General features: G+C 41.1%; 8 protein-coding genes across 35 annotated transcripts; 5 read left to right on the top strand and 3 right to left on the bottom strand.

Moving 5' to 3' along the window:
• Positions 1 to 14,192: 14,192 nt before the first annotated feature.
• IMPA2 (inositol monophosphatase 2) lies at positions 14,193 to 61,611 on the top strand. Of its 3 annotated transcripts, none has more exons than XM_042961587.1 (9): positions 14,193 to 14,506; positions 26,828 to 26,893; positions 30,565 to 30,698; positions 37,562 to 37,666; positions 40,238 to 40,283; positions 42,240 to 42,348; positions 57,144 to 57,252; positions 57,984 to 58,135; positions 61,064 to 61,611. In XM_042961587.1, the coding sequence occupies exons 1-9, from the start codon at positions 14,411 to 14,413 to the stop codon at positions 61,177 to 61,179; spliced, it is 933 nt and encodes a 310-aa protein (XP_042817521.1). In that variant the 5' UTR covers positions 14,193 to 14,410; the 3' UTR covers positions 61,180 to 61,611. The 3 variants fall into 3 exon arrangements, with proteins under 3 accessions (XP_042817521.1, XP_042817522.1, XP_042817523.1); XM_042961589.1 differs by lacking the exon at positions 14,193 to 14,506 and adding an exon at positions 16,063 to 16,187; XM_042961588.1 differs by lacking the exon at positions 26,828 to 26,893.
• Positions 61,612 to 98,795: 37,184 nt separating this feature from the next.
• Positions 98,796 to 118,131, top strand: CIDEA (cell death inducing DFFA like effector a). 3 transcript variants are annotated; one of them, XM_042962523.1, is made up of 5 exons: positions 98,796 to 98,895; positions 107,739 to 107,883; positions 108,696 to 108,842; positions 115,246 to 115,427; positions 117,642 to 118,131. In XM_042962523.1, the coding sequence occupies exons 1-5, from the start codon at positions 98,858 to 98,860 to the stop codon at positions 117,787 to 117,789; spliced, it is 660 nt and encodes a 219-aa protein (XP_042818457.1). In that variant the 5' UTR covers positions 98,796 to 98,857; the 3' UTR covers positions 117,790 to 118,131. The 3 variants fall into 3 exon arrangements, with proteins under 3 accessions (XP_042818457.1, XP_042818458.1, XP_042818459.1); XM_042962524.1 differs by lacking the exon at positions 98,796 to 98,895 and adding an exon at positions 99,046 to 99,247; XM_042962525.1 differs by lacking the exon at positions 98,796 to 98,895 and adding an exon at positions 103,250 to 103,322.
• Positions 118,132 to 140,963: 22,832 nt separating this feature from the next.
• On the top strand, positions 140,964 to 154,675 carry TUBB6 (tubulin beta 6 class V). Of its 2 annotated transcripts, none has more exons than XM_042961911.1 (4): positions 140,964 to 141,105; positions 141,486 to 141,594; positions 143,458 to 143,568; positions 153,167 to 154,675. In XM_042961911.1, the coding sequence occupies exons 1-4, from the start codon at positions 141,049 to 141,051 to the stop codon at positions 154,228 to 154,230; spliced, it is 1,341 nt and encodes a 446-aa protein (XP_042817845.1). In that variant the 5' UTR covers positions 140,964 to 141,048; the 3' UTR covers positions 154,231 to 154,675. The 2 variants fall into 2 exon arrangements, with proteins under 2 accessions (XP_042817845.1, XP_042817846.1); XM_042961912.1 differs by lacking the exon at positions 140,964 to 141,105 and adding an exon at positions 141,916 to 141,986 and having other exon boundaries at positions 141,513 to 141,594.
• A 2,160-nt stretch (positions 154,676 to 156,835) lies between these two features.
• On the bottom strand, positions 156,836 to 196,600 carry AFG3L2 (AFG3 like matrix AAA peptidase subunit 2). Its single transcript, XM_042961910.1, has 17 exons — positions 196,440 to 196,600; positions 192,002 to 192,101; positions 191,512 to 191,589; positions 188,706 to 188,812; positions 188,415 to 188,567; positions 186,178 to 186,252; positions 182,454 to 182,578; positions 180,190 to 180,463; positions 178,666 to 178,803; positions 176,192 to 176,345; positions 172,383 to 172,490; positions 172,159 to 172,284; positions 169,577 to 169,687; positions 166,602 to 166,717; positions 163,080 to 163,280; positions 160,934 to 161,128; positions 156,836 to 157,669 (listed from the first exon to the last, which is right to left on the bottom strand). The coding sequence occupies exons 1-17, from the start codon at positions 196,554 to 196,556 to the stop codon at positions 157,427 to 157,429; spliced, it is 2,421 nt and encodes an 806-aa protein (XP_042817844.1). The 5' UTR covers positions 196,557 to 196,600; the 3' UTR covers positions 156,836 to 157,426.
• Positions 196,601 to 212,223: 15,623 nt separating this feature from the next.
• On the top strand, positions 212,224 to 254,481 carry PRELID3A (PRELI domain containing 3A). Of its 12 annotated transcripts, none has more exons than XM_042962634.1 (8): positions 212,224 to 212,266; positions 232,790 to 232,958; positions 234,446 to 234,535; positions 235,558 to 235,628; positions 235,737 to 235,839; positions 236,339 to 236,461; positions 251,418 to 251,534; positions 254,173 to 254,481. In XM_042962634.1, exons 2-7 carry the CDS (start codon positions 232,821 to 232,823, stop codon positions 251,499 to 251,501), a joined length of 609 nt encoding a protein of 202 aa, XP_042818568.1. In that variant the 5' UTR covers positions 212,224 to 212,266; positions 232,790 to 232,820; the 3' UTR covers positions 251,502 to 251,534; positions 254,173 to 254,481. The 12 variants fall into 12 exon arrangements, with proteins under 12 accessions (XP_042818568.1, XP_042818567.1, XP_042818562.1 ...); XM_042962633.1 differs by lacking the exon at positions 212,224 to 212,266 and adding an exon at positions 215,806 to 215,875; XM_042962628.1 differs by lacking the exon at positions 212,224 to 212,266 and adding an exon at positions 222,794 to 222,868.
• A 6,078-nt stretch (positions 254,482 to 260,559) lies between these two features.
• Positions 260,560 to 459,214, bottom strand: SPIRE1 (spire type actin nucleation factor 1). Of its 7 annotated transcripts, none has more exons than XM_042961446.1 (17): positions 458,801 to 459,214; positions 436,386 to 436,420; positions 375,152 to 375,385; positions 357,785 to 357,910; positions 333,936 to 334,013; positions 329,920 to 330,084; positions 309,677 to 309,763; positions 308,667 to 308,796; positions 294,847 to 295,022; positions 291,771 to 291,861; positions 273,821 to 273,963; positions 271,373 to 271,546; positions 266,976 to 267,113; positions 266,323 to 266,393; positions 265,758 to 265,785; positions 265,526 to 265,662; positions 260,560 to 263,974 (listed from the first exon to the last, which is right to left on the bottom strand). In XM_042961446.1, exons 1-17 carry the CDS (start codon positions 459,120 to 459,122, stop codon positions 263,716 to 263,718), a joined length of 2,394 nt encoding a protein of 797 aa, XP_042817380.1. In that variant the 5' UTR covers positions 459,123 to 459,214; the 3' UTR covers positions 260,560 to 263,715. The 7 variants fall into 7 exon arrangements, with proteins under 7 accessions (XP_042817380.1, XP_042817381.1, XP_042817386.1 ...); XM_042961447.1 differs by having other exon boundaries at positions 294,847 to 295,019; XM_042961452.1 differs by lacking the exon at positions 458,801 to 459,214 and adding an exon at positions 458,319 to 458,385.
• A 1,377-nt stretch (positions 459,215 to 460,591) lies between these two features.
• Positions 460,592 to 501,607, bottom strand: CEP76 (centrosomal protein 76). 6 transcript variants are annotated; one of them, XR_006209701.1, is made up of 14 exons: positions 501,400 to 501,607; positions 500,176 to 500,331; positions 498,918 to 498,999; positions 498,079 to 498,303; positions 496,641 to 496,826; positions 495,143 to 495,240; positions 494,447 to 494,575; positions 489,656 to 489,844; positions 486,475 to 486,641; positions 484,981 to 485,314; positions 481,957 to 482,174; positions 481,508 to 481,550; positions 461,945 to 462,096; positions 460,592 to 461,834 (listed from the first exon to the last, which is right to left on the bottom strand). XR_006209701.1 is itself a non-coding variant. In XM_042961455.1 (13 exons), exons 1-13 carry the CDS (start codon positions 501,460 to 501,462, stop codon positions 462,007 to 462,009), a joined length of 1,980 nt encoding a protein of 659 aa, XP_042817389.1. In that variant the 5' UTR covers positions 501,463 to 501,607; the 3' UTR covers positions 461,863 to 462,006. The 6 variants fall into 6 exon arrangements, 5 of the variants coding, with proteins under 5 accessions (XP_042817389.1, XP_042817388.1, XP_042817387.1 ...); XM_042961455.1 differs by lacking the exon at positions 460,592 to 461,834 and having other exon boundaries at positions 461,863 to 462,096; XM_042961454.1 differs by lacking the exon at positions 460,592 to 461,834 and having other exon boundaries at positions 462,000 to 462,096; positions 481,435 to 481,550.
• A 349-nt stretch (positions 501,608 to 501,956) lies between these two features.
• PSMG2 (proteasome assembly chaperone 2) lies at positions 501,957 to 522,155 on the top strand. Its single transcript, XM_015539167.2, has 7 exons — positions 501,957 to 502,106; positions 505,623 to 505,794; positions 509,385 to 509,443; positions 512,301 to 512,419; positions 513,275 to 513,448; positions 520,893 to 521,013; positions 521,853 to 522,155. The coding sequence occupies exons 1-7, from the start codon at positions 502,050 to 502,052 to the stop codon at positions 521,943 to 521,945; spliced, it is 795 nt and encodes a 264-aa protein (XP_015394653.1). The 5' UTR covers positions 501,957 to 502,049; the 3' UTR covers positions 521,946 to 522,155.
• The last annotated feature ends 54,561 nt before the right edge of the window (positions 522,156 to 576,716 follow it).

The raw sequence follows: 576,716 nt of genomic DNA, 5'->3' as shown, positions 1-576,716 counted from the left end.
GGCTGCACAATGAAATGTCTTTAGTCACAAATTTAAGCAAATAACTTTTTCGAGCATGTCAAAAACTGAATAACACACTCCAGGATGACCTACCCAGCCAGAGTACAATTGGAGTCTAACCTACATGACTCTAAATATCAGGGAATCCTAACATTTCGGGGTGCTGGTCCCACAAGTGCTAGGGAACCCTAGGCACTCACTCCGCACTTGCACAGTTACTCTTTGAGACCTAAACAGAGGAATTTCCACTGACCCCAGTGAAATTTTCCTTTGCCAAGCTGTCCACAAAATTCCTTGAAGCCTTTTTCTATCATCTGCTGTGAATTACCCCTCTTAGGTTTGCCGTCTGGAAAACTGACACATGCTTTTGTTCACTCAGCTCTAAAATCATTAAGGGCCTCTCAGATTCGAAGACAAAGAAAGCCAAATAATTGTACAATGTGACTAGGTCTATAGCCAGTCAGAGAGTAGAGCCGCCAGGACCTGGGGGCCTGGGGAGGTAGAGGTGAGGAAGGCTAAGAGTGGAAAAGTACTGAATGCTGAGTCAGAGTGTAGAGTAGTGTCTTCAAGGCCCCCCAGACCAGGTGGTCTTGGCAGAGGTCCTGAGAAAGGCCTCATCTGAGACAACCCCCCCCCCACAAAAAGAGGCCTGGAAGTGGGGGTGTTTGGGCCAGGCTTGCAGATATGCCTCAGAGCAGGGCAGGGGTGGGGGGTGGGGGTGCAGCGCGGTGGGGCTTGCCTCTGAGTCTTTGCAACACTGTCCAGAAAACTGCAGTGCCCTGGCTGAGCACCAAGTCTAGCATGGGTAGGGCAGAGCCTACCCCTTATGAGACCTGCCAGGTAAAACTTTGTAATTGCCTGTAGTCTGGTCTGAAAACATCACACGTTGAAACTTGGCCTGGAGCCAGACTCCTCAGGCTAAAGTTAGAATAAAACATGATGTCTCAACCTCAGCGTTATTAACATTTTGAGCTGGATGATTCTTTGTTGGGGAGGGAAGGGGGCTATGCTGTGCATTGTGGGATATTTTACAGTATCCTTGGCCTCTATCCACCAGATGTTAATAGCACTCCCCACATCGTGACAACCCAAAGTGTCTCCAGACATTGCCAAATGTCCCCTGAAGGACAAAATCACACTGGTTGAGAACACTGAAACAGAGGAACATAGTACCTCTGAGACTTGTGTTACTCAGAATTCTACTTCTGTAAATCTGCTTCCGTCTACCTTTCAGGCATTGCCCTGGGAATGTTTCTTCTGCCTAAAATATCCTTTCTTTCCTTGTCTGGTTGTGGACACCTACTCTTCCTCTCACCTCTCCATGAAGCCTTTCCTGAGCACACTCCAGCGTGGGTCTTGTCTTTGTACAGCTTCGGACTGTGCTTCTATTATTATAGTCTTAGTCTGTCTGCAACACATCCATCCACACAGGTCTGGCACTCAATAGGCCAGTTGTATATGTTGGAGAGAGTGGACTTAGACAAGAGGAACCAATAGTTTTCAAAGGAGACTGAAAAAGGAGTTGCCACAGTCATGCAAAAAATATACCAGCAGATATTGAGGTCCTGGACACAAAGAGTAGAGCACTACAAGAAGAAGTCACCCCCAGAGTGAAATGCTGTTGAGAATTGAAGTAGGAAAAAAGATTAAAAAGTCTCTTGTATGCAGCACTCAGAAGGGCACTGGCGACATTCATGAAAGCAGGTGAGGCGGGTGACACAGGAAGCCACATGCCCTGCAGCAGGTTGAGGGGCAGCTGGCTGGCTGGGCACTGAGGAGAGGGAAGTCTCTTTCAAGGAGATCCAGACACAATGGGAAGGTGGTGACTAGAAGGGGTGCAAGGTCAACAGAAGACATTTAAGAAGAGGCAGACATCATGGGCGGGGCAAGGAGGAAGAAATAGTCGGTGGAAATGGATGTAGGGAGTAAACATACCAGAGAGAGGAAGTAATTGATGAGGTGAGGTCCAGAGGGAAATTGGAGGGAATGGGTCCAGAGCACAATAGGGAGGAAACAGAGAAGTGCATCTTTTGAAACAGGAGAAAATGAGTGCAGGGGAAGGGTGCTGTGTGTTACTATGGTGAATTACTTCTTAGTGCATTTGGACTTAGTGCAATAGGGCATTTGGACAGTGAGCAGAGGTTTGGAAACATCAGTGAAGGGGAGAGGAAAAGCATTGTTGGGAAGCACCAAAGTCGAGGGAATGGAAAGTGGCCAACATTAATGAGCACCTACTATGTGCCAGATCTTTTAGCTGTTACTTCATTTACTGCTTGTGACTGCCCTATGAAGTTGGTGTGATATCACTTTATAGATGACCAGAAAGTGAAGTGAAAGAGATAAGGTCTCAGGTAAAGCCTGATGTCCTAGCGAGTAGCATACCTGGACCCTGAGCCTACGTTGGGTCTGAAGTCATATCCTTTGCGGTGCTCCACTCTTGGAGGTATCAGGACAGTTAAGATAGTGGGAATAGGTGCAGGACAGAAAGAAGTATGGACAGTTCAGACAGGGAGTGGAATATGGGAATGGGAATGAACACATTGGAGGCAGGAGGTCAAGAACCTCTGAGACTACTGCAGTCTGTCGTTCTTTTAAACGTTGGCAAAATCTGGAAAAATGGGATAGGCCGAGGGAGGGTTAAAAAACTATAATCCTGGAGATGGACTCTGCAAAATGTGCATGATGACCTTGAAGTTAACACCCTGAGGACGGTGGAGTTGCTGTGTGGGAGGGATCTCCTTGGAGTTGGGGTCTCCCCTGAAGTCAGAAGAGCAAGGTGTAAAATGTGAAGGGATGAGGGAACACTAACCTCCTTCTCCCCACCCCCATCCTTCTGTCCTCACTCACATACCCCAGGCCCTAGAGATGCAGAAGAGTTTCCAGAAGGGGTGCTTTATTGCTAGAGACAGCCTGCTTTCACTTAGGACCAGAAGAAAGAGGAAGAGCTTTCTGTGAAGATGCTGAGTTTGTGTGTGTGTTGAGGGCAGGGGTTTAACAGAGAAATGGGTACATTGGGGTGGGGGTGGGGGTCTCAATGAGAAAGCCTGTCACAGTAGCAGCAATGGGAGGAGGGTGCATGAGAAACAAAGATGGGCCCAAAGCCCAAAAAGAGAGTAGGCTTCTACCTGTTTTGCTTTCGGGGCTGATCTAAGCTTTGGACAGTAGTAACCGTGAAGTGCTCAGACACAAACTGCTTTAGTCCACACCTCTTGTCCTCCTTTCAGATGGACACACACCATTTAAAAATAAACATACTGAGGGGCGCCTGGGTGGCTCAGTCGGTTAAGTGTCCGACTTCGGCTCAGGTCACGATCTCGCGGTCCGTGAGTTCGAGCCCCGCATCAGGCTCTGGGCTGATGGCTCAGAGCCTGGAGCCTGCTTCCGATTCTGTGTCTCCTTCTCTCTCTGCCCCTCCCCCGTTCATGCTCTGTCTCTCTCTGTCTCAAAAATAAATAAATGTTAAAAAAAAATTTTAAACAAAAATAAAAAAAAAATAAACATACTGAGGCGCTGGGTGGCTCAGTCGGGTTGAGCATCCCACTTCAGCTCAGGCATGATCTCAGGGTTCAGTTCCTGAGTTCGAGACCCATAACAGGCTTGCTGCTGTCAGCGTAGAGCCTGCTTTGGATCCTCTGTCTCTCTCTTTCTCTGTCTCTGCCCCTCCACTCTCGCACTCTCTCTCAAAAATAAATAAACATTAAAAAAAAAAAAAAAAAAAAGAACAACCATACTTAAGAGGAGTTACCCAAGCCCCGTCCAAATACATTGAAATTTCAGGTTAATTTATCACATGCATGCCCAATTCTCCTTCAACGTCCTGAGCTACTCCAAGAGGACAAGGTCATTGCCTGATAAATCACATCTCTTTTCCCACTCCCAGGCACCACAGAGTATTTATTCTAAAGACATTTGATTCTTAATGATCTTAGAATATGGGGAAGCTATGAACCATTTCTGCTGCTGCAGTGTCTGAGTACTGAGCAAATCTTTCCCTGCCTCGGCCTTTTCCGTAGAGCCCATGGAACAACTGGCAGGGAAGACAAGTTCCCCAGACTGGGGTGGGAGTTGGGGGGTGGGGTGAGAGGGATTAGCAATCACTCAAAGGGTCTCTTGTGCCAAAAAGAGCCTACAGATCAAGATTTGAGGACCTGGAAAGATAAGCAAGTCTGGGCTGATGTTGCTGTCCCCCCATTCACCTCCCTTTCCTTCCCTCCTCTCCCAACAGCAGGTACACCCATTGGAAGTCCCACTAGCCTTAGGACAAGACTGAGAATGCACTTTTGGAAAAATATGATCCTGTCCTCTATCTTTGCTTTATATACCCCCTTCATCTGCATTTTGTGTGGCAGACCATTTGATCCAAAATAATTTGGTTAAAAAGTTGATCCAGGGGCGCTTGGGTGGCTCAGTCAGTTAAGTGTCAGACTTCAGCTCAGGTCATGATTTCACAGTTCATGAGTTCAAGCCCCGAGTCACGCTCTGTGCTGACAGCTCAGAGCTCGGAACCTGCTTTGGATTCTGCGTCTCCCTCTCTCTCTCTGCCCCTCCTCCACTTGTGCTCTGTCAAAAACAAATAAACATTTTAAAAAAAAACATTAAAAAAAAAAAAGAACTAGCTGATCCAAAACAAAAATTTAGTTTACACAACAAATCACTGCTGGAAAATGTGTCATCGACTATTCTTATTTTTTCAGCATTACTGAGGCATAATTGACAGGTAAAATTGTAGGATATTTAAAGTGTATAATGTGATGATTTGATACATCTATATGTTATGAAAGAGCTTCCCCCCTCCATTGAGTTAATTAACACATCACCTGATATACTTACCTCCTCCTTTTTTTCTGATGAGAACATTGAAGTTCTATGGTCTTAAAAAAAAATTCAGTTCTACAAGACACTCTTCATCAGCTATATTCACCATGTTAATACATTAGATCTTCCAATCTCATTCATCTTATAGCGGAAAAGTTTTAACCTTTTACCAACCTCTCCCTATTTCCCCCAACCCCCAGGCCGTGGCACCACTGTTCCACTCTCTGTTTCTATGAGTTGGACTGTTTTTTCAGATTACACATATAAGTGACACCATGCTTTCTGTCTGGCTTTTTTCACTTAGTATAATACCCACCAGGCTCATCCATGTTATCAGAAATGACAGGATTTCCTTCATGTTAAAGGCTGAACTATGATCTATCTATCATCTATCTATCTACCTACCACATTTTCTTTATCCATTCATCTGTTAACACTTAGGTTATTCGCATACTATTATGAATAATGATGTATTATTTTTAAAATTTCTTATTTGAATTCTTTTTTATTCATTTTAGGCAAATAAGAATCTATGTTTTTGGTAACATCTTTTTATATAAATTTATTTAAATCTTTGTAAAAATGTTTTTAATGTGTATTTATTTTTTGAGATAGAGACAAAGTGCGAGCGAGGGAGGTGCAGAGAGAGAGGGAGACACAGAATCCGAAGCAGGCTCCAGGCCGTCAGCACAGAGCCGGATGTGGGGCTTGAACTCACAGACCACAAGATCATGACCTGAACCAAAGTCAGACACTTAACCAACTGAGCCACCCAGGTGCCCCTGTTTTTGGTAACATCTTGACAAATCTTTTAATTTTGCAAATCAGTTGGAAATGAATGTTTCCAATCATCTGTTCACGTTTGCATAATTTTTCTTGCACAGTGGGAAGGGGTGTATTAGATTTAGAAATGTTTAAAGCCATTGTGACACAGACAAGTGGTGCTGGCTTGAGTTGTTGTTCCAGCAAGCAGAAGGAGATAGAAACTCCTTGATTCAGCTGGACTTTATGCCTAAGATTTCTGTTCATCCTGCTGGGCAAATTTTAGAGTCCTTTCAGTGTATTTTCTACATGCTCACATTGCAAAATAAGGAGTGTGTTCTCTTTGGCGCTGCTTAAATCTGGACTCTACCACAAACATGTACATTCTTCTGGAGGGCAGCTAGAGAGTAGCCGTGTCGGTGGCCTGTTGAATTCCTCAAAGTCTGTGCTCTGCAGTAGCCCTGAGACAGGTTTGTTTTAATGATGCTCTTACTGTGGGTGGGGTCATGCAATACCCAGATATTCAAACTCTGGCTTAACCTTAACAATACGGCCTCAGAATGCATCTCCTTGTTTTTGTTTCTGAGATTTAGGGATCAATGGATGGTACCTGTTTTCTCTTTTTCCCCTGTTTCCAGAAGGCTTCACCTTTAATCACAAAACTATTTGGAATCCTGGGGAAATATGCTCCCACCTTACGTAAAACCATTTTATAAGACACAAAGTGGATACAACAGTCCATCGACATGAAATAAGAAAATTAAGGGTGCCTGAGTGCTCAGCCGGTTAAGCGTCTGACTCTTGGTTTCAGCTCAGGTCATGATCTCGAGGTTTTGTGAGTTTGAGCCCCACATCAGGCTTTGTGCTGGCGGCACAGAGACTGCTTGGGATTCTCTCTCCTCTCTCTCTCTGCCCTTCCCCCCACTCATGCTGTCTCTGTCTCTCTCAAAATAAATAAACTTCAAAAATTTAAAAAAAAAAAAAGAAGAAGAAGAAGAAGAAAACTAGAACCCCTGCAACTTGAGGGTTCAAGTATGTCATTTGTTACAAATGTTAGAAAGCACTGCAAATAGCAAACAAAAGGCAAATCAAGTTCCGGAATGCGGAAGACATGAGAACAATGCTCATGGTATAAATATGAAGACTTTTTTTCCCTAAGTAATGAAAAGTAGGATTGACTTTGTAGAAGTTAACTTTAACAACTTCAAGAGACCTCTCATATCGGAATAAAAGAAATATCTTTGTTTTACTTTGCTTTCTGCCTCTGGTCTCAATGATGGTCCCCCCACAATCACCATTACCTCCAAAAGAAATAGGCTTTGAAGGGAGAGTCAAATGAGTCAGGGAGTTGTTTAGTGTCCTCGAGGATGGTATTTGTGCAGAGGAAACAGGTGGCTTTGGTCTTATAATTAATATTTATTACTAAGTTTCTAGTTCAACTTAATTCATATTTTGTTTAGCAAATTTAAACAGTCACTTCTAAAAAGTGATTTTTTATTATAATATGATTGTTTTGTTAAGTGCATTTAATTTTTTAGATTACATTTATACATTTAATGTATATGTGTTCACCGACAATCCCTTAACATGGAGATCCTGGGATTATGAGTTTGGTTCTCTTTAGTATTTCTTCACTTAATTCTACATCCTACATTTCTTCATTTAATTCACTTAATTTCTTCACTTAAAAGATGCTCATCCACTGAAGGAACAACGCTCAACCCAATTCCAGGAAGACAAGGTGTCTGCTCCAGGCTTTTGAACTTGATGCCATTCTGCTTCATTTTCACATTCTTCCTATTGCTGGGACCACAGCTCTCACTGATGTGACAGTGACACTTGATTGAATTCTGCACCTGTCCCCTGGATTTTGTCTGACTCTGCAAACCAATTTCCAAAGACAACCTAATGACAATCTGTTGCTACGCTCATCTACCAGTTTTCCCATCCTCTTTCTCTTAAGCCCTACATGATATTTTCCCCTGTCCAGAGACATTTCCAACTCAACTCAGTGGTGGCCACCTTCCAGGTGCAAAGCCACCAACTGAAATAACTGATAATATAGAACTGATAATATAGAATCACCCTCTCTTCTTGTTTCCCTGAACACCAAGAGCCACTATGTCATGAAGATATGCCTGTTGAATAAATGAACGCATGAATGAATAAACAAATGATATCTATGGGGATAAATCCACACAAAAATATGAAATTTATCTTTGTTTTATTTTCCTCTTACATTGGTTTCCTCTCTTGGCAGAAGAGACTCAAACGTTAATACTGATCAAAATATTTCCTTTTTGTTAGAGACGGGTAGAATGCACATATCTCATTTAAATCTCATATTCATCCTTCAAAGTGAAAAATATGCTAGCTTAAAAGCAATGGCTGCCTTAGAAATGAAAATTCTTGAGATTCTTTATTTGCTAGCTTTCCTCTGTCAGCTATATATTCCCTAAAGGTATATGGTGATGTGCTCTCTCTCTCTTCATGTGTGTATAAACACAATTTTTAACTGTACTAAAAAGTACTTTCTTTTTTTAAGTTCAGATTAGATTTTTTAAAGTTTAGGGGCATTTGGGTGGCTCAGTCGGTTGAACATGAGTTCGGCTCAGGTCATGATCTCACAGTTCATGGGTTCGAGCCCCATGTTGGGCTCTGTGCTGACAACTCAGAGCCTGGAGCCTGCTTTGGATTCTGTGTCTCCCTCTCTCTCTCTCTGCCCTCCCCCCACTGTGTTCTCTCTCTCAAAAATAAATAAACAAACATTTTTAAAGTGTAATATAAAACATGGCCTTGGGGCGCCTGGGTGGCTCAGTCAGTTAAGCCACCAACTCTTGATTTCCACTCAGGTCATGATCTCATGATTCTTGAGATTGAGCCCGGTGTTGGGCTCTGTCCTGAGCATGCTTGGGATTCTCTTTCTCTGCCTCTCCCCTGCCTGCATGTGCACGCTTTCTCTCTCTCTCTCTCTCTCTCTCTCCCTCCCTCTCTCTCAAAATGAGTTAATTAAAAAAAAAATGCCTTAATTAAAACATGACGATTTTGATTATTGTCAGAAACTCCATTTTAATAAACTTAATCTGCCTTCCAAAGGCAGGTGAACTGTTTAAGGGGCTTCATGCAACAAAGTTGATTCAGGAAGCTTGTTATTTGTTACTCTAAGCATTGGAGCCGATGCAGACTATTATCACTAAACGAGGGAGTACTTAAGATACTCTTAAGGAAGAAGGAAATGTGAAAAATGGACTGCAAGGTGAAGAAAGGTCTGGCAGGAGTGAGCACATTCGTGCACTTCCCCCTTTCTGCAGTTACCAAAACAACCCGAAAAAGAAAGTGCAAGTATGAACACTTGAAAAGCCAGCGACTGTGTGATGAAGACATAAAGCTTCGAGAGGAATTGCCTGACTCAGTGCTGGTCAGTGTTCCATCCACTTCAAAAATGTCAAGTGTTTTGATAATTGGATTAAATGCAACAGAATCTCACCGTGTCTTCCTCTCAAATGTTATTAATAACTTCGTAGCGTTTTGTAAGTACTATCAAACAAACTTTCTCCACGTAATGTAACAATGCCTTTTTAGGTTAAAAAAAAAAAAAAAAGCTTTGCAAATGGAGCATAAGCTTTCAATAAAAAGGAGGAGAACCATTTGCCTGAAAACAATCCAGTTTTAAAATACAGGCAGATGGAAGAGTTTGTTAGCATGGTCCCATCTCCATTCCTTTTCAACCCCAAGAACCTTCCCCCAGCAGAGAGACCTGAGGGTGAATTATCCTAAGGGGAAAGGGATACGTACCAGGAGAAGAACTCAGAACAAAGCATGCCCATTTGGTCAGTGCTGACGAAGAAAATACAAATTTTGAAAAAGATATGATGAGGCAGAGGTTGTGTCCCTCCCACCACCGCCTCCTCCCCGGGAGATCGAGATCCGGATGGCGTGAGACACAGAAGGAGCACTGCTGTGACGGAAGAGTTAAAGCTTAAAGCCAGCCACGCTGCCCCCTCCCGCAGAAGGGCGGAGCTGGGGGGTAGCGGGGGAGGAGGACTTTTCCTGGAAAACTTTAGGAAGCCTGGGCCCCTTCCTGGCAGGACCTGGGAAGCGTGCACGGACCTGATTTCCTTCCACACGACACCAGCTTGGGGGAGGGTGAGCCAGTAAAGGGGAAAATGTCCAAACTGGAAAGACCAGGCTGGGAACGTCCCCTGGGGAGCATCCCATAGCGCCAGTGCCCCGGAGAGGGGTTGCCCGAGACCCGAAGGGACCTGGGGGTTAAGGAAAAAAACTAGCACGGTCTGTCAATACCCCAGATTACGATGGCCAAGGCTGCCAAAGGAAGGAATGATCATAGTGGCCTGGATGGAGCAGGTCTCATATCAGCATCAGCTAGCATAAGACAGAGAGAGGTTCAAAGGGCAAGAGTCCTCTCCTACGGCTGAGCCCCCTTTGTATGGACCCACCTAGGGAAAGCAGGGAGAGCTCAAAGCTGAATTAATTGAATTGTGAACTTGAAAAAGTCTGAAAACTCAGACATGTCTGAATTGTCCTGGAAGTAACTTTTCTGCCATCGGGTAGGAGAGGAAGCTAGAGAGGGAATCCAGTTATGGGGAAATAAAGAGAGTTGCACGTAATACCTCTGGGTCCATGGGTTGTGAAATCTCATCTACTCTGCTAGAATCATCAATGTCATGAACTTCCTCATGCAGAATTTCAGGTGCATGGAACTGGAAATATTGGACATTTATTTTACAAGACTGAGGTCTTGCATGTTAAGATTAGGTTAACAGAATGAAAGTTAACAGGTTAAGGTTAGGTTAACAGAAATTGAAGTACAATTTCATGAAGCTTTGTTGTAGATCTCCAGGATCCACAGTAGTAAGACCGACAGACATAGCATGGAAATAAGCAGTGAGTGGAAAGCACAGCAAAGAGGAAACAGGTGTTCCAGAAAAACTTTGCAAAATTCTGAAAGCCAGCACACCTGGTGAATTCTCAGGGCTTATCTGGTACAAGGTCACACTCAGCAGGAGGGGTATTGACCCCATTGACCGCTTCCTCAGTGGGAATGATGACCTGGAAGTTTTTTCCAGAGTAAGAAAAAGCATCTCCAGTTTTACAGTGGAAGTAAATGAGGAGAGATAACCTTCAGAGGATGTTTTTTATAGACAATTCTGCTGGAACAGAGTTTTGCAAGGTCTCCAAGAATGGTTCTTTGTTGTGGAGCCATGCATAGAACATTGGGTGATATTTAAATACAGAGCATGTGTTGGTAATCACCTGTCTGACTTAATTTAGTGAGAAGTTGTGGGGTTGGTTGACTTTGATTATTGCATAAGTGACCCCCTGCACAGCTTGGCAGGGAGCTGGGTGGTAGAGTGTTGGCTCTGTTGTTGCATCCTGGAGAGCCAGACTCCCTATGGCCTTCTACAAGGCCTCTCAGCTGAGAAAAGCTCTCTGTAGCCCTAAGTGTGGTGATGAACCTCTTTAACTCCCAACTGTATCAATTTGCTAAAGCTGCAAAGTACCCCAGACTGGGTGGCTTAAAAACAGAAATGTATTTCCTCACAGTTCTGGAGGTGAGAAGTCCAAGGTCAAGGTGTCCACAGCTTTGGTTTCTCCTGAGGCCTGTCTTCTTGGCTTCCCTTTTCTTATAACAGCATCAGTCATACTGGATTAGGGCCCATCCTAAGAACCTCATTTTAACATGCTTACCTATTTAAAGGCCCTATTTCCAATGTGTCTGTAGACACATTCTGAGGTGCTGTGGGTTAGGACTTCAACACGCGAATTTGGGGGGAGACAAAATTCAGCCCTTAACACCAAATTTCCACACCTGAGGCCAAGAATGGTCAAATGTTTACCCTGGGCCTACTTCTAGGGATTCAGATGAGATGAAAGGACAAAGCTCATCAAATGTCCTAATCAGTGAGTCTTGGCCTCCAAGAATCAGATCAGATTTCAAAATAACCTGGGAAGCTAGAGAAGTAGGTAGAGTAGAAAAACATTGTTGACATTTTATTTAGGCCCTGCTTTGTTCCAGAAAGGACTTGAGGCGAGGGGACTCCCAGATTAATAAGGATATAAAGAGTAAGGCAAAAGGAGACAGTCTGTCATGAGTGCCCATCTACTCTCTCACTGCCTCCCTCCCCCCCTCTATTCTTTGACTGCATTTCACATCCTGGTGACCAGAGTGCCCACTGAGGCTGCACCCTCAGGGTGGGGGTGGAAGGGACAGTTAAGAAGTAGCTTTTCAAGGCAGAGCACTGTACTCTAGGGGCTTACCAAAGTAAATGTGATTTCCCAGGGCCTCTGAAAGAGGTAACTAGCAGACTAGCATATAGGTCATGATGGTGAAGAACTATTTTGTGTTTCCACAGAGAATCGTCAGTAAAGCATGAGAAACTTGGATAATCCATTAGAAAAAGCTGGTTTCAGTATTCAATGATTAACAGATATTTACCAAACTCCTACTATATGCCCAGCAACATGTGGATCACTTTATGGTACACTGGTGAGCCAGTCTTTAAAAATAGTAGCAAACACACTAGTACCAAATACATGTATATTAACGTATATAATACATAACAAAAACCCTGTTGTTTAAAAAATATAATTTATTGTCAAATTGGCTTACATACAACACCCAGTATTCATCCCAACAAGTGCCCTCCTCAATGCCCATCACCAGTTTCCCCTCTCTCCCACCCAAATACCCTATTTTTTGAGGAGCAATTAAAACTGAGGCAAAGAAGGTTATTTGTAACTTACTCAAATCCACATAGCATGGAAGAAATGAGGCCAATATTTTGACTTAGGAAAATCTGGCTGGCTCCAAACTTCATTCTGGTAAAAAACCACCTGATTCTACCTTAAGATATCTGGAAGTTAAGCAATGAAGTTATGAAGTCTTTTTCTCTAGATGTTTAGATAGGCTGAGGTCCATAAGAGCTTATCTAAAGATGTAATTGAGCTCCTAGATTGGTCCAGGACAGACGGTAGCACGGAGATGTGTTCAGAAAGGGGAGCTAAGAAGACACCAAAGAGAAATTTTGTAACTTCCTAATTTTGCTTGGTGTTGGAAGGGATCTCTAACGAAAACCTGCCATGAAGACCAACAAATGAATGCATTAATTTCAGAGTAAAGCATTCAGAACACAGTCTTACGTATTTTCAAAAGTCCAGCTCTGTATCTTGAAAACCATGAAAAACTGGAACAAAGAAGATGAAGCAGAGCATCCCTTTAGCTGCCCCCAAATGGCCGTTGGTGGGAGCTGGGGCAATTCTTGGCCTAGTTTTCTGAGCTGTTGGGCAAGGCTAGAGCGCAGACTAAAGCCCTATCCAGCTCTGGCTTCCTAATTCCTCTTCATGGTCTGTAATTTTCACCTCTTTACACCGTAAACCTCAAGTTTCTCTGCAAGATGTTTCAACATAAAGTGCTCATAGACAAAATCTAAAAGCATTTAATTCCATCATTAGGTTATTTGTGTAAAAAATGTCCCATCGAGGTTCTTGTACAAACTCCCATTGTTCTCCCAGACTCTGAGAAGTGGCACTCCAGAATAATTTTAAATGGGTCAGCATATTTTATAAAGGGGTAGGCAGAGCAGCTTATGAAATTAAACTCCTGGAAATCACAGACACACTCTCAGGAAATGCCTTGTATTTATGTTTAGGTGGTGCCAGTGTTCAACAGCGTTAAATAATCCAAGGTCGAAAAGGTCATTCCTCATTACAGAGAAAGGCTGCTCGGTTTGGGCTCCACATGGGAATTCGGAGTTCAGACAGTTTGTAAAATTCACTGTCATCCTTGTGTGTGGTTTTTAGTTGGGGTGAAGGCTTCTCGTTTGCAACGAAACATTCAGGAACACAGGCGCTTTGTGACGGCGGGCGTCCGCGGGTGACCGAGCCGGCCGACAACCCCGGCGTCCTGTGGCTTTCCGCTGAGGGAAGAGCAACCCGTTAGCAGCTGAACGAAGAGCCTTCGGCCTGGCCGCTTCTCGAGCCACGTGCGCACGGGCCGCCCGGCGGGGGCGAGAGGGTCGGAGGCGCCCCCAACTGGCTCAGACGCGTCGGCGCCCACTGCATATCGGGTGCCCGGCTGCAGTCGTGGCCTTGGCCGCGCACGAACCCCGCCCCGGGACCTTGCTCGGGTCAGGTTCCGGGGCTTCTGTTCCTGGCCCACAGTCCCCAGCACCCACCCTTCTCGCCGTAGGAGCGCGGGGCGGGGTTCAGCGTGGAGCTGGCGGGGCTGGTCTCGGGGCGGGACCGAGAGCTGGCGGGGCGGGGTTTGACGGGGAGAGGCCGGCCTCAGGGCGGGGCCTGGCGGAGCAAGAAGCTAGACGTAAATCGAGAGGGGTGCGGCTCGGGGCCGGGGGCGGGGTTGGGGGTGGGGCCGGGGGGGTAGGAGGGCACGAGGCGTAGAGGAGCAGGGCTCCGCGTGGGGCCCGAATCCTTGCCGGGGGGGTGGGGCTCGGTGCTGGAGGGGTTGGGCTGGGCACCGGCAGTGGCTGAGAACAGGATGGGCGGTGGAGGGGGGTGGGGCTCGGCGCCGAGAGGGGCGGGGCTCGGCGCTGGGTGGGGCGGGGAGCGGGATGCGCGGCGGAGAGGGGCGGGGCTCGGGGCAGGGCCGGGGCGGGACGCGGGACGCGCCGCGCGGCTCCCCCGGCCGCGGCCCGCTCCCTGCCCTTCCCGCGGGCACAGCTGTGGGGCTGGCGGCGACCGAGGCGCGGAGTGGCGGGACGAGGAGGAAGCAGTGCGGAGCCTAGTTTCGGGGCGGCGGGAGCCGGTGGGGGCCCGGCGAGGAGGGCTGGAGGTGGCGGGGCCCGGCGAGGCCACGATGAAGCCGAACGGCGAGGACGAGGAGGCGCCCGCCGGGGGCCCCTGGGAGGAGTGCTTCGAGGCGGCCGTGCAGCTGGCGCTGCGGGCGGGACAGGTGAGCGCCGCGGCCCTCCTCCCCGGCCCGGCGGGGTCCGGACGAGCACAGCCCCAGCGGGCAAGGTCGGGCCGGGCCGGGCGGCGCGCTGGCTGTAGGACGCCCACTTGGAACTTCGCAAAGTCCGAGCAGAACTCCTGTCGGACGGAAGGAGACCTTCCCTCGGGGCTCGGGAGAGCCGGGCCCGCACGGCGTGCGGCCGCGGGGCTGGGGGCAGTGGCCCGCGCGTGCGGAGTGGGTCCGGCGCGGCCGGACCGCGAGCGGTGGGCGTCTGGTATCCGCGGACCGAGGGTGCTAGGGCGCGTTTTGGTGAAAGAAGCCTTTGTGTTGGTTTACTGCACAGACCGTCCCTTTCCCTTCTCCATTCCAGGACCCGGAGGAGGTGAGCACCTTTCTCCCGTGGAGGGGGCGGCCACCTATGAAGCATCCCTGACACGGCCCCTCTCCTTTGGCCGTGTTGAGTGTCTAACTGTAGGTGACTTGACCTTTGCGTTGGAGAGAGTAGGTTAGAATATACTAGCTATGCAAATTAGCCCTAGGATTTTAAAAAGCCCTCCCAGGCTTGAATGCCGCAGCTGTTTGTTTTTACGGACCTTGAATAGATCCTGTGGCCAGGACGTGGGTGTGGTTGCCTCCAGGTTTAAACCCCTGCCTCGGGAGATCTGGCTTTCTTGCTGTTTGATTGTCTTTCCTCAAGCAACCTAAATCCGTACCTACTCCGACCCAACAGAGGAAAAGTGGTTCCATTCAGTGTTAGGAGGAACTTGGTAACGCTGACCAGAAAAAGGACGTAAATCAAGCACCAGAGCTGAAAAGAACCTGCTACTTGAATTTGAAAAGAGAGTGCAGCTACTCTTTTCTCACTTTCATTTTTGCGTTTCGTTCCCCACGTTTTCCTCTGTACCCGAAGCGGTGTCTGACACATTGTAGATTCGAAGTCCTTGTGCAGTGAATGAGCGCTGTTGGTTCTCCCAGGACGGCCAGGGTCCGGGTAGACTGAGTGGGAAGGTGGCTTACTACTGCCTGGCTTGTTACGGTACATGACTGTGTTTTGGTGATTGGAGGGTCAAGGTGGACAGAAGTAACAGTGTGAGCAGACTGACTTTTTATATCCAAACAGCACTTTCTTTTTCAGGTCTAGCAGTATGAAAATGCCCTGCTGGTTTTCCCTGGGTGTTAAAGTCAGGCTGTTACCAATGCGGAGTTTGAGCCGAGTTGTCACCTGCATAGTGGATAGTGCTTCACCTTGGTGTGAATCCTCTAATCCTCTTTAAAAGTTCATTTCAACACCGACTAGACACATTTTGTGTTGGAGGGCCCTCCCTCTGTGGTTTAAAGGATGCAAGATTCAGCCTGTAGGGAAGGCATGACTTAAAAGGTGGGTTGTGGGACTTCACCCTTTGACTCTGTCTCCTTCCTAGTGGGAAAAGAGGACCCCAAACCTTGAGTGCTACAAGGCTGAAGTTTGTAGCTGCAGGACAAACATTCTTCCTGGAAAGCACATCCACTGTGTACAGGGAGCACTTGCTTTCCGCCCCCCCCCCCCAGGCCCCTCACTTCCTTTCCAGAATGAGCATCATCAGGATATTTAATAACTTTTAGATTCCACCGTAAAACTCTTCTCCCTTGAAGCTTTAAGGAGAAGCAAGTTTAGGATTTGGACACCACTGTGTAAATCCTGGTGAGTTGTTATGGGTTTTTATGGTTTTTCAAATGTAGATCCATGAAGAAATGGAAGGGTTTTTAAAACTTTTATTTGAAGAGATGCTTATATAGAACTTGCAGTATGGTAGGCACAATTCTAAGGGTCTTATTAAGAGATATCTTAAGTTTTAATAACTTGCCAATAACAAAAAAACTTTTTTTGAGAGTGGGGGAGGGGTAAAATAAAGATTCTGCCATTAGGAGTCTGGTCAGGGAGCCCAGGATTCTGGGCTCCCTCTTGGGCATTATGTGATGCTTCCTGCCTGCCGGGCAGTGGAGGGGAGAGTGGCCGGAATGGTCTATGGCTGGAACAAACAGAAGCCACACAAGGTCATTGCAACCTATGTAAAGTGGGACAGATTGTCTTATTAACGATCTCACAGGAATGGGGTGCTGGTTGGAGAAAATCTGTCCTTTGGCCAGATAGCCCAAAGAGGGCTGAAAAGGTAGTTAATGGTGATCCTTTTCTGAGTTCTCCTTAGCTAAAGGAGTATTTGGCACAGTTACAGTGGCCTTGTGGCCCAACATGCCCACCCCCTCACCCGTACCCGATGTTCCGCTATTTTAAGTTTGCTCCTCTCAGCTTCTCCTGAGACAGTTCTGTGTGAATTCCCAAGTCTGGGTTCTATATGCTGAAATATATGCTATACATGTTCATATATGCTATATAGTTCTATATGTGCTCGGGGGTGGGGGGAGGGCCTCCCAAGAGATAAATATTGCCACCCTTCATCTTTCAGATGCTGGTTTGGCTCAGGGCAGCCCTACACACTTTGCCGCCACCTCCCTTTGCCCCACCCTAAGAGGTCTCCGCAAAAGTAACCTGCCCCAAAGTGCTGGCTGCCCTCTCCACCACGGCCTCCCAGTGTTCTGCACCACCCATTCCTGCGGTGCCCAACCACCCATGCTGGTGCCACTGCAGCCCTAGTGCCCAGCCACTTGGCTGCTGGGCTTTGGGGAGGGGAGTGACTTGAGCCCCACTGCTGTCGCCACCGCAAATACAAATAGTAATATTCATTGGAATGGGTGTTTGTCATCTTTGACGTGTGAGCAAAAGTATCTCAGAAAACTCCTGTAGGGGTAGATCTAGGTTTTGTTTAGGCCTGAAACTCAGACAACTTAGGAGCCCTCTTTAAGAAAAAAATACAAAATTACAAATTCAAAATGAGGTATAAACATCACTTAGAATAAGAAAAATCACAACAGTATAAATTCTAAGATGCTAACAAATATGACAAAATGCATAAAAATAATTCTGTAGCTGCTTCTCAACCTTCTGTAATACTTTTCTCACATTTTTGGCTTCATGCTCTTTGTGCCTTCAAATGACTGTGATTTTGTAGTGTTTTCTATGGAGCCAGTAGGAGGATAAGTTCAGGCTCTCCAGTAGCACGACTGATTGAAATTGATTACTGATAGTTTGGAAAAGTTTATTTAGTCTTCAAACTTATTATGGGTAGGACTATATACATTTTTAGGATCGCCATCAAATTTGAGAATCCTGTCAGTTTTATATGCTAGTTGTGAGAAGATAGGGAAGAGTTTTCTACAGACTAGCTTCTAGTTCCATATGGTCGCTTCTTTCTTTCCACGGTCCTGTGTGCCGGTTGCCGCTACGCATGCTCACACGCTCCTCTGGCCCTGCCCTTCATGTCACCATGCCAAGCCATTCGGCATGGTGGACAGTGGAAGCATTTCTGGAAGCCATTCCTACACAGGATGGCTAATAATAACTTACAGACAGATGTGACGGCAAACCCCACAGATATATTCCATCAAACCCAGAGGCAATTTCATCTCCACTCAACTTGCCTTCAGCCAAAAATGCCAGTGCCACCTGACACAAAATATAATGGAGGTCACAGTGGAAAGAGACAGTGGTTATATCTGCAGTCAGAATAGCTGATTTTGCAGACTTAAAAAAGGTGTTCATGTGTGATCATGTGAACACCTTGCTAAGGTCCCTGGGAGCCTTGAAGCCTCAGCTTCATTAGTTTCACAGTAAATTCATCTCTGCTCACTGGTGACAAAATCTCAGGACAAGGCAGGACACCAAAAGCCCAGGATCCACCCTCACTCAGTACTCCAGACATCCATCCTCTCTAGTTGGCCTTACCTACCCAAAGCCCAGTCTTGAGAAGTGAGGCTGTTGTCCCTAAAGCCCCTGCGTGGACCAACCCTCTGGCTAGCCAGATTGAACTACTTGGCATTTTCAAAACACATTGCGCTTTCCTGCCTTTCTTATGCTCCCTGACGACCATACCCTCCCTCCAGGGTTCAGCTCCTCAACCCTTTCCTTCATGGACCTTCCCATGTGACTCTCCTCATCATTCCTGTGGTGCTTCCGGCTTTGTTCATCTCTGGTCTGGTTGCTGTGTCTTCCCTACAGTGTGCTCTGAACATGGATGCTCTTGTGTCCACCTCTGGCTCCCAGAGTGGAGAACACACATCGGTGGGCTCTGGCCCAGTGTAACCCCCTTGTCTGGCTGGCTTTGCCCACGCAGTGTCGTTTTTGATTTGTGGTTTTAATTTTTATCCGGTATATCACACGGGGAATTTAGTAAGTGAAATACCCCTGAAAGGACTGTTATGAAAAACAGCAGTGCCCTGTCCTCTATCATGCTCATCCTTTTCCCCAGAGGTCACGGTTTTCAATTTTCTGATAGTTACACTTGTCTTCTGAATCACAGGCTTCCACTGCTCGCTCTGGAGTTGTCTGTTGTAGACACTGCATTTATGTTGTGAGCTGCATTTCCTGATCCGTTCCATCGTCATAAGCTCATGTTCTGTTGACTATACAATTGTAATGCATGGTTGAGTTGGATATTATAGTTGTATTACATATTTTCTTTCTCATGCAACATGTATTTTCCTTTAAAAAAAAAAAAAGTGTGTTTTTTCATTTGCTTAGCTTTCTGTGTATCTACTAATAGTCATCTTTGAACTTCCCAGCAGAATGTTTGATGATCTACTCAGGGCTGTTAAACTCATCAGATTCATGGCTGTAGAGAAATGGTCTTCACTGTCTTATGCATCAGAAGCACCCGGAAAGCTTGTAAAGGCAGACTCAGCCCCCTCCCCAGAGTGTCTGACCCACTAGGTGAGGAGCAGGGCCGAGAATTAGCATTTCCACCAAGTTCCCAGCTGATCCTGATGCTTCTGGGGGGGGGGGGGGAGACAGCACTTTGAGAACCACTGCTGCATTTTGTTATGTGAATAAATGACTGTTTATTCAACTCTTGAGGAAACTTTGGATGATGTCCAGTTTGGAGTTATGGATAATGTTGCTCGGAACATTCTTGCCTGTGTCTTTTGGTTTCGTATGTATGTGTTTCTACTGGGGATATTTTAATGATCGGAGTGAAATAATTGCTGCGTCATCAGGTGTGAAATTCTGCCAGGTAGTTTTCTACAGTGGATGTGCCAATTTACACTCCTACCAGCATGGGTGAGGGTTCCTGCTGCTCCATGTCTTGGACGACACTTGGTATTGTCTGTCTTTTCCACGGTAGCCAGTCTGATGGGTTTCAGGTGGTATTTCATTGCTTTAATTTGCATGTCCCATACGACTAATCAACCTAAGTGTCTTGTCATGTGCTTCTTGGTTATCTCGTTTTTACAATGGTGGCACTAAAATGCTGATTACAAATGTGTTCAGGCACTGAACAAATATTTATTGAGTGATTCTGACAAAGACTGTACCTTTACTCTGAGTATGATAATGAGGTTCTGGGCAGTCCTGTGTGGGGCCCTTACAGGGTGACAGGGAGCTCACCCTAGCTGCTGTGTGGGACCTACAGTGTCCCTGGGGACCAGAATTGGATATCTGATAGGAAGCTGTTCACGTAGTCCAAGTGAGAAATGAGGGTGGATTGATTGGGCAAAAGTGAAGAAGGTGGTAAAACAGATGCGTTTCAAAGGCTGAACTGCCAGGCTTGCTGTTGGATGGAGGCAGAGTGTGAGACCCAGAGAAAAGGCAGGGATGCCTTCCAGGGTTTGGGCCTGCAAAACTGGTTGAATGGATTTGCCATCTTCCAAGATGGGGAAAGGGCAGGAGGAACAGGTTTGGAGGTGGAAGTCAAGTGTGTTTCGAGCACGTCAAGCTTGAATTGCCAGTGGATTTCTAAGTGGAGGTGTTGAGTTTGTATCTGGAGTTCAGGGCACAGGGTGAGGGTGGAGACCCCAATCTGGGAGCCCATGGCCCGGGCTGGGGTTTAAGGCCAGGTTCCGGGACCAAGAGAGAGCCGGTTTGTCCACCCGTGGACTCCGCCTTAGGGTGCTCCCAAGTTAACCTCCTGGATTTTCTCTGGGAGATTCCCAGACGTCAGTGTGTGGAGGTCTCAGGTCACTTATTTCTTTCAGAAGAGACTCCCTGCCCCTCTCCCACTGGGCGCTGGAGGAAGGGAGGTGGCTGGTGGCAGTTTCCCCACTTCCCGCCTTCTGTCCCCCACCTCCCCTCGGCCCCGTGCTGCATTTTGTGCCCCGGGTCCAGGCCTCCTGTTCCTGATTAGCTCTGCAGGGTGGGGAGTCAGCCTGCACTTACAATTGTAAAACTTTTGCCAACATTTGAAACCTCCGCCAAGATGGAACTCCCGAGAGACAACTGGCGAACGTAGAGTAGCAGCTGCCCTCTGTGGGGCACATGTGGTCCAAGTGTCCTGGGCCCACCTCTCCCTGACCCTGTGTGTGAGGCCAACTGCCATTTTCCTTGTGTGTTGTTGTAAGGAAAGAGGCATGTTTCTTATGCCCATTTTGCTAACAAGCTGGGGTGGGGGATGAGAGCACATGCATTGTTTCAGAGGCATTTGCATCTGCCCTGGCAGGAGGAGTCCATGAAATCCCACATCTTACTAAAGGGATGGAAGCAAAGGCTGGTGTCACTCCCACGTGAAGGTGAATCAGCCTCTGTGGCCCTGAGATATTTACTTGCTAACCTAATGGAGCCCTCGTTAGTGGAGTTTACAGTCTTTGGGGCTGGCGGGGAGAGTAGGCTGAAATCTTACCACTTAGCCAGAGAATGGAAACGATGCTAGTGAGTTCCAGAGCCCCCCACTCCACTCCCCAGCCCTGGGGGGGGGGTGGAGCTGAGCTCTTCCAGCTAGCCTGAGGTTTAGAGAGGAGAAGGGGACTTTTGTATCCGGGCTACTCCCTGTCTCTCGGCCTCATCAGGCTGCAGCCGAAGGCTGGTGGGCTCACATCTTTCTCCCATGGGAGATGAGGGAAGAATTCAGTTGAGTGGTGGTGCCACGTCCTTGTAGCTAAGCCAGTTTCAGGATCTCTGCGTCCACTGTCCCGGCAGTGCCTGGGCTACCTGGGTGGTGCACTCAGCATGCAGTGGGCATTGGAGCCCCCACCCCCCATCCCCCACCCCCCACCCCCCATCCCCCACCCCCCACCCCCCATCCCCCATCCCCCTCCCCAGGCCTCCTGGGACAACGAGTGGCTTAGCCAATGATCACAGCATGCAGGATGGTTGTGGCGGCCGTCTTCCCAGGCCCTGGAAGATGGGGGACAATTTCCTGGAAGAAGTCATACCTGCACTTGTGATTTTAAAAGGAAAAGCGGGATTCCCTAGAGAAGTTGGGTGACAGGCTCGGGAAAGGTGAGGGTGTCAGGGCAGAGAGAGAAGATGGACTCCCCGAGGGGAGAAAGCCAAGGCGGCACGCAGGAACGGCAAGCACGTAGCACGTTGGCTGAAGCTGAAGTTGGAAGAGGAGGGTCAGGCCAGTGGGTGGGCAAAGTTTGGGGGGCTTGAGGAGACCCTCAGTGGACGGTGGGGTTGCAGGGATTATTGTGCTCAAACTGACCAACATGAGTCTCAGTGACGGTGTTGTGGGCGGCCTTGGCTGTGAATTGTGAGGTGAAGGAGACCTAGTTGTGAAGAGCCTAGGGGTTTCTGGTGCAGGCAGCTGGGTGCGTTCCACTGCTTGGGAACCCCACACCTGATAGGGATTCAGGAGTCCCTGGGGGGTTGGCTCTGGTCAGCGACGGAAGATTTGGAGCACCTGCCGTGCAATCCCTTTTCCTGCACTTACAGCTGTGACCATGGCAACTTTCCTTATTTCTTTGTGCCTTGGTTTCCTCATCTTCAACTTAATTATCACTACGTCAGAGTTCTTTTGAGGGTTCGCTAGTTGGTACGCGTGAACTGCTTGGAATGGTGCCAGGGCAGGGTGAGCCCTCAACAGGGTGATGGCGCGGCCACCAAGCTGTAGGAGGTGGGATCCAGGGAGCGGCCCCTGCTGGCGGGGCCCAGCCTGCGATCTGGGATGTGCCTCTTGTAAGGAATGGTCTGAGGTGGAGAGGGTCAGGTGGCACAAAAGGCAGCTGAGGTGTGGGGGAAGGTTATCCTCAGGATGTGTCACCCGAGGTGGCCAGGCGCCCAGTGGGGCTGGTTCAGAGGAGTGCCGGGGCATCAGGAAGACAGTGGGCGGGGGGTGACCGGACTTTAAAAAGTAGAGATAGCAAGTTGGAGGAAACGCCCATGAAGCTGAAGAGGGAGGCAGTGACGCTGGAGAGCTTTAAGACTCGCTGGCTTGTGATGCCTGAGAGCCCGGCATCCATGGCCCACCTCTGCTTTAACCAGCTCCTTCTCATTCCCGTGATTAGGTTCATTTGTGAGTTATTAGCAGATGTTAACTGCTGACCCGTATGCCACAGGAGAGCCACATGGAATTCACTTTGTGGGCTTTATTGATTGTCCTGTGTATTAGGATTCTCCAGAGAAACAACCAACTGGAGGCCAGCAAGTCCAGTTTGCAGGGTGGGCTGGCAGGCTGAAGACCAAGGGAGAACCAGTGAGCCAGCCTAAAAGCCATAGGCAAGAAGAGCCAATGTTGCAGAATAAGACCAAAGATAGTCTGCTGGAGAGTTCTCTCTCACTCAGAGAAGGATCCATCTTTCCTTCTATTCAGGCCTTCAACTGATTGGATGAAGCCCACCCGCATTACAAAGAGCAATCCGCTTTGCTAGTTAAGATGTTAATCTCATCCGGGGCGCCTGGGTGGCGCAGTCCGTTAAGCGTCTGACTTCAGCCAGGTCACGATCTCGAGGTCCGTGAGTTCAAGCCCCGCGTCGGGCTCTGGGCTGATGGCTCGGAGCCTGGAGCCTGTTTCCGATTCTGTGTCTCCCTCTCTCTCTGCCCCTCCCCCGTTCATGCTCTGTCTCTCTCTGTCCCAAAAATAAATAAAAAAAAAAAAAAAAAAAAAAAAACGTTGAAAGATGTTAATCTCATCCTAAAACACCCTTGCAGAAAAGCCCAGACTACCATTTGACAAAACATTTAGGGTACCCCATGGCCCAGTCAAGTTGACTCATAAAATTAACCATCACATCACACTCACTTGTGTTCAGATATGTTTAGAACCTGAAATGTATAGTCAGTATCGTCAGGACTGCACCTCCAATCGTCACATTTTTCCCAGTCCAACAGAGGAAAGTCCTGTTGCCTATTAGAAACCCGCTTCTGGCAGAGTTTTTTTGGGGGGGTGTGCTGGTCCATGCGTTCTGGAACACACACAAGTTGCTCTGTAGTTATGGGTACTAATTGTATAGCAGACTTGGGGACAGTAATGTAGAACCAAGATGGTGTAGAGACCAGAAGGAGGCTTTGGGACACATCCCCGAATGATGCTTCTGACACGGAAGCCGATGGTTTCCCTTCTTTTAGGTTTGAAATTCAGGAGTCAGTGACTAAAGGCTCATATTTTATATATTAAACATTAACAGAATGTTATCTGGAGGGAAAGCCCAGGCCAGGAGGTCTGTGAAGTGCATGCTTAGTTAGTGAGTAGCTGAAAAACATTAATTAAAAAACAGCATACACTAACTGACTGCTGGCAGAAGGAGCATGTTTACAGTGTTAAGAGCAAAGATAGCTGTGGTAAAGGGCTTAGCAGGGAAGTGCCCTGACAGCCTCACGGCCACCCCCTGTGAATGGGACTGTGGTGGAAGGCAGGGGCTGTGTGAGTCTACTGCTGATTGATTGAAAAAAATACAGCACTCTCTCGTCGCCCTTCCTTGCAGTGTAGGAACATTTAAGAATAAATCTTTTCTTAACCCGGTATTTTAGGATCCCATTTGAGATCTGTACCTTGTGTATAGGTTTTTGATTTTTGCCGTAAGTCATTAAGTTCCGTCAGGCATTTGCTCTCAAAAATAACAGTGGTGCACGTCCTTGTGTACATAGAAATCATTTTGCGTCCCAAGACCATGACATGGGATTCCTCATTTAGTTCTTCCAACAACAGTGTCTGAGGTGCCACTGTTATTACAGATGAGGAAACTAAGGCTCCGAGAAGCTCAGTGATGCCCCCCACAGTCTCCCAAGTGGAGTTGGAACTCAGATCTGTGTGATTCTAAACTGTAGGTTTATCATCTGTGCTCCCTACTGATATTATGAAATGGGTACAAGCAGGAACTGCATTCTAGACCGGGGGATTTTTCATATGCATTTCCTCCCCAAAGAACTAGTGTTTTCAAGTCACTGGGGACTGAAAGGAGGCTGCTGGTTTGTCTAGCTTTCCCAGATGTGGGAGCCCGCCTGATAAGTCTGTGCTGTCCCACTGTAATGCACGTCGCCTTGCCGGGTCTAGAGCCTGAGGGGCAGTGTTGTGGGGAAGGCTGGGTCCTGGACCTGCCAAGATGAAAGGCAGGGCTCCTGCCCTCCAGCCACTTCCCATCTAGTGGAAGAGGCTGGACAGTGCCTTATACTGATAAAGCAGTGCAGTGCATGCAGCAACTGAGATGTGCCTTCGGTGCTGCGGGAACCGCTGAGCCAAGGGGAAGGGCCTCACCCAGGGTGAGAGGGCGGAGGGCTACACAGGCAGTTTCCTGGAGGAGACGGGCGTGAGCAGGGTCCTCAAGGACAAATAGGCTTGGCCCTTGCAGGAGAAAGAATGTCCGTCCAAAGATGAAGTTGCTGGAGAGCAAACAGCAGAGAGTGACTGGGCATGGCAAGGGGGACAGGTGTCACCCAGGCTGGCCACAGACGTCCTCACACACAGGACATGGGACCTGCCATCCTTTCCAAGGCGGCATGGAGTGGGGCAGGGAGAGGACAAGTCACAGGGTGTGCCAGGAGACAGATCTGCTTTCTGGAGAGGCCACTGGGCTCCGGGTGGACGACGCTGCAAAGGGGCAAGACAGGAGGTTTGGAGGTTGAGCAACACGGGCAAGTGAAGGCAGGCAAAGTGAGGTTAGCGTAGTTCTGGGAAGTCATTCAGAAGTAGGGTCCACATATCTGGGTGTGTAACCCGACGAGAGGGAGGAGTTCAGGTGTCCCAGTGGATGGGATCCAGGGCCTGGAGGAGCTGCGGCAGGGGAGAGAGGGCTGGCCCCAGCACCGCTTCAAGTTGCCAGTGAACACGGAGGGTGGTGTGGCCTGCCCCACCGTTAACGGACACGGGCACATTCAAGCCCCATGGCTTTCCTTGTGACACATGCCCACGTCGAAACAGTCACGGCAGAACAGTCATAAATATTAATAGACACAGACCAGAAATATTTTGAAAAAGAGCGTGATTCGACACCTTCCTCCTGAATCCATAAATCTCCCCTCCTTTGTGTGATTTGTAGCTAGGGCCTGGGTCCTCTGGAAAGTGTGCCCAGATGACATCAGACATTGCCCAAACTGCTCACACAGGTCCCTGAGCATGCATCTCCTCAACATACGAGGGTTGTGTATATTTTGGATCTTAAAGACCAAATGCATAAATACCAGGGTGGTTAGATATGGCTTCACAAGAGCACTTGCTAAAAAAGTCTTCCAGACTTTAGTCACCTATGAGCTCAGTGTGTAGCAACCAAGAAATCTTCATTCCAATGTCCACCAACACCTGACTGTGTAGCAGCCCCCGTGTAGGCCACAAAATCCACCTGTGGAAGGTGGATACCTAGACAGGACCGATGGGGCTCCTTCGCCGGCATGCACTGACGTGGAATCCCAAGAGGCCAGCTGTGTGGTTTGTGTAAGTCCCCTAGCAGCACGCTGAGAGGGTGAGTGCCCTCCCTGCTGTGCCTGCAGATGTTGGAAACCCATCATACAGGAGGTGACATCTGAGCTGAGTCACCACATGGGCCAGAAGAAGGCTGGCGGTTCTGTCGGAGGGGAGACTTGAGAGTGAATGATTCACTTAGGCTGGAGCCCAACAGTCATGGAGCGGGGAGGGGAGGGAGAGAGAATGCAGAGTTTAGGTGAGGCCCATTTGTTAGGTTGGTGGCTTGGCTTTGTTCACAGACCAGTGACAGAAGCGAGGCAGGTTTCTTTCTTTCCCACAACAGCCCAGTTAGGGATCTGGGGAAACGGGGGCTGTGCTTCTCCAAGTCACCCAGGGACCCAGGTTCCTTGGTGCTTGATGCTTTAAGGAGGTGTTCACTTCCCACATGACCAAAGCTGACCTCTCACCCCCACAGCTACGTCACCAGCTGGTGGCAAAGGGGGAAAGGAGAGGAGGGAGTAGTGAGCAAACAGTGGCCTTTTATGGTGTGACTCAAGTTGCACGTAGCCCTCCATTCACATCCTCCTGGGCAGAAAGCAGGGCCATGCCTACCTGCCTGAGAGGCAGAGAGGTGTGGACTGTTGAGTCTTGCTAAACTTGGGCCTTCTCTCCCTGAAAGGAAGAAGAGGATACTGGCTACTTGGGATTAAAGTCTCTGCCAGGAGACCACGTCTCAAGAGCTATGGTATGCCACCTGGGGGGTTTTGTATCCTCAGAGTCTAGGGAGCCCCTAAGTGCTTTATGCTGGGATTAAGGTCAGGGGGTTAGCAAGCCCTTCTGGTTGTGGTGTGGTGAGTGGACACGGGGGCCATAAAGCAGATTCGGGCTGGCTCCAGGAGGGGGGGGCCAGTGGATGGAGCCTGGAGGAGGAGACTCCAAGTCCATCTTAACTTTCTCACAGGACAACCAAAAACCCACAGTGAAACAAAACGAAGAGACCAAGGGGGTCAGTGTTCATATAAGCGCTAATGGTCCAGTTGGAAAAAATGTGCAGAGTCTATCCAAGCAGTTTGATGTGTATTTTCTTCATGATTCAAAGACTTCTGTGCACCTACTCTATGCCAGGTATGGTTCTAGAGGCTAGGGGTGTGGCAGGGAACCAAAGTGCCTCTGCTCTCCTGGGGGAGACATACCATCAACAAAGGGACAAGTGAGATGATTTCAGATGGCAAGAAGTTCTGGATAGGTTAGAAGATATAAAGTCCCTGGAATAGAAAGAGATTTGGTTAGGACCAGCCAGAAAACCAGAGTGGCAGAAGGATGGCGAGACTGGGAGTGGCCTATGGGAGGTGACATTTGTAGGTCTAGGTTTTTCCTGAAAGCCATGGCAGTCTTTGCGTAGTTCTAAGCATTAAAGTGATTGGAGCTGACATATGTTTAAAAACCGCTCTGGCTTCAACACAGAGGCTGCAGGGTGCATGGTTGGAATCATAATCTTGAACTGTACAAATGCTTACTACATGTGCGGGTAGGGGCAAGTGTAACATGAAACCAGAAGCCTGTGTCCTCTCAGGGTGGAGGTCCCAGGACTTCTGTGTGGTGCTGGGTCAGAACACCCAACCCCCAGGGGACTCTTCCTCCTTCTGGGGTTTGAGAACCTGCTCTCAGCCCAACTACTCCAGTGTGGCCCCCAGCATCGGTGTCACCATGGAACTTGTCAGAAATGCGAACATCAGACCTCAAACCCCACACCTACTTAACCACCATAGTTTTCACTTCAGCAAGACCCCAGATAACTGACTCATGCACAGTGAAGTTTGAGAGGCTTTGGTGGTATGTCCTCTAGTCTTCCTCTCCCCTTCCCTCTGCTTGCATACATACCCCACACATAACCACATGCACTCCCTTCACACCTCCCCACACCTCTCCCCTTGCCTCTGCTTGCATACATACCCCACACCTCCCCACACCTCTCCCCTTCCCTCTGCTTGCATACATACCCCACACATAACCACATGCACTCCCTTCACACCTCCCCACACCTCTCCCCTTGCCTCTGCTTGCATACATACCCCACATCTCCCCACACCTCTCCCCTTCCCTCTGCTTGCATACATACCCCACACCTCCCCACACCTCTCCCCTTCCCTCTGCTTGTATACATACCCCACACATAACCACATGCACTCCCTTCACACCTCTCCCCTTGCCTCTGCTTGCATACATTCCCCACACCTCCCCCCTTCCCTCTGCATGCATACCCCACACGTAACCACACACACTCCCTTCACACCTCCCCACACATATCATATACACGTGAACCACACACACATCACATGCACACATAAAGCACACACGTATCACATACACAAATACATAAACCACACATATCGCCCATGTATAAACCACACAGACGTTGCCTGCGTGCACATATAAACCACATCACACACATGCACATATAAACACACACCATACCCCCCCCCCCCCGTACATGCTCCACACTGACTTTCCATACAAGATGCAAGCTCACTGCCAAATGACCTACAAATAGGAGGTCTAGACTAGCCCAAAATTTAGGGATCCCTGGAGGACAAGGGCAGATGCTACATGAGCTAGATTGAGAAGTTTCAAATTTAAAAACAAGGAACCTGTGGAGATTTGTCTGGTAGGAACTTGCTGTGTGCACATTGATGTTTTAAGGAGATCAACCTGACAGTGCTAAGCAGAATATTGCAAATAGAAGTCCCCAAGTGGCAGACAGTCTGGGGACTGGCATAGAAATGTTAATGGATTATACGTGAGTGCTATATGCTTTGTCGTTCACATTATTTACAAAATTACACTCCACATTTTCTGTAATATGTATCCGTTTGCAACCAAGATGAAAAACTGAACAAAACCTGTCTAGGCTCAGCACTGTTTTGTCCAGCTCTAGGATGAGGGCAGTAATTTGAGGATTGCTCAATGTCTCAGGGTCTCCTGCTTATTCTTTAAAATCCCATCTGAGGTCCTCTTCCTCTCTGCAGACTTGGGGGTCATCTTTTCCTGCCCTCCTGCCTTTCAGCACCGTTAGTACATAGCACAGGCTGGCCATGAAAGAGGCACTCAGGAAGCATTAAGGTAGAAGGATAAGTCAAAGGATGTCGAGTCTGGGTAGCTGTGTGATTGGCGGTGCTTTGGAAAGAAATGCAGGATCTTGGGATGGTAGCCAGTTTGGGAGGAAAGGTCTGAAGTCATTTTTAGGTGTCCTGACTTTGTCATTGTGCTGAAGGAGACACTGAGCTGTTACAACCGACAAAAATGAAAAGAAAGCCCCGGGCTAGAGAAGGAGTACTTTTTATTTATTTCACAGAGTAGACCTGATCCTTCCCAAGTGTCCTGTGACGGATTAACCACTCCGCACACCTTCCTGTTTGGGCCCTCCAGGGGTTTCTAGAGCCAGATTGGGCCAGGCACGAGGCGGTGCTGGGAGGCTCCCTCTGCACCTCACCTCTGCATTTAGCGCAGCGGGTTTGGACCGGATGTTCTGGGGCTTGCACATCCACAGAGCCTGCCTGTGAGCCCAGAACTGGGGATCAGTGAGGTCCTGGCACCTAAGCCAGCCCATGTGCACGTTCCCCTTGGACGGTCAGTAGCGCCCTGACCAGAGCAGCAGGGAGAGCGGGACTTCCTGTTGGTGAAGTGCCTCTTAACCTCTCCCGGGTCTCCTTGTTGGAACGTTTGTAATCTGGATTCAAGAGCATAGTCCATTCCATGTGATGTGTAAAGTGAATTAGGGAAAATACATTTTTACACTGAAATCAAATTCCCGGGACTCTCTGGGGCAGAGGTGTTAGTTACATAATCTTCCACGGGTTGAAACTTCACACTCTTCAGAACCACTGTGTCTTTTCCTTCAAAGAATTGCTCACGGGGCGCCTGGGTGGCTCAGTCGGTTAAGCGTCCAACTTCGGCTCAGGTCACGATCTCGTGGTCCGTGAGTTCGAGCCCCCCGTCGGGCTCTGGGCTGATGGCTCAGAGCCTGGAGCCTGCTTCCGATTCTGTGTCTCCCCCTCTCTCTGACCCTCCCCCGTTCATGCTCTGTCTCTCTCTGTCTCAAAAATAAATAAACTTAAAAAAAAAATTAAAAAAAAAAAAGAATTGCTCACAGGCTGGGCAGGATGGCTTCAACCAGTGAGCCCACCTTCTGGCGCAGGAATAGCGGGTAGTTAGGTTCACTGAACTCCCAGCAGAAGATCTTGTGTGTGATGTTGAACCCCAGCGGCCTGCCCATGTTAGAAGCAGCCGGTGGCCCTCAAACCCACACCTGCCACCTCTTTTGTTCAGAGTTGCCCACAGGAGGCATGAATGTCTCTGCGAGACGAGGGAGCTCGTCGGTTTAACCACCTCCTGTACTTTTATGTACTTTCATTTCAGATCATCAGGAAAGCCCTTTCTGAGGAAAAACGCGTCTCAACAAAAACATCAGCTGCAGACCTCGTGACAGAAACAGATCACCTTGTGGAAGGTTTAATTATTTCCGAGCTGCAAAAGAGGTTTCCTTCGCACAGGTAGGTGTGTTCATCGGGAAGACACCCTAGTAACATGCTGCCAGCGTCTGACTCGGGGTGCCAGGCTGCCGGTTGCGGGGAGCAGATGTGAAACAGGGAGCCTTACAGTCTGCCTCTAAGACAGCGTGGTAAACACACAGTTGTTTTCATTCATCTTACTGTCATCTTGACGACCCTTATGTCAATATGTTACCTTACAAATACTGAGAAAGGTCTACTTCCTATAACGCGCCCAGGGGAAGTCTCTGCTGTCCTCGGCTAAGCCACTTGGCGTATTTCTGGAGGGACTTGTGTCTGCTTGGTGACCCCATGCAGACTTTCCAAGACGGATGCGGCCCCAGGTCCACTGGCTGATGGTGCGCCCCTGCCGGTCCTCAGTGATGCACCCTCCTGTGCCAGCCCAGACCAGCAGACCTGGAAGGCTGCTCTCCACCCGAGAAGGCCCTTATGAGGACTCTGCCCTCTTCTCTAGAGCAGAAGTTCTTAACCTTTCTGGCATCACCATGTGGAGAATCCAATGCAAACCACTAATTTTTTCCTCAGAAAAATTCAAATATGTATGCGGCATTTTGCATCTAGCTCCAGGGGAACCCTAGACCTCAGAGGAAGGCTCCCCTTGAACTCTGAGTTGGGCTTCTCAGGCCCTCCTTCACCTCTGGAGTTCTGCAGAAGAGAGTTGGAAAACCACTGCCTTAGATGAGAGGGGTCTTTCTCCTCACAGAGGAGACTAGAATAGGAGCTCTTGGATTTCTGGTTGTGGATGACTGTGATTGTGGTAAGGTTCCATGTTTGATGGGCTTACACAGCAGAGACCTGGAAGGTGACCTCCCTGAGCATCCATCTGGCACAGGGGGGGTGCAACAGAGTTTTTCCCCTGTGAGTGATTAAATGAAAGAAGGGACAAGCCAGCCTTCAAACATACCTCCTTTTTTCCCTGTTGTTTCCTCCTATCTGGTTAGGTCATCTCAGGGTCACCAACTCTCCTTTCGAAATTCTCTCTGTCAGTGGGTACGTTTGTTTGTTGACACCCTTTATGTGTGACCGTCTGTTATTTCCTATTTCCTTATTCAGTGTGAAGTCAGGATTCCTAACATCTGTTATAATATTTATAAGCTCTAAAATGTTTATGATTTTCTTTTAACATTTTGAAATATAAGGTAAATGACAATGCCAAAAGAATTCTATAGGTTGCTTTTATTCTTTGAGAGGAAAAAGGCTGCAGTAACCAACCAGCTGTTTCTGGTTGAGGAACTGTTTTGGTGCTTGAAGTTTCTGTGGTATTGGTCCAGGTGGCTGTGGCAGAAGTGAGGGCTAGCTTGGTTATGTGGTAAAGGCCTGGAGGTCACTGCAAGACCAGACATATTGACGTTATCAGGGCTTGGCTTCTGGCGTATTTCAGTTAGAATACTCTTGAATTCTAGAAACTGAATTCTGAAATCACATACCTATTGTATGTGTTGGCAGCAATTGCTGAGTGGTTTGGGTCCACTCTTGTGGATTCATGTCAATATGGGGCATGGATTCCATTTGTACAAGGTATATTTAAATCTTCATTGCTGCATATCCCAGGAGAAAAGTCAGTGTGTTATATGAGTGATTGTACCTCCTTCCGCCCCCACCACCCTCCCCCACCCCACTTGACCCTGCAGCCTGGGGTTGCCTGGAGATCACCAGACTCTGAAGCCCCTTTGGAAAAGCATTGACCCAGGGCAGTGGACCCTACCTAGGGTGTACTCCAGGCCCACCTGGGAGCTTCTCCAACCTGCTAATGCCCGGCCTCCATCTCTAAAAAAGCCCTGGGAGATGCAGATGCACACATCTGCCCAGGAATCCGTGATTTATAGCGATGGTTCCCAAACTGCCCCAAGCTGGTGCCAACCAGCCTGTGAGGGAAGAGATGTGGCTGCCCAGTGGTAAGCCCCGGCGTTTTGCCGCTTCCTTCTCAGCTCTGAGGGCACCACCAGGACTGGGGGAAGCCTGGATGTCCTGCTTCTACTCTGCTCAGTTTGCCTAGAAAACTCAAATAGATGAAATCATTTCTCAACATATCTATGCCAAGCTTGGTGTGGGTTTTTTTGTTTTTTGTTTGTTTGTTTGTTTGTTTGTTTGTTTTTGCTTTTTTGCCAGTGACTAGGATTTAAAAGAATTTGGGAGCACTTAGTTATATTTTAGATCACAGATAAATTTGCAATGAGAAAAAATTGCATACACATTATAAAAAAGTATATTGTAATTTTTCTGCATTCAGAGCATTTAAATATATCCCTTAAATCAATTAGCATAAAGTTGCCTATGATTCTTATTTAGGAAGGACTCCCTGTTATTCTGAGCTTATGCTCATCCCCATTTTATGTCTTTTGTGAAACAATATTAAAGATATATTGCACCTGTTTTGTTTTTAATAAACTAAGTCTACCTGGTGTAGGCTCGGTGGTTTTATTATTTTATTGTACTCATTTGTGAAATCCAGAGTCTGGTCCCTTATCTGGAAGACAGGAGTATGCTGAGCCAAAAAACTGTAAGATTGAAATTTGCTACTGCCCGCGGCTTTGGCAAATCACCCCAGCCAGTTCTCAGGGTCCCAGCCTTCTCATCTAGGATGGGGCACCCAGCCAAGGTCATCGTATGGTGGTAATGACAGAAAGCAAACCAGCAGGTTAAGGTTGACAGAGAAAGCACAGTATTGGCATTGACCACATTAGCCCAGTCCCCATCCAGGCCTGCCTTTGTTGGGTGCCTAAACCTGTTTTTAGTGAATGATTTTTGAGTCAGATCCAAGCTCCACAACTTTGGAAATCTTTAGTAGCATCACCGAACCATATTTATATACACCTCGTCCTTATCCCTTGTGTCTGGGTTGGCACAGGCGAAGGGAGGAGAGCAGCTTGAGCTGCTCAGTGCACCCAGCTGCCTCCTCTGTCCCAGAATGGGCTCCCCTTGGCGGGACATGGCCTCATCCATCGTGGTGACTCCTGTGCCCTGCAGCATGCCCAGTATTCTCTAGACTTGGAAAATGTAAATTCCTGGCCACCACTGGCTAGACACTTGCTCCCCACCGCTTTCCCACCATGTTTTGCCCCGGGTGCCCATTGTCCTCGGGCAGCAGAGCCTGCTGCGATGCTGGCGAGGCCTGGGAGCATTAATTGGCTCCCTAGTCGACCAAAGGATGACCCTGATCTTGTCACAGAGTAGACAAACTAGCCAGGGGAAAAGGGCCTAGATGCCCTTGGCCATCAAAATTATAAGAAGGGTTTGTTAGGACTATAAGAAAAAAACGGTAGTTGAATTATGCAGCAGAACGTGTCATTCTAATCTGTTACGAAGCTTTGAAGCTTACCCCAGGTGCTGTTTTCGTCTTGTACATTAGCTGGCTTATGAAAAGGCCCAGGAGTTCCCTAAATTTTAGGTAGATTGTTTTTTTCCTACTTACGTTATGGATTTTATGTAGCTGTCCCAGTGCTTTTACTAAGATCTCCATAATTTCACACCTCCATGTGTCCAGCTTGATGTCCCTGTGGAGAGCTGAAGAATGTTCTCTCCCATTCTGTAGGTACTAGCTTCCCAAATGAGGAAAATCAGGTTTCAGTGAATAAACTACAGCTCTCCTTACATACCAGGGAGGTATTTTGGATGCCTCAGAAGAGTGGACATCATCAAAGGCCCTGCCCCAAAGTGCCACCTGCAGGCACAAAGCAAGTAGGGAGGTGACAGACACTTCTTGCACCTCTGTCACTCGGGCAGCTGAGTAGAAAAGAAGAGAACTCTCAGGCATGAATAATCAACTGCAAAAGTCTAGGGCTCAGTATGATTACTTTGAGCGATTCCTACCAGAACTGCTGTGCAGAACAAAAGCTGTGTCAACAGAAGCATTGTGGCTGCTTCTTTCAACAGGCTGCTTGGTGACCCCCCTAGACCATGTCCGTCCCACCTCCTGTCCCTGCCTGTCCTAAGAAGCCCCATTGGTGCACTGCAGGTTGTGCTCCCTGACTCATGTGTTAGCTGCCAGTCCTGCAGAGATGCTCTCTCCTCTTCCTTCCTGGGAGACCCCGGCAATTGCCCCTCCAACTCTAGAAGGTACCCACTTCCTGCTTAAATCAAGTTTAAAAAGGAAGAAAATTCCACATTTCTCCTCAGTTTCTGGGAATTTATGTTTGGATGTGAGTCATTGCCATTTCTATCTTGACCTTAGTAATGCCTTCTCACTGCTTTATGATCCTTGTGCCCAATTGAAGATTTGGCAGTTGGTCCCTATGTGTGTGTTTTTGGGGTGTAGACCCTTTTCCTCAAGACCATAATCACAAGCCATTACATGGGAGGAAAATCATGTAGCTGTAGAAAAAAGGCATTGAAAAGGGATTTAATTCCTTAACTCTTTGGCTAAGAAAACTGGCAGAGCTAATGCTATGCCTGATCGTGACTCTGTGTGCGCATCACCTGCCTTCCTGCTGCGGTCAGGGCGCAGTCTTCACTGCCCGGCCCCACTCTGCCCGGCTTGGCTCCTCCAGCGTTGTCTTTCACCATGCCATGTCTACCATCTAGACCTGCCTGCCTGGATCACATGATCCAGTGACCCAAAAATCCTGTGGAGGGGGGTGATGGTAGGGAGGGCAGCTCCCAGCAGGAGGAGGGGACCAGGAGCAAACAAAAGCAAGGAACTTGCATCCCCTGCCTCTCTAGATTGTAAGCCTCTGGGCTCAGACTGTGCTCACCCAACTTTTCTCTGCACTGTGGCCATTTTTCAGGGTGTGGGGTGTGGGTTCCTCAGGTGTCTCACTCAGTGCTTCCCAACCCCAGTGCCCTGCCTCTCCCACGTGGGTTTCTCCAGGGGACAACAGCTGGGGGGAGGGAAACACTAACCTGAAAATGACACACATTCATTCATCATACACACTGACAGGTTTCAGATGCTTTATCCAATAGAGGGGGTAGATGACTCTGTGCGTGCATGTAGGGCATGAGTTTCATAATCTGTAAAATGGAAAAGGATGCTCCCAGAGTTGTCAGGGGACTGTACAAATTACAAGGCGTGTGTCACTGCTGTACTGACAGAACCGTGACTTCAGAATGCACAGCACTTGTTCTTCCTCAAGTGTTACGGATGAGGACAACACTTGAAATGCAGCTAGTGAGAGTAAAGAACTGACTTTTTAGTTTTGTGAACTAGCATTTAATTGAAATTATTTAAATTTAAACAGTCACATGTAGCCAGTTGGTACCGTGTTGGGCAGAGCAGTTACAGAGCTTTCCAGCTCCGCCTTTTTATTTACAGTATGATGTCCATCTCGGCTGCAAGTTCATTGCCCCATATTAGGACGGACGCACAGCTCCTCTGGAGCAAGTGGTTTCCGGGAGCGCTTAGAGGCCAAGCTGCTCTCCTGCTCTGCTGCCTGAAGACCACGACTGACAACATACCAGATGCCGCAGGAGGACATGAAATGTTTCTTGTTTTCCCTTCATTTATCCTTCTTGATAAAAACATTCTGTCTTCAGGCCCCCTTTTTCTCTAGTACGGACATGTGCATAGCATGAGAACCCGATAGAAAAACCCTCCACAAGGCCTTGCATTCCCACACAGAACAGGTATTTGCTCAGCGCCTGCTGCGGACCAGGCCCTGGCGACAAGGCCGAACACAGGGCAAAGGCCCCACTCCTGGTGAACCTGGGCTTGTTACATGACAGTTGGAGACACATACCAAGCACTCTGTGCACCAAGCCCTGGTGTGTAAGCTTTAGAGAGGGTATGTTCTTTACTCTCGAGAGCGGCTCCAGGAGGCGTAAGCAGAGGCTGGCCCTGCAGGGACACCGGCTCAGAGGTGGCGTCTGTGGTGCATAAACCAGTGCCCAAATGCCCCCACATGCTGTGCCGAGCCTGTGTGGATGGATGGAGGGCAAGGAGGACAAAGGGAAGAAGTAAGGGTGCCTTCCCTGGTTCTTGGCCTGAGCAGCTGGGTACTGACGGTGCCTTTTGTTGAGCTAGATGTGAGGAGAGACAACCAGGCTAAATGTTGAGATGTGTTTCTCTTGTGCAGGTTCCTAACAGGAAATAGGTGGCTTGCTCAAGTGAGGATGGCTCAGGAGGGCCTGTCTACCGAGGACTAATTATAGAGGAGGGAGCTGGGGATAGGGGCCCACTCTAGCCAGTGCAGGGGGTACACAGCCTCAGTCCTGGGCTGCCCGTGTTCTTACAGGGTGCGTGGGTCGCAGAGCATGAAGGAGAAGGTGTGGCCCACCCAGGGCTCCTGGGCCAGAGACCAGGATGGAAAAGGCCTCTGAGGAGAAATGGCAGCTCCTATGGAGCCCGAATGGTGGGTGGACACAGTTGTCACCTTCTCTGCAGCTCAGAGGAAGCCAGGCTGGGTACAGACCTGGGAGGTGTCAGCTGTGGGTGACATTCAGTGTCTTGGGTCCAGTGAAGCAGTCCACGCCGGCCACAGCATTACTGGTGGGAGAGCTAAAGCCTGAGTCCTGGGTCCTGCTCCCTGGCCAGGATTCCACCTTCTCTTCTCTATCCTTTGTCTTCAGCCTTTTCTCCTCCAGACTAAAGTTAGAGCAGAGTTTAGCTTTGTGTTATAAAATCTGTTCCCCGGTGTTCTCTCTAGTATTTCTCCACCTGACCCACTCACACTCCTTGATGCTTTCCCAAAACTCCTATGTTGAGGTGTCACTTCGTGTTTTCTAAGTCCGGCTAGCAGACAGAAAAGCAGATGGTCTCTTGTAGACTCTGCTTCTGATTGACCCAGAGAAACCATAATGAAATCTCTTTGCTGTGTCTGCTTTGTCTTTAATGGTACCGGAAGCAGTTTGAAGCGCTTTGTCTTGAGTTCTTGGCGAGTTTTCTCAGGCTGAGCTCCTGTCCACCACAGGTTCATTGCTGAAGAGGCTGCAGCCGCCGGGGCCAAGTGTGTGCTCACCCCCAGCCCCACCTGGATCGTCGACCCCATTGATGGCACCTGCAACTTTGTGCACAGGTGAGCATAAGCACGGATGACCCCCATTCCGGTGCCTAAAGTGTCCTCAGAGCCCTCCAAGACTTTGTCGTTTCCAAAACAGCATTTTTTGAGGCAGGAGTATATAAACTTCTAGTAGGTTGATAGTCTCATTAAAAAGGTAATCATGTATTGATTTTTTTAAAACTTTTTTTTAAATGTTTTTTATTTATTTTTGAGACAGAGAGAGACAGAGCATGAGCAGGGGAGGAGTAGAGAGAGAGGGAGACACAGAATCCGAAGCAGGCTCCAGGCTCTGAGCTGTCAGCACAGAGCCCGACGCGGGGCTCAAACTCACGGACTGTGAGATCACGACCTGAGCCGAAGTCGCACGCCCAATCGATTGAGCCACTCAGGCACCCCTATCATGTGTTGATATTTTTTAAAATAAGGTTTTCCATATTTCCTTCTTTTCCTTATTGTGAAATACTCTCAGCATGTAGGAAATCTTCATTTGTTTAAAAATGTTGTGTCTGCCATCTTTAAAATGTTGGTTTAAATTAAGAACCCCTTAAGGAACCCCTGGAGAAACAAGCAGGGTTATAAGACAAGTGTGTGCAGTCCAGCAGCTGCAGGAGCACAGGTCTGGACAGCAGCCCCTGAGGGGTGGCCTTCCAGAGCTGTCTCCAGAGGTGGGAGCAGACCTCATGCTACCGTGAGGTGGCTGAGGAACCCACTGGCAGTGGGCCGGGCCTAATCTGACTGAGTAAATAACAGCCAAAGAGCATTCCATTTCAGGGAGGTCAGAGAGGCCCTTGGGGAGAGGGGGAATGAGCTGCAGAGCTCGGGGAGGGGATAGGGATGTGGCTTCTGCTCCAGAAGCTCTGACCGATGGGATGGGCATCAGAGCTGTCCAAGGGCACAAGGGCACTGAATGTGACACGGTTTCCACAGACGGTTGGTTCTCTGACGTGAACATGCATAGGGCCCCCGGAGAGCTGGCTGGCACAGGTTCAGGGCCCTGCCTGGGTCCCCGTCCAGGTTGGGCAGCCCATGGATGTGCATTCCTCACAGGCATACAGGCAACGCCAGCAGTGCGGGACCACACTTTGAGAGCCCCTTCCACAGATGTCTAGGACATACTCTGTTTCCTTACGTAAAGTGAAAAAGCATGAGCACATCCAGACTGGTGGGGTGGGAGGGGCTTTCCTCTGTGTTTTGCCTCAGATAGTGTGTTTATGTGTAAGTACGTAAAGTAATCCTGATCCATCATGTTAATCATCATCCTTTTCTTAACCCCTCACTGTGGGTTATCTTGAGAATTTAGTCTGTCATACCCACACATTGCCTTTTGAGGCAATGGAATAGTGCCATCTGGTGACAGCAGCAGTGTCACCAGCCTAATTTGAAGCACGACAACCCCCCCACCCTGGGCAGGAATTCGCGTGGAGCCTCGGGTCTCCCCTTGTAGGTGTGTTTCACTGAGTGGAGCTCCTGTTCTTCTGTCTCACTTGTGATTGAAGTGTGCCGGTAATGGGGACAGGACGGGCTGGGCCCCATCGTGTGGTGAAGGCCACACATCCACCAGCGGGCCTCTCCTGGGTCCCAGTGGTCCCTGGGCCACGCAGAACATGGAACCAGATAGACAGCTTGGAGGAGAGCATCATTTGAAAAACCAGCTGTGGTGCTGGTCGTCAGGTTCCAGGACACCTTCAAGGGCCACAGCATAGTGATTCTTGTGGCCTAAAGACATCGGACGCCTTTGGCCACTGCAGCTCAGATAGGATCTGTTTATTCTCGTGTCCAACAGTGTCAGGGCTGAAGCATGTGAGAGAGGGCTTTCTGAGATACCTAAAGTGGAGCCTGGCGTGCCGTGTACTTGCTCAGCGAGCCACCCGCCAGATGGCCATGCCGACTGCTGCAGCCTCAGTCAGGGCTCACGTCTGTGTGGGACTGGTTTCATAGTTTTCCTGGAGGTTAGTAGTGCCCAGCTTCTTCCTACTTGCTGGTAAGCCCTGCTGATCTTCACATAAAAGAGAGATTATTTCCAAGAGGTACAGCAGCAACAACAAAATCATAAAAGTGCAGGCAATCTGCGATGTCACAGCCCGCCTCTGACGGCTGTGGCCCATGCCTGCATAGGACCCAGGGTGAGGAGGGGCACTGTTGTCACCCAGACCTGGCCTCTGGGTGGAGGCTGTGATGCCCCCTCCTGGGGGCCCCTCCTCACCTCAACTGGGACGTGGGTCTGGCCTTTTAGGAGGTCCCTACTGTCCCTTATGTCTCTGAGAACCAGCAAGCTGATTATTAAAATCCCTCTCAACTGGGTACTCGATGGTCAGTGTTGAATTACATCAATCTTACATGACTTTCAGAATACTGCTTTCTTTCAAGGTCAGCTATCTTACAACATGGTCAGTTAAGCCTATTTGTCTTGGAAGCAGTTAGTGAAGTTGTGGGAAGTAATTTTTTAAAAAAACAAACCCACCCACACTGTATAAAGTTCTTTCTGTGCCTCCAGCGACGATGCTACGTAGCCACACAGAGGTTCCTAAGAGTTTGCATGAGACCATTTATATTTTAGAGTGTAAACCATTCTGTTTTTCTTTGCAGATTTCCCACCGTGGCAGTAAGCATTGGATTCGCTGTAAACCAAGAGGTACATGGTGGGTGGGTCCCCCCGCCAGTGGTCCTGAGCCCCTGGGGCCTGGTTTAGCACCTTCCTTTTTGGGTTCCATTCCAGTACTCCTGTTTTCCCATCTTTGTCATGTGCCTTAATCATGACTAGTAAATTCAAGCATGTGTTTTTCAAATCCAAGAAAGTAAACAAATGAAAACTGGTTTTGGGGTGTGCAGGTTTGGGACTCCATGGCCAGCCCACCCCCGTGGTGGCTGACCCTTGTTCCCACCGTGGTCTTTCTGTGATGCTGCTGGAGAAGCATGGAAGGGGAAGTTCTGAGCAAATGGTCCACGTTAGTCTCCCTCTGACCCCTGGGGCGTGTGACCTAGTCACACACAGAAGAAACTCCTATTTTGGGAGGACATTTTTAATCCCAGTATTTCATTAGTTCTTCCTCATCCTTCTCTAGCTATCAGCATGAGAACGAGACTGCTGCAGGGTTCCCATCACCCATAGAGCTACGCAACGTCACAGGACCATAGGATGCATAAAGGCGTTAATCAATTTAAGCAGTGACACTTAACACTTCCTGTGCAGTCACCACAGTTATATTTAAATAGGACGGGGGGTTCGTATTTTCCAAAAGCAGCCCTCTGCCAGAGCACTGTTTTCTCTTCTTCACCCTCAGTGCCAGCATCAGTTCTCTAGCATGGAAGCTGAGAGAAGTTTGTACCCGTGTAACAGTACTTAAGGTGAAGATACAGAAAATTTTTGAAATCTGGTTAAGGAGTTAAATGCTCACTTGTCTGTTAGGTGTCATTGAGACCGAATAGGAGGCTGAGCATTAAGCTCAGAGGGTGACGCTCGTGACCACGTGTCAGTAACTGGGTTTGGGGGACAAAATGCTGTGGGCGGGCAAGGTCTCCGATGGCAAGGCCCGCAGCCCCGCTGGGCCCGGTGCGAGTGCGCGCAAGTGGTCTGGGCTTGTAGTAGAGGGCTCTGGTCAAGGGGAGCGTCCCAGCTTTCCTCACCCCTCCCTCCTGCTAGCAAAGGCCTCCAGGCCCCCCGACCACCCCAGGGGCACAGGGTCTAGAGGCCCGTGTGGTTCTAGGACTACCCTCGTTTGGGAACCCCCTGAAAGCCAGGGTGAGGGGTAGGGAGGAAGATAGTGAAATATTGCTGGAAGGCCGACTGAATGATCCTCCCCAGAAATAAACCCTCTTCCTGCCTTGCTGGGGAGTCCATTCCACTGTGGTCGAGCTCACCCCAGACTAGCTGAGACTCTCCCAAGAGATTTGGCCTGGGTCTCTCTTTGTTTTCCAAGGAAATGAAAACATGGCCAGCCCCCAGACCACACACACTTGCTCCTGTCAACCCCAAATAGCGACCAGTTGGTAGAAGAAAGAAGACAAAGCACGTGTGTGTAGGGCAGCGTTCTGTCCCACTCTCACCTCTTCTTTTTACTGTACCTATGGGAGGCTGCCGTCTGAGGCCTAGTGGCTGCAGTTTGGCGCTCCACCTGCACAGGGACACGCCCCTCCTTGGTGAATCACCTCTCCCTCTCGGCCATCCTTGACTTGTGATTCTGTCATCAGCTTTACAGATGTATTCCTAATTCTTCACAAGTCAGCAACTTTGAGGGCTTCTTGTGAGGATTAGTCACGAGTAGCCTTCCCCACCCTCCACCCCCCAAAACCGAGGCCTTTCTGAAGAATTAAGTTTTTTCAATAGCTTTCAGTTACTCATGCTTGATTATGATGTTAATTTTTAGTAAAGCTATGTTAGTGTTAGTATATTTTTAAAGCATGTCATTTTCAAAAAGACATGTCCAGTTTTGAATGGAGACACTAATGTTTTTCAGTTCCCTTTTGTGAAGGAGTTTCCATCACACTGGTCATAACACCAAGAACACCTTCCCCTTTGAATTACTGTCTTATTTTCTGTGTCAAATAAGCGAAGCATTTTTGTTTTCCATCCTGCCCCTGCACCCCACAGCTGGAATTTGGAGTGATTTACCACTGCACAGAGGAGCGGCTGTACACAGGCCGGAGGGGCCGGGGCGCCTTCTGCAACGGCCAGCGACTCCGGGTCTCCGGGGAGACAGGTAGGGCCTTGCGTGGCTCGTCTCAGGTCGTTTCAGATTGAGAAATGTGAATGGAAAATGCCAGAATCACCATTCTGGGAGACGGTGCTGGAAGTCCCCTGCTGAGGGTTCAATTTCTTTAGGGACATTGTGTCTCTGATGACCTGGAAATCGAGCCAGTTCTGTGTCTTAATGTTTTTGTGGATGTGGCCAGGAGCTTTAAATAGTCTCATTCTGTTTTACACTCACATCTCTCATCTTCCGTGCTCAGAGAGACCCAGTCACCAGTGTGGTGTGGTCTCTAGCAGTCCAAGGACAAGGGCAGAGTCAGAAGCACGCTCTGGCCCTCAGAGCGTCCAGGTAGGCATCAGTCATCCGGATGTCACCAGGGCGACATCACCCAGGTGCAGTCTGCAGCTCACCGGGTGTGGACTGGCTGCAGTTGGCTTCAGGTTCCGTGAGAAGACGTGGGCCATGGGAATGAGCTGTGTGAATCTGTGATGTTTCCACGCACCACAGCTGTGTCACCGTTGGTGCTACTCCTAAGGCAGAACCTCAGGGACACCCAGTAACTTTTATAAAGTGGCTGTGGCTACACTTACACCGCACAGAAGCACGTGTCCTTAACAATATGCTGGTTTAGATTTTTCATGGGCTTTTCCTCCTTTGTCTCCCACTGATTAAATCCGTGATATTTTATCGCATTGTGGGACAGGTACTATAGAGGCAGAAACAGAAGAAGAGCCACAGCCTAGAAGCAGCTAGATTAGGAGAAGACTTTGAAAGCCCCCTCATGTCCATGTGTGAGTGTGAAAAGGTAGAAAAGTGCAGTGGCTGCTGACTTGGAACTTGCACATCTCTGCAGCAGGACGTCATGACGTACCCTCCCCGTCGTGGCTTCGGTCCGTGGGTGTCAGCGCTCTGCCTTTCTTCATGGTCTCTAATTCCTCTGCCTTTTCTTCCTCCCTGGATGGCACCTGGGTGCCTAGATGGCCTCAGAGGCAATGAGGACAGTGAGGGATGACCCTGCCTTCCCACTGCTCCTCACTGAGTGAGAACGAGTTCTCTAGCTCTGATCTGCAGCCCAAGGACAGCACTGCCATCAGGGAGCCCTAGTGCCTGGAAACAGCAGCCCGGCCCAGTGAGGAGCCCAAGGGGGCTCCCTCAGGGGCCTCTGAAGGTCACAAGCATGCCCAGGGAAGGGGAAAGGGAACATCACACGAGGCTTCAGACAGATGTGGGGCCAGCAGGGCATGCTAACCAGTTACTGCTTCTGAGTCCCAGGGAGATTCCAGAACAGCCTCCAGCCTTACCCCATGCCTCCCTCTCCCAGAGATGTTTTGTTTGGCTGTGTAAAAAGAAGCCCTAATTGTAGGTACACATGCCAAGAGGTAACCACTCAGGCCAAATTGTGTAACTTAGTAGTGAGGAAGCCTGTCATTAAACACGCTTACGTGAACTTTGCTCTATATTTGTTTGATTAGAACACTCGGCTCCATTCACACACACTTGGCTTCCTGGTCAGCTGCCTGCGTGGCTCAGTTGTGCATGACTACTTCCTGTCCTCAGCGGGGCTCTCAGACCCACGTGGGGCAGGGATGCTGGGTCACCTCTACATCTGGCCCGGCATCGGCCCTCCAGCTCCACGCAAGCCCTGTCATGAACCCCCTCTGCAACACAGCTGGGGCTCCCCCTTCTCTCAAAACTGCCCGGGTTCTGGAGCTCCTTTTTAAAAACCTCTGACTTACAAAGAGTCCGATGTGCTGTTTTCAGTGCTGGTCATTTTGTACTCACCGGGTGACTGGATTTCTATGGAGGCAACAGAGCAACTGTCTGTTTCAGTCCCAGTTCTGCCACCTTCACTGTGAGAGCCAGCTGTCACTTAACCCCCCACCCCCGAACCTCCATCCTCACGTGGTTGGTGGGGTGATGATGACGGTGACTGAGGATTCAATGCGCTTCTACAGAGAAAGCACTCAGTAAAGTCCCCAGCACGTAGTACCCAAAGATGAGCATTGTTACCAAAGGAGAAAAGACTTTAGTCTTTGCACAAGATCATTAAAGCCCATTGTGAGGATCAGGGTACGTTTCTGGAGGAAACAGGACACCCACCACTGATCTTTCTCCTTCCCTTATTTCTATTACCTTTCCAGAATGACTTCCATTCACAAAGTAAAAAGCAAACAGAACCATATCAGATGGGGTAAAGGATTAGATTGAGGCCAAAGTTTCCTTAGTGCCTTTTTTTTCTTCACTTCCCACCATGCAGAATTTCAAACATGTACAAAGTAGAAAAAGTACAGTGAACCCACATGACCCACCATGTGTCCAGCATTGTCAATGCAGCCACCCCTGCTTCATCCATACCCCCACCCAATTCCCACCACCACGAGCAAGTCCCGGATTCAAATCCCAGACTTAATATCCCTTCTGAGTCAGCATTTCAGTATGTATCTCCAAATATACACGTGATTCTTTAAAATGCGTTATTACGTATCCCTCTAAAAATTATCAGTTATTTCTGAAGTCATTAAATATCCAGTGTTCAAATTTCCAGTTGTTTCATCCTGTGGAAAACAGCTTTTCAAAGCGCCACTCAGTTCTCAGGGTTCCTTGTGGCTCCTGGTCAGTCTTTGTCACTCGCCTTCTCCGTGGACAGAGCTAGGAAGTTGTTTTTTAATATAAAAAACATTGTGAGTTCATACTGGTGTTTTTAATCCATATTCATGACTAGAAAGCTGTCTGTCTCCCTAACTCTTTGATCTGTGTCTCCTCTCCCCACGCTGGAACCCGTATGCGCGGGGACTTGGGGAATGATAAATTCAGTAATGTCACACGATCACTTTTCCTCCTTATCCCACAACACACAAAAGATACCAGTTTCTGAATAGCAGTACTAGCCAGCTGTCAACAAACTGTTCCCCAAAGCCCTTGCAAGGATGTTTTTCTGTTGCTTTGTATTGTCATTTAGAGGCTACAAAGTGGTTCTTTACTCCCTTTGCTTATGAGGATAATCACTTAGATACATTTGCTGCACTTTGCTTTTAATTTAGGAAGATGTTTTTAAAAATTGATTTTGTGTTTTAACTATACAGAAAGCTACATTGTTACAGAGTCAAATCTATAAAACAAAGTGTATTCCAAGAGGTTTAGCTTCTGGCCCTGTCCTTTACCCTATTGTCTCCCTCCCCCTTAGAGATTACCATCTAAAAAGTGGTTCCATTGCTTATTTTAGGTGTACTTTTTTTTTCTTTTAAATAAGCAGCTGCTTCATTTGCTTTTATTCTCTGTTTTGGTATAATTTTTGGTACTTAGAAAGGTTTCTATTTTTCTTCCAGTAATTTCCTTTATGTAAAAATGTTTCCATTCTACCCTACTCCTCTCTTTTTTGGGTTACTGTTATCAGTGACAATACTTAAGTTAGCTTGTAACTCTTCTTCCCCCTCCTCATAATGTACTCCAGTATGATTAAAACACAATAACCTTTCACTCAGTTACGACAAGGCAGTGGCTAGCTTATTGTACTAGTCACACCCTCTCCTCGTTACCTTTCCACCTCCTGATGGTTGTGCGTGTGTGTCGACAGGGCAAGTGGCCATGCGTATGATGCTGTCACCCAAGAACCATCAGTTAGTGCATAGTCTTGGTTGCACAGGTAGATTACATGTGGTACCCCCACCAGTCTCTTATGCCGATGTATCTCCATTGGGTGAAGCTCAAGCTCATTCACTTGTGCAGCATTTCTCACACTTTTTGATCCTATTTATACTACTGAAAAAATTGTTGAAGACCCCCAAAGAGCTTTCATTTATGTAAGTTATACTTGTTGGTATTGATGTATTTGAAACTCAAGCAGAAACTTTAGTTTTGCTAAAACTAAAACTCAAAACTCACAAAGTGGTGGTTTCTTCAAGGTTAGTTGCAATATGAAATGTAATGACGGTCAATGAATTTATTTGTACTCTGTGACTGTGAAATCTACTGGGCAGGTCTCCTGCTTTGAAGGGATCTTCTGTTCATGGATGATTTTGTAACATCATGCCTTGGTCATTTGGAAAATATGGGTTCACTGAGATTTTCAAGCTCTTTTAAATGTTGACCGATTTCATTGTAAACTATTAAGCAAGTTGTACTCATTAGTATCACTACTCTCATGAGAAATCTTTAAGTGTTGGGAAGGTGTCAAACTTTCGGTAGTAGATCTAAGCCTTCCCAAATTCTAATTTCCACTTCAGAGCTTGAATTTTATCATTGGCAGCCTTAGCAATTGAAATGATGGGCTCACTGCCTTCATCTTCAAGAAGATCTTCCAAATACCCAACTCCAAATTGCTGTTGTCTGTCTAAGCCTCCCCCGTACTTCCCATCTAAGCCTCCTTGTACTTAGTCTAAGCCTCCCTGTACTTCCCATCTAAGCTCCCCTGTACATCCCATCTCAGCTCCCCCACAACTTCCCATCTAAGCCCCCACTGAACTTCCCATCTAAGCCTCCCCCATACTTCCCATCTAAGCCTCCCCCTGTACTTTCCATCTAAGCCCCCCGCCAGAACTTCTGTCTAATTCTTCTTGTACTTCTCATCTAAGCATCCCTGTTCTTCCCTTCTAAGCCTCCCCGGACTTCCCTTCTAAGCCCCCCTGTACTTCCCGTCTAAGCCTCCCCCATACTTCCCATCTAAGCCTCCCCCTGTACTTCCCATCTAAGCCTCCCCCTGTACTTCCCATCTAAGCCCCCCACCAGAATTTCCGTCTAATTCTTCTTGTACTTCTCATCTAAGCATCCCTGTTCTTCCCTTCTAAGCCTCCCCCGGACTTCCCATCTAAGCTCCCCTGTACTTCCCGTCTAAGCCCCCCACAACTTCCCATCTAAGCCTGCTTGTACTTCCCGTCTCAGCCCCCCGTACTTCCTGTCTAAGCCTCCTTGTACTTCCCGTCTCAGCCCCCCGTACTTCCCATCTAATCCTCCTTGTACTTCCCGTCTAAGCATCCCTGTTCTTCCTGTCTAAGCCTCCCCGTAATTCCCGTCTCATCACACAGGATTGAAAAGACATTTGCCTAGGTTTTGAGGCTCAATGCAATTCGTCATTTTTGTAGCTTTTTCATTCTTAAGTAAAACCAACCTGTTTTCCCCCAGAATGTGAGTGTGGCAGAGAGGACCGCACTGACCACCAGAACAGGGCATGCCCTGCCTGGCTTTGTCTACTCTGTGCAAATGTTAACACAGTGAAAAGGCAAGTCATGTCTTAGTAGTATTAAGAAAATTATTTTAACTTCGCAGATTCCTGGAAGAATCTCAAGGACACCCTCAGAGAATTTCTCCAGTTGGTTTCTCAGAAAGGCCTCCTGGGAACAACATTCTCTGTGTTCTTACGTGCTCACAGCAGCTTATCAGTGGCCTTTATACCTGGAGATCCATTCTTCTGGTAACAAAACACGTGGCTCACATTTTCTTGTGCCGAGTGTCTTAAATTGTCTCCATCATTTTCTGGCATATCTATGTTGTTGAAAAGTCTGAAGACCGTTTCATTTTCTTTCCCTGATAAGGGAGTTCAGTTGTTTGCTTGAATGCCCAATAGATTTTTTTTCTTTTTCTTTCAAGCACAGTTATTTCAATAGAGTATATCCCAGTGTTTGTTTTCAGTCAGTTTCCTAGGCACACCATGTTATACACCCTTTCTTTTTTTTTTTTTTTAAGTTTGTTTATTTTGAGAGAGAGAGAGTGGGGGAGGGGCAGAGAGAGAATCCCAAGCAGGCCCCATGCTGATGTGCAGAGCCGACTGTGGGGCTCAGACTCATGAACCTTAAGATCACGACCTGAGCTGAGATCAAGATCACTTAACTGACTGAGCACCAGGCGCCCCTTGAGTCCCCCTTTTTTTTTTTTTTTTTAATTTTAGAAGAGTTTTCTTGAATTATAGCTGTTAGTATTTGTTCATTTCCCAATTCTTTTGCTTCTCTTTTATGTTCTGGGTCTTCTATTATTAACTATGTTGAGTCTTCTCTGCTTATCTTTTCTATTTGTTGCTTTCTCTTTAATTTGGTTTACCGGATCCACCAATTTTTTTTTTATTAATTTTATTTTTTTAATTTACATCCAAGTTAGCATATAGTGCAACAGTGATTTCAGGAGTAGATTCCTTAATGCCCCTTACCCATTTGGTCCATCCCCCCTCCCACAACCCCTCCAGTAACCCTCTGTTTGTTCTCCATATTTAAGAGTCTCTTATGTTTTGTCCCCCTCCCTGTTTTTATATCATTTTTGCTTCCCTTGTGTTCAACTGTTCTGTGTCTTAAAGTCCTCATATGAATAAAGTCATATGATACTTGTCTTTCTCTGACTGACTAATTTCGCTTAGCATAATACCTTCTAGTTCCATCCATGTAGTTGCAAGTGGCAAGATTTCATTCTTTTTGATGGCTGAGTAATACTCCATTGTCTATATATACCACATCTTGTTTATCCATTCATCAATCGATGAACATTTGGGCTCTTCCCATACTTTGGCTATTGTTGATAGTGCTGCTATAAACATTGGGGTGCATATGCCCCTTCAAAACAGCATACCTGTATCTCTTGGATAAATACCTAGAAGTGCAATTACTGGGTCGTAGGGTAGTTTTATTTTTAGTTTTTTGAGGAACCTCCATACTGTTTTCCAGAGTGGTTGCACCAGTTTGCATTCTCACCAGCAGTGCAGAAGATATCCTCTTTCTCTGCATCCTCACCAACATCTATTGTTGCCTGAGTTGTTGATGTTAGCCATTCTGACAGGTATGAGGTGATATCTCATTGTGGTTTTGATTTGTATTTCCCTGATGATGAGTATCGTTGAGCATCTTTTCATGTGTCGGTTTGCCATCTGGATGTCTTCTTTGGAGAAGTGTCTATTCATGTCTTTTGCCCATTTCTTCACTGGATTATTTCTTTTTTGGGTGTTGAGTTTGAGAAGTTCTTTATAGATCTTGGATACTAGCCCTTTATCTGATAGGTCGTTTGCATGTATCTTCTCCCATTCCATTGGTTGCCTTTTAGTTTTTCTGATTGTTTCTTTTGCTGTGCAGAAGCTTTTCATTTTGATGAGGTCCCAGTAGTTCATTTTTGCTTTTGTTTCCCTTGCCTCCAGGGATGTGTTGAGTTAGAAGTTGCTATGGCCAAGGTCAAAGAGGTTTTTGCCTGCTTTCTCCTCGAGGATTTTGATAGCTTCCTGTCTTACATTTCAGTCTTTTATCCATTTTGAGTTTGTTTTTGTGTATGGTGTAAGAAAATGGTCCAGGTTAATTTTTCTGCATGTGGCTGTCCAGTTTTCCCAGCACCGCTTGCTGAAGAGACTGTCTTTATTCCATTGGATATTCTTTCCTGCTTTGTCAAAGATTAGTTGCCCATGTGTTTGTGGGTCCATTTCTGGATTCTCTATTCTTTCTGTTGATCTGAGTGTCTGTTTTTGTGCCAGTACCCTACTGTCTTGATGATTACAGCTTTGTAGTACAGCTTGAAATCTGAGATTGTGATGCCTCCTGCTTTGGTTTTCTTTTTCAAGATTGCTTTAACTATTCAGGGTCTTTTCTGGTTCCATACAAATTTTAGGATTATTTGTTCCAACTCTGTTAAGAATGCTGGTGTTATTTTGATAGGTATTGCATTAAATATGTTGATTGCTTTGGGTAATATTGACATTTTAACAATATTTTTTCTTCCTATCCAGGTGCATGGAATATTTTTCCACTTTTTTGTGACTCCTTCAGTTTCTTTCATAAGCTTTTTATAGTTTTCAGTGTATAAATTTTTAACCTCTTTGGTTAGATATATTCCTAGGTTTTTTATGGGTTTTGGTGCAATTGTAAGTGGGATCGATTCCTTGATTTCTCTTTCTGTTGCTTCATTGTTGGTGTATAGGAATGTAACTGATTTCTGTGCATTAATTTTGTATCTTGCAACTTTGCTGAATTCATGAATCAGTTCTAGCAGTTTTTTGGTGGAATCTTTTGGGTTTTCCAAATAGAGTATCATGTCATCTGCGAAGAGCGAAAGTTTGACCTCCTCCTTGCCGATTTGGATGCCTTTTATTTCTTTGTGTTGTCTGATTGCAGAGGCTAAGACTTCCCATACTATGTTGAATAACAGTGGTGAGAGTGGACATCCCTGTCTTGTTCCTGACCTTAGGGGGAAAGCTCTCAGTTTTTCCCATTGAGGATGATATTAGTGTTGGGTCTTGTGTATATAGCTTTTATGATCTTGAGGTATGATCTTCTATCTCTACTTTCTTGAGGGTTTTTATCAAGAAAGTTTGCTGTATTTTGTCAAATGCTCTCTGTGCATCTTTGAGAGGATCATATGGTTCTTGTCCTTTCTTTTATTGATGTGATGAATCACATTGATTGTTTTGTGGATATTGAACCAGCCCTGTATCCCAGGTATAAATCCCACTTGGTCATGGTGAATAATTTTTTTTAATGTATTGTTGGATCCTGTTGGCTAATATCTTGTTGAGGATTTTGCATCCATGTTCATCAGGGAAATTGGTCTATAGTTCTCCTTTTTAGTGGGGTCTCTGTCTGGTTTTGGAATCAAGGTAATGCTGGCTTCATAGAAAGAGTTTGGAAGTTTTCCTTCCATTTCTATTTTTTTGGAACAGCTTCAAGAGAATAGGTGTTAACTCTTCCTTAAATGTTTGGTAGAATTCCTCTGGAAAGCCATCTGGCCCTGGACTCTTGTTTTTTGGGAGATTTTTGATTACTAATTCAATTTCTTTACTGGTTATGGGTCTGTTCAAATTTTCTATTTCTTCCTGTTTTAGTTTTGGTAGTGTATATGTTTCCAGAAATTTGTCCATTTATTCCAGATTTCCCATTTTATTGGTATATAATTGCTCATAATATTCTCTTATTTTTATTTCTGCTGTTTTGGTTGTGATCTCTCCTCTTTCATTCTTAATTTTATTTATTTGGGTCCTTTCCTTTTTGATCAAACTGGCTAGTGGTTTATCAATTTTGTTAATTCTTTCAAAGAACCAGCTTCTGGTTTCATTGATCTGTTCTGTTTTTTTGGTTTCGATAGCATTGATTCTGCTCTAATCTTTATTATTTCCCGCCTTCTGCTGGTTTGGGGTTTTACTTGCTGTTCTTTTTCCAGCTCTTGAAGGCGTAAGATTAGGTTGTGTATCTGAGATCTTCCTTTTTTAGGAAGTCCTGGATTGCTATATATTTCCTCTTATGACCACCATTCCTGTGTTCCAGAGGTTTTGGGCTGTGGTGCTATCATTTTCATTGGCTTCCATGAACTTCTTAATTTTCTCTTTAACTTCTTAGTTAGCCCATTCATTCTTTAGTAGGATGTTCTTTAGTCTCCATGTATTTGTTACCTTTCCAAATTTTTTCTTGTGGTTGATTTTGAGTTTCATAGTATTGTGGTCTGAAAATATGCACAGTATGCTCTCGATCTTTTTGTATTTGAGGGCTGATTTTCCACCAATCTTTTTTCAACCTCCATTTCTTATAAAGTACAATCTATTCTGTTTATTTATACTTTGTTCCTTCAGTTTAATCTTCTTTGCTGAAATATTTTCTTTTCTAATTCGCTCTTAAGTTGTATCCCCTCCACTTTTCTAGTTAGGCTGGTTTTTTAAGGCATTCTTTATTTATTTTATATAAAGTACTTCTGTTTTGTGGACAAATATTTCTTGCAGTCCTTGATTAACTGAAGAGATGTTCTCTATTCTTTTTTTTTTCCCATGTAAGTGTATGTGTGGCTCACCCATCATTCTTTTTAATTACTTATTTCTGCTTGAAATCTGTATTCCTGAAATGGGGAAGGGCTTTTGAAGGGGTGGGGTGCGAGTTCAGGACCTTTTTGGTAGTTTTGTGGCTCTAGAGTTCCCTTTTGTGTTGTTTTTGTGAAGTGTTCAAAAACTGGGCTTTAACCTTAGATTTTGTTTTTTTGTTTGTTTTTTGGTGGGTTTTTTTGGCTTTATTCTACTTAACTGTTCCCGGGATCTTCTCTTTTCTTTACTACTGTTACTCCTGTCTAGTGAATTTGGAGTTTACTCCCAGTGCTGGATCCTTCCCTTAAGAGGTCTTGGTAAGTCAGTTATGAGAGATCATAGGGCTGGTGGTTCTCTCCCTTCAGCCCTTATCACGCACCAGGGGCTCCTGAACTGGTGTGTGTGCGGCCCTTCTCAGCGCCCACTTCTCTCACCTGGGCCCGCGCTGACTTCCAGGGAGTGGCTGCTGGGGTCCAGCAGATGCTCCGTGCTTCTCTCTTCCTCCTGCTGCCACCCGGTCTCGTAGCTGTTGGAGGCTTGCCCCACCCATTTGTATTCTGGGGTTTGGATGCACCTTGCGGATATAGTTTTTTGTAGATGATGTCTGCAGTTTTGCTTTCTTCTCTCCTAGTTTGCTTGGCTTCAAGTTCCAACCCTGTGCCCATCAAGCCCCCTTTCCCCACACCTCCGCCTCTGCCCAGCCCCCACCAAATCACCAACGTCCCATCTGTCTAGTACTTAATGTTTTTAAGTTAAATAAAATTAAACTTTATTTTCATATGAGTAGCTCTTAATGGTCTATAAGAAGTCTGAAAGAATTAGGACATGTGTGTAAAAATACCTGCTGTCGTAAGTGTTGTCATGGGGTGGGGCGGGGCGGGGCGGGCGGTGGTTGGGGGCTCTATGTTCAGCAAAAGCAGCTTGTGTTCATGGGGCATATTTCCCAGACTTAAAGCCTACTCACCTCTTTCTCTGTGAGTACGTATTTCAGTGTATACAAACGGCTTGCTTCTCTTAAGTTGTAAAATTTTTTTAAGACAACAATACTCTATGATACTTGGGGTACTTTAACCATGCTCAATCAGAACAATAGTTTTCAAACTGTTGTAAGTCTATTAATGGACAATTGTTTTCACCCTAAAATCTGTTCGTTAAAAAAGTATACAGAGATGCCCTACTTCAAAATCTGTTGGATTTTTTTTTATCATGGTAAAATATATAGAACATGAAGTTTGTCATTTTAAAGTGTGTAATTCAATGGCATTAATTACATTTACAATGTTTTCCCACCATCACCACCATCTGTTTCCAAATTTTTATCTTTCCAAATGAGACTCTGCACCCATTAAGCAATAACTCCCCTTTCCCCCCACACACATACCCATGAAGTCACAAAATATTTTAAATTACAAAATATATGCATTAGTATTTGATTGGGATAAAATACTATGGCATGATAATATGCAAAATGGATAATGCAAAAACCATAGTGATTATGGGTTTGAAATAACCATAATATAAAGTGATGTTAAATAGAGGGGATGGTTTTATCTGTGTTAAACCGTAGAAAGCATTTTGCCTGTAGGTGGCAGCACTCAGGCTTCCTTTTTCCTTGTTCATTTCATTTGGGAAAAGTTTTAGTGAGAGTAAGAAAGAAATAGATACATTGCAGCTAGAAGAAGAGGAAACAACTGGGTGCAGAGATATCTCTTTACAGACTTAAAAACTGTGGGAAGAAATGCTGTCTTTCACATAATCACTGGACAAGCTTGAGTTTAAGTCTGGGCCTCACCACCTAAGGGCCACATGACTACGTACTGGTCACTTCCTTAGGCTTGGTTTCTCCATCTGTGAAACAAGGGCACCAGTGAGACAGTGAATGTCATAGAGGAATAGAAATGTAAATGTATCATAAATGTAATAGAGGAACAGAGGCACAAATGGAAAGTGTTTAGCACAGGCCTGTCTGGAGAGATTCAGAGGTTGGTAAATGTGAGCTACTGTTTCCACACCTTGCTTAGTTTCCCTTTGTGAAATAGCCTTGTGGCACTTAGTCTGAAACCCTCTGCGCTTCCTGCACCAGCCCTGCATGTGGGGTATCTGCTTGTCTGGGCTGGTACTCTGGGGACTTTTCCACTCACCCTGCAGCCAGCCCCTAGGCCTTGGCCTGAACAAGTAGTCATATTATTTTTTATGCCGTATAATATTTTTTTAATGAGGTATAACCGCCATATAGTATTATATTAGTTTCGGTATACAACGTCATGATTCAACATTTGTATATATTGCAAAATGATCACCACAGTAAGTCCAGATAACATCCAAGTAGCCACGTCTTATGAACCTGATTAAAAGTAGTACTTATTTCCCCAATGAAATTGTGTGGCTTTCTAGTTCCTGAAGGAAATTCAGTGTCTCCCAGTGTGACTGAGATCCTAGAACCAGGAAATGCCCTGAATGTAGGGATATTATTCTCTTGATCTTAGCTCTCTGAGAAAAATCACTCTTAAAGCATATACCATGGAGTAAGAGATTCCTGTTAGGGTCTAGAAAATAGTACAGGATCTTATCTTAGTGCAGAGGGGATGATGGTACTACTGATAGAGCTTTTGTGGGGGGCAGTTTGAAAAAAATTTTTTTAGATCTAAAATATGCATACTCTTTGATTCAGAAATCCCACTTTTTGTGGCGGGGGGAGCATGAGCGGGAAAGTGGGGCAGAGAGAGAGAGAGAATATGAATGAATGAAGGAATGAATGAACGAACATCTTAAGCAGACTCCACACTCTGCACGAGCCTGATGCAGGGCTCGATCCCATGACCCCAGGATCATGACCTGAGCCAAAATCAAGAGGTAGACACTCAACCGACTGAGCCACCCAGGTGCCCCCAAAAATCCCACTTCTGTCATTCTATCCTGAAAACTCTATCAACATTGGTGCACAAACCTATAGAGAAAAAGAGGTAGCATTGTTTATAATAACAGGAATTGAGAATGTTTATCTGTAGGGGATGGTTGAGCCAATAGCAGTTCATCTATGGGAATAACATGTAGTCCTTACAATTACAGAATGATGGAGAAAGATGTATGTGATATATTGTTTTATGAAAAGAGCAAGGAACAGAATGAACTGTGTTTAAAAATACAGTATGTGGAGTTCCTGGGTGGCTCAGTCAGTTGAGCATCTGACTCTTGATTTCGGCTCAGGTCATGATCTCAGGGTCATGGGATCCAACCCCATGTTGGGCTCCATGGGGTGTGGAGCCTGCTTAAGATTCTCTCTCTCGCTCTGCCGCTGGTACTCTTTCCCCACTCTGCCCCCCCCCCTCAAAAACTAAAAATAAAAAATAAGAATACAGTGTCTGTGTGTGGGTGTGTAAGATTTGAAGTTAGATAAGGAAATCAGGGCAAGATCGGGCCACATACCCTGCTCCTTCGCTTCCGTTTTCCCCTGCGGCCTCGTCTAGGACAGCTCATCCAAATTGCAATGTTATCTTTCAAGAGTGTTTTTAACAGAAATATTTATCATTCAAGAATTCATCCCCCCCCCCAAAATAGTGCCATTATACATAGTTATTAGATTCTTACACTAGCCAACCAAATTCTACCTAACTCAAGTATTCCTGCCTTAAATTAAAAAATGCTACTGGTTTAACAAATCAGCTCAAACAAGAAGACTCTTACCAAGGTTGCCCTAATGCTGGTGTTCGAGGAAAAGTGCTCATTGCTTCTGTGACTATTTATTGAGCGCCTGCTGTGTGCCTGGTTCTGTTGATATTGTTTTCTCCAAAAGAGGTCTTCTTTCCTGCCCCTGAGAAAACGCCATCTCAGTTTGGAGCCCAGGGAGGGAATTAGGAGGTAAGCTCGTGCAGTGACCTGTCCACAGGGATCCTGGAGCTGTCCGGCCCCATGGCCCCTTGTTGTGGGTAAAGCTCCTTGTGCACACTGGACATGGGGGAGGCACGTCATTGGCTCAGCCTTGGTGCTGGGTGTGCCTGGCAGGGAGTGATTCAGACCTCTCCAAGGCAGCTAGCTTTGGTGTGGAGCCAAGCGATTTTCAGAAAGTGTTTAAAGTAGAAAATGAGAGCCTCCGATTTAAGAAAAGGGGAAATGGGCATAGAGTCTGTCTGAGAGGAGATGGCCTTCTCGCCGTCATCTGGTCCCTCAGTGAGAGACTCTGTAGGTGTTGACATAGGATTGGGCCCATTGAGTGACATAACTTGTGAAGAGTGTTTTTCCTCCAGTTCATGGAGAGACTTTGTTCTGTTATCTGAACGAATACACCTGGTACGGCTGATTGTGCTCAGCCCGAAGCCTGACCAGGCATGAGACTGAATTTGGTTGTATTTGGGCGTATAGCAAAGCAAAGACAAACCGCTTGTGATAACCTACCCATGAGTCAGGCATAAGAAGGGAGCCCAGGCACGTCCCTTGACACCCACAGGCCAGCTTCCTACCCCTGTCACAGGAGCCGTGTGGTTGGCCCGAGCTCCTCACCACTCCACACTGGGGTGACCATTACAGCCCCTGCGTCAGCCTTCCTTACGCCCAGTGGGGTTACTCCTGAGAATTCCCTTTCCAAAGACATCCTGCTTTCTCTACAGGGACGCTATTTCCATCTTCCTGATCATGGCAGTTAGAGAAAGGTTTTTAAAGACAGATTTATTTGATGAAGTTTTTTTGTCATCATTTTGTTTTTATTTATGGCTGAATGATGGTGATTTTCATGAGCCACCTGACTCTTCCAGGTTCTTCATGCTAACTGTCCCTGAAAAGAGAGAGATCTGAAAGTCTGTTCCCTCTGGAATCTGAAACAGGAAGCAGCCTTAAAGGAGTGATGAGGAAATAGTCAAGTGTGGGATTTGTTGACCTCCTTTCACTGTCTTTACAATGCTGCACAGCTATCAGAAAAACTTCATGGCGTAAACCACTCAACAGATGGTACTTGTTCTGAGAGGGAAGGAGAGGCTGACGTTTGAGGTTTGCTTCAGAGGGAACGCTGAGTATTCAGTTAGAACCAAGACTTGATTTTTCTGATCATGGGGCATTCTTTCTACTGCAGATATCTCCAAGGCCTTGGTTCTAACGGAAATTGGCCCCAAACGTGACCCTGCCACTCTGAAATTGTTCCTGAGCAACATGGAGAGGTTACTCCACGCCAAAGCTCATGGGTATGACTTTTCAGTTCCCAGAACATCCTGGAGCCAAAGGGGAAAGTGCCAAACACACAGTCTTGCTCACAGCTCCCCAGGGAGAGAGGAAAAGATCCCGAGTGATGGGAGGTGGCCCCTCCATGCAGAGGTCGGGAGAGCCACGTGATGCTTCCTCTGCCGGTGTGTTCCCTCGTGCCTGTTAGAAAACCAACAGGGGACCTGTGTTCCTTTCGGAGCAGTGCTTCCAGAAGCCAAGTGACCGATCTCAAGCCACCCAACCAGTGAATCCTGTGTGGGCTTAGAGCCCTTCATAAATGATATCACTCCGGCAAATGTCTAGGAAAAATGAATCCTAACAAGTCCAAATGGATCTTCTCCCGTCTCCCACCCTCCCTAGGTCTGTGCGGTACCTGTCAGACACACGAGGTGATTTACATTTAAGTTAAAATTCAGTAGAGTTAAGACGAGTTCTTCAGTTGCACTAGCCACATTTCAAGTGTCCAGCTGTGGCTAGTAGCTTCCACATTTGCAGAACTTTTCCATCCTCACAGAAAGTTCTCTTGAATGGCACTGCTCTGCACCACAGATCTTGAATCTAGAGAGCTTATTAGAAAAGCCCTGTGGCTCATTTTTAATGACTGGGAATACCCAGCAGAAGGTGACTTTGGATGAAGTCAGCTATTTAAGGGAAATCTGACTTGTGCACGGCACCACTCACAGGAATCTTTGCCCTCTTCCCTCTCCTCTAGGGTCCGAGTTATCGGGAGCTCCACCTTGGCACTCTGCCACCTGGCCTCGGGGGCTGCGGATGCTTATTACCAGTTTGGCCTGCACTGCTGGGACCTGGCTGCCGCCACCGTCATCATCAGAGAAGCAGGTGGCATCGTGATGGACACTTCAGGTGAGCCCCTCTGACCCTCAGCCTGCAGTCCATCCCAGGGGAATGACAGCAGACTAGACCCAGTAATGCCACCAGACTCAATGTCCCCCAGTCTAGACCTGGTAATGTAACCAGACCCAACATCCCCAGACTGGACCAAGTGCCATTAGACCCAATATCCCCCAGACTGGACCAGGTGCCATCAGATCCAACATCCCCCACACTGGACCAAGTGCCATCAGACCCAACGTCCCCCAGACTGGACCAAGTGCCATCACACGTCCCCCAGACTGCACCAAGTGCCACCAGACCCAGCATCCCCCAGACTGGACCAAGTGCCATCAGACCCAACGTCCCCAGACTGGACCAAGTGCCACCAGACCCAATGTCCCCCAGACTGGGGCAAGTACCACCAGACCCAACTTCCCCCAGACTGGACCAAGTACCACCAGACCCAACGTCCCCCAGACTGGACAAAGTACCATCAAACCCAAAGTCCCCCAGACTGGACCAAGTACCATCAGACCCAAAGTCCCCCAGACTGGACCAAGTACCATCAGACCCAGCGTCCCCCAGACTGGACCAAGTACCATCAGATGGGCCCAACATCTCCCAGACCCAACATCCCCCAGACTGGCCAAGTACCACCAGACCCAACGTCCCCCAGACTGGACCAAGTACCATCAGACCCAACGTCCCCCAGACTGGACCAAGTACCATCAGACCCAACGTCTTCCAGACTGGGCCAAGTACCACCAGACCCAACGTGCCCCAGACTGGACCAAGTACCATCAAACCCAAAGTCCCCCAGACTGGACCAAGTACCATCAGACCCAGCGTCCCCCAGACTGGACCAAGTACCATCAGATGGGCCCAACATCTCCCAGACCCAATATCCCCCAGACTGGCCAAGTACCACCAGACCCAACGTCCCCCAGACTGGACCAAGTACCACCAGACCCAATGTCCCCCAGACTAGACCAAGTGCCATCAGACCCAACATCTCCCAGACCCAACATCCCCCAGACTGGACCAAGTACTACCAGACCCAAAGTCCCCCAGACTGGACCAAGTACCATCAGACCCAAAGTCCCACAGACTGGACCAAGTACCATCAGACCCAGCGTCCCCCAAACTGGTCCAAGTGCCATTAGACCCAACATCCCCAGACTGGACCAAGTGCCATCAGACCCAACGTCCCCCAGACTGGACCAAGTGCCATCAGACCCAACGTCCCTGAGACTGGACCAAGTGCCATCAGACCCAACATCCCCAGACTGGACCAAGTGCCACCAGACCCAATGTCCCCCAGACTGGGGCAAGTACCACCAGACCCGACGTCCCCCAGACTGGGCCACGTGCCACCAGACCCAGCATCCCCCAGACTGGACTAAGTGCCATCAGACCCAACGTCCCCCAGACTGGACCAAGTACCATCAGACCCAACATCCCCCAGAGTGGACCAAGTGCCACCCAACATCCCCAGACTGGACCAAGTACCATCAGACCCAACGTCTTCCAGACTGGGCCAAGTACCACCAGACCCAACGTCCCCCAGACTGGACCAAGTACCATCAAACCCAAAGTCCACCAGACTGGACCAAGTACCATCAGACCCAACGTCCCCCAGACTGGACCAAGTACCATCAGATGGGCCCAACATCTCCCAGACCCAACATCCCCCAGACTGGACCAAGTACCATCAGACCCAACGTCCCCCAGACTGGACCAAGTACCATCAGACCCAAAGTCCCCCAGACTGGACCAAGTACCATCAGACTCAATGTCCCCCAGACTGGATCAAGTAGTACCAGACCCAACATCCCCCAGACTGGGCCAAGTACCACCAGACCCAACTTCCCCCAGACTGGACCAAGTACCACCAGACCCAACATCCCCCAGACTGGACCAAGTACCACCAGACCCAACGTCCCCCAGACCAGGCCAAGTACCACCACCAGACCAAATGTCCCCTCTACTTCCTCAGAGTCTACTGATGAGACACCATGTGGAAGATGTTGGAAGTTCAGTGGGCTAGTGCCTTCTCAGCTTTCCTGCCTTCCTACTCTATGCCTCTAGGCGTGAAAAGAGACCCCAGGATCAGGATACGGCCAGATAGGAACACGCGACCACTGTACACATACATAACATTTGACGGTTTTCTAGCACACATTCTGACCCCACCAAATCCGACGAGATAGGCAGAATAAGCATCATAGCCCCCATTCTATGAAGAGGAGGCTAGCACCCCCACACACACACACCGTGTATCTCCGCATGGGGTCAGCATGGTGTAGAGTGTGAGCACACTGTGAGCTTTTTAGGAGAACAGACTCAAAAAGGTGACTTGTTCCTTCTACTTCAAGGTCATCGTGTCCCAGTGACTGACCCCCTGGGCGTGAGTCCCCTAACATGTCTGCCCCCATAACTCCGCTTAGTTTCAGGCAGACCCCTCATCTAGTATTTAGGAATAAGCAGTCTGAGACTGGGTGAGTCCTTTTAGATCCCTTTCTCTAGCTTTTTAGTCACGACTTGTTAGCCAGCCTGCATCAGGTCACTGCCCAGACAGGCCCCACCCAGACCTGCTGAGTTAAGACTTCCATCCATCACATGGGGTCCCCGGTGCAACCCATACAGCAGACATTTGAGAATTGCTCTCCACTGTGGTGGTCTAACTGATCATGTGAACCTCAGTCCTGATGGCTGGACCTTAGCCTCCATTCCCCCAGCACAGCCTCGAGTGCTCCCTTCCTGGGGCAGCAGAGTGGATGCTGAGAGGCTGCACCCTTGCTTTGGCCAGGCTCACGTCTAGACCTCCCTGTTTGGTCCCGCCTCCAGCCCGGCCTGGACCTTGGTTTTCCTTGGAAAGTGCATGTGCTCAGTTGCCATTCGGGACTGTTCTGCCCTTTCCGGTAACTCAGGCACCCTGTCTTCTCTCTCTGTCCTCAGGTGGACCTCTCGACCTCATGTCTTGCAGAGTGGTGGCTGCGGGCACCCGAGAAATGGCGACGCTCATAGCTCAGGCCTTACAAACGATTAACTATGGGCGGGATGATGAGAAGTGAAAGGGAGCAGAGGGGCAGAGAAATGTGACCCAAGGACTGGGCCCTCCTGGGAATGCTGAGGCTGGCGGCGAGCCCTGGGACAAAGCTGCCTCCAGCAGCCTGCACACATCAAGTGTCTCTGACCACCCCCAAGAGGAGGTGTTTTGCTAAAGTATGTGGCTTTCTGGTTAAATCCACGTCTTTCACCGGGATTCGGTGTTTAGCTGGTGTCTCTCTTTAATCTCACATAGCCTTTATCAGGTTAGTACACATTCTTCTATCAGGGCCAAAATCCAAATCTCGTGTGACATACGTATTGAAAATTGAGTCTTGATTTTTTTTCCTCCAGAATGCAAATCTCAGGTAATAAGGCTTTAGAACTGCTGATGAAGCGGACTTGTTCTCAGGCCCTCCCCCATGGTACTTCAGAATGCAATAAATCAAAATAATGGCGCTCTGCTTATCTGTTTCCCTCCATAAGTGTGTCGCCTGCTTCCTCAAACCCACAACGCCCACAGCTGTAGATCCAGGCTCTTCAGGAAAGTTTGCATATTAAAGCCTGAAGTTGGCAGTGTTTGCTGTCTGTCTGCTGCTTTTGATAAGCACTGTGAAAACTACCTTAGTAATTATCATGTGTTAATGGATAAAGTGAGCCATACAAAAATTTTAGGAATTTATTTGAGCAAAATACAACTCAAATCAGGCAGCAGAAGTGGTTAGAAGCACTGTCTACGGGGGCTGGGGAAAAACTGTTCTAGAGAAAAGGCCAAAGGAAATTCTCGATTGACTGTAGCTTAAAACCTCTTTCTTTGGCTGTTTGTGATTGGTTGTCCTTAAGTTCACTCTTGTAACCTTAAGGTATTTACAGCCTTACATTGGTTTGCTTATGCAGGTGCTATGGCATTAGAGCCACCTCAGTCTGATGTCCTCCTTTTTAATTTAACAATCCCCCCTTTTGGTTATCCTGTCATATGTGAGAAGATTGCCCAAAAATTTGGTATTAGCACCACCCTCTGTCACCATCAGAGTTAAATTGCTCTTGCCTCACTGTGAAACTCCCAGGTTATGTTGTCAGATCCATGGAAGAATTGCTTTTGCTTTTTTCCCCATTGTTCAGCTTGTTTCTTTTTCTCCAAGCACACTGAGACCATCTGCTGTGCTGATGGCTGCAAGCACGCCTGTAAGACCTTTGAGAGAACACAGCACACCAGACTGATAATACCAAGCGACTGAAGTATACTCCTAGCCATGGCCCCCATGAACCAAACCAGTTGCTATCAAATAAATCAAAGAATGTACCAGAATCAACCTGTATAAGCCAAGGAGCATGTTTGTTAATGTCTTGTACTGGAGTTTCTACAAAACCAGAGGTGTTGATCTAGGTACAGCAGGAACTATTTGCCGTGGCAAAGACTCCCCCAACAAGTAATCTAAAGCAATTCTATTATCTAAAACCATCTCAGCAAGAGAGCCCCTGGGGACTTTTGTGGTGCAGCCATGGCGTTAGCGGTAGACTCAGCAGTGGTTGCCGGAGTCGAGGGTAAGTTTCTAATTGTACATTTGTTTGTAATAACTCCAAGCCAAGGAAGAGGGGACCTTCCAAATGATGCGCATCCAGAGGGGTTAACAGCTGCTAGTAAAACTTCTCTTTCAGGGGAGTGGGACAATGTGGAGTTTCTGAGGTATTATGAAGGGACAGTGGGACAGTACTTAGAGCAAGGGTGCATTGTCCTTACACCCTCCAGACAGCGAGCTGCCCAAGCATGGAGGCCGCTGCCCAAAGCTCCACGTGTAAAGGTGTAGCTAGGAGGTCCACGTAGGGCTCCCTCAAGTATTAGCATTCATGGACCCATTGCTCCGTATAGAGGTGCATCATTCATCCAAGACTCCAATACTGTATTACCACACATTGAAAGACCAGCCAAATGTATGGGCCCAATAGCAAGCCTACAAATGGTCTGATTGACACTGGCTGCTCTGCAGCCTTTCAGATGTGCACTCGGTGGATTTTGCTTTTCCCATTCCAGGATTGGATTAAATTGAGACAAGAAACAAGGATACATAGATCTGGTGTTTGAACTTTGTTAAAGGGGCCTGCAGAACAGTGGCAGCATACAGTGGCCTTCAGGATTCCCTTCACATCTTGAGTTTGGTTCAGCATGACAAATCCAGCTGTTGGTTTAGTGGTTTAGTTTCCTGCTGTAGCTGTTGTTTGTGAAATCCTGTCTTCCCCTGCATTAAGGGACAGAAAAGGCAGATCGCAAATAGGCAAAGGAATAAAGGTTTCTTACAGGAGATGAAGATCCGGATCAGTGATTTTGGGAGAGCTGCTCGCCCCAAGCTGTTGAATGCTTCTGAGGAGGAACGTCTGTGGCCAGTTTTAACTTCACATCTCTGGCTGGTATACAGTGCCAGAGCCTGGAGGAGCCCTTTCAACTGGGTGCTGTGGCCCCAGGGTTCAAATCCCTGAAGTTGGGCTGCCATCTGGGTGGTGAGGAGAACCTGGTGTGGTCCCTTCCAGTGAGGTTCCTGGGCAGTCTTTCTTAGGTGTCATTTCCAGAAGACCTGCTTTCCATGTCCTAAGTTGTGGAAGGTTAAGCCAGCTATAGGAGCATCATGGAAAGCTTCCTTTTCCTGGTGGCAGTACGCTTCGGCATAATACATTAAAGCCTGACAATACTGAGTCACATCAGAATTTATGAGTACAGTAGACACGTGGTTCTATCATCAAAAGCCTAGGTCTTCCTGTTACTGCTGCATGAGATGTTAATTTGTGCTTTCCCATGAGTGCCAATCTAACTGCCATCAAAACCAATGGTAGACCTTTTGGCCAGGGCAGTCCAGTTGATTCTGTTAATTTAGCTAGCTTCAGGTTTAAGATACCATTTGTTCATTCAACTTCACCAGATGACTGAGGACGGTAAGGATGATACTAATGCCACTGTTTAAAAGCAACGCCTTATTTGTTTAATTATTTCCCCAGAGAAATGAGTTCCCAATCACTGGAGATCTCTCTGGGGGATACCCCCTAAACTTTCTAAAAGTTTCTTAGCCATGGTTGTGGCATCAGCCTTTCTGCATGAGAAGGCTTCAGTCCATCCTGAGAAAATACAAATAATTACAAGGACATATCAATAATCCATTGTAGGAGCAATTGAGTGAAATCTATTTGTAAATGTTCAAATGGCCCAGTAGGTGGTGGAGATGCTCCATCAAATGAACCATCTTAATGGTCTTTCCAGGGTTAGGGGTTTGATCAATTAGACATTTGCTCATAAACCACTTTTGCGACTTTGGAGCAGTCACCCACCAATTCTTTTTCATAATTTGGGTCATTTTTTTCTGTGCCATGATTTGCAGAATACAGAGCTTCTAGTAATGGCAATTTTAAGGGCTCAGGAAGAACCAGGAGGCCATCTGGTGGCCCTCAGTGTGTCCTCATCTAACATTAAATTTGTACCTTTGGTCTCAACATTTGTTGTTCTAGTTCAGGTGCCTGATTTTGTCTTTTATATAGATTATCATAAATAATTTGGTTAGAGTTCGTCTTCCAGACTTCATTCAGGTGGTATATTAGAAGAGTTTTAGTGCTGGCAGATTTAGCATGGAAGTCTGCTAGACCATTTCCCTGATACTCGGGTTCTGTTTTCTAGTGCGAACTTCATTCTTAATAATTCCAATTCAGTTGGGCACTAGAATGGCAGACAGCAGTTCATTTACTCAGAGTCCAGTTTTGATTAGGATTCTGCTAGAAGTGAGGAACTCTGTTTCCATAAATGTTTGGTCAGAGACCACCCCAAAGACATATGTGCTATGGGTATAAGTGTTTACTGACTTTCCGTTGGGTGGCCAACAAGCCTGAGTAAGGGCATGTAGCTCTGCTGGTTGCACAGACTTAAAATGGGCAAGATACCCTTTGGGGTAGTTCATACTGAGTTATTACAGCATATCCTGCTTGATACCTCCCTTCTGCATTCTTAGCATAGGACCCATTGACGAAGTATCAAATCTGGGCTTTCTGATGAATTGTCCTATAAGTCACGTGAAGGGTCAGTAACCATGACACCACATGTACACATTTATGGGGTTCTGTACCATCGTCAGGCCGGGGCAGCAGGGTTGAGTGAGTCAAAGCACATAAGACGGAGGTTAGAAGGTAGAAGGTAAAGCCTCTCACAAGATGCTCATCTTCTTGCTGAAAGTGTTGAGTCTAATCAGGGGGTAACAGATTCTGAGCAGCATGAGGTACTTGTAGTATTAAGTCATCTCCAAATACCAGTTCAGCTGAGGCTTAGTCACTGTGGCTCCCACTTTCCAACAGTCTGGACATGCTCCGCCTGCCAGGTCTGACTGTAAGCTGTGCTCAGTAGGTCTGTGTTTTCCTCCATGCTCTTGGGTTAGAACTCCTAAAGCCTGGTTATCACTCCTGTGGACAGATAAGGTGAAAGGCTTAGTATAATTTGGGAGCCCTGGGCTAGAGTTTGTTGGCAGGGTTAATTTTAGTTGGCTGAAGGCTTATTTCATGTTTCTCTTCCTAGGAGAAGGGCTTGAGAATTGAGTTTGTTGTAAGCTCATACAGAGGAGATGCAATCAGAAAAATGTGGAACCCAAGATCTACAATATCCTGCAAGTCCAAGAAATTGTCATTAGTTGTATTTCTGGGAAAGTTTGGCGTGGTCTTTACTCTTTCAGGTGAGAGGGAAATACCTTCTGCATTCAAATCATGTCCTAGATAGCGGACCTTCTTTTTTGTGAATTGGAGTTTTTCCTTAGAAGCCTATGTGCTTTACAAGCTAATTGCTATAATAAAGTGAACCTGTTTCTGAGTCTTCCCTTGTAAGGGAACACAGCAGTAAGGCATCTACATACTGATGAGTGTAGCATTCTTAGGGATGTAAGGTCTTGATGTAAAACCTATGAAAAATAGGATGGGGCTTCAGCGAACCCTATGGCATTATAGTCCAGGTATATTGTTGATTTTTCCAAATGAAGATAAGTAATATTGCTTCTCACTGTCAACTGGGATACTAAAGAAAGCAGAGCAAAGATCTACCACTGTGAACCACTTTGACTCTGTAGTTACATTAGATAACAAGGTGTTGAGATTTGGAACACAGGGAACGTTAGTATCACAGTTTTATTGATTGCACGCAGATCCTGAACACATCTCCAACCTTGTCCATTTGGTCTTTTAATGGATAAGATCGGAGCATTACAGGGACTAGTGCATGGGGTTCTGAGTCTTTGCTTAATTAAGTCTTCTACAGTTAGTGAGAGCCCTTCAATAGATTCTGGTCTTAGTAGATATTGAGACAATTTAGGCAGGGGTTCAGAATGATCTATTAGGATTTTTATGGGTTCAACACTCTTTTTTTCTTTTTTTTAATTTACATCCAAGTTAGCATATAGTGCAACAATGATTTCAGGGGTAGATACCTTAATGCTTCTTACCCATTTAGCCCATCTCCCCTCCAGTAACCCTCTGTTTGTTCTCCATATTTAAGACTCTCTTATGTTTTATCCCCCTCCCTGTTTTTATATTATTTTTGCTTCTGTTCCCTTATGTTCATTTGTTTTGTATCTTAAAGTCCTTATATGAGTGAAGTCATAGGGTATTTGTCTTTCTCTGACTAATTTCGCTTAGCATAGTACCTTCTAGTTCCATCCACATAGTTGCAAATGGCAAGATTTCATTCTTTTTGATTGCCGAGTAATACTCCATTGTATACACATACCACATCTTGTTTATCCATTCATCCATCGATGGACATTTGGGCCCTTTCCATACTTTGGCTATTGTTGATAGTGCTGCTATTCACATTGGGGTGCATGTGTCCCTTCAAAACAGCATACCTATATCCCTTGGATAAATACCTAGTAGTGCAATTACTGGGTCGTAGGGTAGTTCTATTTTTAGTTTTTTGAGGAACCTCCATACTGTTTTCCAGAGTGGCTGCACCAGTTTGCATTCCCACCAGCAATGCAGAAGAGATCCTTTCTCCACATTCTTGCCAACATCTGTTGTTGCCTGAGTTGTTAATGTTAGCCATTCTGACAGGTGTGAGGTGATATCTCATTGTGGTTTTGATTTGTATTTCCCTGATGATGAGTATCGTTGAGCATCTTTTCATGTGTCGGTTTGCCATCTGGATGTCTTCTTCGGAGAAGTGTCTATTCATGTCTTTTGCCCATTTCTTCACTGGATTATTTCTTTTTTGGGTGTTGAGTTTGAGAAGTTCTTTATAGATCTTGGATACTAGCCCTTTATCTGATAGGTTGTTTGCAAATATCTTCTCCCATTCCGTTGGTTGTCTCTTAGTTTTGCTGATTGTTTCCTTTGCTGTGCAGAAGCTTTTAATTTTGATGAGGTCCCAGTAGTTCATTTTTGCTTTTGTTTCCCTTGCCTCCAGGGATGTGTTGAGTTAGAAGTTGCTATGGCCAAGGTCAAAGAGGTTTTTGCCTGCTTTCTCCTTGAGGATTTTGATAGCTTCCTGTCTTACATTTAGGTCTTTTATCCATTTTGAGTTTGTTTTTGTGTATGGTGTAAGAAAATGGTCCAGGTTAATTTTTCTGCATGTGGCTGTCCAGTTTTCCCAGCACCGTTTGCTGAAGAGACTGTCTTTATTCCATTGGATATTCTTTCCTGCTTTGTCAAAGATTAGTTGCCCATACATTTGTGGGTCCATTTCTGGATTCTCTATTCTGTTCCATTGATTTGAGTGTCTGTTTTTGTGCCAGTACCCTACTGTCTTGATGATTACAGCTTTGTAGTACAGCTTGAAATCTGAGATTGTGATGCCTCCTGCTTTGGTTTTCTTTTTCAAGATTGCTTTAGCTATTCGGGGTCTTTTCTGGTTCCATACAAATTTTAGGATTATTTGTTCTAGCTCTGTGAAGAATGCTGGTGTTATTTGGGTAGGTATTGCATGGGTTCAGCACTCTTAATTCTGCCTGTGTTGGCTGAGGAAGAAGCTCCTAGGCAGGCAGGCACTTCTGAGAGATCGGGGCTTTCACACTTTCAAGTCTCAATTTCATCAAGTCCTGCTTGCAGAGAGCAGAGCAACTCAGGTCGTTTCTCCTTCTGAATTAAATTTTATATGAGCCCTCAATTTAGAAAACTTATCTCCTCCTAACAGGTTTGCTGGGGCAGTGCCATGGAGAAGGAATGTATTGTTTCCTGGAAATGGCCCTAATATCATTTGGACTGGTCTAGATATAGGTACCCTTTGAATTTGGTTGGAAACTCCCTCTATGGAAATATTTTCTTTATTCTGAGGGATTTGCTGTTTTATGAAAGTGTGATTTATTGTTGGTGAAGTTTACTGTAGACCCACCAATACTGTACAGGATTCTCCACTGATTTTTTTTAATGTTTATCTATTCCTTTTGAGAGAGAGTGCACATGTGAGAGCTGAGGAGGAGCAGAGAGAGAGAGGGAGATAGAGAATCCCAAGCAGTCTCTTCACTGTCAGCAGAGCTCAATGTGGGGCTCGATCTCACGAACTGTGAGATCATGACTTAAGCCGAAATCAAGAGTTGGACACTTAACCAACAGAGCCACCCTAGGAACCCCTTCAAAATTGTTATCTTCATTTCCCCTTGCTAATTTAGAGGTATCATGGGGAGCAATTTACTGGAGAATCCCTTGGAAATCCATCAATGCTGATCATAATTTTGACAATCAAATTTTTAAAGACTTCCCCTGATGGAAAAACAGTGTGAATTAATAGGTGGAAGTCTGCAAAACGATGGGTTCAGCAGAAGGCATTCCTTTTTCCAGTGCCCTGATTGTTTACAGTGAAGGAGGATGTTTGGGGACAGAGTATTCCTGAGTTCTAGGTTCTGGCTTGAAATGCATACATGGAGGTCCTCAGCCCTTGGAGTGGTTGTAACTATACGGCCACAAGTTTATTGGCTTTTCAAATATCATGTTGGCCCTATGGTTTTTTCAAAATGTTCAGCTAGGGATCTGGGGCATCTGGGTGGCTCAGTTGGTGGAGCATCCCAGCTTCAGCTCCGGTCGTGATCTCATAGTTTATGGATTTGTGCTCTGCCTCGGGCTCTGTGCTGACAGCTTGGAGCCTGGAGCCTGGAGCCTGCTTTGGATTCTGTGTCTTCCTCTCTCTCTGCCTCTTCCCTGCCCATGCTCTCTCTGTCTGTCTCTCTCCTCCCCCACTCCTGCTCACTTTCTCTCTCTCAATCTCTCAAAAATAAACATTAAAAAAATATTTTTAGATGTTCAGCTAGGACTGTTAGTTCAGCAAGAAGGGCCACTGCCCAACCCAGTTTGTGCCTCTTTATTAGGCCACTTTTAGGCCGGAGCCCCGTAATTAATAAGGAATTCAGGGCATTTTCTGTGCCTGCATTTAATGAAGAAGGAACAGAATGTTTCACAAAAAAAGGTTTCCAATTTTGTCTGTAGTCTGAGACTGGTTTGTCCTTTTTTGTTTGCAAGATTGAGTGATAGAGACCAGTCTTTTGAAGAAGTGCCTTATTAATACTTTCAAGTAGGTCTTGGGCTATTTTTCTAGTGCATTTTGGTCCATCCCTGGCAGAGCAAACGTATGTGGGTCTTTACCTATTGCTCCTAGCAAATTCTCATTTGACTTCACCCACCCATTTCCTAATGCCACACAAATAAATTGGTAGAGCTTCTACAGCCCCAGATCATAAGCTCCAGTCAGAATTCCAAGTTTTTCTCTCTTTCCCCCCCTTATTCCATAAGACCTTGGTCTGGACCCAGTCCAGCTTAAGCTGGACCTAGTCTGACCCTTGACCTGGTGTGGTTTCTTCTTTTTTAAGTCAGTCAGTCCCAGACCCAGTCCAGAAAAAGAATGCTCAAATAAAGCCAGGGAGCTCTTTAAAAAATTTTTTTTTAATATTTATTTATTTTTAAGAGAGACAAAGCATGAGCAGGGGAGGGGCTGAGAGAGAGGGAGACACAGAACCCGAGGCATGGCAGTGTTTCACCTTCGGATCGTACTTCTGACACCAGACCTGTTAAAAGGTAAACTGAGGCATGTTAAAATTTTAGAGGCGTGTATTTGAGCAAAAATGGATTCCAACCGGGCAGTGCCAAACCAGCAGTGGTTAGGAGAGCCCTGCTGACAGGAGCTGGGGGGAAACGTTTACAGGGGAAAAAGCAGAAGCAATGTGAGGAGATATTGACTGCCTATGGCATAAGGCTAGCTTGCTGTTTGTGAGTGGTTGTCCTTAGGTTCGCTTTTGTAACCTTGAGGCATTTACAGGCTTAAGAGTTTGATTTGCTTATGTAGGTGCCCTGGCATTGAAGCCACCTCAGTCTGCTGGCCTCCTTGTTTCATTAGCCTAATGCATGTTAGTATTTGAAATCCAAGACATGGGACTGACTGAAGAAAAATGAATAGCTCAAAAACAAATCTCCAAAATTACTTTGTGTGATCCATCTATTTAATGAGGAATTGTATTTTCTGGGCCTCATTTTTCCCTCTGTAGGAGATTTACGTAGAATTACGTAAAGAATATTCACTGACCAGCTAGCCAGGTATCTTTTCTGAAATTTAAGAATTGAGAAAGTCAGTCTTTAGGTGGAGAAGGCTGTAAGCTGCCCTTAACTTTTCCTCTCATGTTCCTAATTTACCATCATCGTCAACAAATAGTATTTGAAAGCGTCCATGACATCTGCTGTACTCTGGCTCCTAAAATTCAGAGGTTGGCCTATACAGTAACCCCATCATTTTCACCAGACTGTACCCCTGGGGAGTCCTCAGCAAGTCCTGTGCTGGCCCCCAAGGTCTCTCCTCTCTGGACACTGGCGGACCTTCACTGCTAGCTCCTGCCTGCCACCCGCCTCACACAGGCCAACCTGCATGCAGGCTGCAACTAGCAGAGCCCCCAGTGGACTTCCCCAGAGGATTATTCCCTTTGGGAGTAGATTACCGAGATGCCTTCCCACCACTTCCACTTGGCTTACTACTTGGCAAATTAAAACTATCAAAAAGGAGTTTCCTTTTCTGATCTGAATGGGGTGACCAGGCACACCCCCAAAAGGTACACGGTTGAGGGGCTTGGATGTGTGAGGATGGGGGTCTCCTTTGGGGCCAACGAGTCTAATGTGCATGGGGGCCCTCACTTTTGATACCTGCAGGAAGTTAGCACATGGCATGCAGAGCCATAGAACTTCAGGGTCAAGGGCCTTAGCGACTACTTAAAGCTTCTCCACCCCCTGGGAGTCTCGAGTCTCCTGCACGCCCTGCTGACCAGTGTCCAGCCTCTTGCTGACTCCCAGGAGAGGCACGCCATTCCTCCAGAGAGCACACCCACACCAAGATCTTTCAGATCATTACGATGTCCTTTCTGTGTTCAAGTTCATTTCGGGCAGCTGAAATATGTAAGCACTTAGCCAAGATTTTCTGAATGAGATTCATTTTAACACATTTTGAAGATTAGTGGCATAAATGGAGACAAGCTTCTCCAGCTAAGGGGAGCAGGCCATGTAGATCCTGATGGGGGGACGGGCAGGTGGGGCTCCTGGAGATTTCAGGGCTCAGATTGATAGAATAACTGACCAGAAGAGAGCTTTCCCATTCCTACTAAAAATGGTTATGTAAGCAAAGGAGGCACTTTGTCAATTTAATTTCTAAGTTCTATAGTTTCGGAACTTAATTTACTAAGTTTTCCAGAGGAGATGACAGTCACTTTTTAAAATTGCTTTAGCGAGTCCCCTCCCTAAAATGTACCTCACGCCATGAACCACCCCTGCTATGGTGGGTGACAGGTTTCTCTCCTCAGGTGCTAGACCTAGTTAAGCAGACACTTAATAACTTGGATGTGAAATACCAAGGATGCAAGCTTTTGGGCTGTCAAAGGGTGGGAGTGTTTTCCCATTGCCTTAGGAGGAGCCCGGAGTAAGGTTTATACTTCAGGTTTAGGCTTCAGATATGTATGTGAGATCATTGCTTTATACAAAAGCGCCAGGGGCAAAAGTAAATGATATTATTATGTTAGGGGCATGCTCTAAGGATAGCTGCCCCACCATCCTTGCAGTGATCATGTCCATACTAAATATACGTGAAGGCCGTGGTTAATAAAAGCAAGCACCGCATACCTACCCTCTTGGTTCTCCAAGCTTCCTGGAAACTGCTGTACACTGGGAACAGTTCTGGTGCTCACGTTGCTATTTTATCACCTGGGTTCAACATATGTGGTGTTGGAAGGGATTGTCTGGTACCCGGACAATGATCATTTAAAAAAAGTGTTTTCCCTAAGTATCAGTCTCCTAATCTGTATGTTATATTTGCATGTGCACATAGGCAACCTTTAGCCATTATTATACTGTCTCAAGGGAACCTACTTGTGATATGAAGATACCCTTAAAATGAACCGTAAGGGGACGCCTGGGTGGTTCAGTCAGTTGAGCATCCGACCCCTGGTTTCAGCTCAGGTCATGATTTCACGGTTCATAGGATCGAGCCCCATGTTGGGCTCTGTGCTGACAGTGTAGAGCCTGCTTGGGATTCTCTACCTCTCCCTGTTTCTGCCCCTCCCCAACCAGTGTGTGCACATGCTCTTTCACTCTCTCTCCATCTCTTTAAATAAACTTTAAAAAATGAACTATAAGGGAGCCTTCCTAGAAACCCACATGTATTGGAAGGAAAAAAGAAACTTAAAGAAAAGCAATACCAGAATATTATGGTGGGGCGCCTGGGTGGCTCGGTTGGTTAAGTGTCCAACTTTACCTTAGGTCATAATCTCATGGCCCGTGAGTTCAAACCCCGTGTCTGGCTCGGAGCCTGGAGCCTGCTTCGGATTCTGTGTCTCCCTCTCTCTCTAGCCCTCTCCCGTCCATGCCCTGTCTCTGTCTCAAAAATAAATAAACATTAAAAAAAAATATTATGGTAAGGTTAATGTCATTTTGAACATAAATTAGTATCTTTCAGGCATATATCGGTGATCTGAAAACACCAACGTGGATTATTGAGCATAAACTTTTAATGCTTAAAGATTCAAGGGGAAGTGCACAGAAGTGTGGGTAGCACACTGGACAGGGATTGGAACTGGTTCTGTGTTCAGATCCTGGCTCTATACCAACCAGCCATGTGACCTTGGGCAAAGTGACCACTTAAGGAAGCCGAGGCCCCAGTTGGTCCCTAACACTTGTGCATTAACGTTCTCCAGGGCTTTTTCCAGATTCTGCTCCCTCAGCCTGTGAACTAGTAAATACCACAACTGGCCAAAGTTCCCAGCAGGAATAAAGAAGAGGTGTGTGTTATCCAGCTGGGATAGTAAATACATTTTGTGTTAAGTCACTCTGGGTTTGTGTGTGTTTACATAGGTTCACCTTGTGAGCGCTGTAGCTTAATCACATTTTGTAGATATGGAGCCTACTCCATGTCTGACGACCCTTGAGAAAACCCAGAACTGGTCTGAGTCCTCTGTCCTCATGGGCCTGGGTCCCCGGAGCTTGCCAAGCTACGGACCAGTTCCTGAAGCACAGGGACAGTCATCTTTGAAGAGACTAGGTTTTCTCTCATCTCTGGAAACAGCCCAGTTTGCCATTTTATCATTTCGTTGCATGGGATTTTCTAATGGTATAGCTTTTTTGAATGCAAGTTTAAAATGTATGCTCATGTTTCACCAAATTGTTTGCAAGATTTTATTTTCTCAGGATCTACCCAAACAGTTCTTCTGAGTATAAATGCACACAAGAAACTCCTCATGTTCTTTAACATGCATTTTGAGGGGTAACACTCATTAATCATGTGACATCGTTAAGTGTCTACTGGAAGGTTTCTTTGGAGAAATCACTCCCCACAGGAAAAGCCTTTAAGAGCACCCTACGGGCACCACAAGACCCTGGAGGCTACAGCCTACATAAATGTCTGCAGGCGCCCCAGGTCTCTCCCCGTTTGTTTCTGCATTCTGCAATTGCTGGGGGTCCGGAGCTGGCCTTGGTACGCTTTTGGCATAAGCTTCGTCACTGCCTCTTCAGGAGAAGCGGAGAGACCCCCGGAGGACAGGGAGGTGCCCGAGACCCTGAAGCCATAGGCCAGGCTGGGGTGCAGAGCTCAACCCATCATGGAACCTGACACCCAGGTGCCACTGCCCAGATGAGCCTCCCGGAAGCCAACTAAGCTGCCCACTTTGTGATCTTCAGAGACAACCAGACTGCTCACAATATCATTTGGACTTCCTTTCAAAATAATGTTCACCTACTCTTTGATGATCTAGCCTGAAATAAAAGGGAAAACATTTGTCCTAACACATCCCTAAGTGTCCCTATCCAAACTAGGAGTCAGGAAACGTGGTGTTTGGTTCCAAGTTCACGATTAAATAGCTGTGTAACCTTGAAGTCACTTCCCCCCCCCCTGTTGATCCTTGGTGAAATGTGTAACGTGGACCCTGTTCAACCGCCCTCCCAGGGCTATTGTGAAGGTGGCACAGGACATTATGTGAAAGCATCCAGAGCTGTGAAATGCCAGGTGACTTTTTTTTTTTTTTTTACAATTAAATATTCAAGAGTGACAGGATCACATCACAGCCAAATGGAATGGTTCAGCTATTGGAGAAAACTAGAAATATTTAGTCAGGTTACACCATAGCTTAGACAGGCTTTGCCTGACTTATTAAATCATTTACGATCAGTTCTACAATTATTCTGCACCCGACACTTGAGGCAATCTCAGGAAATACCTCCCCTCGCTTTCCTTAGTAATAACCACATTAAAGTATACAAAAAACTTTAATCCTCATGCTTTATTCTATGGAGACAAGGTATAAATAGACTTTTTTTTTAGTGTTTTATTTACTTATTTTGAGAGAGAGAGAGCAGGGGAGGGGCAGAGAGAGAGGGAGACAGAGAATCTCAAGCCCCCAGGGGGCTCAATCTCTCGAACCACAAGATCACGACCTGAGCCAAAATCAAGAGTTGGACACTTAACCGACTGAGCCACCCAGGTGCCCCTACAAAGAACAGACCCTTAAAAGCATAAGCAAAGGACAAAATCAGTGGCCTAAAAGTTTGGATGATTTCCAGAAGCACCAGGCCCTCTGAACCAACACCCTGGGCTCCTAAGTAGATGGTGGGAAGTGCAGGGACCTGTGCTTGCGGGCGCCACTGACGAGCTGGGTGATCCCAAGCCACTCGTGGAACCTCTCTGGGCCTCTCTGTGAAACAAGTTAAATGGTGCTGCTCCCAGGGTCGGGAAAAGTGTATGAAATTGTGTGCACACGCGGTTGCATCAAACAGACGGACCAGAGCGCAGATCGACTTGCAGGAGCCAGAACAGAGAAGCCGAGGGCAAAGTCTTCTCGCTCAGCCGCTTTGACCTCTCTATGCCGCAGCCCAACTCAGGCTTCCCTTCCTGCTGGCGGGTCCCCAGAGTGGAGTGCTGCTCAGTCACCTCATAAAGGCCTCCTGTAAAGGACACAGGAAGGCAAAAGCCTGGATGTCTGGGTAGTTCTGTACGGCGTCCGCTGAGGCTCACCTCGAACACTGAGTCACACGGCTTCCCGGCGTTAGCCTGGACCTGGCCCCTCCGGTGTCGCTCGGTCATCACACATCAGCCGCCCCATGACTGATCCAAAACAAGCAGCAGAAGAGAGAAGGATGACAGTAAGTGAAAGCTGAGGACCCAGTGTAGGAAAGGAGGGGGTTTCTTGCAATGATCCCAACGGCAGCTTCAAATCCAGGTGCGACATGGAAGCAGCTGAGGGACAGGACCGTCATCATCGTGCTGGGCTGGACAAGCGAAAGAGCCCGAGCCTGGAGTTGGGGGGGGGGGGGCGGAGGGAATCAGACGGGGGAGGGGGGCGGGCGGGGGGGAGGCGGGACATGATTCTGGCCTCGGGGAGTGCTATGACTCAGAACACGCAAGTTCATACAGAGGGAGCACCCCGGCTTCCTCGTGTGCCATGCTCCCCCGGGCTCTTGGAGGTCAGAGGTGCCTGTCCGCGACTATTCGTGTATCTCGTCCTAACATCTACCTCCGGCTTTGCTTCATCTAGGGCAAGAGTGAAGACCATTCTCAGCAATTAGACTGTCGACATTCCGGAAAATGTCGACATTACTCCGAAGCGGCACGCTGCTACTGTGAAGGGCCCCTGAGGAACCTGCAGAGGGACTTCGATCACATCAGTGTAGAACTCCATCTCCTTGGGAAGAAGAGGCTCCAGGTTGGCAAGTGGTGTGGAGACAGAAAGGAACTGGCCTCAGTTTGCACTATCTGTAGTCATGTACAGAACATGACCAAGAGTGTTACCCTGGGCTTCCGGTAAAACAGAAGGTCTGTGTTTGCTCACTTCCCCAAACACTGCTATTCGGGAGAATGGTTCCCTTGTTGAAACCTGAGATTTCTTGGGTAAAAAATATATCTGCGGGGTTTGGATGAGGCCCGGCATCGCTTGTTCAGTATCTCAGGCCCAGCAAGAGGAGTCAGTTCTTGAAATGACATTGAACTTGTATCGAATTCAACTGCTCTGATTCAGCAAGCCACAACAGTCAGAAATAAAGTATCAGAACATTTGGGGATGGTATCTATGTTTCCAAAAAAGAAACAGTTCAGCAGATGGCTGATAAGATTTAAGTTGTCCAGCTGCAGAAGCAGCAAGATGCTGGACCATTCCTCAGGCTTATTTGTGGTATTTTAAAGATGCAACAAAAGCTGTGTCTTGATCTGGAGAAAAAGCAAACATAGGTTTCCATAACCTTGGAGCCCCTGCCCTCCAGTGCCTGGCACCGAGGGGGTCCACAGGAGAGGGCTGGCAACAGGGGCTGGCACAGGGCTCCACTGTCACCCATGAGCATCAGTGCGGGCTTCCCGGAGGAAGTGATGTTGAATCTGAGTTTGAGGAGGTGAGTGGAAGTTAGGTCAAGAATCAGGGTGGGGCATTCCAGGTGGAGAGGGTGCCATGAAGGAAAGTTCTGAGTGCTGGCTGGCTGGGCAGGGGCATGGTGTCACCCAGGAGAGGGACAGGAAGGTGATGTTAAAGACACTGGGACCAGGGGCACCTGGGTGGCTCTGTCAGTTGAGCGTCTGACTTCGGCTCAGGTCATGATCTCACAGTCTGTGACTTCCAGTCCCGCATCGGGCTCTGTGCTGACAGCTCAGAGCCTGGAGCCTGCTTTGGATTCTGTGTCTCCCTCTCTCTCTTCCCCTCCCCCGTTCTTGCTTGCTCTCTCTCTCTCTCTCTTTCTCTCAAAAATAAACATTTAAAAAATTAAAAAAATAAATAAGAAAGAAAGAAAAGAAAGACACTGGGGCCAGTTCAGAGGGCCTTGGGCACAAGGCAAAGCAGTGAGCACTTCGCGCTGGAAACACTCAGTACCTTTGTCACTGGGACATATTGGCATGTCTACCAGAGAGCTGCTTGTAATTTTGGGGTGAGGAAAGGGACCTCTCAGGCAGGTGGTAGGTATGCTATGATTCCATGAGGCAATTTCACCGTTCATCAGTCATGCCACAGGGTTATCTTCCATTCAGTAGGATGATCTGACACATATGTGCATAAAGTAATTGGGGACTTTGACAGTGTCTCCTGTTCAACCTAACAGTCTCCCAGGAGGGGTAGGGGAGGCATAGGAATGACCTGGTCCAACCTCCTGCACAGGTGAGTGACCTGGCCTCTCTTCTGCAGGTCCCACCAGTCACTAGCCTTACGGTACACTGTCGGTTTGCCTGACGTGTTCCATGGTATCAGTTCAGTCCCCCATCAGCTTTGGCTCAGGGCCAATGCTGTGCACTCTCCTATCCACTGCTTGGGTCCGGATGGTCTGACTCAGCGCAGGCATGTCCTCTGTCCCCTTCCCATCCCTTGGGACGACCTCGCTTCTCAACCCCCCCGCCCCGCCCCCCAGCTGGCCAAGTGCCGTGCACATCTAGCACCTGGACCAGATTCATCAAAACCATCCCAGTAAGGGTCAGGGTGATGAAACGCTCCTTCATCCTTGTTTTGGGTTTCAGCCTCCAGTTGCTGCTGACCAGAAGTGTTTCCACGTTGTGAATTCTTTGGTTCTCCACATCTCAAGTGGAACATCAGCAGGGTGCCCCCAGGGCGGTTCTCTGCGCCCCTGGGCCTGCGGGCCTGTAGGGCTTGGCCGCGCGGCTCTGGGTGGATATGCGCCCCCTGCTGTCCGCGGTGGCGAACTGCGCGGTGCCCGTGCTCTCAGATGTTGGCGGCCTGCAAAAACCATTTCCCTTCGGAGTTGACCCTGAACTGTAGAGTGTGATTCGAGATGTCCGCCCCTGGAGGGCAGGGATGCTTAGCCGCTGTGCTCTCCCGTATCCACGACTGTGTGGACACAGGATTTAGGAATCATGAGAGAGTAAATGCCATCATTCTATGTAATATGACATAGCGCGTGTATAACCAAAAAAAAAGTCAGCATATTTTTGAGATACATTTGGTCATGGCCAAAGTAAAGATATGATGTAAAATTTAAGTCCAATAAGAAAACAAGATATAATTGAACTAGCTCATCCAGAGTTTAATCAAGATTTTGACAAGAGGTTGTTTTGTTTTTCAAGGCTACAATAATAACTTTAGAAAAGCCGTTTAATGATTTTTAGGTAGATTTAAGATGGAATTGAAGCTATGCTTCTGGACATTGACATGCACAGTCTTGTGATGGCAAAGAGTGTTGCCAATTAAGTATTTCAAGGACAGGGACCGTGACTTTTATTTTTTCGACATCTTCCCAGAATAGAAAAAAATCTTGATTCAACTCAATTCAACATGCTAATAATCATTTATTTAACATATCCCAACAACACTACTTACTAGCTGTGTAAGACCTTAGGCTTCTTATACTCTCCGTGCCTCAGTTTCATTATCTGTAAAATAGGTAATAATATTACCTGCTCACAGAGTGGGGAGTAAATGAGATATATCCATTCCTGGCCAGACTGAGGGCTCATGTGAAATGTTTGTTATTATTTTTACACTTACTACAGTTAGGTTCTGAGCTGAGTGCTGGGGTTACTCATAATAAGACATGATTCCTATCCTCGAGAAGTTTACAATTTAAAGTAAAGATGGACACAAACAGGCATATAAGATTATAAATGATCGATGTTGTAAAAAGCATAACAAGGTGCTGGGGGACAACAGAGAGGAGAAGTATATTATGTCGGAGGGGAAGGACATCAAAAGGTTTTACAGGATGGGTTACATCTGAGATAGATCTTGAAGGATGAGTTAGGATTTAGATGGACGTAGAGAAACAGCTTCCGTGGCGGGGGTGGGGGGCGGTCAGGGAATCACAGGAACAACAATGCTGAGTCATCATGACAGTGTGTAGTAAATTCAGCATCAGCCAATGGCCAGTATGACCCAAGGGTGGGATATAGGAGTGGGGGCAGCAGGCAGGGAGGCTAAAGAAATGATCATAATCAGTAGCAAGCATCTGGTAAAGACTTACCCAATGCCAGGCACCCCAGACTGGAAGAAAATCACAGGCCGTATGAGCCATGCTGCAGACTGTGTGATTTGTCTAATAGACAATGAGGCACCATTAAAGCTATCTGAGCGGGTCCCTATCTGCAGAAGGGTGGAGCACACAGCAGACTCTGGGTAAACACCTGTAGGATTAAATTGAACTGGATGGTGGTAGAGTATAAATAGTGGCAAGTCCCACACAGGTATAAAAGGTGTAAACTTAGTAATGACATAGTTCAAATATACTTGATACCCAGAAGGCATGAGTAGGTACAACATTCAAGATACATGGCTTGTTTTAGAATCGATGAAAACTATAAAGGCAAGTAGGGAAGCAGTTTCTATCAAAAGTCTCTGCTCTACAAAGCTTGAACATAACAAGTACAGAGTATCTGAATGTAGTATCTTCTTCCTGAGCCAGTTGGGAGGAGATTAACTCTCGGGCTATGACAGGAAGCAGCCGTTCTGGGGCCATGGCTGGACCGGATGTGTATTCCCCATCATGGTTGTAAGGAAGTGGGGAAATGGTGTTTCCAACGGAAGCCAAATCCCTAGCTTCCCGGCCTGTGTGTATACCTGGAGCCTGTTTTGCACCCTCAGGTGGATTTGTAAGGTCTTGTTGGGGGACACGAGAAGCTGTACTTGTGTTGGGCCTGCGTGCAAGGCATGCAAGACGACATACGTTGGCCACCATCTTGTTTTGCCCAGAGCATTATAGAATATACAAGCTTGCAAATTCACAGATGTGTGTATGAACAGTGCTTCCCCAGGGATATTACCAGTTCGCCTACGGACAGCTATGGCTAGAGAATATGCAGAGCCTAGAATGCGGGAAGGCTGATGGGTACAGGGCAAGACAGAGGATAGCAAGCAGCCGAGAAAGCCAGTCATGTGGGCAACACCCTCTCTGGGTCCCACAGGGCCTGGGAGAGGGGAGGGTCTACTGCCACCTGGTAATAGGCACACACCTCCTCCTCTGCAAGCTTCCTGCTACACCTCAGGGAAGATGGAGGGTCGAGAGAGGAGCCAAATGAGGCTAGGAGTTGTCGGGTAAGAAAGAGCCACCACTCCTGGCAGTCCGGAAGGTCTTTTTCCTGGGCACATACGAAAGATGACCTTTGCTGCCTTTTGGCTTGGATTAACCTCCAACTGGATTTCTGCACTGCCTCCAAAGACAAATTTTGGGCTTTGCGAAAAGCATGAGCTTTTGCTCCCACGGGGTCACTGTCAGGATTCAATGCTTGGTATGGGTGTCATAGGCTGTTACTGCACTGGCCTCTGATGAATTTCTGGTCAGCAGCAAGGTCAGTGCAGAAAAGGAAGGGGAAAGTTACAGTAAGACAGTCTGTGCTACCCTGGTTTTTTATTTAAAAAAAAAACAAAAACCTGACGCCACATGTTTACACCCATGTTCACAGCAGCATCATTCACAATAGCCAGCAGGTAGAAGCCATCCACTGGTGGATGAATAGATACACGAAATGTGATATATTCCCACAACGGAATATATCCAGCCTTAGAAAGGAAGGAGATTCTGCCATCTGCTACAGCACGAACGAGCCTTGAGGTCATTACGTGGAGTGAAATAAACCAGTCAGAAAAAGACAAATACTGGTATGCTTCCACTTATCTGAGGTCTCTAGAGTAGTCAGCTTCATAGGGACGGAAAATAGAATGGTGACTGCCAGGGGCTGGGGGAGTGGTAAACCGAGGGCTACTATCTAATGGATGCGGAGATTCAGTTTTGCGAGATGACAAAGTTCTAGAGATCTGTTGCGCAACAGTGTGAATACACTTCCGCTCCTGAACTGCGCTCTGGGAAAATGGTGACGATGGCAAATTTTACGGTATGTGCTTTTTTTTTTTTTTAACCACAATTAAAAATGCTTTAAAATTATTTTTAAAAATATGATGTCTCTTGTGCTGACTCCTGTTCCCCTTTTTATGCAGCTTTATTTTATGTGTTTACATTATTTTGTATCGAGGTATCATTTACCTACAATAAATTATACCGTTCTTATGTGTTCAGTTCGATAAGTTTTGATTACTCCAAACAAGATATGAATATTTCCATCACCCACAAAGTTCCTTGCGCCCCTTCCTGTCAGCACCCCCTCCAGGCAACCATTTGCCGACACCTGTCAGTAGATACATATTTTGTATTGAGGTTGTAATTACATACTCTGAAATGCACAGTGCGTAAGTGTGCTGTTTGTGCTCTGACAAATGTCTATACCCATGTAACAAACACCCTAATCCAGATCCAGGTTTATGCAGAACTCTAGAAAGTTCCCACTGCCCCATTCCAGTCTGTGCCTCCCCTCTCCCCCGGCCGTTCTCATTTCTCTCCCCACAGATCACTTCATCTGTTGTTGGACTTCACACAAATGGAATCCTGCAATACGTGCTCTTTTTTGTCTGGCTCCTCTCATTCAGCATAATTGTTTTTAAGAGTCACCGCTGTGGCTGTGTAGATACTTGGTTTCTTTTTATTGAAGAGTAGTATTCTATTATATACATGTACCAAGATGTGTTTATCCAATTCTGTTAATAGACATTAGAGCTGTTTCCAGTTTGGGGTTATTATGAATAAGGGTGCTATAAACATTCCTGTATAAATCTTTATGTGAACAAATATTTTATTTCTCTAGGGTAAAATACCTAAGCATAGTGAAATCACTGTGTAATAGGATACAGTTACGTTTAACTATTAAAAAAAAAAAAAAAACAACTGCTAAAGAGAATTCCAGGGTGATACCATTTTGCACCCTGACCAGGCTTTTTTTTTTTTTTTTTTTAGATTTATTTATTCATTTTGAGAGGAAGAGAGAGTAGGGGAGGAGCAGAGAGAGAGAGAGGGAGAGAGAGGATCCCAAGCAGGCTCCGCTCTGACAGCACAGAGCCTGACTCGGGGCTCGGACCCACAGACCGTGAAATCATGACCTGAGCTGAAACCAAGAGCCAGAGGCTTAACCGGCTGAGCCACCCAGGCGCCCCCACAAGTTTTTTTTTAACGTTTCTTTTTGACAGAGAGACAGAGTGTGAGCAGGGGAGGGGCAGAAAGAGGGAGACACAGAATCTGAAGCAGGCTCCAGGCTCTGAGCTGTCAGCACAGAGCCCAACGTGGGGCTTGAAATCATGAACTGGTGATCTTGACCTGAGCTGAAGTCATTTGCCTGACTGAGTCACCCAGGCGCCTCTACCAGTCTTTATTTTTTAATTGAAGTATGATTTACAGCCAGTAAAACTCATCCTTTTTAATGTATATCTCTGCAAAATTTCACAATGCATACAGTTGTGTAACTACCACCACAACCAAGTTTCAACCCAGCCCATCACCGTCTGCAAATTCACCAGTGTCCCCTTTGTAGTCACTCTCCCCTCAACCCCAGCTCCTGGTTCGTTACCACTGAACTATTGCTATATCTCTGCCTTCTCCAAAATGTCATATAAATGAATTACACAGTTCATACACAGTCTTTTGAATCTGGCTTCTTTCACTTAGCAAAATGCATTTCACAATCATCCATGTTGTTGCACACAGCAGGAATTCATTCCTTTTTACCGCCAAGCAGTAGTCCCTTGTATGAATAAACCAGCGTGTTTACCCATTCCCAGTTGAGGCACATTTCGGGGGTTACTTACAGCTTGGGGCCATTATGAGTAAAGCCGCTCTAAAGATTCACGCACAGGCCTCTACGTGAATATAGTTTCTATTTCACTTGGGCAAATAATTAGAAATGGGATTGCTGGGCTGTATGGTTGAATGTTTAACTTTATGAGAAACTGCTGAGCTGTTGTCTACTTTACATTCCCACCAGCAATACATGAGAGTTCCAGTGGCTCTGCATCTTTGTCGGCACTTGGCATTGTCAGGTTTGCTGGGTTTGTCTTGTTTTGTAAGTTTTGTTTTTTGTTTTTTTCTTTAAGTAGACTTCATGCCAGCGAGGAGCCCAACACAGGGCTTGAACTCACAACCCCGAGATCATGACCTGAGCTGAGATCAAGAGGCAGACCCTTAACTGACTGAGACACCCAGGCACCCCTGTTTTGTTTTTTTTTTTTAAGTAAACTCCACACCATACATGGGCTTGAACTCACTATCCCAAGTTGAAGAGTCGATGCTCTATATTGACTGAGCCGGCCAGATGCTTCCTGTCAGATTTGTTTTTAATTTGTAAATTGCACACATCTTAATAAGTGGCATCTCATCATAGTTCTAATTTGTATTTCTCTAATGACCGTCTCTTAGTGTGAATTATCTTCTTTAGTGAAGTATCTCTCCAAATCTGTTCCCCATTTTCTACTGGGTTGTTTTCTTATCATTGAATTTGAGAGTTATTTATTCTGGATATAAGACCTTTATCACAATATGTGATTTGCAAATATTTTCTCCAAATCCACGGCTTGACTTTTCATTTTCCTAACAATCCCTTTTGAAGACAAAATGTTATGAACTTTGATACAGTTCAATTTATCATTTTTTTTTCTTTTATGGCTTATAACTTTGATGTGGTAGCTAAGAAATCTCTGCCTAACCCGAACTCAGAGTACTTTTCTCCTATTTTATATTCTAGAAGTGTTATAGTTTTAGGTTGTACATTTAGGTTGTACATTTATGACCCATTTTGAGTTAATTTTGTATATGGTTCAAGGTGTGGATCAAAGTTGTTTTTTCATATGGATATCCAACGCTCCAGAATCATTTGTTGAAAGACTACAGACTTAACTTTACACTTTGTTAGAAATCAGTTGACCACATATGCCTGGAACTCAGCATTCAGAAACTCAGGTTTCTAAACTCCATTCTGTTCCATTTGATCGGTATGTCTCTTCTTTCACCAATACCATACTGTCTTGATGACTAGCTTTATAGAAAGTCTTAAAGTCAGGTAGAGTGACTCTTTCAATTTTGTTCTTCTTTTTCAAAATTTTTTGGGCTCCTTTGACTTTCCATCTGAAGTTTAGAATCATCTTGTTGATTTCTAAAAGAAAAAAATTCCTGCTAGCATTTTGATTGGGATCACATTGAATCCCTAGCTCTCAGTTGGGGAGAATTGGCATCTTACCAATACTGGACAATATTGAACCCACAAACAAGTTGTCTGTCCCTATTTATCTATATCTTCCTTGATTTCTTTAATCTGTGTTTTGTGGTTTGCAGAATATGGGTCTTGAATGTATTTTGTTAGATTTCTACTCAAGTATTTTTTGTTGTTTCTGCTATTTTTTATCATGGTAAAATATATATAATGTAAATTTTTACCCATTTTAATCATTTCTTAAGTTTATTTTTTTAAGAGGGAGAAAAAGAGATGGGAATGCAAACTGGTGCAACCACTATGGAAAATAGTATGGAGGTTCCTCCAAAAACTAAAAATAGAACTGCCCTCCGACCCAGCAATTGCACTACTAGGCATTTATCCATGGGATACAGGTGTGCTGTTTCGAAGGGACACATACACCCCCATGTTTATAGCAGCACTCTCAATAGCCACGGTATGCAAAGAGCCCAATGTCCATCGGTGGATGGACGGATAAAGAAGATGTGGTATATATATACGTTGGGATACTACTTCACAATCAAAAAGAATGAAATCTTGCCATTTCCAACTACGCGGATGGAACTAGAGGGTATTATGCTAAGTGAAATTAGAGAAAGACAAAAATCATATGACTTCACTCATATGAGGACTTTAAGAGACAAAACAGATGAACATAAGGGAAGGGAAACAAAAGTAATATAAAAACAGGGAGGAAGACAAAACATAAGAGACTCAAATATGGAGAACAAACTGAGGGTTACTGGAGGAGTTGTGGGAGGGATGGGCTAAATGGGGAAGGGGCACTAAGGAATCTGCTCCTGAAATCCTTGTTGCACTATATGCTAACTAATTTGGATGTAAATTTAAATAAATAAATAGATAAATAAATAAATAAATAAATAAATAAATAAATAATTTTTTTAAAAAGGGAGAGAGAGAGAGAGAGCGGGAGGAACACAGAGAGAATCCCAAGCGGGCTCCAAACTGTCAGTGCACAGCCTGATGCAGGGCTTGAACTCATGAACCATGAGATCATGAACTGAGCTGAAATCAAGAGTCAGATGCTTAACGGGCTAAGTCACCCAAGCTCCCCTACATTTGAACCACTTTTAAATATGCACTTCAGAGGCATTAATACATTCCCACCACTTGTGCATTCATCACCACGAAGCATTTTCAGAACTTTGTCATCATCCCAAACTAAAACTCCATATCCATTAAATGTTAACTTCTCACACTTAATCATGATGAACACTGACTAATGTATAGAATTGTTGAATCACTAAATTGTACACCTGAAATTAATATAACACTGCATGTTAACTATATTGGGATTGAAATTTTAAAATTAATTAAAGAGTAAAATAAAAACTGGGGCGCCTGGGTGGCTCGGTTAAGCGTCCAACGTCAGCTTAGGTCATGATCTCATGGTTTGTGAGTTTGAGCCCCGCATCGGGCTCTGTGCTGACAGCTCAGAGCCTGGAGCCTGCTTTGGATTCTGTCTCCTTCTCTCTCTGCCCCTCCCCACATGTGCTCTGTTTCTCTGTCTCTCAAAAATAAATAAATGTAAAAAAAGTTAAAAAGAAAAGGAAAATAAAAAATAAAAATCCCCCCACCCCGCCCCCGCCAAAATAACTTCTCATTCCTTCCCTTTCCCTAACCCCTGGTTATATCTATTCTACTGTATGTCACTATGAATTTGACTACTCTCTGCACCTCATATAAGTCAAATCACATAGTATTTGTCCTTCTGTGACTGGCTTATTTCACTTAGCATAATGTTCTCAAGGTTCATCCATGTTGTAACATGTGTTAGAATTCTTTCCTTTTGAAGGCTGAATAATACCCATTGTATGGCTTTACCACATTTTGCTTCTCCAATCATCTCTTGATGGACACTTGGGTGGCTTCTGTCTTTTGACTATTGTGAATAATTCTGCTATCAACATGAATGTACAAATATCTGAGTCCCTGCTTTGAATTCTTCTGTGCTTATATTCTATGTTGCTGGAATCATATGGTAATTCTATTTTTCATTTTGTGAGGAACCACCAAAATGTTTTCCACAACACCTGTACCATTTTACATTTCCACCAACAAAGCACAAAGGTTCCAATTTCTCCACATACTCATCAACACTTGTTTTCTGGTTGTTGTTGTTTTTAAATTGCCAGCCTATTGGATGTAAAGTCTTATCTCACGGTGGTTTTCATCTGCATTTTCCTAATGTCTAATTATATTGAACATGTTTGCATATCATTTGTATATCTTCTTTGGAAAAATGTCTCTTTATGTTCCTTGCTTGTTTTTTAAATTGAGTTATTCTTATTGTTGAGTTGTTAAAATTCTTTATATATTCTGGATATTAGACCCCTAACAGATATATGATTTACAAATGTTTTCTCCTATTCTGTAGGTTCTCTTTTCACTTTACTATTAGTGTCCTTTGATGCCTGAAAGTTTTAAATTTTCATGAAGTCCAGTGTAGTTGTTTTGTTTTGTAGACACCCTTAATCAGCTTGAGGAAATTCCCTTCTATGCTTATTTTGCTAAGAGTTTGTGTCATAAATGGCTATTGAATTTTGTCAAATGCTTTCTCTGTATCTGCTGAGATAATGGTTTTCCATTATGGTATGGTGAGGTATGGTTTTCCTCATTTATTCTGTTGATGTGAACTTTTTTGATGTTCAGATGTTGAAACTGACTTGGCCAGTAATGACCAGTACTGAGCACAGTTCTAGCCATTTGTAGATCTTTTGTGAAGTGACTGTTCAAGTCTCTTGTCCATTTTTTATTTGGATTGTTCATCTTTTTATTGTTGATAGGAGTTCTCTAAACATTCTGGCTAAAAGTCCTTTGTCAGATATATTTTTCTAAATATTTCTCCCAGTTTGTAGCTTGAATTTTCAACTTAAGTTTATTGTTTGAGGGACACCTGGGTGGCTCAGTTGGTTAACTGGCCAGCTCCTGGTTTTGGCTCAGGCAATGACCTCACAGTTTGTGTGTTTGAGGCCTGTGTCGGGCTCCCTGCTAACAGCTCAGGGTCTGCTTGGGATTCTTGCTCCCTCTCTCTCTGTCCCTCCCCTCACTCATGCTCACTCTCTTGCTCTTTCTGTCTCTCAAAAATAAACTTTAAAAAAATGAAAATAAAATAAAAAATATTATTGTTTGATAAGAACATTTTAAAATTTAATGAAATTCAATATATCAAATTTTTGTTTTGTAGTTAGTGCTTTTTGTGTCATGTCCAAGAAATATTTGTCTACCCTAAAGTTGCAAAGATTGTTTTCTATTGTTTTCTTCTAGAAGCTTTATGGTTCTGGCTCTTATATTGTGATCTGTGATCCATCTTGAATTAATATTTGTAGGTGGAGTGAAATATGGGCCAAGCCTTATTTTTTTCTATATAAATATCTAGCTGTTCCAGCTCCACTTTTTAAAAAAAAGATCTTCCTTTTGCCCTTGGCAAAATTTGATTTGGCCCCTCAGTCAGTGTTAGTTTTCTTTTAGGATTTCTCCATAATTAGGTCTGTATGTTTACAGAAGCAACTGAAGAGCATTTGGAGCTAAATTTTAAAAAACAACACTGATTACTATTCTGAATTGGTAATACATGTGTGTGGTCTAAGTTAAAAGGTACAAAATTCTAGAGGTACAAAAGATTATAGAATAGAAATTAAATTCCCTCTCATTCTCTGTCTCTCTTACCCCCAGTGCTGTCCATTAGTGCAAATGCTGTTAGCAGTTTTCTTAGCAACTTAAAAAGACAGGCTTCACGTAAGTCAACATTGAGATTCTGACTGAGGCCTGTGAGTGTGTGTGCGTGAGTGTGTGCACATGTGTGTGTCACAGGTACAAAGTATGATTTGGGTATTACAAATCGTTTCCAGCTCATTGTAAGGGATTCACCTGTGACATCATAAGCAGCACTTAAGAACTTTTTATAGACCCTATTTTATTCTCTTCTTCCCACTTATGTAGATAAAGACAAACAAGGTATGGCGGAGTTTTAAGCTCACAAATATGAGGTGGCAAGCTTTTTTCTTTTCTTTTTTCTCTTCTACTTCTGGCAATATTTATTGACCAACTCATCAGATCCATATACCAAATAGCTATCAGAAATTGCAATTTAATAGAAAAAAAAGTGGAGGGGCTCAGGAAGACAATAATAATTAGGGTACATCCATTAAAAAAATAATTGCATGTTGTGTATCAGTTGTGAATGCAATCTGTACACAACAAATAAGCCCAGTGGATTTATGGGTTTTTTTTTTCTGTCCTTTAAGCAATTATCATCCACTGGCATGATCTGTGAAATTCCACCATCACAAGTGGGCTTCGTTATAAAGTGGAAAGGCAGGAACTGCCCATCTCTAGGCCAATCCTAGGTGTTATGGAATAATGAAGTAGAGAAGATTCAGAAGATTCTGCTTTAACACAATTCCTATTATTATTAATATTATTATTGTCGTTGTTGTTGCAGTAGCTAACAACAAGCATATTCTTGTAGTGTCAATAGCTGAGGCCCAATTATATAGTCATACACAATATAGTGATGTGACAACTCCATACCCAGTACTCACCACAGTGAGTGTGGTCACCATGTGTCACCACACAACGTGGTTACAGTATTATGGCCTCTATTCCCTATGCTCTACTTTTCAGCTCTGTGATTTATTTGTTTTATAGCTGGAGGTTCCTACATCTTAATCTCCCTCACCTATTCCACCCACCTCCCCACCCCCACCCCCTCCCCCTCTGGCAAACACCAGTTTGTTCTCTGTGTGTAAGAAGAGTCTGTTTGGTATTTTGTTGGTTGGTCGGTTGGTCGGTTGGTCACAATTTCGTTTTTATGAAAGCGCCCCCCTTTCTGAGTGCTTGGTCATTGAATCCAGATACCTTGTTTAATGAATGCGCTAATTCGTAAAGTGAAAGAGCTTGAAACCCATGCTTTATTTATCGCCCAAGGATAAATCCTCAAGTGTCAAGACTGTGTCCTGCTCACACAACGTCTTGTTGTTCTGGCCCCCGAGCTGCGGCCGGGCTTGGCCCACCCCACCTACAAAGGGAGAGTCTCTCCCAAGAACATTACCAACCCACAAGTGGGCTGAAGCCCTGGGCCCCTACAGCCCGGGTGCTCTCCTCCCAGCAGGGCCTCCCCGAGTCCCAGGACGCACCCGCGGAAGCTGACGCGCGTCGCCTCCTCCCAGGCCAGAGCCCTGGACTCCGTCCGTCCCCTGAGACACTGAACCATGCCAAGGAGGAGGCGAGGGCAGCTTTCCGATCGGGGCACCTCACCAGACCGGCTCGAAGGAGGATCATTCCCCCAGAGTGGGGGTGGCGCCAGGGCAGCCAAGGCACGGCCCCCGGGCTGGCGCCTGCAGAGGGCGAGGCCCGCCACACGGGGAGAAGGGGCCACTGCCCGGGAGGGTGCTGTTCCGAGAGACCCGTGGTGCTGCACCCTTGCCTGGGTCCTCCCTGGTGGGCCCGGTGGGTCTGTGTAAGCCGCGGGGAGCTCATAGGCCAGTGGAGACGATGAAACACCCTCCACGAGACTGGCGTTTGCCAGAATACATTCCCTGAAGCAGAATGAACAGATCAAGGGTGATGATCATTTTTCTCATGTTTGTGATACATGTTCTCGAATTACTTTCCAGAAGGATGGAACAATGTACACACCCACCAGGAGGAAGAGTATAAATTCCTATTCTCCTGCACTCTCACCAGGGCTGGTTTTTAAAAAATCTTTGCTAAAGGACAGGAGGCAGAAGGTGGCAACTGCTTCTTTTTTTAATTTATATTCCTTTGAACATTAGTGAGCTTGAACATTTTCTTAAGCATATTCCTCACAAGCCACTCGCTTTTCCATTTCTGAAAGCCTTTCATACATGCTTTAAAAAGGGTGTTTTGGGGACCCCTGGGTGGCTCAGTCGGTTGAGCGTCAGACTTTGGCTCAGCTCATGATCTCGCGGTTCCGGGGTTGGAGCCCCACATCCAGCTCTGTGCTGTCAGCCTGGGGCCTGCTTTGGATCCTCTGTCCCCCTCTCTCTGCCCCTCCTCTGCTGGTGCTCTCTCAAAAACAAGTAAACATTAATAAAGAGTACACTTTTAAATACCTTTTGAAGGAAAGTGACAGCTATTAAATTATTATTGTAATGATGACAGTTTAACAGAAATGGGAAGAAGGGCTGTCCAGGGAGGCTTTGCAGCCAGCTTATTGATCAGCGCAGGAAGGACGGGGAAAGGGCCCCCAGAGATGCCAAGAAACCTGCATACATGTTAGGAATACAAAAGTAGTATCTCCTTGAATCTTTTTTTTTTTTTTTTTGAGAGAGACAGGGAGACAATGAGCAGGGGAGAGGCAGAGAGACAGAGAATCCCAAGCAGGCTTCACACCCAGCACAAACAAAGCCCCACTTGAGGGGACAATCTCACAACCGACGGTGAGATCATGACCTGAGCCGAAATCAACGGTTGGCCACTCAACTGAGCCACCCAGGCATCCCTCTACTTGAATTTTTAAATGTACCTACCCTGGGGCACCTGGCTGGCTCAGTCAGGAGAGCATGTGACTCTTGATCTCAGGGTCATGAGTTCAAGCTCCATGTTGGGTGTAGAGCCTACTTTAAAAAAAAAAAAAAAAAAAAAAAAGTGTGCATACCCTAAAAGCCAGCATTCTCATTTCTTGGTGGTATACCCCAGAAAAAAAAAAAAAAAAAAAAAAAAACAACCCATGCCCACAGGATGCATTTATGAGAGTGTTTACTTAGCACAGCACTGTTTCTACCCATGAACAAATGAAAACAGCTCAATATTCAGCAAGAAGGGAAATGTTGAGAAAAAGACATGGAAGGATTCATGTGGGACAGAGGAACTAGGCAGGAACAGGATCAGAGCTGGTGACAATGGTCTGAGATTTTTCCCTATCAGTAATGGTTTAATAAAATGTTTTCATGAAAATGTCTCCTAATGACAAGGTATTTGCGTATGACTTATAGACTTAAGATTTTGTTAAAACCTTTATAGAGACCAGGACACTTTGTAGAAAAAGTCTGGTGCTGGGGCATCTGAGTGGCTCAGTCGATTGAACGTCCAACTCTATTTAGGCTCAGGTCATGATCCCAGGGTCATGGGATCAAGCCCTGCTTAAGATTCTCTGTCCCTCTGCCCCTCTTCCCCGCTCCCCCACCAATAAAATTAAAAAAAAAAAAAAAAAAGAGTCTAGTGCTGGTTTCTATAGACACATTGTTGTTGATATTGGCACAACTTGTTGCGAAAAGCAGAGTTCTGCTCTGCCCTCCTGCCCAGTTGGGAGAGGCAAGGACTGTTCACCCTGGAATTAGCCAAAGCACAGGCTTTTTTGGGCACTTTCTTCAGAGAGAAAAATTTGAATCAAAATCAGCAGAAAAGAACATCACCTTTGTTCCTATATTGGAAAGGAAAAGAAACATCCACACCCAGTAATGAGAACAACCAACATGAGTGTCATGATGGCAGGCAGCGGGGGCCGGTGACCCCAGGTTGTTCACAGCCTGCTCACCGAGGGCCAGCCTGGGGCTGCAGGGCTAAGCCATTTGTCCCAGCTGAGCAGGCCTCATAGCCTGTGGCACATGGAACCCCACAAAGGAGGTTGATTACGTGAGACTTTCTGGAGAAAAGGTCTATAGCTTTCATCAGCTATTTAAGGGATCTTGAACCCCAAAAGGTTGAGAATCACTGCCTTGGGATGACATGATGTCACAGGCAGGCAGTAACTCAACACTGAGGTTTTCCTGCTACACAAGAAATCATGAAAACCTTAATGCCCATTCCAGAATGTAAAGCACTTTTAATCTAGCTGCAGAAACAGCTGTCCAGACTGAGGGCTCCTCACTCAGACCCAGGGCTCTGCCTTCAGACCTGGCATTCAGGGCAGATGAATCCCCAGCCAGCCAGTTCTGAGTCACCATAGCTAAGCCTCAGGTGGGCTGAGCGGCTTGTCCAGGGTCTCACTCCCAGCAAGTGGCAGACTTGGGGCACACCCCACAGTGTTCCCGAGAACTGAAGAAGGACCAAGCTCTGGCTTTCTGGACACCCCTTCCATACCAGGGGGCTCAGCAGCCCCTGGGACTTTCAAGTGCGAATTGGCCAACGCCCCATCCATAGCCCTGCCCTCCTCACTAAAAATGTAACTGTCTGATCTTTCCTAATTGTGATTCCTGGTCTCGTTAAAGTGTGCAAAAAAGACTGCTTAGTTGCCCACAAGCAATTCTCCCTGGTTTTGTGAAAATTCACCTTGAATCTTTGTTAGCCGGCTCATGAATAAGGCAGAGTTCTCTGTGTTTGTGACTTGGCTTCAAAGGCACTAGAACCCGAGACCTGCACTGGTGGAAATACAGACACCCTGGGCAGCCCTCACGTACAAGCCCCAAATCACACTTTCCTGCCTGTTCCTGAGAGAGGACATCTTTCCATCCGAACTGTGTTCCTGAGATTTACAAAGTCTTCCCTCTGTTCAAATGTGTCCCCTCCCCACACATCCCTCTGCTCTGCCCTCCATCCTTCTAAACGACCCACTTTATGTAGAGTGCCCATGTCTTTAGATATGCTATTTATGCCCCTTGGATGGGTCTTTGCTTTTTTCTAGACAACTCCATACTGTTAAGACTCCGCTCCCCTCTCTACAATCTTCCCTGCTTTCCTTGAGGGAAAAAAATGGATGCTCTCCTCCTTCCTCCTGTGGCACCCTGTGTTGTAATTGTCTGTGGACACGTCCGTGCCCTCAGGGTGAGCTCCTAAAGGGAAGGTAGCTTCTTACTCATTTCGAAAGCCCAGTTCCAATGGCAGAAACTGGAATACACAATGCAATTCTACTTGGTTGTAATAAAAAATGAGCAAACTGCTAATTTACGCAACAACGTGGATGAATTTCACTGACACGATCCAGAGCAAATAAAGCCAAGTATAAGAGAGAAGATCCTGTAGGATTCAATCTATCTCAAATTCAAAAGCAGGCAAAACTAATCTGTGGTGATAGAAGCCAAAATAATGTTATTGCTGGGGCGGGGCAAGGAGGGGGTTACTGCCACGAAAGAGCGAGAGGAGCCTACTGGCGTGTTGCAAATATTCTTGATCTTGATCTGAGCGTCTTATAAACATACAAATTCTATGAGTTGTAAAACAAAGAACTGTGCGCTTTACCATATGCATATTATTATGCAATACAATTGTTTTTAACTTTAGAAAAAGGCCACCAGTGCTTTCCATTAATGAAACCAATTAGAAGCCAAAGGGCAAGGCGCTGCTAGTGCAATCCCAAGGGCCAGCATCCCGGAGCCCAAGGCTGGGCAAAGAAAAGCAGAGAATGGGTTGGGGGTGGGGGCGGGGAATAACTTGTGTGATGCTCAGTAAATGTTTGCTGAGTGGGATAGCAATCATTTACACCTTAGCATAAATAAATATATGGTGTGTGTGTGTGTGTGTGTTTCCAACAGTGAGTTTACTGGGAAGCAATATGGAAATAAGAGAACACTGGGCACTTTGGCTATGAGAAATAGTGGAGCAAACTGAACGAAATTCTTTGCCTTCCTGAAAGTTCTTCAGAAGATGCCCTGCTTATGTGGTCAATAGTCTTAGAGTTAGCCCTTTCCCAGGGCTCAATTTCCTTATCAATGCCATAATAAGACCTTAACACTTTTTAGTGATTGACAGCTGACAATGTATTTCAAAAGTTTATCTCATTTAATCCACATTGCAACCCACTGAGAGTTGGTAAGGAATACAGATGGTCAGGGATTATTAGAAATAAAGAAAGTGAAGCTCATAACAAGAAAAGAAATGCTGAGAAAACTTGCCCACAATCACAGAATCTGAAGGTTGCAAGGCCAGGGTTCTGACCCAGTGTTCATTGTTTTATCCACGTTGTTATTAAAAAAAAAAAACAAAAAACACAGAAATCGGGTTAGATGCCTGCCCAAGTTTCTCTGAGCTTTAAGCATCTATGTTCTCCATAATATAGTCCTGATAAATGAGAAGCAGCTTCTGTATCAGGTATTGACCCTTGGCTGGGAGCTGAACTCCAACTGTCCATCACCTGCATCGCAGTGGCCTTGGTCACCCACACTGATAGAGCACTCTGGCCCGGGCACTGGGCTGGGCCAGGCTTTCCCTTACAGGACTCAATTCTCTCCCAGCCTGAGGAGAGAAGAGCCCTGCGCCTTTTTACCGATGAGGATCTACAGCCTGAGAGATGTTAGGTGACCTGCCCGCGGTCACGTTGGAATGAGGTAAGGCCGGGCTAGGAAGCTATGCTCCAGAACAGGCTCTCAGCCAGGACTCTGAGAGGAAGGGGGATGCCCCACCTTGGAGAAGAAGCGAGACCAGGCTGCAGGGACCCCCATAGGCAGCTGCAGGGAACCAGGGAGGTCAGACTCTGGAAGTCGCCCTGAGGAGAACTGCACACAGACTCTATAGGGACTCTCGACAAACAGTGGTTGAAGTCAGCACAAAACATGGGATTTCTGATCTTAGTTGCACTGGAACATAGTAGTTGCTCAATAAAGATGCGTTAAATGGTGTTGAATGAGAAAGGAGCTTAATTGTGTCAGAGCTGGTGGCTGGAAATGTGCTGGAAAGGCACCAGTCGGCACCTGCAACCTGTCACTCACTTTCTTCTCTGCCGGCTCCTGAGCTTGGCTGTCACATGCTTATGAGCACAACATGCCTCTGCCCTCCTCTCCCTCTCTACACACCCCCACACTCATATGGCTCAGGTTCCCACTTGGGAGCAATGGTAGCCGGCCGGCCTTGGCTGCCAGCCGGGACCTCTCCCTGAGTTCCATCTGAATGTGGGCCACAGGCCGTGGGTCCACCCCACATCTCTGCCCAGTATGGTCCGCAGGCCTGTGAGCTGTAGCATAATCTCAATCTCCACCACAACCTTGCTCCCCCTCCTGTGTTTCTCCTCCCAGTAAGGGCATCACTGCCTCTCCAGTCATCCAATCTAAAAATATCGGAGTCTCTCCAGCTGCTTTCCTTTTTGTTCATCATCAGGTCCTGTGAAATGTTCCCTGGCAGCCCCTGCCCCCACCCCCGGAGCCAATGTCAGTGGTCTCACCCCTGACATATGTCACATGGATCACTGAAATGTCCCCTGGCCCCAGTCTGGCTCCTGAGCCACCCCAGAGTGGTCTTCCCAAATCTATGTCTGAACAGGTCACGCAGTCACCTCTGCTGGTTCCCCACTCAGGGCGACGGCCACTGTGCGTTCGGAGCTGTGCAAATTCACTCCGGCATGGCTGCCCTGAGCGTTCTCTTCTAGAACCCCCCACCCACCCACCCAGAAGCCCAGACATGCCAAGTAAGGCAGAATAGTCACAACAGCCCCCCGTGCCCCACTTGCTCTGTCACCCTTCAAGCCTCAGCTCCAGTGTTCCTTTCTGGACACCCTTCAGGAAGAATTCATCCGTTTATTCCCTTTGCAATTTGCATTCACACATTACTACTAACATAGTCCCTCATCCATTCATCAAATATTAACAAGTCCACACTAAGTGCCTTTGGATCCAGATGCCTCTCGAGACCCTAGAAATATGATTGGTTATTGGTGTGTCAAGATCTGTGACCTTGACCTTCACTGTTGCAGAACAGGTCTAATACACTTGTATCTTGGGCACGGCAAAGTGCCTTAAATATAAGGTGTCATTCAACTGGGTTGGTCAGGAGCTTGACTATAGACTGAGTATTAGGTGCTCTTAAGAGATCATTTTTATTTTGTTAGGAGTGCTAATGTCACTGTGGTATGTGTGAGAAGGTCCTTGCTTCTTCAGAGACACAAGCTGAAGAATGTTATGTGAAGGGGTTCAATAATAATACAGATAAATAACAAGCAAACGTATCAAAACGTTACCAGTGGCTGCATCCAGGCGATGGGGTGCTCATGTAGTGTTCTGTCTATATGTCCTTATATTCGAAAGTTTTCAAAATAAAAAGCTTTCTAAAAGGTGAATTGAGGGGCACCTGGGTGGCTCAGTCAGTTAAGCATCTGAGTCTTGGTTTCGGCTCAGGTCATTATCTCACAGTTTGTGAGACCAAGCCCCATGTTGGGCTCTGCGCTGACAGTGTGGAGCCTGCTTGGGATTCTCTCTCCCTCTCTCTCTGCCCCTCCCCAGCTCTCTCTTTCTGTCTCTCAAAGTAAATAAATTAATTTTTCTTTAAAAAAAGGTGAATTGAGTTGACTTGCCTGGACCCCTTTCTCATCTGTCAGACCAGGGGTGTGTTTTAGCCCACGTGGGCCACTATAACAACACACCACAGAATGGATGGCTTATAAACAACAGAAATGTATTGCTCACAGTTCTGGACGCTGCAAGTCTGAGCTCAGGGTGCCCGCCTGGCTGCGTTCTGGCAAAAGCTCTCCTCCTGGTTCCTGCTGTGTCCTCCCCCTGTATAAGGACCTAGGGATCTCTCTGGAGCCTCTTTCAGAAGGCACAAATCCCATTCCTGAGGGCTTCACCCTCATAGCTGAAGTACCCCCCCCCCCAAGTCCCACCTTCTAATACTATCACATTGGGTATTAGGACTTCAATATATGAACTTGGGGGCGGGACAAAAACATTCAGGCCACAGCAGAGTATCCGTGGAAGGAGCCACTAATGATCGGTCTTTTTTTTTTTTTTTAATTTTTTTTTCTTAACGTTTTTATTTATTTTTGAGACAGAGAGAGATAGAGCATGAACGGGGGAAGGTCAGAGAGACAGGGAGACGCAGAATCTGAAACAGGCTCCAGGTTCTGAGCACAGAGCCCGACGCGGGGCTCGAACTCCCGGACCGCGAGATGGTGACCTGAGCCGAAGTCGGACGCTTAACCGACTGAGCCACCCTGGCGCCCCTAATGATCAGTCTTAAGACCCTGTCCAGCCCCAGTGGCACTGAGCCGAAAACACAGCTCTGTGGCCTGGGCCTGGAGAGTTCCCAGAAGGCCCTGTGGAGTCCAGGACTCTGGAAGGAAATTGTTTTTGGCTTCAACACACCTTCAGGCAAGTCAAATGAGTGTTGGTATGTTGATCCCCATGCCCCTAAACGGGAAGAAATGTGTGTTTGTTTCTGTGAGCTAAATTGAAGGATGCAGACAGAAGGAGCCATGTGTTAGGCAATGTGTTAAAACCAAGGTGAGTCAGGTGATGGGAGGCACAGGTCAGGCTACCACTCACAACAGGGCAGTCAGCAGTTACTAACAATTTCTGGAACCAGTCACTTGACCATGTGCAGGACAGTATGTACTAGGAACTCTATATCCCAGAAAGTTTCTGCCTTTGAAGGGGCTGGAATTGAGGGACTGTTTCACTCCTTAACCTGCTCGTGAGACTTCTTTGATTTTGCAGGTAGAGCTCCGTGGAATTCCTGACACGCCCCCCTGCCCTCTTCTGAGGTCCCAAACAAGCCGACTTGCATCTTCTGGTACCATTATCTGCGCAAGCAGGAGGCCGACAAAATCTCCCTCAGCCCTGGCTTGGTTTTTCTGTTGCCTCCCTTACTCTGAGAAAGTCTCTTCCCTATAGCTAAAAGATTGTTAACCAAGTCCAACGGTCCGTTTACTCCTGCATTCTAAACACCCTTCTTACTGCCCCCCAAATGCCCATCAGAACAGCCGCGGAGCACCTAACAGGAAGGGAGCCAACTCCCTGGCCCCACTTCCCGAGAATCTAAAGGGCGCTGTGTCCAGGTGTCTGCGGCCACTTCCTCGCCTTGCCAGCCGGCTTGCTGAGCTTGGAGCGGGACGTCGGTCGGGGGCTGCAGCCCGGGCGCCCAACCCAGTGCGGCCCTGGGGGTAACTCATCCTTCACCTCATTCCACCGCCACCCCCGCCCCTCCGCCCGTGGCCCCCATGGGTTTGAAAGCAACACATCTGCCTTTTCACAGCCACAGCCACGCCGCCCAGGCTGCCTCACCTCTCAGAATGTGCAAGGCGAACAGGCTAACAACGACCGTTAGGGGACGCGCGGAGCAGCTGGTGGGTCTCGAGAGTCGTGGGGACCGTCCTCTGCAGCGGTCTGCGAGAACCGCTTCCCCTCCAGGGGCCCGGAACTGGCACGGACCCGGGCGCTCTCCCAGGAGGCGCAGCCACGACCTTCTGCAGAGGTGAGCCCCTAGCCAAGGTCCTCGCCCGGCGCGGGGCGGGCCGGCCGGGGCGGGGCTGGTGGCGGCGCTTTAAGAGGAGGGCGCGGGCGGCGGAGGCCGAGCCTGGGAGGGGGACCTTAGCGATGGAGACCGCCCGGGACTACGCCGGAGCCCTCATCAGGCGAGTGCAGCGCCAGCCAGGCTCTGGGCCACGCCTGCGCCCCGCGGCCACCCATCCCCCTGAGCCCCCGCCCCCCTGCGCTCTGAACGGTCTGCATCCCCCTGTGCCTGGCACCCCAGTGAGTCCCTCATTTCCCTGCGTCTCTCGTCCCCCGTGCGCCGTACCCCCAGCACCTCTTGCGCCTAGCAACCCGAGCGCCCCGAGGCCCCAGTCCCAGCCCACATGCCCAGCGGCTGCGCGGGGGTGCGGAGTCCGAGCAGGCCGCGCTTCTCCTCCCCCTCCCCCAGCTGGCCGCAAGTGCCAGGTGTGGCGCTCCCGAGGTGAGCGGGCATCGACGGAACAGGTGACAGTGGTGAGTGCGGGAGTGGCTGAATTTCTTGATGCTGCTGCAGCCGCCGGGGCAACCGAGGGCCCGGTCCTGGGAAACCCGGGCAACGCCTCCACGGTGCTCCCGCGCAGGGCTTCAGGGGGACCTCGGGGTCGCGACCGGAGCTGGGGCGCTGCTGGTGGGGACGCTCGGCGGCTTTGGGATGGGCCAGGCTTACCCCTAAGGGCGAGCGCGGGCTGCGGGCTCTGGGCTCCAAGGGGAGGGTGGGCTGAGCAGAGAGCGCCCCTCGGGCTCTGAACGCTCCCAGACCCCTGCTTGATGAGCCCACCCAGGCTTGTAACGGGATGTATGGGGGGAAGCGCTACCCCTCCTCGCCGCATCTGAGAGCGCCGACGCTGCCCAGGGAGGGACCAGGTGCCTTCCGAGGCTTCTTAGTCTTCGCTCCCTTCCCGGGTCTCGCCACCCGCTTGGGGGTTGATGGCACCGCAACACTTCCCCGCCCCCCCCCCCCAGCTGTCATTCATCCTCATATCTTGACGTACCCAAACCCGTCCTTGCTGATAAAATCCTACAAATATTGCATGGAAGTAATTCTCAAGTATAGACTTATGGAAGGGATAGTGCTTCTCTAAAGATCTTCAAAGTACTTCAAAAAGGATAGAGAAGCCCTTTGAGTTTTTTAAAATGCAGGTTTCGGAGGTGATCCTATCTGTACCAAAGAGCAGAGGGACAGGGTGGGTTGAAGGGGCAAGGTGGGGAGGGAGAATCACTTTACAAACTAGTGCGATCTATGGAGCTGAACTTGCCGTGCGCAACCCTCAAAGTTAGAAAAAGAGCTTCCAGGGGCGCCTGGGTGGCTCAGTCGGATAAGCGTCAGACTTTGGCTCAGGTCATGATCTCGCAGTCTGTGAGTTTGAGCCCCGTGTGGGGGCTCTGTACTGACAGAGCCTGGAGCCTGTTTCAGATTCTGTCTCCCTCTCTCTCTGACCCACCCCCGTTCATGCTCTGTCTCTCTCTGTCTCAAAAATAAATAAACGTAAGAAAGAAAGAAAGAAAGAAAGAAAGAAAGAAAGAAAGAAAGAAAGAAAGAAAGAAAGAAAGAAAAGAAAGCAAGCTTCCAAAATGTAAAGGCGGTCTGTCTGAACAGCACTGGGCTTTCACTTTAAAAAACAAAAACAATGAAGTCAAGTAGTAAGGAACCAGGGAAGGTGGGAAACAGACTTGTTTCCTGCATCTTCCCTAACTCATGTCAGCATGAAGGTGAGCCCTGGGTTTCCTTGTTGTTCTCCACCACCCCCCCCCGCCCCCCACAATCCCACTCCCAGGGGGTAACAATTATTAGCAGTTTAGAATCAATCCTCCGCACTTCTCCCCCTCAAATATGCAAATATACCCACTCAGCCACTTCTGTGAACCCTGAGGAGGTGGCAGGCCGATTTAAGGACTGCTAAGAAGGCACCCTTGATTCCTGGCTGGTATTGCCTGGAGGAGAAGGAGGAGGCAGAGCCTTCAGAATTAAGGCTGACCCTGCCCTTCCACCTGATCCCTATAACAGGTTACCAAAATCCAAAGTGCATCTGTGTAAGGTTTCCACTGGGTCAAGTGTGTATGAAAGTGACTTGCTTGTGAAATGTGGGCAGGTCAAAACGTAAGGAAATGTCTACTCAAAGACACACTCCTTCTGAGCTTGGCAAACTCTAAACGTGAGTGACTATTTGTCAGGGACGCACAGTGCAGTTCTTTCAAGAATCTACCTGCTTCCAAACGAAACTGGAAGAAAAAGGATCCATATTACTTGTTGAAAGGAAAACCCTGTCCTTCCCTGCCCTTCTTTAGAACTGCGTCAAGGCTGAAGACCCACGTGAGCCACAGACAGGGTAAAGGCCATGTTTGTAAGTTACAGTCTTGCTGGACTTCTGCCTCCTCTGTGTTCCTTAATTTAAACTAGCCGGACTTAACTCTTTTATTAGTGGAAGATTGCATTTTGCCAAAGAAAAAACTTCATCCACATATACATCATGTTTTAAGGTCAGCAATCCTAAAGTCTTAAACTAGTCATTAGTTTGTTAATCATCTGTGATCCCTCGAGGCCTTAGTCAGGGCGAAAGCTGCCTGAGGTCCCTCAGCAGAGCTCCAGACGTCAAGGATGGCCATACCAGTGTGTGTTGTCATAGGCAAAGCCACTCAGCCATTGTGTCTGTCCGTGCTAACGTTCATCCCGACCTTGAAGTTGTTACAGAACTGATATGTATTATACTGTGTGCAAAATTGCTGTTTTTGTTGCCATTTGGTACATCTTTCCTTTCCTTGAACCAGGAACTCTAGGTTTTGTATAGCTGGCATTTCAGTACACATTTTACCACTGTCTTTTTGTTATAAGCGAGGAACTGCATTTTCTACAAGTAAATCTCCCAGGTTACTGATGCTTACTCCTTCCTGGGTCTAAACTGTTATTTTAATAACATTTCCATGTGTTCAAAGACTTCATGGTCATATACTGAAAATACTCTTACTACATCAAGCATTTCTCTAGGCTGGTCAAGGCACAGATGTGAGCCAGCCGCCGTCGCTGTGGGGCAGACATCCCAATGTGTGTAGCCCGTCACGTGGCTCCCGCACTGCTGGGGAAGGAGGAGTCATCACTGAGGCTGAAGCTTCTCCAGCTTCTGCCAGTGGGTTAGACCCTGCACCCTCCTGACCACTCACTGAGACCCAGCCAGGCCGAATGGGTCCCGTCTGTTTTCCGTCCCGTCTGTTTCTCTGCATTGTTGCATTTGACATCACCACTTCCCTTCTTAAGGTGTTCCTTGTCCCTAGGCTTTGGTAGTAGTGGGTGGTTGGCTTGTCGTACCTGCTTGTGCGCGTTCTCTCACGTGGGTTCCTCCTTTCTACCTAACAAGGAAATGAGGGGCCCTTCTCTCTGAATGTTCCCCGGGGGCAGTACCTTACAGGGCCTCATGGAACCACCTCATCGCTGCTGACCCCAAATTATTTCTCTCTGGGGGAGGCTTTGTTCCCAGGCCTGCCCTTTTCCTTCTTATTCCACTTCTGGAATAAACATCGGTCCATACAGTGGCATAAAAACATGCTTGTTTATGACTCATGGAGGCTAGCTTCCTTTTACTGGAGTGAAGTTCACCTCTGCTGTCAGTCTGTGGCCTGTTGCTTTATTTGCTACACTTTGCTAAGTCGAGACTTCTCAGTTCACTTGGGGAAAAATACAAAGGCTTCTCTGTTTCCCTCACTTCTGGGAGATATGCCTCTTCACAGTTTTTAAGAATATTCTGTGAAGCCTGACTACTCTTTTTGTCTCGGTTTCCCCGAAACAATCTGTTTCCTTGAACAACCTGTTTCCTGGTTTTTCTTTTCCTTTTAGTGAGCTATTTCCTTCCTGCTTATATGGTTGTCTGCACTTTCCCAGGATGGGAGGGTGACCAGTGTGTGCTGTCTAAGGCTTCTCCGAGCTCCTGTCTCAACTTTGATATATTAAAATATTGAGGGGAGAAGAACAAGACATTTTAGATCTTGCACTAATAGCCAGTGACATAAAATATCCTATTAAGAGGACCAGGAGTGGGTTGGATCAATACCTTGCTTTCTTCATTTAGCTAGCTAGTTGCTTTGCTGCTCCTTTAGCTGGAGCAAAGTAAATATTCCTGGGGGCGCCTGGGTGGCTCAGTCGTTAAGCATCTGACCTTGGCTCAGCTCATGAGCTCGCGGTTTGTGAGTTCAAGCCCCGCATCAGGCTCTGTGCTGCCAGCTCGGACCCTGGAGCCTGCTTCAGATTCTGTGTCTCCTCTCTCTCTGTCCCTCCCCTGTCATGCTCTATCTCTCAAAAATAAATAAATACTAAAAAAAAAAAAAATACTCCTATAATAGTTGTTAAATAGGTTTCATGTACATAAAATTTCATTTAACTCCTTTTTATATTATCTATAAGATAGCCTGGATCTTGTATAATTTGACACGTCAGATCACTCATCCTCTTCCTAGAATGGCAGGATTTAATTTTCTTGTCTTCAAGGATTTTTTTTTTAGGTGTGCTCCGTAAGCCTTTTCTCCAACAATGACCCAGTGCCCGGTTAAGGAAACATAATGGGTAAGAAGAACAATATGGTGCGTATCTTTTTTTATTGAGGATGGCTGTCCTGAGGGCAGCGTGGGGAGAGGACCAGAAATGACTGCCAACACTTATCTAGTCCAGAAGTTAAAAGACAATAAGGACTTTGTATAATCAACTGTAGTACGTAACTGGAACAGTGGTGCTTACTGAGGCGTGATCGTTCGCATCCAATGAGGAGGTACAGGACCACAACTAACTAGGTCAAAGCTGTTCATGCCCACAAGGTGTGTCATTGGCCTCTAGCACCTGGACCTAAGATTCCAGCACATGAACTTTGTTCACCCATTTCTCAGATTTTTGTCCTAGCCTGTCTTTTACTCAGTGAATGGATCGCGTGCCAATGGCAGGCTAGGTGCTGTGGGGAAGTAAAAAATGTACAGACAGACCCTGACCTCAGTGAGTACAGATTCTAGAAGGGCTCGAGGACAACGGCAAGGAGTTCTTGCTTTGCAGGGGGAAGAGAGGCTCATGCTGGTGAGGGTCCGGGGTTCCTCTGCATCATAGGAGGCTTTTCACCTTGTAGGGCAGGCACCGTGGCGCAAAAGTGGGAGCTGGGTTCAAACCCCTGTTCTAGCACTGGCTAACTCTGACCTTATCCATTTCTTAACTTCCTGAGCCTCACTTTTATTCATCTGACGTGCCTGTCTTGTCAAGGTATTAGGTAATGCACTAATGCGCACGGGTCTGGCATAGAATAGAACTAGTCTCTCTCTCCTCCTCATACGGACTTCACCGTCGAGTTTAAGTTTCAGGTGCCATGATTAGGTTGCCAACAAAGCCAATTCTCAGTGTGAAGCATCTTAGGTAAAATCCTCATTGCCCCATCTACCAGATCACCAGAGACAGGACTGTGAGCAGGGGGCTCTGTAGCACCAGCTCAGCAGAACGTGGGCATCTTGTCCGTCAGGTTGTGTAACCGAGGAACCTGGTGTAACTCCTTGTAATCAGGGCAAAAGTTCAGAGGCTGTGTGCCAGCCCCACCGCTGTGTCAGCTCAAGGCTTGGATTCATCTGGTGGCTCTCTGATCAATCTAATGGGGAGCCTGCATCAGAGGCCAGTAACCTGCCACAGTCCCCTTGCCGTTGCCTCACTAGGAACAAATAACGCAGTGACTCTGGCGGCCTAGATGGGAAAGGAGCTGTCGGTGTTCACCGAGACCACTGTGGTCCTTTCAACCAGAGCAGCCCCAGACTGATGATTAAGTGATGTTTATTGCTTGAGGTTAGAAGTCCAGAGATAATTATGTCCTACTTCGTTTCCTTGTTAACTGAGTGACCTTGAGAAACCACTCTGAGCCTCGGTTTTCCCATCTGGGAAATGGGGTAATACTTTCCTTGTAAAGTTGTGATGATAATTAGTTAGTATGTATAAAAAGTTAGCATAAGCTGGCCATAGCAAGTGCTTGGATGCAAGCAGTTAGGAAGCACTAATATGATGCTAGCTGAATACACTTCAGACCAAACCTGTGCTAACTAACAATCTGGGTCTGATTCCTAGAATGCCCCCCCTTTTTTTTTTTTTTTTGCCAAGGATAATATGTAGATACTCACTGAAACTGGCTGGTCATGCTATGAGCATGAACTTAACCTGATGGTTTTTGAGAGCCGGTTCATTACTACACTATCAGTTTCTCATATAGAAAATTACTTGCTAGATCATTGAATTTTCACTTATGTCCATTTGTAGAACTTCAAGTTAGAACACATACTATTGAAAACCTATTTGCCTAGCACTAATCTAGGCATTATGGGAGATACAACAAAGAAGCTTTTTCCCTGAAGGACATTCCAATCTAGTTGGGAAAATAAAGCTTAGATAAATAAATGGCAATATGTATGTGTGGATGTGTGTGACTGTATGTGTGTAGGTATGTGTGTTTGGATATGTATAAAATAAAGTGCTAAATCCTAGGTGATAGTATAAAAGCCCCTACAATTTTAGCCTTCATGGGGTTAATCTAGACGGTCCATTTTATGTGTCAGAAATCAGTGATGTCCTCACTTTGTATCTTCTGTAAGATTGTCCTAAAAATAAGGCCCTTCGTTTCATTCTTCTGAATGTCACTCTACAAGTATTTGTCCAGATCGTCAACAACGACTTGAGTGCCTGCAGTAGGTAGGATACTGTTTAGGTGTGGGGCCAGTGCAGCTGTAGGCTCTCATCCCTCGGGGCCTGGGGGAGATTAAGTGAGGTCATGTGTCACTTCTCACAGCACCTGACATGAAGCAAGAGCCACGTGAACTATTGATAACTTATGTTGATATTCTTTCCAATAATTTCTTTGCGGGTATATCCCTAAATTTAAAAAGCCCACCATCCTGGGTGAAAACTACGCATTTCTAGACTGTTCTCCAAAGAGACTGAACCAGCTCCTAGTGCCACCAGCAAGGCACATCTGTTGCCCCTTATTGGAGTTATTTTTTTTTTAATTTTTTTTTCAACGTTTTTTATTTATTTTTGGGACAGAGAGAGACAGAGCATGAACGGGGGAGGGGCAGAGAGAGAGGGAGACACAGAATCGGAAACAGGCTCCAGGCTCCGAGCCATCAGCCCAGAGCCCGACGCGGGGCTCGAACTCACGGACCGCGAGATCGTGACCTGGCTGAAGTCGGACGCTTAACCGACTGCGCCACCCAGGCGCCCCTGGAGTTATTTTTAAATCACTTCTTGCATGTGTGTTTGAAAGCATGCACTGGTGTGTCAAAGGTGGTTTTGCATTTCTTTAATTGTCATCAAAAGCCTCATATGCTCCATGGGGCGCCTGGGTGGCTCAGTCAGTTACGAGTCCGACTTCGGCTCAGGTCATGATCTCACAGTTTGTGGGTTCGAGCCCCATGTCAGGCTCTGTGCTGACAGCTTGCTCAGAGCTTGGAGGCTGCTCCAGATTCTGTCTCCCTTTCTCTCTGTCCCTCCCCCACTCACACTCTGTCTTTTTCAAAAATAAATAAACATTTAAAAAAATAATTAAAAAAATGAAATCTTAAAAAAGTGTTAAATAACTACTAAAGCAGTAAGCTTCTCATTTATCCCCCATTTTATATATATACATAAATGTATAATAAATATTTACATACATACATATTATATACATGTATATTATATGTATATTATATGTATTTGTATATGTATTATATGTATAGAATATGTATATATTATATGTATACATATATAATATACATATGTATATAATATACATATATATACATGTACATATACATATATGTATATATAATATGTATGTATGTATAATTTGACAACCAAAGGTTGGAGGTTTTTTCCCTCAGAAAATTGTCTTGATTTGGTTTTGTTCGTTATTTTCCCTCTCTGTGTCAGTTTATTTTATTTTTTAATAATTTTTTTATGTTTATTTTTGACAGAGACAGAGCGCAAATGAGGGAGGGGCAGAGAGAGAGGGAGACACAGAATTGGAAGCAGGCTCCAGGCTCTGAGCTGTCAGCACAGAGCCTGATGCAGGGCTCTAACTCATGAACTGTGAGATCATGACCTGAGCCGAAGTTGGATGCTCAACCAACTGAGCCACCCAAGAGCCCCTGTGTTAGTTTTTTTAATAGTGAAACTTTAAATTAATTCTTTGTTAAATGTGGAATTTACTCCAAAGTGTCATGTGACATATGGCCCAAAGTTCCTTTCCTTCTCATTATTCCAACAACAATTATTATAGTGTTCTGTTGTTCCTCATCTTTTCTAAGTTAATTTCTAAATGTTAGTTTATTGCTCTAGTGACCACTATATGGATTTTCGATTCCTGGCTTAGTTTTACAATATGTAACTTTTGTGTGTGTACCTAATTCTTTAACTACTTGGCTAATTCATAACCTCTTAAGACTTTTCAGCAATAGGGGTGCCTGAGTGGCTCAGTTGGTTAAATGTCCAACTTCAGCTCAGGTCATGATCTCACAGTTTGTGAGTTTGAGCCCCGAGTCAGGCTCTGTGCTGACAGCTCAGAGCCTGGAGCCTGATTCAGATTCTGTGTCTCCCTCTCTCTCTGCCCCTCCCCTGCTTGTGCTCTGTCGCTCTCTCTCAAAAATAAACGTTAGGCAAAAAAAAAGACTTTTCAGCTATAAAACTCATGTTCACAAAATCGAATTCTTATTTCTTTTTTGAGTTTGATGCTCTTACCACTTCTTTCTCACATATTTACTACAAGGACTTTGAATGTTCTAGTAAAATAGGCATAATGATGGCTGTGGTTTTTAATTGTTTGTGTTATTTGTTTCTTGGATATCAGGATTTTCAATGATCCCCAATTTTCTTTCTTTCAGATGCAAATATGAAAACTGTTTTAATTTGTATACTTCAAACCCCTCTTTGAAGATTCCTTTTTTGAAGATAATGTCAAAGATATTTTTTACTTTTCTCCTCCATTTCCAGGCCCCTGACATTTATGGGATCACAGACCAAGAAAGTCCTGCTAACCCCCCTCATGCACTCAGCTCGCCCTTTCCGGGTCTCCAACCATGACAGAAGCAGCCGGCGAGGGGTGATGGCCAACAGTCTGAAGGAGCTTCTTAGCAAGGTGCCAGGAACCCCGGGGCTTTCCCATCCCTCACAGGAGGGCCCCTGACCGCATGCAGGGCTATGGGCTTAGATACTAAGCCAGGGCAGGGACAGAAATGCCACTGTCATGGCCTTGGAGAGTCTGAGGGGAGAAGAAAAGAATGAAAGGGAACATTATTACATCTCTGTACCATAAAAGATTTAGCTACAGACACAAAAGCCTTAAAAACAGTCATCAATTGATAATACAGCCTTTCTTCTTTGACAAGGGAGAATACAGGGAAGCAGCAGCCTTTGGAAATCTGTTTTTGGTTATAAAGCCCGGAGAAAAATAGTCCTTAATCTAAAACAGTGTCCTAGATCACCAAATAAGGAAGAATCACAGACTCTCTGGAGTCTGTGGAGTCAGGTTATGGAAGCATAACCCAGACAGAGACACCTGTGGAAAAAAGAAATGAACATCCAACATGCAGACCCTGAAGCAAGAGAGGGTCAGATATGTGATGTGAGCCTAAGGCTCTTTAAATATCATTCTGTCGCATTCTTCATTTTATTTGGCAAAATAAGTGAGTAATTATAGAAACTCTAAATTTGATTCGGTGTCTTCATTTATCTCATGTCCTTGAAATCTCTGAAGAAGATTGGTCCATTAAAAATCTTTTCTTTTTCCAAGCCAAGACTGAGTCCGAGATGCCAATGAAGGTAGATCTTTATCATTAAAGTTTTGGCAAAATCAGATCACTTCTGAATCTATAACTTAGTCAATGGCTTTGAGTGGTCAAAATGGAATCTCTTCCTTTATTCCATGTCTCTGATGTGTTGTCAATCTAGACCCTGGATGCCTTAGTTATCACCAGCGGACTGGTCACTTTGGTGCTGGAGGAAGACGGAACCGTGGTGGATACGGAAGAGTTCTTTCAGACCTTAGGAGACAACACACATTTCATGATCTTGGAGAAAGGGCAGAGGTGGACACCGGTAAGCAAAAACACTTGTCCAAACAGCTACCGGGCAGACTTTTTTACCCACAAAAGTGCATTCCCTACTTTGGTGTTGACTTGTCCTCTTTCTGAATATGAACTTCATATTCACCTAATAATTGGATCTGCTACCCTCAACAGGATTCTTAAATGTGTTTCTAGGGAACTTAGCATCTTAGTGAACCTGGGCTATAGGATTTAAAGCAAGCAGTTCTGGGAAACAGGTTTAGGCCAGTAAGTAGCTATGGGTCCTTTTAAAGCACACAGATTGACCTGGTGACCATTCACTGTCTCTGTCCTCAGGAAGCCAGCAAGCTAACACAGCCAGTGAAATTAGGTACGTGTGTGTGTGTGAATGTACAGTGATTTAGAAAGGTAAACAGAGGGATGCCTGGCTGGCTCAGTCAGTAGAGCATGCAGCTCAGGTCATGATCTCTTGGTTCGTGGGATTGAGCCCCACATTGGGCTCTGCGCTGCCAGTGTGGACCCTGCTTTGGGGTTCTCTCTCTCCCTCCCTGCTTGCACTCTCTCTCAAAAATAAATAAATAGACATTAAAAATAAATAAAATAAAATAAAATAGAAAACAAACCAAAAAAGAGGAAAGGTAAAGAGATGGAATAAAGACTTCTATGTCCAGGAAAACTACAGATTATATACATATCTTGGAAAACCTTCCCACTATAAAACACCTAAAAAAGTAAAGCAAAATTTTAATACGTATTTTATATGCCTAACTGACCTCCCAGAAAGGAAAATCTTCAGAGGCCAAAACTTTTATGGGAGCCAGAGTCTAGAGAAGTGATGTCTTACCCCTGAGCACCTCACTCATGGCCATCCACTGACTTCAGTGACTTTGGGCTGCAGTTTTGACAGGTGCTGGCAGGACAGGAGACAAAGTCTTGGGCTGACACAAGGTAAGGGGCCAGATTTTAGATGCCCACATAAAGCAGAAGAATCTTAAAGGTCTCTCCCAAGAATCTGTGGCCACCAGCTGCCCTCATGAGGTTTTAGGGACTGCTGATTCCAAAAATACCCAAGAGAGCTTTTAGTTTCCAGAGCCCCAGGAAGGGAGGCATCAGTGGAAGGAGTTTATTCATTGAGTTTTTGCTCACCTGGTCCCTCCCTCCAGCCCCAGTGACCCAGGGTTGACCGTGCCCCCACATAACCAGCAGGAGAAATAGGTTCAGAATGAATCAAATCACAAAACGTAAGGACTTAAAGCACTATAAGTGAGAGTAAGCAGAAATAATAAAGTCAGGCCTCCAAAGACCTCAGATGTTGGAATCATTGGATACAGAGTATAAAATAAGTGTATTTAAAATGTTCAAAGAGTAATCAAAACTAAGAAGGGATGAGAGGTAATCAAAAGGACAAGGTAGACTTGAAAGAACCAAATAGAATTTCTGGAAGTGAAAAACACAACAATTAAACAGAGACAGGCATCACTGAAGATAATAAGAAAAAACCTGGAAGATCTGTCTCAAGAAGGTTCCCATCATGTAGCACAAGAAGGTAGAGGTAGAAAACACAAAGGAAGCTGGAGACATGACTGAGAAGGTCTAATATATGTTTGACATCCTTAGGGTGTAATGTTTTTGTTGTTGCTGTTGTTTTAAACAAGGCTGTACATAAACCATTTTTTAGCTGTTGTTGTTTTTTTCTTTTTAGTAGGCTCTGCACCCAACATGGGGCTTGAACTCAAGACCCTGAGATCCAGGGTCACATGCTGACTGAGCCAGCCAGGCACCCCTGCATAAACCATTTTTTAAATGACAATTACAACTCCATTAAGAATTTTGTTCATCAAACGATACAATAAAGTATGTAAAATAATAAGCCACAAGTGAGCAGAAGGTGTTTTCAACATAACCCAACAAAAGATTAGTATTTGATAAATTTGGGGAACTCACAGAAATCAATTATGGAAACAATGGACACTCTAATGGAAAATGGGCAAAAAAACATGAACTGGTATCTGAAGAATGGACAGTAAAACATAGTAAAAAATTTTCAACCTCACTGGTGATTAGGAAAACGTAAGTTAAAACCACAATAAGATACTCTTTTACACAATTAAATTTGGTATTATTAGGGTTTTCCATTTTTTCCATTTTTTAAGATATGGAGCAATGAACTCTCTTACACTCTCACCAGCAGCTGTTTAAAACAGTTTACCTTTATCCCATAGAATTGAAGCACCACCTATGACCTGACAAGCCCTCTCCTAGATGTACAGTCAGCACACAGACACCCAGCCATGTGCCTCTACATAAATACATGTAAATAAATACACAGGTGACTATCCATTGAATGGAATATGCTTCGGCTGTGAAAATGCATGAAGTACAGCTACAGGGATCTATATGAATAAATCTCATCAACTCTGTTGAGTGAAAACATCACAGGATAACCCATTAAGCAAGTAATCTTCAAACTTTTTGACCTCAGGACCCCTTTACACTCCTAAAAATTAATGAGGACCCCAAATAGCTTTTGTTTATGTGGATTTCAGTGGAGTCTATAGACATCCATCAATCAGAGGTTCTCAGCTGGGAGCGATCTTACCCCTTGTCTGAAGACATTTTTGGTTGCCACAACTGGGATGAAAGGGGTACTGGTGGCATCTAGTGGGTGGAGATCAGGATACTATGAACTATTCTACAAGGCACAGGACGGCCCCTGTGACAAAGAGTTATCTGGCCCCAAATGCCAAAGTGCCAAAGTTAAGAAACTATAAGCTATAGGGGTGCCTGGGTGGCTCAGTTGGTTAAGTCTGACTTTGGCTCAGGTCATGATCTCATGGCTCGTGAGTTTGAGCCCCACATCGGGCTCTGTGCTGACAACTCAGAGCCTGGAGCCTGCTTCAGATTCTGTGTGTCCCTCTTTCTCTGTCCCTCCCCCACTCACACTGTTTCCCTCTCTCTCTCTCCCTCTCTCTCTCTCTCAAAACTAAATAAACATTTAAAAAAAAATTTTTAAGAAACTATAAGCTATATAGATATTACTTATATTTGAAATTAAAGCTGAGAAAATTGTAAATACGTATTTTAAATTAAAATTAATTTTAATTTTAAAATTAAATTTAATTAAATGTAATGTTGAAAATTAAATTACTAAAAATAATAACCCAGTACTGATTAACTTAGATTATATATTTTTATAAAAAAATAACTATTTTCCAAAACAAAAATATTTAATAAGTGACATCTTTTTACATTTTTGCAAATCTTTTTAATGCCTAACCAAATAGTAGAAGATGGCTACATTTTCATATCTGCTTCTATATTCAATCTGTTGTAATACATTGTTTTGGGAAGAAAATGGGACCTCCCACAGATATGTAGTTAGAAAAGGGAGAGCATTTTAATAGTCTTTTCAGATCATTGAGGATATTCTTCTTTGATATGACACCAAAATCCATTAAGTGGTCTTTTCCTAAAGGCTGCTGCAGTGTGGAATCTGAGGGCATACCAGTGAAGTTTCCTGTTTCATTGGAATCATTGGTTTATCTTGTGCTTTGGCTGGATCGTTTTCCCAGGGATGATTTTATAACCTCATGCATCGGTTCTTTATAAAATGTTGATTTCATTGAGTGACGCAGGTTTCTCAGCTGGGTAGTAGAAAATTCCTCCGCTCATGAGAGAAGGAGAACAAAAAAGGCAAATTTCACCTTGGTGTTTATTATGAAAATAGTTTTGATCTCTCAGCCCCCTGAAAGGGTCTCTGGACCTCAGGTGTCTCCAACGTACATTTTGGGAATCTCCACATTTAACCAATTATAGATAATCCGAAAATGTACAAAATTAGCAATATGATGTTTGAGACTCATGTGTGTTAAAAATAAAAGTAAGGGAGTGATTCACAACTTAGATGGTCTCCTCTTGAAGGGAGGTGGAAGAATATAACTGGTGAGAGGCATAGGGGTGATAACAGGTTGCCAACATTTTATCTGGAGTGGTGAGTATACCCATCATCTACCCATGATACATACAGATCAGTATGTGTACTAATACCCGTATCAAATATTTCATCATTTTTCCAACTGGAAAAAAGACTATAGACCAATTATAAAAAACATAAAATTTAAAACATAGTATCTCTGAAGCAGGTGAGGAGATCATGCCAGTAGATTAGAAGAGCATGCGGTGAATTAGACAAATTATTTATTTATTTATTTATTTACTTTAATTTTAGCTTTTTTTTTTTTTTTTTTAGAGAGAGCAAGCAAGAGTGGGGGAAGGGCAGAAGGAAAGAGATTGAATCTTAAGATCTATGTTCAGTGAGGAGCCTGATGCAGGGCTCAATCTCATGACCGTGAGATCATGACCTGAGCTGAAATCGAGAGTCAAGTTGCTCAACCAACCGAGCCACCCAGGCTCCATTAGACAAATCTTTTAAAAGGCAATCTTGAGCTGGACAACTTTTTGTTTGAGAAATATGTTTTGGGCAGTATAATAGCCCCCCAAAGAGGTCCACATCCTAATCCCTGGAGTCCAGGGAGGAGTTACTTAGCAAATGGACCTAGCAGGTATGATTAAGTTAGGGATCTTGAGCCAGGGAGACGGTCCCAGATAACCCAGGGACCGGTATCATCCTGGGGTCTTCACAGAGGGAGAGGAGGGTCAGAGTGAAGGCCAGAAGCAGAGAAAGAGGAGGGGAGATGTGAGAAGCTGAGGAATGAGGGCTCCTCCAGAAGCTGGAGAAGGTGAGGGGGCCATGTGTTCCCGGCAGCCTCCGGAAGGAACCATACTTGGTGGCTCGTTGTGAACTGCCAACCTCCAGAATGTAAGGGTCTAAGTCTCTGTTATTTCAAACCACTAAGTTTGAGGCCAATTTTGTTTGACTCGGATGAGAACATCCAGCCAAGAACTAGTCACCAGAGGACCCCCTGCATCTTCAGTCTGAGTGCCTCTGAGGCCTGTGAGGAAGCAGCACCCTGGAGCCCTTTCAGGGTGAGGCAGGGGGGCAATCATTTCTTCTTCTTGAGCCAGCGAGTTAGAGAAATCCGGGTCACCAGCAGATTAGCTTTGTGAGGGCTGGGTTTTGATTTAAGACCAGACTTAAGGAAGACATTTAGGGGGAATAAGATAAAAGCTTCCATATGTCAGAAAGGAGTACAAGGTGGTGAGAAAGAACAGTGGGAGGATTACAGGTAAAATTCCCCCTTTTTATTCTGTAATCTTAATTTTTACTTTTATTATTATTTTTTATTAGAGAGAGAGCCAGTGCATGAGCAGGGGAGGGGCAAAGGGAGAGAGAGAATCTTAAGCAGGTTCCACACTCAATGCAGAGCCTGATGCAGGGGCTCGATCCCACAGCCCTGGGATCATGACCTGAGCTGAAATCAAGAGTTGGATGCCCAACCGACTGAGCCACCCAGGCGCCTCTGTAATCTTAATATTTAAAAATGATGTTTCCTAACTGCTGGACAGCACCCCCTAAAGGGGCAGCAGAAACTCTTGTGCATTAAACAGTGGGTTTTACCGTCAATATCTCCTGTCTGTGTGGGAGGAGAGAAGGGTGGCTCCACCAAGAAGCATTTGGACACTTTTAGGGGAATTTATGTTTTAACTTCACATATAGTTGATTATTGGCATTGATGAATTTAACATTTATAGCCTCAACTGCCCCCAACCCCAAAGGTTCCGGAGACGTAGTAACTGTACTGATTGTGTAAATTTGAATACTACAAGATCTGTGTGTGAAGCAAGCCTGTAGGGAGAGTCGCCCCTGGGCTGGCATTTGTACCTTGGCATGGCTTCTTTCTCTTCTTGCTCTCTGCAAAGCTTTCTATGGGGAGGACGCTACCGTGCTCTTTATAAACCTGGGGATTGACAGAGGTCTCTGGCTTTCTCCCCTGACCTAAAGGCTCTACTGATGTTTCAGGAGGACCTAGAGGGGCGATTGTAACCCATGTCCCCAGGAGGTCTGTTTCCATCCAGGGTGGTGACTAGAAAACACAGGAAGCCCTGGGAAGTTCTCACCCTGCCCCTTTCTTCAGCCACTTGATTCTGAAACTTTCTTCCCGGCAGCCTCTTGTAAAGTGGAAATAGTGCTCCCTGCTCCTCTTTAAGCCAACGGTGCTACAGTCCTGAGACTGCCCGTGTCCACCAAACACAACCATCTCCTGAACCCCTACAGTCCAGCCCCGGAGCCACACCGCACTCATCCCACGTCACTGAACTGAAAGTAGCTTAGGGAAGGATACTTTCTAATGGGTTTGGACGTGATAGCAGTATGAACACATTGATGGGCTGAAACCATGCCTTAGGTAATTAGCAGCTCAGTCACCAGCAGATTTTAAACCAAGAGTCAAAACTAGCAAAAACCCAGAATTACACAATTTGCACGTCATAGCCGGAGATGCTCCTTAAGTCTCTTCCTCCCTCCATGGTTCTAGGGTGGTAACCACGTCCCAGCCCGTCAGCAGCCAAAGAAATCAGGAATAGCAAGAGTCACCTTCGACTTGTACAAGCTGAATCCCAAGGATGTCATTGGCTGCCTGAACGTGAAGGCCACCATGTATGAGATGTATTCGGTGTCCTACGACATCCGGTGTACGGGAGTCAAAGCCCTGCTGAGGTAACAGACATGGGGGTCAACTGGGTTCTGGAAACTGCGCCTAGGCCATCCCCAGCCTGCTGCTTTGCACTGCCAAGCCCAGCCCCCCGGGGGCCCTGACCTGCCTGGTAGCTGCTGGCTTTCACTAATTCACGATGTCATACGGTACTTTTCCTCTTACACCCAGACTTACGTCAGAAAACAGAGAGTCTTGAGCCAAGGTGTATATACATTTTTTTCTTCAGGGACCATTAAATACTAAATGGAATCAAAAACTAGATAATAAATATGGAAAGGAACCAAATTTCTTTTAAAAACTAGGGCTGTGCACTTTAAAATCTTTTTTCTAAGCAATGGCAGCTAAAACGGAGCCATGGCGATTCTGACCCGGTTTGCACAGAGTAGCCACGAACCCTGGAGGAATGCTCTTTGGTATCTTCTGTATTACTGCTAACTTGAACCTAGCAGCAAGGTGGCATGGGCCTGTGCCTTTTCCACATACCCACATGCCCTGGCAAGGGCACTGTCGCCCCACAGGCTGAGGCCAGTCTGGCAGATCCGGGAGCCTGTGCAAGACAGATCCCCGATCCATACCCGCACCTTTCTGAACAAATTCTGTATGTTCACCAGGAATACTCTGTGGTTGCAACCAGGCTGGACACCTGCCCTTTGCCTCTGAGCAGCCAGCTGTGTGACCTTCAACAGGTTGCTTAATGTCTCTGAGACTTTGTTTCATCATCTTTTAAAAGAGAAGGTTGAAGGGGCGCCTGGGTGGCGCAGTCGGTTAAGCGTCCGACTTCAGCCAGGTCACGATCTCGCGGTCCGTGAGTTCGAGCCCCGCGTCAGGCTCTGGGCTGATGGCTCGGAGCCTGGAGCCTGTTTCCGATTCTGTGTCTCCCTCTCTCTCTGCCCCTCCCCCGTTCATGCTCTGTCTCTCTCTGTCCCAAAAATAAAAAAATAAAAAATGTTGAAAAAAAAAAAAAAAAAAAAAAAAAAAAGAGAAGGTTGCTCCTAAGTGCTTTGATTGCATAGGCTCTAAACACACCTACTTCTGTCCTCTAGTAAATTCGTATTGATCCTCTAAATAACCACTTCCTGTGGAGGGATGGATGGAGGGGGGAGAGACAGAAGGTCTAAAAAGGTTGCAGCGGCTGACAGCAGCTTTGGAAGGAAATGCTTTGGAAATGAGATTGGCCTCCTCTGATGGGGCCCCAGGCCCTGGCACAGAGGGAGCTCAGGCAGTGGCTTCTCAGTGGCTTCCATTTCCCTCTCAGAACCATTAATGGCCAACTCATAGACAATTGTCACTGGGCCCGTGTTGAAATCTCAACACCTGACCCCCGGGGGAGCTTCCTCTTTTGGCTGAGATGGGAGAAAATAGCTTGATTGATTGGTTTTCTAAAATGAGACAGGAGAGTTCTAACAACTTGGAAAAGTATAATGAAGAAAGTAAACCTCACCTAAAATCCCACCTCAACAAAATCTTTAAGAGGCAAATTCGGCCTTCTTGTCACTAATTCTTACCATCTGACATCTGATGGCACCACAAGCAGCCACAGAAGTCACCAAAGTCCCCACATCAAAGGCCTCACACCAGGGTCCTGTTGTGGGATCCCAGGGCCAGGGGGCTCTCCCGACCAGCACAACTGACCCCCAGGCCTTGTGACATGATAGGTCTTTAAAACTGGAATGAAATCCTTTAACTCTGGACTCGGTACAGAGTAAGAATTTGAGTCAAAGCCACTTTTTTAGTCTGAAATAACAGGAATGCCAGCCTCAGCCCTGAGGCGTAGAGGCCACAACAGGGCCGAGATGGGATGTCCCGGCCACCCTAAGCAAACTGGGTCACAGGATCAGTCTCCTTCAGCTTCTCCTTTCACACCTGACTTGCCTGATTTTAGTAACAAGCCCCAACACCCACGGTGGCCAGAGTAAGCAAGCTGCCAGAGGACAGGACTCGCTGTGTGCTCTCCAGAGCACCGTCAGCCTACTCAGGGCTTCCTAGTTCCTGAACAACAGGCCACGTTTGGAAGCGGCTAGAAGGAAGGTGGTCTTCGGCCTCGTGCATCAGCATGTGCGCTGTAGCAGGTCCTGGCGGGCTGGGGGGTGGCTCCTTCAGTGAGCGGTGCCTGCTCTGAGCGGATGTTTGGGGGGAGGTGAAGGATTCCCGCACTGTCTGCCCCTCGCTGGCCCAGAGCTCCAAGCCTGACCTGTGCCCCGTCCCCTTTGTTGCAGAAGCCTGCTGCGGGTCCTGTCCCACGCCGCCCAGGTGACCGGACAGTTGCTCATCTACATCGGCACGTACATGCTCCAAGTGCTGGGTGACATGGACGAGCAGAGCCCTCCCCGGTCACACTCCAGACGCGGGTTCACAAGTGGATAAGGATGCACGCTGCAGGGGACCCAGCCGGCTCTCGACCCAAATATTCGCTCTCAGATGATGAATTTTGAAGATGCTTCTGTTCTAAACCACGGGCACTTGCACAAGGCCTGTCACTTGTACTGGGGGGTGGCACGCAGGGGAAGGAGGAGGGGTGGAGGCACATGAAATGGGGGCTGCAGGAGGGGACGCCCTGAGGGGAGGAGATTCGTAGGGGCCTCCGTGGGGACAGGAAGGACCAAAGGGCAGGCTAGTGTGGTGGCCCGGAGCCGCACAAACCTGTGTTAGGCCTCTCAGCTCCTCACCTCCTGCAATAAACCGATCGATCGCAAGAGCTACTTTTAATACAGGTAATTCTTCCTTGTGTCTCTTCCACGTTCCCAACAAACAGCACTCCTGCATATAAGCAGAAGTCAGCCAGGATGCCCTAACAGATCATGTTTAAGTCCCTGTTAGTAGTCGATGCCAGTAAGCTAAGGAGCTGTCAGATGTTACTCCGGGGTGGGGGGGGGGGGGGGGGGGTGTTCTACTGTGGGTCTTGAATGAGCCCAGAGGGACCCAGAAGCTTCAGAACCTAAAGTTCTGGAGGGCTTCAGCCAGTGCTTATAGCCTTTTAAAGAAACAAAAACGAAAAAAACAAAACAGCCCCCACAAAACTGCTTAAAAACCGCACTAGTGGACCACGTCTCCAGTTCCTAATGTCACCCAGGTTGTCAGTTGGGACCCACGGTTGTGAGTGGCAGGATGCTGACCCAGGCCACTGGGTGGCTTTAGCTGCAGGCGCTGGGGAGTGCAGGCCCCCAAGTAAGGTAGCCAGGGATCCGTCTTTCCATCTCTCTTTTTTTTCTTTAATTTTAATTTTTGAGAGAGAAAGACACAGAGCAGTGAGTGGGGGAGGGGCAGAGAGAGAGAGAGAGAGAGAGAGAGAATCCAAAGCAGGCTTCAGGCTCTGAGCTGTCAGCACAGAGCCCAATGTGGGGCTGGAGCCCATGAACTGTGAGATCATGACCTGAGGCCGGTCGGGACACTTAACCGACTGAGCGACCTCAGGCTCCCCTGTCTTTCCATCTCTTGGTCCTGCTTTCCTCTGGGTTGGTATCATCTCCAGGCCAGCCCTCATATGAAAGTGAGATGCCAGCCCCACAGCAGGAAGTCCTGGGGTTGCATCCTGGGGAGAGGGTGTGCCACACAGGGCCACGGACCTGGTCCTGCAGACAGGGAAGGATCAGCCCCAGCCACACACATGGGGTGAGGACAGTGTGCCCCCCCCAAAGGAAACGGGGGAGCTTCCACTAGAATAAGGGGCAGCACGATTTGTCTCCTAAGACTCCGGGAGACAAATGTACTCCTACTCAGATTTGTGAATTTCCTTTTAGGAAATGTTAGCGCGGAGGCCTCTCTCCTCTCCTGGCTGACCGTTCAGGCACAGTGAAAAGTCACTGCAGCGGAGAGGGCCCCACACCATCCGTGGGGCTCCTGCCCACTGCCCAAGCCTTCTGGGGGGCGGGGAGGGGGGCTCGGCCTTCCCTCCCTTCACACGCAGGCCACAGCCCCTGCTGCAGTCCCAGAGGTCAGCTTTGCTCCGTCCTGGGCGCTCACCGGTCCAAGCTGCCTGCTGAGAGAGGCTTTCCCTGGCCCGATGAGGCAAGAGTAAAAGAGCCACACAGCATTCCTCAAAACACAGCCTCTGCCTCTAGCATTGTGACAATATAGCCATTTTAGCCCCCCTTCCCCCTGCCATTTCTGTCGCCTTCTAGAATAGGACGCTGCTGCTGTAGAGAGAGTTCCACAGAGAAGGCTCAGAGGCAGTGCCTGTGCAGTCCTTAGAAGCCTCCTCAGTAGAGCGTTTCCTATATAAGGAGGTCTCTGCCGAAAGCCCTGCCCTCCGCGGGTTGGGGCTGGGGCTGCACAGATTCTCCAGGAGGAAGGAGAGGGCCCACAAACTGCTCACATCTCGCTGGCTCGTCCAGCCCAGTCTTTCCAGCACCTTCAGAGGAGGAGCGAGGAGGAGCGGAGCGCGGGGCCTCTCCCTGACTGAGGGCTTGCGTCACTTCCCAAGGATTCTGCAGTCCTGGAAAGCCACCGCCTGGCTTCCAAAAAAGGAATTTTCACTGAAGTGCCTGACCCTGTTGACTCAGCTGGCGCCCTCACTCGGGCGGCGTGCCCTTGTCCTCACCGGCTCCACAGGAAACCCTGGCCTGTTTTGCAGGGAGGGGAATTAAGCAAAAGGACGACTCGGAAGTGCCATCCCACCATCAAAAGGGGGATTCACTCAGAAGGACTACTTAGGGTTTGGGGGTTCTCTTCCTCTTACCCTGTGTGGTGCTTTCCGGGGATGGCCCGGGATGGGCTCTCGGGGAAGGCTCCCGGGGCCTCTAGGCTCCAATGCACAAGGCCTGTGAAGAGAGGCAAAAGCTGATTTTGCAAACATCAAAGGCTTCTGGGGCCCTTCGTGAGGCTTTTGATGGCAGAGAACCAGCAGAATAAAAACCTGCTTCCTGTCTGGGCAGGGTCCCAACAGGTGCAGCTCCCTCTGGTCTCTGGTTTGAATTAAGCAACATGCACTCCAAACTGACACTTTCCCGTTCTAATCTTAGTGTTTGCACAGCCCACATTTCGTCCGCTAGCTGGGAGAAAGGTGTGGTCCCCATGGTCAGCAGGAACGGCTATGCTGCTGGTCAGAGACACTGCTGCTGGGTTTGGGATGTCACCAAAAGCTAAGTCAAGAGCTGAATCTGCTCCAGTGGCCTGTGTCCCTTTCAAGGGCCCAGGGTCTCTCCATGTACCCTTAATTTACTGACCTAGAAGCACAGTTCATAAAATAGGAAATCATCCCTATGAGCTCAGAGTTCATGACCTCCCATGTCTGTGTGTACCCCAATGTGTATTCGTGTGCCCCCCGTCTCAGTCACACACAGCTCCACGTCCCCACACATCCTGGCATCTCCACTGGGTAACCAGATGAGCAGGGGACAGAGGACAGGCTTGGCATGGACTGAGAGCATTAGCATGAAATATTCCCAAAGCCATTACCTCACTGCCAGAGATGGACCCCAGTTAGAATCATCCTGCTGTGAACAGACTTCCCTGTCATAAGACTCTTATCTGTAAAATGAGGATTAAAACGAGGTGGGCCAGGGGCACTTGGGTGGCTCCATCAGTCGAGTGTCTGACTTCGCTCAGGTCATGATCTCACAGCTCGTGAGTTTGAGCCTCACATCGGGCTCTGTGCTGACAGCTCAGAGGCTGGAGCCTGCTTTGGATTCTGTGTCTCCCTCTCTCTCTGCCCCTTCCCTGCTCATGGTCTGTCTCTCTCCTTCAAAAATAAATAAACATTAAACAAAATACAAAAAAATGTTTTAAAAATTTTTAAATGAGGTGGGCCAGGAAGTCCACACTCCCAGACAGGTCTTTCTTGGCACAGGTTTAAAAAAATGTTAACAGGGGCGCCTGGGTGGTTCAGTCAGTTGGGGGTCCGGCTTTGGCTCAGGTCATGATCTCACAGTTCATGGGTTCGGGCCCCGCATCAGGCTTTGTGCTGGTGGTGTGGAGTCTGCTTGGGATTCTCTCCCCCCCCCTCCCCCCCCACTGATTGTTCATCACTTGTGTTCTCTCTCTCTCTCTCAAATAAATAAATAAACCTAAAAAAATAATTTAAAAAAAATGTTAACAGAGCGCCTCTCGTCAGCCTGGCACTTTCTGATTCACCATGTTTCTACTCTTCTGCCCAGCCCTGGAGAAGGTGTCTGTCACCTGCTGGCTCCTGGACCCCAAGTCAGCGACCCTGCTATAGGCTTTGTCAGACAAGGATCTTAAAACCGGAATCCACTTCCTCCAAGGAAAGTTCTCTTCCTCCTCACACAGCATGACAACTATATGCATTTCTTCCTACGCAGGAAAGGTGTGCACGACTACTCTCCAGAGCTGCCCCCCTCACAGAGAGAGCCACAGCCTGGCCCTACGCCTTGCCCACCTGGGGACACGGGGTTGCTCTCCTTCAGAGCCCAGACCTAGGAGAATGTGGCCTTTCTCCAGGAAGCCACGCCTGGAGTGCTCGTGGCCCACAGACAGTGACCTGCCCCCAAGTCTGAGGGGTGCTGTTCTCACTCAGCAGAGTCTCCTGTCTCAGGCTCCCAACTCCTCTGTGATAAATAAGTCGTATGTGAAGAAAACTGGGGGGAACATCCCTCTCCTTCCTCTGTGAGGACTCCAGTTCCCTGTTACAACAATCTCAGTACCTACGAGGGAGCTGGAACCACCCTCACATGAACCATTGCAAACACCTAGCTTGTCCTGGGGGTCCTCCTCGAGAAAAGCACAGCTGCAAGGGGGCTCCTTCCCTGATCTCAGAGAGGGGTCAAGGTTGAAATGTGCCACTGATAGCCACCCAGCGGCACAACCATCCCCAAACTCTTTGAGCAGGTTTAAATCCCAGGCCACAGATGAGTGGACAAGGAGGGGACCTTTTTCCCCTCAACTTTGTGGGGTGGCAAACTGGGGAGATAAACCATATACACCATTCAAATGCATGTGGATTTTTATTTATTTTTTATTTTTTTAATGTTTATTTATTTTTGAGAGAGGGAGGGAAGGCCCGAGAGAGAGACAGGGAGAGATTCCAAGCAGGCTCCCCACTGTTAGCACAGAGCCTGACTCGGGACCCATGAACCATGACATCATGACCTGAGCCAAAATCAAAAGTCAGACGCTTAACTGACTGAGCCACCCAGGTGCTCCAGAAGTGTGGATTTTTATATCTGATTGTCAATTCGCCGCTTCTTACATCAAGCGTCTATTCCACTGAGTGGTCCGCCCCCCCCCCCCCCACACCTCACGCCCAAGGAGTGCCAGATGCTCTCGGGGGTAATATGTCAAGGCACCATACTGGGTTGTGTCCCACCCAGGCCTCCCCCCAAGGTGCCCACTGGCTGCGGTCTTTGGAGCTCAGCCTGTGAAGGTCATACTGAATCTCCCCGGCCTCTCCTGCTCAGAAACAGGTCCTCCCTGGCCCGGCCAGACATGAGGGCCCCCCACCCATACAACTGTGGTGTTGAGGCTCCTGGTCTGTGCCAGGCAAGGACAACTGCAAGGTGTGCTGGCTTCCCGGCTCCACCAAGAGGGGGAGTACAGGTCCATGCACGTCTCAGCTCCCCAGGTCTTCTGACTCCAGGATCTAGGATCCAGGATCCAGGATCTGACCCTTCCTAAAAGCACTCCATCTTTTCTAAGTGAACCCAGCCTCTTCTTCTAGTACTTCCTTAGCAGAGCAAAGGCCAGACTACGGACTGGGCACTCCTTCCCGGGGGAGGCTGGAGGGGGGGTGGTTGTACACGTAGAAAAACTATCCTTGAAATCACTACCTTGGTCACAAATGCTGTGCCCCACACTCTCCTTGTCTACCTGGACATGATCCACAGGAAATCAACGAGGGGACAACCGACGTGGGAAGGCATTCAAGCCTGCCAACAGCTGCCTCACTGATGTAGAGTTAGTCTTCAAACAAACAACATGAAACCTAAAAGGATGTTGCTTCCACTCGTTCCTGTACTTAAGTCACCTAAGGGTGATTTACCACTCCAAATGGCACTTCGCTTTAGAAGAGATTGCCTCTCTCCCCAAGGGATGAATCGTGCCCAGATGAGAGCACTTGGCTTAGGAGGACAGCTCCTGAGGGCCAAGCAGTGGCCTCAACATGAGTCACAGATGACACGGTGTCATGCGTGTGTGCAGAGACCCTCCCACCGCACCCAGGACGCTCGTGCTCTGTCCTCACCCTTGGTATGAACACTCTGAGGGCTCACGTCCCTCACAAAGGCAGCTCATTCTAGTTGTGGAGGGTTTTGTTAGTTTTTTGTTTTCGTTTTTAGCCAAATATCTGGGTCCCTAAAACTTCCGCCCACAGGTTCTACTTCTGCCCTCTGGAGTTACAAAGAATAAATCTTCCCTGCTTCCCCAGGCGGTGTCTTTGATCTCCGTGGACCCAGCCTGCACCCGCGGCCTGGGCCGGCTCTCCGGCCCCCCAGCACGGACCCCCCAGCCAGAAGGGAGCGCTCCTGGCGGCGGCCCAGGCTCCTTCCATCAACTCGGACTTCTCTGCCAGGGTGGCTGGGGCCAGCTGGTAACAGTACAAGCTTTCGAAAGGCACAGGACGAAGGCAGATGGGGTTGGTGACTTGGGGGTCCCGGCTCAGAGTGTACTGCTCCGGAGGGGTCTGGGGCAAGCGCCAGAGCAGAGCAGCGCGGGCGAGGAGAGAGCATGCGGGGGAGAGGGCGTCTGCCGGCAGCCGCAGCCGGAGGAGCTTCTAGGGGCGGAGGGGGGAGGGGGAGGTGTCTCAGCCGCCAGTGCAGGAAGGATCTCTCTGGAATCCCTCCCCAGGCGACTTCTAAACCTCCGGGACAGCGAGAAGATCCCCTGCCAGGCTCCCCCGGGTCCTGGGACCCTGGAAACCTCAGCGCGGTCTTTGGAGTGTGTGTGCTTATGCAGGTGTGAATGCATGCTGTGTGCACGTTTGCGCGTGTGTGCTCACGAGTGCTGTGTGGGCATGTGCATGCTGTGTACATGTGCGCATGCTGTTAACACGTATGTGTGTGCCTGTCGTGTGCGTCTGTGCCCCTGTGTTGTTAGTGGAGAGACTTGAAACTGCTGAAGAGTTCATGTAGGAGGTAGGAGGGGAGGGAAAGCCCAAAGATCTATTCTTTTCGTTATAAACTTATTTAAATATGAACAAACACAAAATCAGATAGGAACCCTTTATTCTGATTGCTTCTGTACAAATATTTTTTTCAAACTTACATAACAAACATAAACGAAACTGGGGGAAAACACTAAATTCAACTCAACAGCATTAATTTAATGTAGATGAAGTTAAACTGCATCTTGGAATGGACCTCTGACTTGCTGTATGAGGACTTTGCGTTGCTCAGATCACTGCAAAGCTTGCCTTCCTACAATATTGTCCCACCATCTACCAGCACCTAAAACAGCATCTTCACATAGAAAGTGCCCAAGGGGAGCCTGGTGGCTCAGTTGGTTGAGCATTGGACTCTTGATTTTGTCTCAGATCATGATCTCAGCCCCCTCCCCCCACCTCCCTCCACCATCAGGCTCTGTGCTGGCAGCATGGAGCCTGCTTGGGATGCTCTCTCTCTCAAAATAAATAAATGACTTTAAAAAAGAAAAAGACAACAGAGGTGCCTGAGTGACTCTGTCAGTTAAGCCTCCACCTCTTCTTTTTTAAGCTGCCAGCGCAGAAGCCGATGCCTCTGTGGGGCTGGAACCGTGAGATCATGACCTGAGCCAAAGTCAGACACTTTAATTGTCTGAGCCACCCAGGTGCCCCTGAGCCTCCAACTCTTGATCTTGGCTCAGGTCATGATCTCACGGTTTGTGATTTCAAGCCCCATATAGGGCTCTGTGCTGACAGCATGGAGCCTGCTTGGGATTCTCTCTCCCTCTCTCTCTGCCCCTCCCCTGCTCTAAATTAATAAATAAATAAATAACTTAAAAATAGACCTCAAAGTTCTAAGGGTCATCTGTCTTGTATGGTTAAAGTAACTAACATATTTAAAAATTAATTTTTAGGTGTGACAATGGTTACATTCCCAAAAAAAACCTCACTACCTTTTAGAGCTACAAACTGTAATATTTACAGACGAAGTAAATGATATCTGGGAAGTGCTTCAAGATACACGGGAGTTGGGGCACCTGGGTGGCTCAGTCGGTTAAGTGTCCAACTTCAGCTCAGGTCGTGATCTCACAGTTCGTGAGTCGCATTGGGCTCTGTGTTGACAGCTTGGAGCCTGGAGCCTGCTTCAGATTCTGTGTCTCCCTCTCTCCCTACCCCTCCCCTGCCCACACTCTGTCTCTGTCTCTCTCAAATATAAATAAACATGAGCACTGGGTGCTGTATGGAAACCAATTTGACAATAAATTTCATATTAAAAAAAATAAATATAAATAAATAAATAAATGTTAAAAAAAATTTTTTTAAAGTGATTGGAAATTATCGAAAATATTTGAAAAATTATACTACAAATTATATCACATGATTGGCAGTGTTATAATATATAGTTTTGTTTAGCTATGAATAAAAAAAACCATTTTGTATTTTGATGGATTGATTAAAGTATTACGGTACTAGCTCTTGGCATTTTTTAATATTGTCCTGTGTTTGCCAGACATAGATGTTTTCCTCAAGACTCATACAATATATAGGTGCTAGTTCCAGTTCTACTATTTTGCTAGCTGTGGTGACTTTGGGGCAGTTGATAGTGCCACAATTTATTTCGTCATCTGTAAAATGGGTATAATGCTATTTTGCCTTCCCCAGAGCACGGTTATAAGAATTGAATAAGATAATAAATGCTAAAACGGGGCAAAAATATAACCCAAACAGTAAAGTTCTATTAAATAATGGCAGGAATCGACGTAGTTCCTGGCTGTTGGGAAAAATGACAAAAATAAGAACAAAAATATCTAAGGCAGGTCGCAAGTGAGAAAAATAATTATAAAAACAAACACTCGGATTAACTCAATTGATCAGACCTGAGAAAGAATTTCCTCCCTGCTGCTCTCAGAGAAGACTGCTCCCATGAGCTCCTGGGGAGATGGTTCTTTTCCTCTGTCCTGGTGCATAAGGTCTTGCTGGGCATGGGAGCCCCAGGATGGCAGACTTGGCATGCTGGCCTGGCCCCGACCCCTCTCCCAGTCGTCAAGATGAGAACATGATCAAGTAGCCACTGCCCCTTTGGCAGGACTGACCCTGCCCTACAGCCTGGAGCCACCTGCGGATGACCTACAGCCCCGAGCACAGCTGCCCAGCCAGGGGCGGCCACAGGAGCAAGAAAAGAAAAAGAAATGCCCGTGGCTCAAGCCACTGTGTTTTGGGGCTTCAGCAGCAGTAAATGCAACCCCCAGATGCCAGAGTCCAGCGCTTGTCTTGGTTGTCTGGACCCTGCGTTTCGGTGGCGGGAGCATTCTTCCTGTTCTTCAGGTGAGACAAATACGCCCTTCTTTGAGGAACAGCTGGTACCCAACTCTACAGTGTTTGCATGGAGCGGCCAAAGGTAAACTGTCCATGTGTCACATGGCCCAGGTCGGTCCAAGAAGCATCTGTGGTCCCTGCCACCTAAAAAATCCGAGAGACCAAACTAAATGGAAACAAGATGAAGAGGGCAGGGGCAGCTGGGTCACGGCCCTCTCTGCTCCTGTGGCTGCGCCGTGATCATGTCCCCCCTTTTGTTCTGAGTAGTCATGTCAGGCGGGGCTCAAAGCAGGAAAAGCAGTCATTCTAGACAGCCCCAGCAGAAAAGGGTCTCCCACGGGGAATTAGACGCTCATGTCATCGGGATGGCTCGAGTCAGGGCTGCCTGGGCTTTGCTGCCATTGCACCTCAACATGCCCACTGGGTCCAAGGTGGGTCTTCTGGGGTCCTGCAGGGTGGCGGAAGAGCGAGAGGGAGAGTTCCACTTCCAAACCGGGCCCCCCGGCTTCTCATGGCCATTGGCCATTTGCAACCAGAGACAGGGAGGGCAAAAATTCAGTTCAATTTTCCAACCCCTTCTTCTAGAAGGAGGGTGGTTTGAAGGGCCCACATGAAGGTTTCTGCCCCTGTTGGTTCAGGCATGTTCCAAATAACTTCTTTAAATTTTTTAATGTTTTTATCATGAAATATTTCCCTAGTTTGAAGATAGTCGTATTTGGTTTTCGTAATACGATTCAGCCCCTCGTCATCATGATTACCCTGCAGATGAGGAAGCCTAGAATCTAGAATTTAGGGGCCTTTCTCACAGTCCCACCAGTGCCAGTTCAGGGCTCCAGGCACCTTGATCCACTTCTTCCTGGATCCCAGGAGCCAGTGGATGCTTGGCATGGGGCATGGCAGGTAGCAGGCACCATAGGTGCTTGGGAAGGCAACATCCTTTACATTGAGGAGAAAGAAAGATGTACCGGAAATTCAATACACTATCTTCAAAATATCTGACCCATTTATTTTCCCACTTATCCCTGAAAAAGGCCAATTAAGCCTTTACTATAAATCTGACAAAACACACCCTTTTCTTTCTTTTCTTTTCTTTTCTTTTCTGTCTTTTAAATCAGGAAGAGGTGTATTGTCACCTGTTTGTTTAAGAAATACTTCCATATTGGGGCCGCTGGGTGGCTCGGTCGGTTGAGCAAGTTGAGCATCCGGCTCCTGATCTTGGCTCCGGTCATGATCTCACGGTTTGTGGGTTTCAGCCCCACATCAGGCTCCATGCTGACAGCGCGAAGCCTGTTTGGGATTCTCTCTTTCCCTCTCTCTGCCCCTCCCCACTCACGTGTGTGTGCTATCAAAAAATAAATAAACTTACAAAAAAGAGAAATACTGGGGCGCCTGGGTGGCTCAGTCGGTTGGGCGTCCAACTTCGGCTCAGATCATGATCTCGCGGTCCGTGAGTTCGAGCCCCGCTTTGGGCTCTGGGCTGACAGCTCAGATCCTGGAGCCTGTTTCGGATTCCGTGTCTCCCTCTCTCTCTGACCCTCCCCTGCTCATGCTCTGTCTCTCTCTGTCTCAAAAATAAATGTTTAAAAAAAAAATTAACAAAAAAAAAGAGAAATACTTCCACATGAAGCTAGGTTCGTTATCCTAGGTCTAATTTGCATATGTTTCAAATTTTCTGTAATGGAAAGGGGTTTTTTATTGATTTTCAATGCTGCCTCTGTCCTAGGGCGCTATGAGTGAGGCAAGCCCTTCCTCTAACCACAGATCTGACCACGGCCCTGCCCCTCCACGTTTCTGGAGAGAAGCCCCACCTGTCCCAGGCTTAGCTTTCAGTCAGGGTGGGCCACAGAGACACCCTGGGGTCTTAGTGCAACTGAAGCCCAAGGCTTTCCCACCGCGGAGCGTTCTTGCTGTACCCTCTCCTCTGATGGCCGGAGGCCAGCCAGTAGCCAAATCACCCGCACATCACACTGTGCCATCTGCCCAGCCCTGCCGCCTGGACCCTGGCAATGGCAGGGTGGAGCTGGCCTTAGCTTGTTCTAGAAACAGAAAGGGAACCAAGAGCACCCACATCACCCCAGGCTGTGACATGAAAAAGGCATTCTTTTTCTCTTGGTATCCTCGCGCCACATTTCCAGCGTCCCTACAACAACAGTCAGGGGCAGGGCTGGGCATCCTCAGCTGTCTGGGCGTCACCCACCTGCTGTGGCATTCCTCAGGCCTGTTGCTGCCTGCCAGGCCTGGCCTAGAAGGCAGATGGCTACATAAAAATAGTCGGGGAGCCCTTGAGGTGCCACTTCTCCAGCTGCTCTGTTGAGTGGAAGCCAGAGGAGACAGGGGACAAGGCATGGCCTCCATCAGGACTTCGGAGCAGAGGCCGGCTGCTCAGTGCATCCATGTGGTGGGTCAGTGCAGGCTCTGGTCCAGGGAGGATGCACAGGAAGGGCAGGGCCAGAGAGAAAATCTCACCCCACAAGGCAAGCCTCGTGACCCCCCGCTATCCCTGGAATAAGCACTGGACAAAATAATCCTTTCTGTTTCATCAGTTTCCAATCAATTCTACTGCAGCTGAAACAGTTCTGGTGCATTATGCCAGTGTAAATACAGCCACTGATTCCGGGCCCCATTTCTTCTTTAAGAATAGGATCTAGGGGCACCCAGGTGGCTCGGTTGGTTATGTCACTGACTTCAGCTCAGGCCATGATCTCACAGTTCATGAGTTCGAGCCCTGCATCGGGCTCTGTGCTGACAGCTCAGAGCCTGGAGCCTGCTTCGGATTCTGTGTCTCCCTCTCTCTGCCTCTCCCTCTCTCTCTCTCTCTCTCTCTCTCTCTCAAAAATAAAATAAAACATTTTTTTAAAAAGCTAGAATCTAGGCAATGGGGAGTCACTAATCAGCAGGCATAAAGTGTCAGTTGAGCAAGATGAGTCAGTTCCAGACATCTGCTGTACAACCTTGTATCTACAGTCAATAAATGATACAGTGTATGCTTTGCGAAGAGGGTAGATCTCACGTGAAGTGTTCTCCCTACAATATAGTAGAACTTAAAAGAAGACAAGAAAAAGCAACAGCTAGAGTCTAAGAAGAAGCCCAAGGCCAGGACAAGTTACTTGGCCTCTCTCAGATTTGGTTTCCTCATCTGTAAGAGAGTGAACAATACCTGCCTGGGGAAGGACAATCCTTTTACATGAAATGCATTGAATAAAGCACGGTGCTCCCTGCCTGGAGCACCGGGGACACAGCGTCAGATGGCTTGATCTCTCCCGATTAAGTGAATGAGCCATATAGCCTACACTTGGCAGTTAGTCACAGATACACTTTGGTAGGGATAGAACAGAACCAGGAGACGAGCTGTCAGGGTGAGTGGAGAGTGACGCTTTCTGAATCACCAGGCCAGGCCAGCTGAGAATCGAGGGACGGGCTGCCACAAAATTCCTGAGAACAGCTGAGGCAGCTGGGAGCTGGTGGGCTCCCGTTTGAACTGAGCTGAACTCTCCAAATAGCCTTCTCTTCCCCTAGACAAGGAACAATAAGAACGGCCCATTGCTTTGGTCCGGAAGTTCAGGGTTTGCAGGCATCTTCACGTACCTCACCTTGGGTGCTCCCAGGAAGCCTATCAGGTGGAAGGGCTCACCCCATCCCAGAGCCCTGGAGCAGTGACCACAGGGCTTGTGGGAAGGCAGAGGGCTGGACCCCGCTGTCCCACCTTCCCAGACGCCCACCACCTAGATGGAAACTCAGCTCCTAACCAGAGCGGCAGGGATGACTAGCAACAAAACTCAGGCAAAAACTCACTGATCAGAATCAGCTGTGAACCGTTATGACTCTTTTTAAATGTTTATTTTTGAGACAGAGAGAGTGCACGTGTGTGCGCATGCATGAGCAGGGGAAGTAAAGTGAGAGAGAGGGACAGAGGATCTGAAGCAGGTTCTGCAGTGATAGCACAGAGCCCCATGCAGGGCTGTGAGATCATGACCTGAGCTGAAGTTGGACACTCAACCTATGACCCACCCAGGCACCCCCTGACTCTGGTTTTAAAATGCCATCTCGGGGCACCTGGGTGGCTCTTGATTTTGGCCCAGGTCATGATCTCACAGTTTCTGGGTTCAAGCCCCACATCAGGCTCTGTGCTGACAGTGCAGAGCCTGCTTGGGATTCTCTGTCTCTCTCTCTCCCTCCAACTCTCTCTCTCTCAAAGTAAATAAACTTCAAAAGAATAAAATGCCATCTGAATTTGTATTTGGTTCTGAGAAAACCCTGGTGGAAACCTCTTTGTTTAGGGGGGGCATTACTAAATTCTTCACGATTTCCTGTCATGACATTCTGAGTCCTCCCTTCAGAATAGGAAAGTCCTCTGCACTGGAAATTTTCTTACACTCTTATTTTCTTCATTTACCATCACTTACTGGCTGCATTTGCATGTTAAGTAGTATGCTGAGTATTGCGGACACCAGATAGGAGGTCTAGTCTCTAATCTTGGGAACTTACAGTCTGGTCCAGGAGGTAAGACTGCTAAATGTGGAACACCTGGACAATCTGGTCATGGGGACATTCAATGAGCACACAATACTGGCCCTGGTGCAGACTGGAAGTTCATGACATGCCTGTGTGGCGATGTCATGTCCAACGGGAATCTGGGACCAGAAGAAAAACACATCATATTATTCCAGCCTGGAGATGGGGACGATGCACATTAAGTTAATCCATCCCACAGGGGTAAATAACAAAAACCTGAACGTTCCCGTGTGTGCTTCTAGTTGTGAAAATGCAGTCGAGGTTTAAATATCTTTGCTGGCACCATGTCATTATGTAACAGCTGAGTTAGTGAGAGGAAGGGCTGGGGAAAAAAAGATGAACAGGTCCAAACAATCCGGACCCATCCTGGCGCAGGGAGAGGCAAGCTGACACATGCCAGGAGGAGGTGAGGGAAATGGCCTGAGGGCCTCTGACAGAGGTGACAAGCAGAAGTCCCAAAGGTGGCTGGAGCACATTGCCGGGGCTTCCAAGCAGAAGACACAGGTGTAAATCAGACCAACAAACAGAGGTGACGCTGAAGGGAACAAGAAACAAGCAGCAGGCACTGCAGGGGGAGAGTCTCAGCTCCTCAGGAGGCTTGGGCTGCAGAGAGAAAGCTCAGAGGCTCAGGCTAGGGGGACTCACAGCAGTGTCCAAATCACGGGGAGACAAAATTCCGTGGCTGAGCCAAAGGTCAAGGCTCAGGGCGGGGATAAATTCAATCTTTTTCCAGGAATCAACGGACGCGAGTTTAGGCCCATAAGATTTTTTTTTTAAATTTTTTTTTTTTTAACGTTTTATTTATTTTTGAGACAGAGGGAGACACAGCATGAACGGGGGAGGGGCAGAGAGAGAGGGAGACACAGAATGGGAAGCAGGCTCCAGGCTCTGAGCCATCAGCCCAGAGCCCGACGTGGGGCTCGAACTCACAGAGGTGAGATCGTGACCTGAGCCGAAGTCGGACGCCCAACCGACTGAGCCACCCAGGCGCCCCAGGCCCATAAGATTTTTATCACAAAAAATGTATCCTGGCATGCATACAAATGCTCATTGGATTCATTACAAACAAGATGCTAGAAACTATGGGTCAACCTCAGGAGGAGAAGCCGGAGGTCTCAGGAGGTCCCCAGGAAATCCCACTCCTTGGGACTTGGAGCTCTTTGCCCCAAAGCTAGGTTGCACCATGGTGGTCGTCTTCATTACTGGGGACTCCCAGCCTTTCTGGAAGACCCCTCATCTCATTAGAATGGGCCCTTTGAGTCCTGAGCATCTAGCCGATCATTCTCATGCTTTCTGGTGGGGGGGGGGGTGTCTGATCTGCCTGTACAAATAAGTCTTGTTGCAATTCTCCTTTCAGTGATGTCTCCCCCAGACCTGCCCTCTCACACTTCTGGGAAGACTCATTCATTCACTTCCATCACTTTCTTCCTTCATATTAACATGAAACAAATTGTGCCAAGTCATTGAATAGTAAGAATTATGGCCATCATTATTTGTTCCCAGCACGTCACATCAGTATAATTGTTACTTCTTTGTCTGCTGCAGAGGTTACTAATACTTCATGACGATTACAGTCAGAATCTATAGCACGGTGTCTGGGATGTAGTAAGCATGTGACATTTGTTGAAGAAAAGAGTGAGTAAATCAATGAATCATCAACACTCAAAATAGCATCCTACGACAGAACCAGACAATAGACTGATATGGCTGTGACCTTGGAGCTTTGATACCCCAGGCCCTGCCAGGGAGCAGGTCCAGCAGGGCAGAGGGAGAGCCCAGGGAGAGACAGGCGTGGGTGCTTCCACTGGTAGATACATCAGTGGAAATGTGTGGCCCGTTTTCTCTGTTTCTCCTTCTCCTTTTACCCATGAAAGTCCGTCTGCCAGTCTGTCTCCTCCCGTTTGTCCTCTTCCTGCCCTCTCTTTCCCCTTACTAACACATAGAATTCAACACTTACTGTTATATCACTAGGTAAATATTTGTTTGATTTTAAACAAAAAGTAATTAAGTATTTCTCTCTCTCTCTCTCTCTCTCTCTCTCACACACACACACACACACACACATCCTTTCAAATCACATAATCACTTAAATCAATTTGTAGGGGCACCTGGGTGGCTGTTAAGTGGTTGTTAAGTGTCCAACTCTTGATTTCGGTTCAGGTCATGATTTCGCAGTACCTGAATTTGAGCCCCACATCAGGCTCTGCACTGACAGTGTGGAACCTGCTTTGGATTCTCTCTCTCCCTTTCTCTCTGCAACCCCCACCCCTTCTCTCTCTCAAAATAAATAAAATACACTTTAAAAAACTATAAAAATGTTTTGAAAAATCAATTTCTATTTTACTCAGTCCAAACTTAATTTTTTATAGCCCTATGACTGCAACAAAACAAGGTTGTCTTCCGCAACTCTAGGGCTGAGAGATTAATCGTTTATAAGGTACCTACTTTAAGCCAAACATGCCGAGTGCCTGTTGTATGGCAGACGTCAAATGAAAAGAACCTTTTCATTCCCAACACACAATGCGCCCAACAATCCTGTAAGACTGGAATTATATCCCCCGTTTCCCCATGTGGCAGAGCTGAAATTAAACCCTCTGACCAATCTCCAAGCTAGATGCGCTAGTGCAAGTCACTTCACTTTATTAGCCGGAGAGTTGGGTGCTCTAACGTTCCCAAGGAAAGGACACTGCAGAAGTCACATAGAAATGGAAAGAAAACTCTTTGCAAATGAAGTCCCAGGAGGAAGGGGAGAGTAAAGTGACCTGGTGGGGTCTATAGAGTTGTGTCAGGGAAGCTTCCTTCACCCCAGGGCAGACTCCAGACAGACCCTCAATGGCATTCAGGGGGCGGGGCTCCCAGGGATCCCACCTCTCTAAACGGGGCAGGGCCCCACACCTTCATTCACACACACCAGACCTCAAGTCTCTGCCAGGTGCGCCTCTAAAGCATCTCTTCTTTAAGGGAAAAGCACAGGTTTTGTCTCTCTCTCAAAGAATTCCAGGCATCCCGGGACTGGGAGAGGAGGTTTGGGGGCTCGTGAGGATCTCCCTCCTCCACTAAGAGATTCTCACCCTCAGTTTGCAATGAGCTCTTCTTCCCTGCAGGGAGACTCTCTGGGCCTCTCTTCTGGCTAGAGGACTGACAACATGGATCTAAAGCCTTGTAATCATAGCATTTGATCCAGCAATTGCACTTTTAGGAACAAATCTTCAATTCTAAATTCAAAAATATTGCACGCACAAAGATGTCTGTTGAAGCATTATTGAGAGTAGTGGAAAACAGGAAACGACCCAAATAGCCAAACAGAAGGGAATAATTGGAAGAATAATTAGAATAATAATTAGAATACCCTATAAGATGTTGCGCAGTTAGTAAGGATGGTTTTATGAGGCAACATACAAACATGAAGAAGCTACGTTTACAAAGTTCATTGTTTTAAAGCACACAGGCAACGTGAACCTAATGAAGTTTAAGAAAACTAGTTGTAGAATAAAACATTGCCAGGAAAGGTTGCTGGAAGGGAGGTGGGCAGGGAATGGGCTAAATGGGTGATGGGCATTAAGGAGGGCACTTGTTGGGATGAGCACTGGGTGCTGTATATAAGTGATGAATCACTGGGTTCTACTCCTGAAACTAGTATTACACTATATGTTAACTAAAAAAAAAAAAAAAAAAAAAAAAAACAAGACTGCCAGGAAATGTGTCAAAATGTCAATTAATTAATTAACTAATTAATGGTGTTTGGGGGGTGGATTTTGTCTTTTGTTCACTTTTCAGTCTTTTCCAAGTTTTGTCAAGTTTGTCTATTACTACCCCACCCCTTTTTAAAATTGTGGTTTAAAGAAAGTGCTTAACATGCAATGTACCACCTTCACCCTTGTTAAGCATACAATTCAGCAGCATTCAGGACATTCACAATGTCATGGGACAACTCTCCAGAATTTCCATCTTGCAAAACTCATCTACTAGTTTTTAATGGAAAAATAACATAAAGATTATTTTTAAAAATATAAATTGCCCAAGACTAGTCCTGAAAATTGCCGTGCTTCAGCTGGTTTTAAAAATCCCTAGATGGGAAATACAAATCAAAACCACACTCAGATATCACCTCACGCCAGTCAGAGTGACCAAAATGAACAAATCAGGAGACTATAGATGCTGGAGAGGATGTGGAGAAACGGGAACCCTCTTGCACTGTTGGTGGGAATGCAAATTGGTGCAGCCGCTCTGGAAAGCAGTGTGGAGGTTCCTCAGAAAACTAAAAATAGACCTACCCTATGACCCAGCAATAGCACTGCTAGGAATTTACCCAAGGGATACAGGAGTACTGATGCATAGGGGCACTTGTACCCCAATGTTTATAGCAGCACTCTCAACAATAGCCAAATTATGGAAAGAGCCTAAATGTCCATCAACTGATGAATGGATAAAGAAATTGTGGTTTATATACACAATGGAGTACTACATGGCAATGAGAAAGAACGAAATATGGCCCTATGTAGCAACGTGGATGGAACTGGAGAGTGTGACGCTAAGTGAAATAAGCCATACAGAGAAAGACAGATACCGTATGGTTTCACTCTTATGTGCATCCCGAGAAACTTAACAGAAACCCGTGGGGGAGGGGAAGGAAAAAAAAAAAAAAAGAGGTTAGAGTGGGAGAGAGCCAAAGCATAGGAGACTGTTAAAAACTGAGAACAAACTGAGGGTTGATGGGGGGTGGGAGGGAGGGGAGGGTGGGTGATGGGTATTGAGGAGGGCACCTTTTGGGATGAGCACTGGGTGTTGTATGGAAACCAATTTGACAACAAATTTCATATATTGAAAAAAAATTAAAAAAATAAAAATAAAAATCCCTAGATGGGGGCGCCTAGGTGGCTCAGTCAGTTAATCATCTGACTTCAGCTCAGGTCATGATCTCACCACTCCCTCATGATTTGGAGCCCTGCATAGGGCTCAGTGCTGATAGCTGGGAGCCTGAAGCCTGCTTCAGATTCTGTGTCTCCCTCTCTCTCTGCCCCTCCCCCACTCACACTTTGTTTCTCTCTCTCTCTCTAAAAAATAAATTTAAAAAATTAAAAAAAAATCCCTGATGAAGGCAACTTTCGTTACTTCCCCTTGCCTCCAGCTTAAGTCACCTGGCTGGGATATTCCAGAACCCCTTCTCCTGGGCAGCTCCCCATGAGGGCCTCTGCCTCCTCCCAGCACTTCTCTTCCCTCCTCCACAGTGCTGGGCTGATTGCTGTGGCCTCAGCCCCTAACCCCACACACCCTGCAGTGTGTGTGTGTATGCAAGATAAGGGGCCAGGGTGAGGGAGAGTGAGGGGGGAGGTCCCATGAGTGTGGCCTTGGGGTCCTGGGGGAGCCCTAGATGTTTGCACTCAAGATCTTTGCATCTGGTCACTCCACCCCCCACTCATGTTGCTGAGGAAGTAGCTGAGGCTTCCAGATCCCAGGGTCAGATCCCAGAGTTCTGTCACCTCACACAGAGCCCTTCCTTCTAGAACATACTGAAGACTTATATTGTGCACAGTAGCAGGGAAAATGGTCAGTGTTAGAGCTGATTCCATGACTGGGAAAATAGCAAAGTTAGGTTGGCCTGGGTAAAGCCATTTGACTACAGCAAGACATGCTGTCCATTTTTACCTCATTGTCACACAACATGGCAACAATTCCACTCCCATCAGATAGATGTCACATCATGTTTGTTATACAGTTGATTTACTACACTCAGTTCTGTGCACGAATGTCTATTCTTCATTGTGTGCTTCATGGATATACGCTCACTGCTTTCTTAGAAACAGATGAAATGGGACAATGAGGTCGCATTTTGATCAGCTGGCTCTTGAATGATTCAAGTTAGGACAGGTATTGATCAGTTACAAGAAGTGAGAGCTACAAGGGAATTTTAAGATCATCTGGTCTTACTCTCTCCCTGGCTAGTGAGGAAACAGATTTTATGTAAACCTGGAACTTCCAGGATGCAGGGTTAAGAGTCACAGTTAACTTTCCGATCCACTTCCCATGTAGAACAGAACAGGCAGCCCCATACCACATGCTGTTCCTGTCACACTCCAGGGAATTAGTAATTCCATAAAAACAAAGATATCCTCTAATCACACATCCCAAACCTGTCTCCTCTAGCAAAGGTATATAAAACAGGATCTTTATCTTCGTTCCCAACCCAACACAAAAGCGGCCAGAGGGGGAGTGTGGGTGGGTGTGCCCCGTTATCTGATCACCATTGTCCAGATGAACTCACAGAAACTCAAAGGGGGGTTGGGGAGGGGGCTGCAGGTGAGAGTTGGGCCCAGCCTTCTCAGTTCTTTGGCCCTTGGCTTATCCATCTGCCTAGAGCTGTCAGGCAGCTTTAGCAGCTTACTGGCTCCCAAACCAGCATGGCACCCGGAACACGTTTATGTTGGTGGGATTGGATTAGATCCAAAGGACCTGTGCCCCTAACTGCCCAGTCAACATTGCGGGGGCACCCCAGAGCTCTAGAATGAATGGGGATTCACATCTTCTCTCTCTCATCACACTTGACTTAGAATGGGTTAGAGAGACTGTGCCGTTTTCAAAGAACTGTAGCCTTTGGCAGCCCTTCCTGGAGGTCTGCTTCCTCTCTTAGAGGCCCTTTTTCTCAGCCACATGGAACTTTGTACTCATCCATCCCTTCTGTGTGCCCATGAAGGGAAAACAGCTGCCTATCATACCTTTGGAGGCAGCTTTTTACCAATGGAAACTGAGACTGTAGCCAAGACGTCTGTGTCCTCTGTTCACTAGACTATTTCATTCACCGTTCCTTCCTGGCCACCATCACTGCATCTGAGAAGCTTACCAACCTGTAGGAGAGTTGAGAAGATAATACAATAATAAAATAACACCTATTGTTAACATGTTGCCACACACAAGAGGGTCCAGGCCTTGGGCTGCACCTCTTCCTGCATGGCCCCTGGGTGCCCACTCAGGGCCCAGACCACTGCTTCAGCACCCAGGATGGGAGGATGCCCTTTGCAAACATCCCAACCTGCTTCCAGGATTCCCACCCCCCATGGTTGACAGGGACATTGATGTGTAAGAAGGAGTGGCCCAGGGATGGCTGTGTGGGGGTTGGGGGGACTGGGGTGTTCACAGGAGCACAGGAGACTCTTCCCAGGGTGGGATGGAGGTGGAAGGGGGGGGGGGGGCAAACTGAAAGTTAGGGCTAGAGGCTGGAGGCTGCAGGCTGGGAGCGTTTACTTGGAGTCAATAATTCAATTGGGCAATGACAACAAGCAGCCTAAATAGGTGCTGACTACTCAGGAGAGGACAGCCGGCTCATCTCAGGCTTAACGTTTGATGACAGAGTGTGGGCAAGGCTGTGAGCCCCTCACTTGCTTTTCTGGCATTGCAGAGGGTGAGGGAGAGGGTCAGGGCCAGAGACCCCAAGGTTAAAGAAGTTAATCCTTAAAACTGGAAACATTTGTAAAACTCCAAAAAAAAAAAAAAAAGTTTAAAGTTCTCTACCTCTTTCCAAGCACAGACCCACATTAGGACTTTCCCAAAGTGTTCATATATCTAAAAAGAAACTGCTGGTGCGGGTAAAAGAGCATTGTTGCTTCCTCTTTGTGTGGCATTTCCATTTGGCCTGGGAGGGGGTCCAGTCCAGGCCTTCCGGAGTCTCCCTACCTAAACTGCTCACACAGGGAAACTCATGCAAAAGTCTCTGGTGGATGTACATTCCAACTGAAGGTGCCACAGAATCAGAGTCCCTCGGATAATCCTTTCATTTTCCACATGAATAAACTGAAGCCCAGAGAATTTGAGTGAACACAAAGCTAATTGGAAACGGAACCGGAATTGAAATCCAAGTCAACCTGACTCACGCCGGTAGTCACTCCTTTCTACCACACAAGACCGCCTGGAAGAGGAAGGATAGCACCCCAAGCGCCTAATTCACGCCCAGAAGTAACCTTGATTCCCCAAGGGAATATGCTGAGTATCTGCTGCCCGGGCACAGGACTGAGTGAGCCCTGCCAGCTGGAACTGTCCATAGGAACGGACTGGAGAGAGTTCTAGGTGTGGGTGTAGGTGGTGAGCATGCAGCAGAGGGGCCCAGGCTGGGTGGGGCAGACACTAGGGGGAGGGGAAGAACCAGGCAGCTGAGCAAGGAGGCTAGGGGCCAGAGCCTAGAGAACCCGGACGGCAGCCCCTAACAAGTGGGGACTGTTACCTGCTGGAGGGTGTGAAGGAAACAGGTGCCCAGGGCGGGGGGGCTGTCCAGCAAACACTGGGAAGCAGGAGGAGCAGAGTTCAAAGACAGGTCAGGGCTGCGCCAGGTTATGAAAGAAATATGGAGCCATGCCTTGCATAGAGAGTTGTCTCCTAGTCCCCAGAGAGGGCTTGGTTCATTTGGTTGGAAATCTGCCTGCCTTCTGGTGGCCCCTTGAGGATGGAGAAGAGAGACCTGTATGATTAAACATTCCTTCTAACGTCCTCACTCCTTCAGAGCTGCGTTTACTCAAAGAACATCCGCAAAGGCACACCTCCGTCCCAACAGCAGAAGGCAGTCCATGGCACCCAGGAATAGAGAAGGCTACGGAGCCGGCAGGGGTAGAACCTGGCCCTCTACGCTCTCCTGGGGCCAAAGAGCTTTTCATCGCTGATTCCCAGTAGAGAGGCTTCCTAGACGACTGTGTGGGGTGCGTGTGTGTGCATGTGTGTGCGCGCGCGCGCGTGTGTGTATTCATTGTCAGATGGAGCCAGGTATTCACTTTAAATCCCACTACAAATGATTCAGAGTTGTCGAAATGGAATGATATCTGTATTTCCAGACGGAGAGGCGGGAAATCGAGGACATAAGAACAAAAGCCCGCGGTTAGATGTGTGTGTGTAGGGGGTGCGGGGGACGAGTGTCACAGTCACACTGAAAAACTCCACTTTCATGTCCCAAAGCACTTCTCCCGGCAGGGTTTAACCCCGCGGCGCGGGAGGGGAGCCGGCGGGGACCTAGCGCACCCGCAACTGCAGAGCGCCCCGGGCCGGCCCCGCCAGGTCCGCGCGGCCCTGGAACCCGCCCCCCTCCTCCCGAGCGACTCTGGGTGGGACCCCGTCCGCCCTCTGCGGCTCAGCGGGAACAGCCTCCCTTCGGGAAGGGCAAGCGGGGGGCGGGGGGGGGGGGAGGCAGCAAAGTGGGACACGGAGGGGCCGGAGCCCTGTCCTTCCCGTCTGCCTCCCCACTTTTAAAGTCTCCACCGTCTCATCCTATCTCGGTTCCCAAACCCGCTTCGGTGGGCGCCCCAGGGACCGGCTCATTTCCCGGCCAGGCCAGGCTTCCCCAGCAAGGGGTCCCTCGTCTCCCCTTTCTGTTTTCTCTCCTAGGACTGCGCGGCGTCGAGGCGGCCCCAGGAAGAGGGCCCAGAGGGAGGCGAGCCTCGGTGGGGCACCGGCGGCGGGGTGCAGGGGGAGGTAGGCCTGGGGGACGAGGAGCGGGAGCCCGGCGGAGAGGAGGGAGGCGCCAGGCCCGCCAGGACCGGAGGAGGCGCGGCCCCAGAGGGCGAGGCCGGGGGTGGGGGCGCGCGAGGAGCTGGGGAGCCGGAGTTGCGCGGGGACCGCGGGGGCGGAGGGGGCGCGGCCGGGGAGGGCGAGGCCCGCAGCTATTGGTCCGGGAGGCCCGGGTGGGGGGTGGAGAGTGAGAGGAGGGTCGAGTCCCGGGGAGCGCGCCGCGGGCCCGCAGTCTCCGCCGCGGTCCGAACAGCGAGTGCCCCAGCGCAGAGCCGGCGCCCGCCATGAGGGAGATCGTGCACATCCAGGCGGGCCAGTGCGGGAACCAGATTGGCACCAAGGTGGGCCGGGCACTGGGCTTCCCTGCGGGTGGGCAGCTGGCAGGCCTAGGGTGTCGGGGCTCGACCCCCCGGTGCCGGCGCTCCGGTGCGCACCCTCCGTGCCCCTCGGTCCTCGAGTCCAACCCTGCCCTGCGCGGCACCCGGGAAGTGCTCGAGGAGTGGCGCGGCCGAGGAGGGGCGTCACAGCCGGGGACCCCCTGCCCCTCACCCCATCCCCGCTCTAGCTGGGAGCGGCCGCCCGCGGCTCTGGCGCGCCTGGAATTCGGCAGCCGGGCCCCGCGCGCCCTGCCCCGCCCGGCCAGCCCTGGAGTGAGCTGCGGGGGAGGGCGCCCTAGGCTCCGGGTTCTGACCGTCTGTCCCCCTGCCTCGCCCTTCCCAAGTTTTGGGAAGTGATCAGCGATGAACACGGTATCGACCCGGCCGGAGGCTACGTGGGTGACTCGGCGCTACAACTGGAGAGAATCAACGTCTACTACAATGAGTCATCCTGTGAGTAGCGCGGCGCGGCCGGGACCCCGCCCTTCCCCTTCGGACCCGGTGGTCCCCGCCCGGACCCTGGCCGTCCCCTGCCTAGACCCCGGCCGTCCCCTTCCCGGACCTCGGCCGTCCCCGCCCGGGCCCCGGCAGTCCCCTCCCAGACTTCGGCCGTCCCCTGCCCGGACCCCGGCCGTCCCCCGGCCATTTGCCCCTCCGATCCTGACCATCCCCCCGGCCCCCGCCCAGGATCCTAGCCATCTCTGCCCGGACCCTCGGCCACCCCCCTCTTGGACCTTGGCCATCCGTCTCCCTGACTCGGCCTTCCTCCTCTAGGACCCCGGCCATTTCGCGTCTTCTCCGCCCGATCCCAGACTGGCTCTCTGGATGCCGCCCTCCGCGCAAGGGTAGTTTGCTCTCGGAAAATTTCCCGGGATATAGCAGGATGCCCGGTTCCTTCCTCACTCCCCATGGGGCGGGAAATCCGCCGTCAGTTTATTTCAAAAAGCCGAATTTGGCCTATCACGCGGCTCTGAACTCTTGAACCAGACAACCCGTTAGCTGGTGTTGTGAAATCACTTACTGGGTCTTGTCCGACTTTCTGTTTTGCTTTTTTCTTCAGTTTAAAATGTATCTCTTAATGGAGATTCTTGGCTAAAAATTTGAAAAGCGCTCCGTTAAATGTCTCCTCTGCCCCTTTACCAACCTCCCAAAACTCTTAATGCTCCCTGGAAGCTGAAGTTCCGGGTAGTTGCTGAAGTTGGGTAAAAACCGCAGGCTGTCGTTTATCCAGGGTTGGGAATCATCTCACCCTTGCCCTGGAGATCTACATATATATTGTGGCTACATGTATGCACTATTTCTGTAACAATTTTATTATAGAGGTGGAATTGTGCCCTTCCCAAAACAACAAAAAATGAAGATGTTGAAAAAACACTCAGAAAATGACAGATGCTGCACTTCCATATACGTGACACATAGCCCCAGAAATAATTACTCTGGTTTTTGGAGTCATTTGCTATTTGTCCACACAAGAGCTGGGAAGAGCAGTATACATAAAGCACTGGGTTTTATTCACTCAGCAGCTGTAAGAAAAGGTCTGGATCAGCAGGACATAGAATATGAAATTTCCAGATAGCACTAAAAAATCCAGTGATACATTGCATTTCCCGTTAACCCTTAGGTCCACTTTGTTTATATCCTTGCTTCAGTGGGGTGTGTGCATTAATAGGACTGGAGTTGTAGAGCAGAGCCTATGGGCAATCATATTAACCCCATCCTCACTAGGGAACAATTTCCTGCCCAAGAGGCATGAAAATGTGCTTGCTAACAATAGGGCTGCACAGCAAATCTCATTCATTAGAGTGTCTTCCAGAAACAGCCTGTAGGCTGGCACCTGCAACAAGGTGCTCAGACTATAGCTTGGATCCATTAGTGTGTACATATGAGGGACGTGGCGAAAAGTGGAAAGAATGTCACAGCAACACAGCAGTTTGCTGCAACAGATACAGTTTATTTCCATGGAGCTAAAAAAGTAAAACCACCCAGCAGGAAAGAGGTGTCAGGGTGAAGTGGAAAATACAGAAGGCAGGAAGTCAGGAGACCGGATTTCTCATCCTGCTTATTCCCGGAACTTCCTTGCTCTGCCCATTCACGCTTAGGCCGGTTCCCTCATCTGAACAATTTAAGGTGGGAATGTGTTGTCCAAGGCCCTTCCCAGTGCTAAGATTCTGTGATTTGAAGAAAGCCGAGTCTGTCTCTAAAGAAACCCTGTTTTGTAGCACCCAGGCAGCTGTGCTGGGGGGACTTGCTACAGGGAAGCCCATCACTCTGGAAACCAGAAAGTAACCCTTGTGGGTGGGCTTTGTTCTCTTCCAGCTCAAAAATACGTGCCCAGGGCTGCCCTGGTGGACTTGGAGCCGGGCACCATGGACAGTGTGCGGTCCGGGCCTTTTGGGCAGCTCTTCAGGCCTGACAACTTCATCTTCGGTGGGTTCCATCTTTCCTGCTTGCTTCTGCTTCTCTTTTTTTTTTTTTTCTTTTTTTTTTAACACCAAACTAATTTATGTGCAAGATTAAAAGCATCATGTGGCAAAGAAAAGCTTAGAATGGAAATCAACAGTCCCTAGTGTCATCATAGGGTGCCCCTTTTAATTCTTCTATTTTCTTTAGGAAAGTAATGTCTGTGTCTCTAAATGAAATGCTTATATTGATAGTTCTTTTATTTTTAAGTTTATTTATTTATTTTGAGAGGGGCAGGGGAAAGGCAGAGAGAGAGAGAGAGAGAGAGAGAGAGAGAGAGAATCCCAAGCAGGCTCCACATTGTCAGTGCAAAACCCGACATGGGGCTCCAACCCATGAACCATGAGATTATGACCTGAGCAGAACAAGACTCGGTCACTTAGCCAACTGAGCCACCCATGTGCCCCAGCCAATAGTTACTGATTTAACAAATTTTTTAGACATTAACTTCTTTCTTCCACTTATAAATTGCTATCATAATATGACAGTGATAATTTGTTTTGGTGTGTTACTCATTTTTTAACTTCAGTGTTTTTAGACCTATATTTTTCTTCCATTTCCTATAGACAATTATTTTGCTTTCTTTCTAAAGGCTGGCACCATGTGAATTTTGCTTTGTCAGAATTGGGCAAATCCTTCCCTCCTTCTTCCACCTAAAACATGATAAGAGAAAGCACCTGTCCCTCTACACACTCCTAAATAAAATTATATAACATTAAGTGAAATCGTACTGTTAAGTGCTACCAGCCTCCATCACCCTGTAGCCATGGTGTTTAGAGTCCAGGTTACTTGACAAAATAATCAAAGGGGGAATTTTAAAAATATTCAAGAAGAGACAGAATCTTGAAAGATTTTATTCCGCTCCTTTGTAGCAGAATCACTCTGCACCTGTTGTAAAGGTGACTCAGCAAGATGAACGTTCACAGAGTTTACGAATCCTTTGGGTATCATCTACTTCCCTGTCACCCTGACAACATACACAACCAATGAGACAGGGAAAGCTTCCGATAATAACTTCTTCAAGAGTTGGACCATAATTGACCCTAAGCAGAGACTCTTCTGGACCCTGCTGCCCAATGTGGTAGCCACTAGCCACATGTGGCTATTTAAATTAAAGTTAATAAAAAATTAAATAAAATCAGTTCACTTCCTCCATTGTACTAGCTATGTTTCAAGTGCTCAATAATTACATATAGCCAGTGGCTGCCATATTGGATATATGGAACAGTTCCTTCATTGTAGAAAGCTCTATTGGATAGCAGTGCTCAGGACTTAGTAGAGATACTCTACCAAATTGGGGGAACGAAGAGAGAAAATGGAAAGACACTGTGTAAACATGTGGCCATACATAGCCATTCTATCTTAAGAGCCAAGGTAGAGGCTACAGGATGGTGGTAGATGTGAAAGTCTTCCACTTGACAATTGTATTTTAATGTTAGATACCACACATTCACTTCACTTATGTTCTTTTCTCAAAAATTACCAATGTAACAGAGTAAGAAATATGCCTGGAGGGAACAATACTACTTATCAACCGATATACCTCAATCAACAAACACAATTTCAGTGCCTGTAAAAGGCAAAGTGTCTTACAAGCAAATGAGAGACTCCTAAGGCTGATTTGTGGCTTAAAGTTACTATGGTATAGAAATTAAATGTGTCAAAGATCTACTTTTCAACCCCTTCTCTGGAAGGGATAGAGATAGTTTCACTGAGGGTAACAGATAATCCTTTGTCATTTAAACCCTATGTATCTAGAGTATTCTCATGCAAAGTGCTTGATACATATGATCAACATCCTAGGAATGCAAGGATGGTTCAACATTGAGAAGTCAGCTAATAGATTAAGAGAAACAACACCTTAATAGGTGCCCAAAAATATTTGATAAAACTCAGTATGTGTTCCTGACTTGTATAAGACAAAAACACTTCTGCACAAGCTGGAAATAGAATTTAAGAATTACCTACTAAGGGGCACCTGGGTGGCTCAGTCAGTTAAACGTCTGACTTCAGCTCAGGTCATGATCTTGTGGTTTGTGGGTTTGAGCCCCACATTAAGCTCTCTACTGTCTGCGTAGAGCCTGCTTTCGCTCCTCCTCCTCCCTGTCTCTCTGCCCCTCCCCACATGCTCTCTGTCAAAAATAAAGAAACATTAAAGAAAAAAGAATTATCTACCAAAATACATAACTATGTCATACTCACTGGTGAAACATTAGAAGTATTCCCAGCAAAGTCAGGTATGAGAAAAAGATGTCCACTGTCTCTTCTATATTCCATGTTTCGAAGGTTCTAGCCAGTGCATAAAGACCAGAGAAAGAAAAGAGATACAAACCATTTAAAGGAAAAGACAAAATTGTTATTTGAAGGTGGAATGATCCTCTTGGATTTTCCAGATAGGCTGTCCAATGAACAGTGATTAGCATTTATAAGACCTCCGTAAGGCAACCAGACACAAGATGAAAAGACTCAGACATTATTGCTGTGAGTGACCAACTGTCCTGATTTGCCTGGGACTGGGAGGTTTCCCAGGACACTACACTTTCCAGTGTTGAAACTGGTGAAGTTCCAGGCAAACTGGGACAAATTGATCTCCTTAAAGGCAATAATCAACTGTAAAATATAATGGGAAAATACCCTCTTCACACTAGGATAACAAAAGTTATACCTAGGGACAAAATTTACCAGTAATTGAGAATGAGGAGGAGTCATTAAAACAAGATATTTTTCTCCCAACAGACTGGCTAATAGTTTAAAATCTAACAGCTAGTGTTGGTGAAGGTGTTTGGGGGAAATGACAGTTTCAAGCATTGTCAGAGAACAGCTTAATGGATTCAGCAAATCAAGAATTTTGATTCAACAGTTTCAGTTCAAGGAATTTGTCCTACAGAAATGCTTGCTCATGCATCCATGGACGATGCATGTTGGTTTCTAGAAGAGCTGAACCCCTTTGCCCACCCCCACCCCCTTGCCCTTACCACCAGCTGGTGTCAGTCTCTGTCAGTTCAGTGGACTGCTCCCTCGGGGCCTTGTGATAAATAGACTTGGCTTGGAGAACAATATTCTGTATGCTCGAGATGACTCGAGCATAAGGATGACTCCCCCCTGTTTGCTTAATACAGATCAGTGCCGTCTTTCACTTTCTCTTAGTAAGTGGGTCTAGATTTTTAGCAGATGTAGACTCTTTGTAAGCCCTTTGAGTGAAATTACCCAAAGAGAGAGAGCGCTGAATGGGGACAAGGAAACTTGGCGGCTAATTTCGGCTCTGCCACCTCTGCTGCCATCAGTCCCCTTCTCTGGGCTCCTTCAGTTTAACAGTCTATGGAATGAAGGGCCCCCAAGCATCTGGGCCTCTGTAAGAATCTGAGGGAAGCAATAGCCTGTGCCTGCCACCTGCACAGAACTACACCTCCACAGAGAATTCTGCTCGGTTTCTTCCCTTAAAGTTTCAATTAATTTCTGGTAAGAATCTGAGAGGATAGCTAAGTTGTCTTTTTTTTTTTATTATTTACATTTTAGTTAACATCCTGTGCAATATTGGTTCCAGGAGTGGAATTCAGTGATTCATCACTTACCTACAATACCCAGTGCTCATCACAAGTGCCTCCTTAGTACCCATCACCCATCTAGCCCATCCTCCACCCCTCCCTCTATCAATCCACAGTTTATTCTCTATTGTTAAGAGTCTCTTGTGGCTTGTTTCCCTCTCTTCTCTTACTCCCTTCCCATATGTTCATCTGTTTTTTTCTTAAATTCCACATATGAGTGAAATCATATGGTGTCTTTCTCTGATTGACTTACCTCGCTTAGCATGATACATTCTAGTTCCAACCACGTCATTGCAAATGGCAAGGGGTGTGTGTGTGTGTGTGTGTGTGTGTGTAAAGAAGATGTGGAATATGTAATATATTCAGGAGGATAGCTAAGGTTTCTCAAACCTGAATTACAGTTGGCTGAATCTGCCTCAGTCTCAGTAAGTGTTACCAAACAAAATTAATAGAATTCATCAAGAAAAGTATATAGTTGACCCTTGAAAAATGCAGAGGTTAAGGGGTGCTGACCCCCTGCACGTCAAAAGTTTACTTACAATTTTTGACTCTCCCCAAACTTAACTACGGTTGACTGGAAGTCTTAGCGACTATATAAGCAGTCGATTAACACATATTTTGTAAGTTGTGTGTATTCTGTAGTGTATTTTTACAATAAAGTAAGCTAGAGAAAAGAAAATGTTATTAAGAAAATCATAAGGAAGAGGGGCGCCTGGGTGCCTTAGTCGGTTAAGCATCCGACTTCTGCTCAGGTCATGATCTCGCAGTCTGTGAGTTCGAGCTCCGCGTCAGGCTCTGTGCTGACAGCTCAGAGCCTGGAGCCTGACACTATTTTTACTTCAAAATTGTGAGTTTTTTAAATGAATGTTCTTATTTTGTTAAAATGGTACACTCGTTATGAGGAATGGAGAAGTGTCCCCAACGTATAAACACACTATGCTGTTTGGCAAAATAGTTGTTTTTAAGTCACCCTCCAGTTAATAAAAGAGGTAGAATTGTCTTTGGGAAATGGCTCATCCCCCATTAGCTTTAGAGCTCATTTTTTCAGAGCTGGCAAATTACAGTAAACCAGTGTCATTCCATTTCTAGGTATAGATGAAGTGTTGTTTTTTTAATTTCTATTTATTTTGGGGTGGTTTTAAAAAAACAGACTTGAAGTAATATATAACTTTGAAAGTGAAAGTTTTCTGCATTTAAGTTTTGCACATGAATATACTTGACAAAAACAAACCCTTTTTCTTAATGAATCACTGGTCGTATTAGTGGTCATGCCCAGGGACAGTGAGAGAGAGTTTTGTGGGAGAAAATGGAGTAACAGAAAGCCTCTTTCTGCACATGTAACTTTCCCTTCCAGATTTGGGGTTAGAGGGCTTCAGGGAGCACTTGATCCCTCACCCAGTGTGAGCAGGAGGTAAACCAGAGGGTAGACTCAGAAAGCCCCGGGGACCTGTTGCCACCCGCCTGTAGCCTTGTGTTCTACAGTCCCGAGCCACTGACTAATGTCACAACATCTCATTACAGAGCATGTTCAACTCATGACCCCCAAATATTTAACTGGGAACATCTGTTGCTACGAGACAGTGGCAAAATATTTTCAGAAGTCACTAGTTTCTTTTTTGTCAAGAGCAGAGAAAACCTTGTGGCTAATCATGCTGTAAATACTGAGGAAGCCAAGGGAGCTGTGTGAGCTGGACGAGGAGTCAAGTTCAGGGAGCTTGACTTGCTATGATTGCCCGTCTGCCTGCAGCCACCTACCTGCTGCCGATTGCTGGTTTCTACTCTGTTTTAATGAAATCATCTCCAGCAATTTGACAATTGCACTCATGTTCTTTCCTTCGTGAAGGTGCGCCAGTCCTAGACTGAGCTCCATGGACGAGCATGGGTCCCCGCCCTTGTTCTTCCTGGTTCCTCTGGTGCGTCTGGCCGGATTGCTGCCTGCTAGCTTGGGTGGGGAAAGGTGGACAGCAGTTAGTGGGGGCACAGGAAGGCAACGACCATTTTTGAGCCAGCTGGGCAGGAAAACAGATAATCTGTGTTTGTAAGAGAGAACGCAGTTGCTTCCTGGACAAGGAAGTGGCCACCAGGAGGGCTGAGGTGGCCGGTGCTCTTGGGATGAGCTGCAAGCATGGAGGGGCTTGCCCCGTGCCCATGTGGCAAATGGAACATGGTGCTGCCATGCCTGTCATCTTGGTGCCTTTGACCAGCCAGACAGGGCAAAGGCAACAGGAGTGAGTGGCTGATCTCCCTTATGAGGTGGGAACGAGACAGACGAGCAAGGGGCCACCTGCGCCTCCTTCTGATGGGCAGTCCTGCTCTCCTGGACACACTGCTACTTAATATTGAAATGTGTTTCATGTTTTCGACACAAAGTTAAAACTGCACAGTTTTCTCTTCAAATACACAGGGGTCAGGGCGCCTGGGTGGCTCAGTCGGTTAAGCGTCCGACTTCGGCTCAGGTCATGATCTCACGGTCCATGAGTTCGAGCCCCACATCGGGCTCTGTGGTGACAGCTCAGAGCCTGGAGCCCGTTTCAGATTCTGTGTCTCCCTCTCTCTCTGACCCTCCCCTGCTCATGCTCTGTCTCTCTCTGTCTCAAAAATAAATAAATGTTAAAAAAAATTTTTTTTTCAAATACACAGGGGTGTAGGGTAAAACTGGATCCCCCTCATCCCTAGTGCCGGTGACCCTGAGATTTTATTCCCGGGGCTAACTAGTGCTGTACACGGTGCAGATGTGTCCCACTTGACCTTTTCCCACATACACATGCACACACACGTGCACATGCGCACACACACACACAGGCAGTTGATTTGGTTTTCAGAAAATGGGATCATGCTACTCATACCATTTTGCAGCTTTTTGAGGAGTTCATTAACATAACGGGGACACTCCCTGTGACTGTCACCGTGCCTTTCTGCTGCATGGGTGTCCTCATGTAGTAATCCCCCCACTTACTGCTGTTTTTAAAACTCCCCGTAAAGGCACATTTTCATATTTTAATTTTCTCTTTTTTTTATTTTTTTATTTTTGAGACAGAGAGAGACAGACCATGAGCAGGGGAGGGGAAGAGAGAGAGGGAGACACAGAATCCGAAACAGGCTCCAGGCTCTGAGCTGTCAGCACAGAGCCCGACACAGGGCTCGAACTCACAAACCGTGAGATCATGACCTGAGCCGAAGTCGGACGCTCAACCGACTGAGCCACCCAGGCGCCCCAATTTTCTCTTGATTATCATAAGAGACATGTTTGTTTCGTTAAATTTTTATAAGCAATATGAATGTGGAAAGTTCACTCTCCTATTATCCCATCCTTCAGAGACAACCACAGTTACTGGTTCGCTGTGTATTTCTTCAATTTATTTCCTAAATGCAACTTTAAATGTTCTAATAAAGTCTAAAATATTCATTTTGCTAGCTAGGTAAAACATCTGCTTGGCCCAGGACTCAAAGGGAGCAAAAGGGCGCACAGTGAAAACGTGGTCTCATTCCGACCCCGAGCTGGTGCCCACCCAGGCTCCTTCCCAGAGGCAGCACTCCAGGATTTGTGCAGTCACTCTGTGCCTATAGCAGCAGATACATACCTGTTACACGCATACAATGACAGCCAACTGCATACACCATTTGGTACTTCGGGGTTCTTTTTTTCCTCCTTAGCAATATAGGCAGGACTAGGGCTGATGGCTGATTGTATTCTGTCACATAGATACCATTATTGATTTAAGTCCTCTGTTAAAAGGTATTTCGGTTGTTTCCTTTTTTCTTTACTATTGCAAACTGCTCCTTGGCGAGTACTTGTCTGCATGCCATTTTCCACGTGTGTGGGTGGATCTATCCAGGCAAATTTGTAGAAATAAAATTGCTGAGTCTAAGGGGACTAATTCTGATACATATGCTAAACTGTTCTCCATAGAGGGTAGTCCCTGTTATGCCTCTCCGCAGTCTGGCAGTGTGGAGGGGCCTTCCCCCAACTCTGGCCAACAGTATCAGCAAGCTTTTTGATCGCTTTCAGCTTCACAGGGAAGAAACTGAATCTCCTTGTTTTCATGTGCATTCCCCTTGTGAGGAATACATCAGATATTTAAGTTATTTGAATTTCCTTCCCTGTGAACTGTTTCTGTCCTTTGCCCATCTTCCTAGAAGTTTTTCCTTACTGATCTGTAGGCCTTCTTTAGATATTTAAGGCGGGTGTCCCTCTGTATGTGATACAAGTCACTGGTAGTCAACACATTTTAAACTTACTGAAGAATCACAGGATTTGGGTTGTTTTTCTTGTTTTACAGACGTCCACTTAACACCCACAGTGTTTAGCACTGATAGAAGCTGTGGAAACCTCAAGGAAATTTGCGATAAGACTCATTCCTCCAAAAGTAGGCCCTTGTGTAAGGCCACGCCCACAGTACACTGCAGAATCCAGGGAGGCTGGCAGCAGACCTCAGTGAGAGGGCCCTCGCCCCACAGTGCGTGAGTGCCTCCAAAGTGCCTGCTTGTCTCACCTGACGCAGCACTGGGCTGCTCCCGGGAGGCAGCCTACGTGGTGTCACTGCTGCCCGGCTCAGCTCCCCACTGGTGTCTCTGGCGTCAGGTATGGACCTGCCCACTCGGAGCACAGAAGCTGGTCTCCGGACGGTGGTGGTGGATTGTTGCCACCAGCTGGGTAGAGACAAAAATCAAGTGAACATCTTTGGAATAAGTGGGCAGAGGTCCATACGGTGTGATTCCTGCGCTGGCTTAGCTCTGAGCAGAAGGACAAACAGGCCTCGGTATCTCTTCTTCCTCTCATTTTCTGTGTCCACTTGACACAATCCAATCACCTGCCAGCTCCCATGGCACATCCTGGTCCTTTTCAGAAATTCGGCACATAGGGAAAGTTTGATAGGGATGGTAACAAATTTGTTTTTAAATTTTTTATACATGATCCTTTTCAAAACTAGATTTGAATACACCTGCTTACTAAATACACAAAACGCTTTTTAATAATCTTCCTTGCTTCTTAACTTTTAATTTTAGCTATATATTACATTGCCTTGTTACCAGTTAAAATAATGAGAAACAGCAGTGCCTTGTTTCTATAGTTTATTATTAAATAGTTCTAGGGGTGCCTCGGTAGCTCAGTCAGTTAAGAGACTGACTCTTGATTTCTGCCCAGGTCATGACTGCACAGTCGTGGGATCGAGCCCCATATGGGGCTCGTGCTGGGTGTGAACACTGCTTGGGATTCTCTCTTTCTCTCTCCCTCCACCCCTCCCCACTTTGCGTGTTCTCTCTAAAAAAAAATTTTTTTAAAATAAAATTGATAATATTATCTCTCACCATCCATCAGAGGAGTAAATCCAGGCATGGAGGTGGGGGAAAGGGACCACATTCATCATGAGCCTGAGGAGGTCAGCACCAAGCACTGACTTGACTACTTTTCATAATTTACCCTACAGTGTGCCCTAGAATTTAGTTCTCAGTGGTTTTTCTAATAATTCTTGAAGTGAGTATTAACATATTGATTTAGATTAAAAAAGTCTTATAATTTTTTTTTTCAGAAAGTGAGTCCAGTTTGGATGATTGCTCTGATAATTAGGAGTGCCCTTGCCAGTCAGAGTATATGGCTCGTATTTTTTATAACCCGAATAAGCTAAACTCCAACCTAAAAATTCTTTCCAGTGAAAATATATATAAAACATTTAATTGAGAAACCGTATTGGCAAAGTTGTATTGGAATATTTCCATTTTCCCAACTCGATCCAAGTACATTGGATTAAGGAAAGTGCCTTTAAGTAAAATGGTCTCCACCTGTGGTAAGCCCTGGTGGTAAAGCCTTTTGGTATCTGCCAGAAACAGAAGAGAATGAACCAACGCAGGTTGTTTCCAGTGCTGCTTTCCACGGAATTGGGTTTGGGGCTGAAAGAGGTGTTTTTTCCCCCCGACCGTCTTAAAAGTGTGAACAACAGCATCACCACCCCGACCCCCACCCCCCATCCCCCGTGCAGCCCTACTGAAATTGTGTGCCACTCTCTTGTGCTTTGTCCCAGGACAAACGGGCGCGGGCAACAACTGGGCGAAGGGGCACTACACGGAAGGGGCCGAGCTGGTGGATTCCGTGCTCGACGTGGTGAGGAAGGAGTGCGAGCACTGCGACTGCCTGCAGGGCTTCCAGCTCACGCACTCGCTGGGCGGGGGCACGGGCTCCGGCATGGGCACGCTGCTCATCAGCAAGATCCGCGAGGAGTACCCCGACAGGATCATGAACACCTTCAGCGTCATGCCCTCGCCCAAGGTGTCGGACACGGTGGTGGAGCCCTACAACGCCACCCTGTCGGTGCACCAGCTGGTGGAGAACACGGACGAGACGTACTGCATCGACAACGAGGCCCTCTACGACATCTGCTTCCGCACGCTCAAGCTGACCACGCCCACCTACGGCGACCTCAACCACCTGGTGTCGGCCACCATGAGCGGCGTCACCACGTCCCTGCGCTTCCCCGGCCAGCTCAACGCCGACCTGCGCAAGCTGGCCGTGAACATGGTGCCCTTCCCGCGCCTGCACTTCTTCATGCCCGGCTTCGCGCCGCTCACGGCCCGCGGCAGCCAGCAGTACCGCGCGCTCACCGTGCCCGAACTGACGCAGCAGATGTTCGACGCCAAGAACATGATGGCGGCGTGCGACCCGCGCCACGGCCGCTACCTGACCGTGGCCACCGTCTTCCGGGGCCCCATGTCCATGAAGGAGGTGGACGAGCAGATGCTGGCCATCCAGAACAAGAACAGCAGCTACTTCGTCGAGTGGATCCCCAACAACGTCAAGGTGGCCGTGTGCGACATCCCGCCGCGCGGCCTCAAGATGGCCTCCACCTTCATCGGCAACAGCACGGCCATCCAGGAGCTGTTCAAGCGCATCTCGGAGCAGTTTTCCGCCATGTTCCGGCGCAAGGCTTTCCTGCACTGGTTCACGGGAGAGGGCATGGATGAGATGGAGTTCACAGAAGCAGAGAGCAACATGAACGACCTGGTGTCCGAGTACCAGCAGTATCAAGAAGCCACGGCCAATGATGGCGAGGAAGCTTTTGAAGACGATGAGGAGGAGATCAATGAATAGAGGCGCCTCCCTGTCTCGGATACCATAGTTCAGATGTTCTTCCTTTAACTCCAGAGCATCGTGACCCTAACGGCCGCCACACGGTGCTCTGCTCTGTGTGGGTACAGGCCCCTCACCAGTGCTACAGAATTGCACTATCAGCCCTCTGGAATGAAGAAAGTACATCAGAATAGCAGAGAATTGGCAGTCCTACCCAATCAAGAGATCAGACGACAGATTTTCTACTGGAAGACTTGAAACAATGAACGGGCCATCGATGAAGGGCTAAATGACTTGACCTCGCCTTCTGTTTAGTGTTCGACCATGCTGAGAATTAACAAGGAAGCCAGAAACCCTGTTTTTCATCCTCTGTGATGAAACCTAAAGCTGTGCAGTGTTGCCTTATATTGAGAATGCAGTATGGAACTTTAAAACAACCTATTCGTAATAAAACACTAAAATTGTTTCTTTGCCTCTTCCAGCCTCTGTTTCCAGGAGATTTGTTACTTTGTGTTGTTATAAGGGTTACTTGGGTACCCTGTCTCTTCCTGGGGTGAAGTGCCTCTGCCACTAAGTGAATGAACTCAGAGGAAAGACTTTCCTTGAACTGCAGGCTTTTTAAGGGTGGCAGCATAAAAGCAGCACACACACAAATAAAAGCCCATCATCCCCATTTGCAACCAGCACTTAGACCTCCCACAGAATCTTTCACCTCCCTGCCTCATGTCTTGGTCAGTCCCAACCTTCCCTAATAGCTGGGCTAAGATTTGCCAGAGGAGCTACAGAAAATGACCTGCCAGCTTCCAGCCAAAGCCAGGGGGATGTGCGAGCTCTTGGTGGGTGAGGGGGCACCAGGCAGGGCCAGCTTTGAGAGCTGTGTGCTTCCTTCCAGGAGCACTCAGGGCCAGGGCAGAGACTGAGGGCTGTTTTCTGTATAACAGATCACCACCTTACAGTTTCTAAAACCTGACACAACTTCTGTAAGAGGTCTTGTAAAGCCAGACTCCACAGGACATGACCAGGCTAGTCCTACTAATTAGCAGACATCGCTGTTCACCTTTGTCTCTGGTTTCTTTCTTTCGGCCCCTTTGAAGTTAGCTGTGAACATGTGACTTTGCTTTAGCCAAAAGAATGTGAGTGGCATCTCACTCCAGGTGGAAGTGTCTAAATGCTAGTGCTTGACCCTCAACTCTGCCTCTGCCGGATTCCTCCATCAGTCTGGGCCTCAGTCACCGCGGAGCACAGCCCTCTTGTCCTTGTCAGACAAGGAGCGAGAAAGAACTGTTATTTGGAGCCATTTCCATCTGAGGTGACCCCACAGTGTAACCTAGCTCCCCCGCGACAGAAGGCCTGAGCTCTGTGATGCCATGGCTTACACCCAGTAACTATTTATTCTGGGCTAAGCCCTAGCCGTGGGCAGACAGAAAAGTAAGCATTAAACACAGCAGCAGGATTTGGAACCGCAGTGAAGACAGACCTCACTTTTGCAGAAATCTGAACTACTTTGTGGGTCAGGCTCCACGTAGGACCCGACACGGGCAATGCTCACCACAGTGCTGTGGGCCTCCTTGTGCAGACCAGGAAACCCACAGGTGGCCATGCTAGCTACTCCAGGCCATGCCAGCTGCCTTCTCAGAGTCCACAAGTTTGAGTGCAGCTTTCGCATTAGACATGCAGATGCGGGTTACCATGTGACCAACCATCTCATGCACAGCTTTGTCCCTTTTCTTCCTGAACCAAACCTGACTCATGTTTGGCACAACCCACCCTATTCCACTCAGGGGGCCTCACGGCCAAGGCCTACTGGAGCTCCACGCGTGCTGGCACCTCTCCTTGCAGTGGTACGAGGAAGCATAGACTCCTCGTTGTGTGGAGAACAGCACACTCAACACCCTGACGGCCAAGTGAATCATACAGCCTTCGTCACTGAACTACCTACCACAAGCATCCTGAGGGAGGGAGGCAGTAAATGTGTTACATCTGCAGGTCACCGGGCAGAGCAGTGAGCACTGAGGGACTCAAGTATGAGCTGAGGAGGGCTCCCAGGCTCCTGTAATACTGAGTGACTGGCACCCACACAGCTGCTTCTGTGGTCCGGCGAGCTGGAGCTCGGCATCTCTGGGCCACCTGAAAGAGCGGTCCTGGGACGGAGCAGCCTGCCGTCACACTTCCCACACTGTTGGTCCAGTGCTGCTCCGGGAATGCCATCTATGTCTTAAGTCTAAGAAGTCGTCATTTCCACAACATACTTAACCGCATCAAGAATACACAAGGCAAGCTGAAATAACAAATCCATGTGATGGCTTGGGACAGTCTGCCAGGCCTGCTATGGTCACACACTGACTTCCAGACCCAGGTGGTGTGAGCAATGTCTGGTCATGACCAGCCTGGTGAGAATGTAAACCGATGCCATTGTCACAAGATTCTCGCACTGACTTGATACGAATGTACTTTATATCCAGAGTTCCTCATTTCAGAATGTACAAATCTAGAAGTTGCCAGGCCTCTTGTGGGAGCTGGTTAAGAACCAGGACTGAGGTTCTGGAGGATTTCTCTCTCCAAAGTTAGAACACTTAATTCCTTTCCATTATGTTTTCTAAAAGAAAACATCTCGAGCACAAAACAGTGACCCTTTGTTGAGTTCCGAAGAAAAAAAGTACAGTACGCTTTATTTTTGATGTAAAGAAGCCATATTTACATAATACATTCATATTTGTAGATATGTTACAGCTCTCTGTAGAAAACCATTCCATTAAAACAGCAACGTGTGATCTGCATTCAATCTTTAAAGTATTAAGTCAAATTAAAATATTCTTATCAGGACTCCAATGTAATTTCACAGCTCATCCACAGAGGGAAACTGAAGGGAAACAGGAATGAAGAGTGGGTGACGGCAAGAGAAAAATACACCCTCTCCCACGCTGGCAAGCCTCCACAATGGTGGATCCCCAACACAGCGGCTGGCACCACCCAAGGGGGGAGGGAGCAGCGCCAGGGTGCCGTCTCCACGCTCCCAGCCACTGTTGAGGGCCTGACAGGCTCGCAGACATATTCTGGGCCTTCAGAAAGTCACCCTGCCACCCTGGCTATGACTTCAGAGGCTGAGGACTAAGGACGCCTCTTCCCACCATTTCAACCGGGTCAGCAGATGGTTCTGATCAGCCTAGCAGTGTCCTTATTTCTCTGAGAAAGCCAGAATCGACCATAAGACAACAAGCTAAAATGGCCTCCCTCCTCGGATCTGGTTGGCGATTTTCTCATCCCGGGGCTCCTCTTTCTCCTTTTCCCGTTCTTTGTTCCAGTCTTTAAGGCCCTCTGGAAGCGAAGTGTCCTCATCCAAGCTTCCAGTGCCTTCCACAAATTCTTCATAGGTAGATTTTTCTGCAAACGGTCTGGGGCCCAAAAGTTCAACCATGTCATTCTTATCTAATACTTCTTTTTCTAATAATAGAAGAGCAACCTGAAATACAAACAATTCCCGTTAAACACAATTACTCAGTATAAGTCTTTTCAAAGCTAATCATTTTTATTTATAGCTAGCCCCATTCCAAAATAGGATTTAAGACCACTGAAAAAGAGATACATAAGGTCCCATGATTTTAGAGTAGAATATACAAAATATTGGAAAAACAATTGCTCACCAGTAAGGGAGCAGCTAAATACATTGTGATACATTCACACAATGAACAATTATGTACCTATAAGGAAGAATCTCTCTGTTCTACATACATCATGGGAAGACATATTCAGGGAGAAAAGGTAGATGCACACCTTTGTATGGTATGCTACACTGCTTTTAAAAGGAGAAAGATATTTATCTTTTTCTGTGCTTATATGTATACGTAAAGAAGTTCTGGAAGGATACACTAGTGGCTGGGAGGGCGAGTTGGAGGAAAGGGCAGAAATAGGTAAGCAGGAAATTTTAAAGTTAGTCAGAAAAAATAAAGACAAGAGTAGAGCTACAAAAGGAAGCCAGGAAGGTTTATATAAAAACATGTACCTTGAAGTTCTAGTCATTTGTACGCTCGAACTACAAACTTGACAGTACCCCTTGTAACAGGCCACCAAGAAAGAGCCACCTGAGCAGCGATGTGTATGCGGGGGAGCGAGGATGGTATCAGGGGAGCAGGGCAGAGTGGTTCTGTTAGAGCATCTGACCATTACAAAGACAGTGAAACGGGTTAAAATATAAACTGACCTATAGAATATATTTAGTTCCTGAGGTAACTCCCTATTTAGAAATTTAACTTCTCCGTACCTTACACTAAATGCTATGTGTTTAAAAGATACTATGTGTTAAAAGATAAAGCAATTTTATTGTTTTTTCAATTTTCAAAAACTTTATTATGTAATATTGCAAATATGCACAAAAGTTGTAAATGGATAACATATCCCCATGGAGCCACTATCAACGGTTAATCAATTTAGGGCCATTTTTGTTTCATCTACTCCCCAAATTATTCTGAAGAAAATCCCAGCTGTCGTTTTATCTGTATATATTTTTGTTTCTAAGAGCTAAAAACTCTTAAAAAACATAATGAAGTTTTCTTCATAGATCACCATTATTTTTCAATTTGCCTATTTACACAGTTGTGGGTAACCCACTTAAGTTGAAATAATGTTACTTAACATCTCCATGTACTAGTTTCTTCTGTAAAATGCGATGACAATGAGGATTTTAGAGAGAAGTTCATGCACCTTAGCCCGTACCTGGTGCACAGGAGACAATGAGTGAATGCTAGCTGGTTACTCTTACTCTCCTAAAGCTCAGCGCCTACGGATTATCCTATCAAAGGAGTACAGTGAGGCCCAGAATGTGGAGGGCACTAGTCTGAGCAGCAAAGACTCCAGCCACCTCTCCTCTTGATGGCTCCCTTTCTCCCGGCTGGCTCAAACATCACTCGTAGCAGATCTAATTTTCTCAAACTGGCCGGAAGGTACTTCAGAACTCTGCAGTGTTTCGAGATCCTCACTCTGTTGAACGAATTTCCCCTTCCCAAACAAGTCTTTGTTACCACTGTCAGTACGTGCATTATACACACAAAAGGATAACTGGATCCACTGAAACTCCCTGGATCTACGGCGTGCGTGTTGGGATCCTCCCCTCGAATCCCTGTACACAGTGTCCTGCAGCCAGCGGTCTTCAGTGAGCTCCTCCACTGTCTTTCACAGCTCAGGTCCTTCTTTCCCACAACTGCCTATTGAGGGCACCACCAAGAGATCCCATCTCCAGCCTGGACCTCCTATCCAGGTCTCATCTGCAAATGCCCATTGCCTGCGTCTCTTGGGTGTCAAGACTGACCCTGTCCTCTGTGTTTGCCACTAGGAGTCATCTCAAGGGCTTTCTTCTTGTTCATTCTGTACATTTGACCAATAAATCTCAGTTTTTCAGATCTGTCTGTGCCTTACTTCTGCTGCTACTCCCAGTACCATGCCAGGAATATAGAAGAGACCCACAGCAGCCTCTGAGCTGGTCTCTCCCACCACCCTGGACTGGCACACTGCTGCCATACTCTCCTTCAAATGATGACCTTCATCACTTCCACTCAAGACTCTTTAAGGACTCCCTAGTATAAAACAAAGAGGCTGGATGAGATCGTTTTGAAGGTCACTCTTATTTCTAAAACTGTTTCTAAACTTTCTAGCTAGTTTAGGAGAACCTGGGCAACTGCAGCCCCCCCCAGATATCTGCTCAATCCTGCCCTGCTCCACACACACTTCCTGCTCACCAGGCCTCCATGCGGCCGTGTTCTTCTCTCTGCTCCCCTCCTCTCCTGGTTCACTGTAGCTTGACTTCTAGGTAAAATCTTGTCCTATCTTCTACAAGAAGCCTTTGCTGACCACTCTTATCTTCCTTTCTCAGAGCTCCTGGCTATGCCTTCCAGTGTCCCAGGGTGCCAGCTCTCTCCACCTGCACTGAGCACTTTTGTAAAAAGACATCACAGGTGCTTCTGGATTGGCTAGTATGGGGCAGGTTCACAGGAGGACTCTCTGTGAAGACCTACTGATGGAATAGCAATGCTGGAATGCTCTTTTACCTGTGTCAACCCCTCATAAAAGGCTTTCTCATTTGTGCTTCAGGAGTGTGAAAAGTTCAAAGAACGAAAAATTTTAACTTTGGTTGCATGGATTCTGAATAATTAAGGGTTTACTGGATGCGAGAAATCCACTGAATTTGGGAAGAATCCCTCCCTTTGGTAGGTGCTATCTATATGACGTACAACAGAAAATACAAAGCACGTTTATTCACAAAGCTCATAATTAAGCCAAAGGTAATCTGCATGTGCCGACTCCTACTTATCTAGTTGGGCTAGCTTTTGTTTGCCCTTTCGTCACTACCTGTTTATTCCAGGGGTGAAAATCAGTGGTAAATTCCCATCTGTCTGCTGAGTTCCTTTCTGAGGAGTAAGGGTAAAACACACGGTAGGGAGAAGGGCTGATTCAGTTGTGTATTTTGTGGTTATCAACAGTCGTGATTAATCCTGCACTCATGTTCCTAAAAGCCACAGGGGCTGGGACTGTGTTCTACTTTTGCTCACTACTGCATTCCCACCTCCTCACAGAGACAGAGCAGAAGCAAAGTTAGAATAAAGAAAGGAACCAAGAGTTAGCCAGTTCCAGGAAACGCTAATGTCTATAAACCAACCCAAATAGTCAAGCCATCACTTTAATCTTTTTTTCCTTCAAAATCGTGTAGCGAATTATTCATACAATTAGCACCTACCTTCTCCACATCAGCTTTCTTTTCCGTGAGAAGAGCCACTGTTCTTTTATAAGCATCGTTAATAAGTATTCGCACTTCATCATCTATCAGTCTTGCGGTAGCTTCACTATAAGGTTTCTCTAAAACCATATCACCCTGACGTGGGAGGTCAAAGGAGATTTGCCCGACCTTTTCGTTCATGCCAAACTGAACAATCTGAAAAAGAATACGTGATTTGTGGTGGGCGTCCAGTTTGTGGACAGGCTGATTTATAAAATGGCAGTAAGTCTTTACAATGGCATTAACTCCGCACATTTCACTTCACTACTCTTTAACCTGGCAAAATCTACAGGGAATCCCTGGATTGGCTGAGTGGACAAGGGTGTTCTGTGTAGACAGTGGTAGTGATGGATAGTATTTTCAAGTCTTCAACTAGAGACACAAGACAAGAAGCCCACAGACAACATCTACGAGACCTGCAAGATACTGCAAGAGAAGCCAGCCTCTGACAGACCCAAGAGGATAAAACCCAAGCCCTCCAGGCTCTTCCTGTAAAGGGAAGTGTGCCAACCTGAGAACAAGCGATCCTGGAAGGGAGTTTGCTTTTTCCTGTTCCCTGAAGCCCTGGGGTCCAGTCTGGACCCCCCAAAACTAAAAAGCCCCATGTTAAGAAGTTTCTGGAAGTAAAATCCAAATGCACTAGAAAAGAGAAAGCCAAGATGAAAGTAGGGAGCAGGAACAGAGCCAAGAGAACTCAGAAAGCAGGATGCCCTGTTCTTAAAACCTTCATGAAACAACAGAAAAGGGAATTCTAAAGCTGTAAAACTAGAAAAGCTAGCTTCTCCCTCTTAAGAGGTCAAGAAAGCAAATTTCATATAAAATGGGCAACAGAAAAATGTCTAAGAAGTTGTCACAAGAAAAAAGGAGAATAACATCTCCATACATAACGACAGTAGGATGGGAAGACACCCATAAAAAGATGAAAACTGTAACCTACCACTTAAGAAAGCGTGAAAGAAATCAGGAAAATAACATAAAACATGAAAAAGTAATATAAATCAGAATCAAAAACACTTAGATGAGGTGCTAAAACATAGAAAAAAGTTACATATGAAAGAAAACACTATTTTAAAAATGAACATTAAGGTACAAAGAACGCAAGAGCAAACAACCACAATAATGTCCTGAGAAACAGAAGGTAAAGAGGACAACTGTTAAAAAAAAAAAACAACAAAACACAAAACCGTCATTAAAAAAGACCTGAGAAAGTGACAGACCAGAAGAAGGGCTGACATATGGGTAACAGGAGTTCCCAAAGAAAGTCATTTATATCAATCAAGTTCCAAGACAGCAAAACTTTGGGGATGTACACACAGGGATAAAGAAAATTTGGGTAGGATGATAACAAGCCAGGAGAGTGGATGGTCCCGCAGGAAGGGAGGGGACTGCGAAGGGACGCTCTTAGGGACAGCCCAGGGTACAGGCAGTGTTGTGCCATGGGACACACAGGCTTATAAATGGAACTTTAAACTACGCATATGTACTTCGCAGACTCTTAGTACCATAGATACCTCCTGCCTTTCCAAAGTTCGCGTTGTGCCACTTGCTTTCACAAAAGACCCTACGGCAGTACCTGCTTTCACCAACCCAAAGAAATTGGAAGAGGACTTTCTTTCACTTTTATGAAAAGAAGTGAAAAGAGCATTCAGCATTTGTTTTGCAGCAAGCTGTTACACCTTAGATGTGCTGCAAACAGGGAGTGGCACAGCCAGGCTCCTTTAGCAAGACATGTCCTGAGCTCTAATAGCCTCCCAGCGGTTATTTTTTGGGTGTGGGAACATTCAGAAAATGCTCCATATAAATTAATAGTAAGTGCTTCTTTGCTTTGAGCCATTTCAGCTTCCAAAAGGTTTCATAGGAATGCTCTACTTTCAGATAGTGGGAGAAATCTGTAAACTTTAAATACTGTGCTACCAAAAAACAAAAACAAAAAAAGTTTCTTATGAAAAAGTTTTGATTGCTTTAAAATGGATTTAAGAATTAATTCCTGCCTGAAAAGCCTCAGCCAGTCAAACAAAACAGTATTGTTTCAGAGCCAACCACAAACATCCATTTCTCGTGCAAATGTGAGAAAGCAAAAAAGAAACACTCCATTTCATACACTTACTTGAGCATATGCACTCTGAGTTACTTTTCGCAAATCATCTTGAGCACCAGTTGTAATTCTTCCAAAGAAGATTTCCTCTGACACTCGGCCACCCAGAGTCATGCACATCCTGTCCAAGAGCTGCTCTTTGGTGTATAAGTATTGCTCTTTGGGTAAATACTGAGCATAACCTAGTCCTTTGCCCCGTGGGATGATGGAGACCTGGCAAGTAGAAAATATACAAAATGCTGACAACTCAGAAAAACACAAAAAACAAAACCAAAAATGTTGAGGATTCTACCACCAAATGTTGACCACAATGTTTATCTATACGTAGATAAGGTCACTGATGAAAAATAAGCATGACAGCTGGGAATTTCCGTCAGCCTTGGCAGGAGGGGATCTAGCAGAAGTGACCACTCAGAGAGGATATTTTCTTAGGATAACTTCACCTTAGAGTTCTAGACAGTATTTCTTGTCTTTCTATAAGACTCAACTGAAATTATTCAGTCTTGACAAAAGGACAACTGGTGAGTGATGACTCCTGACAGCTCAAATATGGCCTAGGCGCCATTCAACTTGAGTGAGCCCCAGCCACAACCTCCTTTACCTGACAAAGGGGAAGGCAGACCTAGATGCTCAGCAGGCTTCATTTTCTCCTCTAAGTGCTTTTTGCCACTGCGTAAACTCCTTAAAATTTTTAAAAATCAACTTTACTGGGGATAGTTTATATTCAGTAAAATGTACCCATTTTAAGTGTACAGTCCAATGAGTTTTGACAAACCTAACTTCCTCCCACAACAAAGATACAAATCCTTTCTCCATCCCGCAAAGTTCCTTTGTATTCCTTCTGGTCAGTCTTACCCCACACTTCCCCTCCAGCCCCAGGCAGCCGGAGATATGCTTCCAGTCCCTATGGATCAGTCACCATTTCTGGAATTGTATATAAATGGAATCATACAGTATGTACTTTATTGTGTCTGGTTTCTTTTACTGTTTCTGAGATTCACCCACACTGCTGTGTGTATTAATAGTTCATTCATTTTTACTGCTGGGTAGCATTCCATTGTACAAACATACCAAACATCCATTTCATTCTTGAGGGACATCAGGGTTGTCTCCAGTTTATTGCTATTATGAATAAAGCAGTAAAAGTCTTTGTGTGGACATGTTTTTATTTCTCTTGGGTGATTATATATAGGAGTGAGATCATTTGGTTGTATGGAAGAATTTGTTTACCCTTATAAGAAACTGCCAAATTGTTTTTCAAAAGGGATGTATCACTTCACATTCCCATCAGCAGTGGATGAGGACTCCAGCTAGACTGACATCTTAACCAACCAACACTAAGGACTGACTTTGTAACTTTAACCATTCTGACAGTTATATGGTGGTATTTCATTGTGGTTTAATTTGCACTTTCCTGATGACTAATGGAGTATCTGCATGTGCTTAATGTCTATATGTATACCTTCTTTTGTGAAATATAGGCTCAGATCTTTTCCCCATTTCACTGGGTTGCTCATTTTCTTACAGAATTTTAAGAGTTTTTTACATATTCTAAATACAAGTCCTTTGTCATATATGTACTGTAAGTACATGACTTGTCTTTCATTTTCTTAACAGTGCCTTTCAAAGACAAAACATTCCCAATTTTGATGATATCCCACATAACTTTTCTTCTGTGGTTCATGCTTTTTGTATACTAAGACAGTTCTGCCTAAGGTCACAAAGATTTTTGACCTATGTTTTCCTCTAAAAGTTTATTGTTTTAGTTTTTACAATCTATTTCAAATTAATTTTTTACATATGATGTAAGGGTCAACATTAGCTTTTTCCCCCCACATGAACAGAGTTGCCAGAACCAGTGTGACAATCCTCCTCACCTTAAATTACTTTGGCACTTCTGTTGAAAATTATTTAATTAGTTATGTGTGATTATTTAATCAACAAATCAATTATTTATGTGGGATGGATCTATTCCATCCCAGTGAACTGTTTAGTCCCTTCCGCAATATTAGTCTTCATTACTGTAGCTTTATTCAAAGTCTTAAAATTGGGAGTGTAACCCCTTCAAACTTGTTTTGGCTTATTCTAGTTGGTATACATTTCCATATAAATTTTAGATCTGCTTATCAATTTCTATTAAAAAAAAAGTCTGCTATATTTACGGCAGAGATGTGAGCTGAAACTATACATGAGTTTGGGGAGAACGGTGATCATGGTATTTCATGAACACAGTGTATTTCTGTTTTTATTTAGGTCTTATTTAATTCAATGTACAGATCCTACAAATACTTCAATAGATGTATCCTTAAATATTTCATGTTTCTGGATGCTGTTGTAAATGAAATTGAATTTTTAAAATTTCATTTTCCAATTGTTCACTGCTAAAATACAGAAATACAATTGATCTTTGTATACTGATCCTGCATTCTATAACCTTACTAACTTCACTTTTAGGTTCTAATGGCTTCTCTGCAGGTTATCTAGGATGGTTTATTATTGTTGTTTATTTTTTGAGAGAAAGAGGCAAAGTGTGAGTGAGGGAGGGGCAGAGAGAGAGGGAGACACAGAATCCGAAGCAGGCTCCAGGCTCCGAGCTGTCAGCACACAGCCTGATGCGGGGCTTGAACTCATGAACCATGAAATCATGACCTGAGCCCAAGTCGGACACTTAACCGACTGAGCCACCCAGGTGCCCCAGTTGTCATTTTTTTAAGTAAACTCTACCCCCAACATGGGGCTTGAACTCATGACTCCAAGATCAAGAGTGGTATGCTTTACGGACTGAGCCAGTCAGGGGCTCCTATCTAGGATGTTTTATGCACACTTTATCTCCTCTGTGGTCACCTTGCTTCAGGGGATCCCCCTCCATTTCCAGTAGTCCCCTGACATCGCAAGTCAGACTGCTGCTTCCTATGGTTCATGCTGTACCGGTTTGGGGACCCCACTCGGTTGAAAAAGCAAAAACTTAACAATCTCACTTGGTACACCCATCTTTCAGGAGATTTCTCTTTGTTTTCTTTCTTTTTTGCCAGGCTCTCTGGGGTCTCCCTGTGCAGGCATTGTTTAGTGGTCAGCCAGGGAGTTGGGCAGTTTCAACTCAGACCTAGGTCTCATTCCTCTGTAACTTTCTTGCTTTCAGGATTTTCCTGTTAAATTTCCAATAGTCTTCAAATCCTGAACTCTCTCCTCTGCCGCCTCAATACGGTAAAGCCAGCCTTTTCCATCACTGTGGCCACGGAAAAATCCTCAGGCAAGAAAGTCACTAACTCCCAATTCTAACCCACTATAACTACTGCTTTTCAAAAGTAAACTCTCCTCCAGCTTTGATCTGCTTTGGACACTTTTCAGTCCCCTTAAATAGCAGTCTTCTTTCCAAACTTTATAACTCATTTGCAGAAAGGTTTGCTAACCTCTTCATCCCACTGTCATTACCAGACATCTTGGCCAAATTTCTTCATATATTTATCTTTGTGGGAGTGCAACTTTCTCCTCAAGTAATTGCTCACACAATCTGTCTGACACGAACTGTTTTACCTTTAAGAGTGGGTCTGCGTGTTCCAGATACCACCCGGCAACCGCGTGACCTGCCTCATGGTACGCCACGGTCTTCTTCTCCTCGGGCTGCAGAACCTGGGTTTTTTTCTCTAAGCCTGACAAAATAATAACAAAAAACCAAAAACACTGACTCAGTGGCACTGTCATAAAAAGATGGTTTTTTGATCTACACACTTCAATCTACACAGTCTCTAATATGATTTAGAGACTAAGCTGTCTGCGACAATCCCGAAATTCCCAACCACGGTCAGACTAAGAGCAAAGGACCAACTTCAAAATACAGCCAACTCCTGCAAAATGCATTCACTACCCCCAGGACTACTTTTTTCTGAACTCTCCCACGCTTTTGAGTCATCTATTTTGTTTTGGGAAACAGAAATGCAAGATAAAATTCAGCATGTAGGTCAAAAAACATAAAATTCATAGAAAGCACAGAAAACAAATTCCATGCCCATTCATGGAATGACCCCTGCTTAGTCCAGGTACTTGGAATTATGAAGTGCAGGGTAAACAAAGATGAGACTGCCTGCTGTCTGCTCCTGACAGAAGGCAAACGGGAGAGGAAAAAGGGAGCCGGATGAAGATCTGGAAACACCTACTCAGCAAGTCAGCTAGACCAATGCTGCAGCGGCCAACACACTAATCAACTGACCCTAGGGATTCCAAGAATGAGCAGCAGGGCAGACCTGAGAAAACAGACCCAGGAGACCCCTTGTGCTGGGCCTACGTGTTGACTACACAGCCAGGGGACCCCTAATCCAAGTACAATTCCTCTCTGGCCTGGATCAAGGTGGATGCTAAACTCATTTGCACTATAGACACTAACTACATAGCTTGTACTCATACAAATCATTACACCATGACGAAAGTAGTTTGGTTGTGTTCAAGGTAACGCATCTGAGAGAACTTCTCAAATGATAACATATTAAGGAGTCCGAAAGATTAAAAAAAAGAGAGAGTGCTTTGTTCCCAATAACACAACCCAAGACAAGTACATACCACAGAGCTGGAAGGGTGGAGATTTACAGAAGGTAAGCCTGCTGTCTTCCAGAGATAAGCAGTTCTTGCTTGTATGAGAAAATATGAATCCCACACCTCACCAAGTTTACCCCTGGAATTTTTCATTTTCCCAGTATGCTTACTGCAGAACAATTGCTCGTGGCCAGTTTACAGTGGCTGAGCTGTGAACAGGCAAGTGTCCGTCCACCTCAGAGCAAGGGCCCCTCCTAGACTTGCCGCCCTGATCTCTTTCACACTGAGCACTGACTGTTCCCCCACCTAAAAGGCACAGACATGCAGCTTTCACCTGCCTCTACAGTGAAATGTTTTAATTCCACTCACAACTCTATCAACTTAGATTTTTTTTTCTTTTCAATTAACAAATTTCTAGAATAAGTAGTCCATTCATTCAATGGTTGGTTAGTTAGTTAGTTAGCATCTAACCCAGGTTAAACACACTGCTATACTAGCCTCTAGATCCTCATGGGAATCTCCATTAATCTGGCTTCGTATTATCCACTCAGTTGAAACTGTCACGTTACAAGACACCAAGAAGAGTCTTGTTGCCAAATCCAAGGTCATGCTCCTCAATGTCCCATATCACTGGACCCTGCCTTTAAGTCCTTTGTAAATGTGTCTTTGCCCTTGTCTCCCATCTCTTCCAACCTCCTGGATCTCCTCTAATGGCAGCTATTCCTTGCCTTACTCGCTGATGCACCTCCTGGGCCTGTGGCATACAAGCTCTGCTGACCTCGCTGGCTCACTTTCCTCGCCTCCGCTACCGAATACAGGCAGTGTTTACTGTGCGTCCCCTACCCCCCAAGCTCTCTCACCCACCTCCACACCACAGGAACCACAGCTTGTGGCACCGTGGTGCTGCAGAGTTCCACATGGACAGCCCGGCTTGTCTCAAATTCTGCACATTCCATCTTCTGCCAAACCAGCTGCCTCTCGAAGCACCCCATTTTTCCTATGGCCTGTAAGGCTGTCCTTTTTTTTTTTTTTGCCTATTATCGCCGGGACTACCTGTGCTAAAGTACACTACCCCAAATTGATGACTATGATGTTCTCTGCCTTCAGATGCCACTCTCTTCTTCAATGTCAGATTCTTTTTCTTAAAGCCTACTCAATAGCTCAGGAAAAATCCATTAGTTTAATACTAGCCACAGGACAACAGTTTCAAAAGCCCCTGAACTCAACATTTAAGGCTTTCTAAAATCTAGATTTAAATATTTTCAGCTATGCCTTACCTCCCAAAGAACTGGAGTCTGACTGGTTTGCTTTCCCTCCCCAAAACACAGGCTGTAACCCTACCTCTAAACTACCTTCTCTGTTCCTGCCACTCTGATGCCATACCTACCCCCCCACCCGCTACTGAAACCTGTTTAAATCCCCCCTCTTCTATAGAGCTGTGCCTGACCATAGTGCCCTTCCCTTCTTTGCCCCTCTGGAATTATCTTTTTATGCATATTAAACTATAAGCTCCCTAGAAGGCATGGAAAACATGTACATCCCCTACTGTGCTTGTGGGGTGAGCATTTCCTGGTTAAACAGCTGCTACAGCTGTTTATCCATCACCTATACCTAGCACAGAGCACATTTATGCAATAAAATATTTGGGAACAGGAAGGTTGTTTTTCAAAACATTCTCAAAACACTACATCAGTATAATTCAGGGGAAGACACCTTGCTGCTTGCTGCCAATACAAGTGAGGACTAGTTTGGGCTGCTGTCTCAAACTCACCCAAACCAACAGCACCCATCTCCACCAGACCATGGGGTGGGTGGGGGAAGGGGAAGTTCACAGTACCGAGAGACACAACAGGTGCATGGTGAGCCCCAGGGTGGGGTGGATAGACTTTTCTTTGCTTCTAGATCTTGCCAAAACAGAGAAACCTATATTCTCAAACTGATTTTATTGGCCTTTTGACTTGAGTTATATTCAGTTTACTTACCACCAATCACTCGCTCAATTGCTTGTTCAAAGTGTTTCTGATTTATGGAATCCGAAAGGTGTCTTGCAGCAATCAGAGCCGCTTCATTACAGACATTAGCAACATCAGCTCCTACAAAATGAATACAGAACAGCTTACCACCAAATATACTTGAACTGATTGGTCACACATTATGGATGATCATATCCAGTCAGTTTCTCAACCAGCAGTAGACTAAATAAGGGCTTAATGTAATATAATTCAGTTTGATTCATGATGACCCTAAGCTGTTCTAGCAGTCAGTAATAGCCTGGTACAATCCAGGCCCTTTGAACTGAGATGCAAGTATCAGTAATAGTAAATAGATAATTACATGCAGCCATTTACCTTTATAGGCAATATGGCTCATGTAACTACAAACTAAGACAGTCTTTAAAAATGCCCATTAATTGGGGCGCCTGGGTGGCTCAGTCGGTTGGGCATCCGACTTCGGCTCAGGTCATGATCTCACGGTCCGTGGGTTCGAGCCCTGCATTGGGCTCTGTGCTGACAGCTCAGAGCCTGGAGCCTGCTTCGGATTCTGTGTCTCCCTCTCTCTCTGACCCTCCCCTGTTCATGCTCTGTCTCTGTCTCAAAAATAAATAAGCATTAAAACAATTTTTTTAAAAAATGCCCATTAACTAACTTAGTTCTATCAACTCTGTTGGGAGAGTGACTAATACGGACGTTAGGCAATATGCTGAAATACAATGAAAAACATAAGCACTAAAAATAACGGTGCAGTTAAATACCCAAAGTTAAATACGTGAAGCTTGTCAAATGCTTTCTAGATCCGTAAGTCTCTTTATTATTTTTTTTTTAAGGTTTCTTTATTTTTGAGAGAGAGAGAGAAAACAGAGGAGGGGCAGACAGAGGATTCAAAGTGGGCTCCGCACTGACAGCAGAAAGCCTAACGTGGGGCTCGAACTTACGAACCCCTGTGAGATCATAACCTGAGCTGAAATCGGGTGCTTAACAAACTGAGCCACACAGGTGCCCCGATAAGTCTCTTTAAAATTTTTTTTTTTTAACGATTTATTTTTGAGAGAGAGTGAGCACAAGTGGGGAAGCGGCAGAGGAAGGGGGTGGACAGAAGATCCAAAGCGGGCTCTACAATGACAGCAGCAAGCCCAATGCGGAGCTGAAACTCACAAACTGTAAGATCATGACCTGAGCCAAAGTTAGATGCTCAACTGACTGAGCCCCAAGTCTCTTGGTGCCCCAAGTCTCTTCAAATTAACTTTTCAGATAAACTATATGGTAAGTCAAATAAGCTATAAACAAATAAGCTCAATAAGCAAACATTAAAACGTTATAAATTCCAAAGTCCAAAGATACAAAACAAATAAAAAGTTAGAACCCTGGGACATTTAAGATGAATATATTCTTCTAACCATATACTTACATATAATCCTCTAAGACTTTCCAAATGTTCATTTTTATTTCATTTTGAGTTTGGAAGAAAGATAGGAGAAAGGAGTTTGGAAGAAAAGAAATTTGAGTTTGGAAGAAGTGAGAAAGGCTCACATTTACATTTTAAAACTCTTGGAATAAACACATGCAAAGATACTCAACATCACTGGTCATTAGAGACACAAATCAAAACCACGAGATGCCACTAAGGTGGCTGCAATCAAATAGACAACAAGCAGTGTTGGCAAGAATGTGGAAAAACTGGAACCCTCTTACATTGCTGGTGAGAATGTAAAATGGTGAAGCCACCTTGGAAAACAGATTGATAGTTCCTTAAAAAGTGATTCAGCCACTCTACTCCTAGGTATATAGCCAGAGAAATCAAACGTATGTCCACATAAAAATCTGTACATGGATGTTCACAGCAGCATCATTCACAATAGCAAAAAGATGGAAACAACCCAAATAAAGAAGATGTGGTCCATCCACACATTGGAATATTATCCAGCCAGGGAAAGGAATAAAGTCCTGACACCTGCTGCCACATGGCTCAACTCTGAAGACACTACACTTAAGTGGAAGCAGCCAGGGAGAAAGGATCCTATGTGGTGTAATTCTTTTTACATGAAATGTCCAGAATAAGAAGATCTATAAAAATGGAAAGTAGGTGAGGGGTTGCCTAGGGCTGGGGATGGAGGGAGTAGCTGCTAATGGATTCTTCTGGGGTGATAAAAATGACCTAAAATTAGACTACAGCAGTTACAGTGCAACCCTGTAAATACACTTTTTAAAAACCACTGAATCATACACTTTACAATTCACAGATGAACTTTATGGTATGTGAATTTTATGTCAGTAGAGTTGTTTTAAAAAAAAAAAAAAAAAAAAAAAAAAAAAAAAAAAACACCCACATACAAATAATCCAGAGGCAGCAGGAAGAGGGTGGGGTACATACGAAATAAGGTTTAACACGCACTGAGAACTGTTCCTGAAGCTAGGTGATGGGTGCAGAGGGGTTCATTATAGTATTTTCTCAATGTCTGTATATGTTTGAAGTCTCCCACTGAAGAGGCCCCAAGGTGAGAGGTAAAAGTTCACTGGGAGCTGGTAAAGGACTTCTGACACAGGACATCAGGTTCTGTTCCACTCACCTGAAAACCCTGGAGTTAAGGAGGCAAGTTTTCTTGCCAGCTTCTCCTTTTCCAGGGCACTGTCCAGCTTCAATGGTCTGAGGTGAACTTTGAAAATAGAGGCTCTTCCTTTTATGTCCGGTGGTCCTTGAGAAATTATTTTTAAGGAAAAAAAAAAAATCAAAGTGAAATAGTTATATCTCTCCTCATAAGAACTGGACTGAACCTGATGAAGGTCATCTCACCAATAAATATCTGCCTATCGAAACGCCCTGGCCTCATCAGTGCCGGGTCTAGAATATCTGGTCGATTGGTGCCCGCCAAAATGACGACGTTTGTTGTTGTGTTAAAACCTAGGGACATAAAAAAAAAAAATGCCAGACTTAAAGCTTTAAGCATCATTTCTATAAACACAAATGCCAAAGGGGTGCCTGGGTGGCTCAGCAGGTTAAGCACCTGCCTCTTGGATTCAGGTCAGGTCATGATCTCATGGTTTTTGAGGTCAAGCCCCACATCAGGCTCTGTGCGGACCTTGCAAAGTCTACTTGGATCCTCTCTCTCTCCCTTTCTCGCTGTCCCTCCCCCACTTGCACTTTTTCAAGTGCACATTCTGTCAAAATAAAACACATACACACACACACACACACACACACCACACGCAAGATTGTAATTTATAGAACTGTAACTTCAGAATATGTTGTTCATTTTTTAAACATTTTAAAATTGAGGTGATTAAATTTGCGAAGAATGTGTCTAACCTCCCTGGGCCACAAGACAACACATTGAATATTTGAAGACAGGTATCAACCTCCAACTCCAGCCCCTTTGCCAGACTCTGCTTGGTTCTATTGGTCTCTTCTCCAATGTCAATGCCTTGGCTACAGGAGCCTTCACCCTCAGGACCCCGGCCCTGAAAGAGCTTTGGTGCTGATAGCCCACAAATATGGCCATACATGGACTGGACCACCACAGAGTGAGGGAAGAGCTCTACCTTAATCGGATATAGGCAGACCTCGTTTTATTGCACTCTGCTTTACTGCACTTCACAGATACTGTGTTTTGTACAAATTGAAGGTCTGTGGCAACCTTATGCTGAGCAAGTCTATCAGTGCCATTTTTCCAAGAGCATTTGCTCACTCTGTCTCTATTACATTTTGGTAATTCTTGCAATATTTCAAACTTTTTTGTTATTGTATTTGTTGTGGTGACCTGTGATCAGTAATCTTTAATGTTACTATTTTAATAGCTTTAGGGCACCACACACTGCACCCATATAAATGAATTTAACTGATAAATACTACGTGTGTGTTCTGACTGCTCCAGCAATGAACTGTTCCCTCTCCCCCTCTCCTTGGGCATCCCTATTCCCTGAGACACAACAAAATTGAAATTAAGCCAATTAGCCCTACAGAGACCTCTAAGTGTTCGAGTGAAAGGAAGAGTCTCAAGTCTCTCACTTTAAATCAAAAGCTAGAAATGATTAAGCTCAGTGAGGAAGGCATGTTGAAAGCTGAGATAGACTGGAAAGCCAGGCCTCCTGTGCCAAATAGCCAAGGAGTAAATACAAACCAAAGGTTCTTGAAAGAAATTAAAATGCTATTCCAGTGGACACATGATGATAAGAAAGCAAACAGACTTACTGCTGACGTGGATAAAGTTTTAACTGTCTGGATAGAAGATCAAACCAGCCAAAACATTCTCTTAAGCCAAAACCTAATCCAGAGCCAAGCCCTCACTCTCTTCATATCTATGAAGCCTGAGAGAGGTGAGGAAACTGCAGAAAACAAGTTTGAAGCTGCCAGAGGGTGGCTCACGAGGTTAAAGAAGCTGTCTCCATAGCATAATAGGGCAAGGTGCAGCACCAGGTGCTGATGCAGAAGCTGCATCAAGTTATCCAGGTCTAGCTAAGGTAATTAATGAAAGAGGCTACACTAAGTAAAAGATTTTCAATGCAGATAAACAGTCTTGGATTGGAAGAAGATGCCATCTAGGACTTTCATAGCTAGAGGGGAGATATCAGTGCCTGGCTTCAAAGCTTCAAAGGACAGGCTGACTCTCTTGTTTGTGGCTATGCAGCTGGTGACTTTAAACTGAAGCCAGTGCTCATTTGCCATTCTGAAAATCCTCAGGCCCTAAAGAATTATGCTAAATCTACTCTGCCTATGCTCTAGAAATGGAACAAAGCCTGATGAGAGCACATCTGTTTATAACATGGTTTACTGAATATTTTAAGCCCACTTTTGAGACAGCTGCTCAGAAAATATTACTTCTGACAATGCCCTGGTCACCCAAGAGCTCTGATGGAGATGTAGGAGACTAATGTTGTCTCATGCCTGCTAACACAACATCCATTCTGCAGCCCATGGATCAAGGAGTGATTCTGACTTTTAAGTCTTATGATTTATGAAATACATTTCGTAGGGCTATAGCTGCCAGAAATAATCAAAAGAATTCCCCATTCTGGATGCCACTAACAACATTTGTGATTCATGGAAGAGGTCAAGATATCAACATTGCCAGGAGTTTGGAAGAAGCTGATTTGCCCCCTCATGGATGAGTTCAGGACTTCAGTGGAGGCAGTGACTGCAGATGTGGGAGAAATAGCAAGAGAACCAGAATTACAAGTGGAGCCTAAAGATGTGACTGAATATTACTGCATCTCATGAGAAAGCTTGGAACGTCTGAAGAGTTGCTTCTTATGGATGAGCAAAGAAAGTAGTTTCTTGAGACGGACTCTAATCCTGGTAAAGTTGCTGTGAAAATTGTTGAAATTACAGTAAACTATTTAGACTGTAACAAAAACTTAGTTGACAAAGCAGGGGCAGGGTTTGAGAGGACTGATTCCAAACTGAAAGGAGTTTACTGTGGGTAAACAATGCTATCAAACAGCATCGCATGCTACAGAGAAACTGTTCATGAAAGGGAAAGTCAGTCAATGCGGCAAACTTTCTTGCTGTCTTCTCTTAAGAAACTGCCACAAACCATCCCAGCCTTCAGCAGCCACCACCCTGATCAGTCAGCAACTGTCAACACTGAGGCAGGACCCCTTCACCAGCAAAAAGATTACAATTCACTGAAAGTTCAGATGATGGTTAGCATTTTTCAGCAATAGAAGCTAAAAAAGATTTTAAAATCTTTATTTATTTATTTTTGAGGGGAGGGAAGGGGCAGAGACAGAGGAAGACAGAGAATCCCAAGTGGGCTCTGTGTAATTAGTGCAGAGTCCGATATGGGGCTCGAACTCAAGAACCAGGAGATCATGACCTGAGCTGAAATCAAGAGTTGGATGCTGAACGAACTGAGCCACGCAGGCACTCTGAGCATTCTTTAATTAAAATATGTACAAAAAAAATATGTACAATTTTTTAAGACACATACTGCATACCTAAAAAGACTCAACATAATATAAACATACTTTTATATGCACTGGGAAACCAAAACATTCATCTGACTCGCTTATTGCGATAGTCACTTCATAGCAGTTGTCTGGAACTGAACCCGCAGTATCGCCGAGGATGCCTGCCCGATGCCCAGCTCAGTCTCGTAAACCAGCTTAGTACTGAGCACTGCGCTTCCCCTTCTGAGCACACAACAGCATCCGTGTATCTTACAGCACAAAGTATTCTCACATCCCACAAAATGGCTTTCCTAATAAAAGAAAAAGCTGACTAATGTGGAAAGACTGCTACTCTTAGTATTTGAAATCTGCCAAATTCACACACTTGGTTATGCATGGGTTTTCCTGATGCTTCAGAATCATAGATGATTTTAAGAATGAGACCACAATTCTTTTGCAATCATTTCACCAATTTTTCTCTTATTCACATCCAGATGCAAACACCATCTTAATACCAATATTGTTATGGCAGGCTGCCAAGTAAGAATATTTTGGCATTATCCATACTGGTACAGAAGAGCCTTTAAAAAGGGCTGTTTGTTTTAGAGAATACTTTTTTAAAATTTGAACTCAATATCGACATAAGGATTCTCACTTTAGCTATATGGAAAACAATTAGAAAATGTAGTTTAAAATACAAAAGACTTGAATATTCACCATCCATCTCCACAAGCAGCTGATTGAGTGTATTCTCCTGTTCACTCTGCCCCCCAAAGTTGCCTCTTCCTCTCTTCCTTCCCACGGCATCTATTTCATCAATGAAGAGAATGCAAGGGGCATTCTTCCGAGCAAGGGCAAATAAGTCTCGGACCTGGATAAAAATATAAACACTAGAGTCACTTAACAACTGAAAATTATTTTCCTCCTAATAAAAAATAAACATCATGCTTCCATCCAAGAGGAAGATGATCTTTTTGTGTTAGATACTGTGCACTACATATTTAAAAAGAGTTATAAGAAGCAAAGAGGTGGCAAATGATGAGTAAGGTGGTGGGTAACTGCTTTAAGGTGAGTAAATATTATTTCTATAATATCATAACTTACTGTATATATCACAAGTGCTAACAATATCTGCTATTTTTATAGCAACAAATTAATACTACACATTTTTACCCTACCAAAAGAGAATACTGTAGAGGTGTAAACTTTATATTCAGTGTAAAAGTTCAAACTACTCTGGCCCGAGGCAGGCTATTAATAAGCAGACACTTACTAACAGATCTAGGTAACATGTATACACACCGCAAAGGCCGTGAACTACACAAGACCACACAGTGATCACCCCAGAGCATAATACAGTGCCCTGCCACTACAGGAGCAGGTGTGAGGCCCATGCACCTACATTCTGTCCTGATAATAAGCATGTGCTTATGCTTATGATGAAGGAGTGGCCATCCCCAGGGTCTCAGCCTATCACCTGCCCCTTTTAAGAGATCCAGAAACAATCTCCTATGCCTCACATCCCTTTTCACTTCATTCACCAGAAGTCCAAATTTCCCCATCGTCCTTTCCTGCCTAGACTTCCTAGCTTTCATTCCTATATTGCTCTGAACACATCCCCTAGGATAACTCATGTCCCTCCAAGGCCTCTCCCTCTGAACTCCAGATCAGTGATCAACAGACCCCACCCTCTCACACCTCCTTCACCTCCTTATCTGTCCCTGCAAAGCTCTCAACTGGAAGGGGTTTTGTCTTTCCATCCGAGCCAGTAGGAGTTGAAGTGCACCTCACGCAACAGGACTACTGCCAAAACAATTCTGCTGGAAAACCCCTGCTCAGAGATTCCCACCATGTGGCAGACACCCTGCCCTCCTGGTTGTAGTACTTCCTGGGCCCGATTTCCCATTCTTCCAGCCTACCCCCACCCCCTCCACTGGGCACTATTTTTTTAGTGATTCCTGGTTGGCCGTCCCCTGACCCACCTCTTTCAATCACCTTCTGCTCTATTTTGTCATGGCCAGCAATGCCAAGGTTTCCCTACACAACCAGCTTCCTGTGGTCTACTCTGCCCCCTCCCACAGGTCTGGCTTGCTCATGTACTCAAGGTTCTCTCATAGCCGGCTTCTCCTGGATCTCTAGCCCATTAGGCCCACCACTTACCCCCACCACCCACAGCTCCTCTCCTGTCTTCAGCCACCCCCCACCACTCCTACCCGTACCAGATTCCATGATCCATCATCATAAACACTCAAGTCCCCCAGGCTTCCCTAGCCGTCTGACAGCCCTCCTATGAATCCACCTACTTTACCTATCATAGCTCATTTAAATTACGATGCCATCAATAGTAAGACTTATCATTAATACACTTCCCACTGACAAAGAAAAAATGCTGCCAGTCGGTGGCACAACACTTAGTTACTGATTATAAGTTGCATCTTGGTGTTTGGAAAAGCAACTGTGGTAGCACTTTGCACTTCTACAGTGTTAAAAAAAAAAAAAAAAAGTCAATATTTAGACACTGGTAAAATACACAAGAGTAAAAATTTAAGTGTTTCTTTAAAAACTAACCCATACTCACGCTTCCTGATTTCAAAACTTACTACAAAGGAACAGTAATCAAGACTGTGGTACTGGTATAGAGAGAGACAAATGGGTGCCAACACCATTCAATGGAAAAATCATCTTTTTAACAAATGGTGCTGGGAAACCCAGATATACACATGTACAAGAGTGAACCAAGATGGACCCTTACACCTCACATCATATTAACTTGAGACAGATCACAGACCTAAACGTAAGAGCTACAACTTTTAAAACTCTTAGAAGAAAACACAGGAGTATTTATGACCTTGGATGGTGACAGTCTTAGAAAATGATACCAAAGCCCAAGCAACAGCAAAAAAAAAATGGATAAATTAGTCTTCATCAAAATTAAACACTTTTGTGCTTCACTACCAAGAAAGGGAAAAGACAACCCACAGAAAGGGAGAAATTATTTGCAAATAATGTATGTGATTAGGAGCTAATATCCAGAATATATAAAGAACTCTTACAACTCAACAACAAAAGGACAACCCATAAACAGACTGCACCAGTCTGGTCCAGGGCCATCTTTACCAGCTCCGTATTTGGGGGGAAGATCAGGGGGAGACAGAGGAAGGTGCGCCATCATAAGAGAATGAAAGACTTACTCTAGCTGGACCCACACCAACAAACATCTCCAAAAACTCAGATCCACTAACAGTGATGAAAGGGACGTTGGCTTCTCCAGCTGTGGCCTTAGCTAGCAGTGTTTTCCCAGTGCCTGGAGGACCAGTGAGAATGGCACCCTTCAGATATAAAAAAGGAAAAGTATATTTAGCTAGAATTTCAGAAAAGTAAATTGCATATCCACAAACAATTCTAAGATATAAATCTGTCTATAAACTCTGATTATATAACAAACATTCCTTAAACAACGATGGCAAAACATTTTTATAACAGTAAGAAGAGGAAGAAAAGGATTAGAGACTACCTTGTTTTAAAAAATGTAGTAAGAATGTAAAATCTTACATACTTCGCTTTAAGATTCTTAGCACTGCTTTTCAGATCTTTAGACTTAAGCTGAATATCTATTAATAAACCAACTGAGGTTGGGGCATCTGGGTGGCTCAGTCAGTTAAACTTCTGACTCTTGGTTTTGGCTCAGGTCATGATCTCATGGTTCATGGGCTGGAGCCCCATGCTGGGCTCTGTGCTGATGGGATTCTCTCTCTCTATCTCAAAATAAATAAATAAATTTTTAAAAATTTAACAGGTAAGTATAAAAAATAAATAAGCCAACTGAGGTTTACTTAAATAATTCAAAGAGACACAAACACCACACTCCCAAATTACATTTTGCTTATTTTCTTCCCTTTAAAATTTCACAAATGAAGTAAAAATCTAATGACCAACTATGAATGCAGTTAAAAAGGGAAAATGTGTTTGCTCAGTCTAATTATTCAAGTTGTATAGATGTTTAGGCATGATGTGCACAGATACTACATAAGTCAGAAAATTATAAAATTATCAAATATGACTTTTCATCCACACAGGCATGATATGAAAATCAAGGAAACGATTTCCTTTACAAAGGATTCCTTTAAAGTAAACTTTATTAGTGGATTTTTTTAAATCATTAAACATCTTGGATTCATTTACTTAATGACCAAACCTGGCCCTGGGAGTATAAGGATCAGTAAGGCCAGCCTGTCACCAGCAGCAGGCATGGGGACTCCTGGGAGGAGGAGGCTAGAATCAGTGCTATCTCTTCTCCACCAAATCCTGTGCCACGAATCTGAGTGCCAGGCCCAGGCAAATGGTCTGTTCAAACCTGCTAAGGGAGGGACAAGCGGGTGACAGCAGGAGGCAACGCGCTCATGTGCACAGTTGCTGAGAGACGGGGTATCCGAATCAGACTGAGGGAGAAGCAAGGCGAATCAGGGAAGGCTTCCAAGGGGAGAGAACACAAATCTTTTCAGGAATATACACACCACATACAAGCAGACACATTCCCACGGAACAACTGACCTGAAAAAACCCTGGAGTAAAGCAGAGACTAATAAGACAGAAGGAGAAAAACAGCTACTTTGTCACAAGTAATCAAACTTCATAAAAGTATAACTTCAGAGATAAAAATTTCAAACAATTTTTGGGTTAATACGTTGAAAATAATCTGAATGTTCACTTTTTACCTTTGGGATTTTTGCTCCTAGGTCTTGATACTGCTTTGGGTTTTTCAAGAAATTCACAAATTCCATTATCTCTAGCTTGGCCTCCTCACAGCCAGCCACATCTTTGAACTTCACATCTATCTCATCCTTCAAGACTTTGGCAGTGGTTTCTCCAACACTGAAGAGTCCACCCATCCCCCGGCCTGTCCGGCCAATGCCGGCGGGCCCTCTCCGTATGGTGTACAGTAAGAAAGCGATGATAAGCACCGTGGGCAACATGCTCAGGAGAAACGAGCTAAATAAAAGAAACCACACACAACACTGACATGTTTTTAAGACGGTTACTCTTTGGCTTTTTAAATGTTTGCAAGATACACTTTTTGGTAACTGCTTAGGATATAATTGTAAATGTTTTCTATTTTTGTAAAACCTGAATATTCTAAATGTTTTATTTGAGGCACAAAGACAATCTCAGTGTCTCAATATCACTGATGTAGAATTGCAGAAGACGAGACCAAAGAAAAAACTGTTCTTAACACATATGCTGTCTACTGAGATTTTATTTCTATCCCAGTAATCTCCATTTATGCACGATACAGACCTAGCTGTAATTTACTATCATTGTATCTGCCTTTCAAAGAAACTTCTTTTGAATTACTTAGAAGTTTTAACATGACCTGGCGTTAGCCTGGGCAGAAATTGCAGTTCTCTTAATTGGAATGCGTCGACTTATTCTAAAGAGATGTCTTCTAAATATCAAATCCTCGCTCAGTTAACGGCAGATCAGTTTCAAAAGCCCTGTACACAATGGTGACAGCAATCTGTTGGTGAGCGCTGCACAGGCCACTCCGTGCAGCTTGTGCAGACTTAGCAGACTGACTCCCAGGGGAGCAATCTTTTGTCCTCCAAGCTCATGCTCTGGAGGGCGCTGCTCAGATAGGACTTAAAGCCTGGAGATGCACACTCATATATATGAGTATATCCTCAGATATATACTCATATTGGTTAATATAATGCAAGTTAGCTGAAATTATCCTAAGAAATTAGGATCATAACCTTGTACACGGTTTAGCTCTAAAAAAACCCAAAAAACCAGGATCTACTTTTTAAGTTTTCATCTTTTACAATTTTTTAAAGGCCCCCACAGCAGGCAGTAAGAACATAGAAAAATTTACCTTTGGTTTATTTCTGGAGGGGGAAAAAAGATACACACTGACCATAGATGTTTAAGGAATGGTGCAACCAAACTTTCTGTAATGTTTCAGCAGCAGCCATACAGTTAAATGATTATATGACAGCCCCAGGGCCCAAGGGATATGGCACATGTGAAACAATCTTGATAGCTATCTGGATCTAAAAACAGGTAAATTGTAGGCTGACACAACTAAGATGCAAGAAAGTCTCTAAAACAGAGTAATACTACCAGCTCAATTAGCACACTAGCAATCCATTTTTCTTTTTTGCCTAATTTTTTAAAATTTATTTTTGAGAGAGTGAGACAGAGCACAAGTGGAGGAAGGGTAGAGAAAAGGAAACATAGAATCTGAAGCTGGCTCTAGGCTCCGAGCAAGTGTTCAGCACAAGAGCCCGACGCAGGGCTCAAACCCACGAACCGTGAGATCATGACCTGAGCCAAAGTCGGTCACTTAACCGACTGAGCCACCCAGGCGCCCCTAGCAATCCGTTTTTCTGCTCTTTTATTCAGAAAAATTAAGATTTACTTGTACTTTCACTCTTGAACTGCTAACTCCGTAGCAAGGTACACCTCAATGCGAATGGAGTAACTGCCAGGAAATCTATCTGGGTGTTATACATGGATGAGTACTCAAAGGCCATAGATTTCCTATAGAAACTCAAAGACAAGTGACTCTTGAAATCAATGGGCCCTCCTTGGAGGCCTCAGACTTCTAACTGGTATTATTAAAGATAAATAACCCCTAAGGGAACAAGCAAGCTCTGACAAGAGAAAAAAGAGTTACTTAAAATTCCTGGAAAACTCTGAAAAATAAATGTAAATGACAGTTAAAAGGTGGCAATGCCATTCTTTAACAAAGGGGCTCTTTATGCTAAAATCCTACTAAAGGACGTTAATACCCCCAAACTATTGCTTAATCAAAGATAAATATAAATGTGTAGAAAAGCAGTCATGAACAAAAACCAGTAAATTACCAATGACTTAAAAGAAGTCTGGCCCAACTGAGACAGACTTGAGAATGTTGTATGTCACCCGCCATCTGGTGACAGAACACACAGCAATCCACACAGAGCACAGTGAACAGTCTTACCCGTCACTTTCAGCAATGTAGACGACAGGAACCCGATTCTCCCCTTCTATGCCCAATTCCTGCTGTAAAGTTTCCAGATTCCGCTCAAAGGTGTCCACACTGCCAATATTAAACCAGACGTATTGCTATAAAAACACAAAACAAAATATCCTAAGAATGAAGGGGAAACAAAGTTTAATTTACCAGAAGGTTCAACTTTTAATGAATTTTTCAGAAATACTGAAAATTTAGAAAGTGAAAAAAACCCCACAATAATAAAGGACTGGTTTTAATGATGCAATGATTAAGTTTCACTCAGTGAGAGCACCTGGCAATCCTTGCAAATAAGCATTTCTTAAGCAATATTCCTTAGTGGTTCTACAATTATACACTCAAATGAAAAATCTATTAAAAGTCCTTTTCATAAATATGTGTCCTTTTCTGCTTCTTCATTTCCCACGTATTTCTCAGCTATTTCCAAACTGAAAACTAATGTGATGCAGTACTAACAGCCAAAGTTTCCTGAGCACTTACTAAGGGTCAGGCATGGCTCTTAGCCCTTTATATACACTAACTCATTCAATCTTCAGAACCACCCTAAGAAGCAGGTACTATCACCAGAAGTGATACTCAAAATCTGAACGTCAGGAAGGCACCCCACCACCCAATGAGAACAGAAGCGTCCTTCGCTGTGCCAGCTGTTACTCTTCTATTCACTTGGGTCAGGTGAGTTACTGAGGCCCTGGGGAGGAACCTATGAAGGATTTGAGGCAATGGCTACTTACCCCCCCACCCCAAAGTATTCCCCATTGTGCTAGTTGTTTACTGGCTGAGTATCAGCCCTGACTCTTACTGTCCCCATTTTACAGATGAGAAAACTACAGGGGTGACTTCACTTGCCCATGGTTACAAATCTAGTTAAGAGGCTGGATCTGCACCAGAGGAGTCTGGCTCCCGAGCCAGTGCTCCTAACCAGCATGTCACACTGCCTCTCTTCTACAACCACACACGTACTTGTAACAGCTCACATTTATGGAGTTTTACTAATATGTCAGAACCTGTTCCAAGCCTATGCAAGTATTAGCAGCATTTTCTAGCACAAAAAGACTCTGTTCCTCCTCTAACCTGTAATCACTTAAAAAAAGTTTTAATCAAAACAATAAATCTATGTCATAAAAACTCAATTCAAAAGTGTGCACAGAAGAGAGTAACATGTCATCCCAAAGTCCTCCCACCAACCAGTGCTACTGAGTGCAGAACAGCACTCTGGTATTTCTCTCCAAATATCTAAAAAAAAAGATGGAGAGTAGTTTTATAACAGATATATTTTTTCTTAAGTTTCTTTAATAGTATTATATAACAGTTCTTGGTAAGTTGTTCACTGAAAAACCTACAAAATTCCTGCTATCACAAGCCCAAAACAAGTCAATAATAGGTTAGCCACATGTGACTAAGCATTCCCTTACTTAACACCTACTCTCAACTGGACACTGTGCATGACTCAACATCAGACAAATGGGGCAGATAAAGAGGACCAGCAGCATGAGATTTGGGGACAAGATCTAGAGAAGACCCACCGGGGGTGGGTCTCAGCTTTCCAAGTGATTCTTACACACAGTGAAGTTTGAAAACCCCCAATGACATTCAAGATCTCATTTCAGCACTAAGACTTAAAGCATTATTATTGCCCTTCCCATCTTAGTGATAAAGAAACCCAGGCTTAGGGGAGTTGGCCATATAGCCAGTAAAGAGTAGAGCTGATCTGAAGCCTAGTCTGTCAAACTCCAAAGCCTGTGCTTCTACAGCTAACACTATAAGTAACACTGCTACTCTATAAGTAGCAGGACACCGAAAATCATCTACACATTTCTGAAAACTCAAAATAAAGTTTTTATTATAGTAGGTATTACATGTTCTCTGGGGAAAACTACAGTAATATAAACATAAATAAAATAAAAAGCATCTGTAACCTCAACATCCAGAAACAAACAACTTTGAGTAGCAACTTTGATGCCATTCCTTCAAGATTTCATAATCCATTCCTTCAAGATTTCATAATAGCCCCTTTACTATCTTGAAATACATGCACAATTTTGAAACTGATATAAAACCTTAACCATAATATAAAGGATAAATAAAAGGAAAGTAATTTATAATAAAATGGTACAAATTTCAATACATAAACGTTTGTGCATGCCAGCACTAGATGTAAAAACTGCCCTCTAGGGAAGAGGACTGTCCTGCTGAGCCACTGCTCCAGCGGCGAGATTAAAGCAAGAGAAATGAGGAGCCCTTATTATTAACCAGGTGCCTAATGTGGGCATTTACTGATTTCCAATTTTCTGCTCTATAAACAATGTTTTGGAGGACATCTTGCATACACATCTTTACGTGCATCCTTAAGTATTTCCCTAGAATACAGTCCTAGAAGCAAAACTACTGAGTGTGTGCATACTTTCAAAACTGCTGATATACACACTGCCAAACTGTCCTCTTGAAAGGGAGTGCCAATTTAATTCCCAGCACTAAAACTCTGAGGAACAGTTCTGAGAAAAAAAAAAGGAGCATGGTTATTAACGAACATTTCATCATAAGGCAAAAAGAATGGGAAGTGGGGTAGAAATGAAGACAATTAAAATAACTTACTCCTAAAAGTGACTGAAATACCAAACCCGCACAACTTTAGAGACATTCCTCTTTTTGTCGACATGTTTCAGACAGAGATGGTCACCATCAGTTCTAGTTTTCTTTACATGTTGCCCCACCCAGGCAAGGTGACCAGGAAATGGTTACACAAAATCATCTGGAAGGAGGGATGCAACATGGTAAAGGAGGTCTGACCCTGGGGGAGGGCAGTAAGACAGCAGGACACCAAGGGACTAGAGATGGGCCCCCATGGGGGGATGGGAGGGCTGGGAATCACCTTGGAATCACCTGGGAACCTCATCTGCCCCACTGCTGTCCTCCCCCACAATCCCCTCAACCCAGTCTAGGATATCTGGAATAGAGTTCAAACTGGCTGGACAGGATTTACAAATTAGGAGCACCTGGGTGACTCAGTAGGTTAGGTGTCCAACTTTGGCTCAGGTCATGATCTCGAGGTGCGTGAGTTTGAGCCCTGTTGGGCTCTGTGCTGACAGCTCAGAGCCCGGAGCCTGCTTCAGATTCTGTGTCTCTTGCCCCTCCCCAGCTCGTGCTCTGTCTCTCTCTCTCTCAAGAATAAACATCAAAAAAAATTTAACAAAAAAAATTTTTTTAAAGGATACACATATTTTTTTTTTGAAATGAGAAACGAAATGGAAATTAAAAGAATAAAATATCACAAAACACTTGGGAGAGATATGATCAGAACGCTTCTTAAACTGATTTGAAAAAAGCTGTCTCAAGACATACGCAATTCAGATTTAACAGTTTTTCCCTAACCAAAACAACTGTTCTCTCAGTCTTGAAAAATTCATAGATGATACTAGAATACTAAAAACTGGGATTTCACCATTTCCTAAATGTACAGCAGAACAATTACCAAATCCAACCCCAAAAAACTGACCAACTTCATAAGGCAACTACGTACGGCATGCACATTCTCCCCTGCGTGCGTTAGAGAGGCCTGTGAGTGCTGTGCTGCCCGAATCTGGCATAGCTGGTGCACAGAGCTACTGCAATGTGAGGGAATGCTTGCTTTCTGACTCTAAATCTGAAAAGTGAATTTACAGCTAATCCACATCAATTAATAAAAATCATTTACCCCATCAACAGGAGTTTTTCCTGGTATAAAAGTCACTCGAACAAAACGCTTGTTGACGACTTCCAGTCTGTCTACCTGGAATTTTAAAAAGTTAATATTCAAACATAAATTTACAGAGAAGACAGATATTCTTTTAAGCCCATTAAAATTGCACATGGTATTTTAGATGTACAAAGAACAATGATGAACAACATAAGGAGGCCCCGTTGTTTCCCCTTCTGGCTTGAAAAATAAAACATCACAAATGCTGTTGAAGCCACCAGTCACCCCCTCTTCCCAGAAGTGGACACTCCCCACATTAGGTGCTGACTGTCCCAAAGCCTGTCCTGGTGCCTGTGCCACACAGATGTAACCCTGAACATACACTCACTGTCACCTGCTTTTAGACTTTAAAAATGGTCCTGCTTGGTGTATATTCTTCTACGACTCTTTTTCCCTTCCTGTCGTATTTTTGAGGTTCATCCCTGCTGGCAGGTCAGATCTGCGGGGTACTCCACTTTGGGAGCACACCCCAAGTTATTTATCCATTCTCCTGATAGACATTTAGGCTGTTTCAAAACGTTCGCTATCGTAAGCAATGCTGTCATGAACATTCCTGCAGATAACTTCTTGGGCACATCTTTAAAGGTTTCTCTGAACATGTACCTATAGACAGATCCAGTAAGGCTGGGTTGCAGGGTACACATACTTTACTATTCTATACTATACTATTAATAGTACATTTACTATGCTATTATTTACTATTCATTTACTATACATGAAACTGCTCTCCAAAGTGGTTCTCCAATTCACACTGCACAGCAAAATATTCTATATCCTCACATATTGGTCTACATCCTCACTTGCTAACAGAAGACTTTAATTTTCGCCATTCTATGGGTATAAAATAATATAAACTTGCTTTTTTCTGTAACATCCTAACTACATAGGATTCTTAAGAACACTTTTAAAGACCTTCTAAGTTCTTTAACCTTAAGTTCTAGGTTGATCTGGAGCATGAGCCCTTTGGAAGAAGCTTGCTTTCTGCTGCCATTAAATCTGCAATGGCAGGCAGTTTGTGAGGGAGCCCTGGGTAATTCCAGGAGGAGGTGGAACAGGGAACTACCTGTTCCCAAAGCACGTCATCTGGAAAGGACTAAAGTACTCTACCCCCCCATAAAACTGCTGGAACAACAGTAGACAGATTCCAAAGAACCACTAGGCCAAAAGGAGATGCCTCTATGGAGAATCTTCCCTGAGGCCCTGTCACCACACTTTGAAGGATAGCTGTAGCCCCCTCCACAACCAGACAGGAGTTACTTCTTAGAAGGCAGGCTCCCTAAAACATCTGGGTATTATACATAAATATCCTGGCTTCCATGAGAAACATTAACCTCAAAAGTGTGAGTAAGTAGTCACTTCCATCCTCACCTTATTGAACCATCTTTAAAAATAACTTTTGATTTTCTATGCTACCAGTAAGTATTACTATCTTACCTTTATTTTATCAATTTCATTGAAAAGCCCAATTCCAAGAGGTTAAGTAATCTCCCCACAGTGACACAGCAGGCCTAACCTGCTTTCTCACTATCACTTCATCAATTCTAAGGTGGACATTTTTCATATTTTAACATCTGAGAAATTAGGATATGTTTGACAACTGGTATTTTCTAGTTTCACTGGCAGCTTACTAAATTTTTCTTAGGAATGGATAAAATAATGCATCTCACAGGCCACAGCATCTCAAAGATGCTGGAGTAGTCTCACTGGGTAAAGCCCAACTGGTAGTGACAAAGGCTCCCAGCAGCCCTGCCTGGGCCCCCACTTAGAGCCCATCCGCTCTCACTTTCAACACTCGGAGTCACTTAGGCACCCAAGTCCAAGCTCATGGGAGATTAAGAGCCGTGGAGTCATAAAGGTGCCAGGAGAGGCTGGCACATTCTAGCAGGGGGAAGGCGGGACTGAGGACACACAAGAAAATGAAAGGAGACAGAGGACAGCCGGAGCAAGGTGAAAGCTAGGTTCTAGTAGAAGTGAAAGAAAAGGATTTTGTGGTAAATGTGGGGACAGCTGGGCCAAAACAAATAGGGTTGTTCTTCATTGCAATACTTTACAGCATTAAAAAAAAAATCAAGATGAAAACAGTAACTTTACAACGGACAAGCTGGCTAACTTAGTTGACTGTTACTTTGTCGGCCCAATCTACTGAATTTCACCTTTTGAACCACTATAAACCACCAATCCAATAAAATACTTACTACTCCTTTGGAAAGATAGTTATTGACAAAGTCCTTCCAAGTGATTTCTCTCCCGGAGCTCTTGAACAGGAAGTAAAACATGACTCCACCCCAAAACAGAGCAGTCCAGAGAAAGTACATCCGGAATTCCTTGTCATCCCATGGGAAATCACCCTGGAAAACGAAGGAGACAGTCTCTGTGAAGAATGAAAGGTCACAATAGGATCTATGCTATATTGGACACAAATCCCTCCCAACCTCTCCTGGGGCCGCTCCAGATCCTCCAAATTAACACACAGCCTGGAATCAAACCTTCTGGAATCTGGACCACCAGTGAGAATCATCTTTCTTGCCACCTCGTTTTCCACTGCCACCAACTCCTCCTCCGGAAGGGCGCGGGGTAGCAGCTGGCTTTGATTCTGTTCATAAACAGAGAGCACATACCGCAGCACAGCAGCATTTTACATCTCTCCACAAAGTTTTCATTAATGCAGCTTAACAAAAGACTTACTGCAAAAGTTCTCGCAATAACTTGTTAATCTTTTTTCATTAAGAAGTATCTAGAGCCAACTATTAACAGCTGTGACCTCGTTGTTGGGTTATATGCTTAGAAATAAATGTAGGCTGTTTCCTTCTGGGAATCAGAAATAAGAAACCCTTTAGCATCCCTTATCACAGCTTCTCATCAACCAGCAATTCTGGACTCAGCCTGTTTTGTCATGGTGTCCCGACCACATTCGTTGTTGTACTCAAAGTTTGGATGAGTTTGAAGGAAATACTGTTTTCACTCTGTTGTAACTAACATACATGTCTTTGATGTTACTATAAGATAAGGAGGCAAAGTTTCAACGGGCACACACTAAGGGTTAGCTTCATTATTTGATAGTTACACCAGGTCCTTGTAAGGCAATCCAATCCTGTACCTCAACTAGATTTAAACCAAGCATAAAAGTCACTGGGCACAGAATAGCTATATTCCCGGGAAACCAAAGCATCAATTTTGTTGCTATTGTGGTTTTAGAACAAGTTTTGACCTTGTCTGAGGAATCACAAGTATATCTAGGACTGGAATCCACATTTTTTCAAATGACCTTGACACCTTAAGATTTTACTTAATTTCTTTCTTTATGCTCCTGCCAAGTAGGAACAATAAAATGGGAATAACACCACCTTCCTTAGTATCAAAAATGAGAGTGAAGTTCCAGTCTCTGAAAAAAATCAAAACATTATACAAATCTAAAAAAAAAAAAGACTTCCTGCAAAATAGCTTATGGCAACCGATCATTCTGCCATGAGGAAGAAAAGAGACTAAGAGCATTCAAGGAGGCTTGCCAGTGCTTTCCACACGTTATCCGCGATACTTGCACAATATACCAACAACCAGGTAAGTATACGACTATACCTGTTTTACAGATGAAAAGGTGTAGCTTAAGGAACTTGGTAAGTAACTGGAGGCAGTGTTAAGTGACACTGAGGAGTGACAGAGCTGTGACTGGAATGCAGGTAAATGAATTCCTGAGTTCCCAGTTGAAGGCACAAGGTAGGTGCTCCCATTTCCCACCCCCATGAAGTGAACACTGTTAACAGTGTTTCTTTCTTCTGTAGGCAAGGCGTGATTTTGATTAACTGACTAAAAAAAAAAAAAAAACCCCACCTCACCCACATGAAATTAGTTTCCCAGAATCTGAAATTAGTCACTGTTAAGGGTTGAACTGTGCCCCCTGCCTCCCCAATTCACATGTCAGGAGTCCTAGCCAATTGTGATCTTATTTGGAAATAGGGTCTTCACAAAAAAAAATAGTTTAAGTTTAAAATGAGGTCCTATGGGTGAGTCCTAATACAATATAACTGGCATTCTTATAGAAAGAGTAAATTTGGACACAGACCTGCACAGAGAGAAGGTGGTGCCAAAAGACACAGGAAGAAGACAGTCATCTATAAACCAAGGAGAAAGGTCTGGAACAGATCCTTCCCTCATGGCCCTCAGAAGAAGTCAACCCTGCTGACACACAGACTTTGGGCCTCCAGCCTCCAGAACTGTGAGGCATTCGTTTGTGTTGCTCATGACACCCAGGTGTGGTAGCCTGTTACAGCAGCCCTGGGAAGCTAACACCTTTCTCCCCACCCCCACATCCTCTCAAAGAATCACAAAAACTACTCTAACACCTTCACCTACCACAAAGCGACCCCTCCATTGTGTAGGATGGGAGGCTGACATATTCACCCCCCATGATGCATACAAGGAGTTTCTGCACCAGTCCTAAGTGAGGCAGGGCCTGAGAGAGAAAGCCCTACCTGTAATGAGGCACAGCACCAGGAAACAGAGTCAAGTGCGTTTCTGAAGTTGTTTGACAACATCCCCTACTATTCCGGGACAAAGGAGCACCTATACAAAAGGTACCCAACTGGTTGTAGTTTAAAAACGGACCTACTATCATTACTCTGCCCCAAACCAAGATAAAAAGACTGCCCACCACACCCCTGGGAAACACTGCACAAATTGCCCATGTCACCAAAGCTCCAATCAGACCACACTTGTGCTTCTCCCTTCTCTTGGCCTCGCTTTCACTCCTTGCATTTTTTGAGTATCTATTTGTTTCTCCAACTAGATCCAAGTTCATTTAAAAACAAGGGCTGAATTACATTTTTCCCTAAAAACAAAGATGCCAGCTGAAATGTGCCAGGCATTGTGCTAAATGCTATCACATGTGGGAAATGGGGACAGGAGTCTCAGGGCCTACATAGTCCCCCCCAGCCACCAAAAACACTGAACCACACCAAAATATATATCAGATAAATTGCATGTATTAGATTTCTAAGATTTTTCTCAATGATTTAGGTTACGTGTCAAATATATTTACCAAGCATGATATAACAGATACTGACCACTCAATATCTCTAAGGTGACCTTAAATTAATTCGATTTAAAAAATGACAAGAAAATATGAACAGAAAATTAAGGTGAAATGAAACACAGGGTCTATAGAATTTTGTACGTACTTGTAACCTCTCACTTCAGAACTGCCTTAAGAGAACATGTGCTTTGTTCGGTAAAAATTATCACCAACATCATATACTAGAAAACAGTAAGTTCAAACATAGTCTTTTTAAAAGGTACCTTTTTTTTCTCCCACAACTTCTTTAGTTTCACTAGCTTTTTTCCCATTTTTTCCATTAGGAAAGTATTTTTCAAATCCTGTTAGAAAAGAAAAAAAAATACACACCCTCAAACTAAAACTCATTAGGTTTTATGTATGCGTGTTCATTTTTAAAGCTGATACATCATTAAAAAGTATAAACTATAAGTGCAACATTTCTTGTGTAGGAGTAAGTCAAGGTCTAAATAATACAGTTCAAAAAACAGAGGTGTTAAAGAAAAAAGCCTGATTTGCAAGCCAATTTCATTACCTACAAAAGTGTTATAATCAAAGGGGATACATTTTCATCACTGCAATCAGACAAAAGGAAGTAGGGGTGGGATCACTGGAGGAGACGGAAGTTCAGAGTCAACCCGAAATAACAACTATGCATCTATTTAGTAAACACCTGCTGCCAGCACATCTTTAACAAGAATGCAGAACATTATGATCCCACCTAAGTGTGCTTACCTTTTGGAGGTCGAGAACAGAATCTTTGATAAGCAGCAATTACATCTGTCAAGAGAGAATTTCTGCTGGTTGTTGCTTGGGTTGTAGCATATCGACAAAGCTGCAGCATAACATATAAATAAAAGCGTAAAGGTTATATCAAAATAAAAAAGTTTAGAAGAACTTCCTTTCCTAATATCACAAAGTGAATTAAATGTTTCTCCCTTCAATGGGTGGTTACAGACTAGCACAGCCATCACCCCCATTTAAAGAGAGGACTAGGGTTGCCTGGGACTCTGCCACTCTATTCCAGTAACCAAACCAAGAGACATTAGTATGATCCAGAAGACAAGAATACTTCAAAATCATGCCTAAGTTAGAATTGTGGCCCCATTACTATTCTCTGCCAACACATTCACTTTGGCATTGTTTAATTTGTAGCACTCAAAAGACAAACTGACACAGAAATCTGCTCCTTCATGCTGTCCCGTGGGCAGGGTCTATAAAACTGCAAGACATTCACCTGAAATTACAGAACAGTGTGGCTTGTAAATATAATACTAAATACCTCCTAGTTCCAGGAGAAGGAAGTTACAGACCCACATCACTGATAATCCTTACTCTAGTTAACATTTGCTAAAGTTATTCGATATACTGTCATCCTGGTGAGAACGCTGGTGATACAAGTCCCATTACAGATACATCTCTGCCTTAATAACATATGTTGCTAAAAAGTTACTTTTTAAAGTAAGGTCTAGGTAAGTGAAAGTATAACATAAACATACTGAACAAGCTCCCTATTAAATTTTTAGGCACACAATTAAAAGCAAGGTTCATTGAGGGGATACATCCAAATCTGGCAATGAAAAACTTCAAGTAATCCTATCCCTTTGCAAAGTGAAACTTCATCACCAGTTTTTGGGAGGATGAACTTATAAATACAGATGAAAATGTTTAAAATGAAGTTCATCTGTATTAGCATCCACCAGCATTGCTGCCTCTATGGTCTGATGAGGAAAACACAGCATCGGAAAACCACTTCACATCCACTAGGGTGACTATGATCAAAAAGACGGTAAGAAGAGTTGGTGAGAATGTGGACAATGTGGAGAGCAGAGCCCTCGTGCACTATTGCTGGGAATGCGGAGCGGTACAGCCCCTCTGGAAAAGTTCAGCATTCTCAAAACGTTAAATGCAAAGTTACCAGATGATCCAGTCAGTCCACTCCTACCCAAGAAAATGGAAAACATATGTCCACACAAAACCTTGTACATGAACGTTCACAGCAGCATTATTCACTAGAGCCAAAAAGTAGAAACCCAAATGACAATGAACAGATACATGTGACACACTAAAGAAACGAAATATCATTCAGCCACAAAAAGGAATAAAGCACTGATACATGCTACCACATGGATAAACCTTGAAAACATTATGTTAATAAGTTAAAGACACTGGACACAAATGGCCACATAGTATATGATTCCACTCATATGAAGTGTCCAGGATAGGCAATCTACAGAAGCTGTAGATTAGCAGTTGCTGAGGGCTGGAGGAATGAATGGTTGGGGAAAAATGGAGAGTGGCTCTAATTGGTTACAGGCTTTGGGGTGATGAAACGTTCTGGAATTAGTAGCGATGGTTGTATAACCATGTGAATATACTGAAGACCACTAAGTTGTACACTTTAAAACGATTAATTCTATCGGATGTGAATAACAAAATGTCAATAATTAAAGAATGAGCTGATTTTACTTCAAATTAATATACAATTCTACACAGCAAAATAAGACAGAAACACTGACAATGATCTTGGTTGACAGCAATGCTGGTCTGACAGAATTTGGAGCTTCTGTTGTTAGCCCTCCCCGACCTCCGGGAACACTTGGCCTATGAAACAACCACTAATAATAATAACATATCATAAACGAATAAAGTTTTCAATACCAAATCCATTAAGGGTATAGATTAAAATGATTTGTTAGTCAAGATGGACAAGGCAGCAAGTCACACTGATTCACTGGGCCATCTACTCTAGGCCACACACTGCTAAGTGGTGGGGAGTCCCCAGTGGGGCAGGTTGGAGGTCAGAAGCAATCCTTACCTCCGGGAAGCTCAGAAGTGTAAGGGAGAGTGTGGGGACAAATCTATCACAGGATGGTATAATACATGTAACAATACAAAACCTCTAAGTATATACAACAGAGGTAGGTAGCACAGAAGAGGAAGTGATTACATGCTCAAGGGACCTAAGGATATTACAAGTAGTGACATCTAGGTCTGGAATTTGAAGGAACCATAATCACCAGGCAGACGGTGTCACAATTTTTAATTCTGTTAAAGCTGGAAATCTGAATTTTTTGACTGATGATCTTTAACACATCTGGTAGGAACTTCAGTTACGCATCTATAATGGGAGAAAACGACTAGTTCCCAGGGATGCTACCATGAGGATCAAATGTAATAACGCATGTAAAAAGCACTGTTAAAATCGTATGATGATACCTAGATTCAAATGATCATTTCCAATTACTCTGAAAGCTTTTTGAGAGTAAGTGCTCATCATCACCTTATCAAGTAGGTCTTTATGTCACCATAAAGTACAGAATTGGACACAAGGTATGTACTCCATAAATACTTATTGGCCAGTAAACCGCCTTCAGGCTCTATCTTCAAATCGTGTTGACCTGGAATACCTCTAGCAATAATCCTATAACTACTTTTAATGCTGAAGTTATTTTCTCTACAGGCACCATCAATGAAACTTTTCTCTGCTTATCTAATCCAAGCCCATTCAAAGGATAATATAAAAAAAATATCAACTCACAAGATTTAAGTTCAGAGCACCTCATTTTAGAGGATTATCTTTTATGTTTGACATTAGGAGCACTTTTTAGCTGCTTTATCATCAGTCTTATTTCTCTGAGCATAAAACCTGAGAACGGACATCTCACATCAAAGTCTTCCCCAAGAAAACTGTGAGAATCGTTCTTGTCTCTGACCTTTAACAGCAGCACAAACCTAAAGGACAAAGTCCTTTCAGACTCCCTTGCAGGTAGCACAAGAATGCCCTAATGTCCCCAGGGAATGTGTCACAGACTCCCCAATCAATCAGCTATTGCTATCAGCACAGGGGACTTCCTTATACCTCAGCGTGGAAGACTCACAGGACAACGGTGCCACTCAAAAGAGAAAGGGCCCAGACAAGATTCCTGACATAAAAACTGCAAACTCACAAGGCAGATCCCTACCTGCTCATTACAGGTCTGAGTCCAGTATTTACTAGGGACAAAAGGAGACGGCAAGATACTATGGCAAAATGGATGTAATGCAGGAAACATGAGGCCTAGTGCAGGGCAGTAGGGAGTAAGAAACAAATTAAGATACCCAAGACAGGCAACAAAGCTTCGAAGAGTAAAAATCATGAATGCAGGTACTATTAATATGCCCTTTTAAGTGGAGAGGCTGAAAGTGGTTCCTCAAGGGCATCTGGCTAGTAAGTGGCAGGTTCCTGTGACTGTCTCCAGGGCCTTAACCACCATGCTCTTTTGCCCCATGCTCCAAGGAACCAATGCAAGGTTGGTCTCTAAAAAACTGGCAGACAGCAAGAAACTGTCACTGAAATAGCTGATATCGCCTACCCATCACATGAACCTTTACTTGACAGATTACAGCCACGGTCCTGTGACAACACACTATCCTCACTCCAGAAAACGGTATTACCATAGCCCATACGTGTGGTGCCCTGTTACCACCCAGAGAGAAATAGCCTCCCACTGAGGACAGGGCTTCTTATGCAACTAAAAACATCCTCTACTCTGAAGAGGTGACGTTATTAATAATCATCGTTAGTATGTATTATCTACTATGGGGCAGACCCAGAATGCCAGCAATAGTCCCATTCAACAGATGGGGAAATGGGGGTTCAGAGGTTGAGTAGCTTACCTCCAAAACCTGTGCTATCATTAAATCACGCTCAGGCTGCCGACCCTTAAAACACATGCACAGCACCTGCTTTCTATTTTTCCAATACCATGAAAGCAGCTCAAAGTAAGGCAACCTGTGCTGGAGATATAACAAATTCCTTAACGTTTGTAGGTCTCAGTTGCTTTACCTATAATATGGTTCGGCCCTGAATCAAGTCAGAGGACCCTCCCAGATGATTATTTTGAAGCTCCCTGACGCACAAATATCTGATTCTACCTGTTTTCAAAAATCCAATTCTCTACCAAGGGTCTGACACGCTGATGTGACCCACGAGATAAATGATCTGAAACGCAGGGCGTCCTGGCATGGAACACGCAGCGCACGCGGCCTCATTCACGCGAGGAAGCCGCCCCTGACGCCCGCGAGCGCGCCCAGGGACCGGTGACCTTGACGCCCTGCTCTCCAGGGCCGGAAGCGGGCCCGAGGGCCGAGCCGGGCCGGAGGCGGAGGGCGCTGGGCCTCCGGGACTCACCGTGCGGAGGCAGGACCGCTCGGTGGGGCCCATGCGGCCGCCAGGCACGAGCAGCAGTGGCAGGCCGCGGGGCCAGCAGCCGCCCCGGCCCCACAGCCGCAGGCAGCGGTGCGCCATGGCCGCCAGCGCCGCCCGCTCGGGCCGGGGGCGCTGCGCAGGCGCGGCTGGGCGGCCGGCGTAGGGCAGGCGGCGACGGCTGGCCTCGGGCCGCGGGAGACAGCTCGGAGCAGAGAGTTCGTGAACGACGCTGCGGGCCCACGGCTCACAGGCGAGCCCACACTCTCGACGCGCGCGTCTTCTCCAGACCCCGCCCCTCCCGGCGTGCTAACGTCAGCCGTAGGGCGGGCGCTCCGGTCCAGAGCTGCTCCTACGGCTCCGCAGCGTCCTCTCTCCACCTGGGCTAGAGGCGGGGCCTAAGCAGGAGGAGCGTGGAGAGCCAGTGGAAGCCAGTGGGTAGGGCAGAAGGAAGAAGGGAGGAAGGCAGGGCTAGAGGCGGGGCTTAAGGGAGGAGTGAGGGGTGCGGGTGTAGAGGCGTGGTCTAAGGGGAGAGGCTTGGGGTGGCGGGCGGGGCGCGAGGGTGGAGCTGGAGGCGAGGCCCAAGGGAAAGGAGGAGAGCCTGCAGGGCGGGTGGAGGGGGGGGCTGGAGGCGGGGCGCAGGCTGGGGGGCGGGACCAGCCGGGAGCTGTCGGGAGGCAGCAGCCCAGGCTGCTGGGGCCCCAGACAAATGGACCTTTACCTGTCAAGGTGCGAGGCCATTCTCGACATTTTGGGCATTTACACACGCTAAGTCACTCGTGAAATATTTTATTGAGCGCCTAATCAGTCAGTGGCGGCAACGTCCAAGGCTCTGAAAATGCCAAAACACACATCCCCAACACTAGGAGAGCAGCGCAAATAATCACAAACCAGTGAGCTAAATGCAATAATAAAAGTGTTGGGACATCAAGCTTGGGCCCATCAGGAACCGTTTCAAAGAAAAATGATTCTCAAATGAACTCAGTGGAACTGCACACTGTTTCGCACACCATGACTGTGAAGTAGAGAGAGGACTTTGGAGCCAAGTTTTACATGTCCCTCTGTTTCCTATTAGCTCTACCAGTAGTATGTATGATATAAATGATAGCTAATGTTATGGATGGGGAGGAACAGGAAAGGCAGGAGATGAGGCTGAGGAGGGGTACAAAGGTGGCATCAGAAATGTCGTATATGCACATATACAGTTGGGAAAGATCTGGAAGAACAGACATTAAAATGTTAACAAAATTTCTCACCTGTCACAGTGGCAAAATCCAAAATATTGACAACTCACTCTGCTGGCTAGGCATTCTCAGAAATAACTGGTGAGCACACGGAATGGTGAAAGCCTATAGAAGGGAATTTGGCAATGTCTGCCTAAATGTTAAATGCGTGTATTCTTTAACCTGGATATTCCATTTATGAAAATGTACCCTAATGACGAGCTTGCACACATGCAAAATGCTGTGAGCACAAGGTTAATCATTACAGCATTGTTTGTAGTCACAATTATTGGAAATAAACATTCATCTGTAAGGGACTGTTTAAAACAGTGGTAAGTTTGGGGCACCTGGGTGGCTCTGTGGGTTAAGCATCTGACTTTTGATCTCAGGGTCATGAATTCAAGCTCCACTCTGAGCATGAGGCCTACTTTTTTTTAAAAAATGGTAAATTCATATCGTTATTAAAAATGTTTTTTATCAAAGTATAATTGACATACAGTATCCTATTTGTTTCAGATGCACATGATAGTGATTTGATATTTTTATATATTATGAAGTGATCCCCATTAGTCTAAATACCATCTGTCACTATACAAAGTCCTTACAATATTATTGACTATATGCTCTAAGTGGTACATTACATCCCCATAACTTATTTATTTTATAACTGGAAGTTTGTACTTCTTAATCCCCTTCACCTATTTCATCCACCACTCAATCCTTCCCCATCTGGTAACCAACAGGTGGTTTCCTGAATCTATGAGTCCATTTCTGTTTTGTTTGTTTTCTTTTTTTATTCCACATATAAGTGAGATCATACGGTACTTGTCTTTCTCTGTCTGACTTATTTCATTTGGCATAATACCCTCTAAGTCCATCCATGTTATTACAAATGGCAAACTTTCATTCTTTTTTATGGATGAGTAATATACCACATCTTTATCCATTCATCTATGATGCTTAAGCTGCTTCCATGTTTAGCTACTATAAATAATGCTGCAATGAATATAGGGGTATGTATATCTCTTCCAATTGGTGTTTTGTTTTCTTTGGATAATACCTAGAAGTGGAATTGCTGGATCATATGGTAGTTCTATTTTTAATTTTTGAGGAACTCCACACTGTTTTCCACAGTGGCTGAGCCAATTTACATTCCCACCAACAGTGTATGAAGGTTCCTTTTTCTGCACATCCTCACTAACACATATTATTATTTTTTTTATAATAGCCAATATGACAAGTGTGAGTTGATATCTTATTGTGGTTTTGGTTTTCATTTCCCTGATGATTAGAGATTTTGAACATATTTTCATGTGCCTGTTGGCCATCTGTATGCCTTCTTTGAAGAAATGTCTATTCAAGTCTTCTGCTCATTTTTTAATCAGGTTATTTGGGGTTTTTAAACATTAAGTTAGATAAGTTCCTTATTATCTTTTGGATATTAACCCCTAATCAGATGTATGACTTGCAAATCTATTCTCTCATTTAGCATATTACCTTTTCATTTTGTTGATGGTTTCCTTCTCTGTGCAAACATTTTTTAGTTTAATGCAATCCCATTTATTTTAGATTTGTTGCCCTCCTTCCTGAAGGGACGGGTCTAAAAAGTTATTGCTAAGACTGATGTCAAAGAGCGTACAGCCTATGGTTTCTTCTAGGAATTTTATGGTCTCAGGTCTTACATTCAAGTCTTTAATCCATTTCGATTTTATTTTTGTATATAGTGCAAAATAGTAATCCAGTTTCATCCTTTTCCATGTGGCTGTCCAGTTTTCCCAGCACCATTTATTGAAGAGACTGTCTTTTCCCCATTGTATATTCTTGCCTCCTTTGTCATGGATTAATTGACCATATATGCATATTATTTTGTTTTGTTCTGTTTCTGAGCTCTCTGTTCTATTCCACTGGTCTATATCTGTTTTTGTGCCAGTACCAAACTGTTTTGATTTTATAGCTTTGTAATATAGTTTGAAATCAGGGAGTATGATACCTCCAGCTTTGTTCTTCTTTCTCAAGATTGTTTTGGCTATTTGGAGGTCTTTGTGGTTCCATACTAATTTTAGGATGCTTTGTTCTTTGTTCAAATGCTATTGGCATTTTGATGGTGATTACACTGAATCTGTACATTACTTTGGGTAGTATGGACATTTTTTTTCTTTTTTTTAATGTTACTTTCAGTATAGCTAACATGCAGTGTTATGTTAATTTCAGGTGTACAATATAGTGATTAAACAATTCCATACATTACGCAGTGCTCATCATGACAAGTATACACCTTAATCCCCATCACCTGTTTCATCAATCCCCCCCCTCCACCTCTTCAGTAGTATGGACACCTCAGCAATGTTAATCTTTCCAATCCATGAGCATGGAATATCTTTCCATTTGTTTGTGTTGTCAATTTCTTTCATCAATGTATTATAGTTTTCAAAGTACGAGTGTTTCACTTCCTTGATTAAATTTATTCCTAGGTATTTTACTCTTTTTGGTGCAAATTTAAATGTGATTGTTTTCTCAATTTCTCTGATAGCTCATTTTTAGTACATACAAATGCAACCAATTTCTGTATGTTATTTTTGTATCCTGAGACTTTACTGAACTCATTTATTAGTTCTAATATTTTTTTGGTGGAATCTTTAGGGTTTTCTATGTATAGTATCATATCATCTGCAAATAATGACAGTTTTACTTCTTCCCTTCTAATTTCAATGCCTTCTATTTCTTTTTATTTCCCAATGTAATGGCTAAGACTTCCAATACTATGTTGAATAAAAGTGGTGAGAGCCGGCATCCTTGTCTTGTTCCTGATCTTAGAGAAAAAGCTTTTAGTTTTTCACCATTGAGTATGATGTTAGCTGTATGTTTGTCATATATGGTCTTTATTACATTGGGATACATTTCTTCTATACCCATTTTTGTTACTTCCATACCCGTTATATTGAGGTACATTTCTTGTATACTGAATTTATCATATGGATGTTTAATTTTGCCAAATGCTCTTTTTCTGCATCTATTGAGATAATCATATGACTTTTATCCTTCATCTTCTTAATGTGATGTATCATATTGATTGATTTGTAGATGTTGAACCATCCTTATATCCCTGGAATAAATCCCTCCTTGATTAAAAGGAGTGTATGCTCCTTTTAATGCATTATTGAATTCAGTTTGCTAATATCTTGTTGAGGATTTTTGCATCCATGTTCTTCAAGGATATTGGGCTATAGTTCTCTTTTTTTGCATAGTGGCTTAGTATTTTGGTATCAGGGTAATGCTGGCATCATAAAATGAGTTTAGAAGCCTTGCTTCCTCTTTGATTTTTTGGAGTAATTTGAGAAGAATAACTACTAACTCTTTTTTTTTTAATGTTTATTTATTTTTCAGACAATGCAAGAGACAGAGTGTGAGCAAGGGAGAGGCAGACAGAGGGAGACACAGAATCCGAAGCAGGCTCCAGGTTCTGAGCTGTCAGCACAGAGCCCGACGCGGGGCTCAAACTCACGAACTGTGAGATCATGACCCTTGGCGGAGTCGGACACTTAACTGACTGAGCCACTCAGGCGCCCCCTGCTAACTCTTAATGTTTCACAGAATTCATCTGTGAAGCTGTTTGGTCCTGGACTTGTTTTTCAGGAGTTTTTAAATTACTGCTTCAAAATCATTACTTGTAATTGGTCTATTCAGATTTTTTATTTCTTCATGATTTAGACTTGGGAGATTTAGTGTTTGTAAGAATTTACCATTTTTTCTTGATTGTCCAATTTGATTTGTCCAATTTGGCATATAATTTTCATAGTAGTCTCTTGTAATTCTTCATATTTCTGTGGTGTCCTTTACAATTTCACCTCTTTCATTTCTGATTTTATTTATTTGGGTCCTCTTTGTTTCCTTGATGAGTCTGGCTAGAGTATTACCAATTTTGTTTATCTTTTCAAAGAACCAAGTTTTCGTTTCATTGATCTTTTCTATTATTTTTTAAAATCTCAGGGTACCTGGGTTGCTCAGTTGGTTAAGCATCCAACTTTGGCTCAGGTCATGATCTCACGGTTGGTGAGCCCAAGCTCCGCATTGGGCTCTGTGCTTACAGCTCAGAGCCTGGAGCCTGCTTCAGATTCTGTGTCTCCATCTCTCTCTGCCCCTCCCCCACTTGCACTCTGTCTCTCTCTTTCTCTCTCAAAAACAAATAAACATCAAAAATTTTTTAAAAAAATAATAAAAGAATACTCAATCCAAAATAAAGGGTAGGGGGAGAGGGGGAGAAAGAAAACAAAGAACAGATGAAACAAAGAGAAAGCAAATTGCAAGATGATAGATTTAAAATCAATCATATTGGGGCACCTGGGTAGCTCAGTTGGTTGAACTTCCAACTCTTGGTTTCTGCTAGGGTCATGACCTCAAGATTCTTGAGTTCAAGTCCCATGTCAGGCTTCGGGTTTATAGTGTAGAGCCTGCTTAGGATTCTCTTTCTCACCTACTCTCTCTGTCCCTCCCCTGCTTGCATGCTCTTTCTCTCTCTCAAAATAAATAAATAAACAAACTTAAAAACAATAAAATAAGGGGTACCTGGGAAGCTCAGTTAGTTGAGCATCTGACTTCAGCTCAGGTCATGATCTTGTGGTTTGTGAGTTCGAGCCCCACATTGGGCTTGCTGCTGCCAGCACAGAGCCCACTTCGGATCCTCTGTCCCCCTCTTTCCCTGTCCCACCCCCCATTCGTGCTCTCTCTCTCAAGAATAAATTTTAAAAAACATTAAAAAATTAAATGAATCATATCAATAATCACATTCAATGTAAATTGTACAACCTAATTTAAATTGTACAACTTAATTTAAAGGCAGAGATTGTCAGAATGGCAAAAAGAAAAAAAAATGCAACCATATCTGCATACAGGAATGCACTTTATTTTTTTTAACTTTTTTTAAAAGTAATTTTTTTGTTGATTATTTATTTATTTTGAGAGAGAGAGAGCACGAGCAGGGGAGGGGCAGAGAGAGAGGGACAGAGAGAAAATCCCAAGCAGGCTCCACACCATCAGCTCAGAGCCAGATGTGGTACTCGAACTCACAAACCATGAGATCATGACCTGAGCCAAAACCGAGTCGGACACTTAACGAACTGAGCCACCAGAAACCCCCAAAATCCCACTTTAAATAAAAAGACAAATAGATGGAAAATACAAAAATAGAAAAAGATATACCATGCTCACACTAATCGAAAGAAAACTGAATAGACAAGGTAGATTTCAAAGCAAAGAAATATAAGACAATTTCAGAGCAAGCAGTTTTACCAAGGACTTAGAAAAAGTATAATTCTTCATGATAAAGAGGCGAATTCATCAAGAGGACATAATAATCCTAACATCGTTGCACTCATCTAGAGAGCTTTAGGACGTGTGGAGCACAGACTGACGAACCACAACTTAACAGTTATATTTGGCGCTTTCAAATCCTTCTTTCAATAATTGACAGAAAATTAGAAAATCAGCAAGTATACTGAAGATTTGAACAACATGATCAACCAATTTAACCTATTTGGCATTTATAGAAAACAACCCCCATCAACGGCAGAATACACATTATTGTGAATTGCACATGGAGCATTTAAGTTAAAACTTATTCTGAGCCAAAAAAAAAAAAAAAAAAAGAGGAATCAAACTATACAAAGTGTGTTCTCTGACCACAATGGAATTAAGTTGGGAATCAATATCAGGAAATATATCTGGAAAAAGATCATCAAAATACTTGGAAACTTAATAGCATACTTTAATAATCCATAGGTCACAGAAGAAACGGAAAGGGAAGATACAAAGTTTTAAAAACTGAATAAAAATTAAAGTACATCAAAACCTGTGGGACAAAGCTAAAGCAGGAGTTGGATGAATTTTTATTGCCCTAAACTTGTATTAGAAAAGAAAAAATTCTCAGATCAATGATTTTAGCTTCTACCTTAGGAAACAAGACAAAGGAGAGGAAATAAGACCCGAGAAGAAAACAGAAAGGACAAGAACAGAGTGAAAATCAATGAAATTGAAAATAGGGTGGGAGAGCATGGAGAGAATGAATGAATGAAAGTAAAAGCTCTTTCTTTGAGAAAATCAATAGCCTGACTGACCAGGAGGGGAAAAAAAGACACATTACCAATATCAAGAAGGAGAGAGTTGACATCACTTCAGATTCTGCATATATTAAAATGATAATAATTGATATTATGAACAACTTTAGGCCAATAAACTTGACAAATTAGATGAACTGGACAAATTCTTTACAAGATACAAGTTACCAAAGCTCACTTTTCAGATAACCTAACAAGCCATATATTTATTGAAAGAAGTGATTTTTTAGTTAAAAACCTTCCACAAAGAATAGTCCATGCTTAGATAGCTTGATTGGGGAATTCTACCAGACATTTAAGGAGGAAATAATACCAGTTCTACAGAAAATTCAGGAAATGAGGAAATGCTTCTCAATTCTTTCTATGAAGCCAACATTACCCTGATTTCAAAATTACTGAAAGGAAGACATTACTGAAAGGAAAAGAAAACTACATACTAATATCCTTAATGAACATAGATGCAAAAATTCCTACCCAAATATTAAAAAATTGAGTCAAACAATATAGAAAAATCATAATACATTATGACCAAGTGGGGTTTATCCTAGGAATGAAAGTATGTTTTAACATTCAAATATCATCAGTGTAATTCACCGTAGTGAAGACTAATATATAAGAATGATAGGGGCACCTGGGTGGCTCAGTTGGTTGAGTGTCCAGCTTCAGCTCAGGTCATGATATCACAGTTTGTGGGTTCCAACCCTGTGTCGGGCTCTGTGCTGACAGTTCAGAGTCTGGAGTCTCCTTTGGATTCTGTGTCTTTCTCTCTCTCTGCTCCTCCCCTGCTCCCTCTGTCTCTCGCTCTCTCTCTCCAAAATAAACATTAAAAAAATTTACAAAAAAATTTCAAAAAAATCCCAACAGATGCAGAACAAAAATATTTGACAAAGCCCAACATCTATTCCTGATTAAAGACTAACATCGCAAATCAATCAACATGATACACCACATTAATAAAAGAAAGGATAAGAACCATATGATCCTCTCAATGGATGCAGAAAAAGCATTTGACAAAATATAGCATCCATGCTTTTTGTTGTTGTTGTTTAAATATTAATTCACTTTTGAGAGAAAAAGAGAGAGAGAAAGACAGAGCGCAAGCAAGGGGAGGGGCAGAGAGAGGAGACACAGAATCTAAAGCAGGCTCCAGGTTCTGAGCCGTCAGCACAGACCCCATCGTAGGGCTTGAACTCACAAACAGTGAGATCATGACTTGAGCTGAAGTCGGACACTCAACCAACTGAGCCACCCAGGCATCCCCATTCTTGATAAAAACCCTCAAAAAGTATGTATAGATGGAACATACCTCAACATCATAAAGGCCACATATGAAACACCCACAGCTAAAAGCACCTTCAATAGGGAAAAACTAAGATCTTTTCCTCTAGAGTCAAGAACAAGAAAAGGATGTCCACTCTCACCATTACTATTTAACATAGTATTGGGAGTCTTAGTCTCAGCAATCAGACAACACAAAGAAGGAAAAGGCATCCAAATCAGCAAAGAAGAAGTCAAACTTTCACTATTTGCAGAGGACATGATGCTCTATGCAGAAAACCTGAAAGGCTCCACCAAAAAATTGCTAGAACTAAGACTTAAATTCAGCAAAGTCACAGGATATAAAATCAACGTACAGAAATCTGTTGCATTTCTATACACCAATAATGAACAGAAGCAGAAAAAGAAATCAAGGAATCGATTCCATTTACAATTGCACCAAAAACCATTATGATACCTAGGAATAAACCTAACCAAAGAGGTAAAAGATCTATACTCTGAAAACTATAGAACACTTATGAAGAAATTGAAGAGGACACAAAGAAATGGAAAAACATTTCATGCTCATGGACTGGAAGAACAAATATTGTTAAAAGCAATCTACACGTTCAATGTGATCCCTATCAAAATAGCACCAGCATTCTTCACAGAGCTAGAACAAATAATCCTAAAATTTGTATGGAACCACAAAAGACCCCAAATAGCCCAAGTAATATTGAAAAAGAAAAGCAAAGCTGGAGGCATCACGATTCCAGACTTCAAGCTATATTACAAAACTGTAGCCATCAAGACAGTATGGTACTGTTCCAAAAACAGACACACAGACTGAATAGAATAGACATAGACACATAGAATAGAACAGAGAACCCAGAATTGGGCCCACAAATGTATGGCCAACTAACAGAATAGAAGACTCAGAAATGGACCCACAACTATATGATCAACTCATTTCAACAAAGCAGGAAAGAATATTCAGTGGAAAAAAGACAGTCTCTTCAACAAATGGTGTTAGGAAAACTGGACAGCAGCATGCAGAAGAATGAAACTGGACCATTTTCTTACACCATACACAAAAATGAACTCAAAATGGGTGAAAGATCTGAATATGAAGACAGAAAACCATCAAAATCCTACAGGAGAAAATAGGCAGCAACCTCTTTGACCTTGGCCGCAGCAACTTCTTACTAGACACATTGCCAGAGGCAAGAGAAACAAAAGCAAAATGAACTATTGGGATTTCATCAAGATAAAAAGCTTCTGCACAGCAAAGGAAACAATCAACAAAACTAAAAGGCAGCCTACAGAATGGGAGAAGATATTTGCAAATGACATATCTGATAAGGGGTTAATATCCAAAATCTATAAAGAAATTATCAAACCCAACTTCGAAAAACAAATAATCTAGTGAAGAAATGGGCAGAAGACATGAACAGACATTTTTCCAAAGAAGACATCCAGATGGCTGACAGACACACAAAAAGATGCTCAACATCACTCATCATCAGGGAAATACAAATCAGAACCAGGATGAGATACCACCTCACACCTGTCAGAAGGGCTAAAATTAACAACACAAGAAACAACAGATGAGGAGGATGCAGAGAAAGGGGAACCCTCTTGCACTGTGGGAATGCAAACTGGTACAGCCACTCTGGAAAATGGTATGGAGGTTCCTCAAAAAGTTAAAAATAGAATTATCCTATGGTCCAGCAATTGCACTACTAGGTATTCACAGGGATACAAAAATACAGATTCAAAGGGGTACATGCACCCTAATGTTTATAGCAGCATTATCAACAATAGCCAAACTACAGAAAGAGCCCAAGTGTCCATTGACTGATAAATGGGTAAAGAGGTGGTATATGTATGTATGTATGTGTGTGTATATATATATATATATATGTATATATATATATATATACATACATACAATGGCATAATACTCAGTCATCAAAAAGAATGAAATCTTGCATTTTACAGTGACATGGATGAAGCTAGAGTGTATTATGCTAAGCAAAATAAGTCAGAGAAAGACAAATACCATATGATTTCACTCATATGTGGAATTTAAGAAACAAGACACATGAACATATGGGAAAGGGAAAAAACATATAAAGAGAGAGATAGGGAAACAAACCATAAAAGACTTAATGATAGAGAACAAACTGAGGGTTGATGGAGGGATGTGGGTGGGGGATGGGCTAGATAAGTGATGGATATTAAGGATGGCACTTGTTATGATGAACACTGGGTGTTGTATGTAAATGATGAATCACTGAATTGTACTCCTGGAACCAATATTGTACTGTATGTTAACTAACTAGAATTTAAATAGAAATTTTAAAAACGATATAAGTAAATAATAAAAACAAACAAAACAAACCTCTCAGCATGTTCAAAGCAGAAGGAAACTCCTACACTGATTTAAAAAAAAAAACTATGAAAAATTTACAGCTATCATCATAATTAATAGAGAAAAACTGAATGTTTTTCCCCCTAAGATTAGGGGCAAAAAAGGATATCTGTTCCTAACACTTGTGTTCAATGTTGTACGGCAGCTTTAGCCAGTGCACTGAGGGATAAAAAAGGAAGTAAGGCAGATTTCTTTCCATTAAATTGGAAAGGAAGGCAAAAAACTATCTTTATATGTGCCAACATGATCTTCGATGTAGAAAATCTTCACAGAATCTACTAGAATAACTGAGGTTAGCAAGGGTGCAGGATGTAATATCAACCTGCAAAAATCAATGGTACTTCTATACACTACCAGCAAACACTTGAAAATTGAAATTCAAAGACAATTCCACTGACAATATCATAAAAACATGTGAAATAGGTATAAATCTAGCAAGATATGTAAAAGACTTTAGTATGGACTCAATTGTGTTCCCCCAACACCTGTTTGAAGCTCCAAATTCCAGTGTGGCTTATTTGAGGACAGGGCCTGTGAGATGATGATAAAAGTTATATTAGGTCATAAGGGTGATCCCCTAATCTAAAAGGGCTGGTGCCTTTATAAGAAGAGAAAGAGATACCATAGTACTCTCTCTCCACTATACGAAGACACAGCAAAAAGGTGGTCATTTGCAAACCTAGAAGAGAATTCTTATCACGAATTAAATCTTCCAGATCCTTGATCTTAGACTTCCCAGCCTCCAGAACATTGAGAAAATACATCCAATTAAGCCACCACAGTCTGTGGTGTTTTGTTATGGCAGTCCGAGTTGACTAAAACCTGAATCCTGAAAACTAAAAATACTGCTAAGAAACATTAAAGACCTAAACAAATGGCAATATATACCATTCATAGATTGGGAAACTCAATATTGTTAAGATGTCAATTCTCCCCCAAATTAATGTATATATTCAATGCATACCCAATCAAATCCATGCAGAATTAGAAATTCCTAGCAGGATTAGAAATTGACAAGCTGATTCTGAAATTAATTAGAAGTGCAAAAGGCCTAAAATAGAATGACTTTGTAAGAGAACAAAGTTGGAGGACTAATACCACCTAACTTCAAGATTTATATTAAAGGCAGAGTAATCAAGATGGCAATGTATTGATGTCAATATAGACAAACAGATATGAAATAGAGTTCAGAAATAGACCCACACATAAATGGTAAATTGATTTTCAATAAAGTCATAATGGTAAGTTAGTGGAAAAAGAACAGACTTTTCAATAAAGGTCCTGGAAATTTGGGATATCCACATGCAAAATGAATGGAATTTGAATAATAACTCACAACGTAATCAAACCTTGACTCAAAATGGATCATAGATCTAAAGCCTCAAATTTTAAAACTTCTAGCAGAAAATATATTTTCAAATCTTTGTAATATTGGGTTAGGCAAAGATTTCTTGGGTACAACACCAAAAATATGGCCTGTTAAAGAAAATTTGATAAATTGGTCTTCATCAAGGGGTGCCTGGGTAGCTCAGTAGGTTGGGCATCCAACTGAGGTTTGGCTCAGGTTGGGTTCTCACCGTCCATGAGTTCGAGCCCTGCATCGGGCTCTGTGATGACAGCTCAGAGCCTGGAGCCTGCTTTGGATTCTGTGTCTCCCTCTCTTTATGCCCCTCCCCTACTCATGCTCTGTCTCTATCTGTCTGTCTGTCTGTCTCTCTCTCTCTCTCAAAAAAAATAAATAAACATTAAAAAAAATTTTTTTAATCAGTCTTCATCAAAATTGAGAACTTCATATCTTTGAAAGAATGAATGGATTGTTACAAGAATGAGAAGACAAGGCACGTCCAGGAGAAAATATTAGCAAATCACCTAAGAGAAACCACTGACAGAAACCTTTCCTTAGTTAGCCCAGATATTGGCCTTACTAGACAAAGACTTTAAACCAACTGCCTTGAGTACACTCAAAGAGCTAAAGGAAAACATGCACAAAGAACTAAACAAAAATTAAGAAAACAATGTATGAACAAATAGGGTATATTAGTAAAGAGACAAATTATAAACAGGAACCATAGAGAAATTCTGGAGCCAAAACATACGATAACTGAAATGAAATTTTCACTAGGGCAGTTCAATATCACATTCGAGCAGGGAGAAATCTGTGAACTTGAAGATAGAAAAATTGAAATTCTGCAATTTGAAAAGCCAAAAGGAAAAAAGAATGGAGAAAAATGAATAGTGCCTAATGGACCTGTGGGATACCATAAGTGGATAAAATTATGTATTATGGGAGTCACAGAGGGAGAAAAGAGAAAAGGACAGAAAGGATATTTGAAGAAATAATGGCCCCAAACTTCCAAATATGGTGAAAGTCATGAATCTACAAATCCAAGAAGCTGACCAAACTCTCTACAAGACTGACACCAAGATACATTATAATCAAACCATGGAAGACAAAGACAAAGAAATAATCTTGAAAGCAGCAAGAGAGAAGCAACTCATCACATATAAGAGATGAGCAATAAGATAAATAGCCAATTTGTCATCAGAAACTATAGAGGCTAGAAGACAGGAGGATGATATATTTATATGGAATTTATAGCTACACAATTCTCTCTGAGCAATGTCTTCATTACATTCCAAGTTTTGGTATGCTGCATTTTCATTAGGCTGCAAATGCCTATATTTTAAAAAGAAGAAAAACATCAGATCAATAACATAACTTTATACCCCAAGGAACTTGAAAAAGATGATCAAACTAAACCCAAGGTTGGAAGAATAATAAAGATTAGAACAGAGATAAATAAAATATAGAATAGAAAAACGGCAAAGAAAATCAATGAAACAAAGGGTTGGTTCTTTGAAAAGATCAATAGAAGTGACGAAACTTTAGCTAGACTGATAAAAAAAAAAGAGACACAAATATCTAAAATGAGAGATGAAAATGAGTCATTACTATCAAATTTACAGGTAAAAAGGATATAATAGTATGAGCAATTGTATGCCAATAAAATAGATAACCTAGGAAAAATATCTAGAAACAAAAATTAACAATATTGATTCAAGAGAAAAAACAGAAAATGTGAACAAATCTATGCAAGTTAAGGGATTGAACCAGAAACCAAAAACCTTGCAACAACAAAAGACCAGAATCAGGTGGCTTTGCTGGTGAATTCTACAAAACATTTAAAGAAAAATTAACCCGGGGCGCCTGGGTGGCTCAGTTAAGGCTCTGACTCTTGATTTCAGCTCAGGTCATGACCTCACGGTTCATGACATAAGGCCTCACGGCCAGCTGCACATTGACAGCCTGGAGCCTATTTAGGATTCTTTCTCTCTCTGCCCCTCCCCAACTCATGATCTCTCTGCCTGTCCCTCTCTAGCTCTCTTTCAAACATAAATATTTTATTTTTTTTTAATGTTTTATTTATTTTTGAGAGAAAGAGAGAGAGAGAGAGCACGAGCAGGGGAGCGGCAGAGAGAGAGGGAGACACAGAATCTGGAGCATGCTCTAGGCTCCAGGCTCTGAGCGATCAGCACAGAGCCCAACGTAGGGCTCGAAATCATGGACCATGGGATCATGACCTGAGCTGAAGTTGGGCTTAACCAACTGAGCCACTCAGGCGCCCCAATAAACATTTTTTAAAAATGGCAAAGGATTTGGATAGATACTCCTCAAATGAAGATATACAGATGGCCAATAAGCACATGAAAAGATGCTCAACATCATTAGTCCTTAGGAAAATGCAAATTAAAATCACAATGGAAGGCGTTTGTTTGGCTCAGTTGCTTAAGCATCTGCGTCTAGATTTCAGCTCAAGTCATGATTTCATGGTTAGTGACGTTGAGACCCGTGTCGGGTTGCTCGTTGACAGCATAAAGCCTGCTTAGAATTCTCTCTTCCTCTGTCTCTGCCCCTCCCCTGCTCACTCGCTCTCTCACTCTCTCTCTCTCTCAAAAACAAATGAATAAACTTAAAAAAAATTAAAAGCACAATGAAATATTATTTCACTCCTACTAAAATGGCTATAATATTTTTTTTAAGTGAGAATGTGGAGAAGTTAGAACCCTCATTTATTGCTGGTGGGAATGTTAATTGGTGCAGCTGTTGTGGAGAAGTTTGGCATTTGCTCAAAAAGCTAAACACTGAACTACCACACAGTGCCATAGTTCCCTTCCGAGGTATATACCCGAAAGAATTGAAACAGGAATGTAAACATACCTGTACGGCAATGTTTATTGCAGCATTATCACAATAGCCAAAAGTGGAAATAAACCAAGTGCCCATCAATAGATGGATGGGTAAACAAAATGATGGAATACTATTCAGCCATAAAAAGTAACAAAATTCTGATACATGCCCCAACATGGATGAACTTCGAAAACATTACACTAAGTGAAAGAAGCCAGACACAAAAGACCACAGAGTTATGAACCGATGTATATGAAATGTTCAGAACAGGCAAATCTATAAAAATGAAAGTAGATTAGTGGTTGCCTAAGGCTGCTGGGGGAAGGGAGAGAGATTAGGGGGCGATGGCTAAAGGGTATGTGTTTCATTTTGGGGTGATGAAAATGTCCTAAAATTGGTTATGGTGATGGTTGGCTACCACCCTGCAAACAAACTGAAACCATTGATTTATATGCTTTTTAATTTAATTTTACTTTATTTTATTTTCAGTAAGCTCCATGCCCAGCGTGGACCCCAGTGTGGGGCTTGAACCCGTGATCCCGAGATCAAGACCTGAGCTGAGGTCAAGAGTCGGATGTTTAACTGACTGAGCCACCAAGGTATCCCAACTTATACATTTTAAATAGATTAATTGTATGTTACGTGAATTACGTCTCATTATAGCTTTTTGATGGGCAAAAGAGTTAAATAGACCTTCCTCCAAAGCACACATACAAATGGCCAAAGAGTACAGTAAAAGATGCTCATCATTAGCCATCAGGGAAAGACAAATCAGAACCGCAGTGAATTTCCGATTCACAATGTAGGATGGTTGGAATAAAGAGACAGTGAGTGTTGATGAGGGGTTGGAGAAATTAGAACCCTCATACTGGTGGGATAGGGAAAGGGTGCAACTGCTTTGGAAATTGCCTGGCACTTCCTCAAAAGGTTAAACATGCAATTAATTACCATATAACCCAGCATGTCCACTCTTAGCTACATACTCAAGAGAAATGAAAACATATGTCCACACAGAAACTTATACACAATTGTTCACAGTAGCATGATTTATAAGAGACAAAATGTGAAAACAACCTAAATGTCCATCAACTGATGAATGGATAATCAGCTGTGGCACATCCTTACAATTATTATTCAGCCATAAAAAGGAACAAAATACTAATACATGCTTCAACATGGATGAACCTTGAAAACATTATGTTTAGTGAAAAAAATCCAGTTACAAATACCACAGATTGTATGAATCTATTTAGGTAGAATGTCTGAAATGGCAAATCCATAGAGATGTAAAGGTGGATTAGTGATTGCCGAGGGCTGAGGGCTGGTTGATAGAATACAAATCTAAGAAACTAAAGTGCTCTCTTATAGATGGCAGGATGGCATGGATATTCTGAGACGTTTTTTTAAAGTAGGCTCTATGCTCAACAAGGGGCTTGAAATCATGACCCTGAGGTCAAGACTCAGACACTCTACCGACTAAATCAGCCAGGCATCCCCTGAGACTTCTTAGTGTGTGCTTTTTCATACTGTTTCCCATTTTTGAACCATAAAGTTTTCAAATAAAATATAAGGAAACTTAAAGAATGTTAAAGGAGGTTTTTCTCTGTGTGCTGAGGTTACAAGTAATTTTTTAAAAATAATGCTTATTTCTATTTTCCAGATATTCTGCAATAAATACATATTAGTTTTATAATTAAGAACAAACAAAACTTGTAATTATAAAAAGTTCAGGACAAATTTTTTTCCATCAGTATAAAGTTACAAGGTTGAGGGTAAAAGTCTCTCAATCTCTTATTCTCACTGTTTAAAGCTAACTCTTTTTTTCTGTGTGTATCTGTCTATTTTATATGTATTTACAAGCATATAAAACATATTTTACGTGAATAAAATTATACCTTATTCACCTTGCTTTTTTAACATATATTTTTGTATGTTAATAACATATAGTTCCACCCCATTCTTTAATTAGCTCCATTGTATCCTATGGTAAAGGTGTAACAGGTTTTAAGTAGGGGTTAGACTGTTCCCAAGTTATTTGTATTTCAGATGCTACAATGAACATTCTTATTGATGTATCTATATCCATATCCATATCCAAATGCCAGCATCTATTCAGAGGATGATTTCCTAGCAGAGAAATGGCTTGGTAAACACTTTTAAAAAAATTATTCACAAGTGTTGGGGAATAGGACCTCAACAGTTCATACAAGAGCTGTGCTGCATATTCCCCACTAGGTGGCAGGGGAGGTCTATCAATCTCTAAGACAACTGCGCTTTGTGCATTTCAAGAAACTTGCTAAAGGAACCTAGTGACAAAATATTAGCATCTCCTACATGATAATGAATAATAGAAGGAATCATGACATTGACACAAGTTTCATGAATGACAATAGCAGAACATTTAGAATATTCCTCATCACTACTTTACTTGATAATGATCAAATATTTTTCTAAAAGTATTGGCCACAATACTGTAGCAAATCTAAAGTTCCTAGATTGTTCCCAGTCATATCTTCTTGTGAGAAAACTGATAATTGTTTTGGATTCCAGCCCCTCTAGTCATAAGCCATCTTTTGCAATGCCAGCAGGCAAAATGAGAAGGAGTTTGCAAGCTGGGAAGGAAATTGTGTCTTAGGTTTCTAATGAAAAACCATGTGAGCTATATAGGATAAAGTGTTCAGAAGCAGAAATAAGGAACAAAATTTAAGCTATGTGTTGGAGGGACTTACTTCAGAAATTGTATGTAGGAGTTGAGGGGCGCCTGGGTGGCTCAGTTGGTTAAGTGGCCAACTTTAGCTCAGGTCATTATCTCGTGGTTCATGGGATCGAGCTGCACATCAGGTTCTGTGCTGACAGCTCACAGCCTGGAACCTGCTTTGGATTCTGTGTGTGTGTGTGTGTGTGTGTGTGTGTCTCTCTGCCCTGCTTGTGCTCTGTCTCTCAAAATATGAATAAAAATGTTTAAAAATTTTAAAAAAAGAAATTGTACAAAAAGAATTGTACAAAAATTGTAAAAAAAGAAACAGAAACATATACCATAGGAAGTAAAAGGTCACAGAGATATACTCTATTTTAGTAATATGCTAGAATATCTTGGCTGTGTTGAGGTTGTTTTTGAATTTTGCTAGAGAACATGTCTTTGGATTCCAGTAATATTCTAAATGTAGGATTTTAGGCCTTTTGCCATCTTATTCAGACAGCATGACCGCGTGAAATCTCTGTAAATCCAGTCTACTATCACTGTATTTAAGGATCAGTTAAGTATCAGAGCCTAATGAGTACTGGGTGATGTATGGAACTGTGGAACCACTATAGTGTATGCCTGAAACTAATACAACATTGTATGTTAACTAACTGGAATTGAAATAAAAACTTAAAAACCTATCAGAGCCTAATCTTTGTTATAATCCTGGGATTTTGAAGCAATATCCGAGGCAAATGGGAAAGAAATAGCTCCAGAAGTTCTTCAAAACTTCTTACCTGCTGGGAGATTGATTTTCCCTCTAAATTAAAAAACTATTGGGGCACCTGGGTGGTTCAGTCTGTTAAGCGTCTGACTTCAGCTCAGGTCATGATCTCATGGTTTGTGAATTTGAGCCCCGAGTTGGGCTCTGTGATGACAGCTCAGAGCCTGGAGCCTGCTTCAGATTCTGTGTCTCCCTCTCTCTCTGCCCCTCCCCCTCTCACACTGTCTCTCTCTGTCTCAAAACTAAACAAACATTAAAAAAAAAAAACTATTCTACTACAGCAGTTTTCAAACTAATTTATTTTTAGCATCAGACTCCTGTAAAAATGAAATTTTGACACAAGATAGCAATATATAGAATCCTAACTGATACAATGAAAAGTAGGATTATCAGTTGAAAGCCTCTCATAGAGAAGCCATAGGGCTTCCAGGAACTTCCCTGGATAGTTACTGCAGGTGGAGTTCCACCCACCCTGCGGCCAGACCACTCCCTGGTTCATGACTGCCTTGGAATCAGCCTTGACTCACTGAACAAGCAATTATCAAGTGCTTACTGTTTGCCAGGTCCTGGGACATATCTTGGCTACACAGAAATGAGTAAAGCTCAGTCCCCATCCTTGAAGATCACACAGTCATGTGGACGACTCCTTTCCACACTTCAGGAGCCTTATACTTGCCGAAGCTGTTCATTAAAAAATGCCTGTTTCTGGGTCTCCCCCCTCCAGAGATGCCAATTTAAAAGGTAGGAGGTGGATGGGGCACCTGGGTTGCTCAGTTGGTTAAGCGTCTGCCTTGGGCTCAGATCATGATCTCCCGGTTTGTGAGTTCGAGCCCCGCATCTGTGCTGACAGCTCAGAGCCCACTTTGGATCCTCTGTCTCCCCCTCTCTCTGCCCCTCTCCTGTGCTCTCTTTCTTTCTCAAAACATAAATAAACATTTAAAAAAAAAAAAGGTAAGAGGTGGAGACCAGCAATCTGCCTCCTTAATAAGCATCAATCTAGTGGGAGAGGCAGAAACACAAACAAGGACAGTCATCATAGAACAGCGCACTGAGAGTCATGGTGGAGGCATGTACAGGCAATCACAGGATGGCCCAGGAGTGAGGAGGGCCCAGGGGCGGTCAAACATAGCTTTGGAGTGGGCGCGACATAGGCTGACAACACAGGAGTGACGGTTGGGCATGGGGATGGCACCATTCTGAGGGGCTGGCTGAGTGGCAGTGAGACCAGTTCCAGGCCGCTAGAGTAATCCAGAAGGGGGGTGGTGGAGGGCTGGGCTAAGTCAGCAGTAGCAGGTGGTAATCCAATCCTAACAATGAGAGCGGCTGACACTTGTTGTTCCTGCCCACCAGTCACTGTGCTAACGGACTTTCCCTATATTCTCATTTAATTCTCCCAAGTCCTATAGGGGAGCTACTGCTGGTATCCCCATTGCATAGATCTTGACATGGATGTTTGCGAAAAGGGAGACACGGCTGGCACCCAGGTTTGTTCATCCGCAAACCTATGCCTTCGACTATGAATACTAAATCACATTGGCTTTTAAAGTTTATAGAAGAATGAATGGATTAAAGCAATCTGTAAGAGATGAATTCTAAAACTTTTTTAAATGTTTATTTTTGAGAGAGAGAGAGAGAGAGAGAGAGAGAGAGAGAGAGAACACGGAGACACAGAATCTGAAGCAGGCTCCAGGCTCTGAGCTGTCAGCACAGAGCCCAATGTAGGGCTTGAACAGCTCTGTGAGATCATGACCTGAGCCGAAGTCGAATGCTTAATCAAGTGAGCCACCCAGGTGCCCCAAGAGGTGAATTCTAAAGGACTTGATAAGATTGGTTGGGTGTAGAGGCTAAGGGATTAACTCTAGCTTGGGGCACCCGGGTGATACCATGAACCTGGAGAGTGAATTCTGGAAAGGAATTTGCTTAGGGTGGAAGATGCTTGGGCCACAGCGAGTTTGAGGTACGGACCCAGGGAATATCCTGTGGGTAACCACATAGATGGGTGTAAAGCCTGGGGTAAAAATGAGATCAAGATATAGGTTTGGGAGTTAGTAGAACCCACAAAACTCGGTGAGTTCACTCAGGCGGAAGGTGTAGCATGAGAAGAGCAGAAGAATGAAGAGTGGGGAGAAGAATCTGCAAAGGAGACCTGGAAGGAATATGACGCAACAATGAGATGTCATTGGAGCAAAGCCAAGGTAGCAGAGTTTCAGGGAGAGAGTGCTCAGTAGTTCAAGTGCACCAGAGAGGTCTGCAAGGAGTGGGGCTGAACAATGCCCACTGGATTGGAAAACATGATGGTGTCTGGGGACCCTAACGAGAAGAGTCTCAGGAGCCCATCACAGCATGTGGAATAAATAAGCAGCAACCAAGGGGGAAGAGCAAATGTGGACTCCAAGATTGAGATGAGAAGTGGGGAGAACAATTTCATAATACTTATAGGGGAATGTAGTAGCCGGAGGTCAGGTTTCAAATGCTTCACGTTCACGAAGCTTTGGCATTTACCACCATAAACTTCTAGGGCAGTGTGTGTACTTCATCCTTTCCCTCAGCACTTCTGTAATCATGGTGACCTTGGTCTTCAAGCCAAAGAAAATGTGGAAGAGGCATTTCAGCCAAAGATAAAAGTGAAGGGTGACTTTTGCTCCTAAATGCTCCGTTCCTTGGGACACTTTCCTCGGTTCCCACAGCGGCCATGACAACAACCAACCCAGATGTGTGCTGCCGTGAGAGGTTCAGTCAACAGCCATCATCCCATCATCCCATCTTTGCCTGATAACTATTGGAGAAACAACCATATCCTGTGCTTGGCTTAATGTTGCTCTGTTCCCTGGCACTTTTCCAGTTCTACAGAAACCATAAAACTCAAACAACAACAAAGAAGCTGTTGGGTGGCACTGAATCAGACTCATGTGTCACCTGGCTGTGAGCATACCCGCCTCACCCGCCAGCATCTGTCTTGGCTGCTTCACAGGGCGCGTGGCACCTCCCACTAAGTGTCCAGGAACTGCCCAGGGGAGTGGTGGGTCTGCTCAGCACCCCATAAGCTAGCCTCTGACTTCTTCGACTATTCCTGTGGCACAAGAACATGGTTGCATCTAATGTTTAATTAAAAATAACACATCTTTGCCTATTTAACTGGAGGGTGATTAGGGATCGCTCCTCTGTCTTCTGCACCCCAAGCAAGGAAAAATTAACTCACCTCGTTTGTTTGGGACGAGCAGGGGGGGAAGGTGAGTGAAAGAGCTCAGGTCCTGGGCTCCTGTAAGGACCCACAGACAGGTGCAGAGTCAAGGGAGAGATTGGGGGGGGGGAGGGGTTGTGGTTTGTTTTTAAGTCAAAAGTTGGCCAATTTATAATTATAATGTGGAGTGAAATGGCCTGTGTGTGGAAGAAATGGAAGCTACAGAAGGGAAGACTAGTGGAACAGGTGCCTAAGGGACAGGAAGCGGCTTTAGGCTAAAATGTGAATTCAAATGACATGAGACAATGAAAAACAATGAGAACATTTATTATGGCATAGCTGTGAGCCCCAGGCTGGCTGAGAAGGGTTGGATACTGCCCTTTTCCCAATAAACTTCTATCAGTGGTGCTGATTTCCTCTTCCTGCTGGTAACAAGGATTCGTCACACCAGCCCCAGGAGTTAAGCAGTGGAAGTGGTGGTTTCTGATGATTTGCTCCTGAGTGAGGAACTTTCTCCCCACAACCTTGTAGCAGGCTCCCACATGCTCACTGGCCAGCAATGTATCACAAGCTGGCTCCCGAGCCCATCCTCTGACCCTTAGACCTCAGCCCAGCCCCGAAACAAGTGGGGTGGGGTCTACCTTCCCTGAGCACTCTCTGATGTGACAGAGGTGCCAGCTAAACACAGTCATTGTCCTGTTAGGGAAGCAGAGAGTCCCCTGTAGTGATATGTTGGAGCTTGAGATGTTTGCGCTGAAATTCAAAATATAAGCAAGATCCAGGCAGCAGGCTTGGTGGGGGTGGATGACTGAAGTCAAGTGAGGACTGAGGTATCGAAAGTTAGGGAGGTCCAGGAATCAGACTCCTGGGCTTCTGGATGGATCTTCCACAAAGATGTTGACACTGGCAAGAATTAAGGCAATGGATGGTGAAGGGGGGGGGCAGTGGGGAGTGGAGAGAGAGAGACCCCATGAGCCAAACTGCCAACTCCTCAGTAAATGACAGGAATGAGGGATGAGAAGGAAAGAGGGTGGCCAGTCCTTCCTTTCCTCTCCCCTAAGCCCAGTTGATTATAAGGTCCTTCAGCTGTTTCCAAGTCTTATCCCCACTACACCGGCCAAGCACCCATTTCTCCCCTGTGCTGGCGCAGCAGCTGCTAGACTGGGCCTCTGGACTTGCCTTCATCCCCTCTGCTTCTGCCCTTTCCACCTCAGTTGCCCATTAGAATCATCAGGTGGCCAGGGCGGGGGAAGGGGTGAGGGAGCTTTTCAAGTTCGTGCAGCTTAGGCCACAAGATAGTCCAATGAAATAATGTAGAGTGGGTTCCAGGCACTGATACTTTTCAAAGCTCCTCAGATTACTCCAGCACACAGCCTAGGTTGGGACCACCGTTCTACCTCTCATGCTGTGGCCCCTTATCGTCTCAGAAGGCAGTTGGAGGGGCGCCTGGGTGGTTCAGTCGGTTAAGCATCTGACTTCCCCTCAGGTCATGATCTCACGGTTCAGTTTGTGAGTTCAAGCCCTGCATCTGGCTCTGTGCTGTCAGCTCAGAGCCTAGAGCCTGTTCCGGATTCTTTGTCTCCCTCTTCTCTCTGCCTCTCCCCTGCTCACACTCTGCCTCTCTCTCTCTCTCTCTTTCAAAAATAAATAAACATTAAAAAAAAAAAAAAGGCAGTTGATGCAGATCCCTCCCATTCGCCCAGTGGAATGAATTTGTTGAGCCCCTACGTTCCAGGAGCTGGGAATAGGAAGATGAAAAGCATGTGGTTGCCTCTCCCCCAGATGCTTCTGGATTTTTGCATATAGTGCTCTTCTATAGGACAAGCATGGAGGAGCATGTTCTGGCTAGAAGAAATAGTATGAGCGAGGGTCCGGTGATGACAAGGAAGCTCCTTGCCTAATCCAGCTGGTGGACAGGCGGATCTGAGACAGTTGCCGTCCGTCGGCATCAGAGTCCCGGGGCGGAACTTGTTAAACCACAAACGCCTGTCCCCCCACCGGCCTCCCACTGCATGGTGGGGCTGAGGTGGGACCTAGGGTTTCCATTCCAGGTGACAGCAGCCACCTCTGTTCCCGGAGCCGACTCGGTGTAACGGAGCAAATTCAAGTGTGGATGCTGCCCCAAATGGAGGTATCAGGATAGGACTTCAAGCAGGGATGGGACTTTTGTTTATTCTTCAAGAATTCTTCATTGATTGTGTACCTACTATGCTTCTGACTCTGGACATACCAAGAATAATGATAATCCAGTTCCTGATCGCAAAATGTTTTTAGCCTGGTGGGGAGGCAGAAAACCACGGATGATCATAAGCCATTGTGGTGAGCGTCAGAGGGAGGTGTGCACGGGCTGTGACGTAATTGCAGGGAGGGTGCTGCACAGGCCGGATGACACCCGGATGCACAGGCCAGGCATGGCTGCCTGAGAACCCACGGCCCTGTGTAAGATGGATTTGAAGGTGGGGCAAGGGCAGGTGACAGTGAGACTGAGCAACAATCACCCAGGGATCAAAGGTGGTCTCATTTCTCTCCCTTTCTTGGTCGCCCAACTCCACCACTAAATAGCGTGTCTCTGTACCAAGGCGGTACCTCGTTAGGGTCTTAGTTTCCCCACTCGGTGAGATGCAAAACTCAGCAGTCATCCCTCTCAGACCTGGAGGTACTTACAGGAGCTGTCTCACCTACAGTGTGTTCTAACTCACCAAGCAGCCCCATTCTTTGAGTCTCATGCTCAGTACACATTTGTGGAAGATGCTGATTTTTTACATGATGATGCTTTTTAAAAATCAAAATAGCAGCACCTAGCTTCCTAGTGCTGAGCATGTAGGAAATGTTTGACAACAGGTCTGATCATAATTGTGAGCCACTGTAGCACAGGTGTGAGGGGGAGTCGTGCAAACCCCACTGTCCAGCCCTGTATGGGTAGCTGAGGTCTGTCAGCAGCTCAGCCCTCCGCCAGCCCCCAAAGGAAAGGCTGCCCCCCAGCCCCCTGCTTCAGCAGTTCCATCATGGGCCTCATCAGTCAGGTGGCCCCTGTATCAGATAGGCTGCATTGCTCTGTGAGTTCTCTACCTAACTGCCCCTAGAAAGGACAGAGCTGGCTCTTCTTTTCAGGATGCCAAGGTCGCAGTCTGCGAATGGCTAGTGCCAGTTTTCAGCTCCATCCCTTAGTGCGTGAAGCTTTTACATTTCCTTAAACCCCAGTTTGCTCATCTATGAAACAGGTACAGTAGCACCAACTTTGGAAGGTTACTGTAAGGTTAAAGCCATAGGTGGTAAAGGCCAGCATAAGTAGATGGTGGAGCCAGGATCCTAACCTAGTTAGGTTGTTTCTGGTTGTTTCTGTGTTCTCTTTCCACTTCACTGGCTCATCGCACAAACAAGGCCCTGGATGCCCACTCAATGCCAGGTGCTGTGCTAAGTCCTGGGATTCAGTAGTGAACCGGACGAGGTCCCTCCCCTCATGCTACATCTCATTCTGCACAGGTCACCTTCTTCCCAAAACAAGCATCTGCTTCTCTGCACTTGAACTTTGGTTGTGGTCGTGCAGGGTAAATACAAATCTAAAAAGAAACAAAATCGATTTTCCCTGGTGCAAAAGAAAAAGAACCGCTCCTTTCCCTTCTTAAAGAGCATTTACTCTAGAAAACTTGTAAATTCTTTGTCCTTTTGAGATGTGTGTAAATGTTTTCAAAAGCTAAGTGGGCCTTTGGCCAGTTTTACAACCCAGAAATATTTTTTGTCAAAGTCCTGGGAGCCATCTCTTTGAAATGTTAGCTTAATTTTCAGGAGCACCTGGCTTCAAACCTACCTTCTATGGTGACGACATGAGAATTTTATTGCTCCTTTGGATAAAGACAATTAGCAAACAAAACAGCCACTCTAATTGCCAGGTAAATTTAGGATGAACTCTGCGTGACAAATGGTGCTGTCAAATCGTCTCACTTGAGAACACGGGTGGAAGGTGTTGCACCTGCCTGGCTATATAAAAGGGTGAGATTTCTTGCTGTGTTTGCAATCTCTTTATCGCCTGTGACACGCATTACATTCTGGCTTAATGTTTACTCAGTAGTAAAACTGTTTCTTTCTCTTCTATTCCGTGGAGAGTTTCTGGGGGGCTGACAGGAGATTTTGTTTTTCTTTATACTTCCCAACAGTAGAAAACAGCCCAACTGGAAAGAGCTGTGGGAGAATTTGGACAACCTGAACGATGAGAATTAGTCCCTCACCTCCATCCCTCCATTTGCAGCTAGTGCTCTCCACGCATCTCCTTGCCGCAGCGCAGATGCCCCATCCGCGGGGACAGCTGAGTCCCGCATCCCTATTTTTAGCCACCACAACCCTCGTGGCCAAATGACAGGCAAGCGGGAGGTGCAGGAGAGCGCGGGTCCCGGTCCCGCCCACCGCGCGAGCGCCCCGCCCCGCCCCGCCCCCACGCGCCGCGAGGGAGGAGCCGGGCGCGCTGAGTCGGGCGCGCGGAGTCCGAGTCGGGAACCCGCGCCTTGCGGCCGGCGGCCGGCGGCGATGAAGATCTGGAGCTCGGAGCACGTGTTCGGGTGAGGTCGGGCTGCGGGCCACGGTGGGGTCCGGACCGGCATCTGCTCCTTCCCCCAAACCTCTGGGGGCGGTCGAGGAAGGCTAGACCCCAGACCCAGCCCTCGCAGAGCCCGCCCGGCCCCGCGCTGGCGGTTCCCAGACCGCGGCCCCGGCATCCTAAAAAGAGGAGCAGGCCTTGTCCCAGCTAGGACGACGTTAGGTAGAGATCCCGCCGAGTGGTGCAGTCTGTTCGATAGAGGGGCCGCCTGACTGACGGAGGCCCGTGGTGGGATTGCTAAATCCAGGGGGCGGGGGGCTGCCTTTCCTTTGGGGGCTGGCGGAGGGCCGAGCCGCGGGGACGGTTCTCAGCTAGCCGTCGGGGGCCGAACGGTGGGGAGCGGGGCAGTGCTTTCCGCGGCAGGGCGCACCGGTGTGCAGGGAGGCCCGAGTGGACGTGGCCGGGAGAGGACCCGGCAAAGTGATGGTGCGCACTCCGCAGACCACCCGGGAGCAGGCCATATCTCCGCCTGCACAATGCGCTCTTTGGGCAGGGCGCGCGGCGACCCGGGGAGAACAGAGGCCTGGAGAGCTGGACTGGTCCTTTGCTGAGATTGTGTAGGGCAATTGAACACCGACGCTAAGTGAGCTCGGGAGGAAGCCAAATGTGGAGAAGGCTTGTGGGGGTCTTTCAGCCTGCATGCGCTTGTGGGCATGGAAGGCCTCCAAAGCCGGCATGGAAAACTGCGAACTGTTTCAGAGTACTTTCGTGACCTAAATGATATCTCCAAATAAGTCGCTTGATCTGTGACACTATGAAGCCATCTTTTAATATTTTTTAAAGGAACAAAGATTTTAAAGATTCCTTGACCCCACTTGAGAGAAGCATTTCATTTCTGAAAAAGAAAATATTGCATGAAATGGTATTGTCATTCTTTGACCTTTTTATATAAATTATTATGTAAAATAAAAATTTATCAAGTGGTTTAAAACCTCTGAAGTTATTTTTAATGAGATCTTGAGACTTTATGGGATCTAGTTATAGTGTTGATTTTTGTACGGCCTGCAGCCTTTCTCGACTGGGGTTCCTTGAAGAGATCCAGAGAAAACCCCTTGAGAGAGACTCCAGAGATTCTCTTCTCAGTCCTTCCAAGGTTGGGACGTAACTGACACCATCCAGATGCAGAGGGGATAAGTTAAGTCATTGCAAACTGTATGCCACCTGAGAAGGATTATGCTAGAAGTTCATGAAATGTTGGTTGACAGGCAGAAGTGAATGGTCAGCTGTGGAAAGTCACTATTGATAAACACCCATTTAAAGTTCAGTGATTCTTTTTTTTTTTTAGAAAAAAAATTTTTTTAACGTTTATTTATTTTAGAGACAGAGCATGAATGGGGGAGGGTCAGAGAGAGGGAGACACAGAATCTGAAACAGGCTCCAGGCTCTGAGCTGTCAGTACAGAGCCTGACGCGGGACTTGAACTCATGGACCGCGAGATCATGACCTGAGCTGAAGTCGGCCGCTTAACCGACTGAGCCACCCAGGCGCCCCTAAAGTTCAGTGATTCTTAACGCATTTGCAGAGTTATGCAACCATCACTGTAGTCCAGCTTTAGAACATTTCCATCATCCTACAAAGACCCCTCATGCCCATTCACAGTCCCCCGCCACTCTCATCTCCAGCCCCAGGCAACCACCACTCTGTTTCTATAGATTTGCCTTTTCTAGACATTTCGTATAAATCTCATCATACAGTACGTAGTCATTTGTGTCTGGCTTCTTTTATGTCTGGCACGTATTTTTTTGAGCTTCATTGGTGTAGTAGCCTGTATCAGTCCTTCATTCTTTTACCTCATTCATTTTGTGTCCTTGGCACTCTGCCAGTGCCTGGCACAGAGTAGGTGCTCAGTGAGGGGCTGAGGAATCTCCGGGAAACCAGGTGCCTTTGCAAATGAGGGCAGGTGGCAATCCACCAAAAAAATTCAGTGAGCCCCCAAGCTGTGGGCTAAGTGCTGGTCCTCTGCTCCCTGCCCCCTCCTTTTCTTTTAAATGAGAGAAATTGAACATTACAGACAAAAGTTGAGTGCCTTCCAGTGCTCTTCCCTTTCTCTCTCCCCACAGGCAGACAAAATTATGAATTTGGTGGGTATCCTTCTGAAGGTCTATGTTGCAAAGGTCCATTTGACTACGTTTATGTGTGTGTGTGTTCACGTGATATCCATGTGATGCCGTTTGTTGTTTTAAAATAGGAATCAAGATCACCTGGTACAGGTCTTTTGACCATTTCCCTTTCTTCACAACAGTGTGTTAAGGAGGTGTGTGTGTCTCATAGCTGCATGATATTCCATTGTATGAATATGTCACAGTTTATCGTGTCTCTTATTGAAAGAACATGACATTCCCCCTTTATTCCACCATATCATTCCATATCATCCACCCCTGTGCATATTTCTGATCCATTTAATCAAGAGCCCATTGGGTTAGTGATTCTCAAACTTTTCAGCCTCAGGACCTCTTTACACTCTTAGAAAATGTGAGATACCCCAAACAGTTTTAATCTGTGTTACATCTATCGATATTTACCGTATTAGAAATTAAAACCAATAAACTTAAAAATATCTATCAATTTATTAAAATTAATAACAATAGACCCACTGTATTAATGTAAATAACATTTGTATTAAATAACAAACCTATATTTTCCAAAAGCACAAGAAGTTGTAAGAAGATTGACGCTGTTTGATATTTTTGTTGTTAATTTCTGGCTTAATAGAAGATAGCTTGATACTCATGTCTGCTTCTGTATTCAGTGTTTTGCAGTCTGTTATTTTGGTTCAAATATACGAATAAAACCCAGCCTCACTCAGTATATGAATAAAACCCATTTGGAAAAGGCAGCAATATTTTAATAGTCTTTTAAAGTAATTGGGGCTATTTGCTGCTACAACGAGACAAGTGGTAGTTTCTGAAGTTTGTTGCAATGTCAACTCCACAGCCATAATTACCAGAGTAATCGGCCCGGGTCTTTCAGTCCTGTATGATTTTATGACATTATGCACCAGTCACTTGGCATATATGGGTTCGTCAGGTTTACAGTATGGGACAGTCATCAGGCTCATGGTAGAGGATACAAGTTTTCTAAAATTCCATTCTGCACTCAGAAGCTCAAATTTTCTTTGGGAGCAAATACAATCAGTTGTTGAAGTGATAGGTTCACTTTATTAATTTTTGAGAAAATGTCTGCCATGTGCCTACGTCTGAATAACCAGAGGTCATCCATCTGTTGTTTTACTTGGAGTGGTGGGCCGGAAAGAAGCAGCCACGAGGGCCCCCCCACCCAACAGCTGCCCCGCACTTCCCCAGCCACCATGCACCCGCACGTGCAGCTCGAGCGCGTCCTGCCTGCATCGTGTTCTCTCGCTCAGAATATCAGTAGAGGGGGGACTTAAGGGTCTAAATGTAAAATTAATAGTCTTACTATTTCATAATGGATATTCTTTTTTTTTGAATTTTTTTAATGTTTACTTATTTTTGACAGAGAGACAGAGAGAGAGAACATTAGTGGGGGAAGGGCAGAGAGAGAGGGAGACACAGAATCCGAAGCAGGCTCCAGGCTCTGAGCTGTCAGCACAGAGCCCAACACGGGGCTCGAACTCAGAGACCACGAGATCATGACCTGAGCCGAACTCAGACGCTCAACTGACTGAGCCACCCAGGCGCCCCATAATGGGTATTCTTAAGAAGACACTGGCATTGTTTTCCTGAGTGCATGTATAGCAGTGGGCGCTGACCCCAGGTTTGGGTTCAGGGCCTTAATTCACGGTGGGAGGCCAGCAAGCTTTACTCTCTGTTACTTTTGCAGCATCAGGGTAAATGTCAGTATGGTGAAAAAGGCCAATCATGTCTTAGTAGCATTGAGACACTTTGGGCCTGGCAGAACTCCCCAAAGGGCCCGGGAGCCTCCTGGGTGTGGACCACTCTCTGAGAACTGCTGCTCTGGGCCTAGACTTGCTTTGGGTGGGTGCAGGGACGCGTCGCCTTGGTTATGGCAAGTTATATATGTATTTTTAAAAGCTTGTTATTATGGAAATTTTAAAAGTATGCAAAAACAGAGAGCTGAGAATAGTGAGTGCCCACTGCCATCTCCCACATTGACAGTCACCCTGTTGCAGCCAGGCTTGGCTTCACGTGTCCCCACCCACTGCTCCCCACCCCCCCAAACCCCCCACTGCCGGTTATTTCAGGCACACCCCAGGCATCCTATAATCTCATCCCACTCATCTTTCTGCCACCCTGGCTGTGCGTAGACAGATGTCTCTGTTACTCCTTTCTGCTCCCCAGTGTGCCAGGTGGGCCTAGTGCTGCCACCTTCCAGGCACTGCAAGAGTGCTGCCCGGCCCTTCAGTGGTGGCACTGTGCTCTGAGGCAGCCACTCTGTCGTGGGGGCCTCCCACCCTGGGACCAGGTTCCCACTGCACCCCGATCACCTGAAGTGATAGCCAGGTGTGACCTGAAGGTCACCAGGAGTGACCTGAAGCCATAGCCAGGACCACGCACCCCGGAGGATGAATTCCAGCCGATTCCTGTCCTGCCTAACCCAGACCCTGTGCCTGAGCCCTGACACCAGGGTACCTGCCTGCTCAGCGTCTCTCAGGGCCTGGGCCAGTGTGTCACTGGCAGCTCCAACTCCCCCCTTTCTCCTGTCCTCCCCAACACTCCATATGGCCAGACTTCGCCATTTTTGCCAAACAAGTGTCAGGCTATTGCCTTCAACCAGGAAGTGTGTGATACTGACTTGCTGTACTTAACACTTGTTATTTTAAAAAATGTTATTTCCTGCATCTGTTGATGTCTCTGTTAACCAATGTGGTCATTCTCCTATAATCAGTAGGATTATTTATTATGTGAGTGTCATAAGTGGCTTGTATTTAGTGTAAATCAGTGAGAAAGATATAAGGTTTCTATATAAAAGAAAGATTATTGTGTAATATTTGCTTAATACCAATATTTCTTCAACTTTTTGATAGTTTTAAGTAATTTTAAGAGGCAAAGCCTATTCTGCTTAAAGCAGGGATTTGTAGGGGAACACCTCTTAGGACCTTAGCCTGCAGCGCCCACAGAGTATTTCATTGAGAAGGGCCCCATGTAACTAGGTCCCTTGCAGCTTTCATGTGTGTCCGGATTCTCCCTCCTTCCCTAGATCTTGGATGACCATGCCCCTGACCTTTCTTCCTCAGAGAGGGAGGCTCGGCTGTCTGGGTCCTACAGAGTGATCGGTGCAGCCACATCTGTGCTTTTTCATCCCTTTATGTTACAGCTAGTAGATGCATTAACTCGGTGACATGATTCCACAGTCTGAAAAAGCATTTCTTTGTTTAAGAGAGGGAATTTTAGACCAGTTCCTGCCAATTTAGAGGTCTTGGAACTCAATGGAAAGAACATAGGGTAGGGGGCTGGAAGACCCAGTTCTAGTCTGGGCCCTGCTGCAAACTTTCAGAGCTGGGACAGACTTTTATGGGGATAAAGTAAATTAATGGTCAGTAACTGATATTTTAAAAGGATGTCAAATATGGACCAAAAACATTCAATTTTGTCATAATATTTGATACTTTGTTTAGTAAATCCATTTCCAGGAATTTATCTTAAGGAAGAATTAGATGAATGAAAGATGAGTGTAACCAGCGCTCACTACTGTCTGTATTTTGCCGAGTAAACTAAATAACCCACCACAGGGGGCACCTGGGTGGCTCCATTGGTTGAGCGTCTGACTCTTGGTTTTGGCTCAGGTCATGAACTTGCGGTTTGTGAGTTCGAGTTCCATGTTGGGCTCTGTGCTGACGGTGTGGAGCCTGCTTGGGATTCTCTCCCTCTCTCTCTCCCCCTCCCCTGCTGGCTCTCTCTGTCTCTCTCTCTCAAAATAAATAAATAAACTTAAAAAAAAATAACCCACCATAGGGAACTGGTTGAATATAAATGTCTGCAGGGTAACCTATTGTGCAGCTGTTTATAATCGCATTTCTGAAAATAGGTTCATGATCTAGGAAGATGTTCATCATTAGTTAAATATAAAAAGCAGATGATATGATAAATCTGACTATGGTTTGAGCCTGATGCCAGTTTAATCTTTTTAAGGTGCGTGCGTGCGTGTGTGTGTGTGTGTGTGTGTGTGTGTCTTAGTTTTGAGTCTGGGCTGTGTCTACACGTGCTGTTTAAACTTGTCTGAGTGTGTCTGAAGAACGATGGTGTTGTTGACATACCCAGGGGGGCTCGGGGGCAGGGGGCTCGGATGCCCTCTGGGGGCACACACACTGGAGGAAGGAAGAATTAGGGGAATAAGCGCTCAGGGGAAGGGTCCACTCTGAATACTTGAAGGTGGTGCCTGACATCCTGTGGACCACCATAGGAGTTTCGAGCCTCAACTAGCACTGAACAAGCATTGTCCCAGCAGTGGGGCAGCTGTGGACGTGGCTTGCGACCTGACAGCAGGAAACAAAATAAGGACAAAGATATCCACCCCCCACCTCAAAGGCTCAAGGCAAGAGAAGGAGAGGTAGCATCCTGTAGGAGAAGGACGCCCTCGGGGACTCCTGCACACGCTGTGGTCATCTTTGGGTAGTGGAATTGTGGATGGTTTTATTTTCATAGTTTTCTTTATTTTTCAGTATTTTGGACACTTATTTTTTATAATCAGAAAAAATAGGTTGGCCACCTCACATCACATCCCACTTAGAAGTTGGAATAAAGTACAGTTGACCCTTGAATAATGCGGGTGCTTAGGGGGTGCTGACCCCCTGCATGGCTGGAAATTGTGTATAACTTAAAAAAAACAACAACAACAACTCTTTCAGTAAATGGCCCAACTATCCACACAATTGTTCGAGCCCAAAACTTGGGGCTCATTCTCGAATCCTCCTCTTTCCTTATTTCCAGGATTAACACATAATTTATCATCCAAATTAGGATGTCTTTGAAAGTAAAAGGGGACACTCTTAGTATGTGCTGTAAGACAAAAGGCAAAAACTGGAACTGTCCTGGGCAAACTGGAATGTATGGTCACTTTTCTTTCTCTCACAATTTGTTACAAAGTACTACTACTTCCTAAATATCTTTTTTTTTTTTTTTTCTTAATTGAAGTATAGTTAACACACAATATTATGTTAGTTTCAGGTGTACCACATAGTGATTCAACATCTTTATATGTCCTGCTAGGTTCACTACAGATGTAGCTACCGAATGCTATTACAGTACCATTGACTACATTCCCTATGCTGTACCTTTCTTCCTTTCTTTTCTCTTCTCTTCTTTCTTTCAAGTTTACTGATTTATTTTGAGAGAGAGGACACAAGCAGGTGAGGGGCAGAAAGAAGGAGAGACAAAATCCCAAGTAGGCTCTATGCTGTCAATGCAGAGTTCAATGTAGGACTTGAACTCACAAACCATGAAATCATGACCTGAGCTGAGATCAAGAGTTGGACGTTTAACTGACTGACCCACCCAGGTCCCCCTGTGCTGTACCTTTTATCCCCATGACTTAATTCATTCTGCAACTGGAAGCCTGTATCTCTTAGTCCCCTTCACCCATGCTACCCATCCCCCATAGCCCCCTCCCCTCTGACAACCACCAGTTTGGTCTCTATATTTATGCATCTGTTTCTGCATTATTTATTCCTTTGTTTTGTCTTTTAGATTCCACGTATAAGTGAAATTCTATGATATTTTTCTTTGTCTGACTTCCTTCATTTAGCATAATACCATCTAGATCCATGATGGCTCCTTTTTCATGGCTAAGTAATATTCCATTGTACATGTATACCACATCTTCTTTATGCATTCATTTGATCAGTAGACACTTGGGTTGTTTCCATATCTTGGCTATTATAAATTATGCTACAATAAACATAGGGATGCAAATATCTTCTTGAATTAGTATTTTCATTTTCTTTGGGTAAATACTCAGTAGTGGAATGACTGGATTGTATGGTAATCCTAGTTTTAATTTTTTGAAGAACTTCACACTGTTTTCCACAATGGCCTGCCAATTTGCATTCCTACCATGAGGGTTCTATTTTTCTCTCCATATTCTCACCAGCTTCTTGTCTTTTTTATTTTAGCCATTTTTATAGACATAAGGTGATAGCTCCTTGTGGTTTTGATTTTCATTTTCCTGATGATTAGTGATCTGGAGCATCTTTTTGTGTGTATGTTGGCCAACTATATGTCTTATTTGGAAAAATGTCTACTCAGGTCCTCTGCCCATTTTCAATTAGATCATTTGGTTTTTTTTGTATTGAGTTGAATAAATTCTTTATATATTTTGGATTTTAACCCCTTATCAGATATACCATTTGCAAATATCTTCTCTCTTTCACTGGGTTGACTTTTTGTTCAGTTGATGGTTTCCTGCACTGTGCAAAAAAAATTTATTTGGGGGGAGGTGTAGTCCCAATAAATTTATCTTTGCTTTTGTTTCTCTGCCTTAGGAAACATAGCTAGGAAATTATTGTCAAAGAACTTACTACCTATGTTTTTCTCTAGGAGTTTTATAGTTTTACGTCCCACATTTAGGACTTTAATCCACTTTGAATTTATTTTTGTATATGGTGTAAGAAAGTGGTCCAGTTTCATTTTTTTTTAAGTTTATTTATTTATTTTGAGAGACAGAGAGCAGCACATGCACGAGCAGGGGGAGGGGCAGAGAGAGAGGAGAGAGAGAATCCCAAGCAGGCTCCGCACTGTTAGCACAGGGCCTGACGCAGGGCTTAATCTCAGGAACCATGAGATCATGACCTGAGCGGAAATTAAGAGTCAGAAGTTTAACCGACTGAACCACCCAGGTGTCCTTCCAGTTTCATTCTTTTGAATGTAGCTGTTCAATTTTCCTAGCATCATTTACTGAAGAGACTGTCTTTTCCCGATTGTATATTCTTGTCACCTTTTAGGTAGATTAATTGGCCATGTAAGTGTTGGTCTATTTCTGGCGCTCTGTTCTGTTCTTTTGATCTGTGTGTCTATTTTTGTGCCAGTACCATACTGTTTTGATTACTACAGCTTTGTAGCTTACCTTGAAATCTGGGATTGTGACAACTCCAGCTTTGTTCTTCTTTCTGAAGACTGCTTTGGCTATTCAGGGTCTTTTGGGGTTACATACAAATTTTAGTATTATTATAGTTCTGTGAAAAATGTTATTGTCATTTTAATAGGGGTGGTACTAAACCTGTAGATTAAAAATTATGTACAACTTTTGCTTCCCCCAGAAATTAACTTACTGCCTACTATGGACTGGAAGCCTTACTGACAACATGAAGAGTTGCTTAACACGTATTTTATGTATTATATACTGTATTCTTACAATAAGCGAGAGAAAAAATGGTATGAAGAAAATCATAAGGAAGAGAAAACACATTTATAGTACTTTTCTGTATTTATCGAAAAAAATCCACATGTAAGGGGACCCACGCAGTTGAAACCAGTGTTGTTCAGGGGCCGAGCGGTGGAGGAAGTGGAGGACGGGAAGGTGCGGAGTGGGGGTGGGAAGTGGTTCGTTCGGCCAAGGCCCCAATGTCGGGGTGGCCTGTGAGGGCAGCACCTGGGCCAAGAATGCAGACGCACTGAACACGGCTGCCAGCAGCCTGAGACCTCTGTGTCCCCAGTGTCCTGCGAGTCCTCCCAGGCAAAGCCTTCCGGTTGCCCCTGGTCAGCCCAGAAGGATCACAAGATCCAGGATTTGGGTGTGGGGCCGGATGCCTCAGACAGATTTGTTTGCATATACCTTTAATTAAAGCCAAAAGAAAAAAAGCTTTTCACGAGAACATTAACACTGATTTTCATTTCACTCTGCGGGCCACAGCAGCTCTGCCCCCCCCCCCCCCCCCGTGCCTCTGTGGCACACTTTACAAATGTAGGGATTGCTTGCTTATGCTGGGTGGTTGTATTTTTCCCACCAGCCACCCATGGGACACCGTCATCAAAGCTGCCATGAGGAAGTACCCGAATCCGATGAACCCCTGTGTCGTGGGAGTTGACGTGCTGGAGCGCAGTGTGGATGGCCGGGGCCGGCTTCACAGCCACCGGCTCCTCAGCACCGAGTGGGGGCTGCCCGGCTTCGTGAAAGCGGTGAGGCTGCGACTGCGTACCCCGCCGCGCCCGTACCGCCCCGCCACACCAACCCACACATGCCGGCCACACCGGCATCGCCCGGCTGTGCCCACGTTGGCCCACTCACCCGCATGCCCAGGCTACCCCCAGGCTATACCTGCGTCCTCCCCACCGCACCCGCATCGCCCCTGCTGCGCCCACAGCCCTGCTCGGGCTTCACCCCCGTCGGCTCCCTGTGCTCGCATCGCCCTGCCCGGGCCATACCCACAATCACCCAAGTTGCACCCTCGTTGTTTCTGCTGCATCTGCACGTGCCCGGCTGGTACCCATCTGCAGAAGGTGACAGCCTTCCCTGAGAACACCCGCTCAGGACTTCAGAGAAACCCGAGAGGTGGTTTGTTTCTCTGTAAACTTCATTTAATTTTCTATCTCTGTGGGTCCTGAGGTCTCCTGACGTGTGGCGTGGCTCCCCCACCCTCAGCCCTGGCCCTACCCCCATAGACTCCTGCGACACTCCACGGTCCTGTGTCCTAACTGGATACGCAGACTGGGGGCTCCGACAGACGGTTGTTTCCTCACAGCTCTGGAAGCTGGAGGTCCGAGATCAAGGCAGAGGCAGGCTTGGTTCCCCTGAGGACCGTGAGGGAAGGGTCTGTCCCAGCCTCTGTCCTTGGCTGGCAGACAGCTGCCCTGCTTCCTCTGCAGGTGGTGGTCCCTTGCCCTCACGCAGCTCTGGCGTCTCCCTCTGTGTGTTCTTATCTCTCCTTATAAGGATACTGCTCAGGCTGGGTTAGGGCCCACCCTGATGACCCCCTTTTAAACTTAATTAATTACCTTTCAAAAGACCCTGTTTCCAAATACAGTCACATTCTGAGGTGTTGGGGGTCAGGGCGTCAACATAGGAACTTTGGGGACACATTCGGTCCTGACAGGTCTCTTCCACAGAGCCATCAGGGAGATCATGGACAATGTAAATCTGAGCATGGCTTTCTCCTGCCCATATGGACCCCCGTCCTCCTCTCAGCACAGAGTCTAAGCCCTGCCGTGGACCCAGCACGCCAGTGGGCCCACATTCTCCCTCTCCTGCCATGTTGGCCTGTCACTGTGCCAGGAGCTCAGCGCACAGGTCTGGCCCTGGGAGGTGACTGCAGCTGACCTGCTAAACCCAGAACTGCGTGGTGCCCTCCTTCCCTGGCTTTGCCACCTGGCAGAGGGGCCTTCCCCATGCTCCCCGCCTCTCACTGTTCTTTTCTTCGTCAGGGCATTTATTACTGTCATACGCTCAACTCTATCTGAATCCATTCATTTGTTCAATGTCTGCCTCCACTGCTGGTACAGAGACCCACCGAAGGAGCTGGGCAGGGCCGTCCGTGGCTGCGTACCCCCTTGGGTCATTTGTTGAATAGATAAAGGAATTAATTAGTAAATGAGATGGCATTTTGTGGTTGATGCTACAAAATGAAATTTTTGACACATTACTATGCTAGTTTTGCTTTGTTTTTTAGATTTTGGGAACCAGTAGGACTTTGACATACATCAAAGAACATTCCGTTGTGGATCCAGTAGAAAAGAAAATGGAACTTTGTTCCACCAATGTAAGCAATGGCCTAAGATGAGAAAGGTGCTTGGTATTTCCTGGTGATGGTGGGTAATATCTTCATTTAATTTTATTTCCAGCCCACCTTTGGTCTAAGTGATCTTTTATTTTTAATAGAAAGGCTAATTTTATTTAGCAGTATTTTATTTATCTTTTTATTTCGGTATAATAAGCGCATAGAAAAATGTCTGTAATGAATTGTCACAAAGTGAACACACCTTTGTAACCAGGCAGATCAGGAACAGAATGTGACCAGACCCCAGGATCCCCCTTTATGCTTCTTTCTGGGGGGCACCCCCACCCCACCCCCAAGATAACCACTATCCTGACTTCCAACAGCACACATGATTTTTAGCACTAAGTTTTTTATTTCTTTTTTGTTTTGTTTATTTCTTTTTGAGAGAGAGATAGAGCATGAGTGGGGGAGGGGCAGAGAGAGGGGAAGGCACAGAATCCAAAGCAGGCTCCAGGCTCTGAGCTATCAGCACAGAGCCTGATACAGGGCTTGAACCCACAGACTACGAGATCATGACCTGACCCAAAGTTGGATGCTTAACTGACTAAGCCATCCAGGCACCCCTTCAGCACTAATTTTACAAGCACCTTTTTCCCTTCACTCCTCTCAGAAAAATTTATATTGGCCTACTGCACATTCAAAAAATTTGGGGAAAATGCAGAAGCTAGAAACACGGTTTATTTTATAAAATCGTATTCTGTACAAAAGCTTATCAGCAACTTTGTGCTCATTTACCTGGATGGTAACCCTGAATGCTTTTGTAGGACTGTTGATGGGTTGGCAGTTTGAAAGTGCCTTGAGGCCAGGCCAGACTTAGGTTTGGGTGTAGAGGACATGCAAAGGCTGCCAGAAGGAGCGGCCAGGGCTGGGTTTCCCTGGGACTTTGTGTTTCTTCTGTTCTGGCTTCAGTAAGTGGTGATTTGAGGATGGAAGAGTATGAGCAGATGGTTTGGGAAGAAATGCAAGAGAAATAAAACCTAAAACCATTTTTTGTTTGCTTCAAGATCACACTCACAAACTTGGTGTCAGTGAACGAGAGGCTGGTGTACACACCCCATCCAGAGGACCCTGAAATGTAAGCCATCGTGTCCTGGGATTGACACGTTGAATTCCAAGGTCAGGGTGGGCTGGAGCCTCCCCTTCCTCAGGCTGCCCAGCCCCTTTACTTCCTGCTTTTCTGTAGGACTGTGCTCACACAAGAAGCCATCATCACCGTGAAGGGGATCAGCCTCGGCAGCTACCTGGAAAGTCTGATGGCCAACACAATATCATCCAATGCAAAGAAGGTATGGATCTCAGTCCCGGGCCCTGTGTGCACCCCAGGTGTTAAGTGCCAGGTTTAGGGGGTGAAAGATATAGGTCCGGAAATCCTACTGAGTGCTGCGGCCCTCCATTACTAGCTGAGCTCATGATGGATGTCACAGCATTTTCCACTGTGACATTCAAACCTGGCCGCAGGGAGGGCTGGCCCAGGCCTGAGGGGAAGTGCCTGGTGAATCTGGAACGTAAACTCAGCGGAAGCAACCACCGCTTCCAAGAGCCAAAATAGCACAGGCTCAGTGAACAGAACAAACCCCACACATTAACATCTTCAGGCAGGTTATTCGGGAATTGTCGTAGTACAGCCTACTGAATAGGCACCTAGCGGCTTTGGCTGAACCTCTCCTCTGCGAAGTTCCCTGGAGTCAGCTGCCGTCTTTGCGCCTCCCCCCTGGCAGGATTTGGGAATAAGCTTTGTGGAGGTGGCAGGAGAAAGGTTGGATCGCAGGAGGCCGTCCTCCCCAGGTCCCTAGCTGGAGGGCTGCCTTAGTGAGGCGGACACTGCTCACGGAGTCCAGGTTGCCCCTCCTCTCCAGCACAGCTGATGGAAAGAGCTTGGATGTGTGGAAGCCGTTATACGAGTTCAAGGTAATGTCACTCGAATTCAAGGTAATGTCACTCGCCAGAGCAGGGCCTTTGCTATTTAGCTTACCTCACTGGCTGACGTCTTCCTGGCTGTCCTCCCTTCCCCTGCTCTCTCCTGGTTTGTTTTGGTCAGAAGCAATTCTTCATTTTGGGGATCTGTGGGATGCCTACCGTGCTTGGCATAATTTAACTGGAAAGCCACTCACTTCTGGCTCGCATTTAGCCTAGGCACTGATAGAAGAGCAAGTCTTCCCTGTTTTTAAGAAAAATCCCGATTTGAGAAATGTTGGCATTAGCTCAGCTCAGTTCAGGGGAGGGCAGGGAAGGGGGTATGCAGTGCCCAGAGCTGCATGCCTCGTGTCCTCACTGCAAGCCCTCTTGGGAGGAGACAGAACCTTACTTACCTTTGTGTGGCCAGTGTCTGGCCTAGGGCAGGCGCCCTAAATGTTTGCTGAAGAAAATAAATTATAGGAGGAAGGGACTACTTGGTGAGTCCAAAGCCACCTGAGACCTCTTATGAGAAAAGTCAGGGGAAACTCAGTGAGGCCAAATGATTTTATGTTACTTTACGTTAGGGACTGCTGTGTTGAATCACTCCCCCCCTACCCCCGCTCCAGCTGTGTTACCACTTCAGCGCATCCCAGCAGCTAGGAAGATGCCGGGACAGGAGACAGGAGAAGGGGAGCAGGTCGTCCTGGGATTTGGGTGGGATGAGTCATTGAGAAGGCGGTGAGGCTGCCCCCTCGTCCTGCACTCAGGAGGTGATAGCGTAGATGGTAGGTGCCCCTGTTGGTGCAGCCTGAGCCTGTGCGAGAATTTCAGGCAGAACACCTACCACCTTATTTCTGAGCTTGAAAAACTGTCTGCTTACGGTGAAAGGTTATTCACAAATGGTTACTGTGTCTCCTTTAAAGCCGCAGCACTTTCCTTGTGCCATTTAAAATCCAGGTTGTGGCTGGCCGTCTGCAGTTCGAGAAGCAGGATTTCTTACACCGTGTTGAACTCTTTCTTTGTTGCTCCAGGGGTGGGCTGCTATTGAGTGGATAATTGAAAATTCTGAGCACGCTGTGAGCTAACGGGGTCTGCACCTGCACCTTGTGATGAACAGTGGTAACTATGGTATTCTTTAACCCGGTAGAGAACCTAGCATCTTGCTAACCGTGTGCATGGTGTGCAGTGGGGGGTGTTTACAGGTGCAGCTGCATGTGTCTCCAGCCCAGCGCTCCTTAGTGTCTTCTGTAACGGAAGCAGTCATTAGTTCATCCTCTTCCTAAATTATCTTGTTTCATGGCAGGATTTATTTCCCAGGAAGACTTGATCATTTGTTATCTGGTCTCAGATAGAGGCTGTTCAGATTTTCCCAAGCCATTCTCAGGACCTGCTTGCCTAAACATTTCCTGTCATTAGCGCATTATCAGAAGGAGGCTTTCACTAGTAGTTCCAGACGGTGTCAAAGGCCAATCAAATGGGAGAATTTTTTCATTTTGGGCAGGGTCTGAATATTTGTACATGTTCTTATAAAGAATGCTGTGTGCCTTTGTGTCAGCGCTGCGGGCTCAGGGGGGAATCCTGCTCCTCGCCTGCTGCCAGCCAGCACCCAGCCACGTGACTGCCGCTGGCTTTTTTCTTTTAGTGGCAGAAGCCATTTCTAGCATCTTCTTGAGCTTCACAAACATTCCTTGATTTCCTAGGCCACCAGTGACTGGACCGTCAGGAAGGGATTTGACACTTAATTGGTCGGCAGTCATCTTCATACTTCGTAGGAAAGTCAGGGTTTCCTGCTTCCCTCTGTTTAGGGAATCCTTATACTCCTGCCTTGAAACCCCTCACCCTATTGACTTTCCATACTGTGCTGCTCTGGGCCCCGCTTCCCACGGTTGGTCTGTCTGTGTGTCTGCAGCATGTGTGTGTCAGCAAAAGGGGATTGTGTGGTTCAGCCTCCTTTAAAAGCTTCCTACTGGAGCCTAAGTTTGCCAGAGCCCTTCACCTTGAACCCAAGGTTGTGATCTGCCGCTGGGTCTCTCTTCTTCCATGGACGCACCACTAAGGTGGCCACGCATAGAGAGCCTGCCCGCCTGGTGAGCATAGTGTGTGTGGGCAGTGTGGTGTGTGTGATGTGTCACTCTGAGTTGTGGACTCTGTCACATTCTGTTTCCTCATAAACTAGAGCTAAATTGCCTCAATCTTTGATCAGATGCCTCACCCAAAAAATCAAAGAAGAAAGAAAGAACAAAAGAAAAAAAAGGAAGGAAGAAGGCAAGGAAGAAAAAAGGAAGAACTAAGCGAGCCTTGAATATGGTTCGCCCAGTCTGGGAGAGGTGTGGAAACTTCTGGAATCTGCCACTTACCTGGTCACAGCCTCCACCGGGCTCTTCGGCTGCGACATCTCAAGACAGGAGGCCTGTCTGTTGCAGAATGAGACCCACAGAAGAGAAGACCCCTATAGCAGGAGAAGGGCAAGGGCTGCAAAGCTGTCACCCTGCCGCTGCCCACGGCCCCACCGCCCCTGGGCCAGTGTTGTCAGACTGCTCTTGTGCCTTGTCTGTTCTCCCCTAGGTAGCAGCTCCCGGCAATTTTCTGCTGACTCTTGGGATCTTACTAAACCACTCTTTTCCTGGTGACTCCCCATATCCCACCCGTGCCCCTTGATCACCTGTCTGCACTGCCAGCCTCTTCACACATATCTGGGCGCTGTCTGTCACTTCAGATGCCGCTGTGGTGCGTCCTTCTCACCATTAGTGCAGATCTGCCCACGCTGGAGTAGGGGCGTCCATCCCCACAGCTGCGTGTGTGGGGACAGTACCGTGCGTTCTCCTGTCTCACGGTTGGAATTGGTCAGGGGAGCCAAGCACTGTGTCCCATGCTGCAGCTGGCTTGTCCTGCGCTCTGGGACCAGAGGCCCCAGGGGCTGAAGGCCTGTGTTACTTGTCATTGTTCAGACCTGTCTGTGGGGATGCTCACACAGAGTGGCTGTGACGAAGTAGTAAAAGTGCTTATGAGCGTAAGCTGTCCTGTTAGCTTTAGGGTACTTCCAGGTGGGAATTTTAACTTTCCTGTTTTCAAAAGTCGAATGTAAAATCTTTCAGTATGCTTCAAATTCTAAAAACTTGAGAGAAGGCCTCCTCCGTAAACAGTGAGTAGCACTGTGTTCTTCTGTTTTTTAGGTCGTGTTTTTTGTTTGCTAACAGTACTTCTAATCCAAAAGGAAATGACATTCATTTATATTTGTATCAGAGTGTTTTATGCATAAAGCTTATGGCAACACAGAATTAAAAGATTTACGGTAAAAACAAACCCCCCTCAACCCCTTCGGCAAAGCATTTTTCTGTCCTGCTGAGGGAACGCTCAACTCTTTTGGCAGCTTTTAGCTTTTGCTGCTAGATTTCTAAATAAATAAACATACCGTTATTTCTTGATTTGCCAAATTTAGACGCTATCTAGGAATTATTTACCTCTTTGGTAGATTATTATTTTCTCTCTCTTATATCTTCCTTCTCTCTCCCTTTCCCCCAAAATAGCTATATCGTTTATGGTTGAAAGCACAGAGTTTCCATAATTTTGAAAATACAAATGCCTAACTGTTGTTTATTACTAAGCCATAATTGCATTTTCCTTCTTATGCAATTTACCCCCGCCTAGGGGATAATAATTCTTTTCATCTGTTTAATTTTATTTTTTAAAAGTCTCTGGCTAAGTCCTTCCATACTCTTACCCACTGTTAGCAGTACGTCATAACGTCATTTTCCACAGGTCAGTCTTTTTGGGCAGCACACCCATTCCCAGTTTCCATGGTGCCATCCATTCTGGAAGCCAGGCCTCGCTCTCTGACCAAACAGCCACGTGGCTGTCATCCCCTTTTCTGGGCATTCCTGGGCATTTCCTTGGCCTTCTCTCCTGGAGCCCTTGTTTCCCTGCTTCCCTGCCTTCCTCTTTCTCTTTACTGTTACAGGATGGGGAAGGACATCTCTTTGTGGTTTCTAAGACTTGGTACATCTGAAAATGTCTTTTCTGTTCTCATACTTTGTTCACAGCATAGCTTGACGTACAGTTCTTTAAAAAATTTTCACTCAGAATTTTGAAGGCATTTTTCTATTTTTTTCCACTCAGATTATCAACTTCTGTATACGAATTATTTCTCTCCCTGGAAGCTTTTAGGGTCTTTTTATCCTTGATGTTCTGAAATTTCATGAGGTTAAGCCTTATTTGAAGTGATCTTTTAATATTGTTATTATTATGTTTATTTTATTTTTGAGAGAGAGAGAGAGAGCACGAGTGGGAGAGGGGCAGAGAGAGAGGGAGACACAGGATCTGAAGGAGGCTCCGAATCTGAACTGTCAACACAGAGCCCGATGCAGGGCTCGAACTCACAAACTGTGAGATCATGACCTGAGCCAAAGCCGGACGCTTAACTGACTAAGCCACCCAGGTGCCCCATTTGAAGTGATCTTTTAAAATTCATTGTGCTGCACTGTGCATGTTAAATTCCTGGTTTTGATATTGTAATTATGCATGATATTATTAGGGGGAAGAGGGTCAAGGGTACATGGGACATTCCTGTATTATCCTTGCAGCTTCCTGTGAATCTATAATAATTTCAAAATTAAAACTAAAAAAATATATAAATAGTAACATCATGGAAAATGGTAGAGGTGGGTGCTCCAAGAATCTGTCCCTCCACTGAAACAACCAATAAGCTGGCAAAAAATAACAGAATCAATGTTTGTAGAACTGTGGATTCTAATAGAATACTTCAACCAGGGGAGCATTTAATGAATCCTGATTAATCTACCCTGCAGATTTTGGACTTGCCAGCCTCCATAATTATGACCGCTAATTACTTAAAATAAATCTCTGTCTATATTTACACATTCTATTGGTTCTGGTTCTCTGGAAACCCTAACTAATACATTGTTAGAGCTAAATTGGTATTGATTCAAATTATATTTTTCTGAGTTTAAGATGTTAATTATAATCACCAGGGTAACTAATAAGAAAATAACTAAAAAATATCCAGAAGATAAAAGGGGAATGAAAATGGTACACTAGAAAAAAAAAAACCCAACACAACAGATGAAGATGGAAATAATTCAGGAACAGAAAGTTTTGGAACTCAATAGAAAACAACTAACAGTGTAAAAAAAAAAAAAAAACCAAAAAACAACTAACTGTAAAAAGTTAGTGCTTCTTTAACAGTAATTACTTTAAAAGTAAATAGATTAAATTCACCAGTTAAAGGACAGAGATTGGCAGAATAGATGAAAAAACATGATCCTACTATATATGCCGTCTACAAGAGACTCACTTCAGATCCAAAGACACAAATGGGTTCAATGTGAAAGATGGAACAAGATATTCCATGTAAATAAGAACCAAGAGAGCTGGAGTGGCCATGCTCATATCAGACACAATCTACTTTTGGTCAAAAAAATGTTATAAGAGACAAATAAGGACATTATATATCAATGAGAGGGTCAATTCATCAAGAAGATAAACATTATAGCCATTTACACACCAAGCTACAGAGCCCCCAAATATATGAAGGAAACATTAGCTGAACTAAAAGGAGAAATAGTTCTACAATTATAGCTGGACACTTCAATAACCCACTTTTAATAATGGGCAAGACACCTAGACAGAAGATCAATAAGGAAACGGAGGACTAGAATAACACTATAAACCAACTTGACCTAACATATCCATAGCACACTTCACTCAACACCAGAGTATACATTTTTCTCAAGAACACATGGATTATTCTCCAGGATAAACCATGTGTTAGGCCAAACACCAAGTCTCAATAAATTTAAGAAGACTGAAATCACAAAATATCTTTTGTGATCCCCATGAAGTGAAATTAGAAATCAACAATAGGGGCACCCGGGTGGCTCAGTTGGTTAAGCATCCGACTTAGGCTCAGGTCATGATCTCATGGTTTGTGAGTTTGAGCCCCGCATCAGCCTCTGTGCTGACAGCTCAGAGCCTGGAGCCTGCTTTGGATTCTGTGTCTTTCTCTCTGTTCCTCCCTCCCTCCCTCTCTCTCTCTTTCTCTCTCTCTCACAAAAATAAACATTAAAAAAAAAAAAAAAGAAATCAACAGTATAAGGTAAATGGAAAATTCAGAAATATGTTGAATTTTTAAAGTATATGCTAACAACTAGCGAATCAAATAATAAATTACAAATGAAATTATAACATTTTGAGATGAATGGAAATGAAAATACAACATATGCTATGAGAGCAGTGATCAAAGGGAAATTCATAGCTGCAAACACCTATGTTTGAAAGATCTCAAATCATTAACGTGACTTGAAGGAACTAGAAAATGAAGGACAAACTAAACTCAGAATAGAAAACTAAACTAGAGAATAGAAAAATAGAATCATTGAAATCAAAAGTTGTTTAGTTGAAAAGATCAACAAAGTTGACAAGACTTTAGTTAGACTGACCAAGAATAAAAAGGATTCAGAATAAAAATATCAGAAAAGAAAGTGAGGCATTACTACACATCTTACAGAAATAAAAGGATATAAGAGAATACTGTGAACAGTTGTATACCAACAAATTAGATCATCTATATGTGATGGAGAAACTACTAAAAACACACAAATTCCCAGAACTAATTTAAGGAGAAATAGAATCTCAATAGACCTATGACAAAGACATTGAATCAGTAATTAAAAACCTTCCAACCAAAGCTTCTTAGGGGGCAGCATAGGAAGGAAGCCCTGAAGTTTGGTGTAACTGCAACCTAGGTAGATGGGCTAAAGGTAGGCATCTGGTCTGACTGCTGACACTGCCCAAGAAGAAGCCTGCATTGGCTCCAGACTGGTACATTCTAACAATGCAGGGATCAAACCCTGCCCAGTGAGCCCCCAGCAGACAAAGAGAGTCATTACGGATGACTGATCTGAAGACAAATGCATCCCAGGCATAACAGTAGGACACACGTGGCCCACATAGGAGACTTCCCTGAACTGCCTGGTTCTGGTGAACAGGAAGCATTATACTGCAGGGCACTGTGGGACCTCTTCTTCATAAGGCCACTACTTTCAAGATCAGGAGACGTGGCAGACTTTCCTAACCCATAGAAACAAACACAGAGAGTTAGACAAAATGAGAAGACAGGAGTATGTCCCAAATGCAAGAACAGGACAAAATCACAGCACAAGAGCTAAATGAAATGGAGCAAAGCAATATTCCTGATAGAGAATTCAAAGTAATGGTCATAAAGATACCCACTGGACTTGAGAAAAAGAGTAGAGGATCTCAGTGAGACCTTCAACAAAGAGATTGAAAAATATGAAGAAAAAAAAAAAAAAGAACCAGCCAAAGATGAAGAACTTATAACTGAAATAACAAATACACTAGAGAGAAATGGTAGATTAGAGGAGGCAGAAGAATGAGTCAGTGATCTGAAGACAGGGTAGTGGAAAGCAACCAAACTGAATAGCAAAAAGGAAAAAGGATAGTAAAAAATGAGAATAGGTTAAGGGAACTCAATGACATAACTGTAATAACATTCATAAAAGGATCACAGAAGGAGGAGAGAGAGGGAGGGGAACAGAAAATTTATTTGAAGAAATGCCTGAAAACTTCCCTAATCTGGGGAAGGAGACAGACATCCAGATCCAGGAGGTGCAGTGAGTCCCCCAACAAAGTCAACCCAAACCAAGGAGGTCCACACCAAGACGCATAATAATTAAAATAGCAAAAAATAGTGATAGAGAATTTTTAAGAGCAGTAAGAAAACAGTTACATACACAGGAAACCCCAGAAGGCTATCAGCTGATTTTTCAGCAGAAACTTTTCAGGCCAGAATAGTGTCATGATGTATTCAAAGTATTGACAAGAAAAACCCTACAACCAAAAATACTATACCCAACAAGGTTATCATTCAGAATAGAATTAGTAATAAAGGGTTTCCCAGACAAAAGTTAAAAGTGTTCACCACTAAAGCAGACTTATAAGAAATGTTAAAGGGAATTCTTTGACTGAAAAAACAGAAGTCATAATCAGGAGTAAGAAAATTATGAAAGGAAAAAATTTCACAGGTAAGTGCAAACATATAATAAAAATAGTAGATTAAACACTTATAAAACCAGTATGGAGTTTAAAGCACAAAAGCAGTAAAATCAAGAATATCTACAAAAATCAGTCAAGAGAGTCACAAAATAAAAGGATATAAAATATGACATCATGTACATAAAATGGGGGTGGAGGAGTAAAAATCTAGTGCTTTTAGAACTTAAGCAACAATCAACTTAATAACATACACTACTGTACGTGTAAGATGTTATAGATGAGCCTAATGGTAAACATAAATCAAAAACCTATAATAGATATACAAAAAAATAGAGAAAGGAATCCAAGGCATAACATTAAAGAAAGTCTTCAAACCACAAGGGAAGAGAGCAAAAGAAGAAAGGAACAGAGAAGAACTACAAAAACAACTGTAAAACAAAATGGCAACAAGCAAAATTTAAGTGTAATGGTCTAACGCTCCAATCAAGACATAGTGTGAGTGAATGGATAAAAAAGCAAGACCCATATATATGCTGCCGATAAAAGACTTACTTCAGACTTAAAGACACCTGCAAATTGAAAGTGAAGGGACAGAAAAACATTTACCATGCAAATGGAAGTGAAAAGGCTGGAGTAGCAATGCTTACATTGGATAAAATAGACTTTAAGAGAAAGACTGTAATGACAAAGAAGAACATTACATAATGATAAAGGGAACAATCCAACAAGAGGATATAACAATTGTAAATATACATCCAACATAGGAGCACCTAAATACATAAGGCAACTATTAACAGACATAGAGGAAGAAATTGACAGTATATAGTCATAGTAAGGGACTTTGACACCCCACTTACATCAATGGATATATTACCTAGAGAGAAGAAAATCAACTAGGAAAGAGTGGCTTTGAATGACACATTAAATAAGATGGAGCTAACAGATGTATTCAGAACATTCCATCTGAAAACAGCAGAATACACATTCTTTTCAAGTATACATGGAATATTCTCCAGAATAGATGACCTGTTAGGCCACAAAATGAATCTCAATAAATTTAAAAATTCAATACATTAAAAAATATCATGCATCTTTTCCAGCCATAATGGTATGAAACTAGAAATCAATCACAAAAAATTTGAAAGAACACAAATACATGAAGAATAAGTAACATTCTACTAAACAATGAATGGGTCAACCAAGAAATCAAAGAGAAAATTAAAAAAATACATGGAGACCAATGAAAATGAAAACACAGTGGTCCAAAATCTTAGGGATGCAGCAAAGCTGTTCTAAGAAGGAATTGTATAGCAATACAGGTCTACCTCAAGAAACAAGAAAAAGCTCAAATAAACAACCTACCCTTACAGCTAAAGGAGTGAGAAAAAGAACAAAGCCCAAATTCAGTAGAAGGAAGGAAATAATAAAGATTAAAGCAGAAATAAATGAAGAAGAGACTAAAAATACAATAGAACAGATCAATGAAACCAGGAGTTGGTTCTTTGGAAAGATAAGTAAAACTGATAAACCTTTAGCCAGACTTATCAAGAAAAAATAAGTAAACTCATGAATGAAGGAAAAAAACGAAGCAAAACAAAACCAAAAATAATCTGCCAACAGAGAAAAGACCAGGGCCAGATGGTTTTACTGGTGAATTCTACCAAACATTAAAGAATTAATGCAAATCCTTTGCAAACCCTTCCAAAAAAGAGGAGAGAATACTTTCTAACTCATTCTGTGAGACCCAATATTACTTTGATACCAAAGTTAGGTAAAGACCCCCAGAGAATAAATCTAGACTAATATCCTTTATAAATACTGATGCAAAAATCTTCAACAAAATACTAGCAAGCTGGATCTAACAGCATATTAAAAGGATACACACCATGACTAACTGGGATGTATCCCAGAAGCAGGAGGGTGGTTCAAATACAAAAATCAATGCTATATACCTCATTAATAGAACTAATGGAAAAAGTCCCACATGATTATCTCAGTTGATGCAGAAAAAGCATTTGAAAAAACACCCTTTCATGATGAAAACACTATTCTGGGAATAGAAATAATAATTCTAGAAATAGTTTAGGTATAGGAATAGAAAAGAACTTCCTCTCCATGATAAAGGGCATTTATGAAAAACCCACAGCCAACATCCTATTCAATGATGAAAGACTGCAATCTCCCCCTAAGATCAAGAACACGACAAAGATGTCCACTGTTGTCACTGATGTTGAACATTGTACTAGAAGTTCTAGCCAGAGCAGTTAGATAAGAAAAAGAAGTATTAGGCATCCAAACTAGAAAGGAAGAAATAAAACTATCCATAGTCATAGATGGCAGATCCTGTATGTAGAAAACCTTAAGCCACCAGAAAGCTAATAAAGGGTGTTTAGCTAAATTACAGGGTACAAGATCACATAAAAATCAATTGTGTTTCTTTACAATAGCAATGAGCAACCTCATAAGAAAATTAAGGAAACTATGAAATTTACAGTGGCATCCAAAAGAATAAAATACATGGAAATAAAACAAGGTGAAGGACTGTACATGAAAATTACAAAACATTGCAGAAAGAAATGAAAAAAAAAACCCATAAATTAATGGAAAGACATCCCTTGTTCATGGATGGGAAGACTAATAATTGTTAAGATGGTAGTACTACCCAAAACATTCTGAAAAATCAAGACAGTTCTTATATAAAAATTTCTATAGCTTTTTTTTTTCAGAAATGGAAAAGCCCATCCTCAGATTCATACGGAATTGCGAGGGATCCTGCATAGCCAAAACAATATTGAAATAGAACAAATTTGGAGGACTCACACTTCCCAATTTCAAAACTTTTTTTTTTGTTTTATTTTTGAGAGTGTGCACGCACGAGAGAGAGAGAGAGAGAGAGAGAGAGAGAGAGCATGAGCAGGGAAGGGGCATAGGGAGACAGAGACACAGAATCTGAAGCAGGCTCCAGGCCCTGAGCTGTCAGCACAGAGCCTGACATGGGGCTTGAGCCCATGAACTGCGAGATCATGACCAGAGCTTAAGTCAGACGCTTAACTGACTGAGCTACCCAGGTGCCCCACCAATTTCAAAACTTTTTACAAAGCTACAGTAATGAAAGCAATTTGGGACCAGCATAAAGATAGACAAATAGGTCAGTGGAATTAAATTGAGAGTCTAGAAGTAAACCCATGTATCTATGGCCAATTGATATTCAACAAGCGTGCCAAAACAATTCAATGAGGAAAGAATAGTCTCTTCAACAGATGGTTCTGGGATAACTGGATATCTACATATAAGAGAATGAAATTGGACCATTACTTCACACCATATCCGAAGACTAACTCAAAATGGATCAAAAACCGACAAATAAGAATAAAAACTATGGTGCCTGGGCGGCTCAGTAGGTTAAACATCCTATTCTTGATTTTGGCTCAGGTCATGATCTCATGGTTCATGAGATGGAGTCCTGTGTCCAGCTCTGTGCTGACAGCACCGAGCCTGCTTGGGATTCTCTCTCTCTGCCACCCCCCCCCCCCAAATAAATAAACGAACTTAAAAAAAAAAAAGAACAAAAACTATACAACTCTTAGAAGAAAACATAAGGGTATATATTCATGATCTTGGATTTGGCAATGGATTCTTAGATATGACTACAAAAGCATGAACAACAAAAGAAAAAGTAGATAAATTTGACTTCATCAAAATTAAAGTTTTGTGCATCAAAAGACACTATCAAGAAAGTGGAAAGACAAGCTACATAATGAAAGAAAAAATTGCAAATCACATATCCAAAAAGGATCTGTTATCCAGAATGTATAAAAAACTCTACAACTCAACAACAAAAAGACAACTCAATTTAAAAATGGGCAAATAATATGAATAGACATTTCTCCTAAGAAGATATACAAATGGCCAATGAGCACAAGAAAAAATGTTCAACATCATTATTCATTAGGGAAATGCAAATCAAACCCACAGAAACCACTCACAACCACTAGGATGGCTGTAATAAACTAAATGGAAAATAAGCATAGCAAAGATGTGGAGAAATTGGAAGCTTTGTTCATAGTGTTGCAAATGTAAAATGGTACAGCCACTCCACCCCTAGTTGTATACCCCAAAGTATTGAAAACAAGTACATATTTATACATGAATGTTCACAGTAGCACTACTCACAATAGTCAAAAAGTAGAAACTCAAATGTCCTTCAACCGATAAATGGTTACATAAAATGTGGTCCATACATATGCTGGAATATTATTCAGCTATAAAAAGGAATGAAGTACTGATCCACACTACAATATGGATGAATCTCTAGAACATTATGCTAAATAAAAGAAGTCAAATGCAAAAGGCCACATACTATATGATTCCATTTGTATGCAGTATCTATCATGGATAATCCATACAGACTGAAAGTAGATTGGTTGTTGCCAAGGGGAGAGGGGAGGTATAAATGGGGAAGAATCTGCTTTATGCATTTGAGATTTCCTTTTGGGGTGATGAAAATGCTTTGGAACTAGACAGAGGTGGTGGTTGCACAACCGTGTGAATGTACTAAATACCACTGAATTGTATGCTTGAAAATGGTTAACTTATGTGAATTTCATTTCAGTAAAAAAGAGGAAAATATATAGCTGTAAACACATACCTATAAGTACACATGCATACATAAAGCTTTTGTATGTCAGCAAGACATCAAAAAGAAAGAAACAAACAATTCATTGTGTTGGGAACTTTGTGGTCCCTTTGGTTCTGGTAATGATTTCTTTGACGATTTCCCCACCATTCTCTCTTCTGCTTTTCTGGAAGTCCTCTTGGTCATATTGGATTGATCTCATAATTTTGTTCTGTTTTCTCTCATCTTTGTTCTACCTTTTGGGAGGTTTCCTGGACTTTATCTTCCAAGAATTTCATGAGTTTTTATTTTGGCAAATTGTAGTTTTAATTTCTCTTTCCTTTTTCTTATGGGATCCTGTTCTTGCTTCATAGATGTAGTGTCCTCCCTCCTCTCTCTGCAGGTAAACACTAAGTGAAGCTTTCTTCTGCATCTTGGTGTCTCCTCTGTCTCCCTTTGCATGGGAGGCTTCCTCGGGTGTCTTTCATGCTGACGTACCTGACACAAGCTGAAGTGGGGGTGAGGAGTGAGGCTTGCTGGCTGTTGGGCTCACTGCAGGTCATTGAGGGTGTCCTGTGGCCTTTTCCACCGCCCCCCCCCCATTCCCTTCTCTCTGAAGTGGTTCAGTTTCTCCCAACAAGACTCCTCAACCTTTATTTTTTGGGGTGGAACCCAGGGGTCTAAGAGTCAGGCTGTTAAATGGTTTTCAGCCTGTCCCTTGCTGTCCCCTGTGTGTCCCCTCTCTCTGGACAACCCTTGGGCTCTGAATGGCTTGTGTTGGACCCCCTCTACCGCATCACAGCCCATGCCTCTGCCTTCCAACTTCTTATGGGCAGTGAGGGTGCTGACTCCGTGGGTTCTGAAGTTTTGTTTCCGTTTTACTCCTGATAGTTTTATGGACATTTCAGCAGACAAAGGGCCAAAGGCTTTTTTTCCCCACCATCTTGAAATCAGAGTTTTGCTCGCTTTTATAAAAAGTATTCCCTCAAAAAACACATAAAAGCAATCCATGTTTATAGTTAAAACACACACACACACACACACACACACACACACACACACACACACACGAGTCTCTGTTGAAGAGTGAAAGCCTCCCCTTTAGAGGAAGAGTTCCTGGGCTCTGCCAGTTAACTCCTGATTTTTACAAAGGTTTCCAGAACTGTTTTAAGCAAATGCCAAGGATATATGGGTTTGTTTTCCTTTTTTATTAAACACAGAAGGAACCATACTGTGTATACTGTTTTGTGCCTTTTTTCTATTTTTAAGCAACATTGTCTTAAAAAGTTCCCTCTTGCAGTTTAGCTGTATAGCACTGACGTCTTAATTCCTCAAGGATTTGCAGGTTCCTTGCAGATAAACCCTGGATTTGCAAAGGCAGTGGGTGCAGGGCAGAACATCTGTCACTCTGCTGCAAAACTGCACTCTGTCCCATGTATCAGCCTAGACACTGAACCCTTTCTCTAGTGACAGCCTCTTGTTCCACTTGTAGGTAACTCTGTTCCACCTAGTGTAACTGTATAACCTTGTAGAGGTAATGGTGTAAAAACTGTCATGTATAGAGTCCTTTTAAAAGGGAACATGGAAATTTGTGAGTTGGGAAACCACATTTGGAAGCAGGGATGAGTATCAGAAAATGTAGATTATCTTGATTCCCCTACAATGTGCAGGGATGCCCAGTGTAGTTTCAGAGGAAGATGGCATTTTTAGGGCAAGTACATGTAAACATCAGTTACCCAGCCACTTCAAATTTTTGGTGGATTGAAGTGTGATAAAAATAAGCCTATTCATGTGTTGGTTTTTTTTTATTCTCCTAGGCTTTCTATTATAAATAAAAAAATTTTAAGATAGTCATTAAGAAAGTGGTAGTGATTATTTTCAAAATGTGTTTAGTATAAAATAGTTTGGTTTTGTAACTTTCGTTTTGGTCTGGGAATGGATTCAATATTGATCTGTGCAATGCTTTCTATTTGGAATTCACTATAAGCACAAAAACAAATTCTGTATGATAAAATATCATGGAAGCTGGGTGGCAAAGCCAGGTGAAATTAAACCTTGATTTTTAGTTTGAGAACATGTTCTCAACTTTAATTACAGAGTATTGCATCACAATGAATACCTGTGATCACTGCTGTTGCATTGATGTTCAGTAGGTACCCCCAGCACCTGGAGGGGCCTCATTTCCTGAGATGCCCTCTGGCAGAAGTATGAGAAGATAAGCGTGATGGGACCTGAACAGCCACGGTCTTCATCTCACCAGTTTAGAGGTGGGCACATCCCTGGGCGGGGTGGGGTGGTTCCTCAGTGCTGTTCTCTCGGCAGGGTCGCGAGGCCTTGGAGTGGGTGATTGGCCGACTTAACACGGAGCTGGAGGGCCTGGCAGCCCCCGCCTGCGCCAGAGCGTGAAGCACCAGCGGAGCCCAGGACCCGGAGACGCAGGTGCAGCAGCAGGTGGCAGACGTTCACCCCCACCCCCAAACCCCCCCCCCCCCCCCCCCGCTCCGCCCCAGGCAGTGGGGCTGCGAATTCCCTCCACACTTGGTCTGTTGGAGCGAGCATGTGTGATCAGTGCATGGCTACTCTGGAAAGAGAGTGAATTTGCCAGATCTTGGTCTACGGCTTACCTTTACCTTCTTTCTTTATTTTTTTAAGTAGGCTCCATGCCCCCCCCCCCCCCCCAGGGTGGGACTTGAACTCCCGCGCTGAGATCAAGGGTTGCATGTTCTACTGACTGAGCCAGCCAGGTGCCCCTAGCTTACCTTTACTTTTATCTTTATTATTATTATTTGATGGAAAGTTTTGTTTACTAAACAGGTTAAATTTCTGATATACCTTCCCCAGAAGCCAAGGTATCAGAGTGTAAAAGGGAATGGCTTTCTCCCATCATTCAAATAGAAGTTTCTCTGGGTTTTTGTCCTGAGTCGGTTGTAATCACAGACCATGGATATTCCAAGTCTGGCTGTGGCTCTCGGATCCAGCGTCAGTGCTCCAGGCGGTGGAACACCGTCCTTTCAACGCAAGCTGTGTGTGGGGCCTCCGTGCCTGCCCCCCGCTCAAGTTTGGGGCCATTCCACAAATGTGATAGCTGTTCTGCATGCACACTTAATTTACTGACTGATCTTGAAGATCAGTCTGTCTTGAAGACAGACCCTAGATTTAATTTAGGAGATGGGTTTTTAATTATATGTATACAGCGAATAACAAAGCATCCCCATTTCATTTTAGTTTCTGAACAAGAAATGGGGTACTTTTTTCGTTTTAACCAAACCAATCAGTTTAGTTTTTTTTTAGAAGAGAAATGAGTTATCAGGAGAAACTATTTTGGTAATGTCCTATTACTTGCCTAATGCTTTATTTTATTGCCCAAAGCACAGAAATAAATCCAGAATCCTGCCGCCTTTCCTTAGTTTGCAGTGTTACCTCCCTGTTAGTGTGGCCTTTTGAGTTTGGTAGGAATAAAAGTTGAATACACCAGTTACTGTGTCAACTCTTCACCTAAACTAGAAGGCACTACAGCTAAACAAGAAGCTTCCTGTTGGAAGCTGAGCTTCCCAGAGCTCTGCGAGCGCTCTAGGCGATCCTGTGGTCTGTGTATTGGTACCTGTCTTCTGGTTAGGTAGCTACTTCCATACAAGCTTTCTAGAAGCAGAGCCAGGAGCTCTCTGGAAATAGGTTTCTCTTTTTGTAGGAAAATTGGTGGTACTGAATATTCTTTGAAGACTGTTCCACCTATGTGGCATTAGAACCAACTGTTAAAACTGTATCTGATTTGCACCAGTGGCTTTTTGGCTTCTCAAGAGTAGATGACTATTTGCCTCCAGCATTTCTGTCCTCACATTAAGGGTTAGGCATGCTTTGATATAGGAGTTAATTGCTGGGTGTCTCTGTTAGAAGCTTCATTTCCCTCCCCCCCTGAATAGTCTTCCCTAGCAGATCTCTCCTTATGGTTGAGCCTTAGTGAATGCCCAATATATTCAGAACAGGTGTTCATAGGTTCTGTTACAACTTCAGTATCCAAAGAGGAAGTAGGGTTATTTATTTGGGTGACTTTGGTGGCCGAGGAGATTACCCTTTGTGAGCCAGCTGTTGGATTATAGGTATGTAGGAGTAAATCTGGGCAGCGTGTGACTGCTTCATACCGCTTCAGTTTCCTCCTCATAAAACGCAGACACTGAACCCAGATCCAGGATCGAACCAGGGAGCAGACGTGAAGCGCCTCAGTGCAGCCTCGTGGCACCTTGGTCCACAGTGCTGGTACCACTGACGCTGGCCTGCCGTTGGGCCAGAGTCCCCTGGGGGGGGGGGGGCGCCACTGGGCAAGGCTAGAATTGGGAACACTGGGCTTCGCTGATGGAACACTTTTGAAGCGAGGGCATGTTTTAACTTTTATCTTCACTCGTAAAGAAGTAACTGTCCATGAGGCAAGTGGTAAGACATTAATGAGTACAACTAAGGACTGCTTTAGATTTCTGTCCTTCACTGCTCATCATTGTCTAGGCTTCTCTTCACCTATTATAGGACAGTCTGCTTAGGGCAGGGTTGGCAGACTATAGTCTATGAGCTAAGCATGGTTTTTGCATTTTTAAAGAGTTGCAAATAAAACCCCCCCACATAGAAGAGTATGCAGCAGAGACCATACGAAGCCCACCAGACCTAAGACTTACTATCTGGCGCTTAAAGCCAACCCCTTTCTTAGAGATTCCACTGCATCTCTTAATCAACATAAATCAAACTAAATTTGTTCCCTTTCATCAAACTTTCTGCTCCCTCATTTCTAAGTAGTGCTGCTTCCATTTGCCAAGTACAAAAACTGAGTTATTTAAGACTTATTTCTCTGGCCCTTTCTGTAGCCATATGCAAACCAAACATTCCTTTAAAAGGTCTCAGATCAATTCTGTCTTCTCATTTCCCTGTCGAAGTCTACTTTAGGTCTTATGCGGTGTGGCCAGCTTCCAAGACAGCCCCCAAGGAGGCTGCCTCCTAGTGGCCATGTCTATGGGTGGTCTCTTCCCACACTGAGTAGTGTGTGACCAGTGGGATACTGCAGAATACTCCACGATGCTCTATGACTTCCCAGGCCAGGTCATAAGAGACGCTGTGACTTGTACCTTGCTTGTTCGTGCATCACCTGCTCTGGGGCAAGCCAGCTGCCATGTCATGAGATGCTGGAGGAGCCCAACAGGGAGGTCCATGTGGTTAGGAGCTGTGAGAGGGAGCCATCTTGGAAGCAGATCTTCTAGCCCCAGGGAAGCCATGAGCTAACTACAGGCCCAGCTGATGTCTTGACTGCAACCTCTGAGATGCCCGGCCAGAATCACCCAGCTAAAGCTGCTCCTGATTTTCTGACCACGGAAACTTGTGAGATAATAAATGTTTTCTGTTTCAAGCCACAGTGTCTTGGGGTTAATTTGTTATGTAGCAACAGGAAGCTAATCTTCACTTTATATTAAATTTGTACAATCACTTTCTAACTCGTCCCCCTTTCCTTCAGTTTCACTTCTTGTCAGATTATTCCAAAATAATCTCATCATAATTTTCCTTCATTTAAAGAGCTACAGAGGTGTCTCATTCCTTTTTGGAAAAAGTCCAACCCAAGGCCTAGGCATTGGCCCAGATGACTCTGATGCAGGGGGGCATCAGGTTGCACTATGGACAATATTAGATCCTCTCTCCCTGCTGAACCCACTTTAAAATCAGCTTTCAGGACTCCTGGGTGGTTGTCAGTTGGTTAAGCGTCTGACTTCAGCTCAGGTCACGATCTCACAATCTGTGAGTTTGAGCCCCGCGTTGGGCTCTGTGCTGACATCTCAGAGCCTGGAGCCTGCTTCAGATTCTGTGTCTCCCTCTCTCTCTGCCCCCTCCCCCACTCACCCTTTGTGTCTCTCAAAAATAAACAAAAAATTTTTAAGATAATAAAATCAGCTTCCATGAATGTGTCCTTGACTAATACCAGCTTACAGCTTACTATATATTCCTAGACATTTATGCTGCCTTGGATCACTTTTTTAAACTGTTCACATATTTGACCAGTTTACAGTTCCTCAGGAGCCTAGATCAGATGTTCTGCTTTGCACACACAGTTCCGGCATTCATAAGTGGTTTGGTGATGTGAGGACTGAAGTTAGAATCCTAGCAGCTAATAAGAAATGCTGGAAATGTAGCAGGGCTATAAGCACAGCTTAGGAGTTAGACCTCAGGCTGGATGCTGGGCTAGTGGTTTGACCTCAGGCATATGACAACCTTGCTTTCCTGTTTCTCATCTGTGAGAGAAGGTATTTATGGTACCTACTTCACAGTTGAGTATTCAGGGAGATAATGTGGCTGAGGGTGTTTAGCACAGTATCTGATATAGGGTATGTGCTGAATAACTGGTAGCTACTGAAAATCAGCAAAATGTTTTTTAAATTATGTGTTAATAGTAACATAGCACAGAATATCTAATATCATAATGCTTATCTTCATAGCTTTCCTTATTCTCTTTTATTGACCAAATTGTTTCAATACGAGAAATTTGAAATACAGTTGACCCTTGAACAATGCAGGAGTTAGAGTCACTAACGCCCCCCAGTCAAATATCCCCATATAACTTTTGACTCCCCCCAAACTTAACTACTAATCGTCTACTATTGATCAACAGTCAATTAACACATATTAAACATATATATGTATATATATACATATATTCTATACTGTATTCTCACAATATAGTAAGCTAAAGAAAATATTAAAATCAAGAAAAAATACAGTACTTTACTGTATTTATGAAGAAGAAAAAAAAATCCACGTTAAGAGGCTCCACACAGTTCAAACCCATATTGTTCAAGGGGCAACTATAGTTTAATATTTTTAAAATTTCAGTCCAGTTGGCACATACACTTTTATCAAAATGATTACTAGTAACAGTTAACTCCCATAATGTAAAAGAGGCAAGTGGTAAAAAAGTTAATGAGTACAAACTCAGTACTGATAAATATACCCCTTGCATTTAAGTAGTAGCTTCAATTATAGGTCTCTAGGGTCTCTATACATCTGTACATCCACCTGTTAGTGGGAAAAAGCTGGGTCAGGGAGGCAGGGCTGTGCATGGTGGCTCCACCCAGGAGCTCTAGAAGAGAGCCCAGAGAGGAATGTGTAGTGAGTGCCATGTAGGAGTCAGGTAGAAAACCCAGATTGGCAAGTAGGGTTTCTGAAGCTCCAAGTCAACCATGTTAATGGTGTGAGCTACCGCCTCAAGCTTCTCTATTCTAATTAGTTACTTTAGGGCTGCAGTGATTTGTTGACTTTGAGGAAAGACAAAGGGGCTATACGTGGCAGTTGTCTGTTAAAGAGCACAGATTAAAACTGCATTGATTATTTTGAAGACATGTTGATGTTTCCACCTTTGTATTTCTTTTTCTCATTTCCATACTGAACCTGCTAATTCGTTAGTAAATCCACTCCGCAAATATTTATTCAGCATCTGTTACATGCCAGGCATTTTTCCAGAAACTGGGGATATGGCAGTGAAGAAATCTGACAGAGATCCTTGTCTTCAGGGAACAGTTTAGTAGGGTGTTAGGTGCTAAGTGCAATGGAGAAAAAAATGCAGAAGAGAGGAGGGAGAAGTAGGAACTGTAGCGGGAGACAGGAAAATTAAGAGGCTATTTAAGGCAGCCACTTGGGAGAGTAGGCACATTCTGTAGAGCCACACAAGACAGAACCAAGGGGTAAACAATAGGACTAAATTACATGGCTGAACTTCCCAACTATTAGAGCTGTTCAAAGATAGAACTTTACAGAAATAAGTGTCTCCCTGATCCTGAACATGTTTAAACAGAGCCAAGAGCTTGCCATTGGCTGGAGTGAGTGAGGATCGAATGCCTTCTTGGATCACTTCGAGCTCTGAAAGTCACTAGTAGAGTTCAAATTTGGTGGAGAAGAGAGCCCGGCAGGGATGGGGTCTACAGCACTGAGAGGGCCAAAGAGACAAGCTTCTTGGCTGGGGATCCCATTACTACACTGGGAAGTATATATATTGGGGGACTCCCTGTAGTTGTGGTAACTGGCTCTTTGACCAAGCTGGATAACAAGAGTTGTCTGTTTGTTTGCTGCCTCTTAAAGAAATGAAGATGGTCTGTTATATGTAGTTAGTTGCCCATATAGCTGCCTGGTTCTCTTTACATCTCTGACAGGAAAACACACCACATTGTGGGAACAAAGACTTGCCAGGTCTGACAAGGTCTTCCTGTTGCATAGGGTTGGGAGATGAACCTTCAGTAACCAGATGTTGTTAGATGTAAAACGCTGTTTTTGTGTGTGTGTGTTTAAAATATATATCAACTTGTCTTTCCGAAATTTTTCTTCTACATTTTGGGAGATCTACTGAGGAATTTTTTTAGATTGAGTTACAACTGACACACACAAGGACTCAGATTCTTTATAGTAATTGGTAAAGTTGATTTTTTTTGTCTTTGCCTCCCCAAGTTTCAAATAAATGCAGCATACTTTGTGCTTTTTCTTGCATTTGTGTATTATATCACAGGTTTGTCATAAACCTGTAATATTGTATCATCAGGTTTGTCATAAACACAGAAATATTGCTTGGAAAGTATCATCATTTCAGCCTTCACTTTAGTGAAAGGGCTGGCTTGGATGCACAAAGGCTTTTCTCAATTTCTTGTTACGGTTGGCTCAGGCCCTCCGCTGTTTACTGGTTGATACCTATGTGGTACTGATTGTTTGATCCAGTGTGTTGAGTGCCTCTCCTGGATAAAACTGACCTTAGAGATCACCTCATCTAACACCCTTGCTTTAAATTGTAAGAAAATAAAATCCAGAAATGTTAAGGAACTTTCGCCATGTCAGATGGCTGTTCTGCTGTCAGGCCGGAGCACAGTGAAGTTAGAGTCATTTCAAATACTTGAAACCAGGTACCGCTGAAAGAACTTGCTTTGCTGACTACAGACTAGTTTTTTTCCATTATCGGGACGAAAGCTCATCCTGAAAAATCCTTTCCCTAGCAAATCCCATTCTGGAACAGAGTAAGGTCCTGTTCTTACTGAGAAGGAAGTGTGTCTACCATTGGCTACACCTGGAGGAATATTTTAGGCTGTCCTGGGAGTCACATGGAGGCAGGATGCCTGCTGTGTTATGCCCACAGTGCCAGTCCAAATTTATATTCTGTGAATCTGACTTCTGAAATGACCTTGATACTGTGCTAGGAAGACTTGAGGCTTTTTCTCTCATCATGTTCCCTTTCCTTGGTGGGTAAGCTGGAATCTTCTTAGGCTTCCTTCTCTCTTTGGGATGTCTAAGATCAAAATTTCTTCCTTTTAAAAGTAGAAGTTATTCTGGGTTTTGTTTACGCCATTGGCCCTACACAGCAGTGGCTACATTGTTCAGATATACCTGTGTGGAGCCTTGCTGTTCCTTCCATTTCTCCCACATGCTTCCCTACAGCTTTTACACCATGTTTGCTTAGGAACTTGATATTCAGTTTGGCGCTACAGAAATTCTCAATTCATCTTTGGCATTTCCACTAGTCTGAATACTGCTGCTCCTGGGAGGAACTGGGATGTGATGTCCTCTGCTGTGTCACCCTAGGGGAAGGGACTGACAGACGCAAGGGAACGCCAAAGCAAAGAATATATGGGAGGGCAAACTTGAAGTGAGCAAGCTTGCTCAAGGTGGTCCCTCCTTGCCAGCCACACCCAAGGTGAGGGAGTTCCCCGCCTTATTTCAGTCCATAGACAATGAGATTCCTTAGTGCAGCTTGTGAGAATGCTCCCAGTGCAGGACCCATGGGGCCAGGGCCTCTGGGCAGCAAAAGAAATCTGAGCACGGAGTTGTGTTGAACATGGCATAAGTTTAAACATCCAGAGGATCTTTAAAAGGAACTTTTGATGCCCCACTTTTCAAGAGCCATGTCTTGTCAGTTCTGAAGCTCTTTTATTTACATTGCTTCAATAATGCTGAAGTGGCTTGGGTTTTGCTGCCAGCATCAAAATCCAACAGTAGAAAGAGAATTGCAGATTTTTTTTTTTTGCCACAGTTAACATCTATTCTACATACGTAAATTATACATTGGGGTGCCTGGGTGGCTCAACTAAGCGCCTGACTCTTGATTTCTGCTCAGGTCATGATCTAACAGTTGTGAGATTGAGCCCCGAGTTGGGCTCTGGGATGACAGCACAGAGCCTGCCTGGGATTCTCTCTCTCCTTCTCTCTGTGCCCCTCCCCCATGTGCACACACATGTTGTGTGCCCTCAAAATAAACTTAAAAAAAATTAAATACATAAATTATACATCATAGACATTTTAGTGGAATGAGCCAGAATAATAATGCAAATCCAGTCTGCCATGCCATGCATCTGAACATTTAATTAGTGTAGGCAGAGTTTTATATTAAGTAGGTTCTTAGCTCCTAAACTTTTTGGGTGGACAAAAGGAAGTTTCTAGACATGGGCCTTTGGCTAACATGGGGGAAGAAGGAGCATACCCTATATGAACATTATAATGAATCTGTGTGTGTGTGTGTGTGTGTGTGTGTGTGTGTGTGTACCTGCACATTCTGCAGAGGGACAAGAACTGGAGTCTTTAAACACATCATATATGCAATCAAGCCCTTTCCTAAAAATAGTTCTCATTACAAAATGCTAGACTATGATGCTTTACAACTATCTTCCTTCACTGGAGCTGAGAAGGGAAAAGACAGATACAGTTATTAAGGGTTACACAAAGCTTTCCTCTTTGTGGTATCCAAGTTTTCTGTATCTCTAGGGTCCAGGAGGTACAACACTAGGAATCTGACTTGGACTGAGAAAGTTTGTGAACACTGGAGAGAGAGCTGGACCCACACAAGTGTTTTGTTACACATACCTCACAGAGAAGCTTCAGTGGAAGATCCTAAAATATGCCTGACAAATAAAAGGATAGTGTGTGTAAATGAGTATCAAACTCAGTATCAGGTAATATTTGAGATATGTAAATATCTTAAATGATGCTCTCTCTTTAGTTAATAAAAATATAACTTCCCTAAGTTCATTGTGGGTTTAATCTTCCTAATTTTCTCCTCAAGCAATTTACATACTACAACAGGAAATTTTCTTATCACAGGACATTTTAGGAATGTATCCCTTGGGGAATTCTATTTAGAAAAAATACAGAAGAGCTTTATCTTTCTATATAATTTGTCTCCATGTATGTGACTTCTATGACAAAACGTTATACACTATTTACAGAATTTTAATTTCTTGTACTGTTGAGGGTTAAAAAGAAGTCACAGCTTCTTGGTTCCACAGCAGAGTTATGGCAGTGGCTCAATTTTTAAAAAAATTTTTCTAGTGTGGTCCTTGTCAGATTGTATGTCTCAAACCGATCATAACTTGTGGATGATACAGGTGTCTTCCCTTTCTAACCTAGGTGACTTCTGACAGCTAGTTACCGAAAGACATCACCATTTTACAACAGGAACTCAACACAGAAGTTATGATGGAAAGCCATTTTATTTTTCCCTAAACTTATTTAAAATAAAAGACTTGAATGGAAAATGTTTAGTACCGATATGTCACCCTGAATGCCAGCAATACCTTGACTTTTATACACACAGGAAGCCAGGACAAAGTCCAGTCAGTGTACAGTTTTGCATGAACAAAATTTTCTGCCATTTTGCTTTAGCAAATAGCAACATAATTTAAAACGCCCATGTCTCCTCTGTGGCACCTAAAATCCAGTCCTATATTTATTAATACAGTTAGAAAAATAAAAGCCTTAAAAAATTCATGGTATGAGTTCACGGTGCTAATCACACAGTTTCCTCAAAAGTAAGATCATTTTTAAAACTCCTACATAACAACCTTCTGGTTTAATTTGAAAGGCTTAAGACTTGAAATCTAGTAAGACTGTTAAGTCAATGTACATATCAATTATTTGACTTAATTTTTACTTGCCCTGGGAGAGTTAATTCCCATTGTCCACTGAATGAATGCCTTTCAAATATTAATAAATATATTACACTATTTACAAGCATTCTTAACCACTCTGACATGGGTAGAAAGTTAGGCCGTGGGGAAGGAACCACCTCCCAGCAGGGCAAGCTCGTGAGGTCTGGGACAAAAGGACGGTGCCGGAGGACGCGCCAAGGGCTGCTTCAGTGTGCGTGCGAGCTCTCAGACACACCAGGCTCCTTTTGAGACCAGCTAGCCAATAATTTGTTGTTGCTGGATCAGGTATAAATGCCCAGTGGCTGGAAACCAGGAAAAAAAAGGAACACTGTGATGGTATGTTATTTTAGTAGTTAAGAAGAGGGAGGCAGTCCTAATGTCAGACTAGGCTAAGGATGGTGCAACCATGCTCCACAAGCTGCTGGTGAATCACCCTCAGCAGATTACCTAATTTAGTCGAGGTGATGGGTACATGTCATGGGTAAGGAAAGGGTAAATGTAAGAAATTGTTTTGGCAACAAAAAGTGATGTTAATTCAACGTCTGCAAGTTTAACTGTGCCACATGCCCTCTTCTTACACTACTTTCTGCAAACTCTCTCACGTAGACATACCATCCATTTGACAAACCTCGTTAATGCTGCTGAAGGATTTACATTCTAATGCTCTGGTAAGAGTGATCATGCCTAAATCAGCCCATACAGTATCATAAACCTGAAGAGGTGAAGCCAAACATTGAGAGAGGCTAGATATCTGCCTTGTGAATGTGAACGAAATTCTCATTTGGGGGGCTTAGTTTCTTATGTTTTAGTAACAGCAGTAAACTAGTCATTATTTTAAAAAGCACACTATCGTAGGTCATGTCTGTATATGTATACACATACCGTTCCTTTTCCTGGTAGTCATTTAGAGGTCCAAGCCTGGGGCCCTCAAAGGGCATGGCTTCCACCAAACCTTCTGGGGTACAGAGTCCAAATAGTCCCTTGGAAAATGTTATAAATTAGATTTGCCCAATATAATGTTTAAATCTCTTACACAAGAGTCTTTAAAATAATTTAAACACTTGCAAACTCAAGGGTTCTCTGGTGGCCCACTTTCACATGCAAACACAGACGAACTGTTAACATGCATTATTTTAGTCAATTGGTAAAGTTTATTTCGTTAAGTATAAGTAATTTTAAGCCATTTACTAAATTGTAAATTTCAATCCATTAAAAACTACTACCAGAGCAGTTCTGAGGTATTACTGTTAATCTAATATAGAAATGTTACTCTACTCTGCTGTGGTATGAAATGTGACTGCCATGCCTCTTATGTAATGGTGCTGTTGCAGTGCTGACTACAGGCGTGTCCTATAGCTTTCAGGAAATTATTGCGTATGTGCATTCACTGATTTTCCAAACATCAATGGCAATTTGGTCATTTCTAAGCATACTAAAATAATAAAGTACAGCTCCTGGAATGGGACAAACAAGCAGAGAAATTTCAGGTATATAATGCCATCCTCCAACCTACTTCATCAAAAACCCACCCTACTCACTCCAGTCATTTACAAGGAAAACTTGTGCAAAAAGCATCCAAAAAGCCTATTGGTGGGTTAATTTTCTTGTAATTTTAAAAGAACTAGACAATGTTTTTTCCCTTAAAATTCATTTATAAAAATAAATTAATTTCAGTTTGAGACCTTAGATACCAAATTGTGGCTTAATTTAGTCGTGATGGCTAAGACTATAAAGTTATGAAAAATGTAGCTGAAAACGGAAGAGCTCCAGCTCAGTCCCCGTGGCGCGGCAATAGCTGGCACCCTGTGCGGTCACAACCCTCCCCATAGTTACCCAAAACACACTCAACTTCTTGACAGACTTTTGGCGTTCCTGTCTCCTGAAACTCCCACAAAACTTTAATTCTTAGACCTCTGTTGCAAAACTACAAGTAACCATAATACATTCAAGAAAGGGAATGAAAACCTGTCACCCACTCAGGAGACACTGATCCATTGCACTGGGGCAAACACAGCAGCTTGGAGGAAAACGGTCACCCACTTGGGTGTACGGCTTATCCAGATGTTTTGCACTAGAATGCAGGCGTGAAGTCCCTCGGAGTCTTTATCTCAGAGCAACAATAATTTAAAGTCAGTTTGACAGTATGAACAAATCCTTCCAGGTTTTGTGCCATGAGATGATGAGCAGCCTGGCCCCGACTCCAGGTACCTGGTGTGTGGCGGGGCCTGGTCACTATGTACATTAGATAGGAACACTGTCAGGTGGAAATGCCAATATGACTTACTGCTTAGGACTGTGCTAACATCGATGCCTTTGTGAGGCTGATTTCCCATGTGAGAAGCTTTTTGCCTTAGTCAGGAAATTATCTGAGGAACAGTAAGGAACTGAACTAAGGAAAAAGTTTCTGGCCTCCAAATACACACACACACACACACACACACACACACACACACACACACACAAGCAAGTTTCAAACTATTGTTATCTCTCAGTGCAAAGGAGCAATCGGCTGACCTGTCACATACCATCAATCGATATGAACACAGCATTCAGTCTGTGGAACAACGTGATGCAGCAAAAACCTGATCTAATGCGAATTCAAGCCTATTAACTAAGACCGCGGCAAGGAGACAGTGCAGCTCAGTGTTTCTCCCGCGCTAGTGCCGACTCTGAACACAAAGCAACCGAAAGGCACAGGCTCAGATTTCATTGATAGTCCTCTCTGAAGGGCAGTATTCTGAGGGGCCCGGTGAGGACATATAGAAAGACTGTGTTTTCCTTTTTAATCGTGCTCTTTTGTTGGCCAACACCAGGCTGCGCCGGCTCGAACTGATGATTTCCGAAATGAACTTTTTGCAGTCTACGCACACCTCCATAGTACTCCAGTCCTCCATCAACTCTTTGGGAAACTGTAGTTCTTCATCTGATTTGTCCACAGACTTAGATTTTGAGGAGAACCTGGAACAAAACAAAATGTTCTGAATCCAGTATCATTACTCACAGTTCTCTTGCAATACTGAGCAACTAGGTGCAAAAAAGGTAAATTTGCTGCCAAAACATTTTACCGAATGGGTGAGTCACCTCATGTCCTTCCAAAGGAAGAATTTCTAATTGGGGATAAAATTCAAAATATTTTTTTAAAAAAGAAACCAGGAAACATGCTTTATTAAGAAATAATAATACTGAAAACTCTTAGTGTCCCTTCTAGAATTTTTGGAAAAAAAAGACATTCAGAGTATTCACCTGATTAACATACATGACGTCTAGTGGGCTTTAACAACGAAAATGAAACAAAGTACATGTTGCTAACGTCCTCTGGGTGATCCAGAAGGAACTTCAAGTTCTTTCTCCAGTGGCCCTGGGTCAGGGTTGATGAACATTAGTTAACTGTAGATGGTGGGGCAGATTACAGTAAGCTGAGGTAAATATGTCTTACCCTGAAAAGTTATCTAGGGACCAGCTTTCTCAACATTTTTGCGTTTCTCAAATACAGCTTCCCCTCCCTAATAATTCTCTAATTCTCTACATTTGGATGACTAATTATTTGGATTCCAGAGAGCTGGAGTTCACCAGACCTCATCACAGTAATTGTTCTGGGCAATTTTTTGAAATAACTAGGAATCATCTACTCGTTTACTACTTTAGTTAAACCAAACAGGAACCTAGGTGTGGAGTATGTACAGAAAGGAACAACAACGTGTCCCGTTGCCTTGAGCTCACAGGTGATGATCCACAGTTGGAGGCCGCCACAGAGCAGCAGTGTCTCAGGGCAGAGTGGGCAGCACAGGGGCAGCAGTGCCGGGCACAAGTTACCTGCTGGGCTCACAGCTTCCTTGCCTTGCCGCCCACATCTGTGGTGTGCAGGAGTGGGGCTGCCCAGCGCTCAGCACCAGTGCCCCTCCCTGACGGGGGGCAGCTGGTGCATAAAACCCCAACCTTTTTGGCCTGTGAGTATGTGAGTACGTGAGCCGAGCTGGCCTGATCTCCATCCTTTCTCAAGGACCAACACTAACCTTACCCTGCATTAAACACAAAGGGACTGATATTCAGGTTTTTTTTTTTAATTGCCATAAAGCTCTTGGCATAAAGCTTTATTTCTGCCTTATTTACAATAGGAAGATAAACCAAAGTTCTTGCAGACCATTGGAAACCAAGACCTAAACAGATTTGCTTTCAAAACTAAGGAGGAAAGAAAGACAACTTCAGGTGCAGGTTTTCAACTGCACTGAAAACAAGGTCAGTTTTAAAGATGACTTTTAGAGAACACACAAAAGTAATTATCTCTAAAATAGAAAAAAAATGATGACATTCAAGTACGCTTCAAGTAGCTAGCTATTATCCCTTGACAAGTTACCTTTGGGAAATTTTGAAGATTTGTGCGCAAGTCAAGACTATACTAAAAACCAACCACCCAACCTAAAGCACCCTGAGCCCAAACCCTACTTTGTCACTGGTTCTCAAAAGGAACGTTCTTCCTTTACAGAGTAAAGTCTCAGGTGTCTTACTCACCTGGCAATGCTCCGGAGTGGCCGATGGTGGCCAGTGGGGGGTTTTTCTGGCCTCATGCAACTTTCCCCTCTTTGCAAGGTAGAAGGTCCCAATGAAAAGATGGGAAGAGTGGAGTATGGTTTAGAGGGCAGCCGCATCTATTATCCCAAATGAAACCAGAGTGAGCAGTACTGTTAAAGAGGTGGACTCCTTAAAATTAACACAAGTTATAATTTTGCCAAGCTTAGCTTACCTTTTTGCAACACTGTGAACACACGGGCCTGTACACAAAATCAGAAGTGTTACTCAGCATTGATGTGATGAGACCGGAGAGTCAGAGAAGTCAATGGCTGTGCGGTTGTGAATTTCTATAACAAACTGCAAAAACTCTCTGGTTCTTCCACCAGAATGTAACGGACTGATACAACCGTGGATTGCCAAGGAGACAATCTGTGAAACTGAACTCCTACACTGTTTCCTGGAAAAGGATCAACTCTCATCTGTCTGGGATTTTCTTACTTGTCTATCTAGGGAAGGATCACATGACAATCACATCTACTTTTTGAGTTTAAACAAGACATATGATTATTAGGATCACCTTAGTTATGTAAAAGAAGTACATGCGGAGAAACATTTTCCAGCTATAACACTGAGTAACTGTTTGCTCTACTCTTTGAAGAAATCAGTATTACTAACCCACAAGCACAATACGATGTGATAACAAACTGGGGTAATTTCTAATACTGTTCCTGTGTGGAAAAATGACTAAACAGTGAAAGTAGGTAGTATTTATTTACATCAATTACAAAAAACCTTACCTCTTACAGAACTGACAGGTATAAGACCAGGTGAAGAAGGAAAATCTCCTGGTTCGGCAACAAAAGCAGAGCTAAAAATACAAATTTAAAGGGAGAGAAGAGCATTGCCAACAGTTAATTTCCTAATTTACATGTCTAAATATACTTTTACATATTAGGGACCTTTAGCAGACAGAAGGAAAAAGAGAATTCAGAAACCCTGTTTTCAAGTTTGGCTCTGTAAGAATTATAATTTGGCTATTTACTTATAATTCCACTTTTAAAAGGTAATAAAAGGCTATAGCTCTCAGAGGGAATCAGTCTGAAGAAGGTTCTGAAACAGTCTCTTCCATTTTTCAGATGTATTTTCTTTATAAATCCTTTAAAAGTATAACAACTAAATGCAGACATGGTTTTATGAAGGCATGCCACTATTTATTATGGTTGTTTTAAGTCTTCCAAAGTTTTTGATTTCTCAGAGAGAAACAAAAATACTCTCTTTTGTAAGCAAAGCAGAATAGGAACTGTGTAGTACAGAGTAAGCCTCTTACCTCCTGAAATCCCCTAAAAGTCCTGTGCCATCTGGCTGCCAGCAGACCACTCCCTCAGGAGACCAGGCCTGGGACTCACCATTCCTCTAACCCTACTTATCAACCAACTTTAAACAGCTCTACCTTTCCTTTTTTCAGGGCGGTGTAGACATCTTTATACTGTTGGTATTTTTCCAGCTCTGCCTTCACCAGGACCTGACGAATATGCATCACTTCCTCCACAGTAAGAGCTAGGCATTCCACTGGATAGCAGAATTCCTCCTGAAATTCAAAATTCCACATGAATAAGAAACTCCCACCCCACTTTTCTGGCACTGCACAGTTTCCCTTCAGATCAGACACCTGGTTAGTAGCTCCAGAGAAGAAAAGAGGTTTCCCAATGAACACTGGAACAGAGCTGGCTCACTCTGGGGACCACATAATTTCTAATTACACTAAGACAACGGATGGCAGAAAACTTCTGGGGACCATGTCAAACATTATAACCTATAGAAATTTCCAGGAAAGGAAAGTTCCTCACATTTGAGTACATTTTTTGCCTCAAGTTTCTATTTCATTAAGCAGAGCTATGTATCTCTGTAATGAAATCTTGAAAGAACATTTTCTTGTTCTAAAACAAATTGACATCTGTTTTCTCCTACAATTCTGCAAAGACATTGCTTCCTGTTATTTGCATACTATATGCTAATACTTAAATAACAAATCTACAACATTGGTACTATTTAGAAAACTGGTTTGTGGTACCCAGAATAGCCAAAAGGAGGTGGTTAGTAATTTATACTGAGAAGCATTATTTAGTGGTAAGTTACATCAGCACATTGAGAAAAATCCTAATGGTATGAGCAGAACTGTAACATGTAACTACTGGTGCAGTTTCCAGCCAAAAAGCAACCTATACAGGCTGCACCACGGTTCTCTAGATTTCTGTTATTACTTTTAAACAACTGCTGAATGTACAATCAGCACTGGAAAGATGTGGAGAAAATCTTAAGAATTTCACAATAAATATTTATGCCGGCTGTCTTATGGTAATGGCTTCCCTAAAAACAGCTGAGGAAGATGTTGATGTAACTGATCCCACTGAATAAAGAGCCTCACCCCCATCTGCTCCCCATCCGGCCCTGTGTTTGATTGGTGGATCTAATAGAAAGACAGAACGGTCTTGTGCATTCTCACCCTGCCAGGCTTCACAGGGGCCATTGTGGTGTAGGGACACTGAGACTTAATGTTCTCAGTGCAAACACATTATAATTCACTCCCACACACACACAATAGCATTGCTCACAGGCATTCTGGAATCGAACAAGCCAAATGAGAAAGCACATGACTCTGAATGCAGTCAGTTTATGGAGTTTTAACATTCAGTTCTGTCTTTCAATCAGAAAAAACAAAAACAAATCTAGGTTGCAAACTTGATAAACATTAGCATTTACTAAAAAAAAAGTAGTTTGAAGAACTGCTTCTTACTAACAATCAATACAAAATCATGTCTGGTCAGGCTAACTTTAAATTTGCTTAACAATGTTTTGGAAAAAAATCCTGCAATTGAATTTTTAAGAGGAATGTTTAAGAGGATACTAAGCTGTATCCAGAGGGTGGGAAGGTAGTCTGTTCAGGAAGACTGTATCATTTGCTAGTCTAAAATATTTTTTAAAAAATCACAATCACATAATTTTCTCTTTCGATGGGAAAAGTTTTCAAACATAACAGGATTAAATTGGTGTCCAATATCCACTCAGTTTTCTTCCACCCTGAGAAAACAGCTTAGTGTCAAGTAGGAACAATGCACTGCCTGTGTGAAGGTTAGGCCACTACAATTCTGCAGGAGATAGGTATTGTCGGCTGCACATGTCTGAATGATGGCTTTTCTCAGCTTTTAACATATTTCATAAGAAGTTTCCTATGGTCTTTTTTATTCATTTGCTGAGTATGATTTTTGTGCATTTTCTGATAGTTAACCATGTGACAAAACTGCTGAGGTGGAACAAAATAATGTATGAATCTAGTAACTAATCAGAGAAGCAATACCTGAGATTTGCTGCTATGGGAAGATGGCAAATAGTGCCAATTTAATTAACTTAACAACTGGGATGCCTGGGATGGTAAACATTTCCGGTAGATGGGAATCCTTTTTATTTGCAGGGAGATCCTAACACACATAATAGACCTGACAGGCTCTACTTCCCTCTTCTCAGTCTTAAATCACAAAAGGGCTTAGTCAAGCATACTTTCAACTTACTGCTTTGAACCATATGCAAATCCAGTACTTCGTAAGACATAATAAGAAACTGTATTTTGTGGGTGTTCTTGTTCTTTCTCTAACTTTCAGGCAGATTACTGTTTAGTAAAATAATTTCCATCAGGTCAAATGCTAATGTTTTAATTCTGGTGCTTTCCCAAGGACAACAAAACTTTAATGCAACATGAAAGAAAATAATAAACAGTTACTAGAGTAGTTTTCATTATTTTTTTTCAACTGGCAAAAAAATTAAACATCCCCAATGCCAAATTAAGCCTTAACTTTAACAGATCTTGCGGAGATATTAAAGCTCCAAAATGTGAGGAGCATTTGGGGCTTTAACAGTGAGTGAGAGCCCTCGGTCATTCCTCCACATGCCCAGAGCTCATTGTCACAGCCAGACATGGGACTCTAAAATCCTCTTGCTTCTCTGTGCCTCAATCTCACTCCTAAATTTAGGAAAGGGAAGCTAAATCTGAAAGAGTTTTAATAAAGATTACAATATGCTATAGAGGGAGATGAGCCTTTAGAACTTACTTTTGATGTATGTCACTAAAATGGCTGAGTTTGTGTTGAATATTCTGGTTACATTTACCATCCAGAAGGGTCAGAGTTAGGGAGCACAGAAATTAGAGAACATAATGTATACTCTGGTTACTGAGCCACAGAAAGAATGGGAATAGTTTTATATAGTATTCTTAATTAGCAAAAACTTTGTAAGTAGCAGATATTTGAAAATTATCCAAAATGACCATTGCTGTTTTGAGTTTTTAATAAATCAAAGGCAGATTTAAATTAAAATAGCACCTATTAAGTTCAATTACTCTTCTCTTTTTTCAGGTTCAATTTTAAAAGTCAAAGTGAACTGTTTGCCCACAGTAATATGTAGACTTAGTATACAGATATCTCTGTCTGGGGAGTATTGATAATAAAAATAAAAATGTCAAACAAAAATAATATAAAAACAGGGAGGGGGACAAAACAGAAGAGACTCATAAATATGGAGAACAAACTGAGGGTTATGGGAGAGGTTGTGGGAAGGGGGATGGGCTAAATGGGTACGGGGCACTAAAGAATCTACTCCTGAAATCATTGTTGCACTATATGCTAACTAATTTGGATGTAAATTAAAAAAAAAACAAAAAATAAAACAAATTAAAAAAATGTATAAAAATGTCAGCAGATCTCCAGTAATAGCAGCAGTAAGAGTGACAGGAATTAAAATGCCATCCGTGCACCTGACCATGTACTGCCCAAAGGGCCAAGATCTAAAATGGGAAAAAGAATAGAGATCTAGCCTCTATTTCATGACAAATAAGAGAAAGGAATTTGTTGTATTTCATTTACATTCAGAGTCTCTTTTCCAAACCAAAATGAGTAATAAAGAATAACAAAGAAACCAGCTGCTGGTTCATTTGTCAAGGATATGTTTAGTAAATAAAGGACCTCACAGAGCCAGGACCCTATATGAAGCAGAACAGACCAGGCAGCTGTGAACACCAGTCAGCAGCACATGCTACTCTGGGGGCAGGGGAAGCTTGGGCATAGTTTGAGGGCTTTTTATTTCACTGGAGTTTGGAAAGTATTGGATTTTCTTTAAAAAATAATTCTGTATGAAAACCTAAAAAACAATAATAAAATGCATCCTTATTTAAAATATTTAAAATAACCGCATCAATAAAAGGAAAACTTAAAACTTCTAGGAGAAGTGGGTTGTCCTAAACACCATGCCACACTCTGACAAACACAATGCAGCTGTACGAAAGGTGTGGGGAAGAAGGTTCTTGGAGCCCAGGGCAGGCATGGGCTACAGGTGCACAGCCCCTCTCAGCTCATGGCGGGGTGTGTGGGAAACGAGAAATGACATGGTTCCATGGGTTGTGGGGGAGTCCCCTGTGGCTATATGGCCTGGCAGGCGGTTGCTCTGCCAGCTGAATGAGGGAGCAAATGCCTATCCGATGGCGGGAAGACCCTGGGAGGCAAGCACCCACAGGCTATCTGAGTGCCATGGAGAGGAGACGGCATTCTTCCTGCCGTATAACTGGGTCACTCACAGGTCCCTCTAATCCGATGCTGCATTTTGAGTTTGTTGTCCTTTCAAGGTCATTTTCCTCTCAACTGAGATCATGGTGTAATCTATGCATCCTACAAAAGACTGGAATCAACGATCAGAAGCAAAGTGCCCATCTAAGCTGTTAATTGTTCAGAGTGCAGTAGCTGAGGTATCACTGTCAAAGAGATAGAGTAAAATAATCCCCAGAACCAGCAGAAAGAGGCCAACCTTTGAGGATTTCCACCTGCTGGTAAAAGCTCTCTCACATAGATAATACATAGCCCCTGCTACCCCAAACATGGCTGCTTCAAAAGGATGAGAGCTGAGCAGAGAAGCTGTTTGTATGGTAGAAAAAAGTGGTCGGAAAGGCGTCCTTGGCCATACACTGGTTATCCTAGGAACCTGAACAATAGATAAGGGAAAAAGAAAATGGCAGGGGGAAAGAAAAGGAGAAAATAATGCTGAACATGAGTGACCTAAAAATAGTGGTTACAGAGCATGAAAGAAAAACAAAACAAAACAAAAACACCACAGAGGATGTTAACAGTAGATTCCACATGTGTGTGTCCACACCAACGTCTGCTTCCATATGTGCAAATTAGTAATCATACCATGAAGTCATTCCTAGGGAATCTCAGAATTCACAAACCAGAGACTTAAGATGTTTCTAACTTAGTGGCCCCCTGAACAGGGCTCACCAGGAGGCAGGACAGAGGCAACCACCTCTGGGGGCAGTGGGGAGCATGCAGCACACTGGGGAAGGTACTGAAAGACAAGTCTCCTTTTACTTAGATGGGCCATCGTCCTCAATCATTTGACCAAGTGATGAAAAAAAAATTACATTTTAAACATCCTAAGAAAACAGAGGGAGATACAATAAAAATAAAAATGAATACCAACAAAGACATTTCTGCCATTTTCAGTGTAAGGATTATAAATACAAAAGGATTCCTTGTTTTAATATTGCTAAAGTTTAAATTAATGGTCATACTTTTAAAGTACTTACCAAGCTAGACAGCACTACCACAAGACAAGTGTGATTATGGATTTCTCAAGATAAGCTATTAATGAGACCAGTCACTACTCTGACTGGAGGTTACTTTGTCTCAGCTGGCACCCAGAGGCCCTTCCCGTGAGCTGTGGTTCCCTATAGAACCTGAGCCATCCAGTGCTGACCGAAGTGCTTTCCCACTGCCTTTCACTGAGACTCTTCTCTGTGACTGCAGATAAATTTTGTCTTGCTCTCCTTGTCCATAAAAAACAACTCACAGCCTGACCTACCACACACTAAGAGTCCCCCTTTGTCAGGAAATACACTTCTGGGTCCTTGATTTGGGCTGATGGTCTTTCTTCTATTAATTCTATGGTATTTCTTCTATTCCATTCAAAATTTCTCTTACTAGCTGAAATTCCTTTTAACTGATCTGATAGTTCTTCCACAGTGATAATTTTAAAATTTAACACCAACAATGGTGTCATATGATCACAAGGCCAGGTACACAGCTGAATGATAAACTGGCTTCTAAGAGAAAAGTTGGCTGAAGAGAAGAACCTCTTGATTATTGGACTCGCGATCTCTTATATACATTTAAGTTGTTCACATAAACAAAAGTCTTTGGACTTTAAAGTTTCAACCTGTCTGGTTAAGAGTTCTGTTTTTCTGCTGATAAACTACTGGTGAGGCTATACTTAATCAATGTTTCAGTGATTATTTAGGAGTTAGAGGAATTCTATCAAGAACTGACACACAATCATTAGTTCCTTAATTGAACTTTTTAGGAACAGAGATGACTGATCAAATTTCAGTGCTTGAAAGCTCTGTTCAAACTAGGTATCTTCATAAGAACCATACTATCTTCCTCTACTTTGAGGGAGGGAAATCAGTTATTGCTTTATTTGAACCCTTGATAATTCAAGACAGCCTAAAAATATGGACTGAAATATAGACAAGGCATATTCCAGTGCTTTTTATTCATGAATTTCTGAGAAAACATTAGATATTAGGTTGCTGGTAGAATTACTGATTGAAGCCTTCATCTCACCTGCAAATATTTCTTAAGTCAAGTGGACTACAAAAGAATCTTTGCAGACCTCTTTTAGTTAGAGGGTCTGTTACTTCTTTCTGGCAGTGCCCTACGTATTACTTCCATTGTCCTGGGAATCAAAGCCACTACACCAACCTAGAAGTCTCAGGAAAATAGCAAAATCATCATCCAGTGCAAATAGCAGCTTTGGTTCCAAGATCATAAAACATACTTGAAAACAATGTACAATGGCTTGTAATGGATCAAAATTCTCCCCTTATACTTCTGCCTCAATAAAATTGTGTACTTTAGTCAGACTTTGCTAACTTTTTGATGAATTTTAACAATTTTTAAGTGGACTAATTCCCTTTGAAAAGAAGAAGGCATTTCTTTACTAATAATACATGCTTTCAACCATTGATAAGTCTTCTGGGGAAAAAAAAACTACTTTAAATGAATAAGGAATGGTCAAATTTCATTTAGGTTACTGTCAGAATTGGTTTTCTTTAGATATTAAAAACAAATAAAGCTATTTAAAGATCATTTTTAAAATTTGGAAGATTTTTTTCTCCTAATCGTTGTCTTAAGAAAGCTAATTATTCCAGGTCTCTAACTGATCCTTAAGTTACTACACAGTTTTCCAGTTACTTACAAGAGATCGGGAGCTCTGCTTGGAGGGTGGCAAAAACTGTCTTACATTAGTGGGTGTTTCCTTTTCAATGGAATGTCGTCTCTGGGGTGGCTGCCGTCTCTCTGGCTGGGGTGTTGATGATATGGGCAAGAATTTCGGAGGCTCTAAAGAAATGAAATTAACCAAACTGAAATGAACTTTCTTACAAGTAACAAGTCTTAGATTTTCAATTTCTGACAAAACACCCTTTGTCATTTGTCACAAACATTGTATTCAAAGATGAAATATTTGTTAGAGGGTTTTAGTAAGATTAGAAGTTCTTATGGGGATACTATGAGGACTGTTATAGAAAAATCTTTGCAAGATGAACTTTCCTACAGATATAGAAAGAAAAAAGAAAAAATATTTGTATTTTTAATAGTCATTCAAATATATCATAAAAGCACAATTATAGTCTCAGATCTGTACATACAAATGCCTTAACATTATATACAACAAAATTTTACAGTCTCAGGCATGTAAAATACGTAAAAACATGTATTCTCTGTGTGTCCAAAAAAGGCTACCACATCATACCAAAATTCTCAAGTGTACTGACCTTTTATATTCTTCTTTTTAAAGATAAAATATAAAAACTCTTCCTTTTAAAATATTTATCAAGACATTCTGTCCTTAGATTTAAATCAAGCTCTATTTAAATTTGAAAAAATAAATTCCAGTTTTGATAATATTGTGCCACTGCTCTCCTTCATCTAGTAATATTTTGGGACAGAGTTTAAAAGGAGAAAGTTTGAGGGGTGCCTTGGTATGTAGAGCACACAACTCTTGATCTCGGGGTTGTGAGTTCGGGCCCCATGTTGGGTGTAAAGATTACTTAAAAAATAAAATTTTCTAAAAAAAAAAGTTTACAAAAGGAGAATATTTTATGGTTTGAATGGTTCTGGATTTACATTCTGAAAACATAAGGAGAACATTAGAAATAAATTATATTGCTTAAAGTTTTATTTAATACTTCCTCCTACTCTCTCTGAAAAGTAAGCCTGCTTCATTCAATGTAGCAGGTGAGGAAAGTGAAAGTCAACACCAAGTTAAATGTGATCCATCTATTTGGACTACCCCACCAACAGAAATCTCTAAATAAAAATAACACGATTTCCATAATCAAGAAAGATACAGAAATCCATTATGTGATTTAATTGAATCTCTATAATATTTAATGGGCCTGGACAAACACCAAGTATAGATAATGACCAAGGTCAGCTCCTACTATTCTTGATACAATCTAAGTAAATCAAAATACTAATTAAAGAATTTTAATCACTAAAAACTCCACATGTACAGGAAATCAGTAAGTTGTTTTTTTAAATTGCAGTAAAACATACATAAATTATATTTAGTGTGTCTTAACTATTTTTAACTGCACAGTTCAGTGGTATTAAATATTTACACTGTTGTGCAACCGTTATCTTCCATCTTGTAACGGTTAAGACCATAACTCTTCATCTTGTAAACTGAAACTCTACAACTTCCTATTCTCCACTACCTACAGCCCCTCACAACTACCATCCTACTTTCCATCTCTATGATTTTGACCGCTCTAAAAATCTCATATAAATGGAATTATACAGTATTTGCCTTTTTTGGAATTCCTTTTTTCCCTTAGCAAAACGTCCTAAAAGTTTGTCAGTATTGTAGCCTATTGCAGAATTTCCCCCATTTTTTAAAATGTTTTATTTATTTTTGAGAGAGAGCGAGCAAGCAAGCATCTGAGTGGGGGAGGGGCTGAGAGAGAGAGGGAGACACACAATTTGAAGCAGGCTCCAGGTTCTGAGCTGTCAGCACAGAGTCCAATGTAGGGCTCAAACTCACAAACCGCGAGATCATGACCTGAGCTGAAGTCGGACATTTAACCGACTGAGCCACCCAGGTGCCCCAGAATTTTCCTTAATTTTAAGGCTGAGTAATATTTCATTGTGTGGATATTCCACATTTTGTCTAGCCATTCATCCACTGACAGACACTGGGGTTGCTTTCACATTTTAGCTATTGTGAATACTGCTATGAACATGGATGTACAAATATCTCTTTGAGATTCTGCTTTCAATTTTTTTTTTCTGTTTCGATTCTTTTGCTTATATAGTCAGAAGCAGAATTGCTGGATCATATGTAATTCTATTTTTAAGTTTCTGAGGAGTCACCATACTGTTTTCCACAACACCTGTACCATTTCACATTCCCAACAGTGCACATGGTTCCAATTTCTCTACATTCTTGCCAACACTTGTCTTCTGGTTTTTGTTTTGATAGCAGCCATTTTAATGGGTGGGAGGTGGCATTTCACTATAGTTTTGATTTGTATTTCCCTAATGATTAGTGATGCTGAGAATCTTTTCATGCACTTGTTGGTCATTAGTGTATCTTCTTCGGAGAAATGTCCATTTGAGTCCTTTGCCTATTTTTTAATTAGGTTCTCTTTTCTGTTGTTGAGTTTCAAGACTTTCTCTATATATTCTGAATATTAATCCTTTATTAGAGATATGATCTGCAAATATTTTCTCCTATCCTGCATGCTCCCCTTTTATTTCATTGATAATGTCTTTTTATGCATAAAAGTTTTTTAATTTTCATAAATTCCAGTTTCTCTATTTTTACAAGACAATTTTTTGTCTATCCTTGGGGTCATAGCCAAGAAACCATTGCCAAATCCAATGTCATGAAGTTTTTGTCCTATGTTTTCTTCTAAGAGTTTTATTATTTTAGGTCTTACATTTAGGTTCTTAATCCATTTTGAGTTAATTTTTGTATATGGTGTTAGGTGAGGGTATAACTTCCTTTTTGCATGTGGATATACAGTTCTCCCAGGACCATTTGCTGAAAGACTTCCCATTGAATTGTCTTGGCACACTTGTCAAAAATCTTTTGACCATATAGGTGAGGCTTTATTCTGGGCTCTCTATTCTATTTTGTTGATTTATATGTCTGTCTTTATGCTAATACCTCATTGCGTTGATTACTATAGTTTGTAGTAAGTTTTTTTTTCTTCAATATATGAAATTTATTGTCAAATTGGTTTCCATACAACACCCAGCGCTCATCCCAAAAGGTGCCCTCCTCAATACCCATCACCCACCCTCCCCTCCCTCCCACCCCCCATCAACCCTCAGTTTGTTCTCAGTTTTTAACAGTCTCCTATGCTTTGGCTCTCTCCCACTCTAACCTCTTTTTTTTTTTTTTTTCCTTCCCCTCCCCCACGGGTTTCTGTTAAGTTTCTCAGGATCCACATAAGAGTGAAACCATATGGTATCTGTCTTTCTCTGCATGGCTTATTTCACTTAGCATCACACTCTCCAGTTCCATCCACGTTGCTACAAAAGGCCAGATTTCATTCTTTCTCATTGCCATGTAGTACTCCATTGTGTATATAAACCACAATTTCTTTATCCATTCATCAGTTGATGGACATTTAGGCTCTTTCCATAATTTGGCTATTGTTGAGAGTGCTGCTATAAACATTGGGGTACAAGTGCCCCTATGCATCAGTACTCCTGTATCCCTTGGGTAAATTCCTAGCAGTGCTATTGCTGGGTCATAGGGTAGGTCTATTTTTAATTTTTTGAGGAACCTCCACACTGTTTTCCAGAGTGGCTGCACCAATTTGCATTCCCACCAACAGTGCAAGAGGGTTCCCGTTTCTCCACATCCTCTCCAGCATCTATAGTCTCCTGATTTGTTCATTGTGGCCACTCTGACTGACGTGAGGTGATATCTGAGTGTGGTTTTGATTTGTATTTCCCTGATGAGGAGCGACGTTGAGCATCTTTTCATGTGCCTATTGGCCATCCGGATGTCTTCTTTAGAGAAGTGTCTATTCATGTTTTCTGCCCATTTCTTCACTGGATTATTTGTTTTTCGAGTGTGGAGTTTGGTGAGCTCTTTATAGATTTTGGATACTAGCCCTTTGTCCGGTATGTCATTTGCAAATATCTTTTCCCATTCTGTTGGTTGCCTTTTAGTTTTGTTGGTTGTTTCCTTTGCTGTGCAGAAGCTTTTTATCTTCATAAGGTCCCAGTAATTCATTTTTGCTTTTAATTCCCTTGCCTTTGGGGATGTGTCAAGTAAGAAATTGCTACGGCTGAGGTCAGAGAGGTCTTCTCCTGCTTTCTCCTCTAGGGTTTTGATGGTTTCCTGTCTCACATTCAGGTCCTTTATCCATTTTGAGTTTGTTTTTGTGATGGTGTGAGAAAGTGGTCTAGTTTCAATCTTCTGCATGTGGCTGTCCAGTTCTCCCAGCACCATTTGTTAAAGAGACTGTCTTTTTTCCATTGGATGACCTTTCCTGCTTTGTCAAAGATTAGTTGGCCATACGTTTGTGGGTCTAGTTCTGGGGTTTCTATTCTATTCCATTGGTCTATGTGTCTGTTTTTGTGCCAATACCATGCTGTCTTGATGATGACAGCTTGGTAGTAGAGGCTAAAGTCTGGGATTGTGATGCCTCCTGCTTTGGTCTTCTTCAAAATTACTTTGGCTATTCGGGGCCTTTTGTGGTTTCATATGAATTTTAGGATTGCTTGTTCTAGTTTCGAGAAGAATGCTGGTGCAATTTTGATTGGGATTGCACTGAATGTGTAGATAGCTTTGGGTAGTATTGACATTTTGACAATATTTATTCTTCCAACCCATGAGCATGGAATGTTTTTCCATTTCTTTATATCTTCTTCAATTTCCTTCATAAGCTTTCTATAGTTTTCAGCATACAGATCTTTTACATCTTTGGTTAGGCTTATTCCTAGGTATTTTATGCTTCTTGGTGCAACTGTGAATGGGATCAGTTTCTTTATTTGTCTTTCTGTTGCTTCATTACTAGTTATAAGAATGGAACTGATTTCTGTACATTGATTTTGTATCCTGCGACTTCCCTGAATTCATGTATCAGTTCTAGCAGACTTTTGGTGGAGTCGATCAGATTTTCCATGTATAATATCATGTCATCTACAAAAAGTGAAAGCTTAACTTCATCTTTGCCAATTTTGATGCCTTTGATTTCCTTTTGTTGTCTGTTTGCTGATGCTAGAATTTCCAACACAATGTTAAACAACAGTGGTGAGAGTGGACATCCCTGTCGTGTTCCTGATCTCAGGGAAAAAGGTCTGAATTTTTCCCCATTGAGGATGAGGTTAGCTGTGGGCTTTTCATAAACAGCTTTTATGATGTTTAAGTATGTTCCTTCTATCCCGACTTTCTGAAGGGTTTTTATTAACAAAGCCTTGCTGAATTTTGTCAAAGACCTTTTCTGCATCGACTGACAGGATCATATGGTTATCTTTTCTTTTATTAATGTGATGTATCACATTGATTGATTTGCAAATGCTGAACCAGCCCTGCATCCCAGGAATGAATCCCACCTGATCATGGTGAATAATTCTTTTTATATGCTGTTGAATTCGATTTGCTAGTATCTTATTGAGAATTTTTGCATCCATATTCATCAGGGATATTGGCCTGGAGTTCTCTTTTTTTACTGGGTCTCTGTCTGGTTTAGGAATCAAAGTAATACTGGCTTCATAGAATGAGTCTGGAAGTTTTCCTTCCCTTTCTATTTTTTGGAATAGCTTGAGAAGGATAGGTATTACCTCTGCTTTAAACATCTGGTAGAACCCCCCTGGGAAGCCATCTGGTCCTGGACTCTTATTTGTTGGGAGATTTTTGATGACTGATTCAATTTCTTCACTGGTTATGGGTCTGTTCAAGCTTTCTATTTCCTCCTGATTGAGTTTTGGAAGCATGTGGGTGTTTAGGAATTTGTCCATTTCTTCCAGGTTGTCCAGTTTGTTGGCATATAATTTTTCATAGTATTCCCTGATAATTGCTTGTATCTCTGAGGGATTGGCTGTAATAATTCCATTTTCATTCATGATTTTATCTATTTGGGTCATCTCCCTTTTATTTTTGAGAAGCTTGGCTAGAGGTTTATCAATTTTGTTTATTTTTTCAAAAAACCAACTCTTGGTTTCGTTGATCTGCTCTACAGTTGTTTTAGATTCTATATTGTTTATTTCTGCTCTGATCTTTATTATTTCTCTTCTTCTGCTGGGTTTAGGCTCTCGTTGCTGTTCTGCTTCTATTTCCTTTAGGTGTGCTGTTAGATTTTGTATTTGGGATTTTTCTTGTTTCTTGAGATAGGCCTGGATTGCAATGTATTTTCCTCTCAGGACTGCCTTCGCAGCATCCCAAAGCGTTTGGATTATTGTATTTTCATTTTCGTTTGTTTCCATATATTTTTTAATTTCTTCTCTAATTGCCTGGTTGACCCACTCATTCTTTAGTAGGGTGTTCTTTAACCTCCATGCTTTTGGAGGTTGTCCAGACTTTTTCCTGTGGTTGATTTCAAGCTTCATAGCATTGTGGTCTGAAAGTATGCATGGTATGATTTCAATTCTTGTATACTTACGAAGGGCTGTTTTATGACCCATTATGTGATCTATCTTGGAGAATGTTCCATGTGCACTTGAGAAGAAAGTATATTCTGTTGCTTTGGGATGCAGAGTTCTAAATATATCTGTCAAGTCCATCTGATCCAATGTATCATTCAGGGCCCTTGTTTCTTTATTGACTGTGTGTCTAGATGATCTATCCATTTCTGTAAGTGGGGTGTTAAAGTCCCCTGCAATTACCACATTCTTATCAATAAGGTTGCTTATGTTTGTGAGTAATTGTTTAATATATTTGGGGGCTCCTGTATTTGGCGCATAGACATTTATAATTGTTAGCTCTTCCTGATGGATAGACCCTGCGATTATTATATAATGCCCTTCTTCATCTCTTGTTACAGCCTTTAATTTAAAATCTCATTTGTCTGATGTAAGTATGGCTACTCCACTTTCTTTTGACTTCCAGTGGCATGATAAATAGTTCTCTATCCCCTCACTGTCAATCTGAAGGTGTCCTCAGGTCTAAAATGAGTCTCTACAGCAAATAGATGGGTCTTATTTTTTATCCATTCTGATACCCTATGTCTTTTGGCTGGCGCATTTAGTCCATTTACATTCAGTGTTATTATAGAAAGATATGGGTTTAGAGTCATTGTGATGTCCGTAGGTCTCATGCTTATAGCAATGTCTCTGGTACTTTGTCTCATGGGATCCCCCTTAGGATCTCTTGTAGGGCTGGTTTAGTGGTGACAAATTCCTTCAGTTCTTGTTTGTTTGGGAAGACCTTTATCTCTCCTTCTATTCTAAATGACAGACTTGCTGGATAAAGGATTCTCGGCTGCATATTTTTTCTGTTTAGCACACTGTAGATATCGTGCCAAGCCTTTCTGGCCTGCCAAGTTTCATTAGAGAGATCAGTCACGAGTCTTATAGGTCTCCCTTTATAAGTGAGGGCACGTTTATCCCTTGCTGCTTTCAGAATTTTCTCTTTATCCTTGTATTTTGCCAGTTTCACTATGATATGTCGTGCAGAAGATCGATTCAAGTTACGTCTGAAGGGAGTTCTCTGTGCCTCTTGGATTTCAATGCCTTTTTCCTTCCCCAGTTCAGGGAAGTTCTCAGCTATAATTTGTTCAAGTACCCCTTCAGCACCTTTCCCTCTCTCTTCCTCCTCTGGGATACCAATTATGCGTATATTATTTTTTTTTAGTGTATCACTTAGTTCTCTAATTTTCCCCTCATACTCCTGGATTTTTTTATCTCTCTTTTTCTCAGCTTCTTCTTTTTCCATAATTTTATCTTCTAGTTCACCTATTCTCTCCTCTGCCTCTTCAATCCGAGCCGTGGTTGTCTCCATTTTATTTTGCAGCTCATTGATAGCATTTTTTAGCTCCTCCTGGCTGTTCCTTAGTCCCTTGATCTCTGTAGCAATAGATTCTCTGCTATCCTTTATACTGCTTTCAAGCCCAGCGATTAATTTTATGACTATTATTCTAAACTCACTTTCTGTTATATTGTTTAAATCGTTTTTGATCAGTTTGTTAGCTGTTGTTATTTCCTGGACGTTTTTTTGAGGGGAATTCTTCCGTTTCATCATTTTGGATATTACCTGGAGTGGTGCAGGACTGCGGGGCACTTCCCCTGTGCTGTCTTGAATAACTTGCGTTGGTGGGTGGGGCCGCAGTCAGACCTGATGTCTGCCCCAACCCACTGCTGGGGCCAGTCAGACTGGTGTGTGCCTTCACTTCCCTCTCCTAGGGGCAGGATTCACTGTGGGGTGGTGTGGCCCGTCTGGGCTACTTGCACACTGCCAGACTTGTGGTGCTGGGGATCTGGTGTATTAGCTGGGGTGAATCCGCAAGGTGCACAGGGGCGGGAGGGGCAGGCTCAGCTCACTTTTCCTTCGGAGATCCGCCTCGGGGAGGGGCCCTGCAGCACCAGGAGGGAGTCAGACCCGCCGGAGGGATGGATCCGCAGAAGCACACCATTCGGTGTTTGCGTGGTGCAAGCAAGTTCCCTGTCGGGAACTGGTTCCCTTTGGGATTTTGGCTGGGGGAGGGGCCAGGGAGATGGCACTGGCGAGCGCTTTTGTTCCCCGCCAACCTGAGCTCTGTCGTCCGGGGCTCAACAACTCTCCCTCCCGTTGTCCTCCAGCCCTCCTGTTCTCCGAGCAGAGCTGTTAGCTTATAACGTTCCAGATGTCAAGTCCCGCTTGCTGTCCGAACATACTCCGTCCGGCCCCTCCGCTTTTGCCAGTCAGACTCGGGGGCTCTGCTTGGCCGGTGGGCCGCCCCTCCAACCCGGCTCCCTCCTGCCAGTCCGTATAGCACACACCACCTTGCCGCCCTTCCTGCCCTCTTCCATGGGCCTCTTGTCTGTGCTTGGCTCTGGAGACTCCATTCTGCTAGTCTTCTGGCGGTTTTCTGGGTTATTTAGGCAGGTGTAGGTGGAATCTTAGTGATCAGCAGGATGCGCGGTGAGCCCAGCGTCCTCCTACGCCGCCATCTTCCCAGGATCTAGTTTGTAGTAAGTTTTGAAATCAGGAAGTATGAGTTCTTTTTCAAAGTTGTTTTGGCTATTTGGGTCCTCTGAGATTCCATATGAATATTAGAATGGGTGGTCTTCTATTTCTGCAAAAATGTCATTGGCATTTTGATAGAGATTGCACTGAATCTGTAGATAACTTTGGTCCGTATAAACATTTTAAGAATATTAAGTCTTCCAATCCATGAACACAGGATATGTTTCCATTTATTTACGTCTTCTTTAATTTCTTTCAGCAATGTTTTTAGTGAGCAAGTCTTTCACTTCCTTGTTTGATTCCTAAGTATTTTATTCTTTTTGATATTCTTTTATAAATGCAATTGCTTTTGTCATTTCCTTTTCAGATTATTTATTGCTTGTGTATAGAAATGGAACTGATTTTTTAAAATGTTTACTTATTTTTGAGACAGAGAGACAGTGTGATCAGGGGAGGGGCAGAGAGTGAGGGAGACACAGAATTTGAAGGAGACTCTAGTATCTGAGCTGTTAGCAGAGAGCCCAACACAGGGCTCAAACTCATGAACCATGAGATCAGGAACTGAGCCACCCAGGTGCCCCGAAATGCAACTGATTTTTGTGTGCTGACTTTATATTTTGCTACTTTACTGAATTATTTATTCTAACAATATTTTTGTGTTTGGAATCTTTTAGAGTTTTTTTACATGTGAGATCATATCATCTGCAAAGAGGTAAGTTTGCTTTTTTTCCTGTCTGGCTACCCTTTATTTCCTTTTTTTCCTTATTTCCTTTCCTTTATTTCCTAGCCAAACTGTGCTCACTAACACTTCCAGGACTATGTTGAACAGAAGTGATGAAAGCAGGGATCCTTGCCTTGTTTCTATTTATTAGAGGAAATTTTTTCAGTCTTTCACCACTGAGTATGATGTTTAAAGTGAATTTTTCATATATGGCTTTTATTACATTAAGGTAGTTTCCTTTTTTTCAATTAAAAAATTTTTATTTTAAGTTTAGAAAGAGAGCAAGCAGGGGAGAAGGGCAGAGGGCACAGAGAGACAGAGAGAGAGAGAGAGAGAGAGAGAGAGAGAGAGAGAGAGAGAGAGAATCCCAAGAAGGCTCCACATTCAGCATGGAGTCCAACACAGGGCTCAATCCCACAACCCTAGGATTGTGACCTGAACCAAAATCAAGAGTTGGATGCTCAACCAACAGCCATCCAGGTGCCTCAAGGTAGTTTCTTTCTATTCCTAGTTTGTGTAAAGTGTTTTTACCATGAAAGGGTGTTCAATTTTGTCAAATGCTTTTTCTGCATTGATTGAAATAATCCTGTGGTTGTTTTCCTGTTAATGTGGCATATTACGCTACTCAATTTGTATATGTTGAACCATCCTTGCAGTCAGGAATAAATCCTGCTTGGTCAGGGTATGTAATCCTTTTACTACAATGCTGAATTCTGTTTGTTAGTATTTTTATTTATTTATTTTATTTATTTTTTAAAAATTTAAAAAATATACAATTTATTGTCAAATTGGCTTACATACAACACACAATGCTCATCCCAGCAAGTGCCCTCCTCAATGCCCATCACCCATTTTCCCCTCTCCCACCACATCCACCCTCAGTTAGTTCTCTGTATTTAAGGGTCTCTTGTGGTTTGCCTCTCTCCCTCTCTGTTTATAATTATTTTTTCCCCTTCCCTTCCCCCATAGACTTCTGTTAAGTTTCTCAAGATCCACACATGAGTGAAAACACATGATATCTGTCCTTCTCTGACTAACCTATTTCACTCAGCATAATACCTTGCAGTTCCATCCACATTGCTGCAAAGGGCATGATTTCATTCTTTCTCATTGCCAAGTAGTATTCCATTGTATATATAAACCACATCTTCTTTATCCATTCATCAGTTGATGGACATTTAGGCTCTTTCCATAATTTGGCTATTGTTGAAAGTGCCGCTATAAACATTGGGGTACATGTGCCCCTATGCATTAGCACTCCTAGTAGTGCTATTGCTGGGTCATAGAGTAGTTCTATTTTTAATTTTTGAGGAACTTCCACACTGTTTTCCAAAGTGGCTGTACCAGTCTGCATTCCCACCAATAGTGCAAGAGGGTTCCCATTTCTCCATATCCTCGCCAGCATCTATAGTTTCCTGATTTGTTCATTTTAGCCACTCTGACCGGTGTGAGGTGGTATCTCAGTGTGGCTTTGATTTCTATTTTCCCTGATGATGAGTGACGTTTCATGATGAGCATCGTTTCGTGTGTCTGCTGCCCATCTGGATGTTTTCTTTGGAAAAGTGTCTATTCATGTCTTCTGCCCATTTCTTCACTGGATTATTTGTTTTTTGGGTGTGGAGTTTGGTAAGTTCTTTATAGATTTTGGATACCAGCCCTTTATCTGATAGGTCATTTGCAAATATCTTTTCCCATTCCATTGGCTGCCTTTAGTTTTGTTGTTTCCTTTGCAGTGCAGAAGCCTTTTATCTTGATGAGGTCCCAATAGTTCATTTTTACTTTTAATTCCCTTGCCTTTGGAGATGTGTTGAGTAAGAAATTGCTGTGGCTGAGGTCAAAGAGCCTGCTTTCTCCTCTAGGGTTTTGATGGTTTCCTGTCTCACATTCAGGTCTTTCACCATTTTGAGTTTATTTTTGTGTATCGTGTAAGAAAGTGGTCTAGATTCATTCTTCTGCATGTTCCTGTCCAGTTCTCCCAGCACCATTTGCTAAAGAGACTTTTTCCATTGGACACTTTTTCTTGCTTTGTCAAAGATTAGTTGGCCATACATTTGTGGGTCCAATTTTGGGGTCTCTATTCTATTCCATTGGTCTATGTGTCTGTTTTTGTGCTACTGTGTTGATTACAGCTTTGTAGTAGAGGCTAAGTCTGGGATTGTGATGCCTCCCGCTTTGGTTTTCTTCTTCAATATCACTTTGGTCATTTGGGGTCTTTTCTAGTTCCATACAAATTTTAGGATTGTTTGTTCTAGTTTTGAGAAGAATGCCGGTGCAATTTTCACTGGGATTGCATTGAATGTGTAGATTGCTTTGGGTAGTATTGACATTTTAACAATATTTATTCTTCCAATCCATGAGCATGGGATGTTTTTCCATTTTTTTGTGTCTTCTTCAGTTTCCCTCATAAGCTTTCCATAGTTTTCAGCATACAGATCTTTTACATCTTTGGTTAGGTTTATTCCTAGGTATTTTATGGTTCTTGGTGCAATTGTAAATGGAATCAGTTCCTTTATTTCTCTTTCTGTTGCTCCATTACTGGTGTATAAAAATGCAACCAATTTCTGTACATTGATTTTGTACCCTGAAACTTTGCTAAATTCATGTATCAGTTCTAGGAGTCTTTTGGTGGAGTCTTATGGGTTTTCCATGCAGAGTATGTCGACTGTGAAAAGTGAAAGTTTGACTTCTTTGCCAATTTTGATGCCTTTGATTTCCTTTTGTTGTCTGACTGCTGATGCTATGACTTCCAACACTATGTTAAACAACAGCGGTGAGAGTGGACATCCCTGTCATGTTCCTGATCTCAGGAAAGCTCTCAGTTTTTCCCCATTAAGGATAATATTAGCTGTGGGCTTTTTATATATGGCTTTTATGATGTTTAAGTATGTTTTTCTATCCCTACTTTCTTGAGGGTTTTTATTAAGAAAGGATGTTGTATTGTGACATATGCTTTCTCTGCATCTGTTGACAGGATCATCTGGTTCTTATCCTTTCTATTATTAATGTGATGTATCACACTGATTGATTTGCAAATATTCAACCAGGCCTGCAGCCCAGGAATGAATCCCACTTGATCATGGTGAATAATTCTTTTTACATGCTGTTGCATTTGATTTGCTAGTATCTTGTTGGGAATTTTTGCATCCATGTTCATCAGGGATACTGGCCTATAGTTCTCCTTTTTTGTGGGGTCTCTGTCTGGTTTGGGAATCAAGGTAATGCTGGTTTCAGAGAATGAGTCCAGAAGTTTTCCTTCCATTTCTATTTTTTGGAAGAGCTTGAGAAGGATAGGTATTAACTCTGCTTTAAATACCTGGTAGAATTCCCCAGGGAATTATTTATTTTTGAGAGAGAGAGGGAGACAGAGTGTGAGTGGGAGAGGGGCAGAGACAGAGAGAGAGAGACACACACACACAGAATTGAAGCAGGCTTCAAGCTCTGAGCCATCAGCACAGAGCCTGACGTGGGGCTTGAAATCATGGACTGCGAGATCATGACCTGAGCTAAAGTCAGACCCTCAACCGACTGAATCATCCAGGCACCCATTTGTTAGTAAAAGATCTTTAAAAAAAAAGTCAGTATTTGTAAAGGGTACTTATAGTTTTTTGTCCTTATAGTGTCTTTGTTTGGTTTCAGTATCAGGGTAATGTGGTCTCACAGAATGACTTTTAGGAAACGTTCCCTTCTCTTCAATTTTTTGGAAATGTTTGAGAAGAATTGGTAGTTTTGAGTTTTTGTTTTGTTTTTTAATGCTTCAATTTCCAGCCTCTTCTTTGTTGGGAGAGTTTCTGATTGCTAACTCACTATCCTTACTAGTAATCTGAATGATTTTCTGTTTCTTTCTGATTTAGTCTTGCTAGATTTGGCATTTCTAGGTATTTGTCCATTTCATCAAGACTATACAATTTAAAAAAAAATTTTTTTAACGTTTATTTATTTTTGAGACAGAGAGAGACAGAGCATGAATGGGGGAGGGTCAGAGAGAGGGAGACACAGAATCTGAAACAGGCTCCAGGCTCTGAGCTGTCAGCACAGAGCCCGACGCGGGGCTCGAACTCACAGCCCTCATGGACCGCGAGATCATGACCTGAGCTGAAGTCGGCCGCTTAACCGACTGAGCCACCCAGGCGCCCCAAGACCAAACAATTTGATGGTAAGTGTTCATGATACTCTCTCATAACTCTTTTTATTTCTGTAGAATCAGAAGTAATGGTTCCTCTTTTCATTTCTCATGTTAGTATTTTGAATCTTTTTTCTTAGGTCATCTTGTTAATGGTTTGTCAACTGTGTTGATATTTTTCAAGAATCAATTTTTGGTTTCACAGATTTTCTCCATTGTTTTTCTATTTTCTATTTCATTTATCTCTGCTCTAATCTTTATTATTTCCTTTCTTCTGCTAACTTTGTGTTTAGTTTGTTCTTCTTTTTCTAGTTCCTTAAGTTGTAAAGTTAGGTTGTTGGTTCACTCATTCATTCGTTCTTTCCTTTCTTTTTAAAACCACCAACTAATCATTGAAATGTGTTTATCCCAGTAAGTTTCACCTTAGCAGTGTTTTTACTGTGTCCTATATGTTGTATTTTTATTTTCATTTGTAAGTATTTTCTAATCTCTCTGGTGACCTCTTCTTTGTCCCACTGATTTTCAAAAAGTGTATTGTTTAATTTCTATAATTTTGTGAATTTTTCAGTTTTCTTTCTGTTACTGATTTCTAACTTTATCCCATTATGGCCAGAGAAGATCCTTTGTATATGATACCTATCTTTTAAAATCTATTGAGACTTCACTTGTAGTTTCACATATGGTCTATTCTTGAAAACGTTCCATGTGCCCTGAAGAAGAATGTGTGTTTGTTGTTGGGTGGAGTATTCTGTATATGTCTTTCAGATCTAGTTGGTTTATTGGGCTGCTCAAGTCCTCTATTTCCCTATCTTCTGTCTGGTTATTCTATCCATTATTGTGAGAGGAGTCTCCAACTATTATTGAGAACTGTCTATTTCTCTTTCATTTCTGTCAGTTTTTACTTTATATATTTTGATGGCCTGTCATTAGGTGCATAAATGTTAATAACTGTTCTTTCTTCTTACTGCATTGAGCCTTTTATTACTACACAGTCTCCTTCCTTGTCTCTTGTAACTTTTTTTAAATTTAAAGTCTATATTGTCTAATGTCAGTATAGTTACTCCAGCTTCCTTTTAGTTACATTTGCGTGGAATATCTTTTCTATAATGTCACTTTCAATCTGTTTATGCCTTTGACTCTCAAGACTCTCAAGGGAGTCTTTTCTAGTCTGCATATAGTTGAATCATGTGTTTTTATCCATTCTGCCAATCTCTAGCTTTTGATTAGAGAGTTTAATTCATTTACATTTAAACTAATTACTGATCAGGATGGACTTCTGTCATTTGTTTTCTATATGCCTTACAGCTCATTTCCTTCATTCTTGTTTTTCATGTGAAATTGTTTTTTTTTATAACGAAACATTTAAATTCCTTTCCCATTTTCTTTTGTATATATTCTGTAGCTATTTTCTTTGTGGTTACCATGGAAACTACATTTAACAATCTAAAATTATAACATTCTGATTTGAATGTATAGCAGCTTAATTTCTATACCACACAAAACTCTGCTCCCATACAGCTCTGTCCTCCATCCCTCTTGGTTGTTGATGTCACAAAATTACATTTGTATACACTGCCTTCCCCCAAATAGAGACTAATAATTCTTTTTAAATGCATTAGTCTCTCAAATTACATAGAAAACAAAAAGTGCAGTTATAAACCAGTGTTACAATAATACTAGCTTTTATAATTGCCTATGTATTTGACCAAGACCTTTATTTCTCCTATGGCTTCGAAGTATTACCTAGTGTCCTTCTATTTCAGCCTGTAAGACCTCTGAGCCTTTAATGTAGGGAGGGTCTAGTGGTTATGGACTCCCTCAGCTTTTGTTTATCTGGGAATATCTTTATTTCTCTCTCACTTTGAACTATAGTTTTGCTGGATAGAAGATTGTTGGTTGACTTTTTTTTTTCTTTAAGCACTCTGAATATACAGAGTTCCCCAACTATCTGGAAGGAGAGCATTCCTATGAAACCTTTTGTAAGCTGAAATGGCAAAAACCAAAGAAGCAACTGAAACATCTTGTAGAAGTGAAAATCCTCTTTGGATTTCTCTCAGTTAGCTAAAACAAATATTAATGTTGATCTTTCAAAAAAAGTGAAGTGGTGTAAAGGAAACTTTCAGACAGTGGGTGACAGTGGGTGAAAAAGCTGTTATTGGTCCACTGTCTTCAGACCTCCAAAGTTTCTGATGAGAAATATGCTGAAAATTTCGTTGAGGATCCCTTGTCTCTAGTGACTCACTTCTCTCTTGTTGCTCTGTCTTTGGCTTATGAAAGTTGGGTTATAATGTGTCCTGCTGTGGGTCTCTTTGAGTTCATTTTAGTGAAGCTTCTTGGATGTTTATATTCATGTCTTTCATCAAATTTGGGAAGTCTCAGAAATTATTTCTGCAATTATTTTTTCTGTCCCTCTCTCTCCTCTCCTTCGGGGACTCCCACCATCCATTTGTTGGTCTGGTTGATGGTGTCCGACAGATCTCTCCGTCTCTGTTTGCTTGTCTTTGGTCTTTTGTCTTTCTATTCCTCAGGCATGATGTTTTCTATTGCCCTGGCCTGAATTTGTAGATTATTTTTTCTGCTTGCTCAAATCTGTCCTTTAATCTTCTAGTGAATTTTTCTTTTCAGTTAATGGAATTTTCAGCTCCAGAATTTTTTTGGTTTCATTTTAGGTTTTCTGGCTCTTTATTATCTTTCCATATTGTTCACACATTGTGTTCCTGACTTTCTCCATATCTTCTTTTAGTTCTTTGAGCATTTTAAAACAGTTTATTTTAAAGTCTTTGATGGGCATATCACCCTCTTTTTCTGGGGCAGTTTCCGTTGACTGTTTCTTTACTCTGAATGGGCCATACCTTCATGTTTTTTTGTATGCCTTGTGATTTTGTTTTGTTAAACACTGGACATTTGAATCTAATAATGTGGTAACTCTGGAAATCATATTCTGCCCCTTTCCCAGGTGCTTCTGTTTTTTGTTATTGTTTTTGTTCACTGTTTTCTTGACTGTTGTAGGCTCTCTCTGTGCTGAGGATCAGCCTGAGATATAAACTTAAGATCTCAGGTCTTTCATAAGCCATTCTCTGGGCATGCATAGTAACTTTATAATTTTTCCTATATATGTAGTTGTTTCTGAATATCTTAGTCTTTAATGTCTGGCTCCAGAAAGGGAAAAAGCTAAAAATGAAGGGGGTGGGGGGAAGGAGCCAGCCCTTTAAATTCCCTGGAAGACACTTTAGCATGCAGGGAGTGGGCAACAAGGAACAACAATGACTACAGGCCTCTTTGTCTACACCTTTGGAATCAGATGGAACAATCAGCAATCAAAGGAAAGATTCCCAATATTTGGAGGACAGGGTCCTTTTTGCCCACCCTAGTTCCTGTAAACTGTGTGTAAGCTGCTTCAGGAACACTAAACTGCCTTGTGGCTGGGGGTGGGGCATGAGTAGCTGCTACTGTACTAAGAGCTGAAAGTGACTGAAATTACCACAAGTTTTCATCTAAATCTTCCCCTGGAAGTTGCAAGCCTTCAACAGACTTCAGAGTTCCAAAGTAGTTACATCAGACAGATTCTGCCAGTGCAATTGTTGTCTAGGTGGGAGACAGATTCTTGGTGCTTCTTGTTCCAACATCTTCCCAGAATCCTCTCCCTAAATGTGTAATTTTTAATCATAATGATCTTGTACATGAAAAATATTATTAAAAACATTTAGAAATCACTTAACTTCAGATTCTGTGTTCAGAACCTATGAAGAGCTACAAAGGCATTTTTACTATCTATGTATGTAAGGGGGTATAGATATGTGTGTATGTGTGTGGGGGTGGGAATGATAACAAGTGTGATTACTTAGGGCTCTGAGCTTAAATTCAGACAAGGAGGTAATTAATCTAAAACACACACAGACACACACACACACACACACACACACACACACACACACACGACTTCCTCCTTACAACCCAAAGGTGACTGATCTGTTATAAGAACCTGAGGCCCAGTAATCAGTTAAGCCCTATCTTAACAAGTCACTCTAGGACTATAACAATATTTCTGCTCCTGACTAGTGAAATTACAGGGTTAATTCTTTCTATCTTAAATGATCACAAGGCACTCTGGGATTCCCTATTCTAGGTACAGTGTGTTTTGAAGGTATCTGACACTAGCTCTTTTCATCACAAATACTCACGCTTCCTCGTGGACACAGCCTCTACTGAGGGATCTTCAAGGAAAGAGGGAGACACACTGCTGCTACTGGCTGATCTGTGCAGAGTTTCCTCCTGAGAAAGGTGGGGGCAGAGAAACAGAGAGATTCTTAGACATTAGTGCTCTCATGCTAATCACATTTTACTATTAGAGATTTATTTTAATGTGAGGCACCAAATTAAAATGCCAAAGGTTCAAGGCAAGCAGAAGACAAACTAGAAGGGATCTAACATAAGACAAGTCTGGGTTTGTATCCCTCATTAGTGTGATGGGACACGAAGCTAGTTTCTCATCTAGGTTTTAACACCTGGTATTTAACCATCTTTACACTGTGTTATTGGATCAGATAAGATAATGCACTCAAAACTCAAAATGCTTAACACATTACCAGGCACACAGTAAATAGTGGTTAACATTATTATTAGGGAAATATTTAATATATTTATAAAAGTAATAGATTGGGATCTGCATGCAGGTAGAAGCTATGTGTCTCATTCGTTGTTGTAACAAACCCACTGTTACTAAGTAATGAATAAATATTAATATTTGTTGAATAAAGATGAAAATAAATATTTCATATGAATCTAGAAAAATATCTACATTGTGCAAAACAAAATTTAAATTCCTATAGCCTGTGAGAAGAGACATCCTTAATTTATTTTTAATAATAATACCAAGATTAAGTACAATATTTATTCATGAAAAACTTATTATCTACTATGTGACAGGATATACATGAACTAAAAGACAACTTATTTCCATAATATCTATAGAAAACTGCTAAATAGTTTTAAATGGTAGAAGAAAGAAAATTAGGTTAAAATATTAACCTATGATTATGTGTGACAAGTAGTGAAAATTCTCTCTGACCTACTTAGTTAAGGTGATTTTAAGAATTAGCCATTCATAAAAAATGGCCTCACCTAAAACCTAATGTTGAAAGCTGTGGTTTCAAACAAGCTACAATACAAAGGATCTGGTCAAAGAACATGAGATGAAAAAAAGGCTGTATAAACCACACAGTTCAAACAAAGAAGGTTTGAACAGTGATTTCCACACTCTTGGTACATACCATGAAGAACAAATCAAGCAGTGTAACCAAAGTTTCAACCCCAGACATGGTGTAAAGGTCACACAAATCTCCAGAAAAACTAGCAAGCAACTAGAACGACCTCCTTCTGCTTATGGAGGGTCAAAAGGAAATAAATGCCAAGAGTATCTCTTAGGAAAAGAAAAAAGGGGCCATATACACAGTACTCCCAGAAAATTATGAAGTGGGTGCTACCTAGATTTAAATAGCAGAAACCATCCGCAAGCCTCACATATGTTAGCCCACCATCCCCAGAAGCATTTTTTTTCTTAACACTTATTCATTTTTGAGACAGAGCATGAGCGGGGAAGGGGCAAAGAGGGAGACACAGAATCTGAAGCAGGCTCCAGGCTCTGAGCTGTCAGCACAGAGCCCAATGCGGGGCTCGAAATCACGAACTGTGAGATCATGACCTGAACTGAAGTCAGATGCTCAACCAACTGAGCCACCCTGGAGCCCCCCAGAAACATTTTTAGAGTCCAGTTTTACAGAACTGAGCATGTCCACCCCTTCTATACCACTCTTTACTGATTCCACTTGCTTCTACTGGGAAGAACCAAGAACCTGTTCTGGGGCAGTCAGGTGACTGTAAGTCAGTCAGCAGGAGAGAGAGAAGTGGTGGGGGCAATGGCATGCTTCAAGTCCTTTTAGGATTTTTTCTCAAAAGCTGTTGATGGTCCTCTGCCCCTGCTTGCCGACCACAGGCAGCTGGACCCAATCTCTCACTATTTAAAAACTAATCTTCATTAAGATTAGTTCCCAGCCCAGAGGAATCACAAAGATGCCCAAAAGAGGCCAGGGGACTTGGAGGTCGGATCTGAGCAAGAGGATGTGGGTGTAGAATCCGGCTCAGCTTGCCCTGTGGTGCCCATTCCCCCAACTAAGCACTTTGTACCTGGCTGGGGGATCCTGATGGTCTCTATTCTTTGAAACACCAGTCTTTTCTATTGCCAGGCCTGCTTTCTAAAACTTGCTTGCTTGTATTGTCCGATGCAGTTACTAGTCACTCACTAAACTAGGCCTTTTCTAGTTCTACATCCTGACCAGTAGGCTCTTAATCATATGTGCTGGTTGGAACAACGTCACTTCTAGAATTCCTGCTGCTCCTTTACTGCTGCTTTGCTCCAAGGGTGGCACTGTCACTGAAGGCTGCCAGAACTGTCTCAGAGACAGGTCTGGGCAATTAAAGAATAATTCCTTAATTCTAAATTGGATGAACATGGAGTGGATGGAGCCAGCAACCACAACAGCAAACAGAAGATGAGAAGCTGGCTGTGTGTGTGTGTTGTTTGTCTGGCAGGGCCTGAGGGAAGAGGGAGGCAAGCATGTAATTTCATTTTATACAGTGGAGATACACAACATTGATGCTGCAGACAAAGGCTTGAGAGAGAATTGGGAAGCACCAGCATCCTGATTTTTTTCTGGAAAACAGGAGGACATGAGATCTTCCTCCAAAGGGCATCAGGAGAAAGATGAAATCTGGATAACCTTAGCAGAGTTTTCTTTTGCAGACCTGTCTATTGGTATTATTACAGAAAGAACGAGCTTCACTATGGGTAGGTGTGTGTGTGTGTGTGTTAGAGAGAGAGAGAGAGAAAGAAAGAGAAGAATCCATGGAAATATATTTTTCTTTTTTCCTTCCCAGAATGAAGGGAAACGTAATGAAGATACTATGTTTGCATCTTTTTTTCTTCTTATTTTAATAGCACTATAATCTAAGACCATGTGAATATTTCAGAACTTATTCTATAAACTATGGCCACTATACTGGTCTTTACCGAAAAACAGTAAGTAATCTACTGTTTCACTTCCTGCCAAACAAATGAATTTCAGTCCCAACTTTATTGACTGAAAAATAGGAAGAGATCAAGCAACAACTAAGGCAACGTGATTAGTAAACTAGGTCAGAGAGGGCTGGCATTCTGAACATGGAATCAAGATTTGAGAGCCAGGACCTAATGGGACTCACCTCAGAGTCTGAGCTGTCCAGTTCAGCCAGAGTTGGGGCTTTGAGGAGCTTCTTCCGCTGCACAGGCACCTGCTGTGCAGCGCGCAACCCATTTTCTTTTGTTTGTGATGTTAAACCTCCATTCACCATTGATGATTCCACAACGTTCTTTGGAGATTCAGGAGTAGTTACATCTGCTGAAAGAAAGGCAAAAGCTTACCTTTCTTTTCTCAAGCTGAGAAAGGTAATTAGTAGGCTGAATGCACTTTTCTAAGTACCTGCCTGCACTTGGTAGCACACATTAGGTGACATGGCATTTCCATGTCACACAAATACAACACAGAGGCTTGATACAATAATGCCTGCGTATATAAAACATTTTTGTTAGATATTATCTGTCAGATTCAATTAAAGAAAACCTTTAAATGAATAATTATATTCACATTTATACATTAGAATTTAGAGCCAGAAGGAATCCTATAGATAACTGACTGTAACTTCTGTATCAAGAGATGTTAGTTTTACTTCATAGTCTCCGAAAAGCTAGTGATAGATGGACCACAGTGGTGGCATACACAAAGCCAAAGCAGCCATATGGCTCAAATATTTGAAAATGGTTTAATTTAAAAATCAAAATAGTGAATAATCTGTATTCATATAAACATGATCACAAAGAATCTAGGATACATTCCTTCTGATAAAGCTGATTTATGATTTAGATTATTTAGAGCTCGAATCTGGGTGGGAAGATGATACAACAGATTAAAGACATGTGGCAGCACAGAGTATACAGTATACAGAGTACAGAGCATAGAATATATAGTACAGAGTACAGAGCATGGGGTATATAGTATAAAGTACAGACTATGGAGCACAGAGTAGTATAGAGAGTACAGAGCAGGGTGTATATAGAGTATGCAGTACACAGTATAGACTACAGAGTATAGAGACTACAGAGCATAGAGTATATAGTATACAGTACAGGGTTTAGAGTACATTTTTTAAAAGTGAAATAGGCTTTATTTTGAATATACATATCATTCACTCAATTTTTCATAGTGCATAGCTATGTATGGAAGTATACAGAGAAAAACAAACATTAGAAATACCTAAGGATGGAAGCTTACAGGCAAAGAAGACATCTGATACATACCCATGAACAGGCTTAGAAGCATCATAGGACAGCATCCATTAGAAAAGAAAAAAAGCCATGCAAAAAACCTATCCAAACCATGGCAGGCAAGTGCAATCAGTACAAGTTACAGTTTCTTATATAGTACAAAAGTATACATGTTCTTTGGATTGAAAACATAATATAAATAAATGGCTTGGCTTTTATGTCCAAGTCAAAAATCATCTAATGTAAGTACCAAGTGTGGATGCCACATGTGACAATAAAATATTAAAGGCCACAGTATATAGAGTATTTAGTACAGAGGAGAGTACAGCAAGTATAGTATGTAGTACAGAGAAGAGTCTAGAGTAGTACAGAGAGTACATAGAGTACAGAGTATATATTATATAGAATACAGAGTACAGACTACAGAATATAAAGAGTACAGAGCATAGAGCACATAGAATATATAGTATGGAGTAGAGGGCACAGAATATAGAGAGAATATAGTGTAGAGTATAGGGCACGGAGTATATAGAGTATACAGTATAGAGTACAGGGCACAGAAATATATAGTATAGAATACAGGGCATAGAGTATATAGAGTATATAGTGTAGAGTATATATAGCAGAGTATATATAGTATAGAGAGTAAAGAGCATAGAGTATACAGAGCATATAGTATAGAGCACAGAGCATATAGAGTATAGAGCACAGAGTACACACTACAGAACAGAGAGACTATAGAATATATACAGAGAATATAGTATATATAGTTAAGTATATAGTATAGAGCAGAGTACAGAATATATATTACCGAGTACAGCCTAGAGAGTACAAAGCATAGAGTACAAGTACAGAATAAGAGTACTGAGTGCATAGTATAGAGGACAGGTTATACAGTATACAGACTACAGAATATAGAGTACAGAGTATAAAATACAGAATACAGAGTACAGAGTATATAATATAGTAAGATGCAGATGATTTAGGTTCAAAGTCTAATTCTGCTGCTAGTTGTCTGTGAGCAAGTTACTTAACCTCTTGTTTCATCATCTGTAAAATGGGCCTAACTAACAACAGACATGAGCTCATTTTGAAGATTAACAATTGCATATAAAATACTACTGTTTGTAATAATGGTAACACACAGTAAATGTTGGGAATTATTAACACTGATTTTTATCTCCATTAGCAGGAAAGTTAAGGCTCAGAGTGACTTAGCCAGTCACACAGCTATTGTGTTGTCAAGTTTTCCATTAAGAATTTAATGTAAAATAAACAATTGATGGACAGATCTGTCTTCCTTTTCTTCCTTTCCTCCCTCCTTCCTTGCTTACTCATACCTTTTCTTCTCAGTCACAAGGACATGTGCTCTGACCTTCTGACCAGTCGCACAGTTGATTCCTTGTTAGTATTATTAATTCTCAAGGCTGCCTTTTTCTCCTGGTATCCTGTGGGACTAATGCAAGTGGAACTAATTTTCTTTAGTATTTCAAATGAAGTGTTAAACACAGACTGAGTTTAATAACTATTAAATTAAAGCATTTAAAAAGGAAAAAAAGCAGTCACTGCACATCTATTTTACAGACAAACAACATGAAACTGATCTCTGCACATGGACAGTCTGTGAAACTCCTGTGGTTGAAAGTAAGGGTACACTAAGCATGAAAGTGAAGAAGACACGAATGATTAAAGCTCCTTTAAGAGGGAAAGCACTGCAACTGCAGTTATTATAAAATATAGTAGTTTCCCTCCCAACATACAATATTTATATGCTTTAAGTATAAGTGGTGGATTTCCAGGAAACATTCAGTGAATAAGTGTGTTCTAGTACAGCCTTCCTTGACAGTATTTACAAGTCATAAATTATTATCAATAATATGTATCTAGTTTAATATTTACAATTTCTGCTTACTTTTAGAGATGAAGAAGGTCAGAGCACATGTCCTTGTGAATGAGAAGAAAGGGTATGAGTAAGCAAGGAAGGAGGGAGGAAAGGAAGAAAAGGAAGACAGATCTGTCAATTGTTTATTTTACATTAAATTCTTAATGGAAAACTTGACAACACATGTGTTCATCTTCGTGTTATCTTTCCAGATGTTAGGCAGCTGGAGCAAAAACATACCTAGGTAAGGAGCTGCAGTGAAGGGGACAAAAGGGCAAAAGCAGCAAGTTTTTATACACATTTAAAGGTTGAAATCTTTAAATAAATCTTTCCTATGGAGTTGTAGAGAGCAGTAGGCTGCCACACTTAAGAGTATAATTAAAAGTTTTCCAGGGGCGCCTGGGTGGCTCAGTCGGTTGAGCGCCGACTTCGGCTCAGGTCACTATCTCGCGGTCCGTGAGTTCGAGCCCCGCATCGGGCCCCTGTGCTGACAGCTCAGAGCCCGGAGCCTGTTTCAGATTCTGTGTCTCCCTCTCTCTGACCCTCCCCCATTCATGCTCTGTCTCTCTCTGTCTCAAAAATAAATAAATAAACGTTAAAAAAAAAAAATTTTAAAGTTTTCCAGAAAGCAAAAGAGGAAATGATCAGGCTAACTGATAAATCCTATTCTTTAAGAAAAAAGGTAGTGTTCAAATATGGTCTTGAACATATTTTAAAAGATCTTATTCTATAGTGTATCTTATTTTATACACTACCTATAGAATTTCTCAAGTTGTTATAGTAGTGAGGCTTTCAATAGAAAGTATAGAGTTAAAACGCACACATCTTTGTCCCCTCCTAGCTGCTCAGATTCCAACTGAGGCGCCCCCACTGCAGGTACCGTGAGAAGAGAAATACTCAGCTTTCCGAGGTGGGTCTCACATTTCCAGTCCTTCAAGTGGGAGCTTCCCCAAGGGTGAGACCACTAGTAGTGCATGGAGGAACACTGAAAGTTTTAATGGTTATGTATTTATGTTAATGCTTCAGGAAAAATAAATCGAATACGTGGCTTTATGGGTGTTTTTGCTTAAGAATTTTTAATAAGTCATTGATGATAGATTAAAGCAATTTAAATAATACTGGTGGTACTTAAAGCCTGGCAAAAATAGTGAGGGTGGCATCTGATCTGAAGTTTAGGGAATACTGCTAAGTGACAGTGGCTGCCATGAGTTCATTTCATTCTCAATGCAGGACACTTGAGAAATTACCTCAATAGTTCTCTACTTGCCTAAACACTACCATGAGATTGATAACTATATTTGAGCTCATTCACTAACCTACTGAAATAAACACCTGTATTGAATTCAAAGCTTTGAGATAAATGGGATTGATAAAAAAAATATGTAACAAGTTTCAAGATGATCTCCACATAGAAGACAAATACTGTGTGTGATTTTATCTTATACTACTACATATTTGTAAAAGACCCAGTTGAACATATTTTTAAGAGAAACTTGTAAGTAGTTTGATTATGGCTTTAGAAGTCACATACCTCATGTTTAGAATCTAAAATGCATAACCACGATATTAAATACTTTATGTAATAAATTCATGTGTGTCAGATACACCCAACTGCTGACTTATTTAGTGGGAGGAAATAGGACTGTGATACAGATTATACATGTTTGCATTGCAAAAATAAATTACACTTACCTTAATTAATGTTGAATGGATTGTTATGATTTTCCACTAAGTATTAATATTTCTAAGACATACATAAGCAGAACATACTTCATTATGTCTTATTTTATACTTAAGTTCAGGGGCATTATCTATACTACATACTTAAATATTTACTCCTTAGTGTGTTAATTTTCCAACTTAGAGAAGAATTATAGTCCAATCTTTGCATTTAGGTTAAGAGAATGGATCGATCTTTTTCCATTTGTTAACTAGGGACATCTTAATTGATTAGTCAAAATGCAACAATGCAAACATAAAAGCAGCTAGCGTAAGAAATCGAGAATGAAGCATGTAGAAATCATGAAGCACACTAAAGCGGCAAAATGATAAGCAGTTGAAAGCAAATAAAATTTTTTGCTACTCTTTTACATTATAGAGGTTAAGAGCTTTCTTCCCAAATCAGAAGCCACCATATTACCTATAACAATATATATTATATGTGTGTGGGCATGCATACTTTCCAGATCAGCCTAATTTATGTTAGCTAATAGTAAATATGTTTAGGTAGCCAGCCATTCCCTCAGAGTCCAACTGATAGAAACATCTCCAGAAAAAGAGACACAGTCTCTATAATATATACTGCTAACTTTTGGAGATTATCAATAACAAGTTATGTACCAAAACATTTCTGAGTTTATTTTCCAGATCAAAATTTTTACAAGGTTTTTCTTTTTCTCTTTTACAACATTTACTCTGCATTCTGCAAATGGTTGATAAAATAAAAATTTTCAAATGAATAAAGAAAATAGAAAAAGCTCTTCAGTGGTCAGTCAAAAGTAGTAAATGAAGATTATAAAATATTTATCTGAGTTTTTTTAAAAGCATAAATTATAGTGATGCCTGAGACCTACAAATATAATTAGAAATTTAAAAAACAGCTGGGAACTAGCTTAGCAGTTGGAAGATACTCCATAAATATTAATAAGCAGAATATGATACTAGAACTCTCTGGCTCTTTAAATATGAATTTGTATATAAGGTATGCCAACAATTCTAGAGCAAATCTAAGAAAACTCTGGAAGAAAACATTAATGCCACTATCTCATTTTATACTCAAAACAGCAGCATCCAAAATGAAAAATTCTAACTTGCAAAATATTTTATTGGGATTAAGTTGGCTTTGAATAGTCACTCACGTATATTTTTAAAAACCCAACTTAAAAAGGGGCTGGTTTTAAGGCATCAAATTTAGTCATTAATGGTTACTTGTTTCACTCTTAATCCCCGTCTATTTAACAGCAGGGAACTAAACTTGTACTACAAACCCAGAATACATTAATTATACAGTTGACTCTTGAACAAGGCAGGGATTAGGGGTGCAGAGCTCCACCCCAGTTGAAAATCTGCAAATAACTTTTGATCCCCCTGCACCAAAACTTAACTGCTAATTAAGTGTACTGTTGACTGGAAACTTTACTGATAATATAAACAGTCAATTAACATATTTTATATGTTATATGTAACACACACACACACACACACACACACAGAGTATTCTTAAAGCTAGAGAAAAGAAACTAATTTTTTTAGAGAAAAGAAAATATTAAGAAAATCATAAGGATGAGAAAATGCATTTACGGTACTATATGCATATTTGCTGAAGAAAATCTGTGTATAGGCAGGTCAAGCCAGGCTGGAGGTGGCAGTGAGCCTGGTCCCATGAAGACATATTCCGCAGCCTTAGCAGAGGCAGCCGCCTGGCGGGTGGGCAGCCACAGTGGCCTGGGGGTACAGTAGAGCTGTCCCATCTGCCTATAAGTGCCCCACCAACTGACGGCCATTGGCAGCTGTGGCCAGTCATGAGTGGGAAGGGAGGGGGTGGCCCCAGGCTTTGCAGCGGCCGGCCAGCATAGCCTGAGCCCCAGGGGCCAGGGGTGATGGGTAGGTGGAGGAGCACCATCCCGCCCTCTGGGTACATTTCCTTGCTTCAACTCGGCATCCTGACCCCCAGCTCTGGGTGCAGACCCTGACCACCCTGCAGCTCTGCTCATTGTCTAAGTCCATTTGGTCATATGAAGCAGGGGGGGAGGGGGTGTAGGGGTGGGAGGCACCCGTAAATAAATCCCTGTATCTTCTGCTGTCACCTCTTGCATAAAAAAATCTTCCCACAAGTGGACCTGAGCGGTTCAAACTCATGTTGTTCAGGGTCAACTGTATTTTACAACCAAAGCCATTAAACACATCTGCATTTTTATGCTCTCAATCAGCACTCAGAGTGATTCATGATTAGGCTCTATCCACAGGGAGCACAGGGACACAAAGGACAGTTCTTGCCTATCAGTGGTCTTCTGAAATAGCTGACAGCTTTGAGTCTAATTACTTACATAACTGAATGTGTTTTAGAGAGTAGTTAGTGTCAAAACTTCATTTCTTGAAAATCTTTTCTATTCTCTTAAGGCAAAGTTCTGTTTTAGATTTTGACATCATTGCTTCAGAAGAGTATGGGTGAAAGACAATAACCCTAAGGATGGTCAGCCAGATTTCATAACCACAAGGATTGTGTAATGGTTCTTCTATAATCCCTTGGTAGGCAACAGATTTATTATTATAGTTTTAATTTTTTTAAGTATGTTGTTTTCAAATAAGCAGAATTTTTTATCTTACTGACCACAGCTTAGAAGAAGCCTTTCAATTTTCTTCTTTGACATGTATGGACAAGCAGATGAATGAAATGTATTTCACAGAAACCACAAAACCCACGTCAGGTGTGAAAGTGTTTTGTTTTGTTTTGTTTTGTTTTTTACCTGACAAGTCAAAACTGTAAGACATGCTAAGTGGCCGCATTGCTGAAAAAAGAAAACAAACAATAAAAAGAAAATAATTCAGCTGTTAGGAATACACAGAGAGGACAAAAAAGGGGGGGGAGGATTCAAGAAGACCTGTAATGGCATATTTCAGACTTGAAGGCAGAGAATAAAAATCTGAAATACAGTAAAACCATGAGTCTTAGTTTCAATTATATATATCACTAAGACTTGAAATGGAGTAACAATAAAAGAAAAAAATAACTTTTTAAAGAACACGTTAAAAATGAAAACATGATAAAGATACAAACATTTTAAATAAACTTAGTATAGGATTTTGGCTTAACTATGATTTTAGGGTACAAAATTTTTAAAGAATAAATGCATTCTTACGTAATTTATTTCAGGACGAAAATCTGGCCAAAATCTCTGCCAAAGGTGAAATATTTTATGAAAAATCTCCTTTAGGAACTATCATCACACTGTATCACTATACTGCCCATTGCAGGCAGTATAACATAGCAGTTAAAGAGAAGCCTCAGGAGCCAGAATGTCTAAGTTTGAATCTCAGCTCTGCCACTTGCTAGCAGTGTGATTCTGGGAAAGTTACTTAACCTCTCTGTGCTTCAGTTACTTAATCTATAAAATGGGAAGAATGGTTATCTTATTAGATTGTTAGAAAGGTTAAATGACCCTACCAAAAAAACGTTCTCGCACATAGTAAACAGTGCTTTGCATGTAGTAAAGGCTCAATAAATATAATTTCATTTTTTAAAAAGATTTTTTATTTTTAAGTAATCTCTACATCCAAAGTGGGGCTTGAACTCATGACTCTGAGATCAAGAGCTGCCATTACACTGACCAAGCCAGCCAGGTGCCCCAATTTCTTAAGAATAAACTTATTTATTTCCTGTTGAAATAATTTGTCTTAAATTTTGTATTACATATGCTAAAGCCCACTGAATTGTATACATAATACAGGTGAATTTTATGGTAGATAAATTATGCCTCAGTCAACTTATTTTTTTTTTTTAAGCTTACTACAAAGACTTGATTGATTTAGGTATTCATGACAGTGAAAATTAACTATTTTCACTGCAGCCCCAAATTCTTAGCAGTATCATTGATTCTATAACCTAGGGTCAGGTAGGACAGCAGCTCAGATCTATAGCGGGGATGGATCTATAGGCATAATGGGCAGAATGTCTCTCCCCGTTAGTGTTTTCCAAAGTGGAATGCCTGTAGAGTTCCAACATATAAATTTAATAGAAAGTATCTCTCAATTTTTTTTTTGGGTAGATGTTTTTAAAGGAATAATTTATATTTACAATCCAAAATCTCAATACAGTATTTTTTACAAATGATATGAAGGTAAAGCATTGAGTGACATCCCAAACGCAACTAGGTAAGATGTCAGAATCATATGTAGATGGTTTTAAAAAGCACTTATGTCAACAAAGGAGATGTGTATCTTCAATGGGGCAAATAATGCAACTCTTTTTGACAATCATACTTATTGTCTGATGATGAGGAAATATCTTAAGTATCTCATCCTAATATATAAATTAGGATGTAATTTTTAAACAAGCATTTTACTGTATTTTAGTTATCTCAGAGAAAAGTAGTTAGGAATTTTATGTTGAGGAGAATAATCTTCCACTCACCATTCAAAAAACCCTATATTTCTTGTAGAAACACTTTTCTAGATAGGTCTCTTCAGGCAAGGGAAACAAGCAAAATTAAACTCTTGGTACTACATTAAAATAAAAAGCTTTTGCACAGAGAAGGAAACCATCAACAAAACTAAAAGGCAGCCTACTGAATGGGAGAAGATATTTGCAAATGATATGACTGATAAGGGTTAATATCCAAAATATATAAAGAACTTATGTAATTCAACACCAAAAAAAAAAAACCACAATTAAAAATGGGCAGAGGACATGAATATTTCTGCAAAGACATCCAGATGGCCAACAGATACATGAAAAAAAGTTCAACATCACTCATCATCAGGGAAATGCACATCAAAACCACGATGAGATATCATCTCACACCTGTCAGAATGGCTAAAAACAAAAGCACAAGAAACAGCAAGTGTTGGCAAGGATGTGGAGAGAACGCAACCCTAGTGTAGTGTTGGTGGGAATGTCAACTACTGTGGAAAACAGTATGGATGTTCCTCAAAAAACCAGAAATAGAATCACCTTATGATCCAGTAATTCCACTACCGGGTATTTATCCAAAGAAAATGGAAAACACCAATTTGAAAAGACACAGACACCTCTACGTTTATTGCAGCATTATTTATAATAGCCAAGATATGGAAGCAGCTCAAGTGTACATCAACTGATGAATGGATAAAGAAGATGTGGTATATACAATGGAACATTGTTTAACCATAAAAAAGAATGAAATCTTGCCATTTCCAACAGCATGGATGAATCAAAAGGATATGATTCTAAGTGAAAGAAGTCAGAGAAAGACAAATACCCTATGGTTTCACTCATACTCTGAATTTAAGAAACAAAACAAATGAACAAAGGAAAAAGACACAAACAAAAAAAAGATGTTGGTGGTTACCAGAGGGCATGTAGTTGCGGGGATGGGTGAAATAGGTGAAGGGGACTAAGAGTACATTTATCCTGAAGAGCACTGAGAAATGTATGGAATTGTTGAATCATTACATTGTACACCTGAAACTAAAATAACACTGTATGTTAATTATACTTGAATAAAAAAAAAAAGCCCACCTATCTAAAAAAAACCCTGCATTTCTGAATTAAAATACTATTGACTCTATATTTCCCTAATTATGCATAGCAAATAAAATACAACATGGTCTCAGAGCACTCATCACCCTTCTCTAATATCTTCTCATTCTACTCTTCTCTGGTATAGGAACCTATCTTTTGAAATAAGACTGACTATTGCATAAGAAAAGGATGCTATTATTTCTTGGAAGATGAAGTTTGGATCTATTCCAAGTTCTATGTATTACAAAGAGGAGAGAAATCAAGCATAATAACAATTAAGGAGTTTAGGGGAAAGATGTTTAAAAAATTTTTTAATGTTTGTTTATTTTTGGGAGAGAGAGAATTGTGCACAAGTGGGGGAGGGGTAGAGAGAGGAAGAATGAGGATCTGAAGCAGGCTCTGTGCTGACAGCAGAGATCCCAATGCGGGGCTCAACCCACAAACCGTGAGATCATGACCTAAGCTGAAGTTAGATGCTCAACTGACTGAGCCACCCAGGAGCCCCAGGGAAAAGATGCTTTTAAAGGAACAATTTATATTTAAAACCCAAAGTCTCAATACAGTATGAGATGTTAGAAAAAAGAAAATGATCAGACATGAACAAAGACTGATGCACAAGAACAGTATTTTCAGACCCGACAGGGGAAAAAATGGAGAGTCTGTCAAACAATAGGGAAATAGGTAAATAAAACACAATATAGCCATATATCAAGATATAAGGTCCTTAGGAGTTGTATTTAATGACATGGGAAGATGTTCATGTCACATACACTGTTAAATGAAGAGAGCAGAATACTTTCTTGTCTCCATTTCATAATGCACAAGTAGATTCACAGTGGATGCCTCTGGCTGTTGAAATTATGGGTAACGTTTCTTCTATAACATTTACACATTTCCCCAATTTCTATAGTAGGATTCTGCTTGCAATTACGTGGAGGGGAAAGGTTATAAAAATATTTAGGGAAACTGCTCTTCAAGTTCATTCTGCCATCCTTACCAAACCAAACTCCCCAAAGCAAAATTGTATAGTAAGAACCAATGTAGATCTACAGAAAAAATGAGCCTAAATCCCTTGCTTTCAAATAAAATTCAAGATCAGTTTGAATGCAGAATCATAGAAATGAGACTCTCACAAAACGAATAATCACTTTCTATAACAGCTCAATTCTGGTTGTTGTGAAACACCCAATGCATAAGGTTAAAATAAAAAATAATAAGATATTCTCACAACATAAAATTGATATTTATTCTAAAGTAGGTTTTCTGTTATTGAGCATCTAATTTGTTTAAAATGAAATAGAAGAATATATATGTAGACAAAGAATATATATGATGACCCTTCCGGGCAATGAGAGTGTCCCTGTGACACTTACGAGGACTTCTAGTCTCTCCCTAGTCTCCCTAATCTCTCTGGCCTCACTAATGCCTTGTGATTGGCTGCTGTTAATGGTCTTGCAACATGAATATGCACAACACTCCAGAGTCATTCTTCTGTAAGCATTTGTGGGCAAACACTATGCCTTTTTCATCTCTGTTCCCCAGGAGATGACATGGTTGTTTAATAGAAAATAAAGGTTCAAAAAAATATTAGAAAAGCGAAGTAACTATATGTCAGATATCATATGCATTGTTCATGCACATTACGCCTATCTTGCTCCTCTCTTTTCTATTGCACTTCCACTGAAGTTTACAACCCCTCAGCCTAATTACTCTGTACTCCTATAAATCACAAAGCTTACTTTTATCATGGTAATATATTTGTTTTGCCTCACAGTTTTGCTGAAATCCTTCTATTACCCCCACTATTCTTTTTCAAGGTATAGTAATTTTTAAAAACTCCAGTCTTAAGCTAACATCATATAATATCACTTCCTTATTCTTCCACAGTGGTTCTTACTCTTTTGAAGCAGTGGACTCTTTAGGAATCTTAGGAAAGCCATGGACCCTCTGTCCAGAAAAATGCACATACATACACTTTGTGAACTAAGCACACATTTTTTATATTTCAGGGGATTCACAGACTCTCCTCAGGCCCATCTGAGGACTCTCAGGACTCTTGGTACACATGGCTTATATGCTTTAGTTATTATACAAATGCTCATATGGATTTGTCACTTAGCATGCTTTAAACATTATTTGTAAGAGATAATACTTGCTGCCATAAAAATTAGCAATAAATTGATACAATCCATACTCACTCTGTAGCTTTGTAACTGGAAGGTACATTCAATTATTTCAACACCTATGGGAGCCCTTCTACAACAATGAACAACAAAGAAATGTGTCCTGCTGGCAAGGAGGTCACAAGGTAACAGAAGAGCCAAGAGTTTAATGAAAGGATATAACAACATGGAGTGACTGAAGAGTTCGAGGCTGGAAGCAGAGAGGATAGTCAAAGCTGATGTGATAAACTAGGTAAGAGTCTTCGAAGATGACGGGCTGAGTTAGGATAGTGTTGGGCTAAAAAAGGGGGAGGTTACAAAGATCCAGAATAAGAAACATCAACAGGACTTGGCTGTTAAGTAGGAGTCAGAGATGATGCTGAGGTTCTGCCTTGGGCACACTGAAATGGAGGAGGTTTGAGGAGAAAACAGATGATTTCACTCATTCTGCTGCAGGCCCCAGCTAGCAGAGAGCTGGATGAATGGATGTGAACTTAGAGGGATCAGTGGGCAGACAGGAGCTGAAATAGCTGGAATAAAAACCATGGAAAAAAGGGTGTGGTTGCTCAGGGAGAAGTGAGCCCAGGACAGAAATCTGAAGGACCAAGCAGAGTCTGAAAGAGTCAGGAAAAACCAATCAGAGGAGAAAACTAGGAGAGTGTGGTTCCTTTCCTGTTCAGAGGCCATTATAATCTATTTTCCTAAAGGAAATTTCTCTGAATTCTTTGGGGATCTTTAATCTTACAAATAGAAGGAAAGTTATATGAACAAAAGTGTTTACAAACATTTTATAATATGGTCTTGCTATAAATCAAAATTAATGTGTTTACAGTACACATTAAACAATATTAAATATAGTAAATATAAAGGAACTTTGGGAATAAGTGATGTAAGATAATAATTGATGCTTGCATTACATAATACTGTATCTTTAAACCAATAATAAGACAACAGTAATGTGCAATAAAACTATGTATCACTTATATTTCTAAAACATAATAACTTTGTATGTGTATTATAATTTATGAAGTATTTTGACCACAACCCTATTTAATTCTTACATAAAAGCCATAATGAAAATGTAGAGGAATTTTTATCCCCCTTCTGCCAATGAAGAAATCAACACTCAGAGAGGTAAAGGGACTCTCCTAAAAACACAGTCTAGAGAATGGCAGAGCAACTCCCACTAAACTATGATGCCCTCATGTATGTAGTTCAGTATCATATGGGGAGAGAATCTCCTCTTCCGTGAATTTCAAGTATAAACTTCAAGTAAGTGTGAAGGTGTGTGAGTGTGAGTGTGTGTGTGTGTGAGAGAGAGAGAGAGAGAAAAGGAAAGAGGAACAAACACTACTTTTACTTTGCACTATACCACTATTTTTCACTGGGCTGGTTGTATAAAGACATTGCTTCAAGTGGATGAGGCTGGACCAGCAGTGTAGTAAGCAGCTGACTCACCTAATCTGCTCCGTCTAATTTCCTCTGGGGAGACAGGCCGCAGCTTTCTTTCTGCTTTGATTTCTTCTAATATTCTTTCATGGAGGCTCCGTGGCCGTGGTGGAGTGGGTTTCAGTTTTCTGGCTGAGACCTTGGAAGAAAAAAAGTAATGGCTACAGACTTGAATAGTTGTTCTTAAACAATTTTTAATGAAGTCCATTCCTACAGTATAGATAGTATTTCACTGATTGAAACATTGCTTGATAAGACTATTTTAAGCAATAGGGAGATTATTGGATTTCACAGTAATTTATCACATGTGCTCAATCAATTTTAAGGAGTCAGTTTTGCTGAAGTTATAATTATGTTCACAATATGCTACCATGATAGGCAATCAACTGAAATGTAAACTATACTTTATCTATTACTATTATTGTTTTTAAAAGTAACATTCTTAAATGTTCATTTATTTATTTTTGAGGGGGGGCATGCACGAGTGCAAGCTGGGGAGGGACAGAGAGGGAGGGAGGGAGGGAGAGAGAATCCCAAGCAGGCTCCGTGCTGACAGTGCAGAGCCCAACTAGGGCTCGATCTCATGAACTGTAAGATTATGAACTGAGCCAAAATGAAGAGCTGGATGCTTAACCGACTGAGCCACCCACGTGCCCCTAAAAGTAACATTTTGAGTAAGTCATCACAACCTTCTTAGATTATTATTACCTTCTTTCTACTGTAAGGGCTGTAATAAGGGCTCACGGAGGCTGATTAATTTGCTCAGGGACATGTAGCTACTAAACTGCACCATGACTCAGGTCATTTTGAGTTAAAATATCCTAAGACAACCTTGTACTGCATAATTGTTAAGTATTTTTCTGTGACTGAAGAATGTAACTTACAGTTAGGCTTCACCATTTTGAGAATAAAAGTTTGGTGTAAAAACTACTTTGAGAGCTGAGTTCCAGAGATCACATTCTAGACAAGAGCATGTTGCTACCTTGTTCCAGCCAAGGGGAATGCCTCAGATTACATACCGGATTTAAAGGGGGTCTTGATCTGATGAAGTCCAGGATGATTTCATGAGCACTTTTTTTTAACCGAGGGGGAATATCACCATTCACCTGAAAGGAGACATAAAGTATAAGATTCATGTGACTATGGGATTATCATTATAAATTTCTGGGTACAGCGGTTATCTCAACATATGTCATAATATCACTGAAGTGTATTCTGGCTCTACCAAGGATGCATTTCAAATCAATAAAATGCAGAGTAAATGGCTGAGTGATCTAGAGCAAAAATAACTATGTAGAATTGACGAAAAAAAAAGTTCATCAAATGAATCATTGGTTCTACCACTTTGGGAAAATATATATTAGATTCCTCCCTTCCAACAAAAAGTTTCTAAAATTATAAATGTGAATGGAATAAATAATACTATGGTTATTAACTATTTTATAAACTATAAAGCCTTTTACGTCTTATTTTCATCCTTGTACAAACCCAGGTAACAGAAAAGAGACTGGTGACCTGATTCACATTCTGTAGATAAAACTCACGTCAAGGAGGGCATCTGCTACATTCACACAATTAGTAAGTTTAAGAGTTCTGGTAGAGCCCTCACCTGTTTCAGACTCCTGCTCTAATGTCCTTTTTCTTTTTTAAATGTTTATTTTTGAGAGAGAGAGAGAGAGAGAGAGCGAGCAAGTGAGTGCAAGCCAGGGAGGAGCGGGGGGGGGGGCGGGCGGTGTCTGAAGAGGGCTCTGCCCTGACAGCAGAGAGCCTGATGTGGGACTTGAACTCATGGACTGTTAGATCTTGACCTGAGCAGAAGCTGGATGCTTAGCCAACTGAGCCACTCAGGTACCCCTAATTTTCACTTTTTTTTTATGTCAATGTGTTACAAAATAATTTTTTAAAGCAATTTAATAAACCTACAAAAAATGACCTAAACTCACATTATGACCACCCAAAAGGTACAGTTGTGACCATTTTGTCATATTTTTTCCCAGTCTTATATGAAAAAAATAGAATATGCTAGGCATTTTTCTGTCATGCTCCTCATGAAAGATGGATGAAAAAGGTATGTTAACAAATTATAAATTTAAAAAATGAGAAACATCTTAAACTTCTCAATAATCCAAAAAGTTAGCATGCTTTTTACTAATGCACTGCTTGAAAAATCTCTATAACACTTTTCCCCTCTACTTTGGAGACCTACTGTTTGATTACACCATAATATTCTAACAACTTTATAATATCAATTTTGTTCGAGAGAAGAAAAAGATAATTTCGTTATTCCTCTTGCATCAATGGTTCGTTTTTTCATTTTGATGCTTCACAACTTGTTACTGGAAATGTCACTTAAATTTTAGAATTACTGTAAAATTTGGTCAGACCTTTTTCAAGTATTTTTGTAAGACTACAACATTTTAGGCATGGACAGTTTTCTTGTGTACTCACCAACTTTATAAATACTATTTTAATTGCTCACAAGTCATTAATTAGTTGGTTTTTCCTCACTGCAGCTGTATATTATGAGTTGTGATTTTTTTTTTTTTTTTTTGGTCAATGTTGTTATTTTGTGTCCACTGAAAAATAATGTTAAATATATTTTTTAAAAAAAGGACCTGAACTGCCACTCCCAAGCACGGTTGGATCCCCAAATGCAACCCTTCTACCTGAGTTCAGGGAGGATGACAAGCCTGTTGTGGCCCACATAGCATCCACTCTCTCCTTCCCTGGGCCATACCTCCTAGTCCTGAATGAGGCCAGGATGGCCCATGGAAAGATTTAGGAGTAAAAGCTGCTTGAACCAAGTCAAGCTTGAGACTGCTAGTACTTGGTTCAAGGAGGGCATGTCCTGTAGCAGCAGAGCTAGAGGCCTAATGTGGCACAACCCCCATCTATGGATTTCATGTTACATAAGACATTTTTTTAAATCCTTATTGTATAGAACAACCTAATGAGACTTTCCTATTAACTTTCAATTATACTCCTGAACAGGGTAATACATATCTTTCTAGCCATTTTTCATATGCTTTTACTTTAATGTATACTTTCCATCACAACAGCAGGGCTTAGGGAATGGTTTAAATAAGGCCAGGGTTGTGAATTCCATTCCCTAAAAAAGTGCACAGTTTCCTCACTAGTCAGAAACTGTATCCTGGATCCCAATTACAAAGTGTGTGTCAGTGCTCATGAGGTAGATCGCAGAACTTTATGGATGTGAGTCAGTGAAAATCCTTACCATGAGGAGAAAAAGCAACTTTGTGCTAATACCATTCTGCAGCTGGCTCAGTGAAATTATACCCCTACACATACAGAACACATACTGAAACAAGTTGTCTGAGCTGCAATGATAAATGATTCCTGGATGAACACAAATAGTAGAGCCACAAGTAAATAAGACACTTCTACAACTTGATCTCATTTTTGAGCCACGATGCCTTAAACAAAGAACTTCTAAATAAAAGGTGTTGTTTCTATATCTTCATTAAAATTTTTTTAAATTATTTTTATTTATTTTTAAGAGAGAGAGAGAGAGACAGAGTGCGAGTGGGGGAGGGGCAGAGAGAGAGGGAGAGACAGAATCTGAAGCAAGGCTCCAGGCTCTCAGTTGTCAGCACAGAGCCCAACATGGGGCTTGAACCCAGGAGTGTGAGATCATGACCTGAGTCCAAGTTAGATGCTTAACCAACTGAGCCACCCAGCCATCCCTCTACATCTTCATTTTTAAAAGGTGAGTTATTTGAAGCTATTTGTTAGAATTAAAGCATTTTACTCAAACATTCTGAAAAAAGCCAACTGAGATGTTTTACACTTCTATAACTTAATATTCTGGATGATATCCAATATGGCTAAGCCACCAATTCCCAACATCACTACAAATGTACTGAAAACAGTGGATTACTGTGGTATGGTTGTATAGTTTAAACCTAAGGATTAAATATTTTTAAAATTATTTTTATTAAAAAAAATGCTTAATGTTACTTTTTGAGAGCCAGCTAACGAGTGAGAGTGGGGGAGGGGCAGAGAGAGAGGGAAATACAGAATCTGAGGCAGGCTCCAGGCTCTGAGCTGTCAGCACAGAGCCCGACTTGGGGCTCAAACTCACAAACTGTGAGATCATGACCTGAGCTAAAATCAAGAGTTGGGTACTTACCTGACTGAGCCCCCTAGGCGCCCCTATACCTGAGGATTAAATTAAAAACATCTCAGCACAGTGCCTCATGTAAGATGGACCAGGTCTGAAAACTCTGTTTGCTCTTTACAAAAAAAATTTTTTTTTATTTTTTAGAGACAGAGGCAGAGCACAAGCGGGGGAGGGGCAGAAAGCGAAGGAGACAGTATGAAGCAGGCTTCGGGTTCTGAGTTGTCAGCACAGAGCCTGATACGGCTAGAACCCACAACCGTGAGATCATGACCTGAGCCGAAGTCAGATGCTTAACTGACTAAGCCACCCAGGTGCCTGTACAAAAATATTTCTTAATGGGGCACCTGGGTGGCTCAGTCGGTTGAGCGTCCGACTTCGGCTCAGGTCATGATCTCGCGGTCTGTGAGTTTGAGCCCCGCGTCGGGCTCTGTGCTGACGGCTCAGAGCCTGGAGCCTGCTTCGGATTCTGTGTCTCCCTCTCTCTCTGACCCTCCCCCGCTCATGCTCTGTCTCTCTCTCTCTCAAAAATAAATAAAACATTAAAAAAAATTCAAAAAAAAAACAAAAAAACCCCAAAAATATTTCTTAAAGAAATTAGAAACTGGCATCTACTCATTAGAATAAAAATTTTTAATATCGAGTTTTTGAAGATTAAGTATGAGTAGTTGAATTTCTACTCTCATTTACCAGGTACATTTCTATAAAATAAGGAACTATTCACACTTTTAGTCTTTTATTTATTTTTTTAATGTTTATTTTTATTTTTGAGAGAGACAGACAGAGTATGGGCAGGGAAGGGGCAGAGAGAGGGAAACACAGAATCTGAAGCAGGCTCCAGGCTCCAAGCTGTCAGCCTAGAGCCCACACAGGGCTCAAACTTGCAAACTGTGAGATCATGACCTGAGCTGAAGTTGGATGTTTAAGTTAGCCACATTGGCACCCCAAATTTTAGTCTTTTAGAATGAAAACTTGAAAGCTCCCCACATGAACTTAATCATACTGGAACCTCCATCTGCCCAGCTCCTCGCATAGGGACTCAGCATATACTTACTTAAGCAATTTGCACAGATTCAACCAGACAGAGAAAGACACGGAAAGGAAAACAATGGCTACCATGAAGTAGAAACATCTATCCATTTCTCTTCACTTCCTACCCACAATCTACAAGTTCAAAAAATGTATCATTTATACCCAGATACATTGAATGGCAAACAGAGGCATCACTGATAATTATCATAAAAAACACATAAAACTACCTGTCATTACGAAGCTCACAGAGCCCTCAACAAACAAAAAGCTTAAATAACTTGGTCTTTGAAAAAACATTATTTTCTATTTCTGTCTTAAGCAAAACAGAACCACTAACAATGACGTAAGATTCCAACTAAAAATGTACAAAGCCAATCTATAGTTTATGGATTAATTTTGGGCCCCCAACCAAACTGCTTTTTCCCCTCAGCTTGGAGGTTGAACGGACAAGTAAAAATTATACATATCTAAAGTAAACAGTGTGATTATCTGATATGTGTGTATACATTGTGACTGATGACCACAACCAAGCTAATTAACACATCCACCACCTCCCATAGTTACTGATTTTCTGTGTGATGAGAACATGTAAGATGCGTAGTCTCAGCATATTTCAGCACACAATAGAGTATTAGTAATGATAGCCACCGTGCTGAGTCCCCAGAACTTACTCATCTAATGACTGAAACATATGACCTATGACCAACATTTAACCAACATCTCTCCAGTTCCCCCATCACTGAGCCCTGGCAACCTACTGTTCTACTCTCAGCTTCACCATACAAATGAGATCATATACAGTATTTGTCTTTCTGTGCCCAGGTTATTTCACCTAGCATAATGTCCTCCAAGGTCATCAATGTTTTTGCAAATGGCAGGATTTCCTTCTGTATTGCGACTGAATTACTATTCCATTGTATATGTATACGCTATCCATTCATCTGTTGACAGACATTTAGGCTGTTTCCATAACTTGGCTATTATGAATAATGCTGCAATAAACATGGGAGTGCAGATATCTTGAGATCCTGATTTGATTTCCTTTGGAAATATATGCAGAAGTGAGATTGCTGGTGATGTGGTAGTTCTATTTTTTTTGTACTATATTTGTTTGTTTGTTTATTTATTTAATTTACATCCAAGTTAGTTAGCATATAGTGCAACAATGATTTCAGTAGATTCCTTAATGCCCCTTATCCATTTAGCCCATCCCCGCTCTCCCACAACCCCTCCAGTAACCCTCTGTCTGTTTTCTATATTTGAGAGTCTGTTTTGTCCCCCTCCCTACTTTTATATTACTTTTGCTTCCCTTCCCTTTGTTCATTTATTCTGTATCTTAAAGTCCTTATATGAGTGAAGTCAGCACAGAGCCTGATGTCTTTGATATGATATTTGTCTTTCTCTAATTTCACTTGGCATACCTCCATCCACGTAGTTGCAAATGGCAAGATATCATTCTTTTTGATTGCCGAGTACTACTCCATTGTATATATGTACCACATCTTCTTTATCCGTTCATCCATCAATGGACATTTGGGCTCTTTCCATACTTTGGCTATTGTTGACAGTGCTGCTATAAACATTGGCATGCATGTGTCCCTTCGAAACAGCATACCTAGTAGTGCAATTGCTGAGTCATAGGGCAGTTCTATTTTTAATTTTTTGAGGAAGCTCCACACTGCTTTCTAGAGTGGCTGCAAGAGTTTGCATTCCCACCAGCGGTGCAAAAGAGATCCTCTCTTTCTCTGCATCCTAGCCAACACCTGTTGTTGCCTGAGTTGTTAGTGTTAGCCATTCTGACTAGTATGAGGTGGTATCTCATTGTGGTTTTTAATTCGTATTTCCCTGATGATGAGTGATGAACATTTTTTCATGTGTCGGTTGCCATCTATCTGGATGTCTTCTTTGGAGAAGTGTCTATTCATGTCTTTTGCCCATTTCTTCACTGGATTACTTGTTTTTTTGGGTGTTGAGTTTGATAAGTTCTTTATAGATTTTGGATACTAACCCTTTATCTGATGTCATTTGCAAATATCGTCTCCCATTCTGTCGGTTGCCTTTTAGGTTTGCTGATTGTTTCCTTCGTTGTGCAGAAGCTTTTAATTTTGATGAGGTCCCAATAGTTCATTTTTGCTTTTGTTTCCCTTGCCTCTGGAGACGTGTTGAGTAAGAAGTTGCTGCGGCCAAGGTCAAAGAGATTTTTGCCTGCTTTCCACTCGAAGATTTTGATGGCTTCCTGTCTTACATTTAGGTCTTTCGTCCATTTTGAGTTTATTTTTGTGTATGGTATAAGAAAGTGGTCCAGGTTCATTCTTCTGCATGTTGCTGTCCAATTTTCCCAGCACCACTTGCTGAAGAGACAGTCTTTATTCCACTGGATATTCTTCCCTGCTTTGTCAAAGATTAGTTGGCCATATGTTTATGGGTCCATTTCTGGGTTCTCTATTCTGTTCCACTGATCTGAGTGTCTGTTTTGTGCCATGTGGTAGTTCTATTTTTAATTCTTTCAGGAACTGCCATACTTTTTTCCATATGGCTTTACCAATTTACATTCTACCACCAGTGCACAAAGTTCCCTTTTCTCCATATCCTCACCAACACTTGGTATGTTTTGCTTTTTTAATAACAGCTATCCTAACAGGTATGAATGAAGTGACATATCACCATGGTTTTGACTTTCATTTCCCCGATGACTAGTGATTTTGAGTAACTTTTCATAAACCTGTTAGCAATTTATACATCTTCTTCAGAAAAATGTTTATTTAGGTCCTTTGCACTTAAAATTTTTTTATTTATTTATATTATTTATTTTATTGCTATTGAGTTGTATGAGTTCCTCATATGTTTTGGATATTGGCCTTTTAGCAGGTATGTTTGCCTAACCAAATTTCAAAAACATTTCCTTTTACTAAAGAAAAACATTGTAAAAAAGTATTGGGGCGCCTGGGTGGCTCAGTCAGTTAAGCATCTGACCTCAGCTCAGGTCATGATCTCGTGATTTATGGGTTTGAGCCCCACACAGGGGTCTGTGCTGACAGCTCACAGCCTGGAGCCTGCTTCAGATTCTGTGTCTCCCTCCCTCTCTTGCACTCCCTTGCTTGTGCTCTGTCTCTCTCTCTCTCTAAAAAAAAATAAACATTAAAATAAAATAAAAAAAAGAAAAACAAGTATCTTCAACACTGATGCAAATCCCCCTATATATAAAGAGCAGTTAGAAATCAGTAAGAAAGACTAGCAGCACCTAGGTCGCTCAGCCAGTTAGGTGTCGACTCTTGATTTCAGCTCAGGTCATGATCTCATCGTTTGTGCGGTTGACCCCCATATTGGGCTCTGTGCTGACAGTGTGCGGAGCCTGCTTGGAATTCTCTGTCTCCCCTTCTCTCTGCCCTTCCTCCCACCATGTGCGTTTGCATTCCCTCTCTTTCAAAATAAATACACTAAATAAACTTAAAAAATTATACTAAATCGTACTAAAAATTGTTTCTGTTGTCACCCACTACAGCCTCATCTTCAGCAGTGTTTTGGAAATGCAAAATATTCTTATAAATCAATTATATTTGTGTATCAATATTTATTTAAAGCAGCAGAAATCCAGTTTATGTTATTTATTAACAGTTACATAGTATTACTAGAGTTTCATAAAACATGTGGCCTGCCACATACTCCCTGCACCTCTAACACACATACTTGAAAGAAAGGGTAAGATAGTTTTCCTCAGAAACATGAGAAGCTACAATTTCATCATTAGGATTTCAAATATATCTCCAAATTTCTAATCACAAAGAGGTTTATGAGGGTTTTAGACAAGTTGACAGTATTCACCAAAGGCCTTAAAGATGTGTATATTCACTGATCCAATAATTCCATGGCTAGAATTTACACTGAGGAAATTAATACAGCTTTTTATATAATACTAAAAAATGGTAAATCTATATTATCACCTCATATTTGTCAGAATGGCTATTATCAAAAAGATAAGACATAACTGTTGGTAAAAATGTGGAGAAAAGGGAACACTTATGTACTGTTGGTGGGAATATAAATTGGTGCAGACACTATGGAAAACAGTGTGGAGGTTCCTCAAAAAAATTAAAAATAGAAATATCATATGATCTAGAAATTCCATTTCTGGGTATTTATCTGAAGGAAATGAAACACTAACTTGAAAAGGTAGCTATACTCCGTGTTTACTGCAGCATTTTTTATAATACCAAGACATGGAAACAACCTAAGTGTCCACTGACAGATGAATGGATAAAGAAAATGGGGCACTTGAGTGGTTCAGTTGGTTAAGCATCTGACTTTGGCTCAGGTCATGATCTCACAGTTTGTGGGTTTGAGCCCTGTGTTGGGCTCTGTGCTGACAGCTCAGAGCCTGGAGCCTGCTTTGGATTCTGTGTCTCCCTCTCTTTCTGACCCTGCCCTGCTCACACTCTGTGTGTCTCTCTCTCTCTCAAAAATAAATAAACATTAAAAAAAATGTAAAGACAAATATAAAACAACAATCATAAATCTATGTCAATAGACACAAAATGTATAAATTAGACATAATTTATGACAATAACAACATAAGGGGGGGGAATGAGCTATAAAGGAGAAGGGTTTTTATACATTATTAAAACTAAGCTGGTATTACCTCAAACTTGATTGCTATAAAGGTAAGATATCAATTATAATCTCTAGGGAACTACCAAGAAAAAAAGAAAAAATACAGAAAAAAATGAGAAGAGAATCAAAATGGTATATAGGAAAAAAATAATCACAAAAGAAGGTGGCAATGAAGAAATTATAGGACAAATGAAATTTAAAATATAAAGAAAATAAATGTCAAAAGACAAATAATTTCTTCCTTATCACTAATTATCTGCAGTATAAAAGGAATCAATTCTCCAACTGAAGAAATCAACAGAGTGGACAAAGAAAACATGATCTAATTTTGTGCTGTCTACAAGACTCAAATAAGATCCAAAGACATGTATAAGTTGAAAGTGAAAGCATGAAAAAAGATATTCCATGCAAATAGTAATCAAAGGAGAGATTGGGTGGTTTTATTAATATCAGACAAAATAGACTTTCAGACAAAAACTGTCACAAAAGACAAAGAGAGACATCATATATTGATAAAAGGGCCAATAAATCAAGAAAATATATTATAAATATAAATGCACCTAAATATATGAATTAAAAATAGAAATAGTTCTATAATAATAGTTGGAGACTTCAATAATGGGTAGAACTAGAGAGGTCAGTAAGGAAAGAAAGAACCTGAACAACACTATACTCCAATTAAACAAACCAACTAATAATATAGAACATTCTACCCAACAGTCTGCTTTTTCTTAAATGCACAAAGAACATTCTCCATGTTAGACCTCAAAACAACTCTCAACACATTTAAAAAGACTGAAATCATAAAAGCATCTTTTCTAATCACAAAGGAAAGAAACCACTGGCAGAAGGAAAGCTGAAAACATTCACAAATATGTGAAATTTTAAAAACACACTGCTAACAACCAGGAGAAATTATGAGTCAAAGAAGAAATTATCAGTAGAATAATAAAATACCTTGAAATTAATGAAAATGAAAACACAATATACAAAAATTTATGAAATGCAGTGCTCAGAGGGAAATTCATAGTTGTAAAGACCTATATTAAGAAAGAAGGAAGAAGAAAGAATTCAAATCAATAACCTGACTTTACATCTTAAGGGTCTAAGAAACAAACAAGCTTGCATAAGGAAAGAAATGATAAAGATTAGAGAATAAATAAATCAAGAAAGAAAAATAGACAAAATTAACAAAGCCAAAAGTTGTTTCATTCATTCAAAGATCAACAAAATTAATCAACAGACTGACCAATAAAAAAAGAGACAGGATTCAAAATACAAATATTAGAAATGGAATCAAAGTAGGGACATTACTACAGATGTTACAGAAATACAAAGCATTACAAAAGAATAGTATGATAATTTTACATTAACAAATAAGATAATCTAGATGAGATGGACAAATATCTAGAAAGACACAAACTAACAAAACTGATTAAAAAGGAAGAATGTGAGGGAGGGAGGAAGAGAGAAAGAGAAAGAAAATCTGAACAGACTTCTAACAGGTAAAGAGATTGAGTAAGGAATCAAAAATCTCCCAACAAAGAAGAGCCCACGACCAGAAGACTCCACTGGTGAAGTCTACTCAAACATTTAAAAAAGAATTAACCCCAATCCTTCTCAAATTGTTCCAAACATTAGAAAAGGAGGTAGCACTTCCTTACTTATTCTGAGGCCAACACTACCCTGATACCAAGCCAGACATGGGCATCACAAGAATACTATGTATTAAATCCCTTCTGAATACGGACGCAAAACTCCCAACCAAATAGTAAGCTGACTCTAGCAGCATACTAAAAGTATTGTACATCATGACCAACTGGGATTTGTCCCATAAATGCAAGGATAGTTCAATGCATAAAAATACACCAGGTAATACACCACCCACGTTAATGGAATGAATCAAAAGAACCCACGTGATTGTCTTAATTAATACAGAAAAATGATTTAGTCTAATACCAACAACACATGATAAAAATACTCAACAAACTTGGAATGGAAGGAAACTTCCTCAGCATGATAAAAATCATTTGTGAAGGGGAGCCTGGGTGGCTCAGGTGGCTGAGTGTCTGACTTCAGCTCAGGTTATGATCTTGCTGTTCCAGATTTCGAGCCCTGTATCAGGCTATGTGGTGATAGCTCAAAGCCTGTAGCCTGTTTCAGATTCTGTGTCTCCCCGTCTCTCTCTCTCTGCCCCTCCCCCACTCATGATCTGTCTCTGTCTCTCATAACATTAAAAAAAAAATTTTTTAAGTCAACATTTAAAAAAATTTTTTTAAGTCATTTGTGAAAATCCATAGCTAATATTATACTCAATGACGAAAAACTGAATACCTTCCCCTTAACATCAGAAAGAAGATATGGATGCCTGCTTTTGCTAATTCCATTCAACACTGATGTTTCTAGCCAGGATAATTAAAAGGCATCCAGAGGGGTAAGGAACGAGTGAAAGTATCTCTCTTCACAGATTACATGATCATGTATATAAAATAAAATATCCTAAAAAATCCATCTAAAAATTATCAGTGTTAATAAACTTGGCAAAATTGCAGAATATAAGAGAAACATATAAAAATCAGTTGTGTATGTACATATAATATGTATATGTATGTATAATGCATATACATTAGCAATGAATGATCCAGAAAAAATTAAGAGAACAATCCCATTCACAATGACATTGAAAATAATAAAATATTTAGGAACAAATTTAACCAATGAGGTGTAAGGCTTATATCCTGAAAACCATCAAACACTGCTGAAAGAAATAAAAGAAGACCTAAATAAATGGAAAGACATTCCATGTTTATGGACTGGAAGACTTAATATTGTTAAGATGACAATATAACCAAAAGTGATCTAGAGATTCGATATAATCTCTTATCAAATTCTCAATGTATTTTTTTGCAGAAATAGAAAAGCCTATTTTAAAATTCACATGGAATCTCAAAGAATTCTGAATTACCAAAACAATCTTGAAAAAGAAAAACAAAGTTGAAGGACTCACTTTCAGATTTCCAAGCTTATCACAGAGCTATAATAATTAACTATATGTATTGTAATCATCCCACAGTGTGGGATAAACATAGGACAGTCATAATATATCAATGAAACAGAATTCAGAGTTCAGAAATAAACTCATACATTCAACTGATTTATGACAAAAGTCCCAAGACCATTAAATGGAGGTAAGAAAAGTCTCAACAAATGATGCTAAGACAAATGGGTATCAAAATGCAAAAGAATGATGTCTGACCTTTACTTCACACTATATGCAAAAAATTAACTTAAAATAGATTGAAGACCTACATATAAGAGCTAAAAGTATAAAAGTCTTAGAAGAAAACAGGGTTAAATCTTTATACCCTTAGATTTGACAATATATTTTTAGAAATGACACCAAAAGCCTGAGCAATAGGAGAGAAAGAATAGATAAATTGAATTTTGGCAAAATTAAAATCTTTTCTGCTTCAAAATACACTATTAAGAGAGTAAAAAGACAATCTACAGAATGGGAGAAAATATTTGCAAATCATGTCTGTCAAGAGTCTAGTATCCAGAGTATATAAAGAATTTTTATCATTCAACAATAAAAATACAAACAACACAATTAAAAATTAGGCACAGGATCTGCATTGACTTTTCTTCAAAGAAGATATACAAAAGGCCCACAAGCACACGAAAACATAAAACATCATTAGTCATTAGGGAAATGCAAATCAAAATCACAGTGAGATTTCACCTCATACTTACTATGGTAGGCATAATTAAAAACAAAAATGGACAGTAACAAATGTTGGCAAGAATGTGGAGAAACTGAAACTCTCATACACTGCTGGTGGGAACATAAAATGATGCAAGTGGTACAGAAAGCAGTTTGGTGGTTCCACAGTAAGTTAAACTTAGAATTATCATGATCCAGCCATTTCACTCTTAGGCATTTACCCAAAAGGACTGAAAACAAGTATTCAAACAAAACTTGTACATGACTGATCACAGCAGCACTATTCACAATAGTGAAAAGGTGGAAAGAACCCAAATGTCCATCACATGATGAATGGATAAACAAAATATGGTATATGCACACAATGGAATGTTATTCTACCATAAAAAAGAATAAAGTACTCTTACATGCTACAATGTGGATGAACCTAGAAAGCATTATTCTAATTTTAGTATATGTGCTGCCGAAGCGAGCACTAGAAAGCATTATTCTAAATGAAAGAAGCCAGACACAAAAGGTCACATATTATTTGATTCCATTTATATGAAATATCCAGAAATATCCAGAATACATGAAATATCCAGAATCAGGGCAGGGGAGATTAGGAGTGACTGCTTCATGGGTACAGGGTTTCCTCTGAGGTGATTCGAACAAGACAGAGGTGGAGGATGCACAAAACTGTGGATGTACTAAATGCCACTGAGCTATATATCCACTTTAAATACCTTAAATGAATGAATGAGTGAGTGAAAGAGAGGAGAAAAAAAAACAAAAACAAAAACAAACAACCAGACTCTTTAAAAGCCTTTCATTTACCACAAAAGAATAATACCTTCCAAACCTGGATGCACAGTTATGTCTACTACATCCCATTATTTCCCAAATACATGATCTTGAGACTTACCCAATGTTATATGTCTTAAAACATATTATAACCCAGCTGAAACCTGTGAAATCAACACCTACAAGAGAAATCTATCCTATGTAATTCTTAGTATCAGACAAGTTTAACTACTATTTAGCACAATTATTTTCTCTGATAAAAATAGATTTAGTTATATAGTGGGTGACAGGTAAGACATTAGTTATAGATCAAATAGAAATGTTAATAATTTATTAAGCAGTATCAACATTTACTTATTTTAATCAATAATATGAATTTCTAAATAATTCCTTCAGGATAAGAGATTTTGAAAATCACCTGAGATTAATGTTGAGTACTCCCACTCAGAGAGGATATAGTTCAAATAAGTAGAAATTTTTGAAAAAGACAGCATTGCCCAATATTAGCAACAAAAATTATCTTGCATTGTTTGTAAAAGTGTAAACTGGTATAAGTTTGGCAAAATGTATTAAAATTTTAAATGTGCACAATCCTTGATCTATCCATCTCACCAACAGAAATTTAAACCAAGGAGATAATTAGATGAGATGTTTGAGGATATTCATCATACTACTAATTAAAACAACGAAAACTGGAAACAATCTAAATGTCTATTAATAGAGGCTTGGGTAAATAATTCACAGTGCACATATACTAGAAAATACTGTGAAGTCATTTAAAAAAGAGAGACTATCGGACATTCATTCCTCATAGGAATTACATACTGAAAAGGGCTAAAAAACAGTACATGATTCTCTTTGTATAAATAATCATCCATCCATGAATATAGAAGAGTTTGGAAGGAGAGGTTCTTCAAGATGCTGAATGGTACAGATGGAAGATTTTCAGGAAATTTTTGCTTTTATTTATGTCTCCTAAAAATTTTTTCTACAATGACCATGTACATAGAAAAAAGACAAATGTGTTTTGTGGAAAATGTATGCGAAAGCATGGTGTATTGCAACTGGGTTTAATTATAATCTGTTAAATACTGAAGACCTGATTGATGCATACACACTTACTGATGGCCTCTTATCCTTCTAAAGCCTACCGTACCTGTTCCAACCATTTCATCTCACAGAATGCTCCTTGTTGCTGCCCATAAATTGGAACTCTATCTTCATGAGGCAGTGATGTCCCTGAGATGCTTTCTGCAGTGTATTTTATGGCATTTGATTTGTCTGCTAAGCTATAAGTTCTGCTGTGTTTTCACAGCAGTGCAAGTGCTCGGCTGTGATGAGTCAGACTCCTGCAGGTGCAGCTGGCTATGGAAGGAGCACACCCAGCAGTCACACATAACCCTTCAAGGAGAATGTGCACAACATTGCCAGAGATGGGCAGATGTACCTTTCTCAGTTTTACAGCATTAGCGAAGAACCCAGGCTTCTCTTCAGGAACAACACAGCTGCTTTTTGCTCATCACCTGGACCCGAACATATTTTCCAGTGTCCTATCATGTCTACTTGTGTGATTCCACGACCTTTTGAAAACTCAGCTGTCCCGTTAGGGTAACATCAATGTCTATTTGGTCAAATATTATTCATTCTTCCAATTCCAAGCCCAGAATAACCTTTCCTTGGAGCCTCCCTTAACATGTTCAGAAAGAGCTGGCTGTCTCTTCTAAAATCTTACCCTCAACCTTTCACTTATTGTATATTGGTGTCTCTAACCATACTGTGAGAATGGAACCATACATTCATCTTTAAATCACCAGTACATGGCATAAAACCCTAAATAAAACTTTAATTAATTAAATTTTAAATAAAATTAAATCTTTGTAAAATGTATGGAAATACACCCATTCTGGAAAACTGTTTGACTATTTTTCATAGAACTAAATATGCCCTTACAATATGACCCAAACAGTTACACCATGGACATTTATCCCAGAAAAATGGAAACTTGTGCCTATATAAAAACCTGTACACAATTGATGATAGCAGCTTTATTCTTAATATCTCCAAATCGGACACAACCCATATACCTTTTAATAGGTGAATGGTTAAGCAAACTATGTTATGTTCATATGATGGGATACCACTCAGCAATAAAAAAGAGTGAATGATTGATAGGCATGACAACTGGGACAGATCTCAAGGAATGAGTGCTGAGTAAAAAACGCCAATCTCAAAAGGTTATAGTCTGTACTGTTCCATTTATATAACGTAACTGAAGCAACAAACTTAAGGACTCCACACAGGAGTCCTGTGGTGTTGGAACAGTTCTGTATCTGGTGATGGTAGTTACATAAATCTACAAATGTGACAAAATTTCACAGACACACACACACACACGCACGTGGAGTTTAGGGTTATGACGTGACAGTGGAAGGACACAAAAAGTTGACAAGAAATAGAATAATACTACCAAAGCTAGGCCTTAGAAAGGTTAATCCAGTAGCAGTATCAAGTACTGGAGGGTCGGAGGGGACTGGAACAGAGGCAGGAAGGTGATGCAAAAGATACTATAGAAAGAATTAAGAATTCTAATTCTTACAATTAAGAATTCTAACAATTAACTGGATGTAAGGAGAGAAAAAAGTGTGTAAATTTATAGAAAAAGGTATTAACAGTGGTCATCTCTGCATTTTACGACTGCAGAGATTTCCAGTTTATAATTTTTTTGTATTTGCACTGATGAAGTTTTAAAAATTGTGATAATTACTTTTATATTCAGGAAAAGTCTATTTTCCTAAAAAATGTGAAGTAAATAATTTGTTATTGTAAAGCATTTGACTGACTAAAAGTCATTTTATTATTATTTTCTAATATGAAATTTACTGTCACATTGGTTTCCATACAACACCCAGTGCTCATCCCAACAGGTGCCCTCCTCAATGCCCATCACCCACCCTCCCCTCTCTCCCACTCCCCATCAACCCTTAGTTTATTCTCAGTTTTTAAAAGTCTCTTATGGTTTGGCTCCCTCCCTCTCTAACTTTTTCTTCCTTCCCCTCCCCCATGGTCTTCTGTTAAGTTTCTCAGGATCCACATAAGAGTGAAAACATATGGTATCTGTCTTTCTCTGTACGTAAAAGTCTTTTTAAAAGACAGCAACAAAGAAAAGATCTCAAACTGATAGTAAAAGATGTTAGCCCAGGTGAGCTGAAGAATGATGATCTTACATGAACACGAAAAGAAGGGCAAATGTGGGGACACAGAATATTGAGACCAGTCTTGGATATACTTGGTTTAAGAAATCCTGGAAGAGGTGCCCGAGAAAGTGTAAAATATATAAAGTACTCAAGGCAGCAGAGGCTATTTAAGACAGTTGAGAACTGCAGTCACACAGATACTGAAGTATAGGTGATAACGAAAATTTTAAGTTTTAAGGGAGAAAATGTGGACCATGAAAAAACTCTATAGGAGCCAAATCTTGAGGAATGTTTGTGTTTAGGGCATGACAGAAGGCAAAGAAGAGAGTGCAGTGGTTGTCCCCAAGACAGGGTTGGGGATGGGGAGATGGGAGGTCCCACACACAAGGAAGGAAACAAAGCAGACTCCTCCTCTGACTCTCCCCACCTTCTTTCAGACCCTGCAACTCGACAAACTCCACCCCTAGCTTCTAATGCTCTACTTTCCCCTTCCCTACAACCTACAGCCTTTCCCAAGCATTATTACCAAACAAAACTTTCTTTAGCCCCAATGTGCCTTCCAGATGCTAGCTACCCTTAGATCTCTTTTTAAAAACTTCTTTAAAAAGGCACACTCAGACTGTTTCTGCTTCCTCATTTCCAACCTACAATCTGGTTTCTTTCTATTTCTTTACTTAATAAAGGTTACAAATCATGTCCATATTGCTAAATTTGTTAAATATTTCTCAATGCTTAAATGATCTGACCTGCCACCAGCATTCTGCCTCCTAAAATGCTACCTCCCTTTTGCAGCTGTGACCCCATTTTTCCTATGTTTCTTCTCTAGCTACACCTTTTCAATCTGTTTACCACCTTCCTCTGTTCTAATCTCTTACATGCTGAGGCTCCCTGGGATCTGTCCCAAAGCTGATCTCTCCTCTTACCCTCTGCCCTGTCCCTGAGAACTCCAGTATGTCAGCTGTTCCCCACCCTCCTTGCCAACTTTAGCCCTCACGATTATACATTCCATTCTATACTCCAATTATGGAGAATTTTTGTAGTTTTCTTATGTCAAATCCTATCACTTCTTGGTCTTTGTACATTTTTTTTTTGGCATATAGCCTCTTACATTGAGCTTATCACACTGTATTGTATTGCCTAATTACCTGTGGCTCCCACCATACTTTAAACTTCCTGAGAACAAGGACTATATTACATCCTTTTTCCAGAGTCTAGAATAGTGCCTGGAACATGAGAAGTGCCTAGTAAATAATTGTTAAATTAAAATAAAATTAAGAAATATACAACTGGTATATATTTTAAAATGTTTAAATGTACTTGTAACCAAAGAAATATAGATTTAAAAAAATTTTTTTATGTTCATTTATTTTTGTGAGAAAGACAGAGTACAAGCGAGGGAGGGGCAGAGAGAGACAGATAAACAGAATCCGTAGCAGGCTCCAGGCTCTGAGCACAAAGCCCGACATTGGCCTCGAGCTCACGAACCATGAAATCATGACTTGAGCTGAAGTCGGATGCTTAAAGGACTGAGCCACACAGGCACCCTCAGAGAAATATAGATTTTAAAAATAAAAGTGTTTTCTCCCAGTCAAATTTGTCAACCCCAAATGATACCCACTTTAGTCAAGGATATGAAGAAATGGGCAAAACTGCTGTGTTGTAAATAGTAATCATTATGATATAACTAAAGGGCAATTTGGCCACACAAGTGTGTAGCACACAGCACAGGTTCTGACAGAATGGGGATGAAGATAGGCTTTGCCTTATAACTAGTTGTCTGAAGAGCACCTTTAAACTTCAGTTGCCTCATTCCTAAAAGAGATCAGATTTACTAAGAAGTAAATCAACATAATATAGCTGCAATATTGCAGCTTATTAAAATTAACAAAGAGCTCAAACAGCTACCTAAATGTTTTTTTTAGAGTTTATCTATTTATCTATCATCTATCTATCTATCTATCTATCTATCTATGTAATCTCTACACCCAATGTGGGGCTTGAACCCAGAGATCAAGAGTCGCATGCTCTTGGGGGCGCCTGGTTGGCTCACGCAGCTGAGCGTCTGAGTGTTGACTTTGGCTCAGGTCATGATCTCATGGGTTCGTGGGTTCAAGCTCCGCATTGGGCTCCACAATGGCAGTGCAGAACTTGTTTGGGATTCTCTCTTTCCTCTCTTTGCCCTCCCCCTCATTCTCAAAATAAGTAATAAATAAATTAAAAAAAAAAAGTTGCATGCTCTTCCGACTGAGCCAGCCAGGTGCCCTTACTTAAATCTATTTTAAAACTAAGTGATGTGCTTCGTAAGAATCTTCCACATAAAATAACTCTGATTAAATTTTCTAAAAAATGGGGATATAATTCATTAATTCATCTCCTATCTACAATTCATTAATTCATTCCACAATTATTTGTTGGGCACAGTATTTAGCACCTGGCTGTGTGTCAGGCACATGCTCCAGTTAGGGGATATAACAGCAAAAGAACTAAGTTCCTGTGGTAAGAGAAATAGCGAATCTGAAAATACATGACACTGTGAGCTACTGACACATGTGGGTAGGGGGGCAAACACTTCTCTAATCAGGGGACATTTGAGCAGAGACCTAAAATGTGCTAAGGAAAGCTACATAGATGTGTGGGAAAAGAGAGTGCCAGGAAAAGGGGCAGCAAAGGTTCTGCTGCAGGAGCACCTGACAGCAGAGACCAGCATGGCTAAGGAGGAGAAATCAACCAGGAAAGGTGGTAGGAGGTGATGTCTGAAAGGTAAGCTGTACCAGACTCTGTAGAGCTTTGCAGGCCAAGGAAAGGATGTGGAGTTTGTTCCAAGAGTGATGGAGAACCATGGAAAGTTCTGAGCAGGAAAATGGTATCATCATATTTTTACCTGAAGGGGCTTATTCTGGCTGTTTTTGGGAAAAATTGACTAAGAGGGGCAAGAGTGAAAATAGGAAGGCTACTTAGAGGTCACTGTAATGTGTGATTGAGAGACAGTGGCAGTCATATTCAGGACATATTTCAGAGGTAGTACTGTCAGGATTCCAATTCTAAGAACCTAACTCAAAGATTTCACTATTGCTATTCAAAAGCATTTATATATGCAAGGATACACAACATAGGCTGCCACAACTTAATACAAGTTGATCGACTTAATAAACTCTGATATAGCCATAAAGCTAGAAGGGAGGTAGTCATTTAGATGTGATGATGTTGAACACATAATGACATGGAAAAATGTTCATACTATGTATGTTAAGTGAAAATAACTGGTTACAAAACAAAGTATTCAATATTAATCCATTTTGTCTAAATAAAATGGATAGAAAAAAGAAGGTTATAATACAAGCATGTTGCAAAACACCTCTTGGGGCTGTGAAATCACACATTTGCAACTTTTATTCTTTGAGCTTACTGTATTTTTCAAATTTTCTGTAATAATTATGTATTACTTCTATGGGAAGAAATGATTTTTAAAATACTGAGAACAGGGGCGCCTGGGTGGCTCAGACAATTAAGCGTCCGACTTCAGCTCAGGTCATGATCTCACGGTTCATGAGTTTGAGCCCTGCATCAGGCTCTGTGCTGCCAGCTCGGAGCCTGAAGCCTGCTTCAGATTCTGTCTCCCTCTCTCTCTGCCCTTCCCCCGCTTGCACTCTGTCTCCGTATCAAAAATAAATAAACGTTAAAAAAAAAAAAATTAAAAAAAAAAACCACTGAGAACATTTTCAACAAATAAGATTACTAAAGAATAACCATTTGAGTTTTTTAATGGTTTTCTTTGTTACTTACCATTACTTTTCGCAAAGTGTATCTTTTAGATCGAATGTCATCCATTAGCATCTCATACGGGGTGAGCTGATATTCAATGGGCAAAGGGTTGTACTGCCGCTCTTGGACCTTCTTAAGTTTTACTCCATTCCGCAAATCCCTCATCACCTGTACCCAGAATCGAGCCTAAAAGAATCAAGGGTAGAGAGATGTCCATGAATAAATTTACTAGTTCCCTCTAAGTAGCTACAGTCATACAGAAAAAATGAAGAGCTTGGCTTGCAAAACATTGAGTAGACCAAACAAAACTGATTTTTAAAACTAGATTTTATAATACTAAGTACTTAAAAAGCCAGTAGAGAATCACGAGCTCTAAGTTCTGAGGCACCTGGGTATAAACCCTAACTCATTCACTGTGAAAGGCTGTATTAATGGCCTCAGTTCTTCACGCCTCCTGTGTCTACACTCTGTTACGTGATTTTGCTCACTGAAGAGTATATTTCCCACACTCTAACATTGGTTTTGGCTTTATGATTTGCTTGGCCACTGGAAGGAATAGTAGTGGATGTGATGTAACCAAAGTCTGCAAAAGCAAATGCATAATGGGTTTGTGCTTCTATTGCCATGAGAACATTATGCCTGGACTAGCATGATTGTCCAGGAGAAGAATGAGACACACATAACTGATCTGTACGCTCATGAGCTAAATAAATGTACTACTTTATGCAACTGTGATTCTGTAGTGGCTGGTTAGGTGGCATTACTGTGACCACAGCTAAATGATACAATCACCTATTAGCTATCTGACATCCAGCAAGTTGTTTCACCTCTCTGACCCCTGGCTTCCTCACCAATAAAAGATAATGGTACTTCATAACTTGCTGAGATGGTCATATATTATGTGGAAAATGGCCATAATTTTTATGTTATTACTATCTTTGCACAAATTACATAATATTGGCCTTCTTATCAACAAATAATGGTAAACAAATAATGGTAAACAAATAATGGTAAATTGATTTGCTAGCCCTTCAAGAAAATGAGATATAAATGAAGTACTTACAATAATATAAGACATACTAAATATGTATATTATTATTATAAGTTAATCCTTTTATTTTCCTACCTATAAGCTAAGGTGTCATAGTCTCTACTTCAGTGAAAAGTAAATCAATATGATATTTAACTGAAACACTGTGGTTTGTTAAAATTAATAAGTAGTTCATATTTATTACTTAAACATATTTACTAAAAACCATGTGATATATTTCATAAGAATTATCTGTACAAAATAACTGATTAAATTTCTCAAAAATGGAATTTATGATTTTTTAAAAAATGTATACAATTTCTTATTCCAAATAAGATTTGAGGTACTTAATATTGTGGTATATCCAGGGGCGCCTGGGTGGCGCAGTCGGTTGGGCGTCCGACTTCAGCCAGGTCACGATCTCGCAGTCCGTGAGTTCGAGCCCCGCGTCAGGCTCTGGGCTGATGGCTCAGAGCCTGGAGCCTGTTTCCGATTCTGTGTCTCCCTCTCTCTCTGCCCCTCCCCCGTTCATGCTCTGTCTCTCTCTGTCCCAAAAATAAATAAATGTTGAAAAAAAAAATTAAAAAAAAAAAAAAAAAGAAAAAAAAAAAAAAATATTGTGGTATATCCATTAGAACACCTTCTAAAATATTCCTATTTTAAACAGATCCAATACAATATCCCTAAAATATTCAGATATCTCTTCTGAGAATGTTCTTGTCCCAATTTCTCTGTTTTTCTTATACGCATTCCTTTAAGATCCAGTTCAAATATCATCTCATCTTTTAAAATGCTATCTCTTCTCTTGACTGCCCAGGGCTTTAAGAAAACTTGACATATGTGAAATTTTGAGTATTTAGATAAATTAGGGGATGATTACTCATATTAGAAGATTTTGCTATAATTTATGAAAGGATTCAAACAGACTTTTTATATAGCCAGTTCTTTATATATTATTGTTTGGCAAACATTTTCAGAAATTTAATTTAATTAAGAGATAAAAGTCACAGTAAAATAATGTATGACTGTCACTGTATGTACTCCCAGAGATTCAGTCATTTACATATTCCATCAGAGAGATCCTGAGATGCTACCATCAAAGATACTCCAATTCTCCTTCATTCTTTCATTTCATTCTAATCTTTCTAAATAATTCATTTTAATGGTCTTATAAGAGAGCAGCTGGTGATCTAGGCAAATGGAACTCCCTTTAGAGTTAGCGCATCTCTCGTCAGTGATCCTACCAGTTTTTAAATGAGGCTGCCCTACGGCAATAAATTAAGTTTTTAGTTCAAGTTTAAACTAGCTGTTTGCTAAATTCTGACCACCTGGAGTTATTTATCTGGCTTCCACGTCTAAGAAAACAAATTTTAAAATTTATTAGCCAAGATAAAATACACCTGAAATAAGGCTATTAGAGTATTCTACACAAAGGAAACTTAATAAACAATACTATTCTAAAATGATAATATCCATTTACAAGACATTACAGGCTACTTATTTTTTAACCTTAATCTTAAATGTTCTAGATTAATATCATTCCAAATATCTCAGTGACGTTATCAATAAATTATGAATATTTATATCCATACATCAATACATGTGGATCCATACAATGGATTGGAATACTACTAGTAATAAAAACAACAAACTATCGGGGCACCTGGGTGGCTCAGTCGGTTAAGCGTCCGACTTAGGCTCAAGTCATGATCTTGTGGTTCGTGAGTTCGAGCCCCGCATCGGGCTCTGTGCTGACAGCACAGAGCCTAAAGCCTGCTTCAGATTCTGTGTCTCCCTCTCTCTCTACCCCTCCCTCACTCATGGTCTGTCTCTCTCTCAAAAATAAATAAACATTAAAAAAATGAAAAAACAACAACAAACTATTGATAGAGGCAACAACATGGATGAAATCTCAAAAGAATTATGCTGAATGGAAGAAGCCAAGCAAAAAACAGTACATACTATATCATTACATTTTTGCACAATTTTAGAAAATGCAAACTAATCTATAGTGAGAGAAAGCAGATCATGGATTGCTTTCCCATGAGTTCCTCCCAGATCATGAGGAGAAAGGAAGCAGGATTACAAAGGGGCATGAGGAAACTATGGGGGTTAATGGATGGGCTCAATATTTTGATTATGATGATGGTTTCATGGGTATGTATGTATGTGTGTATATGTCAAAACTTATCAAATTATGCCTTTTAAATATGTGTAACTTATTGCATGCTGATTATACTTTAATAAAGCTGTTAAAAAAGAATATGGCAAACAAAGTCTAATATGGTCAAAAGCAATTTGTTCATATCCCCCAAATATTCCTAGTCCCTCATTTAATGGTATCATTTTTTAACCAATATCCTTAACCTGAAAATTCAGAATCCTAAAATGTGCCTTCCCACTGATGCCTGAACATACCTCAGTCTAATTTCATGACAATGACTCAGCCCCAAGGCTGTCATGCCTACCCAACTCTAAGTCATATATGAGGGCAGGGACTCTTGGTTTTACTAGGGTCTAGTACCATGCCAGAAAAAGTGGCTACTCAAAGTGTATTGCATAAATACACTGTAATCATCTGTGCTAGAAATCTGTCTTCTGTTTTATGCAGGCAGAGATCCTGTAATAATACAGGAATGAATAATTCTGCATCTCAGAACCCTAATACAGTAACTATTCATCGGATAAATGAATGCACTACACTGTAGTTTCACACCTTATCCTGAAACAGAGCTTAAACTCTGACTTACAAGAGTATGCTAAGGCATTAATATAATCAGGAAGGTCAGTATTTTAAAACATCAATTTTATCAGAAGGGACATTGGGGTAGTTCTAATAAAATCAGTTAGTTTTGTAAAATGGGGAAGATATTTCCTCAAATGTAAGACTAAGCACATTCAAATTCATATATCAATTCGTATTACAGTCCTTAGTAACAAGCATTTTAGAAATCATCACACTCTGTCTTCAACACTAAGCAGAACAGTGCATATCCAACTACCTTACCCAGTCAGCATTTTTCAGGTCTTCCAGGTCTGTGTTAGATTCATCACTCTTTTCCATTTCTTGAATCTTCTTAAGATTCTATCAATGAAAATAAAAAGAAAACATTTAAGTATAAAAATTTCATTATGCTACCTTCTCAAATGAAAATTTCTAACAGATATCTTCAGATAAAGTCTATATAGAAGCATTATTGAAGCAGATAGTACAGAATCTACTCCCCTATACATTTCAGTCAATGGTAAACTACAATAGATACAGTACTACAGAGAGATGGACTGAGATTGTTCCTTCTAATTTCCTTCTAGGCCTTGCAGCTAAACCTTTGTCACAATATTAACTCACACCACTAAAATGTATTGACATTGCCTTTTCCCCCAATGCCCTTATTCAATACACAATTAAATCTCACAGATATTATTTCCTCCATATAACCTAAGCCCTCTTCTTTTTATCTCCACTGCAGATCCCTTAATCCAAACACTATCTAATTTTTGCTGACTTCTGATGTGGTCTGGCCCCAGATGTTCTCCTCTCCTCACCCCCATGCCTGGTCTCATTTATTCTCTACTTCTGCTCTTCTTTCAGATATCAGGCTCAACAGAATCATCAATTCTTCAGGAAAGCCTTCCCTTCCCCTCAATTAAGTCAAATCTTCCTACTATACAGTGGTATATAGCACCATCCACCTTTCCTCTGTAGCCCTTTTTACACTGTAGTTTTACATTTGTTTGTACCTTCCCTCTAGGTTTCATGAGGCAAAATTCCATTCTCAGGGGCTAATATATATAGCATTGGCACTTTTTATACTCAATATATATTTGTCAAATAATTTCATGAGTAAATTTCAATATATAAAATGCTTTTTATTTATTTATTATTTGGTAATGTATATATTACAAAAACGATTACTGCAATAAGGGTAGTTACCACCTCCACCGCCTCCTATAATTACTTTTTTGTGTACGTGGTGAGAACACTTCAGATCTACTCTTGAAACTTTCAAGCATGTAAGGCAATATTGTTAACTACAGTCAACATGCTGTATATTAGATCTCCAGAACTTATTCATCTTAAAACTGCAAGTTTGTACACTTTTCAATTTTTAATTTATTTGAATGCTGTTGACACACAATGCCCCACCCTTTGAAACTGCATGAATCCAACATTTGCAATTTTAAGAAAATCATGATAACTAAAACATCTACTCGGCTATTAATTACTAATCTGTGTTATACCATTCCTACTTACAACAAATCAATTCTTGTATATTTTACAATTTGTTGAGTTTATTTGCCTGAATGCTTGTGGACTGAGTTTAAATGTACCTTATGAAACCTAGTTTATTTTATATGAAAATACTTAATAGAAAACATTTCTAAACCATTTATTTTTTGCTTCTCAACATCTCAGATTGACCATCTGCAAAATGAGAATAACATCACCTGCTTTTTTTGTACTTAATAATGTATAGGAGTATTAATATAAAAAGAATAAAATAACTCTGAACACTTGAAGAAAATGTGGTATAAATAACGTATTCTCTTGCTAGGAAAGACATTTGGGGATGAGGGAAGTACTTCTTGGCTGCAACAGGGTATGGGGAAATAATAATATCAGCTAACAAGTGCTAAGGCTTCAGGCAACCATCACTTAACCCCAAGCACAACCCCTGTTATGGCTGGGCTCACAACTGAGGCTCACAAAAGCTAAGTGACATGGCTGGGGTCTCCCCACAGGCAGGACAGAGAGTGAAGTAGGTAGAAGCGGCATCAGGGTCTCAGACAGGAGATAAGATGTGTGGAAGGGACACCAGATAATGAGAAGAATGGCCCTGTTGGGAATCTAAGTGTCCTGATGCTGCTTCCCAATGACTTAGATAAGCCTTAGAAAAAAGCTGGATAAAGTTCTACATTACTTTCGCTAAAATTAGTATTTATGAACTGCTAACACACAAGGAAAAAGAAGACTACGGCTTTGCAGATAATTGGGTACTTAATATCTAGTGTAACATTGTGTCAAAATCTGAGTAATAATCATTACTAAATTAGGACCCTCCATTTTCTGTGTTTAATGACACAACAGATGTCCTGGTACATGCAATTTTTCTGATATTTAAAATACCCCCCCCTTTTTTTGCTACAGATAATTAGCTGTCTTTTTAAAAATCTCTCATGATTTAAAGCCATGGTTTTCAACCCAAGTCCACAATCTTCATCAAGTAGTGACATCTTGAAATCAGAGCTGAACAGGGAAGAGATCAAAAGGAGAGGCACATTTATTTTGTTCCTCTGAGGACTGTAATCCAAGCTCTATCCCAAAAAGAATTAATGCCTTAAGATATATATTATTCTATTGACTAGAATAGTGTTCTTTCTAGCTTTTTATAATTAAAAGCGTAAAAGAAAAGAAAGAGACTTAGGGAGGTGAAATGCCTTTGGGCACCTTGGGACTCTCTCAGCAGCAGTGCTCTTCCCTCCCTTACCCAAATACCAAAAGTTTAGAATAAGTACCTCATTTCTTCCTATTTCTTCCAACTCCAGCCTTGGGGCATTTGTACTGGCTGTTCCTCTCTCCACAATGCTTTACCCCCCATCTCCACATAGCTAATTCCCATACATATCTCATTTTTGCTCAAATGTCACCTTCTCAATGGGGCCTACCTTGACCATCCTATGCAATCCTATACAAACCCCAAGCTCCACTCCCTGCACTAGCAATTCCCCTAGTCTATGTCTTTTTCCAAAAATCATCCTGCCTTCTAATAGTCTATATGATTTACTCAATGTGTTTACTGTCTGCCTTTCATTACTAGATTTTAAGTTTCATAAGGAATTATTTTTGTGTATTTTGTTCACTGCTGGGCTCCTGGAATCTCTAGAAGCATGCCTTGCTCTTGGTAGGTGCTTAGCAAGTATTTGTTGAATAAGTGAATTAAGATCTTTCAACCAAGCCCTTCAATCTCCTCAACAGCTCTTATCAAGTCAACTTTAATAAGAAGCCCTATCTATGAAAGGGAAAATTATTCAGAGGAAAATCTGAATTTTCTTCTCTAAATTCAGAATCTACTGAAGGGGTGGGGAAGAAAACTCTTATCTATGCCACACGGAAACATGTGCTTTCCAGTTCAGGGAAATAAACATGTAATCCAAGCTCACATTACATTTAAGTGTCTCATTCAGTCAACAGATTAAAATAAATAATAATCAGAGTAAATAAAAAGAAAAAAAATGCACACTGAAGTAATTATAATACTAAACACGTCAACAAGATTCAGTCAACATCAAAATAAATTGGCTTGAAACCTTAGTGCCTAAGAAGATCAAATATGTACACATGGGCCAACACCCTAACAACACACTTTCCCCATCCATAACCAAGAGTGCAATATGGGCTCTTTGTCACCTACAGGCTGATCCCACAACAAGCACTATATTGTTTACCCAATGATCTATAAGCCAAAAGATAATGAAAAAAGCTGAAGACATGATGGAGAAACTCATTTTTGCAAGCCTATGTTGTTTTTTAAAATTTCTGATGGTCTCTAGGTCCTTCTAGGCTCCAAACAAGAGAAGGCAAGATAAACAGTACAGGTACAGGAGAAGATGGGTGGTCTTTGGCAAGATGAAGATATATTATCTTTTTTTCTAGATTCCCACTGCTACTACCAAAGCTGATGATGGCAAGTCTTTCAACTGTTCTTTCTGCCTCGGTATCTTCCTCATTTGGTTTACCTTTTTACTCCCCTATGATGGGTTCCCAGTGTTTCTGCTGTCACCTTCAAACTGGGGTACCCATATTTCCAGGGACCTCTGGTCAAACAGTATAGTGATATGCCAGGGAGCATTTACAATGACAGATAAACAGGACACATTTTCCTGGAGCAAATTTTACTCACAGATGTGATAGATTATCATGCTGTGGTAAGTTGCCTAGGTCCACACCCTGCACCCACTTCAGGAATGAAGTACTCTTCCACTGCTGCTGGAGGTTTTGTCTGCTCCATAACCTAATCCTGCCCTAGGAGCTGCACTCAGGGCTCAGAGCAAGGAGCTGCCTTGTCATGGGTATGCCCCATCTCTGGGGTAGCCCACACCCAATCACTGGTCTGTGTGGAGGTACACAGGTCAGGCCCCCTTGCCTCTCTTGGGACATCTCTGAAAGGCCATCCCAACTTCTGAGCTCCCTGTGGGATCAGCTGCAACCTGCTGCACGTGCATCATAGTTCAACTTTTCCTTCACTGCTCACAGGTGTTCCCTAAAGCAGTTCCCAATAAAACCTCCCGAATTCAAATTTTACCCCTCAGAATCCTTTTCATGGGGGAACTCAATCCACACATGGAACATTTAAAAAATATTACAATTAGGGACGCCTGGGTGGCTCAGTCAGTTGAACATCCGACTTTGGCTTGGGTCGTGATCTTACGGTTCGTGAGTTCAGGCCCCGCATCAGGCTCTGAACTGACAGCCCAGAGCCTGGAGCCTGCTTTGGATTCTGTGTCTCCCTCTCTCTCTCTGCCCCTCCCCCACTCATGCTCTGTCTCTCTCTGCCTCTCAAAAATAAAGAAACATAATAAAAAAATTAAAAAATATTACAATTAGATGTAGACATATAAAATAAAGTTTACATGGATTTTAAAGGTAAAATGTATGATTTCAACGACACTTTGACTTGCACTGAACAATACATCTCTCAGTGGGTATCTGTTGCTTTTGTCTAGATACATCTCCCCCCTTCCTTCTTTCATTTGGGGAATTCAGCCCCTATAGTTTGAGTAGGGCTAATCCCATGGCCGGCACACCTTATCACCTACTCACAAGGGTGAGGACACAGCCTCCACCAGCCAGTGCAGCCACAGCAACTAGTTCTTGAGCAGGCATATGTTTCTGAACTTTCCTCCAAGATATTTTTGCTCTAATTAAGAGAAAGACTTTCTGCTGGAGTTACTAAACTGAGGGAATGTGAGGTTTAAGCTACAGACTGTCATCTTACCTGCTTTTTAGTAAAAGCCCATCCCGGGGAGTGAGAGAGAGAAAGCCAGCCCTGATTATAGAGTTTGAGACACTGGATCCAGCTGCGCCTAAAGTTAGCTGTACCCTTAGACTTTCCATTTATGTGAGCCAGTAAATATTCCCGTACTTCACTCATGCTAATTGGAATGGATTTCTGTTACTTGCAACTGAAAGAGTTATGATTTAATATGTTCCTTTAGTCTAGAAGTACGAGTTCATGCTTCTATGTCTTAGGGGTAGTCTGGTGGAGTCATATGAGAAGCACATGGTCCCTTTTCCACCCAACCTTAAATTATACTGTTCTCCAACACATCCCATCCAGATGGTCTTACTGTTTTACACCTTTACACACCTCCGCCTTTACTTGTGCCATGATAAAATCCCTAACTCCCTGCTACTAAGAAAAACGATCTGCTCTTTATAATACTAAAGACAGTTTAAATTAATAGTCCAAGAATTTCATGTTTTTTAATTTTTCTGAATTTCTACCATAAACTGTAGTTCAGACACTTCCTAGCTGTGTGTCTTTATACGGGTCACCTAACTGCTCTAATCCTCAGTTTGTTTTCCCATCTGTAAAATGCAGACAAAAAACTACTTTCTAGATTTTGTTAATATTACATAAAATAATACCGAAAGAATACAGCATGGTGCCTGGCTCATGTTAAGCATTTAGTAAGTACTAGTTATTAAAAACCAACAAATATCTGTGAGATTTCACTGTGAATACTTTTTATTCCATCACAATAACATTTTATTCTTTTACCAAATGAGACCTCTCTCTGGCCTCTTCATGAAATCAAAATCCTGACTCACAAATAAGTCAAATACAGTAGCTGAGAATCTGTGAATACTGTAATTGAACAGGCCTAAAGCAATGTGCAACTAGAAATCTCAGGTTTCTAGTTAGCAAAAACAAATGAGTTATTTGAAAGTAAATTACATATTTTTCTAGTGTTAGTGACAAGCTTCTGTCAATTATATTCTGGCTTCTGAATAAATTATTTTGTATGCACAAATGTAATAACAGATGCCAACCTGAGCTTGGAATATGGTGAGAAAGTTATAATTGAGTACCCGCATGGCAATTAACTCTCTGCATGTCTGACATAACCATTCTCAAGCTAGCAATTAGCACTGCTCCAAGCCAACACTTTCAGTTCCTGGCACCTTAAAAAACAAACAAATAAAATCTACTCTGTGAATCACAAGATATCAAATGCTCACAGAATAATTTTAATTCATTTGTATAGGTTCAACACCAGCTCACATATAAATGCCTCTTTTTAGATTAAACCACCGTTACAGATATATTCATGTATTAAAAGAATACTTTAATAACAGCATTTCAATGATGATCATTTTCCTGCATACTGTTAACCACTTAACGCCATTTATCATTTATTGATATTCCTCTATATACTGAGTACATGTTTCAGTTAGAAACTTTTCAATGTGTAAAAATGAATATGTTTTAGTAACTCCTTAAACCTTTTTTTTACTCAATATATGCTAATATGCTTTCAAAGAAATTACTATTAATTATATTTCCCGAGTGACAAAATCACTTATATAAATGTCGCCTATAAATGTCGCCTGTAATAAAAAGAACACATATATCAGCCACAGAGATTAACAGCCATGCTGTCCTAGCTGAGATATTTTTACCATAGAGAAAAGCAAGAAAAGGGATTTTATCATATTTACCAGCCCAAAATTAGTGTTCCAAAAATTAGGGTACAAAAAACTCCCATGGAATTATAGCAGTTCATCTGATAACTGGAAGTCTCCCATGTACATTAAAGAGTTAGTGGATAATTACAAAAGAATATGATTTATATTTTCATCAAGTTTTATAACACTTTGTTAAAGATGTAATATAGTCTTCTCCTCAAGGGATACGATTCGGAAAAGGTAACTACAACAAAGATGAAAGAAAGTCAGCATTTTACTTAATTAAAAAATGTAAAATGTTAAGATACTAAACTAGAAGTTGATAATTTCTGTAAAATTTAATTTGAATTTATATGGTTCATTAAAGAAATTACAAAAAACTATAGATGAAGTCATCACAATGAAGGAAATTCATTCTAAATTCTTCCAATACTTTTGTGTACACACACACACACACACACACACACTCTCTCTCTCTCTCTCTCTCTCTCTCTCTCTCTCTCTCTCTGAGGGTTTAATGAATGTCTCTGCCTCAAGTAGCTGGACTCACAGTATCTCCCTAATACAACCACCCTTCCAGTTTTCATATTTATCCACTCTTAACCCCTATAGACTCATCAAGTCTTCACACATAAAGAAAGGCAGTGATAATAATAAAATGATCATTAAAATATCATGGGCAATATTTGCAATCTATATCACAAGTATTTTCTTAAGACATACAAATGGGTAAGTAAAGACCAATACTACATTAGAAAAATGGGCAAAGGATATGAATAGGCAATTGGTAAATACAAGTATGCTCTTAAGCATATGAAAAGTTGCCCAATCTCATTCATTCATAGTAAGGAGAATGTAAACTAAAACTAAGGAATACAAAATTTCACCTATCACTTAAAAAACACATTGCGTAGGAAAAGACACACTCTTACACAATGCAAAGGATAAGATCATTGGTAAACCTCTATTGAAGACAATTTCATATTTTATGAAAATTGTAAATGCACATGCCATTTGAACCAGTAATTCAAATTTTAGGAATTTATCCTACATATATGATTACACCCATGAAAAGTAGCTTTAAAACTATCCACTGTAGCACTGTATGAAACATCAAAAGATTAGAAGTAATCTTTCTAACAAAGAGCCTGATTAAATCAATCACAGTATATCCACACAAGAAAATATTACAAACTCATACTAGATGTAAACACTATTGACTGATATGAAATTATCTCCAAGATATATTATTAAATGAAAAAAGGAAAGTTCAGAACAGCATAAAAAAGGAAGAAAAAAACATGATGTTTTTGTTAGTTATGGATAAAATGTCTCCATAAGAACAAAAAACAAATTAATAGCATTTGTTGTCTGTGGGACAGCAGCCAGCATAAGGGTATAGCTTAGTATATATAATTTGAATGTTCGAATCATATGAATTTTGTTAAAATAAATTTAATTAAATTGGAGAAGTTACAGAACCTGCAAGTAGGAGACTTCTTACATGCTATTTATTTATTTATTTATTTATTATTTATTTATTTATTTATTTATTTATTTATTTAGAGACAGCGAGAGAGAGAAATGCTGCAAGAGTGAAGAGCAGAGAGAGGGATAATCCCAGGAGGGGCAGAGAAGAGAGAAAGAGAGAGACAGAATTGAGGCTCACCCAAAGCAGGGCTCATGTTTTACCTGAAGAGGGGCTCAGGGCTCATGTTCACTGGAAGTGGGGCTAGAGCACACCTGATGTGGGACTTGAACTCACAAACCATGAGATCATGACCTGAGCCAAAGTCAGATGCTTAACGACTGAGCCACCCAGGTACCCTTACATGATATCTTAAATAAAGATTCTTCTGCAATTATTTTAGCAGGGAGAATAGTGATACAAGCAAGATGCCCAGGGCAGAAAGAGTAAGTTAATTACTTCTGATGAGGTAAATGCTCTGCACGTTTACTAACATTCACAAAATAATAAATCAATAGAAAAAAGACAGACATTGACAAGGGCCATGAAAAGTTACAAATGATGGATGATCTAATTAAAATGAACAAATGGCAATCTTACAAAACAGACATCTGGTGGCAGTTCTTTCTTTCAAAAAATGATATGCTCATGTCTTGGCAGAATATAAATCCATTTTAGCTGTAGGGAGAAATTTCCAGCTAACCTAAATGCCAGTTTTATTATTGGAAGTGTTGTGAGCAGGCATGAGGAGAATGATAGGCAGGGAATATGAGAAAGCTGACTAAAATACACTTTTTTTTTTAACTTATTTTTTTTAAGTAGGCTTCATGCCCAGCGCAGAGCCGGAAGCAGGGTTTGAACTCACAACCCTGAGATCAAGACCTGAACTGAGGTCAAGTCGGATGCTCAACTGACTGAGCGACCAAGGGACCCCTAAAATACATCTTAATATGTTAATGAGATAGAGGTCTTGTGACTTTATCTTTGTAAGTGTAGTCAAGCAGAATATGTCAGAAGTCATATCACATGCAGATGCCTTAGTATGATTGAATGTGGTCACTGGCAATGGTATTATGTAACACAGGTGGATTTGGTTATGGGCTGATAAGAGATGGTGGATGCTAAATACCTACATTTGATTTTTTCCAATAAGCTGTAGGTAATTAAATGTGGCTATTTGACTTTTTAAAAAGACAAAAAATAATAACAGCTTAGTCAATTCCAAAAACATTGCTTTTCCCCTAGCAACAAAAGATACTTTATATACACACATTTATACACACACACATATACACACACACATAATATTCTACTGGTAATAATCTTATCTAAGATAAACAGTTCAAAGATTTCATCATGAAACTTTGATTTCTTATAGCACTAATAGTAACAATACTTAATGAAGTGTCACAGCAGTAGTTATGATTGTACAGTATAAAAACACTCATGTTAATATTGTGAAGATTCATACTGAGATTCATGCTTATTCATGCTTATTTCCAGTTCATCTTCTTACCCCATAATTCCAATATCTGGTCAAATATTAGCAGATAAAGGTAAACTGGTTCTAATCTAAGCATCTAGAGATCATCCTTCCATCATTAAATTTAGGGTAAGACTTAACTATTCAAAAGAATTTGAATGATGAGGTTTAAAATAAAGTCACATGTAACTAAGGATCATTAAAACATTCAGAAAATCAAGACACTAGCATAATGCTACTTGTATTTTTATTTTTCTAAAAATTTTTACTTTCATTTGAATATAGTTGCCGCACAATGTTCTACTAGTTTTAGGTGCACAATGTAGCGATTTGACAAGTTTATATATTCCGCTATGCTCATCACAAATGTAGCTACCATCTGTCCTACTATATCACTATTACAATATCATTGACTGTATTCCTTGTGTTGTGCTTTTTATTCCCATGACTTATTCATTCCATAACTGGAAGCTCGTTGTCTCCCACACCCCTTCAACAATTTTGTCCAACCTCTCACCTCCCTCTCCTCTGGCAACCACCAGTTTGTTTTCTGTATTTATAGGTCTGATTCTGTTTTTTATTTACTCATTTGTCTTTTTTTTTAAGTTTCCACTTATGAGTGGAATCATACCGTATTTGTCTTTCTCAGTCTGAATTATTTCATTTAACATAATGCCTTCTATGTCCATCCATGTTGTCCCAAATGGCAAGATTTCATTTTTTCTTATGGCTGTGTAATACTCTGTACCTTGACTACTATAAATAATAAACTTGGGTGCACATATCTTTTTGAATTAGTGTTTTCATTAAATACCCAATAATGGAATTACTGGATCATATGGTAACTCTTTTTTTTTTTTTTTTGCAATTTAAAAAAAATTTTTAATGTTTATTTATTATTGAGAGAGATAGAGAGAGAGAGAGAGAGAGAGAGAGCACGAGCAGAGGAGGGGTCAGAGAGATGGAGACACAGAATCCGAAGCAAGCTGTAGGCTCTGAGCTGTCAGCACAGAGCCCAATGCGGGGCTTGAACCCACAAACCAAGAGATAATGACCCGAGCCGAAGTCAGATGCTTAACCAACTGAGCCACCCAGGCGTCCCATAAGCATTTTCTAGGTGAGAGAAGAGGGGGAACAGGAACTTCAGGTAGGTACAGAGTCCCTGGATGCTCAGAGACTACAGGGGAGGTTGCATACAGTGAATGAAGAGCCTGGAGAGGTTAAGATTGAAGCCTGATTCTGAATAGTGCCCTATGTCATGCCAAGGAGTCTAAACTTTCCACCTACAAGTACCAAGTAGCCAACAAGATCTCTACACAGCGACATAACACTGGATGGTAGACTGTAGATGAAAAGGGAAATTACATCAGAAGGCTTTCCCATGGCCCAGGCAAGAGATGTCAGACCACTGCATGAAGAAGGCACAAGGCAGTGAGAACATGAAGGAGGCTGTACATTCTGGAGACAAGTCAAGAGTGTCAGGGACCAAGATTCAAGATAGATGGTAAGATCTACAGTAGCTGAACCACAGATTCTCTAATTCATTCAACACTGATCAAATATTTAGAGGCCCTATTACACTGGGATATAGCAGTGTATCAGAGAGAAAAGGTCTTTGCCCTTCATGAGATTATTTTCTTGTGGTAGATACCAATGAGTAAGAAAAGAAGTCATCAAGACAACTGTGATAACTGTGAGGAAGGAAATAAACAGGGCAACTGATTTTAAAGTAAAAGACTGAGTGTGAGATATAAATATATACCTATATCTATTTATGTATGCACACACACACGAGTGTTTAGGGGCAGTCTAAGGAGATGTCCATTAAGCGCAGGCCTGAAAGACGCAAATGGAAAACCATAATTAAAACAGTGAATGAAGATAGAATTTATGAGTTTAAGATGTCAATAAAAAACTAATTAAGCACCACACTTGAGAAGAGATCAAAGATCATTCTAATCAGATAATCAGAAGTGACAATCCACACCTGTAGAGGCTGCTTCTGAAGAAATCCAAGATGGCTTAACTATATGAGACATCTTATCCCTTAGAGATCAAAATGTTTGGAATATTCCACTTCAGTTCTAGGATTGTTTATGTGTATGATGCAAGAAAGTGCAAGGGGAGAGAAAATTTTCATCACTTTGAGTACACAATCTCCTAGAAAACAGACACTGACTTTAAAATCTATTTTACATGCCTTCTTATGATAATATGAACATATAATGTTCATAAATCTCAATTATTTTTACTGTTCATTAATTTATGCCTAATATTACTGCATTAGGAATTTCTTCTTTATAGGGATTTCTTTATCATTAGATTTTAAAATACAGAATTTTTAGTGGATACTGACATCAATTAATAGTAATGTTGAGTGTTATAGCTCAATATTTATAATATTGAGCTTTCCTCTAAAATCTTCAACAGTGAATTGCTTTCCTATAAAATCCATTTCAAGTTTAAAATATGATGTAAAATAGTAATTATATAATAACTTCATAGCAAATTTTACTGGGCATGCACTTAAAATGTTTATCAGTATACATTTTGCCTATACAACAAGACTTAAAAAAATGAGAATGAATAAAACAAAGATTTAGCCTAATGAATTGTACTTTCTGCAGCGAAGTTAACAATTACAGGGGCCTTAGCATACCTAATTGCCCTCTCCTCCCTTTCTAAAGATAAATGAACACAAATCTAGCAAAAGCTATATAACTGATGTCCCATGAATAATGAGTGAAAGAAAATGATTCACCAACAACAAAGGGGCTTTTAAAAATGATCGGCATCAGGGTGCTTGGGTGGCTCAGTCAGCTGAGCATCTCTTGATTTCTGCTCAGGTCATGATCCCAGGGTCGTGGGATTGGGCTCTGTGCTGAGTACAGAGCCTGCTGCACATTCTCTCTCTCTCTCTCTCTCTCTCTCTCTCTCTCTCTCTCTCTCTCTCTCTCTCTCTCTCTCTCTCCTTCTGCCCCTCTCCCCCACTTACACACTCTCCCTCTCACTCTAAAGTTAAAAAATAAAAATAAAAATGACTAGTGTTAATATATTATAAATATAAATTTTAAAATGACTTATTTGCTTGAAAAAAGGATTCTTCTTTCAAAAGAAAGATTGCTTTTATACACTATACTTCTCTGATACCTCAGGTTTTTCTTTTTACACTATAGTAAATATAGTAATTAAAGAAATATAGTAAATATTCTATTGTGAAGCAACATATTTACTGTAGATTTGGGGTTGGGGGCAAGCACACTACACACTCTCAACAAGGAGGCAATGATGGTTAGAGCATGCTAGGAACATACTGGAATAAAATCAACTGACTTCTAATCTTAAAATGATTTTATCTCAGTCTTTGACATTTCTAACACACTTCTGTCTCTTCCCATTTCACACCTCCATATTATTTCATACCTAAACTTAACATGATACCTTCCTTCCTTCCATCCCATTTGTGTGCGTGTGTGAGACAGACACACACACACACACACACACACACACACACACACACACACACAATGTTCTCTCATTTACCCTCTTCTCCCCAGCTCCAAATTTTATTCTCTCTGGCTCCCATAAACTTCTTTCCAATCCTGCTCAGAAGCCTATATCAAAGCATACATCTTCATTTTAGGAACTCTCTTCAACTTTGTTCCAATATAGTCTATCGTATGTGACTATTCTTAGAGGAAACCTTTGAGCATCTTTACGGGGATGAAGATGAGGATGAAGATGGAAACGCTGGTGTCAGAAGTGCTGACAGCTTCTGTGTTAGCCCCCAATCTCTGTAAGCCTTAGTTTGCCAATTTGCAAAGTAAGAGTCACAGGACTGTTCATTAGGATTAAATGGAGTAAGCGACAGAGGCCATTTTATAGCTGTAGGAATAATACAGGAAAGCAGTAGGGATCACAGTTTGTGGAACCGATAAATAATTTCATTTAACAATAACAACACAGGGACTGATGATCAAACACTACCTAGACAGCAATGGAATAAAGGACACTACCATTAATATAACTTCCTTTTCTACAACAAAAAATTTACATTTGAAACTGCCAAGCTAAATTCTCCACTCTCCAGCACACATGCTCACTGGCCACACTTGCTGGTAGAGTTTGGGTGGTGGTGGGTTACTGGCAATAGGACCTGGGCTGTCTCTTCTTTCATACAACCTGATGCACTAAATGGATTGTTTAGCCTGTCCCTTCATCTATAATTACATACAAGGATATCAAATTGCTTATGAGACACAGTAATATGTGCCTACTTTCAAGAATATCAAATTGCTTTTGAGACACAGTAACAGCAGGTCTATCCAAAACTTCTCTGTCATTCAGAGAATAACCTTAATGGATCTCATTCATTAAGAAGGAAATCATCACATCATAAAAAGATTAGAATAAAAGTGAGTTTGTATTCCATATAGATGATGAACTACAAAGCTCTGAGCTTTCTAAAGTAAGCCAGGTCTAATAAGCATAATTATGTCATAGAACAACTAGTTAACACTTGGGAACAGGTTAGGGGTTTTACTTATATTTTAATAAATTGTCAGTTGAGCATATAAGAAATTTAACATGAAGTAGTTTTGGTCTGTGAAATCAGGAACATTATCAGCAACTAAGCTCAAATATTTTTTTCCCAATGTTTTGATACTACGAATTTACCCTAATTTTACACACACGTGCGTGCCCACACACACAGATAAAATGTAATGTGAAACATCACTGATGATCAGATAATCAACTTATTAAATCAGAGGTCATCACTTTGAAAATTCCACTTGATACATACTAACTCACAGGTACAGAAGAAATATTATCTGATTCTTTACACATTCTGATATTTTTTAATGTTTATTCATTTTTGAGAGAGAGAGACAGAAGCGGGTCAGGGAGGGGCAGAGAGAGAGGGAGACACAGAATCCAAAGCAGGTTCCAGGCTTTGAGCTGTCAGCACAGAGCCTGATGCGGGGCTCAAACCCATGAACTGGGAGATCCTGACCTGAGCCGAAGTCAAACACTTAACCAAGTGAGCCACCCAGGCACCCCTGAAATATTGTCTGATTCTTAAATGTATAAGCATACCTTATAGATATTGCGGGTTTGGTTCCAGGCCACCACAATAAAGCAAGTACCACAATAATGTGTCACGTGAATATTTTTGTTTTCACAGTATATATAAAAGCTATGTTTACACTATATTTCAGTCTATTAAATGTGCAATAGTAGTAGGTCTATAAAAACAAATGTATATAATTTAAAAATATTTTATTGCTGGTGTGCCTAGGTGACTCCATCGGTGAAGAGTCCAACTTCAGCTCAGGTCATGATCTCACGGTCCGTGAGTTTGAGCCCCGCGTCGGGCTCTGTGCTGACAGCTCAGAGCCTGAAGCCTGCCTTTGGGTTCTGTGTCTCCCTCTCTCTCTGCCCCTCCCCCACTCATGCTCTGTCTCTCTCTTTTAAAAATAAACAAACATTTAAAAAAATAAAAAAATATTTTTATTGCTAAAACAATGCTAACCATCATCTGAACTTTCAGCAAGTTGTAATCTTTTTGCTGGTGGAGGATCCTGCCCTCAATGTTGATGGCTGCTGACTGATCAGGGTGGTGGCTGCTGAAGGTTGGGGTGGCTGTGGCAGTGTCTCTAATATGAAACAATAATGAAGTTTGCTGCATCAACTGACTCTTCCTTTCAGAATTTCTCTGCAGTATGTGATGCTGTTTGATAGAATTTTACCCACAGAACTTCCTCCCAAATTGGAGTCAGTCATCTCAAACCCAGCCACTGCTTTATCAACTAAGTTATATCAAAGTCTAAATTCTTTTTGTCATTTCAACAATATTCACAGCATCTTCACCAGGAGTAGATTCCATCTCCAAAAAAAACTACTTTCTGATATTTTAATAGTGTTGTATGCTGACAGGTGGTAACTACACTTGTGGTAAGCAAGCATAATGTATAAAAATGTTGAATCACTATGTTGTACACCTGAAACTAATGGACCACTGTGTGCCAACTATATGGAAATAAAAGTTTTTCAAAAACCACTTTCTTTGCTCATCCATAAGAAGCACCTCCTCCCCCATTAAAGTTTTATTGTGGGATTATAGCAATTCAGTCACATTTTCAGGCTCCACTTCCAATTCTAGTTCTCTCTTGTTACAGAGTAACATCTGTAGTTACTTCCTCCACTGAAGTCCTGAACACCTTAAAGTCATCCATCCATAAGGGTTGGAATCCACTTCATCCCATTTCCTGTTAATGTCAATATTTTTACCTCTTCCCATAAATCACAAATGTTTTTAATGTCATCTAGAATGGTGAATACTTTCCAGAATGTTTTAATTTTTTTACATGTTTATTTTTCAGAGTGAGAGAGACAGAGCATGAGTGGGGGAGATGCAGAGAGAGAGGGAGACACAGAATCCAAAGCAGGCTCTAGGCTCTTAGCTATCAGAACAGAGCCTGACACAGGGCTCAAACCCATATACTATCAGATCATGACCTGAGCCAAAGTCGGATGCTCAAATGACTGAGCCACCCAGGCACCCCCAGAAGGTTTTCAACTGATGTCCAGATCCATCAGAGGCATCATTATCTATTGCAGCTATAGCCTTACAAAATGTATTTCTCAAATAACAAAACTTGTAAGCTGAAATTGCTCCTTGATCCATGAGCTGCAGAATAGATGTTGTGTTAGCAGGCACGAAAACAACACTAATCTCACTGGATATCATCAGAGCTCTTGGGTGGCCAGGTGCATTGTCAGTCAACAGTAATATTTTGAAAGGAATCTCTTTCTTTTTTTCTAGGTCTCAACAATGGACTTAAAATATTTCATCAACCATGTTGTAAACAGACGTGATGTCATCTAGGCTTTGTTATTCCATTTATAGAACACATCAAAGTAGAGTCAGCATAATTCTTAAGAGCCCTAGCATTTTCAGAATGGTCAATGGGCACCGGCTTCAATTTAAAGTCACCAGCTGCATAGCCACAAACAAAAGAGTCAGCTGTCCTTTGAAGCTCTGAAGCCAGGCACTGACTTCTCCTCTCTAGCTATCTGGCATCTTCTTCTAATAGATGAGAATTACCTTAGTTAGACCTTCTGGATAACCTGCTACAGCTATTATATCAACACTTGCTTCAACTTGTACTTTTACATTATGAAGACAGCTTCTTTCCTTAAACTTCATGAACTAACCTCTGCTTGTTTCAAACTTTTCTTCTGCATCTTCCTCACCTCTCTCAGCTTCAAAGAACTGGAAAGATTTAGGGTCTCCGGATGAGGCTTTGGCCTAAGGGGATGACCGTGTTGATCTTCTATCGAGACCACTCAAACTTTATCCATATCAGCAATAAGGCTGTTTTGCTTTCTTATTGTTCATGTACTCACTGGAGCAGTACTTTTGATTTCCTTTAAGAACTTTCCCTTTGCATTCACAGCATGGCTAACTGTTTGGCACAAAAGGCCCAGCTTTTAGCCCATCTTGGCTTTCGACAGACTTTCCTCACTGAGTTTAATGATTTCTAGCTTTTGATTTAAAGTGAGAAACGTGCAACTCTTCCCTTCACTTGAACAATTTTTTTTTAAATATATGAAATTTATTGTCAAATTGGTTTCCATACAACACCCAGTGCTCATCCCAAAAGGTGCCCTCCTCAATACCCATCCCCCACCCTCCCCTCCCTCCCACCCCCCATCAGCCCTCGGTTTGTTCTCAGTTTTTAAGAGTCTCTTATGCTTTGGCTCTTTCCCACTCTAACCTCTCTTTTTTTTTTCTTCCCCTCCCCCATGGGTTCCTGTTAAGTTTCTCAGGATCCACATAGGAGTGAACACATATGGTATCTGTCTTTCTCTGTATGGCTTAAAGGCCCCTATACAGTTATTAATTGGCCTAATTTCAACATTTTTGTGTCTCAGGGAATAGGGATACCCAAGGAGAGGGAGAGAGATGGGGAAACAGGCAGTCAGTGGAGTAGTCAGAACAGACATTTATCAATTAAGTTTGCTGCCTTATATGGGCACAGTTTGTAGTACCCACAATTACAATAATAGCATTAAAGACCATTGATCATAGATTACCATTAACAAACATGACAGGAATGAAAAAGTCTGAAATATTGCAATAATTACCAAAATGTGACATAGAGACATGAAATGAGCAAATACTGTTGGGAAAATATCACGGATAGACTTGCTCTACACTGGGTTGCCACAAACATCTAATTTGTTAAAAGAAAAACAACACAACAAAAAACAAAAAAACACAGTATCTCTGAAATACAATGAGGTATGCCTGTCTGTATACTTTAAGATCTTTAGAAAAAATATTCACATTAGCAGACTATTTTATTAGTAGTGTGAATTTAGTACTCTTGAGAAAAGGTTAAAATGACTATACATGAACATACATGAACATATATGAAAATATTCACAATTTCAAGAAAGCAGCACACATTGCAGAGGAAAAACAAATCCACTTGGACCATGTTAAGACTTTACTTCTAAAACCTCAGTGTTGACAAGCAATTTATGTAACATAAAATCTGTAATTAAATGGTACAGAATGTTCTTAAGTTCAGGATTTCCACATATTCTGTAGCTTGTCCTATCAAGATTCATTATTAAATGAAATTTTATGTATAAATTTAAAGAACAGCAAGAGCACTCTAAGACCTCATCTATATTCCCATAAAAGTTCTCCTTTTACTAGAAATACTTTGGCCGGAAGGTTTCTAATCATCACAAATGCTTTCAAAACTGACTTCTTTCAACAAGTTGAAAACCTCTGAAGTTCTAGAAAACACAGATATAATGTATAAATTGTTTCAGTTCAACAAGTATTTCTGGACTGTTTCCTATGTGCATATACTACATTAAAAGTCATTGGCATAAAGATGATTTAAAACATAGTCATTTATCTCAAGAAGGATCTGGTCCAGCTGTGGAGAAAAAAACCACAAAGACGTAAGCAAATAACTACTATAGAGTATGAGAAGTGCGTGACTGAAAGATGAATAAGATACAGAGATAGTGGAGGGCATAAAACTCTGTTGGGCTGGAGGGAGGTCATGAATATTTCACAAAGAGGGCAATATGGAAGCAGGGTTTAGATGGATAAATAGGAGTTCACCAGGCAGACAATGGAAGAAGAGAATTCCAGGCAGAAAGAACAGAATGTGCAAAGGACACAGACCTACAATAGCATGACATATTCAGAAACTATAAGTAATTTTGATTGGATACTGTTAAAAAGGACAATAAAAACATAAGGAGGGGAAACACCATGAAGGGCCCTGTGTGCAATAGAAAAGTTTTAGTTTTACTCTATAGTTGATGGGGAACCATATTAATCAGGGAAGCAACATGGTTCTTTTGAGCTACCAGGGGTCTTAAGGTCAGGTAGAATGAACTGAACTGAAAGTACCAATCAAGCCTTAATTCACTGGATGCAACAGTGCAAACAAGAGGCCAAAAAGGATGTTTTGCTCCTCTTGTTCCATATTTCCCCCCACAGAATGACACTGGGCAAAAGTTAGGTGACATTCAGGCAAGTGGGGAAAAATCCCCTCACTGCTGAGGAGTACTGGACAAAAGGCTCCGGCCATTTTATGGACCAGGGGCTGGTGGGAGGTAAAGAAGGAAGGGCAGAAATGGAAAGTTATGAGCCAGAGTGGAGGAAAGCATGTCAGCCAAGGCCCTGGTGAAGCTGCCTGGGCTAGGGATGCAGATGTGTGAATGAACATGGCTGACCCAGTGGGGATGCTCACTGTTCTTGCCACTCCCTCCAGAAAACCAGTGTGCAGAACCCTGGCTATGCACCAAGTCATGTGTGGGAGGGCACCTTCCCCTATTGGGATTTGCCGGGGAAAACCAGCCTAGGGTCAGGCCTGAAAGATCACATACCTGTGTGACTGGACTCCTCAGGTCAGATCTGTAATCTACAAAAATCATTCGCAGACAATGTGAAAGATGAACTTGACGAAGAGGATTCACAGTGACGAGGGGACTGGTGGGAGGTTAGTGCAACAATCTGGTTTGGACATGTGACCTGAACTCCTGTTAAAGTGACTGAACCTAGTTCACGCAGGAAAGGACATACATCCAGGAAGGGCTAATAAACTGGAAGAAAAATGGGGGAGTTGAGAGATTGGAAGATGAGCTCAGGTGGCAATGAGGGAAAGAGCTCGAAAAGCAGAAGTTACAGTTAGTAAGTGGGGGATAAGAGTCCATGATTTCAAAGGTGGAATGATTATAGGTGGTTCTGAGGCCAGAAGTGTGTTCAGGTAAGCAGAGCAGTGAAGTAGAGGGAAAGTCAAGAACACAGAGCTAGAGTTTCTTTTTATCAAAGAACTCACACAAGATGGTGGCAGATGACAGTGACAATGGGTTTAAGAATAACAGAACCTGGGGTATCTGCGTGGCTCAGTCAGTTGAGCACTGGACTCTTCACTTCGGCTCAGGTCGTGATCTTGGGGAGCATGAGTTTGAGCCCTGCAATGGGCTCCATACAGTCAGCGCGGAGCCTGCTTAGGATTCTCCTTCTCTCTCTCTGTTCCTCTCCTGCTCACACATTCTCTCTTTCTCCTTCAAAATAAATAAATAAACTTAAAAAAAAAAAAAGAAAAGAAGAACAGAAGTAGATGGCATGAGCTTTCTGTGCAAGTTAAGAACAGCAGTTGTTTGGAAACAGCAGAGCAGAGACGGAGTATTACTAACTCACAAGGCACAGATATACGAAGTTATGCAGGAAAGAACAGCTTTCCAAAAGGGGGAAGTATCAGAAAGGACTACCCTCAGATGAGCAAGCCTGAGAAGAGCCTGAGCGCACTGAGGAGTTCTCTCTAAAAATGGAGCAGTTTCCAGAGAAAAATGGAAAGGGGTAAGAGAGATCAACAAAGAGGGGAAACAGAGTAAGAGATGAGAAAACAGGCCAGAACTGATATTTACAAAGACCTAAATCTGGGGTGGTGCCAGACGGTGACATGGTGAGGTGGGGCTGGAACTCCAGGGTCCCCAGCCTTGGTCTGGCTGGTCTCTGTGGGCACTGCCACACAGCGACTAACCACTTGTATTTTACTCTGCTTGTGAGATTTTTATTTAAATAAATTTTGATAATGTTTAAATTTCTTGGAGTGTGTTTGACAAAGCAAAGTTCTAATGAAGAGCAAAAAATATCTTTTTTTTTTTTAGCTCACATTGTAATGGAGTAGAAAAAATAATATAAGAATAAGAAAAACTTATTAATACATTTCTTTAAGCTCAGAAACGGTTCCTGAGAATGTGTGCGTTGGAAGAACTTCAACAGTACATTTAATTTATGCTAACCCCACAGGACTATACTTACACCCTAAAAGTAATACTTGTTCTCTGGACAAGGTAATCTCAAACTTAACAAACTGGGGAAGACAATTACAAGCTTAAAAAGTAATCTTTTCTACTACGTAATAAACCTTAATTGAGAATGTACTTTCGGATGTTTACTCTGAAACTTTTAAACGGATCTTACATCCTCTGGTTCTATCCAGGAGGAAAAGCTAGTCCATGATGCATTTTTAATTATTCTTCAAATAACACATAGTTATTTTTCCACCTTTTCCACCCCACTGAAGACTTTCTTCTTGGTCTAACTCTATAAAATCCTAAAAAAATAAACAGTTTTTCACTGGCCTATAACAAAAAGACAGACTGTAAGCAGTATCCTGGCTAGGACAGAAGAGGAATGCTTAGAGCTCTTATTCAGACATAAACAATGGATTTATTTAAGGTGGTTTATTAAGGATGACACATCTGTCACTTATTACCAGAACTAATTAGTCTTATAAGTCTAGTATAGGTTAAAATTTTCCTTCCACTCTTACATATGCCATTTGTATCCCTCCCCAAACTGTGTGTCATCATAAGTTTTAAACTAGTGCTTCACATAAACTCTGCACTTTAGTCATAAAAGAAATGATACCCACCACCTATCATGTACTGAGCTCTTACTGTGTGCCAGATGCTGCACTGCTTTATATAGAGCTCATGAATCTTCACAACCATCTGTGTGATGTACACTATGGTGATTCAGCTCGTAAAAAAATTAAAATGGTTCATTTGGACTCTACACATAACATTTTAAGTCACAGTGATGAATAATAATGTAAGAAAATAGCTAAAATGAGGTCATAAATTATATGAATATTAATTCCAACTACCTCCATTAGATATTTATCCAAATCCACTATAAAATAGTTCAATTATCAAATATGTAGCCTACTTCCTGAGTCCTTATCCCTTCCTGAAACAGGTACCGCATCTTTTAAAATGGAAAAAGAGTGGCAGAAAGATAGTGAAAAGCAAGTCATATGGGAAACTGATTGAACATTTCTCATTTGTAAGGAAGCTTTATGAAAATCTTTGCTTAGGGACACCTGGGTGGAGCAGTTGGTTAAGCATCTAACTCTTGATCTTGGCTCAGGTCATGATCTCACAGTTTGAGTTCGAGTCCCGCATCGGGCTCTGCACTGATGTTGCAGAGCCTGCTTGGGGTCTGTCTCTACTTCTCTCTGACCCTCTCCCACTTGTGCTCTCTCTCTCTTTCTCAAAATAAATAAACTTAAAAGAAATAATTAAAAAAAAAAAAGAAAATCTTTGCTTAATAAAATGGATTCATACACTTGCATTTAAAAACACAGATTCTTTTAAAAAGAAAGAACAGATTTAATTTTATTTAAAAAAATTTTTTTAAGGTTTATTCATTTTTTTGAGACAGAGACAGAGCATGAGTGGGGGGGGGGGGCGGGTAGAGAGAGAGGGAGACAGAGAATCCAAGGCAGGCTCTAGGCTCTGAGCTATCAGCACAGAGCCTGATGTGGGGCTCGAACCCACGAACTGTGAGATCATGACCTGAGCTGAAGTTGGACGTTCAACCAACTGAGCCACCCAGGTGCCCCTAGAACAGATTTAATTTTAAACAAAATCAGATATGAAAGAGAAGAAATAACAACTTGACACCACAGAAATACAAAGGATAAGAGAATATTATCAAAACTTATATGCCAACAAATTGGACAACCTAGAAGAAATGGATAGATTCCTAGAAATATACAATTTTCCAAAACTGAATTAGGAAGACATCTGTGAACAGATGAATTATCACCAATGAAATTGAATAAGTTATCAAAAAACTCCCAACAAACAAAAATCCAGGACCAGAGAGCTTCATAAGTAAATTCTACCAAACATGTAAAGAGGAATTAATACCTATTCTTCTCAAACTATTCCAAAAAATAAAAGAAAACTTCCAGATTCATTCTATGAGGTCAGCATTACCCTGATACCAAAACCAGATAAAGACAGCACAAAACAAAAGAACCACAGGCCAGTATCTCTGATGAACATAGATGCAAAACTCCTTAACAAATACTAGCAAACTGAATCCAACATCACATTTAAAAAGTCATTCACCACGATGAAGTGGGATTTATTCCTGGGATGCAAAAAAGTAGTTCAATATTCACAAATCAATCAACATAATAAATCACATCAGTAAGAAAAACGATAAAAAACCATATGATCATTTTAATAGATGCATAAAAAGCATCTGACAAAGCACAACATCCTTTCATGATAAAAATCCTCAACAAAGTACATTCAGAGGGAATACACCTCAACATAATAAAGGCCATATATGAAAAACCCACAGATAATATCATACTCAATACTGAAAAACTGATAGCTCTTCCCCTAAGATCAGGAACAACACAAGGATGTCCAGTTTCACCACTTTTATTCAACATAGTACTGTAAGTCCTAGCCACAGCAATCTGACAAGAAAAAGAAATAAAAGGCATCCAAATGAGCAAGGAAGAAGTAAAACTCACTATTTGCACATAACATGATACTATTTCTAGAAAACCCTAAATATTACATCCCAAAACTACCAGAACTGAAAATGAATTCAGTAAGGTCACGGAATATAAAATCAATGCACAGAAATCCACTGCATTTCTATACACTAATAAGCATCAGAAAGAGAAATTAAGAAAATAACCCCACTTACAATTGCACCAAAAATAATAAAATACCTAGGAATAAACATCATATTACCATCATAAGGATGGTAAGAAATATTTTAAATAATATGACGGACAGTGTTGAAAATTCAAGTTAATTTTCCACAATACCAATAAATATGAAAGCAGTAGTACTCACCTCCTTTGCACTCTTAATTTTAGTCAGAAATGTATGCAGCTCCATTGTTTCTGCAAACAGTGCACGACATACTGCCTGATAATGATTTGGTGCCTCTGATTCAGTTGGCAGATGAGCAGCACATAACTACAGAAGAAGAAAATAAAACAATAGGGCTCATTTATTATTTTGGGTTTTTGGTACCTAAAAGACAGATATACCCAGTATATTCCTATTTTTATATCAGACAGTAAGGCAATCCCCATCATCCAAAGCCTAATGCATCACAAAATCATCAGTAAAATTATATGGAAAAAGTGGTCCACTAACAAACGGCCAATAGTACAGATGAGCTTAGTAAAATTAGTTAGCTTCTATTTGAAAATGATAGGACATATATAAAAGTTTTGGTTGGAAGTAGAAAGGGAACTACCATTTACTAAGTGTTAATCATAATGCAGGTATTTTAATAGCTGTCATTTACTTTTTACCATGCCAGGCACTATATTTGACATGTCATGTACACAGCATAATATCATTTACTCTTCAGTGTAGCCCGGAATTATCTCCATTTTACAGCAAAGGAAACTAAAGCTAAGAGGACTCAAGTGAATTGTCCACAGTCAGAAGTTGACATGACGGAGAAGAATTAAACATAGTTTTATGGGTTTCTGAAGCCCAGGCTCATCCCAATACATGCTGAATTGTGTAATGCAATAAAAAGACTGTTGGGATGACATGTGGACCACAGGGAAGATGCTCCATCAGTAAATGGAGAGTGCAGCAAAGAGAGCAGAGGGCAGAATAAGTCTGCTGGTCGTATCTCCAGTCTCGATGTCTTTTACCGTACATAGTCCATAATCCCCCCAAAACTACCAGTGGGTAAAAGATGCACAACAATTTAGAAAACTCAAACGCCATTTAATATATTAGATTGGAAAGATATCCTATCAAGGGTCTAGTGCATGGGAATAATTTTGCTTTTTTGTAAAGTAATAATTTTGTAACCATGTACTATAGTTATGTTTTAAGGGACTTCATTTTCTTTAAAAAGATGTAGGTTCTCCCTTAATTCTTTACTATATTCAGTAAATTTGACATTAATACAATTACTGAAAACATACATTTTATTGTATTTTAATAATTTCTATCCATTGGAGAATAAAAGATGTCTTTGTAGATTATACTATCCTTCATAATGTGCCTTCTGTTATTTTCATTTGTAATAAGTATCACATGTCATTTATTAGATTACTATCTTTAATAAAGTATATTCTTCTCAAGAAAAATACCTTGGGTTTCAGTAAGAAATTTTCCCCACAGTACCCAAAAGGAGGCTAAGAATTGATTTATCAGAAAGCACAAAAAACAAAAATCTCACAAGCTATATAATGGAATATTAGTCATAAAAAAGAATGAAATCTTGCCATTTGTAACAACATGGATGGTTCTAGAGAGTATTATGCTAAACGAAATAAGTCAGTCAAAGACAAATACCATAAGATTTCACTCATATGTGGAATTTAAAAACAAACAGATGAGCAAAGGCGGGGGGAGATAAACCATGAAACAGACTCTTAACTACAGAACAAACTGATGGTTACCAGAGGGAAGGTAGGGGGAAGGGTGGATGAAATACGTGATGGGGATTAAGGAGTGTACCTCTGATGAGCAGCAGGTGATATATGGAAGTGTTCAATCACTATGCTGTACACCTGAAACTAATGTCGCAGTGCACGTTAACTAACAGGAATTTAAATTAAAACTTTAAAAAAACTCACAAGCTTGTTTTTCACAGAGCTACCAATGAACAGAGGATTTTTCTGCATACTTACTTTTATACACAGAAGACAGCTTCCAATATACAATTTCATATCCAAGGTAATGAAAAGCAACTGCTAAGAGTTTCATGTTCATCTAACCAATCCCATAATTTTACATTCTAATTACATGGTGTGAAATACGGCATAATATTTTTGACTATAATTCCCAGTAAGAAATATATTTTATACAAGGACTCAAATACATGCCTACATCTATGTTTTATACACGAAAATTTCACAAAACAAAACTTACGCTAAATCGATTTCATGCTCCACTAATAGGCTGTGACCAGCAACTTGAAAAAACACCGGTATAAAAGTAATAACTAGGTCTAAAAATGTTTTTTAATGCACATGACATAATCATATATATATATGATATATAATCATATATATATATGATCCAAAGGAATTCACAAATAACTATTGGAGCTAATGAGCAATTTCAGCAAAGTTGTGGGATACACAATCAACACACACACATACAAAGGTGTATGTCTATATCAATGAGCAAGCAAAAAATGAATGGTTTCCCTCCCTCTCTGTTTGAAACTATTTTTCCACTTCCCTTCTCCCATGGTTCTGTTAAGTTTCTCAAGATCCACCTATGGGTGAAAACATGATATCTTTCTCTGACTGACTTATTTCACTTAGCATAATACCCTCTAGTTCCATCCACATTGTTGCAAATGGCAGGATTTCATTCTTTCTCATTGCTAAGTAGTATTCCATTGTACATATAAAGCACATCTTCTTTATCCATTTATCAATTGATGGACATTTGGGCTCTTTCCATGATTTGGCTATTATTGAAAGCACTGTTATAAACATTGGAGTACAAGTGCCCCTATGAATCAGCACTCCTGTATCTTTTGGATAAATTCCTAGTAGTGTTGTTGCTGAGTCATAGGGTAGTTGAGAGTTGATGGGGGAGGGAATGTGGGGGAGAGAGGAAAATGGGTGATGGGCATTGAGGAGGGCACTTGGGATGAGCACTGGGTGTTGTATGTAAGCGATAATCACAGGAATCTACTCCCGAAACCAAGAGCACACTGTATACAACATATGTTACCTGACCTGACAACAAATTATATTAAAAATAGAAAAATGGACAAAGTACTCATCTAAATGTTAAAAAAAAAGAAAATGAAGTTAAGAAAGCAATTCCATTTATAAAAGTATTAACAAATGCTAAGGAATAAATTTAACTAAGGAGGTACAAGACTTACACACTTAAAACTAAAAATATTGCTGAAAGACTCAAATACATGGAAAGACATCCTACATTTCATGGGTTTGAAGACAATATTGTTAAGATGGCAGTAATTACACAAAGTGATCTAGAGACTGAATGCAATCCCTAACTAAATCCTCATGGCTTTTTTTTAAGAAACAGAAAAGCTGATCCTAAAATTCATATGGAATTGCAAGCGGCCCCAAATAGCAAAGACAATCTTCAAAACAACAAAATTGAAAGGCTCATACTTCTTATTTCAAAACTACAAAATTACTGTAATCAAATCAGTGTGGTATATAGGGAAAGACCTATAGATCAGTGGAATACAATTAAGAGTCCAGAAATAAACCCATGTATCTTTGGTTGATTAATTTTTGACAAAAGTGCCCAGACCATTAAATTAGGAAAGAACAGTCTGTTCAACAAATGATGCTGAGAAAACTGGATAGTCACATGCAAAAACACAAAAACAAAACAACAAAAAAAATTAAAAAATAAAAAAATGAAGTTGTACTCCTATCTTATACCATTTATAAAAATTAACTCAAAGTGGATCAGACACTTAAATTTAACAGCCCAAAATATAAAACTCTTAATGTTTTGGGGCGCCTGGGTGGCTCAGTCGGTTGAGCGTCCGACTTCGGCTCAGGTCACGATGTCGTGGTTTGTGGGTTTGAGCCCCATGTCGAGCTCTGTGCTGACAGCTCAGAGCCTGGAGCCTGCTTAGGATTCTGTGTCTTCTTCTCTCTCTGCCCCTCCCCCACTTGTGCTCTATCTCTTTCTGTCTCTCAAAAATAAATAAATGTAAAACTCTTAATGTTTATTTATTTTTGAGAGAGACAGAGAGACAGACAGACAGAGTGCAAGCTAGGGAGGGGCAGAGAGAGAGGGAGACACAGAATCTGAAGCAGGCTCCAGGCTCTGAGGTGTCACCTCAGAGCCCAATGCAGGGCTCGAACTCATGAACTGTGAGATCATGACCTGAGCTGAAGTCAGATGCTTAACCGACTGAGCCACCCAGGCAGCCCCAAAATATAAAACTCTTAGAAGACAACACAGGAAGGGATAAACCTTCACGTTCATAGATTTGGTAATGATTTTTTAGATATGACACCAAAGGCATAAGCAACAACAATATGGATAAATTAGACTTTATCAAAGTTAAAAGATTTTGTACATCGAAGAACACTTTCAAGAGACCCACAGCACAGAAGAAAATATTTGCAAATCACATATCTGATAAGGGCCTGCTCTGCAAAATATATAAAGAACTCTTAAACACAATGAAAAAGACAACCCAATGTAAAAACTGACTTGAACAGACATTTTTCCAAAGAAAATATACAACTGACCAAAAAGCACAGAAAACGATGCTCAACATCATTAGTTATTAGGGAAATGTAAATCAAAACCACAATGAGATACCACTCAGACCCAGTAGGATAGCTATAAAAGCAAACAAACCAAAAATGGAAAATAATTGTTGATGAGAATGTGATGAAATTGGAACCTTTATGTATTGCTGGTAGAAATGTAAAAGGTACAGCCACAGTGAAAAACAGTTTGGTGGTTCAGCAAAAAGGTACCATGTGATCAGCAATCCAACCCCTCAGTATACAGTTGACCTTGAACAACATGGGTTTGAACTGTTCAGGTGCATTTACATGAAGATTTTTAAAATATAAATACATTTAGTATAAAATGTAATTTCTCATGATTTTCTTAATAACATTCTCTACCTTACTTTATTGTAAGAATACAGTATATAATACATTTAACATACAAAATATGTGTTGGGGCGCCTGGGTGGCTCAGTTGGTTGAGCGTCCGACTTCAGCTCAGGTCACGATCTCACGGTTCGTGAGTTCGAGCCCCGCGTCAGGCTCTGGGCTGATGGCTCAGAGCCTGGAGCCTGCTTCCGATTCTGTGTCTCCCTCTCTCTCTGCCCCTCCCCCATTCATGCTCTGTCTCTCTCTGTCTCAAAAATAAATAAACATTTAAAAAAAAAATTTAAAAAACAAAAAACAAAAAACAAAAAAAACCATACAAAATATGTGTTAATTGACTATTCATGTTATCTGTAAGGCTTCTGGTCAACAGTTGGTTTGCTTAGTTAAATTTTTGGGGAATCAAAAATTATATGTGAATTTTCAGTTGTGCAGGGTGTCGATGTCTCTAACCTCTGCACTGGTTCAAGAGTCAACTATAAATCAAAAAGAATAAAAAGCAAATTTTCAAACGAAAACTTGTATACCAATGTTTATACCAGCAACTCTTCATAGTAGCCAAAGGTGGAAAAAATTCAAATGTTCTGAACTGATACATGGAAAAACAAAGGTAGTATAAATAGTGGAATCTTATTCATTCATAAAAAGGAATAAAGTACTGATACACACTACAACATGGATGAACCTTAAAAACATTATGCTAAGTGAAAGAAGCCAGACAACAAAAGGTCACATATTGTATGATTCCATTTATATGTAATTCCCAGCATACACAAATCCACAAAGTCAGAAAGCTGATTAGTGGTTGCCAGGGGCTGAAAGATGAGGGATAAGAAGTGATGAGTAGGGTTTTCCATGTGAGGTGATAAAAAATCTCTAGAACTAGATAATGGTGATGGCTGGACAATACTGTGAACACACTTAATGCCATTAAACTGTACACTTTAAAATAATTTAGGGGCGCCTGGGTGGCTCAGTCAGTTAAGCATCCGACCTTTAATTTCAGCTCAGGTCATGATCTCATGGTTTCTGCGTTTGAGCCCCACGTCAGGCTCTGTGCTGACAGCACAGAGCCTGCTTGAGATTCTTTCTCTCTCTCTCTGCTCCTCCCTTCCTCTCTCTCAAAATAAATAAATAAATTTTTAAAAACCTATAATAAAATAAAATAATTTAAAAGATAAATTGTATGTTATGTGTATTTTACCACAATTTAAAATATGTATTAAGGCCACCTGGGTGGCTCAGTCAGTTAAGTGTCTGGGCTCAATTTCGACTCAGGTCTTGATCTCACAGTCTGTGGGATCAAGCCCCGTGTAGAACTCAACACTGACAGCACAGCGCCTGCTTGGGATTCTCTCTCTCTGTCTTGCTCTTTGCCCTTCCCCCACACACGCTTTCCCTCTCTCTCAAAACAAATAAACTTTGAAAAATATGTGTTAAAAACTTAACAAAAACCAACAAAATTCCACAAAGTCACCATTGACACAGAGAAGAAATAATCCCACAGAGGAGAAATAATCCAAGTGGTTATTTCACTGCCCATGAACTGCTTGATTTTTATTTGGTTCTTTGTTCCTAAATGCATTTCATTTAATCCTCACAAGAAGCCAATTTATGGATATGGAAACTGAGATTTAGAACAACTAAGCAATTTACTCAAATCACACAGGTAGGCAAGAGAAGTGGAATCGAACCCATGTAGTCAACCTCCAAAAGCCAAGTTCTTATGCACTCTAAATGAATGTAGATTACTTTTGTATTATAGAAAATCATATTTTTTAAAGTTTATTTATTTTGACAGAGACAGTGCGAGTTGGGGAGGGTCAGAGAGAGAGAGAAAGAGAGAGAGAGAGAGAGAGAAGGAGAGAGAGAATCCCAAGCAGGCTCCACACTGTCGGCACAGAGCCTGACACGGGGCTTGAACTTGCGAAACTGCGAGATCACAACCTGAGCAGAAACCAAGAGTCAGACTCTTTTTTTTTTTTTTTTTTTAACATTTATTTATTTTTGAGACACAGAGAGACAGAGCATGAACAGGGGAGGGTCAGAGAGATGGAGACACAGAATCTGAAACAGGCTCCAGGCTCTGAGCTGTCAGCACAGAGCCCGACGCGGGGCTCGAACTCACAGCCCTCATGGACCGCGAGATCATGACCTGAGCTGAAGTCGGCCGCTTAACCAACTGAGCCACCCAGGCGCCCCAAGAAAATCACGTTTTTAAAGTGTTTTAGCATACAACATGGTACACAGCAGGCATGCAACAAAACCATCTTTTACAGTTACAAAAAAAGAGACAATATGGGGATGGAGGAACATAATGAGAAAAAGAGTAGGTTCTATCAACATGATATTATACGACCTTGGACAGTTTATTTGACATTGCTGGGTTTCAGTTTATTTCTAAAAGGAGAGGACTGGACTATGTTATGTCTTACTTAACCTACCTGCCTTTGTTCTATGAATAAATTTTTAAGATCAGCTTTAAATGCCACCTAAAGGCTGATGACTCCCCAACTCCTACTCTAGGCCACTCCTGGTGTGTGTTTGTCAGAAAGAGATCTATTTTACCTTTATTCTTGAAAGGTATTTAGGTTCTATTCTAGAGCTTTAAAGAATCATTCAAATCGTCTTCTGGTTTCCACTCTTTTTATTGAGAAGTAAGTAAAGGTGCAGTCTCATTTTCCCTCTAAGATTTTGTTTGTAAGTTTTAGCAGTTTAACTATAAGGAAACAATGTTATTTTCATTTTTTTTTCTCTTGATTTGTGGAGTTTCTTGAATCTGTGGCATAGTGTTTTCCATGGTTTTGGAAAATTCCTAATTTGTATTAATTATTAATTAATTAATTATTAATTATTATGTTGTTACCTTAGTATGTATTAATTTTTAGTATTCAAATATTTCTTCCATCCTCCCTTTTACTTGCTCTCCTTTTAGAACTTTAATTAGATGTACTGCCTTTGTAACTGACCCTCTATTCTATATTCTTTATTCTTTTTGTGTCTTTGTGCTTCATTCTGAGTATTTTCTACTGACAATATTTCATTTCATTCTTTCTCTCTTCAGCACTGTCTAGTCTATTAAACCCATTCACTCAAGTTTTATTTCAGTTATTTTATTTTTTGGTTCAAAATTTCTAGCTGGCTCTTTTCTAGTTTTCTAGTCAAGGTTTCAACCCTGACTCTTGCAACCCTGAGTTTCAAGAATGATTTAAAATATGTGATTTAAAATTAAATTAAAATTCAAAGTCAATCTGAGAACTCCATTATCTGGATTCCCTATATAGAATCATTAATACTATTGCTAGACTCCAAATAAATTTTCTGAAGTTTTCATTAAACATATAGGACCCTGTTACATGTTTTCAACAAAACTTGAAAATACCTGAAAACCTTGACTAGGTAGATGTGATTAAAAAAAAAAAAAAAAAAAAAAGGACAACCTACAAATACTTTCTTTTTAAAAAAAATTTTTTAATGTTTATTTATTTTTGAGAGAGAGACAGACAGCGTGTGAGCAGGGGAGAGGCAGAGGGAGACACAGAATCTGAAGCAGGCTCCAGGCTCTGAGCTGTCAGCACAGAGCCCGAGGCAGGGCTCAAACCCACGAACCGTAATATCATGACCTGAGCCAAAGTCAGACGGTTAACCTACTGGGCCACCCAGGTGCCCCCTTATAAATACTGTCTAACATTTTGAAACATTTTCATTTTTTTGTCAAATAAGTTAATATCTGTATTTTTGAAGCAATGCACCAACTACAAGAAAAAAATTTATTTGGTATCACATCAAAGATGTATGCCAGTAACTCAAAAATTTTATATATTATCTACTGATGTTTCTTACCCTAATTGGTGTCAAAATACTATACATACCATCAAGTTTTTCTTAAAACCTTGGCACAATTGAGAATAGTTTTTGCTTAAACTCCAAATTCCAAAGCATTTAGCAATCCAAGTCACCCTTTGTTTAGAAACACATAATTGCGATGTGTGTAAATTCTATTATCCCAGAAAAGAAAATGGCATAACCAAAATGGTATCTTCTGAGGTCTTTAGAATTTATCATATAATAGTCCTCTGTTGATAACATCGGACTCCAATATTTTCTCACAATTTATTCTTGATTATTGAAATTCAAATGTTTTTAAAAATGTTCAGTTCACAAAGTTCAGAATTTTATTTGCAAAACCTAAGTAGAATATTATCTTAATATAACTAAAATGTTTTGCCTAGTGAGTGTAATCACGTATTTATCATAAGAAATTAATAACAAAACAAAAAGTACAAAGACTATCTTCTTTAAATTTAGAATCATATAGTTAGTATAAATTACTAAATTTTTGCCTAAATCAGTAACAACAAATTAGTATGTTCCCAGCAAATTTCAAAACTTAGAGAACACAACATTCTGAAATACAGAGAACTGCAATTTCTTTGGAGTCTCTCTAGTTTGACTTATGAATCTTATTCACTCAACTAACCTATATTCACAGAAATCCTAATTCAGTAATGACAAGCTCAAACATCTTGCCCTCCCTTGCATGTGTTCCATTAAATCAAGGCCACATTCATACATAGATGAAAATAATACATTTATCCTGTATAGGCTATTTATAATACATGTGCATTTTGAAAATGAAGACAAATTCTGCACCAGGTTAATCTAGTCTGGCATCTGGCATAATAAAATTAAATACATAAAGCTTGTTTCTATTTTAAATCACATTCTACAGTACCATTCTTTTCTCCCCTGAGGAGTTTTCAAAATAGTTTGCAAAATCTGACGTTACATGGCAAACCAAAAACCTGCTAACTTTTTATAAGCAGGGGTTATTATGTATAAACTTTATATTTGCAGAAACATGCTGCATTTTATTTTAAATTATAAATTAACACTGAAAGCATAACCTGTAAGACTATTCAAGGCCAATAATATACTTAATATACTAGAATTTTACAATTTTTTATTATATAAATGGTAAAAAATAAGAGGAACAGAATTTCTGATGCTAAATGGTGCACTCTGAATCACACCACCACTAATTAAGTGGGGATTAAGGAGTGCACCTGTTGTAATGAGTACCAGGTGATGTATGGAAGTGTTGAATCATTCACTATATTGTACACTTGAAACTAATATTACACTATATAACTAAATAGAATTTAAATAAAAACTTAAAAAGAATAACCTCTTTGTACAGAGAAGAGATGGGTAGTTGGCAAAGGGAGAGGGAGAGGGGTGGGCAAAATGGGTGAAGGAAGTCAAAAGGCACAAACTTACAGTTATAAAATAAGTCCTGAGGATGTAATGTACAGCATGGTGACCACAGTTAATAATACTGCATTGTATATTTGCAAGTTGCTGAGAGAGTAAACTTTAAAAGTTCTCATCATAGGGGGAAAAAATGTGTAACTATGTGTGGTGATGGATGTTAACTAGACTTATTATAATCACTTCACAATATATGCATATATCAAATCATTAAGTTGTACATCTAAAACTAACGTTATATGTCAATCATATCTAATTGAAAAAAACTTACCTCTTTGAAAAATTTCTAACAGTAGTATTGCTATCACAAAGGATTATTCTGGATATTTTTACGTATTTTAATTTTTTATAAGAAAAAATGTCAAAACAAAACTAGGTGAATAGTATATGAATCAGCATGTACACATCATCCAACGTTAACAATGATCAATTCATGGTCAATCTTATTTTATCTACTTCCTTACCTGCTCAGCTCCACCCTCTAGAATTATTTTATAGCAAATCCCATATATCTGAGTTTCATACATAAATATTTCAGCATATATCTCTAAAGATAAGAGTTCTTTAAAAAAATAAACACAATACTATTATCATATTTAAAATATGAGTAATTTCTAAAATCAAATATAGCATAAGGTAAAATTTTCTTGATTATCTCAAATAGTCACACACATTTTTACAATTTATTCATTTTCATTAGAACCCATATAAGGTTCATATATTGCAACTGGGTGCTATGTATCAAGTTTGATTTAATGTAAGTTTTTCCTCTCTCCCTCTCCATTTATCTTCTATGTATTTATCAAAGAAATTACATGATTTGTCCTATAGAGTTTCCCATAATCTGGATTTTGATGATTGTATCTTTATGGTGGTTTTAAAATGTTTCTATATCCCCTGGATTTCCTACAAATTGGTAGTTAGATCTAGAGGCTTGATCAGATTGAAGATCGATGGGTTTTTTGTTTGCTTGCTTGGCAAGAGTACCTCCCAAGTGGTGCTGTGAACTAAGTCTGCTGGTCTCTTGTGATGCCACAATGATTATTGCTATTATCATTATTCTTCTTTATTAGATTATTACCATTTTGCAATCCCTATTATTCTGTTTTCACATATTAGCTGGGACTTTTATAAAAAGAAACTTATACAGAACTAATTGGTTACCTAAGGTAACCTCTTCACGGGGAAAAGGCAGGATGAATTTGCTTATTTGCCAATTTTTGAAATAAGTTGATTCCCTAACAGCCTCTAAAGGTGACCGATGAGGGTTTTATTTTCACTTATGTGTTCATGGAATTCAGAATATTTGATGTGATTTTTAATTCATCACAGCTATTGTTCTTATCGATGATCAAATTTTTCCATCTTTGACCAATCAGAACTTCTTTGAGTTGGCTTTCGAGTCCTTTTTATATAATTCAGTAATCTTGGATAGTCTGTTTGCGTTCTGGTATAACAAGATGCTCCAGGCTATTTTATACGTCTCCTTCCCAGATCTCGAATTAGCCATTTCTCTAAGGAATCCTGGAATTCTTTTAATGGGGAGTGATATTTAGAGACCACAACCTGGTGGTAGCTGTGCTCACTGCTACTATGTGGTTATAGCTTTGTAGGTCTTCCTATGTAGTTATGTCTCCAGTGTGAGAACAGTTATGTTCAATTTGCCTTGAATGCAGGGGGAATTATATTTCCATATTTAACTTTGTTTTATAATTTAGTAAAACATTTATATGATTTCTAAATCAAATCTACAGAATTAAGTATACTCAGAGATGCTTCGCTTTAATGCCTGTCCTTGTTTCTGCTCTGTTCCTTTATCTATAGCTAATTTCTTTAGGTTTGATTTATCTTTCCTCTTTTTTAAAACAATATAAACAAATACCTTCATACATATTCTTAAATTTTTTTTTTAATGTTTATTTTTGAAGGAGAGACACAGAGCGTGAGATGGGGAGGGGCAGAGAGAGAGGGAGAAACAGGATCCGATGCAGGCTCCAGGCTCTGAGCTGTCAGCACAGAGCTGGACGCAGGGCTCGAACCCATGAGGCTGTGAGATCATAACCTCAGCCAAAGTCAGACACTTAACCAACTGAGCCACCCAGGTGCCCCACCTTGTTTTTTCACCTAAACAATATACCCTGGAGAGAGATTTCCTCAATCCTTTCAGATAGTTATATAATACTTCACTAACTAGCTATACCCATAGTTAATTCAACCATTCCCCTATTAATGAACATCTGGGATGTTCCTAGCCTTTTGCTATCATACACAGTGAAGACTTTTAAATATACTGTCAAGTTATTTTATATAAGGGCTATGAAAATTTACACTGTAGCTATCAATTACTACATGAAATAATTTACCATAATTTCAAATATCAACAAAAGTAACTTCTTGCTTGCAAAAGAGTTACAAATGGCATTGCTTTATACGCATTCCCTGATTATTAGGGAGACTGGATTGTATAAGAGAATCAGAATCCCCAGGCTGAGTTCAGTGCCTCTTTCTGTGCTCCCTGAGCATTTCAGGTACATGTGTTGAACCACCACTTCTGTATGTTCAGACTGTTCACGAGGGTACTATATCTAGAAGGACATCCTCCACATCACAGACATTGCAAATTCCTATTTATTATGACAATTTTCTTACAGATGGAAGCCAAGTATCTTGAAGAAGGAACGCCTATTGCTCATTTGCCCAAAGGTAGTGTATGAGCTAGTATGGTCCTACGCACCTGGTCTATAATACTTATTTCACAGGGGTTCACTTAACCCTATTTAATCTCAGCAACCTAAGTGCTGATAGAGCACTCAGCACAAAGAAGGCACACTAAACGCTTACTTTACATTTCAAAAGGTAAATGAATATATGAATAAACTGAGAATTTTACATTCATTTCAAATGAAGAACTTTGTTCATGTACTATTCTCATATTAATTTCAGTCATTTCTCAGACACTTTTCCTAGATTCCACACCACTTTTTTTTACTCATTCTTTCTATCCACTGTCTTAAGTCGTACTCTTCCATCATCTCTAACCCTGACTCTTCAATCTCCTTTCCTGCACACTTTGTGCTCCATCAATCTCCAATTTTTCTTCATGTCTACAATCTCTTCTTTTTGATTAATGTTAATTGGGTGAATATTTTTCAGAATGTATTTACAGATACAAAAATAATTTTTTTTAAAGTATGCTTCACACCCAGTGTGGAGCCCAATGCAGGGCTTGAACCCACAATGCTAAGATCAAGACCTGAGCTGAGATTGAAAGTTAGACACTTAACTGACTGAGCCACCCAGATGCCCCTTACAGATAAGAAAACAATTTTTTAGAATGATCTTTTGTTAATGCTTCTTGAAGGTGTTAAGTACTTGGTTACAGGTTATACATATATATAAACATATATATATATAAACATATATATATATATATAAACACATATATATATTCATATATTTCTCAAGAAATACTTCAACTGAAAGGAAAATGCTTTAGGTGTTATATTCTTAATTTAAGGGAAGAACATGTTCTATCTCTGACATAAATCTGTGACTGCAATGAGTCAGAAAAAATTACATGTGTGTGTTTATGCTTTACTTGTTTATATTCTATTTTTCTACATTAAAATTAAGAGCCATAAAGGTAGGGACCATTTGTATGTTGCGTATTGCCATGTGCCTAGCACCTAGGAAAATGCCTGGCATATAGTAAATGCTATTAAATTGTTATTCATGACAAGAACTATACTAGATACTTTATATTAATTATGTTCTCTCTCTCCTCTCTCTGCCCCTCCTCCCACTCACGTTCTCTCTCTTTCAAAATAAATAAATATTAAAAAAAAAAAAGAATATAGGACACCTGGGTGGCTCAGTCAGTTAAATTAAGCTCTTGGTTTTGGATCAGGTCATGATCTCATGGTTTGTGGGTTCAGCCCAGCATCAGCTCCGTGCTGACAGTGCAGAGCCTGCTTGGGATTCCCTCTCGCTCTCTCTCTGCCCCTCCCCTGCTCACTCTCTCTGTCTCTCTCAAAAATAAATAAATAAATAAATAAATAAATAAATAAATAAATAAATAAATATTTAAAAATTAAAAAAAAAAATAAGGATCATAGGATTCGATAATCCAGGGCAACAACAGTTGGTATGAAAATGGTAAAACGAGGCCTACCAGAGTATAAGCTCTGAATATAATCACCATGTACCCTTCTTACTTACTCAGTTCTATGAAGCTGGAGAAGTCATATACCTCTCTGAGCCTTAGTTCTTCCATGTGTAAAATGGGTATAAAAATGTCTTCTCAATCTACCTCACAGTGTTATCATAAGGCTCAGAGAACAACAAATATATGAAAATATAACAAAATATTAGTAGAATAAGAACAAATAACTATTCAGGGGAAACATTACACATTAAAGAGGTCTTGCTCACTAAGAATTAAAAAAAAGCTGTCTCCAAGTTCCTAAATATTCTATTATTTATATTATTCAAACTTAGTTTCATATTTCCACTTCCAATAAGGAGAAAGTAGTTATATTCCTTCAGTTACATCTTCTCTTCCAACAAAATAAACAAGAAGTTAGTTTACTAACTGAAGATTTCAACTCATTAATTAAACTACAAACTCTATGTATCACTATGTGGCCATGAATAATGGATTTTTGTGATACATAAGCACCCTTTTAACTATTTATTTTTCATATTAAGGTAGCAGTAAGATAGGCAGGAATCCAGATGCAATAGCCCAAATTAAAAAAATAAAACAAGTTCAGTTCAAATTGCTGAATGTCTGAGAATTTTTATTTTATAAGTTAAAATATTCAATGTCTTGAATAATAATTATAACAATCCAATAAATCCCTAGCCCTCATCTTCCAAATCTGCAGTATGAGAGCAATCTGGCTATGACATCTATCATTCTACTGGTGCCAGGGTTAACTTAATTGCTGTAGCTGGTTAAGTGAGTGTTCTCTTCCTCATTCACCATTCCCTGTTCACTGCCCCCTACATAGCCCCCACCAAAAAACTGCAGACTCAATTTCAGAGGCATAAATAGGTTTATGTCTTAATGGAAAACCTTTTACTCTTCATTTTTAATCATTATCACTGGTCTGCAATGGAACAAGCAGGTCATCTGTGGGCTGCAGAAAGTTTTATCTGGCCTTTAAGTGTATATATATTTTAAAATATACTTGAAGGGGTGCCTGGGTGGCTCAGTTGGTTGAGCATCCAACTCTTGATATGGGCTCAGATATAAATAAATAAAACTTAAAAAAATAAAATATACCTTGACCCCTAGAAAATACAAAATGAATAAACTGTGTGAAATTTTAATTTCTACACATTATGAGGATTTCACCTACAGACACTGTTGATTTAAAACGAGAAGTATTGCAAGTATTAAAAGAGCTAGAGGCACAGGGGTGGCTCGGTTGGTAAAGCATCTAACTGTGGATTTTGGCTCAGATCATGATCTCAGTTTGTAAATTTGAGCCCCATGTCTGGCTCTATACTGACAGCATGGAGCCTGCTTGGGATGATCTCTCTCTCTCTCTCTCTCTCGCTCTCTCCCCCCCGCCCACCCCGTTCCCTGCTCATGTCTATCTCTAAAAAAATAAATAAACTTAAAAAAAAGAAACAAAATAAAAGAGCTAAAGAATATCTGAATTTCATAAGTATCATAAATGTAGAGCCCTATTCCAGAGTTTCTGGGAGATTTATCATCTAAGAAGGAACAAGGAGCAGGGTATGCTTCAGTACACCTGGAAACTACTATCTTCACAGTTTCTCTCTATTCTTTTCTCTGGGATGTTTTTTAAAAAGTTGTAAAATAAGTGATATATAACCAGTATTGCTTACAAAATCTAGTAAACACCATATACAAATAGCTCTAAACAGAATTCTCTTTTAAGACTACACTGACAAATCTTAATTTTAATCTCTGTACATTTAGCATTATAGAAATTATGTTCTTCAAGTACACACAAAAATTTAACTAAGAAGAAATTTTCAATTCAAGCTACAGAACTTGTTTCATTACATATACATAGCACTGAGTAGGTCAAGAAAACAAAGTTACACAATCAGCTGTGATACTTCAGATTCAGAATCTTCATATAAATTAGATCACAGTTGTTATTCAGTCCATAAAAGAAAATGCAGAAGTCAACTCAAGACATAATGTGCAGTTCTGCTGGTGGGAATGCAAATTGGTGCAGCCACTCTGGAAAGCAGTGTGGAGGTTCCTCAGAAAATTAAAAATAGACCTACCCTATGACCCAGCAATAGCACTGCTAGGAATTTACCCAAGGGATACAGGAGTACTGATGCATAGGGGCACTTGTACCCCAATGTTTATAGCAGCACTCTCAACAATAGCCAAATTATGGAAAGAGCCTAAATGTCCATCAACTGATGAATCGATAAAGAAATTGTGCTTTATATACACAATGGAATACTACGTGGCAATGAGAAAGAATGAAATATGGCCTTTTGTAGCAATGTGGATGGAACTGGAGAGTGTGATGCTAAGTGAAATAAGCCATACAGAGAAAGACAGATACCATATGGTTTCACTCTTATGTGGATCCTGAGAAACTTAACAGAAACCCATGGGGGAGGGGAAGAAAAAAAAAAAAAGAGGTTAGAGTGGGAGAGAGCCAAAGCATAAGAGACTCTTAAAAACTGAGAACAAACTGAGGGTTGATGGGGGGTGGGAGGGAGGGGAGGGTGGGGGATGGGTATTGAGGAGGGCACCTTTTGGGATGAGCACTGGGTGTTGTATGGAAACCAATTTGACAATAAATTTCATATATTGGAAAAAAAAGACATAATGTGCAGTTAAGCTGGTGTATAATATGTAATATTAGGAGCATATAATATCTAAAAGTGGTTTTTTGAGAGTTATCATTTAATCACAAAAGGCCATGTTGAAGCTATGAACAAATCACAAAACCAGGAGTATTTTAGTTCCTTATTCATTTCACTTATAGCTAAAGATCTACAAACTATGATCAAATGCTGAATTCCCATTTACTTTTTATAGTTTATAACTTATTTTTTCCCCAAATGCTTTTTTAAAAAAAGTTTTCATTTAAATTCCAGTTAGTTAATACACGTTGTTAATGTTAGTTTCAGGTGTATAATACACTGATCCAACACTTATACACCTGTTGTCATCACAACACGTGCACTCCTTAATCTCCATCACCTGTTTCACCCATCCCCCTGTCCACCTCCCCTCTGGTAAACCATCAATTTGTGCTCTACAGTTAAGAATCTAAAATGAAATAACTCTTAAAAACAAGTACTATGTAAACTGCCTCTTTACCTTCATGACATCTCTATATGACCGGATGGCTGAGACTTTTCTCTTTTCATCTTCTTCATCTTCCAGGCCTTCATCCGCAGCCTCATAGCCCTCATCATTGCTGCCATCAGCTTCGACCGTGTTGGCCATGTGATCAATGAGCTGCTCTAGGGGTGGGCTTAACTCCCTTTCTTCATTCTCCTTCAAACCATAGTCCAGTGCTTTATAAATAACAATTCCCAAAGATTCAATAACCTAGGGACATTAAAGAAAGGTGATTAATGAAGATGGACTAAATAGTTTTATAGAACTAACTGTAAGGCATAAAATATTTAGTATGACACTTAAGCTAAGTATAATCTATTCCATTGCAGAAACAGGTAATAAATTAGATTTGAGGAGACAGGTAAGCCTCACCTATGCATTAAAAAAAAAATCCCAGATGGAAATTTTTGTGTGACTTCTTCAATCCAGTATATACAATACATGAACTCTTTTTGTTTTCTTAGATTTATACTATAAACTAAAATCTGTATTATCCATTCATATAAAATACTAACCAGGTGGATTATCCACATTTCCAAAAGATATTTCTGAGAACAGACAGAGCTATCAAAGCACATATTCTTTCAGAACTTTTACACTGGTGTTTATCAATGTCTATTTCACAGACACCCCAGGAATGTGAGAGACTGCAAACTCAATTATTAGTAGCAGCTAACTTAAGTTTAAACAAACAAATCTACTCATAACCATATAAACACTGCCCAGTGAGTTACATTTAATTATTGAAAACACACATCTCTCATATGATACAAATAAGTGAGAGACTTTTTCAAACTCTGATTTCAGTGTAATGCATAGATAATCCTCCCTATCCTGTCACCTCCACCAATATTACCTCTGAAAATATAAATACGAATTTAGGAACACTGGGTATGTATCACTGCCTAATATAACCCTGATAAATGCTCCAGACTTGTGTTAATATAGGGAATTCTATGTTATTCCTCAATAGAGCCTTTCTTTTCTGCTTAGAAAGATCACATATAAACAATTCTTCTCTATCCAAAACCTTTGGCACCCAGCAAAGGCAGTCATAAGAGGGAAGTAATATAGCAATCCAGGCCTTCCTAAAGAAGGAAGAAAGGTCACAGATACACAACCCAACCTTACACTTTAAAGAGCTGGAAAAAGAACAGTAAGTAAAACCCAAAGCCAGCAGAAGACAGGAAATAATAAAGATTAGAGCAGAAATCAATGCTATTGAAACCAAACAAACAGAACAGACCAATGGAACCAGGAGCTGGTTCTCTGAAAGAATTAACAAAATTGATAAACCCCTAGGCCAGTTTGATTAAAAAGAAAAAGGAAAGAACCCAAATAACATCAAGAATGAAAGAGGAGAGACCACAACCAACACAGCAGAAATACAAACAATAATAAGAGAATATTATGAGCAATTATATGCCAATAAAATGGGCAATCTGGAAGAAATGGACAAATTCCTAAAAACATATAAACTACCAAAACTGAAACAGGAAGAAATAGGAAATTTGAACAGACCCATAACCAGTAAAGAAATCAAATTAGTAATCAAAAATCTCCCAAAAAACAAGAGTCCAGGGCCAGATGGCTTCCCAGGGGAATTCTACCAAACATTTAAAGAAGAGTTAACACCTATTCTCTTGAAGCTCTTCCAAAAAATAGAAATGGAAGGAAAACCTCCAAACTGTTTCCATGAAGCCAGCATTACCTAGATTCCAAAACCAGGCAGAGACTCCACTAAAAAAGGAGAACTACAGACCAATTTCCCTGATGAACATGGATGCAAAACAAAAAGATACTAGCCAACTGGATCCAACAATACAGTAAAAACTTATTCACCACAAGCAAGTGGGATTTATACCTGGGATGCAGGGCTGGTTCAATAACTGCAAAACAATAAATGTGACATATCACATCAATAAAACAAAGGACAAGACTACATGACCCTCTCCATAGATGCAGAGACAGCATTTGACAAAACATAGCATCCTTTCTTGATAAAAACCCTCAAGAAAGTAGGGGATGGAAAGATCATACCTCAAGATCATAAAAGCCCTATATGAAAGACCTACCCCTGATATCCTCAATGGGGAAAAACTGAGAGCTTTCCCCTAAGGTCAGGAACAAGACAGGGGTGTCCACTCTCACCACTGTTATTCAACATAGCATTGGAAGTCTTAGCCTCAGCAATCAGACAACACAAAGAAATAAAAGGCATCCAAATCAGCAAGGAGGAGGTCAAACTTTCACTCTTCGCAGATGACACGATACTCTATATGGAAAATCCAAAAGATTCCACCAAAAAACAGCTAGAACTGATCCATGAGTTCAACAAAGTTGCAGGATATAAAATCAATGCACAGAAATCGGTTGCACTCATATACACCAATAATGAAGCAACAGACAGAGAAATCAAGGAATCGATCCCAATTACAATTGCACCAAAAAACCATAAAATACCTAGGGATAAATCTAGCCAAAGAGGTGAAAAATCTATACAATGCCGTTTTTTTTAAATATATTTTTTTAAATGCTTATTTCTGAGACAGAGAGAGACAGAGCATGAGTGGGGGAGGGGCAGAGAGCGAGGGAGACACAGAATCTGAAGCAGGCCCCAGGCTCTGAGCCATCAGCACAGAGCCCAACACGGGGCTCGAACTCACAAACCGTGAGATCATGACCTGAGCCGAAGTCAGTCGCCCAACTGACTGAGCCACCCAGGCGCACCACAATGCTGTTTTTTTTTTTTTTAAATTTATTTATGTGGTATCAAAGAAAAGGAAAAGTCAGAAGTTTTAAAGATAAGTTAAGCACAACAGAGTCATCGTCATCATATACTCTCCAGCCCTTAAAAGCATTGAGGCATTCACTCTAAAAAATCTCTACGAAATTTGAAATCTACCTTATCAACTGAAATAATATTTTCTCAACACAAGTTTCAAAATGTATATAAGGCTTAATTTCTCAACTTCTAGTTTTGAACCAATACTTTTTTTTTTTTTTTTTTTTTACTATTTCCCACTGAAAATACAGAATATTTTCATCCATTTGTATCGTGTGACTTGGAACTCTACTCCCTGCTTTCAAAGTTGAAGGGAAACAAAAGCAAAAATAATCAGGACCACATCAAAATAAAGATTTTGCAGCCTAAAGGAAACAATCAACGAAACAAAAAGACAACCCACTAAATAGGAGAAGATACTTGCAAATGACATATCCAGTAAGGGGTTAATATCCAAAACATGTAAAGAGCTTATACAACTCAACATCAAAACAACAGCAACAACAACAAAAACCCCAATCCAATCAAAAAATGAACAGACGACCTAAATAGACATTTTCCCAAAGAAGACACAGAGATGGCCAATAGAAACATGAAAATATGCTCAATATCACTAATCATCAGGGAAATTCAAATCAAACCCACAATGAGATACCATCACACCTGTCAGAATGACTAAAATAAAAAATGACTAAAATAAAAAATGACTAAAATAAAAAAGACAATAACAAGTGTTGGCAAGGATATGGAGAAAAAGGAACCCTCATACACACAATTGGTAGAATGTAAATTAGTTTACCCACTATAGAAAACAGTATGAGAGTTCATCAAAAAATTAAAAATAGAATTATTACACAATCTAGTCATTCCACTACTGCATATTTTCCCAAAGAAAACAAAAACACTTATTTGAAAAGATATATGTATCCTTATGTTTATTGCAGAGTTATTTACAATAGCCAAGATATGGAAGCAACCACTGACAAATGGATAAGGAAGATGTGGTATGTATATACACATGCATACACACACATACATACATACATATATATATATATGCATATATATATGTATATATATATATATATATATATATATATATATATATAAAACAGAATATTACAAAGCCATAAAAAAGGATGCAATCTTGCCACTGCAACTACATGGATGGACCTAGAGGGTTATTATGCTATGTGAAATAAATCAGACTGAGAAAGACAAATGCCATATGATTTCACTTATATGTGCAATCTAAAAACAAAACAAAACAAAACAAATGAATAAACACACAAAAAGCAGAATCAGACCTGTACATACAAAGAACAAATTCGTGGCTGCCAGAGGGGAGGGAGCTGGGGGTGGGCAAAATAGGTGAAGGGGAATGGGACATAAAGGCTTCTAATTAAGGAATGAATAAGTCACATAAAAGGTACCGCATAAGGAATATAGTCATTGATATTGTAACAGTGTTGTGGTGAGCACAGCATAATGTATATACCTGTCCAATCACTACTGTTGTACACCTGAAACTAATATAACATTGTGTATCAACTACCCTCAAATAAGAAAATTAATAATAAAAGAAGACACATAAAATTAACCATCACAAGTGTACCTCTTGTGAATCTGGCACACATATACATCTCTTTAAGTCTCCTTAAAGTCCATTCTGCTATTCTATCAAGTCCACTGCTTCAGGATAGTGGGAAACATAGTAAGACCAGTGGATTCTGTGAGCAGGCCCACTGCTACACCTAATTTCCTATTTCATTCCTTGATCAGAAGTAATGCTGTGTGAATTACCATGATGGTGAGTAAGGCATTCTGTAGATCCAAGAATGATAGTTTTGGCAGAAGCACTGTATGCCTAGGGAAGGCAAATCTACATCAGGAGTAAGTCACTCCTTGACTAAAATGAACAAATCAGGAGACTATAGATGCTGGAGAGGATGTGGAGAAACGGGAACCCTCTTGCACTGTTGGTGGGAATGCAAACTGGCGCAGCCACTCTGGAAAACAGTGTGGAGGTTCCTCAAAAAATTAAAAATAGATCTACTTTATGACCCAGCAATAGCACTGCTAGGAATTTACCCAAGGGATACAGAAGTGCTGATGCATAGGGGCACTTGTACCCCAATGTTTATAGCAGCACTCTCAACAATAGCCAAATTATGGAAAGAGCCTAAATGTCCATCAACTGATGAATTGGTAAAGAAATTGTGGTTTATATACACAATGGAGTACTACGTGGCAATGAGAAAGAATGAAATATGGCCTTTTGTAGCAATGTGGATGGAACTGGAGAGTGTGATGCTAAGTGAAATAAGTCATACAGAGAAAGACAGATACCATACGTTTTCACTCTTATGTGAAACTTAACAGAAACTTAACAGAAGACCATGGGGGAGGGGAAGGAAAAAAATTAGAGGGAGGGAGCCAAACCATAAGAGACTCTTGACAACTGAGAATAACTGAGGGTTGATGGGGGGTGGGAGGGAGGGGAAAGTGGGTGATGGGCATTGAGGAGGGCACCTTTTGGGATGAGCACTGGGTGTTGTATGGAAACCAATTTGACAATAAATTTCATATTAAAAAAAAAGAAATTAGGGTAAACATAAGGTTCCTGTTTTATTACTATTCAATAAAAGCTCTCTGTTGTACACTCTCTGAAGAAAAAAAAAAAAAAAGAGTAAGTCACTCTTCCAGTAAGAACAAAATGCTGCCCCTTCTATGATGGAAGAGATCCAATGTAATCAACCTGCCACCAGGGAGCTGGGTAACAGCTCTTGTCCAGGGTAACAGAGCCATATTGGGAATTTAGTATTGATCTCTCCTTGCTGTTAGATTGGGCCCTAGGCAGTGGCTATAGCTAGGTGAACCTTGGTGAGTGGAAATCCATGTTGATGGCATAATCCCCATCCCTAGCCATGTTCACAAGACCACTGCAAGATGACAGAGTGGCTGGGAAAAGAGGCTGACTGGTATCCACAGAAAAGGTCATCCCATCGATTTGAATATTAATATCCTTCTCTGCTGAGGGCACTCTTCGGTAAGCATTCACATGGGACACAAATATCTTCCCATTTTTTGTCCAGAGAATCTAACCACATATCTCTTCCCCAGATTTCCTTGTCACCAATATTCCAGTCATGTCCCTTCCAAGTAAAAGTACACAACTTGGGGCACCTGGGTGGCTCAGTCGGTTAAGCAGCTGACTTCGGCTCGGGTCATGATCTCGTGGTCCTTGAGTTTGAGCCCCGCGTTGGGCTCTGTGCTGACAGCTCAGAGCTTGGAGCCTGTTTCAGATTCTGTGTCTCCCTCTCTCTGACCCTCCCCTGTTCATGCTCTGTCTCTCCCTGTCTCAAAAATAAATAAAACGTTAAAAAAAAATTTAAAAAAAAGTACACAACCAAGTATACTGTTCAAAGTTCTGCCCACTGGGAGGATTTCCCTTCGACACTATCCTTCAGGGATATCCCTGAAAGGACATATATTGCTACAGCTGTCCGCTTCCAGGTGGCACCTGCATATTATGCAGAACCATCTGTAAACCAGGCGCCAGTCTTCTTTTCTTCTGTCAACTGATTATAGAACTCCCCAGAAGGCAGACAGGTATAGGCTAGGAAGACAAGGGAGTGTAGCAGAAGTACATTCAGGCAGTGCTTTCAGGGCCTACTTGTGCCCCATCACATATACACCATTCCAAATGATGATGGAGTGCTGCTATACACACTCCTCATGGCTTTAAGGGTCAGATAATACCCAGTTCATGACGGGAAACTCAGGTCACATAGTAACTTGGTGGCCCATGGTTAAGTGTTCAGTCTGTAGTATGGCCTGGTAGCAGACCAAGAGCTGTTTCTCAAGTGGAGAATAGTTATGCACAAAGAATAACAGGGCTTTACTCCAAAATCCTAAGGATCTACACGGCCATTTACCTACTGGAGCTTGCCAAAAGCTCCAAACAGCATCTATCTACTTGCCAATTCAAGCACCATTGGATTTGCTGGACCATATGGCCCAAGTGACAGAGCAGTTTGCACAGCAACAGGACTTGTTTCAGAGCCTTCTCTTGTTCTGGGTCCTACTCAAAACAAGCAATTTTACTTACCACAGTCATGGTAAAAGGTGTGTCTTCTAGGCAGACATTCCCAGGGTGAAGAGTAGGCTTTTTTTTTTTTTTTAATTTTTTTTTTTAACGTTTATTTTTGAGACAGAGAGAGACAGAGCATGAACAGGGGAGAGGCAGAGAGAGAGGGAGACACAGAATCAGAAGCAGTCTCCAGGCTCTGAGCCGTCAGCCCAGAGCCCGACGCGGGGCTTGAACTCACGGACCGCAAGATCGTGACCTGGGCTGAAGTCGGACGTCTAACCGACTGAGACACCCAGGCGCCCCAAAGAGTAGGCTTTAAATAACAAACACAGTTTCTCATCTTACTATAATTCATCTCTTCAATGTAGTTTTTTTTTATTATCACTCATGTACACTATTGTCCAACTGTACTGATTTCTTATTCTTTCCTTTATATGCTTTTTATACTTTGTCTCTATGACATTTTTCAGTATTGTTCCTACCTTCTACATGGACTTTCTCCTGTACTTTTGTATGTCCAAATCCTATTCATTTTTCCATCTCCCTGCTCAAAGGAATCCCTTCCATAATGACTTGCTAACCCTGATTAACAACTATCAGCTGTTATATCACATCACAGTCTCTATCCACTGTTCTTCCTTGATGAAAACAATCATTTTTCCCTTCAAAATCACCATGACATTGACTTGTACCTTTATGCAGTACATTTCACTTTTTAACTTGGATAATAGTTAATTATGTACATATCTTAATTCCCCAAAAAGATTAACCTCCTTGAAGGTAAAGTCCTCTATGATTCATCTTTAGGTCTTTACATTATTTAATAAACAGCAAAGACTTAACAGTTAATGAGTGAATAAACCAAAATATAAATTCCTTCAACTCATATCTGTATGGTTGAAAGTTGGATATGGAATTTATGGATATAGGCAAAAATACCTGTCACTTTAATCTCTCTCATTTCAACAGACCACTACAGTGGTGATCCAACCCTGAATAGCCTCTGAAACTTTCTAGCTAAAGGATAAATTATGTCTAACCTGGTTTAAATGTCCTAAATCTATTCATCTTTCCTGATTTAAATCTGAACCACAAAGTAATTCTATATTTAACCCAATCTCTTGGAAACATAGCATATATGGCTGGGCATGAGTAGTCTGACATGTACACCAGATGACTCACTACTACTTCTGGACTGAGGTAACTTTTAACCTTTTGCTAAAATATATACCCAGTTCTTCAGATAGTCTGCAGCTATGGAATAAGGGTGACCACAAGAACAATAATCAAAGCATAACTGTACCTAGACATACTAGCTTGCCTAGATATATACTTACTTGTACTAATTTTAGAAGTTCCTTTGCCAAAACCTTTGGAAATGTTAAGAAACCCAAGGGAAACAACAATGTCATTCCTTTGAATGACCAGTCTCCAGGCAGCTGGAAAATCATCCTTCATGTCCTGTCACATTGGCATCACACCCCAACCCCAGAGGCTTCCAGAGATTCTAAAATGAGCAGGGAATTACAGCATAAAACCTTAAAGTTAAATGGAACAATTGAAGCACAATTGAAATCTGTGGTTTTTAAGCCTAATCAACTGATAAAGGGTGAAGGAAAGAAGGCATCAAATAAAACCACATATTCCAAAATTTAAGGCTGCTACAACATTATGACTAATTACCTCTCAGCTAGTGATAGCTGGCTATAAAACCCTACAGCTCAGGGGTAAAGAGACACATGAATGGAACTGAGTGTTCTCTGGACTCCAGACCCAGCCATGCCATCACTGAGAGTAGCCTCACTATAGAACAACAGCATACCCACTAACGTCAATGTTTCATGGAAAGCACGCAGGTTGGCGTAAGCCCACTGAGCCCACATACAGTCTTCCTCTTACCATGCTAACTCACTTCATCTGGCCCCTCTTCAACTTGACTTGCATTTCCTAAAAATATTTGAGTCCATATTTGTTTCCTTTACTAAAATATAAACTTCAGGGCACCTGGGTGGCCAAGTCAGTCGAGCGTCCAACTTCGGCTCAAGCCATGATCTCACAGCTCGTGAGTTTGAGCCCTGTATCAAGGTCGCTGCTGTCAGCACAGAGCTCGCTTCCCATCTTTTGTTCCCCTCTCTCTCTGCCCGTTCCCCACTTGCACTCTCTCTCAAAAACAAATAAATCTTAAAAAAAAAAAAAAGAAAGAAAGAAACTCCTTTAGGACAGGGATCAAGTATGATTCTTCCTGTTATTTAGGACAGGGATCAAGTATGATTCTTCCTGTTATTTGCTACAATGCCTAGCACTTTGCTTTACACAGAGTATGTGCTTTAAAATCTTGGTTAAACACATGAGAGTTATAATAGCACAGAAGTCTTTAATGCCAAATCTGATAAAATGGGGACAACTTATATCAAGGTTGTCAAGCAAGGTGCCTAGCACTTTAGTGCCATCAAACAAACAGTAGTTGCTATTGCCTTCACCATTGTGCCTCACTGCCAAAATCCCCTATTCTCCAGCCTAAAAATTAAAAACAGTTTCTTCAACTCTTCAGGTCCCTTTGCCAATGAGATGAATGAGATGTCCTTATATTTGTGTAACATTTTATTAGAACATGTTTTCCTTTATTTATCACAATCCTGTGAAGGAGACATTATCTCCATTTTAAAGATGAGAAAATTGAACTTAAAAGAGGGTCAATAAACTGTTTACTGTCGATTAACAAGTAACAGAGCCAGGACTCCAACCTGACATTGTCACTTATAAAATTCCATAGCCAGAATTTTACTATAACCAAGGTGCACATCTGAACATCTCCTAGTCTGCCAATACTTGTCCAAAATATGTTATTCAGTACTAAATTCCATTCCATGTGTAGTACAATCATCAAAGAAACAACAAATGGGCATCTTCCTTGTTCTACATCAAATAGTTCTATAAATATACCTAGTTTTATATTCAGATTTGTTAAACTCATTAAATTGCTGACACTTTAGGTTTACATTCAACCACAGTGACAAGTAATTCAGACAACATAATAGTTAACCAACTTTTTCTATTAATAAAACAACTGAAACATAATTGTACCTAGTGTTTGTAAAGATGTTATGTAATCCTGGTAAAGGGTTTTACATTATCTCTAATCTATTTTATCTTTGTATTTTGATAAATAAAATTTTTTGTTTTTGTTTTGGGGCACTTGGGTGGCTCAGTCAGTTAAGCGTCTGACTTTGCCTCAGGTCATGATCTCACAGTTCATGAGTTTGAGCCCCATGTTGGGCTCTGTGCTGACAACTCAGAGCCTGGAGCCTGCTTTGGATTCTGGGCCTCCCTCTCTCTGCCCCTCCCCCACTCGCTCGTGTGTGTGTGTGTGTGTGTGTGTGTGTGTGTGTGTGTGTGTGTGTGCGCGCGCGCGCACTCACTCTCTCTCAAAATAAATAAACATTTAAAAATTTAAAAAAATTTTTGCTTTTCTTAGGAACATCATTTAAAATCTAGAGTCTGCCATCTAATTCATTTACTATCATTTCTAAACTAAAATCTGCCAATTTGGGTATGCCTTCTGAATCTTCATAAAACTGATTTAAATGTTAAATAAGATAGTTGCATCTAAGAAGCCCTTCAGAACACCAGAGGCATCTTTTCCATGCTGACTCTAACTACAATGTAACCCTATAATACTGATCTGACACTCTTCCACCTTGCTCACAAATATATAAAAGATTTAATAAAATTTCCTGCTACAATCTCTAAATATGGTGGTAACTCACAACTAGTAAAATCTATCCAAAGAAAGTATATTTTTCCATTAATCAATCTAGCTAATGTCCAGTGTACACAGTTCCCTTCCCTTCACTCATTCATTCAGTCAACAGGTATTTACCAAGAGCAGTATATATAGCAATGGAGATAGAGCAATGATGAAACAACTCTGTGAGCTCTCTGGCTTTCACAGAAGTTCTGTCTTAGAGAAAACAGATAATAATTATATAAGTCATGTAATTGTGCTAAACATTATAATAAAGAAGAAAGAGTGTTATGAGAGTATATAACAGGGAGCCCTAATCTAGTTTAGAAATTCAGGAAACCCTCCTTCAGGAAATAAATCTTAAATGGAGACATGAAAACCAACTAGAGCTAACCAGAGAAGAGGGAATTAGAGTAGAATTCCAGAGAGAAACAGTGAGTATGAAGGCCTGGAGGTCAAGAAGAAAAAGGAGTGATTGAAAACAAAAATCCTAATGACAAGAGGAAGGGCTAGGAAGAGGCTAGAGAAGTGGAGAGTGGGTCCTTCGCACAGAACATAAGGCCTCATATGAGCTATCTGAAGGACCTGAACCTTCATCACGTAAAATCAATGGCAGGCAACTGACATGTTTTGGGAGTGGGATGATCTGATCATATTTCATTTTGTTTTATTATAAAATTTTATTTTAATTTTTTTTAAAGTTTATTTATTTTTTGAGAGACAGAGACAGAGCATGAGCTGGGGAGGGGACAGAGAGAGAGGGGGAGTCACAGATTCTGAAGCAGGCTCCAGGCTCCGAGCTGTTAGCACAGAGCCTGACGAGGGTTCAAACTCATAAACCATGAGATCATGACCTGACCTGAAGTGGGACACTCAACCGACTGAGCCACCCAGGCACCCCTAAAAAAATTTTTTTTAATGTTTATTTTTGAAAGAGAGCACAAGTGGGGAAAAGGCAGAGAGAGAGGGAGACACAATCTGAAGCAGGCTCTAGTCTCCAAGCTGTCAGTACAGAGTGAGACTTGAACTCACAAACTGAGAGATCATGAGCTGAGCTGAAGTCGGATGCTCAACTGATGGGGTCACCCAGGTGCCCCTGATCATATTTCATTTTTAAAAGATATCATGCCAGGGCACCTGGGTGGCTCAGTCATTTGAATGTCAGACTCTTGATTTTGGCTCAGGTGACGGTCCCAGGGTAGTGGGATAGAGGTCTGCACTCGTGCCCTCTCTCTCTCTCTCTCTCTCCTCCCCACCCCCCGCCCCACCATTCTCCCCCCCTCATGCACACATTCTCTCTGTCTCTCTAAAAATAAAAAAATAAAAGATATCATGCCACAGTAATCAAGACAATGTGGTACTGGAAAAATAATAGACAAATAGATGAACTAAACAGAATAAAGCCTAGAGAGAGACTCACAAAAATATACACAACTAAACTTTGACAAAGGAACAAAGGCAGTTCAATGGAGAGATGACAGTCTTTATTACAAATGGTACTGAACTACAGGATATCTACATGCAAAAATACAAATCTAGACACAGACCTTGTAACTTTCCCAAAAATTAACTCAAAAGAGATCATAAACCTGAAAGGAAAATGCAAAATTATAAAACTAAAAGACAACATGGAGAAAATCTAGGTGACCTTGGGCTTGGCAATTTTTTAAATACAATGCCAAAAGCACAATCATGAAAGAAAAAAAATGATAACATGAACTTCAATATAATTAAAGTTCTGCTCCATGAAAGGCACTGTTCAGAGAATGAAACAAGCCCCAAGACTGGAGAAAATGTTTGCTGAACACATACTGATAAAGGACTGGTATCTAAAATACACAAAGAACTCTAAAAATCAGTAAGAAAATGAACCCATGGGGCACCTGGCTGACTCAGCTGGAAGAGCATGCTACTCTTGGTCATGAGTTTGAGCCCCATGTTGGGTGTAGAGATTACTTCAATAATTAAAAAAAGAAAGAAAGAAAAAAAATGAATTCTATTACACAAGGAGCAAGTGATTGGAACAGACAACTCACCAAAGAAGATATGTGGATGGCAAATAACATATGAAAAGACACTCAACATTAAATGGACTAGGGAACTCCAAGTTAAAACAATGAGATCCCACTATGCACCTATTAGAATTGGTAAAATCCAAAACACTGACATCATCAAACACTGGTGAAGATGTGGAGCAACAGGAATTCTCATTAATTGTTTGGTGGGAATGCAAAATGATCCAGCCACTGTGGAAGACATCTGGTAATTTCTCACACAACTGAGGATATACTCTTACCATAAAATCAAGCAATTGTGCTCCTTGGTATTTATCCAAATAAGTTGAAAACTTATGTCCACATGAAAATCTGCACACAAATGTTTACAGTGACTTTATTCGTAACTGACAAAACTTGAAAACAACCAGGATGTTCTTCAGTAGATGAATGGGTAACAGACTGTGATACATCCATACAATGGGATATTATTCAGAGATAATAAAAAGAAATTAGCTATCAAACTATGAAAAGATATGGAGGAACCTTAAAAGTATATTGTTAAGTAAAAGAAGCCAATCTGAAAAAGATAAATACCACAGGACGTTCTAGAAAAGACAAAATATGGAGAAAGTACAAAGGTTGCCAGGATTTGGGGAGCTAGAAAGGAGATGAAAAGGTGAAGCACGGGGGATTTTTGAAGCAGTGAAACTATTCTACATGATACAGTAATGTGGATACATGTCATACATATTTGTCAAAATCCACAGAATGTACAACACAAAGAGTGAACCCTAATGTAAACTATGCAATTCAGTTGTTAAAATAATAATAATAATAATAATAATAATGATAATAATAATAATAAGGTATCAATATTGGCTCATCAATTGTAACAAACGTACCACACTAATGTGAGTTCTAAATAACAGGGGAGGGCACCTGAGTGACTCAGTCAGTTGGGCATCCAACTTCAGTTCAAGTCAAGAGCTCATGGTTCATGAGGTCAAGCCCCACAATGGACTCTCTGCAGTCAACGCAGAACCCATTTTGGATCCTATGTCTCCCTCACTTTCTGCCCCTCCCCTGCTCATTCTCATTCTCTCTCTCTCTCTCTCTCTCTCTCTCTCTCTCTCTCCCTCTTTCTCTCTCTCTCTCTCCCCCCTCCCTGGAGGAAGAAAGGGGTATGTAGGAACTCTATACTTGCCAACCAATTTTTCTATAAACCTAAAACTGCTCTGAAAGAAATATTCTATTAACTAAAAAAGAGAGAGAGTGTACTTAAAAATACAATGTTGGAAAATGGATGAAAAATGGGCCCGAGTAGATATGGGAAGACCAATTAGGAGGCTACTGCAGTAATGGCCAACTCAGGAATGATGGTTTCTTGGGCCAGGGTGATAATAGTGTTTAGACAGAAAATGCTGAGGATCTGAAACAACTTCACAGGTAAATGGATAGGAGAGAGGACTTGGCAATGCATTAAATGTAGGGAAAAGGAATCAAAGTGATCCTTAGGGTTTTTAGCTTGGACTAGTAGAGAAAGTGGTACCATTTACTGATATAGAAAATTGGAGGAAAAAGAGATTCAGAGAGAGAGATGGTAAGTTCAGATACCTGTGGGAAACATAATGACAGATGTTAGATCTGCAGCTAGGTGGACTGCAGAAGAGAGTCATGAACTGGGGTCATAAACTGGGATTCCTTGGCAAATCATTGGTCAACAGAGTCATGAGAATATATGAGAGAGCTGAAGGAGTGAAAACACACAAGGGAAGAAGAATCAAACACTTAATGAATGGTCAGAGAATGTGAAATCAAGATATAAGACTGTAAAGGAGCACTAGTAATGGGGAAGGGACAGAAGGATGAATAAATCAAATGATGATATCACAAAAATCTAGGACTTTAAGAAGGAAGACACAGTCATATGTATTGGACGTGGGTGAGGAAAGGTCTAGGACACATACCTTGGATTTAGTGAAGCAGAGGTTACTGGTAGCTTTAGCAAGGGCACTCTGGGTAAGTAAACAGTAGTATGTGTACATAGTATGATCAGAAATCGTTATGAAAATAGGGGTGCCTGGCTGGCTTACCTGGAGGAGCATGTGACTCTTGATCTTGGGGTCATGAGCTCGAGCCCCACACTGGGTGCAGAAATTGCTTAAATAAATAAAATTTAAAGAAAAAAAGAAATTTTTATGAAGACAAAGGGAAATGTGACAGCAGCCAGACACGAAGCAGCGCAGAGGTAAGATTTTATTTATTTATTTTATTACCCTTCAAGACTACAGAGCCTTAAGTATGTTTCAATGGTGATGAAAAGGAAGTAGAAGGGGGAAAGCTGAAAATAATGAAGAGATCAGAGTTACTGACAGTGACAGAATAATTATTATATGACCTTCCTTGGGCAAATCTGACCTCCAAAAAATATATATTTCCCTAAAATTCAGACATGCTTTTTCTTCTTTGCTTTTATTACATGGCAAAAAAGTCCATTTGCACACATATCAGAATTATTCACTATTATTTCCTGAGCACTTTTAATGTGGATATATAATAAATTCTTTAACATGCCATTCTAAGTCTTTTACCTTCTAAGCCCAGTGAACTTTTCCATGCACAGCTCCACACTGTGCATATTATTTCAATCATTTTCATATTGCTGTGCCTTTCTTTATCCACGCCACTCTGCCGATGGCATTTCTCTCTGACAAATCCTACCTATCCTTCAAATCCCAGCTCAGTGTTACCTCCTGTACGAAGTATTCCTATTCACTCCAGAATTATCATTTCTGCCCTCATCAACTTTCTTGCTGTTTAACTGACTTTTAGCATAGTACAGGTGACTATTAACTGTACCAAGAACAGCAGAATAATCATACTTTTCAAATGTAGATGAAAACTAAATACACTTCTAAATAACCCTTAGGTCAGAGAAGAAATCTCAAGGGAAATTCAAGAATATTTTATGATAATGAAAATATATACCCAAATCTGTGGGACACAACTAAAGCAATGCTTAGAAAAAAATTTATTGCTTCAGATGAACAGACAAACTCCCTGAAAGGCACAACTTACAAAAAGTTGGAAGACCCTAACATTGAAAACTATAATACATTGCTGAAAGAAATTAAAGATCTGGGTAAGTGACAAAATACACTAAGTTCATAGACTGAAGGACTAAATATTGTTAGAATATCAGTTCTCTCCAAATTGGTCAATGCAATCCCAATCAAAAACCCAGCAGAACTTTCAGAGAAACTGACAACCTAATTTAAAAATGTATATGGGATAGCAACACGAATTTTGGAAAAGAACAGCACAGTTGGATGACTGACACTACCTGATTTCAAGACTTACAATAAAGATGCAGTAATCAAGACTGTCTAGGGGGCGCCTGGGTGGATTGGTTGGCTGGTTCGGCTCAGGTCATGATCTTACAGTTCGTGGGTTCGAGCCCCCGCATTGGGCTCTGTGCTGACAGTGCAGAGCCTGGAGCCTGCTTTGGATTCTGTGTTTCCTTCTCTCTCTGCTCCTCCCCCACTTATTCTCTGCCTCTGTCTCTTAAAAATAAATAAACGTTAAAAAAAATTTTTTTTTAAAAAGACTGTCTAGTACTGGTATAAAGGTAGACACGTGGTACAAAGTGTCCTTAATTAATCCTACCCTATATGAGCAATTGATTTTAAACAAAAGTGCCAAAGTAGTTCAATGGAGGAAGGATATTTCAACAAATGGTGCTGGAACCACCAGATGACTACAGAAAAAAGTAATATGCCTAGATCTCTACAACATACACAAAAATTATTTTTAAATGTAAATATAAGTATAAAAGTTAAATCTATTACACTTCTAGCAAAAAAACAGGAAAAATCTACACAACACTGGTAGCTTCTCACAGATTTTAAATATTTTCTATATACATTTTCACGTTGTCAGTGAAAGAGGCAAATATTTGTTATACAGGACATAAAAAACACTAATCACAAGAAGAAAAAATAAATTAGATTTCATCAAAATTAAAAACTTTGCTATTTAAAAGACAATGATAAAAAAATGAAAGGGCAAGTCACACACTGGGTAAAAGTATCTATAATATATACGTGTGTGTGTATGTATATACATGACATATATATATGACAAAAGATTTCAATCTAGAATACATTTAAAATTTTAAAACTCAATACTAAGATAAAGAATCCAATAAATAATGGACAAAAGATCTGAACATAAATTTCACAAAAGAAGATATACAAATGGCCGAAAGCACGTGAATAAGGCTCTGTGTCATTAGGGAAATGCACATCAAAATGACCAGATATTTTACATCCTCTAGAATGGCTAAAATTTAAAAAACTGACAATAATAAGTACTGGTGAGGATGTACAACTAGAACTCTCATACATTGCTGGTGTGAATGTGAAATGATACAACCATACTGTAAGTACAGTTTGGCAGTTTCTCATAAAAGTTAAATATACTTTTACCATGTGACCCATCAATTCTACTGCTAGTTATTTACCCAAAAGAAATGAAAATATACATCCAAAAAAGGCTTCATACATAAATACTCGCAGCACCTTTACTTGCAATAGCCAAAAACTGGAAACCACCCAACTGTCAAGCAACAGATGAATGGATATACACTGCAACAGATCTACCCAGTGAACTACTAACCAGCAATAAAAAGGAGCACACTACTTCTCACAGCAACACAGATGAATCTCAAAAACATTCTGCGGAGCAAAACTGTGAACACAGAAGTACATTCTGTATGATTACTTTTACATGAAGTTGGAGCTCAGAGGGAACTGACTACAGAGGGAACTCTCTAGGGTGATGAAATGATTCGGGTGGAACTTATGTGAGTGTACAAATTTGTTAAAAGCCATTGAACTAAACACTTAAAATATCTGCTTTTGTTATATTTAGGTTACACCACAAAGGTGGTTTTTAAAAAGAACTGAATACAGTATTTACACTGTGAAGAGAATAGTGGACCAGCAGTCATGAGATGGAATCTGCTCATTATGCGATGTGTGACCTTGGGTGGGTCACTTATTCTCCACAGATCTAAGACTCTTCAAGAGTAAATTTAAAGAAAAACCAATTAAAGTGCTTTCCAATCCCAACAGCTACAAGAATTAGAAAATTGAAGAATTTGAATACTAAAAGAAAATACATAGGTTATAAATATATGAAGTTTTGCTTATGGAAATGCCATGGTTGAAGAACTACAGGGGTTAACTTGACTTTTTTTCTGTAAGTAGGTTTTTGAGTAAATTGCACTTTAAGAGGAGTAAAGACAAATTACAGCAAGAGCTATCTCTGAAAACCCTAAACATAATAAAGGGAACTTGCCTGCCCTGTTTTGTTGGGACATTCAATTTTGGAACTGGTTCCCAACTTAAACAACAAAAAACTCAGATCTTAAGGACGTTTAGGAGAGGAAAAAACCATACATGCATACATACAAAAAGACAAGGACCATCAAATCTGAACAGCTAAGAACAAGACAGGAAATTTCCACCACTAAGAAGGAAAAGCTTTACACACACACACACACACACACACACACGCATGCACACACATACACATACTGAATAAAGCTTATTTTTAAATGACTGGGCCTATACATACAATGAAATACTGTTCAGACTTAAAAAGGAATGATATTCTGCTATATGCTGCAACATGGATAAACCCTAAAAACATGCTAATAAAATAAACCCAACACACAAATACAAATATGGTAATTCCACTTATATGGAATACCTGTAATAGGTAAATTCCTAAAAACAGAAAGTAGATTAGAGGTCAGCAGGGTGTTGGAGAAGGTGGAATGGGAGCCATTGCTTAATGAGTACAGAGTTTCCATGTGAGATGAGGAAAAAGTTTGAGAAACAGTGGTGATGGCTGCAAAACATTGTGAAGATAGTGCAACTGAACTGTACACTTAACATGGTTAAAATTTTATGCTGTGTGTATTTTATCACAATAAAATGTCTGATTGGGGCTGCTCAGTTTCTTAGGAAGTGCTATGACTCAGCAATATTCAGAAAGGCCTGATTCCTCATATCTGCAGGGGTTACTCGGGTTTCCAAAAAGAAATAAAGGGACTGATTTATCTACGTTTCTACTGGAAGCATTTCTCTGTTAGAACCACACACAGCTCTGCTTCACACTACCACTCTGTTTAGAGTGCTGAGTGCGCCTGTAGTTTGCTTGAATCATCAAGGCTTTGAATCCGCCTGTCACCAGCATTTGACACAGCTGACCATATCTTTTTTTTAATCTTCTTCTGATTCCACACTCTAATTTTCTTCCTCTTTGACTCATGACCTTGACAAGAGAAGCTTTGATGGAGCAAGTCTTGGTGGAAACATGAGAAGAGGACATGGAGGCGGTGGTAATGGATAGAAATGTCTCTTTTTGCTTATTTCTGAAATAATATCCTTGAATAGATGTTTGGTACAGATGCAGGGAAGCAGATTGGGTAGTGGGAGAATGTGAAAGTTCTCTTCAGGTTGCGTTTCTTGAGTAAAAAAAGTACAGCTGCAACTGAGAGTGAGGCGGGAGAAAGGAGAAGAGGGTGTTGGAGGCACGAAGAGAAAGGTTTGAAACAGTTTCCCAGCCATCAAGAAACACTGGTCCATTTAAAACCCCAAATTTATCATGTTCCTCTCTTACTAAAACCCTTCACTATGTCTTTTAAAAACGAAGTACACTACATTAAAGAATTTTCCCACAACTCCTGGCACATATAGAAATGCTTTCTTCAGTTGGAGAGAAAATTACACCTGGTTTGACAGGGTGTTCCCACGATCCCAGCCAAGCCCCTAGGCCTAAGTGGCAGACCACAGTGACTGCTACGGTTATGGAAGGGACAGGTATCTATCACAAATTAGTGTAATGACTGTGAGCTGTAATTTCATCTCATGCACAGCCTCATTTTTAATTAAAACTGGACAAAAAGCAATGAGGACAGCGTCAATCCACAACTATACCACATGTGAGATGCTACAAATATTTGTCAATTACCAAATAAAAAACAAGGGGATGCAAAAAAGAAAAAGGGAGGGGTTCACCTGGGTGGCTCAGTTGGTTAAGTGTCTGACCTCAGCTCTGGTCATGATCTTGTGGTTTGTGAGTTCAAGCCCCATGTCAGGAGGTTCTGTACTGACAGCTCAGAGCCTGGAGCCTGCTTCCCATTCTGTGTCTCCCTTTCTCTCTGCTCCTCCCCTGCTCATGCTCTATCTCTCTCAAAAACAAACATAAAAAAAACAAGGGTATGCAAGTGAAATCTGTAATAATGATATTCATATTAATAAAAGCATCCTGATTATAATAGAATAAGGCTTATTTATGCTTATTTCCTGATAGCATATATTGATTGCTTCACTTATATTAAATTGGAAGTGAAGGTCTACAAAACAAATCAAGTCTTTATTTTTTCAATTAAAAATTAGAACATGGGCTCTTGGGTGACTCAATCAGTTGAGCATCCAACTCTTGGTTTCAGTTCGGGTCATATCTCATTTACAGTTTTGTGAGTTCAAGCCCTGTGTCGCTCTGTGCTGGCAGCATGGAGACTGCCTGTGATTCTCTCTCTCTGCCCCTCTCCTGCTTGCACGGTCTCTGTCTCTCTCAAAATAAATAAATAAGCTTTAAAAAATTAGAAAAACATTTTTCCTTATAACAGGGTAATTTCCTAAGCAATTTACATAACTAATTTTATTAAAAACAAGATTATAAAATAGAGTTAATGGCTTAAATGAGCATCAACTGATGAATGGGAAAACAAAACGTGATATAGCCATACAGTAGCTTATTCAGCCATTAAAAGAAATTTTGTACTGATACATGCTCCATAAATGAAGCTTGAAAGCATTATACCACCAGCCACAGTAGGAATATACTATATAGTTCTATCTCTATGAAATGTCCAGAACTGGCAAATCTTATAGAGGAGTATATTACTTGTCACCAAGGGCAGAGACATTGAAGGAAATGAGGTATAACTGCTAATGAGTATAAAAATTCTTTCTAGAGTGAAGAAAATATTCTAAAATTGATTGTGGTGATGACTGCACAACTCTGTGAATAAATTAAAACCACTTTAAATAGACAAACTATATGCTATGTGAATTGTATCTTAATAAAGCTATAACAAATATACATATTGGTGGCTCAGTTAAGCATCCAGCTCTTAGTTTCGTCTCAGGTCATGATCTCACAGTTCGTGGGATGGAGCCTGGCATCAAGCTCTGCACTGAGAGTGTGGAGCCTGCCTAGGGCTCTTTCTTTCTTTCTTTCTCTTTCTCTCTCTCTCTCTCTCTCTCTCTCTCTCTCTCTCTCTCTCTCCCCCTTTGCCCCTCCCCTGCTTGCACCCTGTTTCTCTCAAAATAAACAAACATTTAATACACACACACACACACTAAAGAATATTATATGCAAATCTTTGTCTTGAAAAGCAGCAACACTGTATGATCAGAGATTTAGTCAGATCTGAATAAACTGACAGGAATATGCTAGTGTACTTTATATGTGTTCTGAGGCACACTAAAATCTGAGACATGGTGAGCCACAGGAAGAACTGCAAACTCCTCGGTGCACACAAGGCCCCTTATGACCTGGGCTCTGCGTGCCACTCTAGCTTCATCCCCCACCATTCTGTGTCCCAGACATGATCTAACTATTTTACAGTGTTCATGCCTCTGTGTCTTTGCTGATGTCATTCCTTCTATGCAGACCACTGCGCAACTATATATATATACACACACACACACACACACACACACACACACACACACATCTTCTATTTATACTCAGTTAAACGTGGTATTTGGGAGTGCCTAAAAGACACTGTTGAACACTTAAAAATTTTAACTGTTTCATGTATGTTGCACAACAAAGGGACCAAGTCCTATTATAAGCATCAGCTGATATAGTTTATGTGAAAGTACTATATAAATGTAAGATGCTATAACTGCTATTATCAAGATAGATCCAGGGGCACCTGGCTGGCTCAGTTGGTGGAGCATGCCACTTTTGATCTCAGGGTTGTGAGTTCAAGCCCCATGTTGGGTGCAGAGGTTACTTAAAAATAAATAGTCTGGAAAAGACACAGAATAAAGAAAATGGAGACTTTTCTGAGGGAAAAAACTTCACTTTTCTTATTTCCAGATAATTCTTCCATTTATCCTGAAAGATAAAGTTTGTTTCATTAGGTCTCTCTCCTGTGCCTAGCAACACCTTGAACATGGCAGGTAATCTGTAAATGCCTGCTGAACTACTAACACTTCACTGAGTTTCCCAGCTAAGTAATGAAAGAAAAGGATTTGAGAATAACCCACAAGTGTGACCAGCAATCCCTGAGAATGAGGAAGATGTCCCATGTCATCAAAAAGCACAAAATAATCATGACATTTAAGTTGATGATCCTATGTTAGTCATTTCCACAGAAAGTTGTCAAACTACTTATTTAAAATATTATTAATATAGTACTTTGAACTACACAGTAACTTTTATCTAAGTTGCTTAATGCACTTGATTAGCAACCATTAATTAAGTTTCCATACTGCACAAAGTATAATTTCCATTTTGAAAACAGGAAAACCAAAGCACTGAAGATAAACAACCAAGATTAAAAGGTGAAAATAAAAAATTAAACAGCCATGCTTTTTTTTACTCTATCCTGATTAAATCGGAAAATACCATCCCCACTGATATTTTTCCTTAACTCTATATAGTGAATCAAAATTCATTCTGAGAGACTAATGCTCTAAATGCTTAGTTTCAAATACAGACAAGGAACTTGATGAACTACTTTTTCAATCATAGGTTTCATTAATAGTTGTCTGCAACCCCAAAAGGTTCACATTCCCATGAAGTTTGCTCCTTGAAGGTAAATGAATATCCTAACTCCACAGATGAATCAACTCAAATAAAACAGCATCATGAATACAACAAACCAAAATCAAAATTGGGTCCTTTGTGTCCCAGTCAACTTTATACACCATAAATCATGATAAATGTTGACTAAGAGAATCAGTATCTTACAAATAGGAAAAAGCCTAAGATCTCCAGTCCAACCACTCAATCTATGCATTAGTCCCCTTTGGCTATATGTTTCCAATGATTGATTTTATTGATGTAAGGGCACAGAGGCATGTTCAGCCAAATGATTTCCTATAGAGCACATGAAAAGGATGTAGGAAAGCTTAAAGAACTATTTAAGAAAAAGGAAAATTTTACCACTGCTCTTTGGTGTTACTCAAATGGTGATGACCAGCTATCCTCCAGCTTAACTTGGTTTATTTCCTTGTTTTAGGGAAATTGTGGCCCACCTCAATGAAGCAGATCAACAGATTATCCAGTGATCAATTTTTCTCTTCACAGTTAACTGTATCAAGAGTCACAAATTGTCTTGAAGTAGAAAAGCTGTCTCAAAGAGGAAAAGTCTCAGTCCAAATTATTGCAAATCTAGCTGATAATCATATTATCTGGGGGACTGTTTGTCTGTTTCTTAATATATGTATCCAGGCTCCAAATCAAACCTATCAAATCAAAATCTCTGAAGTATGTCCCAGGTATCAGTGTATTTGAAAGCTACGTAGGTAATTATTAGGATCACCTATCCATTCATTGATTCATTCATCAAATCTTCACTGAGCACCTATGTACCAGGTACCACATCTAGGGGTGCAGTGGTGAGGTAAACAGGCATGCTGGACCCTGCCCTCATGGAACTCAGTACAAGAATCAGAGAGACAGAATGAATATCCAGGTGGGGACTGCAACTGGAGAGTGCAGCTCCTAAAAAAGGGACAGCAGCTTTACTTTTCCAGTTGAATGTTTCCATGTAGAAATGCATGATGAGGGGCAGCTGGGTGGCTCAGTCAGCTGAGCGTCCAGTTCTTGATTTTGGCTCAAGTCATCATCTCACAGTTTGTGTGATCCAGCCCCGCACTGGGCTCTCCACCGACAACGCAGAGCCTGCTTGGGATTCTCTCTCTCCCTTTTCTCTGCCCTTCCCTTGCTCATGTTCGTTCTCGTTCTCTCTCTCTCTCTCTCTCTCAATAAATAAATAAAGAAAGTTAGGAAAAAAAGGAATGCATGATAATATTGCCATACGTGATTTTTCAAAAAGGCAAGAAAAAGAGGGGTAGGACCTAAAACAAAATATGACATATAGATAACACACAAAAAAAGAAATGTCTCCAAATATACCAGAAATTATAATAAATGTAAACAGGAAATGCATGTCTATTAGAAGACAAACTCTTAAATGAGATTTAAAAAAGAGAGATAATCTAGCAACATACTGTTCACCATAAAGACACCTAAAACAACACCTAAAACAAAAAGAATGGAAATATACATGCCGGAAAACGCACGTCAGAAAAAAGCCAGAAAGAAGTAAATTAATATCCAAAGAAAAGAGAATTTAAGGAAAGCAGTATTTAAAATGGTAAAAAGGGACATTTCAAAAAAATAATTATGAACTTGCCTGCCACCAAACAATACCACTTCAAAACATAACCTCAAATATTTTAATTTTAGATTTCACTTTGTAATTAAGACAAAGTGAAAATGATAAATCCTTAGTCACAATAGGAAATTTTTTAAATCTCCTTCAGAAACTTATTAAACAGATAAAAAATAAAATTATGATGAATATGATGAACAAGCCAAATGGAAAACATACATATACACACACACATGCCTGCATATGACACACTGGAATAGTAAAACATTTCACCCTGCAAAGAATATGCATAATTTTTCATTAGAAAAAGAAAAGTTAGAGAAACTAAGTAACCAAGAAACTTCAAGAGAGGAACAGCAGAGAAATGAACAGCTAGGGTCCCATCAGACAGTTGGCTTTGAGTGATGGCAGCAATTCCATTGTCATAGGGAAATAATTCAAACAACTGGTTCCTTTGCTGAAAGTTATTCATCTCTTCTACACATTTAAAAATACAGGAAAGACTAGAAATTTAATAAAGCACTTAAATTACCAAAAACATAAAAATCCTTCTTCACAGCTCAGTTATTTTGCCACCATAATCTTAAAACTTTAAGTCCTAGGGGCACCTGGGTGGCTCAGTTGGTTAAGCGTCCGACTTCAGCTCAGGTCATGATCTCATGGTTCATGGGTTCGAGCCCCACATGGGCTCTGTGCTGACAGCTCAGAGCCTGGATCCTGCTTCGGATTCCGTGTCTCCCTCTCTCTCTGCCCCTCCCCTGTTCACACTGTCTCTCTCTGTCTCTCAAAAATAAATAAATGTGAAAACAAAAACAAAAACATTAAGCCCTAAAGCATAAACTGTTATTCCCACAAATAATTTGGTTAGACCCATCTCCACATTCATGCCTTTGCCCATAAGGTTCACAAGAACCTTATGAACAAGGTACAATTATTGTCCCCATTTTATAGATGAGACACAGACATATGTGAGGCAACCTTTCCAAGATTACACATCGTATGATTAGTGGAGCCAGGATGTGAATTCAGGAAACAGACTTCAAAGACTACTTCTTTAACCCAATATGATATTGCCTTTCCCCTATGCAGAGACATCACATTACTTCCAGTTGTACATTAAAATTTATTAGAAATGACAGCTAACATTTACTGAGCATGAACTATTTGTCAGTGACCATATCAAGCATTTCACATGTATGGGTATCATTAAATTCTCATGATAATTCTATCATTAGGTATTTTTCTTACCCTACTTGCTTCTGATAAAGAAACCGAAGCACAGAGAGGTTAAGTAATTTGCTCCAAGTCACACAGCCTGAAAGTCACATGAACAGGCAGAGCCACTAAAAAGAAAGTACCACCTAAGCCTGTGGCAGTCATGGAGTGGTAAAGATTATCACGTATAAAATAAGATTCCAAGAGATGATGTGACAAAGTGGGAAGCGTACGGAATGGCACAAGCAGACCTAAATCTTGATTCCAATTCTCCCACTTAGTAGCTTTGAGCTCTCAAGAAAAAACTTAATCTCTCTGGCTTCAGGTACCCAGTCTATAATGAGGCAATGCTACAGTGGTTCCAACATTGTTTTTGTTGTTGTTGTTGTTGTTGTTTTTAAGTGAGAGAATGAGTGTGAGCAGGGCAGAGGGGCAGCAGTAGAGAGAGAGAATCTTAAGCAGAATCCACGCTCAGCATGGAGTTTGACATGGAGCTCGATCCCACAATCCTGGGGTTATGACCTGAGCCAAAATCAAGAGTCAGATGCTCAACCAACTGAGCGAGCAAGACACCCTATAATTTCAAATTCTAAATTTTAGTGCTGATAAGGCAGCCAAGGCAACTGAATAAAAATAAAGTTGGATCGGGGTTCCTGGGTGGCTCAGTTGCTTGGGCATCCAACTTCAGCTCGGGTCATGATCTCACAGCTCGTGGGTTCAAACCTCGCTTCAGGCTCTACACTGACAGCTCAGAGGCTAGAGCCTACTTCAGATTCTGTGTCTCCCTCTCTTCTGCCCTTCTCTCCTGCTCGCACGCTTTCTTCTCTCTCAAAAATAAATAAACATTAAAAAAAATAATAAAATTGGATCAACAGGCCCAGGAAATTATTCTAATAGAACCCTCTATCAGAGCAGTTCTCAACATCTGATTCAAAGAACAGCTGCTTCACTGTGATGCCGGTTAAAAGTCAAAGTCCCAAGCTATTCCCAGGCCTGATGCTGACTGGGAATTTATAGGGAAGGATCTGGGACTGCACATGGTAACAAATCCTTAAGTGACCCTATACACTTTGCATTTGAGAAGTGCTGCTCTAACATGCACTAGATTGGAGTCCACTGACTTAGGGAGAATCCAGCTCAGTGTAAATGATCTATTCTACCTCTTATGCTTACTGAAGTCAGGAATTCTTTAAATTGCTTAATTTAAAAAAATTAACAGCTTTCTTAAGATCTAATCACATACCATATAATTCACCCGCTTAAAGTATACAATTTGGTGGGTTTTAGTATGCTCAGGGTGTTATGCAACCATGACCACAGCTGTAGAACATTTTCATCACCCCAAAAGAAACCCCATACCCATCTGCAGTCTCTCTCCATTTTTCCCCAATCCTATCCTTTCTCCCTCTTGTAGACAACCATTAATCTACTTTCTGTCTCTATAGATTTACCTATTCTGGATGTTTCAAATAAATGGAATCATACAAGATGTGATCTTTTGTGACTGGCTTCTATCACTTAGCAAGCCTTATTACATGCTGCATCTATGCTACAGCATATATCAGTACATAATTTCTTCTTATTGCCAAATAATGTTACATAGTGGGAATGTACCACATTTTATTCATTTATTCATTACTTGATGGATATTTGTTTCTAAAATTGCCTAATTTTAACAGAGAAAATAGAAGATTAGATTAAAATTTTTTGCATTAAGATTTTTGCCAGGTAGGGGTGCCTGGCTGGCTCAGTCAGAGGAGCGTGTAGCATTTGATCTCAGTGTCATGAGTTCAAGCCCCACACTGGGTGTAGAGATTACTTACTTACATACATACATACATACATACATACATAAACAAACCTAAAAAAAAAGATTTTTCCAGGTAAATATTTGCACATACACAACCTGTTCACTACAGTAAATCTTACTACAACGTAAGAAATGTACTACTTACGGTTAACAGCATACTTTTACATTATTTACTGATATTAAAACAAATAGGCTACCAAAACGTGAATATGATCATCACATGTTTAACAGTGGAGACTTTTATTTCTAAACCAAATCCTGTTTCTTTCAAAACCAGTTGTTAAATCGTGACTCTGCCCCCAGAAGGTTATGGCTTCTGTACTGGAAAATTACCGACATCACTTTCCAGTTCACAATTGCTCTCCTTGTTTCACTTTTTTTTAACCTCTGTGGACTTGCTCCAATCTACTTCACAGACCTTATTTCTTTCTACTCCCTTTCTTACTTGTCTAGTGCTGACCTACTAATTGTCTTTATAGGCAAATCTGTCAGCTTGTGAAAGCACTTCTATTCAAAACTCTGGAAAACTACACTGATTTTCCTGAGTATTCTTTTTCTTTTTTTTAAACTTCAGAGTTCCTTTACTAAGCTCTCAATTTAATACTTAATCCCGGTTTCAATTTAAATTTCTTTTCCCACCTTAGACTGGGTCAAAGTTTTCTTTTAATACTTGACAAGTTCCAAGGCACAAACACCTTTCCCCTGGACTCAGTGTGGTCTGGACCACACCTATTTTGGTCACTGTTGTATTCCCAAAACCCAGCAGAGAGCATGGATACTTATTCACATGTTATTCATATTCCTGTTGAAAGACTGAATAAAAAGAGGCACTTGGGTGGCTCAGTCAGTTAAGCAGCGACTTCAGCTCAAGTCATGATCTCACAATTCGTGGGTTCAAGCCCTGTGTTGGACTCTGTGCTGACAGCTTAGAGCCTGGAGCCTGCTTCCCATTGTGTCTCCTTCTCTCTCTGCCCCCTCCCCTGCTAGGACTCTGTCTCTCCCTCTCTCTAATAAATAAATAAATAAATAAATAAATAAATAAATAAATATTTTTTTAAAAAAGACTGAATAAAGGAAAATACAGCTTAAAGTAGATTTTTACAGTAATAGCTAAGATCTGTTGAGCTTACTTATGTGGGCAGGGCTTGTGGCAATAAATATCTTCACACATTATCTACTTAATTCTCATCACAGTACTATTTTTTTAATTTGAGAGTGTGAGAGTAAGCACGAATTGGGGTTTGGGGGGAGGAGAGAGAGACAGAGAGAGAGAGAATGAATTCTAAGCAGGCTCCACACTCAGCACAGAGCCTGATGCGGGGCTCAATCCCACAACCCAGGTACCATGACCTGAGCTGAAATCAAGAGTTGGATGCCCAACTAACTGAGCCACCCAGGCACCCCTTGTCACAGTACTATTAAATAGACATTATGCATATTACCCTGTCTCCGTTCTAAAGAAGAAGAAACTGAGATTAAGTAAAATGATTAAAGATTAATTAGCAAGGGAGACAGAGCTCAAACTCTGGTCTGCCTCAAAGCCTATGGACATAACCAAATGAACAGCTCTATTCACACTGAGTCAAAGGCAACAGAGGGAAAGCCGGAAACAGAAAGTTTGGAAGCAGGGACACTTGTGACCACAGACCACACCACTAGGATGGCAGGCCAAGGGAAGAGGTCCAAAAGCAGCTTAACCCTCTGGGGTTTCCAGTAAAGAAGGCAGGCACCCTCTATCTACAACCTTCCTCCAAACACACACAAAGGCACAGCGCAAAAGGCACCCAAACTGCCAGTACACATAAAATATTCCCCTCGGCTCCTCCCCTCCCACCCTGTTGCTAGCAAAGTTGCTCTTATGTAAAACTAGCTCATTCTGCATGGTCCACACCCCATTATTTCTGAAGTAAAAAGCTTCTGTGCTAAACTGAAAAAACAAGCAGAAAAGCACAACCTGAGAAGAGTCAGGCCAAGGACAGCCACTAACCAACTGCCAGTTCCTTCTGGTTCTAATCCAGTCACAGCCACCATCTCAATGCTCATTTTTATCTATGTCAAAACAGGGAAGCAGAGAACAAGTTTTTAAGCATTAAATTACAGAGAGTAATATAATGCAACAATGATATTAATTTATCAAAATAAGTACTTTCCCACTGTCCATATACAATTTGTCTTCATAAAGCAAATACATGTTGATAAATAACACAGATTTATACTTTTTAAAGGTTTAAATACATAATAAATACACTCTCAGGACTAGCTGGGCTATGAGGATATTTTAATCTTGCCTCTTTCAGTAACATCTTTCCTACATAGCAACTGAAATGCCATTCTAAAAGTTATCTCCTAATTTCTGAACAGGTTACATTCTGAAGTTCCCTTTCAGGGTGGTCTGACAACTGGAAATGATTTTTTTCGTAAAAAAGCTATAAAATGTTCCAATTGTAGGCCACAATAGACTATTTACATTGTAAATACAGTACAAAAGTGGTTTTGAGTCCCACGCTCACCCTATAACCCTCTGAGCCCCAAGAGGGGAGAAGGGCGCACCAGCAACATAGAGGTCTTGAGCTAGCTATGAAAAGCAGCAATGAGAAAAGAAAGACGTGAGGACTCCTGAGGAAGCCATTCTCAACACAGGCAGGCAGGGGCAGGCAGGGGCAGGCAGGGGCAGGCAGGGGCAGGCAGGGGCAGGCAGGGGCAGGCAGGAGCACTGCAGTTTCCTTGGCCAAACAGGGTAGCGGGGCACCCTTTCTTGAGTGAAGGACCTCTGATATGCGTAAGTTATTGTTTGTAGTTTGTGAAATGGGTTTTGTAACTCTCATGATTTCTTCCACCTAAATATAAATTCACTGGAAAAATAGCCAAAATAATATCTTAGCCAAAATAATATCTATAAACATACGTAACAGTGATACAGCAGTGAACCAAACAGACAAAAGTCCCTGTCTACCACAAAAGCCCCTGTCCTAGAAGAGGGAGACAGACAATAAACAAGATTAATAAATAAATTACAATATATCAGAAGGTGCTATGTACCATGGAGGAAAATAAAGTGTGAAGTGCTGGGGGTAGCAGTGGCAGCAGTGTGCAATTTTAAATCAGTCAAAGTAGATACTTACATCAGATAGTTTCATAGGAGTAACTGGAAGGAGGTGAGAGGGCAGGTGTGTAAATATCTGGGGACAGTGTTTGAAGCAGGTGGGACAGCCAGTGCAAAGGCCCTAAGGAAGGAGTGTGCCTGGAATGTTCTGTCAACAGTAAGGTGGCCAAAGTGTCTGAAGAAAAGTGAGTAAGAGAGACAGCATGAAATGAGAAGTACTGGAGCACCAGATCACACAGGACTTTGCTGACTATTATAAGGACTCTGACTTTACTCTGAGGGAGATGGTAGCCACTGAAGGTTGTGAATAGAGGGGTAACAATGACATGACTTATGGCTAAACATGAACGCTCTGTCTCTTGACTGAGCACAGACTCTGGTGAAGTAAGAGCAGCGGGAAGGAGTGCTGGTGAGGACTGGCCAGTTCCTAGTTATAGTTTGATTAGCAAATGTGAACTCACATTTGCTAACTCTCTGTTAGCAAACCCATCTTTGCTAACAGACTGATGGTTAAGTATTAGAAATCAAAGAGGGCTCCGAGGTTTCTGTCTTGGTTAGACATGGAAGACTTTAAGAATAGCAGTTTGTGGGGCGGGGTGCATCAGGAATTCAGTTTTAGGCAGATTCAGTTTGAGATGCCCATTAGGTATCTCAGAGGACCAGTAAATTGGCAGGCAACTTCAGGGGAGCAGTACAGGTTACAGATATCAAGCTGTAAGTCGTCAGCACAGAGATGATATTTAAAACAATGAGGACAGATGAGATCACTGTCCTAGATTCAAGAGCTTCAGTAGAGAAAAGAATTCACCAGGATTTCCTTTTTCTAAGATAATGAAGAACTGCCAGCAATTTGAAGTTACTTACTGAAGATACACTTGAAGGGCTCTTTAAATGTATGACAGGAACAATCTGTTAAACTAACATAACATTTTAGAAAAATGAATAATCCCATTTCTCATTCACGTATGTCTTCTCTCAGGAACAACATTCTTTTTGATGTCTGGTCATCAGAAAAATCCGATCATTTCTTTCATTCTGAAAGTGAGTTTAAAGATCATCTGATCCAATCGTTTTGTTGTACACAAAGGAAGATGAAGGCAAAGAGAGGTTAAACCACCTGCTTAAATCCACACAACTCATCCATAGCAGACCACAATACTGGTCTCCAAACCCAGCCTCCCTTCCACTCTACTGCCATGGCTTTTTCTGATGGAGAAGTTCCAGCTGGTCTTCCTACAAAACAGTGGTCCCCAGCCTGTCTCTACCCTCACACACCTGGTCCTCATCCACTCTCACCACAGGTGGAGATAACTGCTGATGCAGGGAGAGGGCTAAGCAGCTGAAAAAGCGCCTCAGGAGATTCTACCACACCTACTCTCACCCCGAAGTGTGTCCAAGAGGGAATCGCTGCCGTAAGGCGTTATCAAGACCAACAAAAAAGGAAAAGGAAAAAAAAAAAAAAGGAATTGTCACTTAATGACTATACAGACAGCTGTGGAGATTTCATTTCCACTATCTTATTTTTCTGTCACTATTAGGTTCTCTGATTCCTATCTAAGGACTTGTGGAATGGTTACTCTTCTCTTTACCTGATCAAAGCCCAATTACTATGAGCCATCAGCTACCAAAAACAAAACAAAACAAACAACAAAAAAACCCCAAAAAACAAAAAAAGAAAGACATTAGCTTCATGTATAGTTTTAAATCAATTTAAACGATAATTACAAAACTCTCGTAAGAGTTAATGACTAGGGACTGGGAAGGAGAGTAAAAAAAAAAAAAAAAGCGTAATTATTACTTAAAACGGGCTTAAAGTATAAACAGAAAATATCATCTTTTAACTAAAATCTGCTTAGAAAGCAAATTATCTACTTAGAAAAGTTAAGACCACATAATGAGAATTATTATCACTTAACTATCAATAGACGAATATAGTAAATAAAAGATCAATTCATTTGATAATGCAAAATACTAAAAATTAGTCAAAGTTTAACAATATGAAATAATAGTTTTTTTCTTTCTTTTTTCTTTTTATTCCAGTATAGTTAACAAACAGTGCTGTATTAGTTTCAGGTGTACAATATAGTGATTCAACAATATGAAATAATAGCTTTGAAAGTATTTTGCATACTATAAAGCACCTTACAAATAAAAGATTATTTATTATGCTTATCTAATAAATAAAAAACATGAGATTGTTAAAGATCACCACTTAATGATACACACTGGAAAGTGGGAGATGCTTCATGCATTCATTCATTCAAAAAAATATTTACTAAGTTCCTGTTATACACCAGCACTACACTTAGAGCTGGAAAATACAACGGGAAATAAGACATAGTTTCTTTCCTGAAGGAGTTTATAGTCTACTGAGAGATGCACACTTAAGAAAGCATGCAATTAAAACACAGAAGACTGAGTGCTTCTAGGAATAAGGACAAACTACTACCTATGAAGCACACTGGAGGGGCAACTAATCCAGTCTTGGAAAACATCCAAGAAGAAGGAATGGCTAAACTTAGGTCTGAAAAAGTGTGTATTAGCTAGACAAAGAGGGAAGTATGTTATAAGCAGAAGGAATGCGATGGCAAATGTGTGGAACTTAAAGAGATGATGAAGTTTTCAAAGCCTTAACAGCGAATCAATAATAAAGAATAGGAGGGGAAAACAGATGATGCCAGAGAAGTATGATCAAATGTACTCTATTAAATGAATCAATATATAGCTTAAATACTGAGCAATGAAGGATCAGTTAAATTATAGTATATCCATACAATAAAAATACTATGAAACCATAAAAAATGATGCTTAAATATTTGGTAACATGGAAAATGTTCATTAAAACAATATCTATTGAGCATCATTATTGCACTGAGCTAATTAGGTGATAAAATTAGGTGATAAAATTAGGTTACAAACCCCCCAGTGTCCATCAAGAGATAAACGGATAGGGGGGCACCTGGGTGGCTCAGTCATTAAGTGTCCAACTCTTGATGTCAGCTCAGGTCATGATGTCATGATTTGTGAGATCAAGCTCCATGTCAGGCTCTGTGCTGACAGTGCAGAGACTGCTTGGGACTGTTTCTCTCTTTGCCCCTCCCCTGCTCGCTCTCTCTCTCTCTCTCTCAAAAATAAACAAATATGTAAAAAACAAAAACAAAAAAATAAAAAAATAGATGAATGGATAAAGATGTGGTGTGTGTATATATATATATGTTTATGCATATGTATGTATGTATGTATGGGGGTGTGTGTGTATAATGTAATATTACTCAACCATTAAAAAAAAAAGAATGAAATCTTGCCATTTGGGACAACATGGATGGATCTAGAGGGTATTATGCTAAGTGAAATAAATCAAGTAAAGACAAATACCATATGATTTCACTTATATGTGAAGTCTAAAAAAACAAATGAACAAAACAAACAAACAAAAGACTCTTAAATACAAAGAATAAACTGGTGGTTGCCAGAGGGGAGAGAGGTGGGAGGATGGGTGAAATAGATAAAGGGGATTAAGAGGTACAAACTTCTACTTACAAAATTGTAAGTCACAGAGATGAAAAGCACAGCATAAGGAATATGGTCAATAATATTATAATAACATTGTATGGTGACTATACTTATCACGGTGAGCATTGACCACTGTACAGAATTGTCATACCAGTATGTTGTACAACCAAAACCATATATATATATATATATATATATATATATATATATATATATATATAGTATATATTTACAAGCCAGTATGTTGACATGTAATATAACTCTTAAGGAAAACACACATGTCCATAAAGTAAAAATAAAATGCCAACAGCTATTATTGCTAGGGAAAGGAGTTTGCAGGGGATCTTCCTTCCTTTTTTGTTTATCTTGATTTCCTAACTTAATCTCTTTATTGTGAAAGTTGGTATAAATAACCCAAAGTAGATGAGAACCTTTTCCATAAGGCCAAGTTTTATTAAAAGAAAACTATCCATGTGACTCATTCATCACAGGGTCTGGCAAAGGGTAAACATCTAGAGTTCTCTCTGTGGTGTTTTTTTAATGTTTATTTATTTTTGAGAGAGACAGACAGACAGACAGAGTGTGAGCAGGGGAGGGGCAGAGAGAGGGAGACAGAATCCAAAGCAGGCTCCAGGTCCTCAGCTGTGAGCACAGACACGCGGGGCTCGAACTCACTAGCTGTGAGATCATGACCTGAGCTGAAGACAGACGCTTAACCGACTTACCAACCTAGGCACCCCTTATGTCTGTGTTTTTTCATCAATTATCTGACTAACCTTTACTGAATACCTGCTTTGCACCAGGCACTGAAATATGGACGCAAAGATAAATAAGACATAGTCCTTGCTCTGAAAAAGCTCACAATCAAGAGGAGTAAACAGATATGCAAGCAGAAAGTACGAGTGCGGGAAATGCCAATAGAAATATGAGAAAGCACCATGGAAGTACTGAGGACAGAGGCTTGTGTGCAAATGTCAGATATGTGTGACAAGAGTACCATTGCAGGCATTACAGAAGCTGCTCTTTAATATCTGCCGTATGTACTCCAGTGAGTCACATTTATCCCACATCACTTTGACCTATCTGCCACAAGGAAAAAAAGTGGGGAGGGGTTGGAGGAGACACTACACCAATTATACAAACTGGGCTCACAATGCAGGGCTGATGTGCTAAACCTGCTCCACAAGGAGCCAAGTGCTGCAACTACACAATGACCTGCCATGATGTGTTATCAGATAGTCCTCTCCTGTACTTTAGCACGCTGACTTGTCAAGGGCAGACACACAGTTGGGTTTGTACACAAACAGGGAGCTCTCAAGGAAAGCCAAATAGCTAGAAAAGAGGAAGAAGCCCTCGATTAGCAATCTTGTAGAGAAAGGAAACATAAATGAAGGGCAAAATAAAAACCAGGAAAGAAAGCTAGAGTCTGCTTTCTTCTTTAAAACTCATCACCAACCCCTAAAACAGTTGGTTTAACTCCTACATTTATTTTGACTTTTTCATTTCAGAGAGATTTCATTTTTCTCTTTCACTGTACTACTTCCAGTTTACTATTAAATACAGTGGAACATTAAATATAAAATATCAGCCTGGCTACTCTGAGTATTTAAACCTTTATTAACATAAACTTAGGAAAAAGTATTTTTCCTACAGAGTTGAAAGAATAGGAAACATCCAGACAGTGTAAATCATATAAGCAACTGTCATTTGAGTTATTACCCATGTCAGATATTCACTGTGACATTTCATGAGAAAGAGAAATCCATGGCTCACATAAAATCCATATACTGTAATTACTGTGGCACTGGACCTAACATCAAAACACTGTTTAGTTCACACATGGTTAACCTTAATAATTAAAATAACTGTGTCAAGTAACTCACAAAATAAACACTTGGGAGATAGGACTGTTGTCATTTACTTTATAACAATACATTACACGTTCCTTAAGAAGATGAATGTAGATATGAGAACCTAATAGTACAGTTGCACCAATAATGCACTGCCTTGTTAACACTCTTCCTATTTCCCCTCCACCTGTAAGAATGAGCAACCCACTCAAAAGTCTGCCCCAATCCTCACCACCCCATTACTTTATTCTGGCCAATAACAGCTCTTAAGAAATGCTTACCTTCCTTTCTTTCTTTGCTTCCCTACAAAACCAAAGTTTCCCATTTTGTTCATCTCCTACCTCAAAACCTCTATTCACCATTTCACTTTTGCAACTTTTCTCTAGTCTGTCTCTCTCTCTCTCTCTCTCACACACACACACACACACACAGTTACTCTCAACCACTGGCTTATTTACAACTCCCAAGTTGAAAGAGAGCCCACCCACTATAGCCATGCCCCCATCTGGGCCTGTGTACCAGAGCAAGCATGAAAGAGGGCTAAAGCTGACAGGTCTGAAATACCAGTGGGCCAGCTGTCACCCACAGACACAAGGAGTCTATAGTGGGAGAGCGGTGACCTGGGGACTGCTGTAGCCCTGTGGATAGACCTTGAAGACTCAGACAAACAGGTAGGAGTCAGAACAGCTTTCTTATGCTAACCCGGTGCCAAAAACTAAGGGCAAACTGTATTATTGTCTCCATATCTCTGAGCCTGGCACTTCTGAACATTTGCCAAATGAATGGTTTCATCCCAGGGCCTCCAAAATAGTTCAACTGCCAAAGGAATGTTTGGAAAGAAGAAAAGAAACTCTGCATAATAATAATTTGCTGAGAATTAAATAGTAACAACCTGAACAGCTGGCTTCTCTTGCACTAGAAGTATTCAAAAAGCAGAGCAGATATGGTCTCCACTATTTTTTTTTTAAGATCTGTCCAGTTGCCCAAAACAGCCACTTAATTTCTTTGCTCTACTTTCTAGTGGGCATAATTAAATATGCAGGCTGGAGGAAGAAGAGAAGAGTGGACTCAAATGGCACAGATGACCACATGACCGCATAGCTCAATGTGTAGGCCCCTTCTCTGCCCCCAGCTCAGTGCCATTCACTCGTATCCAGACAAGCCTGAATAACACTTGAGGGGAGTTGTGGGTGAGGAGCTAGCCAGGACTGCGCTGGCCCGCGGCGCGTGTGCAGAGGCAGCAGAGATTTCACATACTTTGGATTTTTACACAAGAGACTAGCTTGAATCACCAAACTAAAGGGTATATTATCTTTGACATTTAAAAATTATGAAATATACAGTATAAAATAAGAAAACAAAGAATTATCTATATTATTTACTCCTAACATATTTTTCTTATATTCATTTGGTATAATTGTGTATCCCTAAAAATACACAGTTATTTTTTAAATTAGAATTGTACAATGATTAGAAGATACCTCAAATCTAAAATTCCTTTCAAATTATGTTGGAAGCAATAATTCCTTCAAGAACACTGCTCAAATTTTGGGTTCTTTAATAAAAGCAGTACTGTGAATTCTATTAAGATATCCTTTAGACAGCATATAAAATACACATTATATTTTAATGACCACACAGAGGAAAAAGTGCACTTCTTTCACCACTTGATTCCAGGCTGTATTTGTCCTGACATATCTGTAACATAAATCACTTTTTACGTGGTTTTTTTTTTTTTTACCTCAAATAACAAAACTCCATCAAGCAAATTAACTAGCAATTTAACAAAAGTTTAAATAGAATAAGCTTTTTAAATGCAATTAATTATAATGTAATCAATTAAAATCCGTTTTAGTGAAAAAATAGTTTTAAATTATCATAATTTATATGTAAATAGATGCCACCAAAGTAAGGTTACTACTTTATGATCAACAGGGTAATAACAAAAATAAGCCCATAAATTAACCTTGGTATATACAAAGATAGAGTAAATAAACTTTCCATTTCAAATCAGTGAAGAAAAGTAGAAGAATCATTAATGTCTTAGAAAACAATAAAATAGGGGCGCCTGGGTGGCTCAGTCGGTTGAGCGGCCAACTTGGGCTCAGATCATGATCTCGTGGTCTGTGAGTTCGAGCCCCATGTCAGGCTCTGTGCTGACAGCTTGGAGCCTAGAGCCTGCTTTGGATTCTGTGTCTTCCTGTCTCTCTAGCCCTCTCCCATTTGCACTCTCTTTCAAAAATGAATAAACGTTAAAAAAAATTTTTTTTTTAAAAGAAAACAATAAAATAACATCCTTCACATTAAACCATCTCCAAATTTTCAGGTAAAGACTAAAATATAACTATTTAAAAAAATGTTTTTATATTTATTCATTTGTGAAAGACAGAGAGAGACAGAGCACAAGCAGGGGTGGGACAGAGAGAGAGGGGGACACAGAATCTGAAGCAGGTTCCAGGCTCTGAGCTGTCAGCACAGAGCCCAACGCAGGGCTCGAACTCATGAACCGCGAGATCATCACCTGAGCTGAAGTCAGATGCTCAACTGACTGAGCCCCCAGGCGCCCCTATACCTATTTTTTTAAAGTACTAGGTGAAAATGTGAAAATTTATCTGCTAATATTACGGGAACAATTTCTCTCATGTTTAAAAGCAAAGAAGAATCCATTTTTTAAAATTCTGTAGGACCAAAAATACCACATATAATGTAAAAAGGCCAAGGAACTGATTACAAACATCGCTAATATACTCAACAGAACAAAGAGATAAGACATATTAAATAATGCACTCTTAACCAATATGAAGAGGAATATCACAACAGAAAAACAAGAAAAGGATAGTAACAGACAACTCACACAAAAAATATAAATAACCAAAAATATGGTTTTTGTCGTTAAAAGATTCAATTGCCTAGGGTGCCTGGGTGCCTCAACTGGTTAAGCATCTGACTCTTGATTTCAGCTCAGGTCATGATCTCATGGTTTGTGGATTCAAGCCCCAAATTAGGCTCTATGCTTACCACAGAGCCTACTTGGGATTCTCTCTCTCTACCACCCCTCCTCCCTCTCTCAAATAAATAAACTTTAAAAAAAAGGTTCAACTGCATTAACAGATCACTGTATTTTTTTTAAATGAGATGTCATCTCTTGCCTATCCATTTAGAAAAATAGTTTTTAATGTTAACACTCAATTATCACCGAATGTTCAGGAAAATGAACATTCTTTCCTGTCACTGGTATGACCATAAATTGGCACAATCTTTTGGGTAGATAATTTGGAAATATGTCAAGTCTTTAAAAATGTGTATACCCTTTGATCTAGTTATCTACTTCTCTGAATATTTCCTTGTGATAAATTTCTAGATATAAGATTTACTCTGTTGGGGCACCTGGGTGGCTCAGTTGGTTGAGCGTTCAACTTTGGCTCAGGTCATGATCTTGTGGTTTTGAGTTTGAGTCCTGCGTCGGGCTCTCTGCTGACAGTTCAGAGCCTGGAGCCTGCTTCAGATTCTGTGTCCCTCTCTCCCTCTGCCCCTCCCTCGCTCATGCTCTTTCTCTCTCTCTCTCAAGAATAAAACATTAAAAAAAAAAAAGTAAAAAAAAAAAGATTTATTCTGTTTACCCAAGAGTTACTTGTAATATTTAAAAAATCTGAAATCCTAACCTTTTACTCCATAGGACTGGTAAACTATACAGCCTTACAATACAATGCCATATAATTACTAGATTGTCAAATATTTAATGTCATACAAAATATTCATAAGGAATTAAGTGAAAAGGACATGTAATATATTTTACACAAACACACATCACTGGAATAGTATACACCATAATTCCATATCCATTATCAGGGATTGGTCCAAAAACAGGCAAGTTATAGTATTTGAGTCAATTAGAGACAAAAAAAGATTTGCTTGGAAGACTTCTGGAAGTGATGGTCTTGAATGGATAAATCTGAGTAAAGGATATACAGGACTTCTTTAAACTGTTCTTGAGACTTTATTGTATGTTTAAAAGTATGTCAAAATGAAACCTTCTAAAAAGTTTAAAGTGACTTAAATAGCAAGGGTATTTATGGGCTCAATGAGAAAGCATGCTGCCCTGATCGTTATAGGCAAGCACCTACAACCTCAGGAGGAACCAGCATTAGGATGAAGCTCACACTGTGGGCTGTTGAGCAGAAAGACAGACAGAACCTAGGCATCTCATAAGATTGCTGAGCTGCTACATAAAGCCCATCCTAAAAAGCCCACCCCTCTGGACTTCTAGCTTTGGAGTCAATAAACATCCTTAAAATTTAAGTCAGCTTAAATTTTCTGGAACTTTTCATTTCAATATAATTAACATTCCACCTCATTTGTTTTACATCCCCCCCTCGCATGCTAGCGCTCTCTTGTGCGCTCGCTCTCTCTCTCTCTCTCTGTGTCACACACACACACACACACACACACACACACACACACACACACACAAATCTTTGGAAACCACCTGAGAGAAAATTACATACATCACGCTCATCTCTTCTCCAAATATTAGTGTTTTTTTTAAAAAAATAAGGACATGGCTTAGGTGACCATAGTACAATTATCAAAATCAGAAAATTTAACATTGATCAATCTAATCCACAGTCTATAGTCAAATTTCACAAACTGTCCCCAAAATATGTCCTTTGTGGCTATTTTTCCTAACCCAGGGTCACTCACTGCATGTGTTGTCGTATCTCTTTAGTCTCCTTTAATCTAGTAAATTCCTTGGCCTTTGTCTTCCATGACACTGACACTTTTGAAGAGTACAGGCCAGGTTTTTGGACTGCTTCATGCTTCCCTGGGTTCTACATACTTGGCAGGAATATCTGCATATTCCTTCTGAGTCCTGAATTGTGAATTCCTTCCGAATTGTATCAGAAGTGATACTGTGTCCCTTTCAGTGCAATAGGAGGCACATGATGTTGGTTTGTCCTAATACTAGTGATGTTAACTTTGATCATCATAGCAGACAGATTCTAAGGTGCCCCTGTGATTGCCCCCTCCTGATGTTCATGCCCTGTGTGACCCCTCCCTGAGTGGGGACAGAACCTGTGACTTGCTTCTAACCACCAGAATACAGTAAAGGTGACAGGGTGTTTTACAAGTATGGGGTTATGTTACCTAAGATGTAGATTCTGCCCTGCTGGAGCTTCCTCTCCCTTGCTGACTATGAGGATGCCAGTGGCCATGCTGGGGAACCCACATGGCAAGGAACCGCAGACAGCCTCAAGGAATTGAGGGCATCCTCTAGCCAACAGCCAGCAGGAAAATTAGGCTGTCAGTCCTACAATGGCAAGGACCTAAATGAGGCCAACAAGCACATGAGTAGGAAGTAGGCCTTCTGCCAAGTGGAGCCTCCAGGTAACCCGGTCCTCACTGACACCTGGATTAAAGTCTTACTGGACCCTGAGCAGAGGACCAGCAAAGCTATGCCCAAACTTCTGACTCACAGAAACTGATATAATCAATGTGTGACTGTTTTAAGTGGCTAAACTTAAGAAGGTTCTGCCAGATTAGTCCAGTGTATTATTTTTCCCTTTGAAATCAATATGTAAGTTCTGGGGAGCTCCTCTGAAACTATGTCAACATCATAGTCCTCATCAAATTTTCATCAGCTAGTCTTAATAACCACTGATGATTTTTGCCTAAACGAATTATTACTATGATATTTAGAAAACGATGCCTTCTACCCATCATTTCTTCCACATTTATTAGTTAGCAATCTAGTATAAAGAAGAATTTTCCCACCTCCATTTTTTAAACTCATGAATTATTTTATTCTGTACAGAATTAATCCATTGTCAATATTTATTCTTATGTTCAAGTATTCCTAGATTTGGCCAGTGGTAGCTTCTTCAAACTAACTCCTGAGTCCTTGTGACAAATCCTGTGTTGTTGTGTGTTTTTTTTTAACATATTGAGGTATAATTTACTTACCATAAAATTCACCTAATTAAAGTGTACAATTTAGTCATTTTTTTTTGTAAATTTACAAAACTGCACAAACATCACCACAAACTTTCAAATGCTGATTTTGTTACCACTCCAAAAACAAACTTCATGTCCATTTGCAGTCATTCCCCTTCCAACTCCCAGCTCCAAGAAACCACCCATCTATTTTCTGTTTCTATAGATTTCCTTTTCTGGACATTTCCTGCAGATAAAATCACATAAAATGTGGTCTTTGCGGTCTGGATCTTGTTCAAGTAGCATGTTTTTAAGGCTCATCCATGTTGTGGCATATGTTAAGTACTTTGTTCCTTTTTACTGGCAAATAGTTGCCCACTGTATGAATGAGAATGTGTACTCAATGTTCTGTGTACTTCCTTGGTTCCTGGCCTACCAAGATGCCCTGGGCTCATCCTGTACTTCCTGCCCCAGTCCTAGAATCAGCCATTTCTCCAAGGAACATAGCTACTTGTACTGGGGAAGGCTATTTAGAAACCAAGATCTGGATAGCTAGGTGTGCTTGATGCTACAGGGGTGGGTGGCCCTGCTGCCTCCAGACCCTTGAGCAACGTGTACGTATGTTTCTATAAACACACACACGGATATACATACATATAGACAAGAAAAGTTGAGCTACTTTTTGCTGCTTGCAGTTGAAAACATCCTAAATGATACAGACAGCAACATCAAAGATGAGATAATAATCCCTTCCTTTCTCTGGTTAGGAAGGAAACAGCAGTGAAAAACAGATTAGACGTTTAGTTTCATTCTGTTTCATAACTCTTGATACATATCCCTGAAAAGGCTTTCTTGAGCCTTTTGGCAGAGAAATCTTTTCCAAGCAATGATCCCAAATGCTTGATGTTAAATTTTTATTTTTTTACTTCTCTCTCTAGAATTTTGCATACTAGGTACAAAACTGTTTCTATTAAGATACTCCATATCCCACCCTAACTCCTATCAATTCATATAATCCCTATCAATTCATTCTTAGTGAATAGTTAGTAAAGGGTAACTTCTCAGTCATGTTTTACTGTGACTTCACTCTTTGAGACTGTCATTCCACAAATACACTCCAAGTAAATGGAAAATTTTTAAATATTTTTGAGACACAGCCATGCTCAAAAGAAGATGAGCATTTCCATGGACCTGGAACAGAACAGAAAACAATAAAAGTCTGCATCTATGGTCTCCTGATTTCTGTATCCAGAAGCAGCCAGGAGTTAGGGACTTGTGCACAGCTGGAGACACAGAATCAGGTAAGGCTGGGGGAAATCTGTCCTGCCATGAAATAAGGCTGATGAAAACGGCAAGTACCATGTAGCCTACAATTTGTAGTAAGGGCACTGCTCAGCGACTGAATCTATGATATCTCAAACATCACTGTAGGATAAGCGCTCCAAGCCACCAGTATAAGCCAGGAATAGAAGAACATCAATGCCCCAGTTATGCATAAAGTCTTTCCATGGGCATCGGGAGTTCAAAAACCCATTGACATTGTAGGTAAACATGTTACTATATTTGCGTGTTTTCTTTTGGGGAATATTCCATACTCTTCATCAGATTTTCTTTTTCTGTTTTTGTTTTTCATCATAGACCCCTATACAGTAAAGGACCACTGCGCAGTACACGTGTGAGGTAACACATTGTAAACCACATGATAGCCTCCAGAGTCTGCAGGATAGTATGTTTAGTTCCGTCAGTTACTTCTTCAAATGTCTGACTGTCAAACAGTTTGTGAGCATTTAGGAACACAGTAGAAACTAAGTCTCTGCTCACCTATCAGCGGGGAAAGGGCTGAGCCAGAGTAAAGTATTTTCTGAACAAAGCCAGAGCAGATCACGTCACTGCTCAAGTCTCCCGTAGCTGCACACCCATGTTCATAGCAGTACTATGCACAAGAGCCAAAGGGGGGAAGTAACTCATGTGACTACTAACACATGAATGGATAAACAAAATATAGTATACACGCGCAGTGTAATATTATTCAACCTTAACAAGGAAGGAAATTCTGACACACACTGTAAATTAGTCTGAAGGTCATTATGCTAAGTGGAACAAGCCAGTCACAAAAAGATAAATAGGATCCCACTTATATGTGGGACCTAGAGTAGTCAAATTCACAGAGACAGAAAACAAAATGGTGGATGCCAGGAGCTGGGGGATGGTGGGTGGGGAGTTGTTTAACGGGAATAGAGCTCAGTTTTGCAAGATGAAAAGGTTCTAGAGATCTGCTGTACAACAACATGAATAGTAGTATTTAACACTACTGAGCTGTACACTTGAAAATGGTTAAGATGATAAATTTTATGTTTAGGGAGGGGGTAGGGGAAAAGAAAGGGGCATTTATATGCCGACCTAGCTCAGGGCTACTCTCATGGTCTAGCTTGTTTCCAGGGCTGCTCGCCTTACTAAAACAAGAAAATTATTTTCTCCCTTTAATTACCTGATTTTTATAATTAACAATCTAATGTTCCCTTTTATTAGTACTATATACATAATTAAAAGGCTGACTTACCCTCACACCTGCTGAACAATAGAATAAAACATGATTTTGTTAGGACATGCAACTTGCTTTTTACTTAGCTCAAGGTAAACAAATTTCAGAAACTAGTTCAATTATCTTAGCAGTCACCTGATATAAGAACAGCACTGGATCTGACAGCTCCACTACCATACTGTAACTGTGACTCATGAAGTGGCTTCCACAAGAGTAAATTTCCGAGTTTCTAATTGCCTGAGTAACTTGTGACAATCACAAGGTCCTGTTTCTTGAAAATGGATTGTGCTAATTCAACAATATTCATGGAAAGGCTTTAAAAGCAATAGCAGTTCATCTTTTTAGAACAGGCTGTAACAGCTAACTTGCCCTTACATCCTATATTTCTTTCAAGTCACCTTCAATAGATGTTTCCCAGCTCAACCTGATTTCACTTTTCTCTCCTAGCTGAAAACTGAGATCCCTAAAGAGACTAAATGTTATGAGAATCAGCTACCTGTGGTTCTTGAATTGTGGCCAGGCCCTAAGGCAATGAGCACAGCTCTGGCTCCCCCACCCCTCATCTAGCTCAGTCATGAGACTGGACTTGGGTCTGGATAGCCGAATGGGAACAGACTGCTACAGAGTCACTCGTGACCAGTAACAAAGCAAAATGTGTGTTTCCCGTTTTAGAGTTTTTCACCTCACTGCACCCTCCACCCCCCACCACCGACAAATACGCCCATGATGTCTCTTTTATTGTTTTCATATTACAAAAGCAAAACATACTCATTATAAATCCTAGAAAATACAAGCAATGTAAAAGAACATAAATCCCAGGGACAGTCACTGTTAACAGTTTACTGTATTCGTCCTGTGCGTATTTTTTAATAAATATTGGAGCATTTGGTACCTCCTGAATCCATTCCATTGTGCCCTCCAAATATGGTCCCCTGTATCTTCATCTTCTCTGAATGATCCCTTCACCTTCTTGCTCTCACCTAAATCTAAGTCTCCCCAGAGGGCAACATTGGTCCTGGCTGTTCTTTCTTTGATAATTCTCAACCCTGGGACTGAAATTGGGGAAGATGTTCTTGCTTCCCCCAGATGTTTCCTCACACATTCTCCCTCTCTCCCTCCCTCCTCCTCAAAGCTCTCCAGGTTTGCCGCTTATATCACCAGTCCATATACATATACCTACTCTCCCTCCCTGTTGCTGTCATTTATAAAGCCTCCAGTTATCCCATCATAGCTCGATTTTAGCTTCCAGTTTCCTGTCAGTCTCTTCTCTTAATTCTTGGGTGATGTTAAATGACCCTCCCGACACCAGAGCCTCTCACTTCTGTGAACTCCACTCCTGTAATGTTTCCTCCACCTGACCTTAGGCGCTCCCTATCACAGTAATATCCCACACTCCCTCACCAGCAGTAACCGAAACGTTTCCATCACTTCAATTTCAAGGGTCCCTCTCTTTGACAACCTCCCCTAGCTTTCTGGCTCAATCCTTCTAGTATCTGACTCTAATACTCTTTCAACCCCACCAGGACCTACAATCCATTGATCCTATGTTCTTTCTACTCTCCCTCACCATTACCCTCATATTCCAACTTCTCCTTAAGAAGGTTAAATTCCAAGGTCCATCATTATAATGATAAATCTTTCTGTTCCTTGCCTTCCTAGAATCTATGCAGTATACTTGAGAATATACATCTATTCTTTACTGTCAGCTAGCTAAGACCCTCACCATGATGTCCTTACTCCCCACTAAGCCTCCTGGATTTTTGTTAAAGATAATTCAAGACCAACACTTCTTTGATCCCTTCAAGTTTCTCATTTTTCAAACATGTCTTTTCCTTCTTCTCCCTACTCCTTTTACTTAAGTGTGACTGGGAGCACTTCAAGAGTGACTAGCCCAGAGAAGTGAAGTAAAATACACACCAGAAAGACTTCAGCATGAACTAAAATAAAATAGTTCATTAAGAATTTTCATTTTTTTTAAGTTTATTTATTTTGAGAGAGATAGAGTGCAGGGGAGGGGCAGAGACAGACAGAGGGAGAGAATCCTAAGCAGGCTCCATGCTGTCAGCACAGAGCCCATCACAGGGCTGGATCCCATGACCATGATCCCAGGATCATGACCTGAGCCAAAATCAAAAGTCTGATGCTCAACCAACAGAGCGACCCAGGCGCCCCAATAATTTATACACTGATCACATGTTGATATAATGTTTTAGATATACTAGTTTAAATAAAATATATTGTCAAAATTAATTCCTTTCTCCCTGAAAGAATTTCTTTCCTTGGTTTTTGTTTTAATAACAGGAGGCTGGGAAAGAAGATGGGGGGATACTACACGCAATTAAAAGCAGAAACTAAACAAAATTTCTGTAATGCTTTGAAATTACTACTTTGATCTTCACATGAAATTGAAATTTTTAAGATGACATTTTTCAAAGACATATATATAATAATAAAATACACTTAAGTGGCATTAAAACACAACATTATCAGGGCACTTGGGTGGTTCAGTTGGTTAAGTGTCTGACTCTTGATTTCGGCTCAGGTCATGATCTCACAGTTCATGAGTTCAAGCTCTGTGTTGGGCTCTGTGCTCTCAGCTTGGGATTCTGTCTCTCCCTCTCTCTCTGCCCTTCCTGAGTGGGCATTCTCTCTCATTCTCTCAAAATAAATAAACTTAAAAAAAATACAACTTTACCACAATCTGTAAAAGTTCAGCAAGCTGTAACTTAATGATTCGTGCCTTTTCTCAGTGCCCTATACTTCAATAAAGTATTTACACCCATAATGTTAACATATGCACACCAAATGATATATGTTTAAGTAATCTTGCTTTGTTTGCTTCCTAAAATGTTACCGGAGTGAAATAAAGTACCCTCTTCCTTTCATCTCCTGCTTAAGAAGTCAGAGTTCAGTAACAGATCATTTAAATACTGCTCCTTCCCAAAGGAATCTCCTTAGCAACATTTTACAGCTTGTCATGGGTTACAGAACTCTCTCCATCTCCCATTCTTTTTTTTTTTTTTCCCCTCCATCTCCCATTCTTAACCAGACCTGTCTCCCTTCCAGAACAAAGAAATTTAAAACAGGAAACATAACTAGCTCTTTGAGTAGATATTTTAAAGTTTCGCAATCTCCTTCAATTCTTTTGCCAGCTCCTTCTCCCTAAGCATTCTGTTCTCCTCCTATCCCTTCCCTGCCCAAAGTCAAGTCAAGTCTGGTAAGATGGCCTCTCCTCTAATGCTACCTGGTAGTCCTTATTCAAGGCCATACATACTGGCCCAAACCATGAAATCCCAAGCCCATGTCACAAATACAGATTGTTGATCTGTTTTTAATTATTCCATTTCATTCTTTAACTTTTCTTTTAATTTAAAAAAAATTTTTTTTTAACACTTATTTATTTTTGAGACAGAGAGAGACAGAGGATGAACGGGGGAGGGGCAGAGAGAGAGGGAGACACAGAATCAGAAGCAGGCTCCAGGCTCTGAGCCGTCAGCCCAGAGCCCGATGCAGGGCTCGAACTCACGGACCGCGAGATCGTGACCTGAGCTGAAGTCGGACGCTTAACTGACTGAGCCACCCAGGTGCCCCACTTTTCTTTTAATTTTAGAGAGAGATTGTGTGAGCAGGGGAGAGGGACAAAGTAAGAGACAGAAAATCTTAAGTAGGCTTCACACTTAGCGCACAGCCCAATGACCCTGGAATCACGACCTGAGCCAAAATCAAGGTCGGATGCTCAGCCAACTCAGCCACTCAGGTATCCCTTCAATTTCTTTCTTGTGTAAGCTACAGAGCAGTAATAGATCAGTATATTTGAAAATAGTAAGAAAAGCATCAAATCATATAAATGATTATCTTGCTCTTTTTTTTTTTTTAATTTTTTCTTTTTTCAACGTTTTTTATTTATTTTTGGGACAGAGAGAGACAGAGCATGAACGGGGGAGGGGCAGAGAGAGAGGGAGACACAGAATCTGAAACAGGCTCCAGGCTCCGAGCCATCAGCCCAGAGCCCGACGCGGGGCTCGAACTCACGGACTGCGAGATCGTGACCTGGCTGAAGTTGGACGCTTAACCGACTGCGCCACCCAGGCGCCCCTATCTTGCTCTTTTTTATTAGCTTGGTATTATCACCTAATTTTATTACCTATGCATAAGGAAAAAATAAAATTCCAAGTTTAATAAACCAAAATGTATATAAATAACAGTTTAAGGAAATTGGTATTATTGCCTCTAGAGTAAAAAGGGAATATTTGTGTCCAAAACATATGCCAAATTAGAGCCAGTGCCCAGAGTCTTTCGTTTTATGCCCTACTCAAAAAGGTATCTTTTTCTCCTATCTCTTCTTCCTGGGATAGACAGTGAAAAACGGAGGCAGCCATGGAAGTAAAAGGAAGGAGCTCATCTCACATCAAAAAAAAAAAAAAAAAAAAGAATTGAGATTCACATTCATATAATCAACATGATCACCAATGCAAAATGAAGAGGCTGTACATCATGATCTTTCTAATATGACTTCAATTACTTATAAGATATAATGAAGGGAGACACATTATCCTATTCCCAATCATCTACTCTCACCCACTACCAGCTTCTGTCCCATACCCACTCACTACCCAAGGAGAGTTTTACTTTTGCCAGCCCAGATTCTAAGCTGTCCACAGTATAGAATGGAGACTAGCAAGAAGACACAGGATCAATGTCAAGGAAAAGAAGACAGGAATGGGGCAAGGAAAAGGACATCCCCTCTGTGATTCTGGACTCTTCATTTGGAGTGGAGAATGTTGGTATTAGCTGATGTGGAAAGAACAAAAGGCAGAGAGAAGAGAAAATGACAGAACTCCAGGAAAAGTGGGGTGGGTTGGGTGGCTTTGTTTGAGGGTAGGAGTAAGAGGAGAGTTCCAAAGTAGCTACATGGGATGAGGAAATTAAAACAAAAAAATTTTTTAATGTTTATTTATTTTAAGAGAGAGAGAGCACATGCATGCAAGTGGGAAAGGGCAGAGAGAGAATCCCAAGGAGGCTCAACACTGTCAGCACAGAGCACGACAAGGGGCTTGATCTCATGTATAGTGAGATCATGACCTGAACCAAAATCAAGAGTTGGACGCTTCACTGACTGAGCCACCCAGGCCCCCTGGAAAAAAAAAAAGAAATTTAAGGAAATTTTGATAATTTTGTGGTGTTGTAACCTATAAGATAAATCCACTACAATATCCTTTGAGAGATACGTTTTAAATACTTCTGATTGCTACAACTGTGTTTCTTTGCTACTCTGTTGTAGTTAGTGGGCAAATGTTTGAATTCAAAAACTATGGGAAGAAGCGAGTGAAACTGGCAAGAAGCGAGTGAAACTATGGCTTGATCAAACAAGCTCACGTTCTGATCTCTTATTCTGTTATGTTGTATCATGTGCTACTTTTTGTTAAGATTACTAATAAATCAACAATTCTTTTAAAAAAAATATTTTATAAAAGCAGTACTCTAGCAACATATCAATTCTTGAGGACAGCACTGCATTCCCTACGCTTAGCACGGAGTCTGTAAATGGTAAGTGCTTGACAAATGATGTCCGAATTAAGTCAAGTTTTACTATTTGTACCCATAATTCCTCCTCCCTTTCACAACTCTTTTCATTTACCTAAGATCTCTATTTATCCATGAGAATTTCCCCCCAGATAATAAATTCAAATGAAAGAGCAAGGGGCTTATTAATTACCCACAAGTGCAACAGCCACAATCTGCAAAACTGTCAAAGAACTTTTCTGTTGAAGAAAAATAAGCAGTCATGTCAGATAAAACCTCTATGACTAAAAACATGAGCGTTCAACAAGTAAAGTCAGTCACAACTCCTAGTTTGAAAGCCATCTATGCCTTTTAACTTTATATTCTAGAAAGTACTCTTGCAATAAAGTTGATATTCTACAAATAAAATGATCCTCAGGGGAAACCAAACACAGGCCCAATTTCAGTTACAATGGACCAAACTGAAGTCTGTTTCAACACACATAAAATTTACATATCTACTTGAAATATAAATTATATAAATATTGTCCCAAAAGTCTCTGATTTAACATTCAAACATTTAAGTATTCTCTCATAAAATTGATTTGAAATAAATTTTTAAATACCCTCCAACACTGAGTTCCATAAAAACAATTTTTAAAAAGGAAAGAGCAAAAAAGATGAAGTGAAAGGTATCCAAATTAGAAATGAAGAAAAAAAGCGATCTCTAGTCACAAGATGACATGATCTTACACATAGAAAATCCAAGGGCATATACTAAAAAACTACTAAAACTAATGAATGAGTTCAGCAAGGTTGTAGACACAAGCTCATTATACAAAAATCAACTGTACTTTTATTTTTAAAGTTTATTCATTTATATTGAGAGAGAGAGAGGGAGGGAAGACAGGGAAGGAACAGAGAGAGAGAGGGGGAAAGAGAGAGAGAATCCCAAGCAGGCTCCACTTTGTCAGCACAGAGCTCCAATACGGGGCTCAAACTTGTGAACCATGAGATCATGACCTGAGCTGAAACCAAAAGCCAGATGCTCAACTGACTGAGCCACCCAGGCACCCCTCTACTTTACTTCTAAATACTTGCAATGAACAATCCAAAAATGAAATTAAGATAACAATTCCATTTATATTAGCATCAAAAAGAATAAAATACTTATGAATATATTTAACAGTGTAAACGTAAAACTTATGCTCTGAAAACTACAAAATATCATTGAAAAAAACTGAAGAACATCTAAATAAATGGGAAGACACCCTGTATTCATGGATTGGAAGGTTTAGCACCATTAAGAGGCAGTACTACCCAAAGCCATCTAAAGATACAACACTATCCATATGAGAATCCCAGCTAGCTTCCTTGTAGAATTTACAAGCTGATTCTAAAGCTCATATAAAAATGCAAGGCACCCAGAAGAATCAAAATAATCTTGAAAAAGAACAAGTCTGGGGGACTCACACTTCTGGATCTCAAATCTTACTACCAAGAAGTGGAAATCGATTAAGACAGCATGGTGCTGGCAGGACAATATAGAACTGAGAATCCAGAAATAAACCCACAGATCTATGGTCAACTGATTTTTGACAAGGGTGCCAAGACTATTCAATGAGGAAAAGAATAGTCTCTTCAAGAAATGGTGTCAGGACAACTGCATATCGACACGTAAAAGAATGATGTTGGTCCCTTATTCACTTCATATTAAAAAAATAATTGGAAAATGGATCAAAGACCGTCAAAGTATAAGAGGCAAAACTATGAAACTCTTAGAAGAAAACATAGAGGTAAATGCTCATGATCTTGCTTTTGGCAACAGACTCCTAAGATACCAAAACAACAAGCAACAAAAGAAAAAACAGACACATTAAAACTGCATCAAAATTAAAAACTTTTGTGCTTAAAAGTATACCATCAAGAAATGAAAAGAAAGCCCAAAGAATGGGGGAAAATATTTGTAAATCATGTATCTGATAAGGGACTTGTATGTAGAATATATAAGAACTACCACAACTCAACAATAAAGAGCCCAATTTAAAAAGGCAAAGATGAACAGAAAAATGTACAAATAGCCAATAACCATGAAAACAGGCTCAACATCATTAATCATCAGGGAAACACGCAAATCAGAACCAAAACAGATGCCATTTTACACCTACCAGGATGGCTAGAATCAAAAAGGCAGATAACAACAGGTACCAGTGAGGATGTGGAGAAACCCAAACCCTCAGATACTGCTGGTAGGAATGTCAAATGATGGAGCTACTTTGGTAAACAGTTTGGCAATTCCTCAAAGGTTTAAAACATGGAGCTACCAGTTGACCCAACAATTCTACCCGTAGGTATACAACCAAGAGAAATAAAAACTTACATCCACACAAAACCTTACACAGGAACCTTTATAGGAGCATTATTCATAATGGCCAAAAGGTGGAAGTGATTCAAATGTCCATCCACTAATGAATGGGTAAACAAAATATGGCATATCCATATAGTTGAATATTTAGCAGTAAAAAGGAATGAAGTACTGATATACGCTATAACACAGATAAATCTTGAAAACATTGTGCTAAGTGAAAGTCAGGCACAAAAGACCACATATCACATAATTCACTTATATGGAATATCCAGAATAGGCAAATCCATAGACATGGGAAGTAAATTAGTTGTTGTTTGGGGTAGTGTAAGGGTACTAGGGAATGGTGGATGATAGCTAAAGGTACTGGATTTTCAGAGGTGACACAAATGTTTTAAAAGTGAGTGTTGTGATGGTTGCATACCTCCGTGAATATACCAAAAACCAATGAATACACACTATAAACGGGTGACTTATATCTGTGAATGATATCTTGATAAAGCTCTCACTTGATAAAGCCCATCATCAAAAGACATTAGGGAACTGTCACAACACCAAGTAAAGTACCTAATTTTACTGATAATGGGTTTTTTTACACTGTTTTTTTTTAACATTTTTATTTATTTTTGAGACAGAGAGAGAGAGCATGAACAGGGGAGGGTCAGAGAAAGAGGGAGACACAGAATCTGAAACAGCCCTCAGGCTCTGAGCTGTCAGCACAGAGCCCGACGCAGGGCTTGAACCCACAGACCGCGAGATCATGACCTGAGCCGAAGTCGGAAGCTTAACCGACTGAGCCACCCAGGTACCCCTTTACACTGTGTTTTATAGTATCTGCCAAATACAGTAAAAATCTCTACCAAATGGAGAGATGATGTCAAGAGACACCATCTTGAACAATGGAAGCTCTCCTAGTCAGCCTCTCTCTGACTATCCATCTCACATTCCCCAGTCATTCTAGATTACACTGACTGGGCTCCATGACTACTACTAGCCATGAATGGACAAGCTACTCTTTAGGTCATCAGTGCATTTTTGCCCCCTACCAGGTGAGCCATATGTTTACCTTAAACATGCTTATGCTTAAATTTTGTCTGCAAGGTTTGTTCCCAAACCCATGTATGCAACAGCTCTTATGTGATTACAGTAACAATTTAATGAAATGATACATAAACCGATGAAATATGAATATATAAATATGCAAAAAATATAAGCAAACAGCAAATAAAGAATACACATCAAAAGAATAACCCTAAAAATTAGAAGAAAATTTCAGACAAAAATGTTTCTTCTCTTGAAGAGAAACTGAACCTATGTCTAATCTTCAATATGGTCTATAAGACCCAACACCACATTGTCTTCCCTACATTTCCTACAACTCTCCCTAACATTCTCTATGCTTCAGACAGCCTGGTGTTCTGTCAGTTTTAAAAACAGTTTGATCTCTTAAGAGTTCTCACTGTGATTCCCTTCCGCGTGGAAAGTTCTACCCACATATCTAAAACTTTCCCTCTGTCTGGCTAACTCCTTAAAGCCAAGTTTGTCTTTTATGCAAAGATACATGTATCTCTGAAAGCAGTACACAATAGATGCTCAATGATTAAGTCAACTTTGTTATATAAATATGGGAAGATGTCTAAAAGAATAAACAGCCATTACCAGTAGATGGTAGGGTATGAAGTGTTTATTACTTTCGTCTTCATATCTTTCTGCAATGTTCTAATTTTTAAAGTGAATATATAACATTTCTACAAAGAATAAAGGTACTTTGAAAAAGGCAATAAAGGGGAGCCTGTGTGGCTCAGTCAGTTGAGCATCTGACTTTGGCTTAGGTCATGATCTCGCAGTTCGTGGGTTCGAGCCCTGCATCAGGCTCTGTGCTAACAGCTCAGAGCCTAGAGCCTGCTTTGGACTCTGTCTCCTTCTCTCTCTGCCCCTCCCCTGCTCATTCATATTCTCTCTCTCACTCTCTCACTCTCTCTCTCTCTCTCTCTCTCTCAAAAAAGCAAACATTAAATAAAAGAAAAAAAAAAGCAATAAAAAAATCTAGCCCCTTCCCACCTTGATCTATCAGCATTGTAGTCTCTGTGCTGAAAAATACTGTTTTATTTTATTAAAAATTTAAACTTTTCATTAAGGCAGATTGATATGGCTCCCTGATAAGGCAAATTATAATGAAAACCTTCTACTCTATTATCAAAGTACTTACAGGTGCTTCAGATTCCTATAGTGTAAACTTTCTACTCAGTCAAGAATACTATGTTTACTCTCGATAATCTGAGCTATTCTGAAATCCTCTGCCAGACATACATATATAATTGTTATTGGTCTTCAAATACAGTAAAAACTATACAAAGGAATACTACCTGTATAAATTTTGTATCCTATGGTCAAACCACGTATTTAAGACATCTATGACTACAACACAGAAAGACATTTTGGTAATAAATGTTATGAGAAGAGGGAGGGTAGAGGGGAAAGAGAGGCAGGAAGAAAGAAAGGCAAGGAAGGTGGGTGAAATGAATTTCAAATATAACAAGTAACTAACATAACATGCCAGTCTCTATCTGATGACACATGTAATCCAAATGAGATTATCTATTTATCACACCATTAAACCTCACTACTAACCTCTACTAATATTCATACTCAGAAGCAACAACTCAAAGGTAGACACAATTTACTCTGCAGACACACAAGCCAATTTCCAAACCATTTAAGTTGAAGTCAGACAAAAGGCCATGTAAATTCAGGCATGTTTGGGGTTTTTAATCCAAAAGCACAGCAAGTAGAGTGTGAGCAGCCTTCCCATTTCTTTTGGTCTACTGACCAAGGAGAAAATGCTATTGTTACCTGCAGTTAATGGAGCTTATTCTTCCAATCCTTTTATAGAACATATATCATTATTTTAACTTCTTGTCATGCAATTCCATTTATAAAACCTTAAAGTAAGGTTTAAAATCCACTGAAAGAACAGATCTGACAGTAATTGTCTTTTTGTTTCTGCTTTAAGATTTAATTAGTTTGGTATCAAATACTAACCTCACAATCATTTAAACAAGCTCATTATGCAGCTGTAGTTATGCACAAATGCAAATATTTTCATAAAAATATTACAGCTGATCCTTGAATAACATGGGTTTGAACTGCATGGGTCCACTTATACTGTGATTTTTCAGTTAAATACAGTACAATACTGTAAATGTATTTCTCCTCCTTATGATTTTCTTAATAACATTTTATGTAACTTACTTTATTGTAATAAGAGCATACAACATAAAAAGGATCTGTTGGTAAGGTTATTAGTAGTTAACTTTTTGGGGAGTCAAAGTTGCTCAAGGGTTAACTGAACATACTTCTTCAACTTACATTTTTAAGTTACTTTTGAAGTTAACTAAGGGCTATCAAATGTCAATTAAAAGAGGTATTACTCATCCCACGGTCACCATGGGTCTGCATGAACCAGAGATGAAATCAAAGGGCAGTGGGCTGATTTAGCTAAACACAAAATGGGCAACTTTTTTTTTTTTTAATTTTTTTTTTTTAACGTTTATTTATTTTTGAGACAGAGAGAGACAGAGCATGAACGAGGGAGGGTCAGAGAGAGGGAGACACAGAATCAGAAACAGGCTCCAGGCTCTGAGCTGTCAGCACAGAGCCCAATGCGGGGCTCGAACCCACAGACCGCGAGATCGTGACCTGAGCTGAAGTCGGACGCTTAACCGACTGAGCCACCCAGGCGCCCCAACAAAATGGGCAACTTTTAAATGTTATACTCTGTGTTAAAGCAGCAAACTCCCACATACTACCTTTGGCAGTTTATTTTAGGCTGCTCAGGAAACATAAAAAATTTTCATATAATCCTGTTTGTGTCAAAAACTGTATGTAATCAAAATGGAGTAAGTCCAAGGCACTAACTCTGATATATTTGGGCTCCCCCACAAAGCAGACTAATTCTAGTTAGTCTGGTTTCCCAGGAGGTTCAAATATAGAGAACAATTCTTGAGTCATTCTGAGTAAGTTAGAATCAGACTACTTCACAAATTACTACACTACAGAACTCTATGTTCGTCTAACCAACAGGGTTGAAGGTTCAGGGACTGCAACCATTCCTTTGCCCAGTTTACATCGAGCAAGAACACAGTCCCAGTTTACGTGGGGCAGGAACACAGTCCCTGGCTACACAACACCAGGAATTGTAGTCACAGGTAAAAGACACATACAGAATAAGGAGACACAGCCATTTCACTGTCCCGAATGGGGCACTAAACTAATTGCCAGCATTATGTAGATGCCTTACACTGCAGATAAATAAAGGCTGGATAAAGACAAACAAATTTAAGGCGAAGGGAAGTGGTTCTGCAACACACTGGCTCTATGGCCTTGGGCAAGTTACTTAACCTCTTTATACCTCAGCTCTCATTTCTAAAATTTGTTTTTAAGTTAGTTAAGAGGATAAAATTAATGTCTACAGCAGTACTTAGCATACAGTTAGCTCTAAAGTATTTTTTTTTAAGATTCAATGTGGGAATGAGACAGAATAAGTATTTATGTACAGTATATATCAACTCTATTCCTAAGATGTGAACATGAATCTTTTATAGTTTCCCACAGTAAAGATTACATTTTCCTGCTACACTACGATTTTTATAAACTAGCTTTATCAAGATTAAAGTACTGGCAAAACTTTATATAATGTTTTAACCTATTCCACTTAAAGCAGCTAATCTACCAAGGGAACAAGAGGATTGTTCTAGTTATTCATTTAACCTTCTTCCCTGCTAAAGGGAAAGGGCCTCAGTGCTTCATAGTTAGTGGTGGTTAATAGCAAACAGGGATGTGATAAAATTTGGAAAGCTGAAAACAACAATTAAAATGCCTTAATTAAAATACTTGAAAAATTCAAATCCTTTATGTTTTAGCATTAAGTGCTTAGCAATTTTCTTCAAATATAAAAGTACAACCCACAAAATTATTTAAATAATGGCAGTAGGAAAAACTTGTAAAATGGGTAAAAGCTCCCTCAAACTGTGGAACATAACTGCCTCTTAGTACCCACAGGAACAGGTCAGTCATCAAGAGTTTATAAATGACCAGGCTGAGCTGTGAGCACTTCTAGAGAGGGAGAAGCAGGGGTAATGTACTGTTGAAATTATATGCCCTTCTCAAAATGAAAGGACAAAATACAGATCAGTGGTTGACAGAGGCAGGGAGTGGGGGAGGTGAGGGAATGACCACCAAGAGCCACTGGAGGAGTTTGGGGAATGACAGAACTTGATCGTGGAGCTGGTTAGCACAACTTAATGTTTCTCAAAACTCAAAGAACTATAACTGAAAAGGGTGTTTTACTGTATGCAAATTATACCTTCAAAAAATGGAAAAGAGATACAGGAAAAAATTAAATTGCCTATTAAAGTAAAAAACTTTGCAATGTCTTTTAAAACAAACTATATGAAGGCATTTGGGTGGCTCAGTTGGTTAAGTGTCTGACTTCAGCTCAGATCATGATCTCATGGTTTGTAAGTTTGAGCCTCACATTGGACTCTCTGCTGTCAGTACAGAGCCTGTTTCAGATCCCCTGTCCCCTTCTCTCTGCCCCCTCCCCCACTCGTGCACACACTCTCTCTCTCTCAAAAATAAATAAAACATTAAAAAAAATAAAACAAACTATATGAAAGATTTCCCTTAATGAGTTCAAATACTGGAAAACACTAGTATAATCAAGTACACTCAAGAAATTTTCCAAACAGTGAGAAATAAGGTACAATACTTGATCTTTTAGAAACATTAAGCTATACTGAGGTACAAGATCACATGAAAGTTGACTGAACGCCTACTTATGGCCTCCTTGCTTTCTCTAAACTCATACTTTTGTTTGGTTTTTCTGAATACAGGAAAAGTATTAAAAAGAGAATTGTAAGTAAAACTAGAAAACAATTCATAATATGATTTCCATATACTACAAAACCTATTAAAATAATATAGTTGAACACTTCGAGTTATACGTCCTGATGATGTAAAGGGATTCTGCTTTCCCTAGCAGTCACCGGAGGGTCCTAGTAGTCCATGAGCCTTGCTCAGGAAGATGACTTTCTCTGTCCCAGGAAACTATACACCTCCCAAGCTACATTCATTAAGCCAGGCTTTATGCTAAACTCTGTATTCACCCATCTCTCAGATGAGGAATCTTGAGGCCGAGAAGTGAAGGGAAAGGGTGGAGCCAGAGCTGGGCCCAAGCACAAACACCCAACGTATGGGCTCCTGGGGCGTGAACCTGCACTGCAATGTGGAGCAAGCAACGTGCTACTCCACCTTATCCAGGGCCCTTCACAGTTCCACTCGCCTACAACTTGTTAGCAGCCCTTACTTTGGTCTGCACTTAATGCCAGAGCGTGATGAGCATTTCCTCTCAACAGAAGACCAATGAAAGGGCAAAAGAGGCTCTAGCAATCACCGTTCTGATCCAGGATAACCTCATTCTCAGAAATGACCCTGTCATCTCACGGACAGAAAAGACTGGCTTAAATCCTTATTATCAAGGATTCCCTCAATTTCCCATGGTCTTCCTCAAGACTGTGGTTTTACTGCTCTCAGCCTTCAATTCTATTTCTCAGGAAAAAATACCCACTATAACCACACCGCAGAGCCTGGCAGCTCTCAGACTGTGACCCTTTTACACTCTAAAAACTACTGAGGAATCCAAGGAGCTTTTGTGTATGTGAGCCATAATCTACCAATATCTCCTGTATCAGAAATTAAAACTGAGAAATTTTTTAATCACTTAAATCACTGAAAAATATTAAATATGTTAATATAAGTAACATTTTTATGGGGGAAAAACTCTATTTTCAAAAAAAAATAATGAGATACTGTTTTACATTTTTATAAAACTATTGAAGGTCATGCTTAATAAAAGCTGGCTAGATCTTGCCTCTGCTTCTGAGGTGTGGTATGTCATAGGTGGCCAAGGAAAATACCACTGTATCCTCGAGAGAATCAAAGTAAATAAAAGGGCTGGTAATGTCTTAGTATTACTTCAAAAATAGCTGGATCTTGAAAGGGTGTCAGGAACACACACCCCCACCCCCAAGTCCTCCCACCACACTTGGAGAACCATCAGTCTAGTCAAGCCAAATGTAGTCCTACATCTAGTTGCAGCATATATCCACTCTCTAACTTGGATTCCAGCCTATTCCCTCCTGCTTCCTTACCACCACGACCCCCCACCTCCCCAAGTACTATCATTCCTAAAAAACAAAACTTCCTACTTAAGCTGTACCCTCTTTCTTTCAAGCCACCAAACTTCTTGAAACAGTTCCCATTGCCTCTACTGTTCCTTCATTTTATTATTTTAATAAATAAAGTAATACGTTAAGACATTCTCATTTTAAAAAATTCAAACAATATAGATAAATCCCCACCCACAATTCCAGTCTCTTTGCCAGAGGAAGCAACCACTGTTACCCCTAGAAAATACCCCAAGTCTATTTTGTAAACTAAATTAATCAGATTGATCTTATTTTCTTGTTATTTTTCCCTCTTTAAATGATTATTAAAAATCCTGAATGAGAGTTCTGTTTAGATTCCAGTGTTTCTGGTTACCCAAGGTGTAGGTCAAAGAATAAGTGCTACTAATTAGGAGACAACGGAGATAAAATGAGTGATGTTCCTATACAAAACGAGTACTAAACAAAATGCTACAACCATTCAGATTTTATGGCAATACAACATAATAAGACAGAATAATGAGACTTTGACATCTTGACATATATAGTGTCTTCAGGGTTTATATAACATTTTCACATATATTTGCTCTTTAAAATTTCACAACCCATGAAGTTAATACGAATTATGATTAACATTTTATAGATAAGATAGCCAAAGTTCTGGGAGAAAAAAATTACTGCTCAAAATTACATACCTAGAAAGACGCACACCAGAAACCACAGAGAGAAATTTTATCTTCTGACTCCAATCAAGCCCCACTTCTTTGTATTACTCAAAAATTCTCACAATAAAAAAAAATTTTTATTACATTCTTGCCTATTTTTTGAGCTAATTTGGAAAAAAATGATCTCTACTCCCAAAGCTGAAGACACAAAAATAAACCATACGGGCATCTGAGTCAGTCAGTTAAGCATCTGACTCTTGATTTAAGCTCAGGTCATGATCTCACAGTTGGTGAGTTTGAGCCCCGAACTGGGCTCTCTACTCATGGCACAGAGCCTGCTTGGGATTCTGTCTCTCCCTCTTTCTCTGCCCCTCCTCCGCTCACACTTTCTCTCAAAATAAACATTTTAAAAAATAGTAACTTCTGAATGCAAAAAAAAAATTATTTTTGCTTCTTTATTATACAATACAATCCCTTAGAAAGCTTGCATTTTACTTAAAATAACAGTTGAAATTTACTAAAACCTACAACAGTAGACAGGTTATCAAATTAAAAAAAATAACTTCCTAAATCCTTTATTTAGTCATTGCCATTAATAAATACCCAAGATTCCTAATGTAAAGATGTACAGTTCCTAAAAAGAACACCACATATACATACTTCATGGATGCTACCCTTATATTTCAGTGTTACCCTTGAAATTCCTGCAAGGAACACAGGGAATCACATGGAAATTCCTTAAAATTCACAGTCAGAATTTTGAACTAAATTATTAAAAAGTACTAAATCTGTTTATACAAATAACAAAGCATTTAATTCATTATTAATCTTACTAGAATACTGTTTCCAAGCCCCTGTTTTTTTCCTACACCAAGACAGGACCAGAGGATTCCAACACATTTAAATGATTATGACACATCAGATTGGATTATGAAAAAAAGTGAACTTAAACTATTTCTTATTAAGGGCTCTGAATCTTAGTATCTCAATTTTGCAAATAATAACATGGGAAAATTTTAAAACCATGATTAAGCTAATCTTTTTAACACACCCTAGACTTTTAAAAATATGGGCAAGGAGGGGGCGCCTGGCTGGCTTAGTCAGTGGAGCATGCAACTCTTGATCTCGGGGTTGTGAGTTTTAGCCCCACATTGAGTGTGGAGATTACTTAAAAATAAAATCTTTTAAAAATATATAAATAAACAATATAACTGATTTTTCTCCACATTTTACTCTTCTTAAATGTAAAAGATATACACCTGCTGTCAACATATCCTTGTCAGAAGGCCAAAAATCCATAATGATAGTTCAATACTTAAGTTAGTCTAAAGAACTGCAAACCTGCTTTACTAACAAATTTTTGAGCATTTCTCTTACCTCTGTCTCTGTACAATGTGAGTATCCCAATTTACCTGTAATAAAAATACAAAAAGTTACTTTCAAAGGATTTTAGCTTTTTCATACTGATAAAAATATCTCAGTTACTCTGGCATGGCTTCATTATATCTATGAAAAGCTATGCAAATAAAAGACGCTAGAATGACCAAACATTGTAGAAAGTCCTGCTTAGGGATTTGTTTAAATAGGACCAAAACGAAATAATAGAAAGATGGGAAGAATATATTCAATTATAATAAGATCTAAAACACACACACATATTTAATATGCATATATACAAGTTAATGAAAGTAAGATAAAAATATTTTTATCAAAATCTTAATTTATTTTAAAGATATCTTAAAATACATTAAAGGTATTTAAAAGGTACCTTTTAAAATCCTCTAAAATACCTTCAAAAAATCTTTAAAGACTCTTGGGCTTCTTTCCAAACATATATTCCAGTTTACAGGCACAGTGATCATTTCAATAAAAGCATAAATGTCTTAAACTAATAGTTTCTTTAATACATGATGGTTGTTTTTCTTTGATTAATGATTAGACAAAACCACATAATTAACTTAGTAATTTTTCCAATAGAGGATCACCTAATCAATAACTAGAATTGAACAATATTTGGCTGCAGCAACATTTTCTCTTCATCACTGAGACTGAACACCAAGAAACATGTAAAATTGTATATTTATTTCAATTTGGATGAATAAAACATACTTTTTCAATAAAAAACACCTATCTTAAAGATCACTTATTAAGTAGTTTTAACAAAAAGAACAGGTTACACATTTATATTGGGTACTAAAAAATGTAATTTCCCCAGTCCACACATCTTAAATTTCATTGTCCTCACTTCAAACATACATTAATCTCTACCTCCTTTCCTCCAATAACATTATCCTTCCCCCTAACTGCTTCCTCTCTCCAGGCTATGACCCCCACACCTAGCCCTAACCCACAGTGGTTGTTCCTTCAGTCTGTGTTTTTTCTTCAATGCTTAATGAGAATTTATACACCTTAGAGTTTATGATATCACACACACACACACACACACACACACACACACACACACACAAAACATAATGTTTTTTATGTGCCTCCTGACTCTTAAAATGAAAAAACTGAAACCCACAATTTCTGATGACCTAATAATCCTAATGTGAAATACTGGCTGAAATTGAGACCAGAAGATAAGTGACCACAGGTTCTGTGAATTAAAAATGATTTACGAGCAATAAATAAAGATTACATGAACATACAGATCAAATGGGTTTAATATATAAAGGTTTTACCAATTTGACAATAAACTTCATATATTGAAAAAATATATATATATATATAAAGGTTTTATATACTATGGTTTGATAAATACATAACTGTTATTTATATATTCATATATTGTTACATGAAACTGTATAATATAGAATTTTACATATATTATACAGTTTTACATATGTGTATATGACTGCTCAGAACATCAGTGCTTTTGGTAGATTAATTATCCTTGACTCCTACAGAAAGGGTGATTAACTTAACCTAGCAAAGTATTGTGAACAGGAGCAGCTCAAAGAAAGGCACAGACTACCTCTCAACAAACATTTAGAGTGTCTATTCCATAGAAGGAATGGGGGAGGGAAGGGGAGGGTAGGGGAGGGGAGGGGAGGGAAGAGGAGGGAAGGGAAGGAGGGGGAAATACAGTGTTAAGACAACTATAACAGAGAACAAACTCTTTGAAAGTACATGGAAGTACATCTTCAGTATGACAGATTCTTAAGGTAAAGAGAATTGCAAAGAAATCTACAATTTTACGTAGAAGGTTTGTTGTTGGCAGTATAGTTGGTAAAAATTTTTGAAACTATTTTGTATGTGTTGTAGCACTGAGCAAATAAATACAGTGATACTGCTGGGAATTATGAACTGAGGGAGAAGGAGCATACACTCCTAACGTGTGGGAAGGAGAGGAAGAGCCTGTGGTGGTAAACTGGCATTAGAGGTATTATCTAACTTCAAAAAAAACATACTCCTTAGCTTCTCTTCCAAAAGAGGGAGAAGCAATAGTACCCCATTTTGCAAGAGCACACCTAGCCCATTCTCCCTCAAAGGAACCAGGACTTGGGATTGGCTGACTCCACAGACGGGACAGAGAAATTACAAGATAAACTGGAACATCTTTTTGCACCAGAAAGTAATGAAGTACTCAAAGAATGACAGAGTGATGTCACAAAGACTTGTGAGTCCTATGAAATAAGATTTTTTTCAATGACCTCTATTATAAAACTGAAAATTATTTCCTATTTTTGTGAGAGTGCACAACCACTTCTGTTTATTCAATATGACCCAGTGACTAAATCATGCAACTACAGAAATGTGGTTAACTACGAAATGCTTGACCACCTACACTATTCTGCCATCCAAATCCCTGCCCAGACTCTGACCCAGGAATCAGAAAAATCCTAATTACATGACAGCAGAGCTAAAAGGAACCTTGGAAATGATCTTGCCCAATCCATTCATTTTACCAATGAGTAATCTGAGCCTGAGGAGTTAAATGACTTGCACAAAATGACAGAGCTAAGAGTAGACTCTAAGGCTCCTGAACTTTGTCATGACCTGTCCTCCATTCCCACTTGCAGTGGCCACTGGGGTTAGGATAGGGGATTGCAGAGCTGCTATCCCAGCTACCTACCAATTATAATACTGTATCTGGGGAAATGGGAAAATGTATTCCTCAATTTAACAGTTGGAAACTGCTAGAGTAGCAACTAAGAAATTTTCATTTGACAACTTTTGAGTCCTCTGTCAAAGGTCAACCACCTGTTTTCCAAAACTAAACCTAAGGAATCCCTCTAAAACCTAGAATCATATAACTTCACTTTCTACAAGTACAGTAAACTAAGCTGATGGTAAGCCTAACCAAGGTTTCAGATTATTAAATGCAGTGAATTCTTTCTTTCAACAATTAAAGTTCTAACAACTTTATTATTATTAGGTTAATTAAAAGGCTAGATTAACTATCTGATGATGTAAAATAAAAGGAAATATCTGAAATGATACTTAAACATTAAGTTTCAAAATATTCCAACATTATCATCATACTTATACTCTAAGAAGAGGGATGATATGCATAGCAAGCCAAAACTTCAGCTCACTGTTTCCCAAAAGGAATGAGCATTTTAATAATGCTGGAAGAATCAAGGCTGAATTTTTTTAGGTCCTTCTTTTTAACTCATTCTGAAATATCCGATCTGCTCTTAAGATTTACTAGACAAGTTCCTTCATGTCCTAGGAAATGGAAAAATCAATCTTCCTATAAACTGACATAAAATGGCTTTAAGAAACAAACGAGCCCTAATGTAAAATGCCTGTCATAAAGAAATCCTCAACTAATACAATGCAAACATTTTAAATCCTAAATGTTAGTAATCAGACGCTTCCATTCAACAAGTCTACTCAATGTTACCAGAAAGAGCATTTTGGTGAACAAACCTTAGAAGACCACTCTGGTCTTAGAAGACCACGCCTGGGTGGCTCAGTTGGTTAAGCATCCTACTCATAATTTCAGCTCAGGTCACTATTTCATGATTTGGTAGATCAAGCCCAGCATCGGGCCCTGTGCTGACAGCTTGGAGCCTGCTTGGGATTCTTTCTCTTCCTCTCTCTCTCTCTGCCTGTCCCCCGCCCCCACACACATGCATACCCTATCAAAATAAATAACTAAACATTAGAAAAAAAAAAAAGACCACTCACAGTCTTGGCTGTTCAGATTTAGGCCTAACATAGCACACTCTCTGAAATGTCCTCACCTCAGTGGAATCACAAAATTTGATGAACCACACAACTACACGGTGGAAATTAAGGTACAGTTTCAGAAAAAATTCAAGATGTTCATGTAGATGAATAATACTTGTAAGCTAGTAGAAACCTCAGTGTGCAGCTGAATTGTCTGTCACACAGCCATGTTATGAATATGATTCAAATTAGCTGAATAAGAAGAAGGCACACAATGCCCACCAAAAAGACACAGGGCCCCTATAATCTTTATGATAAATAAATAGCTCTCAGAATTATTCTCCAAATTTTCCCATGGGACCAAATGTGGGCAATGTTTGGGTCCATCTGTGAAAGTATGTTCTTTTTTTCATGCTGAAACTGAGCATCAGTATCGATAGATAAACACTGTCCTCCTGTCAGCTTGCCTCTGCCCCCTCATTCATTGAATAAATATTTGCTAACACCTACTAAGTACTAAAATACTGATGATATAGCAGCAAACAAGCCACACATAGTCCTTGCTCCCTTTTTGAAAGACAGGGAATGCATGAGGAAGGGATAGGGCTTACGTTCAGTGAACACAGACCCAAAGAAACAAATAAAATAACTACAACTGGTAATAAATGCTATTAAGGACAGAAAAGGGAGAGAGAGAAAATAACAGAAATGATCCAATTTACAGTGGTCAGACAAGATATTTAAATAGAGATCATGATGTTGGGTAGCGTCTAACTACAGGGTTGACAGAAAAACCTGTTCTAGATCCAAGAGCCAGCCTGTGGTACAGCCCTGGAAGTGTTTGGGGGGGGGGGGGGGGGAGCATAAAATGCATTTAGAAAGACAGGCAGGGGTAGATCACACAGGCCTTTCAGGACAGTGTAAGGAGTTTAGATTTGATTTTAAGGACAATGGGAAGCTACTGGAGGAGATTAAGCAAGGGCATGAGCTGATTCAAGGTGGGTTTCCCGGTTGGTCCTGCTCTGTGGAGGGTCAAGGTGAAAGCATGAAGGAGGAGGGGTGGCAAACAGGGGTGGAGTTGGGGGAAAGCAATGAGCCCAGGTGGTGGCAGTGACCAGGAAGCAGAGAATTAAGATATAATTTAGAAGCAGAATTAACAGATTTATTTGCTAATGGATTGTACTGGGAATGGAGCAGGGTGAGAAGGGAAGAATGATACCCTGGACAAGCCATATTTTCAGGAACAGCATTCTCAAAGACTTGATTCAAACCAATCAACATCAAGCTTAAGTTCTCAATACCCTCAAATACCCTGAGGGCACCTAGCTGGTTCAGTCAGAAGAGCATGCAACTTTTGGTCTCGGAGTCATGAGTTTCAGCCCCATGTTGGGTGTAGAAATTACTTCAATAAATAAAAATAAACTTAAAAAAAAAACAGAACTCATACTCTGTAAGAGACAAGTATATTAGGTACACTTTTGGGACAATTTTTATATGAAAACTAGAGAAAAAGTACAACTTTGAACAGTTAGACCAAAATTTAATAATAAAATAATCCCTACAGCCTAACCACACCTGAGTTTCTTAAACATCATGGCCGTTAAAGGCTCAGAATCCACGACCAGATGTTTCAGTGTCAAAAGTTATGACACTGAAACTGTACAATCATTAGCTTATACTTATGTGCCCCAACAAAAATTTTTTGCCAAGTTACATTTATAGTGAAAAAAGATCTATACACTTGACACAAGAAACAGTCATATAAAGGATCTTTTATTTGTTAAATGATCAAATCATTATCCACTATGCCATACAATCTCACTAGTATAGCTACTGAAAGATTAACAGGAATTTAGAATTTAGATATGGGAGAAAATTGGTATACTTGCTAACCAAACAAAGATTGTGTGTTCATCAAGCTCCTCTTCTTGGCCTGGCTGTCAGGAAGAATGAAATAAAATCTGATGTTCCACTACCACAAAAGCCCTGTGCTACAGCCTTTTCTTCTTCACACCTGTTGATAATTACCCTTTCTCTTAGCTGCCTTGGGAAGGCAGTGTGGCAGAATAACAAGAGCAAGCCTTTACACTTGGACAGTCCTAAGTTCAAATCTCACTTCCATACTTACTAATAGTGTGATGTAATTTTAAAATGTTTGTGTATTTATTTTTGAAAGAGAGAGAGGGAATGCATGGGGGAAGGACAGAGAGAGAGGGAGACAAAAAGAAGCCCAAGCAGGCTTCACACTGTCAACATAGAGCCTGACACAGGGCTCAGACCCATAAACCTTGAGTTCATGACCTGACCCAAAATCAAGAGTTGGATGCTTAACCAACTGAGCCACCCAGGTGCCCCTGTGATGTAACTTTAAAGTAAAATATTTGCAGGGTTTTCCACCTTCTCATCTATTTAAAAAAAAAAAAAAAAAAAAAAGGAATAGTATCTACCTCACGGGCTTACATGAAAATTAAATGGAAAAAAAATGTTTTGAGGGGCTCTGCACAATGCCTACTGCAGGAGCTCAGCAACTGGTAGCTAAGCTTACCACTATTAACCCTGTGGAAAGATGAGAAATGTAAATACATTAAAATAGAGTCCTAAGAAAAACAGAGCAAAATGCTTACTAGGATTACAACCATGTAAAAGAGGTTATCGATTTTGAAATAAAAAAGTAGCTAAATCACATGAAAAAATACTATAAAATTCAACTCATTTTTATACTTCTTGTATAGATCTTTAAAAGCTACTACCTTTCACTCCATACCTCTCCGCAGAGGTTCCTAACACATAGCTTCCCCCAATTCCTTATGTGGTGGTGTCCAGGATGATGACACTCAAATGGTCAACAACAGCTGGAGCTCAGCAATGGCTCAGGAGGAGGTGGTGGGGAGTGAATTGTCATTAGGTATTACTCAAAACTGGGGGCGCCTGGGTGGCTCAGTTGGTTAAGCATCTGATTTCGGCTCAGGTCATAATCTCACAGTCTGTGGGTTCAAGCCCCGTGTCAAGCTCTGTGCTGACAGCTCAGAGCCTGGAGCCTGCTTCAGATTCTGTGTCTCCCTCTCTCAGATCTGACCCTCCCCCGGTCACGCTCTGTCTCCCTCTCTCTCTCTTTCAAAAATAAATAAACATTAAAAAAAAAAAAAACCTGAAAATAAGAAAGCCTGAAATGGCAATCTCTATAATCAACCCATAAATAAAAATACCGTAAAGTCCCCAGAACTTACTACTTTACATGGCAAGGTGATTCTGAAGCTATGACTAAGTTAAGACTCTAGAGATGGCGAGATTATGCTGGACCATCCAGGCAGGACCAATGTAACAAAGAGCTTTATGAGAGACAGGAGAGTCCAAGAAGGAGCTGTGATGACAGAAGCAAAGACTGAAACCATGTGAATGCAGGAAGGGGGACACAGGCAAAGGAATATGGAAAGTCTCTAGAAGTTGGAAGAGGCAAGGACCAGATTCTCCGCTGCAGCCTCCAGAAGAAGTATAGCCCTGAAAATACCTTGATTTTAGCACACAAGACCATTTTCAGACTTCTGACCTCCAGAACTGTAAGCTAATTTTGTGTTGTTTTAAGCTACGAAATTAGCGATGACTTCTTACAGGAAATGAATACACAGACCATGAAAAAGTCAAAGCAATATTACATGCTCTCACCATCTCAAACCCGATCCCAGGCTACCCTGTGTACAGGAGAATCCCATGCAGAATGTTCCAGAGTCAGAACTCGCCCACTGAGCACAAGGTAATGGAGTACAGTGGTTAAGAGCAAGGGCTCCAGGCCAGACTCTTGGGGCTTGAATCCCAGGTGGGCTGCTGGCTAAGTTTAAGGCCTCTATACTTTAGTCTCCCATTTAGAAGGCAGAGGCTAAGACGAGTACCTATCTCCTGGAGTTGTTGTCAAGATCAAAAGTAATAATCCAACTAAACTGCTTAGCCGACTGAAGGTCTCATAGTAAACACTTAATATGAGCTTAATATGAGCCATTTAAGTCTTTGACCTTCTCTCCAAGGAGGAAATAAGCTGAAAGACTCGTCTTCCAAACCCAAAAAACTGTAAGTCAACAGACCACTGGGTCCCTCAGATCCCTAGGTATAATTTAACGGGCCCTCTCCTGTGCCTTGGCCTGTAAGTTCGAGGGGTCTCCCGTGTGTCTACACACTGTGTTGGCCCAAAGAGAACGCAGCTGAGCTTTCATAAATGTATTAAACTTTTCTGAAATGTGACTCACAGGAAGGAGTTCAGTCCTCGCCCTCTCACCAACTCTCTCCTCCCTGTCTCCTCAGGGTAGCGTAAGCGGTTGCCTTTTACTGCCAGTGCATGCCCTTGGCAGTCTTATCTTGCCTCTCAAGTGCTCCTTCCAAGACTGGCAGCACTCTATGAATGATTCTAGTTACTATAATTTTTCATCTCCCTACACTGAACATCTCTGGTTGAAAACTTCACTTAGATATTCTACTTTTATAAGACATCAACCTCAAGGGAAATGCTATGACCAGTGGAACTACTCTGAACACCTCTGCCAGAAATGCATTAAAGCCAAAGGCATCCATCCAAACTATCCAGAACATTTCTAGAAATACATGCCATTCAAACCAACCCCTGCAATGCTCTTTTAAACTCTAAGAAAATAAATTATTGTTAATGAAATATCTCATTAATACTTAAAATTAATCCAAAGCATTCGCTTTATGTAGTTGAAACACATTGTAAATGCCAGTGTAAAACCTTCATTTTTACAGCTGAGGAGGCTCAAGCTCTAGAGATAAATGATTCATTGAAGGTCAAGGAACTGTGACCAGTTACTCAGGCTGCTGGCCCACTAGTCGTCCTACAGTCTCCCCTGGCTCAGTAAGGGAGAGCCTGGGAAGCAATGGATGCCTAAAGGTGAAGCACAGAGTCCACACTAGTGGAGAATACTAAAAACAAACTTTCTAAGTATCACTTTGGTTTATTTGTTCACTGATCATGACTAATAAATGCAGATAGAGAAAAAAATATGCTGTTAATGTGAGCTGTTAATGTGAGCCTTATGCCCTCTTAATAGGACAAAGAATCCCTTGACTAATCAATATGAACAATACATTTAATCACACTTTGTAGAACTTAAAGCATAATCTTACTATTTTAAAGAAGTGTAGAAGCATAAAGGCATCACATGTTTGCTTCTGTAACACGATGTTGCTCTTAGAGATAACGGACTTTGATCCTGGTCAGGAATAAAACCTCTAATCTTAATACCACTTATGGAAAAAATGTCACCCATCTCTTCATTCATAGACAGTGTCTATGTCTATGACAGTGACAGGCCCTTCCAGAACCTGACTCTCCTTTCTTGAGAACTTCTAACTCCTATCTGTAGACTCTGCCCTAAGCCAGGCTCTGTGACCTTTCATGTCAGTCATCTTTGCCATAAATCTCAACTTTATCTTAATTCTGAAATATGGGCTTCTGCTTTATTTTTGAGGCCCACTCTTTACTTTGTATCCTAGATCCCATAATAAAACCCCTTATCTTTAAAAAAACAAAAACAAAAACAAAAACAAAAACAAAAAACCTTGGCTTATTATTGCCAGTCACTTTCCTAGGGATTATACTCTAGCCCTTGGACCTCACATCAGTGACTAAAACCAACTACCAGACTTTCCCAGCATAGGCCACTTACTGGCTCTTATCTGTATCACTGTCTACCTTTTCTGGCTCTGCTTGCTCATGAGATGAGCAAGTCCTGCAAATGGATTTCGTGGGGCCTGGCTGGTGGAACGAACACCCCTGATTGTCGTCCATCCATGAAGGTAGGCCTCACCATCATCATGGCCACCCTCCAATCTAGGAGTAAGTTTGGTCCAGACCCCACACCCTCCCAACCTGTTCTAGAGTGACCAAAATTGATCTTGTTCTAAAAAGAAAGTTTTAAAAATGTTTTAATTATTAGAGTGTGATTTTTCTTTCTATTCAGCAACCTTAATTAACTAAACTTTATTTCATCTCATTGAACAAAAATCATTAAAGGTCAAGTATTTTCCACTAAAAAATAATTTCAGCATGTTTCCACCAAAACTCAAGTATTATCTTTGTGTATTTTACGTATACAAAATTTATATAGCAAAAAGGTTTAATCTTTTGTGCCAACTCAAACTGGATGGTAATGACAGTCTTACCATCTTCAGAAGAGTTGTGAGGGCAAGTACAGGGTGGAAGGTGTCCATAGCCATTAGCAAGGTTTGCCATGGGAACAGACAGGAGTGACAATACAGAAGCCACATTCCTGACACTCCTGTGTTAGAGGACGGGATGATGGAAGTTGTGTTTCTTTTTGTAAACAGTGTGGATTTGGATTAAAATTTTCCCTGCCGATATTAATTCAAGCATTAGGGGTGCCTGAGTGGCTCACTCAGTTGGTTAAGTGTCCGACTCTTGATCTCAGGTCAGGTCATGATCTCATGGTTCACTGACAAGGTGGGACCTGCTTGGAATTCTCTTCCTCTCTCCCTTTCCCTCTGCCCATCCCCAACTCAAGTGCGTGCCCTCTCTCTCTCTCTCAAAATACACTTTTAAAAAAATAAAGCATGTTTTAAAAAAAAAGTTAATTGCTTAAATTTCATGAGGCTTCAGAAGAAATCCACTGAGATCACAGCATACTATCACCTTATTCAAGAATAAAGAAGACTTGGAGGGGAACCTCCCCAAGCTAAATTATAAAAAAAGGACTACTACCAAGTGCCAGTTCCAAACATTCCTGTATTTCCTGTCAACTGAAGAATTCTGGTTTTCATGCATTTCATAAGCATTTCATAAGTGCATTCCACTTAGAATCTCCTCTCCCACCCTGGCATCATGTATGAGACCATACTAGCCAACAGAAACCTTGTCAAAGAGGTATCTTCAGGTACTTCTATTCGCAAACGCAAGCTCCTGTAGTTATACTGCCATAACTACCACCCATGTTCACTTACCCAAACATGTTATGATATAAGCTTCAGAGCTGAGAATTAAAACCACACCTTCTACTGCCTACTCCTGTATGTTCCGTGTTACCATGCAACATTAAAGAGTTGATCTGCAGAGGAACTTCGTAGGAATAAATATGACTCCACAGGAAAAATATTTTTTCCAGGCCAATTTAGTTTCTAACAAGTCATTATCTTCCCACCCTATGCTGCCTCTCCTGCTTTCCCAGCAGCCAAGTACCCAGGTGGGAAGTCTGAGAGCATTCCAAGATTCCTTCCTCTTTCTCACCCCCACATCAAACACTAAAGGGCCTGCCGGGGTGCCTGGGTAGCTCAGTTGGTTAAGCCTCCCACTCTTGATTTGGGCTCAGGTCATGATCTCTCAGTTGGTGAGTCCCACATGGGGCTCTGCATTGACTGCATGGAGTCTGCTTGGGATTCTTGGTCTCCCTCTCTCTCTGGCCCTCCCCTGCTTGTACACTCTCTCAAAAATAAATAAACTTAAAAAAAAACAAAAACAAAAACAAAAAATACTAAAGGGCCACGTCCTGTACTATTTCCTAGATTGCTCTCAATCAGACTCTTTCTCCCCGAGGTCTGCCCTTGTTCAGACCTCCATCATACCATAAATACTCCCAACTGGTTAGGCAACTTAAAGGTTACTACGATCTAATGATAGTATGAAATGCCTGCTGGTGTCTCTGCCCTTGTTTTTAGCCAATTCAATCCATCTTCTACAAAACTCCCATCGTTACCTATCCAAAAAGAGTAATCTGCTTACATCATTTTCCTGCTTAAAATCCTTATATGGCTCTCTATTGCCTATACAGGCTAACATACAAACTCAACAGTGCAGCACAAAAACGTCCTTCATAACCTGATCCCAGCCAACATACCTTTCTAGTCTGTCTCATTCTCCACCACACCCCCACACATCCCATGCTCCAGGCACAGTGGACGCCCACTGCAAGGAAGACAAACAGGTTCAACTTCACGTGCCAACTCCAAATAAGTGGTAGTGGCTGCCTGAAGCAAAGCTGAGAACTCTGAAGCTGCTTATAAATTTAGCAGCAAAAATGCAATGACTGATTAAACAGTGTCTGCTTTTGGTATGGGGAAGTGGGTGTCAGCACAAATGCCATTCTACAATTTACGTACTACTGTTCTTTGAATAGTTCTTCCACATTTCTAAACCTTGTACTTGCTGTTGCTTCTGCCTAAGTGTCCTCCCTTTATCCCACTGCTCATCCTTCAAGGCCTCCAGAAAATTGGTCTCCTCTATGAAGTCTGCCTTACATCACACCAGCACAGTCACCCTCTCCCTTAAGCTCACACAGTTTTCTGTACATGTCTCTATCACTTTAGAATTACTGTAACTGTACTGTGTTAGTTTATGCACCTGTGATCTTCTTGAAGGTATGGGTGCACTTCATTCTTCTTTGTATCTTTAAACCTGGTACAGTACACTTAGAAGGCACTCAAACACTGGTGAAATGAATAAATGAAATCGTGGGATGGGCGATTCTTCTAACATGATATTATCGCTAAAATCCAGGAAGATATGGCCAAGCCCAGAACCAGACAACCTGTGGTGACTGACAGTGGCATTCTACCACTATTCATCACCTATCTTTCTATATATCTTTATCTCTGAAAAATATAAGATATGAGAGAAGTATACTGGGTAGAAACTTGGCTTCCAATTAGACTGGGCCATGAATGGGAAATATGAGGAAAAAAGACAACAGACCCAAATTTTTAAAAATACATTAGCCCAAGTAGCATAAAAAGATCTGAGAGTCAGTTTTCAGAAGTTACATATGGACCAGCAAATCCTGCTATTATTAGTGATATAGCCTTTCCGTAAACGTGACACTCATCAAATCCTGATGAAATTCATACTAATGTCCCAGATTGGTTTTAATTCTTAAAATTTGGGAGTGGCATCAGGGAAATGTAAATCAAAACTACGATGAGGTGTCACCTCATAGAAAATGATTAAAATCAACAACACAAGAAACAACAAGTGTTGGTGAAGATGTAGAGAAAAAGGGACAATTGTGCACTGTTGGTGGGAATGCAAACTGGTACAGCCACTATGGAAAACACCTCAAAAAGGTAAATATAGAACTACCCTACTACTACAAAAACACTAATTGAAAAGGATACACGTACCCCCTATGTTTATAGCAGCATTATTTACGATAGACAAGATATGGAAGCAGCCCAGTGTCCCATCAATTGATGAATAAGGAAAAAGTGTTACAAACACACAACGAAATATTATTCAGCCATAAAAAAGAATGAAATCTTGCCATCTGCAATGACATGGATGGAGAGAGAGTATTATGCTAAGTGAAATAAGCCAATCAGAGAAAGACAAATACCATATGACTTTACTCATGTGTGGAACTTAAGAAACAAAGCAAATGAGGAAAGGGGGGAAAAAAGAAACAGAGACACATAAACAAAGAAACAAACTTAATTACAGAGAACAAATGGATAGTTCCAGAGGGCAGGTGCTTGGGGGTATGCATTAAATAGGTGATAGGAATTAAGGAGTACACTTGTGATGAGCACTGGGTAATATATGGAATTGCTGAATCACTATATTGTACACCTGAAACTAATATAACACTATGTTAACTAACTGGAATTAAAACAAGAACTTTTTAAAAAATTAAAATTAGGGATGCCTGGGTGGCTCAGTCAGTTAAGCATCCAACTTTGGTTGCTCAGGTCATGATCTCATGGTTCATGGGTTCGAGCCCCGTGTTGGGCTCTGTGCTGACAGCTCAGAGCCTGGAGCCTGCTTCAGATTCTGTGTCTCCCTCTATCTGACCCTCTCCCATTTGTGTTCTGTCTCTCTTTCTCAAAAATAAGTAAACATTAAATTTTTTAAATAAAAAATTAAAATTAAAGGTGCATGTGGGCGGCTTGGTCGATTAAGTGTCCAACTTTGGCTCTCAGGTCATGATCTCACAATTCATGAGCTCAAGCCCCGCATCGGGTTCTCTGAAGTCAGCACAGAGCCCGCTTCAGATCCTCTGTCCCCCTCTCTCTCTGCCCCTACCCCACTTGTGCTCTCTCTTTCTCTCTCTCAAAAATAAATAAGAACATTAAGACAATCTTTTAATAAAATTAAAAAACAAAATGTTTGTGAGATGCAATCATTTTGGAAAAAAACTTTTGGCAGTACCTATTAACACTGAAAATACCCAACTACTATGAACTAGCAATTCTACCTTTAGGTATATACTCAACACAAATGCTATATTCGTTCACCCAAAGATCTGCTTAATAATGTTCACAACAGCATTTTCCATAATTTCCAATAGCTCAATATCCAAATGTAGGATCCAAAAAATCAAACAACCATGGATAAATTATAGTATATTAATACAAGGGGGTATGATACTAAAATGTGAATGAACTACAACTATATGCAACAATACAGATCAATCTCAGAAAGCTCAGAGAAAAAAACTCACGCATTAGGCTGTATAATACTAGTTGATTCTGTACACATAGGTTCAAATATATGCAAAACTTATGGTGTTATAATTCATGACAGTGGTGACTCTTGGGGTGGTTGCTGACTCAAAGGGTATACAGACAGGTCTGCTGGGATGTTAATAACGTCCTGTTCCTTGACCTGTATTCTGATTACACAGTGTATTCACATTGTGAAAATTCATCATTTATAATTTATGCACTTTTCTGTGAGTTATACCTTAATGAAAATTCGCTTTTAAAATAAAGACAAAATAGAGATATTTACAAATAGCAAAAACTGAGTGAATTTAATAGTAACAGACTTGCACTAAAGTAAATACTAAAGGAATTCTTCAAACAGAAGGGAAATGATCCCAGAAGAAAGTATAGTAATGCAGGAAGAACTACAGAGCATGGGAATGGCAAATACGTGAAAAAATCTAAATGAATATTAAATTGCACAAAAATGATGTCATATTTTAAATCTATGATAAACTAAAATACATGTCAACAATCATAAAACAACAAAAAGAGATCAACGAAGTTAGGATGTTCTAAGATCTCTGCACTGTCCGGAGAATAATACAGCAAGTAGTTTATATGACATTTTAATAAAAATTCAATAATGCATGTTTGGTTAAGATATTTTATGAGCATATCACAAGAATATATTTTATCCACACCCTATACTCCAGAGCAGTAATGCAAATGCATGTTTACAAAATGGACAACTATTTCAAATGTGATCAATCACCAACATTCTGCATGGTTCTACTGCAGCCTCAGGGACAGCTAGCCCTGAGTATCCATAACTACTTATAACAGGAAGGCCAATGATGACAAGATTTGTCCCAAACCAGTTCTTGACCACCCACATACTCCAGTCACTCCATACTGGACCCCAGGCCACATTTCACTGACCTCCCCTCAGCTCCAGTATATCCAAGTTGATATCCCAATCAGGCTCCCCTGGCTTTAGTCCCCAGGTATCTTTCCCTTCGGGTAAACAGCGTGTACAGACTGCTCTCTCTCAACCTCTGTATTCAACTTGGCTCTGTGGTATTCATTACATAACTGCGGAAAAGATGTGGTAGGCATGCCAGTAAAAGCGAGATACCAGAAAGAGATACCTCACAAATCTAACAAAGTTTGAACACCAAAAAGAACTATGCCTTATGCTATTTGAATTCTTCTATATTTAAAACAAAACAACACCAGCATCAGCAATCATACCCCGTGCTGAGCTCCTTAGAGGTATGTCTGATTGTAGGGCCAGGACAAAATACATACACATCATAAACCTTAAAGTATCTTGTAGCACCAGAAAGTAAAGATGTGCTCAAAAACACAAAAGGATGGCTGCATGTCAAAGGGACACAGGAGCCAACATGAAGGAGCTTCCAATGGCTACAGCGGGAACAATTTGAGCAACAAAATAACATGGTAATGAATAACGAAGTATAAAATATACATGATTCCAGAATGATATAAATACATAAATGGGGGGGAAAGGGACAAATCTTCCTTACAGAAGAAGTCCAAATAATATTAAGTAGTAACAAAATATAAAATTATATTAAAATTAAGTAATATAAAATTAAGTAGTAATAACAATATTAATTCACCCCTCCAGGAAGAGGCCCCCTTCTCGAATGCAGGCTAGACTTAGTGACTCCTTTCCAAAGAAAAGATTGTAGAAAAGGTAACTCTTTAGTGGAGAAACCCAGCAAGTAAGTGCATATCCCCAGTGGTGTCGTGTCAATATCGTATGCCTCCATCCTACGTGATGAGAGGAGCCCCTTTCCCTATGTGGTAATAATTCTTTGCCCAAACACATAACCCCAGTCTAGTCAGGAAAACATTAGGCAAACGTAAATGGAAGGATAGCCTGCAAAACCCCTGACCAGTACTCCTCAAGACTGTCAACTCAGGGGAAACCAGGAAAGTCTAAGAAACCACAACAGACCAGAAGTATTCCATACTGTATTATGGAATAATACAGTATTCCATATTATACAGGAAAAAGGCCATTAACAGAAAAACTAGGGAAATCCAAGTGAAGTATGGAGTTTAATTAAAGCAATGTGCCAGCGCTGGCTTCTTAGTTTTGACAAACAGCACAGTAGAAGATGGTAACATTAAGAGAAGTGGGTAAGAAGTACACAGGAATTCTCTGTGCTATCTTTCAAACTTTTCTGTATATCTAAAATTATCTCAAAATAAAAAGCTTATTGGGACACCTGGGTGGCTCAGTCGGTTAAGCCTCCGACTTCGGCTCGGGTCATGATCTTGCAGTTTACAAGTTCAAGCCCCGCATCGGGCTCAGTGCTGACAGCTCAGAGCCTAGAGCCTGCTTCAGATTCTGTGTCTCCTTCTCTCTCTGCCCCTCTCTCTCTCTCAAAAATAAATAAACATTTTAAAAAATGTTTATAAAAAACCCACTATTTTTGGTAATAGGCAATGTTTTCCTCAGAGTTTTAAACAAATATCTAGAAGATTGTTTCTCTTTTTTCTACTTAGCCAACAGGAAGCAAGCGGGAAACATAATATGGCTCAGATGACACTATCATGAAAGCAGGATGGGAACTGTTGCCATTTTACAGAATTTGTGATGCGGGAAAGTGATTCTGACCTTAGAAATAAAACAGGCAGAGCGTGACTCGTCATCTCTTACCAACATATAGTCCTTGGTAGATCAATGGTTGTTTTCTTCTAAAGATGAGTCATAATTCTTGGTGAGGCTAATGGCTTTCCAAAAGAACCTTAACTTACTTAAGTACCCATATCTGTATATAACCAAACTCTTTCCACTGTTTTCCTCTGCAGAAGGCAGAAACACAGATACAAACCACAAACGCACTATTGCACAATTTCTGCCAAAAATGTCCGTGGCTACTCTCACATAATGCAACACAACTAGAAGTATGTTGGAGGGTAAACTGGAGTCAAAAGTGACAGCAATGTTACTGATTATGGCTAAAATATCTTAATTTTGTAAATGACTACCTGAACATATCACTGAAGCCCCACCCAGGGGCCTAGAAGAGGCTTGTGTAAATAAGTGGGCTCAGGGTTGAAGCTGCACTAGCTTCGTGGTAAACTTTCCACTGTGTTTATGTTTTATCTTCTCTTCTTCAATGTCTAAAACAATTTATTTTTATATCGCTCACTGCTTACACAATAGCAGGAACTCAATTCATGTTTTTAAAATTTAATTACCCAACATATTTGAACATACTGTTCAAATGGAATAATCCTTACCTATTACTGTGCCTGATAAGACATTTCACCAACCCCTAATACCATCATTCACCCCCAAACTCTACCCTGGACACATGCACATAAATCTCAAAAGTTCCTTCCATTTAATGATCAGGATGTGAACACTCAAGAATTATACCAAGAATGAACAAGAATTAATCTTTTAAAATATGTTTTCACTATTTTAACCTTCTCCACAACTATTCGGTCTCTCTTTAAAATCAAATAGTATATTATTCCAAGACCAATTCTCCCACCAAATTAGCATGAAACTTGCTGAGAAGGTGACGGATCATGTCCTCTTTTCAAAGTCCAAACAAAGCCTGAATGTTTCCTATACCAAGGGATGTCGTTATTAGTATGCACGCAGGTTTTCATTGTTCCTCAAAGGAAAACCTATTACCAATCTAAGATTATTTTAAATCAAGATGTGGTCATTTTAAATGTTCTTTATACATCTACCATTATAGATACATCAAAGATTTTGAAACCAAAATCTGAAATGTTTTTTTTTGTCAGATGAGTATTTAAGGACTAAGAGGCTGCTGAGAGATCATGCAATGGATCTAAGCTCTAATACCGCTGTTATTAATAATTCTTTGTGGCATCCCAGGAAAAAAAAAAGTTTCAATCTTTCAAAGATCTGAAATATAACCTAAATTCCATCAATGACTCTTACTAAATAATGTGTATAGTAAAATGTGTTCGAAATGCCAGTTAGGTACACTGGTGACAAAGAGCAGGCTCTATATGTAGACCCTAAGTGTCTTTAACTCATTTGACAGAGGTGTGAAAGCAAAAACTTCATCAAACTGTTACCAGACAATAAGGTCTTACTATGGCTACAAGTACATAAACATTGGGTAAAATAAAAATGTTAAGTTATCCACCTAAGAAGAATCATAAGCCCTCTTGATTCTAAGCAAGTTTCCTTCTATCATCACAGAAATAACTTCATAAAATATACTAATTCATGATTTAATCATTTTCACTCTTAAGACATCCTTTAAAGAACTAATATTTTCTTCTTCTTTAATTTATCTCCTTCAGTCCTTTATCACACTGCTTTCATGGCCATGTTAGTATATGGCACTAGATTATATCTGAATGCTAAATAAAATTGCCTATTCCTTTTTTTTTTTCCGTATTGGTCTCATTTCCGTGTCTCCCACATCTTTCATCATTTTCCTATTTCTTTTATAAAGTATTTCTAATTTAATTCAAACTGATTGTGAACATTCTGGATGTATCAACACTGTTAAAAGTAAACAAGAACTAAAATCAATTACTACTATATTCAACCCCAAAACAAGTTCAGAAAGCATGTGAGCAACATGCGTCCCACGCATCTATGGGATTAAGAGGAGCAATACTACTGATAGGGAACCAATACCACTTGTTCATTCATTCAACAGCAGAGGGAACAGTGGCCAGCTGAAAGACTCACTCACTGGAGGATAACCGCGAGGATCCGATTCTCCACTCTGAACACAACCCTGCGTACCACTCATCATCTGCTAGACCAATAGTTCTCAACAGATCACTTTGCCCTCCCAGGGGACATTTAGACATGTCCAGAGACATTTTTCATTGTTAGGACTTGGGGGAGGGGATGGGTAGTTAGTGGCATCCAGTGGGTAGAGATCACGGATGCTGCTGTACATCCTATACAGGCACAGGGAAGCCCCATACCGAACTATTCATCCAAAAATGTCAATGGTGCTGAGACTGAGAAACCCTGACCCAAACATTTGTCCCAATTCTGAGTAAAAATGCAGAATTGCAGGACCAGAGGCACCATGGTGGTGTGAAAGGACTCAGCATTAGGGGAAAAAGGAAACTAAAACTTACTGAGTATCTGCTACATACTAAGCCTTGCTGTTGTCATTTTACACGCGTCATCTCACTTAAACACTCGTGAAAAAGTCATCTATTCTCATTTTACAGATGACAAGGCTGGACTCAGGGTGACTACATATGCAGAACTTGAGTGTCTTTAACTCATTAATTAAGGGAGGTTAAGGAAGTTACTCAAGGTTACTCAGCTAGGAAGGGGAGGAATCATGACCCAAATTCAAACCAAATCTGTTTCTAAGCCTAGAGGTTGAAAGACCTGGATTTTATTCAAAGTTACCAGTATGAATTTAAGCAAGTCCCTTAATTTCCCTAAACCTCCATTTGGAAATAAATCAATGGGTAAATGTATGAAAATATAAATGCTGTTGATTGCCAACAACATACATGGAAAATGCCCTACAATGAAAAAGTACTTCTTAGAATTGAAGTGTCATGATTACCATTTTTCCTTAAAAACAATTTATACATGTGCACAGTATAAGTTATCATTAATTTTTAAGAATCAAGATTAAGTGCTCAGTTGTACCTTCTGTAGCCATGCAACTACTCTTAAATCCTAGGAGTAAATAAATTAATACAAACAACATTTTGGTATGAACTTCCTAAAGATTTTTAATCAGTCAACCCTAAAATGCTCAAGATTGTATCAACAACTTTGGTTGGGCTCTCTCCACAACTGGTAGCAGAAATCATGAGCAGAACTAAGGAAGAAGATGGGGTGCCTGTGTAGTGCAGTTAAGCATCTGACTATTGACTGATCTCAGTTCAAGTCATGATTTGCTGTTTGTGGGTTCAAGCCCTGCATCAGGTTCTGCGCTGATGGCTTGGAGCCTGCTTGGGATTGGGATATTCTCTCTCTCTCTCTCTCTCTCTCTCTCTCTCTCTCTCTCTCTCCATGTCCCTCCCCCCCTCATTCCCTCTCTCTCTCTCAAAATAAACTTTAAAAATTAAAAAAAAAAAAAAAGAACTAAGGAACAACACAAAGTGTTTATAAATCCATTGCCGCTACTGCAGGGAAACTACTATTCTCTCCGTGAAAAGAGTATTACATTGAGGTCAAGATGTTATCACTCATAGGAATGATGCAAAATAATAACGATAATTCATTTTAACTACCACCAGAATACACCCTTGTCTTTGACAAGTAAACTACTGTAGGTCCATAAACATAACATAAACCACACTCTTCTGGGATCAAGTTCAAGAGAAAGATAATGTAAACTGCTGTTTGTTCCTTCCAGAAGACACCAGTACCAAATGCTACTTCTAAAAGGGGGTTGCAGGGCACCTGGGTGGCTCAGTTAAGGGTGTGATGTCTGACTCCAGCTCAAAGGTCATGATCTAGTGGCTTATGGGTTCAGCCCCTTGTCAGGCTCTGTGGTGACAGCTCAGAGCCTGGAGCCTGCTTCAGATTCTGTCTCCCTCTCTCTCTGCCCCTTCCCTGCTTGCGCTCTCTCTCAAAAATAAATAAACATTAAAAAAATAATAATAAAATAAAACGGGGTCGCACCCAACATTATTTTCCTTAGAAATGCCAGATTCCAAGGCATGGCTTTGCTGTATTTTACAATAAATTTATCTTTTAATATATTAATACACTGTAAGTAAATTATAATCCCGAGTATTTTCCACTAATGTTAAGTCAAAACTTAAAAACAATAAACACATCAAATAAACTAAAAACTATTTGAAATAAAATAATTTCTAAAGAATTATAAAGACTCAATTTAAATAAATAAAAGTTCTAAAATGTGTTTACCACACACACACACACAACACACACACACACACACACACACACACAAATTAATGTATTAACGTTCCGGTGGAATTGAAAGAATTGTTATCTATAACCTTGAACGTTTTTTATTTTAAATAAGGATTTGCATTAAATGTCATTTTACTAACTACTTATGAATTACATCTTTCACCGTTAGCATTTTGATACTTTCATCAACTTTCTAAAAGTGAGGGCAGATTATTTCTCTATGTTCTTAACATACTTGCCTCTCAAAAGACTGAATTACATTAAAACTGACATGAAAAACCTATTATCAATCCCTTCATCACCATCACCAAATCTGAGTAAGCCCTAGCTACATATTAACGTGTAGGTGATAATCTTGAAGAATTTACACCAGACAATGACCTAACCAAAATCCATTTTCTGTTTATCTGAAATCCTGTCAACGTTTGACTCGACAAACCTGTTTTTTCATCACAAGAAATTCTAATACGCAGGTAAATAGCAGTTGTTTTATAATTTTCAGGAGCTAGATAGAAATCATTATTTAATCTCCTTCCATCTCTCCCAATATAACAAAATTCTCCTCGGGGCTTTTTATATTTCCTAACCAAAGGAATTTGTTGCCAAATTAAAAAAATACTATTAGCTGACTATTCATTCTGAAAGGTGTAATTTTCCTGACAGCAGAATTAAGTATCCTTGGTGAGATCTCACGTGAACCTTTCATAGCACCTATCACATCATAAATGCAACCCCAGTAAATAGCCCTGGCATGTAAGTATGTATACATAGCTTATCACGAAAAGGACCCAACCCATTCCATTTCCCAAACAAGACGCGGGCAGCTGTCCTATGACAGTGTGTACAATTACCAGCACCCTGGGCAGGTCGGATGGCCCAGCCGGAGTGGGGAGGGCGGCGCAGGCCCGCCCAGACACCCTCTTCACAGCCCCTCTTTGTGCCGCTACCCGCCCCCCACCCCCTGCTCTGACCTACGTGGGGCGCCGCTCCACCACAGCGCCAGCACCACCCTCCCCCGCCGGCCCCAGGCCCGGCTCCTCCCGGTCTCCCTTGGGAGGTGGGGGGTCGCGGGGCGGAAGAGCCGGGCCCAGGAACTGCGAGGGAAAAGGGGGGGGGGCACAGCGGGGATCCTCCTGTGGGAGGTAAGGGTCGCGGAGAGGGGGCAGGGCCCAGGGACTGCGAGGGAAAAGAGGGGCCGAGGAGGGGTCCTCTCGTTGCGGGGGGGGGGGGGGGGGGGGGTCGCGGGGCGGAAGGACCAGGCCGGGGACAGCGAGGGAAAGAGGGTCGCGGCGGGGATTCTCCGCGGGGGGGGGGCGCAGGTCGGCGGCCTCACCCGCAGCGGGGGGCGGCTCTCCCGCGTCGCCGGGCGCCAGGGTGACGGCGCCGTCCCTCCAGACACGGATCTGCGCGGCTGAGCGCACGCGGTGGCGGGGCTGGCGGCGGCCGGCGTCCGCGGCACGCAGGGAGCCGCAGCACTGGTAGCACACGGCCCACGCCTGCTCCTCGTTGATGGGCTGGTTGTAGAGCCTCAGTATCTCCTCCAAGCTCAGCGCGTCCGGCGGGCCGCCCGCCGCCTCGGGGTCCGGCGGCCCCTCGCCACCCGCCGGCTCCGCCCGGGGCTCCCCGCCGCCCGCCGGGCCCGCCGGCTGAGCCATCCCGCGGGTCGGCGCTGCGCTCGGCCGCCGCGCCTTGTGCCGGCGTCTCTTCAGGTCCGGAGCATCGTCTCGGCGCGCCGCCGCCTCCTCATCCCCGGAACCGCCCCGCCCAACCTGGCCGCGCGCGCCGCCGCGGGGGACCAGGCAGGGAACGGGGCTAGGGCCCGGCGGCCGTGGGCGAGCGGAGCGCGGCGAGGACGCCGCGGCCGTCCTGACCAGGCCGCCGCCGCCGCCGCCGCCGGCAGCCCGTAGCGACGCGATGGCGTCCGCCGGCCCCGCCCCGCGCCCGTCGCGCGCTCAGTGCCCGGGCTGCGGAGCCTCCCCTCTAGGGGTCCGCACGACTGGGAGCTGCGGCGCGCGCTCCGCCGCCGCGCTCCGCCGCCGCGCTGATCATTCCGACCGCAGCCAGCCCCGCCAAGCGGAGAGGCCGCTGGCGCTGGATCCCCCTGAAATTGGCTCGCCGGAAGTCTAATTAGGAACTCGAACCCAGACTGGAGCGAATTCCTAATGAAGGTCTGTTGAACTGCTGCGGCACCGGCTCCCAGGCCGCCCCGCCTGCCCCCATCCACCGCAGGACCCCTCCCGCAGGGCGCTGATCCCGCGCCTCCTTCAAGCCTGCACGCGGTTTCTCTTGACCAGCCGAGTTCGTACTGCGCCCGGCCTCACCCCTTCGTCATGTCCCGGACCCGCCCTTGCTCTTTCTGGAGTAGCTGTCGCCATCAATATACCGTATAATTTATTTAGATGTATTGTTTATTGACTAGGTCCTCCCATGTTCATTGTTAAGTCCCATGAGGATGGAGGCCTTTTATGGGTTTTGCTCACTGACTTCCCCCAAGCGCGTAGATCAGGGCCTGGGATATAAACATTTTGTAAATAATTTGTAGACATTAATTTCGGCATCCTTCCGGATTCATTTTGTATTATTTCTAAAACTCCTCACTAAGTCTCCAATGATCACACCCATCATAGTGCAATTAACCCAGTAGATTCAGACGATGTGGAATTGATATCACAGTGGCAAAATTGAACTGAGGGCAATTAGCCATAGAATTAAAGAAAGAAATACTGTACTCCCGAGGGCCTTGCTGAATTCATTAAGTTATGCAATAAAACATAAGTCTTAGATAAAACAATCACTCATTGGTAAATGAGTTTACTTGGTAACATTACACTCTGAGGCTAGTCCTGTGTCAGAACTTGACAGAGTTGAAAGCATCAACCAAGTAAGAAATGTATACTAACTACCAATAAAACTTTTAAGGCAGTTTGTGATATTAGATCTCACACTCTTAACAACTGCATCTTGCAGTAGAAATTACAGAGGTCTATTATTTATGCTTAAGATACCACATAGAGTAGTAGTGGGGAGAAGAGAGAAAATCAAAAGGATATTTTAAAAAAGAGTAAGGAATTAAAAGAGAGGGGAGAAAAAAGCTTCACCCTAGTCACCTTATTATAATTTCACTACAACAGATAACAAAACCCCCCTTAAGTAACATCACTTAATCATAGGTTCATAATTCCATTTGCAAAAATGTGCTATGTGTGCCAATGCCCTGAGAAGAAAGATCGAATTCCTTATATAGATGTGGAAACAAAGCCCCTTGATTTAAAAATGGGAGAACATTCCCAAAATTTGACATTTAAAATGTTTAGATCCTGTGTGAATTTTGAAAATAGAGGGCTTTAAAACAGTCCCGACAATGCAGAAAACTAAATGGTCTACTTTTATGGACACCACCACCATCTCCTGGCTGTATAAGATATTGCTGTCCTGTTTCACTCTGATAGCTACAGCCCACCAAGATCAATTACATTTTTGTTATCTTTACTCCCCCACAAAAGACAATTTAAGTGAATTAATGAATTGATGAATCCATGAGCCAGTCACTTGCTACTCCTGGCATAGGGCAATAAATAAATCTCCAAGTAAAGGTTAACAGTGAAGGGAAGAAGGGACTGGAAGTGAGAGAAAAATCCAAATTTTACCTCAAATGTTAATATTAAAAGATGTGTTCTTTAAAATGACTCCACAACAGGATTTTTTATCCTTTCCTAAGTGATAATTTTTAAGCATACAAATACATTTTGGTCACAGGAAGATTACATAAAATAGGTGTTGTGTGTGTGTTTTCTTTTTCCAGATACAAAATCATGACTGATATACTGTATTTCAAGTAACTTTCTGGCCTTTGTGAGTTTATATGGAATTAAGTTGAGGCAAGATGACAAGTAGAATGTTGTTTGATGTATGCAGGAAAAAAGGATAAATCTCCAAAATCTTAGCGATCTTCTATTATAAATCTCTTCATTATATAACCTGAACACTTGACACATTTTTATACAAAGACAGTATACTTCTACTTTTTATATGATTTTCAGAACCCTTTGAAATTTTGATAAGCCCCACGTCCATCATCACATTCTGAGAAGGTGACAGCTGACAACTCAAAGACTATCAGAGGTCCATATATTCTCAGGGCTGAGGCAGTACTGTGGAATGATTTGGCACCTTCCCATTTTCTCATTTTCAATTCAAATTCAAAGATTCAGGTACCTTCTTGTAGAGTATATTTTGTTCCAATTTCTGTCACTGATTTTATTTTTTTATTCTTGGCTTCACCACTTTAAAAAAATTGCTCTATGTAGTTAAAATGTCTGAACAATTCAAATCAACACGTAAATGGCTCTTTCAAAGTGCTGTGAGATCTGTGAAAAATAGTGGCATGTATTACTCTGAATATGATTTTAGTTTTCATTGATTTTGTTGCTGCATTTACTAAAAATGGAATTCTTGAAATTTTTAATCTTATATTTACTTATCATTTTTGCAGGATAAATGTACTTCATGCTTCACACTCTGGACATGCTGGGTGAGCTGCTATGAGTCTTTCAGGGAGCACAATCTGCCTGTGCAGCCCAAGCTTAATCCAGTCACTCCCAGACAACTGCTCCTAAGAGGCACATTCACCTGGAAAAGTGCACCAAAAAGGAAAAAATAGAACAGCATATTTTTTTCAGTGTTTATAACCTAAATTTTCATTGCCCACAATTATACTACTTTATAATCTTAAAAGTGAACATTTTATACTTTCAAAGTGCTTTCTTCAGTTACACAACTTGAAGGTCAGATATTATTATCCCTATCTTACAGAAGATAAAATATAGGACTAGTAAATGAAAGAGATGGGACTGGAATCCAGGCCTCCTGACCAGCTCAGCTCTTTCTGCTACTTACATTGTCTCTCTACATTGGCACAGAGCAAGAAAAAAGTCCTCACACTTCATTCCTCACTCCACCAAGCATGAGTAGTAAATAAAAAGCAGATGTTTTGAATTTGTACATCCCACTATGATCAACTAAACTTTTGCTATTTCAAACACTTTCAAAGAATAATGTGATACCCCATCTCCCTCCATTTGTCCTGGCATTAAGTTTCACCATAGCGGTCATCTCCCGATAGTAATTATCTTCAAGGTGATCTATAATGACTCCATCCCCATCAGAGAATTGCAGATTATCACTCCTCTAAGGAGGCTAATTCCATCAACAATCCTAAGTGCAGTTTGAAATGTGCGTCTTGTAATTTTGGTAATTAAACTGAATATCAACCCAAAATCTTTAAAATTAGTCATGAAAACTAGCATGTGACCTTATACAGAGAACCAAAAGTATATAGACCAGATAAGAATACAACAAAATTGGTTTCTTCTGGTCTGTACTTGTAAAAGAATTAACTTTTTTCCCCAATGCCAAAGATAAATGTTCATTGAGAAACATTTAGAAAATTCCCATGAATACCCTTTTCCTAAGTTGTATTCTAAACCAGTTGTTTGCCACAACATATTCATTCCATAGCATCTAATTTATTCATAAATTTACCTATCCTACTTTGATGAGATCAAGTTACATACCCACTGATAAAAACTGAGGAGAAGTAGAGGAATGAGGTAAAATATCTCAACAGTAGCATATCAGTATGTTCATGAAGGATTTAGGGAAATACTCGGTCAAACAATAGTCATGTTTCACCTTATTAATGTGATTCTCCTTTGAAACAATTACTTTTAAACCAACAAGGAAAGATGGTCTTCTGATTCTGATAGTTAAGTGGAATCATTAGCTTCAATTAGTAAAGAAGATTTGATTTGGAAAAGACCTCATAGATCTAAATCTTAGCACAACCCATTATTTTACTTATAAAAATTTGAGTCTGCAGAGGTTAAGTGACTTACCGCAAATTACTGACAGTTGCCAAAAGTAAATATACTTCAAATATACTTCCTTTAACATAAGGTTTTTAGATCCTGTTTTTTACCCATATTACCTTACCTCTCATCAGATTTCAAGTTAGGATAAGCAGTAGCTTATTTCTCAATTCCAATGGAAAATTGAAAAGAACACAAGGCACAAAAATATCTTTATTTGATAGCAAAATTTTGATGTTCGACAACACTTGCTTGAAAATAGTAGAGTTCTCAATAAAACTTTTAAGAAACCAGAGTTTTAGGTTGTGTAAGTTAAAGAGAAATAATCCATTTTCAGACTGAAGTCATACTCTGTTGTTGTTTTTTTCATTGTGAAAATGAAGTCATACTGATGAGGTAAAGCTAAAATATTTTTTCAAACCTCTATATTTAATTTTTGCTGAACTTTATACAAAAAAAAAAAAAGTCCCTTTCTTATTGTTCAAAAGATTGTCTTTTTTCCCTAGTGTGCAGGTAGAAGTCTGGAGCTGCTCTTGGCCCTAGCATATTCTATATGACTCTGTGAAAGGCTCATTTCTCTTCCAAGCTTAATATGTAACTAGCACAAAATATGGCTTACCTTTAATTCAATTAAATAAGCAATGAATTAAGCCTTGCTTTGGTAATTTTTGTGGACAGGTATAGGTAGGGCAGGACTCCTTATATTTTAGCAGTGCTTTTCCCTCAGGTTTTTCCCCAAACTATTTTCTTTTTTTTTTTTTTTTTTTTTTTTTTTGGTTTTAGCATGTATATTATAGTCAATGCTGTGTTCTTTTGTTTTTTTTGTTTTTTTTTTATTTTTTATTTTTTAATATATGAAATTTACTGTCAAATTGGTTTCCATACAACACCCAGTGCTCATCCCAAAAGGTGCCCTCCTCAATACCCATCACCCACCCTGCCCTCCCTCCCACCCCCCATCAACCCTCAATTTGTTCTCAGTTTTTTTTTTTTTTTTTTTTTTTTTTTTTTAAAAAACGTTTTTTTATTTATTTTTGAGACAGAGAGAGACAGAGCATGAACGGGGAAAGGTCACAAAGAGAGGGAGACACAGAATCGGAAACAGGCTCCAGGCTCCGAGCCATCAGCCCAGAGCCTGACGCGGGGCTCGAACTCACGGACCGCGAGATCGTGACCTGGCTGAAGTCGGACGCTTAACCGACTGCGCCACCCAGGCGCCCCATTGTTCTCAGTTTTTAACAGTCTCTTATGCTTTGGCTCTCTCCCACTCTAACCTCTTTTTTTTTTTTTTTTTTTTTTTTTTTTTTTTTCCTTCCCCTCCCCCATGGGTTTCTGTTATGTTTCTCAGGATCCACATAAGAGTGAAACCATATGGTATCTGTCTTTCTCTGTATGGCTTATTTCACTTAGCATCACACTCTCCAGCTCCATCCATGTTGCTACAAAAGGCCATATTTCATTTTTTCTCATTGCCACGTAGTATTCCATTGTGTATATAAACCACAATTTCTTTATCCATTCATCAGTTGATGGACATTTAGGCTCTTTCCATAATTTGGCTATTGTTGAGAGTGCCGCTATAAACATTGGGGTACAGGTGCCCCTATGCATCAGTACTCCTGTATCCCTTGGATAAATTCCTAGCAGTGCTATTGCTGGGTCATAGGGTAGGTCCATTTTTAATTTTCTGAGGAACCTCCACACTGCTTTCCAGAGCGGCTGCACCAATTTGCATTCCCACCAACAGTGCAAGAGGGTTCCTGTTTCTCCACATCCTCTCCAGCATCTATAGTCTCCTGATTTCTTCATTTTGGCCACTCTGACTGGCGTGAGGTGATATCTGAGTGTGGTTTTGATTTGTATTTCCCTGATAAGGAGCGACGTTGAACATCTTTTCATGTGCCTGTTGGCCATCCGGATGTCTTCTTTAGAGAAGTGTCTATTCATGTTTTCTGCCCATTTCTTCACTGGGTTATTTGTTTTTCGGGTGTGGAGTTTGATGAGCTCTTTATAGATTTTGGATACTAGCCCTTTGTCCGATGTGTCATTTGCAAATATCTTTTCCCATTCCGTTGGTTGCCTTTTAGTTTTGTTGGTTGTTTCCTTTGCTGTGCAGAAGCTTTTTATCTTCATAAGGTCCCAGTAATTCACTTTTGCTTTTAATTCCCTTGCCTTTGGGGATGTGCCGAGTAAGAGATTGCTACGGCTGAGGTCAGAGAGGTCTTTTCCTGCTTTCTCCTCTAAGGTTTTGATGGTTTCCTGTCTCACATTCAGGTCCTTTATCCATTTTGAGTTTATTTTTGTGAATGGTGTGAGAAAGTGGTCTAGTTTCAACCTTCTGCATGTTGCTGTCCAGTTCTCCCAGCACCATTTGTTAAAGAGACTGTCTTTTTTCCATTGGATGTTCTTTCCTGCTTTGTCAAAGATGAGTTGGCCATACGTTTGTGGGTCTAGTTCTGGGGTTTCTATTCTATTCCATTGGTCTATGTGTCTGTTTTTATGCCAATACCATGCTGACTTGATGATGACAGCTTTGTAGTAGAGGCTAAAGTCTGGGATTGTGATGCCTCCTGCTTTGGTCTTCTTCTTCAAAATTACTTTGGCTATTCGGGGCCTTTTGTGGTTCCATATGAATTTTAGGATTGCTTGTTCTAGTTTCGAGAAGAATGCTGGTGCAATTTTGATTGGGATTGCATTGAATGTGTAGATAGCTTTGGGTAGTATTGATATTTTGACAATATTTATTCTTCCAATCCATGAGCAGGGAATGTCTTTCCATTTCTTTATATCTTCTTCAATTACCTGCATAAGCTTTCTATAGTTTTCAGCATACAGATCTTTTACATCTTTGGTTAGATTTATTCCTAGGTATTTTATGCTTCTTGGTGCAATTGTGAATGGGATCAGTTTCTTCATTTGTCTTTCTGTTGCTTCATTGTTAGTGTATAAGAATGCAACTGATTTCTGCACATTGATTTTGTATCCTGCAACTTTGCTGAATTCATGTATCAGTTCTAGCAGACTTTTGGTGGAGTCTATCGGATTTTCCATGTATAATATCATGTCATCTGCAAAAAGCGAAAGCTTGACTTCGTCTTTGCCAATTTTGATGCCTTTGATTTCCTTTTGTTGTCTGATTGCTGATGCTAGAACTTCCAGCACTATATTAAACAACAGCGGTGACAGTGGGCATCCCTGTCGTGTTCCTGATCTCAGGGAAAAAGCTCTCAGTTTTTCCCCGTTGAGGATGATGTTAGCTGTGGGCTTTTCATAAATGGCCTTTATGATCTTTAAGTATGTTCCTTCTATCCCGACTTTCTCAAGGGTTTTTATTAAGAAAGGGTGCTGGATTTTGTCAAAGGCCTTTTCTGCATCGATTGACAGGATCATATGGTTCTTCTCTTTTTTTTTGTTAATGTGATGTATCACGTTGATCGATTTGCGAATGTTGAACCAGCCCTGCATCCCAGGAATGAATCCCACTTGATCATGGTGAATAATTCTTTTTATATGCTGTTGAATTCGATTTGCTAGTATCTTATTAAGAATTTTTGCATCCATATTCATCAGGGATATTGGCCTGTAGTTCTCTTTTTTTACTGGGTCTCTGTCTGGTTTAGGAATCAAAGTAATACTGGCTTCATAGAATGAGTCTGGAAGTTTTCCTTCCCTTTCTATTTCTTGGAATAGCTTGAGAAGGATAGGTATTATCTCTGCTTTAAATGTCTGGTAGAACTCCCCTGGGAAGCCATCTGGTCCTGGACTCTTATTTGTTGGGAGATTTTTGATAACCGATTCAATTTCTTCACTGGTTATGGGTCTGTTCAAGCTTTCTATTTCCTCCTGATTGAGTTTTGGAAGAGTGTGGGTGTTTAGAAATTTGTCCATTTCTTCCAGGTTGTCCAATTTGCTGGCATATAATTTTTCATAGTATTCCCTGATAATTGTTTGTATCTCTGAGGGATTGGTTGTAATCATTCCATTTTCATTCATGATTTTATCTATTTGGGTCATCTCCCTTTTCTTTTTGAGAAGCCTGGCTAGAGGTTTGTCAATTTTGTTTATTTTTTCAAAAAACCAACTCTTGGTTTCGTTGATCTGCTCTACAGTTTTTTTAGATTCTATATTGTTTATTTCTGCTCTGATCTTTATTATTTCTCTTCTTCTGCTGGGTTTAGGCTGCCTTTGCTGTTCTGCTTCTATTTCCTTTAGGTGTGCTGTTAGATTTTGTATTTGGGATTTTTCTTGTTTCTTGAGATAGGCCTGGATTGCAATGTATTTTCCTCTCAGGACTGCCTTCGCTGCATCCCAAAGCGTTTGGATTGTTGTATTTTCATTTTCGTTTGTTTCCATGTATATTTTAATTTCTTCTCTAATTGCCTGGTTGACCCACTCATTCGTTAGTAGGGTGTTCTTTAACCTCCATGCTTTTGGAGGTTTTCCAGACTTTTTCCTGTGGTTGATTTCAAGCTTCATAGCATTGTGGTCTGAAAGTATGCATGGTATAATTTCAATTCTTGTAAACTTATGAAGGGCTGTTTTGTGACCCAGTATATGATCTATCTTGGAGAATGTTCCATGTGCACTCGAGAAGAAAGTATATTCTGTTGCTTTGGGATGCAGAGTTCTAAATATATCTGTCAAGTCCATCTGATCCAATGTATCATTCAGGGCCCTTGTTTCTTTATTGACTGTGTGTCTAGATGATCTATCCATTTCTGTAAGTGGGGTGTTAAAGTCCCCTGCAATGACCACATTCTTATCAATAAGGTTGCTTATGTTTATGAGTAATTGTTTTATATATCTGGGGGCTCGGGTATTTGGCGCATAGACATTTATAATAGTTAGCTCTTCCTGGTGGATAGACCCTGTGATTATTATATAATGCCCTTCTTCATCTCTTGTTACAGCCTTTAATTTAAAGTCTAGTTTGTCTGATATAAGTATGGCTACTCCAGCTTTCTTTTGGCTTCCAGGAGCATGATAAATAGTTCTCCATCCCCTCACTCTCAATCTAAAGGTGTCCTCAGATCTAAAATGAGTCTCTTGTAGACAGCAAATAGATGGGTCTTGTTTTTTTATCCATTCTGATACCCTATGTCTTTTAGTTGGCGCATTTAATCCATTTACATTCAGGGTTATTATAGAAAGATATGGGTTTAGAGTCATTGTGATGTCTGTATGTTTTATGCTTGTAGTGATGTCTCTGGTACTTTGTCTCACAGGATCCCCCTTAGGATCTCTTGTAGGGCTGGTTTCGTGGTGACGAATTCCTTCAGTTTTTGTTTGTTTGGGAAGACCTTTATCTCTCCTTCTATTCTAAATGACAGACTTGCTGGATAAAGGATTCTCGGCTGCATATTTTTTCTGTTTAGCACACTGTAGATATCGTGCCAAGCCTTTCTGGCCTGCCAAGTTTCATTAGAGAGATCAGTCACGAGTCTTATAGGTCTCCCTTTATAAGTGAGGGCACGTTTATCCCTTGCTGCTTTCAGAATTTTCTCTTTATCCTTGTATTTTGCCAGTTTCACTATGATATGTCGTGCAGAAGATCGATTCAAGTTACGTCTGAAGGGAGTTCTCTGTGCCTCTTGGATTTCAATGCCTTTTTCCTTCCCCAGTTCAGGGAAGTTCTCAGCTATAATTTGTTCAAGTACCCCTTCAGCACCTTTCCCTCTCTCTTCCTCCTCTGGGATACCAATTATGCGTATATTATTTTTTTTTAGTGTATCACTTAGTTCTCTAATTTTCCCCTCATACTCCTGGATTTTTTTATCTCTCTTTCTTTCAGCTTCCTCTTTCTCCATAACTTTATCTTCTAGTTCACCTATTCTCTCCTCTGCCTCTTCAAGCCGAGCCATCGTGGATTCCATTTTGTTTTGCATTTCGTTTAAAGCGTTTTTCAACTCCTCGTGACTGTTCCTTAGTCCCTCAATCTTTGTGGCAAGAGATTCTCTGCTGTCCTGTATACTGTTTTCAAGCCCAGCGATTAATTTTATGACTATTATTCTAAATTCACTTTCTGTTATATTATTTAAATCCTTTTTGATCAGTTCATTAGCTGTTGTTATTTCCTGGAGATTCTTCTGAGGGGAATTCTTCCGTTTGGTCATTTTGGAGAGTCCCTTGCGTGGTGAGGACCTGCAGTGCACTTCCCCTGTGCTGTGGTGTATAACTGGAGTTAGTGGGCGGGGCCGCAGTCCGACCCGATGTCTGCCCCCAGCCCACTGCTGGGGCCACAGTCAGACTGGTGTGTGCCTTCTCTTCCCCTCTCCTAGGGGCGGGATTCACTGTGGGGTGGCGTGTCCCGTCTGGGCTACTTGCACACTGCCAGGCTTGTGTTGCTGGGGATCTGGCGTATTAGCTGGGGTGGGTAGGCAAGGTGCACGGGGGGTGGAGGGGCAGGCTTAGCTCGCTTCTCCTTAGGTGATCCACTCCAGGAGGAGCCCTGTGGCAGCGGGAGGGAGTCAGATCCGCTGCCGGAGGTTTGGCTCCGCAGAAGCACAGAGTTGGGTGTTTGCGCGGAGCGAGCAAGTTCCCTGGCAGGAACTGGTTCCCTTTGGGATTTTGGCTGGGGGATGGGCGGGGGAGATGGCGCTGGCGCCTTTGTTCCCCGCCAAGCTGAGCTCTGCCGTCCGGGGGCTCAGCAGCTCTCCCTCCCTTTGTCCTCCAGCCTTCCCGCTTTCCGAGCAGAGCTGTTAACTTATGACCTCCCAGACGCTAAGTCGCGCTTGCTGTCGGAACACAGTCTGTCCGGCCCCTCCGCTTTTGCCAGCCAGACTCAGGGGCTCTGCTTGGCCGGCGAGCCGCCCCTCCGCCCCGGCTCCCTCCCGCCAGTCCGTGGAGCGCGCACCGCCTCGCCGCCCTTCCTACCCTCTTCCGTGGGCCTCTAGTCTGCGCTTGACTCCGGAGACTCCCTTCTGCTAATCCTCTGGCGGTTTTCTGGGTTCTTTAGGCAGGTGTAGGTGGAATCTAAGTGATCAGCAGGACGCGTTGTGAGCCCCGCGTCCTCCTACGCCGCCATCTTCCGGAACCTCAATCCCAAACTATTTTCTTAACCTGAATTCTTGTGTCCTCTTGATCCTTTCTTAATAGCCATTAATGGAGTACAATGTCTTTCTTTCTCTTATTTGCTATGCATGTTCATTCCTCATGAGAACTGGAAGTATAAACCTGGTTCCTACTTTTTGTCTAGTAATCATAATCCTTTCTAAGAGATGTTAGAAAAACATCATTGACATTAAAATTCATAAAGACATGACTCCTAGATCTCAACCTAAAACTATGACAATATTTTAAACAAACTTCCTAACACTTTGCTAAGTAATTATCATTTTTCAAGTGCAATACTGTCATAATGCCATTTGACATTTTCAGTTTTAACTAAATTATGTAGTATTCATTTTTTTTCTTTGTAGCAGAAGCAATTTTTATGTTGTAGGATTATAAATATTGGGCCAACTTTCCTCAGCTAAAACAGAGCACTAGAGCAAGCACCGAGATAATTTAGGCCAACTGTTCACAACTTTTATTCTGACCTAACACATAAGATAGAGGACATTCGTTTATACAACATTTCTACAAGCATATCCAGGGATATTTCACATTCTCAGCCACCTATCTATATACCTCCACTTATTTCTCTCCCACAGAGGAAAGCTTATCATTATGCGAAAATGAACATGACATCATTAAAAGCCCAATGGTGTAGCGTTAACCCCTTGAATTTGTCTTGTAAAGTAAATTAATACATTAATACTTAAAACTCTTTCAAAGCACCTAAAAATGTGTAAAATAACTAAGAGTTTATGAAGTAACATATAGAAGTCTATTAAAAGATCACAAGAGATTATCTAATGCAAAGCCGTAAGTAACCTTGCCATTAAGTTTACCTGTGCAGTTTACGACACAAAAAGTAGCATTTTTCAGTGATTGACCAAATGACAAGAACCTCTTTTACATATATTTAAGAAAAAATATACTATATAAAGACATATTTCAAAAAGACTTCGGGTAATTCTGAAAATGTCTTTGAAAAAGAACCTAATATTGCCATGGAAATTTGCAAAGAAGTAACCTTTGAATTAATTTCTTCTACTATATTTAAAACAACTGCTACTGGTAATGTATAAGCTATTTAACCGATTCTTACTATCAGGTTTATTAAGAACTGAAGATTCCAACCTAACATCTTTGAACTAATCCAAAGACACTAGTTTTAGTAATATATTGCCAGAAAAAATTAATCTCAAGTTTCATTCAAAACATTATTTATAACTTTAGTTTAAAAAATTCCATATATCACTGGAATTAAGGTAGTATAAAACTAAAGTTGATTCTCATAAGTTAAGATGTATATGAGAAACCCTAGAGCAACTATCAAAAAATAAATAAAAATATAATGACAAAACGGTTAAAGACATTTAAATGCTGCATTAGAAAATATTCACTTAATGCAAAAGCAAGCAGTAAAGGGGAAATAAAGGAATAAAAAAAGGCATGAAACACAAAACAAAAAGTTAAATGGCAGACATTAAACCCAGCTATACCAATAAGAACATTAAATATGAATGGATTTAACAATCCAGACAAAAGGCAGAGACTGTCAGATTGGGGAAAAAAATAAGATTTGACTATACACCATATACAAGGGATACACTTTAAACTGCAAGATATGAATTGATTAAAAGTTAAAGGATAGAAGAAGATATAATCATGTAAACAGCAACCACAAGAAAGTTATACTAATATCAGAAAAAGTAGACTTTAAAACAAAAATATTATTAGAGACAAAAAGGGACATTTTAAAAAGGACATATGCACATGACAATTACAATCATATATATCAAAGCACCAAAATATATCAAACAAAACCTGAAAGGAATGTAGGGAGAAATAAACAACTCAGCAGCAATAGTTGGAGGACTTTAGGGACACTTGGGTGGCTCAGTTGGTTAAGCATCCAACTCTTAATTTCACCACAAGTCATGATCTCATGGTTTGTGAGTTCGAGCGCCACATCAAACTGTTAGTGCTGAGCCTGCTTGGGATTCTCTCTCTCCCTCTCTCTCAAAATAAATAAATTAAAAAAAAAAATAGTTGGAAGATTTCAGTACTCTTCTTTCATTAATGACTGAACAACTAGAATAAACCATTAATGGATACATAAACAAGGATATATTTGAACACTATAAACAACCAGACCTAACAGACATCTCTAGAACACTCCACCCAGCAACAGAATATACTTTTTTTCTTAATGCACATGTGAACATTCTCCAGGATAAATATGTTAAGCCACAAAACAAACCTCAATAAATGTAAGAGGATAGAAATAATACAAAGTATGTCCCCTGGCCACAATAGAATGAAATTAGAAATCAATAGCAGGAGAAAAAAATTGGTTAACTCACAAACATATGGAAATTAACACACTCCTAAACAGCCAAAGGGTCAAAGAAGAAATCGAAAGAGATATCAGAAAATACTTTGATATGGATGAAAATGGAAAAAAAAAAAACAAACATACCAAAATTAATGAGATGCATATGAAGGAGTGCTTACAGGAAAATTTATAGCTGTAAATGACTATATTAAGAAGAAAGAACTCAAATCAATAACCTAACCTTCTACATTAAGATACCAGAAAAAGAAGTACAACTAAACCTAAAGCAAGAAGGACAGAAATAATAAAGATCAGGGTAGAAATGAATGAAAAAGGAATAGAAAAACAACAAAGAAAAATCAGTGACACCAAACCCTAGTTCTTTGTTATGATCAACAAAATTGGAAAAAAAAAGAGAGAAGACTCCCATTAGTAGGATCAGAAATGAAAGAGGGGGCCGCCTGGGTGTCTCAGTAGGTTGGGCATCCGACTTCAGCTCAGGTCATGATCTCACTGTCCATAGGTTCAAGCCCCGCATCAGACTCTGTGCTGACAGCTCGGAGCCTGGAGCCTGCTTCGGATTCTGGGTCTCCCTCTCTCTCTGCCCCTCCCCCGCTCAAGCTCTGTCTCTGTCTCTCTCAAAAATAAATAAACATTAAAAAAAATTTTTTTTAAAGAAATGAAAGAGAATCATCACCACTAGCCTTATAAATATAAAAAGGATTATGAAGAAATACCATGAACAACTGTACACCAAAATTAGATAACTTAGATGAAATGGATAAATTCCTATAAAGACACACAAACTATCAAAACTGCCTCAAGAAGAAACAGACAATCTGGACAGACCTATAACAAGTGAAGCAATTGAGTTTGCAATCAAAAAACTACTCACAAAGCCCAGGACCAGATGGTTTCTGAATTCTACCAATTAAAGTGAAAACTGAATCAACTTTGCACAAACTCTTCCAAAAAACAGAAGTGAGGAACACTTCCCAATTCATTTTATGAGACCAGGATTATCCTGATATCAAAATCAGACAAAAGATATTACAAGAAAAGTAAATTACAAACCAGTATCTCTTATGAATACAGATCAAAAAAATCCTCATCAAAATACTAGCAAACTGAACACACAGCAGCATTTAAAAAGAATTATACACCATGACCAAGTACAATTTATCCTAGAATTTCAAAGTTGGTTTAACATTTGAAAATCAAGTCATGTACTACATTATATCAATAAACAAGAAACAAAAATCACATGATCATCTCATTAGATGTAGAAAGAGCATCTGACAAAAATCCAACACCCTTTCATAATAAAAATAAAAACAACTAGGAGTTAGATGGGAACTTCCTCAACCTGATGAAGGGTATCTATGAAAAGTTAACATCATAGTTAATGGTGAGTTATTTCTCCCTAACATCATGAACGAGACAAGAATATCTCCTCTCATCACGTCTCTTCAACACTGTGTTGGAGGTACTAGCCAGAGCAATTAGGTAAATGAATGAATGAACGAATCAATGAATAAATGTCATCTAGGTTGGAAATGTAGAAGTAAAACTACTTCTATTTGCAGGTGTCATAATCGTGTATAAAGAAAATCCTAGGGAATCCACTAAAAAACTATTGGAATTACTAAATGAGGTCAGCAAGCTTGCACGATACAAGATGAATCTACAAAAATCAATTATATTTTTAATCACTTGCAATGAACAATCAAACATGAAACTAAGAAAACATTTACAATAGCCATCAAAAAGATAAAATGGGAATAAATTTAACAAAAGTACAAAACTTATACTCTGAAAACTACAAAATATTGTTGAGAAAAATTAAAGATTTAAAATAAATGGGAAAACAAGCCATGCTCATAAATCAAAAGACTTAACATTGTTAAGATGGCTATACTCCTCAAGGGGCACCTGGCTGGCTCACTTCGTAAAACATGCAACTCTTGATCTCAGGATTGTGAGTTAAAGTCCCATGTTGGGGCTTTTAGGGAGAAAAAAATACCAATACTGCCCAAAGCGATCCACAAATTCAAGGCAATCCCTCTTATAATTCTGGTGTCTGATCTTGCCATTTTCAATGATGTAGATGGAGCTAGAATATATTATGCTAAGTGAAATAAGTCAATCAGAGAAAGACAAATACCATGATTTCATTCATATGTGGAATTTAAGAATCAAAACAGATTAACATATGGGAAGAGGGTGGGAAGAGAAGAGAGGGAAACAAGCCACAAAAGACTTAATGACAGAGAACAAACTAAGGGGTTGACAGAGGGATGGGCTAGATGAGTGATGAGCACTAAGGAGGGCACTTATGATAAGCATTGGGTGTTGTATGTAAGTGATGGATGAATCACTGAATTCTACTCCTGAAACAAACAAACTTCTGGTTGTTTTATAGAAACTGACAAGCTGATTCCAAAATTCATATGGAATTGCAAGGGACTCAGAATAGCCAAAACAATCTTGAAAAAGAACAAAGTGGAGGACTCTCACACTTTCCAAATTCATTTTCTTTAAAAAAAAATTTTTTTTATGTTTTTATTTTTGAGAGAGAGACAGAGTGTGAGTGGGAGAGGGGCAAGAGAGAGAGAGGGAGACACAGAATCTGAAGCAGGATCCAGGCTCTGAGCTGTCAACACAGAGCTCGACACAGGGCTCAAACACATGAACCGTCAGATCATGCCCTGAGCCGAAGTCGGACGCTTAACTGACTAAGCCACCCATGCACTCATTTTCTTTTGAATTAAGCGCTACACCCAACATGGGGCTTGAAGTCACAACCCCAAGATCAAGAGTCACATGCTCCACCAACTGAGCCAGCCAGGCACCCCTCATACTTCCCAATTTCAAAACATACAACAAAGCAACGATAGATGATCAAAATGTGTTAGAGGAACAATAAAAAGAGTGGCACAATAACAATAGAGAATCATGACTCTCTATTCCTACATCTTTTGTCAACTAACAAGGTTGTCAAGATCATTCAATGGGGATACAATAGTCTTTTCAACAAATGGTGATGAAATACCTCAATATTTATATGCAAAAGAATGAAGAATGTTACCTGACAACATACACAAAACTTCACTGAAAAGGGATCAAAGACCTAAGAGCTAACACCATAAAACTCTTAGAAGAAAACGGGTAAATCTTCATCATCTTAGATTTGGCAATGGATTCTTAGATATGACAATAAAAGCAAGAGCAACAACAACAAAACAGATAAATTGGCCTTTGTCAAATTAATAACTTTAGTACTTCAAAGATACAATCAAGAAGACAACCCATAGAATGGAAGAAAACATAGACAAATCATACTATCTGATAGGAGACTTGTATTTAAAATATATAAAAGACGCTTACAACTCAATAATAAAAAGACAACCCTACTTAAAAATGGGCAATGGATCTAAATAGACATTTCTTCAGGGAAGATACACAAATGGCCAACAAACACGTGAAAAAAAAAATGCTCAGCATCATTAGAGATCAGGGAAATGTAAATAAAAACCACAGGGAGATACCACTTCACACACCCTAGGATGACTAGAATCAGAAAGTCAGGTAATAACAAGGTGTTGGCAAGAATGTGAAGAAATCAGAACCTTCATCCACTGCTGGTGGGATTGGAAAGTGGTGCAGTTGCTTTGGAAATCTATTTGGCATTTCACTAAAATGTTAATTATTATATTAACCCAGCAATTCCTCTCATAGGTATATATATATACTCAAAAGAAATGAAGACACATGCCCACACAAAACCCTGGACATGAATGTTTATAGCAGCATTATTTAGCCAAAAGATGGAAACCACCAAAATGTCTATTGATTGACAAATAGATACACAAATATGATGTAACTATGCAAGGGAAAATTTGCCCAAAAAAGGAATGACATAATGATACATGCTACAACATGGATAAATCTTATACATTATGCTAAGTGAAAGAAGCCAGTCACAAAAGACCATATATGATTCCATTCATAAGAAAATCCAGAATAGGGAAATCTACATAGAAAGTAGATTACTGGTGGTTTACGGCTAGGAGGCAAAGAGGGGAGATAGAGTAATAGTTAAAGGGTACAGTGTTTCTTTTTGAGGTGGTAAAATGTTCTAAAATTGATTGATGATGGTTGCACATCTCTCTGACTGTATGCAAACCCTGAACTATATACTTTTTTTGAATTACATACTTTAAAATGGTTAATTGTATAGTAGGCAAATTATATTAATAAAGCTGTTAAAAATTAGTGATAAAATCTGTTTGCTTATGTTCAAATCAAATAGATTTAACTTCTGACAATCATCTTACAGTTTTGTACTACCATTGCTCCCATTCCCTCACTGGACACTTTGTACAAGGAAAAGATTTTGTAAAAGTTCAGTAACAAGTAGCCAGTTAAACAACTAATTTGTAAATAAATGGATTTCAGAATTAAAACAGACTGAATAGGACTGAAATATTTTCTAGATGCATGTTAGTGGGCACTACTCTTATATGTCAGTTTACTGAATCTCTTAAGTACACAAATAGTTGAATTCTACACCACAAGGAATCTCAAGAAGCTCACTGCCCCTCTAAGGGCTTCAGCTTCCCTAGGCCAGACTCCCTGAAGGGCAATTCTGGCCTCATCTGTCATTGACCTGATACCCCAAATATCACCGCAATTTTTTATAGGTTATGTGATAAGTATCATAAAGACTGGTGCCTTCCATGTCCCTGTCTTGGGTAGAACCACTAAAATGAAAATTTTCCATACTATGTGGGTTACTTGGTCATATCCAGAAATGCCATCCCCAGAGGAAAAAAAAAACTCACATTGTACAGAGATATAGCAAAAAGAAGCAAACTCAAAGTCAGAACTTGGCTCTAGAACTGATCTATTAGAAATATTATCTTTAGACAGGGAACTTCACTTCTCTAGATCTCCATTTCATTACTATATAAATTAAGTGGACTAGAAGACCTAAGATTCTGTTCAAGTCCAAAATCCTGTAATTCAAAACCGTGAAATATTAAATCACATGTAAAAATAGCATAAGTATAATGGTAGTTAAAACTGTATAGATGCAAAACCAAAAAAAAAAAAAAAATAGCTACCTTCAAAAACACTAGGAAACATCTGTTTTTGGAGTATTAGTACAAGTCTAAATTCCATAGAATCAGAGAAAGAAATCTTTCCTGAGAGTATATGTGAACTAACAACCAGCTAAAACCTCCTCTACCTTCCCTTCTAGTATCCATGACTATTTCAACACTGGTGTCATGTAGTGAATTCACAAACCAAATAAAGGTCCAATGTAATTACAAGGACTATGCCAACCAAATCTCAGAAGAAAATATTAAACATTTAATACCCACACTTAAATGCATTGATGACTGTAAGTGAATTTGTGTTTTAAATGTAGAATATGCTACAAACAATATAGAATATGCTATAAACAATAAACAATAGGTTCTTCAAAATTAGATGGCTTCCAGTTTATATGTTTGACTATTTTGTTTTTAATATTTTATAAAGGCTTTGGCTAATCTCAAATTATTTTTCAACTGCCAACAGCTTGAAAACAATGCTACTTTTTCATTGGCTTAAAAGTTAAGAGCACGTTAAAAAAGGGGCGCCTGGGTGGCTCAGTCAGTTAAGCGTCTGACTTCAGCTCAGGCCATGATCTCACTGCTTGAGTTCGAGCCCTGCATCAGGCTCTGTGCTGACAGCTCGGAGCCTGGAGCCTGCTTCAGATTCTGTGGCTCCCTCTCTCTCTCTCTCTCTCTCTCTCTCTCTCTCTCTCTCTCTCTCTGCCCCTCCCCCACTCACACTCTGTGTCCCTCAAAAAATAAATATTAAAAAAAAAAAAGCATGTTAAAAAAACAGATCATCTAATTCCTGTACTTATCTCCATTAAATAGAAAGTATGAAATTATTATCTGAACTGTAGTCTAACCTTAACTATGTTCCTGTTTAGTACAGCATGAAATCAGAAGTATAAATGGGTTAGTTTAAACAATCGATGGTTTGTAACTAATGTATTCTGATGGTCAGCTATATGGTATAGAATAGTACTTTAGTAGCAACAGTCTTTTCAAATATAAAGGCTACTTTTTTTGGTTCAAACCTTGTCTTTGTTAAAAAGTAGAAAACTGGGTTTCAAATACGTGTACTTTCCAGAACTGCCAGGTTGTCAATGTGTTTTTGCAGATATCAAAAAATGTATACCTCAATACAAGAAAAAAATTTAACAGCACTTGGAGTGTTCACTTGGTTGGAACTAAATTTAATAACTTTTATTCAACAGGTTCATGCTAGAGTAATGAACTTTCTAGGTTTCTGATAATCTTCTACTAAATAAATACACCTATGTATTATACACACACACACATATATATGTATAGGGAACTGTACTAGCGTACATATTGTCTAAAAGAACATATTAAAGACATTATATAAAAAATGTTACATTTTTAATAGGAAAACAACCTTTATGACAGCTAAATAGACAAGATATATTTAATTTTTAAAAAGAAAAATTGTTAGTAATAAGAGTAGAATTCTAGTGATAAATGCACTGAAATAATCTTTTGAAATAAACCACCTTTACAGAAAATTATTAATGCCAGCCTCTATTAAAGTGCATAAAAAGGAAATTTATTTCAGAATTTATACCAAAGGTGCATTATGGATACATGTGTTACTCTGGTACAGTAAGGCAGGAAGCCCAGCCTCAATGATAATATAGCCTTCATCCTAACATAGTCTGCCTCTTAGTATGTGCCTCATAAATAGTTTGTTCCAAAAGGTGAAAATTACAAGCGATTTTCTCTATTGATAGCTTTATGAGTAATTTTGACAACAGAATAAAAAAGTCTTAATTCTTATTTTTCTAATTCTCTAAAGTCATGTCAGTCTCACAAGAAATATCTGATTGTTTTCAAAGAAAATTGAGAAGAGGGATATTTTCAGACTTTTTAAGCAAGCTAAATCATAAATACCATATATAAAAATAAAAGGTAAATTTTAGGCTATCTCTAGATTTTAATTTTTTTAAAAAACATTAAATCATTTTCTTTGCAATGGTGAGGTAAAGTGATGAAAAGAAAAACTTGCACAGGTGCTTTCTTAAGAAGACCAATGGATAAAGCAACTGAATCAAGAACTGTGCACAGAGGTGCTGAATGGACAGTCATAGCTACCACATCATGCAGTTTATTACAAAAAGTGAAACTGCTATAGCTTTTTTAATGTTCACTGTTGCTCTCTTAAAACCTTGCTCAATTTTAGGGGCACCTGGGTGGCTCAGTTAAGCATCTAACTTTGGTTCAGATCATGATCTTGCAGTTGATGAGTTCAAGCCCCACGTTGGGCTCTGTGCTGACAGCTCAGAGCCTAGAGCCTGCTTTGGATTCTGTGTCTCCCTCTCTCTCTGCCCCTCCCCTGCTTGCACTGTCTCTATCTCTCAAAAATAAATAAACATTAAAAAAAATTTATATATAAAAAAAGGCTTGCTCGATTTTAAAACAAGTATCAGAAGGAAGTCCCTTACATATGCTTATTTTTCAGTGGCCTCACATGATTCTCCCATTTAGAGTAGTTACATATACACTGATGTTTTTATCACAATGAAAAAAGGGAAGAAAGAAAAACAAATGTGGGTTCATAAGATGGAATCCATGAAGAGGCTAATAATGGATCCTTTGACTACAGAAAATCAGCAACAGACTGCAAATATTAATTATAGAAAACAAGGGCACCTGGGTGGCTCAGTTGGTTAAGTGTCCGACTTTGGCTCAGGTCATGATCTCAGAGATCATGAGTTTGAGCCCTGCGTCGGGCTCTGTGCTAACAACTCAGAGCCTGGAGCCTGCTTGTTCTCTGCCCTCCCTCTCTCTGCCCCTCCCCTGCTTGCACTCTGTCTCTTAAAAAAATAAATTAAAAAAAATTAATTATAGAAAATACTTTATCAGTATCATAAAAAAAGAGTATGATAAATTTTTTCTAAAATACTCAATTCATTTTTATGATGATTCAATCAAATACTTATAAATTATTCATGTACTTTTCTGTGAGTTTTTTTTATTATTAATATTTATGTTTTCGGGTATTAGTTTTTCCTGCTCTTGCATCAAAGTCCTCCCATAAATCCCTGGAAAGTCATAAATATCCCTATAGCCATGGGTAAACCACTAAAGTGATAATTCATCAAGATGTATTTTCACCTAATAAATAAATCTGTTGTGAGATTAATTTCTATTTATATAAAATAATCCCATTTAAGCTATGAAAAATAATGTTCCATATTGACTTTACTATGGCTCAAACCCTCAGACAAATAAGTATCTCTCTGATTGCCTGTTAATGCAAAGAAAACTGGGTAAATTTTATATTCATATTTAAACTACTGAATACCTGTAAACAAAGTAGCATTTATTAAAATAAAATAAACACTTAATTTATACTAAATTCCACTCAGATTTATACAAGTTTTTCATTCTTAATTTTTAAATACATACATGATTTTTTTCAAACATTTTCAGTCAGGTATATACAATAGTAAAATATGACATCCAAGCCAGAATGTGATTTTTAAAATAATGAACCTCTAAACAGCTAGTAATGTACAATGTGTAAAATTCCAATAAAACACAGGTATATTCTTACAGAAATGTTAGTCCTATAATACTGAGCGATATTTACAAGCAAACATGATCCAAACAGCACATGCAGATTCAGGGTAAGTAAACACTCGGACACGAACTGCCAGTCGCACCTGGTCTCCACGGCAACAGATTATTTCTTCACAGAAAGGAGACCTACAGAAGAAAGAAGATTTATTCAATTAAGAAGTGAACATAGGTTTTACTTTTTTCCAAGTAAGTCAGCATTTAAAATAATTTTTAAAAATCCTGTCTCTGCTACCAACAGCCCTGTAATTTTGGTTAAGCTATCCGAATTATAGAACATTTCCTCACAGTGTATAAATTTAAAAAATTACACTAGAAAAGATCAGAAATCTTCAACTAATATTGCACCAAAATCAATGGGAAAATTATCCAACTACCTAGAGCTACATTTCAGACTCACAATCTGTGGCAAGGAAAATAAATCATTATAGAATTTCATTATGTGATTCTAAAATCATTCCTAAAAAACCAGACTAACAGATTGCTGAAACTGCTAAGCCAATAATAACATTTATGAATTCGAAAATTCATTCACCGAAGACATGTGGCAAATGCACGCCTTGCATTTCTATATACAAAATGTATTGGGAACCCTTTAAATGTGTGACCATCAGGTACAGCCCTCCTTATGGCATCTTGAAATTCTTCATTGCCTGCAGATATACTTGTTGTACGCTCAAATTCATAAGAAGCCAAAGCTGGTGATAAGAGATAGGAAAGCTGGTCTTCCCAAACAGTGGTGAGACCAAGATCCTATAGCAATCAAAAGACAAAAGAAAAAAAGAAAAGGTGAAATACACTATTTAGAAACCAATTGTTAATTGTTGACTATTTTAACATATGCCAAGAGAAAATTCTTAAAACCTGTCATAATTTTTTAAACTTTCTAGTAACTATTATAAAGACACATGCAAATAAAAAATAAAAGGAACTATAGGCATCTGGTTTTACTTCTTAGAGGAAAAAAATGTTTTTTCTTTTTAAGTTTATTTATTTATTTTGAGAGAGAGAGAGAGAGACAGAGAGAGAGAGAGACAGGGCAGAGAGAGAATCTCAAGCAGGATCCATGCTGTCAGCGCAGAGCCTGACAAGGGGCTCAATCTCACAACCACGAGATCATGACCTGAGGTGAAATCAAGAGTCAGATAAGCTTAACTGACTGAGCTCCCCAGGTACCCCCAACAAAAAATTTTCAATACAATAGTCTTAGTAAAGGCTCCAAAATCCTATACTTCCTTAATATCCACTAGAAAAGACCATGTGGAATAGTCCTACTATGAAAAACATGGTATCACTGAATTCTGAGATCACATTTTATTTGACTTTAAATAATACGATTGAATCTGCTTAATTTGAGAGCTCCAACATAAATTTAACTGTAGTAGGGGAGAAAAATCAACAAATGAATTGCACGTATAAACTCAAGTATTTATTGAGCATTAACTCTTAAAAAAAACACTAACTTTTATACTGTAAAGAGATAAAAAGATGAAAAAGACATGCTATAGGCCCTCAGGGAGTTTAAAACATGTTTCTATGGAATGTTGAAGGCAATTATGATTTCATTTATATACATCAGAGAAACTACAGATATTCAGACACATGACATTTTAAAAACACTGTTATAAACATAAAAAACTTCTCAAAATTCTAAATATTTTGATATAATAAATCTCTAGCATTTCTTGATTTTGCATTCAAGGTTTTTACTGGTTCCAAGTGACTTCAAAGGTCCAGTATCATCCATCTATTTCCAGCAGCAAAAGCAAATCTCACTTGCTGATTTACAGGCACTACTAACTTAGTGATCAACACTGGTATCTAGCTCAGTTTTTTGTTTTTTTTTTTTTAATTTTTTAAACTTTTTGGAGGGGGTGCCTGGATGGCTCAGTTGGCTAAGTGTCTGATTCTTGGTTTTGGCTCAGGTCGTGATCCCAAAGTTGTGGGATCGAGCCCTGGGTCAGGGCTGTCTGTGCAGAGACTGCTTGGGATTCTCTCTTTACCTCTCTCTGCCTCTCCCCTGCTCACGTGCATGCGCTCTCTCTCAAAATAAATCAAATAAACTTAAAGAAAATAATAACAAAGAATAATTTTTTTAAGCTTACTTATTTTGAGACAGAGACCATGCAAGCAGGGAAGGGACTGAGAGAGGAACAGACAGAATCCCAAGCAGGCTCTGCACTGTCAGTACAGAGCCCGAGGTGGGTGGTGAACTGTGAGATCGTGACCTGAGCTGAGATCAAGAGTCAGACGCTTAACCAACCAAGCCACTCAGGCACCCCTGTTTTCTTTCTCTATTCAAATTCTTATAATGTAATAAAATACTGGTTTTGTTTGTAAACAAAACCTAAGAAAATTAAAATGTTCTTAGTATGCTTAGCTTTTTTATACTTTTCCTAAGTATGAGTGATGGAGGGAAAGGGGCAGTAATGAGGGGCTCTCATTCCCAGCGGTATAGTGAACTAGATCCTTGAGCAACCTATTGCTGAGAACTACAAATGCCAGACTAAATATTTTCCAAAATACTTTTAAATGCTTTGATGAATTAGCAAGTAAGTATGGCAGATTTTAGAGGCCAAAGCTAATAGTAACTGGAGCCCAGAACACATATCTATCAGTTTGTCTTCGATGGCCTCAAGAAACACAGAAAACAGGATTCATCAAAAGGTGAATTAGAAATAAATTTTCTGAGATTCTAGTCCTTTATCGGTTATATGTGTTGCAAATAACTTTTCCCATTCCAGTACTGCTCTTTTCAGCCTCTGACTGGTTTATTTTAATGAACAAAAATTCTTAAAATACACTAATCTTTTATGATTAATGCTTTTTATGTCTTCTTTAATGTACTTTACAAAAGAAATCAAAATGGCTAATAAAGAGGTTTGACCTCATAAGTAATCAGGAAAATGCAAATTAAAGCTAGAAGGATGTAATTTTACATCTACCTAAGTTAGTGTAATAGGAAGAAAAAAAACAAACAAAACTAACCTGGAAAAAATGAATATAAAAAATTATAACCCAATATTTTCAATAGAGAATAATACGAATAAGTACTTCACAAAAAAGAAATAAAAACAGTAGTATTTAACAAAATCTGAACTAGTTCACCACTCTTTATTTCTAGAAGGAAATAATAAATTTTAAAAGTATTGGTGGAGTGCTAGGTGGCTCAGTCAGTTAAGTGACTTGATTTCAGCTCAGGTCAAGAACTCTCGGTCTCACGGTTCCTGAGATAAAGTCCAGCATCAGGGCTGTGCACTGACAGCATGGAGCCTGCTTGGGATTCCATCTCTCTCAAAATAAACTTAAAAAGAAAAAACAGTACAAGTACAAGTATTGGTATATTTGGAAATTTCTGAGTCTCAGAACTTAACTCTCTTGACTCTCAAAACTATAAGCTTCTTAAGGGCAGGAACTCTGCTGCCCTTTGCTTTGTTAAATTTGCTTTGTTCAGGTATAAAAGTGACTGTACTATCCCACCTGCACCCCTCCCAAAATTGTTAAATACATAAACAACTGACAAAAAATGCATGAAACTACTAAGTTCAGTATTAATTACCTTTCTGTGTTCTGACACTAGTAGCCTTAGCTGCATTTCTATTTCATTACTTGTTACTGAAGCATCAATTGTAGATGCACATAGAGGGGGAAAGGGAGGAAGGGATGTTGTAGCTCCTGGGGCACACACAGATTTGATTGCTTCTTCACTCATGGGTTTCCATTTGGATTCATCATTCAAATCAAACACACATATTTCTACTGAGTCAGAGGGCTGACAATTTCCCAGGAACATCTGATGATTGAAAACACAACCAATTGTTCGATATGGGTACAATGGCTTGGGCTGTTCAGCAACTGGAGATTCATCAGGATTGACAGGTTTGTGGATATACCTAAAAGAAGTAAATCATAATTTTATATAATAAGAACTTAAAAATTAAGAAGGCAGCATCTTATTGAGAAAGAAAATTATTTGAACACTTAAGGCCATAACTATTTCCCAAGACTAGAGTTTAATATTTGTTTTTCCTTCTTATATTTCTACATTTACTCTATCTACAGTAATTGTATGGCACACAGTATGATATAAAAATCAACTCCACTCGGGGGGCACTTGGTGGCTCAGTTGGCTAAGCATTTGACTTTGGCTCAGGTCATGATTTCACGGTTCGTAGGTTCCAGCCTCGCATCAGGCTCTGTGCTGACAGCTCAGAGCCTGGAGCTTGCTTCAGATTCTGTGTGTCCCTCTCTCTCTGCCCCTTCCCCACTCCTGCTCTGTCTCTCTCTCTCAAAAATAAATAATAAACATTAAAAAATTTTTTTTAATCAACTCTACTTTAACATGAGAATATATTCTATGTATAATCATTAAGATCAAAAACATTCATCTCAGATAATACAATTAAAATAATTTAGCTACATATTATTAGGCATAACTAACCAAAATGATTATCAACCAGGGAAAAATTCAGAAAAAGAAGAAGACGGCCCAGGGCTGAGCCTTTAAGAACTCCAACATTTAAAGACAAGATAAAGGAAAATTGAGAATAGCCAGACAGGAATAATGAAAACTGAAAGTGCTATGGGGAAGTTAAGGAAAGAAATGATCCTAGCAAGGAGGGAGCACAGAACTCTAAAAAATATGATGACAGAAAAACTAAAAAAAAAGTATACAGTGGATTTACCAATGTGGAGTTGGTGACACCAAATTTTCAAAAGAAATCATGATTTACAACCTGAGCTTATTTTTAGGCTTGGGGAAAAACATCAGAAAAAGAGTATCCCAATTACACAATTGAAAGTAAAATGTAATTTTTTTTTTTTTTTATTTTTTTACCAAAATCATGTTGGTAAAGAATATTCTAGGTATATGAATTTTCTTCAAATTTAACAGCTTTTTAACTATAGTAATTTTTTACATAGTCATCAAAAAGGATCCAATAATAAAAATTATCGGTATAGGCCTTTGGGTACCACCAATATAAACAAAGAACTTATAATTTAAAACATATGCATCTTCATTTTAATATCCTTGTAAGCTGAGTTGACAAACCTGTGTCCCGTTAAACTCTCCCAAAAAGTGACAGTTCCATCAGTTCCACAGGTCATAACCCATGCATGAGGTATTCCTTTTGCCTTAGTCCCAACACACACAAAGGCTTCTAATCCATATCCAAGAAGAAGACTGCACAGAAGATTAGCATGATCTTCACAGTCACCCTAGAAAATGAAATAAATTTAAGTATTTATTCCTTCACATTGTTTCCTCATCAAATATTCAAATACGAAATTATAATAAAAGGGAATATTAATTTTTTCACTTTTAATCATAAGTCTAGTGTTAAGCTGAAACAATGGTGGGGGGGGGGGACAAAATACACTAATTTTAGAAGACCCTAAATTATTTTACACAGTCAGTGCTCACAAACCTGATAGTCATAACATGTATACTTTAAGAGAGGGCTTTCAGGGGTGCCTGCCTGGGTGGCTCAGCAGGTTAAGCATCTGACTTCAGCTCAGGTCATGATCTCATGGTTCATGGTTCAGAAGTCTGAGCCCCACATTGGGCTCTGTGCTGACAGTTCAGAGCCTGAAGCCCACTTTGGATTCTGTGTCTCCCTCTCTCTTTGTCCCTCCCCTGCTCGCCCTCTGTCTCTCTAAAATAAATAAACACTAAAAAAAAATTTTTTTTTAAAAAGAGAGCATTCATATCAAAAGTTTATAAAAACTCATAAAACATAGAAATGCAGCAAGATTTTAAAGATGATTAGCTAAAGGACATGAACAGACAAGATGACAAATGATACACTGAGAAATGTAAATACATGGGAAAATACTCAAAACAATGAGTTACAGTATCCATATGTAATCATCTTAAGGCAATAAATACTAGGAAAAATGAGAGAACAGAATGCCAACAGTGGCAATAATTATGGTAGATTATATATAATTTTCCCTTCTATTTTCTAAATTTTCTTTGACAATGTTTTATTACTTTCAAATCTTAAAAATGTTATGAAAACCACAAAAATAGAATATATCTTATATTCTATAAAAAAATCAAAATATTAAACAGTAAGGATGCAATTATATTAAGATATGTATTTAAGTGTAGGACTGTGGGTAATTAATATACAAAAGCAAAAATAACAAGTTCAGGGTTAGCATGGGGGATGATTTCTTTCCCCCCAAATTTTGTATTAGTGGCCCTGCACTGATTTTTTTTTAATGTTTATTTATTTTTTGAAAGAGAGAGAGAGAGAGAGAGAGAGAGACAGAGTGTGAGTGGGGGAGGGGCAGAGAGAGAGAGAGGGAGACACAGAATCCAAAGCAGGCTCCAGGCTCCGAGTGTCAGCACAGAGCCTAACGTGGGGCTTGAACTCACAAGCTGTGAGATCATGACCTGAGCCGAAGTCAGCGGCTCAACCAACTGAGCCACCCAGGTGCCCGTGCACTGCTGTTTTTTTTATTAACTATACTAAAACCAATAGCATTTTAAAATCATTAATTGACTTTTGAAAAATATAATATCCAACCTTTTACACCCAATTTCTATACTGAGATTTTATAGTTTAAAAATTTCAAAGGAAAAATAATACTCCCAAAGATATTCAATGAAAAATTTACTCACAAGAACATCAAAAAATTGGAAGCAAGCCTACTGTAGCCAAGAGAAACAATTCCTACAATGGCAAAATAGTTAAGTAGATTTTGTATGTCAACTAAAGAAAACCTTATACGAACAACCATTTTAAAATGGAGATCATAAAAATTATAGCAACACATGGAAAAATGTTCATAGCATAATGTTAAATTATAAAGTAGGGCACAAAATTTTATTTATATCTCAATTATAATTATAGAAAGAATGACAAATACACAGGAGAAAAATATAAAAATACAAGAAGAAATGAAAAACCAGCAATAGAATTATATGTGAAATTGCACCTTTACTCTTGTAATGCTGCTATTTGTGCAAGAATAACTTTTTCAATAATTTTCAAGATTCTAATTTTAAGATATTCTTTCTCTTTAAACAAACTAAGGTGAACATAATAGTGAATCAAAGGGATGATTATTTGCTTTGCAAAAGCATTTTTTACATAATAATTTTAAGTATGTACCATTCCTACTATATTTGAAGTTAAAAAGCTAAAATCCATAAACACAACTTTTGGAAACCACAGCTTGAGAATAAATCAAAATAATTTTTTTTATAATGTTTAAGTTTTCAATTGTTTTTAAGGTAAAATCCTTCTGACAAATCAATCTCTATTCTAAATAGGTTCTACTGGATAAGCTTTGCCTTGTGAATGAATACTCATACTATTTATACAACATCAAACTAAACAAAATTATTTCAAAACAATAAAGAAATTTCTTTTCTTCTGTTTTGGTAGAACTGGAATGCTAAAGATGCTCTTATTTTTATATTATCAAAATTTTTAGAACACAGATTAGGAAATACCACACACAATCTATAAAATTAGTTTACTGAAATCAATTCATTTAACATCAATAAACTTACATAATTTTTTAAAATAAAAATCAACAATGTGTCTTTTTAAAAAAAAATTGTAATGTTTACTTTTGAGAAAGAGAGAGAAAGAGAGAGACACAGCATGAGTGGGGGAGGGGCAGAGAGAGAGGAAGACACAGAATCAGAAGCAAGCCCCAGGCTCCATGCTGTCAGAACAGAGCCCAACGTCAGATTTGAACCCATGAACTGCGAGATCATGACCTGAGATGAACTCAGACGCTCAACTGACTAAGCCACACAGAAACCCCTACACAAATTCTTAAATACATACTTATATTTGAAACTAAACACAGTACCATGCAATCCAAGACTTTTTTCCATATTCACTTTGTACTGCCATTTTCTCTTTTAAAAAAATGTATCATCTAAGTAGATTTTAACACATGAATAGTACTAGAAAGACCGCTGTTCTGGTCCCAGCGCCATCTCTAATTCACTGTTTAATTTACCTCTATATCTTAATTTCTGACACTATACTACTTGTCTCTACCTCACAAAAATCATATTACACTAAATAAGAAGCTATACAAGAAAATAAAGATGCCAAGGTTTTTCTTTATGTATTGAAAACAAAAGATTCTGACTAGTTCAAACGGACAATATATCCATTTTTCTAAGTTAATTATTTTCAAATGCAATAAATTCACATAACGAAGATGTACTGGTTTTCAATTCTATTACATATGTAGGATACCTTGTTTCTACAGAGAAAGGCCAGCAGAGTGCACCACTGTTCCTGTTTACCTCCTCCTCCAATAACCGGGGCTCTTTCATAACCAAGGACATTAACAAATCTTGCTGCTTGCCTTGGAGTATCCAAAAGCCTCCCAGCTCGAAGTGGTTTAATATAGGAACAGACTGGTCTATTTATCCCATTTTCATCCTGGGGGAAGAGAGGAAAACACTGTAATGACAGATTAATCATCCCCAATTTTAACACTTTCTTAGAACATATTAATGTGGGATAAAAGAATTCTGGACACCACCACTTATTGAATGCTGTGCATGTAATTTTTCTTTTAGTCCTCTTAACATCTCTTACTGTTTTCATTTTATAAATGAAGAAACTGAAGCTACAGGTGTTATGGAATAGAGCTGGGATTTAAACCCTGAGCTGTCTGACTCCAAAGCTTGTGACAATAAGAACTTGAACTCTCGTGATTCAGCAATCTCACTACTGGATATATATCTGAAGCAACTGAAATCAGTATCTCAAAGAGATATCTGCACATCCATGTTCATTGCAGCATCACTCACAATATCCAAGGTATGGAAACAACTGAAATTTCCTTTAATGGATGAATCAGTAAAGAAAATGTGATATTACATATACAACAGAGTATCGTTCAGCTATAAAAAAGGAGATCCTGCTATTTATGACAACATGGACATATCTGAAGAGTATTATGCCAAATGAAATAAGCCAAACAGAGAAAGACAAATCTTGTATGGTGGTTGTCACTTACATGTAGAACCTTAAAACAAAACAAAACAAATCAAAGGTTCATTTCAAGAAATAGAGAATAGAATGGTTGGGAAGAGGGAGGGATAGGGGAGATGTAGGCTAAAGGGTACAAATTTTTAGTTACAAGAAGAGTAAGTTCTGACGATCTAATGTACAGCATGATGAGTAGTTAATACAGTAAACTTGAACGTTGCTGAGAATAGACCTTGAGCATCCTCACTGCACAAAAGAAGAGTTAACTATGTGAGGTGATGGATATGTTCATTATCTTAATTTTGGTAGTAATTCCACAACATATATGTATATCAAGTCATTATGTCATGCACTTTAAATATATACAATTATATGCGTCAAGTATCCTTCAATAAAACTAAAAAAAAAAAAAAAAAAAAAAAAAAGAACTCCTCTGAAAACAGAATAGGCAAGTGGGCAGGGGATGGAGAGGGGCTCTAAGCCAAACTATTCTTTCATATTATCATACAGAATTTAATACTATGTATTCAAACAATAGCTTTTCTGATTTACTGACACAACAACAAATTATCATAGCTCATTTTGTTTGTTTCCATTACACTTGGAGATCCACAGGAAACAATGATTTGTTAACCAAGTCAACAAAGCAGAGTTTTGAAAATCGTTTTAGAAAAACATCTTACATTTCAAATACAGAATATATCCTAGGAGTTGAGCTAAAGAGCTAGAGTGCATACAAAAGTCTCTGATGACTGTCTACCACTATGCTTTTAGAGTTAATATTATAAAAGTCCACATTTCCCTTACTTCTTGATTACTGAGATGACAAAGTCAAAGGTCTACTTTCTATTCAAAATTCAAAGACAACACTCTCTATTATGGCAAGGCTCCTCAGAAATAAGACCTAACTCAGCCAACAGAAACATCATCTGTTCGAATTATCGGAACTATAGATGTCTTTTCTACACCACAAAAACATCACTTCTCCAATATAATCTCATACTTTAGCAATAAAAAAAAAAATCCTATCATTTTCATTTAATTATAATGAGAAAGTCCATGAATTCTTATATGATGCAGAGCAAAATGTTATGATTTCACTCACAAGTATGGTCCTCAACTCTAAAAGGCACTGATTTTTTTCCCTGTCCTCTCCCACCCCACTGTACCGCCTGGCTCAAACACATCCATGGTAGTCTCTAAGTCTCCATCTCCCCCATGCTATCTTAGGAATCAGAAAGAGACAGAATGAAGGGATCAGTTGAAACAAAACAAAACCTCAAATAGAATGAAGAACCAAAGACAGATAAGGAAAATAAGGAAGAGAGACAGGAAAAGGAAGGAGATTTAAGCATAGGGTATTTCAAGGTACTCATTTTTTTTTTAATGTTTATTTATTTTGAGAGAGAGAACAAGCGTGCACGTGGGGGTGGGGGGGGCACAGAGAGTGGAGACAGAGAGACAGAGAATCCTAAGCAGGCTCTGTACTGTCAGCACAGAGCCCCACATGGGACTCAATCCCACAAACTCTGAGATCATGACCTGAGCCAAAACTAAGAGTCTGACTCTCAACTAAATGAGCCACCCAGGCACCCCACAAGGTACTCATTTTTAAAACAGAAAATCATGATTCTAATTTTAGAGACAAGTAGAAAACTACTTGGATTTCTTTTACGTTAACTCATTAACTCAGTATTATTGTTAATCTAGTGTAGTATGAGAATATTAAGTCCTGAAATCACAATCTCAACATTAAAAAGATAATCTCAATCCTCAAGTGATTTATAACATTTTCCTAAAATTTAATGGCCTCAAAGATCAACTTCTATAACTTTTTAAAAATTTCTTGCACTAGAAAATTTAAAAGCTATGATTAAGTGAATTACTATTGTACTGTAGCAAAACAAGCAAGGGAGGGAGAAAAAGTACAATGATTATTAAATGTAATGACTCTGAGGATTCCACAGATGTTTGGTTAGGATAAAGGTAATTAACTGAGTAAGCCATTTAGTCCTATTCTTACAACTCCACTAATAGGGAAGGCATGAGCACCTAAAAAGTGGATGCATTTGCCCTAAATCAATCATCAATAGTAGCAGCTTAGAATACAAATATATCCTATGTTTCATTACAGCAATATTTCCTATAAATGTCCCCATAAACTAAACGTCTTGAAAATTTCAATATTTCAGCTTCTAAACCTGCACTGTCCACTAAGAATTAAGAATTTCCACTAAGAATGCCACCAACCCTATGTGGCTATTTAAATTTTAATTAAAATTAAGTAAGATTTAAAATTCAGTTCTTTATTGCATCGACCACATTCTGCATGCTCAATAGCACAATGGCTACCATACTGGACAGCAGAGAACATTTCCATCACTCCAGAAGGATAGTACTGTTATAAACTATTTCTTCTTGTGTCTGAAAGCAATGGAAATTCATTTTCAGACCATGTATAATTTAATATTATATATTATGTTATATATAAATATAATTTAATTATATTATATAATAATATTCTTTTGTTTAAAACTATAGTTTTTGTGATTGGATTGACTGCCTTAAGTAACTGGTGCTCCTTAATTTCCTATCTAATCAAATATAGAAAGCAGCAGCAAAAAACACTTCTGGGGAATAGCAGTAAGATAAACAGTTTATTTACTCTCTCTATATAGAGAGAGGTGGTCCCATCAAACTAAAAAAGCACTAGGCAAAAGTGCAACTTAATAAAGTCTCCAAGACTGAGTTGCTGTTTGATCTTAGGAAAGATTCTTCATTCCTTTATCCCTTATACTGCTTATTTTTACAAAAGTGGCAATGCCTGACAAATTGACAGTCTCATATGGTTACCATGAAACTAATGACCTACGTGGTTCAAATATTCTTACAATGAATTTTAAGAGATGAGAACTTGTTTAAGTAATATTTTCTGTATGAAAATCCCCATTCCCTGATTTGCTTAACTGCATATCTCAACCTCTTCCTCCTCCTCTTTCATTTGTCATTTCTTTGATCCACTTCCTCACCCACCCAGTCTTCTTCTGGTCCCAGATTCCACATGGCAATGAATCTCACCTCAGACTAAATAGACAGTAAAGAGCCAGTTATATTTTGACTGGTTTCTCTCCACCCCATCCTGACATCACTGCCACCTCACCTGCCCAAACAATGTACAGACAATGTGATCAGAAAGTGAGAAACCTTTTCCCTCATTTCCACCACTCATCAACTAGGCTCTCCCATTCCTAAGCTCCTCATCTAGAAATTGAACCACTCTTAGCCCATCCCAGGGTAAAGCTAGACAAATGCACAGGATTTGCGATATGTTACTCAAAATAACACCATACTATACTCATATAAAAGCATCTATAAAACACTGAATACATATAAAACATTTGAATGGTTTCTCAGAATTACACAAATTAAGGATCTGATCATAAATTTTATGCTGATTTGTTAATGAGAGAAAATGGGCATGGGATACAAGAAAAAAGAGGCAGAGATATACAATTGAAATGATGCAGTTAAATATGACTAGTCACTGGCTCAGATGTATTGGCTAAATAGAATTATTATATGTAACACTGTCTTTAAAAAAATACCCTAACAACATATATGTCTAAGCATATATGCCCAAAGCCCCAATTCTACACATGAAAACTAATACCACAAAGTATCCTAGTAGTTAATCATTTAGTACTAAGTATCAGTCAGGGACACACTCCAAGTTAAACAAAATGGGTTTTCATCTGTTTTAAATCAAATACATTAAAAAAGGTTTTAAAAAGGAATTGAAAATGAAAACCAAATTAAAACAAAGATTATGTTATGTTATTCACCTACTTAGTAAAAGAGAGTATCACAAAATCAGCATTCTATTTTTACAAATAAACTTCCATTTGTCTGGAATAAATACATTTTACAAATTCAACTTTATACATATATGAAATTTACATACATGAAATTTACATATATATGAAATTTACATATACAACAGTAAATCTCAAATACAGATGTGAACCTTTCCCAGTGCAATTTACAAACCTGTGCAAAAATCTTAACCAGCCGGGAGTTGTGTGAGGGTCGAATCTGCAAATATTCTCTCCACCACTGCTTAGCATATACAAGAAATAATCGTTCTTTCTCTGCAGTTTTCTGACGTTCCAAAGCAAGCTTGAAATTTAAAAAATATATTTTTTCAATTTCTATTTCTTCTCCTTAATTAAATACTGTAACAATTCTACATACTGCTCCCCATCTCTACCACTACCCTAATCTAAACCACCATCATCGTCATCATTTGTAAGAGCCCCTGACTTCCCAGTTTAATTTTTCTTTGAGAGAGAGCATGTGAATGTGCACATACACACACGTGTGTGTACCAGCTGGGAGGGGTAGAGAGAGAAGGAGAGAGAATTCCAAGTCAGTGTAGAGCCCGACGCGGGGCTCCATCTCAAGTATGAGATGACCTGAGCCAAAACCAAGAGTTGGCACTCAACTGAGCCACCCAGAAGCCCCTGACTTCCCTGTTTCTGCATACCCTGTCTACAATCTGGTCTACATATATTAGCCAGTGATCTTTTTTCTCCCAAGACAAAAATTTTTTAATAATCATATTGTCATTCTCTTGCTTAAAACTAATAAATGATAATTTTCTAAGAAAGCACTGTCTAGGATCAACAGGTAAATATACAACTACAAAAACAAATACACAAAGAAAAGAAATTCAGAATTATTTACCTGTGTGTTCACTACTTCTTGAGATAATGTTTGATTGAGTGGTGGGTACATCTCAAGTTTTATATTTAAAATTCCCACAGAAACTTTTGATTCTGTGCCTATAAATATAAATATTTAGAACTTCAGAGGTTTCAAGACTATGTATACTTAGTCAACCAAAGTCCAACCAAAATAATTTTAAGAATTTTGTGTTTCCACTTACATGAAATAGGTAATATTCAACATCACCTTTAATATTCATATTATTTGAGCCAGATCAAATTAGTTTTTATTTTTCACAAAGGCCTTTATCTAATTATAAGATTACCTATTTTCTGGCCTTCCTAATCACATTTTAAGGGACTTTTGGGATCTAATTGATTTGGGATTCTTAATTTTTAATCTCATTAAATGTATGCCAACCACATTTACATTAAAAACAAAGTCAAAACAACTGTTGAAATCTCCTCTCTCAGAAAATATTTATACTCTTTGTCATCCAAAGTAATTCCCATTTATTTCTTCCCATTTTTCACATCACATGTGAGTACAAATTTTCAATCCTTGCTTGGATTTAAGGAATCAGAAAACAAATACACTTTATACCAGAACTATTTACTATTTCACTGGTGAATCACTTGTTTCTTGGTCATTATTATGATAATCATGTTAGGCCTATATTTGAAGACAAATAATGGGTATCTCTTTTGAAAATAAATATCCCACATAAATTTTTTTCCCCTACTTTCTATTTAAGGAAAAACACATTCTGGGTCTGACTTACCAAAATCTAAAGTACTAAAGCTATACTGTCCACAAGCCAGGTTTGATTCTGTGACTTAGTTTCAATACCAAACTAATTCCCTTACAGGTTATGCATAAAATACTGGCAATTTCATTTTGTTTTTCACTGTTATTAGCAAATACAGTATGTATTACACATCAAGAAGTACGAAAGAGTCCAAGGAGACAATGGTAAGACAGGTACCACCTCTGTCCTCAAAGAGTACTATTCACTCACTGATCCTGTCAATGAGCAAGTTAACACCTCTTTGAGTCCCACACTCCCACATGTAATCGGATGGAAGAATATCAACTCCACATCTGAATTACTGCTGTAGGAAGACACTAGTACTAATGGGGATGCACTGAACATTGGAGTGTGCTGAACTATAAGATTTTTGCGTATGCATGCATGCATGTGTGTGAAATATCTTAATTTTCTTTACAGCCTTACATATTATCAGATCGATATGGAGAGGAGAAAAAAGCTATCAAAATTTCTCTATTCATTTCCCATAAAAATTTTTTTCCTTAAGACAAGGTCAGATTGACTGTGAAGTTCTATAGTCATAGCACACTTCAAGACATTTCCTAAGACTATAATACTGGAGTCCAACTGTAATTCTAATGAAATTTTTACATGTTTCCTTCTTGGGTTATAAAGGCATTCAGAAAACATAAAATGTATTTACAAACAAACTGGTTACAAAAAGGTAACAGTGATTAGTTATCATACCTACACCCATAAGTTCCACAGTAAGACTGGTCACTCCATTTTCTGAGCCCAAAACTGATCGCCATTCAAGAAAATAGGATGCTACTAAAGTAGTCTCACCAAATATGTCTGTTTTGATTAGCACCATATGAACTGGATCGCTTATTGATAACATTGTTGTTGAATCAGCCATTCTAGTTCCATCACCTGGCAACATAAACCAAACAAATGCACCACATTACATATTCCATTATGGTCAACGTAGAACAGTTCTATTGCAAAGAATACTAATAATAAGCTTACATAAAACCAAATGAAATAATTCAGTAATGCCTCAGAAAGTATGCAACAAATTATAAAAAAAGTACTATCCCAAATTTGTCACTAACTTTTGAGAAAACTAGAATAATTGTGATGAGTCATCTAGTTACTCAATGCATATCAGGGTTTTTCATCCCTAAGAGATAAGTCTGTTCTTTAAAAGTACTTAACTAGGGACGCCTGGGTGGCTCAGTTGAGCGTCCAACTCTTGATATCAGTTTGGGTCATGATCTCTCGGTTCATGAATTTGCGGCCCACATCAAGCTCTGCATTCACAGCACAGAGCCTGCTTGGGATTCTGTCTGCCTTTCTCTCTGCCCCACCCCTGTGTGCACACACACACTCTCTCTCAAAAATAAATAAGATAAACTTAAAAAAAAATAAAAAGCACTTAACTAAAATCTACCATAATAAAAAGCCTTCAAATATGTCAACATTAACCCCTAAACTACCTTTATCCCTAAACCTCCAGAAATAATCACTGTATTATCTACACAAAACTGAAAGATTGGCACCCTGGAGCCAGCATGTGAAGCCATTAACAGCCTAATTAAGGCAACATTTTTCACGAGGGGAAAAAAATTTTTTTCGTAGTGTATTAACCATCTTAGGTAATCTAAAATTCTAAAGGTATAATTCTGTAACTTTGCTAAGTTTGCTAACCAAAACATAAAATACATTTACAGAAGCTATGTAAAATAATTATAAGAATCAACTATCACAACTTTAAAATTATGAGAATTATAGATTCCCATCTAAACTTTTTTTATTTTTGAAAGTTATGTAACATCATAAATCTAGCCATCTTTTATAAATGAGTAGAATCATGACTCATCCTCCAATATATCCTCAGCACTTGCCTAGTATTGTATAATGCACCGAATAGGCATTTAAGTGTTTATTACAAAAGAAGCAACCATTAAAGCAGTAAAAAAATAATCTTCAAGGAAAACTAAGTAGAAAATAAAGTAAGAAAGGCAGGTGGAAGTAGATTTTATAAAAAAGAGGGGAGAAAAAAACACCTAGGGAGATTTACTCATTTTAAATCTCTCATTACAGCAAAAGTCTTATGGTTGTTCTGCAATAAAACCTAACAAAGATTTACTCAATTAAATGACAAGTTATTACTGCTTCTTACCCAAGCTTTCTCTGTGTACTTCAAGTAAAAAGCCATCATGAAAATCTGGTTCACAGGCACATGGAACAGGTTTAGAACGAAAACGTTGGTTTCGAAAATGTAAACATAAAGTAAAGGTTGAACAAACTTGTCCCGGTAAAGGCTCAGGTTCTTGTAGATGTTCCAAGAAAGCTTTTCCACCCAAAACCTGAAGGTAAAGATACCTCCGTGTTGGATCAATATTAGCTGTAAAGTGTAGCAATATATATGAGGAAACTGCCAAATAACTTAAGGAATGTGATCAAGACAATAGGAAATAATAACTTGACAGAAATAAAATCAAAGACTAAATAAAAAAAAAGTAACACATTTACTGTATACCAGGACCATTTGCAACCAGGGAAGAATAGATACATAATAAAATATTTTTATCTGAGTTTATATGCTGGCTACTCTCTCCCAGCTAGAAAGGAGTCAGAGCCAATGCTTAAGAAATCTACTTTTTAGTTGCTTATCCAACACTCCTTCACCTCCACAAACTCAGACAAATATCAGCTCAGCAAGTATACTTATTAAGTAATTACCATTAAAAGACTGTACAGTGTTTATAAAATACATTATTAAAACATGAGCAACAGGTGATCCTGTTTTTGCTTCCACTCTGCTACATGTTAAATCTTCTGACATAATACACACTTCATGCAAAACAGAATCTAAGTTTTTTTGGATGATTAATCATAAAAATATTAGTATTTCATTCCAGAAAGAAAAAATGTTTTCTACCAAATACCAAACACTACAGCACATCAATATGTAGTACTATCCAAAATGAAATCAATGTTAAAAAGAAATACACATACTTTTTTTTAACAAGGTTGATTGTCTATCAGTGAAACAAACAGGTTGTTTTGGAGAGGAAGGGAGTTCTTGATCAACACTGTCCTAGAAAGGCAGAAAAAAATGAAAAAAAATTAGAAAACAAAAAATATAACTAAGCAAGGGAATGGCAACAATGGAACTAATTAAATAGTATAAAGCCCCCTCAAGGAAACTTTTCCCAGCCTAATTAAATAATTACATAATTAAAATAATGAAAAGTCTGCAAAAAAGGTGGTGTTACTGGTCACTCCTAAAGTTTGATAAGTAATTAAACAGCCTTCAACCAATGTCCACAGAATGCTAAAAACAAATTCTTAAACAAGGGTAAACTTTTTCTAAACCTAACATTTGCCTTATGATTCCACCATGAACTAATTTTAACAAGGAAATGACATTCACATAGCAGAAGCTGTTACTGGGTCAATTTTTAAACAAATGGGTTAATAAACCTCAAAAACCAAAAAAAGAGGCTGTATTAAAAAATTATTCCCTGATGTATTATGCAGTCCATCCAATTTTTACATTATAATACCCAGATATTGAGGTCACAGTTTCTCATTATTGCCTCATTTTCAAAAGGCCTACTTACTAATTTGTGCACTGAGAGACTATCATCCCATTACTGACCTATTTGTATGAAGAGATTTGAAGGTTCTTACGCAATCATTTTTTTAAAGAAATTGATAATTTGTTAATCACAGACAATGGAGTTCCAAAAGAATGTATTAAAAAAATATGCCTAATCAAAAACGTTATAGAACAATACTAGTGAAAAAGAACTAGGTTATGGTGACCTAATTTAACTAAAATATGTATACTTAAAGTTACAGAACTAGAGAGTAACAACAGAAAATTCTGTAGAGAGAGCAATATGGTATGTAACTCCAATCTCACTAATACATAATCCTACTTGCTACTTTTCAAGGGTAGAGTTAGCTTATATTTGAAGTAAAGATAGTATTAGGTAAAATGATCTTATTCATTTTTTTAACATTTTATTTCATTTATTTAATGTTTTAAAGTTTATTTAAAGATTTTACTTTTTAAGAAATCTCTATACCCAATGTGAGACTCCAAACCACAAGAGTTGCATGCTCTACCGACTGAGCCAGCCAGCCACTCCCAAATTGTCTCATTTTAAAGTGGTTTTCCTAAAAAGAGGCCCCAAATATGGACCCTATAAGTGGCATTAAGCATGAGAACATACTCTCAAAATCTTTTCCCTAAAAGATTACTCACAGTAACAAAATTAAGTTCTTTCATCACATCATCAATGATTCCCCGACGTCTAAGGGCTTTGATCAAATCTTCAGTTGATAACTGTTGTTGATCAGGTGCCAATTCTTCCCGTATTGTCTCAGCAAGGATTTCTCTTATTCTGCCATGGACATCCATCTACGTAGAAAACTTGAATTACCATTTACATTACAAAGTCATCAAACATTGCCAATCAGCTAATTTCTTTCTAAAACACCCAAAGGAAAAAAAAATGATGGGAGAGTAGATAGATAAAATTCAGGAAGGCTTCTCAAGATAATAGTAAATGTAAAATTGTTACCAGAATTCAATAAGAATAAAGGTTAAGATTTTTAAAAGGAAGAAAACCAAAAAAAAATTTAGGATGATTTTTTTTTTTTTTTAGTACAAATTCTAGGAATAATTTCTGCTGGTTATCTGCTACCTTTGTTATCAGTTCCCCACAAATAACACTCAACCAAAGCAGACCTTTTGAAAGAGAATTGTTGTATAATCAAAAGAATACAAACCTGGAGAAGCTCAAAGTCTGCTTATTAGACGTGACCCTGAGTTAACTTATTCACCCTTTATGAATCTGGAAAAAAATAATGCCCTGCCAAGACCATATTGTGAGGCTTAGCCAAAAAATGCTGAACACTGAGCAGAAAGCCTGGCAAGTGTACAATAAACCGTAGCTTTTATTATTTCAGATTACTGCATTCAGTTGAGCACCTCAACAATGTTCTCCTTGAGCTTCGAAACATCACAAACGCTTTTCGTTGCAAGTCCTTCAGTAACTTCCCTTTCATGACTTCTTTAAGAATTGCTAATTTGGTTCAACTTGAAAGACACAAGTTTCACCCTTAAAGCAATTCCAATTCCAGACCTCTGAATATACACCTGCTCCAAACACAACTTGTACTCGATCTGATCTCCAGAAACCGCGGGATGAATGCTTCGTTCTCACAGCTGTGCTATCACTCTCCCACGTTCCGTCACCTCAAACTCACTAGCACTTGCCGGCATTGTTGTCTTTCGGCGAGGCTAGAGAGCTGCCCCGGCTGGACACCCGGAGACGGCCCAGCAGTGCTCTGCGCCCCAGAGCCTGCGCTCGTGTCCCCGGCAAACAGGCGCCGCCGTCGGTCGGGCCTCGGGATGCCAGGTCGGGCGCTCAGGACCAAAGGCGGGCGGAGAGGCCCGGTCTCGCCCGGCGCCCGCGGCCCTCACCTTGCTCAGCTGCTGGTGGATGAGCTGCTTCAGCTCCGAGGCTTTCTCCGGAGGCAGCGACATGCTGGGGCCAGCGCCTCACCGCGCTTCTCCCCGCCTCGGGCGCTCCCCGGCCAGCCCCAGAGTGCCAGACGCGGCTGAGCAGAGCCGGCGCGACCGCCGGCCTCGCGTAGCTCCCGGGGGGCGCGACGCCGCGTCAGGCCGGGCTGGGAGGGAGCCGAGGCGGCGGCTGCGGCGGCGGCTGCGGCTGCGGCTCTCAACTGTTGCTTTCAAACGGCGCGGACTACCAAGCCTCGGGCTGCCCCCAGCCCTGCCTGACCACCTCCACCTGCCGCTCCCCTCCCTCGGGGTCGCCACCCAGCAACCTCAGCGCTCCCCATCGCCCTGCCCTGCCGGGGTCTCCGCAGGCGCTGCCGACCCCCATCTCTTCCCCACTCGCGGGCCCCTTCCGCACTGCGGACCGGCAGTTAGCTGGACGGGCCCTTCAGGACCCCACGCCGAGCGACTCGACGGCCCCGCCCCGCCCCCGTCGCTAGGGGCTCTGGGGACTCCAGCGCGCGGACGCCGAGCGGCGCTCGCGGTTTCGCGCTCGCGTCGCCTGCGTTTCCTCTAGGTCAGTGCTCGCCCAGTCCTTCCATTTCGGTGCGACCATGTTTGTTCCCTGCGGAGATTCTGTCCCCGACCTCGCTGGCTTCACCTTCCTAATGGTGAGTCCCCGCTTTCTCGAGGTCTGCCTGCTTGGCTTGGGGTGCTGTCTGTCGGGAGGCGCCTGCGGAGGCGCCTCGAGGTCTTTCACTCGCCCTGGGACAGAAGACGGTGCTTGCTTAAAACGGGGAGGTTGTCGCTGGAGTCCGGGCTGCAGAATCTTTGTTGGCGCTATCACCAAACGTTTCTGAGACTAGAGTTTGTAGTCTTAACTGTAAAACGTAATGTGTTTGATTATTATTGGTAACGTTGTACATAGGTTGTGCGGGCCATCTTCTTTTCGTTGTATCCTAGAAAATCTTTTTTTCCAGCTAGTAACAGAGCCTTTCTTAAGCTGGCAGGGCTTTGTCATTAACCAGATAACTACAGAAAAGGAAACCTTGCCAGTACCTAACACACGGTTTTATTGCTCCTAAAATTGCCCATATTCAGTCACTGTTTCAATAAACAGTCTATTAGAATAAGATTATGTCCTTGTCCTCAAGGAGTGTCCAGTTTAGTTGGAAACACACGTAAATCAATAAGGGCAATAAATGCTAGGATAGCACTTTGTAAAGGGCACAGAAGAACCCTAGGATTTGTTGGGAGGGGGAGGGACACAGGGACCCGTTTAAAAAAAAAAAAAAAGCTTCATATGTGGAATCTGGAAAAAAAAAACCCAACTTTATAGATAAAGAGAACAGGTTGGTGGTTGCTAGAGGCAGATGAGAATGAGAGCTGCTTGGATGAAATAGATGAAGGTAGTCAAAAGGTACAACTCTACAGTTATAAATAAGTCCTGGGGATGTAATGTACAGCATGGTGACTGTAATTAATAGTACCGTAGTGTATATTTGAAATTTGCTAAGAGAGTAGATCTTAAAAGTTCTCATTACAAGGGGTGCCTGGGCAGCTCAGTTAACTCTGACTTCGGCTTAGGTCATGATCTCACAGTTTGTGAGTTCAAGCCCCACATCTGGCTCTGTGCTGACAGCTCAGAGCCTGGAGCCTGCTTTGGATTCTGTGTGTGTCTCTCTCTGTCTTAAAAATAAATAAAACATTAAAACATTCTTTCAAAAAGTTCTCATTACAAGAAAAATTTGTAACTGATTGATGTTAAGTAAACATTGTGGTAATCATTTCACAATATGTATATATATATATATATATACATATATATATATATATATATATATCAGCTGATATATGTTTATACCTGAAACTGATACACTGTTATATGTCAGTTATATCTTAATTTTTTTTTTTATTTTTTTCAACGTTTTTTATTTATTTTTGGGACAGAGAGAGACAGAGCATGAACGGGGGAGGGGCAGAGAGAGAGGGAGACACAGAATCGGAAACAGGCTCCAGGCTCCGAGCCATCAGCCCAGAGCCTGACGCGGGGCTCGAACTCACGGACCGCGAGATCGTGACCTGGCTGAAGTCGGACGCTTAACCGACTGCGCCACCCAGGCGCCCCAATTATCTTAATTTTTTAAAAGATGATAATCGGTTTTGGGCAATTCTCACCTTAACGCATGCAAGAAATATCAGTGAATGCTAAAATTTGTGTGTGATGATGTACTGTTGAAGGAAATTTTGTAGTATTTCATAGTATCTCTCTGAAAAATATTTGTTAATCACAAAAGAGAAAAGCATCCTTCCAGGACATATCTGACAGAAAAAAAAAAAAAAAGATTCGTGGGGGAAGTAATGTCTAAGAGATTATTGGTGGTAACCTTGACCGTTATCAGTAAAGTGGCAAAGGGAGGGAAGCCATATTGGAGTGGGCTGAATAAGTGGAAGAAGAGATAGAGAATGTATGTATGTATTTGTTCATTAATTCAGAGATAAAGTGCCTGAATGCTTGTGCTTTAGTGGACAGCTGTTGGGAATTTTGGTTATGGAGAGACACCAAGAAGTGAGGTGGTAGCTAGGGGAGTATGTAGGATCAAGGGAGGGTATTTTAGAAGGAAAGATTATAGCATATATATATATGTATATATACACATACTGATGAGAAGAATACAATAGTGAGGAAAATGTAGATGATACCGGAGAGAAAGGGTCTAAACTAAGTAGCAGAATCCTTGGGAAGGGTAAGGGAATTACAGAAGATAACCATGAGATTAGTAGATGAGAGCAATGAGAAGTGGGAGACCACTCTGAGGGACCCAGAAAAATAAGAGGAAATGGAGATGGGGGAAGCAATTGCTAGAAGAATGCAAAGGAAGGGCTATATTAAAGAGATAAGTAGAATCAATAAAAATTAGCCATGTATTATAAGTAGTTGGTAGGAGAAAAGGAAGAAGTTTTTTAGTTTAGGTAATTGAGTAATTGTTTGTCTTTTGAAATACAAAACATGAGGACAAGTTTGGGCAACAGTTTAGTTTTGTACATGTTGAATGTGCATTGCCTATGAGAGAATCATGGGGAGATATCCATTAGTCTCTGGAGTTGAGATAAACGTTCTGGGCGATAGGTAGAGGTTTGGCAGTTGTACTGTTTGAAGTCATGGGGGTAAATGTGTGTGTGTGTTCAACGTAAAAAGAAGCTGACTCTAACCTTTATGCACTAACAAAGCAAAGGGAAAGATGACCCAAGAAGCCTTTATACTTGCTTTCCCACTGCGTGAAGTTTTTTTTTTCCCCTGGTCTTCATATGGCTTCCTTAAGTCTCCCAGGTCTATAGTTGAATGGTCACCTAAAGTCTTTCCTTGATCACCTGTTTAAAATTGCAACCAAACACATATACGCTCTCACTTAATTTTTCTCCATAGCACTTACCTCTGTATATAGGCATATCTCAAAGATATTGTGGGTTTGGTTTCAGATCACAGCAATAAAGTGAATATCACAATAAAGCCAGTCAGATGAATTTTTTGGTTTCCCAGTGGATGTGAAAATTATGTTTATATTATAATGTATTAAGTTTGCATTATGTCTAAAAAGACAATGTACATACCTTAATTTTAAAATATGTTATTGCTAAAGAATGCTGGCCATCATCTGAGCTTTTGGTGAGTCATAATCACCATAGATCAAATGATAACAAATATAATAATAATGAAAAAGTTTGAAATATTGAGAGAATTACCAAAATGTGACAAACACAAAGTGAACAAATGCTGTTGGAAAAATGGTGCCGAAAGACCTGCTTGAGGCTGGGTTGCCACAGACATTCAAGTGCCATAAAATAAAGTACGCCTGTATTTCACTATTTTATTATATTTAACTACTCCCTTACTAGAATGAGAGTTCCACGAGGCAGGAATTTTTATCCGTTTGTCTTCCTGCATTCCTAGTGCTTAGAGCAATGATTGGCACATAGTCGGTTTTCAATAAGGTGTTAAACCAATAGTCTCCAAAGTAGAGGAAGCCCCTGCTGACACCTTGTTGAAGCTAATGCAAAGAGTCCATGTTTGGTTCTGATGCACCTGAGCATAACCATTCAGATGTAGTCCTGTGATTATTGTCTTCTGTCTAAGCTTTTAAAAGTGCTGCTAATTTTGATTTCTTAATGAACATTTTTTATTTCAGCCAGCAGTGTCTGTTGGAAATGTTGGCCAGCTGGCAATAGATTTGATTATTTCTACACTGAATATGTGTAAGATTGGTTACTTCTATACTGATTGTCTTGTGCCAATGGTTGGAAACAATCCATATGCAACTGCAGAAGAAAATTCAACAGAACTCAGTATAAATGCTGAAGGTATGTAAGGTTTTGCATGTTTTATTCTCTTACAAGGAAGAGTTGTTTTAAATCAGAAATAGATTCAATGGATATTGTTTTATAGCATATATTTATTTAGTGCCAGTTTTGTGCAGTATTTATGACCTGGTCATATTGTCCTATTGTCCTATTGTACATCATGGTTTTAGTTCTTAGTCTTTTCTAAATGGCAGCTCCTAAGATGACTGTACTTATATTTTTTACTAGAATTTGAGATTTCCTTTTTTTTTTTTTAACATAAAGGTTTTTTGTCCTTCTTTTATCCTCAGTTTTAATTTCTGATCTTTCTGGTAAGTATAAGCACCACTAATACTAGAGAAAGGGGTAAAGAGAATTCCACCGAGCTCAGTCCTGTATGTTTAACATGTGCTACCTTACGTAGGCCTGATAGTTATCCTCTCATGTTATTATAGAATCCATAATAATATAGTATTGATAAGGCTCAGAGAATTGAGTTGCCTAATACTACTAGTAGGCATAGGCTTTTACCATGCCATAAATCTCCATAATTCCTCATTGCACTGTCATGTTTGTTTTAATTGGGGAACACAGTTGACATTGCTGTGACCACTGTGTTTATAATACAGAACTGCTCTGAGTGAGTGGGGGAAAGCTATTGATCATGAGGCACGGGAGCACGCACTTGCTTCATTTGATGACAGGGTGCTCTGTTGGCTTCTCAGTGTTCTGTTTACCATAAGACTGAATTCAGCTATTGCCTTAAAGGATAAAGTACTAGAAATAGTAGAACTAGAATTTATATACTTGCACTAATGATAACAACTATCATTTTATATGAGCTGAGCACTGTGCATTTACATGTATTAATCCATTTAATCCTCACAACTACTCTATAGGTAGTCTTATAGATGAGGAAACCATTGTACAAAGAAGTTAAGGTCACATGACTAATAATTGGTGTACCTGAGTTTCTAATCAAGGCTCTGGCCCCTGAGACCTGTTTCTTAAGCACCACACCACCCTGATGGACCTTCACACTAGTGGAAGACCCACTGGCTTTTCTCTGACACAAATTCACAAGTCAATTGGCTATGTCCTTTAATCTACTTTATCTATTTTTAAGATGAGGTATTTTGAAATAAATTATAGATATCATGACATTCCACCTCTAAATATGTAAGTATTTGTCTTTTTAAAGAACTTTTCTTTATAGCTAAAATACTATCACATTTAACAAAATTAGTAATTTCTTAATATCTTAACTATACCCTATCCATATTCAGACTGTTCCAGTTTACCCCAAAATGTCCTTCAAAGTTAGTTTGTCTAAACCAAGACCCACTAGGGGCACCTGGGTGGCTCTGTTGGTTAAGCACAGAGCCTGGAGCCTGTTTTGAATTCTGTGTCTCCCTACTGCCCCCCACTCACACACTCTCTTTCTCTCTTTCAAAAATAAATAAACATTAAAAATAATAATAAAAAAATAAACTAAGACCCACCATAGTACTTCTGATTGTTATGCCTCCGAAATTTTTTACTGTAGAGCAGTCTCTTTTTTTTTTTATCCCTTCATGAGACTAATTTATTGAGGAAACAACTAGACCCATTGTCCTATTGAATGTCCTATCTTCTGCATATGTCTTATAACTTCCTTGTAGTGTCATTTATCTTGGTCCCCTAGTGTCTGTATTTTCTGTAACTTCGTAGATCTAAAGCCTTGATTAGATAAAAGCTACATATTTTATACCAGAAAACATGAAAGGTGATATTGCTTTTGTATTGTATCACCTCAGAAGAGAAAAGTAATGGGAAGCAGGATCTTAAAAAAGATTTTCCTGATACACTGATGATGAATATGAGTGCTAATATTGTAGGAGGTGGTATAACATTTTGCTCACTCCCTACAGATGGATACTCTTCCCATTAAGTCTGTTGAATTGCACTAAATGTGCACATCAGAGATAGATTACAGGCCTAAGTGGCCCATGTTTTAGTCCCTTTCCCCTAAATTTGTGCTCTTTTCCCTAATTCCTAAATTTCTGCTCTTACCTCCTTTGTCCTGAAAATACCTGGAGGTCATTAGGCTTGCTGCTGCAGCATAGCCCCTAGTCACTACCCCGGTCCAAGGAGACACTCCCCAAAAGAGCGATAGCTGGAGAGACATGATCTGCCAAAGGATTTACTGGAGTCTGGGTTATCTGTAAATTATTTTACCGTAACTAAAATTTTACTCTTTAGCACAGTGGCCTAATCATGCCTCTAAGAAACGCCATATTTTGTCCTTGGTTCTCATTCTCAGAGGTGAGGTTGGGCAGGGACATGTTAAGCGTCGGTACAGTAGGCCCCCTTGTAGAATGTGATTGAAGGTTATGGATCCTTTTCCTTGAAGAAGAGCACACACCTTGACTCAGAAAATTTTACATATTATCTTGCATGTTATCTTTCAAAAACCTCTAAAGAACACAAATGTACCTATTCCAGGGATTTTATTATATAGCTAACATTCTCTTGCATTTTATTCCTTCTCTAAATCCCAATGAGTGTTGCTCTTCTCCAGAGAGAAGAGGGGAGAATAACTTTTTTTTTTAAAGAGAGAGAGAGAGCAGGGGCGCCTGGGTGGCTCAGTCGGTTAAGCGTCCGACTTAGGCTCAGGTCGTGGTCTTACGGTCCGTGAGTTTGAGCCCTGTGTCAGGCTCTGCTGATAGCTGAGAGCCTGGAGCCTGCTTCAGATTCTTTGTCTCCCTTTCTCTTTGCCTTTCCCCTGTTCTCACTCTGTCTCTCTCTCTTTCTTTTTCTCAAAAATAAATAAACATTAAAAAAAAAAAAAAAGCATGTGTGAGGGGTAGGGGCAGAGGGAGAGAGAGAATCCTAAGCAGGCTCCCACTCAGCACAGAGCCTGACACGGGGTTCGATCTTACAACCCTGGGATCATGACCAGAGCCAAAATCAAGAGTTGGATACTCAACCAACTAAGCCACCCAAGTGCCCCTTTTTGTTTTTTGTTTGTTTGTTTTTAGCTAAGAACATTCTTTTTTTTTTTTTTTATGTTTTATTTATTTTTTTGAGAGATTGTGCAGGTTGGGGGGGGGGGGGTTGGGCAGAGAGAGAGAGAAGGATAGAGGATCCGAAGCAGGCTCTGCACTGACAGGCTGACAGCAGAGAGCCCGATGTGGGGCTCGAACTCACAAACTGTGAGATCGTGACCTGAGCCAAAGTAAGACACTCAACCAACTGAGCCACCCAGGCACCCCTTAAATAAAAACATTCTTAAGAATGATTTCATGTGTCATAACACCAGAAGTTTCCGGGGAATTCTTCCCTGATTCTACAATCACAGTCAGAAGAAATATAATTTTATATTTTCTTAACAGTTAACCTTTCAGAAATGAATCTGTTATATAGAATAAAGCCCACAGGTGCATTTTAAGGTACTTCTAAAATGTTCTATTTTAACTGAATAATATAGTTTATATGTTTTATATTTAATTATTGAAAATATTAGGTATAAAAGTTCTTACAATTCAATTTTAGTTTTTATGTTAGTAATTTCACTTGTATAACTCCATCATTTTAACTCTCATGATTTCATTTTCTTTTTGTCTTTGTAGTATATTCATTGCCTTCAAAGAAGCTAATGGCTCTTCAGTTAAGATCCATTTTTATTAAGGTTAGTATATTTGTCTTTTTAAGTTGATTGAAGTGAAATATAATGAGAAAATACTAAGTATTAAGAATTAAGATTCAAAACTCAGTTCTGCTCTTTTTACTGTATGTACAGTTAAGAAAAGTCTGATTCTATAGAGAACCAATCTTAGAATAGGTGTTACCATCATTTACTGATTGATTATATTGAAAGGAAATGAGGCATACTGTTTGGATCTTATATATTCCCAATTTAGGTAACATGGGTGAAAACATTTAAACAAATGAATATTTTGGATTTAGTCCATTTGTATTACATTTCAACCAGTGACATCGACATATAAATTATGTACATGTCAAAATAAATTCTGAATCTAACTTCTTTCCTCTTCCACCACTACCACTCTTGTCCAAATCACTGTCTTCTCTCCTACCCCTAATTCTATTCTTGCTCTGCCCACATCCATAAATACCTAATTGTCTGCAGATAGCACCACCAGTTATCCTTTAAACCTAAATCAAATCCATCACTTCTCTTTTCAGACCCTCTGGTGGCTTCCTGTTTTCATCCCAGTGAACTCCCAGCCGTTACTGTGACTTATTAGGCTCTACCTCTGTGCTGGTATGGTAGCCACTGTCCACATGTAGCTATTTAAATTTTGATTCATAAACTAAAATAAAATTAAAAATTCAGTTTCTCCTTCACACTAGCCACATTTGAAGTTCTCCATAGCCATGTGTGGCAAGCAGCTGCCATAAAGAGCACTTCCATTATCACAGAGAGTTCTCTTGGACAGCTGCTTTACTTAATCGAACTTAGAGCCATTCCTGTTTGCTCATTACTGGTTTCCCTCTTTCATTAACCCTGCTTTAGCCACACTGGTCTCCCTGTGTTGTTCAGACAGATTAAGCTCACTCCCATCTCAGAGTCTTTACATTATTTTCTCTGCCTGGAATACCTTTCTTCTAGATACCTAAATGGTTTACTTCCTTCAGTCCTTGCTTAAATGCTACCTCATCAGAAAGGCCTCCCCTGACTACCCTATTGTCTTATCCTGGGGTGGTTTTCTTAACAATTCATCACTACTTAGAGTATCATATATTTGTTTATTATCTACCTCTAATATAAAGTAAGTATTCTGAGAGAAGTGACAGTGTATCACTCACTCTCATATCCCCAGCTTCTAGAAAAGTATGTAGCATGTAGAGGAGCTCTTAGTAAATGTTGGTTGAGTCGATTAAGGTACCATCTGTTAAGAAGGTCAGAAAATTACCAGCTTTCTGTTGCCTCTCCCACATACTCCATCTTAGTTATATTATTATGTAAATGGAATCTCATGGCATGTACTTTATGTCTAGCTTCCTTTACTCAACATTCTGTTAGTGAGGTCCATCCATGTAGTTCGAAGGAGAGGTAGTTTGTTCATTCTCACCTCTATGTGGGATTCTGTTGTATAAATAAACCATAATTTATCCATTGTACTGTTAATGGAATGTTAGATTTTTTTCTAGTTTGAGACAACTGTGAATAGTGCTATGATTATTTTAATATTCATATTAGATTCACTCTTTACTTTCTTTAGTTAACAATACCATACCCAAAGTTTTGCAGTGAGAGTTGCTAATATTTTTCCGTTATGCTATGTGGCTTTTTCTGTTCTCTTCCTAATACCAGTGTAAGTTCAAGAATTAAGAAAGACAAACATGTCTAAATGAAATTTTTGGTAGATGGGAATAGTGATTTCAAAATAGCTAACATTTATTGAGCATTGATTCTTCACACCAATATGGCTGTGAGTACTTTATATATATATTACTCTACATAAGCGTCTCGACAGTGTGACAAAGCAGGTATTAACATTATCCTCATTTGTAAAATGAGATTTCAGAAAACTGAAACACAGTTTTTTAATTTAATCAGGCTGTACCATCTCCCTAGTTGAAGAGCTAGCTATTTCTTATCTGCATTTTAAATTTTATTGAATAATTATTTAATAGCGGTCTGTGAGAAGAATTTCCATAAAGTAATTTTCCCCCCAAAATTGTATAACCCACTTCCCAGATTAACCAACTGTTAATATCTTGCCATACCTGCTTAATTCTCTCTCTCTGCATGTGCATGCAGTTTCCTTCTGCCAAATAATCCAAAAGTAGGCTGGTGATGTTATGATATTTTACCCATAAATAGTTCAGCATGTATCTCTCCTTCATGCCATTCTCCTTCACAACCACAGCGGCATTATCACACCTAAGAAAATCAGCTCTTAATGAATTATTCAGTAGTATCATAAGACATATTCAAATTTCCCCAATTGTCCCCAAAATATTCTTCAGTTTTGGAACCTTCAATCAAGGTTCACATGTTACATTTGGCTATAACATCTTTTTAGTTGTTAGCCTTTGACATAGAAGTGGCCTCCTCTTTCTGCTCTTCATAGTATTCACTCTTCGAGGATTCATGCCAGATGTTCAGCATCCTAGATTCACCTAATCATTTCCTGATCAGATTCAGGTCAGAAATTTCTAGCAAGAAGATCTCATAGATGACCATGTGATAGTTTTTATAGATGACCATGTGATAGTTTTTTAGTAACGATAGATTAAGTAGAGAACTGGGAAATTTTCCTTTGTCCATCAGCATAGAATTTTTTTGAAACTAGATTTCTTGTGATTCATTTCTTAATTGTAAAGCTACAATAAACAATTCATTGCTCTTCGTCTCTCACCTTCAGTTTAAGGACAGAAAGTGGAAGTAAAAATAATTATAATTTTAATACATGAATTATCACATAAAGCTAATAAAATATTTTATATAATACTCTTATTATATGCTAAGATCTAACTTTTAGACTTTCTTTTTATTCTTTCAACGGTATACGAAGTATAAATCAAAGCCATTCTGTGAAAAACTGCTTTCCTGGGTGAAAAGTAGTAACTGTGCCAAAGTTATTGTTCTTTCAAGCAGTCATTCATATCACCGTAATGACCTACAGCTTCGCAGGTATGTTTTTGCCTTTGAAAAGTTTTGTTTTGATTTATGCAATATTATGATGGTGTCTCTATTAAAAAGCTAAAATAAGTTTTAAAAGTTATGTATATTTTTATCTCCCCTCTCTGGAATTTAGAAAGATGATAAAGTCAGGAGATAGGAGGGAGTATGGTTAGTAGTGTTATGGTTGAGGCAGAAGGAAGGCTTTGGTGTAAAGATATAGATTGTTCTGGAACTGTGCTTCGGTTGTTTGGTATGGTGTGTGGTGACATTACAGAGCTGAGCTGATAAAGAGAAAGAGGAGAGATTCATTGGATGATTTTTGGAAAATTGGATTCGTATTTCTAGTTATTCAGTCATTGCAGAAATCCAGTTGCCTCTAAGTATAAATCAGGTATGTCACACTGAATTCCTAAATATAAGGCAAAGTATCCAAGAGATAGAAATATAAACTATTTCATTATCATTTCTGCACCTATAAAATCATGATGAAAAGCATTAGCCAAGACTAACCTTTCAAAACTGGAGCTAATTTCTAGGAATCTCAAAATAAACATACAATTCTAGGAATCTCACAAAAGTCCTCTTGGCCAGAAGGGAGCATAGCTTGTGGGAAATTGATTATCTTCATGCTGACCTTGCCTTAGTTTAAGTTGGCTTGGGTCCTTATGCTCTCTCCTAAGTGTGTAAATAGCAAGCCAGAGCAATATTTTTATATGCTATTCTTCCGTAGACTGCTGAAACTTGTGCTTTGCTTTTGCAACAAAATACACATGGAACAAATAGTATTTGCTAAAAGAACTGATACTTGCCTTAATGTTCAAATTTATTATGTTTTTAAAAACTGAATTATATTATTGCTTCTAGTACTCCCTTCAGATACCTGCTTACACCTTTCTTGCAAAAAACTGTTCAAAATAAAATAAAGAGCCTGAACTGGGAAGAAATGGAAAAAAGCCCATGCATTCCTGAAATAGATGATTCTGAGTTTTGTATCCGTATTCCTGGAGGAGGTATCACAAAAACACTCTATGATGAAGGGTGAGTTTGTCTGTTTGTTCATTTGTTCCCCCACCTTATTTAAAAATGAAAGTAGGAAGGGCTGGCTCAGGCCGTAGAATGTGTGACTCTTTGATCTCTGGGGTCACCAGTTCAAGGCTCACATTGGGTGTGGAGCCTACTTAAAAATAATGAAAGTAAGATAAGTGGGAGAGTGTGTTGGATTACTTATCAGAACTTTGAGAATATGTTTGTATATTTACACATCACATAATTTAAGTGTGGTAAAATCTATGTAACATTAAATTTAACCATTTTTAAGTGTACAATTAAGTGGCATTAATGCATTTACGGTGTTGTATATCCATCACCATCTATCCACTTTCAGAACTTTGTCATCGTTCTAAACAGAGAATCTGTACTCATTAAATAATAACTCCTACTTATTTCTGCAAAGCCCATACTAATATCCTTACTTTCATTTCTCATTTTAGTAATTTGAGTTTTCTTTTATTCTTAGTCAATTTTGTTGATCTTTTCAAATAACTACTTTTGGTTTTATTGATTTTCTCTATTGTTTTTCTGTTTTCTATTTATCTCCACTCTAATCTTCATTATTCCCTTTCTTCTGGTAACTCCAGGTTTAGTTTCCCTTTCTTATTATAGTTCCTAAGATGTAAACTTAGATCATCAATCTGAGAAATTTCTTCTTTTTAAATATATGCGTTTACAGCTGAAACTTTTCCTCATACTACTTTAGCTGCAACTCTTAAATTCAGCACGTTGTTTTCATTTTCTTTCTCCTGTATTTTTCTGATTTCCCATGTGATTTCTTCTTTGACTGTATTAATTTCCATATATTTGTGAATTTTCTGGTTTTCCTTCTGTTGTTGAGTCCTAGTGTCATTCTACTATGATTGAAAAAGACACTTTGTATGATTTTCATCTTTTTAATTTATCAAGTTTTATTTTGTGCCCTACCAAAGGTCTGTCCTGGAGAATGTTTCATGTGCACCCAAGAAAAATGTGTATTCTGCTTGTGTTGAGTGGGATGTTCTGTATACATCTGTTAGGTTTAATGGGTGTATGGTGTTGTGTAAGTCCCTCTATTTCATTATGAATCAGTCCATTTGTTCCATTATTGAATGTGGGGTGTTGAAGTCTCCCAACTGTTATTGTAGCCCTGTGTCTAATTCTCCCTTCAATTCTATGTCTGCTTATATATTTTGGGGCTCTTGTTTTGTGAATATATCTTTGTATTTATCACATCTTCTTGGTGAATTGGCCCTTTTATTCAATACATGATGGCTTTCTTCATCTCTTATAGCAGTTTTTGATATTTTGTCTGATATTTTTACAGCTACCCTGCTCTCTTTTGGTTACTATTTGTGTGGAATATCTTTTTCCATCTTTTCATTTTCAAACTATGTGTGTCCTTATATTCAAAGTGAGTCTCTTATAGACGGTAAATAGATCATTTTTTTAATCCATTCTGCTAGTCTATGCTATGTCGTTTGATTAGAAAGTTTAATCCATTTGCATTAAAAGTAATTACTAATGAAGGACTTGTTATTCTGCTATTTGTTTTCTGTATGTCTTATACCTTTTTTGTTCTTCATTTACTGCTTTACTACCACCTTTTTTATAGGAACATCTTTTGATTCTCTTCATATTTCCTTTTGTGTATATTCTAGAGATACTTGCTTTATGGTTTCCATGGTGAGTGCATGTAACATTCTTAAGTTATAACAGTCTGAGTTGATACTAACTTCAGTTGCATATAAAAACTACTACTGGTCACACTATCTCCCCCCAACCCATTATAATATTGTCACAAATTACATCTTTATATATTATATGCCCAATAACAGATTTATAGTTATTTTTGTGCATTTTTCTTTTAAATTCTCTGCAGTCACTCTTGATTGATCTTTGAGAATCACTAACAGTTAGCAGGCAAGTGAAAAGTAAAGGAGGAAACTAGAAAGAGATCTTTTTTTCTTTAAGGCCCTTTTTGTAAATTGACTTTTATGACTTATATGATGGCCCAATCTGCCATCAGATTTGTAGACACTTACACTATCCCCATTTTTGCTTGCCTTATCCCTTAGCTTCCTGTTTCATATGACCTAAGGCTAAATTTAGGGCTAACCAGTAGGCCTTGCTGTATGCTTCAACTCCCTCTGATTTTTCCTCCTTGCTAGGAGTTGATGTGCCTGGTGGGTTCATGGAAAACAGAGCCAACGGTGTTTAGAAGGTGGCTTCTACTGCTAGTCTACTCTCTGCTCTCCCATGAGGAGACATGAATAAGGAGCACCACTTGTGCTGTCAGTGGTGGCTTTAGAGAAGTGGGCAGAGCTAACCTTAGAAAAAAATTATGTCCCCATTACCATTGCTGCAAGTCCACCAAAAATCTGCCTCCTTCCTTAACATAATAAATTTCAAGAGTATAATCCTAGCCTTGCAAAGTAGAATGACTGGTTTTCTTGCTCTGAAATCTGCATTGTGATTTCTGTATGACCTGAAGAAGTCATAATAGTAACATAAGTAGTAGTCATGGTGTTAGCAAATTATGTGCGTGGTACTTTCTGTGCACCTTACATGTATTAAATTATTTAATTCTCATACTGACCTTATAGATATGTGCTATTAACTACATGTTATAAACAAAAAAATTGAAGGGCTGCAAGGTTAAATAACTGCTAAAAGCCATATGAGTAGCATGTGGCAGAGCCAAGATTCAAACGTAGGCATCCGGCCCCAAATTCTGCACTTTTAACCACTTCACTCTAGAGCTAGCACTCATGGTCCAGGATCATAGTGAGCTTTATTCTTTGTCTAAAAGTTGAACCTATTCTTGTTATTTGTAATTATTTATGCCCCTGCTTCTTTCTGAAATATCTAAGACTTCTGTCAGAAAGGATACAGGCATTTCAGCTTGTTTTCCTAATACACCTTGTTTTGTCCATCTCTGGCCATACTTGTGTACCATTCCAGCTTTCTCTTTTTCCCTTAAAACCTGCTCATTTCTTTTCACTTTTCTTTTTTTCCAGTCTGTCACCCATTCATGTTTTTACTTCTTTTCCTGTCTAGCTTATTGCTCATCATATAAAATATCACTTCAACTATTCTTTTACCACAGCCTGGAAGCCATGGCTACGTAATCATTCTCTGGCCTGCCCTGCAAACCACCAGCTTTCAGTCCTTCTTTTGCTTCATTCAGGCCATATCATTTGTAGCCTAGACTGCTGTTAGTCTGATTGGGGTGTCATAGCAAAATAAAATCAGCAGGGTGGCTTAAACCACAAAAATTAATTTGCTCACAGTTCTAGAGGCTAGAAGTCTGAGATTGGGGAGCCAGCATGGTTGAGTTCTGGTGAAGGCCCTCTTCCTAGCTTGCAAATGGCTGCCTTCTGGCCGTATCTTCAGATAGCAGAGACCTCTGATTCCTTCTCTCCTTACAGAGCCACAGTGCTGTCAGATTAGGGCCCTACCCTTATGACTTGGTTTACTCTCAATTACCTGTACAGGTCCCATCTCCAGATAGAATTGCATTGGGGGTTAGGGCTTCAGCATATGAGTTTTGGAGGGGTGTGAGTTTAGTCTGTAGCTGCTGCCATCAAGATCTCTTGATTGATTCCCCCGCCTCCTTCATTATGACTCTGTTTAATCCATCTTCAGTATTGGTAAAATCAACCTTCTGAAATTCAGAACTGGGGCACCTGGGTGGTTCAGTCAGTTAAGTCTCCAGCTTTGGCTCAGGTGATGATAACACAGTTCGTGAGTTCGAGCCCTGCGTCAGGCTCTGTGCTGACAGCTCAGAGCCTGGAGACTGCTTCAGATTTTGTATCTCCCTCTCTCTCTGACCCCCCCCCCCCCGGGTTCACACTCTGTCTCTCTCTCAAAAATAAACATTAAAAAAAAATTGAAAAATAAAATTAAATTCAGAACTGATCACAACATTCCCAGAGTAAAATCCATCAGCAGTGGGGCGCCTGGGTGGTTTAGTCGGTTAAGCATCTGACTTCAGCTCAGGTCATAATCTCACAGTTTGTGAGTTCAGGCCTCGTGTTGGGCTCTGTGCTGACAGTTCGGAGCCTGGAGCCTGCTTCAGGTTCTGTGTCTCCCTCTCTCTGACCCTCCCCCATTCGTGCTCTTTCTCTGTCTCAAAAATAAACATTAAAATTTTTTTTTTTTTAATCCATCAGCAGTTTTACTTGCTTTGTGCAGAATCTGGTTCATATTTCTTAATGTGTCATATAAGGCCCTGCAGGATCTCCTTGCCTGGCTCATTCCTTGGTGCCCTGGACTCCAGCTAAACTACTAGCAGTCACGGTTTCCTAAAAGCTGTCTCATTCTTCCTTGCCTTGTCCCATGTACTTTCTCCTATTGTCTCCCTTGCAAAAACCAACCAGTTTCTAAGAGTCACCTCGTACAGCACTCCTCTGTGTCCTTACATGCTTCTCCCTTCTGCACAAGGAATTTACTACTCTCTTTGTATTCCCACAGCTCTCTGCGCCTTCACCCTGACTGCTTAGTTCTTTACAAATTAGCCTCCTCCTTTTCCTCCACTCAGTGTTAGAGTAATGATCTCAGACTTGCCATCTTGCCATAAGCAACTGGAAATTGGACAGAATTAACGAAACAACTGTTTTTCAGACTTGGACACCAGGCAGCACATAGTTGTGATCCCTGAGAGAAGGCAAATAAAGTCCTACAATTGCCCCCAACTTTCTGCTTGGAGATATTTTCTGGACTACAACACAGGGAGGGGGAGGGAACCTGAGCAGACCAGTCTTGCTGAGTTGAGGAGACAGATACCAGCATTGGGGAATGCTAGGACACTCGGAAAGTACAAAGCAGAGAACCATAGAAGGACTATTCAGAAGAGCTGTAGGGGTCTCTCTGAGTCTTTGAAGTCTAAGCCACACATGTGTAGGGTAAAATTCTGTGAGACCAAAGAATAACTTCTGGGTAGTTGTAAACTTGCCCACACAGTTAGCAACGATAGCAAAATATTATAAAAGTTAGACAAGTCATCATAGAATATTTGGAAAATATAGAATAGTCCAAAGAAACAATATTTATAATACTCAGTTCTGGGGTGCCTGGGTGGCTCAGTTGGTTAAGTGTCCAGCTCTTGATTTCAGGCTCAGGTCATAATCTCACAGTTGTGATGAGATTGAACCCTGCATCAGTCTTCGTGCTGGGCATGGAGCCTGCTTAAGATTCTCTTTCTCTCTCTCTTTCTCTCTTTCTTTCTCTCTTTCTCCGCACCCCCCCCCCGCCCCTCCCCCGTTGCATGCGCACATGCTCTTTCTCTCCCTGTCTCTCCCCACCCCCCCATATATATGTATATATATATATACACGTATATATACATATATATGTGTGTGTGTGTGTGTATATAACGTATCAGAAGTAACTACCATTACTAATTTTTCATTTGTTCTCTTCCCAACTCCTTTAGAAATATATCTGAATTAAATGTACATATCTGCAAGATATACCATGTCTACCTTTATAACTTTAGAGTTCATCCTGTTTAAAAATGTTTCTCACAAAGTCAATTTTCTTTTAATTTTCTAACACACATCTTTTATTCTCTTATAATCAAACCCTTGTTCAATGTTCAGTGTAATTATACATTCACTGCAATAAAGAATTTTTGAAATTGAAAAAAAACTCATCATAGAGCTTATATAATTTTGAATCCTTTTTTTCTTCCTCAGTGCACATCATGAATATTTGCTAAATTTTTTGTAACATATATATTTTGCCTTCCCATTATGAGAACAAATATATATTCTGATCTCTGGAAAAAATAATATTAGTTACTCTAATAATAAGGGGTGGCAGTGGTGTGGCTGACCTGAAATCCCATATATTTGATGGGAATAGAAGTGCATTTATAATTTAATAATGGATGTGTCTAGGTTTTTAATGTCACAAAGTAATAAAATTAGTCATTCTCCACTTTTCATTTTTAGGGAAGTCCAGAGGATGGTATTAAAACTATTATGTTACTCTTTGTGTTACAAACTAGTAGTGGAGGCACTGTAAATTCAAGACCATACTTCTTCATTTTTTAAGGTCGAGCTTTGAAAATGAAGGCACAGCCAGGGAGGCTAGCTAGCCTCCTCTAGGCAGGATCCATTTCTAAGGAATGTGTAGGATCTGGAATCTTCTGAGTCATCACAGCTCACAGTGCTTCCATACAAAGCTTGAGAGCCTCTGTGATATTTGAGAAATACATACGGAGATGATGTAATTTGCTAACAACTTCCAATTTCTAATATTTAGAGACTGAGATGCTATGTTAGCCTCTCCTAGTACATCTGAGACTTCTGAACCTCCCTATCAGAGTCTTCTCCACATCTGATATCCCCTGCTTAGGAGCTCAACTCACTTTATTTCTGAACCTCTCTATCAGTCATGTGCTCTCAAGTTTTAGCATCGTATTTTTCTCATAGTTTTTGATTTTAGTGTATTAGAAAATATTTTTGCTTTTGTTGGCAAACAGGAAGCTTTTTGCATCGATTTACCTCCATCTCATTACTAGCTTGAGACATTTATAGCAAATAGGAGACTGTTTTGGAGTCAGAAAGACTCAGGTTCAAGTCCCACGTCTGCCACTTCCCAGATACAGAACGTTGAGCATGTTAAATATGCTTCAAGCCCTTTAAACTTCAGTTACTTCATCATACTGGCTAACACATACATAGTATTGACTATGTATTGAGCATTGTGTTAACCACTTTCCTCTACTGCCTCCTTTACATGTCCCAACAACCTGTGAGGTAAGTTCTGCTGTGTTCCCTCTTTTACATATGAGACACACTGAAGCTCTGATTAAGTAACTTGCCTGACATGTCTGGTAAGTAGCAGAGCTAGAATTTGAATCCAGCCATTCTGTCTGTGTTCCCATTATTCCAAACTGATTCATTTATAAAATGGAGATAATTATAACTTCCTCAAGGATTGCTGAGGGATTGAATTATAAAATACGCAGACAGTCCTTAGCACATAATAAATCACACAGTAGATAGAATCTGTAAGAAATAGCAATAAGTTTTTTTCTCTTTATTCTATTCCACACTTTTCCTTCACTGCTTTAGATTATTAATAACAAGGGTATTATTTTCTTTCAGTCTCTTTGCTATGGTGCTTCTGAAAATCACGGTCTTCTACAGCAGATCTGGAGAGTAGATCAGAACATTTTTCAGTGGGGATGTTTTTTCATGCAGCCCTGTGTGATACACAAATTTACATATGCCCATGGTGGGCATTAATTACATGGCTTCTAGTTCTATCCCCACAAATACCATACATCTGGGGCAAGGGGGATAAATAAGTGATCTTATTAGGTGGCATCTTCTCCTTGCCTAAAACCTGGCAGATCGTCTTAGCTATAAAAACAGACACACTGGAATCCGGGTCTTATATCAGTAGAAGAATACTTAATTTTTCTCTGTATTTATTATAGCTGTTCTAAAGAAATTCCAATGGTGGTTCTGCTGAAATTTGTGTCAGAAGGAGACAATATCCCAGATGCTCTAGGTCTTGTTGAATATCTTAATGAATGGCTTCAGATAATCAAACCATGTGTAAGTTTTACTACATTTAAGCCTCTGATTTCTCCAGTTATGTATTTGTAAACTTGTATTTTATATTCTATATAAGTAGGCCAAATAAGTGAAAATTTGATACATCTTTATGTAAAATTTAGTTTAGCTCAGCTTTTGAAAAGATAAGAGAGCATTTAACCAACCAGTTATCTACAGTTGTTTCATTAAAGCTGATTTTCCAAAAAAGGAAAACTTTTAAGTACTTCATGGTATTAATTGGTCACATTGCATTAATCATACCAGACATAGTTTTACAAGAATAAACAAATTTCTTTCAAATTCAGGATTTTTTTTTTTTCAGGAAAGCAAAAGATATTTATGTAAGCAATACTGTAACTATTAAATACATATTATAATTAAAATACTTTTCTCTGTTATAAGAGCATTACGCCCAGGGAAATCAGTTAGCCTTTAGGCATAATAGAAGCACCATAAGGCTGCTTTATATGATAGGTACTGTTTTTTAATTCATGCTTTTGCTAGGAACAAATTGATACAAATCACACAGCACTGATTTTTTTTAATTTTTTTACCTCAGTTCCCTTCAAATTTGATTTTACTGGATGGACTTCACCCATAGCCTTTCTGGCATATCTTTATGATTTGGAACTTAAGAAAATCTATCTTCAGTTAATATAGAGACATGGAAATTTATTCCTTTGTTTTTACTTACAGTGAAACACAACTAAAAGTGTCAAAGTCAAAAAGAGCAGAAACAAAAGAAACTAGAGAAGGGGTCTTATGCTACTTAAATGTGAAAAGGGGATTTGGTGGTAAAGTTGAAGGATTAAACTTTTTTTTTTTTTTTTCCTTTACAGTGTGATGACCCCACAGCATCTGCCTTGCAGTGGAAAATGCCAAGTTCATGGAGATTACTCTTTGGCAGTGGTCTTCCTCCTGCGCTTTTTTGATCTGTTTTCAGTTTTATAACTTATGTCTCAAGGTACTTATTACCAACACAGCTGTTAAACAAATATTATCTGAGAATGTATTAGGAAATAAATCTTTTCACAGAAAATCTCAAAAAAAAAATGGATTAACAAAAAGTTGTTTTGCCATGCATTTCAGTATTTACAACAAATGTAAATTTTGTACAATAAAATATTTCCTAAGTAACTTTATTTGAAATGTTTATTTCAAATTTTATTTTTTTAAGTTTATTTTGAGAGAGAGAAAGCAAGCAAGCATGAATAGGGGAGGGGCAGAGAGAGAAGGAGAAAGAGAATCCCAAGCAGGCTCTCCTGCCAGCACAGAACCTGATGTGGGGGCTTGAACTCATGAACCCATGAGATCTCGACCTAAGCCAAAATCTGGAGCTGGACACTTAACCAACTGAGCCACTTAGGGGCCCCTCTTTTGTTTTTTATTAACTCAGACTTCTGTATTAGTTTCCCATTTCTGCTATAATAAATTACCACAAACCTAGTGGCTTAAAACAGTACAATTTATTATCTGGTAATTCTAGAAGTCAGAGGAATCCAAAATGAGTCCTCACTGGGCTAAAATCAAATCTCCAGGAACCAATACCAAGAAAATGGGAATCTATTGATTACATGACAAAGAATTGAAATTAATTGTCTTAAGGAAGCACAATGATCTACCAAAGAGCACAGACAACTAAATGAAATCAAGACAACAATGCGTGAACAAAAAGAATATTGAAGAGAAACTGAAAACAAAAAACCATATGGAGTTCTAAAAAATTTTTCACGGGAGTTCAACAGCAGATTTGATCAAGCAGAGAAAAGAATCAGCAATTCTGACCATTGAAATTATCAGATCAGAAGAATAAAAACAAAAGTGGAGCAAGCCTAAGAGACCTATAAAATAGCATAAAATGGACAAATATATGCATTATGAGAGTTCCAGAAGGAGAAAAGAGAAAGGGACAAAAATTAGAAGAAGTAAAGACTGAAAACTGCCCTGATCTGAGGAAGGAAATGGACATCCACATTTGAGAAGCTCAAAGAACTCCAGATAGAATGAACCTAAATAGCCCCACTCCCAAGATACTTTATAGGGAAAAATAAAACTGTCAAAAGTCAAAGACAAAAGAATCTTGAAAGTTGCAGGAGAAAAATGACTCATCACATGTGAGCCCCCACAAGATAATGAGTGGGTATCTCAGCAGAAAACTTAGACACCAGAAGGGAGTGGCTGAGAGATGTTAGCAACATGAAAACATACAGAAATATAAAACTCTGGTAAAAGTAAATGGCCAAATACAGAATCCTATATTGCTGTGATGGTGGTCTGTAAAGTACTTTTAGCTCTGGTATAGACTTTAGAAGACAAAAACATTAAAAATTACTATAGGGGCACCTGGGTGGCTCAGCTGAGTGTCCAACTTTGGCTCAGGTCACAACCTCCGTGGTTTGTGAGTTCGAGCCCTGCGTTGGGCTCTGTGTTGACAGCTCGGAGCCTGGAGCTTGCTTTGGATTCTGTGTCTCCCTCTCTCTTCTCTGCCCCTCCCCTGCTTGCACTCTGTCTCTTTCTGTCTAAATGTTAAAAAAAATTTTAAAAAGGGGTGCCTGGGTGGCTCAGTTGGTTGAGTGTCCAACTTTGGCTCAGGTCACAATCTCCATGGTTTGTGAGTTCGAGCCCCACGTCGGGCTCTGTGCTGACAGCTTAGAGCCTGGAGCCTGCTTTGGATTCTGTGTCTCCCTCTCTGCCCCTAACCCACTCGCATTCTGTCTTTGTCTCTCTCAAAAATAAACATTAAAAAAATAACAAATTTAAAAAAATTACTATATCTAAAACTATATTAATAGATAAATATATAAAGATATAACTTGTGAATCAAAAAGGGGGTGGAAAGATGTAAAAGAATACAGTTTTTGTATATGATTAAAGTTAGGTTACCCGCATAAAATGGATTGTTACAACTGTAAAATGTCTTCTGTAAGTCCTGCAGTAACCACAAAGAAAATGTTACCAAACCCAATTTCAGCTGCCTGTTGCCTGAAAGATCACCCAACAGAGGAGTTTTTATTAGAAAGGATTTGAGCTTTATTCAGGAGGCTGGCAACTTGGGGAGAAGGTGGACTCTTATTCAAAAGCCAACTCTGGAGTTTCTGCCTGGCCCAGGGAGATTAAAAGGGGTTTAGGGTAGTTAATCAGCAGAGACCTCAGCATCCTGCAACATGTCTTGATTGTATGCAGACTCAGTGCCAACTACAAACATCTCAGTGCAAGGGGGTTGTGCGAGGGGATGTTGTTTTGTGATGTGTGAGAGTGCTCTGTTCTTTTTGCAAAGGAGGGCAAAGTCTACAGATACACAAAGGGAAGTCAGTAAAATCATTTGTGTGACCTAAAAGAAAAACATCTTGCTAAAAAAAAAAAAAAAATGGGGGGCCCCTGGGTGGCTCAGTCGGTTGGGCGGCCGACTTCGGCTCAGGTCATGATCTCGTGGTCCATGAGTTCGAGCCCCGTGTCGGGCTCTGTGCTGACAGCTCAGAGCCTGGAGCCTGTTTCAGATTCTGTGTCTCCCTCTCTCTGACCCTCCCCTGTTCATGCTCTGTCTCTCTCTGTCTCAAAAAAATAAAGAAGTGTTAAAAAAAAAAAAAAATGGTAGGCTAATTAGAAAGCTGAGATGGCTTCAAATAGACTTGCTGGCCTCTGTGGCCTGGAAACATACTTGTTCTTCACTCCCCAAGGCCAGTGGTCTGCAAATCTCAAAGTAAATTAGTTCTGTTACAGATCAAGGGCCTTAGGCTAGCAAGTAAGGAGTGTGTTAACTTGAAGCAAGTTAACCCTTAAGACTGGCTGGACTACTCCTACAAGAACACCCATAGAAGATACACAAAAGAAAACAGGGAGGGGCGGGAGGAATCAAAGCATGTCAACACAAAAACATAAATGAAACACAAAGTTAAGAGGAAAAGAGGGACAAGAAGAAAAACCAAAATGGCAATAGTAAGTGCTATGGATCTTCCAAATGTTTGTGTCCCCCAAAACTCATATGTTGAAATTCTAATGGCCAAATGCGGGTCATTAAATAGGTGGCCTTTGGGAGGTACTTAGGTGATAGAGTAGAGCCCTCATGAATGGGATTAGTGCCCTTATAAAGACCGCAGAGAACTAGCTAGCCCCTTACACCATGTGAAGACACAGTGAGAAGGCACAATGAGGAAGCTGAATCTCACCAGACACCAAATCTGCCAATGCCATGATCTTGGAGTTCCCACTTTCTAGAACTATGTATGAGAAATATTGTTTACAAGCCACTTAGTTTATGGTGTTGTATAGCAGCCTAAACTAAGTCCTCTCCTATTAGTAATTACTTTAAACAGATTTAAGTCCCCAGCTTTTGTTTTGTTTCTATCCTTTCAGTTACACTGGCTGAATGGATAGAAAAAGCAAAAACCCCAACATGCATTTACGTGCTGTCTATAAGACACCTTAGATGTAGAGACACATGTAGGCTAAAAATACAAAGATGGAAAAAGGTGTTCAGTGCAAAGGGTAACCAAAAGAGAGTAGCGTGGCTATACTAATACCAGACGAAATAGACTTTAAGTCAAAACTGTCACTAGAGATAAAGACTAAGATAAAAGGGTTGATACACCAGGAAGATACAATTATATATGCACCTAACGTTAAAGCATCCAAATATACGAAGCATTGACAGAATTGAAGAGAGAAATAAACAAGGATACAGTAACAATAGGCGATTTCTTTTTTTTTTTTTTTTTAATGTTCATTTATTTTGAGAGAGCATATGAGCAGGGAGGTGCAGAAAGAGAATCCCAAACAGGCTCTGCGCTGGCAGCAAAGAAGACAGGGCTCGAATTCACGAACTGTGAGATCATGACCTGAGCCAAAACCAACAGTCAGATGCTTAACTGACTGAGCCACCAAGGGGCCCCAACAATAGGTGATTTTAAACCTTCACTTTCAATAATGAATAGAACAACTAGACAACCAGATAGAAGAAGATAACTAAGGAAACAGGAACACACTATAGACCAGTTGGACCGAAAAGACTGAACACTCCACCCAACAGCAGCAGAATACACATTCTTCTCAAGCCAACATAGAACATTCTCCAGGACAGAGCACATGTTAGGCCACAAAAAGTCAACAAATTTAAGAATATTGAAATCATATTAAGTATTTTTTCTGACTAATACGGAATGAAACTAGAAATCAGTAACTGTAGGAAAACCAGAAAATTTATAAATAAGTGGAAATTAACACACTCTTGAACAACCAATGGGTCAAAGAATAACTCACAAGTGAAGCTAGAAAATATCTTAAGACAAATGAAAATGAAAGCACAACATACCGAAAACTTATGGGATGCAGCAAAAGCAGTACTAAGAGAGGTTTATAGCAGTAAATACATTAAAATAGAAGAAACTTTTCAAATCAACAACCTAACTTCATACATTAAGGAACTAGGAAAAGAAGAACAATTTAAATCCAAAGTTAGCAAAAAAAAAAAAAAAAAAAAATATATATATATATATATATATATATGAGAAGAAATAAGTAAAGTAGAAAAAATAGGAAAAAAATCAGTGAAACTAAGAATTGGTCACTTTTTAAAACTTATTTACTGTTTATTTTTGAGAGAGAGAGCATGAATGGGGGAGAGGCAGAGAGAGAAGGGACACAGAATCCAAAGCAGGCTCTAGGCTCTGAGCTGTCAGCACAAAGCCTGACTCGGCTCGAACTCACAAACTATGAGATCGTGACGGGAGCTGAAGTCAGACACTTAACTGACTGAGCCACCCAGGTGCCCTGAACTGGTTACTTTTTTAAAGTAAACTCTGCACCCAACATGGGGTTCAAACTCATGACCCTGAGATAAAGCGTCACATGCTCTACCTACTCAGCCAGCTAGCTACTTAAAGAATTGGGTTTTTTGAAAAGACCAACAAAATTACAGACCTTTAGCTAGACAAAGAAAAAAGAGAAGACTCAACTAAAATCAGAGATGAAAGAGAAATTACAACTGATGCCACAGAAAATATGTTATAAAAGACTACTATGAACAATTATATGCCAACAGATTGGATAACCTAAAAGAAATGGATAAATTCCTAGAAACAATCTAGTAAGACTCAATCATGAAGAAAGAGAAATCCAAACAGACCTATAACTAGTAAGGTTTAATTAATGATCAGTTACTAATCAATAATCAATTACCAATTCACTCAAACCACCTCCCCCCCCCCCCCAACAAAGAAAAGTCCAGGACCAGATGGCTTCATTAGAGTATTTTACCAAATATTTAAAGAATTAACACCAATCCTTCTCGAACCCCACCCAAAAATTGAAGAGGAGGGAAAACTTTCTAACACATTTTATGAGTCCAACATTTACTTGGCTACCAAAACCAAAGATCCAACAAAATGCAGATCAATATTCCTGATGAATATCAATGCAAAACTCTTCAACAGAATGCTAGTAAAACAAATCAACAGCACTTTAAAAGGACTATACACCACGAACAAGTAAGATTTATCCCTGGAATGCAAGAACAATTCAACATAACAAAATAAATGTAACATTAGGGGGGCCTGGGTGGCTCAGTGGGTTGAGCATCAATCCAAGGGAAAGAAAGGAAAAGATATCCAATTGTAAAGAGGGAAGTAAAGATATTTGTTAGCAGATGACATGATTTTACATGTAGAAAACCCAAAAGATTACACACAAAAACTGTTCAATGAATTCAGCAAATTTGCAGATTATAAAACCAACTCTCAAAAATCAGCTGCACTTCTATACACTAACAATGAACAATCTGAAAAGGAAATTAGGAAAACAATCCTATTTACAATAGTATCAAAAAGAATAAAATACCTACTAATAAACTTTTGTTGTTGCTGTTAGAAAGAGAGTGTGGGAATGGGGGAGGAAGAGAATCCCAAACAAGCTCTGCACTGTCAGCACAGAGCGTAATGTGGGGCTCAAACTCACAAACCATGAGATGATGACCCAAGCTGAACTGAGTTGGGCTTTAATCAACTGAGCCACCCAGGTGCCCCTAATAAACTTTTTTTAAAGTAGGTTCCATGCCCAGCGTGCAGCCCAACATAGGTCTTGAACTCACAACCTTGAGATCAATACCTGAGCTGAGATCAAGAGTCAGACACTCAACTATCAAAATGTCTTTAATATCCAAACCAATCTTCAGATTCAGTGCAATCTGTATAAAAATCCCAGTGGATTTCTTGGGGGGAAAAATCCCAAAATTTATATTGGATCTCAAGGGACCTCAAAAAACCAAAACAATCTTGAGAAAGAAGAACAAAGTAGGCAATCTCACACTTCATGATTTCAAACCATCTTACAAAGCTACGATAATCAAAACAGAATGGTACTGTCACAAAGAGCCCAGAAATAAAGACACACATTTATGACCAAATGATTGTCAGTGAGGGTGCCAGGACTACATACTGGGGAAACAATAGTCTCTCCAACAAACGGTGTTGGAAAAACTGGCTATCCACATGCAAAAGGACAAGGATGGACCCTTACCTAGTACCATATGCAAAAATTAACTTAAAATGGATGAAAGAACTAAACCTAAGACCTGAAACTATAACATTCTTAGAAAAAAAATGTTGGGGAAAACGTTTATGACATTGTAATGGGAAATGATTTCTTGGATATGACTCAAAAACACAAGCAGCAAAAGCAAAAATAGACAAATGTGACTATATCAAGCTTAAAAACTACTGTGCAACAGAGGTGCCTGTGTGGCTCAGTTAAGTGACTCTTGATTTCAGCTCAGGTCATTGTGAGATCAAGGTTTGTGACCAAAGGACTTCAATAGGCATGTTTCCAAAGAAGATATACAAATAGCTAACAAGTTTATGAAAAGATACTCAATGTCTCTAAATATCAGGGAAATGCATATCAAAAACACAATGAGATATTACCTCACATCCATTAGGATGGCCACATTAAAAAAAAAAAAAAATCCTACACACCAGAAAATAACATGTTTTGGTGAGGGTGTGCACTATTGGTGGGATTCTAAATGGTGCAGCCACTATGGAAAACAGTATGGAAGTTCCTAAAAATATTAAAAATAGAATTACTATATGATTCATTAATTTCACTTCTGGGTACATATCTAAAAAAAAGTTGAAAACAGGATCTCGAAGAGATATTTGCTTACGCATGTTCACTGCAGCAATAGTCACAATATCCAAGATGTGGAAGCAACCTAAATGTCCATGGATGGAAGAATGGATGAAGAAAATGTGGTCTACACATACAATGGAATATTACTCAACCTTTAAAAAGAAGGGACTTCCATCATACGCTACAACATGGATGAATCTTGAGCACATGATGCTAAGTGAAATAAGCTAATCACATGAAGACAAATACTGCATGATTCCACTTATATGAGGTATCTAAAGTAACCAAACTCATACAAACAGAAAGCAGAATGGGGGTTTCCAGGGCCTGGGGAAAGGGAAAATCAAGGAGTTGTTCACTCGGTGTAGAGTTGCAGTCCTGCCAGATGAAAAAGTTTAAAGATCTGCTGTACAACAATGGTCATATAGGTAACAAGCCTATACTGTCTACTTAGATATTGTTAACAAGGTAAATTTGTGTTATGTGTTTTTTGCCACAATAAAGTTTATAGGAAGAAGAACAGAGTTTTTAGGGAAAATTAAAAATAATAATTACCAAAAAAGGTATAGAGTATAACAAGTGTACATACACACCCAACTTTTTAAAATAAAATATTAAGACTAATCCCCCCCAAAAAAGGTGGAGAGCCACAGAAGCTTTGCAACTCTAATTAAAAATGCTTGTTTTTTTTTAATAATTTTTTTTTACATTTTTATTTTATTTTTGAGAGACAGAGCACAAGTGGGGGAAGAGCAGAGAGAGAATGAGACACAGAATCCGAAGCAGGCTCCAGGCTCTGAGCTGTCAGCACAGAGCCCGATGCGGGGCTCGAACTCACAAACTGTGAGATCATGACCTGAGCCGAAGTCGGGCGGTTAACCGACTGAGCCACCCAGGCGCCCCAAAAATGCTTCTTTTTAACCTAAGGTTTTCCATTTCTAGTGTATTAATTTTCTTATCTTTCTTCTCACCTGTATCAGAGAGATATTTACATGACATCTCTGGTGATGAGTTTTTATGTGGTCTAAAGAAGTCGAGAGGCAGAGGAAAGCTCAGAAGGTGTGCTACCAGGCTTCATGGGGACCGCAAGCTGAGATCTGCACTGTCCCCTTAGACCCAGTGACAACCTGAAGCAACCCTCTGGTGTTCACCGTGGAGAGCCCACTGCATGCAAACTCAGCCTGGCAGAGCTCAGCCCGCTGGCCTCCGCTCCTCCAGCTGACTACCTGCCTTGCTGCGGGCCCTGTTTCTGCTTCACACTCCTCCAATTCCGGTGACCCACATGCTGGCTCCCCAAGAGAAGCAACGGTGACCAGGCCCCTCCTGTCCAGTCCGGCACAAGCCTGGAAGCCTCTCCCAGGCCTTTGGCCCAGGTGCCACCTCACAGGCCATCAGCTGTGTAGTGACAAGTGTACAAATGGTGACCAGGGAGGCAGGATACTGGCAGGCCCATGGGGCCTTCAGCTCCTAGGGCAATTCTCTGTGCTTATGCCAAAATTCATCTTTATTCCTTTTCAGAAGGTAAATCAGGAGAAATAAAATCCTTGAAACTCAAAACTATACTGAAAATAATGTGGTGGACATTGAGCTTTCTCCCCTCCTCCCCTTTTTGGGGAGTTATTTTCAGTTCCCTGTGGCAGGTGTAAAGGTAAAAATACGCATATATTATAGAAACAGGGAGGAGATGACCTGAAAACAGCCTGGCTGGGCTGCGCTGAGGAAGTGATGTCCAAGTTGAGTGGAAGTGAATCCTACAGACAGAGGGAAGGGGAGGCCACACCCCCAGAGAGAAGAGCTCACACAAAGGCAGTGAGGCAGGAAACAGACATCCGGGCAGCGGGTAGTGTCAGTGGCCTGAGTCTCTCACCACCTACTCTCCACTCTGTGCTTTATCTTTGTGTGCCAGCGCCTAACACCTAGTGGCCACTCAGCCAATGTTTGTTGAGTGAATAAACAATTGTATATGCAGGATTTTTTATCTGGGAGAGCTCAGTGAAAATTCGCACTAAGCAGAATGTACTGGGTGTATTGGGGACTCATTGTCATCACACATGTGTTCTCTTTCAATACTGTGGTAATCGGATTAGAAACCAAAGCAGCTAAATTGCTCTGTATGTTAGAGGAGAAACAAGAACCTGGTGGTGAAGGATGAGGAGAGGATTCTGGGAGGGACAGATGAAAAGCTTTGTGGTACTGCAGCAGAGATCAGGCTGAGACAGTGGGTACAACAGAAATATCTGAATTAGACCTTTTTTTCCAGGCTTAGTACCTTGGACACAGGTACATTCATTAACTCTTCTCTCCCCTGGCCGCTGTGTGGCTGTGCTAACAAACTTTAGTAGTCTTTGGTTTTCCAGTTCCAAATTGTAGCTTCACTTGACACAGACCTTTCGTTGTCAAACAATCCAAATACTTCTGAAACGTCTAGATTTGGTACTGATGCTACTGATGCTCCCAGGATTTTGAAAGTAAAGAGTAGATGTGTGGAGATGATGCTATTAGAAATGAATTGGGGCCCCAGCGATACCCCCCACCCCACTTCTATTCTGGGGTCACTGCTGGTCATGTAGCGACAGCCCCAGTGCCGGAGGGATTTGCCCTGCTTGTCTGGAAAGCGCGGTAGGCGATGCTTTCTGGCCATGATGAAATTCCACCTGTGCCAGGCCACTGGTGCCAGATGCACACAATGGAAACACAACAGAGGAAAAATCCATTCTGAGCCTCTCCACCTCAAGAGAGAAGTCCTGTGCACACACCAAAACAGACGTGACAGAAGCAAAGTAAGGAGAACTAAATTTACGTCCTTGGTCCAGGCTTACTAAAAATACATTCATTTTGGGGCTCCTGGGTGGCTCAGTCAGTTAAGTGTCCGACTTCAGTTCAGCTCATGATCTCATAGTTTGTGACTTCAAGCCCCGCATCAGGCTCTGTGCTGACAGCTCAGAGCCTGGAGCCTGCTTCAGTTTCTGTGTCTCCCTCTCTCTCTGCCCCTCCTCCTCTCACACTCCATCTCTCTCTCTCTCTCTCGCTCAAAAATAGATAAACCTTGAAAAAATAATAAAAATAAAAATATACACTAATTTCAGTTGTCCTGAGTGTATAACCTAGAGAATAAAAGCACCTAGCTGTCCAATAGACACAAGGATTAGGTTAAAGAGGACACAGTTTCTTAGATATCACTATAACATGAAACTTCAGTTTTCTAAACCTGGATTCAAATAACCAGAATATCTACACTTCAATTTTAGGAGAAAGACAAAAGAAACAGCTATCAGAGATTTAGTTAAACAAAAACTCCCAGGATCTGTCCTGGAGTTTGTATAGGAATGGCTCAAGGTCCAGACCTTCCACATTTGCTCAGTTTCCCTGTGAAGAGAACTGAAGATTGCACAGATGGCTCTCTCCTAGGAGAGGACTGCATTCTTACAAACAAAATCTCATTACATTCAGTATATTCTATTTAATTACACAAGAAAGGTTTTAGAAATTTCTTAAAAACCAGAGAAATCTCAGGAATAAGACTTAGGAATAAAAACACTAACCAAAATAGCTTATTCATCAAATAGATCATCTATTTGGCCTTTTATTGCACCATCAATTCCTCCATCAATTTCCTCCTACCCACCCCCCACCCCCGAAAGGGATCATCAGGGGCTCTAAACTATCTAGTCTGTCTCTTTAATTTTATAATTTACATGTCATAAAATTACCATTTAAAATATATAATTCAGTGTTTTTCAGTATATTTATTGACTTATTTTTTTCAAATTTTCAAATTTCTTTTATTAGAGAACATTTTTAATTTTTATTTATTTTTTGTCCTGGCATAATTTTTTTTTAATTTAGTTTATTTTTTAAATTTACATCCAAGTTAGTTAGCATTTAGTGCAACAATGATTTCAGGAGTAGATTCCTTAATGCCCCTTACCCATTTGGCCCATCCTCCCTCCCACAACCCCTCCAGTAACCCTCTGTTTGTTCTCCATACTTAAGAGTCTTTTATGTTTTGTCCCCCTCCTGTTTATATTATTTTTGCTTCCCTTCCCTTATGTTCAACTCTTCTGTATCTTAAAGTCCTCATAGGAGTGAAGTCATATGATATTTGTCTTTCTCTCACTAATTTCGCTTCGCATAATACCCTCTAGTTCCATCCATGTTGCTGCAAATGGCATGATTTCATTCTTTCTCATTGCCATGTAGTATTCCATTGTATATATAAATCACATCTTCTTTATCCATTCATCCATCGATGGACATTTGGGCTCTTTTCATACTTTGGCTGTTGTGATAGTGCTGCTATAAACATTGGGGTGCATGTGCCCCTTCGAAACAGCATACCTGTATCCCTTGGATAAATACCTAGTAGTGCAATTGCTGGGTTGTAGGGTAGTTCTATTTTTAGGTTTTTGAGGAACCTCCATACTGTTTTCCAGAGTGGATGCAACAGTTTGCATTCCCACCAGCAGTGCAAAAGTGATACTCTTTCTCCGCATCCTCGCCAACATCTGTTGCTGCCTGAGTGGTTAATGTTAGCCATTCTTTCAGTATATTTAAAGAGTTGTTTAGCCCTCAATTTCACGACCTTTTTTTTTTTTTATCCCCCAAAGAATCTCCTTACTCATGTTAATGAATTTTTTTTAGCAGTTAGAAAAGATCTCTCCCCTTCCCCAACCCCTGGCAACAACTAATCTACTCTCTGTTTCCATGGATTTGCCTCTTCTGAACATTTCATATAAATGGATTCATAGAATATGTGGCCTTTTGTGTCTGGTTTCTTTCACTTAGCATAATGTCTTCAAGGTTCATCCATGTTTTAGCACATATTAGTACATCATTCCTTTTTACTGCCAAATAATATTCTATATATGGATTATACCATGATTTCTTTATCCATTCATTAGTTGATGGACATTCAAGTTGTTCTACTTTTTGACAATTACAAATAATGCTGCTATGAACATCTGTGTACAAAATCTTACATGGACATATGCTTTCATTTGTTTTACATACTGTATTTGTCTGATTTCTCTAGAAAAACAGAATACATATGTAAATATATATGTATTAGTTTGATATGTAAATATATATGTATTAATCTGATGCATACATAAGTATATATGTATATCTGATATACTATAAGGAATTGGCAATTGACTCACATAGAGAGTCTCTAAGAAGCCCAAGATAGTCAGGTCTGAAGGCAGGAGAAGATAGATGAAGATTGATGTTCCAGCTCAAAGACAGTCTGGCAGAGTGAAGTCTCCCTTACTAAGTTTTTCTCTTCTATTCAGGCCTTCAACTGACTGGATGGAGGCCCATCCACATTGGGAAGGGCGATTTGCTTTATTCAGACTACCAATTTGAATATTAATTTCATCCAGATACTCCTTCGCAGACACACCGAGAATACTGTTGAAGCTAGTATCTGGGCACCTCATGGCCCAGTGAAATTGACACATAAAATTAACCATCACAGATATATACTTTAGGATTGGGATTGCTCCATCACAGGGTCGGAGGGTAACTCTTTGAACTTTTTTGAAAACTGTCAAACTGTTTTCCATAGTGGCTGCACCGTTTTACGTGATCTCCAGCAAGGTATGAGGGTTCCACTTTCTTCACATCCTTTCCATGGCCACCCTGGTGGATGTGAATTGGTACCTCACTGTGGTTCATTTGCACTTCGTTAATGACCAATAATGTTGAGCATCTATGCATGTGCTTATTAGCCATTAGTATATCTTTGGAGAAATGTCTATTCAGATCCTATGCCCATTTTTTAATTCAGGTATTTATCTTTATATTAGTAAACTTTAAAATTCTGGGTAGTAGACTTTTATCAGATATTTGATTTGCAAGTATTTTCTCCCATTCTATGGGTTGTCTTTTTTACTTTCTTGATAGAGTCCTTTGATGCACTAAAGTTTTTAATCTAAAATGGATCTTTAAGGGGTGCCTGGGTGGCTCATTCGATTGAGCATCTGACTTCGGCTCAGGTCATGATCTTGTGGTTTGTGAGTTCAAGCCTCGCGTCGGGCTCTAGCTCGGAGCCTGGAGTCTGCTTCGGATTCTGTGTCTCCCTCTTTGTCTCTGCCTCTCCTCTGCTTGTGCTCTGTTTCTCTCTGTCTCTCAAAAATGAATAAATGTAAAAATAAATAAATAAATACATAAATAAATAAAATGGATCTTTAAATTGAGCAATATAAGCTCCCTCCTCCTCTCCCCTACAGAATCTTGAGTCATATCCACATTGCATTAATATGAGTACATTTTTTTTTATCTTTACACCATAAGAAAATAAGTCTCTTTGAATTCACAGAAATCTAGAGGCTTGGGCTTCCCCACACCACAGTACTGGAGTTGGAGGAAGTTTAAATCAGCTTATGGACCAAGGGCCCCAGCTCTCATTTGGGTTATACCACTATTAAGGACATCTTGGTTACTATGCTTTATTGCAATATTGGTTACTACTTTTATTGCAATTAACACACTAGGTTAGCAATACTTTGGGTAAAATAGACTTTTGTGGTTCAACTTGAGACTATATTTACAGCACTATCTATGGTGAAGTGTTTTTTTGAGTTCTAAACAACCACATGGTAGAAACACACAATCCACAAACAAGTTGGGAACTACCTGCATATGATTTCATGACTTATTTCAGTCTTACAACTTGGTAGATTTTGAGTACTAAATTTCCATCTCTTGCAATATGTATTTATTCTTAGGGAATAAACTCTTACCTAAAAGCAGAGATTGAATAACTTGGCAAAAATTGTTGAAACAAGATCTTTTTCATTGAAAGAAGACATTTTTATGTACTTAATATTTACCAGCTTTTAAAACTTCCTACTGATAAATAGAATATTTTCCTAACTTTTAGAAAATACAAGAGCATAAAGAATAAAATAGGTATCATCTATAATCCTTATAGCCAAAATGAAAAGCTGTTGACCTTCTGATGTAATTCTACCCATATATGTATATACATAAATGTATGAAATTTTAAAATGGGAGGGCGCCTGGGTAGCTCAGTCAATTGAGCATCTGACCCTTCACTTGATATTAGCCAAAAGGCTGAGAAGTGATGAGCATCTAACTCTTGATTTCGGCTCTGGTCATGATCCCAGGGTGTGAGATCAAGCCCCATGTTGGGTTCTGCACTGGACGTGGAGTCTGCTTGAGATTCTCTCTCTCTCTCTCTCTCTCTGCCCCCTCCCCCTCTGCTCTTTCTCCCTCTCTCAAAATAAAATACGTTTTTAAATTGAGATTGTATTGTATACAGAATTTTGTATCTTTTAAAAACAATTCTCTAATTATATAAGTGATGAATGCCCTCTCACTATAAAAAATATAAAGAATACAGATGGAAGGAAAATGCTTCCTCAGTTCAACCTTCCTGTCAAGCCCCCTCCTCTCCAGAAAGACCACCATGTAGGTTTGTCCTGTATCCTCTCAGACTTCCTGTGTATTCCCATTATGCAGGAATTCAGTAGGTCTAGCTTTCTATTAAAACATCCAGTAGAGGGAACCGTTAGACTGTTTTCTCCTTTGACATGTAAATTATACCTCCTTTCGATTTACAAAAACCTAAGCATCTTGGATGTCATTTAAACAATGCAGAATGGTACATCGATTTAAAAATATGTTATTTCTACTGACTAGTTTCTAACTTAAATAAAAAATTTAAATCTTATTTTCTCCCTTCAACTATCTTGTTGGTTTGTTTTTGCTTCCTTGGACCTTGAAATTATGTGTTTTTTTGAGGATACTTCTACTGGGTAAATTTATGAGGGAAAAAAATCCTTGCTGTTTGTAGAACTGTAGTTGTCTTTTTTTTTCCCCTCTGAGAAGAAGGTAAGTCAGATACAATAAAAAAAAATAGGTGAAGATGAAACTTAATGTGACAGTAAGTAATTCCATTCAAAATCCTAAATAGATTAGAATAATTGAATAGTCTCTTCATTTAGATACTCTGAAAATGGTTTATTCCAAAATGATCAATTCTGTGTATGTATTTCAGTAATACTTTATGTAAATAATATTCATATTTTTAATTCCACAGCAGTTCTCAAGAGAACCAGATAAAACCTGTGAGTATATTCGGTCTATTGTGCTGATGCTGTGGTGGTTTTGTTCTGATAGCCTTTGTTGATTTGCATTTTAACTAAAATACCCTGAAAATGGTGGTTAGGCAATGAGGTGTCCTAGTTATGAGAACTCTCCAAGTAATGGACTCTCCTTCAAATGCCAACACTTTTCATGTTTAACCATTGGAAGGAAACGTTTCCAATGAGTATTCTATGGTTCACCCAGCTTTCTAAATAGAGGATAGTGAACCTAAGTGTTGTTATTGTTGACTATGTTATATTTTTAATCCCTGTGCAATTGTCTCTGTGAACCTTGATTCGTTTTTCTCTCCTAGCCAGCTAGGCGTATCTTCCTAGTGCTGGTACATATCATATGATTAATAAATGTTTGATGGAAAGAAAAAAAGAATGATGGGAGTGTCCTTCTACTGTCATTTTGTGTGCAATTAACACTCCCTGCCTCAGCCACTCATACTGTGTCCCCTACCATGATTCTTTCACCCCTCCCTGACCCTTGCACATCTAATCTGCTGTGTACAAAAATAAAATAGGCAAGCCTATTTCTTAAAACTGTAGTACATAACAGTGAATTAACAGCCAGTGGAGCTCAGAATGAAAGCCTGAGGAACCTGGCTTTGGAGCTGTGTGTCAGCCACTACCCTCTCTAAAACACTGATTCATCCTTCTGAAATAGGTGGCCCAAGACTGAAGCATTTTGTGAAATCCATATGTAATTTATCTACAGACGTGTTATAAACAAGATGTCTTTGGAACAATGAAAACTTAAAAATAAATGAAACTGGAGATTTGTTAAACGTAAAGTTGGGACATTTATAACATCCTTAAAAATGGTCTTAGACAATAGTTCACAGTGACCAACATGTAGAAATCAATGGAAATCTGTTGGAAATGATGTATGTATGAAATGAGTGTCTATTTTATCATTTACCTTGAAATTAAAAAAAAATTCAATGTTTATTTTTGAGAGAGAGAGACAGAGCATGAGTGAGGGAGGGGCAGAGAGAGAAGGAGACACAGAATCCAAAACAGGCTCCAAGCTCTGAGCTGTTAGCACAGAACCCAACATGGGGCTCCAACCCACTAACCATGAGATCATGAACTGGGCTGAAGTCAAACACTTAACAGACTGAGCTACCCAGACCCTCATTTATCTTGAATTTTTAAAATTTCGTTTAACATTTTTCAGTTTTTGAGAGGCAGAGAGACAAAGTGTAAGCAGGGAGAGGCAGAGAGAGAGAGAGAGATGGAGACAGAGAATCTGAAGCAGGCTCTGAGCTGTCAGCACAGAGCCCAATACAGGACTCAAACCCATCAACTGCAAAATCATGACCTGAGCCGAAGGCGGCTGCTTAACCCACTGAACCACCCAGGTGCCCTCATTTACCTTGAATTTTGATGCATCCATATATATTTCTTTAACCACAAAAACATGTTATGGAAGAATAATGACTTGAAAAAAATGTTCACTTAACCATATGGTTAAATCAAATGGATTACAAAACACTCCTTATCATATAATCTCAATTTAGGGGGAGGAAAAATATGTACACTATGGCAAAAAGTTGGGGTAGCTATTAACCAAAATGTTAGCAGCAGTTATTTAAGGCTGATGTTTCATATTTTTCTATTTGTTTACCCACAAAACTTAAACTTTCTAGGGTTAACATACTGTTTTTTGAAGTAAAGGGGAGAAATGTTACATCCCAGAATACTTTGCTTTGGAGAACTTTAGTGCCTGAGCCATAGGGGGCGCCCTCAACAGCAGACACACAAGTCCAACCACCACCCACAAAGGAACCAGGTTCTTAAAGGTAGCAGGTTGCTGAAATCAACTTGATATTCTCCTTTCAATATTGCCACTAAATGGCAGGAGTTACTTGTGCTTTCCATACTTGCTTTTGAGCCAGACTATAGTGTCCTCATATTCAGAAGAAGGCAACATTTTCCAAATTTAGTCTAAAGGAATTGATATTTCATGGGAACAAAACAGGCCAATTTCAATTAAAGTGATAATAATTTAGGAGAAAAATCTGGAGTTAATGAGGTTGCCCAGGAAACAGGTTGTGATGTAATCATAAATTTACTTACTATCTTTGGTAAAATGACTCCAAGAAGAGAGTATAAAGCCAGAGGTACAGTAACTAGAACATGCTTTGTGCGTGTTTTTACTTATGAATAAATCATGTCAGATAATTTGCATTGTGAATAGGGTTTAGAACAGCTGATGTTTATCAATATATATTTGAAATGATAGAGATTTTTTTAAACTTCAATATTTAATATCTTCAGTACCATGGCTTAAAATTCCATCATGCTGCTGGTTCTTAAATTTATATTTCCAGCTCAGCTTCTCCCCTGAACTCAAGATGTAAACATTTAACTGCCTACTTAGCATGCCAAATTCATGGGCATGTAGGAGATATCTGGACTTCACTATGTTTAAAACCAAACTGCTGCCGTCCTGGTCAAGCCAATTCCTTATCATTCTTTCCTACCCCCACTAAGGTTTTTCACTTCCTTCAGTTGCTCAGGCAAAAATCCCAGGGACCCTTCCTGTCTGTTGCATTTCACAAATGCACAATCTGTCAGCAATCCCTGTAGGCTCCCCTTTCACCATATCTACAACTGACCATGTTTCACCATCTTCACCATCACCTGCTGAGAGCCACCATCATCTCTAGAAGAATTGTCTCTTTGTCTCACCTCACCAGTCTGTCCTGCAAACTCTTTTTGGGGATCCCCAAAGGCTAAACCCCTGGAAAGGAGTGGGCAATGGAGCCTGCAGATGTGGTCCTGTCAGAGTGGTCCTACGGGAGGGAGACAGGACAGAGAAGGGTGGACAGAGGACCCCAGGCACTAACAGACACAGGGGGCTGGTGACTTCATACTTGAAGAGGATAACTTGACCCATCGTGTGGAATTTTCAACTTACAAAGTAGTGTAGGAGAGGAAAAACAATTTTCCCTCTACCCTTCTAGGTTCTTGGCTGAGGAATGCTCCTCCCAATAATAAAATATGGATTAACAAGACAAAAATAAACAATTTAAATTCTGTATGAACATATGTGCATACAAGAGCACCACCTTGTATACCTTTAAGACAAAGAAACAATAAATTTGTGAAGAATTGACAATCCAAAAGGGTTTGGGCTAGGAGTATTAATATGATGACAATGTCACAAGTTCTCTGTATACAGTCTTCTTTGCCTTAAACTCTCTGTCTCTGGTGATAAGGAAGGATTCTACCCTCCTGGTACAGGAAGATTATCTTTCACAAAAGAGATTTATCTTCTGCTTTCAGGGGGCAAAGGAGGATCAGAGTATCCTTTGTGCACCAGCTGTTTCTTAAGTTTGTTTATTTCAAAATAATCCATTTGCCAAAGTTACATATACCATATGCCAATATTTTGAAATGACATTCTGAACCTGTACAGTATCATTGTTGGTCAATCTCTTATCACATTAGTTATTTCTAAAACTTAAACAGTGCTATACATTTGAGGGGTACAACATAATTTTCCATTTAAAATTATGTTGGGTAGCTAGTAACATTACTGGTCACATTTGAGGCATTTAAATATACTGTGGCACCAGGGAAAGGGGAGAGAAGTTGGTGGAGAGAGGTGGGCTCAGTACCCAGTGATGATAAGGGAATGAGTGGAGGCAGCTTTCTTACAAATTCATACCAGGGTGGCAAAGGGACCTGCCAAGGAAGGAAACATGGTTCACATTCATGACTTCCATTTCCAGGACTGGAAAAACAAATGTACATCCCATGGATGGCAATGAGCAGACTGCATCTGTGTGTAGGCAGATTGTTCTTATTTAAAATAAGTCATATCTAGGCACCTGGCTGGCTCAGTTCGTTGAGTGTCCAACTTCAGCTCAGGTCATGATCTCACAGTTCCAGAGTTTGAGCCCTGCATCAGGCTCTGTGCTGACAGCTCAGAGCCTGGAGCTGTTTCAGATTCTGTGTCTCCCTTTCTCTCTGCTCCTTCCCCGCTCAACACTCTCTCTCTCTCTCTCTCTCTCTCTCTCTCTCTCTCTCAAAAATAAACATTTTTTTAAGTTAAAATAAGTGATGTCTTGGCACCTGAGTGGCTCAGTTGGTTGAGCATCTGACTCTTGATTTTGGCCCATGTCTTGATCCCAGGACTGTTGTGAGATCAAGCCTCACATTGGGCTCTGTGCTGAGCGTGAAGCCTGCTTAAGATTCTCCTCTGCTCCTCTCCTACTCACTCTCTAAATAAATAAATAAATAAATAAATAAAGTCATGTATGCTTTCATGTGAGCATGTGTGTGCACACACTTAAGATGATACACTTAACGCTTAGTATTCAGGCATGTTTTATTTTCTTTTTTTTAAAGTTTTTGTTTTAATTTCAGTTATGTATTTTAACATACAGTGTTATGTTAGTTTCAGGTGTACAATATAATGATTCAACACTTCCACACATCACCCAGTGCTCATCATGACAAAGTCCTTAATCCCCATCGCCTATTTCACCCAACCCCCCCCCCCCTTCCTTTTGGTAACCATCAGTTTGTTCTCTATAGCTAAGAGTCTGTTTCTTGGTTTCTCTCTCTCTCTCTCTCTCTCTCTCTCTCTCTTTCCCTCTGCTCATTTGTTTTGTTTCTTAAATTCCAAATAAAACTAAAATCATATGGTATTTTTCTTTCTCTGACTTATTTAGCTTAGCATAATACTCTCTAGCTCCATCCATGTCATTGCAAATGGCAAGATTTCATTCCTTTTTAGGACTGAATAACATTCTATCATATATATATATATATATATATATATATATACCACATCTTCTTTATCCATTCATCTATTGATGGATAGTTGGGACTTCTTCCATAATCTGACTATTGCATATAATGCTGCTATAAACATAAGTATGCATATATCACTTTGAATTAGTATTTTTGTATTTTTTGTTAAATGCCCAGTAGTGCAATTACTAGGTGGGAGGGTAGTTCTGTTTCTAACTTTTTGAGAAACCTCCATGTTGTTTTCCACAGTAGCTGCACAGTTTGCATTCCCACCAACAGTGCACAAGGATTCCTATTTCTCCACATCCTTGTTAACACCTGTTGTTTCTTGTGGTTTTGATTTTAGCCATTCTGACAGGTATGAAGTGATATCTAATTGTAGTTTTGATTTGCATTTCCCTGATGATGAATGATGTTGAGCATCTTTCCACGTGTCTGTTAGCCATCTGGATGTCTTCTTTGGAGAAATGTCTGTTCAACATGTCTTCTTCTCATTTTTTAAATTGGATTATTTGTTTTGGAGGTGTTGACTTGTATCAGTTCTTTATGTATTTTGGGTAGTCACCCTTTATTAAGGATATGTCATTTGCAAATCTCTTCTTCCATTTGGTAGGTTGCTTTTTAGTTTTTATGACTGTTTCTTTTGTTGTACAGAAAATTTTAACTTTGATGTAGTCCCAATAGTTTAGTTTTGTTTTTATTTCTCGTCTCAGGAGACATATAAATGTTGTTATAGCTGATGTCAGAAAAATTACTGCCTGTGTACTGCCTCTTCTAGGATTTTTATGGCTTCAGGTTTCACATTTAGGTCTTTAATCCATTTTGAATTTATTTTTGTGTATGGTGAAAGAAATGGTCCAGTTTCATCCTTTTGCTTGTAGCTGACCAATTTTTCCAACACCATTTGTTGAAGAGATTGTCTTTTTCCCATTGTATATTCTTTCCTCCTTTGTCAAAAAGCTTTTTAAATGTTTACTTATTTTTGAGAGGGGGGAGACAGCATGAGCAGGAGAGGGGCAGAGAGAGAGGGGCACAGAGGATCCAAAGCAGGCTCTGTGCTGATAGCAGTGAGCCAGCAAACCTGATGGCTCAAGCTCACAAACCATGAGATTATGACCTGAGCCAAAGTTGGACGCTCAACCAACTGAGTCACTCAGGCACCCTGTCAAAGATTAATTGACCATATAATCATGGGTTTATTTCTGGGTTTTCTATTCTGGTTCATTGATCTTTGTGTCTATTTTTGTGCCAGTACCATACTGTTTGATCACAATAACTTTCTAGTATAACTTGAAGTCTGGAATTGTGAGAACTCCAACTTTGAGGTTTTTTTGTTTGTTTGTTTCCAAGATTGTTTTGACTATTTGGGATCTTTTGGGATTCCATACACATTTTAGGATTGTTTGTTCCAATTCTGTGAAAAATGCTGTTGGTATTTTGATAGGGCTGTATTAAATCAGTAGATTGCTTTGGGGAGTATAGACATTTTAACAATATTTATTCTTCCAATCCATAAGCATGGAATGTCTTTCCATTTATTTGTATCTTCCTCAATTTCCTTCATCAGTGTTTTATAATGTTCAGAGTACAGTCTTTTACCTCTTTGGTTAGGTTTATTCCTAGGTATTTTATTATTTGTTGTGCAATTGTGAATGGGATTGTTTTCTTAATTCCTTTTCTGCTGCTCCACTATTAGTGTATAGAAATGCAACAGATTTGGAACACCTGGGTGGCTCAGTCAGTTAAACGTATGATTTCAGCTCAGGTCATGATCTCAACCGTTCACGAGTTCGAGCTCCATGTTGGGCTCTGCTGACAGCTCAGAGCCTGGAGCCTGCTTCACATTCTGTGTCTCCCTCCCTCTCTGCCCCTCCCCTGTTCACACTCTGTGTCTCTCTCTCAAAGATAAATAAACATTAAAAGAGAAAGAGAAAAATGCAACAGATTTCTGTATGTTGATTTTATATCCTGCCACTTTACTGAATTCATGTATCAATTCTAGTAGTTTTTTTGGTGGAATTTTTAGGGTTTTCTTTATATAATATCTTGTCATCTGCATATAGTGGAAGTTTTACTTCTTCTTTACCAATTTGGATGCGTTTTGTTTCTTTTTGTTGTCTGACTGCTGTGGCTGGGACTTCCAGAACTATGTTGAATAAAAGTAATGAGAGTGGACATCCTTGCCTTGTTCTTGACCTTAGGGGAAAAGCTCTCAGTTTTTCCCCACTGAGTGTGATGTTCACTGTGGGTTTTTCATATATGGCTTTTATTGTGTTGAGTTATGTCCCCTCTAAACCTACTTTGTTGAGGATTTTTTTTTTATCATGAATGGATGTTGTACTTTGTCAAATGTTTTTTCTGCATCTATTGAAATGATCATGTGGTTTTAATTTTTTTTTCTTGTTGATGTGATGTATCATGTCGACTGATTTGTGAATATTGCACTACACTTGCATCCCAGGGATAAATCCCACTGGATCATGGTGAATGATTTTTTAATATATTGTTGGATTCTGTTTGTTAGTGTTTTGTTGAGGATTTTTGCATCTGTGTTTATCAGAGATATTGGCCTGTAGCTCTCCTTTTTTGTGGTGTCTTTATCTGGTTTTGGTACAGAGTAATGCTGGCCTCATAGAATTAATTTGGAAGTTTTCTTTCCTCTTCTATTTTTTGGAATAGCTTAACTCTTCTTTAAATATTTGACAGAATTTTCCTGGGAAGACTACTGGTTCTGGACTTTTGTTTGTTGGGAGTTTTGGGTTTTTTTTAATGTTTATTTATTTATTGGGTGGGGGCGGGTTTCAGAGAGAAAGGGAGAGAGAGAATTCCAAGTGGGCTCTGTGCTGATAGCACAGGGTTGGTTGCAGGGCTCAATTGCACAAAGTGTGAAATCATGACCTGAGCTGAAACCAAGAGTCAGACACTCAACCATCTGAGCCACCCAGGTGCTCCATGTTGGGAGTTTTTTTTTTGTTTTTTTTTTTTTTTATGATTAAATTTCATTGTTGGCAATTGGTCTGTTCAAATTTTCTATTTCTTCTTTCTTCAGTTTTGGTAGGTCATATGTTTCTCGGAATTTAGCATTTAAGCATTTTAAAAAATTTCTTTAAGAGAGACAGAGACAGCACAGGTGAGGGGCAGAGAGAGAAGGAGAGAGAGAGAATCCCAAGCAGGCTCCGTCCGTGCTATCAGTGCAGAGCCCGATGTGGGGCAGCAACCGTGAGATCATGATCTGAGCTGAGATGAATAGTTAGGCACTTAATTAACTGAGCCACCCAAGTGCCCCTAGCATTTAGGCATGTTTTAAGGCTTTTTTATACAGTGCTGAATGATCAGTTTTCCCAACTAAATTCAACATGCTGAGTGACAATTCACTGAATATTTATTTGGAGGAAGATAATTAGTGGCTTCTGAATAGAAGCCAACACTGTGATCTCTTCCAACTCCTACTCCTTCCCACCCACAGCATGGTTTCCCACTTCCCTTCCAGTGTAAAATGATTCCTCCCAACATTGCTGTGACCAGCATTTTCCCAACCAAACCACTGTTTTCTCTGTCACGGCTTTTTTTTTTTTTTTTTTTTTTAAGTCAGACAGTTGAGTTTCATAGAGAGAAATTCATTCTTACTTTTTAATATCTCACTTTTCAGTATTTGACATTTTGAACATTTTTGGTCTTGAGACAAATTTGAAAATAGTAATTACTCAGTAAATATTTATTGAGCACCCACTATGTGCCAGGCACTGTTCTAGGCCCCCTTGGGAAACTAACATTCTAGATCGGCCATAAGTAAGAAGCATAGGAAAAATGTACCCTGCGTAACATGTTGAAAGGTAGTTAAGTGCTATGAAAAAAAGTACATTCGTCTGGGAAACAGTCACCATTGCCAGATCATTTTTTTATGTTCCTGTCTCAGAAATATCTAATGCTTCCTTCAGTGTGTCACCCAAGCCTTTCTGTCTGTTCCCAGCCTACTCTCCCACCTCATTTGGTCCTGGGCCATCTATAAAAACTCAGGCTTGGGTCCTCACTGTCTCCCACTGCCCTCCCAGCTCCAAGCATTTGTTTGGATTGTCTCTTGAGTCTTGGAATGTGTATGGATGTGGTCTATAAAAAATGGTGGTCCACTCCCTAAAGTGTTTGGGACCGCTGCAGCACACATGCTTAGCCCATTGACCTTTGAACTTCCTGGTGTTTATTGTCTGTCCCTGACATTCATGCCCCTAATCAAGTGCTTCCTTGAATTGCTACTTAATGATTACTGAACCGTGTGTACAGATTATCTCCCTGTGTAGATTATCCACTCCTGGGGGGCAGGAATCATCCTTAGGATTTAACTCAACTGCTTTCTATGTATATAATAGGTCCTTAGAAAAATTCCTGTTGGTGAATAAATGAAGGATAAACCATGTAAGTGGAGACATTTGTATACAACTTCTGAGTTGATGGACCAGACCTCCTTCCCTACTCCCCGAGGATGAAAACAAGGAAAAACAAGTGCTGATTTTGTCATTCTGTCTGCCAAACACCAGTTTTCAGTCTTTGCACAATTGCTTATAAAACTGATTTGACACAAGACATGGTATTTCCAAGCCACTTATATTTTCTAGGATTACTCTCTGAAAGTATTCTGTAAAGGATTTTTGGTTGCTTGCTTCTAAAATTCCAGCTAACGTATGGCCTGCTTGGTTGTTAAGTAATTAGAGTCTCATTCAGTCAAGTCCCTGTCTTGGCTGCAAACAAGTCTCACTGAATTCAGTTCACCTTGCAAAGCCATACCCAGTGCCATAATAAGAAACTCTGGGGGTACCGGGGTGGCTCAGTCGGTTGAGCATTTGACTTCTGCTAAGGTCATGATCTCCCTGTTCATGGGTTCAAGCCCCCTGTCGGGCTCTGTGCTGACAGCTTAGAGCTTGGAGCTTGGAGCCTGCTTTGGATTCTGTGTGTGTGTCTCTGCCCCTTCCCGACTCATGCTCTGTCTCTCTCTCTCAAGAATAATAAATAAACATTAACAAAATTAAAAAAAAAAAAGAAACTCTGAATGCTGTCATTACAATTCAGAACTTGAGAAGCCTTTTTTCAAGAGGCAGTAAATGTCAACATCTTTGAGGACATTTCTTCCAGGAATTGTTTTCAGTGACTGTGCACGCAAAGGATGAAGAGGTGAGACCACAAAAGGTGGTCCGTGTCTTGGCAAAGTCAGCAGCCTGCTCTGGGAGATGTGGGGTTTGCATGAGAAAAACCCAGCCACACCATAGGTTTTATTAACAGTACCCTCTTGAAACTGCTCTGAATTTAAACACACAGGCTGAAAATAATTAAAGCACCAATTGATGAGCTTTTAAAAAAATGGTTAAAAATGATCATTTGGAAGCCCCTGGGACAAATGGTGTCAAATGTCAAAGAGGAGTACAGTGGTCAGCTCAATACTCTAAGTACAGACAAACTCAGGGCTGTTGCAAATAATGCATGGAATCTTTGAGACTTTGGATAAAACCTGCAAACAAGGCCATGTCCAGTGAAATCATGAAGAGACAGAGCTGTCCTCGGAGGCCCCTATTTCCATGTCTGATCTGTCATCCTTTTTTCCTGGAACCTCTTAACTTCTTCACCTTCTAGCTCTCAGGAAAATGCAAGATATAGACTATGGTTTTACATAGAGTTATTGGTTTTTGCAAGAGAAGTTGGAGACAGGTCTTTGGGGTAAAACATGAAACCTTGACCTTGGGAGCTCAGGGAAAGGCCTCATGAGAATGGCCTCACACTTCATGGGTGGAAGGTGAACTGTACAGCTGCACTATGTCAGCGAGTGCTTCCCTGATTGGGCTTTGGGTTTTTCTTCCCCTTTACCCTCAGAGCACTGGATTTGGGCCTCCAGCCATAAGAGATGTGTCTCACTGTCTGAACTCTTCCAAATGCTTCCTTCCAGTGGGGTGCTCCCAGTCACAGTGGGGTCTGACAGAACAGAGAACCAGAGCCCATACTCACGTATAGGTGTTTGGAAGAACAAGAGCCTAATGGAATTGACCATCAATTGCGAATTAAGACAAATATTTGAAAATGGTTAGCCAACCATGTAATAGCTTACATTTTAAAAAAGTGAAGCCCCATAATTCTGCCCTGAGTTTCACTAAAAAAAAAATGTATTTGGCCCACTGCTAGGGACATGTGGTATTCCCAGACTAAAACAAGTCCAAGATGGAGCTCTGTAAGAGGAACAATTGCCTAGTTTTGCTCACCCACCTTGTGTTCCAGAACCACAGGAAAATAGAGACCACATGTCAAATCCACACAGAGGGATTCTTTAACTTAGGAATGAATACATAGAACAAGGAGATTTGTTAAGAATGGTTGACTCAAAATTCAAGAACGACATTGCATGTAGTTTCCTGTATCTTCATTTTAGAACGTGTGTGTGTGTGTGGTGTAGCATGGTATAGTACAATAAGGTAGAGTGTAGTATAAATGTGACTTTTTGCTTGTGAATGACAAAGCCTCAAAATGGCATAAAGAGCATAAAAGGAACATTTTTTAAAACTTAGTAATAGTAGAGAGAAGCAGAGTCTGTTGCTTCAAACACACTGTCACCTGGGCTTGGTGCCTGTCCATTTCTTAACCCTGCTGTGTTGGACTCACTCTTGCAGATCCTTTCCGGGGAACGTCCCAGCAACTCCAGGCTTACACCCTCCAGTCTTAGGACCAGGGCACATGCTTCTCTTCTCCAAGGGGCCTGCTCAACCTGGGAATTCAGGCCATATCCTGCACCAGTGACCACATCTGGGATAGGCCAGGAAGTCCACTTGAGTGATAGGAAGTGGTGGCAATCAACCCCACCAAAATGCATGCACTGAGTGTGCATGAGGAAGATAAAGGAGTCATACCAGAGAGAAGTGGTAAGATGCTGAATCGGCAAAGATAGCAGGGCCCCACTAAGAGGCATTCTAGATCCGTTCCTGGGATTTCTGCCTCTCCTGGATGAGGACACATGCAGCATTGGCCACCTGGTAACCTCAGCGGGCCTTGGCCTCAGGGTGAGTCAAAGCTGCGGACAGGGACACAGGACCAATCTAGGGCCCCAGGTATTTTTTTTTTTTTTTGCTTAGTTTCTTGATGCCTTTATTAGTCTTCTAGGATTTCTCATGATGCCACAGAAGATACATTAAAAATTGGGAAGTAAAAGTTCATGATGGATCATAGCAGGTAAATTCAATAGCATGTGTTCAGTCTTCACTCTTAATAAGACAAAAAAATAAGTTTTGTCTTATTTAATTTCTAGAAATGTATTCTACTGCCCTTTGTATTTCCTAGATTTTGAAAATAAATATAAATCTAGAATTAACCAACCTCTAATCTGTGGCTCTGCAATCTGGTTCTCTCATTCCTTTTTTTTTTTTTTTAAATGTGAAATTTATTTTCAAATTGGTTTCCATACAACACCCAGTGCTCATCCCAACAGGTTCCCTCCTCAATGCCCATCACCCACCCTTCCCTCCCTCCAACCCCCCCCCCCATCAACGGAGAACGCTGGGGCAAGTAGGGCGCCATGTATTAAGACACGGTTATAATTAACTTGGATCCTGCCCTACTTCTGGACCCTTCTGTGAGATATAGTTCTCTTATTATTTAAGCAAGTCTGTGTCAAGTTTGTTGCTCACAGTCAAAAACATCCTAACCGATAGATTTATATTCTGAAAGATGAAAGACAAAAGGCACATTGATTTTTAAAAAACGATATCTTTTGACCCATCTGGCTCTTAAACATCTGGCTCTTGACTTCAGCTCAGGTCATGATCTCACGATTTGTGAGTTCAAGCCCCATGTTGGGCTCTGCGCTGGAAGTGCAGCGCCTGCTTGGGATTCTTTCTCTCTCCCTCTCTCTCTGCCCCTCCCCAGCTTATGTGCTCTGTTTCTCTCTCTCTCTCAAAATAAGTAAATAAACTTAATAAAAAAAGAAAAAGAAAAAGAAATTAAGAAGTGATATCTTTGTTATATCACAAGTTTTATGAACCTGAATACTGAGCTGTGTCTCCTACATGACAGTTTGTTTTGGTATACTTTGTAAATTCTCCTGCTTTACCTCAGCTCATTAACAGAAAACATTTAGAGCAATCTGGGACTCTGAAAACAACTTTATGAATATCTGAAATAATTCAATCAAAAGTTAAAAGCCATATTGGGGCGCCTGGGTGGCTCAGTCGGTTAAGCATATGACTTTGGCTCAGGTCATGATCTAGCAATCCGTGAGTTCGAGTCCCACGTCAGGCCTGCGCTGATAGCCTTAAGCCTGGAGCCTGCTTTGGATTCTATGTCTTCCTCTCTCTCTGCCCCACCCCACCCTTGTGCTCTCTCTCTCTCAAAAATACATAAATGTTAAAAGTCAAAAGCCATATGGACATTTTTTCAATGGGGAGATCAGCTCATACACCTGAAATGAACAATTTAGCATCATCAACTGTGGAAAAAACAGGTATCGTGTGTAGTAATTAGAATGCAATATGAAGTATACAGCAACACTCATGAAGACTTGTCAAAAGTATTTAACCTGAATTTAAGTAACCTTTTAGATCTAATATGAAATCTAATATATGGGAAACATAGGCGATAGAGGAGTAAGTTAAACACCACCATGAGGAAATAGATGAATCTAAAAGGTGGGATATTTTACAGGACAATAGTTGTATTAGTTCGGGTGCCATAACAAGATACCACAGACTGAGGGCCTTAACAGACATTTATTTTCTCCCAGCTCTGGAGGCTGGAGGTCCAAGGTCAAAGTGCCAGCAGTGTAGATTTCTGGTGAGGGCTCTCTTCCTGACTCAAAGACAGGTACCTTCTTGCTGTGCCCTCATATGGCCTTTCCTGTGTGTGTGTGTGTGTGTGTGTGTGAGGGGAGAGAAAGAGAGAGGTTTCATGCTTCTTCCTCTTCTTATAAGAACACCAGTCCTATCAAATCAGGGCCCCACATTCATGACTTCATTTTACCTTAATTAGCCCCTAAAGCCCCTACCTACCTCCAGATATAACTAGGGATTCAACATATGACTTTGGGGGAGACACAATTCAGTCCATTCAACATTCGTTGTTCAGTCTCTCCAACAAGTCAATAACATTAACAAAAAAGGTAAGGGGGCCTTACCTAGGAAAAACACCTAGAGATATAACAGCCAAATGCAACGTGTGGTCCTTGATTGGATCCTAGATTAAACAAATCAGTTATAAAAGATACTTTGGGGACAAAATAGAAGAAATTTAAATTTTTAATTTTTTTTTTTAATTTTTAAGTTTATTTGAGGGAGAGACTAAAAGCATGAGTTGGGGAGGGGACAGGGAGAGACAAGAGAGCAAGAATCCCAAGCAGGCTCTGCACTCAGTGGAGAGCCCAATGCAGAGCTTGAACTCACGAAATGTTGAGATCATGACCTGACCTGAGCCAAAGTCTGACACTTAACAGACTAAGCCACCTAGGTGCCTCCACTAAAGTTGAAGAAATGTTAATATGGATGGGATGTTAGATGGCATTAAGGAATTCTTAATCTTGTTAGATATTATAATCGTGTGTGGTTATGTAGGATGTTTTCTGCATTTTTTCAGAATTGTATAATAAAGCATTTAAAAGGACATGCATGATTTATGTAATTTATTTCACAATACTTTACAAACAACAGACACAGCAAATATGGGAAAAATATTTTTTTTATTTTTAAAACATTTAATTTTTTTTTTTTTATTTTTGGAGAGAGAGAGCACGTGCAAGCAGAGGAAAGGGGCAGAGGGAGAAAAAGAGAATCTTAAGCAGGCTCCACACCCAGCATGGAGTCTGGTGAGGGACTCAATCCCACGACCCTGGGACCCTGGGATCATGACCTGACCCAAAATCAAGAGTAGGACACTCAATCAACTGAATCACCCAGGTGCCCCAGGAAACATTATTCTTAAATCTAGTTGATGGGCATATATTTATATAATTCTCTCTATTTTCTCTGTATTCAAAATTTTTATAAGTTAAAAAAATACACACAATTATTTTAAAAAATAATGTCCTTATAAAATGCTACTGTATCATTTCTATATGAAATTCTGCTAAAATTAAAAGGTGCCTTACATAGTTCTATTAATACTTTTACAATTAAAAAACAGACATTACACATTTGTTTTCTAGAGCTGCTGAAACACATTACCGCAAACTAGAGGACTTAACTGAAATGTATTCCCTCATAGCTCTGGGGGCAGAAGTTCAAAATCAAGGTGTGAGTGAGGTCATGCTCTCTCTTAAGGCTCTAGAGAAGGCTCTTCCCCTGCCTTTTCCAGTCTGTGGTTGTGGCCTGCAGTCCTTGGTGTTCCTCAGTGTATAGCGTCATCATTCCAATCTCTGTCTCTGTCATCACATGGCCCTTACCCTGTGTGTCTGTGTCTCTGTCTTTTCTCCTCTTTTTTATAAGGACACCAGTCATACTGGATTAAGGGCCCACCTATTCCAGTATGACTTCCTCTCACTTAACTAATAACACCCCCAGTGACCCTACGTCTAATTAAGGTTCTGGCAAGAACATGATTTTGGGTGGACACTATTCAACCCCCAATACTCATTACCTCAGAGGCTCTGCAAATCCATCTGGACATATTTGGCCAGGTTATCCCAGTAGGCTATTCCTGGATGTATTTAAAGTTCCTGAAGGAACTTTAAGTTGCTCCCCAGAAGTATTGAAATAAGATGTAAACTGATGGCTTAATATAGGACCAGAGATAATAGGTTCCCGATTTGCATCAGGGGTACCATGAGGATAATCTCTGAATACCCTTCTTTACCTCTTCATGTCAGTATTTTATTTTGATTTGTATTTAATTTTTTTTTTTTTTTGGTTTCCCTTTGTTTTTATTTATTTATTTATTTAATTTTATTTTTTTATTTTTTTAAATTTACATCCAAATTAGTTAGCATATAGTGCAACAATGATTTCAGGAGTAGATTCCTTTAGTGCCCCTTACCCATTTAGCCCATCCCCCCTCCCACAACCCCTTCCATAACCCTCAGTTTGTTCTCCATATTTATGAGTCTCTTCTGTTTTGTCCCCCTCCCTGTTTTTATATTATTTTTGTTTCCCTTCCCTTATGTTCATCTGTTTTTTCTCTTAAAGTCCTCCTATGAGTGAAGTCATATGATTTTTGTATTTCTCTGACTGACTAATTTCACTTAGCATAATACTCTCCAGTTCCGTCCACGTAATTGCAAATGGCAAGATTTCATTCTTTTTGATTCCGAGTAATATTCCATTGTGTGTATGTATATATACATATATATGTATGTATATATACACCACATCTTCTTTATCCATTCATCCATCGATGAACATTTGGGCTCTTTCCATACTTTGGCTATTGTTGATAGAGCTGCTATAAACATGGGAGTGTATGTGTCCCTTCAAAACAGCACACCTGCATCCTGTGGATAAATGCCTAGTAGTGCAATTACTGGGTTGTAGGGTAGTTCTATTTTTAGTTTTTTGAGGAAGCTCCATGCTGTTTTCCAGAGTGGCTGCACCAGCTTGCATTCCCACCAACAATGCAAAAGAGATCCTCTTTCTCTGCATCCTCGCCAGCATCTGTTGTTGCCTGAGTTGTTTATAATGTTAGCCATTCTGACAAGTGTAAGGTGGTATCTCATTGTGGTTTTGATTTGTATTTCCCTGATGATGAGGGATGTTGAGCATTTTTTCATGTGTCACTTGGCCATCTATCTGGATATCTTCTTTGGAGAAGTGTCTATTCATGTCTTTTGCCCATTTATTCACTGGATTATTTGTTTTTTGGATGTTGAGTTTTAAGTTCTTTATAGATTTTGGATACTAACCCTTTATCTGATATGTCATTTGCAAATGTCATTCTGTCGGTTGCCTTTTAGTTTTGCTGATTGTTTCCTTCACTGTGCAGAGGCTTTTTATTTTGATGAGGTCCCAGTAGTTCATTTTTGCTTGTTTCCCTTGCCTCCGGAGACGTGTTGAGTAAGAAGTTGCTGCGGCCAAGATCAAAGAGGTTTTTGCCTGCTTTCTCCTCAAGGATTTTGATGGCTTCCTGTCTTACATTTAGGTCTTTCATCCATTTTGAGTTTATTTTTGTGTATGGTGTAAGAAAGTGGTCCAGGTTCATTCTTCTGCATGTCGCTGTCCAGTTTTCCCAGCACCACTTACTGAAGAGACTGTCTTTATTCCATTGGATATTCTTTGCTACTTTGTCAAAGATTAGTTGGCCATACGTTTGTGGGTCCATTTCTGGGTTCTCAGTGTTTTATTTTTTAACAATGTTTTTAACGTTTATTTTTTTGAGAGAGAGAGAAAAAAGAGCAAGCATGAGTGGGGGAGGGGCACGGGGGGTGGGCAGGTTCAGAGGATCCAAAGCAGGCTCTGTGCTGACACCAGAGAGCCTGATATGGGGCTCAAACTCATGAGCCGTGAGATCATGACCTGAGCCCAAGTCACACACTTAACTGACTAAGCCACCCAGGCACCACATCAGTGTTTTAAAACAAGAAAGTTCTGGGGAGCCTGGGTGGCTCAGTTGGTGAAACGTCTGACTTCAGCTCAGGTCATGATCTCAGGGTTCATGACTTGGAGCCCCACATCAAGCTCTCTACTGTCAGCACAGAGTCTGCTATGGATCCTCTGTCCTTCTCTCTCTGCCCCTCCCCCATTCATGCTTTCTTGCTTTCTCCCTCTGTCTCTCAAAAATGAATTAACATTAAAAAAAAACAAACAAGAAAGTTTAGAGATTTTTATAACTTTTAAAATATAAAGTATTTTGGTTTTACAATTTATTTGCTTAACTGCTTGGAAAGAAGTTAATATCGTGTCACCCCCGGAACCTGGTAAGAGAGAGTACAAATTACACAGATATTTGGTTTTAGGATGAGGAAAAATGTGTCCAATGTGAACTAAATATGAAATGGTTTGTTCTCAAATACACAAATGTACTCCGTGAAATAAGACTGCATGAGTCTATTCTTAGGTCATTATAATTAGAAGATTCTTTCCCTGGAATTTGTGTTTGTCACTGAGTTTCTCAGTTATTTATTTTATAGCAGATTTATAAGGTCCAGGAATCCTACTTAATGCAAAGGATTATCTCTGGTTCCATTTAAGTCAAACAAAATTGAATAATAACATGGATACACTATCAGAAGTGTATATATTTATTAGCAATGTTCCCACCTTTCCTCACCTCACCCTCCTGATGAGTTCCTCTCAATACAGGAAACCATTGCTAACATTTTGAGGTCTGTCCTTGAAAACCTTTAACAGGAATATATAAAATGACTTCTATGTTTCTCAGTATGAGTGGATGTGTGTGCTTCTTATTTGTTTATACAAAAATTGAATTATATCATATGAATTTTGGAACAATTTGTTATTCTTCATAACTAAGCAATATGTCATGAACACTGTCCCTTGTCAATATATAGTATTCCATTATTCATATATAACAGTTTATTTAATCCAAGCCCCTTTTGATGCACACTTAAGTTGTCTCCAATTTTGGAAAGCCTCCTTTTAGTCGAGAGTTCTCAGCTGACAATGACCTTTCATTAGCAGTAGCTGTAGTTCAATCTCTTTAAAGGAATCTGGAAAAATAAGATTGGCATGGAGCAGTCAAGGACTTAGGTAAAGGAACATTTAAAACTTTGTTTTTCCCTCCTCAATTTTATCATTGACACTAAAATTAACAAAATATTCAAGAGGAAAAAGCAAAAGGGACTTATGATTTCTGGCCCAGCATGTAAGGAGCTTGAAAGTTGTCACTGTGTTCTAATAAGTAAAAAGTTGAACAAACTGAAAAAGTAACTCTTCTTAGATCCATCATAGAAGTAGGGTCACACTGCAAACCTCTGCTCTCAAAAATAGGCAGATAAAGAGAATCACAAGTTAACAAAACAGAATCCCAAGTGCAGAAACCCCTGGCGGAACAAATGCCAAGGTAGGAAAACCTCAATTATAACTGAAAACCTGCTGGAGGCTCACTGTGGGCTAGTCTGAGAGTTAAACACTTCAGGGGGAGTCATAGGGAGGGGCCTTTTGTTAGCTTTACCTCCAGAAGTTCTACCAGTACCTTCTTGTTTCTAACAGAGGGAAGGGAAAAGTAATCATTTTTAAATTCACCAGAGCACTCCATTCTTCTTAACAAAATCTGTTCTCAGGAGAAACTATTTGCCAGAGCCAAAGCTGCTGGGGTTTTATCAGAGCTTAAACTACCTGGGAGAAAGGAAATATCCAATTTCAGTCCACTGTAGCCACCCAGTTCTGGGTAAAGTGGTAGAGGTGGAGGTGGAGGAATAAGAAGTACTTGGGAAGATCAGTCCAGGGACATAAGTCCATTTAAAGACTGAGACACAGGGGCGCCTGCGTGGCTCAGTCTGTTAAGCATCAGATGTCGGCTCAAGTCATGCATGATCTCGTGAGTTCGAGCCCCACATCAGGCTCTGTGCTAACAGCTCAGAGCCTGGAGCCTGCTTCTGATTTTGTGTCTCCATCTCTCCCTGCCCCTCCCCACTCATGCTCTCTTTCTCCTTCAAAACTAAACATTAAAAAAAAAAAGACTGAGAAACAATTATAAGTCTACAGAATGCTTTCCCTCTCCCCACACCTTACCACCACATTACTAAAGACCTACTGGTAGCAGTTATTTTTACTTGGTACACATATATTACTATAAAGAAAAAATTAGAAGACATATTGATGGCAAAAAACACAATTTGAAGTTTATAGCAGCATTATCAACAATAATCAAATTATGGAAAGAGCCCAAAGGTCTATTGACTGATGACTGGATAAAGAAGATGTGGAATACTACTCAGTGATGAAAAAGGATGAAATGTTGCCATTTGCAACAATGTGGATGGAACTGGAGGGTATTAGGCTAAATGAAATAAGTCAGTCAGAAAAATACAGATATCCTATGTTTTCACTCATATGTGGAATTTGAGAAACCTAACAGAAGACCATAGAGGAAGGGAAGGAAAAATAAGTTACAAACAGAGAGAGGCAAATCATAAGAGACTCTTAAATGCAGAGAACAAAGAGGGTTGATGGGGGTGGGGAGGCAGGGAAAAGGTGTAATAAGCACTGAGGAGGGCACTTGTTGGGATGAGCACTGGGTGCTGTATGTAAAGTGATGAATCACGGGAATCTACTCCCAAAGCCAGGACTACACTGTATACACTGTATGTTAGCTAACTTTTTAATAAATTATTTAAAACAACAATTTGAAGAGACAAAGAAAGCATTAGAAGCAGATATGGCAAGTATATTTGAATTATCAGACTAGGAATTTAAAACAACTCTAGGGGTGCCTGAGTAGCCCAGTTGGTTGAGCGTCTGGCTCTTGATTTTGGCTCAGGTCATGAAGGATCGTAGGATGGAGTCCTGTGTTGGGCTCCATTCTTAAGATTCTCTCACTCTCACTCTCCCTCTGCCCCTTCTTCCACACTCTCTAAAATAATAATTAAAAAAACCCAACTCTAATTAATATAATAAGGGCCCTAATGGAAAAAGTAGAATGCATCCAAGAACAGATGGGCAATATAAGTAGTGTTGAAAATTCTAAGAAAAACCCCAAAAGAAACTAAAGACCAACAACACTGTAAGCAAAATGAAGAATTCTTTTCATGAGCTCATTAGTAGACTAGAAACTGCTGAGGGAAGAATCTCCAAGCTCATGAATATGTCAATAGAAACCTCCCAAACTGAAAAGCAAAGAGAAAAAATGACTGGAAAAAAAAAGCCCAACAAAACAGAACAGAATTTCCAATAACTGTGGGATGACTAGAAAAGGTGTAACATAGGCATAATGGGAATACCAGAAGGAAAAAAATAGAGAATGGACCAGAAAAATACAATTTAAGCAATAATTTCCCCCAAATTAATGTTAGATACCAAACTATAGATCCAGGAATCTCAGAAAACACCAAGTATGACAAATGCCCAAACAAATAAAAAAAAAAAAGAACAAAATCCCCCACTATACCTAGGCATATCATTTTCAAACTAGAGAAAATCAAAGATAAAGAGAAGATCCCTGGGGCACCTGGTTGGCTCAGTCAGTTAAGTGTCCTACTCTTGATTATGGCTCAGGTCATGATCTCAGTTTGTGGGATCGAGCCCCACATCCGGCTGCACACTGTCAATGCAGAGCCTGCTTGGGATTCTCTCTCTTCCTCTCTCTCTGCCCCTCCCCTATTCACTCTCTTTCTCTCTCTCTTCTTCTCTCTCTCTCTCTCTCTCTCAAAATAAATAAATAAACTTTAAAAAGAAAAAGAAAATCCTTAAAGAACCCAGAGGAGGAAAAACACCTTACTTATAAAGAAGCAAGTATAAGAATTACATATGATGTCGCCTTAGAAAGCACACAAACATGAAGAGGGTGGAATGAAATATTTAAAGTATTGAGAGAAAAAAGTCTACCTATTAGAATTCTGTGACCTGTTAAATTATCCTTCAAAAGTGAAGGGGAGGGGTTCCTGGGTGGCTCAGTAGGTTAAGCGTCCAATTCTTGATTTTGGCTTGGGTCATGATCTCACAATTCATCAGATTGAGCCCTGCATCAGGCTCTGCACTGATAGCAAACAGCCTGCTTGGGATTCTCTCCCTCTCTCTCTGCCCCTCCTTTGCGCTCTCTCTCTCTCTCTCTCTCTAAATAAACATTTTTTAAGTGAAGGGGAAAAGGATTCTGGAAAGATGGTGGAGTAGGAAGCACCAGGAATCTTTCTCCCTATGCAGACAGCAATTGCACTGGTAAAACATGTCTGATGTAACTGTTCTGGAACTCTAGATCGTATTGAAGGCTTGAAACTTCCACTGGAAGACTTGAATGGTAAATTATGTTTAATTTCAGTCAATTTCAGCTCTTAGCACAATAACAGCTACTCATGCCCCAACATGTAGCAGGCAGCCATGCACATGTTCCAGGAGCAGCTTGCAGAGTGTGTGGGAACCAAGGGGGTGAAAAAAAATCCAAATATCAATGATCTGTGCTCTGATTTATGAGTGCTCAGAGAGCCCTATGAGGGCCTTGAACTCACAAACGATGAAATCATGACCTGAACCAAAGTTAGATGCTTAATCGACTGAGCCACCCAGGCGCCCCTATGATTGCTTTTTCTGATGCACACTCAACAACATTATTGTTGTAAGTGAAACTCAGGTGATTTAATAGGCCAGTGGATTTTCCCTGCTTCAGTTTTATTCTTTTCTCACTTTTGGGAGCCAGACATTAAAGACTAGGACAATCAGAAGCAGCTTCATATTTGGGGGGAGTTGGAAAGTCACTATGTGCCAAGAGAAAATGCAGGCTCAGAATAGATCTGAAAAGACACTAATTTACACTTCAGTCTTGTCCTTGATATATAGAGAGCTGATAATAATAAACAAAGAGGAAGAAGAAGGAGGAAGAGAAGGAGGAGGAGGGGGGAAGAGGGGGAGGAGGAGAAGAAGAAGAAGAAGGGGAGGAGGAGGAAGAAGAGGAAGGAGAAAGTGAGAGAAAAAAAGAAAGAGGAGGAAGAGGGGGAAGAGGAAAGGAAAATAATGGAAAGAAAATTAAAACCCTGGGGAAAGGGGGAAAATCTGATATCCAGAATTATCATTACTAGACTCAAATGTCCAAGTGTTCAACAAAAAATGACAAGGCATATAGAAAGTATGGCCAAAACAAACAAACAAACAAACAAACAAACAAACAAACAGACAAAACTGTCCCTTAGAAAGAGCTGATGGCAGATCTACTATACAAAGACTTTAAAACAATTATCTTAGGAGCATCTTGTTGGTTCAGTCAGAAAAGTGTGGAATTCTTGATCTCAGGGTTGTGGGTTCAAGCCCCACATTGGGGTAGATATTACTTAAAAAAATAAACTTAAAAAAATTATCCTAAAGAAGCCAATAAACTAGAGGAAGTTGTGGAGAAAATCAAGGAAATGACATATGGACAAAATGGAAATAATCAATGAAGAAATAGAAAGCCTAGAAAATAAACAAAAAAAAATTCTGGAGATGAAAAGCACAGTTACTGAAATGAAGAACTCACTAGAAGGATTCAAAGACATATTTGAGCAGGCAGAAGAAACAATCAGTGAATTTGAAGATTGGAAAATTAAAATTATTGGGTCTGAGTAACAGAAAGAAAAAAATTGATGAAAAATGACTAGAGCCTAAAGGACTTGTGGGATGCCATCAAGTGGGACAGCACACACATTACAGGAGTCTCAGAAGAAGAGAGAGAAAAGGGCAGTGGGAATATTTGAAGAAATAATTGTCAAAAATTTCCTAAATTGGATGAAAGACATGAATATAAACATCCATGAAGCTCAACAAACTCCAAGTAAGATGAACTCAAAGAGATGCACAAGACACATTATAATTAAAGCGTTGAAAGGCAAAAAACAAATTTGAAAGTGGCAAGAGAGAAGCAAATTGTCACATACAAAGGGCCCTTAATAAGATTTTCAGTAGATTTTTTTATCAGAAACTTTGGATGCCAGAAGACAGTGGACTGATATATATAAGGCACTAAAAAGAAAAAAAAAGTCAACAAGTCAACAAAGTCTTGTAATACTATCCTTGTAAATAGTCTTGTAAAACTATCCTTCAAAAGTGAGGGAGAAATGAAGACATTCCTAGATAAACCAAGCTGAGGGAATTCATTACCACCAGATATTCCTTGGAAGAAATATTGACCACAAAAAAAGCTACAGAACACACACACACACACACACACACACACACACACACACACACACAAGAGAAGGAAATTAAAACATTCTACTACTAAAAAATCAATAAACATGAAAGAAGACAGTCATGCAGAAAATGAGCAATGAAAACCTATATGACATATAGAAAACAAATGACACGATGACAGAAGTAAGTACCTTCTTCACAAGAATTAATTTAGGCGTGCCTGGGTGGCTTAGTCAGTTGAGCATTGGACTCTTGATTTCAACTCAGGTTGTGATCTTGCAGTCATGAGATTGAACCCTGCATCAGACTCTGTGCTGAGAGCATGGAGCCTGTTTAGGACTCTCTCTCTCCCTCTCTCTCTGTCCCTCCCCTGCTCTCTCTCTCTCTCTCTCTCTCTCAATAAATATATAAACTTAAAAAAATATTTTAAATATAAATGGGTTAAATGCTCCAATCAAAAGACACAGATTGGCAGAATGATCTAAATATAGGCTGTCTACAAAATATACTTTATTTTAATTTTTTCTTGAGTGAGAGAGAGAAGCTGCAAGTGAGCAAAGGGCAGAGAGAGGAGAGAGAATCCTACAAGAGTCAGAGAGAGAGAGAGAGAGAGAGAGAGACAGAGAGACAGAGAAAGAGAAGTGGGGTTCACCTGAAGCAGGGCTCGTGTTTACCCGAAGTGGGGCTTGTGCTCACCCAAAGCAGAGCTTGAGCTCACCTGATGTGGGACTCAAACTCACAATCAAATCATGACCTGAGGCAAAGTCAGATGCTTAACCGACTGAGCCACCCAGGTGCCCCTACAAGAGATACTTTAGATCCAAAAATACAAATAAGTTGTAGGTGAAAGAATGGAAAAAGATATTCCAAGTAAGTAATAATTAAAAGACAGCAGGGGTGGCTATACTAATATCAGACAGCATAGACTTTAAATTTTAAAAGCTTACAAGAGACAAAGGACATTATACATTGATTAAAGCTTCAATACAGCAAGAAGATAAAACAATTATAAACAATTACAGACTTAATGACAGACCATCAAAATAGGTGAAACAAAAATTAATATTTGAAGGCAAAAATACACAGTTCTAAAATAATTGTTGTAAACTTCAATATTCCATTCTCAATGGATAGAACAACCAGACATGAAATAAGAAAACAGAGGACTTAACACAGTAAAACAACTAGGTCTAACAGACATATGCAGAACACTCTATCCAACAAGAACAACAGAATACATATTCATCTCAAGGGCACATCAGACATTTTCCAGGATAGATCATTTGTTGTGTCACAAATTAAGTCTCAATGGATTTAAAAAGACAGATAATATACATAGTATCTTGTCTGATCACAGTGGGATAAAGTTAGAAATCAATTACAGGAAGGAAATTGGAAAGTTCACAAATTGTGGAATTTAAACAACACATTTTAGACAACCAATAGATCAAAGAATACATCACAAGAGAATTTAGAAAGTAAATAGAAATAAATGAAAACATAACATAACATGTCACAACTAATGGGACACAATGAAAGCAGTGCCAAGGGGGAAATTTATTGCTCTGAATGCTTGCATTAAAAAAGAAGAAAGATCTCAAATGAGCAAATGTATTCAGGTAATAGACAAAGAAAATTAAACCAAAAGCTACCAGAAGAAAGAAGGAAATAATAAAGATTCGAGCAGAGATAAACAAAGTTGAGAATAAAAACAACTGAGAAAATCAGTGAAACTGCACATTGGTTCTTCTAAAAGATCAACAAAATTGACAAACCTTTAGCTAGATGGACTAAGAAAAGAAGACTCAAATCACTAAAGTAAGAAAAGAAAGTGGGGACATTAATGCCAATTCTAAAAAATAAAAGGGATTATAAGAGAGTACTATGAACAATTGTATGCCGTCAAATTGTTTAACCTAGGTGAAATGACAAAACCTGTCAGACTAAATCCGAGGAGATAGAAAATCTTAATAGAAATAGATGTGTAACTAGTAAGGAGATAGAATCAGTAATTACGAATCTCTTAATTAGAAAAAAACACACGAAACAAACAAACAAACAAACAAACAAACAAAAACAAACCCTGGATTTAATGGCTTCACTGGTGAATTTTACCAAACATTAAAGAAGAACTAACTTCAGTCTTTCTCTAACTTTTACAAAAAATTAAACAGAAGGGAACAACTTCCTAATTCATTCTATGAAGTAAGCATTATCTTGCACTGAAGCCAGAAAACACACTCCAAAAAAACCTAAAGACCAATATCCCTTATGAACATTGATGAAAATGTTATGAAAATCCTCAACAAAATACAAAATAGCAAACAGAATTCAGCAACATATTAAAAGGATTATATACCATGAAAAATAGGATTTTCTTTCTTGGAATGTAAGGATGGTTCAACATAAGAAAATCAATCGATGTAATACATCATATTAGCAGAACAAAGAACAAAAACCACACGATCATCTCAATTGACGCAGTAAAAGCATTTAACAAAATTCAACACCCTCTCATGACTAAAATACTCAACAAACTAAGAATAGAAGGAAAATACCTCAATTAATAAAAGCCATATATGAAAAACCCACAGCAAACATCATACTCAATAATAAAAGACTAAAATCTTTTTCTCTAAGAGCAGGCACAAGGCAAGCACATTAACTTTCACCACTTCTATTTAATAAAGTAGTGGATGTTCTAGCCAGAGCAATTAGTTAAGAAAAAGAAATGAGGGGCTTCTGGGTGGCTCAGTCGGTTAAGCGTCAGACTTTGGTTCAGGTCATGATCTCACTTATGATTTGTGGGTTCAAGCCCCATGTCAGGCTCTGTGCCGACAGCTCGGAGCCTGAAGCCTGCTTCAGATTCTAGGTCTTCCTCTCTCTCTTCTCCCCCACTGCTTGCATGCTCTCTCTCTCTCTCAAAAATAAATAAACATTAAAAAACATTTTTTTAATGAAAATGGTATTTGAAGTCAGGAGAAGTCAGGAGATGATATGCAGTTGATATTCATAGAAGATTAGGACTGTCATCTTTCCATCAAGGAAAACCTTTTCTTCTGTGCTTGGAAGCTCTGTAAAACTGTCTCGCAACTTCATCTAAGCTAAAAAATAGTTTATAGCTCTTTTTTGGGGGGGTATGCTAATTTCCTCCTCAAATTTAGATGGAGCTAGAGATGTTATTATTGGTCTTTTTAACAAGCTACAAAAATTATATTAAATTACAAAAGAACAGAAGATACCAGATCATTCTTCTTTCTGATAGCACTGTACTCAAGAATGTGTGTTGGTAAAACGAATTGCACATTGTCCTTTTGTGTCCCCCCAGATCCACCCTGTGCAGATGCAGCTGGTAATAGCATGTGGCTGCCCTTCTCTGTCCTCTGTGCTCTCCCTGAAGATGGAAAGAAGCATCACCTTGGTTGCAGCATATAAATCTCTAGCCCAATGTCACATCACCAAAACAATAAAAGATATCAGAAACCTATTAGTGCAGTATAGAAAGACCAGGCCTCCAAATGCACAAATATAGATTGATAGCAATGAGAAAGAATAATGAAAAAATAAAACACCATGAAATGTTAAGAAACAGCCTCAGTGTCAATAATTCTGAGGCAAGGCATCAGGATAGATAATATCTTTCCTTTGAAAAATCTGCTTGACATCCTACAAAGATTTTATTAGTTTTCCTTTTAAATGCCTGTGTCTGCCACCACAGCGTATATCTGGTATAAAAATATTTCTGTGAAATGGTATTTTATCAGAGTTACCACTGCTGTCCCTTTCCTCTCATTATCTTTACACCCTAGCCAAGTCTTTAAAATAATCCGGTCTAAAACTTCTACTGCTTCAAATTTCTTGAAAATGGGTGGGGTCAGGGGGAAGGACCCTACAGACTTCCTTAAAGAAGGGAAATCTGAACTGAATTCCCAGTTTGGCTCCAGTTGCAACCTGAGTGACTACAAGGCATGTTCTCTGTGAATGCATGCTTTAGCTTTTTGGTATCACCTCCCATGCGTTACTTCCCAACTGGAGTTCCCCTCAGTGTAAAGGGTCTGAATCAGCCACTAAAATGTAGCTTAAAATTCTTCATGAAATTTCACATATTTAATAGAAAAAGGTCAAACCCAGAATTACTCCCACCAGCAAAATATTTTGGTCAGGAAGAAGTTGTCATTATAAAAGTAACACAGGCTAGCTGCAAAAATTTCAAACAGAAAAGATGTGTAGAAACAAAAGGGATAAAGCCCAATTCTATCTTAGTCCCCAGGCTTACATTTTGGAGTGATTCTTTCCAGCTGTGTGTGTGCGAGCAAGCAACATGATACTCTTACTACACCCACTGTTATTGAATTTTCTCTTTTGAATTCACAATATGTCGTGGACATCTTCCATGTCATTTTTAGCAGATCTTTTGAAGTATTATTTAATGGTGCAGATGTTACTTTTTATGCAATACATGGCCGTGGTAAAATAGAAATATAAGTATATATTTAAAATATAAATATTAATATGCTTAAAATATATATATGTAACAGTACCAAAAGCTGTATTTCACCCCTACCTTCTCAGGCTGCTAGTTCTTCCGTCGTGCTATTTGAGTTTTTTTCTTGGTGGATCCAACCAAAGACACTGCTACTGCTATGTAGATATGAACTGACGCCCCCCCTCCCGCCCTTCCCATCCTTCTGCAAGTCACAAGGTGACCTTCTCCCCTTTCAGTCAGACATATCCAGACCCAACTTCAGTCTCAGGAAGGATTGTCCTGAGAGGAATACAACAAGAGAGGGCCCGTGCTTAATGTTGGACTTAAAATCTAGGTTATGTAGGCTCCTGAAACCCACAGAGTCATCATGAAAGCAAATGTTTTGCTAATAAGAGTTGGGCTTCTTTAAAAAAATAAAATAAAATCGAGTAGTAACCTACCGATAGTGAAGTACACAAATCTGAACTTTACAGTTTGGTTAATTTTTAAATATGTCAACTTCTGTGTAACCTTCTCCAAAGTTAAGATAGGAAATATTCCCAGACATCTAGAAAGGAGTCAGGCTTTTGAGAAAGGAATAGAGGTTTGAGTGCCAAAATGCTAAGAACCCAAAGGGATTAAAGCAGAGTTTATACATTCAAATGTCTTCAAAAAGAGATAAAATGTTCTAGGAGAAAACATTTGTCTCCCAGGAGACACCCTGCATCCCATTAGAGCCAAGAATGGGGTGTTGCGGACTGAATTGTGCCCCCCCTCCCCAAATTCACATGTTGAAGCCCTAACTCCAATGTGACTGTTTTTGGATACAGGGCCTTTAAGGAGGTACTTAAGGTTAGACGAGGTCATTAGAGTGGGGCCCTAATCCAACAGGGCTGGTGTCTTTGCAAAAAGAGGGAGATTCCGGACAGCTTGCTCTATCTATGCACGGGCGCCCAAGAAAAGGTCATGTGAGGACACAAATAGAAGGCAGAAGTCTCCAAGTCACCAAGAGAGCTCTAGCCAGAAAGTGAATTTGTGGGCACCTTGATCATGAGCTTCTATCCTCCAAAACTGCGAGAAAATAAATGTCTGTTGGCTTTTCTGCCAACCATCTGTGGCTTGTTTTGCAATACTATGGGCAAGGGACAATAGAAACCCCAGAGAGAGTCTGAGAGATAAGAGGCCTGGGCCCTCTTTTCAGGGTACAGCCTGGGGGACTGCCAGCCCCCCAGATGTCCCTGGTATCACAGGACATGGCAGCAGAGCAGATGTAACAGGCAGCAGTAGGAGGTGGCCCCCTGAGCCTCCCTCCCCATCCTCAAGCTTCCTGAAAGGCTGAAAGAGGGCTGCAGGGGCCTCAGGACTGTGGTTCCAGACAATGCGCCCCAGGCTGCACAAACCGAAGCCCATGCAGGAGATGTGCCAGGACCACAGTCCCACCCTTCCCCACCCTCTGTGCCAAGATGCAGGTGAGAACTTGGATGCCTCTGCAGAGAGAAGGAGGGATAGAACCTCGGGTTTGCACCTTCACCTGCCTCCACTGACCACATTTACCTGAAAGAGAGTACTTTGCTCTTCTGCTTATCAAGCAGATCGAACACTCAAGGAAAAATTAGGTTCAGTTACAGGAAAATATTAACAGTTCTCTAAACCTAAGTTGTGACCTGTGAAATGTGTCCTAACAACAAAACCAATTATGTGGATGTGGTTTATGCATGTATATGTGCATGTGTGCGTGTGTGTGTGTGTGTGTGTGTGTGTGTGCATACACCTTTATATATCCCTGACCTACCTATCTGCAGTTTTTCTAGTTTACAAGTCTTTTAGATTTGGTTTCTGGGAAACCCAAGATAGGGGCCAGTTACTAGACCATTAAAAGCTGAATATCTTCTTTCCCTGCAGATTCCAGGACCATTAGGGCAAGGACTATTTAACAGGAGAGTCACCAAGACAAACTGTACCGCACACCAGAATACTATTCCTTCCCCCCAGAATTGGATTAGCTTTAATTGAAGGCAGCACGACTTGCAAATTCATAATGCCAGTGTTAGCAGTTTGGGGAAGCACTTGATGGTAAATACCATTGCAAGGAAGGATTCAGAATAAGTTCTTTCCATTCTCTCTAGAGAGTGGTCTATTTCAGCAGTTTTGCTGATCTGGTTCCAGAAATCCTTTGTGATATCTAATCCTAGTATACAAATATTAGCAATGTGGTGGCTTTGGAATATGTCCAATTTTGCTAGGCTGAACTACATTTCCCAGAATTCACCTCCCTGTACATTTCCAGTTAAGGTGGCCATAAGAGACTTACGGGAGATTTGGAGGGTAGACTTGAAGCAGTAGGCATTATGTGGCTTGTACACATTGCCACCTACTAGTGGGCTCAACTTGCGGGTATGGGAAAGCAGTGGGCTGCACTGTTCACCTTCCCTGAACCAAGCTCTGGGTCATGGTTGGATGTCAGCTTTGTGACAAATGGCACCAGCTTCTCCTGCAGGACACCCATACCACTAGAGGCTGACAGAGCTGTCACAGCTTCCAGCCCACCTTCACGGGTCCAGCTTGTGCTTCTGAGTTCCCACTTGTCCTTGCTTTCCACACTTTATAACATTTTATAACCATGGCCCACCCGTGAACCTCAGGTTTTAGCTGCAGGTGCTGAGACAACAGCTTTAAAGAGCCTGTTTAACTGGCTTCCCCAAGGTACAAGAGGCCAAATCCCTTGATAGTTTCATTTATGCCTACATATACTCATACCTCCCAGTGGTTCTGCTTCTCGAATTGATCCCTGACTGATAACAGAATCTGGTACTGGAAGTGGGGTGCTTCCAGAGGAATAGAATCTTGTTTTTAAAATTTTTAAAAATGTTTATTTACTTTTGAGAGAGAGAGACAGGGTGTGAGCAGGGGAGGGGCAGAGAGAAAGGGAGACACAGAATCTGAAGCAGGCTCCAGCCTCCAAGCTGTCAGCACAGAGCCTGACGCCAGGCTCGACTCACAAACTGAGATCATGACCTGAGCCAGTCAGTTGCTTAACCAACTGAGTCACCCAGGTGCCCCAAAGAATGGAATCTTAAAGCTGAATTCTCTCAATTGATTCTGGGCTTTCTGAATTTGGTTGTCTGGTCTAATTAGATTTAAGGATATTAATGACTCTATTTCCAGTGGTAACAGGGACACTGACAGTCTGTGGCATGCTCTGGCAAAACAGTTTACTCAAATTATCATTTGTAGATACACGAATTCAGATAGATACCTAGAAAAGGCAAGGCTCTAGATGACCAAGCACTTGCTGCCACAGATGACATTAGTAAAAATAAAGACTATAATAAAGCTATTGGTTTGTTTCTAAGTGTGCTGGAGAACTTGGGAAGAAAGAGAATAAGAATCTTAAGGCTTTAAATTCCCAGCTCAAAGTCCACACAAGGAATCTGAACATTTCTATGGCTGCTCAAAACAAAACCCTAACCACAGGGAAGGCTAAGGTTTCTTTTTCTTTTCTTCTTCTACTTTTTTAATGCTTACTTATTTGAGAGAGAGAGAGAGAGAGAGAGAGAGAGAGAGAGAGAGAGAGAGAGAGAGAGAATATCCCAAGAAGGCTCTGCGCTGATAGAGCAGATGTGGTGCTTGATATCATGAACTGTGAGATCATGACTTGAGCCGATATTGAGAGTCAGACACTTAACAAAATGAGCCACCCAGGTCCCCTAGGGAAGGCTAAGATTTCTGAAAAGCACACCCAAGTCTAACCTAAGCATGGCTGAATTACAACATGGATTGAATTGCCTCCCAGGATCTCTTGTGTTAACACGAGTTAACTGACTAGAAAGGATGCAGACAATTGGAATGGGGCCATATGGCAGGTCTACTGCATCAGACAAAGAACAACATTTCCTAGAATCTCCCTCTCTGTACAGCTCCAGTTTGGAGGTTGCCAAGGACAGAAACATCCACAAAGTTGTGAGTGTGGAAGTGAATATCCCAAACACAAGCAAATTAATATTAAGAATTGCTCAAGATACTTTAGTAACATAAAAAAATTCAGTGGGAATAATTTCTTTTGACTCATATAGCTTACAAAAATGATGTCTGGGTCCTACAAGTACCAATTCATAAAAGACACTGGCACATTTTGATAATAATATTGCATTGTTATGTTTATCATTCATTCTTCCATACATACCATACCCTGCACCCAATCCTGGCTGGAGTAGTGGTATCCTTGAAGTTTCTATTAGAGAAAGTACAGGTCATAGAAAACTCAATACAGAAACATGAAGCCTTACATGGACAAAATGGTGCCATGTCCATTCTTCCAATGTTGCATTCTAGAATTATTACTTGAGCACCACAGGTGAAATGTAAAGACACTGTGTCCTGTGCTACATGGACCCAGAAACGCACTGAGTGATTGTTCCCCAAACCAAACACATTTACCAGGCATTCAGCTTCCTGCTTGGATGTCAGCAGAAAAGGGCAATGGATTTATTTTTAATGCCTATACTAGGTTGTGTGTGGGTGGCTGAACTCCCATTTATACAGAGCAGCAATATACCCAGCTGAAATATTTAGACTTCCTTGCAACTAAGTGCGTGCATGTGGACAAATTTTGGCAAAGGAGGTGAGAGTGGAATGCCAACTTCAGGAGAGCCTGCTTAACGGAAGCTGAGCCAAGGGGGCTATTGCTCTCCTGGAATGTGAATGTGATAACTGGAGTTCCAGCAGCTATCTTGGACTTCAGATAACATTGAGAATAAGACCCATGCATGGTGGAGTAGAGAAACAGATAGCATGTGGCTCCCTGAGTTGCCCAACCAGTCCTGAACTACATGAGCTTGAATTTCTATCCTATAAAGGCCATTCTTTTATCCAATCTGTGCATACTAGCCACAATATTTCTTAACTGGTATACTTTGTGACCCTGAGGGATTTCCATGTTCCAGGTGAACTAACTGCATTGGGGCTGTTATGGATAATGGGACAGGCCAAATCCATTCTACTGTCACCTCCACAAATGGCCACTGGCCATTTGGGGTGAGAAGGGGTGAGGTTATGAGAATTTGGTCTCCTCTCAGGGAGCAGCTGACAACTCCATCTGGAAGCTCATTATTCTGAGAAGTAACACATCCAAACCTGATTCCATTTCTCCTCACTTGGCAGCAGGGGATTGCATTATCCCCCCACATCTCATTTTACTTCCTGCTGTCATGGCTCTTTCAGCCCACTGTCAGTGCCTAGACAGGCACTGTAAGCTGCTTCCAAGGCTAGAAATGGCAGCATGGCTTGGCTGGGTGCTCCGGGATGATGGTCTCCCAAGGCTCAGTGAGCCTCCCTGGTCACAAGGGCTCTCTCTGCACCTGCTCCTCTCTCCTAACCTCTAAGAGGTGCCATGGCCCCTCTAGTTCCATTTCCTCCAGTGCTTTGGTTTGTTCCCTTCACCAGGTACTCGTTTTTCCTTTACCCCAACTTTACACATTCTTACCAATGAACACCAATAATTTGTCCTCCTCCAAGACAAATGATTTCCTCTTTGCTCCACAGGGTCCATAACATTCTTCCATATCTGTAATAGTCTGTATATAGCCACACTTAATATATCTTTTAAAATTTCTATCTCTCTGTAGAAAGAAGTCCAGCTCTGCATTTTAAATCTAGGTGACAGATAAAAACTTAATTGTAGAATTCACTCAGTTTGAATAGATCAATATAAATGTTTGGTAGAAAGTAGTAGAATTGGGCGGGGGGAAAGGGGAGAGGGAAGCAAACCACAAGAGACTCTTAATGACAGAGAACAAACTGAGGGTTGACAGAGGGAGGTGGGTGGGTGATGGGGTAGATGGGTGATGGGTACTAAAGAGGGCACTTGCTGTGATGAGCACTGGGTGTTGTAGTGATGAATCACTGAATTCTATTTCTGAAACAAATGTTGCACAGTATGTTAACTAAAATCTAAGTTAAAATAAAGTAGAATCTCTGGACTGCATTACAACAATGTTTTATTCATCTCTTCCTCAGATTAAAAGCCCTGGACTCAAGCAAAGTTTCCATAAAACGCAAAATATGCACCTTGCTTTCCAACCCCAACACTTCTAGTTTATTACCATCCTTTTCTATCTAACTTGTCTATGTTATGGATAAAAAGCAATCTCAAAGTATAGTGGCTTAACATTACAGTTCATTTCTCACTCTCATTACACGTCCCCTGAAGGCAAGGAATTCCGTTTGATATTATCACTTTTAGGGACTCAGGCTTGCAGTTTCTGCCATCTTTTAACTAAACTATCAGAACACCTGGCCTCAGTTGCCTGGGCAGGGGAAGGGCTGGGAGAATTGCACGTGGGCTTTCCCCACCTCACTTCTTTTTCACATCTCACAGTCAGAACTAGTCACATGCCCAATGCAGCTGCAGGGGTGGGGCCGGGGAACGGAAATTCGAAGAGTAAACAGAATATTTGGTAAGGAGTAAAGGTCCCCATCCCTGCCGTAAGTTCTACATAGAACTAGACTGAAATCAGATTTAACAATTAATTGTTAATTATAAGATTTAATGATTAAATGGAATCATCTTACAGTCATTTGAATTAAGAATATGTAATTTTCAGGGACTCATGGATGGCTCAGTCAGTTAAGCATCTGACTTCAGCTCAGGTCCTAATCTCATGGTTAATGAGTTCAAGCCCCGGATCCAGCTCACTGTTGTCAGAGCTCAGCCACTTTGGATCCTCTGTTCCCCTCTCTCTCTCTGCCCCTCCCTTGCTTGTGCACTCTCTCTCTCAAAAATAAACATTAAAAAAAATTTTTTTAAAGAATTTTTAGTTTTCTACTTAGAAGCTGTTATTTTTCAGGCATAATATTAGTTTTTATTCCTTGTTTTAATAATCAACTTTTTTTTTTTTTTGGCTCGCTCTTTTAACATGCACAACTTACAGAGCTTAGGACAGATCTTTCCAATCTTACCTGTAACAACAGCAAGACTGATTCACACAGGTCAATGTAATTACTAAAGGAATCTGATTTCTTTTCCCCTCCTTGCAATTTCCTTCTGTACCCCACGGCACATTTCTCCCCACAAGACATGAAAAGTTACCACATTTCTCAGCTTCATTCTCTCCTCCACACCTAAAATGGTAGTTATTCAATTTCTGCTTGGAATGCCACTGCATGGCAGTCAGAGGGGGTGTCCCTGGGACCTCTCTGATCCCACTGACTGATCAACTTTTGGCGGTGGGACCTTAAGTATTCCTACAGCCTCGATCACGAGAAGCTTGGAACTGTGCTGTGCGCTGGGCTGCCTTGCTGTTATCTCGGTTTCCTTAAGCTGTTCACTGGGCCAGGCAATCTGAAGTACTGATCAGTGGGTGAATTTTGCTGTATGGTTTGCTCTTGATGAGTCCCTCAACCACCCACATGTCTCATGCCACATACCATCAGGTCCCACCTGGGAAGAGTCAAGTCACTGCTCACTTCTTGGGTTTCTGAAAATGCCATCCAAAGTACAATCGTGGTGGTGGGGTTTTCACATCAATCTCATTTTGACAGTAGCTGCAGCATTTCAAGTGGGTTAAGAACTGCTGGGCAGAGACCCATCCAAAGACCCAGCAGGTTACATTAAATTTCCGATTCAATTAAGATAAACTTTTATCAAAAGTAAGGTGATCACCACAGGGCAGTGGCAGATATAGTTTATTTTAGAGGAGCTTCCCTTAAACGCCAGAACCCTCAGGAGTTATGTGCCTGTGAGTCTCAAAGACCACAGGGCAGTGTCTCATCAGGTCTGACAGCTTTGATTGTTGCCTTGCCACTGCTCTTTCCAAACTGGGGGCTTCTACTGCCATTCCAAAGAACAGACAGGAGCAATCTGAGCACTTTTCTTTAACCTAATGCCATCACAAATTGGTCTCTCCTGTTCTTGAGCCAAACTTCTTGTGAGGCCCTATCCTTATCCAAGGAGAGTAACAGAATGTGCCAGCATCCCTGAATAATAACTCTGCTTCTGATTTCCCAAGTCTGAAAAGCCCTCTTCTCCACATCTAAGTAGGTACCTCTGTTCATCATGGCACTTTAACACTAGTTTTAACTGCATATTTGCTTATTTACATGCTTACTGTTTAGCTCTCCCACAAGACTGTAGTCGACCACAACCATGTTCTCCCCCGATCACTGAATACGAAAGCCCTAGTACAGTGCTTACCACATAAGCGTTCAATAAATAGTCATTCAACAAATGAATGAGCAAGGAATATTCCAGTAATTCCAAATAGTTTGGCATAGCACCTGCTTAGGGTGCCCATTAAGAACAGGCAGGCACGCCTAAAGCATAAGCAACAAAGGCAAAAATAAACAGGTGGGACTGCATCAAACTAAAAAGCTTCTGCACAGCAAAAGAAATCATCAGCCAACTGAAAAGACCATCTACAAAGTGGGAAAAAGATTTGCAAACTATGTATCTGATAAAGGGTTAATATCCAAGCTATATAAAGAACTCACACACCTCAACAGCAAAAGAATCCAAATAATCCAATTAAAAAATGGACAAAGGACCTGAACATTTTTCCAAAGAAGATATACAAATGACCAACAGGTACATGAAGATACTCATCGCAAGTCACTAAGGAAATGCAAATTAAAACCACTGCGATATCACCTCATGCTTGTTAGAATGGCCATGACCAAAGAGACAAGAGGATGGACGTGGAGAAAGGGAACCCTGGTGCACTCTTGGTGGGAATGTAAATTGGTGCAGCCACTATGGAAAATATTATGGAGGCTCCTCAAAAAATTAATAATAGAACTACTTGTCATCTAGCAATTTCACTGCTGGGGGGATATATCCAAAAATAAACACTAACTCAAAAAGGCATCTGCACTCCCATATTCATAGCAGCATTATTTACAATAACTAAAACATGGAAGCCTAAGTGTTCACCAATGGAAGAATGGATAAGAATGATGTGATATGTGTGGAATATTATTCATTCATAGAAACAAAACAAAAAAAACAGTAACAGGAAATCCTACCGTTCGTGGCATGGATGGACCTTGAAGGCATTTTGCTAAGTGAGAGAAGTAGAGAAAACCCAAATACTGTACAATGTCACTTAATATGTGGAGTCCACTTACACGTGTAAACCAAACAGCAAACTCAGAGAAAAAGAGACCCAACTTGTGGTTACTAGAGGTGGATGGTGTGGGGAGGGAGAAGTGAGAAAAGGTACAAATTTCCAGTCACATGTATTAGGGATGTAATGTACAACATGATGACTAGACTTAACACTGTTGTGTGCTACGTATGAAAGTTGTTGAGAGAGTAGATCCTGAGTTTTCAGCACAAGGAAAATTTATTTTGTTTATTGTATCTATATGAGAAGGTGGATATTAACTAAACCTACTTAGGGATCATTTCACAATATATGCAAATCAAACCATCATGCGGTACACCTTACACTTACAGAGTGATGCGTGTCAATTATTTTTCAGTAAAACTGGGGAAAAACAAAAAACAACAAAAAAAGGAGGATAGTCAGGAAACAGCCAAAAGATGAAGTGGTGTACGCAGCATGCTGGGGCCTTGGGATTTAAAATGAAGGCAAATTTTTCTAAGGTGCCATTAGATCATCTTAAGAAGGGTGACACTCAGATCTTTAAGTCACTCGGGGAGGCTGTGCAGACTGGATTGGCACAAACAGGCATGCCACAGGAGGCACGAGAGTCTACTGCTGTGTTCCCCATCTGTAATGAAAGTTTAAAGAAAAATTAACAGAACTTTGTGACCGACTGGATGTAGAGCCTAAGTAGAGGAACTTACAATAAATCTCCAGTTTCTGGTGGGTGGCACCAAATGAACTAGAAAATACAGGAGGAAGGTAGCATTCAGTATTGGAGTTTAAGAAATTTATGCCATTACCATTTATGGAATTGGGTACATGGTTTATAACTCAGAGCTGACATTGGAGCAGGAGTGGAAGAAGTTGCATATAATCAGCACAGAGGAATCAGATAAAGACTTGGGCAAAGATGAGATCATTCAAGGTTAAGTGTGTTAAAATTAAAATCCAAGGCCCAAAGATGGAGTCCTAGAGTCAGAAGAGAAACAGAATGAAAAGACAACCTACTAAATGAGAGAAAATATTTGCAAACCATGTACCTGATAAAGGGTAGTCTCCAAAATATATAAGGAACGCCTACAATATCAGAAAAAACTAACCAGTTGAAAGGCAAAGAATAGACATTTCTCCACAGAAGACATATGCATGACCCACAGGTGTAAGAAAAAATGCTCAACTCCACTAATCATCAGGGAAATGCAAACATACACACACACACACACACACGATATCACCTTATACCTGCCAGAATGGTATTATCAAAAACAAGACAAAATGTGTTGAAAATGTGGAGAAATTAGAACCCTTGTGCTCTGACGGTGAGAATGCAAAATGGAGCAGCTGCTATGGAGAATGGAGGTTCCTTCAAAAATTAAAAATCCAACTACCATGTGATCCAGCAATCCCACTCCTGGGTATCTATCCAAAAGAACTGAAATCAAGGTTTTGAGGAAATATTAGCCCTCCCATGTTCACTGCAGCACTCACTATTCATGACAGTCAAGATGTGGAAACCACCCAATAGTCCATCAACAGATGAATGGATAAAGAAAATGTGGCATATACAGGTGACTCTTGAACAACACAGGTTTGAACTGTGTGGATCCACATATTAGTGGATATTCTTCAAAATATATTACAAATATTTTTTGGAGATTTGCAACAATTTGAAAAAACTCACAAATGGACTGTGTTGCCGAGATACATCAAATGTTAATGTTTCTAATACTGTATTATGAATATGACTCTAATGCAATATGCCATAAAAATTTTATAACAGTTCATTCATTTCTGTAATGTTAGGCTATCTTGCAACAATCATATTGATTACACCAAGCCACTGTGAAATAACTGTACTGATCACATTAGGTTACCATAACGCAATCATATTGCTGCTTGTTATCAACACATGAAATCATTATTCCTATAAAGAAACATTAATTTCTTTTCCACATTATCTTTTCATTTTTCATCTAGTGTTAGTAATATGTATCACATCTACAGTTTTTTGAATCATGTAAGACAATACTGATACAGGTTCTGACAATTTCATCTTACACAGAACATAAACTTATGGTAACAATATAGTATAGTACTTGAAATGTATTTTCCTTATGATTCTAACATTTTCTTTTCTCTAGCTTACTTTATTGTATGAGTAGTACAGAACACAAGTGCGAGATATGTGTTAACTGTTTATGTTATTGGTAAACCTTCCAGTCAACAGTAGGCTTTTAGTAATTAGGTTCTGGGGGAATCAAAAGTTATAAACAGATTTTCCTATGGGGGTTAGCACTCCTAATCCATGTTGTTCAAGGGTGAACTGTATATATACAATGGAATACTATTCAGCCTTATAAAGGGAAATTCTGCAGTATGCAAAAACATGGATAAACCTTGAGAGCAT

Source organism: Panthera tigris, chromosome D3, assembly GCF_018350195.1.
Source record: "Panthera tigris isolate Pti1 chromosome D3, P.tigris_Pti1_mat1.1, whole genome shotgun sequence".
Classification (NCBI taxonomy): Eukaryota; Metazoa; Chordata; class Mammalia; order Carnivora; family Felidae; genus Panthera; species Panthera tigris.
This window is presented reverse-complemented; position numbering and strand designations above follow the sequence as displayed.

Coding starts and splice junctions, on each gene's coding strand:
- IMPA2 (XM_042961587.1), top strand. CDS start 14,411: ATGAAGCCGAACGGCGAGGACGAGGAGGCGCCCGCCGGGGGCCCCTGG. Junction 26,894..30,564: donor ACCACGTCTCAAGAGCTATG/GTATGCCACCTG, acceptor CTTTCATTTCAG/ATCATCAGGAAAGCCCTTTC. Junction 42,349..57,143: donor CCGGGTCTCCGGGGAGACAG/GTAGGGCCTTGC, acceptor TTTCTACTGCAG/ATATCTCCAAGGCCTTGGTT.
- CIDEA (XM_042962523.1), top strand. CDS start 98,858: ATGGAGACCGCCCGGGACTACGCCGGAGCCCTCATCAG. Junction 107,884..108,695: donor TGAAGGAGCTTCTTAGCAAG/GTGCCAGGAACC, acceptor TTGTCAATCTAG/ACCCTGGATGCCTTAGTTAT. Junction 115,428..117,641: donor GGAGTCAAAGCCCTGCTGAG/GTAACAGACATG, acceptor CCTTTGTTGCAG/AAGCCTGCTGCGGGTCCTGT.
- TUBB6 (XM_042961911.1), top strand. CDS start 141,049: ATGAGGGAGATCGTGCACATCCAGGCGGGCCAGTGCGGGAACCAGATT. Junction 141,106..141,485: donor GGAACCAGATTGGCACCAAG/GTGGGCCGGGCA, acceptor GCCCTTCCCAAG/TTTTGGGAAGTGATCAGCGA. Junction 141,595..143,457: donor CTACTACAATGAGTCATCCT/GTGAGTAGCGCG, acceptor GTTCTCTTCCAG/CTCAAAAATACGTGCCCAGG.
- AFG3L2 (XM_042961910.1), bottom strand. CDS start 196,556: ATGGCGCACCGCTGCCTGCGGCTGTGGGGCCGGGGCGGCTGCTGGCCC. Junction 178,804..180,189: donor TAGGAGCAAAAATCCCAAAG/GTAAAAAGTGAA, acceptor TTATATCTGAAG/GGTGCCATTCTCACTGGTCC. Junction 172,285..172,382: donor CGATAGGCAGATATTTATTG/GTGAGATGACCT, acceptor TAATTTCTCAAG/GACCACCGGACATAAAAGGA.
- PRELID3A (XM_042962628.1), top strand. CDS start 222,837: ATGAAGATCTGGAGCTCGGAGCACGTGTTCGG. Junction 222,869..232,789: donor AGCTCGGAGCACGTGTTCGG/GTGAGGTCGGGC, acceptor TTTTCCCACCAG/CCACCCATGGGACACCGTCA. Junction 236,462..251,417: donor AGCCGTTATACGAGTTCAAG/GTAATGTCACTC, acceptor TTCTCTCGGCAG/GGTCGCGAGGCCTTGGAGTG.
- SPIRE1 (XM_042961446.1), bottom strand. CDS start 459,122: ATGGCTCAGCCGGCGGGCCCGGCGGGCGGCGGGGAGCCCCGGGCGGAG. Junction 308,797..309,676: donor CAAGACCCCCTTTAAATCCG/GTATGTAATCTG, acceptor TTTTCTTCCAAG/GTCTCAGCCAGAAAACTGAA. Junction 265,786..266,322: donor ACCTGTCAGTTCTGTAAGAG/GTAAGGTTTTTT, acceptor TTTTGTGTACAG/GCCCGTGTGTTCACAGTGTT.
- CEP76 (XM_042961453.1), bottom strand. CDS start 501,462: ATGTCGCTGCCTCCGGAGAAAGCCTCGGAGCTGAAGCAGCTCATCCAC. Junction 496,827..498,078: donor AGTACACAGAGAAAGCTTGG/GTAAGAAGCAGT, acceptor TTATGTTGCCAG/GTGATGGAACTAGAATGGCT. Junction 495,241..496,640: donor TGTGGAACTTATGGGTGTAG/GTATGATAACTA, acceptor TTATATTTATAG/GCACAGAATCAAAAGTTTCT.
- PSMG2 (XM_015539167.2), top strand. CDS start 502,050: ATGTTTGTTCCCTGCGGAGATTCTGTCCCCGACCTCGCTGGCTTCACC. Junction 512,420..513,274: donor AATGACCTACAGCTTCGCAG/GTATGTTTTTGC, acceptor TATTGCTTCTAG/TACTCCCTTCAGATACCTGC. Junction 513,449..520,892: donor AAAACACTCTATGATGAAGG/GTGAGTTTGTCT, acceptor TATTTATTATAG/CTGTTCTAAAGAAATTCCAA.